This window comes from Eschrichtius robustus, chromosome 1 (assembly GCF_028021215.1).
Source record: "Eschrichtius robustus isolate mEscRob2 chromosome 1, mEscRob2.pri, whole genome shotgun sequence".
NCBI classification, from domain to species: Eukaryota; Metazoa; Chordata; class Mammalia; order Artiodactyla; family Eschrichtiidae; genus Eschrichtius; species Eschrichtius robustus.
In genome coordinates this window covers 41167600-41648489 of record NC_090824.1, presented here as the reverse complement: position 1 = coordinate 41648489, position 480890 = coordinate 41167600, and the positions used below count along the sequence as shown (strand labels likewise).

The window sequence follows — 480890 nt, the reverse complement described above, 5'->3', positions numbered from 1 at the left end:
TACAGTAACCTATTTAACCCTCATAACAATCCTTTGAGGTAGGTGTTATTTCCCACTTTGCATATGAGGACACAGAGTTTATGCCCTGAATCACTATGCTATACTGCCTTGGAGAGGACACAGTACATCAACAGCCTCCTTCCTCCAGGGAGAACCATATCCTGGCTTTTAACACTCTCCTGGGTCCCCTCTTTTGCAAGATTTGGCATTCAGATCCATCCCTGCCCTTCCGTGCTTTTCTCTGTGAGGCAGGGGGAGGATACCTAGAAACCACATTCCTCAAACACACTTGTCAGCTGGTTGGAGACACTGGTGGGAGATTAGCTGGCAAAGAAGCCATTCTGTTCGTCTCCTGGAATGGCAGTTTCAGGCCACCACAGTTGACTGCATCCCAGCAGTTTGGGTGGCTCCAGGGGTGGCAGGAGTGGGAATTGGTGCCTCCAGCTGTCTCCAGCTGCTTATCAGTGAGTGCAGGCATGTGGGCACTGTACAGGTTTGTGGCAGCTTTCTGGTGTCTGGGATCTTCTTTATGTAACTTCCCTTTGGTTTCTATAGCCCTTGTAGCATATTTCCTGTGATAAATTCCTCTCTTCTTGAACTACCTGGACTGGACTGCCCTAAGCCAACCTTTCTGCTGCCACCAGAATATTATTCCTACTCATCACCTCATCTGGATCACGTTGCTCTCCACTGTCTAAGTGAGGCCAATCCCTGAGGGGACGTCGCATGTATACCTTTGTAATCAGAAAAGAAAGTAAAGCTTTTTTTTTTTTAATTAAAAAAAACCTCTAAAAAGATACAGAAGATAGACAAACAAAATAGTTGAGGGTATAAAAAAAGCTTTCTGATTCTTCAGTAGCCATAGATGGTGTTCACTGGGCCAAAAGTCATGTCCTACTTCTCTCATGTTTCCATTTTACTCTGGTAACAGAAAAGATACTTTTCTCTTCCAGTCAATATTTTTCAGGCAGACTTTTGCTCAGTAGCAGAACAGCATATTAGAATACCCCAGTCCCATGCTGACACTGATTTTTAAGTTACGGTAAGCAAGTTTGCTTCTGTTTCCCCTGCTGCTGACAGGGCCAGGAGAACCCAACTGCTGCATGAGTTTGACCCCTACTTGCAAAGGAACGTATACAACACTGTATTCAGGCGTATTTGCAGTTTCTACAGTATTTGAGGTTTATGTGGTATTTGACGATGACATTGCTCTTGTTCCTGCCTCTGCATAAATCTAGTACCTCTAGAGAAAGCCTCAACTTCTTGGTTGTGTTTCTAGACCCTGGGTTAGACCAAGCCACGGTCCCAGTCTCTGTGATGTGTTAAACATCTCACATATAGGAAGTAGTTGCATGTTTCAGTGCTTTGTGCTCAGCATTTCGGCATCTCTGATGGTTCAGTATTGGACCATGCTCAAATCCTCCTGAGAAGTAAGAATTCAAGAAAATAGAGTCTCTGTCTTCCTCACTCTGACCCTACCAGTACCAAGTAAAGGGCCTAATATGGGCACACGGCCCTGCCTCCCCATCATGGTTGGTCAGTAGGATTTTCTTATCTTAATGCCTTGCCATCTTTTGCAGATTGTGTTTCATCTTCAGGCTTGTTGCTTCATGGTCACAAATGGCTACTGTAGCCCCAGACCTCATGCCCTTGTACAAAGTGGAAAGGAGTGGAAAGGGTCCACCTGTAGAAGCCCCTCCTCTCTTTCATCAGGGAAGGAAATCTGTCCAGAGTCCTACACACTTCCTTTTATGTCTCAATGGCTAGTACTAGATTACAAGGTCACCCACGAAAGGGAGGTTAGGCCAAGGGGTATCCGCATTTCCAGCTTCTGTGGGGGTGGCAGGAGAGAAGAGGCTTCAGAACAGTTGGACAGTTACCCATGGAATGTCAGACACACATTCATTCTCTGAACTAATATTTGTCAGCCCCAACATTAGGTCTAAACCAGTTGGCTGGGTGGGCCTTTCCTAGGGGTGGTAAAGGAATCAGTGACGCTTTTAGCATTAAATAGAAAGGCGTTCTTGATCCTTGCCCATTGGGTACCTTTTAAGCCTTCATATTGGCTTTATGCCTATGTCTGCAAGATGGTTATACATTAGACAAAGATTCCATACCCCTTGGGCTTCTCACAGCTTCTGAAGTACCTGTCTTGTGATCAGGCTGCGATCCTTAGTTCCTGCGACTCCATCACACGGTCATTTGTGGTAAAATGGCAGGAACAGCATGTCCCCTAGGTAATGCCAGATGGTTAGAGAAGCAAACAGACGGATTAGTGTCCCTGATGGAGTTATGCCAAACAAGGATAGGGCGGTGTCTCCAAAAAAGGGCAGACCATGTCACTGTTTGTTATAACACCTGATAAGGAGCCTCCTTTTCAACTTTGTCTCTTGACTAGTTTTTATCTGTAATCAGCAATTGCTTGGGGCTAAACAGATTTGAGTCAAATGCCCATTGCATCATTTGCTGGTGGTTTTTGATTGGCTCAGGTAGTTAACCTCAATCTCCATTCTTCATCCGTAAAATTGGATTTTACATCCTGGGATTATGAAGCTTACGTAGAATAATGATGTGCTTACCATAGAGTACGTGCTATTTCCCATCTTTTATTTCTACTAAATGGAAAATAAGAAACATTTCTTCTGAAATACAGATGTTAATGTCCTTTCTGCATCCCTTGCCTTCCTTAAACCTCTTGGTCATTCAACCCTTAGTGACAATTACTGCAATTAAATCAACAGTTGCTGTCCCAGAGATGGGAAATTGGTTTTATTTCCATGTTACTTCTGCTGGATAGCAGCGACTGCCTGGAGTGCTCAGTTTAGGGAGGTTCCGAGGCCGAGTCTCTGCAGAGAAAGATGCCCGCCAGGTTACCAGAGAAAGGCACGGCCTCATGTGTGTTGGCATTGAACTCATTGGTTTACGTGTTTGGGTTGTGCCTTCTGTGTGCTGGGCATTGTGCTGGGCACTGAGCTTATAAAAAAGAGACCCATAGGTGGCACCAGAGAAGGCCTCTCTGAGGAAGGGAGACATAGCGGTGAGGAGGAGTCAGCCTTCTTTTATTATTCTCTTAGTGGAGGAGAGAAAGAGGTCAGAGAGACAAGGCAAAAAGAGGAAAGAGAAATAAGAGGAGGAAGGGGAGACAGAAGGGGTAAGAATCTGGAGAAGTCAGCTGTCTACTCTCATGAGAGCCTCCTTTCCTCTTGTTTCCCCTAAAAGTTCACTTTCTCTGATGAATCCACTCAGCATGTATTGAGCTTTATTACATACCAGACACTCTTATCAGTGCTTTGACTAAACACATGGACAAGATTTGACCCCTGTTTTCAAGAAAATGGCCTTGAAGGTGAAAAAGAAGGGTAGGTTTTGAAGCACACCTGCAAAGCAGTTTGTGGTTTTAGAAAATGTACATTTTGTAACTGTTTCCATGCCTTACTTAATCTTTATCATAACTCTCTGGGGTGAATGATTATGGTTACCCTATTTTTCAGAAAATCACCCCAAGATGAGAGCTTCAATGACCTTGGGGATAACCTCGGGTCAGGCCCTTAAAGTTGGACAATGGCAGAGCAGTCCTTCTGACTCCAGGACTGGGGCACTGTCTGCTATGCTAGAGCTGCATGGTGGCTTTGTGACCAGGGCAGGGGATTGGGGCTGGGGTAAGGAGTGCTCTGGACTACACAGGACGTCAGCAGAGCCATGGAGGTGTGCCAATGGGCATGGGGTGAATGGAGAGGAAAAGCAGGAGCCCAGTCAGAAATTTAGGTTGTGATTTCACTACAAAGATCCTTGAATTCCAAGCTCAGGAGTTTGGGTTTTATGCTGCGGGCAATGCTGCTGAGAGCAGAGAAGAAGTTGCTCCCTGCTGGCAGCTGCGCGGTAATTCAGTTTATTTTTGCCTAAGGTAACATTGTTGTTGTTTTTTTTTTTTTTACCCGCCACAATACTTTATTACATTTGAACAAAACTAACAATAATTCCTAAATATCATCAAATATTCAGTCAGTATTTCATTTTGCCTAAGGTAACATTTTATCACAGGACACAATATCATTATCAATAACGGCATTCTGATTTTTTCAAGTGAGCATCTGCAGAGTAATCAGAAACTAAATTGGGCCTGAAACAACCCATGCCATATTTAGCAAGAATGTCTTATTATTTTACTATTATTAACTTAAGTCACTGACGTTTCCAATGGTATCCTCTTTTAGAAAGGTAGCAGGGGATGATTGTTAATGCTTACTTAGCACTTTTATAGACTTTTCTAACATTCACGATCTTTCAGGAGCAGTATTCTTATTTTCCTTATTTTTTCTCATTTTAGTTAACTCTTATTTTTGAAGAATAGATAAGGTAATTCATATGAAGACGATTTGGTAAAGATAATTGGAGTAAGTACTCTCCATTTGATTTAAAAATCTTTCTCTTTTTTTTTCCTTTCACAAATTTAGAAAATGTCAGATTAATGCTGGCTGACCATTTCCTGCATATATGGTTGCAGTGGAGAATTTCCAGAGCTTATTTGGGAAAGTAAAAATACAAGCCATGGCAATTCTGAATCCCATTCCTTCCCACCTCCTCAAGGACCTTCCTCAATTAGCTCCTCCCTCACCTGTGTCTTCCTCCGACCTCATGCCCAGTTATCTCTTCCCAAATTCATGCCTTTCCTCAACCCTTCGGCCACCCTACCTCTCAATTACCAAACTTCTTGAAAGTGTGGTCTACATCTTGGCTATAATGCATCCCTTCACCCTGAATTCTAAATTACCTCCTCCTCATCTTCTAATGGACTTTTCTCAAGCCCCGATCCCACACATCCCCTTTCCTGCAGTATTTGACACAATTACCCAGCTCTCACCAACCCTTCTTTAGAAACTCGCCTCCTAATTGGTTCTTGCTTTTTCTTCTTCATTCTTTTGCTGGCTTCCTTGGGCATGCTGCCTGGGCTCCATCCTTGGTCTTCTCTTCAGGCTCTCTTAACCCTTCCCTTGAATAGAACTGAATCTACACAAATAACTCTCAGGTTGTATCTCCTGCCCGACCTCTCCTCTAAGAATTAATCTTGTAGACTAGACTAAACATTCTCATCAGCCTATGCTGCCAGCATGTCAAATTCAACCAGTTCAGAATCAAAATCTGCATTGCAGGTGGTTTTTCTGCCTATTGAAAACATACTTGTATTGTCAGCCCATCTGAAAAGCTGTATCATCCACAAATTTTTTTCTTGATCCCAATAATCTCAGTGCTTCCAGAGCACTTTATTCAAATTTTTTTACGGTTAGTAATTGTAGGCTGAGTGGTCTAATAGTTTTCTGTGTGATAGTCTTATTACTAAATAGCTGTGTAGCATTTACACCTCAGTTTTCTCATCTGTAAATGAGGCCTTAATTTAGGGTAGTCTTGAGAATTAAGTAAATTAATAAACACTTTAAAGTGTTTAAAACAATGCCTGGAACAAAACAAACAACTCCATATATTTATTGTTGTGATCGCTATACTATGAACTCCTTAAAAGTGGGAACTGTGTTTTACTCATTTTTTAATCTCCTGTAGCACTTAGCATAGCAATTTTCACATAATAGATGCTTCAGATATTGTTGAAATGGATAACAGGAGAGATTCATGTGCTCAGAAGTTTTTAAAATATAGAGCTCAAAATCTCCTGCAGTTTAGGTTTTAGTAGAAAAAAGAAAAATACTGGAGAAAAAGGCAACTTCCTCAGGGTCTCACACCCCTTTTATATGTAGGCTGGTACAGCAAGAACTGACATTCATAAAAGTCTTACTGATCATTACCATCACAAGACCCTGAAGAACATTGTGAACCACCAGATTAAGTTGCACATAACGTTTGCTTCTAAGTGAATTTTATTACATCAGAATTATTCCTTAATAATTACTTTTAAATGATAACCCTCATTTAACCATGATTTCAGTTAATGAGAACTTTGGATTCCCAGCTCTGCAAGATCAGTGAGCTTCTGGAGTTGAAGAATGAATTGTCACCGTGGCTCCAACATAACAGTTGTTTTTTTTTTTTTTTTTTTTCCTGTTCCACTGTGAATTCATTCTGGTTCAGGATGAATTTGTATATAAAATTAAGCCATGATATCTTGAAGATTTGTGCACTCTTCTTTACTGCCTCTATTCACGGCAGGGTTGTTAGGTAATACCTGGATTTAAGCACTTTTGTCTTTAACTACAAAGGTCAAAGCAGCAAAATTGTATGTTTGGAAAAATACTCAACCTCTTGTAGTTAAGTCCTTGGACTCCCTTGTGTTATGCCTGTTTATAATTAATATACTTCACTTGAGTTTTTATTACTAGCAATCAAATAGTCTTGCTGAGGCAGCATTGCTCCTGAGTTAGAGATTGTAGTGAGGGGGCAGAGAAACACAGGAAAGGCGATGTTCTCAGTGGAAAGAGCCCAGGCCTCAAAATCAGACAAATAGTGATCCAAGTCCTTGTTTCATCACTTACTAGTTATGTAAACTTGTGCCAGTTATTTAAACATCTTGACATTCAGTTTCCTCATTTGGACAATAAAAATAAAATTATTAATCATGCAGGATTTTGAAATTCTGAGGATTAGAAGTCATGTTTGTAAAGAGCCCACCAGGCATGGTGTCTGGTTCAATGGTGCTATATTATTGTTAACAAGTTTCATTTTAATAGCTTCAAAGTAACCGTACTGACTAATAAATCATGCAGCTAAATTATAAAATAATTAGTTAACTGGCTAAATACATTTAATATAATAACCAATTTAGGAATTAAAGAATAAAATTTAAAATAGGGTAAATTTTTATAAAAAAGAAAATAAATAAATGCACTTTACTTGTTAAGAAGAAACTCTATAAAGGCCAGGAAAGAATTGCTCTTGGTTTAGCACTATTCTTCCCAATGGAGATTAAAAATTCTACCATGAACTGGGTACCCAAATGAGTTCATGTGGGTAACCTAAAAGAATATAATAGAGTCCCTGAAGAAAGTTCCACTTATTCTGTTGGAAATACATTTTTTTGTAGCAAACATCTGGCTGTTGTCTCCCACTGAGAGGAAGCAAAGACATGAGCTAGATTCTATTGTTGCAAATTGGTTGACCATATATGCATGGATTTATTTCTGGGCTCTCTATTCTGTTCCATTGGTCTATATGTCTTTTTTTTTTTTTAATTTTTTAAATTTATTTATTTATTTATTTTTGGCTGTGTTGGGTCTTTGTTGCTGTGTATGGGCTTTCTCTAGTTGCGGTGAGCGGGGGCTACTCTTTGTTGCAGTGCGCGGGCTTCTCATTGCGGTGGCTTCTCTTGTTGTGGAACAGGGGCTCTAGGTGCGTGGGTTTCAGTAGTTGCGGCGCACGGGCTTAGTTGCTCTGCAGCATGTGGGATCTTCCCAAACCAGGGCTTGAACCCGTGTCCCCTGCATTGGCAGGCAGATTCTTAACCACTGCGCCACCAGGGAAGCCCTATATGTCTATTTTTATGCCAGTATCATACTGTTCTAATTACCATAGATTTCTAGTATAGTTTGAAATCAGGGAGCATGATACCTCCAACTCTGTTCTTCCTTCTCAAGATTGCTTAAGCTATTCAGGGTTTGTGATTCCATTGCATTTTCTATTTCTGTGAAAAATGCCACTGGAATTTTGATAGGGATTGCACTAAATTTGTATATCACTTTGGGTACTATGTACACTTTAACAATATCAATTCTTCCAATCCATGAACATGAGTATCCATTTATTTGGGTCTTCATCAATTTTTTTCATCAATGTCTTATAGTATTCTGTGCACAGAACTTTCACCTCCTTAGTTAAATTTATTCCTAGGTATTTTATTCTTTTTGATGCTATTGTAAATGGGATTGTTTTCTTGATTTCCTTTTTGGATAGATCAATGTTGATGTAAAGAAATACAACTAATTTTTGGATGTTGACTTTGTATCCTACAACTTTACTGTATTTTTTTTTTAGTTCTAACAATGTGTGTGTGTGTGTGTGTGTGTGTGTGTGTGTGTGTAATCTTTAGGGTTTTCTACATACAGGATCATGTCATCTGCAAATAGAGATAATTTAACTTCTTCTATTCTGCTTTGGATGCCTTTTATTTCTTTTCCTTGTGTGATTGCTCTTGCTAGTACTTCCAGTACTAGGTTAAATATAAGTGGTAAGAGTGGGCATCAGATCTTAGAGAAAGAGGTTTCAGTTTTTGCCACTGATTATGATGTTAGCTGTGGGCTTTTCATAAACAGCCTTTATTATGTTGATGAAATTTCCTTTTATACCTATTTTGTTGAGAATTTTTATCACGAATGGATGTTGATCTTTGTCAAATGCTTTCTCTGCATCTGAGAAGCTCATGTGATTTTTATCTTTTATTCTGTTAATGTGGGGTATCACATTGATTGATTTGCATATGTTAAACTAAACTCTGTATCCCAGGGATAAATCCTACTTGGTCATGGTGTATAATCTTTTTGATGATGCTGTTGAATTCAGTTTGCTAGTATTTTATTGAGGATTTCTGCATCTATGTTCATCAGAGATACTGGCTTGTAGTTTTCTTTTCTTGTGTCTTTATTTGGCTTTTGTATCAGGGCAATGCTGGCCTCATAAAATGAGTCTGAAAGTATTCTCGCTACTTCTAGTTTTTGGAAGAGTTTAAGAAGGATTGGTATTCATTCTTCTTTGGATGTTTAGTAGAATTCAGCTATGAAGCCATCTGGTCCTGTGCTTTTCTTTATTAGAGGGTTTTTGATTACTACATCAATCTCCTTATTTGTTATTGGTCTGTTTAGGCATTCTATTTCTTCTTGATAAAGTCTTGGTAGGTTGTGTGTTTCTAGAAATTTATCCATTTCTCTTTTGTTATCCAATTGGTGTGCATGTAATTGTTCATAATAGTCTCTTATGATCCTTTTTATTTCTGAAGCTTCTATTGTAATGTCTCTTTTGTTTCTGATTTCATGTCTTTTCTTTTTTTCTTTTTTATCTAGCTAAGTGTTTGTCAATTTTGTTTATTTTTTGAAAAACAAACTTAGTTTTGTTGATTTTTAAAAATTGTTTTTCTATTCTCTATTTGACTTATTTCTGCTCCAATCTTTATTTCCTTCCTTCTTCTAACTTTAGATTTAGTTTGTTCTTTTTTAGTTCCTTGGGGTGTAAAGTTACATCATTTATTTGACATCTTCTTTTTTAATGTAGGTGTTTATCACCATAAACTTTCCTTAGTACTGCCTTTGCTGCATCCCGTGAGTTTTGGTAATTTGTATTTTTGTTTTCATTTTTCATGAGAAATTTTTTAAATTCCCTTTTGATCCAGTGGTTGTTCAAGAGTGTATTATTTAATTTCCATGTGTTTATGAATTTTCCACATTTTCTTTCTGTTACTGATTTCTAGCTTCATTCCACTGTGGTCCAAAAGATACATGATATAATTTCTATTTTATTAAATTTGTTAAGAGTTGTTTTGTGACCTAACATGTGATCTAATCATGGAGAATATTCCATGTGCACTTGAGAAGAATGTGTATTCCTCTGCTGTTGGGTAAAAGTTGTATATGTCTGTTAGGTCCAGTTGACCTCTAGTGTTGTTCAAGTCCACTGTTTCTTTATCAGTCTTTCTGTCTGGATGTCTATCCATTATTGAATGTGAGGTGTTGAAGTCTCCTCCTATTATTGTATTGTATTGTTGTAAATTTCTTCATTCAGATTTGTCAATATTTGTTTTATATACTTAGGTGTTCTAAAGTTGGATGCGTATATATTTACAATCGTTATATCTTCCTGTTGAATTGACCCTTTTATCATTATGTAATACATTCTTTGTCTCCAAACACAGTTTTTAAAAAAAATCTATTTATTTATTTTATTTTTATTTTTGGCTGCGTTGGGTCTTTGTTGCTGCACGTGGGCTTTCTCTAGTTGTGGCGAGCGGGGGCTACTCTTCATTGTGGTGTGCAGGCTTCTCATTGCAGGGGCTTCTCTTGTTGTGGAATGCAGGCTCTAGGCATGCGGCTTCAGTAGTTGTGGCATGCAGGCTCAGTAGTTGTAGCTCATGGGCTCTAGAGTGCAGGCTCAGTAGTTGTGGCACACGGGCTCAGTTGCTCCGCGGCATGTGGGATCTTCCTGGACCAGGGATCAAATCCATATTCCCTGCATTGGCAGGTGAATTCTTAACCACTGCAACACCAGGGAAGTCCCACAAACACAGTTTTGACTTAAAGTCTACTTTACCAGCAAACTTCATACTTTATATTCTCATGTTGCCATTTAGTGTCCTTTCATTTCTACTTGCAAAACTCCCTTTAGCATATTGGGGAGCAACCAGAGCGAACTAATTCCAGCAGGATTCTTTTAAAAGGCAACTGGGACACAGGATACAAAATAATTCATTTCAATTTACTCATCAAAGAAAATGTGGCCAGCCAAATAAATTCTGTAATATTGAATGTATTGAACTAAAGAAAAAATTTAAAGAAAAAAAATCATAGTGAGGAGCTTGAGATTGGTGCCAATATAAAGCACTAGAGAAGAAGGTTGGAGTGTGAAGAGAAGAAGGTCCTTTGCCCAGATCTACAGAGTTTGGTTATTGCTCCTTAACCACAACCACACTGGCTGATGCCAAACCGCAGTGGGGTCTACTGTATGTCCCACCCACTCCCTACACTCAGAAGAGAGTGCTAAAGTTCAGACGCCTGAAGCTGCCCTATTCAATGACAAAGTGGCAGTTGCTGGAACCCCATAATAGTGAAGCAAGGCCCAACACTCGGCTACACTCAAGTACACTTTGGTAAAGGAGGAGCTGTCCCACTACTTCTCAGCAGTAATTCCTTACAGTGAGAAACAACTGGGGAAACAGAGCTGGGCTCTGCACAGAAGGAAAAATCTTCACAGTGGTGTAAGGGCTAGCATGAGGCTCAGGGGGTTCTATGAGTTGAACTGTGTCCCCAATAAAAGATATGTTGAAGTCCCAAACCCCAGAATGTGAGCTTATTTGGAAACAGGATCTTTACAGACCAATCAAGTTAAAATGAGGTCATTGGGGGCCCTAATCCATATGACTGGTGTCCTTATGAAAAGGGAAAATTTATACACAGAGGGAAGATGATGTGAAGACACACAGTGAGAAGATGGCCTTGTGCCTGGAGTGATGCATCTACAAGCCAAGGAATGCCATGGACTGCTGGCAACCACCAGAAGCTAGAAGAGGCAAGGAAGAATCCTCCCCTAGAGCTATCAGAGAGAGCACGGCCCTGCCAACACCTTGAGTTTGGACTTTTAACCACCAGAACTGTGCCAGAATAAATTTCTGTCATTTTTTTTTAACTTTTTTTTTTAATATATATTTTTCAACATTTTTATTGGAGTATAATTGCTTTACAATGTTGTGTTAGTTTCTGTTGTTTAACAAAGTGAATCAGCTATACGTATACATATATCCCCATATCCCCTCCCTCTTGCGTCTCTCTCCCACCCTCACTATCTGTCATTTTAAGTCATCCAGTTTTTGGTACTTTGTTAGGGCAATACAAGAAAACTGATATAGGTGGGGAAAGAGCATAGAATATACAACTATCCTACTCCCTTTTTCCTGAAATGATCCATAAAACATACCACAGCTTCTTCATATACTCACCCCCTGCTTAACTCATGTGTAGGCTATAAGAATCTTCTACTGTTCACTACTTTCAGGATAACCTCACTCACTCTGTGTCCCTGAGGGCTCTATCCTTGGTCTGCTTCTTACCTGGGCATTGCGTCCTCACATTATTTCCATCATCTCAAATATCATTCTGACTGATGCTTCCTTAAAAGCAGGATCATATGTGCCCCATGTTCCATCTGTTAAAATTCTGCATCCATACCTATCATTTTGTCAGGCTGGAGTTTCCTCAGGAAACTTTCTTCACCACTGCTAGCAAACAGAATTCCTCATTAGATCCTCTGAATGAGCAGCTGCTTATGAAAGGAATTCTGGGCTCTCCGGAGGGAGGCAAATGCTGCACATGCAGACCTTGAAGAAGGTTAATTTGACACAATAAAGCCATTTAGAAGAAACTTTATCTCAAAGGTTGTACACTGAAACACACACACACACACACTCCTCTTCTATATCTAGTAAGCATAAAAAATAGCAAGCACCAAACCAAGCTTATTATCTTCCTTCCCCAGACAAGCTCTTCTGGGCTTTCTAACCTGAAAAATGGTACTGCACTCTCCTGATCAGCTAGTGTTTGACAGAGCTGGGGTTAGGGTGAGGTAAGCAAGCTGCCTAGGGTGCAGAATTTAAGGAGGCACTCACTCTCAGGGTGAGCCTTGGTCTTGAACTCCCACGTGTAGTCAATCACCAACTCCAGTCCCATCCCCCTCCACGTCATCTCTCTTAGCGGCTCCTCTGTGCACAGTGGGTGCTAGGCATGTTGGGTTGATATAGAGGATCAGGGACAGGTGAATATATCCTTTGTATTCTCAGCTGCCTTAGTAGAAGCCTTGTCATTCATTTGTCACCTGTCTGCTGTTAGTTATGTCACAATTATCTCCTATATTCTTCTAATCTCCAGTATCATACATCCTCATTGTGTCTGTGCGACTCTCTGAGATCTAAAAAATAGAGCACAAAATCCTTAACATTCAAGTTTCTTTTTAGTGTGGTTCAACCTACCCTTTCAGCCTTGCCTGGCACTACATTCCCACCCAAGAATTTTACAGCCCAATTCAGCGTATTACTCACTGTTCTCTGCATATGCCATGTGCCTCCATGTGTTAGCACCTTAGTCCATGTTCTTTCTTCATACTGGGATGAACCTTCTCCCTCTGGAAAAAGCCAAATCAGAACCCAGCCCCAAAGTCCACCTCTGAGTATCCTTCTCTGTTGCTCTAGTCTTACATTGCAGCTCTTATTTCATGCTGCCTTTTACTTAGTGAGCATTTCCACATAGCCATCTCCCATCACCCCCAGTCTTGGCTGTTGGCACAGTGTCCAGCTAGTTAGCTGTGTTGTCATCACAATACTTTGCACAGAAGGGTAACTCCATGAGTACTTATTGAACCCAAGTCCAAAACTGGTCAAAGGCAGCTTTTTTTAAGTAACTATCCTTTTTTCTCTAATTTTTATTTCTCCTTTTGCTATTACTTTCATCCACTTCTACCTCATCATCTTTGACATTTGACTTTAACAGTGAAATAACATAGGCAATTGGACTTCTGCAAAAAGTAGTGAACAATCCTTAGAAGACTTAGCTTGGTGAGGGCAGGAATGACTATCTCTCTTATTCACAGCCCTGTTCTGAGTGCTTGGCACACAGTAGGTGCTCCACAAATAATTACCAAAACAGTGAGTTCATAGCAATTATAATTGTTTTATGACAGTATTGTGTTGCATATTATTATAAGAAGTTTATGAAAGGATTTATATAACTTTCAAGTTTTTAAAAAACTATTTAAATTATCTGCATAAACCTCACAGAGTACAATATTAAGGGTGTTTTCCAGTTTTACCAGTCTCCAGTGATTTCTATTAATAACCCAAAGGAGCCATATACTATGTTGGAGTTGGACTATGTGGTCCTGGACACAGGAGTAAAGTGAGCACTTGGCCTCAGCCTTCCCAGCACGTTCACAGGAGATTTTATTTCTTAGAGCTTTTGCATTTTCTGGTGAGATCATGAGAAGAGAGGGAGAAGTTTCTACATTTAGTAACATTTATTTATGCATTCAGTATCAAGTACATAAGTGCAAATATCCAGAGTCCATAATTAAGTCCATTAGGAACTACAGAGAAAGTAATACAAATTGTAATAAAGTTAACATGCTGGTACTTTTTAGTTACCATACATGTAAATCAGCCCGTCAGTCTCACACAACAAAAGTACTGCATGTTTGTTTTGGGTTTATTTGTTTATTTAATTATTTTAAGTTATACAAAACTGATTACCCTAAGTACGGTCGACTTGTTTTTATTTTTATGTTGTGTGTGTTGGAAAAACACTTAAACATCGATCTACAAGTCTATATATTGTTATTAAAGATTAATCCAAGCAACAACCCAAGGACATATAAGCGATTTCCACTATTGCATCAGTGCACTGGGCAGGAAAGGCCTAGCCACAGGGAACATGAGAAGCTACAGAAGCATTGCAGAGAGAAGAACACCGACGAAGGAAAGATAACTTGGGTTCTCACCATCATGCACTTTTTTTTAGCAACACAAAATTAAAAACCACATCTAATACACTTTTCTCTATGCTTTAGTGCTTGACACAAGTGACTCAAATATTCTAAGAGTACAGAAACAGCCTAAAAACAGCTGTTTTAAAGTTTGTCTCTAAGATTATGATACTGGGGGGGAGAAACAATCAATTTATAGTAACATATAAGACAGAGCTGTTACCACTTCAGACATTCCTCTTGGTGTCCAGTCCCTGGTGGGGTACTGATTTACTCAGTGTGCCTTTTAGCGCCTGGGATTTTAGCCTGAATCCTAAAAAAACAATATCAGAAGATGGTAAATCACAAGTGTTATTAATGAAATCGTTTTATGACATCATTATGTGTTGTTGCTTTAATTAGCTAAGTGACCAAATAGCTTAATATTCCAAAAGATATTATAATTTTTATGTATGAGTGTCTATAAACACATTTCTATGCAGCAATAAGAAGAAAGTATAAATTAGATAATGAATGACCCAAGGAAGCCATATTCCTTAAATTATAACTTTTTAGGTAGACAAAGAGGTCAATTTATCTCAGAATTATAGAAACTGTGATATAGTTAGATGACCATTTATCACTCAGTCTGGGACACTTCTGAAAGAGAAAGAGGGTGCTGTTACTAACTATGCTAGGACAACAAGCATAAACATGGATGGTTCCAGGTAAAGAAACATATGGTCACCCTCAGCATAAACTGCCCAGAGCTAGAATTAAGAAAACTGAATCCTAGTTTCAGCTCTCTACTAATTAGCTGTGTGACATAGGCCAGCTAATGAGCTTTCCTGGTCCTAGAGCATTTATTGGGTGCAAATTAGATATCTCCAATGCCCCTAAAATTCTGTGATTCTCACAGTATGGCAGTATTATTTTAGGGCAGGTTTATACTGGAAGCATTTTGTTTCATTAAATCAAAGCTTTATGAGCTCCCCATGCAGAGTCTGACTGAGACCTTCCTCTGTCCTAGGCACCCTTCTACATGTTGGAATTCAGTGAACAGAAGGGAGAAGGTCCTGCTTTCATGGAGCTTTCATTCTCCTAGGGGTTGAGGAACCATAAATAAACAAGTAGATAAACAAGAGAAGTACATATGGTGATAAATGCTATTAAAAAAAAAAAGCCCAAACAGGATGGAATGATAGGCAGTGAGGGGGCAGCAGTGATAAGGTGGGAGATGCTTACTTTAAATCCACTGATGTGAGAAACAGATGCCCAAAGAGGCCACCAGGCAAATATCTGGGTTTGAAGTGATTCAGGAAGAGGAAGCAGGGAGTGCAGAGGCCATAAAGTGAGGACAAGATTAGGAGGCAAGGAGAGTAGAGACCAGTGTGCTTGGGGAGCGAGGAGGGGAGGTCTGAGAGGCAGGTGGTAACCCGACGGTGTTGGAACTTGTGGGCAGTGGTAAGGAATTTAGATTCTATTCTGTGGATGGGAAGCCATTGATGAATTTTAGGCAGAGGAATGATGTGATCAAAGAAGATCATAATGGTGGTTATGTGAAAAAACTGGGGAAACAGAGGTGCGAGCAATAACGGATGGGGGAAAACTATAGCAGTCCAGGTGCCAGATGGCAGTGGCCTGGGTGTTATGAAACTGGAGCCTTGGAAATGGAGTGAAGTGAACACTCTGGGGATCTAGTGTGGAGATGGAGCTGACAGGACCCACCTGTCATGTTGATGGATTGAATGTGCAGGCAAGAGAAAGACAAGAGAGTAATCAAGGAAGATTCTTTGATTTTTGGCCTGAGCAACCAGGTGAATGATAATGCCATTTACCAAGACAGTGACGACTGAAGGAAAAATAAATTCTGGGCTGAAATTGCAAGATCTGTTTGGCCACTTGAATTTGAAACATCTTTGGGACACTCAAGAGAAAACATCAGATAAGCAGATGAATAGAACTGGCTCTCAGTAAACCTTTCCTTTTTAGATTTATTTTTATTATTTATTTATTTATTTTTATTTATTTTTGGCTGCATCTGGTCGTAGTTGCAGCACGCGGGACCTTCGTTAAGGCATGCAGGATCTTTTCTTGCAGCGCGCACGCTTCTCTCTAGTTGTGGCATGTAGGCTCCAGGGCGCATGGGGCTCTGTAGTTTGTGGCACGCAGGCTCTCCAGTTGAGGCGCGTGGGCTTAGTTGCCTCGTGGCATGTGGGATCTTAGTTCCCTGACCAGGGATCAAACCCGTAACCCCTGCATTGTAAGGCGGGGTTCTTTACCACTGGACAACCAGGGAAGTCCCTCAGTAAACCTTTTGATTTAGACTTTATACATCTATTCATAACATCTAGACTTGCACTGATTTTTAAAAAAATGTCTCAAGCACATCACTGACTCATATTTAGCTATGACCAGTTAACCAATTAAAACCCTCCAGGTATTTTTTTTATACATAGTACTGTTGTACCCTATCTCATCTTCACCTCCCTCTCCTCCCATTCTATATTGGTAAAGCTGACTTTTTAAAAACCTAAACTTGTAGAGATACACGTTTTGGAGCCCTTGACACAGAGATAACCTTTGAGGCCACAGGACTGGATGAAAGGTGAACCAGAGAAGGAGGAGCCAAGAGAAGACACTGGGAGAAAGCAGCTGAGGCTTGAGCAGTGTCACTAGTCAAGACGAGTGTTTAACAAAGATAGCAGTAGTGATGAAGAGTATCTGAGAGGTTGAGAGGGATGAGGATGGAGTGATGACTGCAAGATATGGCAATATGGAAGTCACTGGGTCTCTGACAGAGAGCAACTTCAGTGCTCAGGGTGAAGGCCTAATTGAAGTGAGGTGGGGAGAGACGAAAGAGATAGCAAGGACATAAGACTGGAGAAATTATGATTGTGGATATAAGCACGTAGAGGCAGAAACTGATAATGCAGCTTAGAGTACGAAACATTCCAATAGAGACACCTTAGGTCTGTCTTCTCAAAAGTTTAAGATCTAGAGCTCTACCCACCACCAGTCCCTCCCATCAGGAAGCTTGCAAAAGCTTCTTAGATAGCCTCATCCACCAGAGGGTAGACAGCAGAAGCAAGAAGAACTACAATTCTGCAGCCTGTGGAAAGAAAACCACATTCACAGAAAGATAGACAAAATGAAAAGGCAGGAGTTTTTACCAGATGAAGGAACAAGATAAAACCCCAGAAAAACAACTAAATGAAATGGAGATAGGCAACCTTCCAGAAAAAGAATTCAGAATAATGATAGTGAAGATGATATAGGATCTCAGAAAAAGAATGGAGGCAAAGATCGAGAGGATGCAAGAAATGCTTAATAAAGACCTAGAAGAATTAAAGAACAAACACCTAGAAGAATTAAAGAACAAACAAACAGAGATGAACAATACAATAACTGAAATGAAAAATACACTAGAAGGAATCAATAGCAGAATAACTGGGGCAGAAGAACGAATAAGTGACCTGGAAGACAGAATGGTGAAATTCACTGCTGCAGAACAGAATAAAGAAAAAAGAATGAAAAGAAATGAAGACAGCCTAAGAGACCTCTGGGACAACATTAAATGCAACAACATTCGCATTATAGGGGTCCCAGAAGGAGAAGAGAGAGAGAAAGGACCAGAGAAAATATTTGAAGAGAGTATAGTCGAAAACTTTCCCAACATGGGAAAGGAAATAGCCGCCCAAGTCCAGGAAGCGCAGAGAGTCCCATACAGGATAAACCCAAGGAGAAATGCGCCAAGACACATAGTAATCAAATTGACAAAAATTAAAGACAAAGAAAAATTATTGAAAGCAACAAGGGAAAAAGGACAAATAACATACAAGGGAAGTCTCATAAGGTTAACAGCTGATTTCTCAGCAGAAACTCTACAAGCCAGAAGGGAGTGGCATGATATATTTAAAGTGATGAAAGGGAAGAACGTACAACCAAGATTACTCTACCCGGCAAGGATCATATTCACATTCAGTAGAGAAATCGAAAGCTTTACAGACAAGCAAAAGTTAAGAGAATTCAGCACCACCAAACCAGCTCTACAACAAATGCTAAAGGAACTTCTCTAAGTGGGAAACACAAGAGAAGAAAAGGACCTACAAAAACAAACTCAAAACAATTAAGAAAATGGTAATAGGAAAATACATATTGATAATTACCTTAAACGTGAATGGATTAAATGCTCCAACCAAAAGACACAGGCTCACTGAATGGATACAAAAATAAGACCCATATATATGCTGTCTACAAGAGACCCACTTCAGACCTAGGGACACATACAGACTGAAAGTGAGGGGATGGAAAAAGATATTCCATGCAAATGGAAATCAAAAGAAAGCTGGAGAAACAATACTCATATCAGATAAAATAGACTTTAAAATAAAGAATGTTATGAGACAAGGAAGGACACTACATAATGATCAAGGGATCAATCCAAGAAGAAGATATAACAATTATAAATATATATGCACCCAACATAGGAGCACCTCAATACATAAGGCAAATGCTAACAGCTATAAATGAGGAAATCAACAGTAACACAATAATAGTGGGGGACTTTAACACCTCACTTACACCAATGGAGAGATCGTCCAGACAGAAAATTAATAAGGAAACACAAACTTTAAATGATACAATAGACCAGAGAGATTTAATTGATATTTATAGGACATTCCACCCAAAAACAGCAGATTACACTTTCTTCTCAAGTGCACACAGAACATTCTCCAGGATAGATCACATCTTGGGTCACAAATCAAGCCTCAGTATATTTCAGAAAACTGAAATCATATCAAGCATCTTTTCTGACCACAGCGCTATGAGATTAAAAATCAATGACAGGAGAAAAAACGTAAAAAACACAAACACATGGAGGCTAAACTATACGTTACTAAACAACCAAGAGATCACTGAAGAAATCAAAGAGGAAATCAAAAAATACCTAGAGACAAATGACAACGAAAACACAATGATCCAAAATCTATGAGATGCAGCAAAAGCAGTTCTAAGAGGGAAGTTTATAGCAATACAATCCTACCTCAAGAAACAAGAAACATCTTAAATAAACAAACTAACCGTACACCTAAAGGAACTAGAGAATGCAGAACAAACAAAACCCAAAGTTAGTAGAAGGAAAGAAATCGTAAAGATCAGAGCAGAAATAAATGACATAGAAACAAAGAAAACAATAGCAAAAATCAATAAAACTAAAAGCTGGTTCTTTGAGAAGATAAGCAAAATTGATAAATCTTTAGCCAGACTCACCAAGAAAAGTAGGGAGAGGACTCAAGTCAATACAATTAGAAATGAAAAAGGAGAAGTTACAATGGACACCGCAGAAATATAAAGCATCCTAAGAAACTACTACAAGCAACTCTATGCCAATAAAATGGACGACCTGGAAGAAATGCTTAGAAAGGTATAACCTTCCAAGACTGAACCAGGAAGAAATAGAACATATGAACAGACCAAGTAATGAAATTGAAACTGTGATTAAAAATCTTCCAACAAACAGACATCTAGGACCAGATGGCTTCACAGGTGAATTCTATAAAGCATTTAGAGAAGAGCTAACACCCATCCTTCTCAAACTCTTCCAAAAAACTGCAGAGGAAGGAACACTCCCAAACTCATTCTACAAGGCCACCATCACCCTGATACCAAAACCAGACAAAGATACTACAAAAACCGAAAATTACAGACCAATATCACTGATGTATATAGATGCAAAAATCCTCAACAAAATACTCTCAAACAGAATCCAACAACACATTAAAAGGATCATACACCATGGTCAAGTGGGAATTATCCCAGGGATGCAAGGATTCTTCAATATACGTAAATCAATCAATGTGATAAACCATATTAGCAAATTGAAGAATAAAAACCATATGATCATCTCAATAGATGCAGAAAAAGCTTTTGACAAAATTCAACACTGATTTATGATAAAAACTCTCCAGAAAGTGGGCATAGAGGGAACCTACCTCAACATAATAAAGGTCATATATGACAAACCCAGAGCAAACATCATTCTCAATGGTGAAAAACTGAAAGTATTTCCTCTAAGATCAGGAACAAGACAAGGATGTCCATTCTCTCCACTATTATTCAACATGGTTTTGGAAGTCCTAGCCCCAGCAATCAGAGAGGAAAAAGAAATAAAAGGAATACAAATTGGAAAGAAGAAGTAAAACTGTCACTGTGTGCAGATGACATGATACTATACATAGATAATCCTAAAGATGCCATGAGAAAACTACTAGAGCTAATCAATGAATTTGGTAAAGCTGCAGGATACAAAATTAATGCACAGAAATCTCTTGCATCCCTATATACTAACAACAAAAGATCAGAAAGAGAAATTAAGGAAATGATCCCATTCACCATTGCAACAAAAAGAATAAAATACCTAGGAATAAACTTACCAAAGGAGGTAAAAGACCTGTACTCAGAAAACTATAAGACACTGATGAAAGAAATCAAAGATGACAGAAACAGATGGAGAGCTATACCACGTTCTTGGATTGGAAGAATCAATATTGTGAAAATGACTATACTACCCAAAGCAATCTACAGATTCAGTGCAATCCCTATCAAATTACCAGTGGCATTTTTTACAGAACTAGAACAAAAAATCTTAATATTTGTATGGAGACACAAAAGACCCTGAATACCCAAAGCAGTCGTGAGGGAAAAAAACGGAGCTGGAGGAATCAGACTCCCTGACTTCAGACTATACTAGAAAGCTACAGTAATCAAGACAATATGGTACTGGCACAAAAACAGAAACATAGATCAATTGAACAGGATAGAAAGCCCAGAGAGAAACCCACGCACCTATGGTCAACTAATCTACGACAAAGGAGGCAAGGATATATAATGGAGAAAAGACAGTCTCTTCAATAAGAGGTGCTGGGAAAACTGGACAGCTACATGTAAAAGAATAAAATTAGAACACTCCCTAACACCATACACAAAAATAAACTCAAAATGGATTCGAGACCTAAATGTAAGACTGGACACTATAAAACTCTTAGAGGAAAACATAGGTAGAACACTCTTTGACATAAATCACAGCAAGATCTTTTTTGATCCACCTCCTAGAGTAATGGAAATAAAAACAAAAATAAACAAATGGGACCTAATGAAACTTAAAAGCTTTTGCACCGCAAAGGAAACCATAAATAAGATGAAAAGACAACCCTCAGAATGGGAGAAAATATTTGCAAATGAATCAATGGACAAAGGATTAATCTCCAAAATATATAAACAACTCAATGTCAAAAAAACAAACCACCGAATCCAAAAATGGGCAGAAGACCTAAATAGACATTTCTCCAAAGAAGACATACAGATGGCCAAGAAGCACATGAAAAGATGCTCAACATAACTAATTATTAGAGAAATGCAAATCAAAACTACTATGAGGTATCACCTCACACCAGTTAGAATGGGCATCGTCGGAAAATCTACAAGCAAGAAACGCTGGAGAGGGGTGTGGAGAAAAGGGAACCCTCTTGCTCTGTTGGTGGGAATGTAAATTGATACAGCCACTATGGAGAACAGTATGGAGGTTCCTTAAAAAACTAAAAATAGAATTACCATATGACCCAGTAATCCCACTACTGGGCATATACCCAGAGAAAACTATAATTCAAAAAGACACATGCACCCCGATGTTCATTGCAGCACTATTTACAATAGCCAGGTCATGGAAGCAACCTCAATGCCCATCGAGAGATGAATGGATAAAGAAGATGTGGTCCATATATACAATGGAATATTACTCAGCCATAAAAAGGAACGAAACTGGGTCATTGGTAGAGATGTGGATGGATCTAGAGACTGTCATACAGAGTGAAGTAAGTCAGAAAGAGAAAAACAAATATCACATATTAATGCATATATGTGGAACCTAGAAAAATGGTACAGATGAACCGGTTTGCAGGGCAGAAGTAGAGATGCAGATGTAGAGAACAAACGTATGGACACCAAGGGGGGAAAGTGGCAGGGGGGGTGGTGGTGGTGGTGGTATGAACTGGGAGATTGGGATTGACATGTATACACTAATATGTATAAAATAGATAACTAATAAGAACCTGCTGTATAAAAAATAAATAAATAAAATTCAAAAATTAAAAAAAAAAGTTTAAGATATATGTTTTAGTTTTGAAATGCTTTAGAATACCACAGTAGACTAGGTGTTAACTAATTCTACTCTTCTCCCATCGTGGAAGTCCTTTTTACCACATTTGTAACAGTGGTCAACTAACTTTTATGTGAATACTTGAATGAGTGTCAGTGAGCTCACTGTTTCATGGGGCGAATGGTTTCATTGTTGAACAACTCTAATTGGTACTGTTTTCCCTCACGTTTCATTCAAATCTCAGAACTTCTGGACTTTCCATTCACAGCTTGTTAGAGAAAATAAGGAAGACTACTTCTTTCACAATGTTAGACCTCCAAATATTTGAGGATAGCTATTGTGTTCTTTTAAAGTTATCTCTTTTCCAGAGTAATCATCCCCAGTGAAGCTGGGCTGTCACTCGCCATTACTGTCAGATTTCCAATACTTCAATACCCGGTCATCTTTCTGACATTACTCCAGTATATAACTGCAGCTGTTAATATGTCCAACTCTGAAATTTAACACAGATATGGAATGACAATATGGAATATGAAGCAACTATGGCCTCTTTTGATTTTGATTTATACTTCTATTAATAACATCTAAACTTGCATAGATTTTAAAAAATATGTCTTAGTACATTATTGACTCATATTTGGCTGTGGTCAATTCATCAATTAAACCCCCTCGGGTATTTTTTACACAGCTACTGTTGTACCCTATCTCATCTGCCCTTCTTCCCATTCTATATTTGCAAAGTTGACTTTCCTAAATATAGAACTTTGCTTTCCCTGTCAGTTTCATTTTATTAATTTCAGTTCACAGTTCTACACTAGTCAAGATCACTTGATTCATTTTGAATATTGAGTTTTGCTGTCTTCTGAATGTGCTTTTGCTCTAAGCTATGTGTCACCTAGAACTCTGATGAGTATATTTGATTTGTCTTCACATAGTCATGTGAAATACTGAGACGGAAAGTCACGGAGTCAAGGGCAGAGCCCTCTGTCACATTACTACACCTTGCCCCAGATGGATATTTGATGGATTAATGAACATCCCTAGGGTCTACTATTTCAACCTTCTAGAACTCTACCAGTTGTGTTATCACCTGGACCGTACATCTCCATTTTCTCCTCAAGGACACCAGGAAGACTTTTCTAGTACCTCCACTGAAATCCAAATTCTTGCTGGCTAGAGCAGGCTGTATGATCCCTCAGTTTAGCGACCACAGAATGATCTGAGTATTTACCTACATTTTTACTAATTCATTCTGGAACTTTGCTTGAAAGTAGGCATTCGATTCATCAAAAGGTAATTTCTAGAATCTGTTTTTCTCATTTGAAAATCAGGACAGTTCCTGCCCAATTTCAGACTATTTTACCATCCTAGAATATAACTCACCTGGACATGGAGAGTTGTATTCACTTGAGGCAGATTTCTTATTAGGTTTTCAGTTATTTAAAGCTTTAATTTCCTCTAAAATATTTATTTTACCTTTTCAAATTTGTCAGCCTTTAGAGCTGGAAAACTGAGACACAGGAAGGTTAACTGACCTGGACAGGTTCATCATACACTCAGTATAGAGAAGGGAGGGGCATCAAGGTCTCCTGACCCAGTCTGGGACTGTCCTCCACACCCTTTGTGAACTGATCTCTAAGCAGTAGAAGGATGATCATGATCATGATCACTGAATATTTATTGAGTGCTTCCTATGTCCAAGTAAGAGTAGTTTATAGACGTTATCTTTTCAATGTATAGATAAGGAAACAAGCTCAGGGAGTCAAATAACATGCATAATGAATTTATATAGCTAAAAAATGCCAGAAATGGACTCAAACTAGTCTGATTCCAAAGATCATGTTCTTAACTGTTTCACTAAAAGGGTGTGAGTTCTTCTGGTGGAGTTATTCTAGCATGGTATCAGAATTTCAGAGGTTGAAGGAGCCTTAGTGGTAAGATCCCACCAAGAAATCTCCTTCAAAATTTAGTGTCAGGCAAAACAGATTCTTTTGAAGAACTGCTGTTTCCTCCTTTCTGATAACAAGAACTACGTAACTTCCCCAGTTTCTCTTTTTGTTCTTAGCTTCCTTTCTATTCCTTTTCAGATCCTTGATTTCCAATTTTAATTTAACCAACTATATTGTATACCTACATTCATACATTTTACTTCTCTGCCATCTCTCCTTTCCCTCCATTTTAACAGGCCTATACCCTTATCACTTTTGTTTGAATTCTAATAGCCTCCCAGCTAATCACCACATCTCCACTTTCCTCTCCAATTCTCCTCCCACTAGACTATCATAGTAATCTGTGCAAAATACAAGTCTGATTACATCAATCTCCAGCATAGGAACATCAAGGGCAGGCTATTTCTTGCGGAGTCAGAGTCATAACTCCTTAGAGTGTTCAATACTTGTCCTCTGCCTCTCTTTCTAGACCCTTTCCAGTTCATCTTTCCATTCATTTAAACTTCAGATACACTGGTTGACTCACTGCTCCCTGAACTTGGCCTACATTTTCATGTTTCTGCCTCTACCTGTATTATTTCTTCTTGCAATGTCTTTCCCCTCATCATCCACCTGATGAGTGTTTACCCATCTTTCAAGGCTGCTACAGACTGAATGTTTATGCCTCGCTCCACCCCTCACCCTGCCCCCACAAAATTCATATGTTGAAACCTAACCCCCAGTGTGTTGGTATTAGGTGGTGAGGCCTTTGGGAGGTGATTAGTTCATGAGAACAGAGCCCTCATGGATGCAATTAGTGCCCTATAAGAGAGAACCCAGAGAGCTTCCTTCCACTTCTGCCATGTGAGGACACAGAGAGAAGTCTGCAGCAGAACCTGACCATGCTGGCAAGGGCCCTCATTTTAGTAGCTCTCCATAATCCCCTCCAGGTAAGACCAGTAGTTTCCTTATCTCTCTCACTTTAATATTTTATGCAACTCTATTGTCATTCTTATACTGTCTTATAGTTATTTCTTTACAGTTTTGTCTGCACCTATAGGCTGAGAGCTCTGCTAGGATAGGATCATCTCATTCCTCTTTATACTCTCTGTGCCTGTTACATGCAGTTCCCGTAAAATAATAAGTATGTCTTTTTTTGGAAGCAAGCAACTAATCAGTCAAATAAAAAATTAAGAGATGTGATTTGTTCAAGATCCTCAAACTAAGTATTGGACGACTGAGCACTAAAACTTCTATCTTCCAGTTTCCAAGCTCCTATTCTGGTGTTCTTTGCTGTAGTTCCTAAACACAGTTCTAACTGCCAAAAAGGCACCTAGGGAGTTCATTAAAATATAGATTACAGGTCCCTTATTCTAGGAATTCTATTTCCATAAGTCTGTTGTACAGTCTGGGAATTCATATTTTTAACAGCTTCCCCAGGTTTGGTAAACACCAAGTTTCATATTATACCATGCTGCCATTTCTTAGTACAAAGTAACGAATATCCTCAATTTGTTGATTTTCATTAGGTATTAGTTGCATTTGTGTCCAAGCTGATAATTTCAGGCATTTTGAAATGTGCTACAGATCTGATACAGATCCAAATTCGCCATGAATTTAAGAGGAAGAATATAAACAATATACAGTAAAAAACAAAAATCTTTATATACTTCAGGAGAGAACTGTAACTGATGATATGTAAATCAAATAGCAGAGGAACTTTAAAGTGCTTGTTTTTTTCTTATTTGTTTGTTTTGTTTTATACATCTTTTACTATGTAAAATACTTCCCTTGAATTCTGACCATCACCTAGGTCTAGCCACATGATTCTAAGATTACGAGAGAGAAAGTCCAGTTTTTTGAGACATGTATTTGTAGTTGAAGCCTAGGTCAGCTTTTGATTAAAACAAAATCTTGAGTAATAAGGACAACATAAAAACTATCATTTTAGATGAAGACATGTCTAAAAACACTAATTTAAGAATTAAGGAAAACTGCTAAGTTAATGACCATATTAACTGTAGGTACTTATAACTGGAATCTTTATCTCCTAATATATAAAGTAGCCATAAAGTACAGTCTATTTAAGACTCAGGTTTGAAAAGCAATGCTGTTAATAAAATAAGCAAACACACACACTTGCTGAGTTAAAATGGCGTAATTTAAAATGTAACAAAAGTTCTAAAGATCAAAAAAAGTTATAAGTTTTAAAAATAATTTCAATGGTTTAAAAAGTTGGTGATATTTATTGTTTAAAAATTGAAAATGTTTAACTTAATTGTTTTTATTTCGATTAAACTGTTATAAATTAATTTCACTTTCCTGACTCAGGCTTCTTTCTTTCCTCCAACCCATTTTATTCTTGGACATGAGCCAGTCCACAGATAGAGCTTAATATCATTCATTCATTAAAATTCACTTCATTATACCTGCAATAAACCACTGAAAGTTTTGTTTAATTGGAAGTTTTAAAATTCATACTTAATTTATGAAATAATATAATTGGGAAGGGTGTGAATATAAGCCTCAAATAAGTGAATGATCATAAATCAACCTATTATTTTCTTATCCTTTTATTACTCCTATCTAATCCAGTCAAACACCTGCCTAAGGCGGTCTCTCCTTTTTATGAATTGCACTATGTAACTTACTTTGCCACAACAGCATTTATGTGAGTCCTCACAAGTCCCAGGTATTGGTCAATCTGTGCCTACAAAGAGGAAGAAATCATGAGCACATCCAAGGTTCACAAGGTCAAAACTTAACATGAATGTTTGACACTACATAGAACTTACCTGGTGCTTAACATACACTACAGGTAGAGTAAACATTGAAACCACAGCTGGGATGAAAAACAAATATAGTATTAAAATTGAGAGTTGTCAGTAAGAATAAGCTTATAGATACATTTTTATATAGTCACATGATATTATGACATTATTTGCAGTAGCCAGCATTCTAGCTAAAAGATGGCAGGACTAGTTCATAAGGAAAACAAAAATATGCTGAGGCCTTCACGGCTATTAAGTCATTATTCCTGGAATGAGGGAATGACCTCCTAAGAAGAAAATGAACTTCTACACATAAATGCCATTGAAGCAGATATATATTTGAAGCCAAATAAAACCAGTTATGGTTGAAGAAAAAAAACCTTCAGATTAAGAAATTCATTATTACTATGTAATATATATTATACTCTTTAATTGAACTATGATGGTCAGGGAAATGCTCTGGACTCAGAGAATCTGGCATTTGTTGCTAGGAATCCATCCAAGCAAGCTAACAGCTAACAGCCTAGGAAGCTTTACGCTCACAGAACATGTGAGGGGAGACATAACACGCTTGTCTGTCCTTACCCATGAGCAGCAGGGTCAGGCCATTGAAGAGAGCGCCAACGTAAGTCAGGAGCCACATCAGGACTGCAAACTAAACAACGAAATGATGATCAGAGCTTCTAAAACCATCGTGACAGATAAGAGTCTCATTTCATTGACTTCTTTAGATTAAAACTTGAGGCAAACTACATCATGGTTTCAATAGAAAATGTAAGAGCATTTAAAGCTCATCACAGAATTACTGAAAGAGGATCCTGTTTTTACTTCTCTCCGAACCCTTTGGATCTCTTTGTTGTAAGATTTGAAGGCCTCAACAAAATAATAATCTAGGGCAGGGGTCAGCAAACTGGCCATTGGCCTCTTTTTGTATGGGCCCAAAAGTTAAGAATGGATTTTACATTTTGCAATAGTCAAAGAAAATCAAAACAGGAATAACATTTTGTGATATGTGAAAATGATATGAAATTCAATTTTCAGTATTCATAAACAATGTTTTATTAGCACACAGCCACAGTCATTCATTTACATATTGTCTTTGGCTGCTTTCCTGCTATAATGGCAAAGTTGAGTAGCTGCAACAAAGACTGTGTAGCCTGCAAAGCCTTAAATATTCACTATATGGCCCTTTATAGATCAGGTTTGCTGATCCCCATTCTAGCCCACAATTTTTACATTACAAATGTCAAGAGAAATGTCACCTTAAAAGCCTTATGGTAAGTAATTATAATCTCCCTGCTATCTCTTTTTTAGTCGTTACCTGCCAAGACATTATTCCAGTAAAGCACCTTGAGGGTTAAGGCCTCATCACTCACTTTCCTTCTGCTCTTTCTTCCTCAGTTATGGAGCAGCCCATGGGAGACCCCTCCCTGGTGTGTACAAAGTGCTCTGGGGGAATGGGGAACTCACAGCATCCTTGCCCTGTTGAATCATGATTGATTGACTTTGGTTTTGCAGGTAAGCCACGGGGTGGTCATAGCAGCTTGTTCAAAGAAACCTGGTGAGTTCAATGATGGCACCAGGAATAACACCCAAATGCCCAAGGTCCTCTCCCCTCAGGGGTTCAGTCTCACAGCCCACATGTCTTATTAGCAGAGTCCAGCATTTCAAAGAAAAAGCATATATATTTTTTACATTCCCTAAACTAGATTTTTATTTTTAAAATAATTTTAGGAAATTGAGGAATTGAAAATGGTAAGGAGAAGCAACCTGGGATATTGTAAAAAGTACAGAACTAGAAGCTGTGTGACCTGGGTTTGATCCCAGCTCTATCAGTGACTCACTTGGCAACCTCAGGCAAGTGTCTTAACCTCTCTGAACCATAGTTCCAGCATCTGTAAAATGAGGGGATTAGACTGGATGAGCTCCATGGTACTGGACAGTTGGAGATTTTCTGACTCTAGAATATAATTAGCACTTGTTATTTTATTCTCCATCATGTCGCAGTTTATAACGTTACACCGTTAGGGAAAATAAAACTCAAGACCGTCAAACGGAACGCCTTAAGCAATCGTACTTTTAAGGAATCCACCAGGTCCTGGACAAGGAAGAGCCTCCTCAGTTCTTTAAGCGTGTTGTTCACATAGAATTGCAGGCAGTCTGTGTACTTCTGAATCTGCTCCTGAGACAGCGTGATCTCAAGCTCCAAGTAGGCCCTGTCAACAAAGGACCCCCACAGAGAACTCTATCAAAGGGAATCCTGAAACAGCGAAGTTTTCCTTTCCCAACCCTGAGGACAACAGCCAGGTCATCCTGAAGGATTCATGCCAGCCAGAAGGCGACAGGGCACCACACACACCCACAGCCGGTGCATTGGGGAACACGGGAATCACGGCACTTAGTGGGGCACTGGGACTGCTTCTGTCTCCCATAGGCAACATTACAGTGTGAGCTGATAATTCAGAGCAACTGGCTGGGAACAGAGAAAAGTCAATCCAAACCAGCTCATTTGCTGAATTCTCTGTATATCTCTGGCCCACCAGGCAATTGTGAAAGTCCTCCTTTCTTCTTGGCTGCATGAAGATGAATTATCTTTTTAAATAACTGAGATATCCAAAAATCCTAGCTGCCAATTATTATTTGTCATCAAAACTCTAAGATTTCATATTGAAATTCCGGAAAGTACTTTCAGGTTTTATCTAGAGAACTCTGAAAATGCAAGTGAACTGCACCATATTAAAATGCTCACTGGTTCTAGTAAGAGTGGTATTTTTAGTAATTGCATTTTCCATTTGTTCAAATGGTTAATTTGAACTCTTGGGTAGATAAACTCTTCAAGTATATAAAGATCAATTCATCCTCCTGTTTCGGCCATTTCCCCCCTTCCCCAGGCCCATCCTCTTTCTCTCCTTCCCCCACTCTGTGATGTTGTCTATTTTGAGGATATTTCCAGAGTTTTTAAAGTGCTCACCTAACTCTGAGGATTGAGAGGAAAAGAGTAAAACAGAATTTGGCTTGAGTTTTAGAGAATTTATGTTTATATGCTTGGCTCTTTAGAAAAAAATAGAAAAACTGATTTGCCTAGATAATATGTTTTGATTCAAAATGTACTCTTGAGATATATATTCCTTTTGCTGATAAAAACAATTCAGCCGAAGGAGTGTTTTACATTTTAAATGTCTCCTAATGGAAGATAAAGTAGTTGAGCTAATTACAGTTAGACTCTTGGTCCTACAACTGGGTAGTTACAGAAGAAATAAGCCAAGTGAGAGATGAGTCCTCAGTGTAACTTGACAGGCTTGGAACCAAGAACGTGGCAGAAACCAGCCTCTCTCAGATGGCTAAGGACAGGGGTTGGGGCAGGGCAGGACTCTAATTAGACAGTGTGGATACTGGTCACAGGCTAGGGTCACTGAAGTAGGCATAGTATTCACCCTGGTAAAATGACACTCCACTTCTCCATTCTTCCCACTTTTGGGATGGGAACATGTGTAACCAAGTTATGGCCCAGAAAACCCATTAACTCTGCATTACAAGAAGGCCAAATACATCCCAAGGGCGAGAATGATCAGACTGTAACTGTGTCTGACACTGAGTCCAGGAACCAGAGGCTGGGAAGAGAAGTCTGAAACATGGCATTTTCCCTTTCGTCAACAAGGCCCCATAACACAGGCGTCTTTACCCTCTTTTAAGAGCCTGGTGCCCTGAGGCCTTGATTCAGCTGACTGGTGAGGGTGAGCCAGGAAGGATTCAGAGGCATCCCCAGTGAACTACTGGGGCTGGCTCAGAAGCCATCATGCAGCAGTATCTACAGGTCTCATTCGGGATGCAGAAATATTCCTCAGTTCCAGGAGGTGAGGACACCTGTAGTAGGGCCTGCACCTCTGGGGCCAGCACCAGGTGAGGGGGTGACTCTGACAGTCAGTGCTAAAATACCTGGGGCTTACAAGCTAGACTCACAACTAAATTGGGGTGGAGTTGGGGAGCATGCATCTGGAAGTGCTAATATCTCCCTCTGCCACATTTCATATATCCTCTTAATACACTGCCTTAAAAAAATCCTCCTCTTCAGTGTTCATTCGAGTTAGATTTCCCCTGTATAAAAATACGGAAGAGAGTGTATAATACTGTTCATGAACCTTGCATCCCTCAGAAATTTGGCCCTTTGATATTAAACTTCTGGAAAGAGCAGAGAAATAAAAATCCAAACACTCTAGTCCCATGCTATTTACTGCCATGTGACTTTGGGTAAGTCACTTTACTTCTTAGAACCTCAGTTTTTCCATCTGTGAATAGGGATTATAATGTTCTGCCTTCTTCAGAGAGTTGGGAGGAATAATTGTTGAAACACTTTAAACTATAAAACATTGTATACATATAATGAATTATGATTACTATTAGTAATAATAAATATAAAATTAATATTAAATATAAATTGAATGTTTTCACATTTCATAAATTCACACACAAGAAAAGAATTTATATTATATAAATTAATATTAAAGATAAATATTTAATATTTAATTAGTAGTAATAAAGTTTTAAAAGCTCAATAAAGCAGTAAGGGTTAGAATAGAGATAAATGAGTTTGTTTTAGAAATTTAACAGAAATATTAGGTATTAAAAGAGAGAGCATTAAAGGAGACTCTAGGAGGCCTGTTAGGCGTCAGAGAAGCACAACCCATAGTGCACAGGAGCTGAAATAGAGGCAGACGAAAGAGCCACATGAGAGGCGGGGCAAGGGCTGGTGGGGGCACTCACTTGAAAGGGTGACCCTCGTCGGTTTTCTGCACAGCTTGTAAAACAGACTTGTAGATGCGGAAACTGATGGTGGCTGAGAGCGCAGCAAGGGCCAGGTAGGCCACGACACTCACAACGCTGAACTGGGTCAGGGAGAAGAGTAGCAGCAGGAAGCTCCCAAACACTATCCCCGTCTGCTTGATGTCCCTCCAGTACAGCAGGTCAATAGCTGTAGGGAGGAGACACACATACACACACCAGTTAGCACTGGCAGTGCCACCGTGGGAGCTGTTGCAGCCCCTTCCGCAAAGCCGCAGTTGCTACAGGTTCTCACCAGCTTTTGGATTCCTAAACACAGGTGAATAGACACAGCGCTATTCCCAGGGCACTTACTGTCATCCCATTTTGCTTTGGAAGAATCTTTTCTATCCCTGAGGTCAATCAGTAAATTCACAGATAAGAATAGGCTGTTGAACCTCCAGTGACAATATCTCTATGAGTGACTCTCAGTGGGCTACATCTGTACAGTGGCCTAAATTATGTGACTTTGAAACAAGATTGAAAATTCAGAGGACTCTGTGAAGTTCCTGTTCTCTTCTTTTGGATGGCATTGATTTACGCATCTTGATGCCCTGTTTACAATTCAGTGTCTCAACGGTGGCCCGTAGATGAGCACATCAGTCATACACATGGCCCTGCTGCTGAGAAGGGGCAGCAACAAGGAAAACAGAGGTTCTGGAGAAGTGGAACCTTCAGAAGCACGGCAGCAAGTCTGGGAGACCCCAGCTAATGCCAAAGGCTTCTGAATAGAGATATGGTCTGCCTCCAAAATGAGCAAAACTGAAGGGTTAGTAGCTGTCTCAAGAATCCCTGGAATTTGGATTAAATCATTTTGTAATCATATGATTTGTTCACTTACATTCTTGTGACTTAAAAAATCTGGAATACAAGCTTTAAAATCTACATCACACCTATCATTCAGTTATTTGCCTCTTTCAACTCAGAAACAAAAAATTAAATTCAAAAGAATAAAGCCATGGTGCTTCAAATATGATACAAAATGGAAATATTTTAAATATGCCAGTCACTAGATTATGAAAAAAGCATAGAAGACTTGCTGGAGAATGTACGCAAATTTATTCTTCAATTAGGCAAGTAACAAATGGTTTCTTTCTTTTCAGGCAGAGAAGAGGAATCTTTGGGAAGACATGACACAAGAAACCCCTGGGCCCCTGAGGGTAGATGACAGAAGTGGGAGAAGAAGGGATCTCCACAGAAGCCTGGCTCCTCCCTGGGTGTGAGTGGCTCTGGAGACAACAAATTGAGGTAAGCCTAGGCCTAAGTCTAGACCAGTAGGCCTAAAGGCTCCTGGGGGCTAGGAGCCTCTTAGTATTTACTCTGTTAAGTGTAGGGGAGTGGGGAAGGAGAATAAAAAGGAGACTAAAACATCACCATTACCTGCAGTGTTACGTCTTCCACGTTTGCTCATTTATTCAGTATTTATTGAGCAAGTACTAAGTGCCATGCTTTGCGCTAAGTGCCAGGTATATCAAAATAAATGAATTGTTTAAAAAAGAAAACTTATATGTAAATAAATTGTAATCTTCTGTTTTATGATGCCCACAGATTCCCATGGCAGACACGTTTAGAAATAAACACATTATAAGACAGCATGATCTGTGCTATGCGGGTACACAGTGCTAGGGATGGTAGGCTTACCCATCGCTGAGCTGATGTAAAGGGGCATGGAGACACTGCAAGTAGTTTTCAGGCAAAGAGGAGACAGAATTTGCTATTTTCAAGTGAATCCCCACTTAACAAATTGCATAACACCTGTTAAAAATGATGTGGCCTCTAGAAAAAACCTTCTGAATCTCTGGACCCCTGTTCAAACAGCCCAAGAATGGCAGGCACCAGGTAGGGGCTTCACTAGAAGAAGCTGTGGGCAGAGAACATTAACTGTTAACTAAGTAACGTTAGTTTGGTGTAGGGTAATTACACAACAGGTCTTTCAATCAACTTGATAAAATTGCCAGAGGTTTCTAATTGGGAGGTCAACAAAAGTTTTTTCTTAAAACATCAATGGATGTTGATTCTGGGTACTTTGTGACATGATTCTCTATTTACACAGATTCTGAAATGCTCAAAGCACTTTCAGATATTAGTTCATTTAAACCTCACAATAAACTCCATTATACAGGTGTACAACAGGCAAGGAAACTAGAAGAAACTCGCATACTGACTATTTAATAGGAGAAACAAGATCAAACCCTAAGTTTGATGCTTTTTTCAAAAAACAGTTGCCTCTCTCATGTTATGTGATTGAATGTTAACTGTCCCCCGAAGTATGCAAAATTAATTTGGGGCAACTTGATTATATTTCAATCTGCTTCCAGAGCTAGATATTTATAGTGAATTTTTTTTTGTAAGGGCAATCAAGTCATTATCAACAGTAAACAGTTATTGGTCATCTGTTTATTTAGTAAGCACAGGAATGAAGAGATCATAACATTTTGTTCCTGCTTTTATGTAACTTAAGATCTAGATGGGAAGATGGAACATTCATTTTTTTTTTTTAAATGCTGCATCAATGCCAATATACCTTGTGTTGTCAGAGGTGGCAAAAGTTGAGTTCAAGGAAGGGACAGTACTGGAATTGATGAAAGAGGTTGTGGGATGGTTTGAGAATGTGGTGAACAATTTGTTAAGGAGATGGGGTGGATAAAGGGAAATATTATGAAGGATTAGTTGACAAGAATGGTGACCAATTAGCTGTGGGAGAAAGGATGAAGAACTAATTAAGGGCGAAAGCAACATTTCAAAGCTGGGTGACAAAGTGATTAGTATCACTGACAAAAATAGGAAATCTGAGGGAGAACTGGTTTGGGAAAAAGCTAACACTTGTTTTTATACCTCCAGGTTCTGCTGTGGTGACATCAAGCAGGGCATTTTGACACAGCCTGGGGCAGAGATGGGACAGGGATCACAAATGAGATGTAACTGACAATTACACCCAATACTTATTTTTTAGAGGCTTGGAAATAAAATGATTTCTTTTTATAGGCTTTGTCACAGTAGCCCTGAGTTAAAATGGACAGTAATATCCATGTGATATTCAGATGGATATGTACAGTAAAGGTTTGGAAGTGCAGGACTGGCATTTAGCTAAGAGGGTTGAACATTCACATTTGGGTGTATTCTGAGTAGAAATGATGATTGAAGCCGTGAAAGTAGAGGAAACCTCCAAGAGAGGAGAAACTAATGGATGTAATAAGGGATGAACCACAGTTAAGGATTCAAAGGATTGAGTAAAGCTGTAAAAGGAGTCCTGTTTGGGTATTAGAAAGGGTCCCACAAGAGTGTTGGGTTAGGGCAGTCAAGAAGAAGGAAACTGGGCTTCCCTGGTGGCACAGTGGTTGAGAATCTGCCTGCTAATGCAGGGGACACGGGTTCGAGCCCTGGTCTGGGAAGATCCCACAAGCCGCGGAGCAGCTGGGCCCGTGAGCCACAACTACTGAGCCTGCGCGTCTGGAGCCTGTGCTCCGCAGCAAGAAAGGCCGCGATAGTGAGAGGCCCGCGCACTGCGATGAAGAGTGGCCCCCGCTTGCCACAACTAGAGAAAGCCCTCGCACGGAAACGAAGACCCAACCCAGCCAAAAATAAATAAATAAATTAATTAATTAAAATGAATAATGCTTTAAAAAAAAAAAAAAAAGGAAACTTCCAGAAGAAAGGGGTTGGCAGTAAAGAAGAAGGAAACTTTCAGAAGGGGTAGGCTACAGTGTGGAATGCGGTAGATGCAATGAGGGAAATGAGAAATGAGAAAGGACCACTGGTTTTGAAGACTGGGGAGTCACTCATAACTGGGGGGAGAGTGGTGTTAGGTGCTAGTGAGGATGGAAGCCCTATTGTAAAGGTTTGGGTCAGGTCAGTGTGGGAAGTTCAAAGTAATAAAGAAGATGGTAAAGAAAATGGTAGTTTTGGGAGCAGTAACAAGCAAATCTTAAGGTTGAGCAAACCTGGGAATGTTAGTGAAAAGGGAGGAGTGAAGATCCCCGGAAAGAGAAGATATTTGTTTGAGCAAAGTCTCAGAGAAGGCGGGGAATGGATGGGATCAGTCACAGCTCTTTCTTTTCAAAGAAGGAAGAATGACAGGGTGGGTAAGGATGGAAGAACATTTTGTCAAAGTATTGGTGTGGCTACAGATATATGTTGAGGTGGATAGGGAATAATATCAAGTGGCTCGGGGTAGATTTATTCAAGTTTTCCCTGGAAAATGAGTCATGAAGTCCTCCTGAGACTGAGGAGAATAGGGGTAGGGCTTGAAGAGATTAGGAGAGGTCCAGACCTGCGTTGTTCAATATAGTAGTGATAAGTCACAGTAGCTACTGAGCACTTGAAATGTGGTTAGTCTCAATTAAAACATATTGCAAGTGTAAAGTACATGTCAGATTTCAGACTTAGTACAAAAAGAATGTAAAAAGTATCTCATTAATGCTTTTTATATTGATTTTCTGTTGTTGAAAGGCTAATACTCTAGATATGCTGGATTAAATACAGTATATTATCAAAAGTAATTTTACCTGTTTCTTTTTACTTCTTATTTTTTTTTTTTATAAATTTATTTATTTTTGGCTGCATTGGGCCTTTGTTGCTGTGCGTGGGCTTTTCTCTAGTTGCAGAGAGTGGGGGTTACTCTTTGTTGCGGTGCTTGGGCTGCTTGTTGCGCTGGCTTCTCTTGTTGCGGAGCACGGGCTCTACATGGGCTTCAGTAGTTGTGGCACGTGGGCTCAGTAGTTGTGGCTCTTGGGCTCTAGAGCACAGGCTCAGTAGTTGTGGCACACAGGCTTAGTTGCTCCGCGGCATGTGGGATCTTCCCGGACCAGGGCTCGAACCCAAGTCTCCTGCGTTGGCAGGCGAATTCTTAACCACTGCGCCACCAGGGAAGCCCTCTTTTTACTTTTTAATGTGACCACTAGAAAATTTTTAATTATATATGTGGTTCACATTATATCTCTATTGGACAGTGCTGATCTAGAAAAATACAGTAGGACTCAAAAAGAAGTTAATAAAAGGGCTTCCAGGAAGTAAAGAGGGTTTGGTTAAAGTCAAGGATCTCTGTGGATCCAGTCAACAGGGTTAGAGGTTGGGTGTTCTGATCTGTGGATTGCAGGGCTGGTCCAGATTTGTGAACTGGCATAGTTAGAGGAGTCAAAGATCCAAAAGGACAGAATTGAAATGAACAACCTTGGGCTCAGGCTGGGAATGACAAGCAGTGAAGACCTTTGGGAACTGATGCGCTGGGAGAATGGCAAGGGCTGTGTGTGGCCAGAGTGCCGGCAAACAGCCTGAAGCCCTGATGATTCAGTGGGAAGGGTAGGAAGTGATGAAGTGTGATCACAGAAGAGAGTTTCTGTGTCCCCAAGCTGCTGTATAAATGCTGATTTTTCACATTTTAATGTTGCTTAGAGTGATGTAAACTTGTGTAGGAAGCTTTATAGTATCTGGTCCAGAAAAATGGGTATTTGAATAAAGCTTCCTTAGAATCCAAGTAAGAAAAACATAAGTATCTCTGTAACTGCAGCAAATTATCACTAGTAGCCTTTGGATACAGCAGTAGATAGCTTGTCTCTTTCAATATCCTCCTAATACAGGAAGGCTAGGTGAGAGTTTAAACAGCTGAGTACACATTCACTAAGCATACTCACTGGGACAGGTAAATTACTGTATTGTGTTGCCAATTATAAAAATTAAATTACTTTGCTAAAAACCAAGGAGCAATGCAATGAAATGGGAGATCAGTGTGTTCTACCAATCTAATAAATAGACTGGGCTTGGTGAGCTCATCCTTGTCCCCAAACCACATGTGGGAGCATACACTGCAGCCTGCCTGGGGCTGACTTAGAAGGGTGGGCTGGCTGATTTGGCAGATTTGAAGAATCCTAATCTCAAATGCTGAAATCAGTGCTACTCTCATTTCCATAATCCAGGCAAGAATAGAACAATAAAATAGAAGAAGTGATCCAAGGTTTGAATTAATACCTAAATGGAAATAAAATTCAATGTCAAATTTCTAGAAAGAAAGCCCTTTGCTGCAGTCTAAAGTTTTTTGGATTGGGACATTATTTTAAATGTATTGAATTAAATGATCCAATAGTGACTCTAGCATTCAGAAAGTATATCAAAAATGTATGAACTGAAAAGACAGTGGTGCAGCTATTCATATTTTATTTATAAGGCAAAATGTGGATAATATATAAAATGGCAATAAATTGTGCACAATTATCTACATTACTGCACCATATTCTTAAATGTATTTATTTATATTTCATCTTGGTCCAAAAAAGATTTCAGGGAGCATTGCACCACTTGCTATGTGACAAATTAATGTTACTTTTTCAAAGGCCAGGTCAGAAAATATGTGAAATTCCTGTTCACAAATGATATCAGCATTTCATCAAAAGAAGTGTTGAAAAATGATATGCTTTGACTTTTATATTTACTTTTCAGCAAGTCTCCAATAATTTACTACCTTGTGAAAAGGATTACAAAGCTAGAAAACCCTCAGTTCTTTACAACTCAGTGTCTAAAGCAGTGATAGAAAAGCCCATTACTCTGATTTTTGTTAGGCAAATAAAATATCAGCACAAAAAGTTAACAATAACAGTAGTAGCTTTTTCTACTTTATTCCCTCATTTTGCCATCAAACTAGAGAAACATAATGGAAATAGATGTAATAAAATACTTTAAACATACACAGAGACCTTCAAAGATGACATCTTCTGGTCAACTAATCCATGAGTTTCATTTGCCATGAAACAGTCTCCTACATAAGGTAAAAAGTTAAAAGGTAATCCAGGAGCCCTGAGCCCAGAGAGGAAATTGCTAGAAGACACTTTTGCAGATAAGACTCTTGCAGTGATTCCATTTTCTAGGTCCTTCCTTCACATCTTTTAAATGCAGCCAATCTGACTGTCAAGAGAAAAATGCCAACATTATTTTCTAGATGGTTAAGTAATTCTGTGGATGTTTTGAAAGGGAATATATGTTAAGTCTGGTGCTCCGTGTAAATAGTAAAAGAGCACAGCATTTAACCCACACAGATGATCTTCTACTCTAATCAGCTTTGGCAGAACAATGAGAAATGAAGGATTTTATTGCCAAAGCCACGGCTAGCAACAATCTCTGGGACTTTTATTCCATGGGAGACAAAAGCAAACACGTTCTTCTAATGACTACCCTTCAGATTAGACTGATGGCATAAACTACGTTTATACTCATGAAGGATTTACCATTTTCCCAGGTTTAACAGCTGAATGTGATTCCTGTTTGCTAGTTCTAACTACTAGGACCATATTCCATGCTGTGAAATTAACACAATGATGCTTAAGCCATTGTCACCTTGGTAGAGTAGGCCTGGCCAGGAAATGAACCAGTAGGGCCCAGTATTTAAGACTGGGTGGTCAGCTTCTCCTGCTAAACCTCCAGCAAATAGGCTCATTTAGGATTAAAGGAAGACACGGCCATATGGAGAGAAAGACAGGCTTTGGGCACATGGTAGTTGAGGGAGGCACACAGAAAGATTTTCAAGGTATTGAATAATGAATGTCTTTGTGTGCTTTTTCTTTCTTGAATAAGCTTTCTGACTGGATCAAAATACAAAACTGTTCATTGGTTGGTTTGTATCAGTCATAATTAGCCACAAAATCTTAAGTCTGGGCCATACCTTCTTAAAATCCATCACTGTATTGGAATAGAGGGTAGACTGCTGTTGGTTCTCTCTTTTTTAAAGAATATATTTTAAAATTTTGACAAAGACCATAATGGCTAAAATATTTCTTGAACTAAAAAGATATAAGACGAGGAAAAGGAATGACCTCTCACTGTACCTTCGTTCTGTTCAATAAAATATTATGTCCTTCCTGACCCCTATTATCGCTAGATTTGATCTGCAGTTTGGTGAAATGATTCTGAAGGCAGGACATAAAATATGACTACATGTGAAGTATGCCCATTGTGAAATGGGTATAACTGCAATAAATTCTAAACATTAAAACCTATTACATTTGTACTTTTTCTTTTTTTCTTTTGATTTTTTTCTTTATTTTTGTCTGTTTTTTTTTTAAACTTCTTTATTGGAGTATAATTGCTTCACAATGTTGTGTTAGTTTCTGCTGTATAACAAAGGGAATGTATCAGCTGTATGTGTACATATATCCCCATATCCCCTCCTTCTTGCTCTCCCTCCCACCCTCCCTATCCCACCCCTCTAGGTGGTCACAAAGCACCGAGCTGATCTCCCTGTGCTATGCAGCTGCTTCCCACTAGCTGTCTATTTTATATTTGGTAGCGTATATATATCAATGCTACTCTCTCACTTCGTCCCAGCTTACCCTTCCCCCTCCCCGTGTCCTCAAGTCCATTCTCTACTTTTCATTTGTTCAACATTAACACCAGTTTGGGCAAAGAACTTATAAGTAATGCTTGAATTATTTTCCCCCTTTGGCAACACAAGAAATAAGGAAGAATTTAAGGATTTTATCTTGTGAAACAGTAAGATAATTGCTCAGATTTAAGTTTATAGCTCAAACATACTTGGGGGAAATAGAACTCTATACTTCTAAGTTCTAAAACTCCTAACAATTTTATTTTCTTATTTGAAATATATGCTATAAATTTAGAATAGAATTATAATGATCAAGGTTTTAATGTAGTTATTATCTATCACATAGGCAGAAGATGGCTTTTAAAGAATTATTAATGTCAAATTCTTAGCACTCAAATTGTGAGCTTAATTATAAGGTAGTCATGTTTCTTTTAATGGCTGTGTGTACTTTCATAAGAACTGAAAAGGTGACAATATGTAAATATTAATACATGGTCAAATATTCACACAACTTAGGACATCAGGTTGAGAAGGATGGGAAATTTGGTGGTGATGTAAATTTAATTAGCTTTCATTAGATTTTAGAATTCTATTTTAAGTGAACTTAAAATAGATCAATTCACAGATTCTGTTCCTGAATGTATTAATTATTCTAAAGAGGAAAAACAATTGAGTAAAGAATATAATTTCAAATACTATAAGAAGAAAGTGGGAGGGAGGTAAGGCATCATTTTAAAAATGATGAAGAAGGAAGGGCCTGCTGAATATGACAGAAGATTTCATCCACAACCCCTATTGATGTATGGTAATCATAATTAACGCTTTCGTGATGGCATATCAGGAATATTATTGTTTTTAATGAAAGAAATATTAATTCATGGAAATATGAGAAAAACCATAGATTTGAAGATGTGGATTTAGCATGGCATTTCTGTCAATCTTTCTCATCCATGGTGGCTCTTCCTTTAAAAAAAAAAAAAAAAACAAGACACTGCAGAGAGTCCATCTGTACAGTCTAAAACCAAAACATGTAATAAAAAATGATTCTAACCTATTGATGTTTATCATAGTCTTTTTCTTAATTTTAGTAAGGAATAGCTCATAATGTAAAGAAACATACATTTGAAGTTCAGCAAGTCTTTCATGCCAGTTTCTCTCATTAAATTATTTTAAATACTTTTTGAGATATGTACAATCTTGTTTAATAAAAGCTGTTTTTGTTCCCTACCTAGTTCTACAGATTCATTTTATATGGTATACAGATATTGGAAGATATTCAGCAAATACTAACATTAATTAACTCTAGGTGGTAGGACTCTGGATGATTTGTGGCTTTCATTTGAAACTCTTTGTAGAAATGGAAATTTTCATAATGTGCATGTATTATTTTTAGAAAACCAATAAGACCATTATTCTACCCCCAAATTTTGAAATATTCCCTTATAAAGATTCCCTTGAAAATGATAATACATTGTGAAAAAGGAGAATTTTATTTTTCAATGGAGTAATAACTACCTACGTTTGGTATATTATCTGTACAATGAGAGTTTTGTTTCATTAAAAAAGAATCCCTGGATCCTCAGCTAAGCCAGTTTTCCCATTAGACCTCATTAGAATCTGCAGAGAGGGAGTTTGTAAATGAAATTATTTATGCTGTAATGTTTGCACAAGTATTCTAATAATACTGAATCCAAATAAAATGCTGTTTTTGATAAAAGGTGGGATTGGTCTGCCTTTATGTCTGTGTGTAAAAATTGTCTTTATTAAATGCCATTTTCAAAATACAAGCATTTCTTTCAATTCCTGTGGCTACAACAGACATTTCTTCTGTGTATTTGGGGAGGCTTGGCCGTTTTGAACTAGCACCTTTGAGAACACAGACTACCCTCAAGAGTGTTTCCACAGAGAACTGTAGGCCAGCATAAAAATTTCAAAATATTTTATTTTCTAACAAAATCAGAAACATGTAAGATTATATTCTCTGGAAAGTGTTTCACCCTTCACTATTTTACAGGCAGGGGAACCTGTAAGTACAAAATGCTGCCACGTGCAGTAAAGTGGGAGCTGACCACTAGCCTCAGCCCCCCACATTGCCAAGTGTCCTGCCCATGAACTTGTCATGTACAGTGATACTTGGAAAACAGCAATCTTTGGAGCACAAGTGAAATGATATGGATAAGTGGTTCTGGTCAAACTTTGTTCCCCTGCCTCAGTACCATTTGGATTCAGGTAGTATAGTAGAGTGGTTAAAAGTGTAGGTTTGGGGATCAGACTGCTCTGCGTTTGGGACCCACCTAAGTCTTAGGGCAAATTACTGGCCATCTCAGCCTTAAAATCCTCAGTTTCGTCCTCTATAAAATGAGAGTAACACACTAGTCTCAGGAAGATATGAGATTAAGATATGTAACGAGAGTTTAGGACAATGACCAACACATGGATAATACTGATGGAGAATTTTTAATGATGAGTTGATGATGGGGGTGATGACAACAATGGCATTAATTGGTCAAGATCACTGCCTCAACTGCTCAGTTTTGCTTTGTCTTTAAAGAGGTCACCTGTGTGAAAATATCTTTGAAGGTGTAAAGGAGAGTTCACTTTCTGTAACTCAGCATTAGTGAAAGAAGCAGTGAGCATTGATAGGAAGAGTTCTGGATTCGCGGCCAGAGTCACCTTTTCATTACTCAACTTGCCACTTATCGAAAAACTTTGGGCAAGTCACTTAACCTCTTTGAGCCTCATGCTGTTCAAGAGTAAACTGAAAAGCTCAAATGAGAAGATGTTTGGCAAAATGAAAACTATGTAAATGTGACGGGTTATTAACACCCCCCATTACCTAGATAATTCACATTTTTAGAAAAACCATTGAGGAAGAAGCCATCTACTTCGGAGGCAGATGGTAGAACATCAAGAATCAAGGGGCTCTGGGGTCAGACAGCCCTAGGCTTGAATCCAGCCTCTGGCATCACCAGCTGTGTGCCTTGGCAGAAGCCTCAGTTCATCACCTGTAAAATGGGATAATAAAACAACTCACACATCATAGGATTCATGAAGATTAAATGCAATGATGCGAGTAAAGCACTCAGTAAAAGTGCCCAATAAATGTTAATATTTAATAATAATAATACTTAATAATCTGAAGATTGCCATGTTTTATTAGGTTATTGTCTTATTTCATCTTCACTGAGTAGACTGGGCTTTGGTTTATTAACCAATGGGGTATGAGTATCATTTTTTTAAACCGGAAACAGAATGTGTGCAATGTAGTATAATGTGGACTTTAGTCTCTCTTTAAACATTCTTGTCTACAGCTAAAATCATATATATTAGTAAAATAAATATAAGGTTCCTTTTGCATGTATACTACAGTCTTTAGGACGCATTGTATTAGTTTCGGTACAGTCTTCATGACATATCCAATGGGCTGCAAATTTCTCCATGGAATTGTTTAACATGGAGGAAACAGAAACTCACTTTTATTCCCTTTTCCAAGCAAAACTTTCACTTCTTAATACCTTCAGAGGACATTATCAACAAAGTTAATACTTACTTCTTTTAACTGCGTTCACAGCTGTTCCTTGATCACACCCATTTCATCATTTGTACACTAGACCTTGCTCTGCTGGTCTATGGATTGGGCTAAGAATTATTACACATGAGTGGCTTCAACCCTGATTATGTATTAAATTCACTTGAGGAGCTTTTGAAACATACCGATGCTTGGCTCAACTGAATCAGAACCTCTAGGGGTGGGGCCTAGGCATCCTTCGTGGTTTTTAAAGTTTCCCAGGTGATACTAATATGCAGCCAGTGTTAAGAATAACTGTTTTTGATAATGAGGGAACGAAAATGAAGAAGATACACTGAAAATGCTAAACAAGAATCTTACTGTAGATTTTAGTTTAGGTGAAAGTTCTCCTAGTGGGGAGAAACGGGAATACTTATTATTTCTCTTTTATGCCTATAAACCCACCCACCCAGTTATTAGTTAATTTTCAGAATAATGGCTGTGTTCTATCTGACAAAAGGAAATCAATGGTACTGAACACTATCAAAGGTCACAGAGTATGAAAGACCCTCAACGATACTGCGTTAATCTTCGTAAGCAGCTGTACAGTGGAAATGAAAACGATTGTCTTCAATGGACAAATTATGGCATTCTGTGTTATTTTCTGATTATAAATGTCCACATTTTTTAACCCCCCCCCCCCAGTGAGAATGTCAACTGAGGCAAAACACATAGGATTGTGATGAAATAGTGTCTTATATCTTATACAAGTAAGGCAGAAAATCTGCCACTTTTGGTACTTACTTTTGCTAAGAATAGAGGAAATCCATAAGCATAGTCTAAAAACCAACTTTGTTATGTCCAACTAAACTTGGTATTCTTTCAAGCCATAGATGTATGTTGAGTGTGTATACGGAATAAACTGGCTGAGTCTAAACACATAACAAGAATGAAATGTTACCAAGAATTTTCACAGCTGCCTCCTGTATAAAACATATGCTAGTTCATGTAGTTGACATCATTCTCTAAAATTATGCCCCCTGAATGGCCGTACATTTCTTATTTCCTGGCATTTAAATTTATTAGGTCCATTTATTTACTTTTGACAGTTGTATTTCCAATAGGCCCACATAATTTGAACTAGACTATTGTATTTTATGTCTTAGCCACCCAACCAACAAATAAGAGACTGAGAAAATATGTTCTTAATTCTGAGGTTCATGTTTACTTTTTCTGTGCTTAAAAGATTTACCAAAGAAAAACTCCTTGGGGCATTAAAGGTGAAAAGACATCCCATTCTTTCTATGATATAACATTACAAGAGGAAGATGCCAGGTTTTTAAAAAAAAAAAATCAGCTTCTGCTCCAGTGTATTCTTGGCCCCCTGAGGGATGCTGCAACCCTGCAGGTTAAGTCAAACGCACCTTCTTCAGAACGATATTTGTTAAATATTAAAAGACACTTCATATTACAAACATCCACGTTTACAACATGTAATTCTTTCTTTCAAAGTCTCTCTTTCTCCTAGTAATCTCACACTGAGCAAGATGAAGGACAGAATCTTAATGTAACAAAGGAGAGATGGAGATGTGTGAAGTATGAGGCTGAATAAAAATGGCTGAAAAGCAATCCAAGCGAGGCTGGAGGGTGGCCACACCCAGTGCTAATATGGACTGTTTCAAAATAAATCTGTTATACCAGAGGGCAAATGGCACTGTTTTTTAACTTCCCTCCATTTGTTCCACATATACCCATTATTAATAAACAGTAGTTACAGGTTACCCCAATGAAAGACAAAAAAACCCTGAAATATTTCAAAGTGAATCATCCTAATATGTGTCTACGCCATCATATTTTCAGGATTTCGAGAGCTATTCTGCATTTCCAGTTTCCTTTGTGTGACCACAAATAATAAGCCTGAAATGGGTGTGTCCCTCTTAAAAGGATGCACTACAGCCTTCTCAGCTAATGGTTCTACCAGGAGATTTCAACCTTTAGGCATAAATTAAATGCACTGGGATGCACGGAACAATAAGAAAGCATTTTAACTCTGGGAATGAGAAGAGATTAAACAAGTACTGAATGATTAAAGGATCCCAAAAGAGCTCCAGGAGGAGGCAAAAGACGCATTATTTAAAATACTAGCGTGACAACAAGAAAACAAAGGGGTGGGGGTGGGGGAATTTTTTTTTTAAAAGACAGGACAAGGGGAAAAAACCCACAAAAATCAAACACCATTCACTTTGATTTTTGACAGAACAAGTTTACTCCCCCCATCAGAAAGCTCTTGGGTATAAAGCATGCATAGGTCCCACAGGTGAAATGATGCACAATGGCCGAGTCTGGGTGCCGGCGTTCCCGTGCGCCGCAGGCATGCACAACTGAAATAAAGAGAATACCCTGACTTTTCCAGTTGCTCCAAACACAGTCCATCTTCGTGGAATCGGCGCTGGCCTGCATCGTGCGCGCTTTAGGGGCTCGCCGTTGCTGTCCTCGGGGGCGCCGAGCGAGCACTGAGGCGTCGGTGCCCCGGCTGCAGCGCTGCTCGCAGTGGCCGCGGCTGCAGACAGACTGAGGCTGAACCAGCCGGCGTGCGCCGCGAGGGGCGGGCGCGTCGCGGGCACCGCAGTCTCCGAGGCAGCGAATCAGCGCGGCGCGGTGCCGGGTCGGCCTGCGCGCTCGGGGATGCGGGCGCCGCTAGAGGCGAGAGCATAGGCTCGCTGCCCGAGAGATGGTGAAGCCGGTTCTTACCCGGAAGGCACAAAAGCTGACGGGGGTGGGAAGTTTGGGAGAAAGAGGAGACAGGGCCAAGGGTAGGGATGAGAGTACAACACTTGGGCTGTTTCTGGGACTTCCTGCCCGGCATTGGATTGGTGCTTTTTCTAGAAATGACTTAGAAACCCAAGAAACTTGTTGGATAAGACATAGTTGATGGCAGTACAAATCTCAGGCTTTCAGCATCATGTCCCCTAATTGCCGCAGCGCTCACTCACCTTCCCCCCTCCAACCGCCCCCAATTTTTTACATTGTGGTCACACTTTAATTGCTTGACATCTTCCAAACAACTGCCAGATTCTTTCCCTCTTTTGGAATAGTCCACGGCTATCCACAACCTTCCTTGGCAAGCCGCAATCACTGCAAAGAAACCCTGAGGGCTTGTGTCCTCTCCTGTTAACCCCTCTTCTCCAGCTCTGTTTGTGGGTTGAATGAATAAATAATATCAGAATGTGGTGCCAGTAGGCTCCAGATCAAAGCCTTTGGACTCTGACACACGGTGTTATTAGCCACTGCAGTGACCCTCCAAGAGTGGTCAGTTGTGGGGACACCCAAACAGAACTCAGAGAAGCAAAGGGCATTCTTCCTCAACAACATCATATTTGAGATTGAGTGCTGGGGGGTGAGATTGAGTGCTGGGGGGTGATGGGCATGGGTGGTGTGTATAATTTGGGAGATAAAGTTGGTTTCCAAGCCCTGTGAGTCAAGGGCTTCGGGTGTCCCCAGTTACAATGCAAATGTTAATGGGAGGACCAGAAAAATAGGTAGTAAGCTACTATTCAAATCTTAGCATGAAATATTTTATCAGATGATATTCCAAGGGAATTGAGAGAATGGACAGGGGATAGGTATGTTTTGATAAGGAAAAGGTAGAAATAGCACAGAGAAAGGACTGGAATATAGGCATTTTCTAGGGAAAGAAAGTCCTGGTGGAGGGGACCCTTGAGGAGATAAGACATAGCATGAGGAGATAAGACATAGCATGAGGACAAAGGATGCCTTGGGGACCAAAGGGGTATATAGAAGGAAGAGTTCGCACTTCATTTGTTGTAGCATGGCCTTATCTGTTACACAGAATTTCTCTCTCCCTCATGGACAAGTGGAGCCTCCACAATTCCTCTGCAGTTTACAGAGGCATTCCTTCCCATACCCAAATCTACATCTGTACATCCTGTGCCAGCAAGAGCCTAACGACAGTAATCTCAAGGTTATGCTTGTGGACATGATTTATCTTTCATTTTATGAACCATATACACTTTAAAATATGATCTTTATGATCATGCATGTTCTTTCTAGAATAAAAGCCTCCAGAGAAACCAGCTAAGCCTCTGCATATCTTTGTAACACATCTGAAATTATTCTTAAGGAAGCTTAATAAAGAATGATTTCAGAAGGATGATTCGGCACTTCTGGGCATCTGAAGTCTCCTATAAGAGTGGGCTTGTCGGAGCTCCCATGGGGCTGATGGGAAGGAAGAACAGTGACCAAAATATTACACAGCACTTTTCAAACTGACCTGCTCTAGAGGTGCTAGTGACTTTTGTTATATTTATATTCCCTCCCCCCTCCTCCCTCTCCCTCCCCCCGCCTCCCAATTTTTTCATCATCATGGTCATGTTTGGGAATTCAGTCAGCAAAATGATGAAATGACTGGTACGTGATGATGAATTCTCACTGCATGATGTGGGGCTGGGACAAACTGCAAATAGGTGGGGACAAGACTCAGAAGGAGAGAGAAAGGGCTGCCAGGTGGGTTGTTCCTGTCCTGGCCACTTTTCAGTTGGAATCCTTTGGAGCCTTGGCCACTAGGAGGCACTGACAGTCCAATGATAGCCGCAGACATCAGCCTCAGTACAGAAGGTGCCCCAGGTATTCTTTTTTTTTTTTTTAACATCTTTATTGGAGTATAATTCCTTCACAATGGTGTGTTAGTTTCTGCTTTGTAAAAAAGTGAATCAGCTATACATATACATATATCCCCATATATCCTCCCTCTTGCATCTCTCTCCCACCCTCCCTATCCCACCCCTCTCGGTGGTCACAAAGCACTGAGCTGATCTCCCTGTGCTATGAGGCTGCTTCCCACTAGCTATCTATTTTAGATTTGGTAGTGTATATATGTCCATGCCACTCTCTCATTTCGTCCCAGCTTACCCTTCCCCCTCCCCATGTCCTCAAGTCCATTCTCTACATCTGCGTCTTTATTCTTGTCCTGCCCCTAGTTTCTTCAGAACCACTTTTTTTTTTTTTTTAGATTCCATATATATGTGTTAGCATATGGTATTTTTTTTTCTCTTTCTGACTTACTTCACTCTGTATGACAGACTCTAGGTCCATCCACCTCACTACAAATAACTCAATTTCATTTCTTTTTATGGCTGAGTAATATTCCATTGTATTTATGTGCCACATATTCTTTATCCATTCATCTATCGATGGACACTTAAGTTGCTTCCATGTCCTGGCTATTGTAAATAGAGCTGCAATGAACATTGTGGTACATGATTCTTTTTGAATTATGGTTTTCTCAGGGTATATGCCCAGTAGTGGGATTGTTGGGTCGTATGGTAGTTCTATTTTTAGTTTTTTAAGGAACCTCCATACTGTTCTCCATAGTGGCTGTATCAATTTACATTCCCACCAACAGTCCAAGAGGGTTCCCTTTTCTCCACACCCTCTCCAGCATTTATTGTTTGTAGACTTTTTGATGATGGCCATTCTGACTGGTGTGAGGTGATACCTCATTGTAGTTTTGATTTGCATTTCTCTAATGATTAGTCATGTTGAGCATTCTTTCATGTGTTTGTTGGCAATCTGTATATCTTCTTTGGAGAAATGTCTATTTAGGTCTTCTGCCCATTTTTGGATTGGGTTGTTTGTTTTTTATATACTGAGTTGCATGAGCTGCTTGTAAATTTTGGAGGTTAATCCTTTGTCAGTTGCTTCATTTGCAAAAGACCAAAGCAATCTTGAGAAAGAAAAATGGAGCTGGAGGAATCAGGCTCCTGGACTTCAGACTATACTACAAAGCTACAGTCATCAAGACAGTATGGTTCTGGCAGAAAAACAGAAATATAGATCAATGGAACAGGATAGAAAGCCCAGAGATAAACCCACGCACATATGGTCACCTTATTTTTGATAAAGGAGGCAAGAATATAGAATGGAGAAAAGACAGCCTCTTCAATAAGTGGTGCTGGCCTTATCTTTGATAAAGGAGGCAAGAATATACAGTGGAGAAAAGACAGCCTCTTCAATAAGTGGTGCTGGGAAAACTGGACAGGTACATGTAAAAGTATGAAATTAGAACACTCCCTAAAACCATATACAAAAATAAACTCAAAATGGATTAAAGACCTAAATGTAAGGTCAGACACTATCAAACTCTTAGAGGAAAACATAGGCAGAACACTCTATGACATAAATCACAGCAAGATCCTTTTTGACCAACCTCCTAGAGAAATGGAAATAAAAACAAAAATAAACAAATGGGACCTAATGAAACTTAAAAGCTTTTGCACAGCAAAGGAAACCATAAGCAAGACCAAAAGACAACCCTCAGAATGGGAGAAAATATTTGCAAATGAAACAACTGACAAAGGATTAATCTCCAAGATTTACAAGCAGCTCATGCAGCTCAATAACAAAAAAACAAACAACCCAATCCAAAAATGGGCAGAAGACCTAAATAGACATTTCTCCAAAGAAGACATATAGATTGCCAACAAACAAATGAAAGAATGCTCAACATCATTAATCATTAGAGAAATGCAAATCAAAACTACAATGAGATATCATCTCACAGCGGTCAGAATGGCCATCATCAAAAAATCTAGAAACAATAAATGCTGGAGAGGGTATGGAGAAAAGGGAACCCTCTTGCACTGTTGGTGGGAATGTAAATTGATACAGCCACTATGGAGAACAGTATGCAGGTTCCTTAAAAAACTAAAATTAGAACTACCATATGACCCAGCAATCCCACTACCGGGCATATATCCTGAGAAAACCATAATTCAAAAAGAGTCATGTACCACAATGTTCATTGCAGCTCTATTTACAATAGCCAGGACATGGAAGCAACTTAAGTGTCCATCGATAGATGAATGGATAAAGAATATGTGGCACATAAATACAATGGAATATTACTCAGCCATAAAAAGAAATGAAATTGAGTTATTTGTAGTGAGGTGGATGGACCTAGAGTCTGTCATACAGAATGAAGTAAGTCAGAAAGAGAAAAACAAATACCGTATGCTAACATATATATATGGAATCTAAGAAGAAGAAAAAATAAAAAAAAAGGTCATGAAGAACCTAGGGGTAAGACGGGAATAAAGACACAGACCTACTAGAGAATGGACTTGAGGATATGGGGAGAGGGAAGGGTAAGCTGTGACAAAGTGAGAGAGTGGCATGGACATATATACACTACCAAACGTAAAACAGATAGCTAGTGGGAAGCAGCCGCATAGCACAGGGAGATCAGCTCGGTGGTTTGTGACCACCTAGAGGGGTGGGATAGGGAGGGTGGGAGTGGGGGAGACACAAGAGGGAAGAGATATGGGAACATATGTATATGCATAACTGATTCACTTTGTTATAAAGCAGAAACTAACACACCATTGTAAGGCAATTATACTCCAATAAAGATGTTAAAAAAGAAAAAAAAAGTGGTGCTGGGAAAACTGGACAGCTACATGTAAAAGAATGAAATTAGAACACTCCCTAACACCATACACAAAAATAAACTCAAAATGGATTAGAGACTTAAATGTCAACTATAAAACTCTCAGAGGAAAACATAGGAAGAACACTCTTTGACATAAATCACAGCAAGATCTTTTTTGATCCACCTCCTAGGGTAATGGAAATAAAAACAAAAATAAACAAATGGGACCTAATGAAACTTCAAAGCTTTTGCACAGCAAAGGAAACTACAAACAAGATGAAAAGACAACTCTCAGAATGGGAGAAAATATTTGCAAACGAATCAATGGACAAAGGATTAATCTCCAAAATATATAAACAGCTCATGCAGCTCAATATTAAAAAAACAAACAATCGAATCCAAAAATGGGCAGAAGACCTAAATAGACGTTTCTCCAAAGAAGGCATACAGATGGCCAAGAAGCACATGAAAAGCTGCTCAACATCACTAATTATTGGAGAAATGCAAATCAAAACTACAATGAGGTATCACCTCACACCAGTTAGAATGGGCATCATCAGAAAATCTACAAACAACACCTGCTGGAGAGGGTGTGGAGAAAAGGGAACCCTCTTGCACTGTTGGTGGGAATGTAAATTGATACAGCCACTATGGAGAACAGTATGGAGGTTCCTTAAAAAACTAAAAATAGAATTACCATATGACCCAGCAATCGCACTATTGGACATATACCCAAAGAAAACCATAATTCAAAAAGACATGTGCACCCCAATGTTCATTGCAGCACTATTTACAATAGCCAGGTCATGGAAGCAACCTCAATGCCCATCGACAGACGAATGGATAAAGAAGATGTGGTCCATATATACAATGGAATATTACTCAGCCATAAAAAGGAACGAAATTGGGTCATTTGTAGAGACGTGGATGGATCTAGAGACTGTCATACAGAGTGAAGTAAGTCAGGAAGAGAAAAACAAATATCATATATTAACGCATATATGTGGAACCTAGAGAAATGGTACAGATGAACTGGTTTGCAGGGCAGAAATTGAGACACAGATGTAGAGAACAAACGTATGGACACCAAGGAGGGAAAGTGGCGGGGCGGGGGGTGGTATGATGAATTGGGAGATTGGGATTGACATGTATACACTGATGTGTATAAAATGGATGACTAACAAGAACCTGCTGTATAAAAAAAACAAACAAACCTGAAAATCCCCAATTACAGAAAGATGGAAAATACATATTTCAAATGCCTAAAAAACAAAAAACCCAAAAATAAACAAATGGGACCTAGTGAAACTTAAAAGCTTTTGCACAGCAAAGGAAACCACAAACAAGACGAAAACCCAGGTATTTTCAGTGGTTGAGTATTCAGTGTTACTGGAGCCAGTGTGTGGCTCTGACAGTCAGTACTGGGCAGCAAGCTGGGAGCAGCACGTCCCTAGCAAGGAAGAGTAGGCAGAGAGGCAAACTCTCCCTCAGGTGGAGGGTAGCTGTGTCAGAATTCTTGGGCCATGAGTTTTCACTGGCCACAAAGTTGACCTTGGAATGTCAGCTTAGCTGAAAGACCACATTCTTTTCAGTCATGCTAAATCTGGAAAGAGAAGCTTGATGGCACCCGAAAAATCAACATAGCAGTTTGATAGTTGAAGATTGAGGAGGTAAGAGGTCTGATGCCACAAAGACACACACTAGTAAAATAAGAATTGGGGGCTTTCGATTAATGCACAGGTAATTAAGAGAAACAAAAATGACCTTATTAAAGGAAAATCAGGCAAAAGAGTATGAAGAATGACTGGGAATGTGGGTGTTAGACCCACTTGTGTTACAAACTTTAGTCATATGGCTTTCAGCAAATAAGTATCTCTGGACCTCTCCCTCATAATATAGAAATGAGTTACAGCTTTAGATGTTTGTTTCTATGAGATAATAAGAATTTATTTCCCATAGACATTGTAAATGGGTGCTTTCTTTGCACAAGTGCCCACAAAATATTAATTGAAAGCTCTTGGAAAGATCAAAATGATAGAATGGGTAGAAAAGATATGTAAATTGTCCTTAAGCAGTGAAAGAAAACAGAAAGCAAAATAAAGCTTACTAAAAGCAGGCAGGAACTGCCGCTGTCTTTAAACCAGGAGAGAACAGACGGGCTTTGTATGCAGCCAGCTTAGAACTTGGTTTAGGTACTGCCAGGAAAGGAAGTGATTTCTTTAGTTTTCAGGATGAAATCGTGCATTAGTCTGTACTAAGGAAAAGCAAAATAGCCAAGTTTTATAATCTCATCCCAGATCAAGATGAATGTTGAAGGCTGCTATGCCCAGAGTGGCTGTATTGTTTTTGCCTACTAAGCAACAGGATTTTTACTGATGAGACTCAATGGCACCTACTTTGACACATTTATTTAAGAAATACTTACGGAGCACCTACTGTATTCTAGACACTGCTCTAAGCATAAAGCAAAGTTCCTACCTTTAAGAAGTTTACATGCTAGTGTGTATGGGAGGAGTAGATAATAATAAAAGAGGTGAATATATATTTCACTTGTGGAGAAGTGTATTGGGGAAAATAAAGCAAGTAAAAGAGGACAGAGAAGGGGCTGGGGTGGAAATTTGCTGTTTTATAATGAGAGTCAGTGAAGGGCTAATTCGTAAGGTAAAATTAGAGCAGACACCTAATGTAATAAAGGAGAAAGCCATTAAGATCTGTGGAGGAAAAGCATTCACCGATGCACTGAGTTTTCAGGACAGAATGTATCATAATAGCCAGTAAACTATATCAAGCATCTTATAGAACTCCTTGGATTTTTTTAGGCTCTGAGAAGTATAGCAATTGGCAGAAAAGGCACAGAACCAAAAAAAAAATACTTCATTACGATCAAAGAACACTAAGAACTCTGCTCTATGCCATATGGAATAAGGAAATTTAAAGGAACAACCAGTTTGTTACATAACCCACTGTACCAAAACAATGCATAAGTTGTCTTCAATTCAAATAAAAGATTAGCACTTTTTATTTTCACTTGGTGTGTATTTGGTTGTTACAAGATCCCTATGAGGTAGATAGTGTTTACCTTCATCTTCTTGATTCATTCATTCATTCAATCTACAAAGGTTTATAGAGCCCATACTAAGTGCCTGTCTCTGTAAATACAAAGGGAACTGCCCACTGGGAATTTGAGTCTACTGGGGGGAAGATTTACACATAAATAGATAAATGCAATCAGTGGATTGTATGAACAGGAAAGAGTGGATACACAAAACAGAGAGTGTTTAATGGCAGAGGTTTCAGGAAAGGCTTCAGAGAATAGGTGATAATTAAACTGAGTTATGAACAAGAAATGTATCACCAGTTTGAGTGATGGGCTTTCCTGGCTGACAGACATGGAAACTTAATTACAGAAATGTGTAGAGGCCAAACTGTGACAGGCCTGAGTAGTAATACTGTCAATAGATGAGGGAGACACTGCAGGGTTTCAAGGAGAGGAGTAACATGGGAAGTTGAATAATTTATCCAAATTTGGCTGAGAATTTTTCCAGAATTGATAAAAGACATAAATTCTAGCCCTGAGCAAGACAAGTAAGAAATCAATACCCTGACCCACATCACAGTGAAACTGCAGGGCATCAAAAATTAAGGAGAAATCTTCAAAGCAGACATAAATAAAAGATTACTTCAGAGAAACTGTAAGATGAACAGCAATCTTTTCATTAATAGAAGGCAGAAGACAATGAAATAATGTCCTCAAAGTAGTGAGGGAGAATAACCATCATCTAGAATTCTATACCCAGAAAGACTAATACAGGGATTTTCAAATATGAAAGAAATGAGAGAATTTACTAATGGCAGACTCTGCAGAAAAGTCTATCAAAGATAGTACTCCAGAAAGAAGAAAACTGAACCTAAATTCAGTTAAAAGGAAGAAGTGACATGCATGAAAGAATGCTGAGCATAAACATCAGTAATGGCTAATTTGAGGGGAGAGTTATAAAAGAAAGGTAAAAGTAAAACAGTAGACAAAATAGAACACAGGTAGGAAGGAGTGACAAGAGTAAAAGCATTCTAAGATCCTAGTATTTGTTCAGGAGGAAGATAGAGATATTTAGACTATGAAAAAGTCAGATTTATGTGTCAAACATTTAATGGTCACCACTAAAAGAAAATAACTAGAACGTGTAACTTCCAAATGAATAAAATGTACAAGCAAGGTAATTAATTCAATCAAATAGAAATCAGGAAAAGGAAAAATTAGAAGCAAAGAAAATAACTAGTAAATTGAAAGCACAAAATATTAAAAATACTTCTAAATATATCTAAAGAATGCCAACTAAAAATGATGAAAGCTCTCATATTGGATGAAAAAGATGTAATCAAAGGATGTTTTCAAAAGAAAGTCCTAAAACATACTGATACAGAAATGTTCTAAGCAGAAATGGAAAAAGTTATACCAGGTTAATAAATTTTTGTAATAGTGACTTTGCTAGATTAACTTATTAATTTTATTTGTAGATTCTTTTGAATTTTATATGTACATAAGCATATCTTCTCTGAATAAAGATGGTTTTATTTCTTCCCTTCCAATTTTTATACTTGCATTTCTTTACCTTGACTTACTGCTTTGGCTAGGACTTCTAGTATACTGTTCAGTAGAGGTGGTAACAGGGACTATCCTTTGTCTTTTTCTTGAATTAAAGGGGAAAGTGTGTTCAAAATTTCACCATTAAATATGATGCAAGCTGTGAATTTTTTAGCTATCCTTTATCCTTTATCCTTTATCCTTTAGAATAAGGCAAATTCCCTCTGGCACCAGTTTTCTGAGATTTTTCGTCATGAATAGGTACTAAATTCTATCAAATGCTTTTACTGAAGCTAGTGAGATGATCACATAGGTTTTCTCCTTAATTTTGTTAATATATAAATTACATGGATTGAATTCTGAATGTTAAACCAAACTTGCATTCCTAGAATAAACTTTATATGGCCCTGATGTGACATCCTTTTTATATACTGCTGTTCAATTTGGATTCAATTTGTTAATGTTTTGTGTAGAATTTTTATATCTATATTCATGAGAGATATGGTCTCTTCCTTTCCTTTCTTATAACATTTTTCTTAAGTTTCTGCATCAGGGTTATACTGGCCACACAAAATGAGTTGAAAAGTGTTAATCCCACCAATTTTTTCTGAAGGAGTTTATATAAGATGATATTATTTCTTTTTGGAATGTTTGCAAGAATTCACCAGGGAACCCATTTGGACCTGGAGTTTTATTTGTGAGATGATATTTAATTACAGATTTATTTAATAGTGTAGGATTATTCTGAGTTTTAATTTCTGCTTATGATAATTTTGGTCAGTTTTTTTCAAATGAATTTGTCCATTTAAAATATATTGCCAAATTTATTGGCATAAATTATTCATATCATCTTTTAATTTTTTAATAATCTGGAGGAGCCATAGTCATGTCTCCTTTCTCATTTATGATATTTTAAGTTTTGTTTTCTCTCCTCTTTCTTGATCATTTTGTTGGAAGTTTATCAATATAATGAATTAAAGAATTAAATTTTACTTTGTTGTTTTTTCTCTTTTGTATATAGGCTCTCTATTTCCCTCTATTTATTTATTTATTTATTTTTAACTTTTGTTTGCTATTCTTTTACTAGCTCCTTAAAATGGAAGCTTAGATTATATTCAACATTTTTTCTTTTCTAATATTTCATTTAAAAGTATAAAATGCCCTCTTGGGGAACTTCCCTGGCGGTCCAGTGGCTAAGACTCCGTGCTCTCAATGCAGGGGTTCTGGGTTTGATCCCTGGTCCAGGAACTAGATCCCACATGCTGCAACTAAAGATTCCTCATGCTGCAACTAAAAAGATCCTGCATGCCACAACAAAGGTCCTGCATGCAGCAACGAAGAGCGTGCCACAAGTACGACCTGATGCAGCAATAAATAAATATTATAAAAAATAAAAGTATAAAATGCCCTCTAAACACTGTGGCTACATCCTACAAATTTTGATACATTATGTCAATATTATTGTTCAAAATGTTTTCCAATAGGCATTGGAAAGTGAGTTTTTTTCTTTGATCTACTGATTATATAGAATTGTAAAATTTTGAGGATTGTTCTAACTATCCTTATTGTTTATTTTCAGATTAATAATTGTGTAGTCAGAGAACAAATTCTGTATTACTTTAATCCATTTAAATTTGTTGAGACTTGCTTGAGAGCCTGGAACATGATGTATTTTGATATATATGTCTAGTGGACTTGAACGTATATGTTGAAGTTTCAAGGGGAAGTGTCAATTAGACCATATTAGTTAATAGTATTATTCAAATAATCTAGCTCCCCACTAATTTTTTGTCTATGTGGCTGTCAAATATGAAAAGAAATACTACTTCCAACTTTGAAGTTGATTTGTGTATTTCCCTTCAATTTTGTCTGCTTTTACTTTATATATTTTGAAGCTATGTTATTGGGTACTTATAAATTTAAGATTATCATGTCTTACAGTGGAATTGATTCTTTTATCACTATGAAATATTCCCCCTTTATCTCTAATAATACTCCTTGACTTAAAGTCTAGTTTAGCTAATATGGAAGATATCTTTAACAGCTTTCTTTTGATTAGTGTTTGCATAATATAGCTTTTTCCATCCTTTACTTTCAAACTATTGTATCTTTATATGTTCTTATACAGCATACTTTTCAATACTCTGTCCTGTTATTTTCATATTTTATTCCCTTCATTCACCATTTTGAATATTTCCTATTGAGTTCTCTGAGTTCACTAATTGTCTTCTTCTGTGTCCAAAGACTTATTTAATGTAGCCAATTAAGTTTTAATTTCAGAATTTTAATTTTCAGTTCTAGGAAATTCACTTGATTTTGTTTTTATAAATTCCACTTCTCTGTTTAAATTCTCCATCTTGTTTCATATATTTATAATAGTAACTTAAAAACTTTATCTAATGCCAATATCCAGATCGTCTGTGGGTCTGCTTCTATTGCGTTTTTTGATTGATTATCAGTTACATATTCTTGCCTCTTACATGTCTAGCAAATTTTTTTATAGTATAATGGATATTGTGTGCACAAGAACCATGAAGACTGACAGCTGATTTTATTTTCCCATAAAAAGGGTTCACCCTCCCTTTGCTAAGAAGTTGGGTTGATCACATCATTTCAACCAGGAACTGAGCTAAGTCATGATGGTGTATTGCTGGACACAAGTTCAAAATACAAAAATAGTGTTCACTATAGCCATGTCTATAATACTTTCAGCAGGGAAATTGGTAAACTGTGCTTTATTCATACAATGGAAGCCTATATAGTGGTTAAAAGGAATGAACTAGGATTTCATGAATTAGCATACCTCACTCTGAAAACAGAATGTTGAGTAAAAAAATTCAACTTGAAAAAGGATATATACAACATAACTTCTGGCAATAGTGGAGTACAGAAGCTGGCAAATTATCTTCCCCAAAACCAACTATGAAATTGGACAAACTTGCCAAAGACAACCATTTCACAGCTCTGGAAATCAGCCAAACACAAAAGCAAATTGAGAAGCATTTATACATGAAAAACTGTTAATATTTGGGTAAGAACAGTGGGAATTTGTTGTGTGTTCGACTGGGACTTCTTCTATCCCCATCCCACCCTATTGTTACCAAGGTGGGACTCTGTGAAAATGAACAGCTTCTTTTGACTTGATTTAGACTGGAGGGTGAAAAATCCACACTCAGAGGTGTTCTCAGTAAAAGAGGTGAAAACCGTCTGAACTTTAAATGTATTTCTCAGCCCGTACATAGATCCATTGGTTGCAGGTCAAAGCTTTACTGATGACTTGAGATGTGAGAGCACAGACTCTGACCAATCATTAGCTGTCTGCTGAACTCTGCAGACACAAAGGGAATACTTAGGAATCCAGGATTTTTTAAAAATTAAAATAATACTGAGCAGAAACATCAGTGGCCACATACAATGGGGGAGAGAGAAAACTCAGATTAAGTCCATGAAAATTACTAAAAACAAAACCAAAAGAAAAATCCAAACAATGGCACAAACTCTCAATTAAAAAGTCGGACTCAAAATGACTAGTTTTCAATAAAAAATTACTAGCCATGTAAGAAACAGGAAACTGTGATCAATAATCAAGAAAAAAGCAATCAATAAAAATTGACTCTGAGTGAGAACAAATATTGATTTAGCAGACAAAAATTTCAAAGCAGCTGCTATGAATATAACTAAAGAATAAAATAAATTATACTCTAAAGAATTTGCAAAAAATAGAATGACAATGATTCACAAAAAGGAAAAATTGATGAAGACACAGAAACTCTAAAAAGGAACCAATTGGAAATTCTAGAGATGAAAACTACAATAACTAAAAATTAAAATTCACTAGATGAACTCAACAGCAGATGTAATATAGCAGAAGAGAGCACTGAGCATGAAGACAGACAAATAGAAGTGATCTAACCTGAAGAATGGAGGAAAAATCTAAAAGAAAATGAACAAAGCCACAGAGACTTATGGTACAACATCAAGTGTACCAACATATCTATAATAGGAGTTTGGAGAGAGAGAGGGGAGAGAGAAACAGAAAAATATTTAAGATGTAATCCTTGAAAAATCCCCAAATTTGATTTTAAAACCTGATTAATCAACAGATTTAAGATCAACAAACTTCAAATAGTTTAAATATAAAGTGATCTATACCTAGACATACCTTTATCAAACAGTTAAAGACACAAGGAGAAAACCTTGAAACAGCAAGTGAAAAATGACTCATCACATACAGGAGAGTATCAATACTAATAATAACTGACTTCTCATCAGAAACAATGGAGATGAGAAAGAAGTTGAATGACATACAAGTGCTAAAACACATACTGTCATCCAAGGATTTTATATCCAGCAAAATTACCCTTTGAAAATGAAGGTGACATATAGTCCTAGATGAAGAAAGAGAGAATTCATTGGTAGCAGATTTGCCTTAGAAAAAATACTAAAGAAAGTCTTTCAGGTAGAAAGGAAATTACTCCAGGCAGCAACTAAAATCCACAGAAAGAAAGAGTTCTAGAAAGAGTAAATATATGGGTGAACAAAACAAACTATATAAATTTATCTTTTCTTCTTTTTCTATTCATTTATTTAAAAGACATAAGATTGTGAAGCAATAATCATAAGTGTATTGTTGAGTTTATAACATATACGGATGGCAATCTATCAAGAAGACAAAAATTATAAATATATATGCACCTAACAACAGAACTCCAAAATAAATAAAACAAAAACTAAAAGAACTGAAGAGAGAAATAAACAAACAATAATAGTTGTTGGACAACTATTATTCAATACCCTACTTTTAACAATGGATAGAACTAGATACAATATCAACAAGGAAAGAAGAATTGAACAAACTAACTATAGTTTACTAACTATAAACTAACTAGAGCTAACTGACATCTGTAGAACATACCATACAACAACAGCAAAATACATATTCTTGATAAATGCACATGGAACATTCCCCAAGATAGAACATACATTAGGCCATAAGACAGACTCAATACATTTTAAGAGGATGAAAATCATACAATATATGTTGTCCAACGATGATGCAATGAAATTAGAAATCAATAACATAAGGAAACTTGAAAATTCACAAATATGTAGAATTTAATCAATGTACTTCTAAATAAGCAATGGGTCAAAGAAGAAATCACAAGGGAAATTAGGAAATAATTAGAAATGAATGAAAATAAAACCAAAAGTTAGAGGTATAGCTAAAGATAATTAGAGGGAAAGGCTTTTTATTTATTTATTTTTTTGGAAAGGCCTTTTTATATTTAAAAAGAACATATCAATAACCTAATCTTCTGCCTTAAGAAACTAGAAAAGTAGAACAAACTAAACCCAAAGCAAGCAGATGAAAGAAGTAATAGAGATTAGACCGAAAATTAATGAAACAGAGAAGAACAACACAGAAAATCAATGAAACTAACAGTTAGTTCTCTGAAAGAATCAACAAAGTTAGCAAACCTCTAGCTAGAAAAAGGAAAAAAAAAGAGAGGTCTCAAATTACTAAAATCAGGAATGAAAGAGGAGACATTACCACCAACCTTACAGAATTAAAAAGGTTATACAGAAATACTATGAACAACTGCAGATGAAGAAATTAGATAACCTAGATAACGTGGACAAATTTTTAGAAAGACACAAGCTACCAAAACTGACTCTAAGAGAAATATAAAGTGTTAATAGATTGAGATGAAAATGCATTGAATTAGTAATTTTACAACTTCTCACTAAGAAAAGCCCAGGTTCAGATGGTTTCACTGCTGATCTACCAAACGTTTAAAGAAGACTTATCACCAATCCTTCATAACTTTTCCAAAAAGTAGAAGGTACAGGAAAACTTTCCATCTCACTATATGAGGTCAATATCACCTTGATGCCAAACCAGACAAAGCATCATGAGGAAAGAGAACTACAGAACATATCCCTTATGATTATAGATGCAAAAATCCTCAACAAAATACTGATAAACTGGACTTCCCGGGTGGCGCAGTGGTTAAGAATCTGCTTGCCAATGCAGGGGACACAGGTTCCAGCCCTGGTCCAGGAAGATCCCACATGCTGCAGAGCAACTAAGCCCGTGTGCCACAACTACTGAGCCTGCGCTCTAGAGCCTGCAAGCCACAACCACCGAGTCTGCGTGCCACAACTACTGAAGTCCGCGTGCCTAGAGCCCGTGCTCCGCAACAAGAGAAGCCTCCGCAATGAGAAGCCGGCTCACTGCAAGGAAGAGTAGCCCCCATTTGCTGCAACTAGAGAAAGCCCACGTGCAGTAACGAAGACCCAATACAGCGAAAAATAAATATATAAATTAATTTAAAGAAACAATTGTTAAAAAAAATACTGACAAACTGAATTAGCAATATATAAAAAAGAAACATCATGATTAAACAGGATTTATCCCAGGGTTAAAACAAGCAATAGAATACACCAATGAACATAATACACCACATTAACAGAATAAGGGCCAAAAACCATACTATCATCTCAATTAATGCAGAAAAAAGCATTTGAGAAATCCAACACCTTTTCGTGATTAAAAAACACGCAACAAACTAAAAATAGAAGGAAACATCTTTAACCTGATAAAAAGGAGTCACCAAAAAACTCACAGCTGGTATGATACATAGTGGCAAAAACTGAAAGCTTTCCCCTTAAGATCTGGAACAAGACAAGGATGTTTGCTCTGGCAACATCTATTCAATATTGTACTGGAGATTCTAGCCAGGACAATGCAGCAAGAAAAAGAAGTAAAAGTAATATAGACTGGAAATAAAGAAGTAAAACTATCTCTGTTTGCAGACAAAATGATCTTGAATATATAAAACTTTAAGGAATCAAAAAATATTTAGAGGTAATAGACAAGTCTAGCAGTTTGCAGGATATGAGATCAGTATAAAAATCAACTGTATTTCTACACACTAGCAGTGAACAATCCAAAAATGAAATCAAGAAAGCAATTCCATTTACAGTAACATAAAAAGAATAAAATACCTAGGAAGAAATTTGACAAATGAGTGCAAAACTTATACTCTAAAAACAACAAAACATTGTTAAAAGAAATTAAACAATTTAATTGTTGGATTAAATAGGAAAAGGTTAAATGGAAAGACATTTTTGTTTATAAATTAGATGGCTTAATATTGTTAATATGGCAATATTCCCTAAATTAATCTACAGATTCAACACAATTCCTGTCAAAATCCCAGGTAGGTTGTGTGTGTGTGTGTGTGTGTGTGTGTGTGTGTGTGTGTTTCCAGAAATTGACAACTTGATCCTAAAATTCATATGGAAATGCAAGGGATCCAGAATAGATAAGGCAACCTTGAAAAAGAAAAAGGTGATAAAAAACACACTTCATGATTTCAAAACTTACTACAAAGCTACAGTAATCAAGACAGTGTGGTACTGTAAGACTAGACATATAGATCAACAGAACAGAATTAAGAGTCCAGAAATAAACCCTTACCTATATGGTCAACCTAGTCTTTGACAAGGGTGCCAAGACTATTCAATGGGGAAAAGAGTAGTATTTTCAACAATGGTGCTGGGACAACTGGATATGCAAAATAATAAAGTTAGACCCCTGCGTTACTCCATATACAAAATTTAACTCAAAGAGATAAAACTAGAAACCTTTTAGAAGAAAACACAGGCATAAATCTTCATGGCCTTGGATTAGGCAGAGGTTTCTTAGATATGACACCAAAAGCACAAGGAACAAAAGATAAAATAGGTAAAATTGGACTTCATCAAGTTTGATGAAGCTTTTTTTCACTTCAAAAAAGAAAAAAATGTGGGCTTCCCTGGTGGCGCAGTGGTTGAGAGTCTGCCTGCCAATGCAGGGGACACGGGTTCGAGCCCTGGTCTGGGAGGATCCCACGTGCCGCGGAGCAACTGGGCCCGTGAGCCACAACTACTGAGCCTGCGCGTCTGGAGCCTGTGCTCCGCAACAAGAGGGACCGCGATGGTGAGAGGCCCGCGCACCGCGATGAAGAGTGGCCCCCGCTTGCCACAGCTGGAGAAAGCCCTCGCACAGAAACGAAGACCCAACACAGCCAAAAATAAATAAATAAATAAATAAATTTAAAGTCCAAATTTATTAAAAAAAGAAAAAATGTTTGTGCATCAAAGGATACCATCAAGAAAGTAAAAAAGACAATCCACAGAATGGGACAGAATAATTGTAAACCTTATATCTGACAAAGGATATGTATCCAAAATATAAAAAGGATTCTTACAACTCAACAACTAAAAGACAACTCAATTTAAAAATGGGCAATGGATTTGAACAGACATTTCTCCAAAGAAAGTATGACCAACCATCACATGAAAAAAATCATATGAAAAAAATGACCAATCATCACATGAAAAGATGTGACCATCATTAGGTCAAGGCAAATCAAACTAAAATGAGATGTCACTTCATACCCACTACAATGTATTTAATCAAAAAGATGGAAAATACCAAGTGTTGGTGAGGATTCTGAGAAATTGGAACCATTGTACATTGCTGTTGGGAATGTAAAGTGGTGGAGCCACTTTGGAAAACATTTTGGCAGTTCCTCAAAAAGTTAAACATAGAGTTATAATATGACCCAGCAATCCCACTCCTTAAGTATATATCTGAGGTAACTGAAAACATATGTCCACACAAAAACTTGTACATAAATATTCATAGCAGCACCATTCATAACAGCTCAAAAGTGGAAACCATAAACTACATATCAACTAATGAATGGAAAAACAAGATGTTGCATATCCATTCTATGGAATATTATTCAGCTATAAAAAGGAATGAAGTGTGATACCCACTACAACATGGATGAACCTTGAGAACTTTATTCTAAGGGAAAGAAGATGGATATAGAGGCCCATGTTTTATGATTCCATTTATACGAAATGTCCAGATTAGGCAAGTCTATAGAGATAGGAAGTCAATTAGGAGCTGAAGGAAGGAGGGAATGGGAAGTGACTACTAATGGGTACAGGGCTTTGTTTGGGGTGATGAAAATGTTTTGAAATTAGATAGTGGTGATAGTTGCAAAACTTTGTGAATATGCTGAAAACTAATGAATTGTACATTTTAGAAGGGTGTTTTATATGTAAATTATACCTTGATTTAAAAACAGAAATACGGAAGAACAGAATTACAACAAGATTATTCTTCCAGGTGGCTGTAATGTTGCACCTTGGCATGGGGCTTAGTGAACAGAGCATAAGCTGGAGTCAGGCCTCATTTGCCATTGTGGCCAGGCACTCCTGGCAAAGGGCACAGCCTGACAACTTTACATGGTAGCTTGGACTGATTTTTAGCCCACCCTCCAGGTCAGCCTTTTTCTCTGTCTCAGTCTCTACTCACAGTGTAATTCCTTGGCTCAGGCCAAAATTGCTCCCTGGAGCTCCTTGACAACCTGAGTCTATTGCTGTCCCTCTCCTGGTCCTCCCTTCCCATCACATCTCTCAGAATTTCCCCTGCTGGACTTTTTAAGCACGTAACTTGAATTGGTTTCTGCAGTCTACACATTTCCACCAAACCCAGGCATGATTCTATTTGAGGGTTTCTTCTTTACTAGGGATTAGTTCCTCAGCCTTGCTTTCCACATGTTCCTATCCTCTAATCTGACTCTAGATTTTCTGTTTCTTGTCTTGCTACCCATCAGTCAGTAGCTGACTTACAAGAATTAGCATGACCCTCACTTCTATTTTTTTCTCAAGCACACATAAAACATTTTATGCTTACAGCAAAAAAGGACACTTAGTCCACATGTAGTTGGAAAGAGGGAAGTTTGTGAATAATAAACAACACATGAAAAGTCACAAAATCAACCACAGAACAATAAAGTTAAATGCATCTGAGGAGGCTGACATTAATTTTTATGTTGACTGTACCTTGAGAAATAATAACCTGATTAAGAAACCAGTAATATAGAATATTAAAATTTTATGCTATCATATACCTAATAGAATGGCCAAAATCCAGAACACTGACAACACCAGATGCTGGGAAGGGATGTGAAACAATGGAACTCTTGTTCACTGCTGGTGGGAATGCAAAATGCTACAGCTACTTTGGAAGACAGTTTGGCAGTTTCTTACAAAATGAAACATGTTCTTATCATATGATCCAGCAATTGTGCTTCTTGGTATTTACCCAAAGGAATTAAAAACTTATCCCCACACAAAAACCAGCACACAGACGTTTATAGCAGCTTTACTCATAATTGCCAGAACTTGAAAGTAACCAAGTAACTTCAGTAGGTGAATGGATAAATAAACTGTAGTACATTCAGAAAACAAAATGTTATTCAGTGCTAAAAAGCTATCAAGCCATGAAAAGACAAAGAGGAAACAAATGCACACTACTAAGTGAAAGAAGGTGATCTGAAAAGGCTACATGCTGTATGAGTCCAAGTATATGACATTCTAGAAAAGGCAAAACCGTGGAGACAACAAAATAAGCAGTGGTTGCCAGGGGTGGGGTACGGGAGATGAATAGGCAGAGCACAGAGAATGTGGGGGGTCTTCTCCTTCATCTGGAATGTCTTTATTTCTCCTTTATTCTTGAAGGATAGTTTCACTAGATACAGAATTTATAGTCCACAGCTTTCTTTCAGCACTTTAAAATATTGTGCTACTTCCTTATGGTCTCCATGATTTTAGGTGAGAAATTTGCTGTCATTTGAATTCCTGTTCCCATATAGATATGTCATTTCTCTCTAATTGTTTTTAAGATTTTGTCTTCAGTTTTCAAGAGTTTAATTATGATGTGTGTTGACATAGATTTGGAGGGTTTATCCTTTTTGGGGCTTGCTCAGCTTCTTGAATATCGAGGCTTGTCTTTTGTCAAGTATGGTTAGTTTTCAGCCATTATTTCTTCAAATGTCCTTTCAGCCCCACTCCCTTGCTTCTCCTTTTGGGACTCTGATAATTCAAACCATAGATCTTTCATTATTTCTCAACTGGTCCCTGAGGCTCTGTTCATATAGTTTATTCCAGTATATTTTTTGTTTTCAGACTAGGTGAACTCTATTGTTCTGTCTTCACGTTCACTGATTCTATTCTAGGTCATTTCCACTCTAGTATTGAGCTATCCAGCAATTTTGAAAAACTTGCTATTATATTTTTAGTTCTATCACTTCCATTTGGTTACTTTTTTATGAATTCTATTTCTTTGCTAAGATTTTCTATTTTTTCCTTTGTTTCAAGAGAATTTGTAATTGATTGTTGAAGCATTTTTATGATAGCTGCTTTAAAATCCTTTCCAGACAGTTCCAACATATGATTCATATTGTTGTTGGCATCAGTTGCTTGTTTTTTCTTTCAAATTGTGATTTTCTTGGTTCTTGGTATGATGTATGGTATGATGTATCCTAAACATTTGCTGTATTATGTCAGGAGACTCTGTTTCCTATTTAAGGCTTTTATTTTAGTAGGCATGCACTCTTGTTTAGGTTTAGCATGTGAGTCTTAACCAAGTTTTGTTAACTATAGTTCTAAAGGCAGTTCTTTAATTTTTAAAACTTTTGAAAAATAGTTTGGTCTTCTTTGTTCTACTGCTGCCACTGGGGCTCCCACTGGTCTCTGCTGGTGCTGCCAGAGGCAGCAGAGGAGATTTCACTAGACTGGGCCAACCAGTGTCTCTCAGTAGGGCAGTGGTATGATGGGATCTCCCCACTGGTACTTCCCAGCTGCCCCGGTATCTGCTGGCAGGGGAGGAAAATCTCAAGCCCACAGAGCAATGAGGCTTCCAAAACTGGGCCACTTGCTGCAGCTGGATTCCTCTTGCCGGTTCTGCCTACCTGCCTCAGTATCTCTTCACAGAAAGGGAGAATCTCAGGCCTGGAAGGGAAGGAGAGTATTTTCCCTAGATGCTTATTATTGGCAGGGTTCCTGATTGACCTTACTTTGCCACCTTTGCCAGGCTAGCCTGGTGTTGTCAGAAAGATTCCCATTGGATCTGAGGGAGAAATGAACCTACCTGGGCTTCCTTCTGTTGCTAGGTTGAATATCAGACAACACCAGGTATGGGTGGTCTTCTGTTGAGTAGGGGGATGTAAGACCTCCTACTTCTATATTGTCCCTCCAGTCCTGGGGTTCAAACTAGTTTACCTTCTACCACCCTTCAGAATTCTCCTTTGGTTGTATTCTCCTTTGGTTGTCTCTTGCATTATTTCCAGGGTTTATAATTGTGCTTAGTGGAAGTGAATGGAGAGAAACAGGTCTATGCCAGAAGTTCCATTAATTGCTTTTTAAATTAAATAAAACTGCTGATCACTGAAATCAGGGTCTTCCACAACCTCCTTCATCTCATTACCATCATTATCAGGAATGTTCTAACTTATTCTCTTTGTTTCTGCTGATTAATTCAATACAGGTTGGTGATGAATTTTAGTTTTGGCATGCTGAATTTGAATCTGTGCTGGGACATGAACTGGTAATCTTGCATACAGGGGGAAAGAAAGGGCTGGGGTGAATGATCTAACAACATAACAACATCTTTGCTTTATTTTGTTTTTGTAAAGGAATGTTCTGATATTTCCAGGAAAATAATGATGGTGAAATGTACTCTAAGGAAACTGACAAGGCCTGAAAGGGAAATCTGGAGCATGCTAGATGAGGTTGTAACAGAGAAGACTGCATGTACCGAACACTATAAAATGTGGCCCACTGTGGTAGATGCCACAGTCATTTTAAACCCTCTTCTCTCATGTTCTCCTTCTACTATGGAGCCTATAAAAAACATATAGTAACATATAGCTATATGCATGCACATGTAATTTTTCCAGAATGCCTTGCACATAGGGGTGGCAATGGAGTCAGGTTTAGCCAATGAGATAAAAAGAAAAGTCTGCTGGAGAGCCACTGTGGAAGATTTTTTTCTTGATGAAAAGCCGGGTGAAATCTTTTGTCACTCTGGTTGGCCCCAGTTTTCTATGAGGACATGATGCTTAGAACTACTGCAGTCATCTTGAGGTCATGAGGAGAAGGCAACGATAACTGTAAAGAGTCTAGTGCCCTGATGTTGTAGGTCTGTTGAACCACCTGGGTCTCTGGAATCTCCCACCTCTAAACTTTTTATTAAGTAAACAGTCAATGTCCTTATGGTTCACACTGATGCTAGTTGGATTTTCTGTCATTGCAGCCAAAAGCGTTCCTATGGATAAACTCACTGACAGGGTTTTTCCTGGTTCCCTTCTTCATTTTACAAATTCCTTGTACTAGTGAAGAGCAACACCACATTGTGTTTCCATTTTCTGCTTATTCCTCTCACCATTAATGAGTTAGACATTTTCTTTGAAGGTCATCATTGACTACTTTTACAGATAGCCACAGCAAATAGAATAACTAAATCAATGGGTTTCTATTGCAAAAATTTGCCTTATACATTCAAGGTTAAGGAAACATTTCTCAATAAATCATCATAGAAGGGACATATTGATGATTTTGCAGTAGTACCTCATCAGTATAAAGTCCCCGCCCCCCCCAAAAAAGTTTCCTCTGCTGAACATGCGTTAGTGAACAAGGACCAGAAACTGGATTTAAAATAATGATCTCATTAAACATTTACAGCACAGCAGTAAATTTTTGCAAACAGTTCCAATTCTGTAAACCACTCCTAACATACCTAGAAGGAAATGAAAAACAAAAACAAAAACAAAACTAATCTGAAAGTCCAGGAAGCTGCTGAAGCAGCACTGAATTTTTTTTCTCTGCAAGAGGCAACCTGAATCCACAAAACCAGTCTCACTATTTAGGTCTGGAATTTCAGAGGAGGCCTTGTGTTAGGAAAAAAGTATGCAGACAAAGGACAAGAATAGTCTGTTATTGTGGAGAAATGTGTTAGGACAAACCACAGCAAAATTCTAAAGCACACAACCATAGGAGCTCAAAGGAATAAAAACACTAAGATTGAAAGAATATGCTTCCTAGAATATGAACACCTCTCCACTCTTAGCTAACCTAATATTGGGTTGGCCAAAAAGTGCCTTCAGTTTTTACGTAAAAATAAAAGACACATTTTTCATTTTCACCAAGAACTTTATTGAACAACATATTAACCATTTTGTTCCACTACCTTCTGCCATTTTTCAGGCAACTTCATAATTCCATCTTCCCAATACTTTTTATCTTTCTGAGCAAAGAACTGTTCCAGGTGCCTTTTACAATCTTCCAGAGAATTAAATTTTTTCTATTAAAAGAATTTTGTAAAGACTGAAATAAATGGAAATCTGAAGGTGCAATGTCTGGTGAATACGACAGATGAATCAGAACTTCCCAGCCAAGCTATAACAGTTTTTGCCTGATCATCAAACATGCAGTCCTGCATTATCCTGATGGAAGATTATGCGTTTTCTGTTGACTAAGTCTGGATGCTTTTCGTCGAGTGCTGCTTTCAGTTGGTCTAATTGGGAGCAGTACTTGTTGGAATTAATCGTTTGGTTTTCCACAGGGAGCTCATAATAGAGGGCTCCCTTCCAATCCCACCATATACACAACATCACCTTCTTTGGATGAAGACCGGCCTTTGGTGTGGTTGGCAGTGGTTCATTTCACTTGCCCCATGGTCTTTTCCATGCCACATTATTGTACAGTATCCACTTTTCATCGCCCGTCACAATTTGTTTTAAAAACGGAATGTTTTCCTTACGTTTAAGTAGAGAATCACACGCGGAAATACGGTCCAGAAGGTTTTGTGGCTTAACTTATGTGGAACCCAAACATCAAAGCGATGAACATAACCAGGCGGGTGCAAATGATTTTCAGTGCTTGATCTGGATATTTTGAGTATGTCGGCTATCTCCCGAGTGACACAACGTTGATGGTTCTCAACTAATGTCTCAATTTGATCGCTATCAACTTCAACTGGTCTACCCAACTGCGGAGCATCGTCCAGCAAGAAATCTCCAGCCTGAAACTTTGCAAACCACTTTTGACATGTCCGATCAGTCACAGCACCTTCTCCATACACTGCACAAATCTTTTTTTTGCGTTTCAGCTGCATTTTTACCTTTCTTTAAATAATAAAGCATAATATGTCGAAAATGTTGCTTTTTTCTTCCATCTTCAATATTAAAATGGCTACACAAAAATTCACCAGTTTTGATAAGTCTTTTTTTAAATGCACGCTGATGTGACAGGTGTCACTTACAATCTAACAAAATTGTTTCGAATGAAGTTAAAGACAACTAAGTGCTACTAGGGCCATCTTACGGAAAAAAACAAACGAACCTTTTGGCCAACCCAATAATTTAACCTCTTTTTAAAAAATGTGTAAGATATTATCTGCATTACAGTGAGTCTAGAAGTCTCAGGGACCAGAAAGGCATTCATTCTTTTGTAATAATGGCTATAACAAGTCCCAGGCTAAAAACTCATGTGAGGTGAGTATTAAAAGATGCTTAGGAATGACTCAGTTGTTGTCGAGTGACCCTGTAGGAATGGTTTTACGTTGGTTAACTTGAGATCCAGACAGACGTGTGTGCTCCCAGGTCTGCTGGTCTCAACGACAGAGTTAGGACCACTTCTTGATTCAGCTTCAGTGTTCTTAGCATAGACTTACTCTTTGGGTGTAAAATAATGATACAGCTGCACTCAAATTATACTCTTATTTTTCCTTTAATCTAATATTCCAGGTGTTGATGGTTTTTAAAATTCCTGAAGGTTAGAGACAGTTGCTTAAAGATAACTCAGCAAAACTGACATCTGATGTTAAACTTGAAGTGAAAAGAACTCTGGCATGTTTTGCCCAATTTCCTTCAGCTATGTGTTTCAATACCTCCAAAGGAGTACAGCCATCTTTCAGCCTATTCATTTTCTTGAAGATTAAAAAATGTGCTGGTATATGCTAAATAAGTGTTCACACACTAAGCTATTATGCATAAAAAAGGTAAATGACATTCAATTATTCAATTATAAATAATGTCTAGCATATTTTTGCATGTGTATTTTAAGTCATTTCAGAACATGTTTGCTATAATCAAGTAGTGGTTTCCTTAGAATGTCCTATAGTATCCATGTAATTATTAACCAGGACTTCTTAAGCAATTCCCATGAAAATAAAGGCAAACTGGGCAAGTTATGCTTGCACAATATTCCTTGAGGACTTTCTAACCGAGGCCACCATACAGAGCAAATAGCAGCACCTTCACTGCAATGACAATAAGCACATACCACTCCATCCTATCACTTTCTAAGTGGTGGACTCTACAGAGGTACACACTGGCTAAGTCTTTTTTTGGGTGTTGATGGAAGTGTACATGGGGAGGAGAGAAGGTTGCTATTTAAGTTTTTAAGGAGATGTTTGTCTTGCAAAGATACATTTCAAAGAGTCAAACTTGTGAAAAGGAAAGGAGAAAATGTCGTGTCAAAGTCTTCCCTATTTAAACATCCTTTATATAGTTTTACCAGATTTGTGGAGGATGTTTCTTACTTCCCATTTTTAATCTCCATTAGTTAAAGATAAAAGATCAGGAGTTTGTGAAAAAAGTCCTCCTTATTCCTCATTTTGCAACTGTCAGATAACATGGAATGACTCATACATAAATCAAAGAGCAGAGAAAAACATTCCACACTTAAAAGAATAAGAGCAATACCAATAAAAGCACACATTTATTAACATATACCAAGTGGCAGATGCGGGGCTAAGTGTTTCACATGGATTCTCTCATTTCATCCTCACCACAGACTTATAAAGGAGGGCTGCCAATACATCCATTCTACCCAGAGAGGAAGTAAGGCTCAGATTAGGGAACTTGACTCCAGCCCCAGAACCCATAAGCAGCAGAGTCAGGTTCAGACCCAGGTTAGCCCGGCTTCAGCACTCCAGCTGTGATTCAGGAGACTGTACTGCCTACTGACATTTCCTAACAACCACCCACAGTCTGCACCAGAGAAGCCAGGTGCTGGGCAAACAAAAGGTCTAAAGTATCTGAACCTGGAAAGGCCAATCCCAAGGGTAAGGAACAGTTCTGAGTCTCCCCAGTGTGTCTGCTCTGTGGAGCTGGACTTGGGCTAAGAATTCAATGAAGGGGGAAGATAATATGTGTTTAATGTTTCATTCTGCCCCCAGAATGAAAACAAGAAAGCTCAGATACTATATTTCTGACATCTAGCTCCTGCCTTTCTCCTTGAAGTGGATACCATACAACCTGATGCTGCAGGGATTAGAACTGATTAGTTGGAAGCATGAATTTTGGGAGTCTCTAAAGTCATCCTCACTTTCTCTCTGGGCCTCGGGATATGAATCTAGTCTGCTTACAGTGCAGCAATGGCAGTGGAAAGAGTTCTGTCTCTGCCACTTACTGGTCTTACTACTTCAGATTCTTTGACTTCCCTGAGCTCAGCTTCATCAGCAGGAAAAGGATACTACTCCTCACCACACATATGTAAATAGGACAGCACTTATGGTGGTCAGTAGCCAGCAGCCAGGGGTCAATTTGGAAGAGGGTGAAATTGGACAGACCACTTCAACATAAAAAGCCATTCCATAGTTGAAAGTAAAGTACTATCAAGTTGCCTCGGCTTGAACAAAGCCAGTGCAGGACCTTAAAGGATGTTATTTTATTTATTTACTTATTTATTTATTAGATTTTTTTGATGTGGACCATTTTTAAAGTCTTTATTGAATTTGTAACAATATTTCTTCTGTTTTATGGTTTTTGGCCACAAGGCATGTGGGATCTTAGCTCCCTGACCAGGGATGGAACCCATATCCCCTGTATTGGAAGGCAAGGTCTTAACCACTGGACTGCCAGGGCAGTCCCTAAAGGATGTTGCTTTAAAACGTTGCTATATTCCAAGGAGAATTATTTTCTTTCTGCTATGGTGCTTTGAGCTTCATATAATCCACATAAAGGACACACCTTGTGACAAATTATTTTCCAAATTAATATCAGGGTGTGTGTTACATTTCTCAAATAAATTATATTTTATTACATAATGAAGTTATTTAACAGATAATTATTTGTTGAATGAATAAATACAAAGCATATCTTTTCTTGCCTTGACTTTTGTGCCCAACCAGGAAGCTCAAAGCCAAATTTAATATAAAATCAGAGAAAAAAATACTAATATTTATCATGGCACATTTACTTCACCTAATTTTCTTTATGGCTTTGATTTCCTTATTTTTAACTTTCATTTAAATTTTTAAATTTATTTTATTTTATTTTTTTACTTTTAGCTTTTTTCCCTTCCAGTTTTCTTGAGATATAATTGACATACTGCACTGTATAGGTTTAAGGTGCACAGCATAATGGTTTGACTTACATACATCATGAAATGATTACCACACTAAGTTTAGTGAACTTCCAATCACAATTTCTTTCAAATATTTGGTTTCTAGTTATAGACTAAGGAGCACAGAGTTGGAGAGATGAAGAGATACTTTAATGACAGTTAAAAATTGCCAATCCCTAAAAATGCTCTGAACAGGGGGATTACTACCAAATGATTTAACAAATAGCATTCAAAGAAAACCCAAACATAAAGGGTATGAGTATGTATGTGTGTATGTGTAGTATTCAAAATAGTGAAAGATTTTCATCTTTCATACTGAAAAAAGTTCTTTTTACGCTGAAGGGAGTCTATAGTTTCATATTTTTTTTTTAACATCCTTATTGGCGTAGAATTGCTTTACAATGGTGTGTTAGTTTCTGCTTTATAACAAAGTGAATCAGCTTTACATATACATATATCCCCATATCTCCTCCCTCTTGAGTCTCCCTCCCACCCTCCCTATCCCACCCCTCTAGGTGGTCACAAAGCACTGAGCTGATCTCCCTGTGCTATGCGACTGCTTCCCACTAGCTATCTATTTTATATTTGGTAGTATATATAAGTCCGTGCCACTCTTTCACTTCGTCCCAGCTTACCCTTCCCACTCCCCGTGTCCTCAAGTCCATTCTCTACGTCTGCGTCTTTATTCCTATAGTTTCATATTAAATGTGAATAATTCTAAATTGAAGGATACAAACAACAGAGGATACTTGGGCAAAAAAAGGTGAAAAGTGACAAAAGAGGTAAATAAATACTTCAAAAACTGTAAATAGCAAAGAGTAAAAAGATAAGTGATCTGTAAAAAGTTATAATGTGGAGCTCAATAAGGCTAGAGTATATGCACTAAATATATTCTTCATCTAAAACTGGGGGGAAGTTATCTATCTATCTATCCACCTATTCATTCATTCATTCATTCATTCAACAATGCATATTGAAAACCTATCATGGGCCAGGCTTTCTTCTAGGCGCTGGACATAAAAAGGTAAACAAGTCACACATGAGGCCATGTAGGCTGGTAGGGTATGCAGATGAGTATATACACAATTATCAAAAGGTGTGAAAGGCACCATTATGGGGAAAAACAGTGAGTTACAGTGTCCATGAGAGGGGTAGCTAAACGAGATATGGACAAGAGGGTCAGGGCAGGTTTCTTGGAATAAGTGGTGTCTAAGCTGAGTCTTGAAGGATAAGTACACTGAGTCACATAGAGGGTGTGTGCATATGGGCACGGAGGGTAGGGAAGAAAGGAAAGGGAAAATGGGAATCCCACATGCGAAGTCCTAGAGGCCAGGGAGTTTGGATGCAAAAGTCAGAGTGCTCAGCAGGAGGCCAGAATGCTAATTTGGGAGTCAAGAGGCTAATTAAAGTAAAAAATTTAATTATTTGAGACCTTCAACAATTAGAGGATAACACTAAAATTTATTGAGCATTTACTGGGTTCCAGACACTGCTCTAGCTGCTTTTCACATGTCATCTCATTTAATTTTCACAATAACCCTGTGATTTAGGGATGATTAATTCTGCTTTACACATTAGGACCTAAGATTTGGAGAGGTTAAGTAACTTGTCCAGAGTCACACCACGTATAAGTGGTGGAGCTCAGATTTAAACTCAGATGAGTCCAATTCCAACACCCTGGGTTATTTTTATTACTTATTTTCTATTGCAATTTTATAATTAAGACTAAAAAAGCAAAAGAAAATAAATTCTGGAATTTTGTTTTAAATGAAACCAACCATCAAGGACACGATCTAGGGTCAACATATTTAGTCCAACTTAACTTTCAGTCTTCCAAGATGCCTCCTTGATATCCCTGCCCCTCCCATTCAATACTGGATTAGGTGCCACCATGTGTGTGCTCATGAGTCCCTTTGTCTTCTTGTCTGCTTCCCAATTAGATCGTAAGATTCATGAGGGCAGGATCATCACTGTATCATGATCACCTAGCATAGTGCTTGATATATGGTAGTCTATAAACATCCACTAAATGCATTTTCTAAATCAAGATTAATAGAAAAAAAACGGACATTGGAATGTGCACTTATGACCAGTTGCCTTTAACTGAAAAGTGGAAGGAGTAATTCTATCTAGTTTTTGCACATGGACTGTACAGATTAATGAGTCAATGTCTTCTGTATATACCAGGTCCTCAGAAGGTTCTGTGTATATAGCAAATGCTGTTTATTTTCTGTGGTATATAAATGACCTTGAAAATATCATCATCATTTATAATTGCAGTGGTAGCAATTAGGGAACAGGTTCAATTAATTACCAGTAGTTTTATGGCCTAAGAGAGAAGTCAGAGTTTGAGGCAAAGAAACAATAATGAAATTCTAGCTACTTGATGATTGGAAAAGAGATGTGAGGGCAAAGGGCACATGCACAAATATGGTGTGTGTTGGAAGAATGCCAAAAAGGAGGAAGGACTATGAAAGATGACGGTAAAAAGAAGCAAATGGTAGGACAGTGTAGCTCTGTTGACTTAACTATCAGCTTTAAAATCAATTGGTGTATTCACTAAAATTGAAAATTTCTGGATCCATCCCTGATTAACCAAATCAGAATTGATGGGGATGAAACCCAAGAATCTGCATTTTAACAGGTTTCTCAGGTCATTTTTAAGCACTGAAAGAACAGTGAACCACTAGTCCTTAAATCCATGAAACATGATCACCGCAGCATAGAAAAGTATGAGGCTCAGACATGCTTATTCTCTAAGAGGTAAGATGAGCATTGGAAAGACAATATGAATTTAGATGATAAGAGCAGATTCATCATATTCATCGTACCCTATTTAGGCAGGCAGATCTCACCACATCTACACATGTTCCCCACTCCACTGCTGTCACCCACGTTTCCCTGAGGGTGGGGGGCTGGCTGCCACCTCCCAGTTGTCTTTAGGTCTTGCTCTTTCTTTCTTCTTTTGTGCTTTCTAGCCCCTTTCCCCAGAGCCCCAGTCTTTTGAGTCCTTCTATAAAGAACATACCCATAGGTGCCGATATTTAAGTTATGTTGATGTGATGTATTCATAGTTGTTACATCTCTGAATTTAAAAAACAATATCAGGTTGATTTTTCTCAGACTTTGAACGTCTAAAAAGGCAAAGGCTCTCTTCATTTGATTTTCCTCGAAGGTTATTCAGGACATCTTTTTTCCAGGGTTGATGGTACCTCATCACTCTGGTCAATGAGGAAACAGTGATTATAGTCTGGAGATAAAAGCAGGAAATAAAGAAACCAAAAAAAGTCCACCTTTTTTAAGGAGGCATGAGGAGAGATTTACAGTTTGAAATGTAGCTCAAGGGATCAAATACTGCAGTAAGTGGCTAGAATATGATGTAAAAGGAAATGAAACAAAAGACTGACATTAATATTGGAGTTTTTAATCACTAAAATGAAACTATCAAACAATCTGGCCCTGTGGATGGAGATAATGCAGATGGTCATAATTACTCAGCCAAAGGAAGTTATGGACCTGGCTTCCACAGGTATATGGAAACAAATGAGGCCTGTGTTGGCTTTCTCTTGAGTTAATTCAAAGCACTTGGCCAGGCTCATGCATCCTCTAGCTTTGAGAGGTGGCCATAACTCAGGAATCATGACCTGATTTAAGAGAAAGTGGGAAAGTGGCTAACTACCCCACTCATATAGGCAGTAACATGGATTTTAGCTTTGCAAGGACATTTCTTAACAAACCATATGGCCCATTTCTGTCTTTTAATGTTAGAACAATCCCCTAAAATAGTATTTCTTATAAAAATAACATTCTTTTCCCACTCCAAGTATCTTGGCATCTAAATGCTATTCTAAGCGTTTTAGAAAGATAAACTGGTCCAAGCTGTTTACAACAACTACCACTGCTGTGGCCAGAGATTGAGAGCTTTGCTTGAATTGCCAAGAAGGGAACAAGGGTGTCATATAAGCCCTGGAAAACAAGCCAAGGGGACAAGTCCTGCTGTGGGCTCCGAGAGGATCTGAAAGGCTGCCAAAGCTTAGGGGCTGCGGTGGGAGTGTGGGGGGGATGAGAGAAGGGGTCTTTTCTCCAAATTTTTATCCAAGGACTGCATGTTAATGCTCAAGTGGCCCAGCTCCATTATTTCAGCTACTCTGAACAGGTCTTCCTAACAACAAGAAAGAAGCCACCAATAAGTTACAAAACTTTTCATTTCTCTACAAGGCTGGGGCCTGGTCTTTGTTTAATGCATGTTCTGGTGTCCAATATCTGGGAGCAGAAAATTGATTTCAACACTTAGGTAATTATAGTTGACTCTTACTGACTCAGGGACCAATTACTCAGACTGCAGATTGCCGTGTGGCGTCCGTTTTTCTTCCACATGCTTTTTCCCCTGTGAAGACCCAAGGTCTGTTGCTCTTTTCACACGTAGATGGATCCAGACTGGGCCACAGCATATGCTGAGAACTCGAGGGCAGAAGGCTCCTCGTTGGGCTCCCAGGCCTCCCTTTTCACTAGTGCCACCTCCATAATCTCCCCATTGCTCCCATTTAGCTTAGAACCATGGGTATGGATGAGGCTCTAACCAACTGACAAGCTACTTCTTGGTGTCTCAAAGTGCAATATGCAGACCACCTGCTTCAGAAGCATCAGAAGAGCTTGCTAAAATATGGCCTCCTGAGTCAGAATGGGGCGCTGGGAATCTGTACTTTTAACATGCTCCCCAGGTTATTCTTCTGAATGTATAGGTTCAACAACCATAACCATAGGTGCTAAGTTTTAATATCTAAATCAATTTTGTTCTTGAGTCTGATAGTGAATTCAAAAAGCAAAGAACAGCATCTGGATCTTGTTGTTTCCTAGGATTTGGAAGGTGAGAGATTGGATTGTGAGGGATAATGGTATTTGGGAAGGACTGGGAACAGGTAGGAACCTAGTAGAAAAAGGTCAACAGAATCCCTCACTTGACTGTATCGAGTAACATGTGCTAGTGCAATCGTAAGGGTGGCCTGGGTATGAATTGGGAAGTATCCTGGATTTCCCTCTTAAGTGTCAGGGTTGTGTAGGTGCTCCAAAATTAAACAGCAGTACAGTGCTTGCTGCTAAACCACGTTATCTATTAAACAGCCACAATGATAACACATACACCGTTTGACTTAGGTTTTGTCTGCCATTGTGGAGATGTTTGTCAATAAGGTTGGTGGCTGGGGCTCTAACTTTTCTCAATTCAAACTCCACCCCTGTCAGTTGAGAACAGGAGGTCTTTATTTCTTCTCTATGCCTTAATGTCCCCCATTAGGGAATGCACGGGCTTATGGTACCAGTCATTTGTACTTTTAGGGTGGGTTGTTAAAGAGGGCTGAGCAGTGAAAAAAGCAGGGCACAAAATACACATTAATATTAGTAATCACTGTTAATAATTTTACATTGTCCTTATAAAAATTAACACTGCACTGACCAATGAGGAGAAGATGAACCGCTTAGCTAAAGTCTGAGGATTATTTATGGATTTAAATTATTCACGTGCTGCCCATCATCTACTGCCACAGACATTTCAAAGTTCACAGCTCTTGGAATATCATATACTTTTCTGGAGCTTCTACACAGACCTGCTTATTCTCATAAAAGATGGCTGTGAGCCTTGCAAATTGCTCTCATTTCATTTTAGGTCTAATAGGTTGGTGATGTTTTTGTTCATTTTTTAAAAAATCAGAACGTTTCGTTTTAATCTGGGTCATACCTATCAACAGAATCTAAATAAGCCTCGGTATGTTGTACAACCTCCACAGTGTAACAATAAAATGTTCGCTGCAACTGCTGCCCTCATACCCCAAAGCATTTACAATACTGTGACAAAGTGTGTCTATTTCCATGGTACCTATCACCATGGTAGCTGAGCAGCACTCCTCTTGGAACAATCAAGTTAGTAATATAGCCTTTGGCTACTGCTTCCTAAAAGCTTTGCTCTTGAATAGATAAATGGGACACTTTGTTGTTGTTTTTTTTTTAAGAAGCCATAAAACCCCTCCAAAATAAACAACTGTTGCTAAATACTTCTTAATTTCACCAAAAAATAATAAACCTTCTTCCCCTCCATACCAGTTAGAGAAACATTTTATTTCTTTCATTTAGAGAAGTATTTCCAAGCTTCAAGACCATGCAAAATGTACAGACTGTATTGTGCTTTGAACTACATTTTAAGATCCTTTTGCATAAAGGTTAAGAAAAGGGATAGTAAAGGATAAATTAGGAGCTTGGGATTAACAGATACACACTACTATACATGAAATGGAAAAACAGCAAGGAACTACTATATAGCACAGGGAACTGTATTCAGTATCTTGTAATAACCTATAATGGAAAAGAATCTGAAAAAGAACACACACACACACGCACAGACACACACACACACACCCCTATATATATATATGAATCACTTTGCTGTACACCTGAAACTAATACAACATTGTAAATCAACTATACTTCAATAAAAAAAAATTTAAAAAGAGATAGTAGTGATGTAGTGATTGTTTACAATAAGGTCAATTTTATAATAATTTGAACCGATCAGAATATTTATTGAATCAATAAAGTGCAAGGGTAGTGCCGATTCCCAATGACCCCAAATACAGGCTTTATAATATGCTTCGTGGCACTGCCATATAAAGCTGACAGAAGTGTAAACTGATGTCATTTTTCTCAAGAGCTCTTTGGCAATGGCAGCCTGAAAACGTTCATACCTTTTATCTTAGTCCATTTGGGCAGCTTTAACAAAATACCACAAATTGGGTAGCTTATAAACAACAGAAATTTATTTCTCACAGTCTGGAGGCTAAGTCCAAGATCAAGGTGCCAGCATGGTCATGTTCTGCTGAGGGCCCTCTTCCTGGTTCACAGCCAGTGCATTTTTGCTGTGTCCTCACATGGTAAAAGGGGTGATGGATCTCTGTGGGGTCTCTTTTATAAGAACATTAATCCCACTTCTGAAAGCCTCACCCTCATGACCTAAGCACCTCCCAAGTGCCCCCCACCACATAATACCATCACATCCGACATCAAGATTTCAATATATGAATTTGGAGGGGACACATTCAGACCACAGCACCTTTTAATATGGTAATTCCATTTCCAGGAATCTATCCCAAGAAAATTATTTTAAACAGATACAAAGCCTTATAACAAAGATGCTCACTGGAGTGGTATTTAAAATAGAAAAAAAAAAAACCTAAATGTTAAACAAGAAAGAATATGTAACCAAATAATTGGAAGGTGATGGGCATCTTTGTGCTGACATTAAAAATTATGTTTATGCAGCATGGTATTGGCACAAAAACAGATATATAGATCTATGGAACAGAATAAAGAGCCCAGAAATAAACCCACACATCTGTGGTAAGTTAATCTATGACAAAGGAGGCAAGAATATACAATGGAGAAAAGACAGTCTCTTCAGCAAGCAGTGTTGGGAAAGCTGGACAGCTACATATAAATCAATGAAATTAGAAAACTCCCTCACACCAGGTACAAAAATGGCTTAAAAACCTAAATATAAGACGTGACAACATAAAACTCCTAGAAGACAACATAGGCGAAACATACTTGGACATAAATTGTAGCAATATTTTCTCAGGTCAGTCTCCCAAGGTAAAAGAAATAAAAGCAAAAATAAACAAATGGGACCGAAGCAAACTTAAAGGCTTCTGCACAGCAAAGAAAACATCAACAAAACGAAAAGACAACCTACGGAATGGGAGAAAATATTTGCAAACAATGCGACCAACAAGAGGTTAATAGAAAAAATATACAAAGCGCTCATACAACTCAATATCAAAAACCTAACCAACCTAATCAAAAAATGGGCAGAAGACCTACATAGACATTTCTGCAAAGAAGACATACAGATGGCCAAATAGGTGCATGAAAAGATGCTCAACATTGTTAATCATTAGAGAAACGCAAATCAAAACTACAATGAGGTAACACCTCATACTGGTCAGAATGGCTATCATCAAAAAGTCTACAAATAATAAATGCTAGAGAGGGAGTGGAGAAATGGGAACCCTCATACACTGTTGGTGGGAATGTAAATTGGTGCAGCCACTATGGAGAACAGTATGGAGGTTCCTTAAAAACTAAAAATAGAGCTACTGTATGATCTAGCAATCCCACTCCTGGGCATATATCCAGAAAAGATAAAAACTCTAATTCAAAAAGATATATACAACCCAATGTTCATAGCAGCACTGTTTACAATAGCTAAGATATGGAAACAACCCAAGTGCCCATGAACAGACAACTGGTTTAAGAAGATGTGGTATATACAATGGAATATTACTCAGCCATAATAAAGAATGAAATATTGCCATTTGTAGCAACATGGATGGACCTAGAGATTACCATACTAAGTGAAGGAAGTCAGATAGAGAAAGACAAATATTATATGATATCGTGTATATGTGGAATCTAAAAAATGATACAAATGAATCGATAAACAAAACAGAAACAGTCTCACAGACACAGAAAACAAAATTACAGTTACCAAAGGGGAAAGAGAAGAGGGGAGGGATAAATTAGGAGTATGAGATTAACAGATACAAATTACTATACATAAAATAGATAAGCAATAAGAATTTACTGTATAACACAGGGAACTATATTCAATATCTTGTAATAACCTATAATGGAAAATAATCTGAAAAAAAAAAATATATATAAACTGAATCACTTTGCTGCAAAAAAAATTTTTTTAGAGTGATGTGTTTAATACTTTTTTTTAATTTAGCACAGCAAATACATGATTTAAAGGATAAAAAAATCATGTTTATGAAGAGTTTTTAATAACTGAGGAAAATGTTTATCATATGATGTTAAGTAAAAAAGCAACAAACCAAATTATATATACAGCATAATATGTATAAAGTACGTAAAAATATGTACATAAAAATATTGGAAAATACGTTGAAATTGGCAGTGGTTAACCCTAGGTGGTTGCATTGTGGATGACAGTTATTTTTGTCCTTTATACATTTCTTAATTAATAGTATCAGTATTTAATAGACATAATAATAGATTGTGTATCACTATCTTTCTCATTCTTCTTTTCTCTGCCTCTCTTTCCCTTCATTCTAAGTGTCCATAAAATAAAACTAAAATTTACTTTATTAACTCCATATTTATTGAATACAATTTAGAATTCTACGTGCACCCACCCATCAAATACTAACTGAGCTTTATGTGCAAGGAACAATTCTTAATTTGTACATATGAACAGATATTTTCTCTAACAAAAAAATTACTTTGCTTTTAAATTATTTGGTTCTTGATAGATTGTTTTCCTCTATGAGTTACTATCCCTCAGTAGAAAAAAACTTTAAACCTAAAAAATGATAATTTGATAATACTGAATTTTTACATCCCCAAATGTTGACCATATACTGCAATAGGCACTCAGAAATAATGAATCTGGGCTATTCATTCTATAGTCTCCCCCTGGACTATATCACCCACGTTCATGGTTACCACTAGACGTGTGCACTACCAACTCTGTATCTCTAGCCTGGATCTTGCTCCGAGTTCCAGACTCAGTCACTAACTGCTTACTAAATATACTTCCTGAATGTCTCATAGGCATCTATGAACTCATCCTTCCTGCATCACCTTCTCCTCAGACTGTGTTCTGGTAACTAGCACTTCTGTTCACACAGTCAATAAAATCAGAACACAAGGATCACCTCAGATTCTTTGTTCTCTTCCACTGTCCCCTGTGTGCCCACCCTCACACCTTGATTTCTACTTCCCAAATCTCTCAAGTTCATCTGCTCATCTTAAACCCTCATCACCTCTCAGTGGATTTTTGTTATGAGCTTCTAACTACCCTCTTGGTTGCCAATCTATCCTTCACATGGAGAAATCTTTCTAACATGTACATTGGATCATGGCACTCCCCTTTAAGAAGCTAGAAGTCTGCTTAGCATGCCCTACCTGATCAGGCTCCCTCCCACCTGCCCGACTTCATCTCCCATGGCTTCACCACTGACATCCAGCAATCCAGGAAAACAGAGCTAATCTGGTTCTCTGAACCCACATGTTACTTCCTCCCTTTGGGACTTTCCACATACTCTTCTCTTCAACTGGGATCCTTTCATCTATTCCACCTCTCTGCAAGCTACACATTTTCCAAACCTTAGCTTAAGGTTCAGCACCTCTTGTTTCCCTTCCTCTGTGGCATCACAATGTCTTGTATATATTCTCATGATATTTTATTTGTTCAACCAAAATCTACTAAGCATCCAACATTATGCCATTCACTGTGCTTGCTGCTGGGTGTCTAGACATTTCTGCCCCTGCAGTGGGACTCCCATCACTATTACTGCCCTGGCTTATTTACACCTCTGTCTCCCCTGAACTGCTAGAGGGCATGGACTGGATCATAATCATCTTTGTGTTCTCAGAACTTGGCAAAAGGAGGTACTTAATAAGTGTGTGTTGAACCAACTGAAACTGCAGTGTTTTGACTACAGTGTTCTGAATGATGAAATTTTGTAACTGTAAAAGTAACTCATAATTTCCAATGAGTAGTGCTTGATACTTCATAAGAGAAAAACACAATTTTATATTTCCATGGAGCAAAATCAACTATACTCAGAGAGCACATGGTTCCGGAGTCTTTAAGGATGCTTTGAGATACAAGTGGATAATTTCTGAGTTCATAATCCATAATTAAAGTGACTGATAGTAGGGAATATTTAGTCCCATTGTAGTCCACTTCTAGAAACTGTGATTTCTAATCCATGCTGCACTAATCTGCCTGATAGAAATCTTACTTGTGGTTTTATTCAGCGTTTAGGGATACAGGCAAGAGAAAGGAGTAGAAATTTCATTTATAGCTAGAGAAGTAACGTTTTGGTTCTTGATTAATATTTTAAAAATCAAACACAAAATATTTGTTGACATTCACTCTGTGGTTGATGTATGAATCTGTCAACCCCATTCTCTCTTATTAAGGCATTCTCTGGGTTTTGTACTGAGGCTTATTCCAAACTCAATCTCTGTTTCTATTCTAAATTGCTAATTGGCATCACCTTTTGCTTTTTTTCACTGAATCAGTTTAAAAATGTACAAAGACAGTATTGATTTTCATGAGTTAACACTATGACTTTTTTTAATTTAAATGTTTCCAAATCATCCTTGGATAGGGGAAGTGAAAACTGCACATTTACAATATGGTTGAGATAGAAAATATATCTTGCATATTTGAAATGATGTAGATTCAATATGAATCTTTGTCAATTTATTAAGCATTTAAGACTAGGACCTCTCCCTTCCTCCCTCCCTCCCTTTCTTTCTTTCTTCCTTCTTTTTTTAACTTTCTTTTAGAAAATTGAAAGAAGCTTGGTTAGAGTATCTCTCTGGCCAGTCCCAGAACACTTTATGATATACTGATATACTTTCCTAAGGTCCATTCACTGTAGGATTGAATGCTGCAAATGATGGGTTTTACCACAACATTTGAAAACTTTCTTTGTTCCTCAAACAAGGTGAGCCAAGTTACAAATCTGTTTATTCATTTCTATTTCCTGAAAGATTAGATACTCTAGCTCAATAGTGGGTTCCTTGAAGGGCTCCCTTCTCTTGCTTTAGAATTATACTCTTTATTTCCTTAATCTTTTTGGTTTCAGGTAGTTGACCTTATTAGTCAGAGAAGTGTTCTTGACTTTTGTCGGCCATGAAAGAAAACTGATGACCCATCTAATTTGCTCTTCTTTGGTTTTCCATTCTTGTCAAAGCCAACTCCTTTACTATGAATAGTACCCTAGTGCTTTGATAGTCTTTGTGTCATTCTTATTATCAAGTACTGTGCTTTGAGTTAGTTTCTCAAAAGTAATAATTTTAGTGATTGACTTTCACAGGCTCAGAAAGCTTCTGCATTTAGAGTTCCGCAATGAGTCAAGTAAAATATATATAGTGTATATTTAGTTTGCAATTATATAATCATACAACTGAGAAAGACTTTGAGTTTTACTTAGAACAAGGCTTTTCTAAAAATGTAAAGTCTTCCTCACTCCAACCCATTCTTCTTACTTAGTTTCTGATATTTTTACTTATGGTGGTTACTATGATTTATTTAAATTATCTTTTTGCAACTATTTCTTGATTTATTCATTTCAGGTAGTACCTGTTACATAAAATTTTTAAATTTAGTGCACTTTCACTACTACTCATTTCCTTTCCAGTTACAGATTTTTCACTTTATTTTTAGAGCCAAGGTTTATAAAATTTACATTCTTTTAAGCAGCTATAATTAAAGACTTCTCTGCCTTTTCTATAGGGGGTGATAAAATTTATGGTGTATATACAGAGTTATTGTTTACAACTATTTAAATATTATTTATATAGAAAAAAGTGATGTGTTTAGATTAAAAGAAAGGGCAGGTGATCTATATCACTAAACGCCCCACTGATCAACAGGAAAAAGGCTCAGTCATTAAGAATACAATACATTTTCTACTAACTTCTTTTCAACTTTCTTTGCTTTTATAGGTCATATTCAGCTACCACTCTTTGCTATATTTTGCTCCATCCTCTTCCTTGCGTTTACTGTTGTTTTGTTAAGGTTTTGTCCTTGAGAATTTTTTTTTTTTCATATGGGGTACTTGAGTGGAAAAACTTTCAAAGTCTGCAAGACAGAAAATATCTTGATTTTGCTCTTTTATGTGAATAATAGTTTGGGTGAGTATAGAAATCTAGGCTTAAAATCATTTCTACACACAAATCTGAAATCGTTGTTCCTCTGTCTTCTTGTGTATAGTGCTGTCGATAAGAAATATAATATCAGGAGGAACCAAGATGGCGGAGTAGAAGGACATGCTCTCACTCCCTATTGCGAAAACACCAGAATCACAACTAGCTGCTGGACAATCATCGACAGGAAGACACTGGAACTCACCAAAAAAGATACCCCACATTGAAAGACAAAGGAGAAGCCACAATGAGACGGTAGGAGGGGCACAATCACAGTAAAATCAAATCCCATAACTGGTGGGTGGGTGATTCACAGACTGGAGAACACTTATACCACAGAAGTCCACCCACTGGAGTGAAGGTTCTGAGCCCCATGTCAGGCTTCCCAACCTGGGGGTCCGGCAATGGGAAGAGGAATTCATAGAGAATCAGACTTTGAAACCTAGTGGAAATTGATTGCAGGACTTTGACAGGACTGGGGGAAACAGAGACCCCACTCTTGGAGGGCACACACAAATAGTGTGTGCATCGGGACACAGGGTAAGGAGCAGTGACCCCAGGGGAGACTGAACCAGACCTACCTGCCAGTGTTGGAAGGTCTCCTGCAGAGGCGACTCTGTTTCTCCTTGAGGACAAGGACACTGGCAGCAGAAGTTCTGGGAAATACTCCTTGGCATGAGGCCTCCCAGAGTCTGCCATTAGCTCCACAAAAGAGTCCAGGTAGGCTCCAGTATTGGGTTGCCTCAGGCAAAACAACCAACGGGGAGGGAACCCAGCCCCACCCATCAACAGTCAAGTGGATTAAAGTTTTACTGAACTCTGACCACCACAGCAACAGTCAGCTCTACCCCCCACCAGAGCCTCCCATCAAGCCTCTTAGATAGCCTCAACCACCAGAGGGCAGACAGCAGAAGCAAGAAAAACTATAATCCTGCAGCCTGTGGAACAAAAACCACATTCACAGAAAGATAGACAAGATGAAAAGGCAGAGGGCTATATATCAGATGAAGGAACAAGATAAAACCCCAGAAAAACAACTAAACGAAGTGGAGATACGCAACCTTCCAGAAAAAGATTCAGAATAATGATAGTGAAGATGATCCAGGACCTCGGAATAAGAATGGAGGCAAAGATCGAGAAGATGCAAGAAATGTTTAATAAAGACCTAGAAGAATTAAAGAAGAAAAAAACAGAGATGAACAACACAATAACTGAAATGAAAACTACACTAGAAGGAATCAATAGCAGAATAACTGAGGCAGAAGAATGGATAAGTGACCTGGAAGACAGAATGGTGGAATTCACTGCTGCAGAACAGACTAAAGAAAAAAGAATGAAAAGAAATGAAGACAGCCTAAGAGAAGCTCTGGGACAACATTAAACGCAACAACATTCGCATTATAGGGGTCCCAGAAGGAGAAGAGAGAGAGAAAGGACCAGAGAAAATATTTGAAGAGATTATAGTCGAAAACGTCCCTAACATGGGAAAGGAAATAGCCACCCAAGTTAAGGAAGTGCAGCGAGTCCCATACAGGATAAACTCAAGGAGAAACACGCCGAGACACATAGTGATCAAACTGGCAAAAATAAAAGACAAAGAAAAATTATTGAAAGCAGCAAGGGAAAAACGACAAATAACATACAAGGGAACTCCCATAAGGTTAACAGCTGATTTCTCACCAGAAACTCTACAAGCCAGAAGGCAGTGGCATGATATACTTAAAGTGATGAAAGGGAAGAACCTACAACCAAGATTACTCTACCCGGCAAGGATCTCATTCAGATTCGATGGAGAAATCAAAACCTCTACAGACAAGCAAAAGCTAAGAGAATTCAGCACCACCAAACCAACTCTACAACAAATGCTAAAGGAACGTCTCTAAGTGGGAAACACAAGAGAAGAAAAGGACCTACAAAAACAAACCCAAAACAATTAAGAAAATGGTCATAGGAACATACATATCGATAATGACTTTCAATGTGAATGGATTAAACGCTCCAACCAAAAGACACAGGCTTGCTGAATGGATACAAAAATAAGACCCATATATATGCTGTCTACAAGAGACCCACTTCAGACCTAGGGACACATACAGACTGAAAGTGAGGGGATAGAAAAAGATATTCCATGCAAATGGAAATCAAAAGAAAGCTGGAGTAGCTATACTCATATCAGATAAAATCGACTTTAAAATAAAGAATGTTACAAAAGACAAGGAAGGACACTACATAATGATCAAGGGATCAATCCAAGAAGAAGATATAACAATTATAAATATATATGCACCCAACATAGGAGCACCACAATACATAAGGCAACTGCTAACAACTATAAAAGGGAAAATCGACAGTAACACAATAATAGTGGGGACTTTTAACACCTCACTTACACCAATGGACAGATCAGCCAAAATGAAAATAAATAAGGAAACAGAAGCTTTAAATGACACAATAGACCAGAGAGATTTCATTGATATTTACAGGACATTCCATCCAAAAACAGCAGATTACACTTTCTTCTAAAGTGTGTACGGAACATTCTCCAGGATAGAGCACATCTTGGGTCACAAATCAAGCCTCAGTAAATTTAAGAAAATTGAAATCATATCAAGCATCTTTTCTGACCACAACGCTATGAGATTAGAAATGAATTACAGGGAAAAAAACGTAAAAAACACAAACACATGGAGGCTAAACACTACGTTACTAAATAACCAAGAGATCACTGAAGAAATCAAAGAGGAAATCAAAAAATACCTAGAGACAAATGACAATGAAAACACAACGATCCAAAACCTGTGGGATGCAGTAAAAGCAGTTCTAAGGGGGAAGTTTATAGCTATACAAGCCCAACTAAAGAAACTAGAAAAAACTCAAGTAAACAATCTAACCTTACACCTAAAGGAGCTAGAGAAAGAAGAACAAACAAAACCCAAAGTTAGCAGAAGGAAAGAAATCATAAAGATCAGAGCAGAAATAAATGAAATAGAAACAAAGAAAACAATAGGAAAGATCAATAAAACTAAAAGCTGCTTCTTTGAGAAGATAAACAAAACTGATAAACCATTAGCCAGACTCATCAAGAAAAAGAGGGAGGGGACTCAAATCAATAAAATTAGAAATGAAAAAGGAGAAGTTACAACAGACACCGCAGAAATACAAAGCATCCTAAGAGACTACTACAAGCAACTCTATGCCAATAAAATGGACGACCTGGAAGAAATGGACAAATTCTTAGAAAGGTATAACCTTCCAAGACTGAACCAGGAAGAAACAGAAAATATGAACAGACCAATCACAAGTAATGAACTTGAAACTGTGATTAAAAATCTTCCAACAAACAAAAGTCCAGGACCACAAGGCTTCACAGGTGAATTCTATCAAACATTTAGAGACGAGCTAACACCCATCCTCCTCAAACTCTTCCAAAAAACTGCAGAGGGAGGAACACTCCAAAACTCATTCTACGAGGCCACCATCACCCTGATACCAAAACCAGACAAAGATACTACAAAAAAAGAAAATTACAGACCAATATCACTGATGAACATAGATGCAAAAATCCTCAACAAAATACTAGCAAACAGAATCCAACAACACATTAAAAGGATCATACACCACGATCAAGTGGGATTTATCCCAGGGATGCAAGGATTCTTCAATATACGCAAATCAATCAATGTGATAAACCATATTAACAAACTGAAGAGTAAAAACCATATGATCATCTCAATAGATGCAGAAAAAGCTTTTGACAAAATTCAACACCCATTTATGATAAAAACTCTCCAGAAAGTGGGCATAGAGGGAACCTACCTCAACATAATAAAGGCCATATACAACAAACCCACAGCAAACATCATTCTCAACGGTGAAAAACTGGAAGCATTTCCTCTAAGATCAGGAACGAGACAAGGATGTCCACTCTCACCACTATTATTCAACATAGTTTTGGAAGCCCTAGCCACGGCAATCAGAGAAGAAAAAAAAATAAAAGGAATACAAATTGGAAAAGAAGAAGTAAAACTGTCACTGTTTGCAGATGACATGATACTATACATAGAGAATCCTAAAAATGCCACCAAAAATCTACTAGAGCTAATCAATGAATTTGATAAAGTTGCAGGATACAAAATTAATGCACAGAAATCTCTTGCATTCCTATACACTAATGATGAAAAATCTGAAAGAGAAATTATGGAAACACTCCCATTTACCATTGCAACAAAAAGAATAAAATACCTAGGAATAAACCTACCTAGGGAGACAAAAGACCTGTATGCAGAAAACTATAAGACACTGGTGAAAGAAATTAAAGATGATACCAACAGATGGAGAGATATACCATGTTCTTGGATTGGAAGAATCAATATTGTGAAAATGACTATACTACCCAAAGCAATCTACACATTCAATGCAATCCCTATCAAATTACCAATGGCATTTTTTACGGAACTAGAACAAATCATCTTAAAATTTGTACGGAGACACAAAAGACCCCGAATAGCCAAAGCAGTCTTGAGGGAAAGAAACGGAGCTGGAGGTATCAGACTCCCTGACTTCAGACTATACTACAAAGCTACAGTAATCAAGACAATATGGTACAGAAACATACCAGAAACATAGATCAATGGATCAAGATAGAAAGCCCAGAGATAAACCAACGCACCTATGGTCAACTAATCTATGACAAAGGAGGCAAGGATATACAATGGAGAAAAGACAGTCTCTTCAATAAGTGGTGCTGGGAAAACTGGACAGCTACATGTAAAAGAATGAAATTAGAACACTCCTTAACACCATACACAAAAATAAACTCAAAATGGATTCGAGACCTAAATGTAAGACCGGACACTATAAAACTCTTAGAGGAAAACATAGGAAGAACACTCTTTGACATAAATCACAGCAAGATCTTGTTTGATCCACCTCCTAGAGTAATGGGAATAAAAACAAAAATAAACAAATGGGACCTAATGAAACTTCAAAGCTTTTGTACAGCAAAGGAAACCATAAACAAGACGAAAAGACAACCCTCAGAATGGGAGAAAATATTTGCAAACGAATCAACGGACAAAGGATTAATCTCCAAAATATATAAGCAGCTCATGCAGCTCAATATTAAGAAAACAAACAACCCAATCCAAAAATGGGCAGAAGACCTAAATAGACATTTCTCCAAAGAAGACATACAGATGGCCAAGAAGCACATGAAAAGATGCTCAACATCACTAATTATTAGAGAAATGCAAATCAAAACTACAATGAGGTATCACCTCACACCAGTTAGAATGGGCATCATCAGAAAATCTACAAACAACACCTGCTGGAGAGGGTGTGGAGAAAAGGGAACCCTCTTGCTCTGTTGGTGGGAATGTAAATTGACACAGCCACTATGGAGAACAATATGGAGGTTCCTTAAAAAACTAAAAATAGATTTACCATATGATCCAGCAATCCCACTACTGGGCATATACCCAGAGAAAACCATAATTCAAAAAGACACATGTACCCCAATGTTCATTGCAGCACTATTTACAATAGCCAGGTCATGGAAGCAACCTAAATGCCCATCGACAGACGAATGGATAAAGAAGAAGTGGTACATATATACAATGGAATATTACTCAGCCATAAAAAGGAACGAAATTGAGTCATTTGTTGAGACGTGGATGGATCTAGAGACTGTCATACAGAGTGAAGTAAGTCAGAAAGAGAAAAACAAATATCGTATATTAATGCATGTATGTGGAACCTAGAAAAATGGTACAGATGAACCGGTTTGCAGGGCAGTAGTTGAGACACAGATGTAGAGAACAAACATATGGACACCAAGGGGGGAAAACTGCGGTGGGGTGGGGATGGTGGTGTGCTGAATTGGGCAATTGGGATTGACATGTATACACTGATGTGTATAAAATTGATGACTAATAATATCCTGCAGTATAAAGAAACAAACAAAACAACTAATACTAAACTTTCATTGGGTTATTTGTATGGGAACATGTTAATATAAATGTTTCAGACATTACATGAAATTTCTAAAAATCTTATATGTTCTGGTATAATGTTATAAGTCATAATTCTAGTTATTACTTTAAAATGTATATCTCAGAAATAACTAAATTTCCTTGTCCATTGCATTATTATGAACTTTCATCAAATCTTTAACAGTGGTCATTTTTAAGTCTTTTTTCATTTACAGACAGTTCTGGGTGTACTCTGATGCTTTTGCAAATATGTTCCTATAAAAGGGTTTCATCTTCAAGAAATTCATGGAAAAGACTCTGACAAGTACAGGTTTCTGGTAACTGACTGTACTGCTGAACTGAATGAATAAGCATTTTCAGAACTCTAATGAAAAACTGATGAACTCATAAAAGTGCTAACAAAAGATCAAGATAAAAAAATTTAATTACATGGGACTGAGTGAACTGATGAGGATGATTATAATTTTTGTGACTTTCTGTTTGAATTTAAAAAAAAATCCCACAAGGACTCAGAGGCAAAGAATATACAAATCAATTTTCACTGCAAAGTAAAGGAGCTGTTACAGTGGAGGATTACTGGACTGAATGTCAATATTATGACATAGTATAAGTGTGTTTCGTGTTTGGTAATTGCAATCATTGTTGCTTTTGTTGTGGTCATCCATGTACAATGCTTGGTGTCAGTCTATTTATCTCTTGTAAAAATAAAATACAGTGTGTGTGTGTGAAAAAAAAAAAGGACAAAAAAAAAAAGAAATATAATATCGGACAGATTTTCATTCCTTCATTCTTTATTCTTCATTCTCTATTCTTCCTTCAATCTCCCCACTCTGGAATATAAAAAAGTATCTTTATCCTTACAGTTCTAAAATTTCATCAGATCATGTCTAGCTATGCATCTCCTTCCATTCACTCCATACTTGGTAGTTATTTTCAGCTTGAAGATTCATGTCTTTCTAAACCTCAAGGAAATTTTCTTTTTCTGTTATTATTAGTATTTTGGTTATCATTACTTCCTCCTTTCCATTGTTCTGAAACTCTGATTAGATGATGGGCCTCCTAGTGTAGCCTCCAGGCCTTTACATTTTTGGTGATTTTCACCTTTTAAGTCTTTTGTTTTACCCTTCAAGGAGAGATCCTTGATACCAAATTCAGATCACCAGCTTGGTCTTTAGTCTTATCTATCATTCTACAGTTCAAGCTACCACTGGATTTTTAAACATCGTATTTATAATTTCGAGGAACTCATTCTCCTTTGTCCCTCATTCACAGCAGCTTGTTTTCATTTTGTGGTTGAAATACCTTTCTCTAATCACTGTAAGGATACTAATTATAGCTTTTAAAAGATTCTTCCACCCCTTCCACCCATTTTCTATGATTTATCTCTATTTCCTTTTGGACAATTATCCATTTGTCCTTTTAAAATAGTTTGTTTCTCATCTCAGTTTCCTTTCATGTTGTTAGTTTTCCTCAAAATCTGGTGTAGGGGAGGTAAAAGATTTCCTCAACACTTTTTGAGTCTCTGGCTGGGTCTGAAAATAAAGCTGACAAAGACAGGAGAAAAGGATACAAACTTATTTAATATAAGTTTTATGTTACAGGAAGCCTTCATAAGGAAATGAAGATTTGAAGAAATGGTTAAAACTGAGTATTTTTATTAGGTTTGATGAAGACTAGAAAGTCATGGAAAGATATGATAGGGCAAAGAGTATGAGGTAAGTGTAAACTGGGGGAAACTTAGCAAGACCTATTCGTTCAGACTCCTCTCTGTGTCCCTTTGTCTTTGGAGATAAGGATGCTCCTTACCTCCAGGTATGGATAGGGTACCACTCACTTGAAGGTCTTATGACCTGCTTCAGGGGAAAGTCAGAAAGTTCTTCCTACACATGCCATTTCTCAAATCCTTTCAGCTTGAAATATTCAATATGCCAAGGTGCCATATTTTAGGGTAGTGTGTCCTGAACACTGTCACTAGTGATTTCTTTTCCTTTTTATCTTCTTAAAAACAGCTTTAGGGCTTCCCTGGTGGCACAGTGGTTGAGAATCTGCCTGCCAATGCAGGGGACACGGGTTCGAGCCCTGGTCTGGGAAGATCCCACATGCCGCGGAGCAACTAGGCCCGTGAGCCACAATTGCTGAGCCTGCGCGTCTGGAGCCTGTGCTCCGCAACAAGAGAGGCCACGATAATAAGAGGCCCGCGCACCGCGATGAAGAGCGGCCCCCGCTCGCCGCAACTAGAGAAAGCCCTCGCACAGAAATGAAGACCCAATACAGCCAAAAATAAATAAATAAATAAATTTATTTATTTAAAAAAAAAACACAAAAAACCAGCTTTATTGAGGTGTAACTTACATGAAATTATATTTACCAAAATGTGGTGATCTTGACTGTGATTCTTACTTATGAATGAAGGACACAATTGAGAAGGCAGTTTGTATGCTATTGATACGCATGTTTTTCTAATAGGCAAGCCTCCCCAGAAAGGAAGTGATTCTCAAACTTAAGTACATCTGAGAGGAGGGGTCTGTTGTGCCTGTGCAACTGGCATCCTACTGAGGGCCTGGAGCGCATGTATACATGGAGTGGCGGAAAACGGGAAGGAGTCTAACTAGACCTGTCATGGGACACTCCAGCTCACGGTATGTGGAGAGATTTGCTGCATTTCTAAAGAATCTCAGAAAACAAGCTTCATTTCAGAACCTAAACCAGCTTTTGCTTTTCTTCACTTTGAGGGAGCACACAGGTATTGAATTCTCTGCCACTGGGCACACCAAGCTGTGTGGCTGACAGGGTCTTGGTGCTCTGGCCGGGTGTCAGGCCTGTGCCTCTGAGGTGGGAGAGCCGAGTTCAGGACATTGGTCCACCAGAGACCTCCCGGCTCCATGTAGTATCAAATGGCGAAAGCTCTCCCAGAGATCTCCATCTCAATGTTAAGATCCACCTCCACTCAACAACCAGAAAGCTAAAGTGCTGGACACCCTATGCCAAACAACTAGCAAGACAGGAACACAACCACACCCATTAGCAGAGAGGCTGTCTAAGGTCACAGACACTTCAAAACACACCACTGGACGCAGTCCTGCCCACCAGAAAGACAAGATCCAGCCGCATCCACCAGAACACAGGCACCAGTCCCCTCCACCAGGAAGCCTACACAACTCACTGAACGAACCTCAGCCACTGGGGGCAGACACCAAAAACAACGAGAACTACGAACTTGCAGCCTGTGAAAAGGAGACCCCAAACACAGTAAGTTAAGCAAAATGAGAAGACAGAGAAACACACAGCAGATGAAGGAGCAAGATAAAAACCCACCAGACCAAACAAATGAAGAGGAAATAGGCAGTCTACCTGAAAGAGAATTCAGAGTAATGATAGTAACAATGATCCAAAATCTTGGAACTAGAATGGAGAAAATACAAGAAACATTTAACAAGGACCTAGAAGAACTAAAGAGCAAACAAACAATGATGAACAACACAATGAATGAAATGGAAAATTCTCTAGAAGGAATCAATAGCAGAATAACTGAGGCAGAAGAACGGATAAGTGACCTGGAAGACAAAATAGTGGAAATAACAACTGCAGAGCAGAAAAAAGAAAAAAGAATGAAAAGAATGAGGACAGTCTTAGAGATCTCTGGGATAACATTAAACGCACCAACATTCGAATTATAGGGGTCCCAGAAGAAGATGAGAAAAAGAAACGGACTGAGAAAATATTTGAAGAGATTATAGTTGAAAACTTCCCTAATATGGGAAAGGGAATAGTCAATCAAGTCCAGGAAGCACAGAGAGTCCCATACAGGATAAATCCAAGGAGAAACATGCCAAGACACATATTAATCAAACTATCAAAAATTAAATACAAAGAAAAAATATTAAAAGCAGCAAGGGAAAAGCAACAAATAACATACAAGGGAAACCCCATAAGGTTAAGAGCTGATCTTTCAGCAGAAACTCTTCAAGCCAGAAGGTAGTGGCAAGACATACTTAAAGTGAAGACAGGGAAAAACCTACAACCAAGATTACTCTACCCAGCAAGGATCTCATTCAGATTCGACAGAGAAATTAAAACCTTTACAGTCAATCAAAAGCTAAGAAAATTCAGCACCACCAAACCAGATGTACAATAAACGCTAAAGGAACTTCTCTAGGCAGGAAACACAAGAGAAGGAAAAGACCTAAAACAACAAACCCAAAACAATTAAGAAAATGGTAATAGGAACATACATTTTGATAATTACCTTAAATGTAAATGGATTAAATGCTCCCACCAAAAGACACAGACTGGCTGAAAGGATACAAAAACAAGACCCATATATATGCTGTCTACAAGAGACCCACTTCAGACCTAGGGACACATACAGACTGAAAGTGAGGGATGGAAAAAGATATTCCATGCAAATGGAAATCAAAAGAAAGCTGGAGTAGCAATTCTCATATCAGACGAAATAGACTTTAAAATAAAGACCATTACAAGAGACAAAGAAAGAAACTACATAATGATCAAGGGATCAATCCAAGAAGACGATATAACAATTGTAAAGATTTATGCACTCAACATAGGGGCACCTCAACACATAAGGCAAATGCTAACAGCCATAAAAGGGGAAAGTGACAGTAACACAATCATAGTAGGGGACTTCAACACCCCACTTTCACCAATGGACAGATCATCCAAAATGAAAATCAATAAGGAAACACAGCTTTAAATGACACATTGAAAAAGATGGACTTAATTGGTATTTATAGGATATTCCATCCAAAGACAACAGAATACAATTTCTTCTCAAGTGCTCATGGAACATTCTCCAGGATAGATCATATCTTGGGTCACAAATCAAGCCTTGGTAAATTTAAGAAAACTGAAATCATATCAAGTATCTTTTCCAACCACAACACTATGAGACTAGATATCAATTACAGGAAAAAAATCTGTAAAAAATACAAACACATGGAGGCTAAACAATACACGACTTAATCAACCAAGAGATCAGTGAAGAAATCGAAGAGGAAATAAAAAAATACCTAGAAACAAATGACAATGAAAACACGACTACTCAAAACCTATGGGATGCAGCAAAAGCAGTTCTAAGAGGAAAGTTTATAGCAATACAATCCTACTTCAAGAAACAAGAAACATCTCAAATAACCAACCTAACCTTACATCTAAAGCAATAGAGAAAGAAGAACAAAAAACCCCCAATGTTAGCAGAAGGAAAGAAATCATAAAGATCAGATCAGAAATAAATGAAAAAGAAATAAAGGAAATGATAGCAAAGATCAATAAAACTAAGAGCTGGTTCTTTGAGAAGATAAACAAAATTGAGAAACCATTAGCCACTCATCAAGAAAAAATGTGAGAAAATTCAAATCAACAGAATTAGAAATGAAAAAGGAGAAGTAACAACTGACACTGCAGAAATACAAAGGATCATGAGAGATTACTACAAGCAACACTATGCCAATAAAATGGACAACCTGGAAGAAATGGACAAATTCTTAGAAAAGCACAATGTTCCAAGACTCAATCAGGAAGAAATAGAAAATATAAAGAGACCAATCACAAGCATTGAAATTGAGACTGTGATTAAAAATCTTCCAACAAACAAAAGCCCAGGACCAGATGGCTTCACATGCGAAATCTATCAAACATTTAGAGAAGAGCTAACACCTATCCTTCTCAAACTCTTCCAATATATAGCAGAAGGAGGAACACTCCCAAACTCATTCTACAAGGCCACCATCACCCTGATACCAAAACTAGACAAAGATGTCACAAAGAAAGAAAACTACAGGCCAATGTCACTGATGAACATAGATGCAAAAATCCTCAACAAAATACTAGCAAACAGAATCCAACAGCACATTAAGAGGATCACACACCATGATCAAGTGGGGTGTATACCAGGAATGCAAGGATCCTTCAATATACGCAAATCAATCAATGTGATAAACCATACTAACAAATTGAAGGAGAAAAACCATATGATCATCTCAATAGATGCAGAAAAAGCTTCTGAAAAAATTCAACACCCATTTATGATAAAAACCCTCCAGAAAGCAGGCATAGAGGGAACTTACCTCAACATAATAAAGGCCATATACGACAAATCCACAGCCAACATCGTTCTCAATGGTGAAAAAATGAAACCATTTCCTCTAAGCTCAGGAACAAGACAAGGTTGTCCACTCTCACCACTATTATTCAACATAGTTTTGGAAATTTTAGCCACAGCAATCAGAGAAGAAAAAGAAATAAAAGGAATCCAAATCGGAAAAGAAGTAAAGCTGCCACTGTTTGCAGACGACATGATACTATATATTGAGAATCCTAAAGATGCTACCAGAAAACTGCTAGAGCTAATCAATGAATTTGGTAAAGTAGCAGGATACAAAATTAATGCACAGAAATCTCGTGCATTCCTATACACTAATGATGAAAAATCTGAAAGAGAAATTAAGGAAACACTCCCATTTACCACTGCAACAAAAAGAATAAAACACCTAGAATTAAACCTACCTAAGGAGACAAAAGACCTGTATGCAGAAAACTATAAGACACTGATGAAAGAAATTAAAGATGATACAAACAGATGGAGAGATATACCATGTTCTTGGATTGGAAGAATCAGTATTGTGAAAATGACTATACTACCCAAAGCAATCTACAGATTCAGTGTAATCCCTATCAAACTACCAACGGCATTTTTCACAGAAGTAGAACAAAAAATTTCTCAATTTGTATGGAAACACAAAAGACCCTGAATAGCCAAAGCAATTTTGAGAAAGAAAAACGGAGCTGGAGGAATCAGGCTCCTGGACTTCAGACTATACTACAAAGCTACAGTAATCAAGACAGTATGGTTCTGGCAGAAAAACAGAAATATAGATCAATGGAACAGGATAGAAAGCCCAGAGATAAACTCACGCACATATGGTCACCTTATTTTCGATAAAGGAGGCAAGAATATACAATGGAGAAAAGACAGCCTCTTCAATAAGTGGTGCTGGGAAAACTGGACAGCTACAAGTAAAAGAATGAAATTAGAACACTCCCTAACACCATACACAAAAATAAACTCAAAATGGATTAAAGAGCTAAATGTAAGGTCAAACACTATCAAACTCTTAGAGGAAAACAGACAGAACACTCTATCACATAAATCACAGCAAGATCCTTTTTGACCCACCTCCTAGAGAAATGGATATAAACACAAAAATAAACAAATGGGACCTAATGAAACTTATAAGCTTTTGCACAGCAAAGTAAGCCATAAATAAGATGAGAAGACAACCCTCAGAATGGGAGAAAATATTTTCAAGTGAAGCAACTGACAAAGGATTAATCTCCAAAATATACAAGCAGCTCATGCAGCCCAATATCAAAAAAACAAACAACCCAATCCAAAAATGGGCAGAAGACCTAAAGAGACATTTCTCCAAAGAAGATACACAGATTGTCAACAAACACATGAAAGGATGCTCAACATCACTAATCATTAGAGAAATGCAAATCAAAACTACAATGAGGGGCTTCCCTGGTGGCGCAGTGGTTGGGAATCTGCCTGCCAATGCAGGGGACACGGGTTCGTGCCCTGGTCTGGGAAGATCCCACATGCCGCGGAGCAACTGGGCCCGTGAGCCACAACTACTGAGCCTGCACATCTGGAGCCTGTGCTCTGCAACAAGAGAGGCCGCGATAGTGAGAAGCCCGCGCACCGCGATGAAGAGTGGTCCCCGCTTGCTGCAACTAGAGAAAACCCTCACACAGAAACGAAGACCCCACACAGCCAAAAATAAATAAATTAAAAAAAAACTACAATGAGGTATCACCTCACACCGGTCAGAATGGCCATCATCAAAAAATCTACAAACAATAAACGCTGGAGAGGGCGTGGAGAAAAGGGAACCCTCTTGCACTGTTGGAGGAAATGTAAATTGATACAGCCACTATGGAGAACAGTATGGAGGTTCCTTAAAAAACTTAAAAATAGAACTACCATACGACCCAGCAATCCCACTACTGGGCATATACCCTGAGAAAACCATAATTCAAAAAGAGTCATGTACTACAATGTTCATTACAGCTCTATTTACAATAGCCAGGACATGGAAGCATCCTAAGTGTCCATCGACAGATGAATGGATAAAGAAGATGTGGCACCTATATACAATGGAATATTACTCAGCCATAAAAAGAAATGAAATTGATTTATCTGTAGTGAGGTGGATGGACCTAGAGACTGTCATACAGAGTGAACTAAGTCAGAAAGAGAAAACTAAATACTGTATGCTAAGACATATATATGGAATCTAAAAAAAAATAACAAAAACACATTCTGAAGAACCTAGGGGCAGAACAGGAATAAAGACGCAGACTTGAGGACACGCAGAGGGGGAAGGGTAAGCTGGGACGAAGTGAGAGAGTGGCATGGACTTATATATACTATAAGTAAATGTAAAATAGATAGCTAGTGGGAAGCAGGCAAATAGCACAGGGAGATCAGCTCAGTGCTCTGTGACCACCTAGAGGGGTGGGATAGGGAGGGTGGGAGGGAGACGCAAGAGGGAGGAGATATGGGGATATATGTATATGTATAGCTGATTCACTTTGTTATAAAGCAGAAACTAACACACCATTGTAAAGGAATTATTGTCCAATAAAGATGTTAAAAAAAAAAAACCTTAAGTACATCTTAGCATCATCAGGATATTTTTAACGATGCAGTTGCCCAGGCCCTGACCTAGGCCAATTAAATCAGGAGTGGGGCTTAGGCATCAGTATTTTTTTGAGCTCTTCAGGTATTTTAATGTACAGTTCAGCTAAGAAGCACTGCTATTAGGTATGTGTGCAGGCAACAGGCTCACAGACCCAGGGCTCCCAATTACCAAAGCAAGAAAGAGGGCTATAGTTTGGGATTGGAAGTGTTTAGCGTTTCTGGAAGGAAATGCCTATCCTCTCTTTTCTTCTCCCTCTATATTTGTTGTGGAGGTCTGGAGTTTCTTTAGCTTTTCTATGTCTCCCTGAAACCAGAGTTCTCTTTCAAGATGCCCTCCCCAGCAGAAGGAGTGCTTTCCTTAGAAAATGTTCTCTAGCTTTAGTCAAAGGTCTCAAGTTCCATCTACATAGGGATGGGAGTGAGCCCTGTTGTCTCACACCGATGCACATAGAGAGGTCCCCCAGCCCACCTTGCCTGTGGTATTTGTTAAACTGGGAGCCTTTCTAGGTTTTCTTGGGATGAACTGCACCAAGACCTGGTGTCTGGATTTCCTCTGCAATTCCATTGCCAATCCAATCCAATCCAATCTGCTTTCTGTTTTTCAGAAATTCTTCAAAACTTCTTTGTCCACTGATTTCACTAGTTCATATTTTCCAGTGATTATATAAATGTATTATTTAAAAAATATTTTCTGTCATCTCAATGGGAAAATGGGAGGGAGCAGAGGTGGGCACAACTGCTTGCTTTGCAATCTTAAACTGATAGCCCCTCAAACCGTTCTGGATATCTTCTAAAGCCTGGCACAATTTAACTCTGTTGTCAAACTTTCCTCTGAAGATGTAACCATTGTTTTATTAATACATATCTGTTCCTGGCTTTGCTATAACTCAATTATAATTATTTGGAAACTCACTTAACATCTTTGTGTTGGTTTTCCTCATTTTTAAAGTGAAGAGGGCTAATAGAGATTTTCTAAATTTCTTCCCAGCATTTATATTTAAGTATTCTAAAATTATCTTTAGTATCATAGGATTGTGCCACTATCTGAAAATCTGAAAATCAGGGTGTCCTGCATAAAATACCTTCTTAACATAGAGAGGGAGGACCTACGTGTATTATATAACTAGAACCCTGCTGGCTCGCCCAGAGTTTAGTAAATCTATTTTAGATTAAGAACTAAAATAGGATAATGTACAAGCAACTAGCCCGATGGCTACTTTAGATTTAGTGGTCACAGAAGGCCTCTCTGAGGTGTCATGTAGGCTGAGAACAGAATAAAAAGATAGAAACAGCCATAGAAAAATCAGGAACAGAGAAAATTCTGGGCAAAGAGAACAGTTAGTATAATGCCTTGAGACAGGAACAAACTTGGTATGCTAGAGAAACATGAAGGTCAGTGTGGCTGGAAAATGGTGTATGAGAAGGAAAGTGGTATGAAGTAAGGTCAGAGAGTGAGGCAGAAATCAGATCTTCTAGGATCTTTTAAGTCACAGCAAGGAGCTCAGATTTTACTGAGAGCACTGGGAAGACAATGAATGATGGCAGCCTCTGAATCATGCTTCTGTAGCTGCCAGAACAGCCTGTAGGGGGCAAGAGCCAAGCAAAGGACCAGAAAGAAACAATGAGCAACCTTGATCAGTTTTTGCACAATTCACCTTCTGCAGCATTTTCTCAACTATTAATGCACATTTCTATGTCCATTTAATTGAATATGGCTCCTGTTTTGACTCTTTTGCACAAAGTATGCTTTAACTCTAGTAGCCCAATTCAATACGGATGCTGCCCAAAATTGTTCTACCTGTGCCTTACTTTTGCCTATAATGCATTCAGATAATGCTACTACAGAAAAATGCATGCAATAAATCCAAACAAAGGCTAGTCAATACTACCACAGGTAAGTGAGTTCAGCCAAAAAAGGAAGTCAGTCTGCTTCATGCTGCCACATCCAAAGATGATTTCTGATGAACGCAGGATATGCTCAGAACCAGACTGACTTTTCATTTCCCTTCACCTTTGTACACACCTCAATTTGGTTTAAAAGAGATGCATCCCAAAGTAAATGGTCCCTTTGGTGCTGAAACCTTACTTTAATTCTAAACACCATCTTTCAGTATAGGGCCTTCCTTGCATTTGCCTTCTTCAGTCAGCTGTTTTGTTACTCAGCTCTTATTCCTCAGTTGGCCAGTTTTTTAAATCAGAAATTTTTTTTTTACTTCAATAAAATATCGGTCATAGTCAACTCTCAACAAAGGTAATACTAGCATAACATTTAAATGCAGTAGATTACCTATCTGGAAACAAGGAGAGCCATAGCTCAGGACAGGTGGGAAGGAGAAGAAAATCACTCTCAGTGGGCATAAAAGATTGGCAAACACCACAAGAGTGGAGGGAAGAAATAACATATGTGAGCGTGTGTGTACAAACTTATACACAGTATATACTTCTCTTGAGAATCAGAATTGCATCACAAGATATTTCATATGACAAAGGATAATTAAATATCGTTTTCAAGAAGCATTAATTGCAAGCTTCTGAAAATAATTCTGAAGATCTGCATGGTGCAAAAAACATTACAGTACATCAATTACAAAACTGAGAAAATGCCATATGGTGGCTTAGAACCTCAAAGCTTCAGGTTGAAAAGAAAATTTCTGTTATATTCTTATATCCTCTACAATATTCAATATTGACAGCCAAGCTCCCAACATTAAGAGTCAATTTATAGTTAGATATGCAAATTACTGGTTACATAACACAAAGTAGTCTAATGAGATTCTGAACTTATACTAAGCTACTTGTTCCATCTTCCAAACCCAATCCTGGAGATGCCATAGAAAAAAAGGAGGTTGACAGACCTTGGAAACTCATATACAGACTGAGAAATCCTTCAAAGGAGAGTAGTGTCTGGGTTCCAGTATGCACAGCAGACAGGAGTCCAGAGCGAGAGGATAGGAAACCACAAGTGAAAGACTGGAATGGAGCTTCCCAGTTTTCTTCTCCCCTTATTGCCCTGGGGTAGGTCACCAGAGGCAGAAAAACAGCAATTCCACCTCTCAGGGTGGCACCAGAGCATTCCCCCATCCTCTAGGGTGAAGAAGCAGAGAGGTTCCCAGAAAGCTAAAGTCACTTGGTGGTGCTATGGTTGAGTGACAGGGTACAGGTGGTTGGTAGTGAGGTGGTGGGGCAGGAGGGACCATCAAGTCCAGACCATAACAGCAGAGGCCTTCTACTTTGAAGAACATTCTCTTTGCCACTCCTTAGGCTTACTATGAGGGGCCCAAGCTAGAATCTCAAAATATATAAAACATAATTGATCAAACTATGGGGTGAAATAGATTAAGCAAAAATTGAAACTGGAAAGTTTAATAAACCCTGCACAGCAGCTCATAGATCAAGCACACAAAAATTAACAAAGTTATATAAGATTTAAATATCATAATTTAGTTCAAACTAATAGAGAACTTTACATCCAACAGAGAATATATATATACTGTTTTCTTTAAGAATATCTGAAACATTCACAAAAATAAACTGCTGGCCAGGACACAATGAAAACCTTAATGAATCCCAGAGAATCAACATTATAGACATTCAAGACTAACCAAAATGTAATAAAATTAAAAGTCATATGGGAAAACTTACATCTGAATGACAGTGAAAAACACATGTCAAAATTTGTGAGAATTTTAAAATTATTAGTCAGAATATAAGAAGGTAAAAATAAATGAGCTATATTTTCAACTCAAGTGTTAGAAGAGCAACAGAAAAGAATCCAAAGAAATAAGAGAGAAGGAAATAATATGAGTATGAAAATAAATCAATAAAATAGAGAAGAAAATAACAAAAAGGGGGAAAATGAAAAACCAAAAGCTGCTTTTTTGAAAAGATAAATAAGACAGACTGGACTGATCAAGAAAAGGAGAAAGAAGAAGCAAATAAACAAAATGCAACATGACAAGAAATAGCTACAAACACAACAGAGATTACAAAATAATATTATGGGCAACTATACATCAATTATATGAAAACTAGAATAAAATGGATACATTTGGGGGGAATATAGTACAAATTAGTACCAAAAAAAGAGTCGAAATCTTAATGCTAAACAGTAGTCTTCAAAGAAATTGAAATAGTAATCAAAGACTTCTTCTATGAAAGAAACCCATAGATTCCAGGTGGTTTTACATTTTAGTCCTACCATACTTTTTTTTTTCAGTAATTTTCTTTTTTATTGGAGTATAGTTGCTTTACAATGTTGTGTTAGTTTCTACTGTACAGCAAAGTGAATCAGCTATACATATACATATATCCCCTCTTTTTTGGATTTCCTTCCCATTTAGATCACCACAGAGCACTGAGTAGAGTTCCCTGTGCTGTACAGTAGGTTCTCATTCATTATCTATTTTATACATAGTATCAATAGTGTTTATATGTCAATCCCAATCTCCCAATTCATCCCACCCCCCCACTCCCCCTTGGTATCCATATGTTTGTTCTCTACGTCTGTGTCTCTACTTCTGCTTTGTAAATAAGATCATTTATACCATTTTTCTCAGATTCCACATATATGCATTAATATATGATGTTTGTTTTTCTCTTTCTGACTTCACTCTGTATGACAGTCTCTAGGTCCATCCACATCTCTACAAATGACCCAATTTCGTTCCTTTTTATGGCTGAGTAATATTCCATTGTATGTATGTACCATATCTTCTTTATCCATTCCTCTGTTGATGGACATTTAGGTTGTTTCCATGTCCTGGCTATTGTAAATAGTGCTGCACTGAACATTGGGGTGCATGTGTCTTTCTGAATTATGGTTTTCTCTGGGTATATGCCCAGTAGTGGGATTGCTGGGTCACGTGGTAGTTCTATTTTTAGTTTTTTAAGGAACCTCCATACTGTTCTCCATAGTGGCTATATCAATTTACATTCCTACCAACAGTGCAAGAGGGTTCCCTTTTCTCCACACCCTCTCCAGCATTTATTATTTGTAGATTTTGTGATGATGGCCATTCTGACCGGTGTGAGGTGATATCTCATTGCAGTTTTGATTTGCATTTCTCTAATAATTAGAGATGTTGAGCATTTTTTCATGTGTTTGTTGGCCATCTGTATGTCTTCTCTGAAGAAATGTCTATTTAGGTCTTCTGCCCACTTTTTGACTGGGTTGTTTTCAAAGACTAGATGATGCCTATTTTATTCAAGTTGTTCCAGAAACAGACAAAGAGGGAAAACTATCCACATCATTTTATGCTGCAAGTATAATCTTGATTCCAAAATGAGATGAGGGCATTACAAGACAAAATGATTACAGGCTCCAGTTATTTATGAGAGACAGTAAAGCACAGTATGTAGGAACACAGATTCCAGGGCTGGGCTTTCTGCAGCTTCACCATTGACTAGCCGTGTGACCTTGGGAATGTTACTTAACTTCCTCGTGCCTTAGTCTCTTCATCAGTAAAATGAGAATGACAAATATTAGTATATATGTCATAAGTTGTGAAGATTAAATGAGTCAATATATGTAAAGTCCTTGGCCAGTGTCTGGTATGGAGTAAATGTTCTGAAAGTGTCAGTAATTGTCAATATTGACATGAATATCAAAGTTATAAATAAATAGTAGCTAACCAACATATATTAAAATGTTATATAAAACAGTAGTTAATCAAACCAGAGTTTATTTCAGGAATGTAAGATTGTTTAACTTTTGAAAACCTATCAGTTTAATTTACTACATTAATTGGTCAAAAGAGAAAAATCACATGATTATCTTACTAGACACAGATAAAGCATTTAGAGTTAAATTCCTATTTATTTATTTATTATTTATTTATTTTATTTATTTTTGGTTGCGTTGGGTCTTCGTTGCGGTGCGCGGGCTTCTCATTGCGGTGGCCTCTCTTGTTGCAGAGCACGGGCTCTAGGCACGCTGGCTTCAGTAGTTGTGGCACATGGGCTCAACAGCTGTGGCTCGCGGGCTCTAGAGCGCAGGCTCAGTAGTTGTGGCACACAGGCTTAGTTGCTCCGCGGCATGTGGGATCTTCCTGGACCAGGGCTCGAACCCGTGTCCCCTGCACTGGCAGGCGGATTCTTTTTTTTTCTCCTTTGTTCCCATTTAATTGCTAGGAAAACAAGGGTACCCAGGAGAGCAGACAGGGCATAGAGGGTAAAGGATGATGGATTGGGAACCCTGACCCAGCCCAAAGCCAGGAAGTAGGTGTGCAAGAAGCAAGAAAAGGAACAAGGTCTACCTTGCCTGTCCTAAGCCGTGCAGGAGAGTTCAGTTTGGACGAGATGAGGGTGGGCCCTGTCCCAGCACAACCCAAAAGCCTCGCTCCTGCCCCGACTCATGCATTCTTGATCTGGGCATCTTCTGAACTGCGAGTGATCTGGAGCACAGAGTAATAATCCTGGCCCATGGTTGGTTGGTTGTCAGTCGGTGGATAGTCCTGACTCCAACGGATCTGTTAGTCTGCATTCCGTGGTTGCTCCTGACAACTGCACAGGGGCATGCTGGGAGTTGTAATCCTTCCTCGCAGGCGATTCTTAACCACTGTGCCACCGGGGAGGCCCTAAATTCCTATTTATGACTGAAAAATATTGGAGAAGTAGGAATACAAGGAAATTTCCTTGCTTATGGCTGTATGTAAAAATCAAATTATAGAAATCATACTTAATGGAGAAAGTTTAAATGTATTCCCTTTATGATTAGGCATAAGACAAGTATGATCATCTATACAGAAATCCCAAAAGATTCAACAGACATGATATGGAACTAATACATGAGTTTGGCAAATATGTCAGATATAAAATATATATGTATATATGTGTACACACACACAGAGCATTCCTCTATACCAATAATAGCCAACAAAAAATACACTGCTGCATTTATAACAGCAATGGAAACCACTGGTATTAACATAAAAGGGTACAAGATCTTTATTTAGAAAAACTTTAACCTCCACTGAATAATCCAATAAACAAACAAAGGACTCAGTAAGTGGCGATATAAAAATAAAAATTCCAGTATGATTTTTTTAGAACTTAAAAAATGTATTATAAAACTTAACTGTAAGAATAAAGAACCATGCAAAACGGAGTCAATTTGGGGCGAAAAAAGAGGGTAGACTCACCCTAGCAAATATTAAGGCAAACAACTAAACTATAATAGCAATAAAAATAAATGTTTTGACACAAGAACAGAAAATTAAACCAATGGAAGAGAATCAAGAGTTCATGAACAGGACCATAGATTGAAACCTGACATATGATAAAGGTGGTACCACAGTTCTGTGAGGGAAGGATAAATTGTCCAATAAATTCTGCTGAGAAAATCGACTCATTACATACGAAGAATGCTAGATTCTTAACTCATAGTATATTCAAAGGTAAACTATATATGGATTAAGTAATTAAATGTAAAGGTAAATCTAGATAGTAAAAGATACTGCAAGAAAAGAACTTTGTGTCTTGAAAATGTGTTTAACCAAAAAGGAGAAACCACAAAGTGAAAAATTTGTATAGTTGACTACATCAAAATAAGGATTTCTGTCCAACAAACTGCACAACAGAGTTAACAAATGGGTGACAAACTAGAGGAAGGTCTAAACCAATAAGAGAATAAACAAGAAAAAGATGGAAAACCAAATATAACTAGCCAATTCACATACAAGGAAGCCTGAACAGCTAACAAGTATATAAAGAGATGCTCAACCACACTTGTAATTAAGAAAAAGAGAGAGAGAGAGCTTTTTATTCCTGTCAGATTGATCAGAATTAGAAATTCAGATAATACCAAATGTTAGCAAGCACAGAAGGGGAAAGGAAGAGGAAATAAAACCTTTCCATGCCTGGCTGGTAGGAACGTAAACTGATTCAAGCAATCTGGAGAAAAACCTAGCAGTATTTAGTTAAATTAGGTATGCAAATAACTAATGAGGTAGCAATCCTGTCATACGATGTATAGACTATAGAAATTCTGCCATAGGTTTATAACAAGACACATGTGGGATGCTTATGACAGTGTTGTATATGAATGGCAGTGCGAGATTGGAAGCCGCCTATAAGTCCATCATCAGGGAACGCATAAGTGAAATCTGATGGATGCACACAATGAAATACTATGAAGTAGTTGGAAGCAATGAACTAGTTGCACATTATCACTGTCTTAATAACACGGTTGAAGTAGAAAATGTAAGAAACAGAATGAGAATTGTAGCACAGTATCACTTTTTAAAATTAAAAACACTTATACCAAACATCTAGTTTATATACATAAACCCAAGGATGTATATCACTCCCGTTAGAGTGAGTGATGAGAAGGACAGGGGAATGGAACTGAGTAAGCAGAAAAAAGGGGTAAAATCAAATAACATACAATAAGAGAGGGGCCTTTCACTGATTGATGAGTATACATATCATAATAAAGAACATGATTAATTTGTATCTCTGTATTTAAGGAGTGTGCTTCCCCCCACTTATCATGACTAAAAAACTACTGCCGTATACCAGCAGCCAATCATTTTATTTATGTGCCTGCAGAAACTGAGGTTTTCAGATTAAAAGAAGATTTAGCTTATTCACTCTCACAGACATAATTAAATCCATTTGTATGCTCTTTGCAAGCCCTTAGGCTCAGGCAACATTTATCACTGTTGACTGGAAAGTGTCTCATGTCTCAGGATATGACTGGATTAATCTGGTCAACCTGACATAGCAACGGCATATTAAAAATGTCCTAAATAATATGGAATAGTGTGATTGGCAATATATTTTCTCAAACCTTGAAATAAATTCTGCATTTGGAATAACTATGTTATTGATGCATTTGTTGAAATGACCTACAGCTGACTGCTATGCAATCAATGTTCAGTTTGAAATGGGACATTTCTGCATTTTCTAGGTAATATTCATCATGGTCAGAAAGATACTTTGATTAATGCTGACAAACTTATTAAATTCCTTAATTATACATTTCAAGAAAGTATTTTACTCTAATGTCAACAACAGTCACTGACGTGAACATTATTCAAATAATGCTCAGAACACAAATTGTTTCTCAGATCACTTCCATTTTTACTCATTTTGGGCAACACTGACATTATCCAGCTTAGGTACCTACTTAAATTGCATATTGCATCTTGGGATGGTTCTTGGGTGGTCATCCTAGTTTTTCCCTAAAGGCCCATCAGAAGGGTTCTGCTCTGTTACAAAATTATCAATCCCAGTAATTGTGGAAGAACTTAAACAACCCAAAAGTTTCGTTATGTGGATCAAAGATCTGATTACAGTAATGTTGTTTCTTTAAGGTTTCATGTATAGCACTATATGTAAGTTAAAGCCTCACAAATCTCCACAGTGTACACTGAACTAAAAGGTTTTTATTTGCAGTTGTTTTCAAAACAGAACATTATTTTTTTATAGCAATGTAGCTGAATGCCAGAAAGTCCAAGGAGTATGACTACAATCTTAATGCTGACTGGTAGACTGTGTAATTATTTGTTTACATTATTTGCTCCTCCTTTCTTTCATCCTGCTAACCCATCCATTAACTGCAGGCTTCGCTATGTGTGGCATACTTCAGCTAATGGTATATGAGGGAACATTCATTTTCCACATCTGAGCAGAAACTTCATGTGACTGTGTGGCTTGGCTGGGGCTATCTTGCTTCATCCTTGTACCAGGAGAACAGCATGTCCTAGAAAGGGACTGCTCCTTTAGCCTGGGTTCCAAAATGAGAAAACACATAGACCTGAGCCTAACAAAGTATAGCAGAGCCAAACCTTGATGTAATGTGCAGAAGAAAAACTATTTCTTGTTGTAAACTACTGAGATCTGGGATTTACTTGTTATAAACTAGAAAAAGCTGGAGAATTCACTGATTTAGTGGGTGACAAAAGAATTTAGCATCTGTTTTATCCATATAAATTAAGAATAATTCTTTTCTTTTCTCTGACTTTAACTATTGATTCCTAAATCTACCTTTGATTATTTAAGCACAGTTTCAATTTAACTGTATAGAATCTATCTATCCATCTGTCTACTTACCTATCAATATCAGAAAAATTCTAGCACTTTACAGATTGAGTCCATAAAAATATTCAAATGATATGCTGACTTGGCCCCAAATCTTATATATATTGACCACACATTAGATGATGAGGTGGGGGGGGGGGTAATTTTAAGCAGTCTTTATGTGGAAGAGCCAAAGGGTGGCAGACTAGTGGTGAAATAGAACCCAGAGGTACTCTCAGTTGCCACCATGTATACCTCTTTCAAGCAGGTAAATCCTCCCAGTCACCCTGGTCAACCTTCCAGTTTGATATCCACCAATACACCATCCCCCAGCCTTGGAGGGAACCACCCCGAAAGGAAATGCTTTTGTTTGTCATATTTTTATTTACTTGTTATTTCCATGTGGTACCTAGTACAGGACTTGCAAATAATAGGCATTTAATAATGTCTATTGAATGAGTGAAAGAGTAAATGTATGCATAATGGAATTTTTTATTGATTGTTTAAATGACAGGCAAAGAGAGGTTGAGAGAAAATATATGTGAGTTACATCCACTATTTCTCATCCCAGACACACTGTCTGTAAATGCTGCTTCCACTTTTGCCTTTGAATAGGAGTTGACAAGAAGGAAAAGTATCACCAAGGAAGATTCTTCTCTGGCGCTCACCCTGTCTTAAGAACCTTCACTAGGGGTACTACTCTCCAGGAACATTCAGCTCTAGGTTGATATGTGCAAAACCAACAAGGATGCCAGACTATGGGCTCAAGAGGCAAAGGTAGAAGGAGTAACTAGTAACTGTCACTTTTCTTCTACTGGATCCTGAGTTCCTTCAGGTCAAGGAAGACACTGTGCTAGGTGGTGAGCATATAAACAATGACAAACAAAACATGGTCCATGCCCTCCTAGAGCTTATACTCTATCACGGATATACTCATTAATGAATGAATACAGGGATAAATCTGTAATTTAAAACCATGATAAAAGCTACAAAGAATAGCAAGCTACCAGAAATGTAATGTAGTTTTAAAAATTTTACTTCTTAGGGCTCTCATTTTATTCTTGGCTTCCCTGGAGATTTAGACAGATTTAGCTTGTGAAGTTGAAGTCAGAGCAACTAGTCAGCTAAGTTTCCAACAATTTAGCTAACTTTTAAACTTCTCGACTTCTCCACTGTCAACAGCAATTTAATACCTGCATTTACCTGCCTGGCAGAGGACAAGGTCATGTGCCTTTATGCTGAGGCCACAGGTAGAATGACTTTGCTTTTAAAGCTGCAGGATCATTGCTAAATGCATGGTCACTTCCAACTAAATGAATGACTTGGCCCACAGCAGAATTACCTTGGTGTCTTCAGATGGCTTTCTGCCCAAGTCACTCATCATTCCCAGGGCCAAGACACCACTTAAAAGGTCAGTAGCATAACTTAATAAAAGGACAAGTTCTTTTGTATTCTTAGGCCTTATTGTGAAAGAAGAGAGGCTATTGTATTGGGTTGGCCCAAAAGTTCATTTGGGTTTTTCCATAACATCTTACAGAAAAACCCGAATGAACTTTTGGGCCAACCCAATAATTTTGTTTCAGTTTTTAAAGGAGAAAACCTCTTGCTGAATTGATTGTCCTTGTAGAGATGCTAAATGGAAAATGCAATTGACTACAGCTACATGAACAGATCCTGAGGCCAGGGCTGGAAGGCTTGGTAACAAATCCATATGTTGCCAGCAACAAATTTCTGAATTTCTACAAAGGTATGGAGCCCACTGTGATTCTCAGGGGTCCTAAATACTCACTGAAGAAGCTGGAAGCTACTATAACCTAGCCGTCAAAGGATGTAATCCAGACAAGAGCTGTTCCTCCAAGATGGATGAGTCAGTCACAAAGCAGAGATTCAGGTCAATAAGGATAGTCCATCAAGAAACAATTTTTCAGGATTTCCTATTCTTGGCCCCTAGACCCTAAATCTAAGGAACATTACATTAGTAAGAGCTTCTTAATCAAACTCAAGGGGCAAAAAGCAGGAAAATACAAGATCTGGAAAATTTTTAAACGGAACTGCCCATTCTCAAAGAATATGACTGCTGTAATGTTGTGAAGTAACCACTGGATACTCTCGAGTTTAGGTTAGGTTGGCTAACATTATTATTGTGGTAGAATCTCATTTTTTTGGTCTACTTGCTCCCCAAGGAAAGAACTCTCAGGAAAACAGCATTTAGTTTTGCTGTGGATAAATGCTGATTAATGAATGGCAATCAGACTCTCCTCCCTTCCTCTCACAAACACCTCATCCTCTTTCAAGATTGGTTCAAATATCATCTCACTTGATACACATCATTAACCTCCCCAGGTAATTACTGGCCTCTTCTCTGTGTTCATTGTTCATATCTTTGTTATTGTGCTCATTACTGTACACTGTGGTTATTTGTTTAGATGTCTTTCCCTCTATATAGAATGATGATTTGCTTGAGACTACCATCCTAGCTTGTTTATCATTGAATTCTCAACTGTTAGTACTGTCCGTTACCAAGTACATGCTGAATAAATGCTTACAGAATTGAATTTAAATCTGGATAAAAGATTCTAATAGCCCATCACAGGATGTGGGCTCTCAAACTTTTCATCCATGTTAGGTAGGAAGCTAGTGATTATACCATAACAGATAATGCAAAAGTTGGCAGAGACTGCAAATGCATTCAGTGAAAGAATCCTCCCAAATCTTGACAGACTAGAAAAATGGGGTTAACCTAACAAGATCAAGTTTAGTAGCAATAAAATGCAAGGTCTAGTATTTTCCCCCGAAGTGCCAACCATGATAAATATCATCAACATATGAGATAAATTTAAGAATGGACCAAGGATGGAAAGTAAGCCTGGAAGCAGTGAGTTCCCTGTCACTCAAAGTGTGCATAAAGTTTTTAGTTCCTTCCAACCCAGAAACTCTCTGATCCTGACCTCTTTGATTAGTCAAGTTAAAAAAAATGGAGGTTCCCTGATTTCTAGAAAAAGATAACATCATCTCAACAGTGATCATTTCTAATATTACGTCCCACTGAAAGAATGAGTAGTTATAATGGCCTGTCATTTTATTAACAGATTACAAGACCTAATTTTTTGTAAAGCATTACGAATCAAGCTAAAAAAAAAATTGTGACTGAGAAAGTCCTCTATCTTCCTGTAAGCACTAGATTTAAGGTTTGTTTCTCAGATAATCATTGTTTCCAGATAACCACGTTTTTGAAGCACTTTGAAAATTTCAGTTGTGAGTGGAAGTCTGTATTTTACCTGTACAACCAGAGTTGCTGACTAATATTTTGATCCATTTTGGTATAGTCAACATTCTTCTAGATTCAAATAATGGAGCAAGAGGAAAGCAATTTGAATCTGTTCCAGCTGGAAGCCTGTCGTCATCTATACCAACAAAATAGATAATGCAGGAGATATGCTTTTGGTGGCTGAAACAGCTATGCTTTCCATCTCATTGTGGCTAATATAAATGTGCCCTACATGTTTATGAACCAAGCTAGAATGCCATTACTAAGAAACGGAGGTAACATCTTTTTCTTACGGGAAAAACAAAACTTGTTCCAATATCACCTAATACTGAGTAACCAACATATTTTTTTGCACTTAACTTTTTATGAAAAAGAAGAAAATGGTATAAATAAGTAATAAAGGCACATCTAACAAGCTGATACTAAGAATTTAGTGAGGGAGGTAGGGAAAAAGCAACTTTTAGCTTATATCTCCTGGTCAGGATTTAACTTCCAAGCAGTGGAAATGAAAATGGACAAAAAGGTAGAAGTTCGGAGTGCTTGACATATGCTATAACATATGACATTAGCAAGTCACTTTCTGCCCTCTTAAGAAAAGGAAATGAAAATTTCAACGAGAAGAGACAATTTCACAGAGATCAAACAGGAAGTGATGACCCAGGATTGGACCTAGCTCTCACGAACTCCACAACTCATCCTATCTAATATAATCTGTATTTCTCAACATTAAATAAAATAATTCTGATTCTTCTTCCATCTTACCGCACAGCATCTCTGAGGGAGAAAAAGAAAAGAATTGCATTTTCCAAAAATAAATTATATTCGAAGACAAAGATTAGCAAACTTCTTCTGTAAAGGACCAGAGAGTAAATACTTTCGGCTTTGTGGGCCACATGGTCTCAGTGGCAACTACTCCACTCTGCCCTTGTAGCAAAAAAGCCAAAGACAATATGTAAGTGAATCAGCATGGCTCTGTTCCAATAAAATTATATTTAAAAAAATAACAGGTGGGAACCAAGATGGTGGAGTAGAAGGACGTGCTCTCACTCCCTCTTGCGAGAACACCAGAATCACAACAAGCTGCTGGACAATCATCAACAGGAAGACACTGGAACTCACCAAAAAAGATACCCCACATCCAAAGACAAAGGAGAAGCCACAATGAGACGGTAGGAGGGGTGCAATCACAGTAAAATCAAATCCCATAACTGCTGGGTGGGTGACTCACAGACTGAAGAACACTTATACCACAGAAGTCCACCCACTGGAGTGAAGGTTCTGAGCCCCACATCAGGCTTCCCAACCTGGGGATCTGGCAACGGGAGGAGGAATTCCTAGAGAATCAGACTTTGAAGGCTAGTGGGATTTGATTGCAGGACTTCAGTAGGACTGTGGGAAACAGAGACTCCACTCTTGGAGGGCACACACAAAGTAGTGTGTGCATCAGGACCCAGAGGAAGGAGCAGTGACCCCAGGGGAAACTGAACCAGACCTACCTGCTAGTGTTGGAGGGTCTCCTGCAGAGGCGGGGGTGGCTGTGGCTCACCTCAGGCCAAACAACCAACAGGGAAGGAACCCAGTCCCACCCATCAGCAGTCAAACAGATTAAAGTTTTACTGAGCTCTGCCCACCAGAGCAAAAGTCAGCTCTACCCACCATGAGTCCCTCCCATCAGGAAACTTGCACAAGCCTCTTAGATAGCATCATCCACCAGAGGGCAGACAGCAGAAGCAAGAAGAACTACAATCCTGCAGCCTGTGGAAAGAAAACCACATTCACAGAAAGATAGACAAGATGAAAAGGCAGAGGGTTATATACCAGATGAAGGAACAAGATAAAACCCCAGAAAAACAACTAAACGAAGTGGAGATGGGCAACCTTCCAGAAAAAGATTCAGAATAATGATAGTGAAGATGATCCAGGACCTCGGAAACAGAATGGAGGCAAAGATCGAGAAGATGCAAGAAATGTTTAACAGAGATTTAGAAGAATTAAAGAACAAACAAATAGAGATGAACAATAAATTAACTGAAATGAAAACTACACTAGAAGGAATCAATAGCAGAATAACTGAGGCAGAAAAACGGATAAGTGACCTGGAAGACAGAATGGTGGAATTCACTGCTGTGGAACAGAATAAAGAAAAAAGAATGAAAAGAAATGAAGACAGCCTAAGAGACCTCTGGGACAACATTAAACGCAACAACATTCGCATTATAGGGGTCCCAGAAGGAGAAGAGAGAGAGAGAGGACCAGAGAAAATATTTGAAGAGATTATAGTCAAAAACTTCCCTAACATGGGAAAGGAAATAGCCACCCAAGTCCAGAAAGCGCAGAGAGTCCCATACAGGATAAACCCAAGGAGAAACACACTGAGACACATAGTAATCAAAGTGGCAAAAATTAAAGATAAAGAATAATTATTGAAAGCAGCAAGGGAAAAACGACAACATACAAGGGAACTCCCATAAGGTTAACAGCTGATTTCTCAGCAGAAACTCTACAAGCCAGAAGGGAGTGGCATGATATACTTAAAGTGATGAAAGGGAAGAACCTACAACCAAGATTACTCTACCCGGCAAGGATCTCATTCAGATTCGATGGAGAAATCAAAACCTTTACAGACAAGCAAAAGCTAAGAGAATTCAGCACCACCAAACCAACTCTACAACAAATGCTAAAGGAACGTCTCTAAGTGGGAAACACAAGAGAAGAAAAGGACCTACAAAAACAAACCCAAAACAATTAAGAAAATGGTCATAGGAACATACATATCGATAATTACCTTAAAAGTGAATGGATTAAATGCTCCAACCAAAAGACACAGGCTTGCTGAATGGATACAAAAACAAGACCCATATATATACTGTCTACAAGAGACCCATTTCAGACCTAGGGACACATACACTGAAAGTGAGGAGATGGAAAAAGATATTCCACGCAAATGGATATCAAAAGAAAGCTGGAGTAGCAATACTCATATCAGATAAAATCGACTTTAAAATAAAGAATGTTACAAGAGACAAGGAAGGACACTACATAATGATCAAGGGATCAATCCAAGAAGAAGATATAACAATTATAAATATATATGCACCCAACATAGGAGCACCACAATACATAAGGCAACTGCTAACAGCTATAAAAGGGGAAATTGACAGTAACACAATAATAGTGGGGACTTTAACACCTCACTTACACCAATGGACAGATCAGCCAAAATGAAAATAAATAAGGTAACAGAAGCTTTAAATGACACAATAGACCAGATAGATTTAATAGATATTTACAGGACATTCCATCCAAAAACAGCAGATTACACTTTCTTCTAAAGTGCGCATGGAACATTCTCCAGGATAGATCACATCTTGGGTCACAAATCAAGCCTCAGTAAATTTAAGAAAACTGAAATCATACCAAGCATCTTTTCTGACCACAACGCTATGAGATTAGAAATGAATTACAGGGAAAAAAACGTAAAAAACACAAACACATGGAGGCTAAACAATACGTTACTAAACAACCAAGAGATCACTGAAGAAAACAAAGAGGAAATCAAAAAATAACTAGAGACAAAAGACAGTGAAAAAAAGACGATCCAAAACCTATGGGATGCAGCAAAAGCAGTTCTAAGAGGGAAGTTTATAGCTATACAAGCCTACCTCAAGAAACAAGGAAAATCTCAAATAAACAATCTAACCTTACACCTAAACGAACTAGAGAAAGAACAAACGAAACCCAAAGTTAGCAGAAGGAAAGAAATCGTAAAGAGCAGATCAGAAGTAAATGAAATATAAACAAAGAAAACAATAGCAAAGATCAATAAAACTAAAAGCTGCTTCTTTGAGAAGATAAACAAAACTGATAAACCATTAGCCAGACTCATCAAGAAAAAGAGGGAGAGGACTCAAATCAATAAAATTAGAAATGAAAAAGGAGAAGTTACAACATATACCGCAGAAATACAAAGCATCCTAAGAGACTACTACTACAAGCAACTCTATGCCAATAAAATGGACAACCTGGAAGAAATGGACAAATTCTTAGAAAGGTATAACCTTCCAAGGCTGAACTAGGAAGAAATAGAAAATACGAACAGACCAATCACAAGGAATGAAATTGAAACTGTGATTAAAAATCTTCCAACAAACAGACATCTAGGACCAAACGGCTTCACAGGTGAATTCTATCAAACATTTAGAGAAGAGCGAACACCCATCCTTCTCAAACTCTTCCAAAAAATCGCAGAGGAAGGAACACTCCCAAACTCATCCTATGAGGCCACCATCACCCTGATACCAAAACCAGACAAAGATACTACAAAAAAAGAAAATTACAGACCAACATCACTGATGAATATAGATGCAAAAATCCTCAACAACATACTAGCAAACAGAATCCAACAACACATTAAAAGGATCATACACCATCATCAAGTGGAATTTATCCCAGGGATGCAAGGATTCTTCAATATATGCAAATCAATCAATGTGATACACCATATTAACACATTGAAGAAGAAAATCCATATGATCATCTCAATAGATGCAGAATAAGCTTTTGACAAAAGTCAACACCCATTTATGATAAAAACTCTCCAGAAAGTGGGCATAGGGGGAACCTACCTCAACATAATAAAGGCCATATATGACAAATCCACAGTAAACATCATTCTCAATGGTGAAAAACTGAAACCATTTCCTCTAAGATCAGGAACGAGACAAGGATGTCCACTCTCACCACTATTATTCAACATAGTTTTGGAAGCCCTAGCCACGGCAATCAGAGAAGAAAAAGAAATAAAAGGAATACAAATTGGAAAAGAAGAAGTAAAACTGTCACTGTTTGCAGATGATATGATACTATACATAGAGAATCCTAAAGATGTCACCAGAAAACTGCTAGAGCTAATCAATGAATTTGGTAAAGTTGCAGGATACAAAATTAATGCACAGAAATCTCTTGCATTCCTATACACTAATGATGAAAAATCTGAAAGATATATTAAGGAAACACTCCCCTTTACCATTGCAACAAAAAGAATAAAATACCTAGGAATAAACCTACCTAGGGAGACAAAAGACCTGTATGCAGAAAACTATAAGATACTGGTGAAAGAAATTAAAGATGATACCAACAGATAGAGAGATATACCATGTTCTTGGATTGGAAGAATCAATATTGTGAAAATGACTATACTACCCAAAGCAATCTACAGATTCAATGCAATCCCTATCAAATTACTAATGGCATTTTTTACGGAACTAGAACAAATCATCTTAAAATTTGTATGGAGACACAAAAGACCCCAAATAGCCAAAGCAGTCTTGAGGGAAAGAAACGGAGCTGGAGGAATCAGACTCCCTGACTTCAGACTATACTACAAAGCTACAGTAATCAAGACAATATGGTACTGGCACAAAAACAGAAACATAGATCAATGGAACAAGATAGAAAGCCCAGAGATAAACCCATGCACCTATGGTCAGCTAATCTATGACAAAGGAAGCAAAGATATACAATGGAGAAAAGACAGTCTCTTCAGTAAGTGGTGCTGGGAAAACTGGACAGCTACATGTAAAAGAATGAAATTAGAACACTCCCTAACACCATACACAAAAATAAACTCAAAATGGATTCGAGACCTAATTGTAAGACCGGACACTATAAAACTCTTAGAGGAAAACATAGGAAGAACACTCTTTGACATAAATCACAGCAAGATCTTTTCTGATCCACCTCCTAGAGTAATCGAAATAAAAACAAAAATAAACAATTGGGACCTAATGAAACTTCAAAGCTTTTGCACAGCAAAGGAAACCATAAACAAGACGAAAAGACAACCCTCAGAATGGGAGAAAACATTTGCAAACGAATCAACGGACAAAGGATTAATCTCCAAAATATATAAGCAGCTCATGCAGCTCAATATTAAAAAAACAAACAACCCAATCCAAAAATGGGCAGAAGACCTAAATAGACATTTCTCCAAAGAAGACATACAGATGGCCAAGAAGCACATGAAAAGATGCTCAACATCACTAATTATTAGAGAAATGCAAATCAAAACTACAATAAGGTATCACACCTCACACCAGTTAGAATAGGCATCATCAGAAAATCTACAAACAACACATGCTGGAGAGGGTGTGGAGAAAAGGGAACCCTCTTGCACTGTTAGTGGGAATGTAAATTGATACTGCCACTATGGAGAACAGTATGGAGGTTCCTTAAAAAACTAAAAATAGAATTACCATATGACCCAGCAATCCCACTACTGGGCATATACCCAGAGAAAACCATAATTCAAAAAGACACAGGCACCCCAATGTTCACTGCAGCACTATTTACAATAGCCAGGTCATGGAAACAACCCAAATGCCCACTGACAGACGAATGGATAAAGAAGAAGTGGTACATATATACAATGGAATATCACTCAGCCATAAAAAGGAACGAAATTGGGTCATTTGTTGAGACGTGGATGGATCTAGAGACAGTCATACAGAGTGAAGTAAGTCAGAAAGAGAAAAACAAATATCGTATATTAACACATATATGTGGAACCTAGAAACATGGTACAGATGAACTGGTTTGCAGGGCAGAAATTGAGACACAGATGTACAGAACAAACGTATGGACACCAAGGGGGGAAAGCTGTGGCGGGGTGGGTGTTGGGGGTTGTGATGAATTGGGCGATTTGGCTTGACATGCATACACTGATGTGTATAAAATTGATGATTAATAAGAATCTGCTGTATAAAAAAATAAAATAAATTCAAAAAAAAAAAAAAATGTGTGCCCCAAAGAGGTTCTCCATGACTATTTACTAAATAACTGATTCTTCAATGCCCTTTCAAGCTCTTAAATGAACAGTATATCTTGTCAAACCTTTTAAATATTTTAAATCTAACAACCAACATGTGATTTTCTGAACATTTTGTAAATGTTATTTTTCAAAATAAAGGGAATACAACAACCTAAAAAAAAAAAAAGAAAGAAAACCAGTGGTGGTATGATAAGAATCAAAAAGAATAAAGTAATTAGGGATAAATTTAATAACATAAGTGCAAGACTTATGCAAAGATAATTACAAAACAGTGGTGAAATTAAATAATTAAATTGAAAGATAGCCCGTGTTCATGAATTAGAAGTCTTAATACTGCTAACATGGCTATGTTCCCCAAACTACACAATCCCTATCAAGGGATCCCTATCAAGGTCCAAGCAATCTTTATCAGTTTCTGTTTTTCAGTTGATTCTAAAATTTATATGGAATGCAAAGGACCCAGAAGAGATAAAACAATATTGAAAAAGAAGAAAAAGGTTGGAGGACTTACACTTCCAGATTTCACTTACTACAGAGCTACATTAATCAAAACGGTATGGTACTAGCATAAGGCTAGAAATGTAGATCAGTGGGATAGAACTGATAATCTAGAAATAAAACCCCCACATTTATGGTCAATTGTTTTTTTGACAAGGATAACAAGATACTTCAATGGAAAACAGTCTTTTTAACAAATGATTCCAGAACAACTGGATATCCACATACAAAAGAATGAAGTTGGACTCCTACCTCACACTAAATAAAAAAATTAACTGAAAATGAATCAAAGACCTAAATGTAAGAGCCGAAACTACAAAACCCTTAGAAGAAGACAAAGGAGTAAATCTTTGTGACTTTGGATAGGCAATGGTTTCTTAAGCACTTCTCAAAGGCCTCACCTCCTAATACCATAATCTTTGGGAATTAGTATTTCAACATATGAATTTTTCTGGGAGGCAAAAACAAATATTCAGACCATATCATGGTCCCATCATAAAAATTCATTAATTCTAATCCTTTTATGAACAACACTCAAATAGTCAAATCTCTGCGAGATTCAAAGATCAACTGAGAGGATTATGCAACATTGCTCAGGAATCCCATCCAATATTTAACAATGGGAATAAGGGGAAACTACTTCTTATGCCTTTGAGAAGATGGAATGAAAGAGCAGTGGGTACAATATGGTCTGCCATCAGGAGAAGGAGAAACAGAAATAGTTAGAGCTTTGAAAACCTTCTGGCACCTAAGAGTCAGCTTTTAGAACTCCAAAGGTCTAGAGTCAGTAGAATCTACACACTAGTCCTTGTTTCCATTGACAGGATGTCCCTACAACAGAATGAAGTGATGGTCAGGTTTTTCTTTTTTGAATTCAGCATTGTCCTGTGCAGACAGTACAGAAGTAAAGGACAGTACAGAAGTAAAGGAAATTGTAGAAATAATCAAACTGCCAGCTAGTGACAGAGAGGAGAGGAGAGAAGATATGGAAATACAGTGAAAGCATCTGAGAAGAGCCAGTGTTGGTCCTGGAGTTTGACTTGCTGTTGCTGCTACTACTACTGATTTTCCCTGAAACAATGATCAGGAGGAAAATCCACCTCTCACAAAGGCTGCACCAGAGACCATAAAAATATCATTTTGATATCAACTGAGCATATTAGATTGGGGGAAGGGAGGAGAAGTGGGTAATCAAGAGAGCTGGACCATCAATATAAACACTCAGCAAAAAGCAGCATTTAAAGCTTTTAGTTAGCCCAACAAATACTTTCCTGGCTTTGAAAAGTGGTACTCAACTGGATGGAAATTTTATATACAGTAAGGGTAATATGATGGGCTAAATCCCTCCTTTATACCTAGAAAAACTTTATTAAAAGCACCCAGAGAGTAGAGGATACATAAGACACTCAACAGCCTCCCCCTATTCCCAAACTCAGTTTTACTTTTGCTTCCATGCAAGCTACCACAAGCTCCCAGGCACAGGGCAGAGGAGCTGTGCATACTTAGGAGTGAATACAGCACCCACCCACCTCACTTTGCAGCTACGCTGTGATCAGCCTCTACTGAGGTGAGCATTTATATCTAATTATACAGGGGGCTAATGAGTCTCTAAAGTTATCCAGTGACTCCAAGTACATTGTATAAACAGGAAAACAGGGAGGACATACATTTTTACCATTTGCTTATCTCCCACTGGTGTACTATTACCACAGCATCTGATGATGGTACTCAAGCTATTAAAGCAATGATTCTATTTATGTGGCTCATTTCACAGTAATACAAAACAAATATTGTCATCACTTCAGGACAATTCAATCTTTCTCCTCAAGGGATAGGAATCATTATTCGTCAAATACTTCTCCCTGCCCCAGATTTGTTAAGATATGGGAAAATCAGGCCAGAAAGGTCAGAATACTCATACAATGGCTTAATCACTGCAATGTAAATCAGTTAACGTAGGCAGACCTAGGAAAGGTATGGCTTTTACTGCTCCTACAACACTTTATTGCATTAATTTGTTTTTATGTCTGTCCTTAACAAATGTCTTGTAGGCAAGGACTATATCTTATCTTTGCTTCCTCAGACACAGCCCTATCACGCACCTGCAGTAGGTGCCAGAGACTTGATTCTTGAATGAATGAATAAGCACTTGCACATGTAAGTGGGTGAACACATGTGAGCAAACACACACACACAAACACACTGGAATCCACATGGGTTGTTCATAGTTCTAATTACACAATTCAGAAAATCCTTTGTTTCTAATGACAGGAATGTTAGTAATCTCCATAAGCTCAATGTTCAGCTCAAACTGATCTTTAAAGAGGGTAGGTAAAGAGAAATGCACTGGGCATCTTAACACTTTTCCCTCCTCTGACACCCAATATGATTGCATTTAAGATTGACAGCGTTTGTAGTGAGCGTTAATCATAATGGTACCTGTTGTTATTATTTAAATTTCCATTTGTATTTATTCTATCCCCTGGATGGGTTGAAGGTTGGTGGAGTAGTCACTTAAAAGCAACTTCTGGAGAGCAGGCTCTGACTTAAAATCCTCTGGTGTCCCCATGGAACCTAGCAAAGAACTGGACACATATAGGAGCTCTAATCACGTGCTGAATTACAGAACTGCTCACCTAAATCAAATCCAAGGTCCACCCAGTTCCACAGCAATAGCAGAAACCGTCTGACAGCTCTCAAAGGACAGATTTTTCATTTGTATAATGTTTCTGCTTCAGTTGAAAGATAACTGATTAACTAACAAGATGACTCTATCTTTAACAAGAGCCTCAAGGCACAGGGTTGGAGGGCACATTTGTTGTCCTTGTTAGTGACCTTAATGTTAGAGGTGTTCACTGCAACATTTTAATTCTATCATCTATCTTTGACCATCTTATTTAAAATAGTTCCCCTTAGCCTGCCTTATTTTTTTAATTCACAGCACTGACCACTGCGTGATACTGTAATATGTGTTTCCTTGTATATTGTTAGACTCCTCTACTAACTGAACTCCATGAGAGCAGGGCATCTGCTTTGTTCTCCACTCTCCCCCCGACCCCCACTGTGCCTAGGAAAGAGCCTGGCATATTAATAGGCTTTCAATAATTATTTATTTAGTGATGTTTCTGAATTTACAAATGTTCACTCACCAAGAGTCAGGCTGTCATTTGAGATAAAGCAAAGAGGTCTAGGAATGTGTTAACTGCTTGATTGTCACACACACATGCACACACGCACGCACACATCGCACTAAGCGGAAATGAAGTCTTCAGGAAATGAATAGCTAGAGCCAAGGGAACATATTCCTCTGACAAAAGCCTCAGCCAGTGATCAGTAGGAAGAAACAGGGCCAATCATTATAGAAGATTTGGAAAGAGATTTGCTGAATTCTATTAAGACTAAAAAAAAGGGGGAGGAATAGTTGCAAATAAACCAGATGGGGTAGAATGCCATGAAACTTACAGCAGATGGCACTAAAATATTAAACTAACATTTCCTTATGCTCCAAGCTGAGCTCTCTGTTAACGCTGATTAGGGGAGTCAGTCTATTTAAAAACATGCATATGAAAAATGAATCTGGTATTGTTAAACCATTCTGCTAAAAACAACTCCAAGCATTAGCATCTAATGTGCTTTCACACAAGCGATATGTTAATATTATTCAGGCAAGGTTACGTCTACCAAAACCACCTAGAATAGGAGAAAAAAAAGCTCAGTCTCATGAATCTGTTCAAAAACAAGCTCCGTGTGGTAAAGCCGTGAAAATCTGCTTCTCTGATCTCCATAGCAACAGCAGCAACCCTCAGACAGACATTTTAAAAACCAGATTTGTTTTTCTCTTTTCTAAGTACCTTTGCATGATATTTTGGATAATGTTGAAATACAACTGACATTGCATAAGGTGTAAACACACTGCCTGTTCCAACTGCTTCATTATTAGACGGGGTGGCTCGTCATTTTCTCACTTAACCCACAATGGTGATATCGCTGTCAACAGTGCAGCACCTGGCTCTCTGGGGATGCCCCAGAGACATACTGACGACTGAAAGTCAGGCTTAATAGTATTTATAGGCTGGCATGGGCTACCCAGTTGGAGAAGACACTTTCAAGATTTATAAACCATGCAAAGTAATCAGTATCTTATCCATCTGCTTTGCAAATATTATTTAAGGCTTCCACCTAAAAAGAAGCCATAAAATACTCACTTTCTCACTGAGCCTGAGGTATAAAAACTATCAAGTCCCAGTCACCCCAAAAAAGGAAAGGAAATAATTTAAAATAGAACCATGTAAACAGGTGTGCAGTGAAGAATTCTTTCAACTATTCTGTATGCTTGAAGATTTTCATAATAAAATATTGGGAAAAAAGGAAACACATCTGATCATCATATAATACACAAACCAAGGGAACTTTCCGCTGTTCCATGTTCTTATTACTATAATATAGTTAATATAGTTGAAAAATAGAAGAGAGATATTTGCTCGTTGGCTAATTAAAAGTGACCAACCGAAAAAATTTAGAGGATTCTTAAAGAAATTTGAATATGAACTGGGCATTAGATGTAACAGTGGTCCTGTGGTTACATAAGAGATGTTCCTATTTTTAGAGATGTACAATGAAGCATTTAGGAGAGGAAATATATTGATGGCTACGACTTAATTTTCAAGTTCTCCCCCCAAATTAGATGAAACAAATGTGAAAAAATGGTAATGACTGTTAAGTTTTGTAGATCTATATTTGGAAGTTCATTATACTATTCCCTCCAATGTATGTGTGAAACTTCCTATAATAATCTATTTTAAATATTTTGAAAAAAATAGAAGCATGAGTACTCATTCAAATCACAGGTAACAGTTAGATATTTGAAGGGTCAACCCTAATCTTGCCTTCCTTAAAGGATGATTAAAATATATACTATTTTCAGGATGACAAGTCTTTGTCAGTGCTTGTGAAATACCTTGTGTGGATTTCTGGAGTGAGCCGATGAGCAATTATTTTTGAAAGCATGAAAATGGTGGACAAAGAAGATGAAGCAAAATGCACCAAATAAGCAGGATGTTGCAAGAAACCTCCCTAGACGGAGACAGAAATACTGCATAAATCCTGCTCCCTGCCTGCTGCCAGTCTGCCCACCCGCAGGAGACCAGGCAGACAAGAGACTGCCCTGAATTGGAAGCATGCCAAAGATTCCTTCCCACTTCGGATAACTGAAAGCATGTAACAAAAATGGAAGAGCTTTTTGAGAGAAACAGCAGTCATCTGAAGCATTTCATATAAGAAACAAATAAACCCTCAAGGATTTGTCTATCTACTCTAAAGGGGTAATTCCATGTTTATCATTGTAAGAATGTGGTTAAACCTTGCCCCCAAACGTTATTTCAAATAGTCCTAAAGAATCCGATTGTTCAGAAGGTAGTTTTCCATAAAAATAAATCAGAGGGGTGAATCTTCTTTTTTGTGTAGAGTCATGCTTTGGGAAATGAGGAAGAGGCATCTGCAACATTACGAGTTTGCCATGAATTCAGTCCCTGTTAAAGGAAAGTAGCCCTGATGGTTATTTCTGCTTAAGCTGCTACTGCACTGGTCATTCTGCGTTGAGAGAAATCTGATCAAACCAGAGCTGGGGGCTTGACCTAAATATTGATGAGGTGAGGTGTGACAGGAGAGCATCTGATGGTGATGAAGCAGCCCACTCACATCCTCCCCATTTTGGAGAACAGGAGTCCCCAGTGCACAGAAGGAGGGCAAGCTGCCGATGGAGCTCAGGTGCATGACCAGGCTGCTGTGGCTGTGATCTGTAGGCCTGCCATACAGCCCGCCTTGGAAGGCCAAGGGGCTGATCCACCAAGGAAAGCCCATCCCTGCTGCCTCACATTCTCCTATATCCTTGGTAACCACCATTACTGACAGTAGCCTGCGTGTATAGCCTTATCTAGTACAGAAAACATGATCCAGTCATGGAATGTGATAATAATTGCTGCCATTTACAATGTGCCAGGTCTTCTACTAACCTAAGCTCCTTAAAAACAGTATTCAGGGCTTCCCTGGTGGCGCAGTGGTTGAGAATCTGCCTGCCAATGCAGGGGACACGGGTTCGAGCCCTGGTCTGGGAAGATCCCACATGCCGCGGAGCAACTAGGCCCGTGAGCCACAATTACTGAGCCTGCGCGTCTGGAGCCTGTGCTCTGCAACAAGAGAGGCCGTGATAATGAGAGGCCCGCGCGCCGCGATGAAGAGTGGCCCCCACTTGCCGCAACTAGAGAAAGCCCTCGCACAGAAATGAAGACCCAACACAGCCATAAATAAATAAATAAATAAATAAATAAATAAATAAATAAATAAATAAATAAAACAGTATTCAATGTATTCAATTTAAATTTCATTACAATTCAAGGGAGTAGGAATTACTAGCCATATTTTACAGATGAAGCCTGGGAAGTTTTAGGCCGGCAAGTGGTAGACTAGGGTTCAAACCCAAATCTGTCTGATTTCAGAGCTCACGCCGTAATCACTACGTAATACAACCTTAATAACAAACCTTGTTTTTAATTGGGTTCTGCTGTATTCAAAACAAGAAGCATTTACTGCAGAAAGTGTCCCCATTTTATAGGGGTTATCAAGTTTCAATAGACTGGTCTTGTACACATTCCACAGGCTCAGCAAAGAAAAGCTGAACACTGGCCTACAGTGATGTCACCTTCTGCTTTGTCAACTCACATCTATTATTGGCTTTGTCAGCTGAACCTCAGAAAGCATCTTTCTCTGCTGACGCTATATGCCCTTTCCTGGGCTGAGGATCACTCTAGAAGAGCACAGCCAAGAGGACGATGCTCTTTGTGAGTAACAGTAGGGAATACACACACAATGTTCTCTTCCTAATTGGCCTATTATTCTTTAACCTTTCACTGGATTCAATAACGTTTAAATGAGCTCTTGGAAAAGAGCACAATCTATAAAACACACTGACATACGGTAAAATCCCATAATATACTTCTGTGGCTTCATCTGCGTGTCTGGAGTCACCATTCATTTAGTCACTAAATGTTTATTGAGTCTCTACAAACTTACCAGGCACCATTGTAGGCACTGGAGACACAGCACTGAAAGCAAGTGTGTGATCTCAAAGAGCTTAAAGTCTAAGTGGTAAAGACAAGCCATAAACAAATAAAAATGCATATTTAATACACTGGGTAATGATAAGTGCTATGAAGATCTATAGTAAGAGATAATTGTGCAAGAGGTCTGTGATAAAGACTTGATGCTCATCAAATTTCTCCTATGCCCCATGCATCAGGGGAGAGTCATGTTACTCATTCTGGCCAATGGACCATAAGCAAAAGTGACATGTGTCATTTCCAGGAGGAGGCTTTGAAGAGCTAACGTGCCCCTCCAGCTCTCTCTTCCCCTGGCGTGGCAACCTGGGAAGCCATATGTTGATATTCGGTGGCAAAGGAGGGAGGGAGCTTGGATCGCTTGTAACTGGATGAAAAAGAGCCCCCCATCAACTAGCATCTGATTTTGTGTGAGCTAGAAATAAACATTTGTTGAGCTAAGCCATTGAGATTTGGGGGTTTCTCACTGCAGTATGGCCTGAATAATTCAAACTAAGTCAAAAAAGTATGAAATGCTAGAGCCTGGGGGGAGAGGACAAATGGGAGCCCATACACCACGGATGGGGTTAACTCAGTGGCTGTAAACCCCAGACAGACATTTTAAATCACCCCCAAGGGATGCTAAAAGTACTAATCTACAGATGACGTTATACCCAAAGAGTATACTCTGGGATATTTAGAGTAGGGCCTAAGCATATATATTTTGAGAAAAAAAACTACTCACAGAAGATGATAAATTGGGTCCGTTGGCTTTAAGAAACCTCCCCAGAGGCAACCTGTCCAACAATATGCTTGGGAAAGAGCAAATTAGTGAGATCAAGTCAACTTTGTATAAATCTTTGGAAAGCAGCCAATCAAACTGTAGCATATGAAGACAACCCGTAAGATGACTGAAATATTATGAAAGAATTCTTGTACTAAATGAGTAACTGGACTAGATTCTTCCAAAGCTCCATCTCATTGTAAAATTATTATTAACATAAATATTTAAATAGTAATAAAATGAGAGGATAATTACTTAAATCATCTAAATTAATCATCACAAGAATCCTGTGATACAGGTACTATTCTCCCCTTTGAACAAATGAAAAAATTGAAGAGCAGACAGGGTAACTGCCCAAAATCACACAGCTAGTAATAAATGGTAGAACTAGGATCCAAACCCAGCTGGCTCATGATTCCTTGTCCCAGTGAAGAGGGGGATATGCAGTCAAAACAATACAGAGTTACTCTAGACAAGGGACCACGAGAGGGGAAGCACCTTAGGCATAGGCTCAGGGAGTAGCTGCTCTGATTCTAGTTGAGGACCCAAGTCCTTAGAGAACAGAACAGTTCACATGCCGCCAAAGTGCGGTGGAAATTTCCAATGAAACAATCTACTCTTCTTGCCCCAATTCTATGTTCAGGCAACAATGAGCTGATCTCCACACTGGGGTGGAGTTCTCCTGATACATCTCCAGGTAAATTGTAAACAGGCATTCTGGTTTATACCAGATTCAGATACATTTGTGTTTCAGTACACTTACTACTGAGAACGGAGTCTTGGACTAAGGAAACTACCCCCTAGAGTGGACCAGCTCTAACCTAGGGTGGCTCATTCCTTCAGAGCCTTCTGGAGATCTTCTGTTACATAGAAGGGATCACACACTAGCTCGCTAACACATGCAAAAGAATTGCTTTGTTAAATTAAACCTCTATAGCGCACTCTAAAGAAATGGAGAGCATGAAGAACCCCAACGAAACAGGATACAGGAAATGCATTTTTGAAAGGGAAGCAGGGGGAGCTCAGGAGCACTGGGCTCCAAAGTGGGGATCTTGAGTAGCTGAGGGACAGGAATACACCAGTTGTGGGAGGCAGAGGACCCCAAGATACTGTACTTATTTCCCAATTTCTCCTGGGGTTAGCCCAATCAATGGGACTTCTCCAGTTCTCCCAGTGGTCTATGTCACAGAAACTTTTTGTGCTTCTGTTCTGGTGGACCTGATGATCACCACCAGGGCTGTTTCTTACTTTGCAGAACTCCAGAAGGCATCAACTACTCACCTTGTGGTTATTAAAGATTTGTTCAGTTTTTATGACAATATTTAGGTAAATAGCAATAGAACATCTTGAGGACAAGATTGTCATTTTCTAATTTGCTCAGAATTACCTTACCAGTATTTCTAACAGTAGGACCAATTAGCATCAGCAAAGGAGGACGATATAGAGAAGGAGAGGCAAAACACAAAACTGTGCAACTATGGGACATATGGTCCAACATACATTCTAACTGTAGGTCTTCTTTCTCAACCTCACCCTTACATCATGAGTTATCATATTAGGATGAGGCTGGCTATGGTAACAAATAACCCCCAAATTTCGGTGGCTTAACATGGGAGAAATTTGTTTTGGGGCTAACTTAATACATCAATGTGAGTGTTCATTAGCAGGCAGCTTTCCTCCAAGCAGGCATTCAGGGGCCCAGGTTCCTTCCCTTTTGTCATCCCTTACAGCCTAGAAGGAAGAAAAGGCACAACTGCATCTTAACCACCTTGTCCCAGATGTAACTCACATCACTTCCACTTACATTCCATTGATAACAATCAGGGTTTAGCTTCATCTACATGCAAGGGGGGCTAGAAAATGCAGTCTCTGACTGAGCAGTCACACCCAGCAATGACTCTACACTATGGAAGAGGAAATATCAATTTGGTGGAAAGTGACCCATCTTTACCTGTTACAAAATGGGCATTATATAAATCACAAGAACAAATATAATATACAATGGGAGAGAGAAAACTTAACAGTTCAAGTGAATGATCTTATGTGTCATCTTAGAGGCAAATCAGTTCGGATTTGACAGATGAACAGTAAGGCTGAAATCTGAAAGGTGTCTCCTTCAAAGAGGACTTTGCCATCAGTCCCTAGGAATTTCCCCATCAGCATGGTCTCTGGTGTTTTTAGCCATACTAACAGGATCTGAGGGAAAGATGTGGTCAACAGGAACCAGGTGCTTTAGAAATCAAAGTCAAAGTCAAGATCTTTGACTTTGTAATTAGAGCATAGATTTGTGGATTATATAAAATCTACCCAAAATTTCAAGATTCTGTTTTCAGAGGAATAAGAGAGGGGCTTTAAAATGTGGACCCCAACAAAGGGAAGATAGAGAAAATAAAAGGGACAAATTGGCAATGAGGCCATTTTACTTATATCAAAAGTATCTAGAACCAAGTTATTTATGATTTTATTTATGTCTAACATCTGAGAAAACTATGACTCTGTGTAAAATGATTCAACCATCACTTGGCTAACCTAAAATGTAAAAAAAATTAAATCCTCTCCAGGTGACTGGACTGCATTTCCACCTGATTGACCATACTTTCACTTCAACTAGCTGCGCTTATTGCACCATTATAAAACTATTTACAGCAATATATGTTTAAGATATGAAATCTTAAATCTCCAAATTCTAAAGCAACTCCACACAGAAAAGCATTTAGGTTTGCTTACAAAGAAGTCTATCCAGAAAGCAATTTAGTTGGAAAAGGGCACTGGATGAGAGTCAGGAGATCTTATCTCAAATCCTGGTTCTTCTATCCCTGCAATATCACCTAGAACAACTGACTGTACCTCAAACCCTGAGCTCAATTTAAAAGGAGGGTGTTGATCCAAAAACTCCAGTTAGTATGAAACTTTGGCTCATGAATCCTATATACTATATTTTTTGGCACAGGCCAAATGGCCTAGCTTAAAATTAACTCTGGTAAAAACTAACAGGTTATTTGGACCTCTGTCCTTCTGCTTATTCCAAGAAAAATATGGATGATAATTTAAATCATCAATCACCATATAAATGGTCCAGCCATGTGGACACTGTAAAATCATTCAAAGATATGACAATATTTAGCTAAGTAGCAATAGAACATCTTGAGGACAAGATTGTCATTTTCTAATTTGCTCAGAATTACCTCACCAGTATTTCTAACAGTAAGACCAATTAGCATCAGCAAAGGAGAGTACAAAGGAGAAAGATATAGAGAAGGAGAGGCAAAACATAAAATTATGCAACTATGGGACTTACGGGACATAACCCAGGAGATCTGTAAGTTTCAAATCCTGGTGGTTTGAGATGAGGTTAAAAAGTAGAGGTTGGATATTTTCATCACAACCACTGGATGGCAACAGACATTAACAGTGAGTGGGGAAAATCAATATGAAAGCCATTCTTCTGCTTTACTTGATTTCCTCTGTGCTTTTAGACATAGCATCAAATCTCCTAGAGTTGCTAGGGGAGGTAAACAAAAGTGAGTTTGGAAGTAAAAAAAAACAAAAAATAGCTTTGGAAAACATATTCTGCTTTTGCAAGTGCTCTGTGTGTAGGTAAATCCCCCAAGATTTCAGTGTTCAGCCAAGAGTTGTAAGAAAATGAGGTCCAGCCAGAAGGGAAGAGTTAAACCAGAATTCTGTTATTTACCAGAATATGCAGCTTTGAACTGAATTATTTATTAGTGGTAGTGAAATTTTTGATCTTGTGTAAGAAGATTAAGCTTGCTATTCCCCATTTGTGACTGGAAGTGTAGAGCTCAACCCCACCCTCAGGACTTCTCCCTCTCCCATGATTCTCCAAGCTATGGACAGAGGCAACCTGGAGGACTCCTCTAACCCAGGAGGCCCCAAACTACTGGGAACATGAATGGTTATTGATCTGTGTCCTTGCCAGCCCTATTAAGTTCTCTGTTCCGGAGGCTTTGTGGGGTGGGGAGATAGTAGGAGCGCCCTCCAGAGTGAGCTGGTAAGGCCAGGGTATGCTCACGTTATCTTCCCTCTACTTCTCCTACGAGGAGGTGGAAGTCTCAGAGTTAACAGTATAAATTTCATTCTAAACCCCACACATAAGCCATTTTAACTAACATTTAAACTCAATCAGAAAACCCACCTTGCAGGATTCTGGCTCAGGCCTGGAAAAAGATGGGACACTAGAGGAAAAACCTGCCAAAGATAACTCTGAGGGCTTTGAGAGATCAGCCTCAACACAGTACCTAGAACAATAATTCTCAAATTCTGGTGTGCCGAGGATTCACTGGGGAGCCACTTAATGAAGCAGATTCCTTAGCCCCTTCCTAGGAGATCCTGGGGTGAGCCTAGGAATCTGTATTTTAACAAATGGCTTATGATATAAATAGTTCACCAATCACACTTTGAGAAACACTGTCTAGAAAAACAAATGGTTCCACTGAGCCCCCAATTCATTCTCCCTGTCACATGCCCCTAGTTTCCACAAGAAGAGAGAAGAGTCCTGGATCAATGCTTTACCTGGCAGAATAGGACCACTTTCTCAGGCCTAGGTCATTTAAAACCCAGAAGGACCATTACAGAGATAGGGTTAACTCAGGAAGCACTGAGTAATCACAGATAAAGACAATGGTCAACTGTAGGCTTGAGCTGAAGTTAACTAGACCCAGTGGTATGCTTGTCCTCACTTCAGACCCTAGTTTGAGTGCCTGCCTTAAACTGCCTTTTCTCTGACTTTAACCTCTGCTCTCTGGCAGGCTACTGTCTTTCTTTTGTCTGTTAGTGTAATTTTGATCCATATTTGGAACTGCACTTTAGACTCCTGAAGCTTTTGTGAGTTCCTGGCCCTAGCCAAACTGACACTTAATTGTTTTTAAAAAACCAACTTGCTGTCCACCATCCCTGCCTACCTCACTATATGTCTTATTTAACCTCCACAAGTACCATATTTGACCCTCATCCAAGCTCCAGTCTCAGCCACTCAAATATCACTGTCACCAAAACACATTAATGACCATTATACCCCCAGATGTTTGGCCATGAAAATATACTAGATATACAGCTCAACCTGTGAGAGAATACTTCAGTGCCAGCATAACCCAAATGGATGATTTTCCAATAGCAGACATAAAAAATTGGGCTCAATGACTAAAGAAACAGCAGCTAAGTTTGGGGTATTTTTCCTATTGTAAGTATTTTTGCATCTATTTATAATGATTCTGGTGACAAAAACTGAAATATAATTTGAGAGATGTTGGGAATAAAGTCACCCCCACCACCAAGCCAATGTATCAGTAAATCCTATTAAGTCAATCTCCAAAATATACTTTAAACCCATCCATTCCTCTCCATCTTCATTGCTACCTCCCTCTCCCAGACACCGCCATCTCATGCCTTAACTACTATAATGGCATCTTATGATGAGTAGGATAAAGACCAAATTCTGCACCATGGTCTGGGCATGAAAGGGCACTGCCAACCTTCCAACCCCATTTTTCCCTTTGCCTACCATACTCTAACTATAAAGACTTTTTTTTTTAGTTTCTAGAATGCTCCCAGAACTTTCCTGCCTGTGGCTTTTGCATTTTCTATTGTCCAGAACTTTTAAAAATTATCTCTTGCCACAGCTGATTCCTCAGCTTCCTCCTTCTCTGACCTTCTGATCTAAGTTCCACTATCACCAGGTACTCGCTCAAGAGAACACGTCACTCTGTTGATTTCCTATTTAATGTCAGCCCCCCACCCACCCAAATGTAAGCCCTGCAAGGGGTGGATTCATGTCTGCTTTGGTCATTACTATATTGCTAGTGTCAGGCAGGCAGTACGCCATATTGGTTGAATCAAAGGAAGCATGAATGAATGAATGGGTAAGGTCTTGCTTGGGTGGGGCTGGCATAACCTTGGGTGAAATTTATGTTATCTGTGTTACAGCAGTGTAAAAGCCAGAGATCTGGGAGGTGCTACACATGAGGCAGTGGCTGAAAACCTGTGTGGATGAGAGCAAGGAAACGAGGGACAAAGGAAGACAGGGAAAGAACTTGGGGCCAGACAGAGGAATTGGAAGGAAGGTAGCAAAAGAGATTGGGAAAGAGGTCAGAGACTGAGGCGATAACCAGGAAGGAGAAACATCACGGAGATAAGGGGGGAAAGTTTTGAGAAGAAGAGAAGAGTCTCCATGTGAGCCGGTATTATCCTTGATTTTACTGCTAAAAGAAGTAAGTTGCAAAAGTCTGTCCAACATGATATCACTTGTGCAATAAAAAGTTGTGATACATAAAGAAAATTTCTGAAAGGAACAAGAACAACAACAACAAAACAGAAGCCTGTGGTTATCTCTGAGACTTAGGAATGTGAGGTTGGAGTAGGGGAACTTTAACTTTTTATTTTGCACCATTTCTTACAACTTAAATTGTTATTTTGAACATACGTTATTTTCTCACTGTTTTAAGGACTGTTCAGCAGTATGACATTAAAGTACCAGGGAGAACAAGAAAGATGAGACCGAAAAGAGGTCTTTTGGGGGGTAAGAAGGTTGTCATTGGTGACCTTCATCAGAACAGTTTCAGGCTGGAATGTGAAAGCTGACTGCCATGGTCTAAAACATTGCTTCTCAAGCTTCAATGTGAATAGCAATCACTAGGGGACCTTGGTAAAATGCAGATTCCAATTCAGTAGGTAGGTCGGGGAAGGACCCTGACATTTCTAACAGGCTCCCATATGATATCCACATGGCTGGTCTGACACTATGCTTTTGAATTGCAAGGAAAAGTAATCAGAACGCAGGGAATGGAGGTGAGTACCCGGAAACCACTATTTCCCAAAGAATACGCCCTAGAAGATGAACTCTACAGCACACTCTAATAAAAGATTCTGCGATAAAATAGGTCTGGAAATACCACACACCCATCCTGATGAGTCACACTGGGTATTAGTGTTTTATTTAGAATTTTTAATTGGCTTTCACTTAGATGTTCCTAACAGGATTAACCTTGCAACAATGAAAACTTATCTATCCTATCATGTTCATGATAGGCCATCCTAGAGGTTATGAGGAAGCAGAATGACAGAGTAGCAGGAGCTCAGGGGGTGCACAGAGAATGGAAACTGGAATATGATGAACCACATCTTGTCTTCAGTGAAACAGCAGCAGAGGTCTCCAAAAGGTAAGAAAGGTCCAAAAATAGACCTTGTTAGGGCATGTGCACACCAGTAAAGCCTGATGTTCCTTGACAGTATGTGCTATGATGCCGTCAGATATTTGCCAAACCTTATTCTAAATATTTCTGGACCTTTCTAAAACTTGGCCCAGCATCAGCAGAATAACTCCAAAGCCAGGGAGATGAGCATACTTGTGAATGCATGAACCTGAATGCATTTATACTGCCGGAGGCTTCAGGAAACCGCAGAAGCTGACCTGACCTCACTGCTGAGGGGAGTCACACTTGACTTGAGCACAATCCTACTGTCCACTGACAGTGATTAAGAATAGCCTGGCGCTGGCTGGTCAGCACTGATCCTCCCACATGCTGAGATGGAGCAGGGAGACCAGAAGAGCTCAGGGCTCCAATAACCTGCTGGCAGCACTGAGTCATCTGCCCAGAACCTTCAGTGCTTGGCTGCCCCAGGGCCTTTTAGACTCTTCATAGATAATGAGGCTGAGTGCTGAGTTTCAGTGGGAGACTGGATTTCAAAGGATCCCTCAGTGCAGAGAAGAGCGGAGGCTATTCACCGTACCATGCCTTAATTGTTTGAAAAGACTGCCACTTTCCCCTTTCGAACGTCTAACTTGGCAGCAGAAGGTCCAAGCCATATGAGGCAACTTGCACAGAGATTAGAATGACACCAGAATCAGCCATAAAATACTCTCTGAAGCCTTTGCATTAACAGCTGTAGTATTCCATCACCTTAGCTCTTCATCGGATGTCTGGTCACTCGGTCAGTTCCAGCTGTCATACTTGTCTCTCAAGTATACTAACGAGGGAAATAGGCCTGCACAATACCATTTTCTCTTTATTAGCCTTCAGATGTACTTACTTTTGAGGATAAATATATTTGAGCAGCACTGTGCACATGATGACTATTTCACTATGGGGACACTAGTTAGGGGATAAAATGGAAACACATGCGTGTTACAGTACGGTGATGTGAAACTATACTCCAAATGACTCAAGCTCTCCTGCTTCAGGACCACAGGGAACTGCAGGTTGTTCAGGCTAATGCTGTTTCCCAAAGCTCCCTGAAAGCTGCAGGGCCCCTTCCCACCACAGTCAGAGTGGTAGCAAAGAATCCAAATTAGTTCTAATATTCACCCAACAAATACACATTCCTACTGTTAAGTTTGTCATAGAATAGCCTCCCTATTGCACACACTAAATACACTTTAAACTCTCAGGGATAAGTTATCTGGGAAATCAGGAGTCAATTATATCAGCCCCAACATGATGCCACATGTCTAGGCCTCCGGCAACCATGAAGCAGGGTTATCTTTTTATTACATTCCTCCAGTTTCCCTCTTTCCAATGTGTTAATTTTAAAGAATTTAGAAGCCAGCTTCCAATCTATAAAGAGAAAGTTTTTGTCCTCTATGTTTATATGAGGCACTTTAATTGCTACTAACATCATTGAAGTTAGCATATAAACAGGAAGGAGGGTGTACTCTCAGAATCATTTATCCCCAAAAGGCAAAATACTTCTTAAAAAACAGAAAGCAGAGGAGATGGGTGAGAGGGGACCTTGAACAGAGTTGTGCTTTTAGGGTTTGTTTTCAAGTTCCACCTGGATGTTCTTCTACCCAGCATCTGGGGAGAGATTGTCGATCTTCAATGTAGCCCATTAACTAGACTGTGCAGGGCCTAATTTATTCACCTGACTCTTTCATTCCTTTCCTGAATTCCACTATACAACTGCAATCCGGTGTGGGGGATGACTTGGGGGGAAGAGTGTCTGGAAGACAAAATAATGACTTCCATTTTTTCTGCATTTGAAGACTTCATTCAACTCAAGATTTCTCATAGGAAAAATATAATGGCCAGATTAAAATCATTCTAAGTTAAAAGTGACTTTAAAATTAATTAGTCACCTTAGGCCTTGCTTAGGCACAGGAGAAACCCTAGGACTAACTTCGGTCACTGTCTTTCCTGGCTAGCTGGGACACAAAAACCTTATCAAGGCCCAAATTCCTTGCTGGTTTTGTCATCGTTGTTGTTGTTTTGTTTGTTTTTTGGTAAGAGAAAGGATGGCGCTGAGATGCTCTTGGCCCATTTAAGAAACAAGTTTGGCCAAGTGGAAGTGCTAATGGTGGGTTCCAGCACCTAGAGGGACTGTAGCCACGCCCCGTCACTGAGAGGGTGGGACATTGGAAATGAGACTGGACAATAACAAAACCCCATCCCTTCCCAAGAGAGGAAACCCAGCCCTGGAACGAAAGGAGGGACACATTCACTCCATTCGGGAGATCTTGGAATGTACACAAAACCCGCTCATTATTGGAGATGCTCTGGTTCAGCCAGCCCAGCGCAGCTCGGAGCACGTGTTTCTTCCATGGAAGCCCCAGCTGCGAATCTGAATCCTCTCATCTCCTCCCCACCCCCCTCGGAATCGTTCTCCGGTCGATTGTTTGACCAGCTAGGACGTGACTACTGGGCTAAGGCAGAACCACCTCCCTCTGCTGAATATCTCAGAGCACCCAGGGGAGAACAGTAAGCAGACAACCTACTTTAATCAAGAAAGCTGTCACTTTACCTTGTTGCTTATTGAGAAACAGCAGAGGGGGCGCGACGCCGGGACCCCGAGGCCCAGGGCCCTTTGTGGCCTGGGAGCTTTGGTCGTAACTCGCTGCTTCCACAGGTGTCCGCGGCACTGCGGGCCCCTCGGGCGCAGGGGCTCCGTCTCCAGAGGGCAGCTCGGAGCAGACTTGGGGGGCAGCCGAAGGGAATTTGAGGAAGGGCCCCGGCTCCGCCAGGCCGCGCCGGCTGTGGGCGCGCTCTTCCGCCCGGGCACCCGGCTCCTCCCGGATGGCGTCCAGGGCGCCCGGCTTCATCGGCGGCGAGTCCTGCTCCCGTTTGGGACTCTCCTCCGAGGCGGAGGAGGCGTCACACGACTCGATGATGAGCTCGCTGTCCAGCTCAGCCTCGCGCTCCTCCCTCAGGATGCTGTACTGGATGGACGGAGAGGCCGGCGACGGCGGCGGGCCGCCCACATGACCAAAGGTCACGTAGCCCGAGGGCAGAGCGTCCTCGGCGGCCAGCGGGTCCTCGGACACCAACTCAATCTCCGAGTCCCCCGACTCCGCGCTGCTGGCCTCGTGGTCCAGGGGGCTAGGGATGGTGGGCAGCCCGGACCTGGCCTTGGCCTCCGGCCTGTCGGCCACCTGGCCTGCTGGCCGTGGACTCTCCGTTGTTTCGAAGGACAACCCCTTTGCTTCCTTAATGGCAGTGATCAGCTCATCCTCGGAGATGCTGCATTTCCCCTGAGATTCTGCGGCAGATGGTTCTGTCGTCCCACAGAGCGAAGAAAGAGGCACACACAAGGACAGACAGATGGACAGAAAAAGAAGAAATCAAACAAAATTCCATTAGGGGAGGTATTTTCTCGTTGCTTAAAAAACACATATCTCATTAGCACAAAAATAGCCTGTTTCCAGGGCTATGCTGGAAAGACAGGCCACCTGAACTAAAAGGCTAATTACTGTTATGGCCCAATTAATCAGTGTTTGATATACCTATCTATCTTAATCTAGCTATTTTAAAAAATGACCCAGCAATTTCTTAGCGTTAGCACCTCGTTGGTTTTTCTGTTCCAATGTGGGAAAGATTCTAGAAGTCATGGTTTTGATTTCTAATCCGTTCTCTGAGGGAAGTTTTCCAGTTTCACAGATTTCATTAGATAATGCAATGTATATAACTCTCTAATTTGGCCCACCAATGTCAACAAATCTGAAATCATCCATTATTCCTTGTCTGTTTCTGTTCATATTCCCTACTTCAATAAGACAAAGAAAGCTAATTTGGATCCTTGTACACAACTTGACTCCTAAGCTTTACATTTCCCGTAAGAATCAATACTTCTACTCTTTTTTTAGTGAAAAGTGTAACAAAGTGGAGCAATATAATAGATAGTTTTTGCCAATTCCACCAAGCAGGCTGTGCAGATTACCATACTGCACAACCCCACAGGGCTTCTAATGGTGGAGCCCACTGTCGTTCTTTTTCATCTCTTCACCTCCTCTTGAGAAGAACAAAACCCAAGAGTCAACCCCTGTCCACTGGGTGAATGCCTGCCTCCTGTCTGATGTTTATGCAGATGGCCCCCAAACCTCACCAGCAATCTTACTGATATTTCTATCTTAGTTGAAATTACCTGGGATAGCCATGACAACAATTTTCAGGAGCTTGGTTTTCTCCTTGCCCATGCAGCAGGGCCTTATTTCAGAATATTCTAGACAGTGATTTCTGGCCCTTTTGTAAGCAAGAACCACTTGTCATTTCTCCAAAGCTTTGAGGTCACTGGGAGGGATATAGGAAGGATAAGAGATAGACTATCTATGGCTAAGTAACCTGTCAATTTAGGACTGTGGGAGAACCCCAATGGATAAAACATTTTAGATGTGTCTAATTCTCTATAAAGCTGAATTGATTTTATCCTTTATCCATGTATCATTCATTCATCTGTTATTTACTGAGAACCTACTATGTGTCGTCACTCTTATAGGCACTTGGGATGTATTAGTGAATGAAACAGGAAACAAAATCTCTGCTTATATTCTAGTGGGAGGAGAACACAATACACAAACAATACATGTAATAAATAATTAAAGTATATAGTATGTTAGAAGATGTTAAGTGCTATGGAAAAAAAAAGTAGAGTAGGGTAACGGGATCAGGAGGGCTGTGACAGGGTGGGGATAAATTTGCAATTTTAAACAGGATAGTCAAGATAGGCCTTATTGAGAAGGAAACTGATATTCAGCACTTGAGGAGGTGAGCGAGTGCATGAAGATATCCAGAGGAAAAGCATGCCAAGCAGAGGGAACAGACAGTACACAGGCCTGGAGGTGGGAGCTGCAATGATTTATAGATATCACAAGGAGGCAGCTATGTCTGGGGCAAAGTGAATAAGGGGGAGAACAATAGGAAAAGAGGTCAAATGCATTCAGGGAAGGGGGGTCATCATGTAGGATCTCATCAGGCTTTTATTTCGAGAGAAATGAGAAGCCATTGGAGGGTTTTGAGCAGAGAAGTGACATGATCTATGTTGCTGTTTTTCTTAATAACTAAAACAACAACAACCTCATTATCTTGCACACAATTCATGTGTAAAAAGATTTACTGCATGATCCCAAACTCTATTTTTATAGAAGTTAGTTCCTTAATAAGTCATGCACATAGTTCTTTGATATGATTACAAGCAGCATAAAAGTATAAAAGCTACATTAATTCTCAATGGTAGGCCAGACGGAGGAGGAAGAAGATAGGGAGTAGAGGCTAGTGTGAATGGAGGAACAGCCTGTACTTCCAGAGCACTATCAGTAGCTACATCGTCACAGCTCCACGTGTTGAGCATCTGCTGGGATAGAGGCACTTCACACATGGGGCTTCGAGTCTAGTGGCAGTAGGTTAAGTGACTTGTCCAAGGTCACTGTACTGGTTTTTCTATCTTTGCCCCCTTGGATTTATTCCCATCTTTCTCTGTCCTGTTCTCTGTTCTGAGAGGCTGACCTACATAGAAGGCATTACCTGGAATTCCTTCCCCTCTAGTTTCCGGTTGTTTTCAGCCAATAGGAATCATAGGAGGAGGGGGTGTAGAGAAATGTTAGGGTATTTATACCTCTTGCTGCTTCTGAAGCTCCAGGTCTCGGCAGGCTTTGGGAACGCTGTTCCCTCCCCTTCCTCCTTTGGGTCCAGGGATGCTAACAGATCCCTAATATTGCCAGTCCTTGAGTGCTTTACCATCTTTTGTTTGTTCTCTTAACTGTCTTTACACATTTGTAAATAGCTACCTCTTTAAACCCGCTTCAGTTACAACCTTTGAGTGTGTCACTTTGTTTCCTCACAGGACCCTGAATGATATAGCCATGTGGCTAGAAATGACTTGGCTTAAATTTGAACTCAAGTCTTTATGTTCCATGTGTTTCTCACTATATCATGCTGCATCTGTTCAAAAAGGGGGTGGGGTCTCAGATAGGGCAAATTATATTTTGGAGAATGAGACGAAGAGGAAAAGTGAGCTGCATAACCACGTATAAAAGAATGAAGCTGGACCCCTACCTCAGGTCATATGTAAGAATTAATTCCACATGGATCCAACCTAAATATATGAGCTAAAACCAGAAACTCCAGAAGAAAACACAGAAATGAATCTTCATGACCCTGGATTAGACAGTGGTTTCTTAGACATGACACCAAAAACATAAACGACAAAATAAAAATATACAACTTGGAATTCATCCATATTAAACACTTTTGTGCTTTAGAGGACAACATCAAGAACGTAGAAGGACGATCTACAGAATGGGAGAAAATTTTACAAATCATATATCTTATAAGAGACTTGTATCTAGAATATGTTAAAAATTATTACAACTCAGTTATAAAAAGACAAATAATCCAGTTAAAAAATAGGCAAAGGGCTTGAATAGACATTTCTCCAAAGAATATTTACACGTGACAAAAAAGCATATGAAAATATGCTCAACATCATAATTCACCAGAGAAGTGCAAATCAAAACCACAGTGAGTTACTACTTCACACTCACTAGGATTGCTAGAATAACAAAGTCAGAGAGTAACAAGTGGTGGAAAGGATGTGGAGAAATAGAAACTCTCATCCACTGTTGGTGGGAATAAAAAATGGTATAGCTGCTTTGGAAAACAGTCTGGCAGTTCAACTATTTAGAGTTACCATATGATCCAGAAATTCCACTCGTAAGTAGAGAATTGAAAACCTATGTTCATACAAAAACTTGTACACAGCGTTCATAACAGCATTATCCATAACTGTCAAAAAAGCGAAACAACCCAATGTCCATTAATTAATGAAGGGATAAGTAAAATGGGGTATACCCATACACTGGAATATTATTTGGCCATAAAAAGGAATGAAATACTGATACATGCTACAACATGGCTAAACCCTGAAAACAGTATGCTAAGTGAAATAAGCCAGTCACAAAAGACCACGTATGACTGGAAAGTTAAGCAGACCCCTGATCATAGAAAGGCCTGGAAGCTAGTTTAAAAGTCAATATTCTATCAGGAAGGCACTGGTGGGTCCTAGAAGGGTTAGGATGAACTTAGGAAAGAAAGAATAAAAGGTGCATGACCCATTAAGAGGATACTGAAATAGTCAAGGGGAGGAATTATGACAACCTAATGAGTTGTAGTGGTCATAGGGATGGAAAAGAAAGGATAATTCAAGAGACACTGAAGACAGAGAAAGCATAGACTTGGGGTCTGCTTCATGTGGTGAGTGAGAAAGAAATGGGGGGGGGGGGTCAAAGATCACTCAGAAACAGTGAGCCTGGGTGAGCAGAATGAATAGGAATTCCATACCCAGAAACATGGAAGTCAGAACAGTGAGCTGTTTTGATGGGCCAGGGGAAGAAAATTCTCATCTTGGATATTTCATCCCTTTCCATAGCACACATCCTTCCAATTTCTCACGCTGGCAGCCTCCGTCTAACCATACAAACTGCTAGGACTGACCAAACTCCTACTTGTACAACATTCCTAGGAGACCACGAAGCAGGCAGGCAGGCTCTTGGGCTAAGAGGACCACAGGCGACCCTGCAGGGTAGCCTGCCTCGTGTGCAAACCGGCCTGATGCTGCATCATTCAGGAGACAGGGTGGTGCCCACTCATTCTGCACAGCTGGGTGCCCCTGGGTGGCTCTGTATGTCTATGTGATGATTTCATTAACAGCTGTCTCTTCATCCTCCCCCACTCTCCCTGACCCCAGACTGAAAGCATCATGAGGGCAAAGGGTAGCCAAGATGTTTGTTCACTATCGTATCCCCAGCACCTAGTGCAATGCCTGGCACACAGGAGGTACGCAACAAGCAGAGCTCATGTGAGGACTACCTCAGAGCTTTAGAACAGTGGTTCTTAATCAGGTGTATGGCTCAAAACTGCCCTCAGAAATTTTGACTTAGTAGAAGTAAGTCTGAATGGGGCCCAGGCATCTGCATTTTGTAACTCTAAGGGTGATTCTAAAGATCACCTCCAGTTAGGGATGGCAGATTTAGCAAATAAAAATACAGGATACCCAGTTAAATAGGAATCTCTGATAAACAATGAATTTTTTTAGTATAAGTATGTCCCATGAAATACTGGTATTTTTATCGGGCAACCCTACCTCTAGCTGAAAACCACTGTGTTAGAGCATTCAGAAAAGAAGGCTCGGGCCTCCCTGGTGGCGCAGTGGTTAAGAATCTGCCTGCCAATGCAGGGGACACGGGTTCGAGCCCTGGTCTGGGAAGATCCCGCATGCCGCGGAGCGACTAAGCCCGTGAGCCGCAACTACTGAGCCTGTGCGTCTGGAGCCTGTGCTCCGCAACGGAAGAGGCCGTGACGGTGAGAGGCCCGCGCACCGCGGTGAAGAGTGGCCCCCGCTCACCGCAACTGGAGAAAGCCCTCGCACAGAAACGAAGACCCAACACAGACAAAAATAAATATAAATAAATAAATAAATAAATTTATTAAAAAAAAAAAAAAGAAAAGAAAAGAAGGCTCAAGGATGTTGCTTTATTTACTCAAGAGCAAGGATGGTATCAGACAGCTGTGGGGTGGGAGGAAAGGGCCTGATAAGTTTCATCCTGGGTAAGTAAAAGTACTACCTTAAAAAAAAATCATCTTTATTATGAGTGAAAGGGGATTCAGTATATAGTGTAGACATTGCTCTCCATTCTTAAAGTGAACTAAAAGTTTAACAAAGTGCTAGGAGGAATCAGGAGAAAATTTAGAACAAAAGAGACGTTTTCCTACCCTTGTTAAAAACTTATGGGCCTCTAGCTAAGACACTAGTTATGTGTCAGGACTGACACAGCAAAGCTAGAAACAGTCATTGAAAATAATTAAATAGAATATAGAAACTGAGAAGGTTAGAACCACCCCACATGGGGAGCTGTGTTTGCTGCTGCTGATAATTATGATGATATAATTCAGATTGATAAAATGGAAGGTGAACATGGGCCAGTCTACCAAGTCGCAGATGCCAGTGAACAACCATGAACAATGATGCCATTCCGGCCTCCCCTTTGCTCCCGGCTCATTCTCCACTCATCTTCCAGAAGGATCTTTTGAAAACACAAATCTGATGCTGCAGCTCTTCCCTTCCTTCTCCCCACTGCAGCCACACTGACCTTCTAGCTGCTCCTGGAACACACAAGACATTCCCAGCTCCAGGCCTCTGCACTGGCTGTCTCCTCAGCCTGGCATCTCTTCCTCAGGTGTCTATATGGCTTGCTCTCTCACCCCATTCAGGTCTCTGCTGAAAACCATCAGCAGGGAAACGCATTTTCTCATGGCCACCCCATCACCCTCTTACATTCTGTCTTGCTTTATTTTTCTTCGTAACCATTATAACGACCTGATATTACATTATTATTTATCTGTATGTAAGTCTTCTCAATTAGAACGCAAACTCCATGCATGCAGGAACCTTGTTATGTTTCACCACTGTATCCCCAGCAGTGATGGAGCAATACCTGGTATGGAGTAAATGGTCAATACATATTTGTTAAGTGGAAGGATGAATGAATGAATGGCATCACTTCCCAGATTAAAACCCTCCAATGCTTTCCCATTGCATTTGGAACAAAATTCAAATTCTTTATCCTCGCATGTGAAGCCCTGAGTGATCGGGGGCCCTGTCTACCTCTCCAATTCTGTTCTATGCCATACTCCTCCCTTGCTCCTTTCGACCATCTTTCAGTTCCCAAATAATACAGCCTTGGGGCCTGTGTATTAGTTGTCCTCTGTACCTGGGGCCCCTCTTAACCCCTCTCTGAATTGTGGGCTTCTTCTCATTCAAATCTCAGATCACATGTCACCTCAGAGAGGCCATTCTTGACCCTCTCACACCCAACATTCTATCACTCTTCCCAGCGCGCACACTCCATGAAATTACACTACTTATTTATGAGCTTCCTTTTATTGACTTCTCCCACTAGCAGGTAAGCTCCATGAGGGCAGGGACTTTACACATCTTGTTTACTGCAATGTCTCTGGTGCCCAGCACATGTCTGACACATTGAAGTCACTCAATAAGTATTTTTGAATAAAAGAATAAATTTTCAAAATGGGTAGGAGAATCACAGACCTCATCAATGCAAGGAAATAGCAACAGTAGTTTTCAGAGTTTAAATTGATTTACTTTTTATTGCTTATTTCTTTTTAAAGGACGCTGGGGTGGTTTTATGATGGCCTCTTGATTACTGTCCTTTCTGAGGATAACACCTCAAAGAACATCCATGACCACCATAATATACTTCTAGGTGTTTGTGTCAGAAACAACATGCTGCCGATGGGCCCGTGGTCTGGTGCGTCAGGGCACTTACTATATTTTCCTAAAATACTTCACTTGTATTCATGACTGATCTTTGCTTAGAAGAAACTTTCAATATGTAAGCTGTAAGAATTTTTACCTCTGTACCTCATGGTATATTATTTAATATCATGAAAATAATTAAGTATGTTGGAGAAAGTTACAAAATGTAATAATCTATTGGAATTGAAGAAAGTATAGTAGACTCCTTGCTTAAGCTTTAGGGTCTGCGGCTAAAACTGTTCTAAATTAGATCTTCTTCTGATTCATAATTCACGTAATTAGGATTATTCCCCAGAGTCAGCTGATAATTCCTTATTTATTAAACAATGATAAACTGAATTCCTTTTCTTTAGGATGCTTTCCTTTTCCTCAGTTTCTATGTAGGATTATATGTAATTCTTTGTTTGTCTTACCTGTCAGCACTGGAAATGGCAGAGTGAATCAAGACCCAACAGATGTAATAAAGCCCAAATCCTCCAGTGCCTATGGGCACGATGTCACATGGTACCAGGGGCTCACAAGATGGGGAAGGGGTTAGGGTAACCTCTTGGGATAAAAAAGACAAGGAGAAAAGCCTCAATGACAAACCGAGTCCTCCTATCTCTCCTCTTAATTTTATCCTTACGTGTTCTCATATGACTCAGGTGTTATGGTGTGGGATGCGTGGGGAGAGAGGAGCTGAATATGGCAGATAATTGTGTAATGGGACAGGGGACTTTCTCTTTCTGGAATAAACCTTAGTTAGAATGTTTATTTGAAACAATTGCAGAGAAAACCACTGCTGTCAAATGGCCACCAACAGATCATAAAACTCCAAGATCATGAGAGCCAAATCCAACTTTGTCTTCTCTTGAAGATGCTCCAGAACCCCGATGAGTCGTGACTATCGAAGAAAAAAAAAATTCCCTCCTAATTAATGAATCCTATATCAAGTCTTTACCATCAGCTTTGTAAACTGTAGTTTTCTCATGAGGCATGTGTCATATAAATGGACCAAAACGTATAGGGTCATTTCACTCTTCCTGAAGACTGGCCCAAGTTCTTCTGTACTGACCACCAGACAATGCTGGAGCTCTGTAAACACAGTTTATAATGTAGTTTATATCTTCAGAGTGTCAGTATCTCTTTACGTCATGGGATAATCGAAGGGTTTTACATGCATTGCCAGAAAAACCGTAAGGAGGCTTTGAGACTCAGATATGTCCCTACCTCCTGCTGTCAGTTGGGATAAGTCACGCTGGAGTGTGACTATTTCCCTGGTCATCTGTCCCACTGGAAGGCAGGGACTGCTTTTTGTTTGCTTTTCAACTCCAGCATCACCAGTGCCTATTCGAGTGCCTGACCAAAAGAAAGTGTGTGTTGAGTGAATGAAGGAACTTGGTGCAGTGAGTTTACAGCTGCATGAGTCTGAGGTAAGGCTGGGGAGGGGAGGAATTGATGCTAAAATCTTTAGGGAAATAAGACAGGAGGGACTTCCATTAAATCCTCTCTGTTCTAACACTTGGACTTACTGCATCATCAGGATTTAGAGCAGTCACTCCTAATTGTAAGGGTTTAGATCTGTTTTAAGAGTTCAGTAGAAGCTCTTTTACCTGAGGTGCTAAAAATTGATTTTTTTTTAACTTTTTATTTTATATTGGAGTGTAGTTGATTAACAGTGTTGTGTTAGTTTCAGGTGTACAGCAAAGTGATTCAGTTATACATATACCTATATCTATTCTTTTGAAAATTGCTTTTTGTAAATCAAAAAGGTTCGTAAATTTCTTTTGGGTGGGGTCAGAATTCCAGCCACTGCAGGCAGGGGACGATTCAAGGATCTCTCATTATCCTCTTCATCCTGATGCCTCATGAGCGTTTGAGAGCGATGGAGATACAAAGGCTCCACTTCTACTACCCAGGATGGTGGCACAGGGTGGGATGGGGAAGCTCTAGCTTCCACTCTGGCCTTTCATTAGGGTATGGGAGGTCCCCTTTGCGTTTGAGAGGGGTTTCGATGTGGTTTAACAACACCCTGCCTTGAGTCAGAGTAGAAGGCTCAGGTTGAAAAACATCATAGGCTAGTGAATTCTGAACTTTTAAAATTCTAACCAAATAGGATCTTTAGTTTAAAAAATAAAATTGTATGCAGAACTTCAATAAACTAAAAAGATGAAAATGATGTGCTGAGATTGAAGGGGGAGGGGAGGAGTACCCTTTGTTTAGGTTTCCTGTCACTGCCCATTCCCCCCCACAAAAAAAAAAGACTCTAACCTCTACCCTACCCCCCTTCATTGTTCAGACTTGGAGTTGGGGCCAGGAATGTTAAATGCTCTGTCCAAGGTGGCCCAGCTGGTCTGGGAAGAACAGTCAAGGTACTCTCCACGATGCCCAGAGGTCAGGGAGGAGAGCTAACCTCGAAGCTGGCAGCATCTCCTTCTCTGCTCTGAGGAGTAAAGCCACAGGAGGATTTGAATGTCCCCAGTGTGTCATCTTTACCTCTCCCCTCAAATGAAGAAAGAAATATTTTACAAAGCAAATCTGATAGGGCTCTAAAAAATCCCAGATGTCAACCTTTGCGTAATGGGCACAAGACTGAAAAAGTTATATGTTAATTAAGTCAGTTAAATTGAGATTGAAGTATTTTGAATGCAAATCTTCACTCCTTAATGTTCAGATTTCCATATGCTGGGTTTTCCCAAGGCAGGGAACACCCGTTGCCTTACCTGTTCCAGAAGACGGAGGAGTGACGGATTCTGGGCTGTCGTCTTCAGGCTCTGAGACGGTGACTGTGGGGACTGTGTCAGGACTCGGTTTCAGGCAGACATCTTGCTTCTCGGGGGCCTTCTCTGGGGTAGCAGTTTCAACAGAAGGCTCGACCTCAGTCAGCGTGATTCTGACAGGGGCCGTGATCAGAGGAGCACCGTGCCGCTCTTCAGAGACATCGTCTACATACGGTTCCGACGCTGATTCTTCAAATAAATGGTCCTTGAGGATTTTTCCCTCCACAGGAGATGGTTTCTCTGCTGCACGGGCCTCTTCGGATTTTGCTGAGATGTCAGTGTCCTTGTTCAAGTCCAAGTCTTTCTCTTCCAACTTGGGGTGACGCTGCTCCTGATATTTCACCTCCTCTGGCCTAGTTATGTCGATGTATTTATAGACTTCTGCTTTCATCTGGTCCAGGGGGTCTGCTAAGATCGTGTTCACTTCAGTGGACTCTGCAGGAGTCATTTCTATTCCAGAATCAGAGCTAAATAGGCCACGAGGCTCCGTTCCAGGCACATCTGGTAAGGAGGGCCCGGGGGTACGCATCTCCGCAGGGCTCTCTGAAGCGGTGATGTGGCTGTTTTCTTTCTGAAGAATTCCAGTGAAGTACGTAGAATCCTCCCGAGGTGGGTAACAGATGTCAGAAACCAGAGATGTGTAACACACTCCCTCCCCATCTTTTGCTGCTGCTGAAAAGGTATGATCCGTGGCCCTGGATACGTCTGCTGCACCTGTGAATCAAAACGGCAGCAGACAGTGAGGGGGCGCCTGGCTCCAGTTCTCTCTCCAGCCTAACCCACCACCCACCCTGGCCCGTGCAGACACAGCATCCTTTCTCCTCAAGACCTCAGAGCTCCTTCGGACCACTCTCATGTTGCTTTGCCTTGTCTCCCTGATAGCCCCAGCAGACCACATAAGCTGCCACATCCAGACATGTGGGGGACAGACCCCAGAGGACTAGAAAGTTGATTCTCAACATCTGGTACTTCAAATATACAGTGACTGATTCTTACTTGGTATTATTCAACAGAAGCCTCCTTTGTATCTAAAGTATTAATGACTCTTTAAACAGAGGTGGAAATATAGGCAAATTCAGGTGTGTAAATACAACAATAGGATAGTCCACTAGGGAGAATGGTTGCTCTTGGAGACTCAACAAGCTGGGAGAAGGCTCAAGAACCCTCTCTGGTCCAGCCCTTTCATTCAGGGACTCCTACCCTACCTGGTTTGATGCCATCCCTTCTCTTGCTAAACGTCCTCAGAGAAAGAAACTCCCAGTTTTCTGGTGGCCTCATCCCAAAGTGGTATCACCCTAATGGAGTGCTTCCCTCTTTCTTCAGTTTTCCCCTCATTTTGTTTTTCTTTTCAATTCCCCACCACTACCCACCCTTTGCCTTCCAGTGATATTCAAAATGACCCACTGGGAATTTCTTGGTGGGTTTCTAAGGGCAAAGTAAGTTTCCAAGTTTGAGTCTATAGAATGCTTTCACCAGGCCTTCATTTTATTCATAAATGAGCCAAAAAATTCATTAATAGCAAGCAGAAGAAAGAAACCCTTTAGTATTTTTCTGTGCTGTAAAATACTGCCAGAGGGGAAGAAAACTAACATTCATTGAGGCCGTATCATGTGCTAAGCAGCAGGATTTTACCTAATTCTTTAAAACTAATTATTTAAATTAAGCCCCACACTCTCAAGAGATCACACATACACACACATTCAGCCCTTAAGACACACTCGAAGAATATTCCAGATTAGGGCACCAACTCATAAAAGTAACAAAGGTAGTAACAGTAACATAATAATATTAATAGCTAATATTTGAATCTTGCTATGTGTCAGAGTACCAAGCTTTTTATTAATATTGACTCATTTAATCATCAAAGCAATCCTGGAAGGTAGGTACTATAATTAGCCTCATTCGACAGATGAGGAAACTGAGGAACAGAAGGGGTGAATGACACACCAAAGATCGCACAGGCAGGAAGTGGCGGAGTCAGGATTCAGACCCAAGCAGTCTAGAAGTCAGAAAACCTCACCTAGCGCCCTTTGTACCTCCTTAAATCAGTTTGTGAAGTTTTTTTCTAAAGTAATTTTGAATCAGTTTTATTACAAATAAACTTATCTATTTTCTTTTCCTAGCTTTCTCCTTGGTTACATGAGCCATTGTTAGTCTAAGGGGAAGGGAAAAGCACAGAGCCTCTTCACTTCTAGCACTCTTCTGTCTCAGCACCATTGCAGGAGCTGCTTTCTTTCCTAGGAATTCTCTTCATCCAGATACCTGCATTTTACCTGCATACCTAATCCACTCACCGCCAAGTCTTCGCTCAAATGTCACCTTCTTAAGGAAGGCGACCCTGACCACTCTATCTCAAACTACAACTCACCCTACACTCCCAAGCAACCCTGTCCCTTCCTACTTTTCCTTTTTCCTGTAGCACTTGTCTCCTTCTAATATACCATATAATTAACTTATTTATTCATTACTTATTTAATGATTGCCTCCCCCCCCCCCCCCGCTTGCTAGGTATGTTCCATGAGGGCAGGAATCTTTGACTATTTTGTTCATTAATGTAGCCCAAAACCTAGAACAGGGCCAGGCACATGGTAGGTACTCAATAGATATTTGCAAAATTAAAGAAGGTAATTTTGAAGTTTAGAATAAAGCATAAATAACACAATGTGTGAGAAGACATGTTGGAAGATACCCCTAAATTGCTAATGACATTCACTTTACTCAGCAAGTAGCCTAATTTTGTGAGCAACAGGCCAGTTTAAATCTGTACATTTCAGCTAGTCTTCTAGTTATACTTCCTTTGTATATGGCAGCCCCGCTTTTCAAGTTAGACAAAAACAAAAACAAACTCAATAACAAAAGGAATAGTAGTAATGATGGGTCTTATTGCCTACCATACATAGACCACCAAAGAAAAACTATTAAATTTAAATCCATGTGTGCACACACACCATTAACCTAAAGGATATTTAAAGCTTCTTTCGTTATATGGGCTTAGCCTACATGTAGAACTCACTGGAGGCAGGGATATCAATGCAGAGATATTTCACTAGAGACATTTGGATCCTGGGATTCTCTACCACAATTACCTGGAACCACTTCCACATGTTAATAAGTAATGGTTCACCAGAAAGTGAGGAGGGGTTTGCCACTGGATATAAATAGTCTGGGGAGTGGGGGAGGGGATGCTCTCCTGGGGAAGACACAGTAGATAGTTTCCAGGGCTGTGTCACAGTCATTATCATTCAACTTTCAGTCAATGCTTCTATTGCAGGGGCCACCACAGGACTCCTGACCCTTATAGCCCTGCAGCCCACTGTCTCCTGCCACCAGTTATCACACTAAACACAACTGTCACCTATTCAGCAACTGGTCCCAGGGCTCTGCCTTGCCTCACTGGATAATCCTTAAACTCTGCAGCCTAGCATTTGAGAGACATGAATGATGTGAATGCCACCTGGCCACAGCCCTGTCTCCACGACTCCTCTCACTTACCCTCTACTCCAGGCATAGAAAGCCCTTCACAATGTCACACTCACTCTACCAGCCTTTCTAGCCCTTTCACTCTCCAATTCAAACTCTCAGCTCTGGTTAATAAAAACTACCCTTCACTTCTCCAACACTTATTCCTTACAATCTCCACATCCAAATCTCCACCTTTAACTTCACGCCATTAAAGAAAAACAGCTTTAAATGCTACCCACTCCAAGATGAATTTGCTGACCACACCTGTCAAGACCTGACCCCTTCCTAGTTTTCTCCCTCCCCTATCCTGTAGCACTTAATTATATTGCTTGTGTCACATGCATGACACACGACTTCTATATGTCTACGTCATCTCCTGCCAACCTGTCAGTTCCTGGAGTCTGAGGCTTATGTCTTGCACACTACATTGTACATAGTAGGCACCCAATACAAAATGAATAAATGAATGAATGGACCAATCAATCAATGAGTAGACATTCTATGCAGAACAAACTAATTGATGCAAGTTACAAAGAGGATGTTTTTAATCTATTATGTGAAAGAACTATCCAGAATTCAAGTCATCCAACAATGGGATGGAGCTGAATCTCAGGAACAAGAGTGTTATGATCCCAGTGGGCAGGCAGATAGAGAGAGGCCCAGAGTCTGTCTAGGCAGGAACCAGCATTTGGTAGAAAGTTGGATGGGACAACAGCAGAAGTCTCTTCCAATTCTCTATGATTTTTTTTAATTATTTATTTTTATTTATTTATTTATTTATGGCTGTGTTGGGTCTTCGTTTCTGTGCGAGGGCTTTCTCTAGTTGTGGCAAGCGGGGGCCACTCTTCATCACGGTGCACGGGCCTCTCACTATCGCGGCCTCTCTTGTTGCGGAGCACAGGCTCCAGACGCGCAGGCTCAGTAATCCTGGCTCACGGGCCCAGCTGCTCCGCGGCATGTGGGATCTTCCCAGACCAGGGCTCGAACCCGTGTCCCCTGCATTGGCAGGCAGATTCTCAACCACTGCGCCACCAGGGAAGCCCTCTCTATGATTTTTACACCAATTGGCTGCCACCATAGTGGGACACAGCTTCCTTTACTTCTTCTTTGCCTGTACAATGGAATCAATATAATTTTCCCTGAGGTGATGCCACAGAGCTTGCCAGATATATGGTAATAATTGAGGGAATAGACTCTAGATTACATCTATATTACTTGAGAGACTATAAATAGGGTCAGTTATTGGGAAGAACTCCCACCCCTGAAATCCTCATCTTTACTAGCTTCATCTTGCTCAGAAAACCCAGCATAAAATTGGAAGGACTCCTTTGTCACACTCTACAAATACTACCAAGTAGAGGAAGAGGAACAAAGCCATTTGTGTAAATCACACATTTTAAATGGGACCATGTAAGAACCCTCATAAAAGCAACAAATAATCTAAATACTCCAAATGTGGTCACGTCCCATTTCTTAAATTGAGCTAAATATCCTGAAAGATTCTCAAGGTGCAAAGTTATTGAATTTAAAAATGTGTATACATTACATAGGGCCTGTGAGATAGAACTCTTGAAAATAGGAAGTCCTTGTAGACAGTAAATTATGTGAGAGCAGAGTCCTGTGGGATCACTGGAAATGGGAAGCAGAATTGAGCCTCAAGGCTCAGGAAAGCCAATTAATCCTTGTCAGCACTTCCTGCAGAGCTGGCAGCTGTGGGGATTGAGGCAGACAGCATAAGCCAGTTGCCCCAGGCAGGAACCAATATTGTTACATTGTTAGATACAAATCCACTAAATAAAAGGGCTTTCCTTGTCCAGACTAGAAATTACTACTTTCTTTATATAAGCAAGGATTCCTGGGAACATCTGATTTCCTCATTCTCTCTGGCTATTGCCTTGGCCATCCAGAAACCTGATTCACGTGGAGGCAGATGTACATGGAGAGTCAATGCGTGGACTCACACGTGCCCTCTCGGGAGGTGGCCGGACAGGAGGGCACAGCAAATTTAAAATGGGATTGATTTTCAAATTTTCATTTTACAAGGAACTTTTTAGGAAAGTACTTATAATAAAAGCTGAAGGAGCCATAGGTCACTATTTCCAGTCAAAAGCTAAGCGGAAGAAGAATGAAAATAAGCTAAAACTATTGCCATTAAATCATATGTGCTGATAAAATCAGGCTTTTGTATTCACCAATGTCCTACATCAGAAATGCTAATCATGAGCTAGACAAATTCAGTAGTCTCCTAAATGGTGGGTGTTTTATTTTATTTTTTTAATTTCTTCCATAATACTAAGGAATGATGACTAGCTGAAGACAGTTTGACTTTTCTCAAAGAAAGTTTCAATCCCACAATCCTCATTCTTGACTCTGACTTATCCTTACTGAATCAAGCTCATTGAATTGCTAGCCTACAGCTTAGGTTTGTATTCTGGCTCTACTACTATCAGTTGTGAGACTCTGGGCAAGGTAGCCTCTCTGAGACTCGTTTATTCAGTTTCAAAATGGGGGCGATAATAGTTCCCATCTTATTGGGCTGTTATAGGGATTAAATGAGATTATGCACTTAGCTCTACTCCTGGCACATAGTACACACACTCAGTAAATGAGAGCTGTGGATTTCATGATTACCTCTATTTTGCAGGGAGGACACCAGCATTTGCAATATATACCATCTGTCCATTTGGTACTTTATCCTATCTAGTGACATGTGATCAGGGTCGTTTGGGCCAGAGGAGTTAAATATAGCCAGTCCACACTCATGTTGCCCTCTGGGGTCTGCTGTAGATGCTGAAGTCCCAGGAGTGCAAGGCCAGGGTTCTCTGCACAGCTCCATGAGCAGGTGGTTGGGTGTTAAGTACTTTCTAGTGATACAACTGATGGATCCTGTCATGAACATGGTGATGACTGACTTCGGTATGATATGTTGAAATTTACCAAGACAACAAAAAGGAAGGCGAGTGTTCGGTGCCCACAGATGAGGTTTCTCCCTTGTGGACAGAGCTCATTCTGACTCCTCAGGGTGGAGATAAGGGGTCTATAGTTTAAGATGATACTTCTGTAACTCAATAAAGACCCTCTCATTGCACTGAAATGGAAACATTGAGAATGCCAGAAAGAAAGAATGATTATATGAAAAGGTTTTCTGAGCACAGAGGTAGATGTGCTCCATTAGATAAACATCTGGATTAAAAATAAGAACAAAACACCAATTACTGTTTGAATAGAGTCAACACTAACACGTATAGGGGACAATAGTTCCATTAATTGGGAAATATTTTTTAAAGGGGGGAGCATATAAAAAACTGGAATGACAGTAGGAGTAGGGTGAGAGATGCATGTTAAAATTCAAGAATTAAAGGCCAGGGGGCTTCCCTGGTGGCACAGTGGTTGAGAATCTGCCTGCTAATGCAGGGGACACGGGTTCGAGCCCTGGTCTGGGAAGATCCCACAAGCCGCGGAGCAAGTAGGCCCGTGAGCCACAACTACTGAGCCTGCGCGTCTGGAGCCTGTGCTCCGCAACAAGAGAGGCCACGATAGTGAGAGGCCCGCGCACCGCGATGAAGAGTGGCCCCCGCTTGCCGCAACTAGAGAAAGCCCTCACACAGAAACGAAGACCTAACACAGCCAAAAATAAATTAATTAATTAATTAATTTTTAAAAAATTTTAAAAAAAGAATTAAAGGCCAGAAACAGTGACCCAAAGTGAATCTGCATTCACTTTTCCCAGAATCATTTGCCCTTAGACTGCCTATGTGATGGATGGTAGTAGCCTGCACAGAGGTTAGGCAGTGAGGCTTTTCCCCTGAAACTCCCACTCATCTTTTCTAAATGCTAAGAAATCAGCAGGCCCACGGTATGGAGGCTGTGACACATTTGACAACAGAGCCATCTATGAGGGATGGATATGCCAGGGAGGCTCCAGGAGCCTCTGTGTCACTTAGAAAACATTCTCTTCTAAAATTATGTACCCTGTTATTTAACATGACAAATGGGCACTGAGAAATTCAGGTACATCCATTCTTTAAAAATGTATCTATGTGATTAGGTAATTGAGTAAAAAGGAAAAGATGAGCCTGCATTCCCTAGCAAAAGACTTGAAGCCAATGCTGATGACATGCTCGGGGTTTAAGAATATGAGTAAGTACTCTTTCTTTCCCCAACTCACTGCCTTATTTAAAGCTCGCCTGACAGAATAACAGATTTAGCTGTCGGGATTGTAAAATTAATGTTTAATAAAAAATGATTCAGCAAGTTTTGGGTTTTTCCCCCACTATGAAGAGCCAGGGCTTGCACTGCCTGTGGAGTTTTCACTTTAGCAGAAAATTCTGTTAGAGGGAAAAACCTGGCCCAGCAGCAAACCACTGTCTAAGTTTCTCTGACGGTTCTCAGCAGGGTCTTGGAAAGCATAAAGCTGCCAAGTGCTGACATGCAAAGTAAGCCCAAGTTCTGATGAGCGTCGAAGTGTGGGGACTTCTTTTGCCTGTGTTCAAAGATGGAAATGTGATTCTGCAGCCCTCTTGGGTGGGGAAAATTTTGGGGGGGGAGGGGGTAAATATTTATTTATAATTTACTTAGATTTTAAGAAAAGTTCCTGAAAACCCTACCTAGACTTCCCATTGCTTTTTTTTAAATACAAGCTTTACTGATTTATAATTCACAAACCATAAAATTCACTCCTAAAGCATGCAACTCAGCAGTTTTTGTATATTCACAGAATTATGCAACCATCGCTATTAACTAATCCACCCACTTAATTTAGATATATTCCACTCAATGTTTTCAATACAGAAAAAGCTCTAAGTTACCTTCACCATGCAAAGAATTACCTTTGGAACAACAAAAAAAGTTATCCCAATCTTTTTATTATTTGTTGAAGAATTTTGCTCTCTAATTTCCAAAGAGAAAAATAATTGTTCTTGGTCGTTTCCTTAATGCTATGTATATATTGATAGTAGCAAAAAAATACATACTATGTTTCTGTTTACACTTCAATGGTTCTTTCACTCCCTCCCCTGACAGAGAATCATCTAGCTAATCCTCAGAAACCTTCTTACATGACCTTTCTCCCTTACTTTCCATCGATGGCTACTTCCCCAGCTGGACCCTTATCACCTTCTACTTGAATTAATGTGATAGTTTCCTCAGTGTTCTAGGGGTTCCAGCCTTGCCTCTTCTTTGTGCCACCTTGCACACAGCTGACACATTCATCTCCCTAAAACACCACTTTCACCGTTTCACTTCTCTGTTCCAAAGCTTTTGGTGAGCATCTTTGCCCATCCTTTGGCTTAGAATTCAGGATCATCATCAATGAGACCCCAGTCTGCCTTTATGGTTTTATTTCTGAGCCTGCTCAAGAAACACACCTGTTCACCCACAAACATGAGATTTTCAACTTCTATGCCTCTGTGCAAGTCCTTTTCCTCAACTGAAAGGCCCCTTCACTCCTCCCTAAGTCCAAATAAAGCCTCTGGTGATGCCACACCTCCTCTAAGCAGCCTCCTCCTACCACCCCACTCCTCACTGCTTTCTCCCTCATCTCCACTCTGAGGCATGACCATGTTTGGGGTTCACCAGCTTTTCTGCCTTTGTCACCAGTTATCTTTTTTCCTATACTGGTTGAGAACCATGTCTTATACTTCTTCATATCTTTGAGTTCCTAGCACTGTGCTTTGCACATAGTATGTACTCAGTAATCACTGAATGGATGATTACCTCCATATTACCATCTGATTGAGTCACATTCAAGAACTTTTATTATAAGCTTTACCATTAATCATGTATTAATTCAATCAAAAAGATTTGTTGAACACTTACTATATGCAAAGTGGAGGACATTCCCATATATATGTAGGCTTAGAAATCTGGTGTCACAAAAATCCACTATGAAGTCACTGTTTGTAACTGGAAGTTTGGGTGTCCCTGGATGCTTGTGGCAGTGAATGCTGGGGAGTGGCAGTGATGTTGGAGGATCATAATAAGAGGAGGAAGGTCCTATATGGAGCCCTGACATGTCATATATCCTGATTCATCTTTCAGGTCAGGCATGGCATTATCAGAAAAAAAAAATAAAGATGAATTCGAAGGGTTGTTTGAAGTTACCAAATTCAATCCTCCCTCAATTCCAGGATCTCATCCACAATATTCAGGATTGGCCGTCTCTGAACCTTAGTTTGAATATTCACATTCATAGTATCACACTGTTTGCTATGAAAACCAATTAATTATAATTAATAAGTGTTTGTAGTTAGGTCCTGGGGGCAAATGCATGACTTTTAATACAGACTCCAACATTTACTAGCTCTGTGGCAGATTTTCTAATGCCTTTGTGCTTCTATCTCATCTGTTAATAATAATTATCACCTCATAGAATTGTTGTGAAGATTAAATGAGATGGTGGGATCAAAGCACTAAGAATCACGCCTGATACACATTAAGGGCTCATTATTATTTTTAGAATTGAACTTTACACCTCACTTTTGCTTCTAGCCTTTAGTCCCAGGTTTGTCTTCAGAGTCTGTTAGTGGAAGCAGATAACTTAAATAATCACAAAACAATACAGCACATAAAGGGCTAATCTCCCTAATATATAAACAGTTCCTAGAATTCAAGAAGAAAAAGCCTATGGATCCATTTTTTTGGATAATGAAAAAAGGGTAAGAATAAACACTGCATGGAAAAAGCAATATAAATGACCTTAGAGCATAAAAATGCAAATTAAAACAACCCTAAAATGACATTTCTCCCTTATCAGATTGGGAAAAATTCAAAAAAGTTTGGCAATACACTCTTTGGTGAGGCTGAAGGAAAACAGGCACTCACGTACTGAGACAAGTCTGGTAGGAGTAGAATATGATGTAATTCCTACAGAGGGCAATTTGGCAGTGCCTATCCAAATTACAAATGCATTTATTCTTTTTTTTTTTCTTAACATCTTTATTGGAGTATAACTGCTTTACAATGGTGTGTTAGTTTCTGCTTTATAATAAAGTGAATCAGCTATACATATACATATATCCCCATATCTCCTCCCTCTTGCATCTCCCTCCCACCATCCCTATCCCACCCCTCTAGGTGGACACAAAGCACCGAGCTGATATTCCTGCGCTATGCAGCTGCTTTCCACTAGCTACCTATTTTACATTTGGTAGTGTATACATGTCAATGCTACTCTCTCACTTCACCCCACCTTACCCTTCCTCCTTCCCATGTCCTCAAGTCCATTCTCTACATCTGCATCTTTATGCCTGTCCTCCTGCCCCTAGGTTCTTCAGACCAATTTTTTTTTTTTTTAGATTCCATATATATGTCTTAGCATATGGTATTTGTTTTTCTCTTTCTGACTTACTTCACTCTGTATGACAGACTCTAGGTCCATCCACCTCACTACAAATAACTCAATTTCGTTTCTTTTTATGGCTGAGTAATATTCCATTGTATATAGGTGCCACATCTTCTTTATCCATTCATCTGTAGATGGACACTTAGGTTGCTTCCATGTCCTGGCTATTGTAAAAAGAGCTGCAATGAACATTTTGGTACATGACTCTTTTTGAATTACGGTTTTCTCAGGATATATGCCCAGTAGTGGGATTGCTGGGTCATATGGTAGTTCTATTTTTAGTTTTTTAAGGAACCTCCATAGTGTTCTCCACAGTGGCTGCACCAATTTACATTCCCACCAAAAGTGCAAGAGGGTTCCCTTTTCTCCACACCCTCTCCAGCATTTATTGTTTCTAGATTTTTTGATGATGGCCATTCTGACCGGTGTGAGATGATATCTCATTGTAGTTTTGATTTGCATTTCTCTAATGATTAATGATGTTGAGCATTCTTTCATTTGTTTGTTGGCAATCTGTACATCTTCTTTGGAGAAATGTCTATTTAGGTCTTCTGCCCATTTTTGGATTGGGTTGTTTGTTTTTTTGATATTGAGCTGCATGAGCTGCTTGTAAATCTTGGAGATTAATCCTTTGTCAGTTGCTTCATTTGCAAATATTTTCTCCCACTCTGAGGGCTGTCTTTTCGTCTTGTTTATGGTTTCCTTTGCTGTGCAAAAGCTTTTAAGTTTCATTAGGTCCCATTTGTTTATTTTTGTTTTTATTTCCATTTCTCTAGGAGGTGGGTCAAAGAGGATCTTGCTGTGATTTATGCCATAGAGTGTTCTGCCTATGTTTTCCTCTAAGAGTTTTATAGTGTCTGGCCTTACAACAAATGCATTTATTCTTTGAACCAACAATCTTACTTATAGGAATTAGTCTACAGACATACCTGCATGTGTATAAAGTGAATATGAACAAAGTTATTCACTGCAGCATAGTTTGAAATAACAAAAATTGGAATCAGCTTAAATACTCATTATCAGGACCTGATTAAATGAACTCTGTACTTCTACACATAGAATACTAAGTAGTTGTACAAAAAAACTGAAGACAATCTCCACGTACTGATATGGAAAGATTTTCAGATATTGTTAAGAGAAAAAGCAAGATGCAGAGTATGTGTTATATAGATAGAGATATATAGACACAGATATGTAGAATGCTAACTCTCATGTAAGAAAAGGGGGAAATAAGAATATATGCTTGCATTTGTTTGTATCTTCATAAAGAATCACTGGGAGAATACACAAGAAACTAATTATTAGCCATGGGAGTGGGACAGCATAGAGTAACAGAAGTGGAAGGGAGACTTTTCATTATGTACTTCTTTTAAAAATTTATTTTCTTCTTTCAACCAAATGAATGTATTACTCTTTAAATTTTTAATTTCATTTAAAAATAAAGAAAAAGAGAACAATGTGGGATGATAGTAATAGTGTTGCACAAACTATCATGGGAACCCCCAGCCCAGCTTCCTTCTTCCACATGACAGATGTTCAAAGATTTGAAGCAGATGTGTCCTCTCTTAGGTTCTCATGGCTCAGGCTAGAGCCTTCTTCATTCTCTCTTTCACATGATTTGTTTTCCTCACACTGGGAGCTCCTAAGAGACATGAACTGTACCTGTACCTCACTGTTTCCCTCATGCTAAGCATGTTTGCTGGCATATAGGTTTTATTTGGTAAATACTTATGGGATAAATCAATGACTATGTTTCCATACTCATCATACTGGTTACAACCAGGGGATACACTATAGTTTGTCATTATCCCTCTAAAATCTGACCTGGACCTGACTACAACCTGATGAGGCCAGAGACGGACAGTGAGACAATTTCCCCTCCCAGTTTTGATTCCCTTGACTTAAACTTCCTATTTTTATTCACAAACCTTTATATTTTCGGCCCTGTACTATTAGCTCATGTTGCATTTCTGTCCAACTAAAACATGTGGGTATATAATTTTTTTTAAAACTGTATAATTTCAAATTGCACTTTTAGCCACAGCACTGGGTATATCTCATAAGTTTGAAAGACATTAAAGTCAGATGCAAAGATTTTTTGTAATTGCCTATGACCTGCATCTATCATTTAGAACAGATTGAAGAAGACCCTAGAAAGGGAATTTACCTCACTCTGGAATAATCCACAAGATCAAGATAAAGCTAGAGTTAGGGTGTCTCATTAGAATGTGTTTTATAAAGGGAAATCTATGTCCACACAGCATAAGGCGACCCTTGCAGGGCTGCCATCAGCCCATACTGTGTCTTGACCAAAAAAAAAAAAAAAAAAAAAAAAGATGTCCTTCATCTGGCAGATACAGACCAGTGCCTGAGACATGCATCCTCTGCTGAAAATCTTGGATTTTTTGCCTGCGTTGGGAATTGAACACAGATCCCTAGAATCTAAAACAATGTTATGTAAAGTGATACACTTTGGGAGGCACATAAGGAAGGACAAAGGAGGATGACTGAGGGATAATTCTGTTAGAAAGATGACATGTCACGTGGCATGACATGGTATAAAGTATGTTACAGCATGCTGTGGTGTGGTGTGAATGGTGTGTGCTGTGCTGTGTTGTGCCCTGACATGACAGAGCATGCAGTATGGAGCGCTAGGACATGCTGTGGTTTGTTGTGTGAGGGTGCTTTGAGTGTGGCATTCTGTGACAGAAAAGTCCCAAGCTTTAGAGGACTTGGCCTTCCATCTCTCCATCAAGTTACTGACCTTTAATAAGTCATTAAATTCTCAGGAAATCTGTTTCCTCACTTGCAAAAGGAAGATAACAACAACTAACATTTAAATTGCATGCTTACCAGGTGCTAAAAATGGATTATCTCATTTCAAGCTTAAACAATCTGAGGGCTTTTTTTTTAAACCACACCCATACTATTGATAAAGAAACGGAAGCTTAGAGAGGTTAAGGAACTTACTGTGAGGAACACAGCCAGAAAAGACAGACTCAGATCTTGGATTTAGGGCAATCTGACTCCAAAGCAGATGCTATTAGCACTATTCTCAGAACTGCTGTGAGGATTAAAGGAGACTGAATGATTTTGTCACCAGCAAAGCCCATTAACAATTCCCAGGAAATAAAAATAGAATCTGGGTAATAAAGTCTAACCTTTTTTTTTTTTTCTCCTTCATGCTTAGTCTAGTTTCATTTGCTTATAGGTTGCCTCAGCCAGAGGCCTAGCACCTGGCCCTTCAGATCAGAGGTCCTAGCAAGACAGGGCTGTGCCGACACCTCAGGTAGGTGGGTCCCGTTTAGAAGTGCTGCCCACGACACTCAATTAAAGATGGCCGCAGCAGCAGACTGTGAGCAGAGACTCTGCGACCGCCCCGGGGGAAAACTCCGCCCACTCCCCCTCCCCTCTGATGAGATCCCTATAAAGCAGCCCCGCCCACAGGCTGCTGGGGAGAGCATGTGCTCTGAAATGGGAGCTCCCACCTCTCCATTCTTTATTAAAGAATAAAGCTTTCCTTTCCTTCCTAAACGAAGAACTCAGTCTTGTTCTATTGGCGTGAGCCACACTGGGCAGGAGGACCCTTTTTGTGGTCGGACCTGAAAGGATCAATAGCATGATTAACATTAGCTACCATTCTGCATTTATACAGTACACCTTCTTCCTCAAGTTTTCAAAATCTAACTCCTATGTTCTGGAATATTTGAAATTTAATTTGGGACTTTGAGCATTCCTAATTTTAAACATAATCTCATGTGGAATGCAGGTTGTAAGAGTAGAAACAGGTGAATGACATGTGGGGACAAATTAACATAAAACTGGAATTCAGGACGCATCACTTGGTAGGCTCAAAGGCAAACCACTTGACTTTAACACACACATACAAACAATCACATGCAGTCACAATCAAAATATATGTAGAAAATTTATTCTATTAAGGTGTACAGAAAATGGAGCCCAGAGGTAGCTATACTAATCAAGGAGAAAGAAAAGAAAGATTAATGCCCTTTATCAACAACAGCATTCATTTTGCTTCTCTGAGCTATCTGATCTATGGGCCGAGGTAGTGTTTAAAGCAAGACAATAACTCAGCCATTGATGTGCCAGAGTTTGGGAGTATTGATCCAAGTGGCTTGAGTGCTCAGTCAGGAAACTACATCAAGATTCCTTTTCTTCCCATTTTCTTTCCTTTTATCTCCAAGAAGAAAAAGAACAATAAATAATAAGCAATAAATTCAAAACACATAATTTCTTCCACCAATGCAAAATTTCAATCAACTGCATATTTGAAGGGGATAACTGAAATATCGCACTGTTCTAGTATAAGCTACCTGCATGATGATCAATAAAAATGCACTGTGTTTTGGGGAATTTGGAGAAAGACTGCTATTGTGAGGAAAATGAGACTTGCACTGGGGATCTGAAAATACATATGTTTTAGAGAGGCAGAGGGAAGCAGTACAAAGTTATTTTGGGAGCAGAAAATAATAGCAAAGGTAAAGACGAAGTAATGAGTAGGAAAGAATCCCAACTCCAACAGGAGAGCTTGGGAAGCAGGGGGAAGTCAGGCCAGAAGGGGTGGCTGGGATTATGAAGCCAGTGTGAGGGTTTCATAGAGATGGTGGGAAACAAGGATCCAGTGATTGTTTTAGAGCAATTAGTCCAATAATAGCTCCCACAATGGCAGCATACAGGTTTGGGAGTCATGTCAAATTAATTCGTGATTTTTTTTTTAATTATAAAAGCAATATTACATGATCACTATAACATTTTTTTTTTAATACGTAAGTACACAGAGGCTAAGAAAAAGAGTGGTTTCAGCAGATGCCATGAAAAAATAGTGAACATTCAGCAGGACTTGCTTTTAAATATAGCCTGCGGACTTTACTGGTGGCTCAGTGGTTAAGAATCCACCTGCCAATGCAGGGGACATGGATTCAATCCCTGGTCCGGGAAGATCCCACATGCCGTGGAGCAACTAAGCCTGTGCACCGCAACTACTGAGCCTGCATTCTAGAGCCTGCGAGCCACAACTACTGAAGCCCACGTGCCTAGAGCCCGTGCTCTGCAACAAGAAAAGCCACAGCAATGAGAAGCCCGTGCACCACAACGAAGAGTGGCCTCCGCTCGCTGCAACTAGAGAAAGCCTGCACGCAGCAACGAAGACCGAATGCAGACAAAAATAAATAAATAAATTTATTTAAAAAAAAAAAAAAAATATATATATATATATATATATATATCCTGGAGTTCTAGGCTCCAGAGAGCACAGCTCTCAAAGAGACCAGAGAAGGTAGGTTCAGAAGAAAGTTCTTTAATACAGAAGTGCCTGGCTCAGGAAGTTTCACAGAAGTGAAGGGTTTTGAGCTCAATCTTGAAGGATGTGGAGGATTTGTATAGGCCAAGGTATAGGTAATAAATTTCCAAGGACAGAAGCTTTGATGCTCTGATGTTCAGTCAAATGTATTCAGAGAGTTATTTGAATTTCTACAAATCCCATCTAAATTTTGGACACCATCTCACAGGCATTTTTTTAAGTAGTCTGAAATGAATCTGTCATGTTTGAGGGCAAAAAAATAGACTCCCTAAACAAGCTAGTATATGAACAGTTAAAACAGTCTGGATAAAACCATAAATAAATAAAAGCTTGCAGAGGATACTGCATTTCTTCATTCTATAAGATTCATAAAATGAGAGCAGAAGCCAAAACCAAATGTGTCCTGGAAGAGGAACCAGCAACCAATTACTATGTAAATAATTCAATATAAGCATTAAATTTTCATGTTTTTTTAAAAAACTCCTAAAAATAATCTGCAGGACATTATCTCCCACATCTGTTGTTTGAAGCCCTCTAATCATGACTCCTAAGAACTGTACTTGTTCTATTTAAGGACTGAATTAACAGATTGGGCCACAAACAAAAGTCAATCACATTTAATTATTATTTTTTTAGAAAATTTGGTTAACAATTAGCTGAAATTTTAATCTGTCCCTTAACACAAAGTGTTTTTCAAAATAAATGTTTCTTGAAAAAAGCAATTGGAAAGAAAATACGGGATCAAGCTTTCCCTTTCCTAACCGTTGGAGGAACAGGCCAGAGTCAATATATATCTTCTCTTCTACCTTTGTTTTTATTATTTTTGCTCCAAACTCATGTACATTATTCAACATATTTTTTATTTATCTGGAAGTTGGTAAGTCAGACGCCAATAAGATGCACTTATATTTTGAGAAGAAACCAACAGTTAAAACAGAGCTATCCAATTGCTTGTTGGCTGTTGGTCATTATTTGCCAGATGATCCCCGAGAGAACTGATTTTTGAAAATGCTATCCTTTAAGGTAAATTCTTTAATTCCTTAATGTTTCGTATTTCTTCTCTAAATATCAAGATTAATTGTTTCAATACTATTTCTTAACATATATTTATATCCTATATATGAATCTTTTCTTCCTAACTAAAAGAAATGGAAGAAAACAGCATTTGTTGAATACTTGTTATGTGCCTGCCAGTCACAATGTTAGATGATGCCAATCAATAACCACGTGAACGTTCTACAGTAACTGTTTAGTAGTACCGTGAGAATTATGAAGACAAGCCAAACCCATTATGATATAGCAAATTATATTTTTCAGTGTTTAGTTGTTTAACTTCATTCATCCAAATATAATGAGTGCCTACTATATGCTAGGCACTTATTCCAGTTTCTGAGGAAATAACAGTGCATAAGACAGATACATAGTCCGTGGCCCCATGGAGGACAGAACTAAACAACAAACAACAAGCAACAAACAAATAAAAACACAACTATGCAGGCATAGCAAGAACTGCTCATTGTCCCCCAATGTTTATCTTGTCCCCCTTCCCTTTAGCAATAGACCCCCCTCAAGGAATTTTAGCATATGGCCACCCAGCTAAAGACTATACACTTCCCAACTTCCCTCTAGGTGTGGACACATTACCAGGATATGAACAGAAGTGAGGTGTGTGCCTCTAGATCACATCCTTCAAAACAAAGCTGGTTGCCCTCCACTTTCTTTGCCCTTCCCATGACTTAAGTCTATGAACAAGGTCTCTTTGAGCCAGCTTTAACAATGCAGATGAAGGCAGTACTCACAGAGAAAATGGGCAAGAAGACAGAAGGAATCGGGAGCCCTGGGGCAGACCCTCACCTGACCGTTCACCTGCCTCTGGACTGTCAAATAAGAGAGAAATAAACTTCTAACTTGTTTGAGCCACTCTGTTTTTGTATCTTTTTGTTACAGAAGCTTAGCCTACACCTTAATTAATATAGCAAACAAGTAAAATAACTAACAGTTATAACAAGTGCTCTGAAGGAAACAAACAACTGGATAAGAAAAAAAATAAAAGCTTATCAGTGGGGAGAGATGGGTTACTTTAGAAAAGATGCTCAGGTCACTCTTAGGGGGTGACATTCAAGCTGAGACCTAAAGGATGAGAAGAGGCAATATGCAATTTTTTGTTTTCTTTTGGTGAAACATAATGGAATCCTTGAATTTTTCCTCTCTATGTTTCAACTGCTTTGTTCTTCTTACTCCTGCCCATGGGCCAGAGTGCAAATATTATACACCGGTATAAAAGCCCTGGGATAGGTCCATTACTGGGGTACCTGATCTCTCTGAATGTGCCACAGTTGTCAATTTTATGTGAAAAGCCACATACATCAGTTAACCAGCCAGTTACAAACCTTATTGAATGGCTGTCTACCTTAACTTATGGTCACACTAGACTGGGAGATACTTGAAGGCAAGAATGGTCCTACTGTCTCTGTATCTCTAGCACAGTACTTAGCACTTAATAAGAGTTCGACGACTCTTACTGAATGACTAAGTTTACAAAGGACTCACCAAATGTTTGAAAAATTCCCTTTTCTTTGGCAACACAAAAATAGGACCTCAAAGCAACTGTATCTTTTAAGACAGCTCTTCCAAAAATGTGGTCATGGTCCAATGACTAAAATCAGGATTTAGATCATCTGTCTTGTCCTCACAAGGGCTGGACCACTAGAGGTAACTGAAGTATGGCTCTACCTCAGAATGGTGGATGCATCATGGCTATTGATCTGGTCTATTTTCGTCATCTTTGCCCATAGGCTACAGGGCCCCGGACTGTGTTTAGAGGGCTACACATCGCCTCACCCCCATCCCCCGCCCCAGCTTCTACTCTGTCAATGGCTCAGAGATGAGGGCAGGGGAGTCTTATCCATGAAATGACTGTTTCAGGGCCTTGAGCTTTGTCACTAACATATTAACATGGTTCTCTTCCCCTCCTTTTATTTAATTCTGTGTGACTCATTGTTTAAAAAAAGTATACTAGCTAATAATAAGGATGACAATAGCCGGATTTATTTAACTTTCTTATGTGCTAAGCACTGTGCTAATAGCTATACATACATTAACTCTTTTAAGCTCTTTAACAATCCTGTGAGGAAGGCACTATTGTTATCCCCATTTTATAGATGGGAAAACTGAGAATTAGAGAAAGTACATGACGTGAACAAGGCATCAAATTTCTACAGTCATAATCATCTTAGCTTGCCCAAGGCGTTATCCAGGATGTAGGACTTTCAGTGCTAAAACTGGGAGTGTCTTGGACAAACCAAGACAAATTGGTTACCCTATAAATAACTGAAGAAGAATTTGAACGTAGGTAGTTGGACTCTAAAGCCATTGCTCTTGATCATGATGTTATCCTGCTTATTTTTTAAGTATTCATTACTGTTATAGACTGTGTCCCCCCCAAATTCATATGTTAAAATCCTACCCCTCAATGTGATGGTATGAGGAAGTAGAGCTTTGGGGAGATAATTGGGATTAAATGAGGTCTTGAGAGTGGAGCTCTCAGTAATGGTATCAGTGCCCTTATAAGAGTCACGAGAGAATTTGCTGCTCTCTGCTCTCCACCATGTGAGGACACAGCAAGAAGCCTGCAACCCAGAAGAGGGCCCTAACCAGACCTGTCATCCTAGTCTTAGACTTCCAGGCTCCAGAACTGTGAGGAATAAATTTCTGTTGTTTATAAGCCTCCCATTTTATGGTATTTTGTTATAGCCGCCTGAGCTGATGCAGACAATTACTAAAAAGAATGGAAGTTCTCTGTAGGGTATTTAGCAAATGTTAAATGGAAACAGTAATAGCCGGAAGGTCTTTTACATGAAGTCATGTCATTCTGCATTGCAATCTCCATTAGGGTGCTTTTCAAGACACTATTAACATATGCACTTTAAGAAAGATGCTTTTTGATTTGGCACCTGAATAAAGTCAGTATCAATACATAGCATTTCTGAGGCTCTACAATATGAACATGAATATGAAAAGATTCACCACTAAACCTCATGATAAATGAAAAAAATTTTCATGGACACTTTCCCCAGCAATGAGTGTTTTGCTGCTAGAATTCCAGAATAATTTATAAGAACTCTGCTGGGAACCCTGAAGGAGCAAGCCCTGCTCCTTGCAGAACCTGTCACATTGTGCAAGAAGCTGAGAAAGTAGAACGCTGAAATGCAGTCTTATAAGATAGGCCATGAAGATTTTGTTTGCATTAAGATTAAACATAAACAGAATTAAAATAAAAAGGATTATTTCTCTTTGGCTTTATCACACAACAGTCTAAACAATCTCCGCCAACATCAAAGGTGTAGGCACCTCTTAGCTGGTTTGAGGGGGAAAAAGATCCACTTTGACTCATCATGTGGTCACTGGAATCCCATCTGCAAAGGACAGAGTCAATAAGCAGGTCTCATGATACCAAGGTAAGACATAGTCTGCTGCCCTCCAGGACTTTACAGTACATTGGCTACAGCTGTGATGAAAGGTAATGACCTGAAGATACAGGAAGGACAATGTGCGTGGGAACGCAGAGAACAAAGCAGTCCTTTCTGACTTGTGGGACATCAAGGAGCGTCCCAGAGGAGTTGATGTTTAGGTGGATGGATAGGATGGCAACAGAAGGAGACAGAAGTCCCACCCTCCCCAGGCAGAGAACACAGAATAAGCAAAGCCATGGGAAAGTCTGAGTCTTAAGAAAAAGATCGTCTGGTGTACTGCATGCCACATATGGGGAACACAATAGAACAAATAAACAAACCAAAAGCCAAAAACAACATAGGACTTGGGATTTCAACGATTAATGCATGATTTCCTTTTATTTAGATGGTTGGGATCTGGAAATGTATCAAGTTTGCATTAAGGCCAGTTCATTGGTTTCAGAGCTCTACTCATTTCTATGGTTCTCTCCCAGAATTTATCATCTAAAACCTTAATGTTATGGTCAAGCTTTATGTATGTATGTATGTATGTATAAACATATCTTTATTTTCATAAACTAGAAATTCATGGAAATTAATAGTGATTAGCTCAACCACAGGTATTCAGAAATGAAAATAGACACTTTAAAATTTCAAATCAGATTTACTTCCCGAAAGGCTTGCAGCCTTAAATATTTTACTTAAGAATTGTGTGGTGACATGAATTCCTTCCTATATCTAAGTCCTCCATCATCAACAGAATCTGTATTTTGAATTATTTCTCTAATAGCCTGATGCAAGACAACCCATTTACATTCTCATTCTCCAACTGATATTTTGGTCCATTATTTGCAAAATGGTTGGGTTGGAGCAGGGAACCACCTGCAGTCATGGAATCCAAAAAAACCACAGGCCTCTACAGGGGTCTTCAGCAGGTGGACTAATAATAAGTAAGAGTTGCTGGTAAACCCATGAGTCTGAACTGTGCAAGAAGTGCAGGCATTGCTTTTTAAGGTGCCTAGTGGCACCTTAACTTTTATAAAATTAAAACCCAAGTGCATCTGTGAGCGCCACAGAGGTATGTGAATCATAAGCATTCATAAACTGCCATGCCTAAATTGTCTTATCATCAAGACAATTATAGTCTTATAATTGTCTTATAGTATTTATTAAACACCCACATGCTGCATACACGTGGCAATGTGCAAGGCACTTTAGCAACAGAATGCTGTATCTTCAGCCATGAAAATACTTCATAATAAAATGTGAAACTGTTGCTGGAGGTCATAAAGATTATTCTTTCACTTTGAGTATTCTCACTGTAAATTTCAAATAAACAGTGGAATGGGGTAACTTCTCCCATCTGGTGAAATCTTCACTGAAGTGCTTGTTCAATTATCCTTATCAGTAAATGAAAGGCTTATATGCAACTCCAATTCTGCTTCTTGTAGATATGACAAGACATTCTCAGAATAATTACTCATGTATAGATTCATGTCATTTGCACTGTGCTGTTTATTTTTATTTATTTATTTATTTATTTATTTTTGGTTGCATTGGGTCTTCATTGCTGCTTGCGGGCTTTCTCTAGTTGCGGCGAGCGGGGGTTACTCTTCATTGCGGTGCACGGGCCTCTCATTGTGGTGGCTTCTCTTGTTGCGGAGCACGGGCTCTAGGCACATGGGCTTCAGTAGTTGTGGCACACAGGCTTAGTAGTTGTGGCTCACGGGCTCTAGGGTGCAGGCTCAGTAGTTGTGGCACATGGGCTTAGTTGCTCCGCAGCATGTGGGATCTTCCCGGACCAGGGCTCAAACCCGTCTCTCCTGCATTGGCAGGCGGATTCTTAACCACTGCGCCACCAGTGCTTTTTCTTAACCACTGCCCTGTGCTTTTTTTAAAAAGCATGAGACAATAAGAAACACAGTAAGAAGAAATGTCTACATTTAAATTGTTGAAGAACCATTTTATTTTAGACTGGAGTATGCTACTCATTATTTATTGCTATTGCCTTTTGTAATTACTTCTGAGAATACATAGACTAAAAAAAATTCATAAAATCTGAACAAATAGAACATTTGAAGACAACAGCACCGAAATTACTTTTTATATGTGGAGGCTGAGGACACACAAATTCTGGAAAAATAAAATTTTTAGTCAATCAACTAATGTTTTGTCTACAGAACATTTAAAAAATCTGTTGGCTTTTATATCATGTAATTGACTTTTAAAAAACCAAACTGTGTGAATCAACCTGCTGTTTCCACATCTTTTAGAATGATCCTGAGATGATTTTAAATCTGCATGAGTTGTTATCCCTCATAGATTTTTTTTGACTCCTTAGTCACTTTCATTTACAAATGTGCTTATTATATGCCAATTCCATTGTTCAACTTACCAACAAGTACATTTAACTGCCTTCAATGTGCTCAGCACTTCATTAGGTAATTTGAGTGCTACCAAAGAAGCAAAAGAAGGTGAACATAACAATTTACACCCTTCCAAATTAAGTTCCATGACAGTCTAATTCCTTCCTCTCCTTCTCCAAGATTAAGAAAAAAAAAGTACACTAACAGGAAATCTTTGCTGCTGGCTGATTCCTTAGCTATCATGATGCTAAATCATGCAACTGTGACTGTGCATCTTTTAGGTTACTGTTTTTCTCCTCTAGGGACCTCGTAGACTATGAAAAATACTCATCCTCCAAGATGAACGAGACTGAGACACAGCCCTTTGTCCTTCATTATTTAATATCTCAAGTTCTCAAAGAATGTGGACAACCTACTAATAATATCCTTATTTGTTCATAAGGGAGTCTTTTGGCATTTTAGAGATGGAAAATTTAGGGCTTAGAAAAAAATGAAAAGATGTATTATTTATGAAACGCCGTGGCTATGCCTCTGGGATCCCTGTGAATGAACTCCAGGTAAATGGAGCTCTTTGGTGAATAAGTCATTGCACTCCCTTGTATGATGCTCAAGTTATGCCCAACTTATACTTCATTCTGTCTCTAATGAACACTGTTACAGTAAAATTTCAAACCAATGCATTTCAGATGGTTTGCTATAAATTAATATAGCAGTAGATTTGTTAATTAAGAGTATAATTCCTTGCCTTAAAGGAGTTCATAAATTAGGCTTTAACTGCATTATCCTTTCCTTATGTGTTTTAAGTTGCTTCTTAGATAAGAACCCCCCAAACAGTAAAGTGTAAATCTATGAGACATATGGGTATTCTATCTCATTAGTTATAAACTGTTAAAATACCTAGTTAGTTATATTAGAAAAAGTATTCTCATGATTGATTTCTTGTTATAGTAAAAACAATCTTATTAAATCTAATTAAGAAAAAACTAAATACAGTACTATATCGTGTAATTTACTGTAGTTGTTCCAATAAATAAGGAATTATTATATATCTATTATGCATCTTCTGATGCTAAAAGCTAATTTCTGACAAATAAACCAGCATATGAGAACTCACTTTAAGCCAATAATAATATTCATTTACAGATATAAATATTCCCATTTTGGATTAAGACTTCAAATATCTCATGAAAGATATTTTTTCCATAATTGAGTATCAGAAGCAGTTTTTCCATCAAGAGAAGAGTCTCCTGAAGATACTGCAGTGTCCCCACCTGAGTTGCCAACTCATATTGCTATGTCTAAGACATAACGGGACAAGCCCATGAAGTTAAAAGTAGGTGGGAGCACTGTTATTTCTCAGGTATTCAGGGGCTGATTTGTCTTGGCTTTTCATTAAATGTCTTTCTTCTTCCTCCTGCCCTGCTTATGACTATCTCATTATCTTACCCAAGAGAAGATGAAAGAAAAGGACAAGAGACAGGAAAAGAAATGAATATTCAGTCCATCCTCTGGTACTTCTTTTTTGGCACTTTCAGAAAAAAAAAACAAAAACAAAAACATAATAGGATGACGGAATATGGTGACTGAGAAAAGGATTTTAGATGATCTGATGGTTTTATCCACCTATGCCTTTCTTTCTTTCGTGTTAATAAGGGAGAATTACTCTTATTTCTCTGTTATTAAACAATTGGGATTAACCTGCATACATGTTTGCTAACTAGAATATCAGATTTACAAATCTTGGACTAGTATCCACACTAGGGGTAAAAGATTATCTGTAGCGAACTGCCAGTTAAACTTAAATGAAAGGGAAGCTTTAAATGCTTTAAGTCAGGGGTCCCCAACCCCTGGTACTGGTCCTCACCCTGTTAGGAACTCGGCCGCACAGCAGGAGGTGAGCGGCAGGCGAGCGAGCAAAGCTTCATCTGCCGCTCCCCATCGCCTGCATTACCGCCTGAACCATCACCCCACCCACAGTCTGGAAAAATTGTCTTCCATGAAACCTGTCCCCAGTGCCAAAAGGGTTGGGGACCGCTGCCTTAAGTAGCAGAATTAAAACATAATGCAACTGCTGAGTTAATGACAGCACAGCTCTTTATTGTTCTATGACAAACAATGTGAGTTTCGTACTAAATTGACTTGAAAAATTGCTGAATTCCCCCCCAAAGCATTCTTCATCCCACTTGGTAGAATGTGGAATCAACTCAATAAAAAGTGTATGAAAGTGCTTTATAATCTACAAAACACTGTATAGATAATTATAATTTGGCTCTGAATGGTTGGTTTCTTTCAACCTCTGCAGTTTTAGTTAAGTCACCTACTGTTTTAGCTGTGTCAACATGGGCAAAATTGAGAGCTGAAGTAATTAGGCCTATAATTCAAGCCAAAAAATGACTGAGAAAAAAGCTATTTGGCAGTCTCTCTCTACATTGATGAATATCAGTTCCTAATAGTCCAATTCGTTACTTTGTTTTTTTCGCCCAAAGATCTCAAATGAAGGCAGGTGAAGTCAATGAAATTCAAGTAATTTTCATTTGGAATCTAATATTCATATATGTATTCTTAATGCTCCCTTCTGAATAAACTGCAATCAATGTGCATAAATCTGGTCACAATACTTTACCACCACCATAGGTGAGTCTGGGGAGTGATAACGGTAGTCAGCCAAGAGCCAACTCACAAAGCATTCACAAATATCCCTACAGGGAGACCGCATGATCGGAAGTCACTCCTCCAAAAAGTATTCCTGATAATTAAAGTACTATCTTTTTCTCATTACTCCAAGAGGCAAAGATGGCCAAGTAACTACTTCTATGTTACTTTACTGAATGAACATTTCAGGTGGAAATGTTGCAATAATAAACAGAAACCTCCTTCAAAGCTATGGCAACAATGGCTGTCAGTCCACCTACTCATGCTACCCTTCTACATTGTACAGGTGTTGCTGGGATGTAGTTGCCCAGCCAGGGACTACATTTCCCAGCTCCCTTCCTAGGTGGGACCATGTTCTACTTTTTTTTTTTTTTTTGGTGTGGGTGGTGGGACCATGTTCTAAATCCTCTGCAGCTATTAACTCACTCAATCCTTGTAATAGCCCCACGAGGTAGGTATTATTCATTATTCCTATTTTACAGATGAGAAAATTGAAGTACAGTGAGGTTAAGAACACACAGCAACAGAAACTGAACTGAAATACCAGATGATGCATCTCCAGACCAATAATAACACACTCTGTGCTCTATATTTACATGACAAATATCAAGGTCCTCTACTTCAATGTATATTTTAATACATCCCACAAATAGGCAAGACCATTCATTCATGGAACAGCAAGTTGTCTTTAATAACTGAAATAAAGAAGAGAAGCTATTTGAAGTCTGAACTGTTCTTCTCACAACCAGGGACAAGAACTTTTAAATTGGGGGTTGCAGAGATCAATCAGTATAAATAATATCCAATAATTTAAAATTTAAGTAAAATTTCCTTCAATAAGATACCATATTATAATCAACTTGAGCTCATTTCTGTCACTTTCCTTTTTATTTTACAGTCAAAAGCCTATTGCATCTTGGAGAATAAATAAATAAAATAAATACTTTGCACCAACACTTATAAGAAAAACACTGCTAAGTCATTGTTCTTTCTCTTCGTTTCTGAACATGTCCATACAATAGGAACTTCCTTCATCTTGGAAGTGTGGGGTTTGGGGGAGGGAGACACAACCCTTTAAGCCCTTCTCTCTGCCTCATTTGCCCTGCCCAAGACAAGAGGCTGAGCCAAGGATCTTCAATCTAGAGCCAACCCTGGGCCTGCCTCTTACCCTCTCTGATACTCCTTTGGAGCTGCACATGGCTCCTCTCCTTCATCCAGTTGGAGGCTCTGCTGGGGACCGGATGGAAAATTCATTTCAGGAGGATGAAGGAATAAGAAGCCCAATTTATAATCACAGGTCCAGGCTGTGCCCTCCAACCCAGGTTTTCCAGAAATAAGGCAACTATGTAGGCTCGAATCTGACTGGATTGGTTCAGAACTCAGGGGAAGAAATGAGACTAATAGGCACTCTGAAACTCCCACAGATATCCTAAATTATTTGAGCTATAGCTTCCAAACTAAAAATAATCCACCTGCCATGGCTGACAGTGTTCATCTCAGGGCAACATGCCCCTCATCTAAGAAGACTGAAGGTGGCAGCAAAAATGGCCCCTGGGCAAGGGACCCTCAGCATCGGAATTCTGACCGTGTCACAGAGAAGCATGTGGACTCTCCAACTTACGCCCTCCTTTGTCTGGTGCCAGGTTATTGGAGGAGAGCACATGCTACACATCATCATCATGAGCATGATGGGTCATCCGTCTTCTCTCGGTTTAGAGGCACACCCTAAAATCCTGGGGAATCAGCTTGCTTTTTCTGTTTGTTTTTCATCATGGCCCACAGACTTTTTACCCCTCAATGCTTCTCCTTCTCCCAATAGTAGCTACAGTACTCGTTAGCTGGAAATAGAGCACATTAGACTTGTTAAAGCTGCAAGAATGAGACCACATCCCATCTCGGTCCCTTTTAAGTTTGTGCCAACCCAGTGGCTTTGTCATCTAAATGTCCTTCTACTGTGATTGGTACCTACCACTGGCTCTTTCTTCCCTTTGGCCATTAACTTGGTGGCATTTCTTGCAAACTATCACTTTCCAGAATAAAATGAAAGTCATTGATGGTGTTTTTTGCTCAGCTGAAGGATGTTTTAATTCTGGACTCTGAATCCCAGAACTTTTGCCCTTTTTCAGGACTACTCTTAGGACCAAAAGGATGTTCTCCCTTTCATGGGGAACGCGTGGGTATCTAATGAGACTGACACTACATTTTCAGCAAAAGAGAATGATCTTTTTCTTCCAGCTTTTTTCTAAGTCTTTAGAAATCAAAGATGAGGGAAAGTCAAGACTAGGAAAATTAACATTTATTTTGTGTCTTTTCCTGTGCCAAGTCAGGGCTTCACAATGCAGCCTCCACTTGCCTCTGTTCCCTGCTCCACGTTTACCCTTGCTCTCTGCATCCCAGGCACACTGACTTCCTTTCCTCCTTGACCTCCCTCTTCACCTAACAGCTCCTCCTCAGCCTTCAGATTTCTGCTCACTCATCGCTTCCTCCACGAAGGCTTCCCTGACTTCTCTGAGCAGGTCAGTCCTTCTATCACAGACTCTCCAGCCCCATGTGGCTCTGTTTTGAAGCACTGATCACAGTTGTAATTTTACATTTATTTTTGTGATTTTATTTTCTCTCTAACTAGATCATATGCTCCAGGACAGCAGGGATTATGTACGTTTTTGCTCATGGTAGTTTAAGCCATGTTTTGAATTAATGAATGAGTGGCTTTTTTTAATTCTCAGAAAATCCTGTGCTACAGATATTTTAAACTCAAAATTTTAAAGGTAAAGAAGCACTGTTTGCTGGAGTAAATGATTTGTCCAAGTTACAGTAAGTTAGGAGAGCCTGAGACCATACTTATTCATGCGTTCATCCAGTATTTATGCAGTGCCCACTGCATGCCTTGCCCTGTGCCAGACAGTGGATAAAGTAACAAGTAAGTCACAATTCTTTCAGGAGCTCTTAGTCTATTTGAGCAAGAGAAGTTTGTAAATAAATAAGTCAAATAAAATATTACACAGGCTAGGATGTTTGTCTAGCATCCAGCAGGCATATACAGGAGAGCGTGGTCAGGTCTACCAGAAGAGCAGTGAATCTTGAAATATTAGCAAGTGCTTACCAAAAAGACTAGTAATAAGGGCATTAGGGTGGAGGGAGCCCTGGAAGCAAAGGTACAGAAGACCATGAGAGTGAGGCCCCCTGAGACACAGCAAACAGACTGGAGATACAGGAACACAGGTTATGAGGCTGGAGTGAACGGGCAAGGGCAAGTCAGGTACGGCCTCATACGCCTTATAAGGACCTTGGAGATTATGCTGTAGCTACAGGGAGTCACTAAAGGGTCTTAAGCAAGAGAGATCTGACCAGATTTCAAAAAAGTCACTCTGGAAGCGGAGAGAGGTAGACAGATTAGGAGCAGGTGAGTCTGGAAACTGGAGGAACAGAATAAAGCATACAGCAGTGGCCCAGGACAATGGTAATAAAGACCAGAATTAGGGCAGTAGCAGTGGGATTGGAGGGTAGTAGATATAAGAGATATTAAAGGAAGAGGAATCAACAGGATCTGATACCCATTGGGGGTGCAAGCTAAGAGGAGACTGGGGTGATGCTTGGGTTTTGGGTGTGGCTGATTGGGTGGACCGTAATACAACTTTCCCACATACAAAGGGCAGAAAGAGGCTTGGGAAGACAGAGAATAAATTCTCTTTGAGGCCCATTGAGTTTAAACTGCCTGAAAAACATATGAGTGTAGAGGCCCACTGGGCTAGAGAAATGAATATGGGAAATCTCATCTTAATGTTGGTAAGTGGAGCCATGGTTGTGAATGAGGCCATGGGGAAGGCTGCAGAGAGGGAAGACAGAATCTCAAGGAACCAAACCCACATTTTTGGTGTAGACTGAAGAACAGGAGCCGAAAAAAGAGACAATGATTCCCCACAATTTTATTCTAAACAATAGAGAATGGAAAAGGTTCCAACCACATAAGGAAAATCATACTCTCCTCCTGACATAATATGTTCCTTTGGGGGGCATTTTCATGGTGTTTTGGCACATTCTTACCAGTCTGCTTAGTGATTCTGGGAATTTGCCTGACCTCTTTCAGAGAACTCAGTCTAGCTCTGTGCATACACATTTAAGTTGTCCATATATTGCTAACTTCTTTAATGATTGCTCACACCCTCATTGTTTTTCTTCTTCCCCCTGCCTCCACCCTGCAATCTCAGAGAAGAACATTAAGGCAAAGATGTTAAATGATTCAGCAAGGATTACATCACTAGTCAAGAGCAGGGCAGGACTTGAAAGAAGAATTTGTGGATAACCCTGCACTACTGGTACTTCTTGTACATTCTGGCCTTGTTCCTTCATTCACCACTCTTTTGCCATGCACTGCTTAGGTACTAGGGATAAAAGGTAAAAACACATGATCCTTGTTCTCAAAGAGCTTCCAGGTTGCTGGAGGCAGAACAGGTTGACAGTTAGAAGCACTGTGATTTGTGCTGTGAAAGAGGTCTTTGTAGGTGCCATCAGTGGTGGAGAGAGTGTGCCGAATTCTATCCTCGGGTCTGGAGAGGAGATGCGATGCTTGCACTGAAACCTAACTTTCTTAGCATGTACATAACCATAAAAGCAAAGAAATTCAATAAATTAGAGAGTCTACTAATGAAACATAATGCCATCTTGGATTTACATCCAATTGTCATGAAACCAAAAGGAAGTTTGGGGGAAGAAAAACCATAACAGAAGCAAGTGTTACCTAATGGTGCCAACCACACAGGAGGTCATCAAAGCTGGTGGTTATCAAACTCAAGAGAAAATTTGGACCAGAACCATTTTAACTGAATGAAGAAGCTATGGAAAGTAGAGAACCAAGGTCTACTGCAGATACACTTTACCAGTTTTTCTAACAATTAAAGGACAGAGGAGACTGTGAATTACCACAACATAAACTCATTTCGGTAGCAGTGAATCCAATTACATCATAGACAGCAAGGTAAATACAGGAAGGTGCTGCAAAACCATTAGTTCCACAAATATTTATTCATTTTACTTGCAACTTGTAACAGCAATAGATATGATGTTAGAGGTGGAGGCATGTGCCTTAGAAGTAGAGTGAAAGCCTTGCAAATTCTGATTTCACATACCCTTTTCCTGATAGCACCATTACTGGCTGCTACTCCAGGGCATGGCACCTGCATGGAAGGCAGAATTAATATAATAATATATAACAAATACAAAGTACATCATAATAATGAGCAGAACATGCAAAGCATCTTTTACTTCTATCATCTCATTTAGTCTCCCAACAACCCTGTGGAATTGGTGTCTTAGCCTCCCTATGCAGATAAGAGAATGGAAATATTTGGACCAAGGTCACATGGACAGTATTGGGCGGGGGTGGCTGGGATCTGAATCCAGTTCTCACTGATACCAGAGCCCAGGCTCTCCATCACTTAGCCATCTCCTTTCTACTTTTTCAGAGCAGATCAGAACAAAAATCAGAATAGACCACTTGGACTATTTTATTTCTTTTTAAAATAACTCTGTTGTACACTTTAATATCTTTATAGAAACAAAAATCTCCAGAATTTCAGTTATCAACTATTTATGTTCTTGTTACTGTTCTGCTCCAATTATTGTTACTATATATGCTGGTTTTACTTAGTTGTCATCAGGATATAATTTTGAGTCTCTGCTTTTCCTATTCAATGTTATCTCAAAATCCAGCCCCATCTTCTGACATGGTTCACACCATTTGTCATTTTAATGGCAATAAAATATTCCATTCTGGTCACTATTTGGTTTCCTTCCAAATAACCATGGATACTTTTCATGTACCCTTTCCCCCCTATTCCTATTATTATTAGTTGACATTTAGGTGTTTACAAAGTATAAGAATTTATAACGTGCCTATCATTTAAAATTTACTTTTCTTCAATGAGTTCTTTGGATACCTGACTTGATTAAAACTGCAAAAATGTTGACGTGAGTAGGTTAGATAAGAATTACTTTAAAAATGAAATAACATAGTTTTTGAAACATCTCTGTAAAGATAGACATTTCATGAAGATATGATAAAAGAGTACATAGATTCGCAGTACAGAAAGGTGGGTCATGCAGATATTGTTTTTGGAAGATAGCTACCTGGCAACACTATCCAATAAAATCCATGTAGGGGAAGGAGAAAGTATATTTGCATTATAATCCCCTGGTTTTGGACTCTTCTTTTATAATGAAAAGTAGCCAGGAGCAAGAATTAAACCTGAAGAGATAAAATAACTCTGTCAGTTTAGAGAGCACAATTTTCCCCTGGGTTAGCAGAGCTAGAACCATCTTAAAGCACCAATAAAACTTCACTGCACGAAGTTGCAGAAATGCAAAGGAGTTAAGTCAGCCTTTTATCCCAAATCCCTCACCTAAATTAATCATTAAGAGCCGATAAAGAGGCAAAATGTAACCAAATGATGAGGTAGAATAATATGTGATCCTGACTTCCTAAGAGGCCATAACGGTTTATTTTTCAGGTTGAGACCTTCATTTTCAGCTGCGCTTGTACTGCAAGAAGAGGCATGCACTTCACCAACACCTTTTTCAAATGACTGTTATGTAATGTTGTCGAACTGCAACAGTGATTTGTCGGTGCAATTTTTCTTTCCTGACTCAGCTGTGAGCTTCCCTTTTTTATTGAGGAGAATGAGTGTTTGATCATCATCCTCAAAGGGGAGGTGGAAATGGTTAGAGTCAAGTCTACCCTGTCGGCTATGTTGAGCGACGGTTCAGTGATGGCTGCAGTGGCCCAGATTACCATCACCCCCTGTGCTGTGCTAGGCACTTGGCAACTTTGCATATATCATTGCATTTATGCTCCTCAACAACCTCGTAAAGAAAGCTCTGTCAATCTGATTGTGCAGATGAAGAAAGCAAGACAGAGAGAGGTAAAGAACATTGTTCAAGAACACACAGTGCCTGAGTTTCTAATCAAGACCTGCCTCTTGATCCCTATCCTGTGTGACCACCCTACATGCCTATGTATATGTGGTTTTTGGTCAATCACAAATATGTCCAAATTTCTACTCTATGTGCAATAAGATGGAGACAAATATATTCACTGAAATTCTGGATGAAGTGGGGTGCAGAGAGAGAACCAGGCAAGAAAGTGACCCTGTGGGGTCACATCCCATGGAAGGAGCAGTTAGAGTGGTGCCTGGATTACATTCCCCAGGAGGCTGGGTGTACTGATGAATGTTAACACGTGAAATTTGGAAGGGGTGGAGGGTGGGATGACTGGGGATGTGAAAAGGAGGAGAGAGGAGCAGTAGGTGAGGTGGTCAAAGCTGTGTGATGTGGAATATGCTTCTTCCCCCACAGCCTTCTGATTTTCAGCAAAGAAACTAAACTGAGAAAACGCTTTGGGTATTGAGATTTCTTCCTGAGAACAGTGAAGGAACAGTCACCAGAATCAAAATCACAGATGCAATATAAACAGTGAGATGAAACCTTCTGTTTTCCCTGTAGCAAAAGGGGGAAGGGAGTGAGGCCAGTGACACCTGATAACACAGGGGTATCACTGAGGGCCATCACCAAGGATGTTGTTCCTTCCTTTGAGGAACACACAAGGGAAGAGATAATCAAGGGGCATCTTCCCCACCAGCTAGCAAAATGCATTATAAACCTCTAATAATAAAAACAAAAAGAATGTATCATATAAATATGTGATGGAAGAAGTCCACTCCTACAGAGAGGGTCCCTATACGCTAGAAGAATAAATACTAGCGTGTTGAATAAAAAATAAATAAATAAATAAAAATAAAAACAGCATGGTATAGACAAATAAATGAAAAAAAGGAGGTAATAAAATCTTATAATATTAAAATTTTCCAATCTGGTGGGCAGAAAAAAGATATTTCACAGTTTGAATTTGCATTTTCCTAGTTTCCGGAAAGGGTATGAATCTTTACAAATGCTTATTGGCTATTTGTCATTTCTTTCTCTGTGCAATGACTCTTCATATCCTTTGTACATTTATTGGGTCATTTGTCTTTTTTATATTACTTTGTTGAAACTCTTAATATGTTTTGATTGTTGATCTCATCTTTGTATATGTTACAAAAATCTCCATTCTCACTATTTTCAACTTGAATTATGGTATCTTTGGCTATACAGCTGTTTTAGCTTATATGTGGTTAAATCCGTGAATATTTGTCATTATGTCTTTTGGGTTTTGTATATTGTGGGAAAAATATTACTGGGGTATACTTTGGGAGTACACTTTGCTCGAGCCCTTTGGAAAGGAAATTTAGCAGTGTTTCTTTTTCATACTGAAAATTCCTTTTTGTGAAACATGTTATTCCCTCTTTCTTCATTTGAATATTTTGCTAGAAAGAAACTGTATACAAAATGCAAATTCATATTTCTGGGATATTTAAGTGACTCTTAGTGGCTGAAGAGTAAGTAATTAGTGATACTTTTAATCCTGTAACTGCTGGGGCATATAATGCAAGAAAAATGGGACAGAAATTGGACTGGGAACCGGTAAGCTTCTTGGACTTACAGTTCCATTTTTAATTGATACATTTTTTTTTTAATGTATTTTTTTAAACGCATTGTTTACTTTATTTATTTATTTATTTATTTTTGGCTGTGTTGGGTCTTCGTCTCTGTGCGAGGGCTTTCTCTAGTTGTGGCAAGCGGGGGCCACTCTTCATCGCGGTGCGCGGGCCTCTCACTGTCGCGGCCTCTCTTGTTGCGGAGCACAGGCTCCAGACGCGCAGGCTCAGTAATTGTGGCTCACGGGCCTAGCTGCTCCGTGGCATGTGGGATCTTCCCAGACCAGGGCTCGAACCCGTGTGCCCTGCATTGGCAGGCAGACTCTCAACCACTGCGCCACCAGGGAAGCCCTTGATACATTTTAATAACAGAAAGTCTTCCTGAATCTCCTGATAAATATATTTCCAACTGTCACTTTTTGTTTCCCATTTTACTTACTTTCATTGATCCAACAAACCCTGCAAACCTTGATCCAGAGTTTACCTTACTGGATGAATCCTGCAGTAACTCCTTCAAACAGAGAGGTTTCTGTGTCTTACAACGGTAAATATGTTGGCTCATGTTCTAGATGTCTGAGTTTTTACCAACCTTAATGCAGCAGGTATTGCCTTGGACACCTTTTCCATTTACAAAATAATGTGCTTTCCAAACAATATGTTAACCTAATCAGTAAAACTGATCAGTGCTCAAGCTGTTTTACTTAATTCTTCCTGCAACACTAATTTCATTTTTCTTCTTCTTAATCTTGCATTATAGGAGTTAATTTTAGTGCCTAATGACACAAGTACATTGCTAAAACCCATACGAAAAATTATAACAAAAGTTAAACACATAAGATCTAAGTGCCAAGATAAATTTTGTCATCTGGTGCTTTGTCTCTACCTAAGTACATTTGTTTCTTTCCCATCTGTTTGGAAACTTATTTAAGTAAATTAACATTTCTCTCAGAATTAATCTGGCTTCCATATCAAATGACAAGTACGTTTATTTGAAGAAACTTTGCATACTTTTTTAGTCCCCATCATACACTCTATGCTATAACTATTATTATTCCCAGTATACAGATAAAGAAACTAAGTCTGAAGAAGTTAATTAACTTGCTTAAAGTCATACATTTCTCAAGTGGTATAACTGGAATTTGAACTAGTCTTGTCTTTGCACTCCCTATATTTTCCAGTACATGACACTTCTACCCTTCCATTCATCCATGAAGGTCAGTCTGATGTTGTTTGACTGGGACTCCAGGGTTGGAGCTGTTAATGGTATCTTTTAGGAAAGCATGTATGAGAGGGAGTTCTTAAGGTCCAGCAGCTATTGACCAACACTGGGTCACCCATGGAAGTAGTCCTTTCCTCTCTCTTCCAAAAGTCTTCCCTGTACTTTCTCTTGTTGGCCATAAGGGCCAAAATTTCCTCTCCAATCTGCAAAAAGGAGGGTAGAGAAAGAAGCTCTCTGCCTCACTATCTAGAAGGTGCAAGATCCCATCAATAATCCACAGAAGTCAATGGCCCAATGGGGAGGACTACAGGCAACAGAGAAAGGGACCAGCATCTTGCTAGATATTACTAAAACTACCTGTGTGTCTAAGATGAAACCCTATGCTGAACAGAAGTTCATGGAAGGAACAAAGCATTTTGCAGTCAGGGAGGTCTACGTTTGAATTCCAGTGACACTACTTACTATTGTGACTTTGGGTGCAACTTTTTAGAGCCTTTACTTATCTATAAAATGGAGTGAATAGACCCACCTCACAGCACTCAGTAAATAGCAGTTACAATTAGGATTATAGTAGCAGAAGTGTAGGCCTGAGCTTCTCTATCTTTCTTCTATGCAGAAATAAATTATGCTGAATATAAAGTACTTGCAACAATGCATGGCCCATACTGGGCACCCAATAGGTATCATCATCATCATCATCATCACTATTCCTATTAATAGGGAAGATTACAACTGGCCTTGTCAAGGTCCCTTTCAGCTTCTAGATTTTAGGGAACGGCAGAAAGAGTTATGAGAAAGGGTAAGAGTATAAGATAAAGAAGAGAGAACACAAAATGACAAAAATTTATAACCTGTGAAAAATTCCCCTTTAATTTCTGTTCAAAGAGTCTGATGAATATGTAGGCTAAAACTCTTATCATTAGCATAAACTTCTGGCCAATTATTTCACCTTTGCTGTCTGAGAGCAACATAGCCATTGTGAGAGAAAAATAGAGACTTGCATGGGACAATGTTTAGCTGTAAGAGTTACCGTGTCAGAACTTAGTAACTGAACTGGAGCAAAATGAGTAATTCCAAAAATATACCTTTGAAGAGCCAAAAATAGTCCTGACAGCTATAAAACTGAGCAATCAGAAATTATTTGGGGAAAGCAATCAAGGGGCAGAAAAGTACTTAAGGAACTCCCGCTGTACGTGTATTATTAAAAAGAACATTGAGTGCAGATGGTCCTCCGCTTATAAAGGAGTTGCATTTCCCCAAGTCCATCTGGGTCAGTATTTGGAACCTGAAAAACATCCCCATCAAGAAAAAAAAGCCATAAATGGTGGGCCCAGGGAACTGTTTGACTCACCGTGGAGCTGAGCCGTCCTCTGAAGAGTGCAACAGAGGTAGTGTAATAATGTTGAAAGCTCTAGCTGGGGTTAAGCACATCAGGGTTTGAACCCTTGACCTGCCTCTTATTAGGTAGGTGGAGGCCCAGGCAAGTAACTGCATGTCTATAATCTTCAGAGTACTGGGTTTTTCTTCCAGCTTTATTGATATATAATTGGTAAAGAGAAATTGCACATAATTAATGTATACAATTTGGTGAGTTTGGACATATGTATACACTTGTGTTATCATCACCACAATCCAGGTAATAAATATATCCATCACATCCACAAGTTTCCTGTGCTCTTTTTTCGTTTGCTTTTGTTTCTGTGGTAAGAACACTTAATATGAAATCTACCCTTCTAACAAATTTTTAAGTCCACAATAGCATATTATTAACTATTTTATACAGCAGTCTCTGGAACCTACTCCTCTTATATAATTGTAACTTTATACCCATTGAACAACAACTCCCCGTGTCTCCCTTCCCCCATCCCCTGGTAACCATCATTCTATTGTCTACTTCTATACCTTTGACTATTTCAGATGTCTCATATAAGAGGAACCATGCAGTATTTGTCCTTCTGTGACTGACTTATTTCACTTAGCATAATGTCTTCCAGGTCCATCCACGTGGTCCCCAATGGTAGAATTCTTTGGTCAAATGGACAGGGAAATAGTACCAGTCTCATGGGTCCATATGAGCAGGAACTGAGACTATGTCTGGGAAGTGTTCAGCACAATCAGCACGCAGTAAATGTCAGTGACCACTAGTATTAATATTAGTAACAGAAGTGAAGCCTGATCTCTCTATCCTTCTACGCAGCTCTCACCTGCCACTGAAGTCAGAACTAAAGAAAAAGCCATGAATGTGGTAGACACATACTCTCCTAATGGGGAGAAAGAGGAGAGAGGCTGGTGGCAGGACTGGTGTGGCTGGGGTCGCATGTACGCTCGGTAATTTGTATAACCCTTATGTGAGCCCAGCCCATGGTTAAAAATGCAAACAGGACAAAGGCGTAAATAAGATGGAAAGAAAATGCTTCCTCCCCTTCTGATACCCCATCATTGCATATTCTTGTGTGCGCCTCAGGAAATTCTTATACACCTCTATTAGCCTAAATCAATCTCTACTCCTTTTCTTATCCCTCTACCTGTGTCAAAACCTCTTACTCTTTATTTACACAGAAGGATTATGTTACATGGGATCTTTCTCACTGCTTTCTTTTTTCATTAAATAATTCATCTCAGAGCTCTTTCCATATGTGCAATTATAGATCTGCCTCATTCTCTATAATGATGTAGAGGTATTCCATTGAATGAATGCACTCTAATTTTTTTAACCTGACCCCTATCAGTGGATATTTAATTTTTTTTCTCAGCACTTTGTAATAATAATCCTTCAATAAACATCCTTGTACACATAAATTTACATATTTTTGCAAATTTATCCAGAAGGTAAATTTCCAGCAATGGAGCTGCTAAAGTAATAGGTATGTGCATTTTTTTTTTTCCTGCTGGGAAATACTGCCAAATATTTCCTTAAAAAATAATGCACTAATCTGCACACCTACCCACAGCATGAGAGTTCCTGCTTCCACTCACCCTGGCCAACACTGAGGGCTAGCAAATGCCACAAGCATGCCATTAGACACATGAAAAGTAAAATCTCATTTTATTTGACTTTTCTTTGATTATGAAGGATATAATCACAGCATTTGTTTCTTTTTCATGTTTCTTTGCCATTTGTATTTATTTTTCTTTTTGGGGGGGGAATGAGGAAAATGTTTATTTAGACGTTTTTTCTCTAGGTAGTGAACATATTACAAATAAAGTTTGCTTTTTAAAAATGTGCATTTCTAACACTCAAATTATAGCATGTGTTAACTCTATATAATAATCTTACCATTAATAGTACATATTGATGTGGAATCTAGAAGAATGGCACAGATGACTGGCACGCAAGGCAGAAATAGAGACACAGATGCAGAGAACAAACGCATGGACACCAAGGGGGGAAACTGACAGGGGGCGGGATGAACTGGGAGACCAGGACCGACATATACACACCAATACATACAAAACAGACAACTAATGAGAACTTGCTGTACAGCACAGGGAACTCCACCCAACCCCACTGCACAGCAGAAACCAACACAACACTGCAGAACAACTACACCCCAACCAAAAAAAGAAAAAAAATAGTACATATTGATTTGGAAATAAAATTGCTGGCACAGATATCATTTAAATAACCTTGAATAGTTATCTGATGCCCGAGGTCGAATAGTAATCTGTGAAAGAGAAGATATTCAATCTGCAAAGCACTAAACAATAAGCTGAGGATTACAAGATTTATATTTTCATTCAGTCCTAATGTGCGTTTGTCTTGATAATCATGATAAGTAATTCAAACACTTCAGTGTCTATAACAATTCTGTTTGTGTCTCAGAGGTCACTATTTAAACCCTTGATTCTGGATTGAGTAGTATTCAGAGGATTTTAATGAGTTGGCTTATGGTCTTATATTATAAGAACTCCCTTGAATTAAATAAAATTACATACCACCAATAATTACTTTAACAAAATACATAAGCACAAATTGACTGCCTCATGATGTGTACATGTTTAAATGGTATGATCCTCAATTCTGAGTCATAAAAAAACTTAAACTATCTGCTTCTGTATGATAGTAATCTTTATATTCTATATTTGAAACACAGTATAGTGTAAAGTATATGGAGTCAGACGTTCTGTACTGAAATCCTGTGGTTCTAGTCATCAGCTGTGTGAACTTGGGGAAATTACTTAACTTTTTGGTGCATCCCACCTATAACAGAGGGATAGTAATGCATACTTTAAAGGGTTAGTATGAGGATTAAATAAATTTAACGTATGTAAAATATTATAATACTGGTTAACACAATAAGCATTCAAACAAGTATCAGCTATTACTATTTCAATCAATTCAGGGGGTCTGTATGCTGTAAAAATATTCATTTTTATCAATTTTGGCAGAGCTCATACTGGTATTTGACAAAATATATGGTAAACACTTTCCCTTTTTCAACCACTTCTTTGAGGACTAGATACATATAGTGTATGTGTATATTCTCTATAAATATTGTTATTCATAATAACGACAGTAAGAAATATAAAATCAATCAATGGCACATTTTTGTCTACCAAAATACTAAACATATGGGAATTTGAAAATATTCACTTTGACTAAAGATGTCAAGTTCACTCATGTTGTATTTATTTTTCTATGAAATTGCTGTTTATATTCTTTGTCCAGTTCTGTGTTTTTTAAAGATTTTCTTCTTTCTCTTTGTCATCTAATTGGCCATTTATAATATCTTTTATTATATTAATTTCAAATGCTTCATTTTTAATACCAAATGTTTACATGAATTTGAGTTTACTTCTAGAATCTGTATTCATTTCCACTTATCTATTTCTTTTTCAGCTCTAAACAGTTTTGGTTATTAGAGCTCCATCATTTATTTTCATATTTTGATTGGTTATCATTCTCCTCTCCCTGTAATCTTCTGGCTGTTCTTACAGACTTATTTTTCCAGATGGACTTGATTACAATTTTGTCAAATTCCAAAATGGATATCTTGATTTCTAGTTGGTATTTATTTAGAAATTAACTTAGGGGAAAAATAGCATCTTTTAGAGTTTTCCTGTTCAAGAATAAGGTACAAATTTACATAAGTCTTCTTGTATGTCCTTTGGTAGGTTTTTAATGTTAATTTTACAGCAGCCTTTTGCATATTATATAATATTGTTAATTTTTTCCTATATATTTTTATCATTTGGTTATTATTATAAATAGCATCTCTTCTTCCTTCAAATTTTCTATTACTTATGTCTTTAACAGTTATATAATGAGTGACCTTACCATATTCTAGTAATATGTGCAGTTTTTTAGTTTGATTCTCTCTGGTTTTCTTGATATACAGTATTTTCCCTCCTCCTTTCTAGCACTGTCTATTTCTTTCCTTGGTCTAAACGCATTTTCCAAAACAGGAAAATGCTAAGTAATAAGGATAAATGGCATTTGTTCATGATTTTAATGGGAAAATTTTTAATGTTGTATGATTTACTTTTTTTTTAAGCTAATGTTAAGAAAATAGTCATTCATTCCTATTTTGCTAAAAGTCACTTGTTCCTTTTTTTAAGAGTTGAATTTTATCAAGTACATTTTGGCATCTGTTAAAATGATCATATGGTTTTTATCCTTCAAGAAAATTTAACGAAGAAAACAAAATGAATTATAAGAATACTTTGCAAACTTTTACGCAAATAAGTTTGAAAGCCTGGTTGAAATGGATGTTTCTCTAGGAATTATATGCTGGAGATCTTGCATGTTTGAAAATACTCTGTTGGCCTTAGACTTCAACAACAATTTGGCTGGGTATAACATTCTTGGGACAAACTAAAAAATATACCAACCCTGCCAACTCAGAAATTCTAATATTTACCCTAGAGAAAAGGTCACAATTGTGCACAAGGAGACACCTAAGGATGTCTAATGCCACTTTATTTGTAAAACTAACAAAATTAAAAACAATCTAAATATCTACAGTATAATAAAATACATAAGTTAAAAAGAATAAGGAATATTAATAGTGTTAATGAGGATGGATCTAAAATTTTTTGTTAAAAAATAAAGCAAGTTGAAAAATGATGCATACAGAGTGATACTATTTGTATACATTAAAGAAAATACACAAAAATGTTGTATAGTTTTTATAGGTACATACATAAAAGTGTAAAAATGAAGATTGGAATGATACACATACTAAAGAGTCTAGATGTGTGTCTTGGAACATTTAACTTATCTGTAATCGTGTAACTTTCTAAATGGTAACAATGTAGTCATTCATTATGTCTGATACACACACATTTACATATATACACACACACTTAGGAAAAAGTAATAAGAATGTGAAAAACATTAATAGTATTTATTTCTGAGTGGTAGCAATAGGGGATTGAGTTCTTTTTTGCTTGTTTATAATTAAATTTTAAACTAATAATTATATTAAATTCTCAAATCATTCTTTCTTCAGAACTCTGCACACTTTGCTCCACTGTCCTTCGGCTTTGACTGTTACCTTGGAGAATTCTGAGATGAGTCTGATTTTTCCTACTTGTAGGTGATTTGTTTTTATGTGTGAGGAAGATGCTTGCAGAATTCATTCTCTAGCTTCAAAGTTTAATCAGAGAATGTGTGTCTTGGCATTGAGGCTTCTGTATCAATTTTTCCTGGAACATAGTACATTCTTTTGATCTAGAGAATCAATTATTTCAGAATTGGGGGGGTGGGGGGTGGTAATTTCTTTTAGTATTTTTTCTGTCCCATTTGTTCTATTTCTAACTCAGATATACCAATTTTCCTTTTGCTACATCATCTTTGAATTCCATAATTATTATTGTCTAATGTTTAAATCTCTACCTTTCCCTTTTACACTTACTGATTATTTCAAGCCTTTCTTCTATGTCATTATTGCAGGTTTCATCCATTACTATCCTCTTCCTCCTATTTCCAAGTTATTTGTCACTGGGGTAACAACATTGTTTCGGCCCTCAATTTCCTTGACTCTGGCATTTCCCTTTTTATCTCATTCTGTAGCTGTATCATCTTGTCTTTGTTTCAGTTTTCATTGAACTCATGCTCTCTAAAGTTCTTTATACAGAAAAGCAACATTTAGATCATATGTTTCCATTTCATAGCTGGTTTTCTTTCAGAACAAATTCTTTCCCTCTTATTGGTAGTCTATCCTCCTCTCCTTTGCTTTCCTTTTTGCTCCTTCACTCTTGCCTAGTTTCCCTGTGTTTGCTTTCACCTTGCTCATGTTGAACCTGAACAGTCCTCCGTCAAGACAATATAATTGCTTCTTAGCTCTCCTTCATATTATCGGACCCCTCTTCATCTTCTCCTTTTATTTTCAGTCTGAGAGTTAGGAAGTTCAGGTTCTATCCGGGGGTGAGTTCAGCTGGGACCGTGAGAAGCTGGGACCGTGAGAAGCTATGGCTAGTCGACCTGCCTGCTGCTTTCACATTTCTGCTCTGGATAAATAAAGAGCTGGCATCTGGGTGCACACTTTCTAATTCACCCTGTATCAATCAAGGGACATTACACTCATTTTCCCAGTTTCCCAAAACGGCAGAGCCACGGAAGCTTCATTTGGACAGGCCCAGTGTCTACTTTCTCTGTGTCACCCTCCTCTTCCCACCAGTGGATCCCACTCTCTTCCCAGCCAACAGAGGCCAAAGAAAAGCATTTTGGCCACATTAACATCTCCTGTGGTCTAACAATTGGACCCTCTGGGCTCCTGCTTATCCCATTTACTTTACCCTTCATCCTCCAGTTGGCTAAATCACTATCAAGGCTGGAGATAATTTGCTCAGGGTAATTACAGTCACTCTCCATTCTCTCTCAGTTTTCCTTCCACCTGGTCATTTTCATAAAGGTTAGTCTTGATGTTTTTTCTCTCTTTGGTGAGACACTGAGGGCATACAAAGGGATTTTCAAATTCTCTCAAGGGCTTCTAACTAAACTTAGGAGTATTGAAGAGACTTCTTAGGACTTTGTCCATTCACATTCTATTCCCTCAAAGGGAATAGGAAGTAAAGGAATGAAATTAGGAGCCATGAAGTTTCCTGGAGTCTTGTGCTTCTTTCTTTCCCCAGCTGTTAACACTGCAGGAAGCTGTACCTCTGCCTTTATTTGATGGCAGCCAGCATACTTTTTGCTGGTTTTTAATGTATTCAATCTTTGCGCATGCTGTTGGCTTTTGGGAGAGGGAGATTCTGTGATTGGCTTCACTCCACCATCTTCCCCTGGAAGTAGAGTTAAGGCTATATATATCAGGGACTTTCCTCCCCAAAGTAACTGTAAGTAAGTTTTACTCTTCAACAGTGAAAACATAAAAGGCTATCAATTCAACCTGAGGGGAAAAAAAGGCTCTGAGGTAACAGATCTATTGAGAAAACATGCATGGATGTGTGTGCAAGTGTAAGTAAACATGAAAGCCAAACAGAGAACTGGACATATTTAACTGGGTAAGCTTCAGGGATTTACAAAAGAAGGCAAGGTAACAACTGCCTTAGTATCACCAAGAAATTTAAACCAGGATCAACAACACTCTTTATGGCTCAATTCTGAAAACAGGAATCAAAATCCCCCATTTCATGCTTTCTCTGTATTCACTGTCATTCCCATTTCATCAAAAATACCAATGTGTTCTCAACATATTTCTAACACAATCACACTTAAGGGTGAATATTATGACCTCAAAAATAGAATTTAAATGCAGAATCCTTCAGAAAGTACTAACAGGAAGCAAGAAATGGTCAATAATACTTTGGTTTCCTGAGAGTTCCAGTAAATGTATTTCTGTGAGTAAAGAGAACTGTTAAAAAGATATTCTTTTGTGGCCTCCAGGATGAAAATAAAGTTTCTTTTTCATTCTGTGTCATGCTAGATTGAAATGAACTATATTACTTCATGTGCCAACAACAAAGTAATAAGGCAATGAAAACCTCCCTGAAATCATGTGACACATTTAGCCTGATATTTTTTAAAAGGTTCTAAAAATACTGTTTTAAGCAATTGATCCACTCTGGCCCCAAGGTCAGACCATGACAATGCTAGGGAGAAATTACTGAAACTGGCAAAATCTGAAGAACACACATCATAGTAATTCTACTGAGAAACAAACTTAGCATTAGCAGAGCTATTAAGTACTAATTAACATAGAACACACATTTTTAAAACAAATATGTAGTATTTTACTTTGTTCTAAACAGAACTAAGATTTTTTTTTTCCTACAGAAACTTGATTTCTCAGTTTTATTCATCCTGCCAAGTGACAGCAGAGCTCTATGCTGGGCACAGTCTGATGGTTCAGGACATGTAAACTATGTCTCCACCTTTACTTTCAGCTGCCCTTAGAATCAAAGGTGGAGTTAAACTATAAATGCAACACTTTTTTTCTTAAGTACAGAAGCACTGGGCTCCATTCCAGGTCTGTTCAGCCAAGGCAAAGCAGATGATTATGTCAGCTGTCTGGATAATTTAGGCAAAATCAAATCAAGAGCAACAACAACAAAGACAACAATTCCTAACCTTAAAAATCTAGTAAGAAACTGATTACTATATGTAAGTAATCGGGTATGTTTTCAATCACATATGTTTCATTCCCTTTGCCCAGGACCTTTTAGCAGGGAATTCAAAAAAATATCATTACCTTCTCAGGATTATACAGACACACACGTAGAGTAACAAGATCAAAAATCTACCCAGACATACATTCCCTTAGACTTTCTTAAGGGCCATTATACTGATTTATACTTGCTGTTGTGCAACTGTCAGAAATCACCTTCTTTGAGTCCTGCTTTAGACTCAGCCCAAATGCCCAAGTTATTGTATATACAAAATCCTGATCATAACTTGCAAACACTTTCTGTAGCAGCCCCAACCAACTCTATACACAGTGCCCTACACCACAGCGTGTGTACTCCACTCCAAGCCACATAAGCCTCGCACTCTTTCCTTAGGTGTGCCCACCTTTAGCAGTGGGTGCTGTCTAGGTGCCTCCCCAGAGCAGCACTGACTAGCAACCAGAATCTTGAGTCAGACTGACCCTTCCTCCAGTCCCACGGATGCTCACTGACTGAAGCTATCCAGGATGGTATATCCTCTTTACCTCAGTTATTGATAACCCAAAGATAAGTCAGTAAGAATATAGCATTATCTTGGCCATAGTGACTTATTCAAGCGTAGACACGTGACCTAAAATTGTTCCAGTCAAAACGAAACTCAATTTCTTTGTTCAATGGTGGAGGCACAAGAGCTCTCCCCATCCCACTGCACCCCACCCCCATCCCCTGGAATGTTAACATCGAATGCATGTAGTCCCAGGAGCTGCTAGCAATATCTTGTTGACTTACAGAGGAAGACAGATGGAAAGAATTATGGACAAAAAGCATCACAGCCCTGAAGGTGGTGTAAGCCACTGTATTAAATCACCCCTGAAGCCTGTCTACCTCAAGTTTCCAGGTTCATCAGCCAATGGACTTCTTTATTGTTATGACGGACTCAACTGAGTTTGTTATTTGCAACACAAAGGTGCTTGGCTGATACATATTCCCCCTGCTTCCGAACTGTATTAGAGTAAAGTTTTCGTTGTTATAACAAAGATTCAAAATAAAAATGACTTAGTCCAGGACCAATATGGCAGCTCCATGGTGTTGGGACCCAGGTTCTTTTGACCTTGTTGCACTGTCATACCTTGAATGTGGTGTCATCTGTGTGGTGAAGGTGACTCACTACCAAGCCTATGTTCCTGGATGAAAGATGAAGAAGGGGAAAAAAGAGGAAGGAAAGGGCATCCTTTTTTTTTTTTAAGGGCACAATTCAGAGGTAGTGTCACCGGCAAAGTCCAATAACAAGTCCTGGGAAATAAAAATAGAATCTGGGAAATAAAATAAAGACTGACCTTTTTAATTTACTTTTCCTTTGTGCTTCATCTAGTTTCCCTGGCGCACAGGAGGCCATGGAAAGAGGCCCTGCCCTCGGCACTTCAGACCAGAGTGTCTGGTGCGACGGCACCTCCGCTTCAGGACTCTGTGCAGAAGCGCGGCGCGGGACACTCAATTCAAGATGGCGGCAGTGGCGGGCCGTGTGCAGAGACGCTGCGCCCGGCACCTGGATCTGGAGCCTGAGCTGCACAGCTGCACCAGCCCAGTAAGAACCCCGCCCCCTCCCCTCCTGCAGCCCCGCCCATGACCTGTTGGGAGAGCGTGGACTCTGGAAGCAGAAGCTTCTACCTCTCCATTCTTTGATCAAAGAATGAAGCTTTCCTTTGCTTCCGAATCCACCTGGGTCTTTTTTTATTGTTGCGAGGGACATGGGCAGAAGGACTCTTGCTGGGAACTGACTCGGGGAGGGTCGGTAACAGTACCAAATACTACTCGCAGTCATATTCTACTGACCAGAAGATGGTCATATAGCCACATTGAGCTATAACAAAGATTGAGATACGTAGTCTTTGTCTGGACAGCCATATGTCCAGCTAACATGTCTTCCACTATGGGGGAAGAAAAGGATGAATACTGGAAGAAAACCAGCAGTTCTGCACCCTGACCTTTACCACAGTTTGTCCCTTATGGGTACAATAATCTGTCTTCTACGATCTACAAAATCATTTCCATTTTGTTCTTTTAAACCTATTTAATATCTACCCCAATCTAGCAGTCTCAATTCCATCTGCTGAGTTCTACAAGAAAATAATTCCATATTGTGTGTATGTTTGTGTGCATAGCAACTAAAGTTCAAACTCTGGCTAATTTCAATATTCTGTGACTAATTTTAATTTTTGATAGAACAAACTGGAATTAGACTAAATTGTTTTCGCTTGATGACATTTAAGTGTTTTTTTTTTTTTTAAGTAGTAGCATAACAAATGTGGGGTTTACTCTCTAAGGCCAGTTAATTAGAGAACGGTTTGTTTTTTGAACCATTTAGAAATAACTAGATTCATGTTAAGTCTTATGGACAATGGTAACCTTAGCCAGAATTCAGAACTTGTTCCAGGACATAAAATCCATCTGTTTGTATTATCTGTTAGTGTTCATCTACATAGTTTACTGTGAATAACTTCCCAGTGCCTAGGAAGCTGCATTCACTTGTAGAGTTTTAAAACAAACAACTCATTAGGGTGTTCCCTGAAAGATAAAGGGCCAAACCATGACACTGATACTTGGTATTTATGCAGCACATAGTTTACCTGGACTGAACGATTTAGTTGTATATACATGTAATTGTTGCTGATTAATGTCACAGAAGATGTGTTTGTTTTGGCCATCCCAATGGCCCAGTATGAGCTCTACTCAGGAATGTAATATGTACTTGGGAAACAGAAAAGACCAGAAAGGGGCTTTATAATAAATGTAATTGTTAAAGTAAGCTACATCAATCCAAAAATCATGTATTAATTGCCAACTATGTCCCAAATACTATGTGAGGGACTGGGGCAGATAAAGAAGAACGAGACAAGACATCCACGCCCCTGTGATGTGTTCAGTCTGGTAATATAGGCAATGCTGTGGATCAATAAAGCACTGATCATATCATTTTTTGTTCTTTAAAACCTTCAGTGTTCCCGGTGCTTACAGGAAAATACCCCTCCTTCTTGGCAAGATACACGGGGCTTTAATAATGTCCTGTCTTTTGTTTACTTGGCGCATCCCTGTAACACAATACACCCTAACCTTACAGCAGTTCTTGAAGCTGCAGGAACATTCTATGCTGTTTCACGTCTCTGTGCCTTTACTTAAACTCCCACCTCAGCCTGGTCTCACTGTTTAACTGCTCATTCTTCAAGATTCAGCTCAGGCTTCACCTCCCTTATAAAGAAAGTTTTCCCCAACCTCTTCAAACAGTATTAGTTACTCCTTCTAATTCCCTCCAAAGAAATCATCCTCTCTGGTTGCATCCATCACATTATTTCTCACTGTTAATTTACTGACCTCTTTCACTCACTTATAAATATGGGCTCCTGGGGGGCAGTGATTTTATCCTGTCCATCTTCATATCTTCTGTGCCTAGAAGAGTGGCTTGTCCAAGATAAAAATTCAACACAAATTTGTTGAGTGAATGAGTAAAGGATCAGATGTGTTAGGGTTGTAAATGAACTCAGTGCAAATTATTGTCATCCATGAGTAACTCCTTCACATTACAAGGGAGTCACCTGAATTCTCTGAACATTTCCCCCCATGATTGTTTGAAATAACACAAGCTTTTGGCTTCCACAGAGGATTATTTGGAAGATTTACTGTGCATGAAACAATCTGAAATTCTTATGTAACAAACTCTTTGAAATTTGAAATTCCTCCATGTAACCAACTATTGCTAAACGTGAAATAAATCTTCATCACCACTACTCTGCACCATTTTCTGAGCAACTTCTACAAGCACAGAGAATATATGACAGTAATATACTACTATGGGGAAAATCCCCTTGCCTAACAACCACCTTGGGTTCCCTAATTGAAATGGACTATTTGTACTGGTAACACAAACTGCTGTGCCATTTAAATATCAACATTGGAAAACATTAAAGTGGGAACCTGTGGATTCTGATTCAGAAAAGTTTGTGCAACATCCAGCCCAGCAGTCTTCCCTCCTGTGAAGCTGCAGAGAGACCTTTCTTTTCAGCTATTCAAAAGTCCATTGTGCAACGAGTAACCAGAACCTACTATTCAGTAAGAAGAGTAACCCAGGGATGCTTCTCAGCATAGCCAAAATGGTGACTACCTGCGTGGCGTGAAAACAGAGATGCACCAACACGCCTGAATGCTGCCAACTATCCGCCCATTATTAGAGCCATTTCTCTGCTTTAAGACATTAGGTCTGCCTCTTCCTTATATGGGAGCGGAGGCACTGGAGTCATATTAAAGGTAAAATTCTGCCTTTGCATTACTTTTGCCTAGTGCCATCCCTGTTAGCACGATTGAGGAGCAGTGTTTTATAGCGATGAGGATCATGAGACTTAGAAGCACATGTCTCTTAATTCAAATCTAGTTCTTCCACTGATTAGTAGTATGACCTTGGACAAGTTACATCAGGTTCCTGAGCTTCAATTACCTGTAAAATATGGATAAGAATACTTACTTCTAAAGTTATATAGATTTTATGAGATAAGTGTAAGTGCCTAACATAGTACATGGCTCATAATAAATGGACATTTATTATTATTGTTGTTGCTGCTGCTGTTGTTATTGTTGCTACTACAAATGGTAATGGCCCAGCTCTGAGGGGGCATTAACCCATCATGGCCATCACATCCAAAGTGAAGAGACAATGTATTAAATATTAAGCCAGAAAAAAACAAGATATATACCCCGTTATAAAGATAGGGTGTCATCTATTATTATCCATGATAAAACAGGGCATCACAGTAAATCTCTGGAATAAAGCGTTTAGTATCCACTTTCCCAGGAAGAGAGGCCACTAAAAGGCATGACTCTTAAAATGACTCTTCTCCTTCTGTTAAAATGGATCATTTATCATTAATTTATCATAGGACAAAATTCATTACAGTTCATATGATATTATAAAGGACCCATTTCAAGATTACTAACTAAATGCTCACTTGACTGAATGTTCTTTAAAATGGTCACATCCACTGGGTAATTCCTTTTCTTATGCAATGAAGGCAAATTGGATGTTAGCTTTTCAAAATTTACTATTAGTTTCCTATTACTGGTATAACAAATTACCACTTAGTGGCTTAAACAACATGAATGTATTACCTTATAATGTTGAAGGTCAGAGTCCCAAAATCAAGATATTGGCAGGAAAGGTTCTTTCTGGAGGCCCTAGGAGAGAATCAGCCTTCTTGCCCTTTCTGCCTTCAGGAGGTGGCTGCCTATTTTCCTTAGCTCATGGCCCCATACTGCATCTTCATAGTTGGTAGTGTGGCATCTTCCAATCTCTCTCTCTCTCATTATGACCCTGCTTCCATCATCACATCTCCTTCCCTGACTCTGATCCTCTTGCCTCTCTCTTATCAGGACCTTTGTGATTACACTGGGCCCACCTAGATAATCTCTCCATTTTAATGCCCTAAACTTAATCACACCTGAAAGTCCCTTTTGCTACATAAGGTAACATATTTACAGGTTTCAGTAAACCTGTAAATATGAACTAGATTTTTGTTAAAAATTTAACATATTTACATGGACATCTTTGAAGGAAGGGGGCATTATTCTGTCTTCAACGGTGGTGAAATTAATAAACTTACAGAAAAAGCATTTCAAATACTGAGGACTTAAAAAGTGATGCAAAATGATAACAACAAAGGATTCTTAGCTCCCCAATGACAGCCAGTGATTTGCGAGGTCACTTGAAAAACAATTCCCAGACTTTTAAGGCAACTGGTGTGTCTGAATTTTCTAAAAATGTAATAATTCTTTCCAATGAGGTCAAGTGAATTATGACTTGACTGCATAAACAAATGTACTATTGTTCTAAACATATAATCTGCTTTATACAACTTGAGGTATTACCTCATGATCTGAGATGATACAGAAGAATTAAAAATTCTCTCCCAGTGGCACTCATAGATGAGGCCAAGGAGGACACTCAGTCTGAACAAAAACAAAATGCTTATGGAATGAGAATAAGTTGGTGAGCCACACTCATCAAATTTCACTCATGATAATAACCATGAAGAAGAAAATTCTGCTTCTTCTTAAGAAGAAAACTTCAAGAGAACATCACTCCCATTCTAACACTGAGAAAAATTTGGATAATCTACAAAATCATCAATTTTCTCAAGGCCATCAAAGAGCATAGGTTGTAAGTCAATGAACTGAGCTGAATTTCAACAGGGACAAGTCCTCCCCAAGGAAATATAGGACACACAAACTCTTTTACCTTTGATAGAGCATGGGAAGAAGAGATGGACGCTATAAAAGAATAAATAAGCTAGAGTTTTAGCAAATTTGTGGAGGCTGAATATAGGCTAGTGCGTAAGTTTACAGTAACCAGGAGTCCCAGACACGTAGGGAGTTGACATTCTTCTCCATGGATCCCCACTGAGTGCTCATAAGAAAGACCTGAAAAGGGCAGACCATGAAAGCCCCACTTGATGGCACAGATTTGCAGGTGGTGACTGGCTGCCAGGGTGGGGCAGACATGAAATACCAACCACTTCAAGAGAATCTTCTCTCCTACAAAGCAAATGCCTTACACCACTGGGGAAGAGGATAGGAAACCTTCCCACTGCCAGGATTCAAGCAAAACTCTATTGCCACTGGGAGAAAGGTAGAAATAAGAGCCCTCTGCTGCTGGGAGAAGGGCAGGAAAACCTTTGGGGACCAGGATCCTGCCCCAAGACACAGCAGAGGTCTTCTGTCATGGGCAGGGGTTGGGGGTGGCTGAGGGAGAGGATTCTGTACTTCCCAGGAGCTGCCAGAGATATGAGGCAGAGTTTGATGGCCTAAGGGGGACAGAGACAAGAACACTGAGGAAGGCTTACTTTATCTCTAAGCACAGAGGACCTGCTTAAAACTAGAGGTGCACCAGGAGAATTCCTACCTCCACCACCAAAAGCTTTGCCCCAAGTAATAATGCAAATGAAGTCTATTGGTGGGGGGGAGAAGCAAAAGCAAGGAGAGAGACGGAGAGACCCCCTCCATGGAGTAGATGGGCGGGGCCTGCTGCAGGCTGAGTGTGAAGCAGCAAAACTGAGGAAAACCATTTGGCACTATATGACCACAAGTAAGCACAAGGTAACAGCATCCCACAGTGAGAGGAATTTGAAGCCTGTAAGACAAGTTTTCTGTGAACCCAAAACTATCCTAAAATAACGTTTAAATAAATAAGTCATCATACATAAATAAATACACAAAACCCTCAGTGTAAAAATGGAGTCTCTATCCCATACAGACAACAAAGCATAGAGTACTGGGGCCTCAGATTTCTGAATCTCCAGGTCGAGATTCAGAACCACCCACCTGCTTACTACCTCATGTGCTATTTACTGTTGTTTCTCTCTCAGGTCACAGGTAGTGCAGCTCAGGAAAGGAAAGTGCTGTTTAGAATGGAAAGCAAAGTATAATGTATCCAGGCAGAAAGAACCAGAAGACAGAAATAAGTGGGTCACATTAATACTCTTACTTCTCGCTTGTGTGGAACAGTAAATGATGCCGATTTCCCAGGGCAGAAAACGCTATGGGCTCTCGACCCCTCTGAATTATGTGGGGGACCAGATCCTGCAAAGAAGGTTGCTTTTTAACTTGAATGATTCAGGCCAGAGTAGATTTGGGTGGCCTGAATTATCTGGATAGTTGCCCTAATTCTTTGCTTTGACTGTGGAGACCTGGCCTTTGAGGGAAATAGGCCATTCATTCCCTGAGATACACATTCCCTTCCTGGAGGATGAAAGGAAAGGTCTGGAAACTTCCCATCTGTATTGAACTATGAGCTTGTAAAGGGATTCATTCCATGGTACAGTCCTTGAGGGTAGAGGCAAGTCATACACAGCACAGGGACTCGTACGGAACTGACTCCCCCTCTCCCTTCAATGGGCAGCAGGCGAGCTGCCAGAATCACAGCTCCAGGGGACTCTGATTACAGGTGTCCTCTCTCCAGCTGTTTTTAGCCAAATGAGAACAGGAGGCATCCTGTCCTCGTGATTTCACTTAGATAGACAGCTATTTTCTGTTTGGCCTGGGTGTTTATCCCAGAGTAAATGACATGTTATCTTTATCAGTTTCACCAAGGGGATGGTGGATTGCTGTGTAGATTCTTTTTTTTCAGAGTGAAAGCTGAGAGAATTAAATGTCACCTGTAAATTCCTAACTCCATTTCTCCTCTTTGTAAAAGTGATCTATTTTAGCAAGATGGCGACATCATTCTGGATAAAGAAAAAAGATTTGTTAATACAACTGAAATTAGTTGCCATTTTAGCAAGTGAGATTTTGGTTTAGGTTACGGTCAGATGCTGGGAGGGCAAAACCTATGAAGCTTCCCAGTGATGAAACTTTTGGACAAATCTAGAAGCCTCTTTCTTTGCTGTGGCTGCTTGGATACTGGAAATGGTAACTAAAGGAAACCTTAAATGCTAAATGTATAAATTCTAAATGTATCACTGAGCTCTAAATGCTTATTTCATCTGAAATTACATATAAACATTATATGTAAAGAGTATGTATTAACAACCAGAATTTGGATTGAGTTTTGTAACAGTCATTGAAGCAAATGCAAACTCAGATGCTCTTACAGCTCAGAGTCAGATAGATTTAAATTCAAATGGATTTAAATCGCATTCCCTGATGTAAAATGACATGCAGAAAGTCATATTCCATTCTACTGTAGCCTAGTGCCACGCCTTTTTCTAGCACCGTACAGATAGGGATTCAGGAGGTCTTTGGCTTGGCCCAAAATTGTGTATTTCAAACAAGCTCCCGAGTGACGCTGATGCTGCTAGACCGTGGTCCACATTTTGACTAGGAATGTTCTAGCCCCTCCCTCTAAAAAAGTCACAATTCTGTTTTAAAAGGTTTCAATTAATCAATCCTCTAATTTTTCACGACTTTATTTTTACTAGTAAATAAATGGAACCAAAGAGAAAAAATAGCTCATTTTTTTTGCAGATTTCATTCAACATTAGTAACTTTACCAGTTGCTTCAAAAACTTCAGTTGTCCATGACGTGCTATATCCAGACACCATTTCCCAGATCGATTTCTTTAGAACACAAGTGAGTTATGAGATGTTTCCATACTCAAATACACCTGGGAAATGCTGCATAAGATGGAAGAGCACATTAATGGGCCTCAGAAGTTTGCTAAGCACTGTCTAACTCCAGGCATATTCGATTATGGGATACATTTTTTCATGTGTTACTCATGAGTGTTACTTGGAACAGCATGGGAAGAACTGAAAATAGTGGGGTTTTCTCTAATATCTAAGTATAGATATTAGATATATTTATACATCTGTATTTTAGATATATATCGCAATCTCTCTTCAAATAATGTTATATCTCTTCATGTATAGTGTCATCTATTCAAAGATCCCTTCCACAGGGATGCCTTCCTTAATCACCACATCTGAAACAGCATCCCCAAGTCCTAGTCTCTATCTCCTTATTCTGGTCATTTTTCTTTCTGATACTTACATACTCTGACACTGTTTGTTTACTGTACTATCCCATCCCCACTAGAACGTAAACTCCATAATAGCAAAGACTTTTCTTTCTTCACTGCTCTATCCCCAAATTCCAAAATAGTTTCTGGCAGACAGGCTCACAGACTTAAGCAAGGTAGGGGAAGAGAGGGAGGTCCCCAGTGTGGAGCACCTAAGAACCTAACTGTGTGTGGCCAGGTCTCTCCCTGGACATTCTGACTGGGATTGAACCATGGCTGCCCACCTGCCCCACCACAAGGCCCTGATTTATAGCAAAGGATAAACCTTAGGACCATAAAACAGCTTAGAACTAAACACTGATGCTCAGATTAATCACATCCATAAATGAGTGTTTTCCTAGAAGGCCTACACAGTGTCATAAACCCTAATTATGATAAAACAAAAGTTTGACCTAAAAAACTGCCCAAAAAGTTTCTTCTGTGAAAGCCTTTGTTTTTCATCAGTTGGGTTCCCAAGATGATACATCCAAAATTTTAAAATGAAAGGGGACAGGGCTTCCCTGGTGGCACAGTGGTTAAGAATCCGCCTGCCAATGCAGAGGACACGGGCTCGAGGCCTGGTCAGGGAAGATCCCACATGCTGCGGAGCAACTAATCCCGTGTGCCACAACTACTGAGCCTGTGCTCTAGATCCTGCGAGCCACAACTACTGAGCCCACGAGCCACAACTACTGAAGCCTGCGCCTAGAACCTGTGCTCTGCAACAAGAGAAGCCACTGCAATGAGAAGCCTGCACAACGCAACGAAGAGTAGCCCCCACTCTCTGCAACTAGAGAAAGCCCGCGCCCAGCAATGAAGACCCAATGTAGCCTAAAATAAATAAATAAAATAAGTAAATTTATTAAAAAAAAAAAAAAAAAGGGGGACATTATGAATTCTACCTTATCAGGTACTTCCCAAATGACATCAAAGACCCTAAAAGGAATGAGCACAAAACAAACACAAAGAATGCATAATGTATTTCATTTTGTTGATGAAGTCAATCCTATGAGAGGGTTTCATAAAACTGACATCAGAGGATGTCTGCTATGGATGACATGAATGACAAAAAATTATATACATTTGATTTAATAAAATTATGAATCATAGCCCATAAAATTATATTTCTTTCTTCTCTCATTATCATACATCTTTTTCCTCAAAGTTGATCTGTGGAGATACCATTTTTATTTTTGAAAAGTCTGACTATAATCCAGTAGATTAAAATTGAACTAACATAAATTGCAGTATATTTTTATATTTTACCTTTCAAAGCTAAATTTTTTAAATGGGATTCTTTATCTCAGATTTGGCTGAGGCTCCAAAAGGCTGAGAACGAAATAGGTAGCGAGAACTCCCATATTCCAAAGGAAATGGGAAAACCAGCTTTGTAACTCTTTGCCCGTAACTCATTCAACATGATAAAAGTGTTAACGTTGGAGAGACTGAGACAGTTAGCAACTGAAAGGAATATTTCAATGAGGTGTGATTTCAAGTCAAATGAGAGGGTCTTTCTGGAGAACGTGTCCAAGCTTGGTACATGTTCTAGTGCCCGAAGCACTGTGGGCTGGTGGCCAGTGAGGAGGTACGTGGCTGCAGAGTGCAGCCCTAAGTTTGGGAAGTAGATGCATTCTCCTTCTATGGCCAAAGGAAAGGTGACATGAGGTTGTCTTGGATCCAGCCGCAGAGGTCAGCCTAGAACTACTAGGAGACTTTGGGAAAATGAGGCCTGAGTTGATCCTCAGGATGTGAAAATCCACTAGAGATCCAAAGGAACTGCAGATGAGAGATCTTTAGGGATGGGGGTGATCTACAAAGAATCCACAATACTCCATAAAAGCTTTAAATACTTGCCACACTCAGAGGAAGTCAACAGGCTTTTACATCATTGTCATTCAAGTGAAATCTTTCCTGACCCTTCCTCTCTCCAGCCCCACTTTTACCCTGGAAAGTCACAAGCTGTGCTAGGACCTGGCCGAATTAACAGAAAAACTGACTGGTCCCCTCTTTTCCACTGCAGCCTCCCACACGGAATAGCTCTGATTTGTGATAGGAAAAAGCTTTAACTTTAAAAGAAACTGGGATGAAGTTTACAAGGACGTGATGTTTTGATTGCAATATGTGACTATGTGTTTGCCCCTTGAGGTTGCTGAGGACCTTTTGTTTTCCCAGAGTGACCAGAAAAGTTATGGAATCACTCTAGCGTGCATCCAAAAAGGCAAGGAAGAACCAGTCCCACAAAGCAGGTTGGAAAGGGGTAAGGAGGGAATAAAGGTTTTGTTCGAAGCCTATGAACCCTGCTCCTTCAATACACCCTAAGGCACATTATTAATTGTTCTTACTTACAATGACTAAAAGTGTGTTTTCATATCTATAAGCATGTTGGAATGTCCCAACATTTTACAGCAGGGAGTAAGGTTTGACAAATACTTTTCTTATTCCGATATCACTGAGCCAAAGCTCAGGGTACGTAGTTCTCTAGAGCCCTTAGAAGACTGGAGGATTTCCTAAGCTCAGAGTTCCTGGGCTGTGACACAAGCCCATCCTGTGTGCAGCATCCACCCGGGCTGCTCTGCATCGCCCCCATGGGGTTCGGGATTTGGGGACAGGGAACTGACGCAAACATGAAGCACATGCTGCCTGCTGTGCTGTGAGTAAATATGTCCTCTGTCTCTGACCCAGGAGTCCCCAGTCCTCTGTCAGCTTCCATGAAACTGTGGCAGGCTAGCTTGTTAGCTTGCAAGCAGGATAGAACCTCCAACTCCTCACAGTTCTTGGCATTCAATTCCTCGTTATCAAGGAGCTCTAGGTCACTGGGGTAAGTAAAAACAACAAAAATATTCTAAAATAACGTGTACATGGAGTGTTAGACATATGGCTATGGGTACACTGCAAAATCAGCAGGAAGGGACAGTCAGGAAAGGTTTCTGTGGCAGCAAAACATGGTGTGTGCAGAGAAGTAAATGATTCACTGATGCTGAAGCATCAACTGTGAACCTGGGATTGACCCAGACTATAGCTGGAATGGTTGGTACAGGCCAAAAGATAGAGACCCTTGTATCTCTTCACAGGAGCCTAAATTTTGGTTGTACTCAGTGGTCTCCGAAGAGAGGCACACAAGGCAATCCATTGTGGCACTAGAAAAATATATTGGAATATACAAACAAATATGTAGGCTTTATTGCAGGCCATGACCGCACCCTGAATCTGTGAGCCCCCCTTCATACCCACCTCTCCCATGACCCTTGCAATAATCCCTTGAGGTGGGCAGAGCCTGGCACTATCTCCACCTTACACAAGGAGAAACTGAGGTCAGGTTCCCAAGGGCACACTTGGACTGAACACAGAATAGTACTTGGCACCCTTTCTCCCATGTCACGTGGCGTGCTGTGCCCTGAGTCTCACATTTTCACCTGGAATACCCTGGGTGGGGGCCAGGCAGGATTCTGTGCCGAGGGCTCGTCCAAGTCTTCCCAAAGTGCCCACCTCTTAGTCAGCCCTGGTGAGGGACCTGGGCAGAGGGGCAGGCCGGTAGGAAGAGAATTTGGGGGATTGCAGGTGGGGGACCAGCCTCTCTTCAGGGACCTGCCTGTTGCCCACACAATCAGTTGACCACAAATGTGGGAATGGAATCCGTTTAGAATTGCTTGAGGGAAATTTACTGCTTAAAGGGTCTCTGGAGGAATCCTGCAGGTCTGAGAGCACTCAGGGGATGAGTGTAGAATGGACCATCCTCCTGGAACATCTCTGCTCAGTGTTAGGGTCTAGCCACAGATGCCGGGGGAGGGGGCTGCGTCTTCCTTTCCAATAGGAGCCGGCGCTTAGCCTGGCACTGTGAGTGGATCCTGGGTGTGGGGAGTGACAGGTGGCTGAGACTGGTCTCCAGGTCTGTGGCCCTTCTGTTAAGTGATTCTCTTGTGACACCCTTATTCCTGGGCCACCCGCCAGGTTTATCTGTTGTACCTGTGGCATTTCTTGCTATGTCAGATAAGTTATTACGGTCTATTCAACTCTAACAGGACAAATGAACAAGAGAACCATAAATAGGAGACCATTAAAGGTCTTCTGTGACAGGAAAAAATCATAATTTAACTTGATTAACATCTAATATATGGATTGACACTGCCTCCCCCACTTGATCTGTATTTTGATGATTCTGTGTCACACAGAATACGGGCATTCCCCAGGGAACAGTGCTAAGCTCCTCAATCACTGGTGGGCTTTCAGCATGTTGTAACATTACAATCTATGAGCACTCAGTTAAGAATATGCACAGATTATACTACCTTGTTTTATTAAGCTAACTCTTACAATACGGACAATTGGCTTAAAAAGATTCCAGAAACCACAGGCTGACAATAGCAGTAATGATGCAAATACAAACAAATGACCTGAAAATGGGCTGACATATTTAGTCCATCTCTTCAATCAGCCACATTATAAGCTAAAATCAATGACAATTTAATCAGATCTAGCCACAAGAATTCATTTCCTTGTTAGTTGAAATATGGATCTATATCCACCATTGGTAAAGACGAACCTCATTATAAGTGTCTGCTAATTCTTGAGATATTAGCTAATGTTGGTGTCAAGTCACCACAATTTGCCAGACATTTAAAAACTGAGCATCCTAAACATGGAGGTAAACATTACAGTTTTTTCAGTGCTACTTAATATTATATGTGCTTCAACCCAGAAAATGCCGTTGGAAGATGCATTAAAAATATTGCTGTGGGAATTCCCTGGCAGTCCAGTGGTTAGGATTCCAGGCTTTCACTGCTGGTGTCCCAGGTTCTATCCTTGGTTGGGGAGATAAGATCCTGCAACCCGTGCAGCGCAGCCAAAAAAAAATTTTTTAAACATTGCTGCATATTTGAAGAGATGTGTATTAATACAAATTATATAATATGGGAGGTTTGCTACACAGTTGGATGAAAATACTGGGGTTTCAACATGTCTCAGCTTATGGTATTTGCTAGTATCTGTTTCAAGTAAAACATACACAAAGAGTTACTTCTGGTGATATATGAAGCAGTGATTCTCAACCCAAAGTTCTCATTGGAATTAACTGGGTGTGTTTTTTAAAAATGCCCATGGCCAGGTCCCTTCCCAGACCAATTAAATCGGAATTACTATAAATACTTCTTTTGTCAGGAAAGAGAAAAGGAAGGAAGGTTGCAGTGATAGCATCTCAATGTGAAACCCATTGCTGAATCATTCACAAGCAAACCATTGCTACAAAAAAGTTAAAGCCAGGATTGCACAAACTGCTACTAGAGGTCATCAGTGTATAGTCAGTTCTGCTATAACATGACATGCATTCTTAAAAATCACAGCACCACACTACGCAAAATCGCAATAAAAATCACAGGGCTTATGAAGAAAATGAGCACAAGGCTCAAAAACTTTGTCAGTGTCAGATTGTTTTAAAAAGACATAAAATTTTAATAAAACCAGAAGCACAGTTTTACATGTGTTAAATGGCTAAGACATACATAAATATATAATAGATATGGCCCTGTCCCTTGAAAAAGGCCTGAAGGTTTGTGTTGCAGCTTGTGGATTATTGCGCAGTGGTGAAGGAGGGTTATCTGAAACTGGATAGAAAGTTATAACACCAGATGTGAATAAGTATGACTCATAACACACAACGTGGTAAACTGAGGCAGCTAATAAATGTTTGAGGGTGTGTGTGTGTATGTGCATGTGTCCTGATTCAGCTATTTTCTGCATTCACCCAGATTCACATAGTGTTTCTCGTGGATGAAACCGTGCATAAGCAAACACAAAATTTGTGTTATGCTCAAAGTATTCCCTAAAATATCAATTGCATTGGAACAAACTCACATTTTCAAATAAGCTTTATAGCAGAACTGCCTACTTAAAATTACAAAAACAACAAAATGAAATACAGCATAATCTTTCAGTAATTTGCAATGAGATGGAAAGTGACCAAGAAAATCTTTTACATCAAATCAAGGTTTGCAGGTTATCTCATTGTAAAGAAAATAAAAGATTTATTGAACTTTAAGTTGAGTTATCCATTTTTATCTCACAAAAGAAGACAAGTAAGCTAAATTTGGACCTCTCCTGATATGACAAATGCTTTCTGTAATACGGTACTAAGTAGACACAAAAACTCTCCCTTTAACCACAAGGGAGGAAATAATGGCTTTTCAAAAGAGAACAGCTCTGAAGGGAGCATTTTGAAAATGAATAATTGGAAATGATTCCATTATTGGGTAATTTTTTGCTGAAAATGATATGTGTCATATATAAAAACTCTCAAACCTGCACATATTAAATTGGAAACTGAATTTTCCAATCCGTCTAAAAATCTTCGACATGAGGAGTTTCTGTCAGTAGGTTTTGAAGCCAATTGTTAAATGTATAAAGAGCATCACTTCCAGTTAGTTTGCAGGGAAAGTCATCAGGGAAGAGGGAGGTTTACTGGCCAAATTCAATAAAAAAAAAAAAAAAAAAACCTTTGCATTGTTGAGGGATGGGATTGAAAACTCAGTACCTAGATATAATAAGTTCAACCCATGATTTACTTATTCCTTTTGGAAATACGTGTCTTTGTCAGGTATCTTTTTCAGACTTGACAGACAATAAAACCAAGCGTAGAGCTAAACTAACCTTGAAGACAGACCTTGAGATCATTCAATCAAAAGGTGTTAGGCTCAGATTTTCAAAAAATTCGAAAGCATATTAAATTGCAATCATGTTGCTCAGTATCAAAAGTTAAAAAAAATTTTTGTATTGTTAATAAAAAGAATAAAATACAATATTATTTTAAAATATGTTTCTTGTCTTTAACTTATTCCTTTTTCTCTATGTCTAACATATCAGTACATGTAGATAGTTTATAAATAATTAAAAATACAAATTAATATATATAAATACATGTTCAAAATTTTTATTGATAGACATCATGATCAAAAAGGTTTGATGACCACTTCTAAAGTTGATGGGGAGATTAAGCAGTTGAGACTGCATTTAACTACAAGTTATCAGAAATCCTACTTCTGGGTTTAATTTCCTTAAGTAAAAGAAGCCTAGGTGTAGAACAGTCCCAGGCTGGGACTCATGAAAGGCCCAGACTCCTTCTGTCTTTCCACAAAGTCTTGTTTAAAATATGGACTCTCCCTCATGCCCCTGGGGGCACGCTGCACCCTGGGATGTGGACACATCATGTCCACATCTCAGGCAGGAAGATGAGGGAAAGGTGAAGGGAAAAAGATAGAACATGCACATTAGCTGAAGGCCTCAACAGATAACCCAGGGCTAGGCACCCAAGGGAAAAAAATCTAGGGAGGTCAACTAAAGCTTTTCCTGTATTATATATACATCAGGGCAGGCAACAGAGTCAGAGGCTAAAAGTTGGGCATCAACAAAGCTACTGTAGAGAAGTGAGCCGAAAGCCTGATTTCTAGCTGACTGCATATTGGATTGGCAGTGAGGGGCCCCACTTGTCCTAGAATGGGGCCAGGGCAGGTGTGCATGGGGTCCTCGCTGAGCAGCAGCCCAGTACCTGCTCTACATCTGAAAGCACAAGCTCTGAAGACGTAAAGTCAGCACTTCTCTGGAAAGAGTCATCAGCTCAATGTAGAGAAGGACTACGGAAAGGACTAGCTAAATGAACTTCTCACAAGTCCCACTCCATCTCATTTTTTTTAACCCATTAACTCATTTTTGCAAACAATAGTACATCAGTGCCTCTATGGCTTTAGCAAGCCAGATTGGGGGCTACTTCAAAGTAGTCTTTGGGAAAACCCTGATTGGAAATGCTAAAAATTATTCTATGAATGGTATCATTCATTTACCATGTAGAGCAAATTCAATGATTTTAGGCTAATGAAGGCAACCCAAACAAAGAAAGAAATATAGAAAGTCCATAGTTTAGAATGGCAGCCAAGTTCTCTCTGGGATAATTTTATCCTGAAAAGGAACAAATTATCCTGATTTGTCTTCTGTATAATTTTCTCATATACAGTATTTTTGAAATTTTTGCTCTGTAATAGTTAGAATCAGCTACTTTGTTAAAACAGCAGAAATAGTAACATTTAAAGCCAAGATTATATATCTCTCACAACAGTGTGTCCGGGCTATTTTATATTGCTCAAGACTCAAAAGTCTTGTGCATTACTCACTTACTCCAAACAGGGCATGTAATAAATTACTCCTGAGATGCAACCACTTAGAGCAAGACAGTTCATATTTACTCTGAAAAATGATTTCTTCTCAGAGAGCTTTCTTCTTTAAGGTCACTGCAACAGGCACTGACACCCTTCCTAATGTTTATTCTTTACCCTGCTGCACACTGCACTGTGTAAAGCTCCATTCTACAATTTTAAACAGAATTTTCTCTCTTGGATTTTACCTTCTGAGGGGTGATAGCTCTGGAATAACTAAAGAAGAGTCTTTGGGGTTCCCCAATACAGACTGCAAATCTCCCTCCAGCCCACAGGAGCCCTCCCTGCTGCTTCCTTGGAGACGGCACTGCATTGCTCATCCCCTCTCCCTCTCAAACTTAAATCTCTCTCCTGACTTCGAAATTCCCCTCCTGAACCCTACATACCGCTGCAGTTGCCAGGGTCTCTCTACTTCATTCTCTTCAGACCAAGATTCTTAGATGGTAACCTAGACTGTCTTCACCTCTCGACTCCCTCTCTCTCTACCAGCTCCTGGTCCATCAACCAATGCCTACTGAGCCGGCAATTCTGCAGAAGGTATCTACGGACACCTAGAATCTCTGTGCCCTCCTGGGAACACAAAGGTGCCCCATTGTAGCTCTCCTTCCATGTCAAGCTTTCCACCGCTCAGCCTTTCTCCCATCTCATACTGATTTCCCATTCCTCCCTTCCCAGCCCCGATCTTGCGGTCAGCCTGTTCAGTACCCTACCTCCCTTCTTAGAGTCTCCCTTTCTTCCTTATTTCCTTAATGCTGATTCCCAGGCCTGGGAGGACCCCAGAGGCCCTTTGTCTATCTGCATCCTTCTCCAGCTGCCCAGGTAATCTGCTCTCCATTTTCTGTGTTGTTTACCAACTCCCACCTTCATGCCTTTCCTCAGGGTACTACTTCCGCTGGCAGGGCCCCTTGTCCCTGCCACTGTGCAGTCACTTGTGCCACCTGTCCTTCCTTAGACAGAAATATGAAGTACCTCCATGTACTTCCCTGATTAATCCGCACCTCACTTATTTTACCCAACCTCCGCTAATACACAGAAGCACAGTTTCTCCCTGATGCTTGATGTAGGATCCTTGTTTCCAATTTCCTTTATGATTATCTTTAATGCTACATGTATAATCTGAGAGACTAAGGGGGGGTGCAAATACACACACACATAAACACGCATGCAAATACAATAGGTACTCAAATGATTAATTAATGCTGATTCAGACTTTTTGTAAAGAACAAAATAGCCATTCCCCGGGAAGCTGCTGTCTATCCTCACACATCTCCAATAGCATCCTGTCCACTTCTCTATTGCTACAGAGCTGACCACATGGTAATGTAGCTCATTGTCTGCCTTCTCCAATTCCCGAGGTACATCTAAGAAATCAGAATGAAATCAGATTTAGCTCTGTATCTCCAGCATCTCACATAGTGCCTGAGACAAAGTAGGGGCTTAATAAATATTTGTTGCACATAGAAATGAGTTTTGAGATGGAATACTCAAACCAAGTTGTGACCAATATCCAGAAGATCTGGAGGAGGCGGAAGGGAAGTGGTACAATAATAATACTGTGAAGGATTAAATTATAAAATACTCAGTACTAGTAAGGCTTATTTTATGTATGTTTTAAAAGCAGATCTCAGCATGATGAACAGTATGTGGTGAACTTACTAGAAAACAGGAGGGGGCATCATAAGAAATATTTCTGCTTTGAAGGCAATAGTCAAACATAGAGTTCAAGTCCTAATATATATGCACCCACTTATTCAGGAAATCGTTACTAAGTGCCTGTGTGTGACAAGCACTCAACCAAGATTGGGGGTTACAAGAGTGATCGTCCCTGTCCTCACGGGACCTCTAGCTAATGTCTAGTTAAACAGACATTAACAAACTAGTAGCAAGGAAAATGAAAAAGTAATTACAAATGGTGATAAGAACTATGAAGAAAAAATAAAAGATACCATGAGACTATATGCAGGATGACCGAAACAAGATGATGCTTCAGGGTGGGGAGAGGTGCCATTTTTTTTTTTTTTAAGGCAGGAAAAAAGACGTACTTGGATCAGTTTCTTAAAAAATCATCAAGGTGCCCTATACTCCCCTCCAACTGTCTGTCAAAATAACCATGCATTCCATAGTCCTGACAAAGGGGATGTCCTGAAGAAGATGATCTTCATGTTTCTTGTTTATAAAGACAGTCATGCTGCCCTCTTAATAAATATGCCATGACGCCCTTAACCACTTCCTTATTAATGGACAATTGTCAATACATTAAAACATCTGTCTACCTATCTACACATTTATTCTTCCTTTGATTTTTCTATAAGGAAATTTCTGAAGAGTGGGAGTACTGGTTTAATAGTATAAGCATTTCCACGCCTCCTGGAACATCCAGCTGGCTGGGATCCCGCAATGCTGATGCTGGAGTGTGTACCTAACTACCCACAGCTTTTGTCAGCAGCACATTTCAGTGTCTTCTCTAATTTTGCTAGTTGAATAGATAAAAACCAGTGCTCAAGTCTCCTCTCTTTACTATGATGTTAAACAGTTTTCAAAAACTGATTTACTGGGTTTTTTTTTTTTCTTTTATGTCATTTTGAACAATTATTTACCTTCTCTAAGCTTAATGTACCTCATATGCCGAACAGGCATAATAACAATATTCATCTCTGCAGTGTTGCTTAAGAATCAAATGAAATAATGTTCTTAAAATGCTAAACCCAATATCTGGGATATAGCAAACATTCAACAGATGATAACTATTGTGACTATTTATTCATTATCAATTTAGTTCTTTTAGATTTATAAGCACTTGTATTTTTAGGTAATAAACATAAACCTGGCAAAATGATTGAAAATATTTTCTCCTATTCTACCATTATGTTTATTATCTTAATTTTGCTTGTTCTTGTTGTATAGAAGCCTTTGTAAAATAAATACATCTTGAAGGAGAGCCCATGGACTTCTACTGACATTTCAGCTTTATTTTCTGGATTCTGTGACACCTATTTTGATGATTTAAGTTTATAGGGGGTGGAGAGTTCACCCCTTACTTCACAAGCATTTCCTAAAACTGCCCAAAATGTGATTTTGAGAAAAGTAAGATGTTGTGTAGTATCAATATTTACCATGCATATGTTTGTATTTGTGGTGACTTGAAATCTGTTGTTCGGGAAATACTCCCTTTGCTTGCGTTGGCCAGACAATACCTGAAGGAAGATGCGGTGACAGCTCCCTTGCTGAAGTCCTTCCCTTTAACCTGAGGTAGCTGATTTTTTTTTTTTCAAAATACAGTTTTAGGAACTACAGCAACAAAAAGTTCTGGCAAGCAACTAGCTGAAGAAACCACTGTACTGCATCTTAACTTTTAATTTTTTATTCACCAACTGAGAAGTCTAGATCCCCAACTTCAAGGCATTATTAGAATTGTCAAAATGGAAGAAGAGGTGAGAGCGACCCCTGGACCGACAAAAGTCTGCGTCACTGCATCCCTGTGTCCAATGCCTACATCCCGCCACCGTCACCACCATGCCCAAGAGAAAGGCTGAAGGGGATACTAAAGAAGATAAAGCCAAGATGAAGGACAAACCACGGAGAAGATCTACAAGGTTCTCTGCTAAACCTGCTCCAAGCCTAAAAAGGCCCCTGCAAAGAAGGGAGAGAAGGTACCCAAAGGGAAAAAGAGGAAAGCTGATGCTGGCAAGGATGGGAATAACCCTGCAGAACATGCAGATGCCAAAACAGAGCAGGCACAGAAAGCTGAAGGTGCTGGAGATGCCGAGTGAGGTGTGTGCATTTTTGATAACTGTGTACTTCCGGTGACTGTATTGTTTGAAATACTATTTTTACCAAGTTTTATAAAAATGCAGAATTTTGTTTTACTTTTTTTTTAAGCTATGTTGTTAGCACACAGAACACCTCATTGTTGTTTTCTGGGGGAAGGTCACATGTCACTAATAGGATGTCTGCGAAGCTGGACTGATGTGGGGAAAACACTCCTTTCCTGTCAAGTTCTGAGAGACTTCCTCTTGGTTCCCAGGAAGGAGGGATTCCTTGATGTTGACACACATTAGCCACCATGGCATAAACACCTTGCGATGTGGAAAAACTAAAATTAGTTTTTATGTCCTCTTCTCCCTCTCTACCTTCAGCATAGACTTGACTCCCTTAAACCCTGAGACCTGTTGGAAACTGACCCCAAAAAATTGGTTACCAGTATGTCAGGCAATCTGGACTTTCCAGTGTCACCTTTGAGATGGCATCCTTCAAAAGAGCAGCGGTTCCTTTTTTAGATTGTGGATCTTCAGATTGACACTTCTGCCATTTTCATTTCCATTTCCTGAAAGTCAGGGTCAGCTTGTGAAAAGTTGTTAAACAACATGCTAAATGTTAAATGTCAACCCTCACTCTAAACTTTCCCTGTTCAGAGCATCACATGAAGACTTCATTGGGTTTTATAGTGGCTTTTTGATTTTGGTTGTCCATTGAAAAAGGGCATTTGAAAGTTGTTGTATACTGTTAATGATTGTCTGCCCATATCCTGCCTGAAATACCATGATTGTTTATGAAAAGTATCTTTAATAAAGCTGGGCACAGTTTGGCATGGAAAAAAAATTGTCATAATGTATAAAATTCCTGATTTCATTAATGAGACTTGTTCAATAAAAGGTAACAAAATTCTCCCAAATTCCTATGTGCTAAAATCTGAGCATAAACCACACAATCTTTCCATGAGCACTTTCTTCCCATCTTCCAGCTTTGATAGGGAAGGGCTCTAGAGAACTACGTACAGCTTAACTCTATGTTTCCCCTGCTCCAGCCACGTGATTCGACTTTGACCCACACTCTCCTCAGTCAAACAAGTGCCAGACTTGAAGTCTGAAGACTCTGTCAGTTACTTACTGGTAATATGTGACAATCACTTAACCCGTCTCAGCTTCAGAGGGCCCAGCAGTAAAATGGAGATAATGATAATAATACTGACCATGCCTATCTCAAATAGGTGTAGTAAGGAGCAGATGCTAGAATTATGCCTATTTCTTGATGCCAGATTTGATCCCAAGCAAGCCAGCATCAGGAAGCCCCTTAAAAAAATCAAAAGAGGCTTCTGTTTCAGAAAGCCGATGGCACATTAGAAGTTTCATTCTGCTGGTGGCCTGTGCCTATTTCCAGATGTCTGGCCTAAATCCTAATCCTTAGCTGGGTTCCCGAAGCTCTGCAGCTCAAACCTCCTACCCTGGGCTGCCTGCCCTGCTGTTGCTCAGTTTGCCTGCCTGGTTCCTGATCTCTGATCTCAGATTTTGTAGATGTGACACTTTTTCTGCTCTCCAGTCTTAGTTTAGGATTTCATCTCAGCATTATTGACATTCTGGGCTGGATAATTCTCTGCTATGGAGGACCATCCTGTGTATTACAGAATGTTTAGCAACATTCCTGGTCTCTACCCACTAGATGCCAAAGTTCCCCCGAGTCATGTCAATCAAAAATGTCTCCAGACACTGCCAAATGTTCCCTGGGGAGAAAACTGCTCCCCCATCTCCTGTTGAGAATGTTAGCTAACCCTCTTAAACTTGACCTCTGGCTACCTGATTTACGACCCTCGCTTTCCAGCCCTAATACGTTTTAGGCAAACACTGTTCTTGTTCTCCTCCTAGCTTTCTCTACTATCAAAAGCCTGAAGTATCCAGAAAGATGCTCTAACTCAGAGAAAGTTGCTGTAAACTAATAATAAAATAGTTAAAACGTGTTTTCAAAGTTTTATCAGCCTGAGGGGGAGCTGTCTCCTATACAGCCCACAGTGTGAGAAGAATACAGACGTGTCACATCTGGGCCTTCTGGTCTCCAGTAGCACCACTGCTCTCAGGCCAGCCAGGGCAGCATTCATCAAACCACGAGAGCACACAAAGCACAAAAGGCCATGGAACAAAGTTATCATGCGCTCTTAGAGTTACAAAGAATTTTAGAGTATTCCTGCCTCAGTGCCCCATCTTACCCTCAGTTCTAGAGAAGATAAAACAGGTCTGCAGAGGCTAAATGACAAACCCAACGTCACAAAGCTATTTAGCAACTGAATTCAGACCAAAAGCCTATAACATCATCACATGCCACTCTTTCCAGGCATGGTGGAATTGAGCACCCAACAGTTTGTGGTACCCATCCCCAGTGTCCTAGTTCATACATTTCATTATTTAGCACTGGCTTTTCTATTTGTACCTGCATGTTTTGCGCTGCTAAACATATCATAGTATACTTACGTTTCTCCACCAGACAGATAAAAAAGAGAAGTTGATGAAAAAGCATTAAAATACAATATCAGGAGATCAGAAAAGTACTAACAAGAAGAGAGGAGAGAGGGGAAGAGGGGAGGAGAGAACACACATTTGTGAGTACAAACTGAATACTTTTAACTAATTATCTCAGTTGTTTCTCAACATGATCCTATGATGTACATTTGAATATTGGCTCCACCACTAAACAATCAGGTGACCTTTGGTAAGTTACTTAAACTCTCTGTGCCTCAGTTTCCTCACCTGTAAAATGGGTATAATAATAGAACCTACCTCTCTGTATAGTTGTGGGATTAAAGACACAGTGTATATAAAATGTCCAGCACAGTGGCTGGCACATAGTAAGCATTTCATAACTCTTAGTAATTCTTGTCCTGTTTTCTAGCAAGCTGTGTCTTTTTCACCTCTATATTCAGTCTGCCATGTTTCCAGTCCCAGTCTGGCCACATAACCATAATTCTGAGCTGCTCATTGGAAGCCCCTGAGTTCCTTCCAGACTTTGCATTGGCTAATGGCTCCTGGGAACAAGTGACAAGGAAGACAAAGGTCACAGGGATAATCTCCCTGCTTTATCATGGCCCACACTTGCTCAATAAATGTTTCTAAGCCAGAAATTCAAAATACAGAGATGAATAAAATATAAGGTTCCCCCACAAGCAGCACACAGTTCTTCATGTAGCAAATGTTTATTGAGCTCCTACTCTGTGCTGGGGTCTATGTCAGGCTCTGAGGATACCATGGAGGAAGGAAAGGCCCCTGCTTTCACAGTTATTAGATTCTAATGACAATAAACAAATAAGCAAAAACACAGAATCAGCTAGTGATGAGTGCAAAAAAGAAAATATAACAGATTTGACTGATAGGGATTAATGGGAGGTGGGGTGTGGTATTTAGAGTGGGTGGTCAGGGAGGGCCCCTCTGAGGAAGTAGTGTTGCAGCTGGTACCTGGTGGATAAGAAGTATCCAGCCAAGTGAAGGTTTGGGGGCACTAAATGGGTCTACTGCCAATGAGGACATGCACATATGTGGCTCTTATTGCATTTTTCTTCTTTGCCTCACTTGAGTTCATTTTCTCACTGGACTTGCCCTCCTGTTGGCTGCCATAGCAACCTGGGCAGACCATTTTATTTTGCCCACCAAGTCGCTCATCAGCCCACACTCAGCGCCCACTCAATCCTAGCAACTAGTCATGGAAACATTATTGAGAAAACAATAGACTCCATAACTCTTTACATCAGCTCCAAGTACTATTCAGCCGTAACTGAAAATAAATCAGGCAGCCTTGTCCCAAGAGAAATCTTCAGTCATTGCCTATCCTTCACGGGCTTCTCAAACCAGTTTCTACCTTGCTTTCAACAAAAGGCTGCAGTCAGCCAACCCAAGTGACCCATAATAGCCCTGTCTGATGTCACATGATGTTCTTCTCTACCTCTCTGTATTCAAACTTCCCTGTACTTTCCCTCTGCATATATTTGCATTTGAGACAAGTCCTTTGAGTTCAAATATGACATACTCCCAGAAGTTGCAGCCTATTTACAGTTTATTTCCACTCATCTGTGGTATTTAATTTAAGTTCTCCCATACAAGCAAATGAACAGGATACTTCCATGTTGAATGAGTCAAGCAGGACCAAAATAAGTTACCACCCTATTTCTCTCCCAGGAAATGAGTTCAGGGGAAGCTTGTTTACTTTTGTTCGCCTCGCAATGGAATGTAGCTTGGCAAATGCAATCTTACATCTTTAACAACAGTTCAGAATCATTTCTCCTGACACAGACATTCTTTCTGTGCATCTTTGCCACCATTTCCTGAAGATCTTCGAATATCTGTCCTTGGTTTTTATTCTAAAAGGAAAGCTAAAGAATTAAACATACATGATCAAGTCTATCTGAAGAACTAATCATTCTCTCAATATTGAAGTATTGGGTTAGGTATATCATTAGAAGAGAGAGAGAGAGCCTGCCTGTAATACCTAAACAGAAGGCAAGGACTGTGTTCTGACTAGTCTGACTCTCCCTGGAGTGCTGTGCTGATTTCTAGGCTGGAAAAAGCTCACCTTAAGAGGATTGTGGAGGTCACTGGATAGGAGCACAGAGGGAAGATGACAGAGGCCTGAAAGAAGAGATTGGTGAGGATGAGCAGGTATTATGTGGCCTGGAGGGAAGGCCGCAGAACATCCATTTACATACCAGCAGCAGAGTAACTGCAAACTGCCTTAAAACCAGATGCCAGTGGTCTAATTATCTCCCAGTTTTGGTCTCAGGCAATGGCTTACTACAGATGCAGCTACAGAAGGCTCCTCATCATAAAACACCTGGCCAGCTGCTTGCTGCTACACCACAGGGGTAAATGTACTGCCAACTGCAACCAACAGGTGATTTTTCACCCCCATGGCCCAAAGGTAGATGGTTATGAAAATCTAATTGTGAGGGAGGGTGAAGTATTATGATTTCAGTATGAAATTCTTGGCTTTAAAGAGACATATAGTCACAAATACATTTTCTGAAGCACTGAACATCTGTAAGCGATAAGGAAGCAAGGTGGCCTATAAAAGGTACAAGGCAGAATCTTATGCCTAATGAAGTAAAGCTGGATAGTAAATGCCTTATCTCTGCCTGCCCCACTTCTGCCAAATATTATGTATATATTTTTTTAATTTGTTTATTTTATTTTATTTATTTTTGGCTGCGTTGGGTCTTCGTTGCTGTGCGTGGGCTTTCTCTAGTTGTGGCGAGCGGGGGCTACTCTTCGTTGCGGTGCGCGGGCTTCTCTTGTTGCAGAGCACGGGCTCTAGGCACGCAGGCTTCAGTAGTTGTAGCACGCGGGCTCAGTAGTTGCGGCTCGCGGGCTGTAGAGTACAGGCTCAGTAGCTGTGGTGCACAGGCTTAGCTGCTCCGCAGCATGTGGGATCTTCCTGGACCAGGGCTCAAACCCGTGTGCCCTGCATTGGCAGGCAGATTCTTAACCACTGCGCCACCAGGGAAGTCGCCAAATATTATATTTTTCAGCCTCTTAGGCTTTCACCATGTCTCTGTTTGATCTCATAGCTCCATATTGAAGCAGCTGGATAATGAGGAACTTTAGGATATTTGGTCTTTTTTAGGTCCCCAGATGAGCTTCTTCTTTCCCATCCTTTCTACTCAAGAGGCTAGCAACTACACAGCAATCCATCATTCATTCACTAATAAACATTTTAGAGCGCCTTCTACACACACAGAACTGTTTGGGAGGGATTCAAAAATAAATCAGATGTGCTCTCTTAGGGAGCTTGTGATCTGGCAGAAGGAGAATAAAAATATACATGAGTGAGTATAATACAAGGAAAAACGTTCCATTTGGTAAAAGAGAGGCAATCAGAATGTGATGTGAGTTTGGAAGAGTTTTATGTCTTTGCAATTAAGGTATGCATTTTTTTTAAAAAAAGAAAAATCTCTATCAGTGAGATTAGATAATGCTGAGGTAACCCAAAAATCTCAGTGACTTAAAGCAGCACTTTATAGTTATGTAAGATAGAACCATTGGGGAAAACTGGGTGAATGGTACAAGGAACCTCTTGGTACTATTTTTGTAACTTCCTATAAATCTAAAGCTACTGCAATATGAACAAAAATAAACGGACAGGTGGGTGAGGGGGTACAGAACGTCATTTCATTTCTTGCTCATGCTGCTTGTTCAGGCAGGTTGGCTTGCTCTGCAGTCCTCACCCACCAACAGGCTGAAGGAGGCTCTACCTCTGTGCCTCCAGAAAGGAGGACAAACAACAGGTGGTGAAGCACACCCTGGCTCTTTAAACTTCCACCCTGAAGAGGCACATGGCACTTTTGTTTCATTGGCCAAAGCACATCACACAGCCATATCTAGCTTCCAGGGGACAAGGATGTTCCCAGAGGAAAACCAAAACTATTTGGCAAATAGCACTAATGACTACTGTCCCCAAGAACACAAACTGTGTCATCAGGCATTGGTTTTTGAAGAGTTTTCTATGTACGATAACCACAGGTATTTGGGGCATGTGTCTTAAGTATGATTTTCTTATAACAACAGAGTAAATTCTGAAAGGAATTTAACTGGAACACAGTCACCCAAGCTGGTCAGCCACAGAACAAGCAAGTGTGAGGCCTCTCTGCTGCTTCAGCCATGTGCCTGCCAGCAGCACACTACTGTCACAATGCCTTCCTGAAGGCGTAAGAGAGAATCTGGATCGATGTGGGTAATGCTGGCTGGAAAGCAATTCTGGCTACACCGGATCTGAGTCTGAATTTTAAAGTGGTCCAACATCTTCAGTGCCAACATTAAAGATGATTTGTGCTGACTCTTCAGGCGCACACTGTAAGCAAAGGATCAAACAGCAAGCCGCAACGAGACCGACCCAATTCCCTTACCCACGGAGTCTGCTCACAAAGCAAAGGGAACTCAGGGAGTTCTCTGGCCCAGGCAGCAATAAGGCAAACTGCTGAGTGAGGACTGTGAAGCCCAGGGGACAGTGACTGCAGTCGGGTGACAGAGGGTAGCAAGGGCAGCATCATGGGAAAGAACCCAGGACAGGGTGACAGGTGCCGGAGGACAAACCTCAGCTCTGCCTCCTAGAGATCCTGTGCCTCTGAGCAAATCATTTACCCTCTTCCAGTTCTCCTTTTCTTTGTCTTTAAAATCAGAGGATTGCACCAGATCATTTCTGAGCACCTTCCTAGGTCAGAGCCAGATCACTTGTGTTTGAACAGTAGCTCTGTCCCTAACTAGCAGTATAACCTCAGCAAGTGCTTAACCTCTCTGTGCCTCAATTTTCTGTAAAATGAGGATAGTAACGGACCTAGCTCACAGCATGGTTGTCATGAATAAATGAATTAACATACGTAAGGCCCTTAGAACAGGGCCTGCTATGTAGTAAGGGCTAAATAATTATTATCTGTTATTATTATTATTTCTATTACTAATCAAAATGGAAGACACAGAAACAACCCTGAGAACTCGCAGCTCTGTGTCCTGGACCAATTCACAAAAAAAGATACAAGTACATTTTAGATCAATTTCCCCATGAGTTTCGGTTTAAAGATAAAAGCTAAAGGTATGGGTTTTAAATCAAAAGAAAAAATGTCAAATTATTACTTTGCTAGCCTCTTGACACTAGAAAAAATCCAATTCTCTTCCCCTACACTTGAAAGAAGGGCCACGCCACCTCAACCTAACCAACACTCTGCCTTATTCACCCCTGACCCACTGGGGCACAGAAGATGCCTCCCTAAGTCAAGGCCTTTTGAGGCAACATTTCCCCAGTATTGCCACTGATGATCTCTGTACACCCTGGTAAATCTGACTTAGACTCAAGACCACAGGTTTCTGAGAGTCACAGTACCTGAAGAGCAGAGATGGTTAAATTATAATCTGAAATTAGGGTTGTAAGGACCTGAAAAGGGTCATTATATTTATCTACAAATATAAATAATTAAATTTATATTTTTATAAAGATAAAAAGATTGATAGCTTTTATAAAGATATATTAGCTCTTTGATTTATTTATGAATAATTTATAATTATTTATAATTATCTGTAATAAAGTATAGCCAATTTATTTATCTTACTTTTTCTTATTTATCCATGAATTCCCAGAGCCCATAAATGGTCACTGAATCCACTTCCTCACTTTTCCCCCTCACTCCTCTTAGAGCACAGGAAGTCAAGAAAGGAACTATGCAGAACAAATGAGGACTGTACTCTAAAAAGATTACACACCAGGAAGTGTCTTTATAATTGAGGTACACAGAGCATGTCTGGAAAAGAATATGACAAAGGGCCTCAGGAGAAGAATTAATGATAAGATGCATCTGGGTAGCTGCCAAACTGAAGCTTGAACAAATATTTTCCAAGTAGCAGAATCCACAATCCTAGAGAAACGGCTCATAACTCAGAGATTCATCTGAAAATGAGACATTTATATCCACATGGATTCATATGGGAGATGTAAGTCTAAGAGAGACAGAAAGAATGAAAAAGAATATAATAAATATTGATTGTCTCATGGTGATTAACATATATTCAAATTAGTAATATGAAAAATTTACTTATAGGAATGCATCAAATAATAGTGAAAAGGTTAATGACATGATTTATACATTAGTTTTAGAGAACACGCATAATGGTAAATAATATGGTAACTTCCATTTATTCAGAGCACAGGCAAAAAGAAAGGTCACGTAGACATGTTTATCCCCAAAGCAAATGCTAGCTCTGAAACATTGCAAGATTCTTCTAAACAATGTTTCAGAATTTTCCTTTGGTTTAAAAATCATTTCATTAAGAAGAACCACATTGGAGGACAAACACCACCGAATTTCAAGACATTATAAAACTACAATAATCAAGAGAGTGTAGTATTGGCTTAAAGATAGACAGATAGATCAGTGGAATAGAACAGAGAGTCCAGAAGTAGATTCCACACACATATGAACAGCTTATTTTCAATAAAGGCAATTCAGTGGCAAAAGGAGAGTCTTTCAACAAATGGTGCCAGAAAAGTTGGATATCCACATGCAAAAAAGGGAGAGGACGTCCATCCATACTTTACACCATATACAAAAACTAACTCAAAATCGATCACAAGCCTGTATGTAAAACCTGAAATTATAAAACTCCAGGAGAAAACGTAGTTCCGAGAAAACTTTGGCACCTGGGGTTAAGCAGAGATTTCTAGATACAACATCAAAATCCATAAAAGACAGTAATCCATGAAATAGCAACTTGATAAGAGTTGATAAAAAAAATATTTCTGCTCTTCAAAAAGACTGTTAAGAGAATGAAAAGAAAGCCACAGCTGAGAGAACCAAATCATATCTGATAAAGGAACTGTGTGCAGAATATATAAAGTACATTCAAAACTCAATAATAAGGAAAAAAAATCTAATAATAACTTGAGCAAAGATTTGAATATTTCACCAAAGAAGATGTAAGGGTGGCAAATCAGCACAGAAAAGATGCTCAACGTCATGAGTCATTTGGAAAATTCAAGTTAAAAGCACAATGAAATACCGCTATATACCTGTTAGTATATGGGTGGTGGGAATGCAAAATAGTACAGTCACATTGGAAAAACAGTTCGCCAATTTATCACAAACTTAAAACTGTACCTACCTTATGATTCAGCCAGTCTACTCTCAGGTATTTACCCAAGAGAAATGAAAGCTTACATCCATACAAAGACTTGTTCATAATGTTCACAGCAGCTTTGTTTGTAGAAGCCAAAAACTAGAAACAATCCAAATGGCTATCAAAATGTAAATGGATAAACAAATTGTGCATCCACACATGGACTCAGCAATAGAAAGGAGTGAAATATTTATACACACAGTATGAATGAATTTTATAATTACCCTGAGTGAAAGAAGCTAGACCAAAAAAAAGTACATTCTGTAAAATTGCATTTAAATAAAGTTCTAGGAAATACAAAATAGTATAGTAACAGAAAAAGCAGGTGTGGGAGTGGAAGGGATAGATTACAAAGGGGCCCCGGGAAACTTTTTGGGTGTGGGAATGTTCCTTACTTTGATTGTGGTGATGGTTACACAGGTTTATGCATATGTCAAACTCATTATACCTTTAAATATGTAGAGTTTATTATATTTCAATTATACCTCAACCAAACTTTTTAAAAAAGAAAAAAAATGTTATTCTTTTATTTAACATTTGTTGAGCATCTACTCTGTACCAGCGACCATTATAGGTATAGGATACAACAGTGAATAAACCACAGTTGACCCTTGAGCAACACAGGTTTGAACTGCCCGAGTCGACTTCTAGGTGGATTTTTTTCAATAGTAAATACTACAGTACTACATGGATCCGAGGTTGGTTGAATCCACTGCTAAGGAACCATGGATATGGAGTAATCTGGGATTCAGAGGAGCCCATATAAATTATACATGGCTATTCGACTGCCCAGAGGGCTGGCTCCCCTAACCCCCCACGTTGTTCAATGGTCAACTGTAGACAAAAATCCCTTCTGTGGTCCCCTCTAAAAATATTATCTCTGTTTTTATAAATAAAATGATTTGTTTAAGGCCAGGAAAAAGTTTAGAAACTGGTAGAGTGAGGAGCAGGTCCTCCCCTAACATTTGCAGAGCCTGGGACAAGAGTGCAAATAGAGGCTCACGGTGCAGATTTAACATACAAAAACAATAGGGCTTCCCTGGTGGCGCAGTGGTTGGGAGTCTGCCTGCCAATGCAGGGGACACAGGTTCGAGCCCTGGTCTGGGAAGATCCCACATGCCATGGAGCAACTGGGCCCGTGAGCCACAATTACTGAGCCTGAGCGTCTGGAGCCTGTGCTCCGCAACAAGAGAGGCTGCGATGGTGAGAGGCCCGCACACCGCGATGAAGAGTGGTCCCCACTTGCCGCAACTAGAGAAAGCCCTCGCACAGAAACGAAGACTCAACACAGTCATAAATAAATAAATAAATAAATAAATAAATAAAAACAATAAATCAAGCTGTGCTCCTTCCTAGCCCACATTCTCTCTCAGCCCCAAGAGCTAGAGGCTAAGGAGCTACCCTTCCTGGGCCCCCGGCAAGCCTGAAGGAGGCCATGAAAATGCAGCAGCTAGGTAGAAGCCTGGCCCCTCTCAACCTGATCAGACTCACAGGATCAAGCTCCTCCCTGAGGCCTCACTTTCCAGACTCAGGATTTCCAGGTGCCTCCCAAAGCTAAACTGTCTGAGCAAAGCACAGCACAGGAGTGAAGTTACCTGGAAAACCTGGTGGGCCTGAGGCAGGAGATAGCTGGGCCCCAGGCTGAGCAGCTGCAAACAGTCTCCTGTTAATGACAGGAGCAGAGCTCTGCTTGAACAAAAGATAAGACAACCACATTTTTCTCATTCTTGTGGTCAAGGAGACCTCCCAGACCATACAGGCACAGAAAAGATCCTCAGGGGTCAGAGAAGGGAGAGGGTGCCAGCCTGTAATATGTCCTGCCAACCTCCCGGAAATGCTCGCACTGGAATCCGTCTTGGCTAAAAGATGTGCGCCCATATCGGGAAGGGCCCTGAGTCAGACCAAATATGGGCACAGGCAAGATGACTGGCCAGAGGGAACCCGGAAAACTGCCCCCATATAAGTGATTTAAGCCACCCCTTTGGGGCACAACTCACTCTGAGTCTGTCCGTGCGTTCTTCCACATGTACTTTGCTTCTAATAGATGCTTTACTGCTTCACAAACTGTCTCTTTGCTGAATTCTTTCTCCAAAGAAGACAAGGACCCAGGTCCTGCTTCCAGCCACCACAGACTGTGGCCCCCCGAGATCAGGCCTAGGCACCCTCTGGTGTCCAGGACAGAGGCTATAATTTTCTCCTTCCCCCTCTTGGACTCCTGCTTTCTCACCTCTGCAACCTTGCCTGAGCACAAGGCTCAAGCAGTCATCTCATTCGCTCAGTTGGTTTCTGAACTTGGAAAAAAAATGTTAGAAAATGGAAAAAAGAATGTTTTAAGATTTTAAATATTTGTGTCTCAGTATTTGTAATACACAGAGCCCTCTAAAGAGAAAGATCCAGATAAGGGTTCCCTCTGGCCTGGGTTTAAGGGTGGCAGTGATGAGAAATAGAATCCAGGTTTCCAGGAGACCACATGGATTTCAAAAGTCCTGTATGCAAGTCATATAAAAGATAAATGGGAAGCATTCAGTAACAGGGAGCTCAAAAACTTAGGGTTTTAAAACAATACAAATGATTATACAGTTTCTAAGTATAAGGTGAAGCAGAGAAATAGGCATTCCTTTAAACAAATATTGCCCACATATCCTGGATTTCATAACTTCATCAAAATTAAAATCTGAATCAACATTGAAATAATTGCAGAAATAGTCTCTAATCCCATGAACCAACTCAAAGGAAGACAAATGATAATTTGAATACTTTCTACACTTGAACGGTGATGAATTTAATCCTTCCTCCAACATATTTTTGGTGAGTTCAAGAAACCATAAACAAGCTCTGTGTGAGTTACTAAGTGTGCAAGACACTGCCCTGGTCCTCAAGAGTCCAGGAAGCAAGATATAAGGTCACATGTGACAAATATCATAGAAGTGGGACAGCCAAGAGTAATGGGAATAAAGCAGATAGACGGTGCATGAGAGATTACTTTTGCTAGCATGATAATGGAAAACACACTGAAAGGGAAGGCATGAAAGTTCAAAGGCTGAAATTTAGCCCCACCCTTTGCAGGATGCATGTACAACTAAACAATAGATGTCTTCCAGTGGCTGCTTGAACTACTCCTACATATCAGTAATTTACTTTTATTGTATCTCAGGAAGTTTTCTTTTTATAATTGGCTCAAAATGTCCTTGTAACTTCCAACCATTGACCTTGCTTCTGCCCCCGGACCACCTAGAATCACTCTTCCATATGAAAATTCTTTAATTGTGTTAAGACTGAATCATGTCCTAATGCTTTCTTCCAGGCTTAATAATTGTTATAATGATGATGATAAAATTAATTATAGAACTGCATTAGTTTCCTATTAATGCAGTCACAAATTAGCACATGCTTAAAACAATACAAATTTATTATGACATGGGTCTCACTGGGCTAAAATCAAGATGTCATCAAGGTTGTGTTCCTTCTGGAGGCTCTAGGGGAGAATCATTTCCTCGCCTCAATTCCTTCAACCCATCACTCTAACCTCTGCTTCTGTAATCACATCTTCTTGGCCTCTGACTCTTCCACCTACCTCTTATAAAGACCCTTTTGATTATACTAGGCCACCTGAATAATACAGGATAATCTCCCCCTCTCAAAGTCCTTATTAATCACATCTGCAAAGTTCCTTTTGCCATGTAAGGTAACATTCACAGTTTGCTTGGATTAGGACATGGACATCTTTGGGGGATGGGTGGAATTATTCTGCCTACCACATCAGTTAACATTTTTTTTAGCATTCACTGCATTCACTGTGCACCAACCATGCTGCCAAGTACCTTACATGCATCATCCCATTTAATCATGCCAACAATCCTATAAGGTGAGTCCTCTTGTTGTCCCCATTGTATAGATGAGGACTCTGAGGCTTAGAGACATTAAGAAACTTCCCAGGAAGAAACACACCTAAGTTTGTCAGTTCTTAGAACGCTTCTTCATAAACCATGGTTTCTAGAGGTTTTACTCTCTTATTCTCATCTATGGATGTGCTACAATCTGTTGCTATTAGGAAAAACTGATGAAAACAGAAGAAATGACATCCCAGACAGAGAAAATTGTGTGAATAAAGGGGTGGAAGTAGGAAAGTTGAATTCCTCATTGAGGAAAAGCAAGGAGTCCAGGATATCCAGAGCAAAAGGGGTGATAAAATTGGAAAGGGGGGTGGAAGCAGGATTGGAAGAGGAAAGGATTTGGACTTAGGTAAAGGTGGGCCACAGAGACAAGAAACCAGGGATGACACAATCATAGGAGAACTTTAGGCAAATTAATCCAAAATGTGCTAAATGGAAAAGAGGGAAGCAAAGAGTGAAGAAGTATAGAAAGGTACAGAATGTACAGAAGGAGGAAAGCTGTCAAATTCTTCTGAAAAACCATAAGAAATACTTGAATAAATAAAGACATACCCATTTCAATCAAAAATTTTCACTGACTTTTTTTTTGTATAGGTGGTCCCTGATTTAGGACAGTTCAACTTACGATTTTTCGACCTTACAATGATGCAAAAGCGATACACATTCAGTAGAAACCATACTCCAAATTTTGAATTTTGATCTTTTCCCTTGGCTAGTGATGTGCAGTTCAATCCTCTCTTGTGATGTTGGGCAGGGCAGTGAGCCGCAGCTCCCAGTGAGCAAGGTGATCACAACAGGAAATAACTGATACTCTTACAACCATTCTGAATCCATACACAGAAAAAATTACATGTAGTATTTTGGCCATTACAGACATGTATGATTGAGGATTTTGAGATCACTGAAATACAGCTGTGCTTCTGACCTAGAAAGTCTTCTATTAATCTGTCTCTGCTTGTCTCAAATGTTGCCATTTCCCTCTACAATGGTCCAGTTTTGTTTATTTAGCCCTTTCCACCGACTTTGTAGTGTAGTATATATTACTAAAGTTTAATAAGGAAAGAGCATCCAACAAAAATAAAAAGAAGCGCTCTCTCTCTCCCTCTCTCTTTTTTTTTTACTGGCAAAATCTTCCAGATTTCTCATCGAAATTCCTCCTTATGAATCAAAAAGAAAGACTGAGAATGATCAATTAGAATTAGATTATCAAGGAAATTCACTTGAATAGATAATATTCAGGGGTGTTTTTGTTTTTGTTTTTGTTTTCTTGCTTTCTACCATTTTTTTCACTTTCCTAACAAATATATGCAGATGTAACTAGTTTTACACTAGAAATCAACATTCTATGTATCTATTACTACAAAAATACTTTCATTACAGGAACCATATTCTTCCTCTAAGAATGTTTAAGACACACATTAGTTTGTCTGTAGCTCCAGCTCATAAAATAAATTATGATTTCCTTTTATTCTTACTATAATTATTGCTCTTTCAAAGTAATGCCTGCTTACTTTTTGTAACCTGTCAAACAACCCAGAGAACTATAGAGTTGATAATCTTCCTCCCTCCACCCAAATCCAACTCTCCTAAGGAACACAGATTAACTGGCTATTATTCTTTGGCACCTTCTAAAACATTTGTTTTACTGTGGTCTTACAGGCTTAAAAAAAGCACAAGTTCAGACCATTAGCAAAATGTATTATGGTTTTGCAAAGTATCAATCTACACACTTATAAGAAAATCAATGGAAATATATCCAAAGTGACTCAACCTTTACTAATTCCAATTCTGACACTGGAAATTTTTTCCATATATTTAGGCTAAAAATTCAACAAATTCAGTTTGACTCATAGGGAAAACTCAGCTTCGTTTTCTCTCTAATACATACAATTCATTTTAGACAATGAATTTCCTTTGTAGAATTCTCATTCATCCAAAGAATAATTGAGAATCTGTTTTTGGTGTTAAACATACAAAAAAATTTTTTTAATTGTTTTTTTTTTTTCCTGCCTTGTAAGCTTAACCTGTCCTCTCTGTTCTAAAATTATCTGAATTCTTAGTATTCTATACTTAATCTTTCTTTCCATCTTATTTTTTTACCCTCTCAAACTGTTCAAAGTAGTTATCCAGAATCATTTCCAAACTCTTCCAATTTTAGCGTTTGGAACCCACTGCCTGCTTTGTACTTCATTTGATATGGTTCTGTTTCTTCTGACTCTACTCCACTCCAGGATGGATCCATCCTCATCACTGAGAGGAGACTTGGACTTGGCAGACCTTTATTGACAGAAATCTTGGATGCTGCTGAGCTCACCTGACCACTGTCTCCACTTCCCCATCATTAAAATAATAACTGCATTTATTGACTTCAGAAAGCTGTTGTGAGACTTACATAAAATAGAGTCCAGAAGATCTGTAAAATGAAAACCATTCTCTCCTCTCCACCTAGTTTTACTTAGTGGTTAAGAACACAGACTTCCTCAGCCTAACTAGCTCTTTCTTTTTCCAGCTGTGTGATCTTGGGCATAACCTTATCCTCTCTGTGCCTCAATTTCCTCATCTGCAAATTGAAGATCAAAAAGCATCATGTATAGTTGTAAGGGTTAAATGTGATAATACTTGGATCCAGCAATCCCACTTCTGGGTTCATATGCAAAGAAAATAAAATTACTATCTCAAAGAAATATCTGCGCTCCCATGTTCACTGCAGCATTATTCACAGCAGCCAAGATATGGAAACAACCTAAGGGTCCTCTGAGATAAATGGATATAGAAAATGTGGCATATATATATACAATGGAATATCATTCAGCCTTAAAAAAAGAAGGAAATCCTGCCATTTGTGACAACATGAATGAACTCAGGGAACATTATGCTAACTGACATAAACCAGACACAGAAAGACAAATACTGCATGATCTCGCTTATATGTAGAACCTAAAAAAGTCTAACTCACAGCAATAGAGAGTAGAAAAGTGGTTACCAGGGGCTAGGGGGTGTGGGAAATAGGGAGAGGTTCAAAGTAAAGGGTACAAAGTAATAAAAAAGAAAAAAGAAAAGAAAAAATGTGATAATATTTGTATAATTAAATATTAGTACACTTAATTTTTGTAGTATTAGTACAGTTAAATTTATATCACTTCAGTCTTTCACTCTTATAATAAATCCAAAACTGAAATATTCTTCATGTCCAACCTTCAAAACACTCACCATTTTCCCTCTGTAAGTCCTCTTCCATGGACTTGTTCTTTAGGGTAAAATTAATATTTCCTCACGATTAAAAAAATTTTTCAATGAGTAAGTAGCCAATCTTGCAGCCACTAGATGTTAACCTCTTTTATTAGAAGCATCTGATGATAACACATGGAACTTTCACTAAGTCCTTAGCACAAATATTTGTTTCATGCCATTCATAAATATAATTTGCACAAGCAATGACTATATGGAGAGATCCACTGAACTATCATTGAGGCCATTTAGGTACCATATTGAGCATTCTTTAGATGGTGTCTTTGATCCACCTCTTCCTATATGTGACCTTAAGCAAGTTAGTAATTACCCTTTTGGGGGGCTTTCCTCATCTATCAAAAAAGTCTGGATAATAATACATACTTCATACAGCAAATGAGAAGATTAAATGGTTGAAATGTGAAATTTCAATTCTGTGTGAATTTGATAAGTTAAGGATATGAGCTATATCATTAAAAATAATAGCTTAAAAGACAACAGAAGAATAGCCAAAGCAATTTTGAGAAAGAAAAATGGAGCTGGAGGAATCAGGCTCCTTCACTTCAGACTATACTACAAAGCTACAGTCATCAAAAAAGTATGGTACTGGAACAAAAGCAGAAATATAGATCAAAGGAACAGGATAGAAAGCCCAGAGATAAACCCACGCACATATGGTCACCTTATCTTTGATAAAGGAGGCAAGAATATACAATGGAGAAAAGACAGCCTCTTCAATAAGTGGTGCTGGGAAAACTGGACAGCTATAAGTAAAAGAATGAAATTAGAACACTTCATAACACCATACACAAAAATAAACTCAAAATGGATTAGAGACCTAAATGTAAGGCTAGACACTATAAAACTCTTAGAGGAAAACATAGGAAGAACACTCTTTGACATAAACCACAGCAAGATCCTTTTTGACCCACCCTTTTTGTTTTGAAATAAAAACAAAAATAAATAAATGGGACCTAATGAAATTTCAAAGCTTTTGCACAGCAAAGGAAACCATAAACAAGACAAAAAGACAACCCTCAGAATGGGAGAAAATATTTGCAAACGAAGCAACTGACAAAGGATTAATCTCCAAAATATACAAACAGCTCATGCAGCTCAATATCAAAAAAAAAAAAAAAAACCCAATCAACATCACTAATTATTAGAGAAAAGCAAATTAAAACTACAATGAGGTATCACCTCACACCGGTCAGAATAGGCATTATCAAAAAATCTACAAACAATAAATGCTGAAGAGGGTATAGAGAAAAGGGAACCCTCCTACACTGTTGGTGGGAATGCAAACTGGTACAGTCACTATGGAAAAGAGTATGGAGGTTCCTTAAAAAACTGAAAATAGAGCTACCATATGATCCAGCAATCCCACTCCTGGGCATACATCCGGAGAAAACCATAATTGGAAAAGATACATGCACCTCAATGTTCATTGCAGCACTATTTACAATAGCCAGAACATGGAAGCAATCTAAATGTCCATCAACAGAGGAAGGGATGAAGAAGATATTGTACATATATACAATGGAAAATTACTCAGCCATAAAAAAGAACAAAATAATGCCATTTGCAGCAACATGGATGGAACTAGAGATTCTCATACCCAGTGAAAAAAGTCAGACAGAGAAAGACAAATATCATATGACACCACTTATATGTGCAATCCAAGAAAAGGTTACAAATGAACTTATCTACAAAACAAAATAGAGTTACAGAAGTAGAAAATAAACTTATGGTTACTGGGGGGTAAGGGGAGGGGAGGGATAAACTGGAAGATTGGGATTGACACATACACACTACTATATATAAAATAGATAACTAATAAGGACCTACTGTACAGCAGAAGGAACTCTACTCAATATTCTGTAATGGCCTATATGGGAAAAGAATCTACAAAAAGACTGGATATTTGTACTGTATTTGTACAACAGACTCACTTTCCTGTACACCTGAAACTAACACAACATTGTAAATCAATTATACCCCAATAAAACAATTTTTTAAAAAGTCATATAACTCCTCTGGTGGGAAAAAAGACAATAGAAGAAGTAAAATTGATAGTAATAAAATTTTTATTAACTTGAAAAAGGGCAGAAACAAAATAACAAAGGAACAAAAACCAGATGAGGCCAATAAAAAACAAACAAAAAATATGGTAAATTTAAGTCCAACATTATCAATAATATAAATGTAAAAAGTATCTAAACACTCCAGTTAGAAATAAGAGACTGTCAGACTGGATAAAACAGTAAGATTCAACGGTATGCTGTATATAAGACACATGCTTTATAAAGATGTAGATAGATTGAAAGTTGAACAGCAAAGATATACATGCAAACAATAAGCATAAGAAAACAAGTAGACGAGGTACCCTTCAAAATAAGGAGTATCAGCATAGTTTTATAATTCTGCAAGGGTAAGTTTATCAGAAAGACATAACATTCATATATGTGTATGCATCTAATAACAGAGCTTCAATTATATGAAGCAAAATCTGATAAAACTGAAGCGATAAATAGAAAAATCTACAATCATAATTGGAGACTTTAAAATCCCTCTTTCAGGAATGGTTAAAATAAGTAGACAAAAAACAATAAGGATATAGAACAGCCTGTTTAGGAGTTTCTAATAAACTAGAATTGTGCAAGAAATTTAAGCACTTAAAAATGATTTGAATGACAATATATTTTTTTCAATTTTCCCAAAGATGGTATATAACCAGAACCATTCTAAATCCAAACGATGGGGCTTCCCTGGTGGCGCAGTGGTTGAGAATCTGCCTGCCAACGCAGGGGACACGGGTTCGAGCCCTGGTCTGGGAAGATCCCACATGCCGCAGAGCAAATAGGCCCGTGAGCCACAATTACTGAGCCTGCGCGTCTGGAGCCTGTGCTCCGCAACGGGAGAGGCCGCGACAGTGAGAGGCCCGCGCACCGCGATGAAGAGTGGCCCCCACTTGCCGCAATTAGAGAAAGCCCTCGCACAGAAACGAAGACCCAACACAGCCATAAATAAATAAATAAAATTTAAAAAAAAAAAAAATTAAAAAAAAAAAAAAAAAAAAAAAAAAAAATAAATCCAAACGATGAATACCTTAAGGCATTAGGGCTTAGTTATCTGCAGAATCCCAGTTACAAAGGGAGCTGACAGAGATGATATGAAACACATTATTTATTTTTTTGCTTGTTCTGACTATATTTTCTTTTTTTACAATTAATTTTTAATGAAGTATAGTTGATTTACAGTGTTGTGTTAGTTTCTGCTGTACAGCAAAGTGAATCAGCTATACATATACATATATATCCACTCCTTTTTAGATTCTTTTCCCATATAGGTCATTACAGAGTATTGAGTAGAGTTCCCTGTGCTATACAGTAGGTCCTTATTAGTTATCTATTTTATATACAGTAGTGTGTATGTGTCAATCCCAATCTCCCAATTTATCCCTCGCCCCCCTTCCACCTTGGTAACCGTAAGTTTATTTTCTACATCTGTGACTCTTATTTCTGAAACACATTATTTATTAACTTGACCTAAATGGCAATCACAGACCATTTATACCTAAAAATGGATTGAGATGGTGGTCACACGGTTTTAAACTTTTTTTAATACTCATCAAACTATACACTTAAAGTGAGTGCATTTTATTATATGTAAATTATATCTTGATACATTTCGGCTGGAAAAAACCCCACAATGAGATTCCACTACACATTCACTAGAATGCCTGAAATTAAAGAATCTGACAATAACAAGTGCTGGTGAGGATGTGGAACAACTCATATATTGCTAATAGGAGTACAAAATGATACAACTACCTTGGAAAACTGTTTAGGAGTTTCTAATAAAAGTAAATATAGGCATATAGGCCTACTCTATGCCTGGAAGGAAGTACTCCTAAGTACATACTCAAGAGAAATGTTTCCACAGATCCACAAAATGGTACGTTTCAAGAATGTTCATAGCAGCTTTATTCATAGCAGCCAAAAAATAAGGGGAGAACCCAAAAGTCCATCAACAATCAAATGAAAAAATTGTGATATATTCATATTGTACGCTACTACACAGTGATACAGTAAAATAACTCTCCATACAGAAAATAACATGGATGAACTCAAAAGCATCTTATTAAGCAAAAAAAGCCAGATACTGAATTATTCCCTTCATAAATATTCAAAGACAGGCAAAACTATTCTGTGGTGATAGAAGCCAGAATAATGGTTGCCTCTGGGAATGGGGGATTGACTGAGAGAAGTGGCATGAAAGAGCCTTCCTGGATGATGGAAATATTCCTTCTTGATCTGGGTGATGGTTACATGGACGTGTATACACCAAACTGTACAAATAACATTTGTTTACTTTTCTGTATGTAAATTACATCTAGTATTTTTGAAAGATTAAATGGTATAATTAAGTTAAATCACAGAATCAGCCTGACTCATGGATTATGCTTCATAAACTATAGCTATTATTGCTATTCTAACTTAAATACCTGTTAATAATATCTGTTAAGCCAGTGTAACTGCACACCCTTCGAAGGATAAGCTAAAACAAATTGAAAAAGGAAGGCATGCGTGATTTGAGAAGGGAAATTTTGAGTGCAACTTCACTAAAGTAAGACATCGGAAGAAATACAAAACTTGTAGAACCAGTGTCCTATAAATGGTTAGATAAACTTCATTAAATGTATATAAATTACATAGCCATTGGAGTTTTGCCACTAGTGTCATTTATTCTCAAAGTCTTCAATCTGGAAAGCAACAATTAGAGAATAGTGCTTTTTTACAAACATTTTAAAGACACTAGGAAAAAAGATTTATTTTAAGAAAATAAATGGGTTAAGATTTAGGTCGAAATCCCAAAATGATTTGTGTTTGTCCTTAATTTGCTCCATGAAAAAAGCTGCTTTGAGAATCTCAGCATCCTCCTGGGACACCGTTACTCCCTGCCTCTGCAAGAATACAGGCTGGTTCAGCAAGGGAGGAGTGAGTCCTGTCTGGGCAAAAGAACAAGAAAAGCTTGTGGGTGTTCTCGCAGGCACAATTACGCAGATCTAATAAACACAACTTCAGGGATGGAAAGGGAATAAAAACGAGATTGTAGTAGTGGTCTTTCTATTCATATGAGAAGAAAATGAAGAGTTTGTGATTATTATGTGGAAAACATGTTTTAAAATGGAAAAATACAAAAGTAAAATAGGCAAGGTGCAGTGAAGAAGCACATGATACTTTCTGAACAGGGAAGAACTAAATAGAGTACCTGGAAATCTTAGGGCTTAGACTTTTTTGCTTCTAGACGTCTCCCTGTAATCTCCCCAGGACTTCACCAAAGAAATCTAGCCATTCATTCATTCAATCATTCTTTCATTCAATATACATGTTTTGAACACTCTTATATGCCAAGCGTTGTTCTAGGCCATGGAGATATAATAGTGAGACTTCAGGGAACATAAAGTTTCCAAACATGAAAAATGAACCAGGTATTCACAAGTGAGTTGTTATCCCTAGGTTTCTGAATACAGAGTTGCTGATACAACCCTTGCTTGTCTCACCATGTCAGTCAGACAATACTGGCAGTAAGTAGAGGTCAAAACCTTTGTTCTTGGAGAAAGAACAGCCCTATTTTAGTCTCTGAATGTGGAATGGGAAAGAAATTGTAACAGGGTGCAGTGGGGGTAGGAGGAACTCTTGATTTTTCAACTAGAACAATCAATTTCTTCCACTTAAACCCTGGGGGAAGAGGAAGGAAGTTTCAGCTAATGTAAAGGGGAAAAATCCTTACACGGGGCCACAATCTATCTCCTGACCAGTTTCTGTTATGATATGGAGGATCCTGAGCAATCCTTCTAGTATGTGATGCTTTGATTTACAATTTTTTGAATAGTGCACAGTATATTCAGTGTTGTGAGTCACCATATTAAGGCCACAAGAATGTTCATACTTCATATTTCCGTTATCAAAACTGGAGAAACACACTGGGACCAAAGTAGAACCCCAGAAATTTTACCAACCATGACTACATTTGACATCCCAGTTCTGGCTGATTTTAAAAACACTGTGGCAAGGTCTTAAAATATTCCATGATCATGGTTCAATCATGTCCCTGGTCAGCTCAGACTGACAATACAAGGTACTTAGATTAAGAGCTCACCTGAGAAATGATAGTAGTTAATATTGATTAAATGCTTATGACGCACCAGGCTCTGTTCTAAATGCTTTTATATATAACAACTCATTGAAGCCTCACAACAATACTGTAAGGCATGTTCTACTGACTTCCAGAAGAGGAAACTGAGACTCTCAGAGTTCAATTGACTTGCCCAACATCGCATGATTAGAAAATGGTAGGCCAGGATTCAAACCCGGGCAAAGCTACTCCAGATACTATGCTCTCAGACTACTGCCTGTCAGGAGACTGCTGGTTCTGACTGGGACTGGGCAGCATCTGAAGGACTTGTCCAAAGATCACCAATGTGCTACTTTCTTACCAAGCCCAAAGCACTGTGATGCTTTAAAACCTTTTGAAGGTTATTCTGATCATGAGTCAGTCACATGTGAGCCATCCCAGAGAATCAATAACAGGTTATAGAAAAACTATATTACTTTCTTTTGCTCAAAAAGTAATAAGTCCTCCTAGAATAGTCAAATTTATAGAGACAGAAAGTAGAATGGTGGTTGCCAGGGACTGGAGGAGGAGGGAATGGGGAGTTAGTGTTTTATGGGGAGAAGGAGTTCTGGAGAGAGATGGAGCACTGGTTACACAGTAATGTGAATGTACTTAATACCACAGAACTGTACTTAAAAATGGTTAAGTTGGTAAACATTATGTGCATTTTATCACAATTAGAAATAATATTTTTTAAAAAAAGATAATCACAGGAGGAAATTAAATAAATAATGAATTCTCCTGATGTTTTATTTAATAAATTATCAAATGGGTTAAGATATAATCAAGGATCTTTCTTTTGCATCTTATCAGAACTTGTCAAACTTTAATTTGTTGTCTAATTAAGACTTAACAACTTCAGTTACTTTTTATGGATGCTAGATAATGAGATTATAAGAAAGCAATTGCGAATCCAGTTATATTCAATCAGTAGAACTAGTCAATGTTTCTCCACATCAAAAAGCACTAATAAAGTAAAATCTATAACCAAAGTAAAATGTAATCACCTTATACATGAACTTGACATTGTAGATTCCCTGCATCAATTAGAAATTAAAAATTCAAAGCGTTCAGTTTGCATTTTTATAGTGTTTATAAAAGCACTTGCTTTGTGACTCCTAATGGTTTCTCTACATCTGTATAATCAATCCTGTGGATGACCATTACCTTAAACATAAGTTCAGTGATATATTATTTCAATATTAATACATTACATTTGCAATGGAGTGCTATTATCTTTGAAAGCGTTTTACATTGATTCTCTCTTCTCTCTTCCTGTAACCATATTTCACTTAAGAGCATCACCATGCACCCACATGTCCAAGCCAGAAACGGAAATAACTCTCCAAGTTCTATCTGTACTTCACACAAAATCTCTCCATCCCAAAGCCTCTTGCTCTCCACTGCCACAGCTTCTGCCCCACCATGTCTCATGGGACTGCTGTGGAAGCCTCTCAACTCACCTCCCACCCCTTGCCTGCTCCCACTCCAACCTTCCACGTCGCCAAAGCGCTTTCTCAACACCAATCTGAGAGAGCTCCTATCTCATTGATAAAACCTCAAATGACTCTCTATTGTCAAGAAAATAAAATCTACAGTTCTTACTATGCCATCCAACAGCTTTAAGCTTCTCACAGTCTAGTCCTATCCACCATTCCATTCTCCGTTCCCTTCCCCAGGAGGGTCTAGGCACACCTGGAACCGCCTATCATTATCCTATCATGCCAGCTTTACAACTCTATTCATTTGTACTCCCCGGACCCTCTCCCTAGGAAGTCTTCCCTGCACAGTTTTCCAGCATATGACATCCTTCAAGACCCAGAAAAAGAAGCTAGTTCAGACAGCTGCCATGGACAAGTCTAAAGAGGACATGGGGGAGGAGAAAAAAATCTCCTAAGTTCCAGCATCATATATAACTCCACTGTAGTAGATTAGGAACAGCAGTTGGAACTATAAACGTACCATTGACGAAGGTTATATATTTAAAAATCTGAACTTGGAACAATTGCAAAAATAACCCCAAGAACTCTCTGTAGTAACAGCCCTAATTTCAGTAAGTAACCAATCAGGGATGGGTCACTATGGGCCATGAACCAGATTGGGACATAACAGAAGGTCAGCGATACTGCATAACAAGGATGACGGAAGGAAAGAACCAGGACCAGAACGATGATGTCTCCCCTAACCTTCCTGGTTCACTAGTGCTTTTGTGAGGAAGGAGAAATAGAATGATCTAAAGCATAAATCCTGGCCCAGCTTTGCTTCTCTTCCTTCCCATTTTTCACCCATAGCAGACAACACTCACCAATCCCAGCAGTCTTTTTCACAGCATTCTTCTCATCTCAGCACCCATATCGATGAGTCAGTGCATGCACATACACGTGTACAACACACATGCATGCACACCCACTCGTATAACACTCATCTGCTACCTTGATCCTGAGGTTCTCAGTACTCACCCCAGAGCACCTACCCAAACACCTTTCTGCCTAGTAGTTCTCAAATATTTCCAACTAAGTAAGCACAATAGAAAAAGAAAATCAAGTGTGTATCCCAAGGGCCTGTGGGTGAAGTCTAGGTATATGATGCAGGAAGTTTATTTAAAGTCTCAATTTTGAAAACTGCATGTGAATTTACTCTTCAATGCATCCATCTATTTTGTAACAAAAAATAGTGTTTTAAAAGGCTTGCTACTGGAAAAAATTGACTTTGTCTAGTCTGGCTCTGAGTGACCTTGATCCTTAGCCAAGTGTCTGCATACCTGTTTGAGATGCACAGTCTGTCCAATTCTGAAAGCCACACGCACTCTCAGAACAAAGGATTCCTCTTTGAAAAAGCAAGAAGGGAGAAACGTGGCTTTAAGCAGGGTTGTTCTCTCTGAACAGTCTTCTCCAGGCCTTATCTTGCTAATTTCTCATCCTTTAAATCTCAGTTCCAGAACCCCTTCCAGTAAAAGTCTTCTTCTAACCTTCCCTTCTATTAAGATGCTTGACATCGCATCACGTACATCATTCTATCATATTTCACAATAAAATATAATTGATGCTCTATTTAGCTCTTTCATTAGACTATAAGTTTCTTGAGGAAAGAGGTTTTTTAATGCTCTATCCACAGCACTTAGCATAATACCTGGCATGTAAGTGTATAATAATGAATAATTAGTTCCCATCTCTTTACTGTTGTCCCCGGTGAACACTACATTATAAATATTTTTGTCTACCAATAGTATTTTACAGAACATAATGATTAATCAATGTTTCCATTTTATTAATCAATGACATTTTACCTGAGCATGCCATAAAAATAATAAGCTGAAAGTATTTTTTGTTAAAATTACTTGCAAATTTAGATTGTTGGTGTTTTGGTTTGCTCATATGGGTTCATACAAGTCTTAGCTAAAGGTCTAAATCCCCAACATTCAAAATATAGGTGTCTTACAAAGTCATTCACAGGACTTAGTATATAACAATTCCCTGATTTTATTGTAAAATCGTAGAATCCTGAGACAAAAGGAATATAAAAAATATTTGAAGTAGTGTAGTTCAACTTCTCACTTCTCACTTAATTGAAAATAAGCCTATTTTAAACATCCCCGATAAGTGATCAGGCAGTCTGTACTTGAACCCTTCCAGGGATGGGGAACATACTACTTCATGCTATATTCCCTTTTGAGCAGCTCTAACTCTTGAACCATAGACTTTTCCTGCCATATGAAGAGACAGCAACATACATAGGCAGGGCCAAGTAGAGATGAAGGAAGCTGGCACAGATTACCCAGCCCACCAGTCAGAAGTGGGCTCAGTGCCTGAATTCACTTACAAATCCCACATGAAGACTTTTAGCCAGGCCATCTACCCCGGGAACTCCTGAAATAAAATTTTCACCAGGCCCAAACCTGCTTTTAAGTTCCACTTCATTGGAGCCTCTTTCACCTCAAGTAACTGCTCACACTTTAAGAGGCTAGAATTGAATTGGAAAGACTGTAATGCCTTGCTCTCCACAAACTAATGAAAAACGAATGCGCCATTATTATTCCTATTACTAATAGAAAACGAAGATTTAACTTGTAATGGTCTGCATCTCAGTGCAGCATCCCCTTCTTGGGGGCAGAGCTGCCAGGTGAGCTGCCAGGTGCTAAGAAGGAGGAGCTCTTAATGGCAATTGTGTCAAACTAATCTCAAGGCAAACTACTGCATTTTATTATGTAAATTCTCAGGATAATTGAACACCTTATCAAGGACATCCATCCAATTAATTTTTTTAAATGTCAACAGAATTCATTTACCATCAGATAGTTTTAATCATAACGGTCAATAATTGTTTTTATTTTTTAAGTTAGCACTCTCGAGTTTTTAAAAGAAATTCAAAGTGGTATGACATGAAAATTTTTTGCTGATTATTCTTATAACACAGAAATAGGAGCAAGAATTTACACTGTAATTGATTTAATATTGGTCACATGAGTCATACACAAAAGATACAAATCCTACTTCTAATGTCTATGAATAGTCATTGATTCTGTGAACTTTGAAAGCTTATGAAAATGTGCTATGATCCCAATATAGTACTAAGAGCATTTTATGTAATCAAAGGAAAAAATAAAATAAATCATCAAACAATGAAATTCTGACACTGATATACTTGACCCTCTGCTAGGGATTATGGAGACTATTGGAAACATAACACCTGCCTCAAGGGACTTGCAGACTAGACAAGAAAAAACATTCATGCACTTGATAGAACACAAACAAGTACATGTATGCAAAACATCATTGACGCAAGGATAGGAAGGACCCCAAATGCTTAGCTTACTATTTCAACAGGCCCCAGGAAGAGTGTGGTTTAAATAAACATTCCTGAAAATGCACACGTGTTACCAACTAGGACATGAACCCCAACATCTGGTCCCCCATCCTGGGATCTCACTAGAAGACTTATCTGTGTCTAGTTTTTGGTCTTGGCTGGAAGCAAATAAAGAGAATTATGCAAATTATCTGTCATCACTGCTCAGATTAGCTAAATGACAATACAGTCCTCTGCTACCTATTAGTAGGCCACTGGATCCTAAACTAATCTAAGAAAGTATATAAAGTGTTTGTCACAGTGCCTGTCTGCCTAGCACTAGGTGCTAAATAAATGTTAACTTCCTTCACTTTTATCTGTTTTCTCTTTTCCTTAACTAGCCTTTTTCCCCAGTCAAGGTATAAGTACATTTTTAAACTTGAGCATGGTAAAAGAAAAACCAATTAACTTCTTGATATCGATATCCAGACCATTGCATTTGCAAACCTCAGTGCTCATTGTACACAGGGGAAGAGTTTACAAATAATCTCTTACATCTAAGGGAAAACCCTGAGCTAAATTCTTCTCCATTTAGACAAAGGTAATGAGTCCTTTGGAAAATCCCCAGACAGAGGAAGGAACATTTGGCCCACAGACCTGACTCAGCCCACTGCCTGATTTCATCCAGCCTGGGAGTGAGATAGCTCTGGGCAGCCCTGTACAGAACACCTTGAGAACAACTCCTACCCTTGAGCCACAGGGGCCTGCTTGGGTCACCCCATTTAGAAAAGTCACTGGAGGTTTAAGGATCTAAGCAACTGTAAGGATGCAAATTACCATTTCAAAGGGAAGTAAAGCCAAGAACCTGGTCTCACTCCAGATTCCAGAATTTAGGAAAGCTTTCTTACCTACTTCTCTTTTCCTTTTTTTACAAATCCATTCCTTTATATAAAGATAGAAATACAGACATATTTTTGGCTTCCTCAAAGGGCCTCCCTCCCTCTGTGTATTTCTCTGTTCCCTAACACTCTCCCTTTCCGTGTCTTAACTCCCCTCCCCTTTGTTTATTTGTGTCCATTCCAGGGGTCAAGCTTCCTCCCTCCATCACCAGCCCTCTCCAACCCCACTGCCCCCTCTCTTCTCCACCTTCATCTCTCCTCCTGTCTCTTCTCCAGTCTCTCCAGCTAAGACTCCTATTATTGTCTTCTCTCCCTGAAAGATAAAGCTGAATTCCATGTCCTGGCTTTGTTGTCTTGTAAGACAGTGTTATTCTTCCTTATACTATATTTCAAAGGCAGAAAGGCACTGTGGTACAACAGAGAGAGCATGAGACTCGGGAGCCAGAGATGTGGCTCACATTTGTAAAATGAGGATCACTCCATAAAGGACATCAGTGTTTCATCCATTCTAAAGTCCTTAAGGGAGGTTGGTGATTATTATGCAAATAAATAAAATTGATAGGGAATTAATAACGATAATAAGAATAGCAAACATTTATACAGTCATTACTATGTGTCAAGAACTACAAATATTAGCTCACTGAATCCTCAAACCACCATATGAAGTTGGCACTAAGAGTTGTACAGAGAGGGTGAGATTTTAAAAAAAGAGAAAGAAAGTGAGATCATGAATAAATGTTTTCTCTTGCAAACATTTCTTTTACTATTGTTCTTACAATTTTAAAACAAGGCTGTAGAGTTGACCATTTCCGTTTCACTAAGAAAATCAACTAAATTAAGTCCCATTTTACTTATATACAGTCATCTGCTGATTTTTTTTTTTTTCCTTGAAGGACAGGGACCTTCACAGAAAAAAAAAGAAGTTCTAGGTTCTTGTGATCAACTGATGTACCGACCCTTCCTTTTATGAACTGAAAATTATGTTTCACAAGATTCATAATAATGTGATTATACAGTGGAGCATGTCAACATCAATTCAATATCAAAAAGACATCTTCACAAGAGCCACCACAGTGCAAACATAGTCATTATGTGTTAACTGATACAGTTAAAGGTTGACCTTGATGTCCCCCGTCTGGCAGAATGGTGGAGCTTTTTTTGCTTTGAACAGATTGATAAAGATTCCTTTTAGGAACCAATGTTCCTGGGAGTTATTATAATAGTTATATAACTACTGAGCACAGAGAAGATTACTACACTTAAAAAAAAAAAAAAAGTAACACAGACGGCCTTGACAGGCCACTGCAAATTGTCCCTACTCCTAACATATGTTTACCTTCAAGATAGGATACTTCTGGGACTCATTTCTCTAGAAAGTATATTACCTCTCTTTAAAAATATATTTTTTAATTGCTCTACTTTATTCACAGAAATGAAACCAATTCTTCTGAGACTTCTGATATGCAAACATACAAATTATAAACAGGAACTGCTTGGCCTTTAAAAGGTTATACAATTTCTAGGTGTTTATTCTTTCTCATACTTATGGTAAAATAAAATAGGAACACTTCTCTAATGCCATGGATTCAATTTAAAAAATAAACTCACACAAGTTCAATTCCGGTAATGCAAACATGCTGGGTTGCAATTTAATTTACCTTGTATTATCTATAATAAAAGGTTTGCTAAATAAATTAATAGTATGATCAGTAGTAGTAACTCCAAAATTTCTATATATGATGGTGCTTAGGGGCTACAGTCTGGTTGGAGTAGAAGCCAGTTGACTTAGTATTTTAAAGCTGGATTTGCACAGGGAGCACCTTTTTACTTTGATGATGTGCTCATATGTAAATAATAAAAGTAGTATAGATTTTTTCAAATATCGCATGTATATTTTACATAAAATTGAGAAAACATTAATTGTTCACATCAGAGGATATCTATTTATTTGTTTGTTTGTTTATTTATTTATTGTGACTTTAGATGGCTGATGGGGATATTATTAGAGGGAGAATTAATATCTTCCCCTACTCCAACCCCAAGCATCTCCTGATAATCAGTAAAGGAATGTTGCCTAAAGTAACCACTGGTTCTAAAAACTTTAGTAATGACTAAAGTGTACACAGAAGTGCACAGTGTACATAGAAACAGTGAATAGACAAATGATACATCATTATCTAGACACTACAGATTCATATAGATCCACCATTTAGCCCTTCCCAGAGAGGCTGAGACTAGCTACTGGCCATTGGAAGAGCTGAGATGGGAAACCAGCATGGCGTCTCCAAGTTCACACTCTTTCTCCCACTTCACCAGGGCCAGTTTGGAAAGAGGATGGCTCAGTAATCCTTTGAGAGCCACAAACTCAGATACCACATATTCCTGAAACTAACAAAATAGAATTTATGGAATGTAGACTTTTCCTTAATTTAGACTCTTCATAATAGCCTATGTTGTTATTTTACTGCATTTATTTTTATATTCTGGTTACATATTTAGGTATCACCTACTCAACTACATACCTTGTGTGTGTGTGTGTTTGTGTGTGTGTGTATGCAAACACACACACACACATAGTATGTGCTTAATAAATATTTGCTGAATAAATAAATGGAAGATTCAATGAGATTTTATTAAACCATGAAACTATTGCTGCTGTATAAACAATGATTTATATGAGAGTATCCGAAATTATTGATCTCTAAGAGTTAGAAAGTTATTTAATTCCTCCATCCATAAAAGACCTCCGAAAAAATGCCAGAATTTGTGTCCAAAATGGTGTTTGTAAGCACACTTTCCTGAGCAGAGATTCCAAAGCTTTCATCAGATTCTCCAATGGGGATCTGTGATCCTGAAAAGATAAAGAATTACTAACCTAATGTATCCTCTCTATTATATCTCCTCTGTCATACAAGCGACCAACCCAGCTATGCTTACATACCTCCAGTAACAAGAAACTCACCACCATATTAGGTAGTCCAAGCTATTTTCATATTTCACGGCTTAACTCATGATCGACCACAGTTCCATCCTCCAGAGTCACGTAGAACATATCCAGTCCCTATGCCACTTGGCAGTTCTTTATGTATTTTTAGGTGGCTGTCATAATCCATCCTATCTCCTCTTGTGCAGGCTGTAAATCTTCAGTTCTTTCAACCAGAGTCCAGGTTTCTGCTACCATCTCTGCTCCGGCGCTCTCAGTACCCTCAGGACTTGGCCCAGCCCTGCATGCGGTCAACCCTCCCGGAGTCAAGCACAACTCTCAGCTCCTGGTTCTGGGCACCTTGAGTTAATAAGACTAAGAGTTCCTCACCTGGGGGGAAGATGGCTTGCCCCATTGACTGAGAGTTAACTATGGTTAAATAAAGCTCCTCTATTTTTTTCTTTATATGTGTTGCAGTTTCACTGTGACCCTCCTATTCTGTTCATAGAGTTAGTTTGAGAATCCTACTGCAAGAAAAATCTCTGGATTCTCAAGTTCTGTCATTCCAAGTTTTAGCTACTGTCACCCTCACCCAGCTTTTCTCTCTCACTCTAGTTCAGATAGGTTTTCATCTAGGTTAATGCCTTACAAGTATGCTACTTTCACTGCACAGTCTTTTATGCTTATCTTGTATATAATGTCCAGAATTTTTAGCTGTACTTAGCAAGAGGGATAAGGAAAAGCTGTCTACTCCATCTTTCCAGAAGTATTAATCTATTTATGGAAGACTTTTAAATCTATAGAGCTGTAAGACTAGCATGCAAGTACCTACAAGCCCACAGGGCCAATTAATTTAAGCTTGGGGGGTGAGGTGGGGGTGAGGTGCAGGGGCTGGCTTTCACTGTGATAGCCTCTCTGGGAGACAGCCTCTCCAGACTACCATGCACACACGGGGCAGCTTTCTACATTTACTGCCCTTCCACTGAGCGGGAGATTAAGAATAGACCTCACCTGGCCCCCATGGGCATGCCTCAGCCCTGCTCCAGCCACAGTTCACTCTTTAGGACATGAAGAATGGGGTGGGTCGCCACTCCAACTGCACTCTTCGTAGCCAGAATGTCTCCCAATGTGGATTGCCAGAACCAACTTCTCCCCAACCCCACTCTTCCTCGCTCTCCTGCCATTCCCCACTAACATTTGGCTGAGGTTCAGCTAAGCACAGCAAGCATTTTCTATTAAAACACCTAGGGTCGAGGTGACATGATTTTTTCTCAATCTTTATTCTCTTAGACCTCTCTTCTGCATCTGACAGTGCTACCAGGCTTCCTATTAGCAGTTCCTTACAGATGTAGAGTAATTTGTAATTTGCATGTACCTCCTCTTGTTATCTCATTTTATCCTCAAAACAGCCCTGTAAGGTAGCCAGGACAATGGTATCATGCCCATTTTACATATGAAGAAACTGAGACATAAAGCAGGTTTGCCCACATTGACATATTAGGTGCCAAAGCCAAGACTAGACAAATCTGTCTTCTCGGTCAAGACTAATTCTATACCATGCCATCTTGATTTCCATGATACTATAATAATGAGGGGAGTTACCACCTGATTGCCAGGCACTCTACAAGACCTAGTGCCACATACACAGAATCTGAGGCTGAGGGAGGTTCAATAACTGGCCTAATGCCACTCAGCTAGTAAGACACAAGGAGCACTTGCTCTGTTCTTGGCCCTTTGTTCCTCCCATACTACATAATCTCTTCCAAAAAACTATTCTATGGCTTCTCTTCTAATTTTCTTTTAATTTTTTAAAAAATTTTTATTTATTTATTTTTGGCTGCATTGGGTCTTCATTGCTGCTCACGGGCTTTCTCTAGTTGCAGCAAGCAGGGGCTACTCTTCGTTGCAGTGCGCGGGCTTCTCATTGCAGTGGCTTCTCTTGTTGCGGAGCACAGGCTCAGTAGTTGTGGTGCACAGGATTAGTTGTTCCGTGGCATGCGTGATCTTCCCAGACCAGGGCTCGAACCTATGTCCCCTACATTGACAGATGGATTCTTAACCACTGCACCACCAGGGAAGTCCCCTTTTCTAATTTTCTAAACCTTTATCTACAATCCTGTTTTCATCTCCAAAATCCGTTCCTTAATATACAGAGCCAGGTGGAGATTTCCACTCAAATGCTTTTCTTCATTTTGAGCCCCATATGACAAAAATGAATGCATTATCCTCATCTCTCTGACCAGTGCCCCCTCCCACCTCTCTATAGCACCATCATTCTCCAAGCCATAGGAACAGAACCTTAGAGTTGATTCATTCCTCCCTTCATCCCCAGTCACAAAGTCCTGTTGAATGTTCCCATGAAGTGCTCATCTTTCCTCCTCTTTCTTCCCAGGTACCTTCCTCTTCATTCCCATGTTTATTTAATCAAGCCTCTGAAACTGATGTTATTGAGTCAGCCTTCTTTCAGCAAAAGTGCAGGTTTCAGGATCATCCCCGTTGAGTTCATCATCTATGCCACTGTTGGACTAATCTTCCTTAATACAGTCATTCCTCAGTATTCACTGGGAATTGGTTCCAGGACCCTGTGTAAATACCAATACCCATGGATGCTCAAGTCCCGTATATAAAATGGTATAGTACAGTGGGCCCTTCATATCAGTGAAGGTGGATGTGGAACCCAAGGATACAAAGGGCTGACTGTATTACTTCCCTCACGTATAAACCTTCAAAGGTCCCAGAATCCATATAAAAGGAGTCTAGAGTCCCATGAATAGCTTTCAAACCCCCCCAGAATCTGTCTCCCTGAACCCGAATGGGCTTAAAACACCCTGGTCATTGCTCATCTCTATGTCATCACCCATGTCTCTCCCCTCACCTAAAACTGCCTTTCTGCCACTTCTGCTTATTTCTGATCTATCCATCCTTCAGGCATAAGTCACACTCCTCCTCTTTCAAGACACCAGGTACCCTGGAACCCATAAAATTATGAAATCTGTACAGTGCTTATAGCTTGTAGCACCCATCCAAGCACCAGGCTGGACAAACTACCTTTGTTTTGTGTGGTTTAGTCACATCTCCCATCTAGACAGTAAGCTTGGAGGAATGGAAAAAGAGGACCTGGCTCATGTTCCATCATTCCCCACAGCTCCTAGCAAAATGCTGAGCATAAGGAGGAGAGTCAATAAATCAGTGCTTCTTAAACTTTTAACATGCATTTGGCAGGCTTGTTTCCCTGAGTTGAGGTTCGTGAATCGCTTCACGTGATCTTGAAGCAGGTCATCTACAGATCACATTTTGAGAGGCCTGATATTTCGGGATCCGTTGAAAACTTCATGCCAAAGGGAGATGTGACACTGCTTTTTATTCTTATGCTCACCAACTGGATCAGCAGTAACTTGAATACACACAATTTTCTGTTGTCCAAGACTTGTTTTTAAAAAATGAAGACTTGCTATGCATAAAACAAAATTCTAGATACTTTTAAGGATGAGAGATAGTCAACAAATTCCCCACATTCAGGAAGCAAGAATTTGGTCTATAACTGGTTTTCTAACAATCTCATGCAGTAGATGAATTGAAAAATCCATTTGGGGATTGGACATGGAACGCAGAACAGTTCCAGCTAAGAATGTAAATCATTAGGCAACTCAGCAAACATGATTTTACAATAAATAATCTGACATAAACATGCAGATAGTGAGGCAGAGGACTAAGGACAGAATCATATGATGCTTTTAGCAATATGGAATTAGTTAATGAATTCCCCAAACATTTTAGAATATATCAAATATTTATGGAATTAGAGTCTGTAGTAAAATAAATGAAAAAGATAGTTCAGGAAAAAAGAATAAATAAAAGAGATGCTTGCAGATAGCATGTTTCACATTTAGGTTAATAACCCCAAATTGTATAAAACTGTGTGGTTCTCAAGAGGCAAGTATGTTACATTATAGAGTTTTTCTCAACAATGGAGAACTAGAGAAGAATTTAAAGATGGCCACAATTCTGTGGAGAGTGCATTTTTTAGAGAGCCAATTTGAAGTTAACTGTGGTTTTTGTGATGAGTACTGTTTCTGGTTTCATTTGTGAGCTGTTCACTCTTGAGAAATATGCCTTCTCCAACAACCACAGGTAAGGTTAGGTGTATCGTTTTCTCTTATGAAGGAATAAAGATCTTGGTGTAACTTAACACTTTCCTTTCTGTCTCCCCCAATAAACAGCAACCTCACTTGTGCTTAAATATCAGTAACTGAGAGGCAATCTATCTCTTTTCTGGGCGATTCTAATTATTAGAACTTTCTCCTTCATTAAGTTGAAATGTGTTTCTCTGATTTACCCACCAGTCCCAATTTTGCCTTGTGAAACAACCTCGGTCAAGTCTTCATTTGGTTCATAAGATTTCTTCTAGTATTTGAATTTTACTTTCAGATCTCCTTTCATTCTCTTATTCTGGCTAAAAAGTCTTAATTTTTTTCAACCATTTCTCAAACAGCATTTTTTTTTCTAGAAGCCATACCAATCTAGTCACCTTTCTCTCACTGTACTAGTGTCTCTAAACCATGGCACCCATCATTTAGTATAAGATTCCAAATTTTGTCTGCCTAGAACAGAATCTAGGGGAACTATTACCTCATATAATGTGTACCCAAGACTTTCTATTGATACTACCTAAAATTACATAAGATATTTTAGTAATTTCACCATACCACTAGCTCATATTTAGTTAATTACAACCCTCAAAGTTCCCATCCCCCACAACGAACTATTTTAACTTGTGTCTCCTACATTCTGAACATATTAAATAGAATTTGCAGAACCTACAGTCAGAAATTCATAATTTTACAGGCTACTATTCTTCCCTCCCCTCTAAAATCCCCTAGCTTTGAAGCCCAGGCCACTGTGCCCTTTCCTAAAGATATCAGCACCAGTTCACTGTATTCTCCAATTGCTTCAATCTTTGCAATTTCAGAAATCATGTAGGTAATTATCTCACTCCCAGCCTTGTCATTCTTCTGGATGCCACTCCTCTGTTGACCTTGTCCTCCACTACATCTGTCTCCCAATCCCCTCAATAACTGTACCCGCTCCTTAATCTCCATATCACACACTACATCTTGAATCTTATCCTTTCAGCCCCCTTACTCTAGTACCTCAGCTCCTGCTCTTCTTCAACCCTGCCAGTACGCACAACCCACTGTTCACATCATCTTTTCACTGTGCTTCATCCCCCTCTGTCCTCCTTCCTCCTCCCCAGATTCCACAACCCGCCAGTACTCTCACTGCCTTGCACACATCCTTAACTCCACTGCCCATCTCATCTTGTCATACTTACCAGAAAAAAACAAAAACCAATCCAACTGTCCACCTACTTGAAATCAACACTGATGGGAAAAAAAGACAACATGTATGATAACTGGTCTTGCTTTAAGCTCATGACCTTCAACTCCAAGTGGGCACTGGGGATGCTTAGAATTCCTACCATTTCCCCTAGACATTTCACTCTCCCAATCTCCTACACAAAGCTTGTATACCTTCTCCCCTCCTCTCAAACTTCCAACTCCACTCTTGCCTTCACTCTGCTGTTGACCTTTCTTCCTATTTCATTGAACTTCCACCTCTCCTCAGCCCCACCCCTGCACCTGTGCCCCCTTCTCTGTCTTTCCTCCAGTTATATCCGTGAACTGTCCTTACGTCTATCTAACATCACCCCTCCATTGTGTCCTGATCCATTTCCCCTCACGTGCTCAGGGACATAGTACAGGAAATGCCCCCTCCCTCTCCTGTACCATCCATCTCTCCACCCTTATTAAATCATTTGTATCATCTTACAAATACGCTTTAATATCCCCCATAGTAAAAAATAATTAAATAAAACTTTCCCTTCTCTTGATCCCAACCCTCCAGGTAGTTATGTTCCTATTTTTCTAGTTTCCTCCTTCAAAAGTTATGTCTATAATATTGTCTCTCATTTTCTCCTTTCTCATTTTCCCTAAAACCCGTTCCAACCAAAGTTTTCCCCCAACACTTCACAATAAAACAGCTTCATCAAATTCATGGCTTCCTCACTGTCAAATCCAATGGCTGATTCTCAGTCCTCATCTTACCCAACCTACAAGCAGCATTTGACAGAGTCAATCATTCCATCCCTCTTAACATACATTTCTCTGCCTTCTGGAATCCCACTTTTTCAGTTCTCCTTCTGCATCATTAAGCCACTTTTACTCAGTTTCCTTTGCTTGAAACTCTGAGTATTTGGGTATCCCAGGACTCCTTGACCTCTTCACTGTCAAAACTCACTCTCTCTTGGTGATCTCAACTCTATGCCAACAACTCCAAAATTTACATACCCAGACCAGACCATTCCCCACCCCTGACCTCTACACTACCTGCTTGACATCACTGCTTGGCTATCTAATGAGCATTTCAGAGTTAGCATTTGCAAAACCAAACTCCTGGCTTTTCCCCAAAACCTGCCCCTCCCAAAGTCTTCCCAATCCCAGCTAATAGCAACTCCATTCTTGCATTTGCTCAGGCCATAAAATGGTGTCATCCTTAACTCTTTTCTCTCACACCCGTACAAAACCCATTAGGGATACACTGTTAGCTTTACACTTAGAATATATCTAGAACCCAAGCAATTTTCACCTCCTCCAATGTATCACCCCAGTGCAAGCCACTATCATCTCTTGCTTGCATTATTACAATAGCTTCCTAGTTGGTCATTCTTGCTCCATATTCCTCCCCTCCTTCCCCATTTTAGATTCTCAACACAGTACAGAGTGATCCACTAAACTTAACTTAAAACTTAACTCCAAACATGTTCCTCCCCTACTGTAAACCCTCCAGTGGCTCCCATCAAACTCAGAGTAATATCCAAAACTCTTAAAATGGCCTATAGGACCTAATCTGCCCATCACCCCTCACCCTGCACTCTGAGCCCATCTCCTACCATTTTCACCTTGTTCACCCCACTTCAGTGACCTCCCTGCCATTCCAGGGAGTACTTTCACCCAGGGCCTTTGCACAGACTATTCCTTCTGCTTAAAATGATCTTCTGCATCTGCATGACTTACTCTGTCACTTTCTTCAAGTCTTTGCTTTAATGCCACCTTATCAAAGAGGACTTTTTTGACTATCTCTCTCACTCTACTGCTCTATTTTAACTTTCTCCTTAGGACTTATCATACCTTGACATATATTTTTTCTTCTTTGTCTCCCCTCTGTCTTCTCTCCTTCCCTGCCTACACACACACACACACACACACACACACAGTAGGATATATAATTTATAGGAGATAAACTTTTATCTGTCCTTTTCTGTACCGTACCCTTAGTGCTTAGAACAATGCCTGGCATAGAGCAGGGGTTCAATAAATAATAGTATAATCATGAATGAATTAAATAATGCTCTATTGCTGAATTTGATAACAATGGTTGCTGCTGAAGAGGGATAACAGCTGGCTGGTTGAAAGACTGAGTGTGAATACTTCCTTTTCTCTGTACACCCTTCTGTAGCTTTTAAATTTTAATATCACGTGCATGTGCTTCTTACCCCAACAAGGAATTTTTTTAATTAGAGTAAAAAATTATTTTAATAAAAAGAATTTGCTTTTGAGTTAACATTAAAATCAAAAATTTTAAACAGCAGTGCTACCCTCTACCATATCAATCATCTTTTAAAACTTTGTGCCATTTGCAAAATTAAAGAGCGTGCTTTCTAATGTAAGTTGAGTACTTTCTAGAGTTCCTGTGCATAGTAAGCGCTGTGCATATGTTGGTGATTCAGAATATGAAAAAGAGAAAATTATGTTTTATGGGCATTATTTTTTTAGTGAACCAGTGGGAATTGCTGGTGATCAACATGTTTTCTAAGGGTTTATAAATATTCAGCATAATAATGCATTCTTAGATTCTACCAGCACTCAGCAACAAATATATTGGCTTGTAAGTTTTAAATATCCATTGTTTTCCCTTTTCTGAAAATCATTCCCCATTTCAACTTTTCTAAAATTAGTCTTATTCTCAAGAAATACTAGGAATGACATCAAAACTGCTCACCACACTCATTCTATACCATGAGATACAAAGTAGTTGGCTCCGAAGAGCCAATCTTATCAGAGCAGTGACACAGTAGTCTACTTGCTGTTCACTTATCCTGGGCTTCCAGTCTTTCCTTCCGTATGTTTTAGATTGCCCAGCTTAAGAATCACTGTCCATTTTAATTATTTATTTTTAAATGATCAACTTTCGTGAACTTCCATTATCTCATATAGATATAAGACTAAAAAAATAGAAAAAAATGTTTTCCTTGTGATGAGAACTCAAACTCTCTTAACAACTTTCATATTTAACATACAGCACTGTTAATTATATTAATTATGTTGTACATTACATCCTGAGTACTTATTTATCTCATCTGGAAGTTTGTACCTTTTGACTGCCTTCATCCAATTCCCCCTCCACCCCCCCCCCCACCTCTGGTAACCACAAATCTGATCTCTTTTTCCATGAGTTTGTTTGCTTGTTTGTTTTGGAAGTATAACTGACCTACAATACTATGTTAGCTCCTGTCACACAACATAGTGGTTCAATATTCCTGTACATTTCCAAATGATCACTGTCCATTTTAAATAATACGGGTTAAATGTGAACTGAGAAACTCTTCCCTCTCCTTTTTTTCATTACTCTCACTAGAGCATCTTCCACAAGCAGTGAGCCCCTCTAGTTCATGTTCTTCTCATTGCTCTTTTTGCCCTCAAATATTATTTAAACAAATAAAACTGGTTGTCTTTCATCTTTTGACCATATTCTTTCATGGAAAGCATTCCTGTGTGGATGTATTAGTCTCTTGAAATATGTCTTTTATTTTCACTGCCGTCTATATTTTACAGTGCCTTTTTTCAAATCTCCCTTAGTCACCACTGAGATAACTACCTTTAACTTTAAAATAAAAGCACTACAAACTAATACAAGGATCTTTGGGCACTATTCAGCCACAGTTACTTCTATGAAGAAGAAAGAATTAGCTAGATACATAGTTAGGTAGATAGATAGATTTTGTTTTCCCCCAGCTATGCCCTTTGAGCAAGCTATGCTAGTATTTATTTATCCTATGTCGACCTCAGAAAACTAATTCATGACTGTGTGCCCATGTGGTTAGATTATTATAATACCCTTCTAAACAATCTTCCAGCAATGACTTGGGAATGAGGAAAATTAAAAATGACATAAAAGAACTGTTTAACTAAATACTAATGTGAAACAGAAAGGTGCACATGTTCTAGGAAACCAAAACCCGTGTTTAGCACAGATCCTTACACAAAGGAGGCATTCAATAAATGTTTACTAAATTGAATTGAATCTCAATGGTCTCTCACTTTACAGATAATAAAAACTTCCCATAAAATTTTTGGAAGTTTTGTCTATCTCCCAGGCTATGCAAGACAGACAGTATAATGAACAAAATAATCCACAACTCTTCTCCAAACCCTCAGAGTCAGAAGTAGATGAACAGCCTAGAGAAGAGATGGGAGCAGGAAGGTCTATGGTGTACCTGAGGGACAATGAGTAGGATGGGTTTCCTGGAACAGTGAGTTCATGAAAAGGAAGTTATGCTGAAAGCTCTGATAAAATTTATTTATCAATGTATTTTTAGGGTATGTAAGTGTTTCTAAATTTTAATTTAACCTAATTTGAATTCCCAATATGAAAGGATAAGTACTGTAGTTACTGCCAGAAATGTCATTGATTATATTCAGAGCCTATGTCCAGAGAAATAAATTGCATTAGAAACTCTTATTTTTCTTATAGGTTCTGTAAAATATTGTAAAAGCTAGTGTAGTGTTCCTTCCCATTTCAATAGAACTGTAGCTTTCTTAAAAGATGAAAGAAAACAGAAGACTGAAATTTACACCTTCTGAAGAGGATTGCTGGGAATGACTCAAAATTTTTTTAAAATATACACATCTATCAAGCACATCCACAAGAAAAGACAGCTAATCCAGTCTCTACATGGATTTTAGAAGAAGATTGGTAATGTGCATGGTACAATTTATTATATTAAACAGAATAAATGCAGGACATATAAGCATTTCTGAAAGGTATTTAAATCATGATAGATTAAGAATAGTTTTTTCCAATATAGTATCACATTCAGCATTTGAAAAAGATAAATTTATGAGCACTGTAGTCCAAGTAAATTGGAAAAATACCTCTCTCTCCCTCTCTCACTTCCCTCCCCCTTGGCAATCATCCAGAAATTTAAGTCAAACTATCTATAAGTCAATATCACTAAAGCAAATCATCACACTGGGCTGCTTTCTCCAGACCATTCTCCGTTCTCTTATTCATTTTGCCTTCCATGCATGAATCAGTCAATGAGTTAATTTCCAAAGTGGCCAATGAGTTAATTCTTACCATTGCATTTTGTTCAAATATTCTATTTTAAATTCTTCCTTTAAACAAAGGGCGATTCTTCTATCCTTGTGTTATTGTATGCTCCTTTTGAATAGTTTCCAGGAATAAAATAACTGATCATGAAAAAACGAAAATGTTGCTCTTCACATTCTTTGTATAAAGTTATTAGATGATGGCACTGTTTCATGATTAACAATCTAACATGTTGTAGCCTACATATAGTGCATTAAATGTTTCCTTGGCAACAGACATCATATCACATGCCCATTATCAATTTTAGACATGAAAAACTGTAGCTTTAGAAAAAAGTGTTACTTTTTGTTAAGGACATTTCCATCCCACAAAAGGGACAGAAGCAATGAGAATATCTGTACTGATGGAGTACAGGTAGAGAATACAGTATTGACAGAGTTTTATAGTGCAACTTTAATGATGTTTAAACATATACTCATTCCAGGACATCACGGAAAAATATTTTTGGAAATATTTCTTTAGGAACTTTAATTACCATCAACGTATAAAAATAAATAACAGAACTTCTGTCCAGATGGCATGATTAGTGGTGTTTTTCAGAAAAAAGTTTTTAAAACATCAATATCTGTCTTACATTTTAGAATTTCATTTGAGAAAGAAACAAAAGCTGTTTACAGTGCATCACACTCAAAGTCTAAGTTACTTCTTAGTTTGATTTGAGTCCCAAAGAGCACCATTCTTTTAAAAAAAGGAAAGCCATGTGCTTAATAGGCTTCCTCTGGATTTTGTCCCTGATTAAATTGAGGATGCACCTGCTGACTCTGCTTATTGCAACAGAACTGCCAAAACAACAGATAAGGAAGCTGGCCCAGATTTTATTTGAATTTTTCAAGATCTAGTTATTTATTTAGATATCATTTCTGGCATCAGAGACTCTTATAACAGCCCATACAGTCTACTAAAAAAGACACATACAAACTTAAAACATTAAATAACCAACAACTATGTGAGAAATTCCTTCAAGCAGCAATAATAAACTTTAAAATTTCTACATAAATATGCAAACTATGTGCTCCTTCTGCCTCCCTTCATTCTCCTCCCATCCAAAGTTAGCATCATGTTCGATTTTATTAGTGTATTTGTTGCCTAGAATAGGAAACCCCTAATATATTCAACAAAGTAAAATATTTCTATAATAATATTAAAAATTGCAAACGCCTACTTTGTCACAGTTGTTCTAGGCATTTTGTATATAGCAACCATTTTAGTGAATAGTATGTTACTGAACAGGGGGCGCTTAGCTTCCTCTCCCTAGTTCACCTAACCTTGGGGACACCAGTGGGAGGTGGGCAATGTTTATAAATGATTTACTTTGATGACAGTGGGTAAAGGTTCTGTACTATGAGCTACTCTCAACGAAGAATGGTAATGGTAAACCAATGAAATGTGTACCTTCCTTTGTCTATTAGCTTCCGCCATCTTCTTTTGCAATTATAAAAAGTTTTGTTTTCTCTCCATTTAGATGAAGAAGTTGAGATCTCTCTTAGTCTTAAATCCTCCCCTCCTCCACATAATAACTAATATATGACAAATGGGGTTTTCTGCTTTTGAATCTTTCTTTCCTTTTCCCTTCTCTCGTTTTTCTTTCTTTACTTTTTTTCTTCCCTTCATAATGTTTTATTCGACACATTCCCTAAAACTCCTTTCCTCAGCTCAAATCGTTTGTACTAGAGAAGAATTAAGACTACCTAAGGACTACCTAAGACACTCCACACGACCCTTAAGAGAGGCAATGGCTTAAGAAAGGGGTTCCCCTAAATCAGCTGCCATGAACAAGCATGCCAGTCCCGCCCCCCTTCCCCTCCTGCAGAATCACCCAGCACCCAGCCTTCAAGAGCTACATTTCCAAAACTACACAACTCTCATTCCACCACAGCAAAGCTTTCTCCGGGAACAACACAACACAGCACCCTCTACCCCACTCCCTGGAAACACAGAGCTACCCAAGCCGTCAGCCCCTCCCCAAAGCTCGCCTCAGGCATCCTTCGGACAGAATGCTTCAGGATCCCTGGTCCCCGCTGAGCACCCACGTGCTCCAGTTCTGAAGGGGAAGTCAGGCGAAAGGAGGGCGAACCCAGGGCAATTTCCAAAGGACCAGGCAGGTTCAGACTGATGGTAAACTGTGCCTAACACTCACCGCCACTCAAGCACTCTAACACCTCAGCCAGAGGCCGCTCTAAAGGGCTGCAAGTTTCACAGCTCCCTTCGAGATGGGAGCATCCGGGGAGCTGGGAAAGAAGGGCTCTGCGCGGGAGCCGCCACAACTCCCAACCTTCTGGCAACGCTGTCCCTCTGCAATTAGACACACCTTGGCGTTTCGGTTTAGTGTGCGGGGGGAGGGGGAGATAGAGGAGGTGAAGGGAAAGGGGCTAGGAGTAGGGTGTGGCGATTCTTGGAGGGAAGGGAGAGTTAAAGTCACGTCTCTGCCCTGGATCGAGCAGGGTCTAGGGGCAGCAGGCCCGCCCGTCGCTTTGTTGTCAGCGTCCCCTGTCGCTGGCGCGCGCCGGGCGCACAAACACGCCTCAGAATATCATCCCAACTGGCCAAGCGGGCCTTACGGCCCCCAGCCCCTTCCAAGAAGGAAAAAACTTGTACACAGGCGCGGCGGCAGCCAGGATGCTGCGGTTTGCCTCTGAGAACAACTTTGAAAGCCGGAAAAATAATGATAATGAAATAAAAGGATGAATAGTATTTTGTTTTCTTCCGAGCCTTTGGAAAAATAAAATTTGTGTCCCTACCAGTCCGCTAATATTTACAGTCGCCTGTGGCGAAGGGGGGTTAAGGTTGGTGCTCAAGATAGAGAGCGCGAGGTAGGTGCATAGGCGAGCTGCAGAGAAAGGGACTGGTTGGGGGACCCGAGTCCCCGACGCCATTTGCGGGGCAGCGGCGCGCGCCCGCCAGCCTTACCTGTGGATGCAGTTTCCATGGCAACGGGCGGCGGCCGGGCGGGGCCTGAGCCCAGTTCCCGCGGCGCAGCTTCTCGGGCCCCGGAGCCCAGCCCAGGTCCGGGCTCTCCCGCCTGCGGCTCGGGCTTGGCCCCTTTCGGCGTCACCGCTTCTTCCTCCCCCTCGCCCCGGTCCCCGAACCACTGGGACCCGGGACTGGCCAGCGGCAGCAGCTCTTCTTTGGGATCGGGCGGCGCGGCCATAGCTGGCAGTTCCCCGGGCGCAGCGACGGCTGCTTGGCGGGGCCGAGGTGCAGTGACTGGGCGGGCGGGCGGGCAGGCGCTTCCTGCTGCTGCCCCCGCCGGGACTCAGGGCTTGGGGAGGTTGCGGTGTCAGCGCCGCCGCCGCCGCAGCTGCTGCAACTCCGGCCGAGCTGCTGCCTGCCGCTTTCCGCGTTTCAGCTCCTCCTCCTCCCCCTCCACTTCCTCCCGGCCCCGCCCCGGCCGCTGCCTGCGCTCCTCCTCCTATTCCCGGCGCCGCCGCCGCCGCTGCCGCTTCGCTACTCCCAAGCCTGTCATTACGCAGGTGAAAAAGGCCTGCTTGGTCCGGGTCTTCCTTTGTACACGTCAGCCACCGCTCTGCAGGCCTACATTAGGGGATATGCCACATCCACTTGAATCTTCCTCTCATTTGGGGGAGAATCAGAGAGGATGAGCAGGTAGAAACAGCCCCCCGCTGAAGAGTGACTGATTAGGCAAGCTGCCCTCCCAACTCATAAAGTTAGACCTCGACTGGTGTCCTGGGACCCGAGGCAAAGAAAGGAAGCTGGAGCCCTCAAGGCCACAGTTCTGAGGGTGACCAGTATCATCTGTGGAGGGGACTGGTCTTCGCGGGGAGGGGTGAAAATTGTTGTTGACAGATGGAGACGAGGGAATCTGCAACCCCGAGGTTAAATGCTGCATCCATAAACTGTTTCCAAAACAACCTAAAATAGTGGAGTATAGGAAAGAGCTATCAGGAGAGCCTCCGAGAAAAGCTTACCAGACTTCATTCCTACCAGCACTGAGGGCGAATAAGACAGCAATAGGCAGGACAAAAACAACTTATGTTTCCTTTCAGAAACCCTGAGCCAAAGCCATACAAATTATAAGCTGTCTGTGCAGTCTATTTTATTTGAGAAGTTGGACATTCCAGAAAGCTTGCTGCTGCTTCCCCACCCACCCATTTTCCTTTACAGCTCTCTCTGATAAGATGGAAGATATTTGACAGATAAACAGAAACTCAGAGGAGGGAAGTGACTTGGCTTATAATGTATTATTCCTATATTTAGATACATCTTTTCAAACGAGACTTGTGCTTTATTGGTTCCTAAATTGTCTATGAAATGATGTGGTTGGGGAAAAAAATAACACACAGTCCAACACACAAGGTGGAGGAATAAGCCCATCCACTGCTCCTTCTCTAGAGAAGGTGGGGCATCTAGCAAGCTACTGTGAGGCTTTGTGGGATTGCTAAGCCACCATAGACATGCTGAGGATTTCATACCTGTCAATTTATATATTCAAAGGCCAACTTCAGCACCATGCAGATGCTCCTCAAAAATGCTGAAAGTTAAAAGCCTGAATTCTGCCCAACCTTTTGTTCTGTTCAGTGACAATAAATTAGAGAAAATGTGTTCACTCAATAGACAAGAAATATGGCCTACTAGGGCCAGATACCCCTGGGGATATGATGATCACCAAAATTTTACATTATTGATATCTTCAAAAATTATGATGGACATTTTCATTGGCTTGATTGTGGTGATAGCTTCACAGGGGTATACATATGTCAAAATCCATCAGATCACTTACTGTAAATATGTGCAATTTAGTGTATGTCAATTATACCTGAATAAAGCTATTTTTTAAAGTTACCCCCTTCAACATTAACAATTATTGGTTACCCTGAACCATCATGGTTTTCAAAATCTTTCCATGGGAAAAATGAGCCTGTTTAAGAAATCTTTAAGGTGAAAAGCTATTACATTGCTCTCTTTCCATTAAGCTTAATCCTTTCATATAATCAGGGGCATTTCTGAGTTTTTTAAACTCCATTGTTTAGAATATCAGAAATACCAGGTGGAAATTTCTCACAGTTTCATTATTGACAAAATGCCAAGAATATAGAAAATTAATGATATAACACTAAGTGCTTATCGATGGGTACTGAATATTTGAGAATTGTTATGGTAAGGGAATTACATACAGAATTATGTGGAGAATGTTATTGTGTTTCTCTGAGAAACACTAATGAAAGTCATCATTTAAAAAAACTGGAGTAACTATGCAAGCCTCATGACTTCCTTACACCTAAAATGATAAGGAGTTTTGGGATATGGTTCCAGTTCTTTTTCATGGTTCATCAGATACTGATCGATACTCTAATTGAGAATGTGTGGAAGAAATAGCCAGTTAAAGTATATTTAGATTTTACTTGTTAGAGAAAATTGAAATTTTCCATTTTGATTGAAAATTTTCATTTCCATTTCCTATTTAATTGAAATTCCACTTTGATAAATTATTCTATTTTGCTCTGCTGAAAAGAGGTGTTCACACTGTTTAGTTTTAGCAATTTTCACAACTATCTTTATTCATTAGGTTCTACTACTGGATGTGGACAAATAATTATCTATTTGGGTGAAGGAATTTTCAACTTTATGCTATGGTTTGAAATTACCAATGTCTATCACTATCATTTATTTTACATACATTTGCATCCCTGTGAACTGACAAAGCTTGACTAATATGAAGATGTATGGGCATAACACACAGTTAACAATGGGATTCCTGGGCTTGCAGAGTTGCTCTAAGTTATGAGTTGTTCTAAAATGCTTTTGTGACAAAGAAAAATGGAGTTGGCACTTTTAAAGGAGTCATAGCAAGGATAGTTGAGACAAAAGAACTGTCAGGTTTTGTCTTAAGCTATTGTTTTTTAGAAGAGAAGTTTTTTTTTTTGTTTTTGTTTTTGTTTTTTTTAATATTTGTTTATTTATTTATTTATGGCTGTGTTGGGTCTTCGTTTCTGTGCGAGGGCTTTCTCTAGTTGCAGCAAGCGGGGGCCACTCTTCATCGCGGTGCACGGGCCTCTCACTGTCGCGGCCTCTCTTGTTGCGGAGCACAGGCTCCAGACGCGCAGGCTCAGTAATCCTGGCTCACGGGCCCAGCCGCTCCGCGGCATGTGGGATCTTCCCAGACCAGGGCTCGAACCCGTGTCCCCTGCATTGGCAGGCAGATTCTCAACCACTGTGCCACCCGAGAAGCCCCTAGAAGAGAAGTTTTGTTCACTTTTTCAAAAGAAGGAATTGGTGAGGAGCATTTATTTAACACTAGCTTCTTAACTTAGATCAAAGCTTATATCATGGGGAAAGAAGTGTGGGGACATGGAGAAAGAGTACCACAAGTAACACTTTATAACCAAGATGAAGTCCTTTCCAGCCTCAGTATGAAAGTTATTTAATCGTTCTGTGCCTAGTTTCCTCATTTGTAATCTGGATATTTTAATAGCACCTTCTGCAAAGGATTTGGGGGAGCACTAAATGAGCTGACGTAGGTAACGCATGTTATTAAAATTTAATTGCACATGCCAAATTATTTCCAGAAAATGGCTTATAATGGTTAGCACTCTGCCTGCGTATTTCTATTTGTAAAGACCAGAGAGTCAACAGTAACCATTTCAGGCATTCAAAGCAAATTAGATAAGGAATGATATTGAGTAGCTATTGATCTGTTTCTACTAGTAGTTTCTATATCCTGAAAGGCAAACCTTACATAAAGATAAATATACTTCAAAGGTTCTTCTAAGTAGTTGTGTAAAACACACATAGGCATGTATACATATTTCAACTTGCCATTCCTATATCAGGAATGGCAAACAGAGCTCATTGATAGATTAGTAATGTATGCTTGGGGCACTGTGTTGAGAAAGAGTCTTAGATCACATTCAGAGTCAGTAAAAAAGAGCGTCTAGAAAGGTAAGCAATAGCTACATTCAGGCAAGTGAAGGGGGCGTGGCAGCACATGCCAAGTATTTGCCTTCTCTGGTTTATTTAAAAACTTTTAGCATCCAAGCCAAGGCTCTACTTCTGAACCTTTTTAAGAGAGACTGCAACTGTGGAAACACTCCCGTCGACTTAGTAGGATAAGTGTTTGACTCAAGATGAGACTCACACTGGAGCCTCAGATTTCTCTGACATCATTATGTGTGGGGTTGGTTTAGGACTTAATTTGTCTTTGGAGCATCCAGCTCATTTTGCAACATGGTTTTCACCCTTCCACAATATGTAGAAGCTCTTGAATTTGATCAGGAAGTGTTCTCCAATTCCTACTGCAGTGAAAGAATGTTTAGATTGAAACTAATTTATAGAGGCTACAGGCTGGTGCCCGAGACAGCTGTGTTTTCTCCAGGAGACCACTACATCATTCACAAATGTCGCACAGCACATTTGGAACACACCAGGCTCCTTCTGTCCATAGGGAGTGGCTGCTGTTACTTAATCTGCCATCCAAGGGGATAAAACATAGACGCTTCTAATGCATAAAACATAGATGCTTCCCACTCCAGTAGGGGTGGAAAGAAGAGAGTTGATCACTTTTCATTGAACCCAGTTTCGTTTTTCTTATCTAATTTGCACATCTGAGTAAAACTACAAAGACTTTTTAATTTCTTTGGGCAAAAACATGAATTAGGAGATCTGAAACTTGAATTCTCCATGCTTTGGACTCACAAAGCCTCTTTTAAAAATTCTGAGCTTGACAAGAATACCGAAATATATACATGATAAAGGTAAATTTTCTTTGAATAGGTTCTTTGAAGTTTACAAACAGATCTCATTTAATACATGCACATATACATGATTTTAATTTCCAAAATTTGATAAGAAAAGTGGTATCTCACTATAATTATTAATTTTTTATTTATTTGATGACCAATGAATCTGGAGTTTTTTCATGTGCTTCTTGATAATTTGTATTTCTTTTTTAAAATAACAGCTTTATTGAGATATAATTTGCATACAGTACAATTTAAAGTATATAATTCAATGATTTTAACTATCTTCACATGGTTGTGCAATCATCACCACACTCAACTTTAAAATATTTTCATCACTCCAAAAAGAAACCTCATACCCAATAGCAGTCATTCTCCATCCCTACCACCTCATATCCAGTCCTTGGCAATCACTAATCTACTTTCTGACTCCATAAATTTGCCTGTTGTGGATACTTCATATGAATGGAATCATACCATATGTGCCCTTTTGTGACTGGCTTCTTTCCCTTAGCATAAGATTTTCAATGTCCATCTGCATTATAGCATGTATCAGTACTCCATTTCTTTTTATTGATGAATAATACTCCATTGTATAGATATAACACAATTTGTTCATCCATTCATCAGTTGATAGACATTTAGGTTGTTTCCACTTTTTGATTATTATAAATGATGCTGCTATAAATGTTTGTGTATAAGTTTTGGGGGGTAGGTTTTCTTTTATCTTGGGTATATACCTAGCATTAGAACTGCTAGGTCATATGGGAACTCTGTGCTTAATTACTTGAGGAACTGTCATACTGTTTTCCAAATCAACTGGCCCATTTAAAAATCTCATCAGCAGTTTATGAGGACTTCAACTTCTCCACATCCTTGCCGATACTTGTTATTATTTGTCTTTTCATTACAGCCATCCTAGAGGGTGTGAAGTAGAATCACATTGTGGTTTTGATTTGCATTTCCCTGATAGCTAATGGTGTTCAGCATCTTTTTCATGTGCTTATTGGCCATTTGTATATCTTCTTTGGAGAAATGTCTATTCAGATCCTATGCCCATTTTTAAATTGGGTTATTTTTCTTTTAATATTGAGTTGTAAAATTTCTTTAAATATTCTGGATACAAGTCCTTTAACAGATATATGATTTGCAAATATTTTTCTTTCATTCTGTGGATTGTCTCTTTACTTTCTTGATGGTGTCCTTTGCAGGACAAAATTGTTTAATTTTTATGAAGTTCAATTCATCTATGTTATCTTTTGTCACTTGTGATTTTGGTGTCATATCTAAGAAACAATTGCCTAATCCAAGGCCAAAAGATTTACAGCTATGTTTTTTTCTAAGAGTTTTATAGTTCCAGGTCTTATAATTTGGTGTTTGATCCATTTTGAGTTAATTTTTACATATCTTTGTAATTTGTCTTTCTTATTTTGTAAATTGCCTTTTGTGTCCCATGTTTACTTTTCCAAGTTTTTTTTCTCATATATTTTTAAATGCTCTTTGTATTATATTTTTGTCATTTATGTTACAGATATTTTTCGCATTTTATTTTCAAGGATGATGAGAAAACCAAGGTTCTGAAAAATCTTCGGAGACTTCTTCAAAATCACATGGCTAATGCAGCTGTTATTAAAGTCTAAGTCTTCTGATTCTATACCTCATGCTCTCCAACTTAAAAGTCCTGACACAGTATAATCAATTTTACAGTTTGTACACAGTATGTCATTAACAATAGCCTAGATCAATAGAGCTCAAGGTAAACTACAGAGGTAATCAAGATTAGTGATCACAAACTACATCCAAAGTATTCAGAATTTAAAGCAAAATCACCAGCATCAAGCCCAAGGTTTGGAATGTCCCATGCCAAAGTCAGAACCCTGGACAGCTCAGTATGAGCATTAGCCAAAAACCAGTTTTCTTCTAACTTTAGACTGTAATCACTGCAACCTCAGATTAGTGGTTGACTCATACTTTATGGGGTTAGTTCCAACTTAAGGGGTTCTGGCCTTATTAACATGATCCCAACCTCTCTTGGTGAAGAGGGTCATACCATCTTCCAAGAGTCTGTAGTCTTGTCAGATGACATACCTTCATCTTTGGGCCTGAAAAATATGTTAGAAAATCCTAGGTCCCAGGGGCTTCTTTGGGGTTAGCCTGGTCTGAGGAGAAAATGTTTTCTTTCTTTTCTTTCTTGCAGCAATTTATCCATCAAGATGCCTTTTCATCCAATTTAGGGACTAAGCAGGAAATCCACTATAAGTGGGGACCTAAAACAGAACTTGGCAGAAGCTTAAGTTTATATGAGAGTGCCAAGGGAATTAATGGGAATACTGAGGTAAAAGGGCTCAGAGCCAGGCTGTATTTATAATTCCATATACACCATAATATAAGTTTGACCACTGGTGTCACAGAGCAGATAGGACCACACAAACTCTGTGGCTTGTATGCCTTATGAACTGTCCCGTCGTTGGTCATCTATCTCACTGATCCCTATTTGGTTACAGTCGTAAAGCAGTGATAAATCAAGATAAGCCTATCATAACCGGGAAAATAACCTAAGTGAAGGTCCTGATGATAGTAGAAGGTTCCAAACAGAAGTCCTTAACATGAAGATGGTGCAGGATACCTACACATAGTCAATAAAGAGAAATACTTATTTCACTTGAATAAATAAGCAAAAAAGAGAACATTGGGCTCTGTCTCTTTGAAACAGGCTTAACATCATAGACCATCACTCAAGGGGTTAGTTTCTGTTTTAAAAGCAATATGTCAACCACCTTATGTAGAGAAACAATTGTTCTGCAGAAACATCTAGATGATACTCTGGAATAATGTTATTCTTCAACAGAATCATGGCTTCCTGTGCAACTTTACTTTGGAGACTTTAGAAAGATCTTACTACCAAATGTTGCTCCTACTCTAGCTTGTCAATGGTGTTGGAAATTCAACATTTTGACTTTATAATTTTGGCAGGTCAGTACTGCTGTAAATGGTAGCATCCCCCCATAAGGTAACTCAGTATTCACAGTATTAATATCTTATAGTGGATTATCAGATAACTTTAATAAGCTGAGTTTAGATTTTGGTAAGAAAAAGAGAAGAGCCAGCACTTCACACTGCCCAAGTAGGACAGCATGTGGGATTGCAACTGCAGGCTTTAGGAGTCAGAAGAAGATGCTTAACTTCCCCAGGGATGAATATATTTCAACAAATTATGGACATGTTCAACAATCCTTGCAGATTGTAATAGTGTAGCAGAAATTATCTCTACAATTGTGAAAATGTTTATAATGGTCCATCAACTTGCCATTAGACCATTTGGGACACACAGCCTTGTAGGTCATCATAGAAGGGGAAAAGGGAAGAAAGAGTGTAGAATTCTCATCTGTTCCAAAATACCTCATACTGAAAGTTTCACATATCACTTCTTATAGAATATTGGTCAGAACGGGTCATAAGCCCCAGGTCTCATGCAAAGGATACTGGGAAACGTAAGGAAGTACATCGAATATTTGGTGAGTCTTATAAACTTTGTTCAAACATTTGTACCAGACACTTTGGGAATACAAAGATGAATCAGCTTTTCAAGATGTTTATAATCAAACCATGGAGATAATAAAATGTGCCTGTGAATAATCAAAATCCAAAGTAGAAGGTGATAAGCACTAGGAAAAAGGCTCAGATAAAGTGTTATGGCAAATTACTGCCATCTGGAGATATCAAGAAAAGCTTCATGGAAAGAGAGCTATTTGAGCAAGACTTTGGAAGTTGTAGGATCTGTACATGAGGAGCTGATGAATAGAGATAAGGAACAGCAAGGGCATGGAAGAGAGCAATTATAGGGCACTTACAGAGAAGAGTGACTAAGTATATTTTTCTAGAGCAAAAGGTAGGTAAAGTGGGAAATAAAAATAGACAAATTGGTTGGGTTCAGATTGTGAAGGACCTAGAAAGCCAGGTTAGGGTGTTTGGATTTGTTTTTAAAATAAGAGTTTTAAAGAGACATAAATAGATGTCATTCAGGAAAAGACAGCAGCAATTAAAATGGATTTTAGGGGAAGAAAACTAATGATAAGGAGGCCGGCTAGCAGGCTATTAAAGTTGTTTTGATGAAGGGCACTAAGAAAGAGGAAATAATAATATAAATGGGGGGACAAATATTAGAAATATTTCAATCAACTGAATTTGGTACCTGACTGAATGCAGGAAGAGTAAAAATTGATCCAAAGAATTTGGGGGACAGATAATTTATAAACGTCATTAATGGAAACTTAAAAACACAGGAAGAGAAGCTGGTTGTAGAATAACTCGTTAATGTTTGGCCATGCAGAATTTAATGTGCAGATGAGACACTTAGGTGAAGGTATCTAGCTGGCTCCTAGAATATGAAAAGGAGGTCAAGGTCAAAGCTGGTGATTGAGATTACGAGTCACCTAGGTAGAGAGAATAATCCAGGTCATAAGGTTGGATGAGTCTGCCAGGGGAGACAGTATATCAAGATCTAAGAAGCCAGCCAAGAGCACATCCTTAATAAATACATATTTATTTGAATTCAAAGAAGAAGAAAGAATATCCACAGAGATGGGGGGAGCACACCCCAGGGAGGAGTTTCAAGTGTGAGCACCTTCAACAATGTTTAATCCCACAGAGAGCCTGATGATGATGATGACTGAATTGGCCATTGAATTTGGCCACTGAATTTGGCCACTAGGAGGGACAGGAAAGAAAGGTGATACTTGCTTAAAGAAGTAAAGGGATTAAAGGAAAGTGTGGGCTTTTAGAAAAGGACAGGAAAACATATAAGCTAAGGGGGAGGATACAATGGAGAGGGGAAAACTGTAGATTCAAGGACAGGAAATAATTGGTGAAGTCAATGGATTAAGATGGAATCAGCACCTGGTTCTCCTCGCCTGCTATACCTATCGCCCCAAAAGAAGCAAGTACCCATCCCCTCTTTTTGTCTTTGCCTATGTACTAAACCATTTCATATGGAGCCACCACAACGTCGCTTTCTGGTCTGCTCCTGCTTTCCTTGGATCCTGACCACTTCCCTGGAGGCTTGAAGGCTCTCCTTGCAGCAGATGCTTGATACTTACCTCTGATACATTGACCTCCCTCTTGGTCCACAGCTCACAATCACTTGTAGACTTTTGACAGCTCCCATCTAGCCTAGAAAAAAACCCTACCCAATCTAGTCTCTCCATAGGACCCCACACCTGGTACAAGCCCTTGAGGGCAAGGATTAAATTTAGAATGTAGGAAACTTAATTCTTATTCTTTTTCAGAGATAGAAGAAAGAAAATACAAGGCAGATGAACACTGAGAAAAAGTTCAAGGTGGTGATGAGGGAGATTCACATCAGATGGTTACATGTAAGGCAGAGTCATCTGCAAAGCATGAAGGTGGCAACAGCAGGGTTTCAGCAGAAGAAAAATTGCATGTAAGCCTAATATTTGTAATTTGTATTGCTTTTTCCAATTGACTTCCATTATAATTTTACAGTACATTTTTTCTCAGATCTGCTAGACTCTAATTCTTCAAATGGAGAATACCAAAATTATCAAAGAGCTTTCTGACTGCTCTTTATCAAAGGCTTTCTAATATGATCTTTCTCTGGAAAGATCATAATATTGTCAAATGAATAATCAACTTGAACTTTCATCAAAGCATTTTAAGGTATGCTTAAAGTATTTTATTTCTAAAATTTCTTCAATAACTCCAGTGGAGTTGAATGTTAAATGGCCACAATAGTTATCCCACTTAGTACAAATCATTATCCAAAACAAACAGAAAAACAAACAAAGAAAACCATCTGAGACTGACTTTCCAGATGGACAGTATTGGACTGATTAGGGATTCTGAAGTCAGGCAGGATTTGAACATCTATTGCATCACTTACTAGCAGTATAGTATAGCAAGAAAGAACAAAAGGGCATTGTGGTATCAAACTTCCTGGGTCCAAATTGTGACTATCCAGCCTACTCAACTCAGGGAAATAACTTAACTCCCCCAAAGCCTCAGCTTCTAATATCTGTAATAATAATAAAAGTACAGTCATAATGTAGACCTCATAAGACTACTGTGAAGTTTGCATAAGGTGGGTCATATATTTAGAGTTAAGAGCATGAGCTCTGTGTCATGTGGCTTGAATTTGGATACCAGCTCTGCCATGGTCTAGCTGTGAGACCTCAGGTAAGCTACTCTCTGTGCCCCAGCTTCCTCATCTGGAAAATCAGAATAATAGTATGACCTCCACAGGACTATTGTGAAGACTGAATGACATGATAATATAAAAGACTTAGCATACTGTCTGATGTATAGTGAGTTTTTTTTTTGTTTTTTTTTTTTTTGCTGCATTGGGTCTTTGTGGCTGCACACGGGCTTTCTCTAGTTGCGGCGAGCCAGGGCTGCTCTTCGTTGTGGTGTGCAAGCTTCTCATTGTGGTGGCTTCTCTTGTTGCGGAGGACGGGCTCTAGGCGTGCAGGCTTTAGTAGTTGTGGCACACGGGCTCAGTAATTGTGGCTCGCAGGCTCCAGAGCACAGGCTCAGTAGTTGTGGCGCACAGGCTTAGTTGCTCTGCAGCACGTGGGATCTTCCGGGACCAGGGCTCGAACCTGTGTCCCCTGCATTGGCAGGCAGATTCTTAACCACTGTGCTACCAGGGAAGCCCCTATAGTGAGTTCTTAATAAACACTATCTGTTATTTTGTATTTAGCACAATGCCTGACATATAGTCAGCACTCAATAAATGGTTCTAAATTATTCTAAAGGGAAAGCTCTTAGTGTCTCTTCAAGACACTTTGATCCCGTAATAAATGCTGGTTTACCTAAAGCCTAACTGACAATGCCAGCATTCCAACTACCATTAGTGGGATACATTTTCACAAAATGTAGGAAGCTGGGCTTCTGAAAACCAAATTACCCTAGAAATAAGGGTACATTAAACACTGCACCTGAGCAGGACACATGTAAAGCACAAACAGCTGCAAGATATTAAGTAGGTGCTCCGACGTGAACAGAAAGGCAAAATAATTGCAAGCTGAAGAAATATCATAAAAATCAATGGATGCAGAGCCACAGGCAACAATGCCCTGCTTTGTTACAAAATGCTAAGAAACAGCAGTGCTGAGCTGACCAGCTGGACCCACTGCCAGGAGTGCTGCTGTGAAAGTACATTGAAAAGACTGCAGCTCAATATCAAGAAAACAAACAACACAATTCAAAAATGGGCAGAAGACCTAAATAGACATTTCTCCAAAGAAGATACACAGATTGCCAACAAATACATGAAAGAATGCTCAACATCATTAATCATTAGAGAAATGCAAATCAAAACTACATTATGATATCATCTCACACCAGTCAGAATGGCCATCATCAAAAAATCTACAAACCATAAATGCTGGAGAGGGTGTGGAGAAAAGGGAACCCTCTTGCACTGTTTGTGGGAATGTAAATTGGTGCAGCCACTATGGAGGTTCCTTAAAAAACTAAAAATAGAACTACCATATGACCCAGCAATCCCACTACTGGGCATATACCCTGAGAAAACCATAATTTAAAAAAGTCATGTACCGCAGCTCTATTTACAATAGTCAGGACATGGAAGCAACCTAAGTGTCCATCGACAGATGAATGGATAAAGAAGATGTGGCACATATATACAATGGAATATTACTCAGCCATAAAAAGAAACAAATTTGAGTTATTTGTAGTGAGGTGGATGGACCTAGAGTCTGTCATACAGAGTGAAGTAAGTCAGAAAGAGAAAAACAAATACCGTATGCTAACACATATATATGGAATCTAAAAAAAAAAGAAAGAAAATGGTCATGAAGAACCTAGGGGCAAGATGGGAATAAAGACGCAGACCTACTAGAGAATGGACTTGAGGATACGGGGAGGGGGAAGGGTAAGCTGGGACAAAGTGAGAGAGTGGCATGGACATATATACACTACCAAATGTAAAATAGATAGCTAGCGGGAAGCAGCCGCAGAGCACAGGGAGATCAGTTCAGTGCTTTGTGACCACCTAGAGGGGTGGGATAGGGAGGGTGGGAGGGAGAGAGACGCAAGAGGGAAGAGATATGGGGATATATGTATATGTATAGCTGACTCACTTTGTTATAAAGCAGAAACTAACGCACCATTTGTAAAGCAATTATACTCCAATAAAGATGTTAAAAAATAAATAAATAAAATCAGTGGTAATAAAAAAAAAAAAAAAAGACTGATATATGTTGACCAAAAGTTATTTCAGTCCTGTAAAAATGAACTTCTTCCTATATGTTGTGTTAAACAGGGAATCATTGAGTTTGGGGGATGTCTTTTTGCTCGTTGATTTATATGCACATTTTATAGAAGTGACTAGCATACAGTAGATACTTAATACATTTGGGCTAAATAAATGAATGAAGTGTGAAGAGTACCACTAGAAGAAGAGACATTGGGGATCCTTTAGACTAAGCAGGGCCATCACCTCCAAGGGACACTACTCCATATGAGTCCTGAGATATCTACCCAGGGTCTCCACCAGATGCCTCCAGATGCTATGATTTCCTGGGTCCTGGCTTTGATGCACATTTTCCTTCTGGAGATGAAGCAGCTGAGACTTCAGCTTTCTTGGAGATGAAGCAGCTGAGACTTCAGCTTTCTATCTCTGCTTGTCCTGGTCTTTCCCTCACATATGGCTTCCCTTCTGAGAACTCAGCCTTCCCTAGTTTCACTTCAGCCTCTTTTCACCTTGCAAGTCTCCACTCACTTCCCAGATGAAGCAGAGTCACTAGCTTCCCACTCCTTGGATTTCTGTTCTCTATGTCTTGTCACCCATGGGATAGAGGCTTTTGTGCAGCTGTGGCCCCGCAGGCTCTAAAATTAACCTCTTGAGTTCTGTCAGCCCTTGCCTATTCTGCCCATTAACCCCTAAGACACATAGAGGAATACTACCCCCACCCCACAGCCATGTAAAAGGTCACAGCATTCCTAAATATTTCAAAGACTGAAGTCCATTGCACTTTTCCCTTGTTTCTCCTATAATTTCCTCCCTCAGCCTTTCAAATAAATTTGAAAGAAACAGAAGACTCTGTCCAACCTCTTGGCATGGCTCTAGGTTTAGCTAAAATCTTTGACCTGTAGACTTCAGCACAGATACCTTGAAATTTGGGCTTCCTCATAAATCACCAGGAGGGATAGAGATTCAAATCTCCAGTGATAATAACTACAGTCTCCTTCTCTGCTGCTATGGAGAATACACAGCTTAATTGGGGTGGATTTTGAAGGATGCCTAAAGATGATGGCTGAGTCTGGAAGCTTCAGTGGCAGTAGCAGAGCCATAGCTTAGTTTTGTCCTAAATTGCTCATTTCAATTAGCTCACTCAGTTTGGATGGAATAAAGCCACTCTATATAATGAGTTTAAGGAAGGTCTGAATAGTCAGTCCATTTGGGCTACCGAAGTGGATATAGTTGTGATTCTGTCCAGGTTACTGTGCCTACTGATTGAAGCTGATTCAATGCCCCTTAAATACCAGCTCAGATGTGTCTGTAATTTTTTTCAAACTTGGTGGCTTTCTCAGGCACCATCTTAAACTGATACACTTAGGCTACACTGACTCCAGCTTTCTCTTCCTCTTTGAATTTGGGCAGGCAAGCCACTATGCCATTTACAAGCCCCCACTGGAGAGAGGGAGTGGAAAAATCCAGCTCTGGGCAATGAGGCCCCCACCAAAGGATGAATTTCATCAGGGAGCAACCCTAGCACCTTCATCGATCATTCTACAGTTCCTCAACAAGTTCTACCAACGTAAGAAGTTTTGGGAACTACACACTTTGACTGATAACTAAGGACCACATTTACCTCTACCCAATATTTCCCCAAATGTTACCATACTTTAAAAATTCCACGGAGCTCCATGCCCATCGCAATTTATGTGAATGGCATTCCCAGGAGCCAAACACTTCAGCAGACTTCATTGCCCCACTGGAGTTGAAACGGTGAGAGACCAACCTTGAGAACTATCTACTCATGATAATTACTCTGTTTTTCTAACAGACTGTAATCCTGAGTGTAATATATATCCCACTTTTTCCTAGGTTTCAAAATTTGTGGTCTGCCTGAGAGCTGGCATTTTGCTCCCCTAACAAGGTCTATGGTTTTCCTGGACTCTGTCCAAAAACCAGCAGCCAAGCAAAGTGTCCCTGAGATATGCAGAGAATATCAAAACTTCCAGTACACTTATAGTACCATGGAAGCTACCACCCTGGTGCTGGGAGTCCCACTTCTGATGGGGTATGTTCATCCCTCTGAGAATACAGATTCAAGTATTCTGAGACTTCCTTCCAACCAGTCTGTGACAATGCCCCAGCTGAGGAACACCATTCTTTACATGTTGGATTGGGGTTCAATCATATTCTGGATGACTGTTTTCACAACTCCAGGGAGTTCAGGCCCATTCTCTCATATGACCCTGAATTGCTGCTGGCAACACTGGCTCTTTGATGAGCTGAATCAACCCAAATATGAGACTGTAAATGTCAATTCTCTGGAATCATCTTCCCTCAAGACATTCCCTGACATGCATGATTGGGGCAGGCCACCAAGCTCCAACAGTTGGTAGTACTTTTGGGGTTTGTGAAAGATTACAGGAGAGATGTGGGAGGGATATATAAATATACTTTCTTCCATATTTCTTCATCCTGACTTCCAAGCTTACCAAACTGCTTAAGGAAAATAGGCCAAGCATCATTAAAGGCCCAAAAGACATTTAAAAACCACAAAGATGGTCCACCTTGCATCTATTCTAGTACACCCAGACTATCAGGGTCTTTCCTCCCCCCAAGCATATTGTTCTGAACATATCATGGAGGAATATTTCTCAAAGTATGTTCTAGAGACCAACTACATCAGAATCACTTGACATTCTTGCTTAAGATGCTTATTCCTGGGTCCTACCCCAGACCTACTGAGTTAGATTCACTGGAAAGAAGCACCTCAAATTATTCTTATATCCACTAAAACTTGAAAATTACAGCTGTGGAAGCATCTTTCCTAACTCAGCCCTGACTCAGCATTTTCACAAACTTATTACACAAATTTTCCACTCCCTATCCCTTGCCCATCTAACGAGCCAAAATTATATGATATGGGAGAAGAAGCCCTTAAGAACCAAAGCACAGAAAGCCTGAAAGTATTATTTGGAAGAGGGCCATGTTTCCAATAAGGACAAAAACAGGTTGTTACAACCGAGAACAGCATCCAATTGTCCAAAGATTAAGCCAAAGGTCCATTCATTTGTTCTAAACCTCTCCTGGTGCGGAAGAGAGAACTTATAAGTTCAGGCTCAGCTGGACTGAGATGATCATCAGGGATCAGGATTCATCTTTATCTCTCGGACAGAAATTCTCCCTGTAGTGGGTGAAATGACCATTGGCAGATCATAACATCCATCCCACTAACTTAGTCCAGCCAGGAGCAATAGAACCATCTTTGCTGATAGCTCTGAGGAGAATGCCCTGGGGAGGACTTCCATCACCTTGATTTGGGGTGATATGTGAGGTCCTTTAGAAAGAGGGTTGGTTATAATGTAGGGCAGGATGACCAACTTGTCCCAGTTTGCCTGGAATTCTTCCAGTTTTAAAGCTGAGAGTCTATGTACTAGGGAATCCCCTCAGTTCCAGGCAAACCTGGAAGATTGATCACCCTAGGTGGGTCAGCTATTTTTCTATTTGGAATGAGTCCTCCACAGGAAAAAGCACTGCTGTTACAAAATGAAGGGGGAAGAGGGGCTGAAGCAGGGGAAAATATTCACTTCACCCAGGCCAGATCCATCTTGTGCCTGGGTGGAAGCATGGTAAAAGCCCCCAATTCGCCCCCCTTCTCTACGGCAACACTGGGGCAGGTTGTCTTTCAGATCAGGCCGGGGCTGTGTGACTGGCCCAGGCCATCACCTCAAAGGGTTTCATCCCTCACTAAGCTCAACCAGGACCTGACTTCTATCTCTCAAGATTCTTTGCACCCTCTCTAGGTCCTTACTTGTTCTTAGTTCCTGGCCTTGATCTGACTCTCCACTCTAGTTACATGGCACCTTGCTCTTCGGCTTTCATCCCTGGGTTCACCCTGGTTTCTGTGTCCCTGTACTCGTTGTAACTGATGTGCACACTCCTCTGATGCCATCGCTGCATCTTGCTTGCATTTGGCTTGACGTTCTTTCAGTAGGGTCTTAGCAGTCCATCTGCAGCTAAGGTTTGCCAAAGCCTCCCAACTCATGCAGTTCACCACTGCCCCCACCTGTTTTCAGGTGGAATTCAACATGGCTGTCCATCAAAATCTGTCCCAAACTGTAAGTTTAATCCTTATAGTCACAGCTATTAGCTCTCTGGCTTCACACACACACACAAACACACCCTCTGATCCTTACAATTCTGCAGTGCAGGCACTTTTTCCCATTTCACAAATGAATACACTAAGGCTTAGAGGCTTAGAGGAGTGAAGTAACTGGCCCACATTCACAAAGCCAGTCAGTTCTGAAGTTAGAATTCAAAACCTTGATCTGACTCTATTAGGCAATATGACAGTGGTAACTAGTTGAAACAGTAAGATCACAAATGACAACTTCTGAAGACTATTTTTTAAAGTTCTGCTCCATGTGTGTATCTATCCTTATATTACTGGCACTCAGCAGTGTCAAACACGTGGAATTTTTCAGAATTTAAATTTTAATCTAGGCTTAGAATTCTAAATTTATTTACTTTCAATTATGGACATTGCACCTTTTCTCTTCATGGGCCAAATACTGTTCTAAACCAGTGGTTCTTAATGTGTGGCCAGTGACTCTTGGGGTTTGTGAGGTCAAAACTGATTTCATAACAATATTAAGTTATTATTTGCCTCTCACTCTCATTCTCTCATGGGTGCATGAAGCTACATGATCTGAGATTCTGTAACAGATTGACTGCAAAAGCAGGTATGAGAATCCAAATATCTTCCCTTACATCAGACACTAAAGAATTTTTAAAACATGTAAAACATTGCTTTGTTTCTCACCAAAGCTTTTCTTTCAGAAGGTACACTTATCTTTCACAAATATATGTTGTTTATGTTAGCATGAAATGTTTTTAAAATAAATTAATAAACATGTTTTAAATTTCTGAGTTGTAATTTTGAATTAAATGGTAAATATCAATTGGCATAACTCACATAAACAAAAGTTCTTTGCGGTCCTCAATAATTTTTAACAGTATAAAGGAGACCAAAATGTTGAGTATTGCTGTTCTAATTAAGAGATTTTTTTGTGGTGAAATTCTAAATTAAAAGCTCTCTCTAGTATAAATAAGCTTTGATAGTCTAGAAAATGGGGAAAGATAGGGATAGTTTACAAATTAGTCAAGTGTATTATTATTACAAAAATAAAAGAAACACAATAAACTTGTGATTTGAAATGCCTGTCAGTCACTCATTACAGCTGTTCATCAATGTCTGGCATAGCACTCATTTGAGTCATTGTATTTATGGCTTTAATAATATTCCTAATGATTAGCAATTCATTTAAATTGAACTAAGGAATAAAACCTAAGGGAAGAAAATTAGCGACAAAATCTAAGAATATTTTAAAAGCCTTGAAAAAATAAGCCTTGGCTTTTTTTCCTTTAAATGGGATATCCAGTAGGAAAATTCTTAACGGCAACTTAAAGAATTGAGGCATTCAAAACAAGGTTTGCAGATGAATTCAATAATCACTTCAGCTGAATTAGGAAGAAGTAAAAGTGAAGAATTAAAGATATAAAGTGCATTCAGGGGAAGGAGAAACGTCTACAACTGAAGAACACAAAGATCTCGTCTGCAATCATCTCATTTATCCTTTCTTCTCCATTCTCTGATCTACAACTTTAGAAGGGGCTTAAATCTTTTCTCATTTATTTTCCCTTTGAATCCGATCAAGCGGCTGCTGAAATAGTTTTAAATGAGAATAGCAACCATGATTACACTTACTAAAAAGAGTTTGATGTGGGAAACGCAAATGTGATCCCTTTAAAATCATCATTTTTATTCAGATATCTTTTTAACTCACCAACTTTGGTTAGTAAAAGCATATTGGCAGCACTTCAGGAGTTATTTCTTGGGGCCACTGTAATGAGAAGGAGTCTCAACTGTTCTGTCACTTCACGACACACATGTGTTGAGTAACCACTCAGTGGCAAGTGTGCTCCTGAGGCCTGAAGGCAGGAGAAGCCTGAGAGAGGGACCCTGTCCTCTGAGAGCTGCCCAGTCTAGTGGAGAAAATTACAGTGAGGCTCAAGCTGACTTGATGTTTCTTTCCCATTTATTTTATTGTATGACATTTTACTTCCCCTGGTTGGTTCCTCTCTCCTTCCCTTTCTCAGACAAACCTAAACTGTCTACTAATGCATTCATTTACTAACTTAAATAAAAGTGAATTCATTTTGAGAATTTTGCTGCACCCATTTAGATTATTGAAGTCACTCTAAGGTGCCATAAAAACTTATCTGGAAACCCATTTATTTATCACCAGGCTTCAAGTCTCCACACAATTTAAATAATTTTCCAGAAACAGTGATGCTTTTTGTTGGACCAGAAGTTAAGAGTATTGATTGAGGGATGGAGAATGAGAGAATTTTTATTTCAACTGTTAGGATATATCTTGAGAAAGTAGGCAAACTGATTTTGAAGAAGAGCAGGAAAAGTATGGCTTTGAGTTTTTTGTACTATCTGTAACCTTGATCCTTGGATATTTGCCCTAGATTTCATAGCCTTAGAGTAGTGGTGCATTTTAATTAGAAATATCAAATATCTGCTTATTCAAATACTCTACTAAAGTTGTGTCTGGGAAACACAAAAGCAATAAAATATAGGCCCTTGCCTTCTGGATATTTAGAGATATTTAGTAAGAAAAAAAAACACCTAACAAAATGATTAAATGGTAAAAAAGCAAACCTGCCAAAAAAGGAGAAATGGAGTCCATCCCCCACTTAGCCCATTTTTTCTCCAGAAACTATTCCACATTTAGAGAACTTCTCAATTTAATACATTTCTTGAACACATAACAACTCAAATTTAATAACTAGGCATTTAAATATGTGCATGTATGAATATAAGATTGGGAAGCTGGAATAAGAAAAGGCATCTCAAGCGATCTGGTTATAAGCCAAGACTGAGGGGACCTTTTTACTGTAGCAGAAGCCTCTCTGAATGTTACACACTGTACTGTTATAGTTCTAAGGTCACACAACCCATTTGGATCTCTATCTTCTGGAATGTTAAATGTCAGTAGATTTGCCAGTAAATTAACAAATTTGTTGGTAAATTCTATTGAAGTAGATATAACCCTAAAGATGTCTTGTTACACTTCCAAACAGTGATGAGTATATTCAAGACAATCTCCTCAAAAATCTATTGAGTTTTCAAAGACCCTCTTGAAATAAAGACTACTGGTTTCCCCTCATTATCCATTTCCTTTTCTTCTACAGTAGTAAAATCTCCAATTTTAAGATGGATATAGGGCTACCTTAAATTAACATTAAAATTTTCATCCATCCCATTGCAGCTATCTGTGGACTTGTGACTAAGTTCTGGCTGATGGTATATGACTATCATATGAAATTTCCGCCTTCTCTTTCTTCCTCTCTGCTGCAAGCATCTTAGACCATGAGGTGATCTTATTAATAGAGGCCGTACAAAGCAAAGCAACAAGATAAAAAAGCTGGGTCCTTGACACCTTACTAATCCCAGACCACTATTTCCCAACTTTGTATGAGAGAGAAATAAACTTCTATATTTATAAAGCCATGATTATTTTGTGTCTTCTTTCACTGCAGCCAAACCTAAGTTTAATATTTATCTAAATTCTAAATTAAAAAATTAAAAACAATCATTTAGAACTGCGCATTTGAATATGGTAGCCACTATTCACAGGTGTGTCTATGAGCACTTGAAATGTGGCTAGTCTGAATTTAGATATACTGCAAGGATAAAATATACACTGGATTTTGAAAACTTCATATGAAAGAAAGAATGTAAAATCACTCATTAATGATGTTTTATATTGATTAGATGTTGAAATGAAAATATTTTGATTTGTTGGGTTAAAAAATATGATTAAAATTAATTTCATCTGCACAGTAAAGGGAACCATCAACAAAATGAAAAGGCAACATAGTAAATGGGAGAAAATATTTGTAAATCATATGTATGATAAGGGGTTAATATTCAAAATACATAAAGGACTCATACAGCTGAATAGCAAAGAAACCAAATAATTCAATTAAAATATGGGCAGAGGATCTGAATAGACATTTTTCCAAAGAAGACATAGAGATGGCCAACAGACATATGAAAAGATGCTTAACATCACTAACCATCAGGGAAATGCAAATCAAAACCACAATGAGATACCACCTCACACCTATCAGAATGGCTATCATCAAAAAGACAAGAAATATGTGTTGTCAAGGATATGGCAAAAAGGGAAGTCTTGAGCACTGTTGATAGGAATGTAAATTGATGCAGCCATTGTGGAAAACAGTATAGAGGTTCCTCAAAAAATTAAAAATAGAACTACCATTTGATCCAGCAATTCCACTTCTGGGTATTTGTCTGAAGAGAACAAAAACACTAGCTTGAAAAGATATATGGACCCCCAGATTCATTGCAGCATTATTTACAAGAGCCAAGATATGGAAACAACTGACGTGTCCACTGATAGATGAATGGATAAAGAAAAATGTGAGATATATATATACATATGTAAAACTCAGCCAAGAAAAAGAATAAAATCTTACCATTTGTGACAACATGGATTGACCTTGAGGCATTATGCTGAGCGAAATAAGTCAGACAGAGAGAGACAAATACTGTATGATCTCACTTACATATGGAATCAAAAACAAACAACAACAAAAGAAAACCAAGCTCACAGATACAGGGAACAGATTGGTGGTTGCCAGAGGTGGAGGTTGGGGGGAGGAGTGATGAAAGGGTAAATGGAATCAAAAGATACAGACTTCCAGTTATAAAGTAAATAAGTCATGAGGAAGTAATGTGCAGCATGGCAACTATAGTTAATAATGCTGTATTGCATATTTGACAGTTGCTAAAAGAGTAAATCTTAAAAGTTCTCATCAAAAGAAAAAATTCTGTAAGTAAGTATGGTGATGGATATCAACTAAACTTACTGAGGTGATCATTTCACAATATATACAAATATCAAATCATTACATTGTACACCTGAGACTAATATAATGTTGTATGTCAATTATACCTCAATTAAAAAAAAAGACTTTTCTGATGATAATAAATGTGATTTTTTAAATACTGTAAAAACATTAATTTTACCTGTTTGTTTTACTTTTTTACTATGGCTAATAGAACATTTAAAATTACGTATATGCATATGAGATTAAGAGATACAAAGTACTATGTATGAAATAGATAAGCAAAAAGGATATATTGCACAGCACAGGGAAATATAGCCATTATTTTGTAATAACTTTAAATGGAGTATAATCTATAAAAATATTGAATCACTATGTTGTGCAAAAACTAATATAATATTGTAAATCAACTATACTTCAATAATAAATAAGTAAATCATTAAATCAATCAATAAATATTTTTAAAATAAAATTACATATATGGCCCACATTTTATTTCTACTGAACAGGGTTGATCTAGAATACAAACTTTTTAATATGGGGGTCAGTAGCTGTCTTCACTGAAGATGAAAACAGACAAAAAAAGGTAGAGTCTATAGCATTTCAGATTTAGGTCAGGCTTAGGGGTAAACATTCTGTCAATGGGGATTTTTTAAATTAAACTGAAAGATTGCTAACATATCTTTTAAATAAAGAGTATCTGGGACGATTTTTAATGTGACTCTGTTTTAAGACAAAAGGTGAATTAAATGGCCAAGGTCTCATAAGCACAAAAATTTTTTAACTCTGATAACTCTGATACAAAATCCACTATCTTAGGTAAAATTCTTCAGTATATGTATAAATACATATATACAAATGAAAATACATATGAGACATTAACATATATGTATTTACTTTTACCGTATGTTACTAATGTTTTCAAGGGCATGAATGGCTTATTTTTGAGGTCCTGTATCTGATTTAAGAGGGTCATTTAAAGTTAATTATAATCTAATGTTCAGCTTGGTATTCATCTTGTATTTCCACAATTAAAATTCTGCTTCTATTCAGGTGTTGTGTTTGCAGGTTGGCTCATATAATGATCATTCTGGCATAGCTAGCAAAATGGTGCTGGCCACAACTAGTAATTGTCTCAGAGTTCTCTGTATTTAATAACAGTGTTACATCTTTTTCCAAGATCTCTTGTCAAGTGAACAGATGTGTACTTTAGCCATGGTTTGTAAAGCAAATCAAGTGTTTCTATGTAGGCTGGCTCTAATTTCTACAGATACTGTCATCTTTGTGTACACGTGGCTAAGAGGTAGGCCTGTAGTAACAGTATAGCAAACTTTCATTTTCCCAAAATGAAAAAAGAGTTCCATATTCTGACTAATGGAATACTCTTTTTTTTCCAGTGTCAATATTCATTTTAAATTACAAACATTTGGATTATACAAAAGTACACTTAACCCAAACTATAGAATTAGGCTTTAAAAAGCAAATAAATAATACCTTTTTCTTTCCTTCCCAAGCTTGGAACCAACTGGGAAATAGACATGAGACAGATAACTGGAGATTAAAATATCAGCTTTAATGCTGGAAAAGTCATTGGGAGAATCATTGTGTATCTGTAGAGAAAGGCTCACTAACATCCCCTATTCCCACTAGATGTTGCTAGAGCTCACTCGATGGAAAATTTGGGTCTATTCAGGTGATTCACTTAGGCAAAACTGCTGCCTCCCACTAATCTGGGGGCACCAACAGATGAAATCAGGAGCAAATCTCCTGCAGTAGATTGGGGGTGGGGAAGAGGGGTGGGGTCTCACATTTGCTCTCTTAACTTCTCAAATATTTTACTGTAAAATACTACAGATGGAAAAGAAATGAGGATAAATCTATACAAAGTCAAAGCAGCCCTGGTTTGGTGTATGTGGGGGTAATGCTTACCTACACATTGTGATATAAAGGCTGTGGGGACGGCCACTCTCTCTACAGTGCACATCTGCTGGTTTTGCCTTCCCAGCATTCAACATTCTGGTAAGAACACCTCAATTTTCCTTCAAGGTATCAACTCTCTTCTTACAGTACACCTGAGATTCTGGTGGACCTGACCCCACCCCTCAGCCCAGGCCAATCAGAGCATTCCAGTTGAGCATATGACCCAAGTTAGGCCAATCAGGCTTGAATACCAGAACTTGTGTTGAAACTGGTAGGAAAAAGGCCCCCTCTTTCCATTAGGGTCCTTAAGCTGGCAGATGGCACTATGTGGAGATGCTCCTCTCTGAAAATAAAGCTGATTAAAATAGATCAGAGTCATGAAGAAACTGAGTCCAGATATTTTCATTTGAATGAATCCTGGATGTGTAGCTTTGCCTAAACCTATTCCTACCCCTGGACACTTGACCTGTTGCTTGTGAAGGTCATTTTTTTTCAGTTTTCTTAAACATTTGAATTGGATTTTCTTCACTTGACATCAAAAAGATTCCAGGTTAATAAACACCCTTGCCAAAAGAATTTTTTTTCCAGAAACCTAAAATTGTGCCACAAGAGGAATCTTTCCCTGGGAGAAGTATTATACTATCAATTCTTAGTGTTAACTATCATCTTAGTGTTAATTTTTTTACCAGTTTTTTGGAGAAAGGACAGTGGGATAATGGACATTTTTATCAAGGATGCTTGTATTTTTTCTAAGGAAAATAAAGAGATAAAGAAGCTAATTTCTTCATCATCGAATCAGCTTCTAGTTAGAGCTTGATAATTAGCTAAGGTATCTCAACATGACTGATTACTAACAGCATCTGGAAAACTTTTTAAAACATAATTTGTGAACCTTACTCTAAACCTACTGAATGGTATTCTCTGGGATATGTCCTTAGAATCTTAAAAACATTCTACAAGTGATTCTAATAATCGGATAGGTTTGCAAACAATAGGTTTGCAGTCTATTTTGGTTTAGACTAAGGTGGTGGTTCTTTAGCCTGGTGGTATTCATTCATTCATTTATTCATTCAGGCATTATTTTTAGGTTTCTACTTTGTTATTATCTACAGAAATGCAAGGATGAATGAGATGTAGCCCTGACTCATAAAGATCACAGTCTGGTTGAAGAGACTCACCGTAAATAAATGTGCTATATCTGTAATGGAAGCATGAACCAAGACCTGGGTGCAAGTTGGGAAGAGAGAACAGCTTACTCTGCTGGGGTATTGAGTGAAGGTGTTGAAAGGGATTTGTAGGATAAGGTAGGCAGGAAGGGGAAAAAAGCATTTGAGGCCTAGGAACTAGTAGGTACAAAAGGGTAATGTGGTGCAAGGCCTTGCAATACTCCGGAAATAAGTTTGGTGTGGATGGAGGAATTGCTGCCAAGTGGGGTGTGGGGTTGAGGAAGCAAGAGGTAATTTGAGCTTGTATTTTATGAAGTGCTAAAAATTGGGGATTTTCTTGTGTGGCCCCACTGGTATTCATAATCCATAGATCCTACCACTCTTATCCCCTTACCTTCCTCATGAAGTCACTTCCTTCCACACCCAGCTTAAATTCCAAGGTCAATCACTATTAACCTTCCTGTGAATACACTCTCAAGCTATCCGCGCTCTTTCACTTTGCTGCATATATCTGGCCAAATTCAACTCTTCTTATCTTCCATGCTAGCAGCCACACAGCTCACTGTGGATGGAGGAAAATCACAACCATACTGACAAGTATCACTTACACTCCTGATCACTAAATTCATAAGAAAGTAATGCTGTTAGGCAATCATACGCTGTTGCCCTAGTCCACTCACTCACCTGGATCATTACATCGTACTTTTTCATCTCTCATCAAACCTCAACATCTTTCCAAATTCTTACTCTCAGATGACCTTCTTTCTACTTCACTGAGAAAACTGAATCCATGAAAAGAAGGCTTCTACACACCTCTACCACCACATATACCTACCCACCTGCTTCTGTACAAATCCACTGTACCTGATCTCCTGTCCAAGCTCTTAGCTAGGACTAACCCTGTGACCTGTGTGCACCCACCTTCTCTCAACTCCTCAAGGATGTTGCTGTAACAATTCTCCCTCTATCTCCTGGATACTTTTTGGTCCCCACTGGATCATTCTCGTTAGCCCAAAAGCATGCTGTTATTCTCCCAACTTGAAAAATATCTTCATTGACCCTACTTCTCCTCTAGCTTATGCCCCCATTTCTCTTCTTCCTTTTATAGCAAAACTCCTTGAAAGAGTTTTCTGTAATACTCATGTTCTCCAATTTCTCTCCTTCCATTCTTCTTGAACCCACTCCTTAGAAACTGTCCTTTTTGGTAGCATCAATGACCTCAATTCTCAGGCTTCATCTTCCTTGACCTATCATTACTCAATTTTCTTCATTTGGCTCTAGAACACCATACTTTCCTGGTTTTCCTCCCATTTTTTTGGCTAAGATTCTTAGTCTTTGGTGGTTCTTTCTCATCTCTCTTAACTTAAGTATTCAAGTGTCCCACAGCTTAATCTTTCAACCTCTTCTATTTTCTACCCACACCTACTCTTTTGGAAGTTTAATCCAGTCTAATGACTTTAAATACCATCTTCAGGCTGATGAAATTTGTATTTCCAGCCTGGATCTCTCTCCTGGACTCCAGACTCATAAGTCCAACTTCTTACTTAGCTTCTCTACTTGCATTTCTAATAGGAATCTTCAACCTAAAATATCCAAGTCTATGCTTTAATATCCTCCCACCCCTAAAACCTGTTTCATTTGCAGCTTTCCCTTTTCAGAAAATGCCATGTCTTTTCTACAACTGCTCAGGTCAAAGCCTTGGAATCATCCTCTTGTTTTTTCATACCCCACATCCAATCCTGTATAGTCTTCCCCAGACATCATCATGACTTATGCCTCGCCTCCTTCCAGTCATTACTCAGATATCATCTACTGACAGTGGCCTTCCCTGGACAACCAATTTGAAATTGCATAAACACACACACACACTTCTTATCTCCTTTCTCTTCTTTACTTTTCTTCTTAGCACTTATCTCTAGCAACCTGCTATACATTTTATTTATTTGTCTTTTCTCCATTAGAATGCAAGCTACATAAAGATAGATATTTTAAGCTATTTTGTTCACTAACTGTATCTCTAGTGTCTAGAAGAGTGCTTGGCTCACAGTGGAAGTTCAATAAATATTTGCTGAATTAATGAATGCACAAATGAACACACATGTAAAGGATGATGCATGGGAGGTCTGTTAAAGCATGACTTTACCAGATCTGTTTTTTAAGACCATAACCGTGGAGGTAATGAGGAAGATTGGCTAGTGGACAAAGATTAGTGGCTGGAAAATAATTTAGAGGCTATTGGTAAAAAAAAATTTCGCACCCTGAACTAAGGCAGTAGTGTTAGAAATAGAGAGAAGGAGAGGAGCTGGACCAACTGGGGCAGGAATTAGGAAAGACAACGGGATGGTCAAAGTGTATATAGGGATGTTAGTATGATTTAACCTGCCTCATACCAGAGGTGGGGCAGAAAAGTCTGGCTAAACTCTTCTTGTCTCTGCCTGGCTCAAACTCGGCTCTGCCCTCAACTCTAATCTTATTTCTGGCTCTTTGATCAAGCTTGGCTTTGGATCCCTTCCTGTATGTATAACTTTGGGCAAGATACTTTCCCCTTCCTAAAAGTACCTACAATTATTTCCTAGAGCTGCTATAACAAATTACCACAAACTGGGTGGTTTAAAGCAGAAACTTATTCTCTCACAGCTCTGAAGGCTAGAAGTCTGAAATCAAGGTGTGGGCAAGGTCATGCTCTCTCTGAAGGTTCTCAGGAAGAGTCCTTCTTTGCCTCTTCCTGGGTTCTGGTGTTTGCCAGCTATCCTTGGCATTCCTTGGCTTGCAGGTGCATGACCGCAATCTCTGCTTCTGTCTTCACATGATTTTCTCTCTGTGTCTGTGTCTTCACATGGCATCCTTATAAGGACACAGTCATTGGATTTAGGGGCTACTCTAATCCAGTATGACCGCATCTTAATTAATTACGTCTGTGAAGAACCTAAATCTAAATAAGGTCATATTGTGAGGTTCCACATGGACTTGAATTTTGGAGAGACACTACTATCTTCCAGAGAAAGGAGCTGGACATTTAGGGTAAACTATCATTATCAATTTGGGTTTTATAAATCACAATCTTCATATAGTATTTAGTTTGCATAAAGTGGAGGAAACTTGGATTTCCTGTAAATTTGCAGACAAAAAAAATTATTTGCTAACTCTTGCTTTCCCAACAAAAGTGAAGGAGGGATAGGATTCTATGGGTGTGTTCTAGAGGCCTAATACACCAAAGTGATCAAAATAAGAGATTGTTCATATAAAGCCCTTGGCATATTACTTGGTATTCATACATTCCACAAATCTTTCTTGAGCACTTGCTATGTGACAGCCACTAAGGTAGATGCTGGAAACACAACGGGAAATGAGAGAGACGTGATTCCTGCCCTCACAGAGCTCAAAGCGTAGTGGTGGAGGCAGACATTAAACATTCAGCAAAGATATAGGTGTAAGGGTAAATACAAATCCAAAAAGAAAAAAATTTTAATTTTCCCTGGTATAAAAATGGTAAAGAGACTCTTCTCTCCTCCTTTTCTTTCAGAGAATTTCTTTAGAATACTTGTAATTGCGAATTCTTTCTTTGTCCCTTTTAAAAACCTAAGCCTCTTGCCAACTTTATAACCCAGGAATGTCTTTCTCAAGGACCTGGGAGCCATCTTTTTGAAATGGAATCATCAAGGAAGATAGTGTCAAAGAAAACCAGAGCCAGACAGAAATTAAAGTGGTGAAGGTAAATTTTATGCAGGAACTATTGTAATAGGGGAAGAGCAACATGAGTATAGAGCTCCATTCTGAATACAACAAGGACAAGTGGGGACTTACAGCCAAGGAGCAAGGTAAAGAGGGGTCAGTGGATAAAAAAAAAATTGCTAAGAGGAAACATCAAGGATAAGGGGGTTTCCGGCTAAAAGAACTTGATAGAATTATTAAGAAAGGCAGGATGGTAAGGTATTGGGGGGAGGGGAAGCGTGGAGGGAGGAATTTGATCAGATATCATGGTTGGGAGATTTTTCCCCTATTACAAATGAGAACTGGGGTTAGTGAATGTGCTGGCTGCCCCCTGACCTTCTATTTAATACGGCCTGTGTTTTTGCTCCTCTCCCACCTTTGCAGTATATCATTATTTTTTTAACATCTTTATTGGAGTATAATTGCTTTACAATGCTGTGTTCATTTCTGCTGCATAACAAAGTGAATCAGCTATACATATACATATATCCCCATATCCCCTCCCTCTTGCATCTCCCTCCCACCCTCCCTATCCCACCCCTCTAGGTGGTCACAAAGCACTGAGCTGATCTCCCTGTGCTATGCGGCTGCTTCCCACTAGCTATCTATTTTACAGTTGGTAGTGTATATATGTCCATGCTACTCTCTCACTTTGTCCCAGCTTACCCTTCCCCCTCCCCGTGTCCTCAAGTCCATTCTCTATGTCACGTCCTCTTGTTTAAGGCCTAGTTATCATTTGAGAACATGTATGGGATGGGTTGTATCTGCTTGGCTATATAAAAGGGTTAGGCTTCTTTCTGTCTTCCATCTCTTCAGGGGATTGCCTGTGATATGAATCATATTCTGGTTTAATGTTTATTCAGTAATAAAACTGTTTTCTTTTCCTTCTACCTTTGTGGAGAGGTTTTCTGGGTGGCCAGGAGATTTTGGTTTTAATTATATTTCCCCAAAAAGGGGAATGAGAATTCTCAAGCACTACTGGTGGGAGGGAAATCTGGGACAGCCATTCTGGAAAGTTATCAGATGATATCTAGTGAAGTGTATGTTTGCCTTTTGCCCAATAATTCTATTCCTGGCATATACCCCAGAGAAAATGTCCTTAAGAAAACAATTTCAAGGCTGTTCAATACCCTATTGTTTATTGTAGTCAAAATAGGTGCCCATTACTAGGGCAACAAATGAAAGATAAAACATGGTAGATATATATTATGGAATAATGTGCATAATACAGAAACAATGAACTACATGAACATACAGAAACAAGGATAGATCCTAAAATAGCACTGAATGAAAGAGAATCAAAATACAATTTATAGCACAGTAACTTTTTATAAATAAAAAATACAGACACACAAAACAGTACTGCCTGTTTTTCAAAGATAGATGCACAACTCAAGGTTTATAAGAAACATCAAATGTATGCCTATTATTGGGATGGGGGTGGAACTGGATATAAAATAAAACAAGGGCCTTATATAGACAAATGATGATAATGTGCTGTGATCTGAGGAATACAATCAACTTTCTGAGCCTCAGGTATAATAAATAAATAAAAGACACAAAAGAAAGGAGGTAGAGGAAAGAATTCTCCCACACAAAGAACTGGTCAGCTCTCTAGCGAATTAAGACTACCATCCCTTCTTAAATTCACTATCCTTCAATTTGCTACCATAAAGCTAAATACAAATAGAATTAGGAAGGTAAAATAAGGAGGTTACGTTGTCTGAAGTGGAGTATCTTTTTACAATTCCATTCTGGCTGTCTTTTAAGAAAAGCTTGTGCATTAATTATATGTCAACAAATCATGGATAAAGATTATTTAACTTTTTTAGATAGACATTAGAAATAGCATTCTGTTGGTCTAATTAAAGTTTTATTTCAGGATAATTCCTACTTTTTAATTGAATAATATATATTCATTGCCAGACATGAGTAATAAGAGGGCCCCTGCTGATGACTTTATATGCACCACAAAATTATCTCTTCCACTGCCAAAGTAAACCCTAAGTTGTGCTGCCTTCATGTTTTCATGATATATCAAATTTAAACATGTGACAGCAAATTTTCACAGATAATCTAATAAAATCATTAACTGGAAAGTACTCATTTGCATAAGGATCAAATGTCAACAAGAATATAAAAATTAAATTAGTATTTGAAATCTCCAGACTTTTGGTTCTCTGGAATTAAACTTGAAGACATTACAAAGCCAAACTGTAATTAGATGTCTCCACTGTTCTCTACCAATAAGAATAGGGCTTTGGGGGAAAGCAATTTAACCATCTATTCAAAAGATTTTAATAAAGAAAGATTTTCTTATTTAGGTCTATAGTCACCTCTATTTTGATTAAGTAATTCCTCTTTAATTCAGGTGGTGACACGGTAAGTGTGCCATAATCAGTGGTAAGATAGCTTCCCAATTGTTTTCAGGTTCAAGATACCTTTATCCATAAATAAAGTAGATTTAAATTTATATGTTTTGGCCTTTGTCTAGGAGTATGAACAGACTGATGAATGAAATGAAGTCTTATTTTCCTTAGAATGTTTTACTTTGCTTGACTTTTAGTGGCTTCTACTTCTATTGTTTCTGGTACAGACACATAAAACCATATCATAAAGAAGCTTTAAAATGAGAAAAGGAGATTAACAAGAATGGTCACTGATTCTGTATGCTATCTCTGGTTTTAACTGTAATCACCTTTTGCTCCAAATACCATCTAGAATACACTAACAGGCAATTCTTCCTTTAAGAATTACTAGGACAAGGGTTTGGCAACTCACCAATGGTTATCAGTCTATAGCTATACAGGAACTCTGACTCAGTTGCTGACCAAATCCTTGAGCTTTACCTGGAAATAACATTCTTAAAATTACTCATTTATATAATATAAAGAAAACTATGTTAGCTTTCTCCTAGTCCTTTACTGGTTAGGAAAGTCATAATAAAAATTTCTAACAATATCAAAGTAGATAATCTCTATACTTTTATGCAAGAGTTGCATCTCCCAAAATGAGAAGCTTGATGTAGATAATTCACCTAATTGATTTCTGATCCAATTTCTTAATTTAATTTAAAAGTTTAAATTTCTAAACTATTGTTATCTAGTTTTTACAGTCTAAGATGAAAATTTACCCAGACAGGTCATCTTGTTCAACTAGATTTTCAGAGAAGATAATACTAAAAGTACAAATATGAATCAGATTTTTCTGGTCCTTTTTTTAAACCCTTAAACCATAAATATTTTAATTAATTTTTAACTAATTAATGACAGAAACTGAAATTCCTGTGAAATAAAAAAAGTACTCATAAAATTATTTTTTCTTTTTCTATGTTTATGTATGTTTATAAACAGTCAATATTACAGATAAAATATTTGAAATGAAAATATATTTAAAAATCTGCACTCATATTTTTCATGAGACAGCTGTTTTAAACTATAGTCTATTGAATGAGGCAGCCATCTGGTGACGGAAAAGGGCACTTGCATGAACTGAACGTCATAAATATTCTACACAAATCAACTTAACCTCAAAACATATAGTAGTGCTCTCCAACAGAAATATAATAGAAATCATATGTAATTTAAAATTTCCTAATCGCCGCTTTTAAAAAGTAAAAAGAAACAGTAATTTTAATAAGGCATTTTAATTTAAACCAATATATCAAAAAACATCATTTCAACATGTAATCAATACATATTTTTTTCATGCTAGGTCTTCAAAATACCATGTGTGTTTCACAGCACAACTCAATTCGGACTAGTCACATTTCACGTGGCTGTGGCTAGTGGTTGCCATGTGGGACAGCGCAGATCTAGAAAATGAAACGAGACCTGCAGTTACTTTGATTTGCCTAAGTTCATTCATTTCTCAGCCCCTCTGCCCACTCTTTCAAAAGTTCTTTCCTTTCCCTCTTTAAATTTTATTTTGTAAAATTTTTTGGCCTCCTGTACACTTTGGAATACTTAAACGGCCCTCAAAAGCCTGTCGACGAACGACAAGAAGACCCTTGGAGGTCCTATGTCTTCTCTGAAGGGCACCAGGGCGTTACGTTGGCCTGCGCTGTCCTTCCATTCGGCTCGCTCTGCGCTCTGCGGCTTCGGGCTGTAGTCAGCTACACTCCTGGAGGGCGGCGGTGGCGGGCCGCAGGACCAAGGGCGCGCGGGGGGCATCAGGGCCTGTTCCGGCCGTCTGGCCGCCTTGACATCACAGCGTCGTGTCTTTGGGGTTCAAGTCCAGCGAGGCTCCGGGCTTCCAATGAAGGTCAAAGATTTTCAGTAGGAAAGAGCCAGGACTGGAAGAGGCAACGACTAGGTCCCCGCCATAAGTCGTCGCTTCCTGTCCGGGCCTCTGATCCGGCGAAGGTGGGTGAAAAGCTACCTGCAGGGACCAAGTGACCCGCAGCTCGGGAAGCTCCCCACCCTTTCCCAGGAGCACCAGCAGGGTCTTCCGGGTCGACCCCGACCTCTACTGATTGGTTGGCGCTTGCCGCCACGTGATCCAGAAACGAGTCGGCCACCGCTTTCCCCGCCCCTTTCACCCCCTCCCCACCCAGAGGTCGCGGGAGGCGGAGGGCGGGTTTCCTAGGCAACCGCAGCGGGGTAGTGTGTACACACCAGGCCCCACGGTAGAGAGGGTGTCGTGCCTGCTGCTGCAAGACAGGGATTAAGAAGTGGGAGTGGACCCTGTTCTGTCTCGGATTGCCCCGGAATCCATCCTCTCTCTGGGATAAGGTGAGTGACTATCCCCCGGTGGCCTTTGGGAGTACCTCACCTGTAGGCAGGCCCCGGGAGTCTTTGCTCCCCTCTCCTCTTTCTCTGGCCATACTGGGAGGACGACAAGAGAGAAGCAACGCTGAAGTCAAAAGACCCCTGTAACGGTGCAGTGGTGATGATAATGAGAGACAGTGACATGACTTTATCTGAGGCCGTCATGGTTGCCAGAGCAAAGCTGAAGAGGACGAGGAGGAGGAGAGGGAGGGTGGCCCACAGCCACCTGTGCAGCCTTTACTGAGGGAACGAAGTGCTCCTTGGACACACTTGACACTGCTCACCTAGAGCTGGAAGGGCGTTTTTTGGCCCATCAGTAATAATGGATGGATTCTGATCCATTTGTACCCAAGGGAGGAAACTACTTGACCATACAGGGCTTCTAGTTTGTAGAAAAGAAATTTGATTTTCTCACAATGACACCCTCCCCAGCTCTCATGGCCGACAGAAACATTGCCCTTTGTACTCTAATTATTGTTCTACTCTGATTGGTCATGTACAGAAAGTATTTAAGTTATACCATATAGGACCCTGTGGCATGACAATTAATTCAAACCATTCAACAAATTTTTATCAAACACCAAGCATGTGTCAGGCACTGTGGTAGGTTCTTTGTCCCTGCCTTCAGTGAACATGTAACCTGGCAAGGAGGAAAGACCTGGAAGCATCACAATACAGTGGAACAGGTTTTGTATATAGGGCATATGCTGGCTTTAATTGGAGTCACGAGGGAAAGAATGATTATAATACTATCAGAGAGAATTAAAGTCTTCAGAGAAGACCCTTGATTTAAATCTTTAAGGGTATATGGAGTATGCCGTAAAGTCAAGGGACAGTTAGGGAGGGGAAACAGCATGTGCCAAAGAACAGAAATACCCCATGCCATTTAGAGAACTATAGTTGTGGCCAGAGCCTGTGTTGTTCCCGGGAGTTTGTGGTTGATGAGCTTGAGAGGTAGACAGGAGTTAGAGTTTGGAGACCATGAATACCTTCCAAGAGGAGTAGCGTGAGTGGATTTCCCTTTCAGGAGGTTGCTGTCACGGTAGAGTAGAGGATCGATTGGCAGGAAGTGGGACTATAGGGAAAGCATCGGTTAAGTTGAAGTAATGAGAGCCTGAATCAAAGCAGAGGCAATTGGATAGAGGGGAGGAAAAAAAAAACACCAACGTGATAGACATTTAAGAGGTATATGCAGAAAGATTTAATGAGTGAGCAAAAGTGGGGGAAAGAATAAAAGAGTGGTTGAGCATAAGTTCCAGGCTTCTGACTTGGATGATTAGAAGAATGGTGTCACTTACCAAGAGAAAACATGCATTAGGAGAAGCAGGCTGGCTGGAAAATATAGAGTTCAGTTTTGAACATACTGAGTTTGAGACACATTCAGGTGGAGCTTTCCATGTGTGTAGTTGGGTGTTGCACAGAAAAGAGGAAGATAAAAATTAGTAATTCTTCACCAAGAAGGAAACTATTAATCAGAAAATTAGGTTTTACATAACAAATAGAAGCCAAGGAGAAAAAGTCACCCCAAAGAAGAAAAAGAGCCATCAGCATCATCAGATTCCATGACAGGGTCAAATTGAGAGCTGAAACATGTCTAGTGTCTTTGGCAATTAGATTATTGTTGACCTGGAAAAAGAAACTGCAGTGGCCTGAGGTGTCCTCACTGAGACTGCAGTAAACTGAGAACTGAATACAGGTACTAAAGTATTGCTAATGACTACATATCTTTTGTAATGTTTCCTAATGCTATAATATGGTACTAATGACATATCTAAAAGTTTTCCTGTAAAGGGATCTAAAATCAGCTGTTCATTGAATACAGGATAGGAGAGCTTTTTTTTAAAGATAGTAATGACCTAACATTCATATATGGAGAGAAAAGAGACCCTAGAGAAAGAAAGAGGGGAATAAATGAAAAGAAGGAAAATTTGACAGACCAAAGTTCTGAAAGAGACTGAAGAGGATGGGATGAGTACACAGGAAAAGGGATTCATTTTGGACAAGAGAAAGAATACTTTTACTAAGACAGGAATCAGAAAGTGAAAGAAATACAGTTGACCCTTGAACTGATTAACTGGGGGTTAATCCATGTATAACTTATAGTCGGCCCTCTTATCCTTCGTTCCTCCTTATCCTCGGATTCAATAAGGCATGGACCATGTAGTACTGCAGTATTTACTGTGGAAAAATATCTGCATATAAGTGGGTCTGTGCAGTTCAAACCTGCGTTGTTCAAGAGTCAACTGTATATTTTAAGAGGTAGGGGAATTTAAGGAGTGTATATCTGATGGTGTCACTGTTCTCTGTGAAAATGGGGACAAGATCATCTGCTGAGAGAGAGAGAACTTGAGAAGAGTGGTGAAAGTTTAGAATAGTCCAGACGTTGTGAATCCCAGATCTGTATCTCTAGTCCTACTCCCTAGGAGAGGAAGTTGAAGAGGAAAATATAAAATGTCTGTTGTTGGATTCAACTCAAGTTAGAGACCATACATTTGCAGTGATTTCAACTCACATAACCAACCGGCTATGTGAAATCTTCCAGCAGCACTCCAAAGCAGAGAGCAGAGGTGACTAGATCAACCCAAGGTTTAAGATTGGAAGCGTGAAAGCTATAGAAGCTCCTGGCTCCCTGGAGAAACTAGAGAAGATCTGTAGTTTCTTAGATGGGCAGGCCCTGAAAAGAGCTTTCCCAAGGTGCAGGAGAGTGGGTACAAGCTGGGCATCAGGACACTCACCTCTTGATGGAATCAGAAACTGGAAGCCTTGGGACCACTTGTGACCGGAGAAAACATACAAGACTTGTAAATACCAGGAAGGTCCATAATTATGCATAATTAATTATGCACAATCACATAATTCAGATGTAGTTATGCAAGTTATAGAATCTGGGGGTTTTAAGTTAAATTTTGTTTTGCTAATTAACTATTGAATTACAACAAGGTTTTTCCTAAGTGAGGGCATTGGTGAAGGGAAGATAAGGTGAAGTGAAAGAAAAGGTTGGTACCCCAAATATGCATAGTAGTCTTCTTGAATAAATGGAGAGTTATATGTTGTTCTAGAGGAAGACTCAATACTGTAAAGATGGAAGTTCTCCCTAAATTAATCTTTACAGTCGAATCTCAGTCAAAATCTCAAGTGAATTTTTAAAAACTAAATGCAAAATAATCATAAATCTTATTTGGAAAAAATAAATATGAAAGAATAACTGGAAATTTCCAAAAAAGAAAATGAGGTAGAAATTTACAACATAAATCACAGTAATTAATACAGGATAATACTGTAGGAATAGGTAGAGGTAAGGGAAAGCAGATTAGAAAGTCCAAAATTAGGCTCCAGTATACATGATAATTTAGTGAATAACGAAGGGAGCAGTTAATTTCTTCTGTAATAGATATCTTGGACGCGGGCTAGAAAACTTGGATGGCTGTTTGTTGACTTTGGGGGTGTTAAAGGTAGGTTTTATCCCTTGTGTGGTGGTGGGCAGACAGACTTTTCCTTTGGTGCTCACAGACATTAAGCCAGAATGTAGGGGCTTCTCTTCTGATAAGAAGAGGTGCTACAAAGCCCTGCTTTACTTGGGGTGCCATCCAAGTAAACCTAAGGAGGGAAGACTGTGGCCTGCATCTCTGTATGGGCCTCTGATGGAGTATCTAAATTCCTTCAGGTTGTTCCTTTGCTATGTGCTCCCTTGCCTGGCCACTCCTATGCTGTAATATCTGGGGGTTGTCCAAGAATGGGGTAAAGAGACAGTTGCCAATTGGAAGCAGGGAAGGAATGATCAATATTACTTTTAATATAGATCCATCATCTAATCACTGCTCACCATCCTCACTACTACCACCCTATTCCAGCTGCCATCCTCGCTCACGTTATTACAACTGCCCCTTGACTGATCTCCTTGCTTCTCCCCTCAACCCCTAAGGTCCATTTTCAACAAAATAGCTAGGGCGATCCTTTTTGAAACCTAAGACAGCTTGTGTTATTCTTTCATTCAAAATCCTCACACAGCTTTCCACCTTACTCATAATGAAATCCAAAATCCTCATAAAAGCCTACAAGATAGCACATGATCTGACCCCACAGAACCTCTCTGACCCCACATCCTACCAGTCTCCATCTCCCTCACTGTGCTCCAGCTACATCATCTCACTTGCTGTTCTACAAACATGTCCAGTATACTCTCACCCAATTTTTTTTGCGTTTTCTTTTCCCCATGCTTTGATGCTTTTCCCCAAGATTCCTCATAGCCCGTACTGCCTCATTTCCCACAGTTCTTTGCCCAGATTCCACATTATCAAAGAGGTCTTCTCTTTTCTCCCATATCTATTATTCTCTAACTGGTAGATACTAGTCCTCAATGCATAAGTGAATGAATGAGTGAATGAACAGAGATTCCAGTGTATGAGGATAACTTTCTGGGTGTACTTTTCTTTGTGGTACGAGCTGGGATCCCTTCCTCAGCATAGTGGAGCAATGTCCCCAGTTTACAAAGCCTGAGTACAAATATAGGCTGTGCACATTACCCTGATACAGATCTCAAAATCCTTTGATTTGGTCTCTTTGGATGGCCCACAGCCACTTTCTTCCCAATCACTGCTGCTCTGAGTTTGGGGAATTTTTTAGGATAGTTTTGTAAAATTTCTTTCTCTGGTACCTTGAATTTTGGGCTGGTCTGTACTGATGGGCTTTTTCTCTCAGTCTGATGCCATCTGCTTTATCTTCATTCAAAAGACCTTTCTCAACATCTCTGGCCATCAGTGCTCTTTTGCTAGCACTACTACACATTCCTTTCTTATTTTCCTAGTTCCCTAGTCATTCCAGCGAGATTTGAGCAGAGAAGGTAGGTAAATACATGGCCTCAAGTCACCATCTTTTTTTCCTTAAAATATTAATTTACATGTACACCTGCACATGTATAAAATTTTGCATAAATGATTAAAAGTGAGCATATACTTTAAAAAATAAACATTTATGTAAAATTTCATAACATATATGTAGAAACCACACAAATCTTAGGTATCTAATTTTATTCTCTCAAAGTAAATGCATTCTTTTAGCACCTAGATCAAAAAATTTATCTTCATCAGCACTCCAGAACCTATCTTTTGCCTCCTCCTAGTCAATCACCCCTGAAAGGTCGTAACTATCTTGACTTCTAATACCATAGATTAGTTTCCAGATTTCATATGAATGGAGTCATGCAGTATGTACTCATTGTGTTTGTGTCTTCCTTTGTTCAATATTGTGTTTGTGAGAATCATTCATGTTATGTACACCAATAGTTTCTTTCTCATTCTATTCCTAGGTATAAACCCCAAAGAAAACTGTACCTATGTCCTGCATAATAAAAATGTCCAGGGAAACACTATTCAGCTGCAAACTGGAGACAGTCCAAACGTCTACTAAGGGTAGAATGAATAAGTAAATGGTTATATATTCATATTATACAATACTAAGCATGTTTTTTGTAAAGTGTAGGGTTTTTTTTTTCCTTTTTACCTAGATCCATCTCCATCCAACCTCTCATGCCTATTATAACCACACCAGCTTTCACCTATATCCAAGGTAACTCATGTTAACAACTTAGTATGTATCTTTACATATTTTCTCCTTATGCATACATAATCATAAACACACATACATATCTCTATTCTATGTCTATACACACACGTATGTACACACATATCTGTGGAGGAGTTATTATCGTAAAAGGTAGAATCACAATAAACAAATAAATACAGTTTCTACATCTTGCTTTGTCATGTCCTCATATTAAAACCAGGATTCCTATATTTTTTAAATAGTATATGTCTGGAATAATATAATGACTATATTAAAAATTATGAAAAATTAGGTTAAACTTTATTGAAGCTACTTAGGTATTTAGTAGTTCATACCATCTAAAGTGAGGAAGTTGACTAATTCATTTTAATAAACATTTATTACCGTGCCTATGGTATGTCACTAAGCCCTGAAGATTCTTTTCTTTGCTAACTATACTTAGAGAACTGTATTCAGTTTGAAACACCGTAGTATAATAGGATGAATGAACTGGAACTGGTTCAAGGGAGAAAACCAGGGCTCTTTCTAGTGAGAGAACTAAAAGACATGAACTGAGGGCAAGGTGAAGGTATAGCTGAGAGATGACTATGTTCTTCAAGTATTAAAGGATCATAGTGTGAAAGAAAAATTATGCTTGTTTTATTTGAACCCAGGAGGTAAAATGACAGTGAATGGGGAGGAGTTATGGAGAGACAGAATTAAATTCAGAATAAAAAATAACTGTCTAAGAGAAAACTTCAGAGATGGAATGGACTGTCTTGGGGTCCAGACATACTTGGTAATGTACTGTTGGAAAATGTCAAGCCACAGGTGAGTAATTCCACCCAAGTAACTTTAAGGTTCCTTTAAATGATACGGCATGACTCTAGTACTTATTTCAACTTTTCCTTTTCCTTAACAGATATATTATTTTAACCTTTATTTTTAATGGAAGATGATTGAATGTGAAAACCTAAACCAAGAAGACATAATTAAAGAACTGGTGAGTCAAAGCCAGGTTTCTTCTCAACTACATTTGTAAGAATATTAAATGGAACATTTCTACACTCCTTTCTGGAGCTTATCTAGAGATTTCTTCTACACCATGATCTTTGGAAGTAGAGAAAAATCATATATATGACACAACTTTTCTTCTTGTGAGTGAAAACTGACATCAGTGAAACTGACAGTTTATAATTTCTAATGGCAAAAATAATTTTTTATTATCTTAAACAGGTAATAATCCAATTTCTTTTTTGAAAACAGTGTTTATGCAATGGTTTATCTTATGAGATGATTGGACAAGAAGGATCAGATACTTCAAAACTGGAAATGTTTTTCTCAGGGTATCCTTGTATAGTCGGATTATCATTATTTCCTAATTTAACAAGTCTCACAATTGTTGCTCAAGATATAAAAGAAATTTCAGGACTAGAAACTTGTTTACGGCTTAAAGAACTTTGGATTGCCGAATGCTGCATAGAGGTAAGTCTAAACGTAACCTTACATGAAGGTTATGCTAAAGTTCTTTGGCTTTGGAAAAATAATTCATTGAAGTATATGCTTGAGGCATGGATCAAAACAGATAGATTCATACATGATGAATTGCAGTTAAACCGTTTGCCCAGTAAAACAAAACAAAAACAGATAAATGGGCAAAATATAAAAATAGATTTATACAAAGGAGAAAATAGAAATAAAGAGCCAAAACATAGACACATTCTACTTTTTAGTAATCAAATCAGATCAAATAATACCCAGTACTGCTTTGTAGTGAAATTGGTTTACTTTGACCCTATTGGTTGTGTGAAAATTATAACATCTATATTGAAAAGCAATATTGCAAAGTGTATATGGTTATGATTATAACCATATAAAAATAGGTATCAAGTTGATTAAAAAAGAATATGAAAATTGAAAATAGTATTTAGGCGGAGGGATTGTATGATTTTTTATATTTTAGTTCATTTTGCTGGGTGTTGATTTTGCAATCTATTCTGAAAATGTGATTTTTAAGGAAAAGGTACTTAAAATCTACTTTATTGAAGGATTAATAGAAAAACACAAGTTAACACTATTCAGGCTCCTCTTTTTTTTTTTAACAGAAAATTGAAGGTATTCAAGAATGTAGAAATTTAGAAAAACTGTACTTATATTTTAATAAAATTTCTAAAATAGAAAATTTAGAGAAATTATCCAGATTGGAGGTTCTTTGGCTGAACCACAATGCAATTAAAAATATTGAGGTAAGATAATTTCAGTGATTCATATTTAAAGTCAACTCCTGTAGAGTTTAACCACAATGTCCAAGAAATATTCATGACTAGTTTAATTAGTTAAGAAGAACTAATGTGTATGTAGCATATTGTAACATATAGAGAACTTCGTATGCATCATTTTCTTTACTCCTCCCACCATGTCTGGGAGGTAAGGTGTTATTTCTTCTCTGAAGGTTAAAAAAAAAAAAGGTTTAAAGAAGTTTTGTATATAACTTGCCTAAGATTTTAAACACACTCTGTGTGATGTGTTCTTTTTGCTACTCCTCCTCCTCTTTTCCTCTCTACTTCCCTCCCTGTTCCCTTCTCCTTCAAAAATTCTTTCCAGGTTCCAGAGAACAAAGTAGACTTCACTGAGGCACCCACTTACTTCTAAGCTTGTAAAGTAAACAGCACCTGGTGCTTGGAACACCTGGAGAACTAACCAGATTGCTCAGATGATTTATAAACATAGATTTTAATGATTTCTTCTAAATTATATATTGTCTAAAATTTTAGGGCTTGCAAACTTTGAAGAATTTAAGTGATCTCAACCTTGCTGGAAATCTAATAAGCAGCATTGGTATGTACAGTTTCATTTGGAATATGAGATAATGTTACAATAATTTTTTGTCAATATGAAAAGTACAGTCTTATAATATCTTTGAAAAGCATTTCTAAATCTATAATTACAGGATGTGAAAATACTACCCATTGATCAGTGGTTACTAATTATACAGCGTTACTGTTAGTCTCATTTATATGCAAGAAAAGATGGTCATATACAACTCAGAAATATGACAAGATATGAACAGGAGGTAAAATGAGAAATTTAACTTTTTTCTCATCTTGTTTTTTTTAATTAAAGGTCGATGTCTTGATCCCAATGAACAACTAGAAAGATTAAACCTTTCTGGTAACCAAATATGTTCTTTCAAGGTATGTTTAAGTGGAATAATTTATTTTATTTATCAACCTGGATCATGAACCATCTTTTTACAGAAAATGGACTAAATAGTCCCCACTTAAAGAGTAATTTGTTTTGGACTACCCAGTACTCCCAGAAATTTGAGAGTCACCTGATTAAATTGGCCCTAACGATCTGACACTATTAAAACCAAACAAATAACTATTTCCTTGGCTCTTAGGATACCACTTTCTCTTAGTTTTTCTCCCATCTTTCTGGCTACACCTCTTTGGTTTTCTGGTTTTTCATCCTCTCCTAGTGTCTAAAAAATGGATTGCCCCAAGTTAGTCCAAGATCTTTTCTCATTTCTATCTGCATTCATTCTCTAATCATCTTATAACTTTAAGTACCTTTATCCACTTATCACTCCTAAATTGGTATCTCTACTTTCCCTAATAACTACCTAAACTGATAGACATCTCCTATCCTAACTCAAACTGATTTCCCCTCTACCGAACCTTCGTCTCCTGCAGCCTTCTCCATTTCTCTAAATGTCATCTCAATGCTTCTAATAACTTAAGCCAAAATCCTTGAGTTACTTTTTACTCCTCTTATTCATTCATACCCCATATCCAGTCCATCAGCAAATTCTGTTGGCTCTACCTTCAGAATATATCCAAAGTCTGACCATTTTTTACCACCTGCATCACTATCAGCCTGGTTGAAGACACCATCATCTCTTTCCTGCATTATTGGAAAAAAAAAAAAAAAGCCTTCTAACAGTTCTCCCTGTGTTTACCCTTTCACTACACTCAGTCTGCTCTCCACATAGAAGCCCACTCCTTTAAAAATGTGTCAGATCAAATCACTTCTGCTCAAAATCCTCCCTTGGCTTTTCATCTCTTTCAGAGTAAAAGTCAGTTCTTACAATGGCCCACCAGACTCTATATAATCTAGTCTCCCCACTGTCTCTCTGACCACAGCTTCTACCACTCTCCCCTTTGTCTTCATCATTCTAGCCACTCTGGTCTCCTCACTGTTCCTTAAATATATCTAGGACACATTCACCTTAGGGCCTTTGCACTTGCTTGAGTATTCTTCCCCTGTATATCTTCGTGGCTCATCTCATTTCTTTCTGGATATTATTCAAATTTTATGTTCTTAGTGACACCTTTCCTGCCTAATTTAAGTAAAATAGCAATGACCCCTACTACCCTCCTCAACCAGAAGCATTCCATTACTTTTTCCCTGTTTTATTTTTCCTATTGGCACCTACCCACAACCATTACTAGAATACAAGCTCCATGAGTACAGGAATTTGGCTTGTTTTGTTCACTGCTATATCCACAATACTTAAAGCAGTACTTGACTTGTAATGAATCTCAATAACCATTTGTCAAGCACATAAATGAGAGAGAAAAAACAAATAAGAAGACAATGTTTACGGTATATAATGTGGGTGAAAACATATGGCATTCATGATTTTGACAGTGTCAGACTGAAGTTACATTTTCAAACACTTCCTCTAGATGATAGGTGAGCAAATTAGCTATAGAAATAATTTTGAATTGATCAATATTAAAGTAGGCATTCTTTTACTCAGAGAAGAATATAAGACACCAAAAATCTATAGAATGAGGCAGAATGTTATAAACACCTTAAAAAGAAATTTCAATAAAATTTAATTTTATTGGTCAAATTCAAGAGGAAATATCTGATATGAACATTGAAGGGTTGACAGAATTTCAACAGGCATTGTAGGGAGGATTTTCTACAACGCAGTGGGAAGTAGGCATTCCAAGATGAGAAGAACAATATGCAAAAAGGTGTGGAGGTAAGAAATCAATGTTATTTGAGTAACAGCAGCAGCAGAGATCAGAGGGAGCTATGAAAGATAAATTCAGAATGCGGTGGGAGGTAATGTTTAAGCTAACAAATGAGACATAAGCAGGAGTTACCTAGGGAAAGAGCATTCCAAGCAAAGGTGTGAAGGACCTAAGTGGTGGAAAGAGTGTGGCAAATATAGAAAACTAGAAATCCTCTGTGCCTGGAACGGAATGAGGGAGAGAATCATGAGTTGAGGCTGAAGAAGATAAGTGCAGAAGTCTGGGAGGATAAGGTATCACCCTGTCAAGAAGCCATATGGAAGTTTATCTCACCCTGGCCAGCCATGGCAGCCTTGTGGTAAAGAGCAGAGGCTGCACAGGCAGAAAGATCTGTCACTTACAGCCCTGCCACAAACTAAAGGCAGCATAATACAATGGTAACATGAAGTTGAAGTGAAATAATAATATAAAGCTCCTAGAATAATGACTAAACACAGTAAGCACTCAATAGATATGCTATTTTATTATTATTACTATCACTTTAATTACGTTAACCTATTTCAATCTCCTCATCAAAAGAATGGGGATACAAATAGGATTATTGTGAAGATTCATTGTATGGCGTAAAATTAAAAAGGCTCTCTATAATAATTATGGCTTCTTCTCATAAAAACATTGAACATGACTCACAGCAACTTTTATTATTCACATATTAGGAATATTCCTGAAATATTATTATTCTGAATTTTTATGTCTAACCTTTCCAGTCACCCTAAAAAGATACTATCCTGGTGAAAGTGAGATGTGCTTTCATAGTCTCCAGTGTCATCTAACTTCTGAGTGTAGGTGGAGGATTCCTGCGTAAGACTTCAAAGTTCATACCCGCCATAGCCCAGACTGATGGTCAAATGCAACACAGCCACCCAGAAATCAAACAGTATCTTTACTCTTCAGCATAGTCAATGGTTTACCTTCCTTGCCCTGCAGAATTTGACCAAATAATTCTCTGCACAACTCTATTCAGAAATCTCCTTTTTAGAGTCACCCTGCTTAGTTAGTCCCACTCATGCCATGGGCCTAGCCATAGCCTTAGGTCCAGCCGGTAAGCCAAGTTCTCACTTGTCCAGAGAGAGTTTGGACATACATTATCCACGTCACCCTGTCTTACTCTTAATTCTACCAGCCTGATTTCACTACTTGCTTCCCGATTCCATTTGTATTGATACTTTATCTTCTAAATTAGTGCCTCCTGGTCCTTGCTTTGGATTTCCTTTAATTCTGATTCTGAGTCTCCTGACTAGCATTGCATTCATTTAAGTCCAACTCTACCATAGTACCTTCCTACCCCAGGCACCACCCTAGTAATACTATTATTGAGAAAGATGTGAGGGTGTCTTAGAGGTTGGTAGAAAGTAATAAGCATTCAACTCAATTCACATTATTTATTTAGTGCCTGCTGTGTTCTAAATGCTGAGTGCTGGGAATGCAGTGTTAACAGGACACAAACCCTGTTCTCAAAGAGTTTATCTCAGGAATTGGCAAACTTTTTCTATAAAAGGCCAGAAAGAAAATATTTCAGGCTTTGTGGACCATATATGGCCTCTGTCACACATTCTTCTTTATTTTTTCCCAACACGTTAAGAATGCAATCACCATTCTTAGCTTGTGGACTGAGGGCCAAAGCCCATACAGACCCTTGGCTTATAGACTTGTGGATAATTGACAATAGGGTGTGATAAATTCTATAACAAAGGTAAGCCCAGTGGCTAAGAGAGTTCATAGGAGGAGCATCTACCCCAAGCCTGGGGGTTGAAACAAGGCTCTCAAAGAAGATGATACCTAGGTTGAGTCTTGACAGATTAAAAGGTAAAATTGGGGTGAAGTTCAGTCCATTCAAAGGCAGAAGCATGAGTGAATGTCTAAAGGGTCTGGGACATTCTGAAACTTCAAGTTGTTCAGTATGGCTAAAACATAAAATGTCAGAGTTTAAATAGAAGAGACAAGACTGAAGAGTTAAGCAAGGGCCAGATGCCAAATAAAGGAAGGTGTAAACAGTGACTTAAACGTCAAGATAAAAGATGTTAAGGAATGCCATTGGTCTGGAAGTGCATCGTCAACCCCTACCCCTCCAGAGGCTGTGAGGAAAATGAGGCCCTCAGGAGAAAGCTAGCTTTCAGTTGCCCTTAATAGGCAGAAAGGGCATTTATAGAAACAAACAACACCACCACCAACAACAAAAAAAACCTCAAACCAAAAAGCCCTAAAAATCAGGAGTTCAGTGTTATTTATATTAAAACATAGGTGCCATAGCCTTTGGTGAGAAGAGCAGACCTGGAGGCTGAGGAAAATAGCAAGCTGTGTTCCTGGGTGGTCAGTGTGGCGAGTATGGTGAAGGAGGTAGGAGACCTACATCCTTGTTACTCCTAGGGCACTTGTTAGCAAAGGGGTTGTGCAGAGAGGGAATGGTGTCTTAAGGAATAAATGGGCTTCAAGGTTTCATGTGGAATACATGATTCAGTAAATACTCTTTGTCATTTTATATTTAAAATGTATAGTTATATAGAGTCTGCTGTTTAATTATTGTTGATCCATTTTTCATATATTTAGCATCTTTTTCAATAGAGAATAACACTTTATGCATCTAAATAACTTTAACATATTAAAGCACATAATTGGAATGCATTACATTAAATTATGGGTGATCTTAAGAGCTCAAATGCCTCCTTTAGAAATGGAGATTTGCAATTAATCAATTGACCATTATTGTTGCTGTTGTTTTAGGACCTCACTAACTTAACCAGGCTGTGTCGCTTAAAGGATTTATGTCTCAATGATCCTCAGTATAAAACCAATCCAGTTTGTCTGCTGTGTAATTATTCCACACATGTGTTATATCATTTGCCTTGCCTTCAAAGACTTGACACGTTTGATGTGTCAGCAAAGCAAATCAAGGAACTGGCAGATGTAAGTGCATACCTAATCAGGTGTCTGTGTCTTATGTTTAATTAACTGCTTCTTTCTGGCTGTGTCAACATGTGGTAGGTAGTATTATCTTGTCAGTGTTGTCACCAATTCTACTTTTGCCCAGTGAGCTGGATATTTCACATAGGTGCATACAAATAATATTAGTACTAGAATCTCAATTTTGATGACAGTATTGGAAGGTAAAATAATAGAAAAACATTTAAACTTACATAAAACTTGAAGGAAATCTGAAAAATGATCAGTGTTAAGAATAATTAAACGAATGCTATATATACGAAAATTAATAAAGCCTAAATAAAGTAGAAATGAAACAAGTAACCTCCTCTCATTTGGAGTATTATATATCAAAATTAGAAGATACCCATGGTTGATGGTAGTATGCCAGGATTAGGTAGATTTTAATCTAATTAAAGATGGTTTGGGGTTCTCTGTAAGTATAAGCGAATCTACCAACACTGCCCAAATCTTGAAGTTCTCCAAAATCTTGAAAAGGGCTTTTCCTGGGCTGTCACTGATGGTGAATCTCCCAGTAAAGGGATTACTATGCCATGGTATGAAAGGCTTTATAATTTGAGAGTAGAGTTCATAGGAATTTGCCATGTCTTTTAATATTCTTCCCACATTATATTTCTACCTCTCCTTCTAGTCCATTGAGTCCCATTTGTTTATTCAGTTAACCATTCAATAAATAGTTTATGAGTGTCTAGAATGTGCCCACATGAAGCCCTCCCATCCTTTCCTTGTGGCTCATCCATCATCTCAACATAGATAAAGAATGTCTTTATCCATTTATCTTGTATCTCTTCTCTTGGTAGCCTGAGGATTTATTCTCAAGTTCCATTGTCTCCTCTCTTCTTTTCAAAACTGAGATTATCCTCTCTCCCATCCCAATCTAAGAAGTGAGCTGTCTTGTAATATTGAGCAAAAGGGTAGAGTTATTGTCTACCAGCAGATGTTCAGAGTCATTGGAGGGTCAGGGAGGAATGTCTTCTCTAACAATGTTAAGTCAAAAATAATGACAAAACTTTGCAGTGACAACCATATTTTTGAAATTTCCATTATCATCTCTGTAGTTTTTCATCACACACTTTCTGAAAAGGTGAGCAGGGTGAATGTGCTTCACTAAATTACTTGGCTGATTAATTTATCTAACAAATATTTAATGCCTATTACATTCGAGGCACTAGAAATAGAATGACCAAAACAGAAAAAAAAAAACCCTGCTTCCTTGGAGTTTACATTTAGTGAGAGAAGACAGATAGTAAGCAGCTAAATGAGTGAAAAACTAGTATGTCAGATGGTGATAAATGCTATGGAGAAAAATGAAATAAGGGTGAAGGAAACAAGATTGTTGGTAGGGGCAGAGGAAGGGCTGTAGGCTCTTTTATATAGAACTGTTGGGAAAGGATTTACTAAGGCAACATTTGAGCAGAGACCTGAAGGAAATAAGGGAGCAAGTTTTTCAGGGATCAGCAAGTACGAAGACCTTGAGCAGGAGCATGCCTCATATTTTAAGCACAAGAAGGAGGCTAGTATGGCTGGAGCTGAGTAAGCAAAGAGGAAAGAAAGAAGTAAGAGATGAATACAGGAGTGGTGGGGGGCAGATCACGTGAGACTGAAGAATGTTGTAAGGACTTTGGCTTTTCCTTTGAGTGATATGAGGCCACTGGAAAATTTTGAGAGGAGGAGGAAACAAGATGACTTATGTTTTAAAAGGATCCTTTTGGTTAATGAATTAAGAATAGAGGATGAAAGGAAAAGGTGAAAGCAGAGAGACCAGTTAGATTCCAGAAACTTGGATGAGAGATGCTGATGGTTTGATACAGGACACTGTAGAGGGGGTAGTAAAAGGTAATCAAAAGTAATTGTAGCAGCAGTTAGAAGGTAGAACCCATCTGAATTTGCTGATAGATTGAATTTGAAGTGTAGAGGAAAAAGTAGAGAATAATTCCAAGCAACTAACCCAAGCAACTGAAGGAGGAAAGGAGTTGCTATTTGATGAGATGAGGAAGAGTATGGGAGGAGTACATTTAGAAGGAAGAATCACAGCTTAATGTTAAGCATATAAAGTTTGAACAATCTTTTGAATATCCAAGATGGATATATGAGTCTGTTATTTAAGAGAGTTGCCTGGATTGGAGATAAAAATATGGGAATTGAAAGCAGAAGGATGATACCAAGCCGAGGACTGGATGAATCACCAAGGGAATGTTGTGGATGGGGAAGTGTGTCACTTGGGTAGGTAAGTTCTGACTTTACTTGCCACTTGTAGGCAAAAAAAAAAAAAAAAAAAAAAAAATCAAGAAACACCATCTGCCATTTCCTTAGTTACAGTTTTTTTCTACTCAGTTGCACCTGAGAAACAAGCTCTTCTTGATCAGGAATTTTTATCTGCTAATCATCACCCTAAAACAGCCTTTTTTCCCTTAACTCTTCTATGTTATGAATGCCTGATTTTTTTGCAGAAGAATTTAGTGATTTCAGTTTCAGAATTTCATAATATGTATAGAGAGGGAATTCTTTTGTCTGTTCATCAAGCCATATATTTGTTTCCATTCTATCTGTTATGCCAAATAATTCTGTTGGGATCTTGACTATCCACTCTCTACTAAATAAATCACACAACAGTGTACAAGCCTTCCAATTTACTTGGGGTACAGATTTCCCGATAAAAAGAAAGGCCTTCATTATTTCAGGTGAACAGTTAAAACTAGGTCACATTATAATATGCACCTGATTTGTTTATTTTCTTCTCAGCTAGTTCTTTTTGACTAATATAACTCATGAGCACCATTTACCTGGTATATTTCTTAATGGTGGATTTAATCAATTTATCATGATAAACATTAGTAACTGCATGATCCATTGATATTAAGGAATTCAAGATAACTGGATTAGATTGACAATTTAGTAATTTGCTCAATCTAAAACAAGTTCATTTAGAGCATTCTTTTATAGATTTGCGGAAAAAACCCCCATGAAATCCTATTTCTTAGCCATGCATTTAAAAAATGAATTGAATAATGTTACATTTGCTTTTATTCTTTTAAATTTATTTTTTCTCTAAATTAATCAAACAGGAATAATATGTTAGCTTTAGTAGTACTGCCGCATTAGCTAAATGACACTATTTTGTAAATTGAGTTCTTTCTATAGTCTCTTTATGTTGTCATTGAAAGTAAATGTAAATATGCCTCACACTTAAAATATTATACACAAAGAACATCTTTGAAATTTTATGTTTTGCTTATTAAATTTAAATAGAGAATTCTGTGTAGCCATTATCATTTCAACTAATATCATTATTAGTAACTGAGCATGTAAAACTTAAAAATAATTATATAGAACATACCACACTCATATAATACCACTAATAATTACCTATAATGTTTTTTGTTTCAGCTAACCTTTTTTCTCACTTTTAGACCACAGCATTGAAAAAAATAATGTATTACAATATGCGTATAAAAACTGTTCAGAGGCATCTTAATGAAGACCTTGAAAAACTGAATGATCGAAAATGTAAATTACAGAAGTTGCCAGAAGAACGAATAAAATTATTCAGCTTTTTGAAAAAAAATGTAAGATTTAATATTGTAAAATTTCAATAGCCTTGTCTTAAGAAAACTGGCAGATAAGATACTATTATCTTTAAAATTTTATATGTATGTATACATTTACACATATACATACCTTTTTAAATTAATGCTAAGTTTCAAGTAAGTTTGCCCTGAAAATGTTTTGATTCTAGGTACTTAACTAAGCTTCATTCTGTGCTTAGAAATCTGCAATTTAAAAAAGGTATAGGTATATTAATTTATAAAATTTTAAAAATGCTGTGTAATTCAGTATGATTCAGTGAGTTATAGAGATCTGTTAGACTTATTTCACTACATTTTAATTAGATACCAGCAGGCTGTGCTCAAAATTCATTTTCTTGTCTAATATGCTAAAACACTCCTTTACTATTGTATGTTGTATACTATTAAAGTATAGCTTGTTATAAAGTTCCCATCATGTTGTATACTTTAATAGTTTGTGCTTTAGTAGTTATATGTGCTTTTTTATTTAGAATAAATAGGATTTCCTTTACTAAAAGTAGACTCTGAAAAATGAAGGATTACTTACCTCAAAACAGAACTTTGTATATATAAGAACTTATTGTATTAAAAAAAAGGTATAAGAAAATAATGGTTTATTCAAAAAATGGTGTTACAAAAATAGTCAAACTACTTGGGAATAGGGGACTTGGATCCTTAGTTTATACTTTACTAAAAGTAAATACAGTGGGGAAAAAAGAATTAAATGTAAAAATGAAAACATAAAAAAGCAGAAGAATATATGGATTAATATATTTAACTGATCTCAGCCTGCCAAATAAGAAAAATACTAGATATCACAGGGAACAGAATTTAGATTTGATTGAAAAAAAAAAAAGTAAAATGCTTTTGTACTAAAAAGCATCATTAATGAAAATAAACAATAAATGACAGTCTGAAAAATTGTTTTCAACAAACATGAAGGACAAACATAATATCCTTAGTATAAAAGTACTCATAAATAAAACAAGACAAAAAGGTAGGGACTTCCCTGGTGGCGCAGTGGTTAAGAATCCGCCTGCCAATGCAGGGGACACGGATTCAATCCCTGGTCTGGGAAGATCCCACATGCCACGGAGCAACTAAGCCCATGTGCCACAACTACTGAGCCTGCACTCTAGGGCCCGCGAGCCACAACTACTGAGCCCGCCTGCCACAACTACTGAAGCCCACATGCCTAGAGCCCGTGCTCCGCAACAAGAGAAGCCACTGTAATGAGAAGCCTGTGCACCACAACAAAGAGTAGCCCCCACTCACCGCAACTAGAGAAAGCCCACGCGCACCAACGAAGACCCAATGCCGCCAAAAATAAATAAATTTAAAAATTTTAAAGAAGACAAAAAAGTATATATCCAAATAGAAAAATTAAGCAAATTCCATAAACTATCATTTTACAAAAGAAGAAATAAAAACTAATAAACATTTGAAAGAGGACCTCAACCTGATTATTAATTTCCAAATATGAAATAAGACAACAAGCAACCATTTTCACCTATAAATTTGTCGTAGCCTGCCTGGTGAAGATGGGTGACACTATTACACCACTGATGAGAGTGTAATTGGGTCATATATATTATTAACAGCCTAAAAATGCTCATAGCATTTGACCCAGTAAATCTACTTCTAGCACTCTATTTAAAGATTTGGATAAATATTTATATGAGAATATTCATCACTGTACTATTAATAACAACAAAAAATTGGAAACTACCTAAATGTTTAAAAAGAGAGGCAGAATTACTCATTCTTAAGATTGAATGGTATGTAGCCATTAAAAATCAAGTTTTTAAAATATATTTAGTACTCTTTCTCAAATGAACAGGTTTAAATTCATATTATAATCAGAAAGGTATTCTTAACATTAAAACATTAACATAATTTATTTATTTATTTGAATAAAAAATCACAGGCGAACCAGTATATGGAAATCATTTTATATCTGCCATTTTCATGTGCAAATGGATGTATTAATATCTGAAAAATAATAGCTATAGATTATATAAACTATAGGTATTTTTATAAAATACGCTTACTTCATTTTTTTAACAGCTGTATATAGCCATTATAGAGAAGGGAGTACAGATACTTAGCAAATTTCTATTTGTATGCACTTCTCTGTGTACAGTACAATTTATCTTGAAATCCATTCTACGATGCTGGGGTTAGGGTAAGGCAAATGAGGCACTCACCCTGGGCCCAAAGTTTAAGGGAAGGTCTAAAACCTCCATAATTAAGATAAATCATATACTTTATTATAATATATATTTTAAAATATTTATTTATTTATTTAAATTTATTTGGTTGCGCCGGTCTTAGTCACGGCATGTGGGCTCCTTAGTTGTGGCATGTGAACTCTTAGTTGCGGCATGCGTGTGGGATCTAGTTCCCTGACCAGGGATCGAACCCAGGCCCCCTGCATTGGGAGCGTGGAGTCTTAACCAATGCACCACCAGGGAAGTCCCTATTATAATATTTTTTAAAAATACAAATGAATGCAAAAAAAGTCCATTACGAACAGCAAGAAAAAATCCCAAATATCAAAATTTTAAATAAAGACATTGCTGTGCTGAGCCATATAGGAGACTGAGGCAAAGAGAAAAATGTGCACCCCTATATCCATGCTTGTGTGTATTTATATGTTGTTTCCCAGAATACCAAAGTAGTTGAAAAACTGAAAAGTAGGAGTGATGAAAGTCACATTATTTCAAGTTTATTCTCTTTGTTCCAAAACCAGCATTTCTTATCATTTTACTTTGGCTTTATTAGAAGCTAACTCATCAATAATATTTTAAAATTTATTTCTTTGCTTTTCTTATTTTCAATTGAGAGAACTGCCAGAAGTATTTAATACTGGCTTTCACTTGGTCAAGAGAAATTGGTTGACCGAACTTGTACTAAAGTTATAATCACATGCTTGCCATGTTTTTATGAAGTTTGGCTTATTTATTATCTAGATTGCTACTTTGTTAATTTAATTAAATATTTAATAGATTCCACTAAATGATTTTGCTCTCTGGCACATTGATTTCAACAGTTGGAACGGGAACTGACTGAACTCAGAGGATCTGGCAAAGGGCACAATGATAGATCCAGTAACAATAAAGTAACTGAGCTTGAAAAATCAAAAAACTGTGAAACTGTCACAGAAGAACCAAGTCTTCAACAGAAGATAGTGACCAAACTAAATGCCTTGAATGAAAGGGTAACATTCTGGAACAAAAAACTAGATGAGTATGTTTAATGAATTATCTAGTTGTTCAAATTTGAAACATGAGGGAAAAGAATGTTCTGGGCCACTGGTTGAGCTCAATTCTCTCCTTCAGGAATGGAAAGAATTACAGTATGAAGTAAAACACGACATGTTTTTCCAGTCCAGTTCTTAGTAGAGGTAGGCATCATTGGTTCAAAGTTAGCATATAGTATTTTACAGAAGCAATACTTTACTAGGAACACTGGACTTCCCCTGAGTGGCTTCTTGTCACATCATGACTCTAGTGTCTGCAAATTAAAAACATTAGTTTTTTTAACGTTAGCTGCTACTGGTGCAGAAAGCACATACAAAAGTTGTCTGGAATCATGTAGAAAGAAACTCAGGTTGAGTATAAACTAGAAACATAAAGCAAGAAGACTTAGTAAGTACTGTGAATTTTTTTTTTAATTTACTAAGGCACTAAGTGTATAAGTTAGTTTGCCCTGTAATAATAAATACTAACAAAATAATAACTAATATTTATTGAGTTCTTACTCTGTGCCAAGCTCTTGGCTAAGAGCTTTACGTATATTTTGCCTATAATCCTCAAAAAAGCCTATTCAGGTGTAGGTACTATCAATCTTGTCATTTTCTGAGAAATTGCAGCAGAAAAATGTTGTGACTTGTCTAAGATCTGAGAATCATAAATGGTGGAGCCAGGAGAGTCTTCTAACCTTCACTTACTCTGAGGTTAACAAAATTTGAGGTGATTTTAATTGCCAAAAACAGAATGTCTTTTACTTGGTTTAACTGTTAGCACCAAGCTTTCTTTATCCATTGATGAAAGCCTTATATTTTAACATCAGCTTAGAAGAAACTATCATGAATTTTAATGTTGTGATTTTTAGATCATTTTAATAGCTTTATTTTTTTCTTAACTAGAATTGAAGGAATTTATCGTATTGAAGTCAAACAAAAGAAGAAAAGTCATAGTTTATTAATCCCATTTTTGTTAATTGAGTTGGAGACTGTGGGAAACATCCACTTTGAAGAAGGCACTCGATCTGATGACTGGTAAATCTTTTGATATTTAGTTATAGCTTTAAAACTAATTTTAAGTGCTTAGGATCATCAACCAAAATATCAACTTATAAAAATCTTAAAATGTCCCATTTCAAAACACTTCCCATATAGAGTATTCATCCACTGAAAATTGGCAGTTACCTACTTTACCATATATACATTTCTCTGTTTATACTATTGCCATGAGCTAACTTGAAAACATCCTAATAGTATTTCTTTGCTCTTTACTTAATTTCCCTTAGCCCAAGAGCAGAATATAATTTAGAAAAGCTTATGGTCAAGAATTAATTTTATGTATGTTTATATGGTTTATTTATGGACTGAATATAGCCCTGGATTCTGAATACTGGGTGAGAAGCTAGAACAGGGAAGGAGTGGCAAAGCAGGATTGGCAACAGCAAGTTGCAAACACTGGAGGAGGCTGCCTAGTAAATTTCCTGGGGGTCCATGATCAAAGTGAAACCAGTTGCCTAGAGCTAGATAGAGTCAGGGTGCACATAGACTTTATGAGTTAAAACAAGGCAGACACTTGAAAACCAGGAATTCGGGTGAAAAGGCCATTTGGACAAAAATGGCGAAAGCCACCCAAAATGGAAACAGGAAAAAGGCATCCACACTTCAAAATCAAGGCCTACTGGTAGACACAAGGAAGTGGTTGTGTTGCTTCAACTAGAGGGTACAACCAAAAAAATGATCCTAAAAAAAGAGCGTCTTGGCACAAAAATATCATAACTTTCATATTTCTGCAGTCACTTTCTCAAAATTGAGAAGCCCGTGAACAAGGAACCATGTAAAGCTATAGAATGGACTTGATATATCACCCCAGAGGATGGTTTTACTCACAGTCAGTGTTGAAACAAACACTGATTTTTGTGAAGTAAAACGCAAAACTTACAATAACCTTTTAGAAAGAAAAATGTGTGACTGTTATCCATTACTTTAAGCCAAGCCCCCTGATTCTATTAGATGTGGCTCTAACTCACCTCTGTGAGTAAAAGCTTCTGAAGGGCCTTGAGGGTACTTTGGTGGAAAAGTCTAAGACGCTCTGCCCAAGGGACAAAGGCATCTTTTAAAATACTTTCTTTTGTATCAGTAGATCCATTTGCCCAACAGTTATCACTGTTGCTTAACCACAATATTTGATTTTTATATACAAAGATATAAAAGGTATTCATCCCAGTTCCCATGTAAACAAGTAGAGGCCTTGATTTTTCAAGTGTAAGAATTGAATGGTGTCTCTCTGCAGGATGTATGCATAATTCTTCAGTCTTTCATTTGTATTCACTCACCCTAAACAGAATTGTTTTTTATTATTTGTTTCTTTTTAACTTATCGCAAAGTAAGCTCTTTATAAAACAAGTACATTAGTGAAAAAAATATATAAAAGCAAAATAACTAAAAAGCCATTTAGGTAACCGTGTCAGCCTGATAGTAATTTAGATAGCTTTGGTGGATTTTAAAAAGCATTAATAATTGTTTACTTGGTTTTAATAAAAATAACCTTGATCCATTTTAAGGAGAAAATCAAATACATGTTGGCAGAATTTCAAGGACTGTTTGTTACTTTTAGCATACTACAAGCTTGGCTACCTTAGCTCTGATCTTTTATGTATATTAGGAAATAACTATTAAAGTGCTTTAAATTGCTCTGTGTGGCACATATCTAGTCATTTTATAATTTAAACACTGACTTTTCTTTAATATTTTTAAGGCCAATATTTAGCATTTAAATAAAAAGTACTGGAGTAGAGCTAGAACTAAAACATAAAGGTTTTCTATCAGAAAAGCCTATGTTTATAGTAAAAGAGCATTGCAGATTTCTAATTGTATATCGTTGAATATTTCTTAGCTTCATTTCTTTTATGAAATTGAAGAGCTTTATTTTTCAGTTTAAAAAAGTCCTGATTTTACAGAGACTTGCCTGTTGAGTAGATTGTTGCCACTACAGCATTTTCATTATAGATCATATTATTTACCTCTGTATTGCCAACTGAGTTATCTACTGACATCAGACAACATTTATCAACATTTATCAGATGGGGACTCCAAAGCATCAAAGATGCTGTCCTTGTGCTTGAGAAGCTTTTTTAACCTGGTTATAGATACATGGCATTTACAATTTAAAGAAATAACTTCAAAGTACAACAAAACAATATATAAGTGACTCTGTGAGCTCCTTGGGGACAGATAGGATGTGCCTTATAAGCCATTACATCTAGCATAGGGCTGGCTGGATTCATAACTCAATAGATAACTACTAATTGAAGTCTCCATATCAATATATAGATACTCACTTAGTAGGTTCACTCTTGTCTATAAAATAACTTTCAGTAATTAATCTAACTTTTTATATATAAACATTTCATGCTGTACTGTTTTAGGGAGCTACAGAAACTCAGACTTTTTGTTTTATACTGTTTTATATTTGTTTTTGACATGGTTTAAGTCAGCAAGTCAGTTAACAGTATTTATTCAATGCTTGTTTAGGATTTTGAAGTGATTTTAATAGATTTTATTAAGCTCCAGCCATTTAAAACCATGTGCATTCTACATTTGCTAAATGGGTGCATCATTTGTATATTAATGAACGTTTGTAGGCATCTCTTTGTGTAACTGAATATCTTAGTCAACGTGTATATCACCACTGTGGATGCTCACACATTCAGGTCTTACTGAGTGAGTGAGGGCACCCGGTGAAATGAGGGGCCCTCACTCTCCTAACCTCTGCAGATCTTGTTGCTGTTAGCCATTCCTTCCGTGTAACTTCACCTCTCTCTCTCTCTTTTTTTTTTTTTGTAGTTAGACATTTCCTATTTTCTTTTTATGCTCTCCCTTGACAGTCTCTTCTACTCCTGCACTTTCAAAAATTACTTAAAGTTACAATCTCTCTCCTTTACTCCAGTCCTGAATTTCTACCTATTAGACATTTCTAGACATTCCAACTGGCAAGGCAAACTCAACACATTTAAAAGGGAACTCAGCTGTAAAGTAAAAAATAGACAGTGGGGTTAGAGTCAGAAAGCCTAGGTTCAAACTCTGTCTTCATAGTCTTAAAACGGTTATTTAACTCATCTGAATGTCATCTGTAAAATGAGAAAATAAAAAACTATCCCAAAAGGTTACTGTTAGGATTAGACAAGGTGATGTGAAAATATTTAGTTCTTAATCTTTTTGCTTTTGTTTTCCTCTTCCTGCCCACAAACCACCCCTTCCTTCTGACTCCTCCATTCCTGTTTGTAGCACTACCATCCTCTTAGTCATAGAGGCACAACAAACACTGAAGCCATTCTTGACTCCATTCTCTTTCTCAATCTCCATATCCAATCAGCCTAAGACCCACAGGTTCTCTCCATAATGTTTCTCGCATTCTTTTTCTCCTTCTTTGTAACCAAAATCTCCTGCACACGGGCCGTCATGACCTTCCTCTTAGACTATTGCTACATATAGCCGGTCCCTTCCTATGCCAAGAGCACTCTGTTAAAAACAAAACAAAAGCCTCCTGTAGCAACCTGTTATCTTCCAAATTACATTCTAACTCTTCACCCTGACATTCAATGTCCTTCACTGTATAGTCTCCAAACTACCCTAACCCCTTTTCAAACCCTTTCAGAGTCAGCTGAACTGTGCATGCCTCACTGCTCTTGGAATATACCTGATACACCATCACATAAGTGGTTTTCTTTGTTCTACTTCCTTCACCCAGAATGCCTCGCATCCCAGGCCCTGGCTCTATCATTGCCTGTCAAAACTTACTTTATCTTCAAGGATGACATCAAAAGCCATTCCTTTGTGAGGAATTTTCTTGTCATCTCCATCAGCTATAGTCATTTCTTCTTCTTTTTGAATCTTCATAGCGCTGAGTTTTATCTCTCCTATCTTATACTCTATTATAATTTTGCTTGTACTTGTCCTATTACTTTTTCACTTTATTGGTTTATAAACTCGGTGAAGATAGAGACTGCATCTTTTTAATCTTTGAGTCTTTTCTACTTTGTTCACTTGCTCAGCATTCATCCACTGAGCTTCTACCATAAGTCACATTCTGTGCTAGGTGCTAGTGATAAAAGTCAAATAAGATATAGTTCCCTCTCTAATCAAGCCTACAATCTGGTGTAGAAGACTATGGTAATGAAACAGTAATAAGTTCTGGGATGATTGTACACATGGAGAATGTAGGAGGGGGCAGCTGTGTGAAGATCAAAGCAGAGTGGCGAGTTAGAGAAAGTATTCTGGAAGTGGGGATACTTGAGGGAGATGCTTTGATCTGAGTTTTGAAGGACCGATAGAAGTTAACTATACGAAGAGTTAGAGGAAGGACTTTGCAGGCAGAGGAAACAGCATGTGAAAGGGTTTGGAAATAGTATAATATGTTCCAAGAACTCAGTAGTTCCACATGACAAGGGCCTGATCATTAAGGGTCTTGCAGGCTGGGCTGGGTAGTTTGAATTTTGCTCTTAAATCTATCAGACTCTTTGAAAGAAAGGTGTAGCAGATTTCAATATTATTTTATACAAAGTCCTAGAGAGTCATTATTTCAGGTTCAGACAAAAATGTGTATACATCAGTAATGCATACTGATATACATTATATCAGTATACATTATATGTATAAAGATTATACATTATATGTATAAAGACCAGTAATGAGGGCTTCCCTGGTGGCGCAGTGGTTGAGAATCTGCCTGCCAATGCAGGGGACACGGGTTCGAGCCCTGGTCTGGGAAGATCCCACATGCCGCGGAGCAACTAGGCCCGTGAGCCAGGATTACTGAGCCTGCGCGTCTGGAGCCTGTGCTCCGCAACAAGAGAGGCCGCGATAATGAGAGGCCCGCGCACCGCGATGAAGAGCGGCCCCCACTTGCCACAACTAGAGAAAGCCCTCGCACAGAAGCGAAGACCCAACACAGCCATAAATAAATAAATAAATAAATAAAATTAAAAAAAAAAAAATGACACTTAAAAAAAAAAAAGACCAGTAATGACATGCTACCCAGTTGCATGTAGCACATATTCAACAATGGTGTGAGAAGTTATCATCCTCCATGACGTACTGATAATATTGTAAGTCTCAGTACTTCTCTATCAGCATAGGTCTATTCTTCCTCCTCCAGCAGTATTGCAGCCTCTGAATGATGTTTTCTCATCCACGGTGTGGCCAGGTGATTGAATGAATTGCTTTACTACTGTGACCCCAGGTAGCACAGAGCCCTTGTCCTCTCAGCACCAGGGTTCCATATCTCCAGGGCTCTAGGAATTCCATATAAGGAAGGGATCAGCTGCTTAATTCCCAAAGAAAAGCTCTATGAAAGGATCATACTACTTGGAGTTTCCTGTGCCATTCCTGGTTCTTGCATTCCTGGGAGACCAGGCTAGAAGCTGGGAACTGTCCATTCATCACTTCCATCTATTCTTGATTACTCTCAAGGGCAATTCTCGATTACCCTTTTGTTACTTTATAACAAAAACCTTATCTACATAAAACGCCTATAGCACTAGTTTCTATCAGAGCACAATAATAATGATAATAATAATAATTAGAGTGCAAGTAATAATGAGTTTCAGTGGTTCCAGGACATGTTGTTTAGGGGTGACTTGAACTAATTTAGGTGTACCCAGGAAATGATCCCTCTGTATATGACACTGTAGGTTTCCCACTGCACATGATGATCTGGTTGTTTAGCTGGACCTCTGAACTAGTTAGCAGCATTCTGCTGGACTGCAGCACTATTTCTATCTGTCTCCTGTACCAGACTGCGAGTTCCTCTGGGATTAGTTTGGTTTGGGCAGCTCACTTTTCAACTCTCAGGGAAGAGTAACTGGGCAGTTCCTAGCTGTACTGGTTCAGTCTTTGCTAGTGAGAAAGGCGAATGCTCTAAATTAGGAGCTCAGATGTTAGTCTTAGGAAGAGACAACCCATCAGGAAGCTTACCTTTGTGATCTTAGCCGACACCCATGCTCAGGCCCTGGTTGATTATCCCAGTGAGGACCAGTCATCTCATTCAAAGGCAGATGTACCCCATATAGGAGCACTTAACTTCCTTTTCAAACTGATCCATTTTTTTCAAATTTATTTTTTATTTTTACTATTTTTTCATTAAGGTAACATTGGTTTATAACATTATATGTTTCATGTGTACAACATTATACTTCTACTTTTGTATACATTACAGTGTGCTCACCACCAAATATTTAGTTTCCATCTGTCGCCATACAGTTGACCACCCCCCCCCCCTTAAATTTCAAATTAATCTAAATTCTGTGCTACTTTAAGACAGGGCCAGAATTATTACTTTGATCATAGCCAGGTAAGGGCAGCAGAGAGCAAATGAGCATTGTGTATATTTTCCTGAGATCTTCACACAGCAGGCCCCTACTTCTCCTTCAATTCTTAGCTCAAATATCTTCTTTGAATGGTCTCACCCAAGACATGTCTTAAGTATCCCCTGCTCCATTCCTTACCCCCAAGCCTCTCTTTCTTCAGAGCACTTACCAGTTTAGATTTTTTTTATGTCTTGTTTATTTTTTTGTCCAACTCCCTTGGAAGATAGGGTCCATGAGAGCAGGGACCCTGCCTCTTTCACTTCTATATCCCTAGTTATGAAGTTATTGCAATAGCCCAACTAAGAGATGATGGTGATTTTAACTAGGAAAATAGCAGTGGTAATGATTAAATAGGGTCATATTCAGGATGTATTTTAGATGTAGAGTCAAACAGACTTGCTGAAGACTCGGATATTGGTGAGAAAGAGAGGAGGCAAGGTATATTCCTGGGATTTTAACCTAAGCTACCAGTTAGGTGATGTTGCCATATACTGAGGTGGAAAACACTCAGGAGGAGCAGGTTTAAAGGCAGGTGAGTTTAATTTGAGAGGCCTATTACATATACAAGTGAACATAGCAAGCAGGTAGTTGGATGTTCAAGTGTGGGTATATCCAGCTAAGTGGGGTAAGGGTAAAGCCTGAAAATAAAATGTTGGAATTTACTAGTATAAATATATATGTATATGTATTTATATATATATAAATAATATATTTAAAATATGTATCCCCAAAGGATCAGGTGAAATCACCTAGGGATAGAGTTTATGGAAACAAGAGGAGAGCCAAAGACTGATTCCTGGGGCAATCCAACATTTAGAAGTCTGTCAGAGGAAAGAGAAGCAGCAAAGAAAAACATGAAAGAGCAGCCAGTAAGATGAAAGCCAGAAGCATGTAGTTTCACTGAAGCCAAAAAAGGAAGTGTTTCAATAAAGGAGGATTGCTCCATATCATTTAGTCAGAACAAATACATAATAATTAATAAAAGAACTATTATTTTATGTTTCAAAGTTTAGCGCGTCTTTTACTGATTGAATAGAACCAAATCAGAGCTATACTATATGACCATTTATCTTTAGCAAAAAAACATAAAATATTAGCTATTACTTTTTTCATATGTAACTTTGTGTTCTCAACATTTTAAGGAAAATCTCTTTTCTTTGCATATATTTTGTATTCCCATATAGGTTTAATTCCTGCTGTGAATTAATTCTATCACGTTTTTGTACATGGGACTTCAGAACATATGGTATTAAAGGAGTGAAAGTAAAACGTGTCATCAAGGTTAACAACCGTATTCTGAGACTAAAATTTGAAGAGAAATTCCAAAAGTTTTTGGACAATGAAGATATGCATGATTCAGAGTAAGAAGTTAACTTCCACAAGGAACATTTTTACAACAGTCTGATTTTATTTTGTAAAAACAAGTCTTTCTGTTTTAAAAGTTTACAATATTGAAAATATCCTTGTCAGTAAATAGTTCCTTTTCATGCATCTTCCTTGACTAGGATGACCTCATAGTTTATCCACATTGGAGCTCTTTTTGAGACTGAGGAGGAGTGGAAGTTTAATAATGACACTGGAACATCCAGCGTAAATGGGAAATACCCTGGGCAAGGCATATGGTCAACTTATCTTCAGCTAGGCTTTTCTGAAATCAATTCTAAAACTTTTTTTGTCTTAATTATTCTTAAGGAGCTATCGACAGATGCTGGAATGCCTTTTTTATGTTTTTGATCCTGAAGTTACAGTGAAGAAAAAGCATCTGCTACAAATACTTGAAAAAGGATTCAAAGACAGTGAAACGAGCAAGGTAGCATAAAATGTCATTCAGAATAATGCTTTCTTCCTAATGAATAAAGCTCTGCCACTGATTAAGTGTGGTTTGATTCTCAATGCTTTCATTCACGTTATAGCAAACTTACACTGTTTCACAAAAAGCTTAGTGCTATCATGGAAAGTACAATCCCTCAGTATCCGAGGGGGATTGGTTCCAGGACCTCCCACAGATACCGAAATCCAAGGATACTCAAGTCCCTTATATGAAATGGCATACTATTGGCATATAACCTATGCACATTCTTCTGTATACTTTAAATCACCTCTAGATTACTTATAATACCTAATACAATGTAAATGCTATGTAAATAGTTGTAAGTACAATGTAAATTCTATGTAAATAGTTGTCAAAGCAGGGCAAATTCAAGTTTTGCTTTTTGGAACTTTCCAGAATTCTTTTTTTAAAATATTTTCAATCTACAGTTGGTTGAATCATGAATTACTTTATCTTCATGATTATCTATTTAATCTTTCTAGGCATCTTATATTTTATATTGTGATCCTTTTGTGGATGATCTTGAAATCCACTTCTTTAATCTGTTTTAAACTCTCCAAGGTCTTCTCCATCTTGAAAAAATTCATTCAGTTAACACTGCTGTGCTTTCTATCATCCTATTTTTCTCTTTACTTTTACTGCCACCATTTCTTTATTCTCTACTTCATTTTCCCCACCTTGATACTGATATTGCTTTATCCTTGGTCACTCCTGAGCTCCAAAATATTCAATCAACCTTTCTCGGTCCTCCACCCATTTGATGAGGCAGCTGTAGCACACTGGTATAGAGCAGTGTTTCCTAATCCTTTTCTCATCATGGCAAGCATAAAATCAAAGTATTGCTGCATTTGAATCCTGGCTTTCCTACTCACCAGCTGGGTGACTTCACCTCTCTGTGCCTGTTTCATCCATTCTGTAAAGTGAAGATAATAATAGTATCTACTTAACAGAATGGTTAGGATTTAGTGAGATATGCACAAAAAAGTTCTTGGATACTTGTTCATAGCATCATTATTCACAATAGCCAAAAAGTAGAAGCAACCCAAATGCCCATTAACAGATGAATGGATAAATAAAATGTGGTATATACATACAATAGAATATTATTCAGTTATAAGAAGAAATCAAATTCTGATACATGCTACAACATGGATGAACCTTGAAAACATTATGTTAAGTAAAAGAAGCCAGACACAAAGGGACAAATACTGTATGATTCCACTTACATAAGATATCTAGAATAGGAAAATTGGTAGAGACAGAAAGTAGAATAGAGGTTACCAGGGGATGGGGAGGATAGAGGGACAGAGAGTTATTGTTTAATGAGTATACAGGTTCAATTTGGGATGACGTTCTGGAAATGGATAGTGGTGATGGTTGTACAACATCGTGAATGTACTTAATGCCAATGAATTGTACACTTTAAAATGGTTAAAATGGTAGCTTTTACCTTATGTGTTTTTTTTACCACAATAAAAAAAAAAATCACCAAGAAAGCTTTCCAGCCTCTCGGTGGAGAATAAATTGGAGAGAGTAGAAGCAATGACAGGGGCACGATATGGGGGAGGTCCTACAGCAGCTCAGACCAGAGATGATGGTGGCTTCAGCAGGGTGGTATAGTGAGAGTGCCCTCACTGTACTTTCTGGAAGAGAAGTAGGAAGGAGGTGAGGAATTGAGGAAGGCGAGTGAAGTGCTCAGGGTCATATCAGAGAACTCTGAACCATCATGGGCACAGAGGGTAGAGGAAGGATGGGGCTATTTCTGTGTGTTTTCTGCCTGCCAGACACTGTGCTAGCACTTTATCCCCTGCATCTCCTAAAGGAGATACAATATCTCTAATCCTTCCAGCAGCGCTCTACACTGCTGTGTCCAATATGGTAGCCACCACCCACATGTGACTACTGAGCATTTGAAATGTGACTGGTCAGAATTAAGGTGTGCTAAAGGTTTAAGACATATAATACCAGTTTTTGAAGACTTAGTACAGAAAAAAAGACCATAATTTCTTATATTGATTACATATTAAAATGATAATATTTGGGAAATATTAGATTAAATAAAATATATTATTAAAATTTACCAAAAAAGTTCTTAGACCAGTTCCTGGCACATAGAAAAATTTTTATTAAATTCACCATTATTGCTGAAATATTTGATTATGAGACTGACACGCAGCCTTCTGTGCTAAGGAGGTAGGTTATTGCTGAAACGTTTGATACTTTTGATTGCTCTTTCCATTTTGAAACTCTCCTTTAGCATCCATACACTATTGTTATCCTCACATTTTTCTGGTTGTCCCATCTTTGTTTCCTTTTCCTTCCCCGTCTTGCCTCTAAACAAGAAAATACCAGAAGGTTAAAGTTTACTATTCTGCCCTTATTTCTCCACACACCATCAATTACTCTCATTGTTAAGATCTTCGAAATGGGGGAACATAATTGGCTAGAAAAATCACTGGGTAGCACAAAGATCAGATAAGCTAAATTTCTATGTTATGGTGTGCACACAATGAGTAAAGATTGACATTTATGTTCTGCATGATTTAAGAGATGGGATCTGATTAAAAAGATATGCTGTGTAAGCAGCTGAGAAGGAGGATTTGGCTTAGTTTGGCAGTGTCTGGTCCAGGCAGAGAGCCATGCACATAGCCTCTATCTAATGGATATTTAGTGATGTTCATGGAAAATCTGAGATTATAATTCCTAGAATGTGGAATTTGTGATCAGATGAGCCACATTTTAGTATTTATTTCTCTAAATCTCTTTCAATAACAGGTTTCAATAAGAAAATAGGCAATTCAGCATTTATATAAAAGATATATTTTAGATAATTTGTCTACTAATATTAAGCTAGTAATAATTTCAAAACTCCAAGATAGTGCAAAGGAGGAGTAGACCTGAGTCCAAATCATGACTTTGACAATTTCTGCTTCAGTCCTTGGATAGATCATATAATCTCTCTTAGGTCTAGTTTTTTTTTTTTACTGCTAAAAATAGAGATTTTTGTTTTTTAGAGCTGCTTTCACAGCAAGTAATATGAATATTTCTGATAAAACACTTTTAAAGAAATAACTCTAATCACAATGCAAACTAAAATTTCCATGCATTAGCACAATGAGATGTATCTGGAAAATAATGTAGATTATTAGACCAATTATTAGACTATTTATTTATTTAAATAAGAATCTTCAGTGTAATTTCCCACAGAATTTTCTTTTTGGAATTTGCACAGTTGCTAGTGGAGTATCCTTGAAAATGTGCAACACTATAGCTCCTGCACCACACAGAGTGGTCAGTTTTGACTCTGGCTGGTTTTACAGGAACAAATGTTGTTCTGTATTACTTTTCATAAATCTATTTGCATATAAATTTAAAATATATAAATGGTTTTATAGAATAAAGTTGCACCTGAAGGTTATCTACTTCTTTTCAGTGAGTCTGACCTGCAGTTTCCTTGCACAGACACATAAACATAAAATGATAAACCATCTTACTAAAGTTGAAGTATTGTCAATCTTGTAAAAATACTCATACTTTTTCTTTACAGCTGCCTCTCAGAAAAGAAGCTGTTATTCTTGCTAACAGCCTAAGTATATGTGAGTGTCCCAGAATTGAATTTCTACAGCAAAAGTACAAGGATGAGAAGAAAAACTCTCTTGAGCATGAGCTCTTCAGACATGGTAATACAAGTATGCAGTGTTTCTGAACTTTTAAGTTCTAAGTATTCAAATTCATTAATTATTTTCATATTTTTGATACTTGGTTTTATCAACCTGGGAGGTTTTCTGAAACCCATTTTATTTAGTATTTACCAGTGTAGTGATACATGACTTTCTGATCTGTTACTTTAGTCAGGTAGTCAACAAATATTTACTGAGTGATTATTATCAGCAACATCAATAGGGTGAGACTCATTCGTTAATCATATTTAATACATCTTATATGAAATAAACACTTTTCATAATCTGCTTTTGTTCATTAAGTTGTGTCCTAAAAATAAACTTAACATATTTATGTACATGTTATACACACACACACACACACACACACACACACACACACACACAATCACCATACAAACCCCAAATTCATAGGAAAGAGAAAAGAGAACTTGGCCTATTTATATGATCATCATTATATAAAGCACTCGGGAAGGCAGGACTTATTTGTCCTTAATTATCAAAATATAAGATGATAAGAAACCCTGGTTATAAATCTAAAATTGGCTAAAGACAAATTGTGAAGTGTATGGATTGCTTTAAAGTTGCCTTATAGAAGATAAATGTTTGGTATCTTAATTTAGTCACAGTTATTAGTACTTTATTTGCACCTTGAATATATGTAAATAAAAGTACATGAGTCAGTTTGTAGGACACTTCTGGGAGAGGTTCCCAGGTACCCACAGACTGGGGACAAAGACCAGCTCATCATGTCCTCTCTTGCCCCACCCTCTTCCACTTTTCATTCTTCAGTTCCACCAGTATTTATTGAATGCTTACTGGGTATTAGGCATTTGGTTGGTGATAGGGATTTAGTCAATACAGACTAGACAGTTTCTCCTCTATGGTGCTTACAAACAATAATATCCAAATAAATGTAAAATTACAATTATAATAAGAGCTACAAAGATGAATTTGTACTATGAATAATGCATAGTACCAAAGAATGTAAAATAAAGAGAATTGATCAGGTCAGGGAGTAAGGGACATCTATTCTTTGGTCTCAACTATGCAACCTTCGGAAGACTGGGTAGTCAGAAATCTGGTTAACTGAATTCTATAAAAGTAATATTCTAGGTTCCAGACTCTAGCTCTGTTATAAGATGATTCATGCTGAACTAAATTATGTGTGTTTTGCAGCCTTTCATTCAGTTAATAATAATCAGAAAATTAAGCAGATTACTGAATCTAGAAAGAACTCCTATTTGAAAAAACCATTTGCTTCTTTTTTTCTCATCCTCTCCATTCTCATGTAAGAAATATCCATGATAGGGACTTCCCTGGCAGTCCAGTTGTTAATACTTCACCTTCCATTGCAGGGGGTGCTGATTTGATCCTTGGTCGGGGAGCTGAGATCCCACATGCCTTGTGGCCAAAAAACCAAAGCATAAAACAGAAGCAATATTGTAACAAATTCAATAAAGACTTTAACAATAGTCCACATCAAGAAAAATCTTTTAAAAAAAAAGAAATATCCATGATGTTTTTCTTGATCCTTCTGGAATATACTTTCTAAAACAATTAGGTTCTCTAAATTTACATTTCATAACTTGTACATAGTTTTTAAAAGTCATCTGAATACTTTATGCATAGTAATTAGAAGTTGTTTCATAGGATTCAGTGACTCCTAGAGATCCTTAGGATTTAGTGAATTTCAAGGTTCCTTAATACCTAAAGGGAAAAGAAATGTTCATCCATTCAGTAGACATATATTGAGTGCCTCTTATGATCTAAGCTATGTGCTGATGATACAGAGATGAATTTTTACCTAGTTAACAAGAACAACAAATTTCTTAAATTAATTCATAAAAATATTGATAAATATTGTCTTCTTTCCTTCCTCCTTCTCTGTAAAGCTTTGCTTGATATAATCACAGGAATTCTCTTTTATAACCATTTTATTTATGCAACAAATATTTATTGAGCTCCTATTTTGGATCAAGCAGTGTGCTGTGTGCTTTACGGTGGCAGACAAGATAGCCAGGATCTCTACCTTTACAAAATATACAGTCAAGTCTGGGGCCAATAATAAGGAAGATGATATTGGAAAATTATTCAAATGAATTAGTGTTAAAACATTTTGTTTTTTCATACTAGGCATCCTCCTGATTACAAAGGTTTTCCTTGGCCAGAGTGTTCAGGCTCGTGATCAGGACTCCATCAGTCAAGCCAACTACCCAATGATTAATTCAGTGTTCATTCCTCAAAAATATTTACTAAGTATGTCTGCCATGAAGATAAATCTTTTTTCATCTTTCTGAATACAAAATATTTTCATTTAATACAGATGCTTACAGTTTAACCTCTACCTAACAAAACTTATAAACTTTTTTATAAAAACCTGTTCCTAGCTACTAATGAACTTCTATATTTCTATTTCCTACTTCAGTGACATTTATATATGTGTGCGTGTAGATATTTTATTTTGTAAAAGTTTGTTTTATGTTTTATATACACAGATATATATATATGTATAATATATGTATTTCAAAAAATAGAACCCACCCAACTTTTAACAACAAAAAAGTAATATATTTGTCAAAAACTATATGGCTAAACATTGAATAGAAAAGTGAAAAAGTATGAAAAGGAAAAGGAGATGAATAAAACTAAACCCTACTAGTCTTTTTAGTGAAAGGGTGACTAGTATTTATAGAATTAAGAAATTGTCTACAGTGGTGGGAAGATATAAGAGAAAAAAACCTCAATGACATAATATTTGGAACTTACTGAGTTTGTTGTTTATTAATCTATGTAAGGGTGAAAAAAGTATATTATATATCATTTTGAAGAATGTTTGTTTTGCTTGTTTTTGTTTTTTATTTTTACCCTAGATTCTATCATGGGACAAAGAAACTGTGATTGCAGCATTCGGCAGTACAAGTGGTTTGTCTTTGATCATGACCTTGTTTTGCCTGAATACATCGTAGAATTTGAGTATATTACAGTGGTATGAATGCATTTTTAAAAATTTTTCTTTATTTTTTTGGCTGCAGTGGGTCTTAGTTGCGGCACGCGGGATCATCGTTGAGGCATGCAGGATCTTTTGTTGTGGCACACAGGCTTCTCTCTGTGTGGCACATGGGCTTCAGGGCACGAGGGCTCTATAGTTTGCAGCATGCAGGGTCTCTAGTTGAGGCACGCGAGCTCAGTAGTTGTGGCGCGTGGGCTTAGTTGCCCCAGGCATGTGGGATCTCAGTTCCCTGACCAGGGATCGAACCCATGTCCCCTGCATTGGAAGGCGGATTCTTTACCACTGGACCACCAGGGAAATCCCATGAATGCATTTTAAAAACTGGAATTCCTTAAATGAGAACAGAACAGTAATTTGAAGCCTCTTAATGTTATGTTTATAATATATATACAGGCATACCTCGGAAATATTGTGGGTTCAGTTCCAGACCACTACAATAAAGTGACTATTGCAGTAAAGTTAGTCACACTAATTTTTTGGTTTCCCAGTGCATATAAAAGTTATTTTTACACTATACTGTAGTCTATTAAGTGTGAAACAGCATTATGTCTAAAAAATATATATACATACCTTAATAAAAAAAAAGTATACTTCATTGCTAAAAAATGTTACTCGTCATCTGAGCCTTCAGTGAGTCATAATCTTTCTGCTGGTGGAGGATCTTGCCTCCACGGTGATGGCTGCTGACTGATCAGGGTGGTGGTTGCTGAAGGTAACGGGTGGCCATGACAATTCCTTAAAATAAGACAACAATGAAGTTTGCCGCATCAATTGACTTTTTCTTTCATGATTGATTTCTCTGTAGCATTGCAGTGCTGTTTGATAGCATTTTACCCACAGAACTTCTTTCAGAATTGGAGCCAGTCCTCTCAAATCCTGCCACTGCTTTATCAACTAAGTTTATGTAATATTCTAAATCCTTTGCTGTCACTTCAACAATCTTCACAGCATCTTCACCAGGAGTGGATTCCATCTCAAGAAACCACTTTCTTTGCTCATCCACAAGAAGCAACTCCTCATCTGTAAGGTTTTCTCATGAGATTGCAGTAATTCAGTCATATCTTCAGGCTTTACGTCTAGTTCTCTTGCTATTTCCACCATATCTGCCAATACTTCCTCCACTGAAGTCTTGAACCCCTCAAAGTCATCCATGAGGGTTGGAATCAACTTCTTCCAAACTCCTGTTAACGTTGATATTTTGACCTCTTTCTGAATCATGAATGTTCTTAATGACATCTAGAATGGTAAATCCTTTCCAAACAGTTTTCAATTTCCTTTTCCCAGATCCATCAGAAGAATCTCTGTCTATGGCAGCTATAGCCTTATGAAATGTATTTCTTAAATAATAAGACTTGAAATTTGAAATTAGTCCTTAATCCATGGGCTGCAGAAAGGATATTATGTTAGCAAGCACAAAACAACATAAATCTCATTGTACATCTCCATCAGAGCTCTTGGGTGACCAGGTGCATTGTCAATGAGCAGTAGTATTTTAAAAGGAATCTTTTTTTTTCTGAGCAGTAGGTCTAGACAGTGGGCTTAAAATATTCAGCAAACCATGTTGTAAACAAATGTGCTGTCATCCACGTTTTGTTGTCCCATTTATAGAGCACAGGCAGAGTAGATTTAGCATTTAAGGGCCCCAAGATTTTCAAAATGGTAAATGAGCATTGGCTTCAACTAAAAGAGCCCCTAACAAGAGACTCAGCCTGTCCTTTGAAGCTCTGAAGCCAGACACTGACTTCTCCTTTTTGGCTATGAAAGCCCTAGATGGCATCTTCTAATATAAAGCTGTTTCATCTACATTGAAAATCTATTTTTTAGTGTAGCGACCTTCATTAATGATCTTAGCTGTATCTTCTGGATTACTTGCTGCAGCTTCTACATCAGTACTTGCTGCTTCACCTTGCCACTTCTATGTTATGGAGAAGGCTTCTTTCCTTGAACTGCATTGAACCAACCTCTGCTAGTTTCAAACTTTTCTTCTGCAGTTTCCTCACCTCTCTCAGCCTTCATAGAATTGAAGAGAGTTAGGGCCTTGCTCTGGATTAGGCTTTGACTTAAGGGAATGTTGTGGCTGGTTTGATCTTCTATCCAGAGCACTAAATCTTTTTCCATATCAGTAATAAGACTGTTTCACTTTCTTATCATTCATGTGTTCACTGGAGTAGTACTTTTAATTTTCTTCAAGAACTTTTCCTTTGCATTCACAACTTGGCTAACTATTTGGAGCAGGAGGCCTAGTTTTCAGCTCATCTCAGCATTCAGCATGCCTTCTTCACTAAACTTAGTCATTTCTAGCTTTTGATTTAAAATGAGAGGTATGTGACTCGTCCTTTCACTTGACCACTTAGAGGCCATTGTAAGCTTACTAACTGGCCTTATTTTAAGACTGTCTTGTCTCAGGTAATAGAGAGGCCCAAAGAGAGGGAGAGAGACAGGGAAATGGCTGGTCAGTGGAGTAGTCAGAACACACACAACATTTATTAAGTTCACCATCTTATATGAGCATGATTTGTGGCACCCCAAAACAATTACAATAGTAACATCACAGATCACAGATCACCATAACAAATATAATAATAATGAAAAAGTTTGAAATATTATGAGAATTACCAAATGTGACACAGAGACATGAAGTGAGCAAATGCTGTTGGAAAAATAGCACCGATAGACTTGCTTGATGTCTTCAATTTGTAAAAAATGGCAATAAACCAAAACACAATAAAACAAGGTATGCCTATAAATAAGTATAAAATGATTATTCTTTAAAGGACTTAATTTTCAAAACAAATCATTATGACACCTAAATATTTTATCATGCAAATATATTACATGAGTAATATATAACTGTAGTCTCACTGGAAAAGATTCAAACTGTATTGAAGAATATAGAATAAACACGAAAATCTGCTTTCACCTCAATCCCACCACCACTCCCTTTCATGAAGGCATCCCCTTTTAATAGCTTTGTGGGTTTGCTTTCAATCTTTTTTTCTGTGCATTTACACATATAACAACATATACCATTTTACGTAGTAGAGTCAAGTTCTAAGTATTCTGTAAATTTTTGCCTTTAACAATATGTTTTGGACAAATTTCACTTCAGTACATATAGGTCTATACTTCAGTCTTTTGGTGACTTCATACTATTCAGTAATACTGTGATTTATTTGACTGTTCCCCTGTTGATGAAACATAGGTTGTCTCCAATTTTATTACTATTTAAAACAATATTTCAGTGAGTATCATTGCAGATGCATCTTCCATACAAATATGGAAGTTTTTCTGCAGCACATATTTGTAGAAGAATTGGCTAGTCAAAGGATATATGAATATATGTGTTTTAATTTTGATAGATTTTGCCAGTACTCTTTACAGAAGTTGAACCATTTTATAAATTTCCAACAGTGTGTGACAGTGCTTGTTTCTTTACATCTTTACCAACACAGGTATTATCAATCTTTTTGTTTATATCTCATGGCCAAAGAAAGGATATTTTATCCTTTCATGTTCTTATAGATTATTTATAGTTTTATGAATCAGCTGTTATATCCTTTGACCATTTTCTGTTGGACTCAATCTTTTTCATATTGATTGGAAAAATCTTTATATGCATTCTAGATATTAATCCTTTATCTTTTATATATATTGCAAATGTTTTCTGTCACTTGTATTTTCATTTTATTTGTAGCAAAAAAAGTATTTGTCATTTTCATTTGTAATTTACAAGTTAATTTTTAAGAGATCAGATCTCTCCATCTTTTACATTATGGATTCTGAATTTTATGTGTCATTTCATAAGGCTTATATAAATATTCTCCTTTATTTTCTTCCAATACTAATATAGGTTGTTCTAAAAATTTTAGCTTTTTTTTTTTTGGCTGCGTTGGGTCTTAGTTGCAGTACACGGGATCTTTGTTGAGGCATGTGGGATCTTTTGTTGCGGCGCACGGCCTCTTCTTTCGTTGCGGTGTGTGGGCTTCTCGCTAGTTGTGGCGTGTGGGTTTTCTCTTCTCTAGTTGTGGCGTGCAGGTTTTCTCTTCTCCAGTTGTGGCGTGCGGGTTTTCTCTTCTCTAGTTGTGGCGCACGGGCTCCAGGGCGCATGGGCTCTGTAGTTGTGGCAGGTGGCTCTCTAGTTGAGGTGCCCGGGCTCAGTAGTTGTGGCACATGGGCTTAGCTGGCCCCGCTGCATGTGGGATCTTAGTTCCCCGACCAGGGATCAAACCCACGTCCCCTGCATTGGAAGGCGGATTCTTTACCACTGGACCACCAGGGAAGTACCTAAAACTTTTAGCTTTTTAATTCTATCTAGAAATTGTTTTATTCTGTGTGAGGTGGGGGGGGGTCAAATAATTTTATCCTTAAAAATGGACCAAGCATCATCTTTTTTACTCTATTTTGAAATATTAGCTATCATTAAAATTATTTTCATATATAAGGGGTCTATTTATAGATCCTTCTATTTCTGTTCCATTGATCTCTCTGTCTAATCTTGGACACCTACCACATTATTTTGGTTATTACAACCTGATGATATGTTTTGATATGTGATAGGGCAAATTCTCTTCCCCTGTCCCCACTTATATATATTTTTTAATTCTTGGCTATTCTTGAACATTTTCCTTTCCAAATAAAATTTAGAAACAGTTTGTTAAGTTCTATTTAAAAGTCCTATTAGGATTTGATTGTGATTGTATTGAATTTAAATTTAATTTGGGGCAAACTGACTACTTTGTAGTATTGGGCCTCTCATCCAGGAACATGATAAGTTATTCCATTTACTCAAGTCCTCTCCCACATTTTCCTTTATATACGTCTTAAACATTTCTTGTTAAGTATAGTTCTGGGCATTTATATTTTATATTGTTATGAAGCGGATTGTATCAGTCAAATATGCTTTCAGTAAAAGACACAGAAATCCAAACAAACAGAAAACAGAATAACTGAAATAACAAGAAGTAGTGAGGCCAAGTCCCTGGCTGTTGTGACTGACTTCAGTGATGTTGGCAAAGAGCTCCATCATCCTTCTGCTTGCCACTTCATGAGCTCTTTTAATTGGAATATTCAGTTCTTTCGTCACCTCTGGGAAGTTTCTTTCTCTTAATTCCTTGATCATTTCTTCTCTTCCATTCTCTGTTAAGCCCTCTGGAACCTCTGTTTGTTAAACATTGGACATTCTGAACTGATCCTGCATGTATTTTAATTTTTTTTTCTCTTGTATTTACATTTCTGTTTTTAAATTCTGTGTTCTGGAAGATGTCCTCAATATTAGCTTCCACTTGCTAATTTGATTTGCTGTCGTATCCATTTGGTTTCTCAGAACGTTTATTGAATATTTTCTATTTCTAATTGTTTTTATTTTGACTTCAAAGCATTTACCCTATTCTTTTCTACAGCAGCCTATTCTCTTATAGATGCTTTGTTCTCCCAGATTTTAAAAAATTCTCTTATGGGGACTTCCCTGGTGGTCCAGTGAGTAAGACTCCATGCTCCCAACACAGGAGGCCCAGGTTCGATCCCTGGTTGGGGAACTAGATCCCACATGCATGCTGCAACTGAGGGTTCACGTGCCGCAACTAAAGATCCCGCATGCCGCAATGAAGATCACGCGCGCTGCAAATAGGACCCGGTGCAGCCAAAATAAATAAATAAATATAAAATGAAAAAGTAAAAAAAAAATTCTCTTAGGGACCATTTTGGTTTTTTCTAGAGCCATTTCTGTTTGTTCATGTTGTTTTTGCCCATTCATCCACAGTTCTTATGATAATTACTTAGTTGCCTGATAATTACCTAGAGCATCCTCCTGCTATTTTACTTGTTCACTCTGAACATCAAGTTTCTTGGGATCTGCTCTTTGAAGTGGTTATCTCCTGCACATATTTTGGCTGCAGGTTACATTTCTGCTCCTATTTGTCTATCAGTTCAGTCCCTTCTGATTTATATCTCACAATTTTTAGTCTTTTGTTGGTACCCTCTCCACTGTTATAAAATATTTTTAAATTGTCTTTTGCTAGTTTTAAGGAATTTTCAGCAGGAGGACACAATTTTAATCTACTATCATAGATTTCCTAATGTGATACTCATCATAGATATTACTATATAACAGGAAAAAAAGTTAATTCATCTTTCCTACATAGCCTATTTCTTTTTCAAAATGATAGATACAGCAACCAAATTTTCAACATTTTTAATAAATTTTTTAGGTCAAGGCTCACTCTTTATTTTCTGCATTCAACAATGTTATCCTAGAAGAAAGCAAAAAAAATTCAGAAGGATCAGTATTGTCCCAGGATTTGAAATTTGATGATGAAGTTATAAAAATGGATCCCAGGATCAAGCCCAGACCAAAACTTATTAGCTTGGATGATAAAACAATACTTTCCCTTGCCAACACTAGCATTTACAGTCATATTGTGGTGAGTATTATGAGGAATAAAATTTGGGGACACGAACCTTGAATTTGGTCAGAATCTATCGCATGAAATCTAAAGATATTAAACCACCTATCTGATGATGCCAGGCAGCATGCTGTCCATGCCGGGCATGCTTAAAAGTGCCCAGCCCTTTTCTTCTACAGATCAGTGTTGTCCGGTAGTAATATAATATGAACCATATATGTAATTTTGAATTTTCTATTAGCCACATTTTTAACGATTTTTAAAATTAAAAGGTAAGATCAATTTTAATAATATATTATAATTAACTCAATATATCCCAAATATTATCATTTCAACATACAGGCAATATGAAGATTCATTAACAGTTTCATGCTAAGTCTCTGAAACCTGGAGTATATTTTACACTCACAGCACATTTCAGTTCAGACACAGTTCAAGTGCTCAATAGCCCCATGTGGCTAGTGGCTATCATAGAGGACAGTGGAGGTCTAGAGGTAGCCTTGTAATTTGCAAGGAATTTCATTCCTGAATAACAAATAAACTCTCTTTAACTGATTAAGATAGTAAGTTTCAAAACAGTTTCCAGGACCAATCAACATAGAATACAGGAGTTTTATCTTTACAAAATTAATCAACAGAATTTGAGTAACTTATCGAAGCAACTTACTTTACACTGAGGAAATTCTATTGAGATATTAAGCCTCCCTCTATATCTTGACTCTCAATCTGTCCATTTCAAATCTGCTACCATTCTGTCCAAACTCCCTTTATCTCCGACCTAGACTACTTCCATAGGGCTACTACACAACTCCAGGAGGCACCATGCACATTATATTCTGTTAATGTGCTCTTTGGATGCCATTCACTCTATAACTTGACTATAACTCAATACAAGGTGTGTGTGTCTGTGTGTTGGGGGGTGGGGGAGGTACATGCCTACTAGAGCTATGCAAAAGAGGCCTTGTCCTGCTTCCGCTTTAAGGCCACAACCCATTCTCCATGTTGAAGCGAGAGGAGTCTTTTCAAAATGCAAGTCTGATTTGTCATCCCTCACTACTCCTATTTGAAATGCTCAAATGATTTTCCATTGTTTTAAAAATAAAACCAGAGTCCTTAATATGGCCTATAAGTTTTTGCATGACCTGGTCCCTGGCCTGTCTTTCCACACTCTTCTCATATTACCCTCCCTTTAGCAATGTATGCTCAGCCTCCTTTTTGTTTCTTTAATGTACCGTTTGCAGCCACACAGAGCCTCTGCACTTGTACTGTACTCCTGCACTGTACTCCTGCATGGAATGTTCTCCCCTGACCCTGTTTCTCCTAGTTAACTCCCACACATATTTTTGATCTACACTTAAGCATTAAATCCTTCTCTTACCTCTAGGTCTAGATAAGAATCTAAGTAAGATTCCTTTGTCACATGCTTTGTATCCTTCCTAAACTATAAATTCCACAGGGGCAGAGATTATGGCTGTTCTTAGTCATGTATATTCCCAGCATGAGGGCAACAATATAAGATTGTGCAGTGTACACTGAACAAAAGGGCCACACCTAAGGGGCAACTTTCAAATAAGAGTAGTATATTTACTACAACAATTTTTTGATGACTGTTGGTAAAATTTCTTTTACTAACAAAATCAGCCTATTGCAACAATTTTCTAAAAGCTGGAAAATAAAGGTGTCTTGAGGTAAGGATGCCTTTTTCTAATTTACTCATAAACACTGAGTGGACTGGCATCAACTCTGCCATTATCTAGCACAATACCTAGCACACATGAGATACTCATTAGTTTCTTGTTTTAAAACAGAATGTCTGAGTGGTTCTTAACAAAGAAAGTGGGTTGTTTGCTTGAACCTGCAGAAGTAGTAAACAAATTGATATTAACTGATAAATTGATAAGAATACTTAAGAAGACAAATTATTCTTACATGACACTATCTTTCTATGCATGCACTGAAAGCTAAGGTACAGATAAAAATTCAGAAATGATTTTTATCTTGAAAGTCAATTACTTTGCTCCATCGTTACATTTCTAAATCCATTGTTTATGATGACAGTTTTTTCTCAAGTGATTGTGTGAAACAGAAAGAGAAAGCAAAAAATATTTTTTAAAATAATAAGTGAGGTCAACAGTTTTCAGCCTACTTCTAAAAATATTTGAAACACTTTTTTAGGAAAGTTTATGGGATTGCTTTGGTAAAACTGTGTTAGCATTATCCACCAAATCTTCAAGTCTAGGAGATTGTTGTTACCTTAGAGGATTATTATTAGAGAGGAAGGAAAACTTCATAACATGATGGCAATGTCACCACCTTTATCATAAGTGTGCAGTACACTTATTACAGGAGCAATCTTCCAGCTGACAGCATGGAAAAATTGTTTCTGAACTATATTGTCAAGATTCCATATTTGAGTAATGAATTCTTGATAATAAAGCTTCAGTAATGAAAGGTTTAATAAATGAATGTGCTCTGATTGGACTGAGCTTCTAGAACATGTATTCCTATAGATTTAAAGGGATTAAATAAAAGTTAAAAAAAAAAAAAAAAAAAAACAGCACCAGAAGGTAGGTCTTTTTTATTATCTTTGGTTTGTGATAAGAAACAGAGAGGAGAGTTAAGACTTCAGAATATCTTGGCCAGCTTGTGACCTCCACCTGACTGTATTAATTTGGTCAACACGCATAACAGAAGAATGGAGGGGCTTTTTCATCTTAAATTTGCCTATATTGCTTAAAAGCCAGCAAATTTTCTAGGGTTTCTAGTAAGAATACTAAATATTAGAAGAAGGATATTTAGATATCACACCCTTTGTTCTCCATTCTTTGTGCCGTTACTGTAAGAGAAACTGAGGGGAGGGTACGTACCTCTTATTTTCTTTTCAGTTATCCCCACTAGGTCGAGTTTTATGAGGACATCTATAAAAATAAAATATGTAGAAATAAAAAACGCAGAGTAACGTAATTTTATATTCTCTTACAGCACAAGTAAATACTGAAAATTAGAGTTGTCAGTTATGTCTGGCTTTTGCACTGATTTATTCATTTAGCATTTACTGAGATTTGCTGTATTTTAGGCAATGAAGTAAGTATTGGGGGTTCAATGAATAAGTTATTTTCCCTGCCCCAAGGATATTATTTCAGTGGAGGAGACAGATATGGAAACAAATACAGGAAGTTTGGAGTTGCTGGGAGAGGTTCACAGAAAGAGGTGGGTTTTTTGTGGATTTTTGAAGGATATGAGAGATTTCATTGTTTTTGTCTTCCAAGCAGAGGAAATACTTTATCTATAAGCACATGGTTTTGAAAGATCCTGGTGTCTTCAGGGAACACTGAGGAATTCAGTGTGACTAGAACATAGGGTGTGTGACAGTGGAAGTATAGGTGTAGATTGGAATACAAAGAAGATACATGAGGCTGTGGCTGGAAGAGTAAGAGGTTATAGCCACATTAAGATGGATTTCAGAAGGCAGATTTGTAAGTTTACATTCTTTTGTTTAGGGAATAGGCTTTCTGTTTTTAAAGACCCTAACGTTGATAGCTTGTGGTAGATTTAACTGTGGTCAGACTGGTGGTATAGAAGTCCAGTAGAAACTATTGTAGTAGTCCAAAGGACAAATAATAGTCCGAACAAAGGCACTGTAGTGGTGATGGTATGGAGCGGTTGGTTTAAGAAACATTTCTAGAATCAAATGTATATAGAAAAGAGGGGAAACAGATGATCAACAATATGTTAGATAGTGAAACTCTTAATCAGGATTGAAAATATGGACTGCCAAGCAGATAAGAGAAGATGATGAATTCAATTGTGAACATGTTAAGTGTAAGGTATCTGTAGAATCTGTCATATGTGACCTGTAAACTAGTCTGCACAAATTGGCCCTTCTTAATTTTAGCAAAGTTTTGATAACTATTTGACATTCAATTGTTTCTCCCTGCCAGGAATTTAGTTATGTCCACAGTATAATAGGGTATAAGATGGTGGTGGTAAGTGAAGAGGGTTGGGAGGTAGAAACCTGATCTTATCATGATACCCATTTGTTGTGAATAGTGTGGTCAATTATATTGACATTTTCTTGTGCCACTATTTATTTTGTAGACTATACATAAATCTTCATTTGATACCATTCACAATGGTATAGTTTAAAGAGAAAAATTATGTAGACATCATGGTCTCCCCTAAATATAAAAATATAATAACATTCATTTTTATACAGCCCAGGATCAAATGGGCAGGGAAAATCTGGGCCAAATTCTGATGTAGAAACTGTCTTAGACACTCTCCCAATTCCTTCTTTGATGTTGTGTCTCCCACTTTAACACCCTCAGCCTTTCTTCCTTAGTCCAGTGCCCTCATATGGTTTCCTGTAATCAGGGTGTATCCTTGCCATCCTTTCTCTTGCGAGGCAACCTAGCCAATACCCAAAATCTTTAGGGCCTACACTGTTCACTAGCCTGAGAAATAGGTCTGCCCTAATGAATATCACAACAAAAATATTTAACCATTTTCTAAAAAGAATTTCATGCCGATTATTGATAAACTTAGAGCAAGTGGAAGATCAAATTAATCAAGAACCAGATGCAATGCTGCTATTAGAAACTATACCTTTTAAAATCAGATTATAAAATCAGACTATACTTTCAAAATTATATTTTTTTCTCATTGGCTCTCTCTTAATGTTATTTAAATAGCTATAATTAGGATATAATCTGTCTTATTTTTTATTTACATTTTATTTTACTTCAGAGTCTGAATCTACATGGAAACAGCTTGAGTAAATTGAGAGATCTCTCCAAGTTAACAGGACTTCGAAAACTTAATATCAGCTTTAATGAATTTACTTGTTTAGACGATGTATACCACCTGGTGAGAACTGTCTTTTTGAAATTATTTAAGTAAAATAAAATTATTAATTTAATGAATAAATTATTTTTGTAATTTAGACCTCACATATACCATATTAAAGATTATACAGCCCAATTCAGGAACAAAACATACATAAACTATATATATATAGTATGTTACTTTCTCTAAAATAGGCCTTAGATTTAGATTCTGTTTACAAACCAAATATACACCTGTGGTCATATCTGATTTCTAGCTACTTGAAAATAAATGTAAAACTACTCCAGACCTGTTTTTAAAATGTCATTTGTAAAGTGTCATTTCCAATTTCTTCTGCTCTTTTTTTCTCACTCTTTTTTTTCTCCTTATTGTGAGTCTTTATTTCTTCCTCACTTTCTAGTTTACCACTTCACAGCTAATGTTGTCAAGTCTTCCCATCTGTTCATTATCCATATGGTTAGTTCTCTTTCTCTCTGCCTTGTCCTTTCTACCCGCATCACACACATAGATCTCATTTGATTTGTGTTTGCCTTCTTATAAATCAAGGACAAATACAGTAATACACATGTACACTCAGGTATGGATCTTATCTGGCTTTTGTTTTCCCTGTTATATGTCATATAACAAAAATAATTACATATGGGTCCCAGAACTCCAACCCAGCACCCCCTGTTTCCATAGGTCTCAAGTCACTGACATACCTTTTCAGAATATATCATCATTCTCAGCTCTTGCTCATTCTCTACTATATCTCCTTGCAACCATGTCAAGGCCCTTGTACTGCTACTTCTGCGACTGTGGTGAGAGTTGCTGCTTTGCTTATTGGCCTTAGGTTTTAGTATTAAACCCTCTTCCTTTTTTCTTTTACTAAGCCAAAGTCCTTTTTTTTAAATTGAGGTAACATTGGTTTATGACATTATATAAGTTTTGTGTGTACAATATTATATTTCAACTTCTGTATACACTACAGTGTGCTCACCACCAAAAGTTTAGTTTCTATCTATCACCATACAGTTGACCACCTTTACCCATTTTGCCCTCCCTCCACCCTACTTCCCCTCTGGTAATCACTACTGTGTTCCTTTTATCTATATGTTTGTTTTTATTTGGTTTGGTTTGTTCATTTATTTTGGTTTTTTTTGCTCCACATACAAGTGATATCATACAGTATTTGTCTTTGTCTGACTTATTTCACTTAGCATAATACCCTCCAAGTCCATCCATGTTGTTGCAAATGGCAAGATTTCATCTTTCTTATGTCTGAGTAATATTCCATTGTATATATGTACCACATCTTCTTTATCCATTCATCTGTTGATGGATAATTGGGTTGCTTCCATATCGTGGCAACTGTAAATAATGATGCTATGAACATAGGGGTGCATATTTTGAATTAGTGTTTTTGTACTCTTCAGATAAATACACAGAAGTAGAAAAGCTGGATCATATGGTGGTTCTATTCTTAATTTTTGAGGAATCTCCATACTGTTTTTCATAGTGGCTGCACCAATTTACATTCTCACCAACAGTGCATGAGGGTTTACTTTTCTCCACATCCTCTTTTTAATTCTTACCTTTTTGATAATAGCTATTCTAATAGGCATGAGGTGAGATCTCATTGTAGTTTTGATTTGTGTTCCCCTAATAATTAGTGATGAACATCTTTTCATGCACCTGTTGGCCATCTGTATGTCTTCTTTGAAAAAAGCTCCTGTGCCCATTTTTAAAATTGGGTTGTCTGGGTTTTTTTGTTGTTGTTGAGTTGAATGAGTTTTTTTATATATTTTGGATATCAGCCCCTTATCAGATATATGATTTGCAAATATCTTCTCCAATTCAGTAGGTTGTCTTTTCATTTTGTTGATGGTTTCCTTTGCTGTACAGAAGCTTTTTAGTTTGGTGTAGTCCCATTTGTTTATTTTTGCTTTTGTTTAGGAGACATGTCTAGAAAGACATTGCTAAGACTGACGTAAAAGAGCATACTGCCTATATTTCTCCTAGGAATTTTAATGGTGTTGGGAAGTTGGACGGCCACATGCAAAATGGATTAAAGACTTAACTGTAAGGCCAAAGTCCTTTTTAATAGAATTCCCCTTGGGTTTGGTATGCAACTGAGGAAAGAAGGTAGTTTAATAGAGGTCCCAGGACTATATATAAATTTTGGGCATTTTTGTTTAATTTTCTTCTAATGATTTGCTAGCAGTTCCAAAGGTTATAACAGGCATTATAATTTTGCTTAGGCACAGACTTAAAGATTAAACTCTTAAGTCATGCAAGGTGAGTGAGCTTAGCCAGCTCCCCAGCATGTATTTGCAGTGTAGCTTTGTTGTTCTTCAATACAAAAATTTCTTTCATCATCATAGCCTCACAGCCTGCTTATTGGATGACTATTACCACAGTCATTTTACAGATAAGGGAACTGGACAAATTTTATGCCCAAGTGGTATTTTCAAATTTTAGAGCTAGTAAAGGTAGCTAGATAGAGACCCCTCAGACATTAAGAATCCAATGTATAAACATGTCTCTAAAAATGACTGTAAGGCTCTCTGGATGTTCAGAGAGAGAAGATACTGTACATGTAAAATAAAACACAGATACTGAAAACTACATACTACAAACAAGTGGTTTAGTGAATTTTTATAAGGTGAACATGCTTGTTAACTAGCGTCCAGGTCAAGAAATAAAACTTTGCCACCTACAGCATAAACCCCTTCTATATGCCCCATTCCTTCAAGAAATCATTATCCTGACTAATAGTTATCCTCTCCCTGCTCTTTTTCCCCTATAGTTCCATCACCCAAACGTCTATCCCTAGCACAGCAATTTGGTTTTCCCTTTTTTTTTTAATGTACTGTATTTTTTAAGTCTCTTTTAAGTTTCCCTTCTATCCCCTTCTGCTCCCCACTGTTTATCTGTAGAAATACTTGGACCTTCAAAACCAAAGAGTTTCCCACAGTCCAGACCCTGCCAATTTGCTTACCTATGATACACCCTACATGCCCTCCACCCTCCAGATTTTCTACAAATTGGCAACTGGATCCAGAGATTGGATCAGACTCAGGTTCCATTCCTCTGGCGAGACTATAAGGGACACATAATGTCTAGTTGTCTCACTTTTCAGATTCTAGGAGCCATTATTAATGCCTGTATCTATTAATTCATTGGAGATTACAAAATAGCAACATTCTTATTCTAGCATTTCTTTTTCATTTATTAATTGGAACACTTTTACATAGAGACGTTTCCCCTTATCTATTATTTGGATACCCAGTAGGACCATTCATATAGAAAATGCGGAATAGATGTTTGATTATTTGCCTTTATTTACCAACTTTGAAGATAATGAATGAGTTCCTTATGAATTCCCAAAGATGAGCAATGCTTTTTTAGTTTTAATATCATTAGGAATGCAAGGACTTAAACATATTTGATGATATTCAATTTACTGTAATTACTATCATGATTGAAGCTCAGATTTTCTCATCCTTAGCCAGCGGAAGCATCATAAGGTTAGTTCGTTTTGCCATGACCCTAGTAGTCTGTGATAGCTTCTTTGCTGCCTGGTATGAAAGATGTTCCATACACATTTTATGTATTTTTCTGTTGCAGACATGGGATCAACTATTTCTTCAAGGAGCCCTGGTTTCTTTTAGAGAAGTGGTATTTAAGGGCCACAATCTGGGTTGGTCATTGTTTCTAGGTCTTTCCACTGGACAGAATTTGTTGTGGGGGAGGGGGGTGTGTGTGTGTGTGTGTGGTATATGTGCAACTAAAACTAACCTCATGAATTTATATTGATACTTCCAATTCAAATTTAAGACTGCAAATCATTTAACTTAACCTTTCTCTGTTACTTAACATCTTTATCTTTTTTCCCACACCAATAATCCTGATTCTCAGGGATACAAGGTGATAGAATTAGGATATTTAATAATCACTCATTTGTTTTATCCCCTATTACACACACAACAGTCTCAGAATGATAGCACTAGTACTCTTATCAACATGTTACTGGAAAGATTTTTTTTTAATTTTGTGTATGTTCTTTTCATTCTTCTCTATTTTAAAAAAAATTAAAATTATCATACTATATCTACTTTGTTAGAGCATGTAGCCCTTACACTCTGTACACTCTCCCTTTTAGTTCATTGGTAATTGTGTATTTAATTCTTATCACCAGTTCTTAGGGTGGTATCAAACATTTTGATTGTCTGAAAAATATTCTATTATAGATTCCTCAGGAAGGGCTTATGGAAACAATATCCCTTCAGTTACTGAATGTTGATAATAATTTATCTATGTCCTTTATACTTGAAAGGCAGTTTTGTTAGATATAAAATCCTTGGCTCACAATTTCTTTTCTTGGGCATCATAAATGTTATTTCATTTTCTTCTGGCATAAAGTGTTGCAGTAGAAAAGTCTGATGAGAATGTATAATTTTTTCCCTTGTAAGTCACAGGCTTGGTTGTTCTGGGTCAATATTTCGGATTCACAGTATGCTTTTCCAAAATGTAGATTAAAATCATTTTTTCTTTTATTTTTTTTGAACTGGAGGTTTTTAGCAATTTTTCTGTTTCCTTTCTTTGGTTCTCTTCTTTAGGAACTCCCATTATCCATATGTTGAATCTTTATCTATCTTCACTATTTGTCACTTTCTCTTGAGTCCTTTTTTGTTTTTTTTTTTAAAGGAAATCATATTCTTCATTATACCTTTTTGTATGTCTGAAGTAACTCCTTATAACTTTTTTTTAAATTTATTTATTTTTGGCTGCATTGGGTCTTTGTTGCTGCATGCGGTCTTTCTCTAGCTACGGTGAGAGGGGTGCGTGGGCTTCTCACTGTGGTGGCCTCTCTCATTTTGGAGAACTGGCTCTAGGTGCGCAGGCTTCAGTAGTTGGGGCTCACAGGCCCAGTTGCCCCATGGCATGTGGGATCTTCCCGGATCAGGGCTCGAACCCGTGTCCCCTGCATTAGCAGGCAGATTCCCAGCCACTGCACCACCAGGGAAGCCCCTCTTGAGTCCTTTTTATCTCTCCATTTAGATTTTAAATTGATTTGATTTTTAAAATTTTCATCTTTTTCAACTTCTATTTATCTTAAGGCATTATTCGTTGTGTTTACTTCTTTTGTCTTTGACTAGTTTAATCTTCATTTCTGAAATGCTTTTATTATTTTATTTCGAATTCTTTTCTGGGTTCTTTCATCTCATTTCTGAGTTTTTCTAATCCAGATTTATGTTGTTATTTTGTATCTTGTATCATTCTTAAATCTTTTTGCTTGTTCTAAAATAATAGGTTTATGGTTACGATATGTTTCTTGGGCATATATTTCTGGTATACTTCTATTGCCTGCAGCAATATAGCAATATTTCTCTATGTCTTACACACACACACACACACACACACACACACACACACACAGCTTTCTCTGGGATTTGACCTTAATACTTTTTTGCTGCTCATTTTCCAGTGAAATTAGTTCTTAACTTTTAAAACAAAAGTGGGATTTGGGAAAGCTTTTCTAATTTCACAGATCACCCTCTTCTGCTGTTTATATGTACTGTTTAAAAACTGTAGCAGGTACTTTCTGAAATTTCCTGGCTCTACTCCCTTCCTCCACTTCAGTTTGAACTTTCGCTTTTATTTGACTTTTTTGTCCTTATTCTGTTTAATTTTTATTTAGCCCAGCAGTTTCTTCTCCAAGAAAGATTCAGTTCTATAAGGGAGCCCTGGTGGGGCAGTTTGAAGATTCGTAGGGGCTAGACTGCTCCATCCCCTTCAGACCTTTTTACTGTAGGTCCCATGCACTCGCCTGGTATCAAAGAGGGCAAAACTCCTCCCAATTTCAACTGCTGTATTCAGTTGGCCCTCATACCTTCCACTGAATATTGGTTGGCTATTTTGGGGCTCTCTTATTCTCAGGTCCATCAGATGCTGCCCTGATGCTTCCTTCTTCCTCTCACATAGACCTGGACACCATGTAGGTCTTGTGGTTGGTGGTGGTTTATCCCCACCAACTTCTTTGAGACTTATGGGGCTACCTTGTTATGTAGCTTTGTTATAAATGTTGTCCATAGAATTTTGGTTTTATTTTTAACTCTCTGTTTTATGTGGGGATTCGGAGAGATTGAACACCTATGCTGCCTAGCCTCTATATTCTACAGTAATCAACTTTGTATGTGTGTTTAATATTAATTATATTTATCTCAACATCATAAAAGGTTATAATCTAATTTAATCACTCACCTGTTATTCCTATTGTCTTCTAAGTTTTTTAACTTGTCTTTCATTTTTACTATCATTTTCCTTAAGCGTGTCTCTAACATGGAGAGTTTCCATACCCATCTTGCATGCTAGGCATTAGTTCTACTAGGTTGCAGAAAGTAAACATATTATCACTATGTGTTCATCACCCTGGCCTTGCCTTGTGAGTCAAAATACCCAACCTGTGACTGTTTATATAATGGAAGACCTGGGCTTCATAAATGGTGGAAATATACTATATAGTTTTTATAGAGTTTTAAAAAATCTAAATAAGACATCCACACAAGGTAAATTGAAATGGCATAAGCTGTATGCCTGTCATTCACTCACCTGAACTATCAGAAAAGGAGAGTATCCAAGCAAAAGGAATAGGAACAGATTTTTTTTTTTCTCTGAAAATAGCTACACCATAGTCAGAGTTGGCCAAGAAAAGACAAATATGTATGGCTATTTGCAACTTTAATAGATTATGGGCCTAATTTTTTATGGAAATAGTACTTCTGTCTTATCTTTTCCAATGAGAAATTTATTGTTAAAGTGTTTCTAATGCCTTGAGACAGCTAATCTACATTTAGAGACTGAACTATTACCCCTAAAATATTTTAAAGAGGTCTTGTGGGTTTTAATATTTGTAAGTTGGGCTATATTGTACTGTAACTTACCAAAGATTTAAACTGAAGCACAAGAAATGTTAAAACACAAAACTCTGCTACAAAACTGAAAATATTATTCCTTGAATATTTATGGAGTGTATGGAGTCTGTTTTATATTCTGGGAATATAAAAAAGTGAAGATCCCACCCCTGTTTTCAAGGAAAGAAGGCAGTTATCTTTATATGATGCATGATTCACAAATGCTAGTCTGCATGCAAGTGCCGGAATTTGGGACAAGTTTTTAACCACTTTTTGATGAAAAATGGGAGAAGATGGGCCATATAGTAAATTTTTATAAATCTAAATTAATTTAATTTAAAAGACTGTTCTAAGGTTATATCCTTAATACTTTTTTACTGCCAAATATCCTTTTGTTCAAGAAATTATAATCATAGTAAATTACAGGATTTTTTTTACTATGCTTACTTAATGAGATTAAAATGTCAGTAACACTATTTGATTTCCAGAAATTTTTTAGATTTTAATGATCTGAACACTCAACTCTTGAAACCTGAGTCACAATAATAGATGCTATTCCAACAATACAAACTATGCATTATATAGCAGTGACTAATTCTATGGTGAATTCAAACAATTGTTTGTTTTAAACTGTAAAGAAATCAAGTTTATTTTTAATTTATAGTAATATTATTTTTATTTTAAAAAATATGTTGCAAAATATTTTCTTCAAGTACTCTTTATCTCTTTCTTGTTCTGGGTCTGAGTTCGTATATACTTTAAAAGAAAATTTTGTTTGCAACAAATAGAACTAACAAATTAAAGTCTTAAAGACTTCTTACAAATATGTAAAATAAAGATCTGAATATATAAATGGCAAAAGATGAGAAACACAACAAACAAACAAAATAATTTTTTAATGTCTAATATAAACACATGGAAAAGATGTGCAACTTCACTGATAATAATGTAAATTAAAATAAGGCGGGTGGGTTGGTGGGTATTTAAGGAAATGAGCATTCTCAAATTCCATTGCTGGAAGAAAAAACTCGTACAAACTTCCTTAAAACTATTTGGCAACATTTATCAAGAGTCTTAACAATACAGAAATCCTTAAAACCAGTAATCTTATTTCTAAAAACCTTTTCTGAAAAAATATTGGCATCTCGGTTAAAGTATTATGACCATGGACATTTGTTGCAGTGTTGACAATAATTAGAAGCCACATAAATGTCCATAATGAAATGTTTAAAACAATACTAATAATTCACATATTAGAATACTATGCAATCATGAAAAATCATTTTTAAAAATAAATTTATTTATTTAGTTTTGGTGGCATCGGGCCTTCGTTGCTGCATGCGGGCTTTCTCTAGTTGCGGCGAGCAGGGCCTACTCTTCATTGCAGTGCGTGGGCTTCTCACTGCGGTGGCCTCTCTTGTCGTGGAGCATGGGCTCTAGGTGCATGGGCTTCCGTAGTTGTGGCACGTGGGCTCAGTATTTGTGGCTCGTGGGCTCTAGAGTGAAGGCTCAGTAGTTGTGACACACGGGCTTAGTTGCTGCATGGTATGTGGTATCTTCCCAGATCAGGGCTCGAACCCATGTCCCCCACATTGGCAGGTGGACTCTAAACCACTGTGCCACCAGGGAAGCCCCATGAAAAATCATTTTGAAGAATATTTAATGGTGTGTGAACATGTTAGAAGGGTACAAAATTCTATATAACAGAATAATAAATGTTTTATATAAGAAAAAATATATTGGCATATAATAAAAAATGTTTTCAGTGGTTCTTTCTGAGCAATAGAATTATATATGCTTTCTATTTTTTCTTTTTATTTATTTACTGTATTTCTCAGATCTCCAACAAGAACATGTGTTACTTTAATAATTTTTAAAAATTATTATTAAAAATCACGTACTTCTAAAAAAGGAAATTATAGAATGGAATAGGTTTAGTTTCTGCCTCTGAAGAGGAACCTTTTTTTTAAATTTTCTTTTTAATTTTTAAATTTTTTTATAAATTTCTGTATTTATTTTTGACTGTGTTGGTTCTTCGTTTCTGTGCGAGGGCTTTCTCCAGTTGTGGCGAGCGGGGCCACTCTTCATCGCGGTGCGCGGGCCTCTCACTGTCACGGCCTCTCGTTGCGGAGCACAGCTCCAGACGCGCAGGCTCAGTAGTTGTGGCGCACGGGCTTAGTTGCTCCATGGTATGTGGTATCTTCCCAGATCAGGGCTTGAAACCCATGTCCCCCACATCGGCAGGCAGATTCTCAACCACTGCGCCACCAGGGAAGCCCAAGATGAAACTTTTTTAACCAAGTCATGAGTTCAATGGTATAAACTAGAAGCCTAGATATAAGAAATGTAATTCTTTGTTTGTTGGGGACAATTATCTTGCCAGTTTCTCTTTGCCTTCTCCTCCATGAAAACAAACATTGCCACTCTATGTTAAAAGGCTGAAGTGAGAATTAAGAGAAAATGACTAGGAAAATATGTGCATTGATACCATTGCTGCGGTATAACTACTGTTTAGGTTTTCTGTGAGGATTACCAAAAAAGCACGTAAAATACTTAGAGAATCAGAGAGAAAAGAACTATGTAAATACAAACCGTGATCCTTCTAGCATCACTTCTATTTGTATGTGTTGCAGTATAACCTTGAATATTTGGATGCAAGCCATAACCATGTGATAACTCTTGAGGGATTTAGAGGTCTGATGAAACTTAAGCACTTAGACTTGAGCTGGAATCAACTGAAAAAATCTGGCGATGAAATAAATATGTTATGCAAACACACCACAAGCCTTCTCACTCTTGATATTCGGCAAAATCCATGGCAAAAGGTATGAAACAGAAATGTTTATAAAAAAGCAAACAATCATTTTTATTTCAAAGCTGTTTTCTCACTACTCTTCAAGAATAGCCAGAAATAGGCAAACTATCTTTGTCTCGCTAGAATTCCCTTAAGTATTTCATAAGTTGAATTTAGTGTAGTGATCAAGTGAATAAAATGTTACTATAAGAAAAGTCTTTAATTTCACATCAGACTTTTCTTGCAACCTCTAATAGTTTAATAAGAGTATTGTGGTTTTAAGAGTGTTAGATGTCACTGCCATTTGCACACCTTCAGAGAATTTTCATAGTGCAGTATAGCTCAGCATGCTAGAACCCTACTGTAATGATGCATAGGAACCAAGAATAGTAGAATACAGTGAGAGAAACATACTATTAAAGGGGGAAAAATAAACAAAAGCATGTTTACTTTTAAATTAACAATAGTATGTTTCTCTCACTGTATTCTATTATTCTTGGTTCCTATGCCTCACATTCCCTGATAAACCTGAATTATAAAGTCTTATTTATGTTCTGTTATAAAAGGAAATTTGATTGAACGCTATTCTTTCTCATCATAAAAATATGTAGATTCATGCTAAGAAATTTCAGTATTCAATGATTATACTGAAGAGTATCTCCAAGTATTTAAAATAAGCCCCAAGTTTATAATTCCAAGACTATTCCTTTCCTTGCTTTTCAAAAATGTATATAGACTGTGTTCAACATTTTTAAAAGGGACTAAAGCATGATTGGTTCTATTAAATTGGCCATATTACTATGTTTATACTATTGTATTTCTCCTTTTTAGCTCAGTAAAATTGAAGGATATTTTTCTTTTGCCAAATCAGACTTCCTGAATGATCACAGTACAGCTATAGCCCTGTTGCCAAATTAAATGTCAAGAGCTGAAGATCTGTATTGGATCACCCATGGAGCTGACTAGCTAAATGCTGATCTAGATAAACAGGAGGCACTGCAGTTGTTCTGTGAACACTTTTCACCACAGTCACTTTTCAACAGCTTGTGGGATTTCCTCTCTTCACAAGAGTAGAACTATCCACCTTCAAACAAAAGAGATTAATTCTTAAATATAATTTAATTTCAACTATTATTTAAGGAATTAAGTTAAGCCTTTATTTTTAGACAAATATAATGAAGTAGGAGATGCATAATTTGAATTATGTGGGAAGGAACAAAGACCTCCTTTCCATGTCATAGCACATGTAATATTTTGTAAAAATTAACTTTTGGTATTTTTCCCAAGCCAGCCACATTAAGGCTGAGTGTTATTGGCAGATTAAAGACTCTTACTCAGTTAGATGGAGTCCTTATTTCTGAAGAGGAAGCAACAGCAGCTATGAAATTTATTTCTGGGACAAAGATTACTCAGGTTCGATTTTACTGTTTAATATTTCTTGTTCTATTTAGAATATACAAATAATATTTCCCATACTCTTATTTTGTTATTGAGATTTTATATTCTCTCTTAGCATGCTAGTAAAAAAATCAGTCTATAACAATCATATCACTTGAATGTTTTTCTGTTTAAATGTATTCCATTTAAATACCAACTGGTTGTATGGATTCTCATCCCTGCACACTACCCCAAAAATACCTCTAGGGTAACTGTTTTTTCCCTAGTCAACCTGAACTCACCAGAGTCCTTTAGAACCTACATGAAAATAAGCAACTTTCTGTGGATAAGGTAAGCTTCGAGGCCTTGAGAAAGCATTTAGTAAATTATTTACCTAGTATTGATATTACATGTGTCTGGCTGAAAAAAAACAAAACCTATTAACTTGGGGAAGGGGAAATACCTATATTATCCAGATTAAGAACGCTACTTTGGCCAAAGTAGCTTCAACATCCTAAATATCTCCACTCTAGTTATCTAGCTATTTACTTTTTGTGGAATATTTGAATATTAATTCCTTAATGTAATGTTTAATTTTGAATCTGTTCAAAGTGAAGGAAAGAAACTCTTTTGTTGATAAAAATATAATTAACTCCTGAAGAAGAGTTGGGGATTTATCCTACCAGAAATCAAAACTTACTAAAATCCTGTAAGACAATGTGGAATTGGCAGAGTTAGACAAATAGACCAATACAACAGAGTATAAAGACCCAGTGTAGACCCACACATACCTGGAAACTTGATAAATAACAGAGCTGCCTGTACAGATCAGGGAGCTAGTCAATAAAAGGCACTGGAACAAGTGCATTAAGGCTTTCACTACAAAAAGCAAAACCAAAAATGTTTTAGAAGAAAAGATCAGAGATTATCATTGTAACCTTGAATTAGGGAAGAATTTATTATGCAAGAAACAAAGAGCATAAACTATAAAAGATTGGATTTGTCTATGTTAAAATTAATACATCTATTCCTCAAAGGGCAGAAAGTGAAAAGACAAGCTATATACTGGGAAAAGAAATTTGAAACACATCTGACAAAAAATATTCTTTATATATCCAAAATATATCAGGAAAAAGACAACCAATCAAACAGAAAACTGAGCAAAAGATTTAAACAGACACTTCACTGGAGAGGAAATCAGAACAGCCAAACAACTTAGGAAAAGATGCTCTACCACATTAATAATCAAGAAAATAAACATTAAAACTTAAATGATCTACCAATTTATGGCCACTATTGGGGAGAAAAAAAACCCTTTACAATATCAGGTTTTAGCAAAGATTTGAAGTAAAGGTTACAATTGGTACAACCATTTTGGATAACAGATTGGCCCTATCTAGTAAAGCTGAATATATACATACCCTAAACCTAGCAAGTTATATACTCTAAAGAAACTCTTGCATATATATACCAAGAGTCATGCACAAGAATATTTATGACAGCAATGCTTATAATAGCAAAAAACTGAAATCAGCTCAATGTTCATTGATGGGAGAATTGATAAGGAAATATTATATAGCAATGACATATGAATGAACTACAGCTACAGGAAGAAGCATAGATGAATCTCATGGATATAATGCTGAGCAAAAAAGCAAGTCATAGAAGAATATAAACATTATTCACTTTACATAAAGTTTGTATAAGACTAATATTTTATTTATGGATATAAACATAAGTCTATAAAGAAAGCAAGTGTGGTATATAAAAAATTTGAGATCATTTGATTGCTTCTTAGGGGATTGATTCACTTGAGATGAGTGATGGTTTCCAAGGAGAAGGAGAGAAAAAAGATTAGGATGGGGCACCCAGGGAGCTTCTAGGGTAGTAGGAATATTCTAGCTCTTAAACTGGTTTCATGATGGATTATATGGTGTTTGCTTTATAATAATCCTTTCACAGTTTTATAAATATTATTTTGTGGTTAAATGTCTGCTAAAACAAAAAAAATGAGTGAGATATATAAAGTATATCCAGATACTGAAAACATTTTAAGGCAAAGAAAATGTCATATTTTAAAAGTATTCATTGGGCCGCTCATCTAGGAAACAATTCTTTTAACTCTATATATATGGACCTCTCTGTGCTATTTCCTTTATGTGTTTTTTGTTTTATTAGTTATCTCTCTTACGGCATTCTAGTACTAAAGAGGAGAGATCACGGATTCTTAGTATATGGCCTTCTGCCAAAATTCTGACACAGACTTCAAAGTTAGGACCACATTCACATCTGAGTGGAAACTGGTACTTGAAGGTAAAGACAATCTATTAAACCTAATATAAAAATTTAATTTCAATTGATTTTTTTAGTCAGCTTTGGCCTTTGTATCATAACGAGGGCATAGATAGGTAATGGGCAGAAAACTGGAAGAGCCAAATTAAAAGTAAAAGAGAAGTCAAGTCATGAGTAGTTATGTCACAGGGGCTAGAACTCAGCAGTGGTCACTACAGAACAGGAAATTTAGGATAAAGGTACACTACAAAACCAAAGGGTAGATTCTGATAATACATCAAAATAAGCAAGAAAACTTTAAAGCTCAGAGCCAGAGACCAAGCCAAAAGTTTGGATGGCAAGGTAAAAGGGATCAAGAGTCCTGGCAAGAGAATGGGGGAACTGGTCAGAATTCAGCCAAGGCTAAGGGAAAAGTTCTGGCGCACTAGCAGCTTCTTGCTCAAGAAGCACCCTTTTACCTCTTGCCAAAGATAGAAACTGGGCTAAGAGAATCTGACCCTTGAAAATGGAAGATATTAGTGGCATTCTTTTTATTACAGAATATACATAGGTATTTAGTTGTGATGCCGGCTCCGTGATAGTCTTAGCTGACCCCACAGGGAGTTGTGAAATTAGAATGGCTCTTTAAATCTGTCCCAAGTTGGGCTGAGATGACCAGGCCTTTCCCTTCATCATTGGATGTGGGCCAACCTGGGAAGGAGCATGACCTTGGGCAAGGCAGCTCTCTGCTGCTGATGCTGTCCCTGAAGGGACTGACAGTTGAAGGCTTTCTGCCAACAGCACTTGCAGCAACTGGGACAAGTCCTTCACTGCTGGGAATCTGACTAGCACAGCTCAGTGTCTATAATACCGTATAAGTCCCTCTCTGAGTTATAATCTTGTCAAATTTTACTTTTCTGTAAACTAAGAGCTTTGCAATATCTTTAGTTCCTAGAGGACTTTTTTATGTTACTTACCACACTTGAACTATTTCATTAGCCTTTTTATCTCATAACATTGAAGTTATTGATGTGATCCAGAAGCAACATATAATGTGAATTATTCTACAGATAACTGCCTTAAATTTAGATGGGCAACATCTTTTTGAAATCACAAATTTAGAAAAATTGGAAAATTTGAAGTGGGCATCATTCAGCAACAATAATCTCACTAAAATGGAAGGCTTGGAATCTTGTGTTAACTTGGAAGAGCTCACATTAGATGGAAACTGCATCTCAAAGATAGAAGGTAAGGTATTAGAGAATTCTAAAGTCTTAAAATATGAATGTCTAATTAACAAGAGCAAAAAGTGAATAACACTGAGGATAGAATTTCTGAAGAGGAAGGTCTCCAGAGAATTTCCAAGAAGGTTTGGAGTAGAGTATTCCAAACACCTCTTTAGTGGGATCTGTGACTGGCTGCTATATATAATGAGCCCAACTAGCTGCCTTCCCTCCCCTCTCTTAACCAGTGTTTACCATCTATTACCAAACTTAGCACATTACAAACTAGTCAGTATTCAAAATCTGTACCATTGAGTAAATAAATGAAAGAATGAGGTATGCTTTTGAAAAAGATAAAGCAGCTCAGTTCATTTTTCAAAATATGGAATTAAGGTTACATTTGGAAATTTGAAGACTTTCAACAAAATGAACATTTTATTCACTAGAGGTTGAAAATCAGATATACTATATAACCTTTTACTGGGATCCACATACAAGTACAAATTAAGCAGCTTTACTAATGCCTGCATAAGTGTACACACACACATATCATGCGTACTTATCTAGGTTGAATACATTTCTGGATGTGCATTTTGGTAACAAGGCTGTCCTTGTCAAGGAGAGAAGGTAGGAATTGAAAATCATGCCTGGGAAAGAGACTTAATTTATACTTTATTAGCTTTTGAATTGTTTTTAGCATGTGTGTACTACCTTTTTCATAAAATAGAAAGTTTTACTTTAAAAAATTACATATGCAAAAGTATTAAAAACAGCATGTATAACATTTGTTATACTTTATTTTAATGGCTGTTAACAATAGTTTCTACAAATGGCTTGATCATAAGAATCACTTAGGATACTTATTGAGTATATAGATCCACAGGCCTCTCCTCTGTAGATTTCAGCTAAGTAAACAGTGGGGGGCGGGTGTAGGTCAGGCATCTGTGTTTACAACTATCACTAGTCTCCATTCCCATACAATAGGGTGTTAATTTTGCTATGTATATAACAATTGAGAACCCTATTTCCTTTTTATTCCCCTCCATAAGCCCATTGAAGGGAAGACTCCTTCAACCTGTATTTTCCCTATACCCACTTTTCAAACATAGCTACCCCACTAAACTTTAACAGATATTTATCTTCTTTTTTCCAAACATAGATAGGCTTAATATGCATTTAAGGATTTTTGCTTTGATAGTACATCCTAACTTGCCCTAGATTGATTTGCTTTCAGCATTTCATAGTCCCATGATAAAGGCTGGTGTGAAAGGGGTGCATGAATAAAATTTATTGAGGACTGATTATTTATTTGCCGAAAGCTATAACTGATACTTTTCAAATGCCATTCCATTTAATTCCATAACTGTTAGAAGTAGATTTCAGTATATCCATTTCATGGATGAAGAAAATTAGGCTAAGAGGTTACATAACTTTACATAATTTACCTATGGTCCCAAATCTAGTGTGAAAGCAACATTTGAAACCAGCTCTGACTCCAGAGTTCTTATCTGTCAACCGCACCGTCCTACCTACAGTTATAAAGTGTACATATAAAGTGTACACGTAATGTACATAGGGGGTTAGATTGTGGTGAGAGGAAGCATTTTCTAAAGTTCTGTCTTAGAGTACTTTCAAGCATACAAAGGTAGAATTAGGTTCTTTTTAATACAAATGATGGCACAGTAAGGAATACTTTCCAGAGTGTTGTATTCTAGTTCCTTACCCTTAATGTTTTACAATGGGGGTTGGTGATTATTTTGAGCTTTGTAAAGTAGAGCTTTATACTATTGTGATGGTGAAAACCTTAATTAATTACATAATTTAAAGGTTATTTGAAAGCTTAATTCAGTATTTCCTATACAATACCTTCCCTTAACACCTAAAAAAAATGAGTCTACTTGGAAATCCAAAATTGGAGTTTAATATATTATCTAGGACTTAATACATATTATATTCTTCTTTAACAAAAGGAAAAACAATGATGGTTAATACTATAAAATCTGTAAAGCCATTTGAACTTAGAAAAAGAGAAACAGTAAAACAACCAGCCAGTTATTTTTTAAATTAACCTTTCAGTGCTGTCTGAATCTTTTCTTGAATTTGCTTATTTTTCTAGGCATTTCCAAGCTAACTAGATTAACCCACCTCAGCATAAATAATAATCTCCTCACTGGTTTGGAAAAGCATACTTTTGATAACATGCTTCATCTTCATTCCCTTTCTCTTGAGAACAACAGAATCACTTCATTGAGTGGTTTACAAAAAGCTTTTACACTAATTGAATTATACATAGGCAATAACTATATTGCTCTCAATCAGGAGATCTACAATTTAAAGGTGACTATCTGGGGTACTAATGTTTTTGGTTTTCTAAATATTTTCTTATTTCTTTATACTATGAAAGTAATGCATGTTCACTGTACGGAATTTGGAAAATATAGAAAAATGTAAGGAAGAAAATAAAAATCAAGAGAAATGTATTTGATGGCCATTTCCTACCATTGGGACTTGCAGTGGCCTCTTTCCTTTTGCTGATACCATATTGCTAGGGCTTTATCTCCTACCAAAAACTTACGTCCATTTCCCATCTTTCCTTACTTGCAGCCTTATCCTCATTGTATTCCCCCAATACAACTACCTCTAGAGCTGCAGAGTTAACCTAATCAACAATAGCAACAAAACAAACCATTTTACATTATAGATGCAGATTAGTTTTACTCCCTCTTGTCTTAACCTCTCCCATCCATATCTACTCAGGGCCCTTCCTTCACAACAAACGTCTTACCTAATAAGGAAGCACATTTTCCCTTAAGATGAATTCTGCTACTCTCTTACAAGGCAGAAGCACTTCAGTTTTATCCCTCATCAGAAGGCTGTGTTTTTCATTGTTTCAATTCACTGTTGTATCTGTATACACACATACTATTTAATAGATCATTATTCCATAAACAAAGTATATGTTTTAAACTTTGCTAAATTTCTTTACAAGTCTTTATCATGGGTAATACATTTAGCACCAGCATCCAAAAAGGGATTCTGATCATATAATACAGACCACTGAAATACTGCACAAAATTAGACCTTAATAGTATGAAAGTATAACACTTGAACTAAACAGCATACTTAAAAGCACTCAAATCACTATGAAATGATAGAGTAATTTAGTAGTAAAATTCAAGGATGATTAAACTCTTAAGGGGAAAAAAACTTGTTAGAGTGAGATATATATGTATATCACTTTAAATGTATGTATTTTTATTACCAGGGTTTATGCAACCTGGTCATTCTAGATATGTATGGAAACATTATTGTATGGAATCAAGAAAACTACCGGTTGTTTGTAATATTTCATCTTCCAGAACTGAAAGCTCTGGATGGAATCTCAATTGTAAGTTGTTTTATTGACTCATAGCATTTGGTCCAGGTTTCATATTAATATATCCATAGGCCATAATCATTTTGAATGTTGCTTTATCACTAGTATGTTACCCAAACTTATTATGCTTATTAAAATCTAGGTCTCCAAAGCACATTTTAGATCTGGGTTTTAAATGTTTCTCCTCTGGCCAGTTTTTAATTGTTTAAATTGAGACAGTAGGGGAGGGAAGATGCTGCTTACATTTGCACCCACCGAATTCAGTGCCTAACAATTTATGAGACAGGATAGGAGAAACTGCCCTGGACCCCTACCGTCCTCTTGGGCCTAAAAACAGCTTCCTGTTACCTGGAAAAATACAGTTGTTAAGATTTAAGAAAAACATATTTGAACCAAAAAATGGTATGTCAACATTACTAGTAAACTATACTAGTAAAAAATAACTTTTTATACTGTGTAAAAAATAACACAGAACATAGGACTGAATATGAAAGCAGTATTTGGAAACTTGGATTCTATAACTAGTAAGTTCATACAGGGCTCCTGATTTCCATGTAACAGGATAAGTGCACAACAAATGGGTGAAGAATAAAAAGGTTCCCTGTGTAACATTGCCTAGCCCCTGTCAGACAATAAAACTCATCAAATTTCTAGGAAATTGAGAGATAGTTCATGATTATTTGGGACTTTGAGGTGCTCTGAGAAGATTACTAATTCTAACCCTGATTTTTTCAGGGCCCTCCTCAGAATGAAGAATCAAAAACATTCTCCCCCAAAAACAAACAATTCTCTAGAATCTTGTATACTGGGTTTTATTTAGGTGTTGGCTTTCATTGAGGGACGTTTTAAAAACAGTCTCATGCAACTAGTACTGTATGTGCTCCAATGGTGGTGTTGAGTATCTTATCCTTCCTCTCTCTCTGTGCCCTCATTTGAAGGGCCACCTGAGAAAGTGCTTTTAGAAGTCAGTGTAGGAAGAACTTTTCCCTCTGAGGAAAAGTTATGCTCTCCTCACTTACAATGAGTATTTTTTAACTATTTTCCTTTTCACTTTGACTACCTAAAAGCTCAGGGCCACATTTATGGTTCAGTGACAGAAACCCTGTAGGACTTATGGTCTATCTGTCCCTATCCCCAGTTTTGATCTATTCTAACTTACATCATTCTCAGTCTTGATCTTCACTATTTATTATTTGCATTTTACTATTTGATTATATGTTCCTCCTGTAAGCTGCCACAAATTTTTTGTGGAATGAGGTAGAATATAAATATATGAATTAATAATGGGACATGAAGACTAGATTGAACAATTTAGACTTTAATTGAGAGGTAATGGGAAGGCATTGAAGATTTTTGAGTTGGGGAATAACATTGAAAACTATATATTAGGAAATTTAACAGCAGTGTTTAGAGTGATCAATGAAAAACCAATAGGAGGCTATTAGCGTAGTCTACATGTGAGGTAATGAGAAACTGAAATAAACCAAGGGGAAGTGGTTTTAAAAATGGAGAGCTGAAAGGTAGGAGAAATATTGGGAAGAACTGACAGAACTTGGCAACCAATTAAATTTGAAGGACAAGGAAATGGAAGGATAAAAGATGTCTACAAGACTTGAGTCTATTCCACTAAGAGATATCGTAACAGAAATATGATTACAGGAAGAAAAGCAGTTTCAGGAATAAGATGATTAGCGTTAGACACATGAAGGAAGCTGATGATTAAAACCAAAAGCATATAACATTGGCTAAGGAAAGAGAGTAAAGAAAGTAAAGAAATCCAAGTGAGGCTTTAATACTTCCATTTAGGAAATGTAAAGAGGAAAAAAGTCACCAAAAGTAGACACAGAGGGAAGTAGAAGAGCAATATAATCCTAGAGTGTTTGAGAGGTAAATGGACATGGACTTTAGAAATGACACAGTCCAAATCCTTTATTTTATGAATGAGCACAAAGAACTCCAGAGAATTTAAATGACATTCCAAGTGACATGACTTTTTAATGGTAAAGCATGGACAGCTGAGCCTCACTCTGTGCCCAAGGCTCCATGGATATATAATCATACCAGGAAGTAAGGGAGTGGTACTAGAAGTTCCAACCCTCTAATCAGGGTTGATTCCCCTGGCAACCAGCCCCCATTCTTAAGGACTTTCCAAAAGTCATCTTGTTAAGATAAACTCAGGTTGGTTGAAAGGAGCTTGTTATAAACAGCAACACAGTCCTTTCACCTTTATGGCTCTGGAGCTATTTCAGGAACGGAAAACAAAAAACCAAATATTATAATAAAAGATGCCCCTACGGCTCTTATATAGGAAATTACGAGGGTTTTAGGAGCTATGTGCCAGGAACAGTAGACAAAGACCAAATATAGGTTTCTTATTATAAATCACAATATCACAGCTCATGCTCTGGCCTTTGAACACAGATCCTTTACAGCAAAATGATCAGAAAATTCAAAATATGTTGGAATATTACTGTAATCCCATTCAGTAATTATCCAGCCCATAATCATATAGAAATGTCTCTCACAGTGAGGCCACTCAGATTTGCAGGTTTCCATTGGAGACTTTGTCAGGTTCCAAAAGCAGGAGTGGTCTCAAAACACATAGCTTAACCCTTTCTTCAGGCATCTGATATAATTGAACTGAGACAATATCATCTCTTGCTCTGAACCTCTTTTGAGGTAGTATAATATTGGATTTCCCCATTACATAACCTATTTATTAATTCCTTTACCCATAAGTGCCCTTCCCTGTTCTCTCCATTTACACCCATACTTTTCCACCTTTGGAAGGGATATTAGGTTCGGCCACTGTGCTGGTCTAGTCTAGCATATACCTCCCCTCAGTCCACCACCCTTCAGATAGGACAAGGTTATATAGGAGCAAAACTAGTGGGCTATTTTTGCCACCAGGAAATACAGATACATTCACTGTTAACCCCAGTTTTGCCGGATGGGGTGAAGGTAAAACCTACCCCCATCAGGCCTTTAGGAATCCTGACAAAAGGCTTAAAAACATAGTTTCTCACTTAGGAATTATCCCTGTTTCCAGTATTTGTAGTTGTAGCTGTGGTCCTGTGGCCACTGCATCAGGTAGAAAAGAAAATTGAGGTGATGTGAGGAAGAAGGAAAGAAAAAATATAATGGTTACACCAGCATCACCCTTCTTTAGCAAGAATTGCATAGTCATATCAGCATCCTTGCCCCATCCCCCAGATGCACCAGAAAAACAGAAGTCTATCCAGCGGGGACCCTCCTTTAGCCCCATTCATGTTCACACTGAGTATGAGCACTCTTAGGAAGGTATGTAAGCCAGCCCATCATGCTTTTATCTCCCCCCCAGTTTAGACAACCAATGTTTTAATTGCCCATTCCAGTTCTCTGTCGAACTACTACTCTGAGGAGGATATCTTTCTGCCCACTGTTAGACATTATGGGCTGTTAAGTGTGTTCCTTGGTCTGAAGAAATAAGTCAACTGTCCTGATTGGTGCAATATCTTCTGTTCCAGTTCTTTTGTAGCATTATGTGCATTTGCATTTACACTGGGTAAGCAAATTCCAGTCCAGAGTCAGTATCTATTCCTGTCAAGACCCATTTGTAGCCCCCCAGGGCTACCAGCCTCAGTCTGACTTGCCAGCTATATTCAGGGCCTTCCCACAGGGAAATATGCCACATAGCCATCTGCCGCCTCTGTCTCTTTTGCTGGCAGGCAGAACAGTTCTTATTGGCATTTAGTGCCGCAGAGGGTGCAAGAGGAATATGTCTAGATTCAGCCCATCTCTGCACTGCTGTAGACCCCCAATGTCCACCTATTTTATAGACCCAGGTGGCCACCTTAAGTGAGCATATGGGCATATCTGCTTGTCGATTCCAATCACCTTCCAAAATGGGAAGAGAGTTCAGATGGGCATCAATGTGTCCTACTTTAATGTACCCCTCAAATTTCCATAGGGCTGTGCCCCATATGGGCATCCTTTTAATAGGTCAGGTTTCCATTGCCCTCCTGCCTGACCATATGGCCAGGCCAGGAACAGTAGATGAAGATTTCTTATTATTATCACAGTAACACACCAGAGGACTCACCACAGTGTCATTCCTCAGGTCCCAAGGTCCTTAGGTGGTCTGCCTTCTTCTCTGCACCTTTCAGTCTCCTATGTTTATTTTATATATAATATCCAGGAGTTTAGCTGTACTTAGTAGGAAATAGGGAGAAATGAGGCTATTCCATTTTGACCTGGAACCAAAGAATTAATGTCATTTAGTCATCTGTAAGAGAGAACATCACTTTCTAAATATCCTCATATACAGGAACCACCAGAGACTGAGTGTGCAAAAGATTTGTTTGGTGGCAGACTTACTTCTGACATGATTGCTGAACGACAAGGACATTCAAACTTCACCCAAATGCAAGAACTAAATTGGACTTCATCATCCATCAGGTACAATCATTTTACTCTATGTTATTTGATATTATAATATACAGTTATTATTCTTTTTCTAAGGTTTATAATTTATACATCTTATCCAAATATAACCAGTAATTCAGAAAATCATCTACACTACTTCACAATCTCATACTAACTTTACCATCTTTGAATTGCATTAATAACTTTTATTATCACACACTATGATTAAAAATGTCATCAATCTCTTTCTAAGACCTTATATTTCCCTTTTCTTTTACAACCAAGCTTTTAAAATTAGAACATACTAGGTTTGCTCCTCACATTGTATCACTCTAATCCAATGCTATCTGGCTACCACTGCCACCATTCCCCTGATGCTGTTCTCATGAATGTTGTCATTGTCCTCCTGTTTAATAAATCCATTTCTCTTCTTTCTTTTTCTATTCTGCACTCTTCACAGGCAGACATCTTTAGCCATAGTTTTAATTTATGATGATGACCCCCTAATTTACCCCAAACCTAGGCTCCTAATTTGAATATTCGATTGCTCTCTAGATAGCATCTAGGAAACAACATTCACCTGTTGTCACCCAAGCCAAAAATCTAGAGTCCACTCTCCCTCCTTTGTTCTCTGTTTTTAATTAATCACTACATTCTATAGAGTCTGTGTCTTAAGTATGTGTCGTAGTTCCCCCCTTCTTTCCATAGTCATTGCCATTGTCCTAGGTTGGGGAATTAACTAATTTAGAAACTATTGTTTCTTTGTCTTATATAACCTTACCTGCAAATCCATCTATTATCCATACCACCCTCTAAGATGCAAGTTTTATCAGATCACTTCTCTTCTCAACATTGTTCAGTGTCTTTCCACTGTCTACAGAATAAAATTTTAAATCTCTTTGTACGACATAGAAGGCCCTTCCTTTTTTATTATAGTTTTTCTGAATCCCATTTCTTGAGGACACAGACAGTGACTTTCATATTTGTTGTAGCCTTTCCAAACATACTGTCTGCACTTAGGAAATAACTAATGAAAACAAGTCAAAAGAATAAATGACTTTTAATGTATAAAGTGTGCCATAATTATAACTTCAGGGTTGAGGATTTGTTTCAAGGTGTGGTAGGCTTTTGCACAGCCAAGGAAACCATCAACAAAATGAAAAGACAACCTACTGAATGTGAAAAAGAATTTGCAAACTAGATATATGACCAACAAGAGGTTAATATCCAAAATATATAAACAGCCCATACAATTCAACATCAAAAAAAAAAAAAAAACCAACCTGATTAAAAATGGGCAGAAGAGATCTGAATTGACATTTTCCAAAGAAGACATACAGATAGCCAACAGGCACATGAAAAGATGCTCAACATCGTTTATCATCAGAGAAATGCAAATTAAAACCACAATGAGATACCATCTCGCACTTGTCAGAATGGCTATCATCAAAAAGACCACAAATAACAAATGTTGGCGAGGATGTGGAGAAAAAGGAACCCTCATATACTGTTGGTAGGAATGTACATTGGTACAGCCACTATGAAAAACAGTATGGTTTCTCAAAAAAACTAAAAATAGAACTACCATGTGACCCAGCAATTCCTCTCCTGGGAAAAAATGAAAACACTAATTCAAAAAAGATACATGCACCCCAATGTTCATAGCAACATTATTTACAATTGCCAAGATATGGAAGAAACCTAAGTGACCATAAACAGATGAATAAAGAAGATGTGGTATATACATATAAAATGGAATAGTACTCAGCCACAAAAAAGCATGAAATTTTGTTTTTGCTATTTGCAACAACATGGATGGACGTGGAGGGTATCATGCTAAGTGAAATACATCAGACAGAGATAGACAAATACTGTATGATATTACTTATATGTAAAAAATAAACTATGAATATAACAAAAAAGACTCACAGATATAGAGAACAAACTAGTGGTTACCAGTGGGGAGGAGGAAGGGGGTGGGACAAGATAAGGGTAGGAGATTAAGAGGTACAAACTACTATGTATAAAATAAATAAGCTACAAGGATATACTGTACAACACAGGGAATATAGCCAGTATTTTATAACAAATATAAATGGAATATAATCTTTAAAAATTGTGAATCAGTATGTTGTACACCTGAAACTTACATAATATTGTATATCAACTATAGCTCAATTAAAAGAATATATAAATGAATAAATGGGGATATATGAAAAAAAGAAGTGTTTAGAACAAGGTGATTTAGCTTTATGCTCTTCTCCCTCATAGCTCAAAGGAAGGTAAAACACTTTTAAAGCTGTGGACTAGGAATCAAGCATTCTGACCAATTACCAAAACATCCTTACAAGGTGGAATGCCATAAAAGTTTTCAGGAGATTCCACAGAAAACTCTGTTTTCAAAGACATTACCTACTTTCTCCTTTTCTTGCCTATCCCAAACCCCTTCCTGGCATTTCAGAAATAACCTATTTCATATATATCCTCTGAAGTTTACAACCTGAAAATCTTATGGTTTACCATATCAACTTCACGAACATGTATGGAATTATAAAGAAATTGGAAATCTTTATTTTTAACGTTTCTTTTATGATAGTTCTATATTTATGTGATAATAGACATGTTGGGTTTTTTTAAAAATATTTATTTATTTATTTATTTTTGGCTGTGTTGGGTCTTCGTTTCTGTGCGAGGGCTTTCTCTAGTTGCGGCAAGCGGGGGCCACTCTTCATCGCAGTGCGCGGGCCTCTCACTATCGTGGCCTCTCTTATTGCGGAGCACAGGCTCCAGACGCGCAGGCTCAGTAGTTGTGGCTCACGGGCCTAGTTGCTCCGCGGCATGTGGGATCTTCCCAGACCAGGGCTCGAACCCATGTCCCCTGCATTGGCAGGCAGATTCTCAACCACTGCGCCACCAGGGAAGCCCCGATAATAGACATGTTTTTTTAAGTCAATGAAATTATATGTCATTTTCTTACACAGGTACCCAACAAAAATGTGTATTTATCTGATCATTTGGCCCATATATTTTATTTTTTTAAACTAACTTTACTTTTAAAAATTAATAAATTTATTTATTTGTTTATTTTTGGCTGCTTTGGTTCTTCGTTGCTGTGCGCGGCTTTCTCTATTTGCAGCGAGCAGGGGCTACTCTTGGTTGCGGTGCATGGGCTTCTCATTGTGGTGGCTTCTCTTGCTGCGGGGCAAGGGCTTTAGGTGCGTGGGCTTCAGTAGTTGTGGCTCGCGGGCTCAGTAGTTGTGGCTCGCGGGCTCAGTAGTTGTGGCTCGCGGGCTCTGGGCACTGGCTCAGTAGTTGTGGTGCACAGGCTTAGTTGCTCCGCAGCATGTGGGATCTTCCCGGACCAGGGCTCAAGCCCGTGTCCCCAGCAATGGCAGGTGGATTCTCAACCACTGTGCCACCAGGGAAGCCCTGACCCATATATTTTATATTAAGGCAATTCTTTTCCATAGAATTTGTCAGATTAGATTTTTTAAAAACACCTTTGGGGTTACACATGAGAGATTCACCAATATAATTTGCCTGTTAAAATTATAACTGTATTTACTCTGTCTAAATTCAGAACTGTGGATTTGATTCCAGTTGACCAGTTTAGAAATGTGTGTAATGTGAATCTACAGAACAATAATCTTACCTCATTCAGTGGATTAATCTATCTGCCTAATTTGAAGGTGAGTCACTCACAAATTTTCTTTTTTTCTTTCAAGTTTTCAGTGCAAGTTGTAATCTTCTTTACTTTGGGCTAAAATGTATATTCATGTCATTAAAGAAGAGAAATTAATTTTCTGAAAGTATTTTTTCACCAAGAAAAAAAACATTACTTCCCAAAGTTATTTCGGTTGATCTCGATTTTATGCGATTGTCTTATAAGCAGTGAATCTTCCTCTCTTGTAGGAGATGGCATGGAAGGCTGCCTCTGTAGTGAGTGAAGTTGGAGGACACTGTGGTTCTGAAAGCAGCCTCATTGCCTCCTGTCCTATAGCTTTGAGCCATCTACTAATGCCTTTTAAACTTAGGGAAATAACGATCTCTCCAACTAGAGTTATTTCATCTAAATAAGGCTTGGAGAAGTCAGGAGTACAGATTGAGAAAGTTGAGCAGCTTTCTAGGGTCTCCATTATTTTGTTTGAAATGGTGTATTTTTCAGCATGTCAGATAACAAAAAACACATTCAAAGCCAAATCCAGACAATTTGGAACCTAAAAATTTATGTCATTTTTAACACTAATATGTTAAATTATGTTGTATAGTCCAAGTTTTATCCATACCGTTTTAATAGTTTTTAGGATGGTGATAATCTCAAACCAAAGATATATTTACAGCATCATTCATATGTTAATATCTGATTAATGATGGATTCCTTCTGTAGGTCTTATGCCTCAACTATAATCATATTGAATCAATCATGCCCCGACTAAAGCCTCAGGCTCACTTGACCAATAGACAACTACTCTACCAGAAAGTGCCTTCAAGTGGCTATGGGCAGCAAGGAACTTCAAAAATAAACAGGTATTATTCTTTTTTTTTACAACTATAAATAATTTTGGTTGGGAATTTAAAAAGCAGTTAGTCACATTAATGACAGCAATACATACATTTAGCTTATTTTAATACTTAGTTTAATAGCTACATGCCAAAAATAAACTTCACACATAAAAAGATACCAAAATACTCCTTTTTATTGTTTTTTCCCAGCCTTCTCCATTTCATACTTATATTGTAAAAAATGAAATAAAAGAAAAAACCTTATATTTTAATACCTTGGTTTTTTTAAATTGAGATACAATTCACATACCATAACACTTACCCTTTATGTACAATTCAGTGATTGTTTTAGTATATCCAAAAGGTTGTGCAACCATTACTACCATCTAACCTCAAAATGTTATTGCCCACAAAAGAGCCCCTTACCCAGTAGTATGGACCTAGGTTTCTTTTAACCTTTGTTTTGGTTGTTTCTAAATTACTTACCTGGTTACTTAATGCCCCAACATCAATGGAAAAGATACCTTATGAAGAAGATGAGGACATACCTCCCACCTTCCTACACTTTTTTGGTAGGAAAATATAAATATATCTCCAAGTCAAAATACTTTCATTCCAGTTTTCCCAATGAAGGGCATTCCTTGAGTTTTTATCACCTTTACTGAAGTATAATTTACATATAATAAAAAACTCACCAATTTAAGTGTACAGTTTAATGAATTTTGACAAATGTATTTAGTCATCTAACCATTACCACAATCAAGGCACAAACTATTCCCATCCCAAAACTTCCCTTTATAACTCTTCGCAATTCCCTCCCTCCACATCCTGGTGACAACTACTGATCTGCTTTCTATCACTATCATTTTGCCTTTTTCTAGAATTTCATATGATTAAAATCATATAGTAATAGTCTTTTGTATCTGGCTTCTTTCACTTAGCAGAATTCTTTTGAGATTCATCTATGTTGTTGCAAGTGTCAATAATTCATTTCATTTTATTGCTGAGTAGTATTCCATTATATGACAAGTTGTTTATCTATTTACCATTGATGAACATTTGGGTTGTTTCCAGTTTGAAGCTATTTTGATTAAAGTTGCTATGAAAATTTACACACATCCTTTATATTGGAGACTACTCATATTTGTTTTTTAACAGCTTTACTGAAGTACAGTTTACTTACCATATTCACTCATTTTAAGTGTATAATTTTTACTAAATTTATAGAGTTGTGCAACTACTACCTACCGCAGTACAGTTTTAGAACATTTCCATCACACAACAGAGAGATGCCTTGTGTCTATTTGGAGTCAATTCCCTTTTGCACCTCTAGCTCCAAGAAACCACTAATCTACTTTCTATAGAGTTATGTTTTCTAGACATTTTATATAAATGGAATCATATAATATGTGGTCTTTTGCATTTGACTTATTACACTTAGCATAATGTTTTTGAGATTCATCCATGTTATAGCATCTATTAGTAGTTCATTCTTTTTTTATTGTTGAATATGTTGGGCATTCCATTGTCTGGATATATGCCACATCATGTTTATCTATTCACCAGTTGATAGACATTTGGATTGTTCCCACTTTGGGGTTGGTATGAATAATGATGCTATAAAGATTTGTGTAGAAGTATATGTATGTGCTCATGTTCACATTTCTCTTGAGTAGACACCTAAGAGTGAAATTCCTGAGTCGTATGGTAATTTAATGTTTACCTTTTTAAGAAACTGCCACACTGTTTTCCAAAGTGGTTGCACCACTTTACATTACCAAAAATTTTTGAAGGTTCTAATTTCCCCACATCCACACCAACACTTGTTGTCTGTGTTTTTGATTACAGCCATTCTAGTGGAGTTAAAGAAGTATCTTATTGTGGTTTTAATTTGCATTTCCCTCATGACTAATGTTGAGCAGCTTTTCATATGCTTATTAGCCATTATTATATCTTATTTGGTGACTGTTTAAATCTTTTGCTTATTTTTCAATTATGTTGTTTGGTTTTTTATTATTGAGTTCTTTAAATATTCTGGATACAAGCCCTTTATCAAATAAATGATTTACAAGTATTTTCTCTCAATGTGTGGCTTGTCTTTTTATTTTCTTAAAGTGTCTTTTAATTAAAAGAATTTTAATTTTGATAAAGTCCAATTTATCAACTTTTACTCTTACAGATTATGATTTTGTTGTTGTACCTAAGAACCCTTCGCCTAACCTAATAAGTTCACAAAGATTTTCTCATATGTTTTCTTCAAAAAAATTCTTTTTTCTCTTACATTTAGGACTATGATCCATTTTGAGTTTATTTTTGTACATGTTGTGAGGTAAAATGTGAGGGCTAAATTCATCTTTTTGCACGTGTATATTCATTTGTCCCAGCACCACTTGTTTAATATACTATCCTTTCCCCCACTGAGTTGCCTTGGTACCTTTGTTGAAAATCAATTGACCATAAATATAAAAGTTTATTTCTGGATTCTTAATTCTATTCCATTGATCTAGGTGTCTGTCCTTTTGCCAGTTCCAGACTGGTTTGATTACTGCAGCTTTACAAGTTTTGAAATCAGGACATGTAAGCCCTCCAACTTTGTTCTTTTTAAAGATTGTTTTGGATATTCTGGGTTATTTGCATTTCCTTATAACTGTTACGATGAGATGGTTATTTTCTGGAGAAAAAAAGAAAGAAAGAAAACCTGCTGGACTTTTGATAGGGATTGCATTGAATCTATTGATCAATTTTGGGACAACTACCATCTTAGTAGTAATAGTGAGTCTTCTAATCTGTGAACATGGAATATTTCTCCATTTATTTAGATCTTTAATTTATCTCAGGAATGTTTTGTAGGCTTCTGTGTATACATTTTGTACTCCTTTTGTTAATTTTTTGTGAAGTATTTTATTCTTTTTTATACTATTGTGAATAGAAATCTTAATTTCATTCTCAGTTTATTGAAGATGTATAGAAATTCAATTGATTTTTGTATATTAATCTTTTACCCTGTAATCTTGCTGAACTCATTTATTGGTGCAACAATAGTTTTTTGATGGATTCCTAAGGATTTTCTAAATACAAGATCCTGTCATCTGAGAATAAAGACAGTTTTACTAATTCCTTTCCAATCTGAATACATTTGTTTTTTTCTTTTTCTTGCCTGATTGCACTGGCTCTTGCTTTTTATTTCAAGTAACTCTTTCTGTATTTCTTTGTTCTTTAGCATATAAAACTGTTTTTAAAGAAGAAAACGTGATTATTATATAAATTATGAAGACAGAATATTATAGTTTGATTTATTAGTAAATTCATTCTTTTTCTTTTTTAACTTCAATTTATAGTAAGTACATACTAAACTGTCTTTTCATGTTTATACAAACAGCTGGTTTGAAGTTAAGTTTATGGGCTCAAACTTACATGTGTGTTTCAGAGATACAATGAGCAGTGAAAATTTGCCTCCAATAATGCACAGTTTAGAAGTTCTTCATTTGGGCTACAATGGAATTTGTAATCTGATTCAGCTACAACTTAACAGACTAAGAAATTTAAAATTCCTCTTTCTTCAGGGTGAGTAGCAACACTGTTCACGTGTAAGTCTTTATTATTAAAAACTGATTTGATTATCATCCTGTTTTGAAAGCAAATATAAGCATCAACATTAGAACAGATTCATTGACAAAAATATTTTAGTAATCACTAATAGGTTTATCTTGGGTTATTTATAAAAATAATGTAAATGTGATATTCTAGAGCTATAGAATATTGCATTCTAGCTCTGACACCAAAACACATGGCATTTTCTATGCAGCATGAATGACATAATGGGGCTAGAGTGGTGTCAGTGGAAAGGGTGAGTCCAAAATGCAGTTTAAAAGAAGTAAATATTAGTACATAATGACTAGATATACAAGGAAAGAAAAATAGTTCAAGATGTTTGCATGCTTTCATTAAGAGATTGGGCAAAATGAGGTACTAAAGCTAGGGAAAGATTAGTTAGTGTTGTGACAACTTTGAGACATTAAAATGGAAACTTTTTCAAGTTGTAGTACTGCACCACAGGTCAGAACTGGAGATGTATATTTTAGAATTATCCCAGTGGAGGTAACAGGTAGTCATAGCATATGTGCTTACTTAGGAAATAAGTATAGAGAAAGAATGAAAAGCCAAAAAGAGATGTGGAGACAAACCCACTACCTCTCAGCAATTCCCTTCCACACCCCACACCCAATATTAAGAAGGGTGGAATAAGCACCAGCAAAGGAGACATTCACAAAATTTTGAAAGAAAACCAAGAAATACAAACTCTAAATGTCAGGAGAAAAGAGGGTGATTGACCTAAAGTCAAATGACAAAAAGAATGAGGCCTATGAAAAAAATACTGGATGTAAACAATTGGATTCAACAAAAAAGGAGACCATTATTAACCTTCAGAGAATCAGATTTGGAAGTGTGGGAAGAGCAAAAACCAAAGTGAAAACAATATAGAGGGTAGTGGTTGGATAGGCAGTAAAGGCAACAAACAGAGGTCAGAGGTTGCATGCTCAAGGAACTTGTCCCTGAAAAGAAGGTAAGAGATCAGATGGTAGCTAGTGAAATTATAAGCATATTTAAAGGTTTGTAAAGAGGTGAGTTAGGTTAAAGATACTGAACAGGAGGAGATAATTCTAAGGTCAGTCTAAAGAGGGAAGAGGGCAAAAGTTGTAGAGGAGTACACAAATGTAGGCAGTGATAAGATGAGGCCATGCCATGCTCTACCAGAGAGTTAATGAACTTACATTTCACACGTTGTGTTAAATTTGCAAGATGGTGGGAAAGGTACAGTCTTTAGGGAAAGGGCAGGGTGGGGCTGTAGGGAAGCAAGTTAGAATCTTAAGGATTAAGGGTCAAATTTATCTAAAATGTAACTATCTAGTTAAATAAGTGGGAGTTGGGAGACCAACAAGATGGCGGAGGAGTAGGATGTGGAGATCACCTTCCTCCTCACAAATACATCAAAAATACATCTACATGTGGAACACTCCTACAGAACACCGACTGAACATTGGCAGAAGACCTCAGACTTCCCAAAAGGCAAGAAATCCCTATGTACCTGGGTGGAACAAAAGAAAAAAGAGAAAACAGAGACAAAAGAATAGGGACAGGACCTCTACCTCTGGGAGGGAGCTGTGAAGGAGGAAAAGTTTCCACACAATAGGAAGCCCCTTCACTGGTGGAGACGGTAAACTGTAGACTTCAGGTTTGCTGTCTGCGATTGACTTGTTTCTGATTTTTATGTTTATCTTAGTATAGTTTTTAGCGCTTGTTATCATTGGTGGATTTGTTTATTGGTTTGGTTGCTCTCTTCTTTAATTACTTTTTAATTTTTTTATTTTAATAATTTTTAAAATTTTTTAAAATTTTAATTTAATTTAATTAATTAATTAATTAATTTATTTATTTCTTTTTTTCTCCCTTTTCTTCTTCTTTTTTTTTTTAAACAATCTTGACTCTTTTATGTATTTATTTATTTATTTATTTATTTATTTATTTATTTATTTATTTATTTATGACTGACTGACTGACTGTGTTGGGTCTTCGTTTCTGTGCGAGGGCTTTCTCTAGTTGTGGCAAGCGGGGGCCACTCTTCATCGCGGTGCGCGGGCCTCTCACCGTCGCGGCCTCTCTTGTTGCGGAGCACAGGCTCCAGACGCGCAGGCTCAGTAGTTGTGGCTCACGGGCCTAGTCGCTCCGCGGCATGTGGGATCTTCCCAGACCAGGGCTCGAACCCGTGTCCCCTGCATTGGCAGGCAGACTCTCAAGCACTGCGCCACCAGGGAAGCCCCTCCCTTTTCTTCTGAGCCATGTGGCTGAGAGGGTCTTGATGCTCTGGCCTGATATCAGGCCTGAGCGTCTGGGGTGGGAGAGCCAAGTTCAGGACATTGGACCACCTGAGACCTCCCAGCCCCAAGTAATAACAATCAGCAAGAGCTCTCCCAGAGATCTCTGTCTCAACACTAAGACCCATCTCTACCCAACGGCCAGCAAGTTCCAGTGCTGGACACCCCATGCCAAACAACTAGCAAGACAGGAACACAATCCCATGGATTAGCAGAGAGGCTACCTAAAATCATACTAAATGCACAGACACCCCAAAAACAAACCACTGGACGCAGCCCTGCCCACCAGAAAGACAAGATCCAGCCCCACCCACCAGAACACAGGCACCAGTCCCCTCCACCAGGAAGCCTACACAAGCCACTGAACCAACCTTACCCACGGGGGGCAGACACCAAAAACAACAGGAATTACGAACCTGCATCCTGTGAAAAGGAGACCCCAAACACAGTAAGTTAAGCTAAATGGGAAGACAGAGATATATGCAGCAGATGAAGGAGCATGGTAAAAACCCACCAGACCAAACAAATGAAGGGGAAATAGGCAGCTACCTAAAAAAGAACTCAGAGTAGTGACAGTAAAGATGATCCAAAATCTTGGAAACAGAATGGAGAAAATACAAGAAACGTTAAACAAGGACCTAGAAGAACTAAAGAGCAAACAAACAATGATGAACAACACAATAAATGAAATTAAAAATTCTATACAAGGAATCAGTAGCAGAATAACTGATGGAGAAGAACGGATAAGTGACCTGGAAGATAAAATAGTGGAAATAAATACCGCAGAGCAGAATAAACAAAAAAGAATGAGAAGAATTGAGGACAGTCTCAGAGACCTCTGGGACAACATTAAACGCACCAACATTCTAATTATAGGGGTCCCAGAAGAAGAAGAGAAAAAGAAAGGGTCTGAGAAAATATCTGAAGAGATTATAGTTGACAACTTCCCTAACATGGGAAAGGAAATAGTCAATCAAGCCCAGGAAGTGCAGAGAGTCCCATACAGGATAAATCCAAGGAGAAACACGCCAAGACACATATTAATCAAACTATCAAAAATTAAATACAAAGAAAAAATATTAAAAGCAGCAAGGGAAAAGCAACAAATAACATACAAGGGAATCCCCATAAGGTTAACAGCTGATCTTTCAGCAGAAACTCTGCAAGCCAGAAGGGACATGTTTAAAGTGATGAAAGGGAAAAACCTACAACCAAGATTACTCTACCCAGCAAGGATCTCATTCAGATTCAATGGAGAAATTAAAACCTTTACAGACAAGACTTTTTAATGACGGCCATTCTGACCCACGTGAGGTGGTACCTCATTGTAGTTTTGATTTGCATTTCTCTAATAATTAGCAATGTTGAGCATCTTTTCATATGCTTCAGCCATCTGTATGTCTTCTTTGGAGAAATGTCTATTTAGGTCCTCTGCCCATTTTTTGATTGGGTTGTTTCTTTGTTATTGAGCTGTATGAGCTAAGAAGCATATCTTCTGCAGCACTTTTATACATGTACTTTTATCAGTATCAACTATTTTAGCACTTAACTGTTGAACAGACAGATTGGGTCAATTCAGTACATTTTGTACATCATATCTTAAAGGAGAAATTTTGCCAAATATTATTTGATGATGATGCTACCTTCTGGTAAATTACATTTCTGTTTCTCCTTGGAAATATGTTCTTTTTAATACTTCACTTCTTAAAGAATCATTTGATAAAAAAATATTTAAATGAAGATAGATAACTTTTATTCAGTTTGGGCTCACTTGACATATCATGAGTTATCTTTTTCAGGGAATGAAATCAGTCAAGTTGAAGGGCTTGACAACTTAGAAGTCCTTCAGGAATTGGTAGTGGACCATAACCGCATCAGAGCCTTTAATGATAGTGCCTTTGCCAAACCAAGCTCTCTGTTGGCACTTCACCTAGAGGAAAACAGACTACGAGAGCTGAGCAAATTACAACCTTTGGTAAAACTAGAGAAACTCTTCCTAGGATACAATAAAATCCAGGTAACATTATTTATGAGATTTACAAGACTTAACTCCTTTGAATATAAAGCTTCCAAGCACACCAATGAAAATTTTGCTAGTGTGTTATTTATCATTTATATGACATGTAAATACTCTGGGATGCAGAAATGCTCACCCTGCTGCTAGACTTATAAACCCAACCAACCCACATGCATCTACCTGCAGATGCTCTAAGAGATATTTTTTGTTCCTGACTTCTCTTGGTCCAAGCTATTTGTGCATCTCAATCCCAGACTCCCTCTGCCCCTTTAACCTTAACATATGTACTTGGTCTACCTGACATTTGAATCAACTCCTGATAATGGACTTCGACTTGGCTTTAATAATCCATCTTTCCCCACTCAAGGCTTCCTAAGCTAGCATCCTGCATTTGTTTCACCTGCTCATAATTCAGCCTATTTCCATTAGGCCACTGCCCCAACTGAGCCTGCCCAAACTCTCTTCTGAGATAGTATGCAGATAAGAGGGTTGAAGGTATACACATACAGCCCTCACATTTCTCTCAGTGTTTTGCTGATGATCGCTTAGCCCTCCTTTTACCAATTTTGCTATTTCTGCCCATACCTCTAAGACAATCTTGAAGACAAACTGAACTGTGTACTGCCCCACAAGGGCAGGGGCCATGTCTTTCTTGCCCACGTTTGTATTAGTAATATAGCAAAGCGTCTGGTACATAGTAGATACACGATCAATATTTGTTAGTGGCTCTACTTGCTGGCGTTCAGGAAGCCTTTTCTGGAGTGATATAAAAGCCTGTTCAAGGCTACAAGGAAATCATGAGCAGTGCCCCTTTCTACACAGCAACTAGGAAATATATATACAGAGAAAATTACATACAACTCACACATCAAGGGTCAAACAACATTCATCTGAGAAAAAGCCTGCCAAAACTGGCAATGGTTCTTCCAAAGCTTTATCCAGAAGAAATCTAAATTAGGAAAATTGCTATCCTATAGGAACTCTTTCCAGTGATAGCAACTGAGCTAACACAAAGGATATGTCAAATCAGACTTACATGAATCTGAGACCTTACCCAGTATCAAGGTTTACTAATAATTTCAAGGATACACAGGGTCTGGGGCATTTCTGTGGCTTCTCAAATTCCACTTCCAAGTGACCTAAAATAGGCCTAAAAATTTTTATAGTTACTAGATGAATTGTCTAAACCCACTAGTCATCCCAAATAAGAAGAGGAGCATATCAATAACTTTGTTTTATTACTATGAACTAGCAATAACCTTAAGCTGATCTTGTTGCCTAAATTTTATCAGCAATAGCATTTTAGAAATAACTTTGCAGAAACTAAAATGTATTTGCAAACTTTCACCAATGTTACATAGATAATAATAAATAATCCCATGCAGTAGCAAAGGCAAGTCATTCAACTAGAGAAATAGTTTTTCAACTATATATATTCCCACCAAATATATCAGTATTAAGTCCATTCAATATGACATGCTCCTTCATGGTTAAGGTTGTGTTTGGTATGCACCTTTGAAATTGTTTAGACCAGATTCACCTCCTTTTCTACACATCTAGGTCAATCCTCTTGGGAATTAACCAAATATAATCTGAGTTTTAGAATAGATCATAAGTCTTCTGAAAAAACATATGGTCTTTCCTAGCAAGGGCTGCTGTATGGCCTATTTCCCATGTTAGCATGTCATCTTTACCCAGTCATGTATTTGGAATCAATAGTACACAGATCTGTCTTTAATCAACAATACAGAATATTGTCAATCAAGCTCACTTCAGAAGATTCAATCATGAACTCGTTGCAATCCAACACTTACATATAATTACTTTAAATCAGCATATATTTAAAGATGTTGGGTCTAACCAAAGAATAACTTACTGCTTAATTTTTTAATAGGATATGGCAGAACTGGAAAAACTTGATGGTATCTCTTCCCTCAGAGAGCTTACAGTTTATGGCAATCCAGTGAGTGTGTTATTTTTCTAATTTATTAGTTAATTTATTTTAAATATAATTTATAGTTGTATATAATTTATTTTTATATGTGAGAAAAGATTTAATTTTATCTGTTTCCATATGCATAAACAGTCATCCAAGCACAATTTATTGACTAGTGTCTTCTTCCAACTGATTACAATATAAACTGTCATTGTCATATACAAGGGGGTCTGCATCTTGGTTCTACTTTGTATTCATTGGCCTATTTGTCAATCCCTATAACATTACACTGTGTTAATTACTAAAGTTTTACATTAAGTCTTGATGTCCAGGAGAGTAATCACCTCTAATTTTCCTTGTCTTCCACCTTCTCTTTTTTTTTCTTCACTGTCTTGGCTATCCTTGGCCCTTTACACTTCCTATGAGTTTCAGGAAACAGCTTCTCAAGTTATATGAGAATCTTGTTGATATTTTAATTGGAATTGCACTGAATTTATACATTAATTTTGGGAAAAATTTGCCACCTTTCCCGTTGGAGTCTTTGAAGGGATCAAATAAGTAGCACCCTTACTCACCTAACATTTGAACGAATTGAGAAATACGACAGTGGCAGATAGAGAGCTGAGAATATTTTGCTTAGCTTAGTGAGAAAGCCAAATGGGCCTGCTAACAGATGCCAAAAGTAAGTCATGATGACCCAGTAGCAGGAAATACTTGACTGAGGCCTTTCCACATGGGAGGAGAGCTTCTCCTGGAGGAGCAGAAGGCATTCTCCCAGCAATAAGCTCCTTCTCAAGATGAAAGACAGGAGCTAAACATACCCAGTTTAATCTTCCCAGATTGGGACTTCCCTGGTGGCGCAGTGGTTAAGAATCCACCTGCCAATGCAGGGGACACGGTTTTGAGCCCTGGTCCAGGAAGATCCCACATGCCGCAGAGCAACTAAGCCCGTGCGCCACAACTACTGAAGCCCATGCACCTAGAGCCTGTGCTCCACAACAAGAGAAGCCACTGCAATGAGAAGGCCGCGCACCGCAACGAAGGGTAGCCCCCGCTCCCCACAACTAGAGAAAGCCCGTGTGCAGTAGCAAAGACCCAATACAGCCAAAAACAAATAAATAAAATAAATAAATTTATTAAAAAAAAAAATCTTCCCAGATTTATCAGTTAAGTCGCTCTACTTCCCCGAGTGAAGGAGTGAAGGGACTGAGAGAGCCAGTAGTGCCACATTATAGAGCTATTTCCACCAAGAAAGAAATACAATAAGCAGTCTCCCCTAATATTTATAGCATTGAGCCTTCTCTTTCACAAACAAAAATATCCCTGTGTTTATTTTATGTCCTTCAATAAAGGTCTGTGATTTTCTCCTAAAGGTTTTAATCATCTTTGGTTAGATTTATTCTGTTGTTTTAATAGCTGTTTTAAACAATATCTTTTTATATTTTTCTAGTTGTTTGCTGCTAAAGTATAGAAATTCTGATTTTTGAATATTACTCTTTATCCAGGAAGCTTGCTGAACTCTCTTTTAAATTCTAATGGATTGTAAATTTTGTTGGATTTTCTCTGTAGACAATCATAGTATCTACAAATAATGACTCTTTCTTTCCAATCCTTATGGTTTTATTTCCTTTACTTCTCTCAGTGTGCTGACTAGGACTTCTTGTACAGTGTTGAATAGACACACTTGATAGTTACTGACCTCAAAAGAATGCTTCTAAATTGTCACTATTAAATATGTTTGCTGTAGGTTATGGGTAGATAACCTTCAACATTTTAAGGCAGTTCCTTTCTAATTCCAGTTTACTACTTGTTTTTATCAGGAATGGACACTGGATTTTAACTAATTGGTAATACAGTATTTCTCTTTAATCTGTTAATATGCAAACTAAATTAATAGTTTCTGGTGCTAAACCATCCTTAAATTCCTGGGATGAATACTACTTGGTCATCTTTTATACTTTATTGGATTCAATTTGCTAAAATTTCATGTAGCATATCTCTATGGAAATAAGTAAAATTATTCTGTAATTTTACTTTATTATACTATTCTTTTCAAGTTCATCAAGGCTGTTCTTGCCTCATAAAATTAATTGGGGAGTTCTCCCTCTTTTTCTAGTCTATGAATTAATTTATATAAAAGAAGACTCGTGTGTTCCTTGAAGGATAATTAATCCTGTCTCTAAAACCATGTGAACTTAATATTTTTTGAAGTTAGATTTTAAACCACTTATTCAAACTCTTTAATGGATATATATTATCTAGCCATTTTCTATTAAACTGATAAGAACAGATACTACACTTGTTCTTAACAAAAAGGCGAGAAGCAATTTCTATTTATTCAAAAGTCAATATTGAGAAGTTATATTTTTCAATAAAATTGTCCTTTTATCTAAATTTTAAAGGTACTTCCATCATAATACTTTCATGAATTTTAAAAATCTCTACTATATCTGTGTTTTGTCACCTTTTTTATATCTAAATTTGTTGGGGTTTTTTTGCTTTTTCTCTTTTATTCTTGATGAGTCTTACTAAAGGTTTGTCTATCATATTAATCTCTTCAAAAAACCATAGTTTGGTTTTATCAAGGTAATTTTTCTTTTTTGTTCATTAATTTCTATGCTTTATCTTTGGTTTCTCGGAATTTACTTTTTAAAAATATTCTGGGGCTTCCCTGGTGGCGCAGTGGTTGAGAATCTGCCTGCCAATGCAGGGGACACGGGTTTGAGCCCTGGTCTGGGAAGATCCCACAAGCCGCGGAGCAGCTGGGCCCGTGAGCCACAACTACTGAGCCTGCGCGTCTGGAGCCTGTGCTCCGCAACAAGAGAGGCCGCGATGGTGAGAGGCCCGCGCACCGCGATGAAGAGTGGTCACCGCTTGCCACAACTAGAGAAAGCCCTCGCACAGAAACGAAGACTCAACACAGTCATAAATAAATAAATAAAAGAACGTGAATTTCTTTAAAAAAAAAAAAAATTCTGGAGTAGAATGCCTAGCTCATTAATTTTTAATATTCCTTCTAAATGAATAAATTTTAGGTTACAAAATACTGCTTTAGCAACAGCCTAAAAGTTTTGATATGTTGTGTTTTTCCTGTTATTTCTTAGAATCTACTTTACACGGACTTCCTTAGTGGTCCAGTGGTTAAGATTTTGCCCTCCAGTGCAGTGGGTGTGGATTTCATCCCTGGTCGGGGAGCTAGGATCCCACATGCCTTGCAGCCAAAAAACCAAAACATGAAACAGAAGCAATATTATAACAAATTCAATAGACTTTTAAAAAAATGGTCCACATCAAAAAAAAAATCTTAGAATCTACTTTACAAAAGATTTCTTCTTTAATCTGTGAATTATTGAGGAGTATGTGTGTTAATTTCAAACCTATTAGGTACTTTTAGTTATCTCGTTATTATTTATTTCTAGTGTTATTACATTTTAATCAGAAGAGAGTCTATACATTCTTTGGTTTTATGAAACTGGCTTAGTGGCCTTGAATGTGCTCATTTTTTTTAACTCAATTTATGGCTTAGAGATCTCTCTCCATTAATGTATATGTATCTACTACATTTTAAAAAAATAGTTTATTCCCTTCTGATGATAATCTTTCTTTCTTTCTTTTGTTATCACAAACAGTGCTGCATACTTCTTCTGTGTTGTCAGTACCCCAGATCATCCCTATATTCAGAGATTTGCTAGAAGATTTGCTAAAAGTCAAGGGACTTAGCATATAGCTATACTCATGGCTAAGATTTATTACTGTGACATAATGAGGATACACAGCCAGGTGATGAAGGAAAAACATATGGGCAGAGTCTGGAAGAACCCATGTGCAGGCTTCCCTTATGCTCTTTCCCTCACATGAGGGGATCACACAGTGTGCACTCGTCACACACCAACAAAAATGTAGCAACAAATGTGTTATATTTCTGCCCAGGAAATCCCATTAGACTTAATAGCATTCAAGGGCTTTTTTGGAAGCTGGTCATGTAGGTACCCTGTGGCAATCACATACCAAAATTCCAGACTCCCAGAAGGAGAGCAGGTTGAACATGAATCCTATTGTTTGCATAAGCAGTCTAGGCATAGTGAACTACCCTTATCAGTTAAGGAATGGTGGGAGAGCTTCCAAAATCCAAGTACCAAACACTTGTCAAGAGCTCCTTGCAAACAGATCCTTCTAAAGATAACAGCCTCAAGCCTACTATGTTAACACTTTCTACACACTTTCTTACGCACATATGCAAGTATTTTTACAGTAGGTTAATACTATGAAGTGATGGATCATATAGTTCAATAGATGTGTATTGAATTAAACTGCATAGTGCCTATGGGAAATTATCATACAAGTTTCAAACTAATTACTTATAAGTGAACTTTTATAATATAATCCTATTCATGAGTTGGGATTGCCTGTAGTTAATGAACAATATCATATACTCTAAAAAGAGACTAAATCTCCAAGTGGTAGCCTTGGTTAAAAAAAAAACCAAAAAACTTCTCATCTTCATTTGGCATAACAGGGAATTGAGAAATCTTTCAAAAAGGGAGTTCGTATTTATATCATTTAATACTACAAATTAGCTGTTACCTGTCATCTCTGCTGTCTATGCTTCTCTATAAAGGTTGATCTTTGAAATAAAAAGTTTTTTTAAGGAATGAATTGTTATTTTTAACTTTATTCAGATTTGTAGAAAAATGCTACATCGCCACGTGCTTATATTTCGACTGCCTAACTTACAGATGTTAGATGGAATCCCTGTGAATTCAGATGATAGGGCAAAAGCTGAATTTCACTTCTCTGAACCACAAGCAAAGAAAAATTCGGTAATAATTCTATTATTTACACTTTTCCTTTTAAAATACATAAATTATTAGTAGATGAACATTCTGTCATGAGTTTTTACTTAAATGTTTAAACCTGATGTATGATGTTTTTCTAGATAATTTTAGTATGTATTTGGTGATTACTGTCAAAAGCAGCTTGATCTGGTGAATAGAGCACATACACATAGAAGCTAGGAAAGCTCCTTATTCAAAAAACATACTTTGACATAGAGCAAATTATTTTAAACTGTGTGCCTCTTGCTCCATATGTCAGATAATGCTAGAAGGTAAGAAACTGTAACGTATCACTCTTATAAATAGTGACTAACAATAAAACCCTCTCCACTTAGGAGATAGAAAGGGAAGGAAGGAATAATGACCTCAAACTCTCTGGACTGTGTAGTTCATCTAACAAGGGAGGTGTGTGCCTCTTTTCTTGTATATTGGCAGAATAATTGGGCCTTTTGCCTATGAACCCTAGTACGGTATCTGAGCATGACAGGGAAGAGGTTAGAGAGAGAAGCCACAAAAGCATATCATTTGGAAATTCTACCATTGACCACCAGGATTTTTCATAACTATCTTAAAAGACTAAATTTAACACAGAAAAGCTATGGTTTTTGAACAAAGAAGTAATACTATTAGAGCTGTGCCTTTGCAAGGTTTAAGGAAGAAGGGGCTGGAGGCAGAGAAACCAGCTAAGAGGCTTTTAGAATAATCCAAGAGAGAGATTATGAAGACCTGGACTAAGGTGGGGCAGTGAGAATGTAAATGAACCTTTAATGTCAGTGAAAGCCAGAGAGCAAGGGCATTGGTCAGTGAACAAAGATTACTTTTAAAAGTTAAACTGAAGAGGAAAGAGATAAGACTACTGTAGATGCTTTCATTTATCTCACTGGCTTACCCAACACTCTCCACTCCCTTTGTAAAACAAACTAACGAGTTCCCAGAGCACACTGAACGTTTGATACTAGTAGGCTACTCTCTAAGCTCACTTCTGCCTTCAGCAATAGATTCACATATTTATTAAGAGCCAGCTGTGCTTTTTCAAAAACTTATAACTTTTATTTTAAATAAACAGATACACAAGTACAAATTTTAAATTATTATTTCTATGTTTCTATGAAAGACAAATGGGATTCCCTGTAAAATCTGGAAAAAGATCAATTACACAAATCACAAATAGTTGATTACACATACACAAATAATATCAAATTAGGTTGGGAGGAAAAAACCCTGCAAAATAAGGAAGAAAATTATAAAAATTCAGACAAATATGTGGGAAAATTTCTTTAAATCTAGACAGTTTCTTGTATTCAAATTTTCTCCACATGTTGTTGAATTCTTGCTACTTTAACGAAACCAAAACTGGAAACTGTAGGTAAAACCCTTAAGGGTGGATTTATCAATCAGATAAAATACCAGTCAAGGGACTTTTTCTTAAAGAAAAGGCCTTGGCCCTTCATCAAAAGATGGGTGGGCACATGTACTTTTATGTTGTAAATTTTTTTTAAAGAATTATAAAAAGAATTATAGATCTAATTCTTATTTCCCTGACTTTTAAAAATTAACCAAGGGTATTCTACTATGGGTCAAAATAGCTATAGAGACCTGTGAAACTTAGAGCTGTACAATGTTAATAAAGATTATCTAGATTAGGCAGAGGAAATTGGTTCATTTATGGGTTATATTTACAAATGTTTTTCTAAAAACTATGCTTTGTGAAAAAAATCTTAGCTACTAATCTGTATGATATAACTAAGAGACAGCACCATCTAATGTCATCTACCGAATTACCGTCGCAGTCTCTAGTCTTTAAAAAGAGAATAATCAAAATTTAGTTCAATGATTTAAGCCTCCTTTCCCTCTTATATTCCATGAGCAAGTCACTTCTTGCTTCCAGAAGTGGAAAACTAAAGGAAACTTTAGTCTCTTATTGCTGTTGTAACAAATTACCTCAAATTTGGTATCTTGAAACAACACAAATTTATTATCTTACAATTCTGGAGGTTGTAAGTCCGAAAAATCAGTCTTACAGAGCTAAAATCACAAGTATCGGCAGGGCTGCATACCTTCTGGAAGCTCTAGGAGAGAATTTGTTCTTTGCCTTTCAAACTTCTAGAGGCTACCTGCATTCCTTGGCTCATGGCCCTCTTCCAGCAATGGCATCACTTTGACCTCTGCTTCCATCATCACATCTTCTCTCACACTGACCCTCCCTGCCTCCCTCTTATAAGGACCCTTGTGATTGTATTGGGCCCACCTAGATAATCCAGGATAATCTCCTGGATCTCAAAATCCTTAATTTAATTATGCCTGTAAAGTCCTTTTTGCCATGTAAAGCATTCACAGGTTTCAGAGATTAGGATGTGGACATCTTGGGGGGGGGGCGGCATTATTCTGTCTATCATACCACATATGTGAGGCCTCCAGTGAGAGACCTATACCAATTGTAACATTATATTTTATAAATTCTATTTGAAGGTAATGTTGGCTACATTTAAAAAATTCCATATAACTTCATAAATGCTCACTAAATTCCATATAAAGAAATCACTTAGAGCAACTTTAAAGATCCCAATTTCCATATATATTTTTAAATTAGTTTCATATAGCAAAAAAAAAACGTAAACTCAAATTGTAGTCAATGATGGATGATTATTTCACTAAAGGTTTTGCTTGTTGGCTATTCTTTTCTATTTCTCATATAGTGAAGTAAGATTTTTCCCATTCTATACTACCATGTTGTCTTCAGTGATTCTAGATACCTATTCTTGCCATTCGAATCGGTGCCGTACATAAGAATTTAATTATCTTTCCATTTACTCTATATGTAAATATTTTATTTAAAAATTGGGTTTTAAAGAATTCATCTATATATGGTTAGTAAAATAAAGGGAGTATTTGAAGTCTTTATTTCAGAGAAATCTATTTTAAGATGCAATAATAATTTTTATTTTCCTGGCTAGAAAAAAATTGAGCTATTCATTTAGCTGTTCAGAAGACACAAGAACAGAATACTTTTCAAGTTTTATCAGTTCAGTCTAATGTATTTTTCTTTGTTTTAGTTGCTGCCGTTCTTTCTTTTTAACAGCAAGTAAAGAGGAAATAAATGAAATCTAAAGTTGTCCTTTAAACCAGAACATTTTGGTGCTCTGGTTTCAGAAGAAAATTTGACAATATTCTAGTTTAATGATGGGAAGAAACTCCCATGAAGGAATTAGTTAGGGAATTTGGGATCAGCTTTAGTAAAAGGCCTGATACCTTAGTGCTCATTACGAAGCTGCATTTTGGTTACATTTACTGAAATATGAGGGAAATGGGTAATTTTACACAAATGGCAAAAGCCTGTATCTCTAAATAAATTGAATCATATATTCAGAATTCATATTTTTTAAAGTATAAACAAGGTCAGTCTTACTGAAGACAGAGCAGGCATAAATTTCTAGGGAAACCAAGAGTCTCCAGCCTAAAATACTTCTCTCCTCCATTTGCTGATTCCTGAAACTCTTTTAAAAGCCTCTTAATTCTCAACTAACATAAAATGTAAACACTGTTTAGAGAGTTAGCACACTCATTAAAAGTGATTGTTATAAGATGCTTTTCTTAGTCCCCATTTTATTTACTTGTTTGTTTTTGAGAAACTAATTAACTGCAAGACACCTGGTGAGGTAATGTGAGGAACACAAAGATGTAGAAGATACAACTCTTACCATCTAGAAATTCCTGTTCAGAAAAAAAGAAAAGATATTACAAAGGGGTAAAGGCTTAATTCTCATTTTCTTAATTCTACACTTACCTTGTTAAGACTCTTTGGAATGGGGAGGTGCCATCACCCTAGACTGTTGTAATGAGTACAATGCAGTCTGAAAAAAAAAAGAACATAAGGTTCTGAGGGGGGTTAAGGGCCCAAAAATCTGTCTGTTTCACAGTTTTTGCCTCATACGAACTCTGAGTTTAGGGAAGCATATAATTTCTGACCTAAAAAATTCTAAGGTGATTATCAAGTGGGGCTTGTGGTAAGGCTAAGACGATTGATCTGAGTTTTAGAGATAAGGCCTTCTTAACTTTTCTTTTATTATGTAGTTTATTCCTGTTACCAACTCTCCTGTGGATGGTGGATCATTTGGCCAAGTGAAAGCTCCTCCCATAAAGATAACAAATGTAATTCTGCCTGGTGGATTTAGCCATTACTTGGGATCTGACTTCACTTTAACTCCTGAAATTGAAGGTATTTTGACAGTTTCTGAGTGAATGTAAAAAAACAAAAACACTTCATTTGAAACAAAAATCTCACTTTGATTTCTAATACTACTTAAAATTGCATATTTTACATTTACATTTCCTAAAATTGAATGTTTGTTCAACTTTCACATGACCATTCTGATTTCAAAGAATCTGTAGTATTGTTTGGTTCTACTCAACTACTAATATGTTGTAACTAAACATTAGCTTGCAATTTGAACTTTGTGATACTTGCACAATTGTTCTTGACATTTCTTTTCAAAGCTTTTATTACATTTTGTGTATTTCATAGCAAATGACTACTAAAACCTGTAGTACATCCTGCTAAAAGTAGAAATCAGAGGTTTAAAAATATTGGTAACAACAGACTCTTGGGGTTCAAAGGGTATCTTACAAAGAGAAGATCAAACTTCATCCATGAAACCACAATATTATTTTATATATTCATGAAGCTATTAGTAGGGAAGTGTTTCAAGAGGTAGCTCTCTAAAGGAAGGGAGTATATTAAAAGGACAAGGCATGGAAATGTTTCATTCTATTATATACATTTTCATTCAGACTTAGATCATGCCTTTTCTCTAATTCCAGACCTTCACTGGCTACCATTTTGGTGAAATTGGGGGTAGCTACTCTTTCCCTGAGGGCTCACCTCTTCCATTCTTTTTAACATCCCACTTTGCCTCAGACTACTGTTAGACAATAAAACTGAACATCACAATAATAATAAAATGATCGAAAAGCCTACTAAGAATATGCAATTATTTTTAAAGGAAACTCAGTTAAAAGAAATCCAACATAATTTACTCTAAGATGTTATTTTTTGTTTAACTTACTTTTCATACTTCTACATACTTATGGCTTCAAGATTTTAATCATAGTGAGAAATTTAATGCTTTTGTCCAGTAGATAGAACTATCAGTAAAACTAGACATACCAAATTGTTATTAGCCTCCTTAATAGTACAGTGTCATCACTGTCATCTTCAGGAATGTCTTCAATATCTTTGGGGGGGGGCATTAGTTCAATCCTGGTTTCATTTCCATAACTTTCTTCTCAGATATCTTTCTTTAAGATTCATTATGCAACTACTTTTTTAGGATTTTCTGGGAAAGTCCTATTTCTTTCCTATTTTCTGACTGTGTTGCCCCAATTTTTGTTTTGAAAAGTATGGTCATTTTATGGATACATTTATTATAGCACACAGCTCTGGATATTTGTATTTTTAAAAATCACCAAGAAGGTATCAAATTGATCCACTAGCTCAGAAAAATCTAAGCAGCATTAAGTGCTAGAAATATAGTCCAATTTTAATTTTTATTTAAAATTGTTAATTCATGTTATGAAATATGTATAGCACACAGTCAACTGAAGGACAACCAAACCTTATTAATTTATTAATGCTTTTCATTGTTTCATAATTCCTAATTTCAGACAAAAAAGACAAGAATGTAGGGATTCTAACAAGTAATCCTCGGAGCATCCATGCAGAAATAGCTTTTCGGCAACTCAGAGGGATAAATCTCTCTCCATCTCTTTTATCACATCAGAATATGGCATCTCCAAGTGCACAAATATACCAGAGCAACCAAGATGAGGGAAGGTAAAGCTATTCTGTGCTTTAATATCACTTGTTATCATTAAAAAAAAAAAAAAACTTCCCAGATTTGCTTGTCATCTATAGAAATAGGAAACTACTATTAATTGGGAACTACTATTATGGGAACTACTTTTAATTGTATTCTCTCCCAAGTCACTTCTAATCACTGAATATGCAAAGCAGTTCACTTATATTTTGAACAACGGATAAATTCAACTCTGAAATCACAAAGGCTGAGAATTATGTAAATTCTTCAAGCTTCTTATAATTCCCAGTTGCCCTTCCTCCAATTTGGATCCTAGCCCTAGAGGCCAGCTGAAAGCCTAAGAACGTGCTACTTCTCATTAAGAATTCACTGCTGCTCAACACCTGTCCACCCAGATTTCCAGTTAATACCTGTCCTCTAGCTTCTTTGTAGGCAATCTCTGGAGCATCTATTAGAGTGACCTAGCAGCAGATCTAGCTTAAGCCTGGTTCTTGCTGTACTGACTTCCCTGCTATAATCAGTCATGTCCCACTGAGAATATATTTAGTGAGTGTAATATATTGATATCATATTTTGATATCAATGGTTTATCCTCATGATAACCTGATTTATAGATAGCCAAAAATAGGATATTTTTCTCTCTTGTGTTGTCTTTTTGAAATTGTACACGTATAAAATACAAAAATTATTTACTGCAGAATTACCTTAAGTGAGCTGATCAATTAAGAAATTGTCACTATTATTTGACTCATAAATATTTTGTTTCTGACAGAATTCCTGGCAGACACTTTCCAAGATCAAATCGAATGTAACTGCCTAAAGAGAAATGAATATATACCAAGAAACCTATTTCTGTTTAGTAGTTGTGCAAAAACTAGCAGACAGTGTGGGTGATAAAAAATATAATACAATCACGTTACTTATGTTACTGAAGCACTTCAGTTCCATATGAAGATAATCTCTATCACCCTTAGTGAATTTTATTTAATATCATCTTTCTTAAACTTTCTTTATGGTTATCTTAATTATTCATTTGACTTTCTATATTAGAAAAATCATGAAATATATCATACAACAATTTGAAAAGATACAAGTGACATAAAACAAAGTTCAAAGAATCAAATGTTTAGTCCTGGGGTATTGGAAGCATTTAGTTGTAAAATCTCATTTTGGCTTCTCATATAAAGATACTAAGAAAAGGTAATTTTAGGAAATAAGCATACTTTCATTTGTAGAATATCTGTTCATTTAGGCTTACCTAAAGCTAAAGCACACATTTCTTACCAAACACAACTATTACTAAAGCAAGTTGAGTTTTGCTAGTTGAACTACAGATTAGTTTTTTAGGACTATATTTCGAAAAAAATAGCCTCAAACTGAGTCCGCCCTAAGAATTGTTTAGAGATGGAAATCATAGGCATCAATAGTACTTCCTGAAGGTGGCTATGAGTGCAACCAGCCATTCATGCTCTAAGAACAAAAGAATAGTATTTCATATACATAATTCATTGAATGTGCCCATAGTGATATAATTTTAGAAACAAATTTTAGGCTAAATAAACACATGTTCAAAATAAGTGGACACATTTAAAATTTGGACTCAATTATATTTTACTGGAAATAAGTTTTCTAAAATATTGATAATTACATTGTATAGTACTAGGACAAATCACAAATGAAATGTGGTTTTGAATTTGTTTATTTATTAAACACAGTTCTTTAAATTAATGATTAAATTGCCAATCATATTTTGATATCAGTGGGCTCCAAGATTCATGAAGTATTCTGTTTAAATTTTTCAAGTAGTGGTTCAACGCTGCATGTAATTTTCATATTATTTTATGTGTTCCTTACATGAAAATAAATTATTTTTACTAAAATATTTGTATTTTATAATCTATCTGGAAATAGTTTTAAGGATATTTTGGAAACTAATGCCAATATGTATGCAACAATTTTGTGTCTTCTTTAAATACTCTCTGTTTGTAATTTAATGATGTAATATTTAAAATTTCAAACCTAATACAGATTGATTTTACCCTTCTTAATGTGTGGTTTTTAAACAACTATTACTCTAAGGTAGAAATAAGATCCTTTGTTTAAAAAGGAACCATGCAGTTCTTAAGATGTCCAGAAGATGTCTTTGTTGCCCTTTAGTTCTGACAACTGCTTTCATTACGGTGTTGTGATAAGCATCTGCTCTTCACTATTTGTTACTAACTTGACATCATTTGCTTTTTCTTTCTCTTATGATTATGTATAAATGAAATGCTCAACATATGCTACTTTTATAGTAAAAAGTGTCTTTGTAAATAATAAACTGGATGGGAAAAATAAAGAAACAGGTTTTCACTGGAGAAAAATTTACAAGAGCAGAAAAGTATAAAGCAGGAAAAACATAACTTATTATCCAGCATCCACTTAACATTTGACATTTTTTTCTTGTAGCCATTTCTTTTATGCATTTTCTTCTATTCTGTTTTCTTCTATGCATTTCTAATATATTTGAGATCACTTGTTTTTTTGAACACATTGTTCAATTTTGAGATATTTTTATCATAAAATTTTAATTCGAATTTGTTCTAGAAAGTAAATTTGTAATACTTAATTTAATAGTAACAAACACTAAGAATAATAATAAACGTATTTAGGCATTGCTAGGTGCTGTACAGAAACAGACATTGACCCAACCTTAAGAACATTTTGAATATAAATATACAATCAATAATTCCATATAAAAGCAATGAGGGGGATGATTACCAAGATAATTTGGCACAGTAGTTCTGAAGTTTTTCTGCCATGAAAGCAGATGATGATACATACTCTCCTGGACAGGTTAAGCTGTTGATTATCTGCAGTTCTTAAAGCAGTAGCTATAACTTCATCCCCTTCCTATTCAACAAATGAAAATGTAATTGAATATGAGAGAGAAACTTTTACGGGTCTGCTTTAGATCTGCTCTAAATTTTTTTTTAAGTAAATCATTCACCAACTGTGAAATTTTAAATTATTCATAATACATTTCACAACCGATTGTAACAAAACAAGCAGGTAGTGCTTATTACTATAAACCACTAGTCCATATTTTACATGGTTTATCCTAATAACAAACTTATAAAGTAGATGTGACATGTACTGTCTCCATTTATAGATTAAAAAAAACTGGCCTTAAAAGGAAAAGATATCACACCAAATCCTAGATTTTTTCAACTCTAAATTCATTGCTTTTTTGATTACTACAAATGAACTGACATTTAATTATTCCTAATGTGCTGTTTAATCAGCTGTTGTCGAGCCCTAATGTGTGTAAAAACTGTAAACTATTTATTCATTCTCTTTCAGTGTATTTAACTTAGGGAAAATGTATAATTTCTGCAGTAAAATTAGTTCTTTGCCCCCCAGCAAATGTCATGATAAATTTATTTTGCATGCAGTCATATGCATAATTGTACGACTTGTTTTAAATTAAAGGACAATTCCACAAACAACCTGGAAAGCTAAAATTTAGGGCACTTTAACTATAGACAAGGAGCCTACCTTGCTGAACTGCATATAGATGATGTCAAAGTGATCTTCTGATTTCTATTTATGAAGATTGACTATAACTGTTTATTAGAACTTTATTATTTACTTGATTTCGCTACTACTGACACAAAATTAACAAAAAACATATTTTTGCATAGAATATTTAGTGTGGCTCTGTGTGTGTGTTTGCAGGCACTCATGACTAGTTTTAAAATAGCCCTTATGTTTAAGTAACGTGTCATTTCATTATTTATTCATAAGCTATCCTATATTATGAGAAGTGTTTGTTTTAAAACATTAGATCTTACTGTTAGTCATGCTATAGGCACTTAGCTTCAATTAAATGTTACATAAAAAGAAGTAAATTATTTATAGTTCTATAAGAGTAGAAGCAAGCACTTATGTCTGAGTTCTGTTGGTTATTCAATGAATCTATTATCAGTTTGTTTTGGTATAGAAACTGGCTGTTTTTTTAAAATTCCTCTGCTATAAAACTTAGAACTTTTGGACAACCTCCAAGTGCTTAACTACTTCTCTTGTTCATCTCTCTATACTTTATTACTGAAATTTTTTTCTTTCTTTTTTTAAATTGAAATATAGTTGACGTACAATATTGTTAGTTTTAGATGTACTAGTGATTTGACATGATCGCCACTCTAAGTCTTGTAAGCATCTGTCCCCATACAAAGTTATTAACAATATTATTGACCATATTCTTTATGCTGTATATTACATCCTTGGCTTATTTATTTTATAACTAGAGGTTTGTACCTCTTAATCTGCTTCACCTGTTTCACCCTCCACATCTCTCTGCCTCCCCTCTAGCAACCACCCATTCTTTGTATCTATGAATCTGTTTTCTTTTTGTTTTGTTTTTTAGATTCCACATATAAGTGAGATTATATGGTATTTGTTTTTGTCAGACTTACTTCACTTAGCATAATACCCTCTACATACATCCACATTGTTGAAGTATTTTTAAAGAAAAACCTGTACCAAATTGCAATTTTAGTTTGCAGTTGCCTTTTAGAACTAGGTCAGCAAAAAGTACAGTTATTTTATTACTAATATTTTATTTCTACAAGTCTATATCTTATAAAAATATGAATTATATTATTACTTTTTCTTCAATTTATGAATAAAACTGCTTTGTAAACTACAGAAAAGACATTTCTCAGGCCCAATTTATGTATTTTTTTATCTCAAATTTAGTTTTGGTGATGATTTTTCGTTATAATTAAAGTAAAATGATTTTATAGCAAAAACATGAAATTCTGTGACCTAAAAATAGAATAATACATTCAAAGGAACTTAGAAGGAGCTTTGAAAGTGTTAATTACCTTAAATCAAATTATTTATCATTCACGTGTAATCTATTAGGCCTTACCTTAACTATATGCTCTTTTAGGTAAATCAGAAAACAAATTCGTCAACATCATTTTCCATATAAAATATTGGTGATTCTGAAATGCTAATTTTAAAATTAGAATATTTTTCCTTATATTGTATCATTAAAAATAAGAGTATCTATTCCATATGCTCTGAATAAAAATTCATTGGGATAACATATTTTGGTACCTCTTAAAAATTCATTTCATTTTGATCAAACAATAAAATGAAAATGGATGTTAAGTATTTTTCACAAATAGTATTCATTCATTCATTCATTCATTCATTTATTTATTTATGGCTGTGTTGGGTCTTCGTTTCTGTGCGAGGGCTTCCTCCAGTTGTGGCGAGTGGGGGCCACTCTTCATCGCGGTGCGCGAGCCTCTCACCGTCGCAGCCTCTCCCGTTGCGGAGCACAGGCTCCAGACGCGCAGGCTCAGCAGTTGTGGCTCACGGGCTTAGTTGCTCCGCGGCATGTGGGATCCTCCCAGACCAGAGCTCGAACCCGCGTCCCCTGCACTGGCAGGCAGATTCCCAACCACTGCACCACCAGGGAAGCCCCAGTTTTTAATTTTATAATGGTAATGAACTTCCAAATGCTTAAAAGTATTTCATACCAACAGAGCTCCATTTTTAAACATTACAAATAGGAAAAAAGGTTAGTTATGATATTAAATAAATCATTTACAGTTTATAGTTTTGTAAACCATTATGATTACATTTATTTTTAAACAACAATATCTGTATTTTAAACAGAAAAAAATTAAGATCATGTGGTTTAAAAGCTGTAGATTTTAATCATGGACCTGCATGTTTTACATATTGCTTACTGTAAAACATTAAAATGTTTTAAATAATTTTAGTAGTTTGGCTCTCTTTGACTGTTTCATCTTTAATTACAATATAACGCCTTCCCTTCCCTCCCTGCCCCCAAATGTTTTACACGTATGTTTCTCAAAGAACAACCAAAAAAGACTAATCTGTAAAAAATATATCAATAACATTTTTAAGTTTCCAATTATTTCTTATTTCATTCTATCAATTTGGCTGAAAACAGTTATTTACAAACACTGGTCGCCTACTTTCTTATAGCCTTTCATTTTTTTATGCAGTTCTTTAAATGATTTCAATCAACCTTAATGGTGCATTTTTAGTTAAGAAAATAGAATGAGGAGAAGTCAATTTGAGTGCTCAGATGAACAAGTGTCTTCAGAAAGAACAGGCATAAATGGGTTTAGAAAACAGAGAGAACAGGAGTAAAATGCAGTGAGCAGAGCACTCAGAGAAGCCAGATACAATGGAAAGAGTAAACTACTGCAGAGCTTTTTAAGCTACATACAATTGGAACAATGGACTTGATCCAGCCATCTATGCTAAACTGTTAAAATATAGGTGAAAAGCAAGATGGAATTCTATAAAGAGTGTTGAGGAACAGTAGAATGAAGAGCTTTAAATCTAAACAGAATGAATGCAGTCATTCAATAGGATGGAAATGAAGTCAAAATTGGCATATTTCCCTGGTTAATTTACCTGTGACCAACTCTCTTCAGTTTTAGGTATTAAGCCATTATTAGCAACAAAATAGTCTTTAAATTGCCACCATTGGAGTTTTTAAGCAACAACATAGTGTACATCCGTGAATTTAATGAATACATGCAACTATCAGTCGGGGACAGGGGGCGAAATTTCCCCCTCTACCCCTCCTGAGTTCTTATAGCTGGAATAATAATAAAATTTACACACAACAGATAACAGTAGAAAAACCAGCTGAATTTTGTGCACACAGAAGATCATAAAATGATGCTCAGAGACTGACCAAAAGCAGGCAGCTTTTGTATCTTTTTACATGAAGAAAAATAAATTTGTGAGGATTTGACAGGATAAATAAACTCAGGTTTGGGTTCTTAATTAGGAAGGAATTTACGCAAAGTTTAGGCTTGGGTAGTAAATTAGTAAAGAAGTAACAAGGTTTGTTAATACAAGCTTCCAGGCAGAATTCCCTATGTCCTTCTGCCTCCAGATACAGTGAGGGCACATTTCACATGAGGGATTTATTTCCTACCTTCAGAGAGACAGAGAGGAGGGGTCAATATGTCCCTCTTGCATCAGTCGTGTTTTAAGTAACTTTAATTCAAAATAATCAATATGCCATTGAAGCATATTTTGGGGTGGCCCTAACACCACATAAACATACACAGATACATACAAGTAAAAATACAACATATAGGTCTCATATAATTGTAACAATTTAATATTATGGTCTATAGCAATCAGTACACTATTTATATCAAACTTCCTATCCTCCAAAATCAAAAACAAAAAAAGGCTAATTTAGAGTTAATGTCAAAGGTGCAAGTGTACTATTACAAAAACTTGAAAAAGAAAGCTCATCTAGATAACACATGCAACTCACAGAATAGGATACTTTGGAATAATCAGATGGCTTAAGTTTTTTAATTAGCTGGAAGTCAATCAGAACATTTGTTTTCTACATTTTGGGAAAACTTTTATTAAATGTGTTGACATACTTTCCTGTTTTAGTAAGCAGAATAAATGAAATAAAATTTTATTTTCAATGATTTATAGTGTCTCAGGTGATAGTTGTGCATGATTTACAATTTTAAAGAAATGTAGCTAAGAAAACTGTGTAGAATGTGACCTGAATTGACGATATAACCTTGGAAGTTGCTTATGACCAAGATTCGTGATTTTTGCTTTTGTCTTCTGGCTTGCATTTTGTGTGTGTTCCTTCAATGACTAAGATGCTTAAATAATTTTTCAAGTTAGGTGAAAGTTCTAATATTTTTCATGTATAGTAAACTTAAGCATTACTATATTATTGTTTTGAATGAAGGTATTAATTATATTTATGGAAATAGATCTAAAAACCTCTGTAGATAAAAACTAAGTAAAACTAAAGCCCGAATATCTGTCAATGTTAACAAGTTGGGCCATTGTTAACTCTCAAAAAGAATATGAAAACGTCAGCCATATAATGTCATCCTTTAATAGTTCGTTATTGAAAGTTTTAAATACCTATTCTTTTTAAGACTTACTTTTAACTAATATTGACATTATCAAGAATTTAAACAACAGCTACAACAGACTTCAGAAAGAGTGAAGATTTCCTATTACCATGGAACTGTTTTAATATAGTGCTATTTCCAGACTTTTTTCCAATACATTGTAAGAAGATAAGAGTAGAAATGTATGTACTTACCACATGAGTATTTCAGTCACTTCAATATTTAGAAAAGAAATAATCATGAACAGCTATTAAAGATAATAAAAGCCAAACTTACTTTTAAAGAGTATTATTTCCATGGAGGAAACAAAAATGAAAGAAATTAGTTTTGGGTTAGGAAACACTTTTCTCTTGAAACTCAAAAACAACTTTAAAAAGTGAGGTATTTGTTTCTACTATTCAATCCTGCATATTTTTTGATCAATTATTTTCAATTATATTCAAAAACCAATAAAGAATACAATTGTGAGCCTAGATGGGGAAAATCAAATGAAAACAAAGCAGAATATTGGTAACCAGAGTAATGTTATTCATATTTGGTTATAAAGAAGCTTGAATTCCCTTACTGGGTCATAACTGTTTAAGTTATTTTGTCTTGAGATCAATTATTGACATTTACATACTGTTTTATTTCCACTGAATTTTGTAATTTTATTCATTATGTTTATGAGTCTTTTCATGATGTTTGTGGGGGAAACAAAATTGATTTTTAAAAAATAATAAGGTCAATCTACTCACTAGTTTAAATGAAGGTATAAGATTATGTAAAAACATTTAAAAGTTATGGGCTTATAAGTTTTTAAAAATTGATGCTATTCCTCTGATATAAATCCACTTATACATTTGGATATATGATTGAGCTTACTGTAGCTGAATGGCCTATGTATTAAAGAAGTAAGCACACGAATAATGTTATAGCAGAAAATAGAGGATACATAACTAACAAAAAGAATGATATAAAACAAAAAGTTGTCCTACTACATACTGGATCACTTCTATTTCATGACATCATACTTTTATCCTTTCACATTTATAAAAGATGTTAAAAAAATCAGCTACGGGGCTTCCCTGGTGGCGCAGTGGTTGCGAGTCTGCCTGCCAATGCAGGGGACACGGGTTCGAGCCCTGGTCTGGGAAGATCCCACGTGCTGCGAAGCCGCTGGGCCCATGAGCCACAATTACTGAGCCTGCGCGTCTGGAGCCTGTGCTCCGCAACAAGAGAGGCCGCGATAGTGAGAGGCCCGCGCACCGCGATGAAGAGTGGTCCCCGCTTGCCACAACTAGAGAAAGCCCTCGCACAGAAACGAAGACCCAACACAACCATAAATAAATAAATAAATACTTAAAAAAAATCAGCTACGTACTGTCTCATCAAATCCTCAAATGATCAGACTATACTACAAAGCTACAGTAATCAAAACAGCATGGTAGGAACTTCTCTGGTGGCGCAGTGGTTAAGAATCCGCCTGCCAATGCAGGGGACACGGGTTCGAGCCCTGGTCCAGGAAGATTCTACATGCCGCGGAGACACTAAGCCTGTGTGCCACAACTATTGAGCCTGCACTCTAGAGCCCGCAAGCCACAATGACTGAGCCTGTGTGCCACAACTACTGAAGCCCACGCACCTAGAGCCCGTGCTCTGCAACAAAGAGAAGCCACAGCAATGAGAAGCCCGCGCACTGTAGTGAGGAGTAGCCCCCGCTCGCTGCAACTAGAGAAAGCCCATACACAGCAATGAAGACCCAACACAGCCAAAAATTAATTAATTAAAAAAAAAAAAAAGAAAGAAAATGAGGGTCCAGAGATCACTAAAAAAAAAAAAAACAAAGCTAAACAGCACAGTAGTGGCATAAAAACAGACACACAGATCAATGGAACAGAATACAGAGCCCAGAAATAAACCCACACACTTATGGTCAATTAATCTACAACAACTATACAGTGGAGGTAACAATACACAATGGAGAAAAGACCGTCTCTTCAATAAGTGGTGCTGGGAAAACTGGACAGCTACATGTAAAACAGTGAGATTAGGACATTTCCTCATATCATATAAAAAATAACAAAAAAATGCAAAATAGATTATAGACCTAAATGAAAGACATGAAACCATAAAACTCTTAGAAGAGAACATACATGGAACACTCTAACATAAATCATAGCAATATGTTTTTGAATCTGTTTCCTAAGGCAAAAGAAAAGTACAAATAAATGGGACCTAATTAAACTTAAAAGCTTTTGCACAGCAAAGGAAACAATCAACAAAACAAAAAGACAACCTATGGAATGAGAGAAAGTATTTGCAAGTGATATGACCGATAAGGGGTGAATATCCAAAATATACAAACAGCTCATAAAACTGAATATAAAAAAATGCACAACATAATTAAAAAATGGGCCGAAGACCTGGATAGACATTTTTCCAAAGAAGACATACAGATGGCCAAAAGACACATGAAAAAATGCTCAACATTGCTAATCATCAGAGAAATGAAAATCAAAACCACAATAAGATATCACCTCACACATGTCAAAATGGCTATCAAAAAGTCTACAAATAAAAAATGTTGGTGAGGACATGGAGAAAATGGAATCCCAGTACACTGTTGGTGGGATTGCAAATTGGTGTAGCCACTATGGAAAACAGTATGGAGGTTCCTCAAAAAACTAAAAGTAGAATCACCCTATGATCCAGCAATCCCACTACTGGGCATATACCCAGAGAAAACCATAATTCAAAAAGACACATGCACCCCAATTTCATTGCAGCACTATTTACAATAGGCAGGTCATGGAAGCAACCTAAATGCCCATCGACAGATGAATGGATAAAGAAGATGTAGTACCTATATACAATGGAATATTACTCAGCCATAAAAAGGAACGAAATTGGGTCATTTGTTGAGACGTGGATGGATCTAGAGACTGTCATACAGAGTGAAGTAAGTCAGAAAGAGAAAAACAAATATCGTATATTAACGCATATATGTGGAACCTAGAAAAATGGTACAGATGAACCGGTTTGCAGGGCAGAAATTGAGACACAGATGTAGAGAAGAAACGTATGGACACCAAGGGGGGAAAGTGGCGGGGGTGGTGGTGGTGGTGGTGTGATGAATTGGGCGATGGGCGATTGGGATTGACATGTATACACTGATGTGTGTAAAACTGATGACTAATAAGGACCTGCTGTATAAAAAAATAAAATTATATTAAAAAATTTTTTAAAAAAAGAGGGAGGACATATGGGGATATATGTGTATGTATAGCTGATTCACTGTTATAAAGCAGAAACTAACACACCATTGTAAAGCAATTATACTCCAATAAAGATGTTTAAAAAAATAAAATAAAAAATAAATAAATAAAAATAAAAATGAAAAAAAAAACATGAAGGGACCCATTCTAGTCATTTCTGTCATTACGTATCAATATAATCTTAACTTCTCTGGACCCCTGGTTTCTCACCTCTTAACCCAAGCATCTCTTTCACCTCTAAAATTGTGACTGAGCATTAAAAGCTCATTTTGGTCTCACAATTACATTTTTTTAAACTACCAACATACATGCGCTAGTAGGACAGATTTCAAAATATTAATTTGAGCATAACAGAGAACAGAATTTGGGGATGTTCATTTTTAAAATTCTTTTTCCAACTGCTTTATGCATTTCATTTTTTCATTGTCTTGTACTCTTAAATCTATTAACTAACCCTTTTTACAACTTCTGATACATATCTAGAAATCGATCCATAACTTTGGGACCATTGTAGTAAAATATAGGACATAAAATTTACCATTTTAACCTTTTTTATTTTTTAATTGTGGTAAAAAATACATAAAATTTACCATCTGAACCATCTTTAATTGTACAGTCCAGTGGCATTAAGTACACTTACACTGTTGCACAGCCATCTATCTCTAGACCTCTTTTCACCTTGCAAAACTGATACTCCATTGTAATAATATTCCATTGTAAGTATATACCATATTTTGCTTATCCATTCACCTGTCGACAGACAAGGTTTGTTTCCCCCTTTTGGCTATTGTGAATAATGCTGCTATGAACACTGGTGTAAAAATATCTGTTCAAGTTCCTGTTTTCAATTCTTTTCGTATATACCCAGAACTAGAATTTCTGAATCAAATTCCAAGTTTAATTTTTTTGAGGAACCACCATACCATTTTCCACAGCAGCTGCACCATTTCATATTCCCATCAGCAGTGCACAAGGGTTCCATCTTGGGAATACTTTTAAACATAAAAAAATTAATTATTTTTAAATAACATACAGTGCTTCCAAAACAAACATTGAAATGATTGTCTAAACCACCATGCTAATACCACTATCATTTTCTAAAATCCAAATGCTTTCTCACTTGTATATTTTTACAGAATTATACTTTATATAATTTTTGGTTTTTTCCACATTATAAATCTAAGCATTTTCCATGATATTAGAAACCCAACATAATTATCATTTTAATATTTGAATTATATTCAACTAAAGGGAAATATTTTCTTAATCATACCTTTGAACATTCAAATTGCTTCCACTTTTACACCATTAAAAATATGCAATGAACACATACACGTATAAATCCTTTTTCTTCTGTTGAATACTTTCCATAGGAAGGTATTAATCAGCTAAAAGATGTGCACTTTTTTACAGAGTTTTTGGTAAATATCACTAATTATTTTTTAACAAAGGAATCATATAGATTTGTATTACCCCAGCACTCTCACCAGGAGCTGTGATGGGAGGTACCGTTATCCTTCTTCGTATCACTAATTCTCTAACAGATTGCTTATCACCTAGCAAACACACGTTTACTAATAGAATTCATGAATGAATAAATGAGAATGCCATTTAACTGAATCCTAACTATCACTGAATCTTATTTCGTTTGCTAATTTAAGAGAACCAGTGCATTTTGGACTGGTTTAAACTATTTATTTTAACACAGTTAAAAATTTGGCCTTCAAATCAGGAGGTCCATAAAAAAATGACAATATGTAGGTCTTCTTGGTATTTAAACATTTTCCTATACATTTCCAAGTGTAATATAATTCCACTCAATTATAACCTTTCTTTCTAAACTGTGGGACCACGTTCCCAACTCGCATAGTTTATGGTATTAGGTAGATACAGCCCCTATTTAGCATTTATGTATAAGCAAATGAAATAGTATCAGCCATACTCTACTTATCATAACCGAAGTGTAACTGGCTCTATGTTTTCTTTGTTCTTTTTTCTTATGAATTTTCTACTGATTAAACTGTTGAGTCCTTTGACATTAAATGTTTCTTTTCATCTTTGCATCTGCCAAACTGACTAGCACAAAAAAAGGATCTGTACATAGTAGGTAACAATAAATATTCTGGTATACTTATTATGCTATATATTTATTTTCTATTTGATCTAATTGAGAATAATTTTAAAGAATCATGATACAAATAAAGTACATATGCATTAAAAATACACATTACAAAGATCCCCTCTTTATGTTAAAGTAGTAGAATAAAATTATCAGATAAAAAGGAAGCTTTAAACTATCCTGATGTTTAATGTAGTATTCAAGTCTTCTTCATAGATTGTAAATTGTAATGGGAATGTTACTAGAACTGTCAAATTCTTCCCAAAGCAATCTTCAAGCTAATCAACATAGACAATCACTCTTTTCATTTCTATAGCAAAAGGAAAATTTTAAGCAGTATCTTTTGACTGTCTTGAAAATTGCTTAGTTGGAGGCTTTATTTTAAAATGCAACAAGCCTGAAATATTAAATGTAATTTGCAATGCAGCCTAGAGGAAGAATGAAGCATTTAGTACATTTTTCCTAACTGTTTCTGGTTGCTGCCTGGGTAGCTCCAGCACTTCTCTATCTTCAAAATCACCTTTGAGGGTTTCAACATCTTTTGACCACTACTTTTAATCAAAGAGGCTAAACATAAAATAATTTGACTATTATGTGGCAAAAATCTTAACAACACTGGCTTTGACACTTTTATTTAATTGACCTTAAACAGAGATTCCTCAGAAAGTAAACTGTTGGCACTTAATGAATTCTGATTAAGGTGACACATTACCCGATGTTAACATTGACAGAAATCACTGTCCCAGGAAAAAGTGGTCAATACTGAAGTTAGCAGAGTTTAGCTTTCCAACGATAATCATGTTTGTTTAGGTCTGCCTGACAATAAATAAAGCTCAATCTTTTGTTAAAGGATTGTTATTTATAAAACTCATACACCTTAAAAAATTTGCACACACAAAAATGTTATAGCAAGTCTTTATTTCCACCCATACCATGAGACATTAACACAAAAATAATACAAAGGCAGAAATACAGAATTAAATGGAAATTTAAGAGATGTAGCCCAATCTCTTAAAAGGAGGAAAGTGAAGTCCAGAGAGTTTGACTTGTTCAATGTCAAATTATTGAGTTTCTTGCAGAGAGTGAATTATAATTCAGATCTCATTATTTCTGATTAAATATGCTTTCTATAGTTCTATGAAAATCATTGGCCTTGCCCTTCACACTAAGAGCACTGTTTTCTTAATTTTCCACTATTTTAATCTGGAATAAAGTTCCCACATCCATTTATCCAACATGGAAGAAGAAAGCAGTTATTGAGTTCATGCTTTGATAAGGAGAGAGGAAAATACCGGTCTAGTAAATGGAGGTTATGAAAAGAAAAGAGGGCAAAGTATTTCAGAATGTTGTCAGGTAGAGCTGCTTTTATTTCTGAATAGAAGGAGTCATTCTCTTTGGGAGGAGGCAGTAATGGATGGGATGTTGGGGCTATAATCGAAAGGAGGGGAAAATCAGCTCAGCCCCCTCATTGTTCTTAAAGACTGTTCATTGTCTAATAAGGCAAACACTATTCACTATGTGCATCAGGAGAGTCAGGAGAAAAAGGAATAAATTTTATTTCTGGAAGAATCCACATCATATTCAAGTTCGTATTTTTATGATGTATTATAATTTTAAAGAAAATGTATAGTGGGGAAATGAGACATAGATGAACAAAGGAAGTCTTTTTATAGAGTAAATGTAAGTTTTAGGTTTTCATAGCCCAATGTTCTAGCCCAGTGTACATTTGGGCATGTCAATGATACAGGAACAAGTTGCCCAGGGATACTGGATTGTAGAATTCAGAGTGTACGACTCTACTCTAACTGGGCCATTTTGGGGTGGGGGGGAAGTTTCATTTGATTTTTTCCGTAGAGAGCATGAGTATTTGTTTGGTATTACCTGTGTTAGGAAGGGCATATATGCCCTTATGCCCTTAAAATAAAGCCTGTCTCTAAAATTTTATTCATTATTGTTGCCAGGAGAAAAAGTTATAAGGGAAAAAATTCACAGGGAAAAAAGAATCCACAGACAAGTTTTATATAAAAACCACAAACAAACATGATTCATTGTTTCTTAACATATGGTTATTTCTACAAGTAAATGCATCTCTTTCTTGCACGCTGCTCTTTACTGGTATATACACTTTCCACTAATTACAAAGTCTTTTAGGAGGAAAATTTCTATGTAAAAACATGAATCTGATATTTGGCTTGAAATTCATAGACAGAATTTTTTTAATGCAGTAGGATTAATGATTGTTCTGATATTCATTTCTATACACTGGTTTTCATTTAAACCAAGAGCCTAAAAAGCACCTCTGGCAAATTTTTTTAAATTACTGGCATAAATTTTATTAAAAATTGTTGTGCTTTAAAATTATATTGCTAAAGACAAACCACGTATGATAATTTTTTCCATTAATACGTAGTCATTGCTGGTTCAATAAAACAGGATTACCATGTATTTTATTTTACATGTTATATATAACAGATACTTTTGATATGTATATTTTACATATATAGCTGTATGAATACACTAATCTATGTATATTTTACATATATACTAAAATTAGAATTTTATACCCAACATTAGAAAGAAACCCTAATAATAATTTTGAGAATGTATACATAAATTCAGTAAATGTTCTCATTTAGCATAAAATGAACTAACTTTAAGGATTCCTATCGATGTAACTCTGAAGTGGTCAAGATTTTAAGCAGTCTCTGATGATCAGAGCTCAAAATTTACCAGTATACCAAATGACTTACTGTAACTTTTAACTGTAATATAACACTAAAAGTAGCATTTTTCTCCCTATGAAAGCATCGATACTGTAATCATTTATTCATAGAAACTAGCAACTATATTTTTCAAATTATTTTCTGGATTAAAAGTATTATTATAAAAACAAAAATCCACTGTGCCAGTTTTCTGGTTATACAGCAGCTTGGTGGAGCTTGGGGAAGGGTAGTGGGGGTGTTTTTGATTGTCAATTTATTTTTGTTTGTTGGCTATTTTACGATTTAAAGATTATAAAAGCAATACATATTGATTGCTAAAAATATATTACCAGCATAAGAGTAAAGGTAAAAAGTAAAAGTCCCCTTCCTATAAAACCCGTTAACCTGTTCAGAGGTTGAATTCTATCAGTTTCCTATGTGTCCATTAAAGATAAGTTTATACAAACCATGCTCATGCATACATCTAGTTTTTACATAAGATCATACTATACAAACTGTAGTGTAATTTTAAAATTTCATACTTAATATAAGTTGGACATGCTTGCATAGCAGTACATGTAGGTGTACATCCTTTTTAAATTAATTTATTTAAAACTGTTCCCTATTTAAGAATGTTTTGCATTTTGCTATTGCAAATGTTTTAAGTACGTCTTTGTACAAATATTGCTACCTACTTAGGTGAGATATCTGTAAAGGAAGATATGTGTAAGGTATGTTTCTAGAGATAAAATTTCTCTGTCAAAGAGAACTGCATTTAAAATTTTGCTAGATAGAGCCAAGCTGTTTCAAAACATACCTCTAAACTGCCATCCCACCAAAGCTGGTTATTGTTGATATTGTTGTTGTTATTTATATTTTTTGTATAATTTTATTTGCCAAATGTGGTTTCATTTCCCCTAAATTATTTACCTGTGAGTAACCTCCGATTTTCATGTTTTTAAATATATTAACCTGAAGAGGGTATCACAATGCAGGCTCTAGGAAGTAATTCTAACCAGTGTGGACTTTTCCATTCAACAGCAATAGTATCATGAGTCTGGAGACATTATGAGAGGGTATATAAGCTTTCTTCTACCTTTAGGCAAATTACACCTAACTCTCCCCCACCGCCACATTCTTATTTAATTACAACTTCAAACAGAAATTTTATCAGGCAAACTGTTTACTGCATTTCCTTATATATTCATTCTATAGGAAAGTGAAAATAATGTTCACACAATTCTAAACAAACGGTACACTTATAAACAAAGAAGTTAGCAGGCAAATGCCAGGAAAAGGACACCTATTTGAGGTTACTAACTTCAGTTCTAGATTTAGAAATTAATGTTACTAATAATAAGACATCTTATTCTTGGTAACGCTGTCAACAGAAGAGGTTAATTGATGTTCCAAACTTAATACAGGACACTGGGGATAAAGACTATGAAATCTGCAGAGTCAACTCTTATTTATATACGCCAAAATAAAGGGGAATCATTGTTATTAATTCAGATCTGCATGTAACTTAATTTTTGTAAAGAGTGAAATTATAAATATGCCTGGGGATATTTACAGAGTTTGGTTACGCTTAAAATTTGATCTTTCAGTGAAGTTATATTCATAGACTTTTACAAAATGTAACATAACTTTAAAAAATGAAACTTCAGCCTTTTAAATACTGCAATTTAGTGATTTTCAGGCTACTAATAATTCTGTGTTCCCTTTTTAAATGACTATGTAAAGTAAGTTCCAGTGGTGATAACTTTCTAAAATAATATTAATTGAAACACCTCTAGAATTAAAAATCTAATCTATGAAGTTACTGATGTGAAATAATTAAATTTAAAAGCTACACAATAAAATTCAAAATTCTTCATCAAAATCAATACCTGAGAAACTCTATCCTTTCACCCTACAGGAATTACTGGAAGATTTTCAGAACCGTAATTTAAAATATATTGTCTTTTATAACAAAGCTTAAAACCAATTAATGGCAAACCTACGATTACATTATACATTATTTGTTCTACTTATGAATGTTTGTGTGGTATGAGATTTTTTCTATAATAAAGGAAGTTTCAGTATGAAACTTTGCAATTAACAAGTGGTCACTCCCTGTCTTTATATCCTCATAACCCAATGCCACCCAACTCACGTGCCTGTGAATATGCTGGAACATACTAAAATTTCTACCCATCACATGCCCATTCACTTGGTCTTTGTATACATTTACATGCATATCACGATCTGTGATATAAAAGCAATGAGATGAATTTCAACAAGCCACGTAAGAAATCAATCATTTTATAGTCCCTTTCGTCTTCTCTCCTGATGCTTTTCTTTGCAGCCACTAATATCCAAATCTTGGCATTCTCTTCCAATCTTGTGATTTCAACTTTTTAAAAAATGTAGAATACAGGGAGGGCACAGGGAGGGTAACTTTCACATGGGAGCTCCCTGGTTTCAGGAAGACTGAGAGGAGGTTCAATGGACCCTCTTGCATCCGCCATTCCTTAAGTAACTTTAATTCAAAATAATCAATATGCCACTGAGAAATATTTTGGGGTGGCCTGCCCAGGCCCCAGTAGTTCTAACTCAGGCTTCCAGACCCCAGAGCTTCTACCCTTAACCACTCTATACTGACTTCCTAGCGGTAGCTGATGCGTTAAAGATGCTTAATGTGGTACCGTGACCCATGATGACTGAGGTTCCCCAAAAGACTGGAAAACATTAGGGATGGACCAAATGCACACTTCCTCTTCACACCAAACTAGGAAAGGTCCTATCTGCAAATTGTATCCTCGAAAGCAAGTATATACTTACCTCATTGTCATGGATGGTGCCCAGGGTTTTCTTCCATATGCTTTCAACAAACTACATTTTTCCTCTGGATAGATTTATATCTTCTTTTTTTATAAGCCTTGGCTTTCTTTTAATTAATACCAAAAGGTTTTCCCCATTATGGCCTGAAAACCTAAGTGCTTAAGAACTAAGCCGTCATTTTCAGTAAAGCCACAAAAGAAACAAAAAAGGGCGCATTCATAGTTTTTAGATAGGGAGATCCAAACAAGACAGTTCTCAAGCCAATCAGAAGTCTCATGTATGCAGAACTGCTAGGTTATCAATCACGTGGGAAAACTCGGGTACCTTGATACCGACAAATTGGCTTCAACGTTCTGGTACACACACCTCTAAATCGTTAGAGGCCAATTTAAAGATCTCAGGGGCCGCCTCCTGGGCTCCCAACTGGCAACTTGGAAGATGTCCAGAACTTGGGGAAGCAATGAAACTTGGTGGAAAATGGAGGCAGTGGGTGATGGGCATGTGTTTAATTTTTAAACTAGCAAAACTGGGGACTTCGCGGGCACCCTGTAAAGATTCCCAGCCCTGAAATTAATACCACTAATAATACTCTGCCAGTTTTTTTGTTTTGTTTTGTTTTTGATGGAACACGGTAACTTTGCCTTATTTTATTAATAAACAGACACCTTAGTGGCATGTTTCACTTATGGGTATTTTGGTTCCTAGTATTTAAAATACAGTCACAAATCCAATCATGGGAAAAATGCAATAAAGGGGCGACAGCGAACACGTATATGTACGAAGTATCACTTAAAAGCATTTATTACCGTCGGTGTGTTGGGTGGTGCCGGCCAAAGTGCGGCTGTGGTTAATGTACGTCGCAAGACCCTGAGCGGCTGGAGTCGCACTACGCCCCGGACTCGTCAGTCAGATCACTGGGCACCTCACGCTCTAAAAATGGCGGCCGCGCCTCTATCCACCAGAGAGCACGACCCCAGAAGAACGTCACGTCACCAGGGCAACGACGCTCTTGCGTAAGGGCGCGACGCGGGTGAAAGTTCAGCGCTGACGCTGTGAACTCCGGTGCCGCGTCTGGGCCCAAGGTGAGGCCGGAACCCAAGCGACTCCCAAGATTTCCGGCTAGGCGAGCGTTAGCCCAGGCCTGGGAGCGAACGAAGCGCGCCTCTCCCTGCGCTCGGCCTCGCCTGGCGGGCCGGAGGCTGGACGCCCAGACGCGATCTCAGGCTGAGGGGCGGGGCGAGCCGAGCGCCCGGCCCTCCCCAGAACACCCGAGCTGCGTTCCGCGCTGGGTGGCGCCCGCTGGAGTTGACGTTAGCCATGGAAACAGGGAGCGGGTCTCGACGCCACCGCGGTAAGCTGGTTGCCCCGGCCGCCACAGCTCTTCTGCCTCCGCGTTCGGACCGCAGGCAGCCTCCCGGCGGGAGCGCCCTATATGGGTTTACCTGCAAAAACGCAGTCCCCGGGATGCCTTCGCATCGCCTCTTCCTTCAGGTGACTCGAGGTACGTTAGATCCCCGACACCCACCTGGGAACTTCTTGGTAGCCTTAATTTCCAAGGCTGTGCAGAGTGATTATTGCACTTCTTAAGACGTGAGATGAGCTCAGTCGCTAGGGACATCAATCTGGTGTGATTTTAATTTTCTTTCGTAAGGCTGCGTTAGCCCGTTGAGTTTTAGCATTTTATTTCTAAGAGACACTTGCGAAATGGAAGATGGCCCTTTCAGTCTTAGTTTAGGGATGGCTTTGTTACCCCAATAAAGTTTATACACTATGCCCCTTACTACTGTGTTCATTCTCTCTCTATCTCCCCTTTTGCCCCATAGTGGTCAAATCATGGACCCCTGAACAGGAACAACTCTTTCCCCACTGATCTGCATCCTCTCTCCGCAGCCCGCTGTTTATCAAGGACCAACATTTACTTCAATGAAGTCTACTCCATCAGAAGTCACTTACCAGGGCTCTGAATTGATTTTCTCTCTTATTCAGCTGTATATTATTAGGTGGATTTTTCCTTTGTTAGCTCATTCCTGCATTTAGGGCAAAGACCATCCTTTATATTATTGGGTGTCTACTACCACCTATGCCAAATTTCCAAACCGTTATCATAGCATCCAAAGCCAGTTCAGATGTTGCCATTTTAGTAATTTAACTGTTTGGGCACCTGACCATTACTTTAAAATTTCCTACTTAAAGAGATGCCTGCTAGTTATTAACTGCCACAGAAAATACCACGTTGGGGATCTTTTCTGTTTCGTTTTCTTTTGTAAGAACTTTATTGAGATAAAAATTCACATTCCATACAATTCAATTTTAAAACATTTTCATCACTCCCAAAAGAAGCACTGTACCCTTTAGCAGTCACTCTCCCTGCCCCCGGTCCTCACTGTATCCACCAGCCCAGGCATACCCTAATCTGTTTTCAGTCTTTATAGATTTGCTGGTCCTGGGCATTTCATATAAATGGAATTATACAATATGTGGCCTTTTGTGATTGGCTTCTTCCACTTAGCATTCTGTTTTCAGGGTTCATTCATGTTGTATCATGCATCAGTACTTCGTTGTCATTTATAGTCTATTACTATTCTATTGTATGGATATATTACATTTTATTTCATCTGTTGATGGCTGTTTATGTTGTTTCCATTTTTTGGCTATTAATCATATTTCTACTATGAATGTTCATGTATAAATTTTTGTGTAGACTTATGTTTTCATTTCTCTTGGGTAAATACCTAGGAATGAAATTGTTACATCATATGGTAACTCTATGTTTAGCCTTTTGAGGAACTGCCAGACTGTTTCCAAAGCAACTGCACTATTTTACATTATCACTTGAGGGTTTTGATTTCTCCATAACCTCGGCAGTACTTATTATTGTCCGTCTTTCTGATGGCCAGTCAAGTGGATTTGAACTGATATCTCATTGTGGTTTTGGTTTGCATTTCCCCAATGAGTAATGTTGTTGAGCATCATTTTGTGTGCTTATACTAGCCATTGGTATATTATCTTTGGAGAAATTCAGATCCTTTGCCCATTTTTAAATTATTTGTTTTTTCATTATTAAGTTGTAAGAGATTTTTCTATATTCTAGATATAAGTCCCTTAACATATATATTTTTTGCAATAATTTTCTCCCATTCTGTGAGTTGTTTTTGCTTTCTTCATGGTGAGAACCTTTTCTTTTAGACAGTTTCCCCCCTTGTGTTTGTTTTTGTCTTATCAAGCAGTCCTACCTGCCATGGCCATGCTGACTTAGCTAACAAAAGCTTCCTATTTTGACATTTGTAGATTTCTCTTAGGCCCACCTTCCTCTGAAGACCCTTTTTCCAAATTTGTCCTTCTATTTCTTAATTCACAAAATAAACTTCCCTTTCATATGTCAATAGCTTGGTGTGATTGAAAAACTCTGTCTTCCTCCAACTGACATTATGTGTTGGTTCAGTCACTTAATATCACTGGTTCTCAATTTTACTTTCTGTAAAATATATTGATTTATTTCTGCTAATTCATGTCAGTGGTAGACTTCATTCGCCTGATACTTGATTTTGAAGGAAGAGCTTATTAATCCATTTGAATTTATAATGGCTAAGATGTGTGAGGTGTGGGAAGGGTAGATTGGGATAGGAGCAGAAGTATTACTGGCAGTGCTGCACATTTATGATGCTCTGCTGTGACCTTTGGCTATTTCCTACCATCTTAGTTTTCTGTAAGTAATGGAATGCTATCAGTTCATGTTCTAGTGGTGTACATTTGGGAAGTGTGAATCATAGAACCAACAACTCATCGTTCCACCTGGGAAGCATTGCCAGTACATAATCTGCAATAAATAGATCCTTTGAGCTATCTAATCACCCCTCCCATCCAGCCAGAGTTTTCCCTACATACCAATTCCTGTGAATTTACAGAAAACTCTTAAATTGAAAGACCCTTCAAAATCTGGAATTTGAAAAATTACCATTTTGTATAGCCAAAGAGATGTTAACGTCCTTGTTCTTTTTAGGCACTTGGGTAGATTTTCCTTTTACCGGTAAGGGAGGAGTGTGCTTACTACATAATCGATAAACTAAAACACGAAATGTATTTTTCATCTTTAAGCACCAAATGTCTTTCAAAAGACTCTTCAAGAATCTAGCTGTTCATCCATGGCATAGCATTTGGTTCAGATCCCATAGAGTATTTTCATAATTACAGGGGTAACTATCTTTGCATCTGTAGATTCCTATTAGTACCCTCAACAGTTAGTACTTGGCTATCTAAAAAGTACACATATGTGTTCTGGTGATGACAGATGATTTCTATCCAGAGTAACTGAGAATTAAGTTGTTTCATATCTTGCCAGATTTAGTAAAATTTGACAAGTATATTAAAACATAATAAGTTTCCTGAAAGTACAACAAAACTATAGTTGAAGTACAGTGCAGAAGTGCTCAGTAAATATGTGTGGATTCAATATCCTCTCACACCTGTTAGGATAGCTGTTATAAAAAACAAAAGATAACAAGTGTTGGGGAGGATGTGGAGAAATTGGAAGCTTCCCACTGTTGGTGGGAATACAAAATGGCACATCACACAGAAGTAGCACAGTGCTACTGAAAACAGTATGGGGAATCCTCAAAAAATTAAAAATAGAACTGCCATGTGATCCAGCAATTCTGCTTCTGGGTATTTATCCAAAAGAATTGAAAGCAGGATCTTTCAACATATTTGCACTTTCATGTTTACTGAAGCATTATTCATAATAGCCAAAAAGTGGAAGCAAACCAAGTGTCCATCAGCTGATGAATGGATAAAGAAAATGTAGTATATACATAAAATGGAATATTAGTAAGCCTAAAAAGGAAAGAAATCCTGCAATATGTGACAACATGGATGAGCCTTGAACACATGGTAAATGAAATAAGACAATCATAGAAGGACAAATACTGCATGATTCCACTTACATGAGGTATCTAAAATCATCCAAGTCCTAGAAACGGGGAGTAGAATGATGTGCCGGGCGCTTGGGGGAGGAATAAATGGAGAGTTGCTGTTTAACAAGTTTTAGTTATACAAGATAAATAAGTTCTAGAGATCTACTGTACAACATTGTGTTGCTAGTTAACAATACTGTATTGTACATTTGAAAATTTAAGAGGGTAGATCATATGTTAAGTGTCCTTGCCATAGAAAAAAAAAATCTAACGTAATAGAACAGAAAATAAATGTGTGGATTCAATGAATGAAATCAACCAACAATAAAAACAATATGCTAGATTAAAGAAAAAAAAAGTAACCTTTGCTAACCAAAATCAGGCAATTGCTAAAACTTCTATTTCTAGGAATTCTTTTTGCCAAATTTAGAGAACTATAAATTCAGTATAATTCCCCAAAACTGCCACTTTTTGTCATCTCTTTCTTTGTTTTAAGGTATTTTCAGGCTGATATTTTGCATGATTACTGAGTTAAAGTTTTGGTAACTAAGTCTCCTTTCTAGGTCATTGCTAAATTGATCTCTGTTTCCTACCCTTTTGGATAATGGGTAAGAAATGTGGCTCAACTTCCAAAAAAAGTAACATTTCTGTGGCTATTTTGTTGGCCTGCTTTCAGAGTAGCATATGAAGAAAGCATATGGCCTAAATGATTGTTGTGATGCCACCTTTATCCCTTAACTTCTCTTTTCACAGCTTTAAAATTTTTTTCCCTAAGCCTTGAGCCATTTTTCATTTTAACATGTTGGAGGTAGCAGCCATATAAATGCATCAATCTGTCTTTAACAGTCTTTCAGAGCATATGCCAAATTCTCATTCAGGGAGTTAGTTTTAATTATTCTGATTTTATTTTTTCATGCTACTAATCCAGATTAGAACTTAGAAGATCTCTCTATAGAAATGTAACTGTCATTTCATACAAAGAAAATATTTCTGAAGTATTCCAGGATCTGTAATTAAAGTTTAAGTCAAACAGTACCAATTTATCATAATTTTTGCCTAAGTGAATTTACAGTATCTGTCATGTAATCCTCTTTTATCCTTAAAATACTAGAAAAAACAACCTGATGTACTTGCTACCTATCAAATTTCCATAATTTTTTTTCTTGTGTACCTTTGTTCATGACATTCCTCCTTAACTGGTATATCTTTTTAACTCTACTTCACCTAGCTAAATCTTTAAGGTTGTGATTGAAGCCCAGGCCCGTATTTCTGAAAGCAGTTTCCATGAAACACTGCACACATGATCTGTTATTAGATATCAAGGGAAAAATGGGTTCCAAGGACAAATAAGTTTGGAAAACTCAAATGACATATTTTAAGCAGATTTGCAGTGGTATTTTTTTTAACTTGAAGATGTCTCAGAGTCTTTAGTCTGCTGATATCCATTGTGACTCTTCAAGATTACAGTCTGGTATATAGTTTCTCAAACTTCTTTGACCACAGACACCTTTTCAAAAAACATTCTGTAGGGCAAACAATCCTGTATCCTTCAGCCTTTCTTTTTATATTCCATTAAAATAAATCGCCATCCCAGTGTCCTCCCCCATTCTCCTGAGGCTTCTTGAGGGAACTTATACCCTTCATACTTTTTCGTCTGCCCTCACTTTATTATCGCTCCTGCCTTATTTTGCCTCTTGTGTCTGCCGTTCTTCCTGCTTTTCTCTCCCAATAAGAACTAGCTGCTCCTTCCTGGTAATGAAGGAGATTAAAGTGTAGCATAAGACAAGGAGCAAATTAAAATTGGACTTCTGACATGTTAAAATCCTCTAGCCATTTCCTTCTCCATGGGAGAAACCCAGCCATGTTTCTCCCTCAGGCCCATCCTGCTCCAGTATTACTGGGATACTATACTGCTCTAGGCAAAATCTTCTCTGAGCCAATAGTACTATCATTAGACGCCATTATTTTGTCCATAAGAAAAATAAATGAAGATACTTTCCAAACATTTAAAAACTGGGAATAAAGAGTTTATGGGTTTACTGTTTTGAATGGGGCAGGATATGCTGGAAGAAGTTTTCAAAAACAGTAAATAACATCCAACTTCCCTTTTAACAACAATATTTAATGTTCTCCAACTTTAATCATCTTACCTAAGCTATGCCAGTAATGTACTAAATACATGCCTTTCTGTGCCAAGGTACAGTATTTTACTAAATATTATGGAGAATCAGAAGTATCTCAAGATTTGGCCCTTACCCACAAATAACTTAATAGTAGAGAAAAGAAAAACATTTGAAAAGATAACATGTAAAGAGATGAACAATACAAGAACTGCCCTCTGTTGATACATGTTACAAGATGAGTACTATGAACAAGCAATGTTTTTGACACACAGATAAGAGAGAGGCATAGTTTGGTCTAAGTGCTCTGCAAAATTTTCAGAAAGGATTAGACTGAATCTTGAAAGTTGAGTAAGATTAGTAATTATGGAAGGAAGAAGAAGACATCCTGGGCAAAGGAAACGGTATGAGCATAGGCACCCAGAAGGCCACAGGATGTGTTTGCAGGGCATGGGTTGAGAGTTCTAGAGGATATTTGATACTTTAAAGAAGTGTCAAAATGTTATATGTAAAATACACACAAACACAGCCTAATGAGTATGACTTCTGAAATTTTTTACACTTATACACACCGAATAACCATGTATACAGACAAGTGTGTGTACTTCTTTTTTCTAATACAAATGGGATCATCAGTGTGTTTATTGTACTTTGCAATATATTGTGGGCATCCTTCCATGTTTCCAAATCAACAGTAGATCGTGAGAGTATTCCACTGTTTGGAATATAATCACAGAGTATTCCATCAAATGGGTAAGAACATTTAAACTAAATTTACAAAAGACTCAGAAGTACTAAAAGGTTAATGAATATGGGTAGTAATGTGCAGCTAGATAATCTAGTTTATAAAATATCTTCAATTTCTGTATTCCTTTCCCAGCGAGCCATCTCACCTTGTTCCTCACTTGCCTCAGTGGAGAAGGAGTGGCCAGCTTTTACCTAACTCCCTGGGAAAATTTCAGGTACATCTAGATTCTTCAAAATGCTCAGGCCAGCCATCCAAGCTCGATTTCCTGTCTGATAGCATCATCCATAGATAATTGAAATCAGAATCTTTACCCACACCCATAGGAGCATGTCCTTACTTACCTATGGCTTGTACTGAACAAGCATATCAGTACAGTACACTGACATCACTGACATCGGTACAGGAGATATGCTCATTCAGAGGGGAGGGAGGCAATCTTTTCATTTTCTGAGATTAAACCATCAACCATTAAGGTTCCATTTGGCCCTGCGGTTCTGTTATTTTGTGAGTACTTGCAGGGCTGTCTGTCATGTGAGTAAAAGCTATGACTTTCTATATAGAGCTAAGGCCAGTAGCTGGAAGATACAAGGTGATAAGTGTTTAAAGTATAAAGAATTTCCCAAAAGTATAGCAAGAGGTGCTCTAAGGTAGTAATTCTTAGTGATGACCAAAAAACCTTTTGTGATACCCAAAAGCTCCCACCATGGCTGATGTTGTTGGGTAGAAGTGACTTGCAGAAAGACTCTTTTAAACTGACAGGAAGAAAGGTTACTTTAAGATGGCTTTAAATTCTTTGTGTGTGGTAAAATACACAGAGTGTAAAATTTACCATCTTGACCATTTCTAAGTGTACAGTTCAGTGATACTCAGTGCATTCACATTGTTGTACAAGCATCATCACTGTCTCTCCCTGTGATTCTTTTCATCTTGTAAAACTCTATACCATTTAAACAGTAACTATCCATTCTCCTCTCCCCTCAGCCCATGGCAACCACTATTCTGCTCTCTGTCTGTGATTTTGACTACTCTAAGTACCTTGTAGATTTATATAGTATTTGTCTTATTGTGACTGGCTTATTTCACTACGCATAATGTCCTAAAGTTTCACCCATGATATAGCAAATTGCAGGATTTCCTTCCTTTTTAAGGGTGAATAATATTCCATTGTATGTATATACTAAATTTTGCTTATTTATTCATCCTTTGATGAACACTTGGTTTGCTTCCACCTTTTAATTATTGTGAATAATGCTGCTGTAAACGTGAGTATGCAAATTATTTCTTTGAGACCCTGCTTTCAATTCTTTGTAGTATATATCAAGAAGTGGAATTCTTAGATGATATGGTAATTCAATTTTTAATGTTTTGAGGAACTACCATACTGTTTTCCATAGCAACTGTACCGTTTTACCTTCCTACCAACAGTGCACAGGGTTCCAATTTTTCCACATCCTTGGCAACACTTATTTTCTGGGGTTTTTTTTTTTTTTGATAGTAGCTATCCTAATGAACATGAAGTGATATCTCATTATACTTTGATTTGCATTTCCCTAATGATTAGTGATGTTGAGCATCTTTTCATGTACTTATTGCCATTTGTATATCTTCTTTAGAGAAATGTCTATTCAAGTTCTTTGCCAGTTTTTGAATTAGATTGTTTGTGTTTCTGTTGTTGAGTTTTAGGAGGTCTTTATATATCCTGGATATTCATAACTTATTTTTTTCTCCCATTCTGTTAATTGTCTTTTCACTCTGTTGATAGTGTCTTTTGATGCACGTGATTTAATTTTTGTGAAGTCCATTTTGTCTATTTTTTTCTTTTGTTACCTGTACCTTTGGTGTCATACCCAAGAAGTCATTGCCAAATCCAATGTCAGAAGCTTTGTCCTATGTTTTCTTTTAAGAGTGTTGTTGTTTTAGGTCTTATACTTTAAAGCTCTTGATCCATTTTGAGTTACCTTTTGTATATGGTGTTAGGTAAGGAGCTAACTTCATCCTTTTGCATGTGGGCACCCAGTTTTCCCAGCACCATTTTTTGCAGACTGTTCTTTCCTCATTGAATGGTCTTGGCACCCTTGTCAAATATTTGACTGTATATGTGGGTTTATTTCTGGACTCTTTATTCTATTCTATTGGTCTATATGTCTGTCTTTATAAAGATGGCTTTAAACTTAATTTTTCATTTCTAACTTAGTATATGACCCCTGAGGTAATGCTTCACTAGCTGATCTTGTTAACAGGCAACTGTTTTTCAGAAACAGGAAAAGGGAAAGTTGAAGAGAACAGAATCCATATTATTTGATCCTTAGTTTTTTATGACCCTTAAATGAAAATAATCTAGACTAAAGCATATATGGGTCCTATTATTATTTCATGTTTTGCTAGTTCTGGTAGATTTTTTTTTGGAAACTGACAAGATAAAGAGAGACTAAAAATTGAGTCATGAAATGGTTTGCATGTGGTAACATAGTAATAATATGCTTAATAATAAGCATGTAATCTGACTCTTGGAGTCTTTTGGTTTCCAGTTCATTGTCCTTCCTACTGCATGTTGAGCTGCCAGTGGCTTTTTATTGAAATGCTACTATTTTAGCAGGGTTTGACTTTTTAAAATATCAGAAAAGCCTAAGTTTACTATAATTGTTAAGTGATGTGACTAACACTTAGTATTTCTATTTTCCACTTCTATTTCCATTTCAATTCAAAGGAATTATAGAGAATATCCTTATTTTATAGAGCAGGGGTTGGCAAACTATGGCCCACAGGCTAATCTGGCCCATAGCCTGTTTGTGTAAATACTGTAAAGTTATATTAGAAGACAGCCACTAATATCCACTTATCTATGGCTGCTTTTCTGCAACAACAGCTGGGTTGAGTCATTGTAACAGAAAAATATTTACTATTTGACCCTTTATAGAAAAATTTTGCTCACCCTTGTAATAGAAAAGTTAAGAAACAAACAACAGAAGCACTCAGGGAAATGATTGGTTAAACCACTAGCAGATTTGAGTTGAGAGTACTGGCTTTTTGAACTTTCCTTTGACCTCAAAATCTGAAAATGTGGGCTACTTAAGAAATTCCAAGTTTATCTAAGTTCCAGATAAATTAATAGTGAATATGACTTTTTTCCAAATAAAAAAAAAGTACTTAGCAACTATTTGTTTTGTGCCAAGTATGTGTCAGGCAATGGGAAGGAGCTAAAGAAGTGAAGTTACAAATCCTGCACTAAGGAACTAACTAATGGAAATATGGGATTTTTCTCCCTCATGTTTTAAGTATGATATTTTCAAATAGTGATTTTTTTTTTCTTTTTCTTAGAGACCGCTGTGTTACAGAAAAGGATGTGACTTTCAGAATAATCCTGAGTGAGAAGGATGAGTCCAGATGTGCCTCTGCTGAATGATTACAAACAGGACTTCTTTCTGAAGCGTTTTCCACAGACTGTTCTTGGAGGCCCTCGACTCAAGTTAGGCTATTGTGCCCCTCCTTACATATATGTTAATCAGATTATCCTTTTTTTGATGCCATGGGTTTTGGGTGGAATAGGAACACTTTTGTACCAGTTAGGCATCCTGGAAGACTACTATACAGCAGCACTTTCAGGTGGACTAATGCTTTTCACTGCATTTGTCATCCAGTTCACAAGTTTATACGCCAGAAGCAGATCGGTGACAGTGGAAAGAATGCTGACCACAGATATCTTAGCAGAGGAAGATGAGCATGAATTTACAAGTTGTGCTGGTGCTGAGACCATCAGATTTCTAATTCCTGGCAAAAAACATACAGCCAATATCTTTTTTCATTCTGTTCTTGCTGGCTTAGTGTGTGGTCTTGGAACATGGTATTTGCTCCCGAATAGAATAACCCTGCTGTATGGCAGTGCAGGAGGCACTGTTTTACTATTTATCTTTGGATGGATGACATTGTGTATAGGAGAATATTCATTAATTGTAAACACAGCTACAGAGACTGCAACTTTCCAAACCCAGGATACTTATGAAATCACTCCTCTTATGAGACCTCTTTATATTTTTTTCTTTGTTTCTATAGATCTTGCACACAGGTAATAAGCTATCAAATACTTTATAACTTTATTTTTAAGCATACATAGTAAGAGCACTCTCCTTAGTATTAAAGAAAAGAATCTATGAATTAAAAGTCACCAAACCATTGGGTGATAGGTTGTTTTGATGAATAATCTCATAGGACTAATCTTTGTTAAACATTCATACTAAAGCAGTAATTAAATCTTGTTGAAGAGTAAAAAGAAAACCCTTTATAAGATAAGATAAATAAGCAAAATTTCAATCCTGTGTTTTACTTTAAATAAGGAGCTATGAATCTGTAAGATAGCCTGGGTGAAACCTGTGAAATGAGATGGAACTTTCCTGTGAAGGGAAAATAGAGAATTTAAAATTTATACACATAAATGTTAATGCACAGATTGAGTGGATTTAAGATGAATAGAATAACTTATTTAATTTTGTTATAGTAATTATATAGAATATTGATTTTTTTAAAATCAATTTGCTATGGAAGAAAAATAGAAAATAACAATTTTGTTTTAGGAATTCCTTTTTTAAAAAATTATTTATTTATTTATATTTATTTATTTTTGGGTGTGTTGGGTCTTCGTTTCTGTGCGAGGGCTTTCTCTAGTTGTGGCAAGCGGGGGCCACTCTTCATCGCGGTGCGTGGGCCTCTCACTGTCACGGCCTCTCTTGTTGCGGAAGACAAGCTCCAGACGCGCAGGCTCAGTAGTTGTGGCTCACGGGCCTAGTTGCTCCGCGGCATGTGGGATCTTCCCAGACCAGGACTCGAACCCATGTCCCCTGCATTGGCAGGCAGATTCTCAACCACTGCGCCACCAGGGAAGCCCCGAAAATAACAATTTTAAACAAAATTATTTGATGACTTCTTTTGCTTGCCTTTTCTAAATCTGACATTTCTTTCTCTGTTCCTATAGATTGCAGCTTTCTCTATCACAGGTAGAAATGTACAGGCACCACTTTATGGACTGAGTGTTTCTACCACCCCCATTCATATATTAAATCCCTAACCCCCAATGTGGTGATATTTGGAGATGGGGTCTTTGGGAGCTAATTAGGATAATGAGGGTGGGGCCCTGGTATGATGGGATTAGTACCCTTATAGGAAGACACACTAAAGAGCCTGATTTCTCCCTTCAACATATGAAGATGAAATGAGAAGGCAGCTGTCTTGAAGCCAGAAAGAGAGTTTTCACCATACCCTGATCATGGTGGCACTCTAATCTCAGACTTCCAGACTCCACGTCTGTGAGAAATAAATTTCTGTTGTTTAAGTCACCCGACTATGGTATTTCATTATGAGCTGGCTAAGATTTTGATACCAAGAAGATGGGGTGCTCCCATAACAAATACCTAAAAGTGTAGAAGCGGCTTTGGCACTGGGTAATGGGTAGAGGCTGGAAGAGTTTTGAAGTGTGTGCTAGAAATGTGGACATTAAAGGTAATTCTGGTGAAGTCTCAAGACAGCAATGAGAGCATGTTATTGGAAACTGGAGGAGAGAGCGATCCTAGTTATAAAGTGGCAAAGAACTTAGCTGAATCATTTTCTAATATTTTATGAAAGGTAGAACTTGAGAGTGATAAATTTAGATACATAGCCGAGGAGATTTCTAAGCAAAGTGTTGAATGAACAGCTTGATTTCTCCTGACTGCTTATAGTAAAATATAAAAGGAGAGAGATGAATTGAAGAAGCAATTGCTAAACAAAATGGAACTGGAACTTGAAGGTTTGGGAAATTTTCAGTCTATCCATATTGCAAAAAATGAGAAAGCATGTTCTGAAGGGAACACCAGGGGTGTGACTGGACTGTCGCTCAGTGAAGAGTTTCTGGGATTATAAGAGCAGAAACACTTCCAGTTTGAACTAAAGATGTAATGGATGAAGGCTATTAAAGTTATTAAATTTGACAGGACAGGGATATTAGAGCTATTTGATGGTGAACATGGCGCTTTTCTTAAGCACCAAATGATCCCAAAAGTGATTCAGAGATTATCAGGTTTCAACAAGCTAGAAAGCCTCTTTTGGAAGCCTTGGGGCTGGTACTACCCTGCAGAGCTCTTGGGGTGGGACCCTCACCTAGAACTTTTTGGGTGACGTTGCTGCCCTGGGGGCCTGGAGGGCAGAGTATGAAACCAAAGAGGATTATTCTACAACCTTAAAATCTAATGGAATTTGCCTTGCCAGATGTTGGACTTTTTTGGGGACCTATCACCCCTTCTTTCCTGTTTCTCCCTTTTGGAATGGGAATGTCCATCCTTTGCCCGTCCCACTACTGTGTTTTGGAAGCATATAACATTTCTGGTTTCACAGGTTCACAGCTGGAGAGGATTTTGCCTGAGGATGGACTTTAGAGTTGATGCTGGAATGAGTTGAGAATTTTGTGGCTGTTGGGAAGGAATGAATGTATTTTGCATGTAAGAACATGAATTTGGGAGATCAGGGTGGAATGTTACGGACTGAATGTGTGTGTCTCTTCAAAATTCTTCTGTTGAAGCCCTAACCCCCAATGTAGTGATATTTTGAGAGGGTCTTTGGGAGGTAATTAGGTCATCAGGGTGGCCCTAGTTCCTGATGGAATTGGTGCCCTTAGAAGAGACACCAGAGAGTTCCATCTCTCTCCCTTTCTCCACTATGTGAGGATACAGTGAGAAGTTGGCTCTCTGCAAGCCAGGAAGAGAGTTCTCATCAGAACCCAATCGTAATGGCACTCTGATCTCAGATTGTGAGAAATAAATTTCTATTGTTTGAGCCACCTAGTCTATGGTACTTTGTTACGGTAGCCCAAAAGAAGACAAGGCATTTAAAAATATATAGCCAGTTTGTGTACTGAAACTGACTGATTCTTAGATGTCTGCAATTCCTTAACTCTTAACCTCTTCTAATTGTGCTACATTTATGGACCAAAGAACACTATAATACCCTTGTAGTTCTTCACCTAATCAAATATTGTAAGAGGAGAATTAATTTATGGAAATTCTATTGTAATTGATTTCTTAGTACCACTACCATTTACTAACTATAAAATATATTACAATTAAAAACTTGATTTTGAAAAATTAGCAATAAAATTGAATTTAAATGTATATGTATACGTTTGACCCCTTTTGAAAGATTTATTTATAAGATTCTTATTTTCAGAATATAAATTTTTGAGTTACTATCTCACTGTGCCGTTTCTGATATAGGAAATTACCTGCTATAAAACATCTTTGCATTTAAATGATGCCCTAGGTTCTTTTAATCTTTTTAAAAATCTCAGACAGTTAATTTATAATTTGGTTACCTTGACTCATTACTCATTTTTCATTTCTCGATAAAAGAGCATAAAATTTTTTTTTTTACTATGTTCAAGTTGGATTTAATATACAGTTGTAATGTTTACAGTTTAATAATTATAAAAAGATTTTTTCAACTATAACTAAAAGACAGAGGCAGTCCTCAAATCTATTTTTAAAGAAAATATGAAGTTTATATAGAAAAATTGCCTCCCATTTCAATTTTAGAAAAATTTTATCTTCTTATTAACAAAATAATAATCAAGATGTTCTTTATGCAGTAGTAGGTGTGATACTGCATATAAATACTGTATGAAATGTGTACTCTATTCGAATTTGGAGAGTTGTCAGATATGTCAAGTTGTATCTTAATATTCTTTCAGAGAATGTGAAAGTTGAAGAGACAAGCCCTACAGTGTAGTGATCTTTTCTCTTCCTGCATTCTTTAGTCTACCTAGTACAGTTGTATATTAATAATTTTAAATGACTTTTTCTATGCATTTTTATCAAAGACAAGTGTGAAACCTTCAGTGCTTAGTTCATAGACTCTCAGGAACTGTTTGAATGAATGATGCATGTTTATATCATCTTAGCCACTACATATTAGGAACATCTTTTTCTGGGCATGTGGATCTTATCTTAGTGAGTGTACAGAATTTGAAATATTTTTATGGTTGTTAGAAAAACAGTTTTTTCTTGCGGGCTTAGTTTTTTTTGCTCTAGAGAACTACTGTTACGTTATCAGAAATTTTAGGATTTAAACATTTTTCTGTTGTAAAAGAACCACAGTAATCATCTATTTGATCATCCTGAGTCATACACACAGGAAAGTAATCACAATGTTTGATTATTTCAATTATGTATTCTTATATTGTGCTATCCTTGTGTATAAACACTTTTCTGTACTATTGCTTGTTTAAGAACAAAAAGATTGGGGGGGTAAAATAGAACTTGGGTAACATATATCCTAAGTAGACATTATTTTTACACAAATTGTCCTTTCCTTGAATATGTTAGCAAGAGAAGTGTTGTCTTTAAAAAAACAAAAACAAAAACTGTACAAATCTACATGTTTTCCTTGACCTTCCTATGGCTTATTGTGTGTGGTTTGATTTTCTTTTTTGTTACTGGAGTGTTTTCTTCTCAGAATGAAATGAATTTTATTTTAAAACTACACTACAGAAAGTATTATCCTCTAATTTAGGATCACATTGTTAACCTTGTGTTCGTTAATTCTCTCTGCTTATAAAAATTTGAAGGACATACATTATAAAGCAGAGTGCATTAGCTGGCATCGTCCTGATATCTGTGTAAGGAAGCACATTATACCATTATTATAATCATAGTTGCTATGCATTTGCTTCTCAGCTATTAACATACACTTAAGTGGATAAATATTAGTTGCCTTTCTCCTTGACTTTGATTCCTAGCAGCTCAGATATTCAAGTACAATTCTTATGCTATAAGTTTTGAGATTTAGTTTTCTCTTTTGAAAGTTGTGTTTGGAACTCTGTAAGTACTACAGCGTTGTTGGTTTCCAGGCAAGGTGTTTGGCTAACCTTATTCCAAAAACTTAGTAACATATTGATAATGTTTATTCCTCTGTGCTTTAAAGTTTTTGTTAAATTATTTGAAACAATTTGATAATGTTACGTTTAACTGGTAAGTGCTGTACCAAAAACCAGTTTCTCCACTTAAGATAGAAGCCTTCACTAATTTATGAGACTGTGTTGTACAAGTTTGTGTTCTCAAATCCATACCACTGTTTATACAAAATAGAAACAATATTATATGTTTGTTAAATTCCCAGGCTAACCCACAGAGACATGTTCATAACCTAATGTTGCTGACCTCTGATTTTAAATATACTGACTTCAAATTCCAGGACCTGGGAGCAAGACAGTACAGGAGAGAGTAGGAAAAAGAGAAGAGCTTACTCTCTTTGCTAGCTACTAAGATATGAACAGCAGGAAGGCTTTGGCTTTCCCAGGGTTGCTTGCAATTTTAAATTTAAAATTTTTAAACTCTATAGAATCATTGGTGGAATTGCAGCCAATGTAGTTTAAAGATTTAAGGGAGAAATATTTTCGCCCTGTACTACACTTGTATACAGTTGAGTACTTGCTGGTATAGGGGAAGGACAGTGGTCACAATTTATGTTTTTGATCTTTTGCAATTTGGGACTAGGACCTTCCTGTAAATATTCTTTTGTTTCAGGGCAGAGGTGGGGTGTAGAGGGAGGTGTATGTGTTTTGTTTTTCCTTTAAAGATCTTCTTCTATTTATTGTTTTGTATGATTTAAATATTTTCTTTTTATCGTAGGTTTATGGTAAATATACCAGTTCTAGAACAAATGAATCAGATTTTGCACATCTTGTTTATATTTTTACCCTTTCTGTGGGCACTCGGGACCCTACCCCCACCTGATGCACTTTTCTTATGGGCAATGGAGCAGGTTTTAGAGTTTGGCCTTGGAGGCTCATCTATGTCAACCCACCTACGGTAACTATTTTAAATATTAAAATGATATGTAATTTATTCTCAACATTTTTTCTTTTCAAGCAGATCTTTTTTTCCCTCTGCAGGTTGTTAATAATGTTCATCATTTCTACTGGAACAGCTGTAACATCATATTTCATTCCCAGCACTGTTGGTGTGGTTCTTTTCATGACTGGACTTGGATTCTTACTGAGTCTTAACCTAAGTGAGATGGTTTTTGGCTTCAAACACAGTGTGACCGGACACAGAGTTGGAACCAAATCTAAGGCTTTACCCAACAGTTCAGAAAAACAGTTTACTTGGAAGGAATACCTTTTCTACAGCATTGTATTAGTCTTGGCTCTCTTAGAAACTGGTTTGTTGCATCACTTTGCTGGTTTCTCACAGATTTCCAAAAACAGTCCCCAGGCTATTGTTGGCTATATTTTGATGATATTATTTATAATACTATGGATACTTAAAGAAATTCAAAGTGTCTATATCTTTGGAATTTTCCGGAACCCTATCTATCCAAAGCATGCGCAGACTGTGACTTTATTCCTAGAGAAGCAAACAAAGCTCATGAAGATTGGTGTTGTCAGACGGATTTTGATAAATCTAGGTAGGAAGACAAATATTAATAAACTTGTATTTTATCTAGGAAGTGTATAAAAATATTATGGAATTCCTGTATTTGTATAATGTTATACTGCATACAAGTGTTTATTCTTTTATGTTTTGGTTTATTTATTGGTTTTTTTAACTCATTGCTTAAATGTGCTCATAAAAATACTCATAGGCCAAAATAAAATATGGTAGAAGGGGTTATTTTGCCTTCATTAAATTTGTCTCTTTTTTTGTTTGCCTTAGTGTCACCTTTTGCTATGATAGCATTTCTTTCATTGGACAGTTCCTTACAAGGACTCCACTCTGTGTCTGTCTCCATTGGATTCACAAGAGCTTTTAGAATGGTAATGCTAATATGCACTTAATAGTATTTTCCTGTTCCCAAATTTAATTATGATTTTGTTTACTCTAACAGTTTACTTAGATTATCAAATTCTGCTTAATAAATTGGTAAATTTGTGTACTGCAGGTATGGCAGAATACAGAAAATGCTTTATTGGAGACAGTCATTGTATCAGCAGTGCACTTGTTGATCTCCAATACAGACATATGGTGGAACCGAAACCTGGATACAGGAATCAGACTCTTACTGGTAAATATATTTTTAACAGCTTTAATGAGATGTATTTCATATACCATAAAATCATTCACTTAAAGTGTAAAGTTCTGCGGTGTATATTCAGAACTTTGCAACCATCACCACAATCTAATTTTAGAATATTTTCAACATCCCAAAAAGAAACCTCATACACATTAATAGTCATTTCCGTTCTGCTCTCCATCTCATCTACTCCCTACTCCAGCCCCAGCAACCATTAATTTACTTTCTGTCTCTAAGGATTTGCCAATTCTGGACATTTCACACGAATATGATTATACAGTATGTTGTCTTTTGCATCTGGCTTCTTTCTCTTACATGTTTTCAAGATTCATCCATGTTGTAGCATGTATCAGTATTTTATTCTTTTTTATTGCTGAAAAATATTCCATTGTATGGATATATCACATTTAGTTGATTCATTCATTAAATGATAGATATTTAGGTTGTCGCCACTTTTTGACTATTATGAATAATGCTGCTATGAACATTCAAGCACAAGTTTTTATATGGACATGTGAGTTCATTTCTGTCAGGTATGTTTACCTAGGACTGGAATTTCAGTTATGCACAAACTTTATGTCTTAACACTTCAAGGTATTGCCAAACATTTTTCCAAAGTGATTGCACCATTTTACATTCTCACCAGCAGTGTATGAGGATTCTAATTTCTCTACATTCTCACCAACAGTTGTTGTCTAACTTTTTCATTATAGCATTTTCATGGGTCTTTTCATGATTTTGATACTGCATTTCTCTGAATACTAATGATTCATCTTTACATATGTTTATTGGCCCTATGTGTATGTTTTTGGGGAAGTGTCTATTCAAATTCTTTGCCCATTTTTACCTGGGCTATTTGACTTCTTATTGTTAAGTTTAAGAGTTCTTTATATATTCTGGATACAAGTTCCTTGACAGATATATGACAAGCAAAAATTTTCTCCCATTCTGTAGGTTGTCTTTAGCTTTCTTGATAATGTCCCTTGAAGCAAAAAAGTTATAATTTTGATGAAATTCAATCTATTTTTTCTTTTGTTGCTTGTATTTTTGGTGTCATATCTAATAAACACTGCCTATTCAAGATCGTAAAGATTTGCTGTGTTTTCTTCGAAGAGTTTTATAGTTTTAGCTCTTACATTTGGGTCTATGATCTACTCGGAGTTAATTTTTGTATATGTTATGAGATAGGGTTCCAAATCCATTCTTTTGTATATGGATGTACAATGGTTTCAGCATCATTTATTGAAAAAGCTATTCTTCCCTCAATGACTTTTCTTGGCACCCTGCCAGAAATCAAACAAATGTAAGGGTTTACTTCTGGGCTCTTATTCTTTTTTCCATTCATCTATATTTCTATCCTTATGCCAGTACTACACTGTCTTGATCACAGTAGCTTTGTAGTAGGTTTTAAAATTGGGAAGTGTGAATGTTATGACTTTGTTGTTCTTTTTCAAGATTGTTTAGACTATTCTGGTACCTTTGTGTTACCATAGAAATATTGGCTTTGGCTTTTCAAGTTTTTCAAAAAGGCATCTGAGACTTTGATAGGGATTGCCTTGGATCTGTAGATAAAATTGGGAATATTGCTGAAGCCGAGCAGGACCCTGTGGGGCTCCTGGGCACAAAAGCCTTTCTGTGTTCCCTTCCCTGAGTTCCAAAGGGCAGGTTCAAACAGTTGCTAATCGGGGAAGGGAGAGGATGGAGAGACAAGTGAGGAGCAGTCAAGAAACAATAGTGCAGCCTTGGGAGCAGGGTCCTGGTTCCCGCTCAAGGGATACACATAACAATATCTTTGAGCTCTTCTGCAGAACTAAAACCCCCACCAAATGGAAGGTGTTAACTACTTGATGAAGCACTCTTCATTCCAGAGAAGGTCACAGTTTGCCCGTCATCACCTGATGCCAGATGCTCTTTGGATTGAAGGAATGCAGCAAGGCACCCTGATCCTCACCAGCAACCCTGCTCCCCTTGACTATAAAACTCCTCACCCCACCTCCACCACCCCCACCCCCACCCCCGGGTTTGGGACACACAGTTTTGAGCACATTAACCCGTTGTGGCCCCCTTTGCCTGGCAAAGCAATAAAGCTATTCTTTTCTACTTCACCCAAAACTCTTGTCTCCGAGACTCAATTCAGTGTCAGGATACAGAGGCTAGATTTGGCTTCGTTGCTGTCTTAAAAATATTAATTCTTCCCCTTCATCTACTTGACATGTCTTCATGTTTATATCTTCTTTATTTCAACATTGTTTTGTAGTTTTCAGTGTACAAGTCTTACACTTTTATTAAATATTATTCCTAAGTATTTTATTCTTTTTGATGATATTATAAGTAGATTGTTTTCTTAATTAATTTTTTGAGTTGTTTATTGCTCAAGTATAAACTGCAATTGATTAGTTAATGTTAATCTTATATCCTGAAACCTCACTGAAATATTTTATTGTTTCTAATAGATTTTTAGTGGATTTCTTAGGATATTCTGTATATGAGATCATGTCATCTGCAAATTAGATATAGTAAAGATAGTTTTACTTCTTCCTTTCCAATCTGGATGTCTTTCATTTCTTTTTCTTACCTAATTGCCCTGGCTAGAACCTCCAGTATAATGTTGAATAGAAGAGGTAAGAGTGGATATCTTATGAGGAAAGCATTCAGTCTTTCTCCATTAAGTTGATGTCTGTCTTTTACCATTCCTGCTTTTAGTTCCCTTCTATTCCTAGTTAAATTTTTTTATCATGGAAGGTGTTGGATTTTGCCTCTTCTGTGTCTGTTGAAATAGTCATGTGGTTTTGGTCCTTTAATCTACTAACATGGTGTAATACATTGATTTTCAGTTGTTAAACCAATCTTGCATTCATGTAATAAATCTCACTCAGTCTTGGTGTATAGTCTTGTCTTTATGTTGCAGGATTCAGTTGGCTAGTGTTTTGTTGAGAATTTTTGTCTGATGTATATATTTGTGACTTTCTTATCTTTGGTTTAGGTATCAGAATAGCAGTGACCTCATAGAATAAGTTGGGAATTTCATATCAATAATCTTGAATGTTTGTAGTATTCAGTATGTATCTTAAAATATTCTGTACTATGTAATATTTTGTAGTATAGAAGCCATCTGGGCCTCAGCTTTTCTCTTTGGGTAGCTTTTAAATTGTTAATTCACTTTCTCTACTTGTTATAGGTATATTCAGATTTTCTATTTATTCTTGAGTTGGTTTCAGTAATTTATGTCTTTTCCTAGGAAGTTGTCAGTTTCATCTAAGTGATCTAATTTATTGGCATACCGTTGTTCATAATATTCTCTTATTCTTTTTATTTTGTTCTGTAAGGTTGCTGGCAGTGTTATCTCTTTCCTTCCTGATTTTAGTAATTTAAGTCTTCTATGTATTTCTCTTGGTCAGTCTAGCTAAAGGTTTGTCAGTTTTGCTGATCTCAAAAAACAGCTTTTGGTTTCATTGATTTTTCTCTATTATTTTTCTATTCTCTGTTTTATTAATTTCCACTCCAATCTTTATTATTTCCTTACCTCTGCTTACTTGAGATTTAATTGCTCTTTGTTTTCTAGTTTCCTAAGGTGGAAGATTAGGTTATTGGTTTAAGATCTTTCTGCTTTTTCAATATAGGCATTTGTAACTGTAAATTTCCCTCTGAGGACTGGGTTTGCTGTATCACAAGTTTTGGTGTGTGTTTCATTCATCTGAAAATGTTTTCTTGTTTATCTTGTGATTTCTTCTTTGACCTGTTGGTTATTTAGGAATTTGTCTTTTAATTTCCAGATTTCTTTCTATTGTTGATTTAATTCAGTTTTGACTGAAGAACATACTTTTCATGATTTGTATGAATGCACTTAGTATGATTTCAGTCTATTGAGGTTTGTCTTATGGCATGATGTCTGTTTCTTAATCTGTAAAATATTCTCTAAAATAAGGATAAATTAAGGATAGTTGCTTAACTGTTTACTACTGCTAGTTCATGACTTAACAAGCATGTAATGCAAAGCTTAATCAACCTTAAGATAGACAGCACTCTGTTCTCTTTAGTACTACTTTTTTTTTTAAGAGAGCTGAAACTTAAAAATGTAGTCTCATTACTGAGCCTGCGCGTCTGGAGCCTGTGCTCCGCAACAAGAGAGGCCGCGATAATAAGAGGCCCGCGCACCGTGATGAAGAGTGGCCCCCACTTGCCACAGCTAGAGGAAGCCCTCGCACAGAAACGAAGACCCAACACAGCCATAAATAAATTAAAAAAAAATTAAAAAAAAAAATGTAGTCTCATTTATTAATTGTGAGATTGGAGAAAATTGTAACAAAGGATCTCACATAAGGGCTATTTCCTTAAAAATATTGGAGCAGTAATAAAATTATACTGTTTTTCTTATATGGTCTTGAAAATTTATGAAAGGTATTTAAGAATAAAAAATTCATTTTTATGTCTCTGCAGGTTGGTATCATGCGTGATCGTCTGATTCAGTTCATCTCTAAATTGCAGTTTGCTGTGACCGTACTCTTGGCATCATGGACAGAGAAAAAACGTAGAAAATCAACCACCACTTTATGTGTACTCAACATTGTCTTCTCTCCATTCATGTTGGTCTTCATAGTTTTTTCTACACTACTCTCTTCTCCCTTACTCCCCCTCTTCACCCTTCCTTTGTTCTTGGTGGGGTTTCCTCGACCTATTCAGAGTTGGCCAGGAGTTGTGGGCACCACAGCCTGTGTGTGTGCAGATACAGTGTACTACTACCAGATGGTCCCGAGTTTGAACACTGCCCTGCAGTCTGCAATGGCAGCTGGAAGTTTAGGTAAGTAAATGGGTTGTGCTTAAGAAATCCTCACAAATGTATTTAAAGTACAAAAAAATGAACACACAGAAAAACAGTCTTTTGATCCAACTGTTATACAGATTCTAATACTTTGATGTGCAGGCAGAAAGACTAAATATGAAGAAGTATATCTCCTACTCCTTATTTTGAGGGAAATAAAGTTATAAAATAAAAATACCAAGTGAAAATTTCATTTAGGTGATTTGACAATTTTTAAAAAACATTTTCTTGACTAAAATCAAGTTATAGTCCCTCCATGAAACATGAAAACACCTTATCCCAAAATTTTCATGAATTTTAATGAGTTCATGTCAAGTAGATGTAACAGCTTAGGCCCATAAAGAGTGAAAACTAGCATTATATAAATATTATAAGATTGAAGAGCTTAAAGGAGTTTGCTTGTATCTTATTAGTTAATGTCTAGCAACTTGTCTGACAAGGTTAGAGGGTAAGGTACCATAAAAGCTTTGGTCAGTGATCGGTAACCTCCCAAAATGAAGTGCTATACGAATATTAGCAAGAATTTTGATGAGAATGAACTAATATTATAATTATAATTTTGTGATAATTTTATAATTTCATCATACACTAACTGTAAATTCAGCTATATTGTACTTCTCAAGGTTGGTTTTAGATAAAGTAGAAGCCGATGACAATAGTGTGTTGTCTCCTACTGTATGCTTTAGCCCCTGAACTTGTTTTAGGTATGTCCAGTGACTTCCTAGCAGACTGACTCCCCTGGCAGAGAGTAGCAATTTAAAATTAGAATTTTAATGAAATGTTTATTTGGGTTGAACTTTTCTAATTATCTATTAAGTGAGATAATTTAGGAAAAATTTTATTTTTGTAATACAAATTTTTTGTGAATAATCATTTTCCTTTCTTATAGGAAATATTCTACACTTTTAATACTTTCATACAGTTCCAATTAATTTTTATTATATAGTGCAATGCCACTTTTTAAAATGCCTGTATGGTTAAACTCACATCTGAAATAATAAATACCTTAGTAATAAGGTAGAAATTATACGTTATTATCAAATCAATTATATTCAGCCAGTAAGTGTGTTGTAAAGTATTTCCTGGGGGAAAAACAGAAAACAGTGAGGTAACATTTCACACACATCTGATTGACAAAAATGTTTAAAAAGTCTGACATTAACAAATATTGGCTAGGGAGTGGGGAATAGGAACTCTCAAACCCTGTTGAAAGGGAATGTGTAAATTCATACAGCTACCTTGAAGAGTAAACTTAATAGTCTGTAGTAAAGATGTACATATCCCATGGCCTAGGGATTCCAGTTTTAGATTCCATGATCCAGTGATTGCAATTCTAGAGAAACTCTTGCACGTGTGTCTTGAGGGTCCCCAAGACCATTCCCAAATTTGATGATTTTCTAGGAGGACACATAGGACAGCATATAGTTGTGCTCATAGCTAAGATTTAGTATAGCAAAAGGATGCAGAACAAATACAGCAAAGGAAAAGTCACATGGGGTGAGAGACTGGATGAAAGCTTCCAGGCATGCTCTCCCAGTGGAGTTACACAGAATGTGCTACATTCCCCAGCACCTTGTTGTGACAGTATGTGTGATATGTTGACTACTGGGGAAGCTTATTTGAGACTCAATGCCTAAGGCTTATATTGAGGGCTGGTCATGTAGGCACCCGCTGCCTACCAAATACGAAAATTCCAGACTCCCAGAAGGAAAGCAAGTGCTCAGTATAAACTGTATTCTTTGCACAGACAGTTTAGGCACAATGCGAGACTGTTTATCAGTTAGGGTGGTGAGAGCTCTTTTGAAATACAAGTTCCCAGTTTCCAGCCAAGGGCCAACTTTGTAAGCAGGCCTTTTAACAGACAGCAGTTATTTCTGCTATGTTAACTCTACGTAATACATTGTACAAGCAGACTTGTACAAAGATAATTTATACAGCATTATTTATAATAGTGAAAAATTGGAAAACATCTGAAATGTTTGTTATCAGGGAAATGAATATTTAAATTCAGCTATATTCATACAATGAATTCTCAGTATAGTTACAGTGAAGGAGCTTTGTAGTCAATATATAATGTCTCAGAGACAATGTTGAGAGAAAAACTAAGTTTTAAGAGTATTTGTAAAAAAAAAAAAAAAAAAAAAAGAGTATTTGTACAGTGTGGTAGATAGCACTTTATGTAAATTTTTAACACCACAAAACACTTTTATAGGCATGTATATAAAAATGTCCAAAATGTTTTAAATCATTAATGTGAAGTTGGCTTTTATATATTTAATATATTTTCCTAATATATTTAACATGTATTTAGGGTTTTACCTAACAGGTTCTAATTTGTTGTTTTTCTGGAAAATATATTCTTAATTCTTATAAATTATCACCTGTAGATTTTCTCTGCCAACTGTTCCTGTAGAGAGCTTAATTTAATGCCTCCTGATATGCAATGGATAGTTGTTTGTGTTCTTGACGTAAAAAGAGGTTAGAAAGAATTATTAATTAGTTCCAAGTGTGTTATTAATTTTAAAGATTCACGTGGCAAAATAAAACAAGCTTGAACAATTACTTACTTTTTTTTTCTAATTTGTTTTAGGTCTCCTCTTACCTGGGTCTCATTACTTGGGCCGTTTTCAGGATCGTTTAATATGGATAATGATTCTAGAATGTGGCTATACTTATTGCTGTATTAACATTAAGGTCAATGTGCATTTGAAACCTCTCTAGTACACGTGTAAAAATTTTGTTATGCACACATCAAAGAATTAATAGCTCACTTTGGAAGAGTATTTTTTTACTTGTGAAAACACTTAGGATTGTTAAAGTATATTTCAATATGCACATATTGATAGACAGACTAGTGTTGACTGTATGATAGAGCATAGTAACAAAATACACTTGCCCCTTTTTCATCCAGTCTTATTCTTTTTATCCCTATCTAGTTGAGCATCTCAAAAAGGTGACTCAGTAACATTTTCTTCACTCCTATATCATATAAGCATTCTCAACTTAATATAAAAACCTTCTTTTGACCCCACTGCCCTTACCTGCTAATACCCTGTTTTTCTCCTTTCAGAGCAAAATGCCTTATTAGAGTCACTTATAATCATGTCTCCAATTTCATTTCTTCCATTTTTCTCTTCAACTTACTGTAGGTTTTTGACCCTATTACCTATTACTCTAGCAAAAACCGCTGTTGTCAAGGTCTCCAATGGCTGTGGCATTGCTAAATCCGAGGATTGATTCTCAGACTCGTTCTTGACCTGTCAGTAGAATTTGACAGAGTTCATCTCTTCACTTGTTTCACGGATTAATCCTTGACAGTCTCCTTTGATGGTTCCTTCTCTTTTCCTTGACCTGTTAATATCCCACTGCCCCAGTCCTTGCTGACAACTCCATCCTTCTAGTTGCTCAGATCAAAAACATTTGGGCTTTAGTCCAGTGATATTTGACTCCTTGTTTACTTCTATGCCCCACATCCAATCCAACAAGAAATCCTGTTGGCTCTGCCTTTAAGTCATATCCTGTATCCCACCACTTCTCACCACCCTACTTTCAGCCACCTTCATTTCTTTGCTGGATAGCTGCAATCGCTTCCTAATTGGTCTCTCCGCTTCTGCCTCTGGCCCCCTACAGCCTATTATCAACCAGAATGATCTTTAAAATCTAAGTCAGATCATGTCACTTACCTACTCAAAATCCTACAGTGGATATCTTCTTTCATTCAGAGTAAAAGCCAAGGCCCTAAATGGTCAGGCTCCCTATTTGGTCTCATCTGCTACTTTAACCGTCTCACCCTACTCCAGCATACTGGCTGTTCCCTCTGCCTGGAACACTCTTCCTTCAGACAGCCACACAGCTAACTCCATCACCACCTTTAAGGCTTTGCTCAGATGTCACCTCCCCAATGAGGTCTACTGTGGGCATCCTATTTAAAACTGAATACCCACTCCCATTCCTGCCTGCACTTCCAGTCCTCCTTGCTTGCTTTACTTGTTCTCTGTTTTCATAACACTTACACCTTCTAGCAAACTATGTAATTTACTTATTAATTTTATTGTTGATTACCTGTGTTCCTCCACTCTCTAATATAAATGTTACAAGAGCAAGGATCTCTGTTTTTATTTGGAGAATATATCCTGAGCCCCTGGAACAGTGCCTGGCACATAGTAGGCCCTTAATAAATATTTGTTGAATGAGTACTGAATGAATGAATTTTTTTGTCTTAGTGCAGATTGGATAAAATTGCTGGTGACTAAAAAGCTGTTCCTTTAGTCCAGTGGTTCTCAAAATGCAGTTCTCCAGATCAGTAATTTTAACATGTCCTGGGAACTTTTTAGAAATGGAAATTCTTAGGCCTCACCCCAGACCTACTGAATCAGAAACTCTGGGGGAGTGCCCAGCAGTCTGTGTTTTAACAAGCCTTCCAGTGATTCTGACTCACCTAAAGTTTGAGAACTACTGCTCTAGTCTAACATGTACAAGTAGGAGAAGGCAAAAAATCATGCAGAATATGGAGGACATTTTCATTGCTTAATTTAGTTCTATTTTTTTAATGGTACAGTTTTATAATACCTAATAATGTGGGTCCTTTTATTGATCTTTCGTGCTCCATGAAATATATGATATAAAAGTATACTTTTTGGTGGCAGTCTTTTTTTCTTTCTTTTTCATTTTTCCGGACACAAGCTTGCTTAGCTATACCATCTACTAACATTTATATAACACTTTAAATTTGACAAGGCACTTTCATTACTTGCTTCACTCTTCACAACCCTATGTGCCAGGGTTATTTTTCTTTGAAAGAGAAGCAAAAGGAATCTCAGGGGGTAAGTGACCTACTCAAGATTGTGTACTAGCATCTGGCAGAGCCATGATGTAAAAGCAGATTCTGATGTCACATTCCGTGTTCTTTCCCTGGATCATAATACAACCTAACAGCATTGCCTTTTATTAAAATCACTGGTAGTTTTGTAAAGATGTATAAATAAATAAGCAATAATTATAATAATAATAATAGTAAACAGTGACCTGATGTATCCTCTTCAAGTGATTCCTTCTAGCGAAGTAATTAAAATGGGTTTAAAATTTATATAAGGATGTATTCATAATAGTCATTCTTTCAGCATATATTTGTTGCTTCCCTTACTGTGTGCCAGGTACTAGTTTAGGCACTGAGGATACAGTAGCAAAAGAGAGCTGCCCTGTGGAGTTTATATTGTAGTTGGAAGAGATAGACAATAATCAAATATATAAATCTGTATTATTTTTACATTATTATAATTTTTTTAACTGGAACAAAGGAATGGTTAGATAAATTATGGCATATCCATATAGTAGAATACTGCTCTCATATAAAGTAGGATGGAAAGGATACAAAGCTAATGTGCATATTGTGTAGTTCCAATTTTGCTCCCCCCCCAAATTTGTATAATTTTTAAAAGTTTTTAACAAGTGTGATTCAACCTTGACGTACAGTCTTAAAATTATGGTCATACTCATTAAAATTGTTTTGCCAATTTCCAGTGGAATTTCTAAAATTTCTTTAAAAATATAGCATTATTTTTCATATCTGTATCCAACATCAAATGTATTAAGTGTCATTAAGTTTGAATTAAGGTGTAGCTCTTGGGTTAAAGACTTTTTTTGCATTTTACATATTTTTATTTTGAGAATCCAATCCATGAGCATTTACAAAACTAGTTACTTTTCTCTGTGTAATAAGTGATCATAAACTCAAGTATTTTCTTATTTCCTCTTTAGGGGTTAGAATTGCAAGAGACCTCCTGTCATACTGCTGAAGCTCGAAGAGTTGACGAAGTTTTTGAAGGTGCCTTTGAACAAGAAGAATATGCAAGAGTATGTTCCATTAATGAACACTTTGGAAATGTCTTGACACCCTGTACTGTTTTGCCTGTGAAACTCTATTCTGATGCCAGGAATGTCCTATCTGGCATAATTGATTCCCATGACAACTTAAAAGAATTTAAAGGTGACCTTGTTAAAGTACTTGTGTGGATACTTCTTCAGTACTGTTCCAGAAGGTCCAACGTGCAGGAAAATGTTCACAAAACTGAAAATAAAGGGAAAGCATCTCTAATAATCCTGCCTGCTTTGAATACTTCACCACAAACTGAATCCCCAGAAGACACAGATAGTTTAAATTCAGAAAATTTGGATGACTGGTCTGATGATGTTTTTGGTGAAGAGCCAACTATCAAAAAAGGAAAAGAAGAAAGAGATCAGTTGAAAGTTTTGCCAGGTATAAATTTGCCTATTCCAGGATCAGTGGAATCACAGAGGGTTGGTAAACATTCTGCAGGCACAGTTACTGAAAATAGTCTTTACCAAGCAGTTGCACTGGGATACCCTGCTACTGACAAAGGAAAACAAGAAGCCATGGCATACATCCCTCTCATGGAGTTCAGTTGTTCTCATTCTCACTTGTTAAGCTTACCTGAAGAGTGGATATCTAATTGTTTGCCTAATTCCAAAGTGAAGGAGATGAGCTCATTATTTCCAGAAGACTGGTACCACTTTGTTTTAAGGCAGTTGGAATGTTTTCATTCAGAAGAAAATGCCTCAGCTGTAGTGGAAGAAATTGCAAAGGACAGAGTTTTAAAAGACTTTTATGTTCATGCAGTAATGACTTGTTATTTTAGTTTGTTTGGAGTAGACAATATGATTCCTAGTCCTGGTCATATATTGAGAGTCTACAGTGGTGTTTTCCCTTGGTCTCTTGCCTTGGATTGGCTCACAGAAAAGCCAGAACTGTTCCAACTAGCCCTAAAAGCTTTCAGGTAATGCATTTTGATTACATACAAGTTGTAACATTGGCCAAAAAATGTTGATTTTTTTATAACCTAGAAGGAGATGCTCTTTCATTTCTAATTTTAAAAAGTATTCACTTTCCAAAAAATGAAAAATGCTTGGTATGTACTCTGATTATATCGGGAGCACACTTAAATTTGTACTTTCTTTTTGTTTATGTGGAGAACCTATTTTTTGTATGGCTTACTGGATTGTTTTGCTTTAACTCTTATCATTTCTCCCAGATCTTTTTTTCTGAAATATGTATGATTTCAGTTCAGTGTCTTTAAAAATCTATTTCATCTATAAAGTTGATTTTAAAAATTCTAAAATTCTTTGTTTCTCCATTTTTTAGGTATACTCTGAAACTAATGATTGATAAAGTGAGTTTAGGTCCAATAGAAGACTTTAAAGAGCTGACTAACTGCCTTGAAGAGTATGAAAGTGACTGGTACATTGGTTTGGTATCTGATGAAAAGTGGAAGGAAGCAATTTTACAGGAAAAACCATACTTGTTTTCTCTGGGGTATGATCCTAATATGGTAAGGTTAAAAATGTGTTCTTAAACATTTTCGTATATTAACCTTAAAGAATAGAAATCAGTTATAAAGTATTTAACCTAAGTGATAGAGATAACATTCTAGGTATAAATATATTAATTATAGTATTAAGGTATTTGTAATCATGACTTTATGGCCAACATAATCCAGTCCTAGAATGACTGATTATTTACTTTTGCAAAGCTAGTAGGAGCCAATAAAGAATGTTGTGTAGCTATTATGCAGTAACTGAGCTATAAGATAGTCAAGTAAATGTAATTTGCTATAGCATATTTGACTAAATGGGTTGTATTTATATGGCAAATTCAAGTGTATGAATTATTACTTTGGATTTGAATCCTAGAAGAAAAATTAATTTGTAATTTGTAAGCAAGTCTGACTTGTGAAAATTCAGAGAGACTCTAAATAAGGAATGCCTTTTTTAAGATTTAGTACTTGTTCTCTTGCATTTAAAATGTCATTGAGTGTGCACAATATGAAAGATTCAGTGTTATGAGCTTATTGTGGGTTCCACATGTGGTGTTACTGCACATGTGCTTCCCAATGAAAATGATGAAAGTTATTTTTAAAAAACAACCATTTAAAGTCTTAGAAATGGTCCTAAGGGCATACAGCAAATAAACATTTATTAAAGAAAATCTTCTAAAACCTAAGAACAGTTAGAGACTACATTATTTGAACCAAGACCCATTCCCTCCCAGCTCAGCAAGACAGAAACTCCACTCAGACTGGTATGGCCAAGAACACAGGGCTCCCTCTCCCCTCAGCTCCCAGTTGGAGGACTGTTTTCCCAGAAGAGGAAGGACTTCAGCATTTCTCATCTTACTCCCATCTGCCTATTGTGAGGCTTGGTTCTGGGCATGTGTAATCAAGAGGTTGGAACTCCCTTCTGGCCACCCCCAACTTGTTGGATGGAGGCTTTACCTGGGCCTGGTGCCACTGACAATAGCAGGGCCTGATCCCCCTTGTCTGTGGAGGTTCCACAGTGGGAGAAGCAAGCCAAGAAGACCTGAGTTTACTGCTCTGCCTCTACCAAACGCATGTCCTGAAGCATAGGTGTTACTCAGAAGTGCGCCATTGTCTTACCCCCCAGTTCCAGTGCTCTGGCTCAGAGATTCTGCCCACTGGGAGAAGCAGACCATTAAAAAAAAAAGCTCTAGATCTCTTACCAAAGGAAGTGACTTCATTTGCACATAGTGTGGACACACTGAAGCTTAAGATGTTCCTCAAAAAACAGTGGAGGTGGTGGTGAAAGTTACTAGAGGCAATTGGTAAAATCATTAGAGGTCTCAGCTGAACTGCAGGCCAGGTAGATTAACAGAGAGAACCAGGGAAAGAAACAGCGGAGGAGAGCCCTCCTGGGGTCAAAACAAATCTCAAACACTGACCTCCAAAACTGTTCTTTCAAAGGAGCCCAAATTTAATTGGATCACTGGAGCAATTTAGGTCCCAGGTCATTGTTGAAAATGTAGAGCAACCAGCTGGGTGTGAGCATTTAACAAAGAGAACCTTGCCAAAACCACTGCCATCCCATCATAACTGTGGGCACTCAACAAGGCTGTACTCCCTGAGGAGCAATATCAAAGACTTCACAATTGAACGGGAGGTAGGATTAACTTCACTAAAGTCATCCAGCCATTCACTAAGCAAATATGCAAATAATAATAGCAAGCCCTGGGGTGTGGAGTAGAGAGGATCAGTACCCAGAATTGCTGCAGTATTATCTAAAATGTCCAGTTTTCAACAAAAATTAGGCGTTATGAAAAAAAAAGAACAAAAAAATCACAAGAAAGTCTGACCCATGTGTAGGGTGGTGGGAGGGGGGACATGACAGAAATGGCCTGTGAGATCAATGACATGTCAGGTTTAACAAAGATATCAAAGTAACCATTTTATATATATGTTGAAAGGACTGAAGGAAATTATGATTAAAGAACTAAACAAAGTGGGAAACAAAGTGGTTATAGAGGGAACCTACCTCAACATAATAAGGGCCATATATGAGAAGCCCACAGCTAACATCATACTCAGTGGTGAAGAGCTGAAGGTATTTCCTCTAAGATCAGGAACATGACAAGGTTGCCCACTCTCACCACTTGTATTCAACATAGTATTGGAAGTCCTAGCCAGAGCACTTTAGTTAAGAAAAAGAAATAAAAGGCATCCAAATTGGAGAGGAAGAAGTAAAACTGGTACTATTTGCAGATGATGTGATATTGTATATAGAAAACCCTATACTCTGTAATAACAAACTATCAGAAAGAGAAATTAAGACAACAGTCCATTTACAATTGCATCAAAAGAATAAAATACCTAGGAATAAATTTTTTTTGTAACTGGAAGTTTGTACCTCTTAATCTCCCACACCTATTTCTTTCCTCTCTCCATCCCCTTCCCCTTCTCCCTCCCCTCCGGCAACCACTTGTTTGTTTCCTGTGTCTATAACTCTGTTTCTGGTTTTTTTTTTTTTTTAATGTTTGTTCATTTGTTTTGTTTTTTAGATTCCAAATATAAACAAAATCATCTTTTTCTGTCTGACTTATTGCATTTAGCATAATAGCCTCTAGGTCCATCCATGTTGTCACAAATGGCAAGATTTCATTCTTTTTTATGGCTGATTAATATTCCATTGTATATATGCCACATCTTCTTTATTCATTCATCTATTGATGGGCACTTAAGTTGCTTCCATATCTTGGCTATTATAAGTAATGCTGCAATGAACGTAGGGGTGCATATATTTCTTATCCTTTTTTTTTTTTAATTTATTTATTTTTTATTTTTGGCTCCATTGTTTCTTTGTTGCTGTGCACAGGCTTTCCCTAGTTGCAGGGGGCGAAGGATACTCTTTGTTGTGGTGCGCGGGCTTCTCATTGAGGGGGTTTCTCTTTGTTGCGGAGTATGGGCTCTAGGCACGCAGGCTTTAGTAGTTGTGGCACTCAGGCTCAGTAGTTGTGGCTCGTAGGCTCTAGAGCACAGGCTCAGTAGTTGTGGTGCACGGGCTTAGTTGCTCCATGGCATGTGTGATCTTCCCAGACCAGGGCTCGAACCCGTGTCCTCTGCATTGGCAGGTGGATTCTTAACCACTGTGCCACCAAGGAAGTCCTATATTTCTTTTAATTAGATAAATACCCAGGAGCAGAATTGCTGGATCATATGGTAGGTCTATTTTTAATTTTTTGAGGACTCTCCTTACTGTTTTTCATGGTGGCTGCACCAATTTACATTCCCACCAACAGTGCATGAGGGTTCCTTTTTCTCCACATCCTCACCAACACTTGTTATTCGTTGTTTTTTTTTTTTTTAAGTTTATTTATTTATTTAGGCTGTGTTGGGTCTTCGTTTCTGTGCAAGGGCTTCCTCTAATTGCGGCAAGCGGGGGCCACTCTTCATCGCGGTGCGCGGGCCTCTCACTATCGCGGCCTCTTTTGTTGCGGAGCACAGGCTCCAGATGCGCAGGCTCAGTAGTTGTGGCTCACGGGCCTAGTTGCTCCGCGGCATGTGGGATCTTCCCAGACCAGGGCTCAAACCCGTGTCCCCTGCATTAGCAGGCAGATTCTCAACCACTGAGCCACCAGGGAAGCCCTCGTTGTTTTTTTGATAATAGCCATTCTGAGAGGTGTGAGGTGATATCTCATTGAGGTTTTGATTTGCCTTGCCCTGATGATCAGTGATGTTGATCATCTTTTCATGTGCCTTTAGGCCATCTATACATCTTCTTTGGAAAAATGTCTATTCAAGTCCTCTGCCCATTTTTAAATCGGGTTGTTTCTTTTTTTGATGTTGAGTTGTATGAGTTCTTTGTATATTTTGGACATTCATGCCTTATCAGGTATATTATTTGCAAATATCTTCTGCCATTCAATAAGTGGCCTTTTCGTTTAGTTTATAGTTTCCTTCACTGTGCAAAAGCTTTTTAGTTTGAGGTAGTCCCATTTGTTTATTTTTGCTTTTGTTTCCTTTGCCTGAGGAGACATATCAAAAATATGTATTGCTAAGTCTCATGTAAAATAACTTACTGCCTGTGTTTTCTTCTAGAGGTTTTATAGTTTCAGGTCTTACATTTAAGTCTTTAATCCATTTTGAATTTGTGTATGATATGAGAGAGTACTCCAGTTTCATTCATTTGTATGTAGCTGTCCAGTTTTCCCAACACCGTTTATTGAAGAGGCTGTCTTTTTCCCGCTGTATGTTTTTGTCCCCTTTGTCATAGATTAATCACCCACATATGTGTGGGTTCGTTTCTGGGCTCTCTGTTCTGTTCCATTGGTCTATGTACTGTTTTTTTGCCAGTACCATACTTTTGATTACTGTAGCTTTGTAATATATTTTGAATTCAGAGAATGTGATACCTGCAACTTTGTTTCTTCTCAAGATTGTTTTGACTATTTGGGGTCTTTTGTGTTTCTATACGAATTTTAGATTATTTGTTCTAGTTATGTGGAGAATGCCATTGGTATTTTTATAGGGATTGCATTGAGTCTGTAGATTACCTTGGGTAGTATGGTCATTTTAGCAATATTATTTATTCCAATCCATGAACACAGTATCTCTTTCCGTCTGTGTCATCTTCTATTTCTTTCTTCAATGTCTTATAGTTTTATGAGTACAGGTCTTTTACCTACTTAGTTAGATTTATTCCTAGGTATTTTATTCTTTTTGATGCAATTGTGAATGGGGTGGTTTTCCCAAAAGAAAGCTGGGTTAGCAATGCTTATATCAGACAAAAGAGACTTTATAACAAGGACTGTAACGAGACAAAGAAGGACATTACATAATGATCAAGGGATCAATCCAACAAACCGATATAACAATTGTAAATATTATGCACCCAACATAGAAGCACCTAAATACTTAAAGCAAATATTAACAGACATAAAGAGAGAAATTAACAGTATCACAATAATAGTAGGGGACTTTACCCCACTTGCATCAATGGACAGATTCTCCAGACAGAAAATCAATAGGGAAACACTGGTGTTAAACGACACATTAAACCAGATTGACTTCATAGGTGTATACAGAACATTCCATCTGAAAGCAGCAGAATACACATTCTTTTCAAGTGCACATGGAACATTTTCCAGGATAGATCACATGCTAGACCACAAATCAAGTCACAGTAAATTTAAGAAAACTGAAATCATATCAGGCATCTTTTACAACCACAACAATATGAGACTAGAAATCAATACAAGAAAAAACCTGCAAAAATCCACAAACACCTGGAGGCTAAATAATATACTGCTGAGAAACTAATGGATCACTGAATAAATCAAAGAAGAAATTTTAAAAATACCTAGAGACAGATGAAAATGAAAATACAATGATCCCAAATCTGTGGGACGCAGCAAAAGCAGTTCTAAGAGGGAAGTTTATAGTAATACAAGCCTACCTCAGGAAACAAGAAAAATCTCAAACAACTTAACCTTACACCTAAAGGAACTAGGAAAAGAAGAGCAAACAAAACCCAAAGTTAGAAGAAACAGGAGAGAGAGAGAGAGAAACAAAGAGCAGAGCAGAAATAAATAAAATAGAGACTAAAAAAATAGAAAAGATCAATGAAATTAAGAGCTGGTTCTTTGAAAAAATAAGTAAAATCGATAACACCTTTTGCCAGACTCATCAAGAAAAAAAGGGAGAGGGCCCAAATCAGTAAAATCAGAAATGAAAAAGGAGAAGTTACAACTGACACTACAGAAACAAAAAGGATCATAAGATAGTGCTGTGAGCAACTATACACCAGTAAAATGGACAACCTAGAAGAAATGGACAAATTCTGAGAAAGGTGCAGTCTCCCACAACTGAACCAGGAAGAAATAGAAAATATGAACTGACCAATTACCAGTACTGAAATTGAATCAGTAATTTAAAAACTCCCAACAAATAAAAGTCCAGGACCATAGCTTCATAGGTGAATTCTACCAAACATTTAGAGAAGAGTTAACACCTATTCTTCTGAAACTATTCTAAAAACAAAGATATCACAAAAAAAACTACAGGCAGTATCACTGATGAATATAAATGCAAAAATGCTCGACAAAATACTAGCAAACTGAACCCAACAGTACACTAAAAGGATCATACACCGGGATCAAGTGGGATTTTTTCCCAGGGATGCAAGGATTTTTCAATATCTGCAAATCAATCAGTGTGATACACCACATTAACAAATTAAGTAAAAAAAACATATCTCAATAGATACAGAAAAAGATTTTGACAAAATTCAACATCCATTTATGATAAAAATATATATTCTCCAGAAAGTAGGGACATAGAGGGAACATACCTCAACATAATAAAGGCCATATATGACAGACCCACAGCTAACATCATACTTAGTGGTGAAAAGCTGAAAGCATTTTTCTCTAAGATCAGGAACAAGACATGGACTTGCAGGCAAGACAATGCCCACTCTTTCCACTTTCATTCAACATAGTTTGGAAGTCCTAGCCACAGCAATCAGAGAAGAAAAAGAAAGAAAAAGAATCCACATTGGAAAGGAAGAAGTAAATCTATCACTGTTTGCTGATAACATGATACTTTACATAGAAAACCCTAAAGACGCCACCAGAAAACTACTAGAGCTCATTAGTGAATTTGGTAAAGTCGCAGGATATAAAATTAATATACAGAAATCTGTTGCATTTCTATACACAAAAAACTGAAATATCATAAAGAAAAATTTAGGGAACAATCCCATTTACCATTGCATCAAAAAGAATAAAATACCTAGGAATAAAGCTACCTAAGGAGGCAAAAGACCTGTACTCTGAAAACCGTAAGATGCTGATGAAAGAAATTGAAGACAACACAGATGGAAAGATATACCGTGTTCTTGGATTGGAAGAATCGGTATTGTTAAAATAACTGTATTAACCAAGGCAATCTACAGATTCAGTGTAATCCCTATCAAATTAACAATGGCATTTTTCATAGACCTAGAACAAATAATTTTAAAATTTGTATGGAGAAACACAGAAGACCCTGAATAGCCAAAACAATCTTGAGAAAGAAGGACGAGCTGGAGGAATTATGCTCCCTGACTTCAGACTATGCTATAAAGCTTCAGTAATCAAAACAGTATGGTACTGGCACAAAAACAGACACACAGATCAATGGAACAGGATAGAAAGCTCAGAAATAAGTCCACACACTTATGGTCAATTAATCTTCGACAAAGGAGGCAGGAATATACAATGGAGAAAAGATATTCTCTTCAATAAGTGGTGCTGGGAAAGCTGGACAACTGCATATAAAAAAATGAAATTAGAAATTCTCTAACACTGTATACAAAAATAAACTCAAAATGGATTAAAGACCTAAATTTAAGACCAGATACTATAAAACTCCTAGAGGAAAACATAGGCAGAACACTTTGAGATAAATTGCAGCAAATTTTTTGGATCTGTCTCCTAGAACAATGGAAATGAACAAAGGAAAATAAACAAATGGGACCTAATTAAACTTAAAAGCTTTTTCACACAAAGAAAACCATAAACAAAACTAAAAGGCAACCTATGGTTTGGGAGAAAATGTTTGCAAAACAATGAGACTGACAAGGGATTAATTTCCAAAATATGCAAACTCATACAGCTCAATATCAAAAAACCAAACAACCCAATCAAAAAATGGGCAGAAGACCTAAATAGACATTTCTCCAAAGAAGACATACAGATGGCCAACTGGCACATGAAAAGATGCTCAACACTGCTAATTTTTAGAGAAATGCAAATCAAAACTACAGTGAGATGTCACCTCACACCAGTCAAAATGGTCGTCATCAAAAAGTCTACAAAGAATAAATGCTGGACAGGGTGTGGAGAAAACGGAACCCTTCTACACTGTTGGTGGGAATGTAAACTGGTACAGCTACTATGGAGAACAATATAGAAATTCCTTAATAAACTAAAACTAGAGTTACCATATCATCCAGCAATCCCACTCCTGGGCATATATCTGGAAAATACAAAAACTCTAATTCAAAAAGGTGCATGCACCCCCAGTGTTCATAACAGCACTGTTATAATAGCCAAGACATGGAAGCAACCTAAATGTCCATCGACAGATGAATGGATAAAGAAGATGTAGTATATATTGGGTTGGCCAAAAAGTTTGTTCAGGTTTTTCTGTAAGATGTTATGGGAAAACCCAAATGAACTTTCTGGCCAACCCAATTTACACACACACACATATATATACATACACACATACATACATATACATACATACATATATACACACAGTGGAATATTACTTAACCATAAAAAGAATGAAATAATGCCATTTGCAGCAATATGTTTGGACCTAGAGATTATCATACTAAGTGAAGTAAGTCAGACAGAGAAAGACAAGTATCATATCACTTATATGTGGAATCTAAAATAATAATACAAATGAACTTATTTACAAAACAGAAATAGACTCACAGACGTAGAAAACAAACTTATTTTTACCAAAGAGGAAAGGGGAGGAGGGATAAATTAGGAGTTTGGGGTTAACAGATACACACTACTATATGTAAAATAGATAAACAACAAGGACCTACTATATCACACAGGGAACTATATTCAATATCTTGTAATAACCTATAATGGAAAAGAATCTGAAAAAGAATATATTATATATATGTATTTATGAATATGTATAACTGAATCACTTTTCTGTACACCTGAAACTTACACAACATTGTAAATCAACTATACTTCAATTTTTTAAAAAATCATATGATCATCTCAATAGATGCAGAAAAAGCTTTTGACAAAATTCAACATCCATTTATGATAAAAACTCTTTAACAGAGTGGGTATAAAGGGAACATACCTCAACATAATAAAGGCCATATATGAGAAGCCTACAGCTAACATCATACTCAGTGGTGAAGAGCTGAAAGTATTTCCTCTAAGATAAGGAACATGACAAGGATTTCCACTCTCACCATTTTTATTCAACATAGTATTGGAAGTCCTAGCTACAGCAACCAGAGAAGAGAAAGAAATTAAAGGAATCGAAATTGGAAAGACAGAAGTAAAACTGTCACTGTTTGCAGGTGATGTGATAGTATACATAGAAAATCCTAATGACACCACCAAAAAACTACTAGAACTCATCCATGAATTTGGTAAAGTTGCAGTATACAAACTTAATATACAGAAATATGTTGCATTTCTACACACTAATAATGAACTTTCAGAAAGGCAAGTTAGGAAGACCTAGGAGTAAATTTTTAAAAGAATGTGAAAGACACTAAAAACTATAAGGCATCGATGAAACAAACTGAAGACACAAATAAATGGAAAGATATTCCAGGCTCATGGGTTGGAAGAATTAACATTGTTAAGATGTCCATACTACCCAAAGCAGTCTACAGATGCAGTGCAATCCCTGTCAAAATCCCAGTGGCATTTTTCACAGAAATAGAACAGACAATCTTAAACTCTGTATGGATCCACAGAAGATCCCAAATAGCCAAAGCAATCTTGAGAAAGAGCAAAACTGGAGGAATCATGCTTCCTGATTTCAAACTATATTACAAAGCCATAGTAATCAAAACAGTATGGTATTGGCATAAAAAAAGACACATAGGTCAATGGAACAGAATAGAGAGCCGAGAAATAAACCCACATATATATGGTTAATTAATTTATGACAAAAGAACCAAAAATATGCAATGGGTGAAAGATGGTCTCTTCAATAAATGGTGTTATGAAAACTGGGCCACTGTCTTAACACTGTACACAAACGTTAACTCAAAATGGATTAAAGACTTAAATGTAAGACCTGAAACCATAAAACTCCTAGAGGAAAACATAGGTGGTAGCTCCTTGACATCGGTCTTGGTAATGATTTTTTGGATTTGACAACAAAAGCAAAAATAAACAAGTGGGATTACTTCAAACTAAAAAGCTTCATTCAGGGACTTCCCTGGCAGTCCAGTGGTTAAGACTCTGCACTTCCACTGCAGGGGCACAGGTTCGATCCCTGGTTGGGGAACTAAGATCTCACATGCTGTGTGGCTCAGCAAAAAAAAAAAATTAAATTAAATTAAAAAATAAAAAGCTTCATTCAGCACAGCAGAGGAAATCATCAACAAAACGAAAAGACGGTCTACAAAGTGGGAGAAATATTTGTAAAACATATATCTAATAAGGGGTTATTATGTTTTAAAATATATAAAGAACTCATATAACTCAATAGCAAAACCAAAAAAATCTGATTTTAAAATGGGCAGGGGATCTGAGTAGACTGAATATGAATTTTTCCAAAGAAGATATACAGTTTGCCAACAGGGACATGAAAAGGTTCTCAACATCACCAATCATCAGGGAAATGCAAATCAAAACCACTATCACCTCATAACCTGTTAAAATGGCTCTTATCAAAAAGACAGGAAATAACAAGTGTTGGCTAAGATGTGGAGAAAAGGGGATCCTTCTTTGGTGGGAATGTAAATTAATGCAGCCACTATGGAAAACAATATGGATGTTCCTCAAAAAATTAAAAATAGAACTACCGTATTATCCAGCAATTTCAATTTTGAATGTTTATTCTAAGGAAATGAAAACACTAATTCAGAACCATACCTGCACCCCCATGCTCATTGCAGCATTATTTTTAATAGCCAAGTCATGGAAATAACCTGTATACCTACGGATGTATGGATAAAGAAAACACACACACACACTGCAGTATTATTCAGCCATAAAAAAGGCAGTCTTGCCATTTGTGACAAAGTGGATAAACCTTAAGGGTATTATGCTAAGTGAAATAAGTCAGACAAAGATAAATATCCTTTGATCTCACTTATATGTGGAATCTAAAAAATTAAAAAGAAAAAAACCGAACTCACAGACACAGAGAACAGATTGGTGGTTGCCAGAGGGTGGGAGTGGGTGCAACTGGTAAAGGTACAAACTTCCAGTTACAAAATAAATAAGACCTGGGGATGCAATGCACAGTATGGTTAATAATACTGACTGTATATTGTTATACTGCTAAGAGAGTAGGTAATAAAAGTTGTCATGTCAAGAAGTGATGGATGTTAATTAGACTTATTGTGATTATTTCACAATATATCCGAATACTGAATCATGTTGTACACCTGAAACTAATATGTCAATTATATCTCAATTTAAAAAGGGAGGTAAAGGAAGGTATGATGACAATCTCACATCAAATAGAGAAAGAATATCAATAGAGATAGAAATTATAAAAAAGAACTAAGTGAAAAATATACTAGAGGGCTAGACCATAAATAGCATAACTTAACCCAATTTAAAAATAACAAAGGATTGTATAGACATTTCTTCAAAGGAAATATACAAATGGAACAATAAGCACATGAAAAGATGCTCATCATTCATCATCAGCAAAATGCAAATCAAAACCACAATGACATCACTTCATAGTAGGATGTCTAAAATCAAAAAGTTAGATAATAAGCGTTGGTGAGGATATGGAGAAACTGGAACTCTGATACAGTGCTGGCAGAAATGTAAAATGGTACTACCACTTCGGAAAACATTCTCGCATTTTCTCAACTAGACATAGAGTTACCATATGATCCAGTAATTCCACTCCTATATACCCAAGATAAATGAAAACATAAATCCACATGAAAATTCAAATATAGCAGCATTATTCATAATTGCTGAAAGATGGACACACCCAACTGTCCATCAACTGATGAATGAATAAACAAATAGTGGTATATTCATTCAATGGAATATTATTTGGCCATAAAAAGGAGTGAATTACTTGATACATGCTACAACATGAATCAACCTTGAAAACATGCTGAATTAAAGAAGCCAGTCACGAAAAACCACACGATTCCATTCATGTAAAATTTCCAAGACGAGGCAAATCAATACATTAGATTAGAAAATACATCAGTGGTTGCTAATGACTGGGGAAATTAAGGGATAGGAGGATAATAGCTAAAGAGTACAAGGTTTCTTTTTTAGGTCATGAAAATATTCTACAATTGTGGAGATAGTTGTACGTATCTGAACATACTAAAAAGTCATTGAATTATACATTTCACATCAGTAAATTATATGGAATGTGAATTATATCTCAATAAAGCTGCTTTTGAAAAGAGCCTATTGGATGATTGTTCACTGACTAGTATTTATGACTTATGCATTGCTGAGGCCAGATGGGATGAGGGAATAGAGAGGAAAGTAAAGAGAAGTGAGTGCAGTGGCTATCAGAAAATTTTTTTCTCTTGCACTTATTTGGAGAGCAATCAGATAGATGTGATTCTTGATTCTGAAGACAAGCAACTCGTGTACATTTTGATACACTACTTTCTGTTTAAGTTTGCCTAACTACAATGGAATTTTTCTCTAATTTTATAAATAAAGGCCTGAATATAATCTCTTTTCTTTTTCTTTCCCTCCCACCTCGTTTATTCTTTACAGGGAGTTTACACTGGGAGAGTACTTACCCTTCAAGAATTATTGATCCAAGTTGGGAAGTTAAATGCTGAAGCTGTTAGAGGTCAGTGGGCCAATCTTTCATGGGAATTGCTTTATGCCACCAATGATGATGAGGAACGTTATAGTATACAAGCTCATCCACTACTTTTAAGAAACCTTACAGTACAAGCGGCTGATCCTCCCCTGGGATATCCAATTTATTCTTCAAAACCTCTCCATATACATTTGTTTTAGAGCCCATTTTAACTTGTATTGTGAGCAAATGAGATGTCTAGAAAATTAACAATATGATTCCTCATAACTTCACTGGACTTCTGTCTCTCCTCCCACAAGTCAGATGCCTAAGAAAAGCTAAGCTCTATAAAGTTGATTCTCTTAGGTATCTTAATGGTTTAAAACAACAAGTTTATGTCTAACATAAAAGTTAGAATTAGTTGGCCAATATTTGTGCCCTATTGAGTGTGGTAGGCTTTGGTAAATATAAAACATTTGTGTAAGATTATATAATGAATTTTTTAATGCTTTCTTAAATGTGTGATAAGTGACTTGCCTTAGAGAAGTCAACAACTATGTAATTTTTACATGCTTAAAAGATACACATATCAGTGTTTTTAAGTCAAGATAATGGATCCTACTGAAGGTTACATAATGTATATATATTTATTTGAAATATTAAATTTTATAGTATTTTCAAACTTTGTGCTATTTTATTTTAATATTTAACATGGTCTGTTTCCATATAATCTATTCATTTTCTTTTCATATACTTCAATTCAGAAACCTTAAAAATTTTCAATAAAATCTCTTCCAAAAAAATCTTTTTTTTCCCAAGTATCCTTTTGATATGTTTGAAAGGAAAAGATCATCCCATTCATCATGTGAATACTCACAGAATTAGCAACATTAAGGTAATCTGATTATGACTGTTAGAGGCCATTCTGTAGATCTGGCTCCTTATGCATTTCTTTTCAACTGAATATACTGCTTCTGAAGAATGACTGATCCGGTAGGACTACCAGTTATTAGTGTCTTAAGGTGTTTGAACTAAAGGCAGAAAAGAGATGGGAGAAAATTTTTCATAATGTGATCAGGCTTTTATTTTCACTCTTTTGCTGCTTAGAACTTTTTACAGGTACTTATAAGGAGGATGAACAATGAATCTGCATCATTTGGGACATGAATTTCCTCTACACCTTATTTATTTCCGTCTATAGTACCCGTTATTTAATCTGTAGTAGCCTCCTGAGTAGGTAGTACAGTAATACATTCTCTTTAGTAATGATTGAAATTATTTGAAATGTACCAATTAGGTTTTTATTACTATTATTCCTTTATTAAGTGGAACAGTTCAATACAGCAGTGTTAAAGGATAGCTTTTTGGACTAATTTCAATTAATGAATTCACGAGATTCATGTGTTAAGTCATTTTGGGGGAAGCAATATAGTATAGTTAATAAGATAGGGTTTGGTGTTACATCTGAGTTCAGATCTCAGGCTTATGATTTATGTAACTGAGATTTATTAGCTGGAAACTTATATATATATACCTTTTTTGTCACCTAGGGAAATTTTCTCATATCATTAAAAACACTAGTTATCAGTTTTAATGACTGTACAACATTGATAGATATGACAAATTATTAGACTGTCCCCCAAATAATGGGCATTTTAAGTTGTTTAAAGATTTTCAGTATTATAGTAGTGCCAAGCCACGCTTTCCCTTTACCATGAATTTTTCTCAAACTGCCACCATGTCCCTCCATTTCTTTTCATGGCCAAGTTTCCTCATCTTCATTCACTTGTCAAAACATTCCAGTCTGGATTCCATCTCTACTATCCCCCCAAATAAAGTTTTTATTAAAGTCATTATTTACCTTCATATTGTCAAACCAACTACAGCTGGCCCTTGAACAACGTGGGTTTGAACTGTGCAGGTCCACTTGTACATGGAGTTTTTCAGTAGTAAATACTAAGATACAAAGTTGATTGAATCCACAGATGAGGAGAAGCCATGGATACAGAGGGCCCACTATAAATTATATGCAGATTAAAACCCCAGCACTATTCGAGGGTCAACTATAGTTACTTTTATATTCTCATCTTATTTGTCCTCTAAGTAGCATTTGACACATTTGACAACTCCTTGAATTTTTTTCTTTTGGGCTTCCCTGACACTACATTATCTTCATTTTCTTCCTGTCTCCCTGACTACTCCTTCTCAATCACCTTTGCTGCTTCTCCTTTTCTACCTGACGTCTAAATTTTGGAATTTCTTAACAACTGGTTCAGGCCCCCTCTTCTTATTCTACGTTTCACCATAGACAATCTCATTCACTCCCAAGACCTAAAATATCATCAATAAGTTGATGATGTTCAAATACATGTACTCAACCTCTCTTCTTAGCATTGAACCTGTATATGTAACTATTTATCTCCATCTCATATATTCAAAATATCTGACCTGATTGAACTTGCCCTAAAACCAGCTTTTCTGACTTCTACCTTAGTAGTGCCTAGGTAATTCACATGACACATCTCACAGAGAATTAGGAAAGCTGGGCAAAATAATATTTTTAAGTCTGTTTAAAGGTATCAGAGAACCAAGAAGACAGTGAAGAATTATATCACCAACCAAGATCCAAGGCAAAATGAAACTTAAGAGACCTGAGCTCAGCATTTGAGCTGCTTTTCTTCTAGGAACATTTGCCAATTAAGGAAGAGGTGGCTGAGAAGATAACACTTTTGGCAGACTTGCTACTAAGTTAGAGGGTTAAAAAATGGAGTCCAGGGCTCTCCAAAGAAGGAGGGTGAACAAAAAAAAAGATGCATTTTCAATCTTTTCAATCCCTAAAACTGGATTAAGGTGACCCTGGATGTGTAGTGTACCTAGCTACTACCCAGAGCAAATGTACATCTTCTCTGGACCTTTTAAGTTATTTTTATAATTTTTCATATTTATGTTGGACAATCTAAAATAAAGCTCGTGAGGAGATAAGACAACATGAGCAAAATCCAAGAGAAACAACAGACAATAGGAACAAACTCACAGGGGTTTATAACTGGAGGCTTTTTCCTCTTAATCCCCTTCACCTATTTTGCCCCCTACCCCACAATAATCACCCATGTTTTCTCTGTGGCTGTATGTCTGTTTTTTGTTTTCTTTTTTTAAATTATACATATGAGTGAGATCATGTGGTATTTTTCTTTGACATATTTCACTTAGCATAATGCCTTCTAGATCCATCCATGTTGTATCAAGTGGCAAGATTTCTTTTTTTAATGGCTGAGTAATATTACATTGTATATATATACACAACATCTTTATTCATCAATGGACACTTAGGTTGCTGCTGAAATTCTCAATCTTGTGTTTTACATCTTTCAATATACCAAACATAATTTTCAAGCCTGTGTTTAATAATTCCATTATCTGGGATCCCCTGTGGACAAAATGAGCACTATCTTCTGTGCACATAAATTTAAGTATATGCAAACAGAATTGTTATAGTCATCATTTACTTTCTTCACTCATCACCGTGCTTCTAGGATATATCCATCTTGCCATGTATGCATTTATTCCATTGCTTTTACTTGCTATACCTCATGGTGTCACTCCACCATTTACACCTTCCCCATTTCCCAAAGATAGCCACCAGGGTGGTCTCCAACTTCTCCACCAACTATTCCAGTTATTTTATGGGTGTTACCTTGTCTGTAGGTAAACTGTGAACTGCTTATACATAAGAACCATGTTTTTCTTCCCCTGTTCTTCTCCCTTGACAGTAAATAGTCAAGGAATATTTGTTGATTTTCTATTGTGGCCTATGCATGTTTTCTACTATAAGGTGCTAAAGATTAAAGTAAAATTAATGATAATAACTAAAATAAGAAGTCGCCAATGCAATCTTCCTGAGCTGAGTTTAACCCAGGCTTTACCCCTTACGAGCTCTGTGACCTTGGGAAAGTAACACCTACTTGCTTTGGGCATTTCTTTCTTCATCTATTAGAGGGCTGTTATGAGAAATAACAGAGGGCTTAGAGGGCTGTTATGAGAAATAAATGAATTAACTAATTACAAAGCACCTCAGTACAGCAAATGACATATAATAGATTTTTAATAAATTATGGCTGCTATGAGTCCTACCTACGGCTTCAAATTCCAGTCATTTGTACCTGTCAACTCTTCCAAGAGAGTGTAAGCACCTTGGAGGCATGCCATTTCAGACACTTCTTTATATCTGCCCATTACCCAGCACTCTGCTTCATGTAATATTCCATGCGTTTATGCTAAATGGATTACTGTAATTCTTTGGTTGGCATTCTGCTAACCTAGATTTTAAGCATACATGGTAGAGTATGTTAAAATGCTCTTTAATCCAGGAATGTAGTATGCATTAATACCCTTATTGCAAGACTCCTGGCAATCTTATTTATTACACGTTGAAAGTTGTATCTATTAAGAAGTAAAATCACAAATAAGTAAGTCTTCAGTGCATAAGAAAATTGCTGTTGTCATGTTTTCCATTTCTCTTTCCATTGGCTTGGAAAATGCAAGTACTCCTTCATTGATATTTTGTCTTCCAGATTTTAAAATAAGAGGAATCTGCATCCTATAACAGAATGACAGAAACATGAATCAGTCTCTTCTACCCTGGTTTTTGACAATTAATTCCTTCTGTTTTGAGGAGCTATATCATTATGATTCACTGTTGAGAATCCTTATAAAACCTGGGCAAATGCTTAAATCAGAATAAAAATCATAGCCAAAATTCTAGATCTACACAAAAATATCTCTAATGGGCTTAGCATAGTTATTCCCCTGTCATTTGTTAGCATCTGACTATGCCATTTCATAAATGCTGAAATTTCTATTATTACTCTTCTGGATCAGCATGTCATACCTACACTGACTTGCCTTTATAAATACAAAGAACAGTGTCTTTAGAATTAAAATATTTGACAGACAACTTCAAAATCTTTTGTGGACTTTAGAGTACATTGCTTAAAGAGTAAAACAAGGCAACTCAGTCTCTAAGAGGTGACATTTCATTTGGGAAGATACCCATTTACCACTTTCAAGAATTTGCACTAAAGACAAAAATAAATTATAACACAGAATTCAATGCAATTCTTTATGCCTAAAATTAATAACGATTCATCAAAACAAAGTTCCAGACATAATGTTCGTAGCTTAAATGACAGAAACAAATTCAAGTATTATCAACAAGTACATTTAGTTTGGGATAATACTGGCATTCTCTTAACTTAGATGCTTATAAACAAATTTCAATAAGGAGATGGATATATACAATACAAAATAACGGTGGGGAGGAAAGAAGCAAGGAGGAGAGAATTAAGTAAAAAAAAAAATGAGGAACAACTTTTAAAAGTTTCTAGGGTTTTGTGTAAAGAATAAGGTATATCTCAGAAATGGTTTTGGGAAATGAAAGGATGCCCAGTTTATCATAAAGTGATAAAGCAGTAAGACCACGTAATAAGCAATATTTTAAAGATGTCGGTAGGAAGAGAGAGGTCATCATTTTTAGCAAATGTGAGATGTAATGAAGTGCCTAGATTTACTGAGTGATGTTTATATCTTACAGTTAGGTATTCTGTAAACAAAAAAAAATCCTTCCTATGGACATTCCTGAAAGAACAGCTGCTACAGTGGGACTGATACTCTAGCCCCTAGTCCTTCTTTGCCCTCTGAAACAATTATTTCTATAATGCATTCTCTGCCATACTATTTAACTCTTTGATCTTTACTATCTGTTTGCTGAATATCCTCCTGCCATTAAAACAAAAGCATTAACAGCTAATACTTAATAATCATAACACTCCACGGTATGTTTTAAGAGCTTTCCACATACTAACTCATTTACTCCCCATAACAATCCTTCATTTACTCCCCATAACAATCCTATGACTAGGTGCTATTGTCATCAGTAATCTCCATTTTGTAGTTGGGGAGACTGATTGATAGAGAAGTAACTTGCCTGGGGTCATGGGACGAGTATGGGGTAGAGCTGGGATTTCAACCTAGGTAGACCGGCACCAGGCTCCATGCTCTTAACCAGGATGCTGTGTCACCTCTTTAGTAAGGTGGCCTTTCCCTCTCAACTCTTATCCATCACTGGGCACAATGCCACTGTATCTGCTGTCCTCTAAATTTCAAACTCAGATGTAATATTTGATGAAGCTCTACCTTTGGAACCATCCCACACTACCAAGTCCCAGTGTTGGGACTTAATGTTACCAAAACACTTACAAATGTTTTGGCCCAAAGCAAACTGGTTACTAGAAAATGAATAGCCCCCTTCATGATTTTTCAAGCTCTAGACATGTTAGTGCATATTGAAAGTTTTATAACCTTTAAGTCTCTTTAAGTATTTTCTTTTGTTTTTTGCTTTTTTCACTAATTCATTTTCACTGTCCTGCAAAAAGCTGGAACAAATGTCTAACAATTTGTGATTGCTTAAATAGTGGTAGGTTATATAATGATACAAATGGTATGATCCCATTTTATAAGTCTCCTTATATACAATCCCTGCTAACATTTCTAAAAGAAGGTAGTAATCACTGAAAGAAATACTTTAACAGTAAAAACCATCCACAGAAATAATGCTTCTTTGCATAATCATATCTATATGATCTATAATTTTTAGCTTAACTCATTACATATCCTTTGCTGTTTATACATTAAACTCTTTTGATGGTCACAATTTTCTCAAATAGTTTATAACATTCCTTACTTTTCTGGAAGAATGAGTGCTGAAAGAATGAGCGATCAGCATATTTTCCTAGACACATCTCAGATGTGCAAAGTGCTTCTGGAACAAAGTCAAAGGAACCAGCACTACATGTAAGAGTGCATCTCTTTTAATAGTGTGGAAGTGCTTTGACGGAGGTAGGCACAGGGCTGAGGTGCACCAAGTCCTGGGGAGAAATGGGAGGGGAGGCCAGGTATCAACCCAAGGAGGTGACACTTGTAGGATGTAGACTTGTAGGATGGGTTGGAGTTTGTGGGTACACATGGTAGAGAAAAAGCATTTTGGCCCATACACTAGCCAAACAGTAAGTATAGAAGAAAAAATGGCAATCCTTGATTTGATTTTACCTTGTAGAAAACTTTCTCCAAGACCAGTAGTAATTTATAGTAAACCAACAGATATGCATGGGGGAATGGAAAACTTTTTATACCTTTTGTATTTATATCATGAGGTTAGTGGAAGGTTAGTAAGAAAAGTTTTCAAGCACTAGAAGATGTCATACTTTCCTACAAGATTGATATGTATTCAGAAATGTATAAATTGGTCTTACCACACCATTCTTAAAGTTCTCAATCCTTTTCTTCCCTAATTTGTTGGTTATCCACCAGGCCCAGGTTGGCATATATTGCCACAAATATGCCATTAACAAAAAAGGCTGATCCGCGATCCAAACTTCCTTCAAATCATTGGCCATGCTGATTAACATCAGCTGCACACAACGACTGACTGTCATCTTGTGGGACTGATCTGCATCGCTGCCTGTAGTCTAAGAAAATTTTGAAAAATTAGTGAGGGATGTGTATTTATCCAAGGTATCTCACAGAACTTTTAGGCTAGAAAGGACCCAGAAGACATCTAGTTGAGTGACTCCTTTAATGTGGCCTCATGCCCCTTAGGAGTCCCCACAGGTACTAATGGGTGCCTATAAGCTATTTGTAATATTTCAAAAAGCCTAATGGAATTCATACACTTAACCAGATAAGATTGTGCAGGCTAACTAAAAGATAAAGGTTCTCTGCTTTCAATTAGAATTGTACCATCTTAAAGTACTTAATGATAATTCCATGTCCAAAAATTCCATGTTTACTTTAATAGTAAAAAATGTGAAACAAATTATTAATACATACATTTAGCAAGTGAAATTCTATAAAATATGGAGTTCATGGGGATGAAATGGAGGAAGAAGATAAACGCGGTTTCATGGTATTGAACAAATCTGGTACTGCTACTCTAGTTAACCCACTACCATTCTACAAATAAACTGAGGCCCAGAAAGGCAGTAACTTATCTGTGTTCACACAGATCATTTAGTAGTAGCCAGTTCTATATTCCAAGTCCCTTGATTCCTGTAATAGAGTGCTTATTCTATTTTACCATAGTGCCCCCACAGAAAATGTGAAAATGTAAACTGTATACGTAAACATTTACATAGAAGCATATATAGATTTATATCTCAGTAGAAATATTAGTGGAGAAGAAGGAAAATTTCATGGCCTTTAGAGGGATTTTTGTATTAGTGAGTGATACTGGATTCTTCATGAGACATTCACTATTAATTTGATAGATCACTTATGTGTAATCTATGAGCTGAGGGAAGCACAGGCCTGGGTGAGGCTAACCTAAAATTAGTACAACTCAACAAGCTTTTTTCTAAGCTCCTTCACCATAATCCCTTTTTTAAAATCCCAGTAAGATTTAATGTACTAAAATTCAGCCACACAGAACCTTTCAATGTTGCTATAATTTGTGAACTGATTAAAACTGGGTTTTTAAAATACTGATAGTGCACATAATAGTGGATTACTTATAAGCAGTTATCTTAGTAATTTCTTTAGCTTTTATTAAAACTGGATGCCAAAGCCCTATCAGCTAACCTTAACAATTTTCCTAATGCTGAGTTCAGTTCTGTAAATAGTTCATAAGCAATTCTAACATGAAAACCCTGAGGCATAGTGATAATAATGCCAGTGTATAACTACTAAAGCATTCAAATTATTCCCCAACTAGAAATTTTTACCTTTGTGACTTCTTCAGTTAGGGCATTCTTCACAATATTTGATTGCACAGGTCCTGGGCAAATGTTAGAAACTATTATACCTGGGTATGTAGCAAGTTCAATTCGGAGGGTATTAAAAAATCCCTAAAAGGCAAAAAAAAGCAAGTAAAATTAAATACAGACACATATCTCATGTTTACTAATAGCACTGAATTACTTTTCTTCAACTTTTTATGAAGGCCAACAGCAGCAGAAAATATGTCCTGAAATGCCTGAGTAAAGGATAGGAAATGCAATTACACAAGATGAGGCATTTTTAAGTGTAAGACTGAAGGCAATCTAGAAGAGGCATTCTCAGCTCTTTCCAGGTATGAATGGTTCATCCCCGCATTGGCAGTGGCAGCTTGTGCCACCAGTGATTTAGCACTGGATTAGTGAGAGATTACCCCTGGAGAGTCTGATACACCCTCCCACCCAGTCGCCGCCAGCTCCCCACCCCAAAAGGGTTGCGTGTTCTCCACCGAGCGTCACTAAGGCTGGGTTTCTTTTTCTCCCTCAAAGTGGCCTAAAGTGCAGATGTTGGGGCAAGGGGGAGCAAGCGGGGATTAGTACTAAACCGAAACTATCATAGAGGAACAGTTCAACCTTTTCAATTACTATTTGAATAGACAATTAGTTTCAGCAAAGATTTATATTTTGGGGGTAGTAAGAGAGTACATGGCTAGTTAAAAATGTAATATGATTGCTTACTCAATGGCTTTTGTAAAAACAAGCTGGACCCTCTAGACTTAAAAGATACTGCCCATTTCTAAACCAAATAGGGAGTAAACATCTACATCCCTTCACCTCCTCTCTAAATCAGGAAATATTCCAAGACTACATTGTGATAAACTGAATTAATTGAAAAGCCTAAGCAGCTAACCCAGGGTGCATTCATTTATGATCCAATAACATCAAACAGTTACCAGCCTTTAATGCTGATGCCTAACAAACACAGGGTCTTTGAGGGTTCACGCTGTCAGAGACTAATACGGTGCCTGACTCAGATGGACAGGAAAAAAGGCTTCATGAATGAACTCCTGCACCCTTAACCTTCTGCCACTCTAAGCAAAAGAGGGGAGAGGACACCATGAAAGCCAATACACCAGACACGAAAACCTCTCCTTGTTTGAAATCACATCTAGTATAGTGTGTGAACTTCTGAATGACAAATAAGTTCACTCTCTAGCTTGCTGGGTATCGGGGAAGGAAATGTGCTCTTCAAAAAGAGCCTCCTGGTCTCAGTGTTCAGCTACTGGTATAACCAGAGTCTCAACTTGCCACATGGTATCAGATGATCAAATCCAATAATAAAACAGTGAGTCTCAGAGGGCAGGCCAGACAACTCATATTGTGTTTGACTGAAAGCATCCTGCATGTCTTATGAGATACTAAGTGCGAAACAGATGGGGTGGCCAACTTCCCTCATCTGCCTGCCTGAGACTTGCCCAACTGCTCTGCAGGAAGTAAATGATACCCCATTACCAAATATGAGGAAATCATCACTCCCATATTTCATTTCATCACTCTGCAACTGTCTGCTCTGCACAGCAGAAAGAGGATCCTAAGGAACCAAAGCTTCAAATTTTCATGTGACTGATGACCCATTCAACTATTGCATCTCATTATTCCAACAGTGAAACATTCTACTTAAACTGACCTTCAACAGCATTAATTATAAATCATTTGTCTTTCTTAATCATTCTCCTATTGGCCTTATGATTTAATTTGCTCCATGTTATAGTTTAGTAACATTTCTTATCCACTCTTAAGCCAACATTAAAAATTCATCCGTTTCTAATATTCACATCTCATAAATTATGCAAGCCAAATTAAGCTTTCTCCGAGACTCTGCCTTAACTAGATTTTCTTCTTCCAATGAAATCAGAGTAAACAGAGTCAAGGCTAGTCCCAGTAGGGATATGAAACGCAGGGCTAGTCATTCAGTGGGCAGTTCCTATGTCTGACATGCATGTACATTTAGAAATTCAGGTAAAATAAACACCAACAACAATGGGGAAGGAAAAAGAAGTCACAGAAATGAGGAGGACAAGTACATCCTGAAATGTGAGTAGAAGAAACAAGGGGTAGACCCCAAATTTGCCATGAAGATGTGTTAGAAATGAGGAAAAGGTAAAGGGTGACATGTCAACTAGACTATACAGTTTTCAAGGGCAGGGATCATATCATATCATATCATCTTTATACTCCCAGGACCTGTTGCAGTGCACGACACAGTGTAGGTGCTTGATACATGTTTGCTAAATTAGGAAGAGGCATGTAAGGCTCAAGTCTTTTTTAGCATCTTCTGGGTAAGTCTTCTACCCGAGATCTCCTTGGGTCTCTCTCTGTCTCCATACATCACTACCCAGTTCCAATGATCTCTTGCAGTGAAGGCCATATGCCCCATATACACATTCAGGTCAGTTCTATCCGAGTTGAGTTTTGGCAGCCTTACCTGAAGAGCGTGTTTGCTGGCACAATAGCCAGCAGAAAGGGGTGCACATACAACACCCAGGAGGCTAGTCACAGTAACAATTTTTCCTTGCTTCCTCTCAATCATGTGAGGCAGAACACACTTTGTCAAGGACACCGTCCCTAAGTAGTTAACCTCTATTAGCTCCTTGTAGACGTCCAGGCTGGTGTCCACACACAAAGAACGCTGGGATACTCCACCATTGTTGACCAGAATGTCAATCTAGTTAAAGAAAATCAGAAAAGGGGCACTTTAGGATGACCTGTAGATGTATTGTTGGAATTCCCAGGGATGGCTGGTTATATTGTTAACTTGATGAATCAATGGAACAGGATGGTATATTTCCAGAAGTCAGCAATAAAAAAGATAAAATGAAAATCAGAATTCACCTATGGAACTAAATTCTCAACTTAAGTGACTTTTTATGGAAAATAATGTGTCACAAAAATAATAGGCACAGTGGATTTTTAGCTTCTTTTGTTTTACATGGAGGAGTTAGTATTTGTTAAGGGAGGAAAAGTTCTAATTACATAAAGCCACAGTCTCAGAGATTAGGAGGCCCAACTCATGGGCCTTCATCACACTGCATGAACCCATTTGCCTTAAGCCCTTTGAATGACAGCACCATAGATGGGAATCTCTTTTGCAGCTACTTCAAAGCAAGATTCATGCACTCAAAATGCTACTTACTTTGCCAAACTCCTGGAGAACCGCTTTGGTAGCCATTTCATGGGAACTTCTGTTAGTCAGGTCAAGGGGCAAAATGAGTATATCTTTTCCTTTCAAATTGCCATTCTCTAAATGAAGACACTTAAAAATTAATGTGGAAGTCATGTGCTATTTACATTAACATTTAACACCCACCCTACAACCACATTTGGCAATGAACTCATTTCTGGGTGGCCCTGTGGTTGAGGTTCTCTTCAGTGACCAAGAAGAGGACTGGTAGTGATATGGCAACATATCATCAGACAAAAAGCTGGGTACACAGGAAGTAGAATTCCTCTCTTCAGCTTGAATATATACAGCCTAATATTGGAACAGACTCTAGAAGAAATCAAGATTATACTACAAACTAAAAAAAGCAAAAATTTTAGAGCAATTTCTTTAGAAGTACAGAGGTACATCTGTACAACTGTTATATGATAGGTTCACTACTTGATTTTTAAACACATTTTTAAAAATTTTATGCTGAAAATCAATAAGAAATTGAGTCCTCCAGTCACATGACACATAGAAGCTTCCTTCCAGAGGCTAAGGATTCCAGGAGGCAAACAAGGAAAAGGATACAATCCTGAAATTCGCAACCAAGAAACATGTTGTGCTGTAATGGCCCTTTCTATTTCTGTTCATCAAAAGAGCAACTGAAACTAATTTCCTTGAATTCTAACCTTGAAATACAACAAGGTTGTGTTTCAATAAGAAAAACAAGTAACTAGAGAAAACAAGAGGTGTAAAGGCTTTATGGGCAAAGGAGTAAATTGTGAAACATTAACTGTTTTTTAAAAGAAACAGTTTGCACTAATGATCTGACAAATAAAAGGGAAACAGCCTTACTCGAGCTAAGAAATGCTGTTATGGTTCATTTCTGCCAGTGCAAGTCTCAACATGGAGGAGCAACTGCCATAAGAAGTGGCCCAGTTCAGAAACACAAGAAGCCTTTGAAAGCAATATCGTGAAAGAGGGCTTGTGGCCGTGGCAACTAACTCTGTTTCTGGGTGGTTAGTTCCATCAGCAAAGTGAAAGAAAGATTTTTAAAGAATGACAGGTAAATGACCAAAAAAATGGTCTACTGGAAAATTCAAAATTATTTCAGTGTAGATACTAAATGTCCCATGAGAAATAATAACTTTATTACTTGAGGCTGCTTTCACTGTGAACATAACTACACCAAAACCCAAACAGACAAAAAAATTGTTGTCCTATATATATGAAAAATATTACCTCAAGTTGCATTTTTCAAACTTAATTCTATTCCGAGACTTCCCTAGTGTCCAGTGGTTAAGACTCCGTGCTTCCACTGCAAAGGGGCATGGGTACGATCCCTGGTCCGGGAACTAAGATCCCACATGTGTGGCGTGCCCGAAAAAAAAAAAATTAAACTCTATTCCTGTTTTATCCTGGTAACAAAAATCTTATACCATTTCACATGATTTTAATATCTGATGTTTTAACAAAATGTCAATTAAATTTCTCTGGTTACATACATGTATATCATACATAAGAACCAAATTGTTCTTTCTCTAAGACGAAAATGTAAGACATTTATTTGGTCACTAAAAATCCACTAGCATTTGAGAGAATTGATGGTCACTCCCTACTGCTAAGAACCAGTGTCAAAAAAAAGTAGAAATGTGGCAGAAAAAGAGAAGAAAAAGGGCAGGCCAGCTAACTAAGAGATGACAAAAGGAAGAGGACTTGGATCAAAGCACGTAGAGCATTTGGAAACAGAGTCTACTGCCCAGGAGGATCCCCCTCTTCCCTCTAAAATTCCCAAATTTTGACTTTGGGTTCTGATTTACTTCTAGGAAGCACTGCTGCTATTTTAGATTTACTTACCAAGGCATCTTCTTTTCACCCTTTCCAGCTCATGCACTCTTCTGGCTGACAGCACAAGAGAAACTCCTAGTTTGGACAGCTGGTAAGCCAGCTCTTCACCAATCCCACTTGATGCTCCAGTCACCCACACCACCATATCAGTCAGCTCCCATTCTATTGAAAAAGGAGTGGGGATTGAGGGGAGAAAATAAGCTACAGGTTACATCCATAAATCAAAGATTAACCAAAGGAAAAAAGTAGTTTTATACAATATCACTGAATAAGAAGACATAATGTGTGGCGCTTAAAAATTTAAATATCCTATGTTTACAGCCTTGATTGTGGTGATGGTCTCACAGGTGTATACTTATCCCCAAACTCATCCAGTTGTATACATTAAATATGAACAGTTTCTTATATGATAATCATACCTCAATAAAGTGGTTTAAAATTTTTTTAAATTAAATATCCTAAGAAAACACTTCCTACCTAGTGATACAAATCATATTAGTAACAGTTATCAACATGTTATTTTGTGTATTCTAGACTCTTGGTGAGTTTTCCAGACTTTACTTCAAGGTATAACTCCATGGTCTGACTCTAAGGCTCTATTTATCTGTATATTTGATCAAGAAGAGGAAGGGTAAGTAAATAGAAAGTATCTGGACTCACATTCTCACTTTCCGTATTCATAAATGAGGGATTCAGATAAGATGATCACTAAAAGTCCCATCCAGTTTTCAATTCTATTATTCTAATTTCTTGCAAATCTGAATATACCAAGTTCTACTCTAGGGTATGGTAGAATCACCCTGGATTTTTAAAGTCATGTTTTCCCCATTTGTCAATCATATCTGATGCCTATCAACTAAAGGTCATTTTGTAAAAGTGCCCCCCAAATGCCTGAGCTTTCATCTTAGAAGAATCTAGTAGTTCACCCAAGAAGAAATACATATGAGCAATGAAATGTACTCTGCTTGCCCAAGTATCATCTTGTTAAAGATTGTAAAAATGTAAAATAAAGCAATGACGAGTGGTTTATTCTCCAGTGAAAAACTTATTTGCACTGAAGCACACGATAGCCACCGTCCACCTGAATTCATAGAGAGTCACTGTAGTGCGGTGTGCCTGTGTGCCTTATTTATTAAAATGTGTTATTTATCAAAAATAGGTTTTATTTAAGATACACATTGCTGATTTTAGATCAGAAAAGTTAAAATCAGGAAACTAGTTTACTGTTTTAGTCAAACAATTCTAAAACCTAACTGGTGGGTAATCAGTACGAGCTCTGGAGACTATCAGGGCTCAAGTTCCAGCTGTGTCACACACAGCAATGAAATGCTCCCATGTGAGAACTTGGTGCCTTAATTTTCCAAACCTGGAAAACTGAATTAATAATAAAACCTCCTTCATAGGACTGTTGAGAGAAATGAGTTAAAACATGTAAAGCACTCAGAGCAGTGTGTGACACATACTCAGTGCTTAATAAAATGTCAACTGTAATTGTTGCTAAAATTGTTTAACAAATGGACTTTTTGGCAGCAAAACACATTGTATGCTGTAATTTCTCCAGCCACGGGCAATGGGGTTACTAACTTTAATGGCTTAACATTTTTTCATTGCTTCCTATATGTTTAAACATATTACTTTATTAAAACCCTCACAAGGACCTTATGAAACAAGAATGATCTCAATTTTATAGAAAAGGAAACTGAGGTTTACAGAGATTAATTTACAGCACTAGACTGTAAATTTCCTTAAGGCTAGGACCCTGACTCCCTTATTCATTGCTGTGTCCTCAGTGCATCGCACAGAGACTCGCATAGAGAAAGCACTCCATAAATCACCGTTGAATAAACACCCAAGAACCCTGGCAGAGCTAGGATAGGAGTCCAGGTATATCTAGCTCCAAAGCCCACACTCCGATCACTAGCCTACACTGACCACGTTTTAATAAGATCAATATCTTAGAACCCAACTGTCTTAGCCATTCAAGAAAATGTCCTCAGGAAAGAGGTGTCATGTAAATATCTGAACTAAGGACAGAAACATCCCAAATACTGTGTCTGGGCTACAATGCTTTCCTATCATTTGATGTACTTTTTTCTCTTTTTTGTGGCTGCAGCTTGAAGGATCTCAGTTCCCTAACCCGGGCCACGGCAGTGAAAGCTCCAAGTCCTAACCACTAGACCACCAGGGAACTCCCACATCTGATGTACTTTTCTGGAAAGGCTCAACTGAGCAACCTTCCTGAAGGACTTTATCAGGAATAGCAGAACGTATATTCAGATAGTCATTCAATGACTACTCATTGTTCCAAAGTTCTGCAATACACAAGACTACAAGGTGAATATAATTTGTAACTATTTACTAACTAGCACAGAACTAACAAAGATTTCTTCATTTGTATACCAATATGCAAACATTATTTAAATGCAACAATGAAAACCCGCAGGCTCACATTTACCTTAGTACACCTGCAGTTCTGGCACCCTTCTTCCCACTCTGAAGAAGAAAACTTTTTTATTCAGCACCAACTTTGTTTAACAATTCAACAGAATCTGGCATACATAATGGCCTCCCCTAAAGAGCCTCTGAAAGCAGATTCTTGGAGTTGGAAGGACACTTAGAGTTCAACCCCCAACCCAGTTTCAGAATTCTCCCCTCAGGCTGTTGACTAGTCTCTACTTAATTTCCTCACAGGAAGAGTAAGCTAGTTATCTCTGAGGCACCGGTTCCTTTTCAAGGCAAGTCTAATCATTCAAGGGGTTCAGGGATTCTTTCTTACACTGATAACTTTAACTCCTATGGATCGGCAGCAGTTCTGCCTTGTGGTGTCAGGAAGAATAAATCAAGCCTGTTTTGCACATGACAGTGTCTCATCTATTTGAAGACAGCTGTTATGTCCTCCCTACGTCCTTTCATCTCTTGCTTCTCTAAGGCTAAACACCTCCAATTTCTGCTACCTTCCCTCAGATGGCATGGCATCCGATTTCCTCACTCTTCTGCTCACACCCTCTGCACAAGCTCCAGCTGGTCAATGTTCCTACTGAAAGGAGCTGACCAGAGCAGGACACAGGACTCCCATGGGGTCTGGACAGTTCAGAGCAAAGTGACATGACTTAACTCGCTTCCCTTGTCCCTCAGAAGGGAGGCTCCGTGAGGGCCCAGGCAGTGGCTGGCTCAGTCACTGCTGTGTCCCCAGTGCCCAGCACAGAGGCCAACACAAGCAGGTATTCAGAAGACATCTGTTGTTGTTTGCAGTTTGTTCCATCAGACACTAAACATCTCCCAGGATTGCCTAATCTTTTCTGGCACTTCACAGTTGACTCACATCGAGGTTACTGCCAACTAAAATCTGAGTCTTCCTCATATGTGCTGCTGTTGAGACTTTTCCTACTCTGGACTGGTGCCATGGATTTTTCTGGATCTACATGCAATACCTAAAATTAGTCACTCTTAAATGTCACCATGTGAGACACAGGCTTGGAAATGCAGAGACTATCTCCAGAAGGATACATAAAAGGCAGGAAATGGTGGTTGCCTCCAAAGAGGCATACTGGGTGGCTGGGAGACAAGGGTGGAAGAGAGCTTTGCTTGTCACCATACATCCCTTTGTATTTTTAAAATTTGCCTTATGTGAGTATATTGTCTATTTTTTAAAGTGACAGAAAGTAATAAACCTATAGAGAAGAAAAAGAGGATAATTTTATTTTAACCTTAAAAGAGTCTGCCCGTCTTTGCAGGCTGAGCTGTTTAGGGAACTTGAGTCTATCTTCATGTTCCTTTTACTTTTTTTCATTATCACCTCACCCCCACCCCCAGCCCCTAAATGTCTTTTTAGTCATTTTTTCCTAATTAACTCTTCCAAGACATTTAAATTTCACAGATATACTGTATATCTGTTTATGTATTTACATATATCTATCTGTGCTTTATACATAAAAGGAGTTCTATAAAGTTTACTCTTCAGTCAATGCAGGTTTAAGAATGGTGAAATTTAAAAATTAAGTTAAAAGTTAAGTTAAGGGCTTCCCTGGTGGCGCGGTGGTTGAGAGTCTGCCTGCCAATGCAGGGGACACGGGTTCGAGCCCTGGTCTGGGAGGATCCCACATGCCGCGGAGCAACTAGGCCCGTGAGCCACAACTACTGAGCCTGCGCGTCTGGAGCCTGTGCTCCGCAACAAGAGAGGCCGCGAAAGAGAGGCCCGCGCACCGCGATGAAGAGTGGCCCCCGCTCACCGCAACTAGCGAAAGCCCTCGCACAGAAACGAAGACCCAACACAGCCAAAAAATAAATAAATAAAATATAGAGGAAATTCACATTTATTAAAAAAAAAAAGTTAAGTTAAAATTTAAAAGCTATTAACATTTAACTTTACAACTGTAAACTTACGAAAGTTATTTTGCTAAATAACTTGTAATGTATTTACTTAAATTGTAATGTATTATATTACATATGTAAACTGGCAAATTATACAGCTACATAATAGCAAAGTAATTAAATGTATTAAGAAAAACCCTTCAAAACTGATACTTTTCCAGCAAAAGTAAGACTGAAAAAACTAAATGAATTTCTTAAAAATTACCTTTAGCCACCTTAACTTTTACTTGATATGTTAAAATAACTTTTCATTTAACTAGCTGCTAGATATTGTCAACATTTTTCCTTTTCAGCACTTGACATTATCAATTGAATAACTTTTATAGAATAATAAAATATAAGGTATTTTTATGTAATTCTCAAAGTCCAATTTAACACAAAAGCACTGAGGATCAAACACAAACATCCACAAAGCAGCCAACAGGCACATGCATTCCATCTGCTGAGATGGAGCAAATGACTAAGAGAAAGTGTACCAATCACAGCCATCTATTTGCCATAGTTCTGTAGCCCTGATCTTGCACCTGTGTTAATGTATTTTCCATGAACTCAATGTCAGCGCTACACATGCTATACCCCCCAAAAACCCAAGAAGAAAAATGAAATACTAAGGAATAATATTTTGTTGGGTAGAGATGAGCTTTGGAGGGGCATAAAACATTGTACCATCTAAGATTTTTTCCTGTCCCCAAGAACCAATTCTCACCCCTGTGTAAGTGACATGGCTCCTCTTCCCTCCCTGGCTCCAGTTTTTGTTTGTTTGTTTTTAACAGTTTTAATGGAGTATAATTGCTTTACAGTGTTGTGTTAGTTTCTGCTGTACAACAAAGTGAATCAGCTATATGTATACATATATCCCCATATCCTCTCCCTCTTGAGCCTCCCTCCCACCCTCCCTATCCTACCACTCTAGGTGGTCACAAAGCACTGAGCTGATCTCCCTGTGCTATGCGGCTGCTTCCCACTAGCTATCTATTTTACATTTGGTAGTGTATATACGTCCATGCCACTCTCTCACTTCGTCCCAGCTTCCTCATCCCCCGCTGTCCTCCAGTCCGTTCTCCACATCTGCGTCTCTATTCCTGCCCTGCCACTAGGTTCATCAGTACCTTTTATTTAGATTCCATATATATGTGTTAGCATACGGTATTTGTTTTTCTCTTTCTGACTTACTTCACCCTGTATGATAGACTCTAGGTCCATCCACCTCATTACAAATAACTCAGTTTCGTTCCTTTTTATGGCTGAGTAACATTCCATTGTATATATGTGCCACATCTTTATCCATTCATCTGTCAATGGACATTTAGGTTGCTTCCATGTCCTCCTGGCTATTGTAAACAGTGCTGCAACGAACATTGTGGTACATGTCTCTTTTTGAATTATGGTTTACTCAGGGCATATGCCTGGCTCCATTTTTAAAGCATACTAGTTATCACTTCCAAGCAAACCTCCTCACATGATTTGGATAGTTTCATACAGGAAACTAGGTCCAGGGAAATCCCACTTCCCCCCTGGCCCTTACAGATCCAAAGCCTAGCTCTGGGCAGTCTATTGAATTTCTCTGAGCATTAGGTTCCCTATCTGGAAAATAAGCTTAATAATGCCTACTTTATAAGAGTCACTGTAAAGGTGACCTGTCATGTGTGAAAAGGGCCTAAGCCCAGTGCTTAGCACATAGAATGCGTTTAGTAAACGACCATCAAATATTAAGCAGGGCACAGATAAAAGTGAGACAGGCAGAACGCCTTTTAGTATGCCAGTAATTATCTTCCTCCAGGCAAAACGCCAATCCGGTTCTTTCTATGGTTATACTTTTATCCCAGTGAGTAAGCAGGTATGTGGGTGACTCTGGATTACCTCAAATTTTATTTCGTTACTCTGAGTAGAGAGAGAAATGGCAGATAAACAACCGCACAAAGTAGCCTCAAAAGGAGTCTCCTTTAAGAACGCACTGTTTCTCAAAGTATTGTCCTCCCACGCTGCATCGGAATCCCTGGGAGCGGGCTTGAGAATTCTGAGATCTGTGGGCGCCCCACAATGCTCTCTTACGCTGCCAACCAGGCAAGTCCATATGGACCAGGACAGAAGACAAAAGGCCCCGGCCCTTTCCTCCCCGAACCGTAGCCCCGGGGAAAGACGCAGCCTCGCTTCCCGGAAGCTCCACGCCACCCTTAGCGAGGGACGCGAAGGCAGCGGAAATCGGACCGCACGGAGCCTGGCCTCCCACTCCGGAAAGGCAGCTGCGGGTCCTCACCTGGGCGTCGCCCCTGCCACTCGGCCCACAGCAGGGTCAGGTCGCCGTCGGCCCGCAGGAAGCATACCAGCTGCACCACGAGCGCGAGCAGCGCGCAGAGCGCCAGCAGCCAGAGCAGCAGGTTCCAGCTCATCGCGGCCGCGCGCGCCCTGCTACGCAGGACGAAAACCGACCGACCAACAAAGCCACCGACCGAGTCTAAGCCGCGCGGCAACGCTCGTGCCTCAGCGCCGCCTCCGCCGCCGCCGCGCCCGCCCCCGGCCCGGGCCCGCCCAGAGAGCCGGCAGAAGGGAGGAGTGGCCAGGTGCACCCAGACCAGCTCCCCGCCGGCCGGGAGCCGCCCCTCGGCTGCGCGCGTTGGGCGTGGGCGATGCCGGCCCAGCGCCCCGCCCGGCGATCGCTGCCCAGGCTTTGCCTGCTTGTGCTCCTAATAAGGGGTTGCAGTAGGAACAGACGGCGTGGATGACTCAAGCACTTGGCGATACTTCTGTTGGTACGGTAGTCACAGCATTTATAATCTCAAGAACGATTCTTTTACAGTTGTTTTGCGGGCAAATAGTTTTCGAAGCTCAGGAAGAGCACAAATATTCCAACCTATGAATTCGACCTCCTCCTCCCCCTTCTTATCTTTCTTTCTTTAACTAGACGAACCCAACAAACCGTCAATTTGTTTCCACCCCACGCCACCCCCACCCCTTCCCCGAATTAACCCAGTGGCTGAGTAGGACTGGCCCCGTGTCCACCTAAATTTGGAAAGCACCTTGAAAAGTGACCCTGGCCCCATTGCTGAATGAGAAAGTGCAGGTTGGGCCTCCTAGTGCTAGGAGCACGGACTGGGGACTTGAGCCAACTCAGTTGGAGTCCGGGTAGCTGAGCCCTCCTCAGTGACCCTGAGTAAATTTTTTCCTTATCTGTACCCACAAAGAATATGTAATTTTTTTTAAACAAATTTATTTATTTATCTTTGGCTGCGTTGGGCCTTTGCTGCGCGCGGGCTTTTTTCTAGTTGCGGTGAGCGGGGGCTACTCTTCGTTGTGGTGCGCCGGCTTCTCATTGTGGTGGTTTCTCTTATTGCGGAGCACAGTCTCTAGGCGCGCGGGCTTCAGTAGTTGTAGCATGCAGGCTCAGTAGTTGTGGCACACGGGCTTAGTTGCTCCGTGCATGTGGGATCTTCCCGGACCAGGGCTCGAACCCGTGTCCCCTGCATTGGCAGGCGGATTCTTAACCACTGTGCCACCAGGGAAGCCCAAGAATATGTAATTTAAATGAGAAAAATGCCTGTGAGAGGAGCACAGTGGCTCATACACAGTAATTATATTCATTCTTTCTTTTGTAGTTATTAGAATTAATTATTATTATTTATTGCTTCTATTATAATTATCATTTCTTAGACTCCAACCTGAAAGGCGAGGGCTTTATTTATCAACTCTATATTCTGCACCTAGAGAGTTCCGTTACACCTGAAAGCCATAAGAATGTTTACACTGTGTTGAATCAGAAATTGTTGTGTTATTGTTCTGGGTTCCTGGAGGAAGATGTGCCCTACCTAGCTAAACCCTGACCCTGACTGATAGTTTATCCTGATCACAACTTGGAATAATATTGCTCAAGAGTTACCCTTATTGCCTTGTCACCTTTACAATATGGGTTTTATTTTCCTTATGACAAATGACTTTTCAAATAAGGTGCTTAAAAATAGTTACCAGCTGGAGCTGGAACCGATCTCAGGTTCAGCTGCTCTTGCTCAGTGTTCCAAGAGACAAGGGTTGCTGGAAATAGAAAGATGCTTTATTCAGGAAGCCGGCAACCTAGGGAGATGGTGGACTAGCAACCCCAAAACCATTTCCCGCCTGTCAGTTAGAGGGAAAGGGTTTTACAGGGGAAAACGGGGAAGTTTCAGGAGTGTGCAGAACAGCACAGTCAGCTCCGACAATCATCTTGAAACTGGTCATGTGGTGGTCTGGTCAGTGTCATCTTGATTGTTTTAAGTGCAGTTAATCTTCAATTCCAGGTCGATTTGTCTCCATTTCCTTGAGGCCAGTTCTTGGAAATTGTGTAAGATGGAGCAGCTTATGTCATGGCTATAGTCTAGTCATCATGCAATTAGCTTTTTCCATATGGTAGTGGTTTTAGTATTTTGCAAAACAACTCAGGAATGTGCATCAGACACTGTTATCTATGTTCTTCAGGGAGGAACTAAAGATTCTGTGACTCCATTGTCCTAATCATGAACTGCTTGAGCCTGCTCTTTTGCGACTCAGGGGAGGCCTGAGAGACTACAGCTTTTCTACAAACAAGAAACAGGGGACATGGAAGCATTTTGTACCTGGGAGGGCCTCGCAGGGTCCTGCTTGGTTTCAATACTACTACAGTGAACAAATTCTTTTCAAGAGTTTCCTCTGAGCCTTTTTCTCCTTCTGTAAAATGAAAGGGTCGAGTTAGACTTAATGTCCCAAGCCAGACCATACCATGGATGGGTACACTCTATGCTCCATCACAAACTCCAGCTGGGGGTGGTGGTGGGGGTGTGTGTGAAAGGGGACAGGTCTGCAGATGGCAATTATGGGAGTGGGAGCTGGGACAGCAGGCCCAGGGCTGGGAAAAACTGGCCCAAAGAATATGATCTTTGGTCTGTCCATCCCTGGTGAGTAAGAGGTCTATGTGAGCTCTGAACATCTAAGTCTCAAAAATATGTCTTTGTCTTTTTTTTTTTTAATGGAAAAGCATTTTATTTTAAATATAGCGGTGTGTACATGTCGGTCCCAAACTCCCAATCTATCCCTGTGTTTTTGTCTTTTAATCTGATGATTTGGTGCAGTATGAATGTCTCATTCATTCCAGGGTATGTACTTGTTGTAAACTTATGGACATTTATTAATTAACAAGCTATAATGCTTAATTTTATGTGTTGACTTGGCTAGGCCATGGTGCCCAGTTTTTGGTCAAACACTAGTCTAGATGTTGCTGTGAAGGTATTTTTTTTAGATGTGATTAATATTTAAGTTAGTAGACTTTGAGTAAAGCAGACTAGCCTCCATAATGTGGGTGGGTCTCATCCAATCAGTTAAAGGCCTTAGGTAAAAAAAAGACAGAGGTCCCGAGAAGAGGGAATTCTGACTCCAGACTGCCTTAGAACTTGGGTTGCAATGTCAGCTCTTCCCTGAGTCTCCAGCCTGCAGGCCTGCCCTGCACATTTCAGACTTGCTGGCCCCCACAATTGTGTGAGTCAGCTCCTTAAAATACATCTCTCTCTCTCTCTCTCTCTCTCTGTATATGTATAGGTATAGGTATATGTGTGTATGTGTGTGTATCTCCTATTGGTTCTGTTTCTATGGAGAACCCTAACTAGTACACAAGCTATAATAAAACTACAGTCATTTCACCTCACCAGCAGTTCTTGCATTGGAAAATGAAAATAGCAAATTAATATGTAAATTTCCACATCAGAAATTTTATTTTACCTGAATAGAGGCATAATTCATTTTGGAATTGAAGTATGTGTGTAAAGATTTAGTTACTATCATCAGAAAAATAACTATTATAACTAACATCTTTGCAATATAAAATGTCCTCATTTGTTCTATTTACCAGTGAGAAAAATCCAGCTTCAGATCTGCTGCCTCTGGTGAAGATACTCAGCAAATTCTTTTCATAAATAGTGTCCATTAGGGTTGCCTCTTCCCATTTTGCACAGAATTTACCTTAAAACTTGGAGCCAAAGTGCTCAAAGCAAATGAAAGACAGATGAACAAATGAAGGGACTCTTCTGAGGCCAGTGGGGCATAAGAGGCAGAGCAGTGGAAATCTGGCCTCTCCTGAATCAGTCCATTCATGAGCTGACCAAATTTTAACCACTGAAATATAACATTCCACTAATTTTTTAAAAAACTTATTCAAACATAAGGTACATTATTTCCTCTGTGAACAGAGCAACTTAAACAATTGCCAAGAGACAGGGAGAGAATCGTTGTCACTTCAGCCCTATGCCATTCCCATTTGGCAAGAGCAGTGGCTTCTCCTTTCCTCAAGTCTCAGTATGTTTTTATGAGGTCAGGACAGCACTGATGAGTGTGGCCATCACTTAAGTCCCCACGAGCCAAGGCAGTGGTCCCTCAGTTAGGACAGGGGCCTTTCACAATTAGAGAAAAAAGACTGAAACCATATACTATTGGGTTGGCCAAAAGATTTGTTTGGTTTTTTTCCGTAAGATGGCTCTAGCAGTGCTTAGTTGTCTTTAACTTCATTCGAAACAATTTTGTTAGATTGTATTGTGACAGCTGTCATATCAGTGTGCATTTTTTTAAAAACTTATCAAAATTGGTGAATTTTTGTGTAGCCATTTTAGTATTGAAGATGGAAGAAAAAAAGCAACATTTTCAGCATATTATGCTTTATTGTTTCAAGAAAGGTAAAAACGCAACTGAAACGCAAAAAAAAAAATTTGTGCAGTGTATGGAGAAGGTGCTGTGACTGATCAAACATGTCAAAGGTGGTTTGCGAAGTTTCGTGCTGGAGATTTCTCGCTGGTTGATGCTCCACAGTCGGGTAGAGCAGTTGAAGTTGATAGCGATCAAATCAAGACATTAATTGAGAACAGTCAACATTATAGCACGCGGGAGATAGCCGACATACTCAAAATATCCAAATCAAGCATTGAAAACCATTTGCACCAGCTTGGTTATATTCATCGCTTTGATGTTTGGGTTCCACATAAGTTAAGTGAAAAAAACCTTCTTGTCCGTATTTCTGCATGCAATTCTCTATTTAAACGTTATGAAAACGTTCTGTTTTTTAAAAAAAAATTGTGATGGACAATGAAAAGTGGATACTGTACAATAATGTGGAATGGAAGAGATCATGGGGCAGGCTGAATTAACCACCACCAACCACACCAAAGGCCAGTCTTTATCCAAAGAAAGTGATGTTGTGTATATGTTGGGATTGGAAGGGAGTCCACTATTATGAGCGCCTTCCAGAAAACCGAATGATTGATTCAACCAAGTACTGCTCCCAATTAGACCAACTGAAAGCAGCACTCAATGAAAAGCGTCCAGAATTAGTCAACAGAAAACGCATAATCTTCCATCAGGATAACGCAAGACCGCATGTTTCTTTGATGACCAGGCAAAAACCGTTAGAGTGTGGCTGGGAAGTTCTGATTCATCCAACGTATTCACCAGACATTACACCTTCGGATTTCCATTTATTTCAGTCTTTATGGAATTCTCCTAATGGAAAAAATGTCAATTCCCTGGAATACTGTAAAAGGCACCTAGAACAGTTCTTTGCTTAGAAAGATAAAAAGTTTTGGGAAGATGGAATTATGAAGTTGCCTGAAAAATGGCAGAAGGTAGTGGAACAAAAGAGTGAATATGTTGTTCAATAAAGTTCCTGGTGAAAACCAAAAATGTGTCTTTTATTTTTACTTAAAAACTGAAGGAACTTTTTGGCCAACCCAATATATTTCAGCACCTTACAACATGATTCTACAAACACACAAACTTACTCTCAGCAAAAGTATCCATTTTGGCAAATAAATCCTACTTTGGTGCTAAATCATCCCCTACCTAAGCCATGATTCACATCCTAAATTTCACAATGCAGTGAAAACAGAAAGTAATCAAAACACCACTCTAATTTACAAAACATTAAGATACTATTCTTGATTAATTTCCACTAGAAGTATGCTTCAAAGCGTTTAATTGCTTCCTCCTAAACACCTACATATGTTAGACAAGCATCAACAGCAGCAACTTTCTTATTCATAAGCATTTAAAAGCAAAAGTGTTTCAATCCACAAGCCTCATGGGGGCCCAGGTAGCATGCAGAGAAACGAGGTCATAGTTGATGACAATACATAGTCAGAAGGAGAAAGTTCTAGGCATTGATGCAACAGAACTTCCATTCTAACTCCTGCAATACCTTGTATGCTCTGACATCGAAGGCTGTTCTTTGGCAGAAGCCAAATATAACTTTATAACAGTCATGAAAGTGAGATAGCGGCTTCCTTCCTGAATGTTTTATTTTCCAGTTATGAAACTTCCTTTTCTTTCGTCTTCAAAAGTTTTTGAAGAATGTTGCTTGCAATAACTAAATTTCTTTAAACAGCTCTTCTTTGTCTCTTTCCAATCCCATTGCAAACCTCCTCCACCAACCCCTGCCCACTCCCATCCTTCTCTAGAAAGTTTTTGCTGGCTATCTGGAGCGATATCACCTCCTCCCTAGTCTTACCTCTTTTTACAATTACTTCTGATTGGAACTATGTCTGATATCTCTAATTATGTTTAGGGTTAATATATTATTGCTTCAATGAAACTTTAAGCTCCTTGAGATAAAGTAGCAAAGCTAATGTTTCTTTTGAAGGGTCTACAATATTTAGCTTAGTGTAAATAAAACAAACGGTAAGCCCCAAATTGAATTAAATTCTCCTTTCTTTGAAAGTTAAACCTCCATGAAGTTCTCAGCTCAAGTTGAAATTAGAATGAGGGTTCCTAGAATTTAATAATTCAAACTTCTCCTAGTGTCATCAAAATGCTTTGAATAAAGTCCCAAGCAAGGCCTTTTGTATAATCTGTAACCTTAGTTTTTAATTCCAGCTGTGATAGAATGATACCCCACCATCCCTCCTTTTAGTAATGGTCACTTTTGATGTATGGGCTCAGGACCAATCCAAGTAGATCAGCCAAGATGTAAGCAGTGGTGTATAAGAAAATTGTCACCTTCCATAATAAAAGCATATATTAAAAATAACTTAGAAAATCCAGATCCTCCAAGATTGGCAGTACCTGGGGGAAGAAAAAAGAAAAACCCTGTGAGTGGAAACAGAGACTGAGGAAGTCTGGAGAGAGAATATTCTCCCTCAGGAACAAGAAGGGGTTTGTGGCTTTTGCTTGCAGACATGATTACAACCCCTGGGTACTTTTGGAAATCTGTTGGACGTGCTTTGTTTTCATAGTGCCTGGTGGCCAAGGGCCAGGTGTGCTAAATATCTGGGCAGCATGTAAAGACATACCCAATAAAGAATTGTCTGGCCCAAAATGCCCACCGTGCCTGTCCAGAAATACTGCAGCCTGGCCATGGTGGAGAGAGGCTTCATGGTCTATCCCCTGCTTAAGGGAAGGATTCCTCCACACCCTGTGCATCTGCTGGGCCATACTGCATGTACAAGCATTCGGGTTACTGTTTAGTATCCTGATATTCTGCAGGCAGACAACATCTTACCTGAAGGGTCTTGCATCTCTTATAGAAGTTGCTTCCTTCTCTTTGATAATCTCATGGGATTCCTCAATAGGAACATCTCACTGCACTGCTGGCCACATGTTGTTCTGCATATCATTGCATTTCTTTAGATTAGCTGATTTCAAGATTATCTTGAGTCTCTTAAACATGAAAAGTTCACCATATGGTTCCCTCTCTCTGTTTCCCTCTCTCTCTCTCTCATTGAATGCCTCATTTCAAACTTCCTTTTACGTATCTCAGTAAATCATTTAGTCAGTGGTGCTGGTTACTCAAATCTACACTTGTGGTAAAATTGTGTAGAATTACACATGCATGCCTGAGCGCACGCACGCACCCACGTAAAGCTGGCAAAATCTGAATAAGTTCTGTGGATTGTGCCAATATCAATTTGCTGGCTCTGTCATTGTTCTGAAATTATATAGAATGTTACCATTTTACATAATGGGGAAAACGGGGTAAAGGGTATACAGAACCTCTCTCTGTTTCATTTTTTCAACTTCCTATGAATCTATAATCATTTTAAAGTAGGAATATTTTGTTATAACGTGCTTGCTCTAAAGAAGTGTTATTTGAAAGTAGACTTGGATTAATTATAAATGTATATTGCAACTTCTAGAGCAACTACTTTAAAAAGTTAACAAAAAAGAAATATAATTTATATGCTAATACAGGAGAGTGTATTAGGCAGTTCTTCAGAGAAACAGAGCCAATAAGATGTGTGTTTGTGTGTGTGTGTGTGTGTGTGTGTGTGTGTAAGAGGAAATTTATTATGGGAATTTGTTCATGCAATCATGGAGACCGAGAAGCCCCATGATCTGCCATCTGCCAACTGGAGAACCATGAAAGCCAGTGGTGTAATTCAGTCTTAGCCAGGGGCCTGAAAACCAGAAGAGCCGGTGGTATAAGTCCCCATCCAAGTCCAAATGCCCAAAAGCGCTGATATCTGAGATCTGGAGAAGATGGATGTTCCAGCTCAAGCAGAGAGCAAATACACCCTTCCTCTGCTTTTTTGTTCCATTCAGGCCTTCAACAGATTGGATGATGCCCACCTGTATTGGTGAGGGTGATCTTCTTTACTCAGTCTACTTATTCAAATGCAGTCTCCCAGAAACACCCTTACAGACACACTCAGAA

General features: G+C 37.9%; 4 protein-coding genes and 2 pseudogenes across 6 annotated transcripts; 3 read left to right on the top strand and 3 right to left on the bottom strand.

Annotated features, from left to right (window-relative positions):
- Positions 1 to 13856: 13856 nt before the first annotated feature.
- RTN1 (reticulon 1) lies at positions 13857 to 261842 on the bottom strand. Of its 2 annotated transcripts, XM_068525396.1 has the most exons (9): positions 261472 to 261842; positions 150122 to 150892; positions 139617 to 140366; positions 31770 to 31977; positions 29086 to 29224; positions 27594 to 27663; positions 27033 to 27079; positions 26889 to 26947; positions 13857 to 14485 (listed from the first exon to the last, which is right to left on the bottom strand). In XM_068525396.1, the coding sequence occupies exons 1-9, from the start codon at positions 261710 to 261712 to the stop codon at positions 14443 to 14445; spliced, it is 2328 nt and encodes a 775-aa protein (XP_068381497.1). In that variant the 5' UTR covers positions 261713 to 261842; the 3' UTR covers positions 13857 to 14442. The 2 variants fall into 2 exon arrangements, with proteins under 2 accessions (XP_068381497.1, XP_068381578.1); XM_068525477.1 differs by lacking the exon at positions 13857 to 14485 and having other exon boundaries at positions 26885 to 26947.
- Positions 216312 to 216568, top strand: LOC137750835 (non-histone chromosomal protein HMG-17 pseudogene; annotated as a pseudogene).
- Positions 261843 to 301454: 39612 nt separating the features above from the next.
- On the top strand, positions 301455 to 390594 carry LRRC9 (leucine rich repeat containing 9). The gene is made up of 32 exons (XM_068525267.1): positions 301455 to 301532; positions 301796 to 302014; positions 302635 to 302775; positions 303304 to 303367; positions 303653 to 303723; positions 308299 to 308481; positions 311928 to 312083; positions 315136 to 315332; positions 316234 to 316365; positions 323879 to 324055; positions 324387 to 324504; positions 328073 to 328205; positions 330342 to 330464; positions 331079 to 331194; positions 337425 to 337637; positions 342366 to 342485; positions 351994 to 352185; positions 353442 to 353567; positions 355710 to 355844; positions 356873 to 357050; positions 359142 to 359362; positions 360291 to 360413; positions 364708 to 364838; positions 368386 to 368494; positions 369193 to 369332; positions 372736 to 372872; positions 376981 to 377198; positions 379093 to 379161; positions 383814 to 383954; positions 388041 to 388185; positions 389631 to 389799; positions 390555 to 390594. The coding sequence occupies exons 1-32, from the start codon at positions 301485 to 301487 to the stop codon at positions 390592 to 390594; spliced, it is 4485 nt and encodes a 1494-aa protein (XP_068381368.1). The 5' UTR covers positions 301455 to 301484.
- Positions 381341 to 381462, bottom strand: LOC137752983 (U2 spliceosomal RNA; annotated as a pseudogene).
- Positions 390595 to 409664: 19070 nt separating the features above from the next.
- PCNX4 (pecanex 4) lies at positions 409665 to 452693 on the top strand. Of its 2 annotated transcripts, XM_068544608.1 has the most exons (12): positions 409665 to 410124; positions 416534 to 416615; positions 419720 to 420464; positions 426049 to 426228; positions 426312 to 426826; positions 427075 to 427175; positions 427301 to 427423; positions 431870 to 432230; positions 434842 to 434945; positions 438009 to 439045; positions 439411 to 439597; positions 452041 to 452693. In XM_068544608.1, exons 3-12 carry the CDS (start codon positions 419776 to 419778, stop codon positions 452290 to 452292), a joined length of 3549 nt encoding a protein of 1182 aa, XP_068400709.1. In that variant the 5' UTR covers positions 409665 to 410124; positions 416534 to 416615; positions 419720 to 419775; the 3' UTR covers positions 452293 to 452693. The 2 variants fall into 2 exon arrangements, with proteins under 2 accessions (XP_068400709.1, XP_068400700.1); XM_068544599.1 differs by lacking the exon at positions 416534 to 416615.
- Positions 452694 to 456413: 3720 nt separating this feature from the next.
- DHRS7 (dehydrogenase/reductase 7) lies at positions 456414 to 472783 on the bottom strand. Its single transcript, XM_068544586.1, has 7 exons — positions 472518 to 472783; positions 465899 to 466051; positions 464030 to 464136; positions 463322 to 463561; positions 460846 to 460968; positions 459379 to 459594; positions 456414 to 456668 (listed from the first exon to the last, which is right to left on the bottom strand). The coding sequence occupies exons 1-7, from the start codon at positions 472648 to 472650 to the stop codon at positions 456621 to 456623; spliced, it is 1020 nt and encodes a 339-aa protein (XP_068400687.1). The 5' UTR covers positions 472651 to 472783; the 3' UTR covers positions 456414 to 456620.
- Positions 472784 to 480890: the final 8107 nt, after the last annotated feature.

Bases quoted from the DNA above. Each gene is read 5' to 3' on its own strand.
- DHRS7 (XM_068544586.1), bottom strand. From the start codon at position 472,650: ATGAGCTGGAACCTGCTGCTCTGGCTGCTGGCGCTCTGCGCGCTGCTC. The intron at 466,052-472,517 runs GTGAGGACCCGC...CTTTTTCAATAG, and splicing joins GTGGCAGGGGCGACGCCCAG to AATGGGAGCTGACTGATATG. The intron at 456,669-459,378 runs GTAAGACCAATT...ATTCTGTTATAG, and splicing joins AGAACTTTAAGAATGGTGTG to GATGCAGATTCCTCTTATTT.
- RTN1 (XM_068525396.1), bottom strand. From the start codon at position 261,712: ATGGCCGCGCCGCCCGATCCCAAAGAAGAGCTGCTGCCGCTGGCCAGT. The intron at 150,893-261,471 runs GTAAGGCTGGCG...TTTGATTCACAG, and splicing joins CATGGAAACTGCATCCACAG to GTGCAGCAGACGTATCCAGG. The intron at 27,664-29,085 runs GTACGATTGCTT...TTCGTTGTTTAG, and splicing joins ACCTGGTGGATTCCTTAAAA to TTTGCAGTCCTGATGTGGCT.
- LRRC9 (XM_068525267.1), top strand. From the start codon at position 301,485: ATGATTGAATGTGAAAACCTAAACCAAGAAGACATAATTAAAGAACTG. The intron at 337,638-342,365 runs GTGAGTATTATG...ATTTTACTTCAG, and splicing joins GCATTTACAGTCATATTGTG to AGTCTGAATCTACATGGAAA. The intron at 357,051-359,141 runs GTAAGGTATTAG...TTATTTTTCTAG, and splicing joins CTGCATCTCAAAGATAGAAG to GCATTTCCAAGCTAACTAGA.
- PCNX4 (XM_068544599.1), top strand. From the start codon at position 419,776: ATGAGTCCAGATGTGCCTCTGCTGAATGATTACAAACAGGACTTCTTT. The intron at 426,229-426,311 runs GTAACTATTTTA...TTCCCTCTGCAG, and splicing joins TCTATGTCAACCCACCTACG to GTTGTTAATAATGTTCATCA. The intron at 432,231-434,841 runs GTAAGTAAATGG...AATTTGTTTTAG, and splicing joins AATGGCAGCTGGAAGTTTAG to GTCTCCTCTTACCTGGGTCT.